Source organism: Barbatula barbatula, assembly GCF_947034865.1.
Source record: "Barbatula barbatula genome assembly, chromosome: 24".
Lineage (NCBI taxonomy): Eukaryota > Metazoa > Chordata > Actinopteri > Cypriniformes > Nemacheilidae > Barbatula > Barbatula barbatula.
The window spans coordinates 10,522,639-11,099,354 of NC_136787.1; the positions used below are offsets into that span (position 1 = coordinate 10,522,639).

Consider the following 576,716-nt stretch of genomic DNA (forward strand, 5'->3'; position numbering starts at 1 on the left):
CTGTCCCATCCTCTTGTCATTTCAAACCCGTATTACTTTCTTTCTTGTGTAGAACGTGAAAGAAGATATTTTTAAGAATGTTCCTATTAAGCATCCAACGCCAGCACCCATTCACTTCTACTGTATGGACACAATACCAATGCAAGCAAATGCCAGTTAACAACTTTCTTCAAAGATCTTTTGTGTTCTGCGGAAGAAAGAAAGTCAAACCGGTTTGAAATGAAAAGAGAGAGAGAATTTTTATTTTTGGGTGAACTATCACTTTAATGTCAAAAAGTTTTTAAAACATGACAGAGTTTAAGAGGCCATAAATAAAAAGACAGAGTTGTTGCTCTGTCTTTATGGCTTGAACAAGTCCTCTATCACACAACGTTAACAAAAAACAAACATCTTATCTCTCAGTCTCTGAAAGACCTAACTTATCTAGACAGTTTGAGAGTCAGAACTGGGAGGCAACGTGGAATGTTCACTTTATCTTGTGTGTTCTTAGATACACACAAACACACACTTCGTATGTAAACTGTATGGTGTAAGGCATTATAGCTTATTAAAGATCTTAAAACGATTGTAAAAAACGTTTTTTTGTGAAGATTTAAAGTTTAAAATCAGGGTCAAGATAAATGTGTTTTTCCAGATGTTACTGCGCCCTCTTGTGGCAATAAAAGCAAAATCAGTTATCATTTTAGCAAACAAAAATACAAATTTCCAGTTATAAAATACCAAACATTTATATTTATTTGGTTTCGAAGCAAATAAATAGATCTTCCTTGCATGAGCATACGCACATTAAAGGTAATAATTGTTGAAACAATGTAAAAAAAGACAGACAAGAACACCAAAAATCCTTAGACTGCATATAAACTGGTTGGGCGTGTCTGTTTTCACAAACATGCATTTGCAAACCCTTCACAATTACATCCGAAAGGTACACAGAAACAATGCGATTTTTGCTTCGCAACATTAAAACTTAAATAAGCGTGGTCAATGCAGTCTCGCATTTGATGCTAAATGGACTACACAGTGCATGTGATCAGAAAATCCCTGGTCCACGTTTACTAATTCTAGAAACTCATTAATGAAAAAGCTACAGATGCCTTGTATGTAGCTGTAACACCTTTTTATTTTTGCCTCATGCTCACATTTGCGAACCATCTTTCAATACGCCAAACGCTTCCTGTTTAAAGAAGTGCCTACAATATAAATCGAAATCCTTATCATGTATAAATAATTACGAGGCACCGTCTGTCACTGGATAAGGTCACATAGTCTTGTAAATAATGAAAAGACCCCGGAAGCAGGAAATTGTGCAAAATAAATCCTCAAACACTCATTTTTTTAATGGATGCTAACATCCATTTTGTGCAATTTATCTGAACATCAAAATAAAACAATTTAATATTTCACGTCCCTTTAACATCCTTTTTTTCTTTGACTGTATACTATTTTGCTTATGAATTTTGCTTATGAAGCTATAAAGTCTGCATAATATGCGTATTGTATAAAGGTAAATCATCGATACTGACTGACCTGAAATGTATGCAAAGAAAAATATCATCATAAAACTTGGTCCATGGTCTTTGCTTGATGGAAACTGTTCTTTCAAGTAAAAAACAAACATAAGCTGTCAAGTCTTAAAAATGCACTTTTGGTTGATTCACACCAATCGCGCAGTGGCTGCAAGCAAGACAACCAATCACTGTCCAGCAGTCATTAGTCTCGCTCGACCTCCGCTGATGAGGTCACTTCCTCCATTGTGCAGTCCTGTGTGTCTTTCTGCTCAGTATCAGATGCTGGAGGGCTGAAGGGTAAAGCTGTTGCTGCCGTAAGTGAATTTAATAGTTTATCATGTTGTTCAGGCTCCGATCTCAAAACCATGCTGAAATCCATCTCACAAAAGTCCAAATCGAACGGAGGAGTCAAGGAATCTGTGGGAGTCCCACACTCTCTACATGACTGTAGAAAGAAGTAAATTACATGACTACATGAATAAGGATTGCAAATAATTATTCACATAATAGTGATAGTAGAACAGTTACGCCATGTCCTTAATATTTGTGAAAAGAAAAAGCAATTTGTCTGGTACACAACATGGGCGGTATGAAGGCATAAACAGTTGTGACAGAATAACATGTCAACCACGACATCTCTCCATCGACCCCTTATGTCAGGAGGGCATACAATTATGCATAAAGCTTTTGTTAAGAGCTTCTCACCGTAACATTGATGGCTTTTGGTAGGCAGCCAGTTTGGATCCACGGGTGAACCTGACTTAATTCTTTCTTCTGATCTTCAGTAAAGTGAGGCTGATGCTTCTGAGCAGCTTTCAGGGAATCTCTGTCTTCTTTCAGTACAGATTCTCTATCCCTATGTATACACACACACACGTTATCACATATTTAAGATCAATCATTTCATTGCTCATTCGTTGTTATTTTGATTCAGGGATGACAAATGTTACCCTTTAAAAACCATATTTACGAGGCCTTACCTTAGGGGGATCTGGTATGTCATCATGACCTTTTCGTCTGTGTTGGCCATAAGGAGCCATATTGGATCCTGCAGGACAAATTTCATGAACTGTTCCCCTTCCATATCTCCAGATGCTGTTTTATGAGCGCGATCGTTCTCTGACGAGTCAATGCTTCCAAAGTATTTGCTGGTATTACTGCTTCCTGACATCAGAAACACAAAACAGAATTAAGCAATGTGTATTACAGGAGAGTTTAAGAATAACAGCAGTAAAGAACTCACTAGTGCCGCTTCCTGATGTGCTGCAGCCGTTAGTTCCAGAGTTAAATGATCCTGAACAAGATCCGGATGATCCGGAGCCTGACCCCGCTGAGCCGGTGCCAGACCGAGAGTCTTCTTGTAGCAGTAGGTCCAACATGTCCCTAGATGTCGACATGTTGTCCTGGTTGGACTCATTGACCTCCTCCTAAAGGAAATGTACTCATTTAGTACAATAATTCAGGAAGCAAAGTTGTGGAAAAACGTTCACACAAAAACTACAATATTGCACTCACGCTGTCATTCAGTTTGCTGTCTGTGGTGCTTCCACGAATGCTGGAATTCTGCGCTCCAGTCCCGCCCCCCTGCACTGGGGGTGGGGTCTGTTGAGTGACATCCGTACGGTTGCTTGGGAATTCCTCAAGCTGTAGCAGATTGAGTGGAGAGGAGCATCGGGACTGGAAAAGAGGGGAGCTGGCCCCCTCCCTCTCTACAGCGTGCTGCCCTGTGGAGTGTGGTGTGCTCGAACGAGACTGTCCAGGGACTGTAGCGGTGGCGTTTGCAGCTGGCATTGGTGAGGGAAATGTAAACAAGGGATTGGGGTTGCAAAACTGTTGGGGAATCATTGCAGGCATGGCAGGATTAACCTGGGAGCCCAGTGGGTTGAATTGCCCCACCGCCGGATATAAAGGATTTAATTGACCAATGGATGTTGAGAACTGACCGAGCAGGTTTATTTGTCCATTAAGCTGTGTGTTTAAATGTGTTCCTGGGTTACCCATCTGTGGAAACATGTAGTTTGGCAACATGAAGGTCATTACTTGGGGCATCACTGGAGGGAACATTTGAGAGCCCTGCATGGGGAATCTAGGGACACCTGCTTGCATCGATGGATCCGAACCCATTTGGGGCACATGGAATGGGGATGAAATAGGATACATGGGCATGTAACCCGGAGGAAACGGCGTTACCATTGGAGCACCGCCGCCTTGAGAACCCGCAGATGGTGGCCAGGAGTTGGAAGACTGCTGGACAGATGCTAACGGTGGTCTGGGTGCTCTATAGGGACCAGACCCAGCGAGAGAGGGAGAATCAGGAACATTTCCATCTATTTGGTGTTTTCTCCTTTTTCCACCTCTGCCATGTGGACGACTGCTACTTCCAGATGGATAGTTTTGGGAGCTGTTTACTTCTAGATGGCACAATCAGAATAATGAGGATAAAGAAGAATGAATCTATGCCATACTTGTGTCTCTGCACTGTAGATATTGTCTGATGTTACCTTTTTTGCCAGGCGTAGACTTGTGTTTGCGCTGAGGCTTACTGCTGGGCTGCACCATCCGCAGCTGACTGATGTCTCTAAAGCGGTTGAGGAAGGCCTGCTCCTCTTGCTGGGTGTGAGCAGAAAGGACAGCTTTTGTGAGGCCTTTCACTAACCCTCTTCTCTCTTTTTCTTTTTCAGGGGAAGCAGTGGTGGGAGATGGCTTCGGCTGGGGGTTCACAGGCATGGGAGAGGTGACTGAAGTGGGCGGAGCTGTGGTGGTTGGCCGTTCCTCCATCATAACAAAGTCTGGATAAGCAGCATACAAAGAAGTTAGCTTGAGTAAAATCTCAATTTACCAGAGTAAAATGAAAACTTGAAAAAACTTTGATAATATAAATTAAATTAAATAGTGGCCTAATAACTAAAGAAATTATATAAACAAACATTAAAATAAATGTATCTTATCTAGCAGGATGAAAAATACACAAATGAATGATAAAATGACCATTTCAAAATTGAAAAATAAAAGAGGTCATTAAAAGTAACACTTATTTTTTATAATTAAACACTGTGTTGCCAAAGTTGACAAGCTCTTTTTAATTGGAGGAATATTTGAAAAACTCACAGACAAACAGTTACCAATCGTAAAAAAATCGGAAATATTTTGGACAAAAGGTTACCGCCGCAAAGACGATATATGATAGATGTATAAATTCTCAATCAACCAGCTTGTCATTTCAACAGATTTGCATATTTGGCCTATGCTGATCATGGTCAAATTAATACTTTTTATTTTTAAGATGAAACCCAGATGATAAACACTGCACAAAAATAAATACTTTAAAGAGCTTGTCAATCGACGTCACGCTGACGTTTATTATTGAATGTTCCGCCACGTTGGGAGACAGGCTGCTATTGCGTTCAATGGAGTGTTTTGTTTTTTCTTGTTCGATCAAGTAATATAACTATGGTAGGTCAGTCTTGCTGTATTAGAAACTACAATACCAGTCGTTCTGGAAAAGGCCCTGGTAGTTTCACTTCCGATTTCTCCATAGATCAATCAAAACAAGTAACGGTACATATCAAAACAATAATAACAGTGGAGTATGAGCCTCCCAAGATGGCGGAGCAGCCGGCGGAACTGCAACATAATACGCAGGGCGTGACGTCAGCTTCACATTCTCTATAGAAAAGATTCAAACCTGATTCAGGAGGCTTTTTGTCACCAACGTGAACGATGGTACTGCTAAAACTGCACTGTGACGTGGCCGAGACGACGCTTTCAGCCTTACAGTGCAGAGCGAGAGGAGTCAGGGGATGTGCTGGGGATGCAGGGATGACCTTTGACCCCTCAGCCACCAAGAAAGTTTCTGTTGTAATGACACACATACACACCTACATCAAGCAATGCTGTCGACCAGCTATGAAACATGACAGTGAATCTGCTTCCCTGTTCCGGTGTTCATTTATAAGGGATGCAGATTTAACATACAAAAATCTTTCTGTTAACTCTCACTGACCTTCCATCGCTCCGACTGCCTCCAGTTGTTTATCACCCTCTGAGGTGGAAGAGGTTGTGCCGGAAGACGAGCCACACTTCCTCTTTACTGTACCGGGGATGTTAAAGCTCTCCAGATATCTGGAGAAGGCATCAAGTGAGATTATACCACAGATTTCTGAATCTACATACATTTTTGATTAAAGTAACTTCGATGCATTCAAGAAATACATTTTCTGAGTTTGTGAATCAAACCCATTCCCTCAATAGCACAAGATAAACACACAGGTGAGATGCTCACCGCACGATGCTGTCCAGACAGTTCATCTGCTGGTATGAATACATGAGGGGCAGCTCTTTCCTGGGTGGACTGGACAACGCCAATCCAGCCAGACCTTCTCTAGCCGACACTTCCGTCATGTCTGCTGCCTTCTCCAGAGTTACTAAAAAACAACAGTCATGTCACGAAAAATGTGTTCGCAAGGCTAAAGCCTTAAAGTCAGTTGATGTGACATTTTGGTGATGTTTACCCAAGCTATTCTGTTTGAGAAGTGAAGGCCGGTTTCTGGATTCAATGAAGACCTGCTGTCCACTGCTTTTCACCATGTGCACATCTTGACAAATCTGCTCGAATGTCATCTGGGTATAAAGAATACAGAAATATTTAATAACATGCAAACCCTCACTCAAAATACGCAATTCACGTACAAGTTCCATCACTCCAACCACTGCAAGGTGTCAATAGTAACATTGGCATTAAAAACAAAACTTAGACAGCATTGAGGTGCATTTCTATGTAATATTGCCTATTGTGTCCATTATGTATGTTCAAATCTTGTTATGTTCGCATCTGGATCTGTAAACAAAGTCCTTACTGGTTTCCGGGGCTTGATCTGGTCCTCTGAAGTGTGTCCGTTACTCTCAGAAGATGAAGGTGCGCTCTGCTGGTGCTCGTGGGAGCCGCCACTGCTGCCCAGACTGCCGTATCCCTGCGAACTGCCGTTGTGAATGGGCTGCACCAGAAACCTGTGGATGATTTCATTGAGCTGTGGCACCTCTGGGGAAATGGTCCTCACCTCCCCACCCTCAGGAGCTGTGAACACGTCCTCATTCAGAGGACTCCTGTGAAAAGAAATGAAGCTTGGTGAAACTACTTTATAGTTACTACTTTAAAGAATTTCATGTAATGCTTGCAGTAAAACATGCTGTCTCAATGCTAGGGTGTCATAGGTGGTTGCTATGGTGTTCTGAGTGGTTGCCAGGGGAATGCTGGACTGCTTTTGTACGGTTTAAAGATGTGTAAAAATAACATATATGAGATTATATTTACAAACGATTTAACCAAATTGGTTATTGTTGTGGAGTAAAGGAGATGGGTATGTTTTTTCCTCACAAATGGTTTGTATTAGTTACAAATGAGATGATAAACTACTGGAGTAAAGGAGATGGGTATGTTTTTTCCTCACAAATGGTTTGTATTAGTTACAAATGAGATGATAAACTACTTCAAATCACTATTTTATGTCCGGGATTTTAAGTCGCTAGGCCTTCTGGCCCCCACATACGTCTTGGGTTACTCCTTAAATCTAGGTTTATAAGAAGAAATGTATAGTCATTGCATAGGATGGACAAAACTATAAGCAGCCACTTACGTTCGAACCTTGTGCCGCCCCACTATAAATGCCACCTTCCTGCTCCAGGGGTTAATAAAGGACGACCAGCTTGTATCAAGAGTCAGGTACTCCCCGCTCCTCGCTCGCATTCGCATAGGAGTGTGTTCGAATGGCTGTCCCGCGAACTGGAGAACTGATGGGGAGAAGGAGGGAGTGGATCAATAAAATACAAATATTCCGATTTTTCTTTATGTCTGTATCAAGAGTAGCCATCTTACTTTTCTTATGTATGGCCACCATGAGGAGTCTGTCCTCTGGATGCAGATAAACCAACACCGGTTTACCAACCAAGTCCTGAGGTAGGTAACCCAAAAGAGGAACGGCCCTGTAAAGGTCAGTGTAGGAGGATTATACAACTGTTTGAAATAAGACTTTTTTGTAAAAGTATGACACAGCTTCAGGTAGGATTACTAACCTTTCATCAACTTCTTGGAATAAGCAGTTTGGGGTGTGACTGGTTGTGAAAATTCTTTTTTCTGCCGGGATACGGGGTGCTGTTATGTAAAAAAGACAAAACTTTCAAACTCAAAACTGAGTCAAAAGTAAACTAATATCACACTATAAAAATGTAAAAAATATATACATATATAGAGACGCAGATAAACTTAAGAGACCATTTCAAAGTTATTTTAAGTTTTTCTGAATTGACTATTTATAGGTATGTGTTTATTTTTGTTCCATTTTGTGAACTACAAACAAAATCACAAAATGTTTTTACAAAACAATGTTTATGGTCAAGCTGACTCACAGTTCCCAGATTATGTTATTAGTTTTAGGTGGCTGTCGTCTTTGATTAACAAATGTAATATGGAATATCATCACTGGCCAGAACCGTGTTAAAATATTAAACAGTTGTAAATATCCATTGAAACAAGAATGATGAAAGAATGGCATGCACACTGGACCGGTGCTGTTCTCTCTTACCCTCGTAGCCAGAGTGAACTCTCTCTGCGATGAGGAGACAGCAGGGCTCGGGCTGAGATGTGTCAGAGTCTCTCAGGGTCAGCTGATACGGTGTCAGGCGGAAGGGATAATATTTAACCTCTCCGTCGCTGTCCCTTCCCCTGCTGATCCGACAAAACATTGACTTCTCGGCGCAGTCCACCTGTGAGGCTGCAAGCATAACACAGTTTGTTGAAACACCTTATGTAATTGATTTATAAAAGTACCCGAGCTCTCGGTGTTTACTTTGTTTGCACAATAAATAAATCATTGCACGTACTGTTTCCTGCACATAAAGCCCACGGTGGCAGGCGACAAGGAGCCGTGCTGCTGTAAAAAGTGCTGACATCCTGAGGTGCGAGAAGCTCGGAAAACAGCGCCCCCTGCAGCCTCTCTGCTTTACAATGTAGAAGAGAAGCCGCCTGGGGTGAGATGTAAACTACTTTCCCAGAGAGGAAGGAAACTGCCACAGAGAAAGTGTCCTGAATAGAAAAGGAAGTTAAAAAAATATGAGAATCAGATTAAATAAATGTTTTACTTTACAACATCTTCATAAGACCTACGGCCTGATGTTTATTAGGTAACTGTCTAAATGTACCGTGTTTTGAAGTGTATACTCCGATGTAATGTTGTCTAGCTCTTCGATAGTGAATGAGGACAAGTCCAAACAACATCCGTGGCTCTCTTCCACACTCCACTGATGATAGTACTCTTGATTCGCTACAAAAAAAGCAGAACACACTTTTATTAACAGAACATGCAACAACATGTTGACTTCATATACTGTAATTGCAATTTAATTTAGTCTAAAACTAAAACATCTGCACTTTTAAATTGTAGAATGAATATCTGTCCGTTCTTCCTTGTGTTTCATTTGAAACGGCTCACCTCGGACTTGTTTGACGCAGTTGAGCGCGTACTGCAGCGAGGCCAGTGTGCTAGATCGTCCCTTTCTGCGGTGATCCGCCGGCATGCGGATTTTCAGCTCCCGCAGGGCCTTCAGCAGCTCTCTCTGGGTCTGCAACCGGGCAGGCTGGTCACCGCTGGGCGTCTGCGAGGTCTGGTGATCCAGCTCCGAGCTGCCACTCAAAAGGCTATACGACACTGAGCTGCTAGGTGGTGAGGGGCTGTTTCCATTAATGCTGTGAAGGAAATGACTAGGGTCAATAATAGTATTGATATGTTATTAGTAGTGGACGACTAGGGTCAATGTAACCTTACACAACATTAAATTACACAACATATATTATTATGGAGCAAAATTGCTGATTTTAGAACTTCACATTATTATTCGACAGACTTGACAGACAACACCTGGATCAATAGATAATTGGAACTGATGGTACCTAGTCAAAGGGAACAACTTAAATTGCCTTATTAAAGTTATTAATAACTTATTAGACTTATTTATACTGTAAGCATGTGGCAACCCTCTTTACTTCTTTGCACAATTCAGGTTAAGTGTCTCGCCCAAGGCTACAGTTATGAAACAGCTGTACTCTTGTTTGGATAAGCAGCCTAGATCTTTAAAGAAGTCCTTAAAAACTTGAAATGTCTGGGACATTTTAAATTAAATTGGTTTATGACAATACAATACTATTTGTTGACAGCAAATAATAAATATTTATTAGAACTTTTGCTCACAGGTTCCCCATGTGGTTGATAAGCGCCATTGTCTCTTACCAGTGTCGTAAATAATTTTGCATGTGTATTTGTTTAATAAGCTGATGGAGCCAGCGAATGCAAAAACGTGGTTTGGAAACAATAACACACTCCTCCCCAGGCAAGGGATGGACGGGGCTATGTGTACCAACCCGAACACAGAAATTACAGAGTGTGGTTGTAGCCTGTATTAGGCTGCTCAAGTAGCAGTGGCTGTAGTCATTTAGAGACATTATTTAAAAACTACAAAGTGTTGCTTTAAGTGAATTGATCACTTCTGTCAATTAGGTACAAGTGTTGTCACAGAACATATCTTACGATACTATACCAGCGGAAGTATCACGATACCAAGTAGTATCACAATGCTGTGCCATGTTCATAATATACAATAAAGTACACAGATCTAAATAAAACATTTTGTATTTTCTATAGTAAAGATATTACACTGTAATATCCACCTTTTTCTTGACATCTTCATGGAGTGCCCATTTCCGCAAGTGACTTCCTGTATGTATTTGTTCCTATGTTAGAGGACATTTCTGTTAATGGTTAAAATAAAGTTTCTTTAAGAATTTTTGCAGTAAAAGGCTGTAACAACAGTCACAGAAAGCTCGGTTCGGTCTTAGCTCTGACTACTGAATTCTGCCCCTCTCAGAAACATGACAACATATTGTTTACTTCGTTATTTACTGAATTTTTATTCCATAGTACATCACTATACACACATGAAGCATATATCCAGGGCTAAATGACATTATAATAATTTATTATACTATCAAATTAAGTTTAAGCTTAATATTACAATTGCTCTTTATCCAAACATAACAGATGTATTGGATGCCCCAGGAGATACACACTATTTAAAAGTACTTAGCATGTAATGTAGTCTCTATGGTAGTCTCTAATAAAGGGTGACTAAAAATAATGATGTACGAAAAAAATAAAGATTGCAAAAATATGGAGATACGAGATTTCAGAAGGACAACAGCGATATGCACCATTACTTTCAGTAGTAGGATCCAAAGGTTAAAAAAATAGAGTGTTATCGGGGGTATTGTGAAGCTTTAGCATTGCTACGTCTCAGGTTAAGTGCCATGCCCGAGGGTCAAGGTTAGGCAACAGATAACTGATCGCTTTTGAATTAGCAGCCTAGATACTGAAACAGGTTAAAACAATATCGAAATAAAACAATTAGACAGACTGTGGAAACGTACTTAGCATTTCATCACTCAATCCAATTTTTTTAATTCTAAGAACCTTTAACCTTGGTAGAGGAACACAATCTCTGTGAATGTACAAAACGTCTTATCTGTGTCATTTGTAGGACATTAAACTGAAGTAACCATATTTAAATTTTATAATAAATAGAAACACGATGACCAGGATCAATTGATCTTTCAGACCCACAATAACATAATGTTGAACTGATTTGAGTTTTACCTCTTGCTTTCTGTCGTCTCAGTGCTTGAACCCTTTCCATTGTGATAGCCGCAGGTGGTTGTTCCTCTACCCAAGTGCCCTTCGCTCTCGGCCGAGTCGTTTCCGCTGGAGTGTGCATCAGTGTCATCCGAGTGGGATGGCTTAGGAACCGCAGAGATGCACAGTCTCGGACAAACATGCTGGCTGTGACTGCGGAGGGAGCTGTCAATCATTCCAGGAGAAGCATTGGATGCCCTTGTTCCTTCATCCTTACGTATGGCTCCCCTCACTAGACTCCTACCACTGTTCTCGGGTGTTTGAAATATGTCATTACTCATAGTGACTCAATTTGGATGTGTTTTGTGCATCTGAATCAGGAATTCCTGACAAAAAACAACTGCTGTCCTAAAAATATGGGCAAAGCAGAGAGAAAAAGGGTTGTAGAATTGTCATCTTCTATTTGTCTTGGTTGGATCCGCTTGTTATTCTTCAAAGTGCAGAAACTTTGGAGGTGTCTGTTGGGGAATAATAACAAAAAGGTTTATAAGATACTCAGATGCTAAAACCTCCTCTATGGTTCATATAACAAAAACTTAGGAAATCATAAAATAAACAAGGGTTCTTAACCTGAACAATGTATAATGTTGCCTCGAATGCCTGTATTACTTTCTTCTGCAGAAGACAAATGAAATTGGTAACCGCGGCGGTACCCATTCACGCCTATTGTATGGACACAAAACCAGTGGAAGTGAATGAGTACCGCCGTTGCGCGGTTCTTCAAAATATCTTCTTTTGTCTTCAGCAGAAGAAAGTAAGTCATACAGGTCGAGGCCGGGTGAGTAAGTGATGACATAATTTTCATTTTTGGAATGAAACTATCCCTTCGAACACCATTAAAGTATAAAACTGACAGCCACTGTTACATAATCACATAAACACAGTTTTCATAGACTGGTTAGTTGGCATTGAACACAGCATATGTCTTGCATGACGTAATGAATCACACACAGCTGTACTGCACAGTTTTTACCTATTTTAATTCTATGCATATTTTTAATTCTTGATTCTGTTTCTCTTTTAAATCTTCACCTTTCCTCTTTTAATTTTTTTCAGAAGCTTATAGAAACAACATTGCAGTGCCAGGGATTACTGCAGCATGCTTTGTTACCTGTGGAGAGAATAAGTTAGTGTGTGTGTTTTTTTACAGTGCAGAAGGAGGAAATTGAACCTGCTGCACATTCCTAGAATCAGTGCTTCAGACTTGTAAGGCTTATCTTAATGCTTTTAATAATGACCTATTATTGGGATGACTTTCTCACTTTTTGTACAGTATTAAGATATGTGTATAGCACTCACCTAAATGGTAAGTGTTGTTGTTTTTTAACCAAATCTTTTTTTAATATATTCTAAGAAATGTAAGACTGTGAAAATACATTAAGATGTGATTTAATCATTCTTTGTTTGCAATCTTATACATTAGATGCATGCATTTGTGAGATTTTTTAAGAATTGAAAATGAAATGGAAATACTGACAACACCCATTTGCCTTTTTCAGTTCTGACCTTGTTTCCCTTTTTTCAATGTCATTAATTGTCCCACGCATCATAACAATCCAAATGTATTATGGGGAGTTTCATGTCAACCTCATAAACAATGTAAAAAACGTGTTATTCTTTTCATTTCCGATCTTCTCAACAGCATTGAGATTCAAATAAGCCTTTCCTAAAGGGATAGTTCCCCCAAAAATGTCATGATGTCCTCACGTTGTTCCTCATCTCTATACATTACTTGGTTCTTGTGAACACAAAGAAAGATAATTGGAAGAATGTTCTGGGACATCATTGGCTACCATAGTAGGAACATTTTAAATGGTAGTCAAAGGTGCCTCATTTGCCTCAATATCTCATTTGGTGTTCATTAGAACAAAGTAATGGTATTCTATGATACAGGTTTGGAACAACTTGAGGGTAATTCTGTATAGCTATCAGTCCCTTACACTAATTTGAGCCCTCTATCTGTAAATCTACGGCATTACAGTCGTCACAGAAACTTCCCACAACAGCCATATGTTAATACAGCAAACAAATACACACTACACCTTTAAAAACAATCATGATAAATCAACACTAGACTATAGTTCATTCGTACAACTTCAGCCTTGAATACAATGACACCAACATTGTTTGTATTGTCTTTACCCATACATATATTTCATGTAACGTTAATGATGTTATGGTAACACTAAATATAAATAAAAAGCCAAACTATATGTTTAAAGTTAAATACTCTTCTTTAGGAAGTGCATTATTCTTAGCCACTGTACACATGGGATTCAAGCGCATCAACATATAAAACAACATATTATGACAATCTACAGCTTTCCTTACCTCGTGAAGCCTTTCGCAGTGCTGGATCCGCAGTGAACTGGACGCTGTTTTCCAGTGCTGGTATCCGAACAGACGCCTATACAACACAGTACCACAACTCCCGTCTCAAAGGCTGAACATCACCATCATTCTTACTTCGGGAACAAATTTCACGTGTACACAATGTACACTCTCATTTGTCCATTGCGGACCAAATCTCCGCCTGTTGTGCAGAAACCCCGCCCATGACTGAGAAGCGAACGCTTCTATTGGGCAAAGTGGGCGGGTCTTAGGTGTTCAGCGTTTTGTTGTCACGTTGAAGCTGAATTTCCCTCTGAACTGTGTGGACGTGAAAGAACACCGAGACCTCAATCGACCTCGCCAAACCCGTATTACCTGCTGTAGATGAGCATACGACTCTTTTACCACTGCTAAACTAGGCTGATAAAGTTATTTTTGTTTTCTTTAAAGTAAATCAATACATTTGATAGACACAGAACTATTGTGTTTACCCTACATGAAGGATTTTTCTTCTCGTTGGCAGTTGTTCTTTATGTGTTTTTTATTGGTGCGCATCATTACAATATCAACACAGTCTGGCAGAGTCGCATGCTACCTCGTGCCTGAGCGTCTCGACGCGCCGGTCCACCTGTCACCGACACATGTGGGCGTGTGAGGGCGATGCTTATCTGACGTCACTCAACGTCATATATGGAGGGGCCAGATGAAGAATTGGGTTCCAAAGTGAAATAATTTAAAAAAATCGTTTTTTATTGTGTTGGTTGGCTGTGTTTTTTAGTTATTATGGCTTCAATCAAAACAGACCAGCTGCAATCTTAAAAACTGAGTTTTTTTGACCAAACTCTTCATATACTGTTTCCGGGTCCAAACGCTCAATAAGATGCTATAGGCAAACAACAAAATGTGGTACTATACTCCTATCGGAAATCCACGATGCCAACCTTCATCTTCGTAACTAAATCCCAAATGACTGGTCATTGATTCATATTTCATAATTTCTTCAAATATACCACTGATCAACATTTTTGTCACATGACTGCGCTCATCTCGTTTGTTGGGAAACATGTTTAGTGTGGGTTAATTATTATGCATTGTTGGATGTGTTATTAGGCTTGTTTGAGATGCGCCTCGCCTCGCCTGAAATGTAGGTGAGAGTAGGCGGCTGCAGTAAGGGGAGGGGTCAAAAAAGACCTTTGAAGTCGGACACTTCGTGAATCTCGTTGTTTTGTCGCTTGTAAACGTGAACAGTGGAGGAGATCGCGTTCGCGTGTTTTATCGCAGACGAAGTGGATGTTATCGAAATACCACTGTCTTTACATGAAGATGGTTACAATATAATCACTGAATGTACTGTCAAATAATGTCCAAATAAACAGCTTACACAACAACATCTAAGACATTTTCAAGGATTGTATAAACAAATGGTAAATGAAGTAAAAAGCAAGTTGCTTTTGAGAGACAGAGGTCATAACAAATGTTTATCATATTTAATAACACGCAGGTTTCTGCCACCATTTCACGTCCATAGCATTTTTCCATACCATGCAAGTCAGTTGTAGGCAACATTGTAGGTAACATTCTTCAGAATTTCTTTTTAAGACCCAGACACTTCTCAGATGAAACCACACAAAGATGAGGCATAATGACTAAACAGTCCATTTAGATATGTATGTGTGCATGTATATTTTTAATGGATTGATTTATGAATTCACACAAACATACAATAGAATAAAGTGAAAATTAAAACAAGGAAGAATTCTAATGAAGAGAACTATAAAATAAACGCATGTCCTTATTCTTAACTTCACTAGGCGTGTTTTGTTTTTGTTTAGTTTGCATGTAAATATAAATAAACAGATGCGTAATTTAATTCTTAGTATGAAGAGAAAATGCATCAGTCGACATTCTCAGCCAATGAGCATGAAGCTGTGTCGTCAGTCAGTCGTTTCCCATCATGCTTTTGAATAGCGCAGTCGGAGGAGAGCAACTGCGCTCGACTATGCCATAAGTATCATGTTAAAGGGATGTACATCGGCAAATCGTGATATTGCTAGTCGCACAGTAGCTATTGTGCTTGCTTACATTCATGGAAATCGTGCTACTGTTATACATTCAAACAACATCTTAAATAATGCAAACTTTGATGTGATTAGTTACTGCAGTATGTATGTTGAATTCCAATTATGCTTGAAGCCCAGCTGGAATTTGTTTCCTCATGGCAGGGTTGCTCAAACTGGTGTGTGAATTGCAGGTGGTGCACTGTACGTCTTCCAGTGCTCATTGAAGTCGTTTGAAAGAAGTACAATTATTATTTCAATATTTACTTCTTCACGGGGATCACCTCAAGTAAATGATGTAATTCAACGGGGCTCGGCTGACAAAAACCCTGCCAAGTAAGTCGATTCAAAGCGTAGAGTAGCAGTACAAAACGCGTCCAGTAGTTGGCGGCATTCATTGTCGTTGTACATTTGAATGCTTGTAACACTTTTACAGCTAATCCCGATGTGTTGAAGTTTTCAAGTCCAGCAAATAAAAGTGCGAGGACATGATGAGATGTGTGATGAGATGTTTTAGACAATTACTTAAAATCTTGAGACTAATATAATGTTGGATTTGGTGACTTAAACACGAAGCTCAGAAAAAAGGAACATGAAATATTCTTTGTCCAGTATATTAACGTAAACAAATCAAAACTTTACACAAATTACAGGAGTTCGTCTTATGGCACGAGTGAAAAATACCAGAAGCAAAACTCGCTTCTGTGTAACAACGTAAAAGGTCCGTGTTACACTTAACCACGTGTTAGGATGTGCCCTGCTCACCTCTACATATTTTATTGCTAGGACAAGTTACTTTGTTATTTGTTAAATATTTTTCATGTATGGGAGACCATTTTATGTTTAGTGAAAACACACACATTGGTCGGTTTTAAATAGTGTATTTAGACATGGATCCACTACCACAAGACCGCAATTGCCAAGTCTGTACTGCAAGTGTGCCTTTTACACACACAGGGAATCTGTGTATGACTGGTGAAAGACCAGTCTTTTTAAATTGCTGTTAGTTGTTTCTAAATTATAATAAATTATTAGGCCTACATGAAGCATGTTTCCTTAAATCCTTTATGCAGCTGATCTTCATCCTACCTCGTCTTACCACTTACCTCTTATCTCACTTTCTTTAGTAGCCATATTTCAATGTTTCAATTCTCCTGCTTCTACTTATTTCAGTTAACAGCAGGCGCTATGAAATTAGGAATATGCTTTTGCTGTCTGTTTTGCCTACCTACTCCCCCAATATGGTACAGTTATAGAATATGGCACAGTGCTTTACTGAAAAAACATGATCAACTGTAATAAAAACAGCTTTTGGGTTTTGAATTTACTTGGCATTCTTGCAGTATAAACTTATGACCATCTGTTTCAACAGATGACTGCAGGAATCATTATGTGACTGTGAGCCTCTGCTGTTTCATATCATTCACATTTATTCACACCAATCTCACTTACAATCAAGTCTGTTGACATGTGTTATCAAAAGGGATCATGATTGTAAACAAAACTCTCAGAACAAAAGATATGTTTCAGAGAATTAATTCAATAACATGAAAAGTGGCACTTAAAAAATGATCAACACAGAACAGTTTTATATATTTCTTTTAATGTTGTCATTGTTTTCAAACACACACACACACACACACACACATTTTAATTTCTAAGTCTGAACAATAAACACAGGTCATTATAACTGTCTTTTTTTGCAATATATACTTATATATATATTTTCCCAAGATGTTCATCCTTATAATAGACATTGACAGATTACTCTACAATTGATTTTACATATGTCTGGTTACCAAATGTTTCCCTGTTACAATGTACTTGGTTCTGTTCAAAATTCAATAAATTATTACTTATGACGTAAAATAAAAATATAACAGTGTTTAGGCTGTATTACCTGTGACCCTCCAGCCTAGTCCCTCCAAAAAGTCCAGAGGAACAGGGGTAATACCAATCTACAACACTTTCTACACAAACCTCCATAAATAAAATAAATATGAAAATTGTTAAATTAATACAACAACTTGGGTATCGCTTCAATTCATTTCTAGTAGACCAGCGCAAAGCTCTATAGGACCAACCTCTGAAAGTCTGCTCGTATACATTCTCTGTTACGTCCTTAAAAACCTTCAATTAATAACAGCGCATCTTTGAACTGATAGTAACCATGTAAAGTTGGTATTTGGAAGCTTTCTGAAAAAACTCTAACCTTTAAAAAGGCAGGGTTCAATTTCCAGTATTACTTAGATATCTTAGGTCACTGTACTTATCTTAAAGTATATATAAAAAAAATATTTTAACTACGTGCATTAACGCCGTGATACAGAGCATCGGCGCAAAGCCTTAACTAATATCTCCTTAAAGTAAACAAAAATTAAATCTAAACAACCATGTGATGTGTGTAATGGAGAAATTACTGTCTGTTTTGCATCTTCATTGGTTCCCTCCAATTAGGAAGATGCAATGTTTTTAACAAGCTGGCGTGACAAAACTTCTCCTACCATCTCTCTCAGCCTACACATTTCTGAACGAAATAAAAGTGCCAAGACCAAACAGAAATGATCTTCACACAGTCACAAAAAGCACATACGTTTTTTTATAAGCTCCCAATTATAATCCTTTTTGTGAAGCATTTTTGAATTGTAACCAATTGCATTTGTGAATTAGTTATAATGTAGACCCCTTTACAATGTTGACAACCCCTGGAAGAAGATTCTTTGTATGTGCATAATTTAATATATAATTTAGTTTTCTTCTTTTTTTAATTTTATATATCGTCTGTACTTATCCTAATTCTGGTGTTTACATTTTAATTCAGGATAGTAAAATCTTGAAAAAAATAAGACCCCCTTCCCCCACATGAACCCCACACTACAACACAAAACACTATAGATTTTTTTGTCTTTTTCCTTTAAACAGCTGCAAAGAAATGATACTTTTCATGTTTTATACTGAGCATCACAAATACAGACTTAAAGGTTGTGCTATCTAGTCCAGATCTGGGGACACATCAGACTCGTGGGTGTAAATTCATGTTCCTCTCTGCAATCATAGCAACTTGTATACTAATAAAAATATTCAAGTAAATAAAGATAGACCTGAAAATACAGAGAGGGGCATTTGCATTTTTCCCTTTTTTAAAAACCAGAGATTTGTCAGAGAAAGAGGGAAATGTTTTGTCCCTAAACCTGTTTTTGATGGCAGTTGGCAGTATAAGCAAGATATATTATGGTCTTTGGTCATTGTCTATTAAATCAGGTCAACATGAGAGGAATAAATGAGTCACTGAAAATAAATGAAATGCACTAAGGCCGTCTCCTTTTAAAAAAGAGAAAATGATGATGAATGAATGAATGCTTCAAATCCAAATCGGGTGGGATCACTGCTCTACCACCGCCCCTTTTGCAATAGCTCCACCTCATGTCACAATTAATCAGCTAATCTGTACCCACCCTCTCGTTCATGTAACCACATCGCCATGGTAACAGCCCTTCTTTATCTACACAGTTCTAAGCAGTCTAATCTGTAAGGTTGAAGCAGGAATACTCCACAACAGTCTTAAAATCCACGCATGCAAACTCTTCACAGATTCGAAAAAATAAAAGCTAATCAGAGAAATTAAAGTGCACTGAAAACTGACACACACGCATAAACTAGGGGAGGTGGGGTGATCACGTGCACATTTCGTGCCTGGCTTGCTTCTTGTCGACAGATTGGGTGGGTGAGAGTGAAGGGTGATGGTGATGGAGGCCTGTACATGCACAATAGCACACCGGCAAGGGCACGATGAAAACGAAAACAGAAAAAAACGTCCCCTCAGGCGCTTGGCAGTGTGTAAACTACAGCTGAACTTAATAAACAGGCACACAGAGAGGCGAGAGACAAAAAGGTACTTGCTGCGCACATGGCAACAGCAGCGAAAGAGCTGGTCCCCTTTTCTGCCTGCTTCACACACAAAAATATAATATACAACTATGTCTACATTTTAAAGAGAAAAAAACTAGAAAGGCAGTTTCTAGATATAAGAGAGAGAACCATGACTGTTAAATAAACCAGTGTGCTTCAGACAGGTGAATTCATTTGAGGTTAATGTATTGGTTTGGCAGTACTTCTGATAGAGGCTGATATGACATGAGAAAGTAACACAACACATGGTTCTCTCACATTGCACCTGCAGTCTAACCAGTTAAAAAAGCGCCATCGAAAACAAGCTTTTTGTGCATGATAATATTTCCCCTTCATTGTCAGATTCACATTCACACATCTCTCTGTATTGAGATTCTCTGGCCTTTAAAAAAGCTAAATTATTCAGCGCCAATTTCGTCCCTGATTTGTGATTTTAGTAGCACGTTTAAATGTTGTCTTTCTTTAAGGTACAGTGCCATGTACTTTCACAAACCCAAGTGACTTTTTGTGCGGTCAGTTACTTTAGAGGACTTGAGGTTTTAATTCCTTAAGATAGACACACTAAGTTTACGCTGAATGTGTTTTAAGACAGCATACATCTACACTGTCGTAGAGGAATGTTTAAGAGATAAGACACTAAAGACATCAAAAATTAAGATAAACATCTTCAGTCGTTGGTCCAATCTGTTGTGACAGTTTACGGATAGAGTAAGTACTGTTGGTGAGAAAGAGAGAAGGAAAGAAATGGGTTGAGTGGGCAATGTGTAGTTCAGAGACAGAGTGAATGTGACAGGGGAAAAATCTGGAAATATCGAGTTAGATAATGGAGTCTATCACTTGTGCAAAACTACACCAATACATGAGCGAGTAAGAGAAAGAGTGAAATAGAGCGTGCAAGATACAAACACCCAGATCAAGAGGCAGTAGTTTAAACCTGAAGCAAAACAACTCTTACAAAACTTAAAAAAATATACAAACGCACACTCACACACAAACTACAAAAACCATTTTCAGAATAAAACTCTACAAAGACCATTTTAAATATATACTGTATAATCTTATCATATTCTAAGGGTTGTGTTTTTCTCGGTTGTTGTTCTCACAAGGAATCGAGAGTTTAAAGTATGAACAGTAGTTCAGAAAAGCCGGAGGTATTTACAGAGGACACATGGCCACACACTCACTTACAGTACGGATGAGAAGTTACAGGGGTCCAGCTGTGAGTCGGTGGAGACAGGGGGCAAGGGGGCTTCGGGAAACGGGCAGATTTAAACTGATTGAGGGCAAATAAATAGATTGTTGCGAGAAGTTATTTTCTCATCTTTTTTCAGAGGGATTTCTCTGTGGCTCTGAATCAGGCTTTCGCAATCTCAGATGGGGTAGGAACATCGTGCTTTAGGTGCTGAAGTACACTGTTAAGAAGCAGATGATGTTTGTTAACATTTAGAAGCGAGAATATCAGTGTGGAATTCATATGAAATTATTTCAAATGCAGGTTTTCTTCTTACCGATGATAATAATGAGGACAATCACGCATATCACCCCCAGGATAATCATCATCTAAAGAAAATATTGCAAAAAAGAGAAGCTGTTCAGACCGTACATTTATACATTTGTTTCAATGATCTGTTTTGAAGATATGTTGTAATTTTATAATGGAGACTTGTGTGTTTACCTTGGCATTCTTCCACCAGTATTTATTCTTGAGCTTGGCAGCGCTGGTCTCAAACTGTGAGGCTCCAGCCTGCAGGGCATCAGCCCGATCATCCAGTTCGGACAGCTTCTGGTCTCTCTCCAGAACCTTGTCTACGTTCACACGCATAATGTCAACCACCTAAAAAAAGATAGAGGTTCTTCAGTAAGTCAAAAGTATATGTCAGTTCTTAAAATTAACAAGTTGATATGTTTCTTGAATGGAGGCAAAGATGTGGAAATTTGCCGGAATGGGGGTCACTCACCTCATCCACCTGAGCCTGTGTCTGCTGTAAGCGTCGATTGCTGGTGAGGTTGGGAGGCTGGTTACCTCCGTCTGGGGCACCACCAGGGGCTGGGGCAGACCTGAAAAACAAACATACAAGCAATAATCAATATGCTTTGTACAGGAATATATACAATAACCACTTTGACAGTATGATACTTGCATTTACGGATCTGTGACTTGGTAGTTTTTGGACATTCTGGGTTTTATTGCCTTATAACGTTGGCTAACTGTAGCATTTTAAGATTATTATTCAGTCATAAAACTAAAATGTAGAATTTACTAGCATGCTTTCTATTTTAAAGGGGACATGATTTTAATTCCTCTGGATGGAATCCTAACATTTTGCATTTGTTGACGCAAAGTAAAGGCTACAGTAAATAACGATTGCTGGTTTACACTTTCTACTTGCTAAGACAACTCTTAACCACCAGAGGAAGACAAAACTCAGAAGGTCACCTCTGAAACATCCCCCCATCTTATTCCTGTCAGCCCTCTTCATGCAGGGCGTTTTCTCACTGAGATAAAAAATATCACATTTATAAATGAACAAAAGAGATGAACATATTTATAATGTCATGTTACTTTCCCTCACTCCCATTTACAATAGTCTATATTTAGACAATAAAGCTCGCCTGCTCTCATCTTTACTCAGAGGAGAAGCATCAATAGCGCTTTGATTTAGGTGATGAGTATTAAATTAAAAGTTCTAACATTCAGTAAAGTCGGGATCTTATCTACACAAATCCATGTCTAAAATCTAATAATACATTTCATAATTCTGATCAAATGAAAGAACCAGAAATTGTACCGATGCTCTGTTTATTTAAAAAAATATTAGTTTTATTTATATACAGGCCTATATCAATAACTAGTTATATATAAAAGCATAGGAAGTGATGTAAAGAAGCAGATTTAAGGATGTACACTGTCCAAGTTGAGAGTAGTCAAAATTCAGTGTTCTTATTATTGAGGTTGTGGTGGCTTAACATAATAACATATGCTGCAAGATTTATCATTTTAAACGTAAAATGTATTATACACACTGACTGAACCCACACTGAGTTAGTAAAGAGCAAACAAACAAATGCACACACAGTATTGTGTCTTGCAGCTGCCTGGTTATGCAAGGCCATTTTTCATGCTCACTGACAAATAATGAAACATGTGTTAACATCTCACATTGATCAAGAAACACAATTAACTGGCATTTTACAGTACAGTTTAGTTTAAAGAAGAATGTTCGATGTTGTTTCTTTTCTATTAACATCGGACTGGTGAGGGTCATATGAATGATGGGGACAACATCCCCACCCCCACACGAGGCCTTCATTAGGCGCGTGCGTGTCTCTGTGACTGTTGCGTCACGATCAACACATATATGCGGGTCAGATTATATACGTGAAGGTTATCAGGTGAAACCTCACGTACATGAAATAACGAAATGTATTTTATGCTACAGGTAGGCAAAACATTCAACACTGCGATAGGACTCCACCACGAATCGCGCTGTAGGCCAAGTGATGTCGTTATTAAAGTATTAAGTAAGATACATATGTTACTGAGGATGTGCATCGTTTCCATTAGCTAAAGTTAAACGAGCGCGTCTTGAAACGCGCACAATAGGAACCACGGCCATTTTTCCAGCAGATGAACACCTGCGCCTTTTGTACAAACCGTTTGCCAGAAGCCAAACCAAATATTGCAGGTTTTGCTTTACTGTCTCTTACAAGATCAGATCAAGATCGTTCGAATGTGAAAGAAAAGATTTCCTTGCCGTCCAAGAGCATACGAGCGCCCGTTTACCAACCCCCACAACTCGCGTGTTGTATCACGCTTAAACCGAACTCGATGACACAGAGATGTTCAGTGCTTTCATTATTTAGTCATGAATGTCATTTGTGCAAGTCGAGTATGAGCCATGCGTGTGTTTAAACGGCCTTGGGCTGACTGTTAAAAAACTCGTGGATTTTGATTAAAACTTGAATTAAAATACGTAGCACGACAGTGCGGGTGGATAGAATGATACATTTCAACAAATATGTTTCATTCTAGAAGCGTGTCACCAATTCCAGCCAAACCAGTCCAATCCGGTGTTTAGGCGTGATTGTAGTCGCTGTCACTTCGTTCCACACACCAGAATAAAGCGAATAGCATCTATGTTTCAACTCCAATAGATACTTGACAATTTACAATATCAGAGGTAAATGAAATGTTTTAAAAGTGGAAACGTTACAAGAAATGAATAAATGTTGGTAATTAGTCGCCTATTAATAGGCTGTGTTATTTTCTAAGCAGGTGCGCTCGTCGAAATACGTTGGATCGTGGATAATACGGAATAAATGTATACAAATGTGTAACGATTTATACAAATAAATGTGAAACCACAACCGCCGATACGGTATTATTTTGTACATATTTCGCATTGAATTCCGATCTTCCGATGCAAAAAATTGCCTACTCCCTTTTATAACCCAGCAAAAAATAGCTTTTCACAGCCGGTAACTGAACTAGTTAAGGAAATGTGTGTTAAGGAAATGATATGGTACTTACATTTTGAACCGGGCTTGGCGCGCGTCTACAAGAAGCGTATAGATGAACGCGCTGTCTCAGGCGTTTCTCTCCCTCTCCGGGATAAATTATTTACTCTCCAGATTATTCCAGCGATACGTTATTCCCTGTATTTTCTAAGGGTTTTTACGCTGGGACGTGCGCCTGTAATGCGTGCCGCGCCTCGCTATTATTCCCTTTATAATAAAGGCGCTCTACGGCTACTCGCTTCTGTCACTATGTACACATTAAAAATAGATGCTCGGATTAGAGGAACAAAGATGGCTCGTTGACGTCACTCGTCATCCGGGAAGGTGTAGGATGGAAAAGTGATGACCATGAGAGGCAGGAGATGGAGGATGCTCATTGCTTGCTCACAGTGTTATAAGGTAATAGGACAGACTTTGGAGATGTATGTGGCTCGCCGTCTACTGAACGACCGACGTTAAGACATACTTTTTGGGATTTCATTCGCTCCACGTGCCTGTGATTCGTTTAGTTATAAATCACAATTGCTAAAAACGTAAACAAAATGGCGGTGTAAGAAGGGGTGAAGAAGCAGCCTGCGTATACGCTCAATTGAGGCCACCGGTTTTGTGTAGTTTGTCTATTCATGATATGAAGGTAACACATTTAATCAAGTACATTTAGCAATAAAAAGTAATTCAGTTCTTTAAGAAAGAAAAGATTTCTGGCAGCGGTGGGATTTGAACCCACGCCTCCGAAGAGACTGGAGCCTTAATCCAGCGCCTTAGACCGCTCGGCCACGCTACCTAGTGGTAAAGGGTTTTCTGATGGCTGTTTTAACCACTGCATTATCCAAATAGCCAAAAATGTCCCCTCCCCATTTCGGATCGTTCCCTTCTTTTTAAGTACATTTTTAATGGTTTAATGAAATGATTTCACAAATCTAGGCAAGGTGTTAAACACACGTATCACTCTATTCATATCACGGTTGTCAAATGTATATTAAAAGTGACTAAACTTCGACTGCAAAACGGATTTCAAACCCACCAATAGGATCGAAGCAACAACCAGCATGGTAATGTAGCTCCGAACAAAACTTTCAAATTGTACAATTTACTACAAAACGGCATTTCCCGGGGCTCTATTCATTAAGAATGAATTACATTGAGCATAACATACATAGACAAAAACATGATTTGTGAACGTACGTTTGAAGACAACCATCGTTGGAAATACTGGCTCCGTTTACAAGTGCGTTTCGAGCCCTGTGTTGCGTTGCATTAGTGAGGTACATCCTTACCTGTTACTTCAGAAATGAGGTTTCAGAACATGATGATTGGATTAAATGAATACGTGATTATTTTCCGTATTTGTTAAGGGCCGCAACCCCTTAACGATCCTTTCTGACGCCACACCAATTTATATCTGTCGTAAAATGAGAATTACAGTAATTTGAAGAAAGGACTATTTTTTTGTAATTTAATATGCGAAGTTGAATTAATACAGGAATGCTGTTAAATAATGGGGTTATTGTCACGTTTTTCACATAGCTTACTCGTATTGTGTCGTTTAAACCGGACGTGAATGCATGATGACGAGGTGGCCGAGTGGTTAAGGCGATGGACTGCTAATCCATTGTGCTCTGCACGCGTGGGTTCGAATCCCATCCTCGTCGATCATTTTCCGGCTTTGATGTTGACGCGATATCTTGTTACGAGGTAGAACAAGGACAGCGGGCGAAGCGTATCCCATTTGTATTCAGTCATCTTCAAGACATATATGTTTATTCAAAATGTAATCTTTAAAATCTACAATCGAGGGCGCCGTGGCTTAGTTGGTTAAAGCGCCAGTCTAGTAAACAGGAGATCCTGGGTTCGAATCCCAGCGGTGCCTTTTAAGAACGAGGAAAGATGTATGTTAGTAAATCCTACATATCAAATATAACAGCGTTGTGTGCTTGAGTGAGCAAAGGACGTGTGTCTCTATATAAAGGCTTTATTTATGCTCGGTACACAAAAAAACGATGCTCGGTACACAAAAGCTGTCCAGATCAATAAGGACAAAAGAGTATTTGGCAGCGGTGGGATTCGAACCCACGCCTCCAGAGAGACTGGAGCCTAAATCCAGCGCCTTAGACCGCTCGGCCACGCTACCACAAACTAGCATATTGAAAAGCACTAAGAAAAACATCTGAACAATCAACAAAGTGTTAAAAAAGGGCAGTTTTGCTATTGCTATGCCAATGTTTATTTTTAAAGATTACATATGTGCATATTGTCATACAGTCTAAAATGTAGAAAATTATATAGTTTAACGTAAGACTGTTTTTCTTGTAAAGTTACGGTATTTTTCTGCGTTTCTTGACCTTATTTAAAAAAAATACATGCAAAATCTGTAAAAAAACATTAAGATTCTGTTTTTATTTTACATGTGACTCTGTCAACGAATCTTGTATAAATCAATTTAGGCAAAATATCACAGGAAGACATTTCAAGTAAACTGTGCTAAATTTTATTTTACTGCTCTGCTCATCACTCTTTTTTCACATAACACCAACTGCACTGAGGTGAAGTGTGAAGACTTAATTCATGTGACCAATATGCTGTAGTTTTGTGCATCTCTTTATCATTTATCATTAACACCACATACAAAACACACATTTACATTTAATCATCATCATATTTATTTAAAAATTGCAATTGGGTGGAATTAACATCTATAGGCCTACAAGTTGTCTTCACAACTTCACAAAATAAACTCTTTTGTATAGACCTCTACGAAATTTGACCCAATACACTTATTAAATCTTAGTCTTCTCAAATGAACTTGCTCAAATGACTTAAAGGTCCTGGTGTATGAAAGCTCTTGTGTACTTGTAAAAGCTCTTGTTGTCATAGCTTCCTGAATAAACAAGGAATCTTTCCCTTTCCTGAATCTCATTTCTAGGAACATTATAGTCAAAACCATAAGAATGCATTTCAAGTCTTCAATTAGTAAACTGTGATAATGATTGATATCTAAATTTCCTATGCAGTTCTTTATATGTTGCTGCAGATCTCCGCCTTTTACTGGATGACACAACATAACGGAACTGCTCTGAGAATGAACGTGTGAAGAGTTAAATGAGTGTATCTCTTCACTGTAGCTCTTTATTATGTGCATCTCTTTACCATTAACACCACACACATTTACATTACATTAAATTATTTAGCAGACAATAACAATGTTAACCAATCCTAACCACATGATCAATGTTTCATTTGCAGACTAACTACTAAAGAGAAATCCTCAAAATTCTGGTTTTACAAGTGTTAACAAATCTGCCCAAAACTACACTGCTACTACACTTTTACAATAAAACATTTGAAGGAAAGTCTACAATGAAGAGCAGCATCCAAAAACGTTTACTTGTCCATATCATTTGCCATAAACGGCATTGTTTCAGTTTTCTGACTTGTGGGCTGTTTTTGTTCTGTTTCTATTTTTAGTAGCGTGAATAGCTAATTGAAACTGACTTTGAGATCATGTGATTTTCAACAAGTACAATAAAAGTTTAGACTGATGCACATTTACAAACAGTTTATCAGCAAGACGACATTATTTTTTATACGTTTGAAGAGTCTGTTTCCAAAATGAGATGTTTTTTGTGTTCTGTTTTTCTTTTAGTTATTACGGCTTAAGAAAAACAAACCAATTGCAGTTTGAATGATATTAATTGAAATGCACAATGAAAAAACACGTTTTCATTTTTTATTTGTTAGTTCCATTTCTTATTCCAGCTCACTAGGGGGCAGTAAACGTCACAGTGAATATCAAAGTGCGTGAAGAAGTGAAACCGGTGTGTTTACAGTCATGATAGAAGCAGTAATGGAAATCTTCATTTATATAAGCATTAAATGCAGTCATACAGGTGTATTCTGTAAAATAGCAGATAATTATTGACAGCGGAATAGGACGAGACATTGTTTTTAAAATAACATAACGTTTAGATTTTCAGAAGGCTCGCGTTGTGCTTTACAATGATCAGTCAAATTTTTATCTTGTCATCAAAGGGAGATCACCTCATATATAAAGACTGTATCCTTCCTACTGACATATAACTTGTGTATTTCTGTCTGTCCGGTTGCAAGAATTCTGTTATGGTTTTCTTTAGTGTGTTTAAACGTCATTCACAGCAACATTATTTTGTGCTTCATATTGTTCTGTTGTTTATGTTGCTTAATTCTGCTTCTCAGTCCGAGGAGAGGCCAGTAAAGACTCCATTAATGTCTTTTTTGAAATGGTGACTGCTTTAAGTGGTGATCAGCCTCCGGTAGTCATGGTAACACAAGCTTTATTCCTATGATGCGTGAATGTGTTTGAGAATGCACTGTAATAATGTTTTGTCATTTATTATCAACGTTTTTAGATGAGCCTTTACTTTTTTCCAGACACACAAAGACCTTCATTTCATCCATGTAAGGCAGGATGGACTTTATTGGGTGGCGACCACCAAGACAAACCCATCCCCATTTACCATAATCGAGTTCCTTAACAGGTCAACAAACCTTCATTTTATCCTTCATATTATACTAATATTACAAAGTAAATATATTGGTGGTAGGATATATTGCTTTGCTTCTAAATTGTCCTGCAAAACACTTTATTCTTGATGTAAACATAAACATTTAATTTGTTTAATTCTTATCTCTTCTTTATGTTAAATGCTTACATGTAGTACTGCTGGTAGAGCATACTGCTTACAATGTCAAGGTCTTGTGTATGTTCATAAAATTTACATTTGGCAGATGACTTCATCCAAAAAGATTAATCACTGTGCATTAGAGGTATTCATTTGATCATTAAGGGCTTTCAACCCCATGACTATTGTGCTATAGCTTTACAATTTGGATAATGAAATGTATAAATGTTGACCAGAACATGTTTATTAGATAAGAGAATTGTCTCTTTCTTTTTTTTCAAAAGAAATGTTTTGTGTGTCACAGATTAGCCGCACTTACAAAGGACTATTGTGGCAGTTTGTCAGAGAAATCAGTGCGGATAAATTTTGCACTCATTTATGAGCTGCTGGATGAGATGGTGGTAGGCATTCTCTCTTTTATTGACACTCTCATGAAAACAAATAAAATCATTTTGACAGTCATAAAGCCACACCCATTTTCCATATTTGTCTTTCTATTCATCAGGACTATGGCTTCATACAGACGACCTCAACAGATATGCTTAAAAATTTTATCCAGACAGAGGCTGTAACATCCAAACCCTTCAGTCTCTTTGACCTCAGTAATGTTGGCCTGGTAAATTATTTTTCTTTTATCGCTATAGATACTTTGACACAGTGTAAATCAGACAGTTGCACTGTGTTTAATATGAATTCAAATAACATTTAATTATCAAAATTTAATCTTACATAATCAGCTTTTAATCGGAAAGTGACTGTTATTATGACAGGACTACACTGCAGAAATATTTATCCTTTTTAAGTTATAGCGAAAGCTATGTAGTTTTTTTTCAATATAACCTTTGCTGTCAGTGTAAATACAATGCTACGCCTTCAAATCAGTTTTTCATATTCTAGTTCGGTGCAGAGACCCAGCAAAGTAAAGTGGCCCCTGGTGTTGCAGCCAGTCGTCCTATAATGTCCAGCAGAGGAGAGCTAGTGGGTGTTTTCTACATTGTTTGATTCTAAGTTTAAGGTTATCTGTGATGATCTTAATCACATTTTCATCTTTCTGGCTGCAGGGCGGAAAGAATGAGATCTTCGTGGATGTTATAGAAAGGCTCTCTGTGGTTATGGGCTCCAAAGTGAGTAAAAATCTAATATTGCTAAGTAACATTTCAAAGTATACCTGTTGATCACCTACTGTCCATCTTTGTTTCTTTTTTCCTTCTTTTAAAGGGTGTTCTAATGAAAGCAGATATTCAGGGAGAGATTAGAATAAAATGCTTTCTCCCGTCCTGTTCAGGTGGGTTATCTGCTCTTCCTAGCAGATGTAAATTGTAAAGAGATCCTTTCTTCTGTATGATCGTACAGTTTTTCCCTCTGTCGTTTATTCTGTAGAAATGCGGATTGGGCTGAACGAGGAGCTCAATATTGGAAAGTCTCAGCTAAAAGGTTAAATATCTACATGGATCAGTCCAAACGCTTCATATCCTTCATTACAGGTGGGATAAACCCTTTTTTTCTCTCTTCCTCAGGCTACAGTTCTGCTGTGCGTGTAGATGAATGCAGATTCCATCAGGCTGTTAACATGGATGAATTTGATACTTTCAGAATACTAAAAGTCTGTCCAAGCCAAGGAGAGGTAAATTGCCATGGCACACACTTGGCAGATTGCATTGAAGAATGTGTATGTTAATAGTTTGATGTCTCTTTTTAACAGCAAACAGTGATGCAGTATCAGTTGTGTGATGAGCTGCCGTGCCCACCACCATTTCAGTTATTCCCTTCTGTAGAAAAAGATTATGTGAACAGGTATGTGTCCCTATATATATGTGCCGTAGCTTGTTAGAAAAAAAGATTTACAAAAAAATGTAAGACCTTTAAATAGAGTAGTCGTATTTATGTTCATGTACAGCATCATATTGGAAATTATTATAGTAATGTATTGCCTCCCATGGCTTTTTGCTGCCTTTTTGCAGGGTTTTGATCTTCCTTAAACTTAGATGTGATCTTCCACCGAAAAGGTCAGTTTAAAAACATTTGTTGGGGAGTATGTTAGGTTAATCTATAAATGTCAATAAAAACAGTACAGATCTCAAATATTACACATCACTTGTACTGCTTATTTTGCTGCAGTACGGCCCTGAATGTCTCCGTCACTGTACCTGTGCCAAAAGGCGCTATAAGGTCAGAGAGGATACATTTCCAGCATAACTAATCTTTTAATGTTCAAGATCGATAGCTCATTGATTTGCCATCCTGTACAGTATGTCTCAGGAACTCAGTAGTCCCGACCAGACGGCTGAACTGCAGCCTAAGAACAAAGCCCTTCTGTGGGAGATCCCACGATTTCCAGGAGGAGCACAACTCTCAGGACTGTTTAAGGTAACTTGGTTCACTATTCAAATATTTAGTTAGTTCTCGACTTAATTAAACATATTACAATCAGTACATACTGTAGTTATAACACTAGATGGCCCTAAGAACTGTTATGGCATGGATTATTCGAGTTGTAAAATGACCTTTGGCATCCCTTTTTTTCAAAATGACTCTTTTACTACATAAAAACAAAATAAAAAACGAACAAAAACGTTACATCTAAAACGTAAATCTAGTAGAAACAATGTGTGTGAAAACCGACGGAAAAATAGTTAAATAAGAAATGTAAACTGAAAGCTCTACTACCTTGGTTCTGGTGGTCACTTATCATATATTTTCTGAACCCACAGGTGGATGTTCCAGGTTTAAGCTCCGCCTCTTTGCTCGAGGTCGGCCCTGTCAGTATGTCCTTCGAACTGCCCAAACAAACATGCACCGGCCTTCAGATCCGTTTCCTCAGACTCTCTCCGACTCAGGCAGGACTGTCACAACGATGGGTTCGATACGTAACTCATTCTGATTCCTACACCATACGTATCTGACCTGACGGAACGAGCAGTTAGTATAAACACACTGCATCACTGCTTGATGATGTCATGAACTGTTGGAAATGGATTCTAATCTTAACGTATCGAATAATAATAACTTTTTTGTCTTTTTAATTTAAGAGGATGATGGATGGTGTATTTGCTATGAGCTTGATTTATTGCGTTCAGTGTACTTGTTAAATAAAGTATTATCAAGTTTTATGTCTGTGATTTTTACCATTATTGGCCAAAAGTACTGTGAAACTGATGTTTTTGAACGGGATGTGATATGTGACAGTGGATATTACTTTCATAAATACTAAAATTTTACTGATTTAATTGTTTTGTTTAACTATGTATTCATATGCATTCAATTAAATCGGTTTTCCTTACATAATTTGTAGCACATTACAACTTGTTTATAGCTCATCTGTTCATACAATATAAACTGTATGTTGCTCTTGTCTTTAATTTTTGTTCACTTTTTTGTGACATGTCTTGTCACTTTCACACACATGTGGACTGGAAGCTTCGGCCACTAAGACAAACTCCTTGTGTGTGTAAAGCACGTTTGGCAATAAGGCTCTTTCTAATTCGGTTCTGTGATGTTCTCTTTAGGCGCTGCGCAGACCAGTCGGAGCATGGCATCAAGCTACCGCGAGCACTGTTGCTCTCGCGATACTGTGATGTCATGCCCCTGTCGGTTTGCGCAGCACGTTGTCGACCACACGCGAATCGACTGATCCTCTGCTAACGGTTGTACGGGTGGATTATCACGTGACCTTTCCCCCTACCGCCAGCTGCCAGGCAGCAACACAACACCCACAGTAGCTGCTGTTTACACTCTTCTATAGCTCTGTTTCTGTGCACGAATTTCCACAGCCAAATCCTCCCTCATTATGGGGGACAAGGCGGGAACCCGGTGAGTGTTTTGACGTTTCAGATCTTAAAGAAATCTTTCAGGTTATCATACAGTTTTCATTATAAAGCTAACGTAACTGCAGCGCAGCTAATATTAGCTGGATTTTGAATAGACGTAGAGGGATAACGTCTTTTAACCTTCAAGTGTAGTATAGTGGATTGTGTTGTTTATCATTTTGTTAGGAAAAAAATAATATTTTTCTTAGCATTTCCCACGGATGGTTTAGAAGTCACTTCATTCTTTTACACGCATTTCGGATAGCCTAGAAGCTAGCAACAGCTGCTCATGTAGAGCAAATGCTAATTTAATTTGTTGCGTCATAATATCAGTTTTAGTCATTTCAAACATGCACTTGTATTAATACTGAACTTTGCAAGGAACTAGATCACCCATCATGCCATTTGTTGCATCCCACCATTTGTCTGCACTCCTGCAGCCTGTTTCTGCAAAACAAACATGTGCAACTTCTGCACCATTTGCTTCACTTTAGCATTTTCACTATTATTAGATACTCCTTATCAGAAAGGTTTGCCTTAATTTGCGTTGTGGCTTTGATAACATCTGTTGAGTTTATGCATTGACTGCTCTCCATCTTCTACAGGGTATTCAAGAAGTCCAGTCCCAACTGCAAAGTAAGTATTTGTGGATTGCATTTTGTATGAAGTGCTTTTAGTGTATTGCTTTTGAATTTTGTATCAGTTGTGGTTTCTACAAGCACAGTGTATATATCACATTACACACGTTGGAAACTCTGGTCCAGCACTTGCTGTTTTTTTACATCTTAAATATATTTGTTTAGGATTAAGTTTCGGTTATTAATTTATTTTTGGTTGTATTCTGTTCAAATATTTGAAACAGGACGTTCTTCCTGACCAGCATTGTTTACGTCTTCAGAAGTGGTCTATACTTGCCATAACATATTTGTCTGTCTCTTCTTGCAGCTAACAGTATACCTTGGGAAAAGAGATTTTGTAGATCACTTAGATCACGTGGACCCTGTTTGTGAGTTACTTAACTTTTATTTGCCAATTTGTTATCATCAACATTAAATGTTAAAAGTACGAGTTATTATACTTCTGTTGTAGATGGTGTGATCCTGGTGGACCCTGAATATCTCAAAGATAGGAAAGGTGAGCTCCAAAACAGAACATTTTGTGTTAATTGCCACAAATGCCCTTTTGTTTTTATATATTAATTGTGACATTTTTTCTTTTCGCATTCCAGTATTTGTCACTTTAACCTGTGCGTTTCGATATGGCCGTGAGGACCTTGATGTCCTAGGGCTTTCCTTCCGGAAAGATCTTTACATCTCCACTTTTCAAGCCTATCCTCCCATCCCAGAGGATGCTAGGACTGGGGGTCGGCTACAGGAGAGACTTTTGAAGAAATTGGGCCAAAATGCTTATCCTTTCCATTTTACTGTGAGCAGGAACTGTTTTGGCTACAATACATTTTTGTCGTTCTTGGTGTGTGAGCATCATATTTAAATTCTATATGAATCTGTTTTTGTCAGATAGCACAAAACCTGCCATGTTCAGTTACCTTGCAGCCTGGGCCTGAGGATACAGGAAAGGTGATATCACTTTCTTCCTTTTAACACTTACAATTCTCACACCTTATGGTTCGTAGCTCAGTTTCACATGTCATGTTTTGCCATCCAAGTTTTGACAAATGTTTGTTGTCCTAACTTCAGGCCTGTGGGGTGGATTTTGAGATCAGGGCGTTCTGTGCCAAATCGATGGAAGAGAAGAATCATAAAAGGTTTGTACTACATGTTTTCTGAGACACATTACTTTTACACCTTGAAGTAACATGCATCTCCTGTGTCCTTGTTCTAAAAGGAATGGTTTCTAAATTCACAGGAATTCAGTTCGGCTTGTAATACGTAAAGTCCAATATGCCCCAGAGAAACCCGGTCCACAGCCGATGGTGGAGACAACAAGAAGTTTCCTTATGTCAGACCGATCTTTACATCTAGAGGCTTCTCTTGATAAAGAGGTACGACACTGGTTTGCACAGATTAGTATTTACTAGTATTATGGTTCAAGTTGTAAGATGGTTCGATCTCATCAAACAGCTGTATTACCACGGAGAACCCATCAGTGTTAATGTCCACGTCACAAATAACTCAACCAAGACCGTCAAACGAGTTAAAATATCAGGTGAGAGATTGTTTTCTCAGGACATAGCTGTTATTGATTCATTTACCTCTATAATGTTTGCATAATATTACTCTATTGATTGTATATAATGTCTCTCTCTCTCTCCAGTTCGACAGTATGCTGATATCTGTCTCTTCAGTACTGCACAGTACAAATGTCCAGTGGCTCAGATAGAGGCTGAGTAAGTCTCTCTCTCTCTTTCTCTGTCTCTTTCTCGCTTCTTCATGTTTGTGGATTTCTTTGATCCTTTGGATCTGGTTTTATGTTCTGCAGCGATCAGGTGGCGTCCAGCTCTACGTTCTGCAAAGTCTACACGCTCACCCCCACCCTTAACAACAATCGGGAGAAGAGAGGGCTGGCACTAGATGGAAAACTCAAACATGAAGACACCAACCTCGCATCTAGCACCATGTGAGTGTTACGTTGAGCCAGTTACAAATCCAGAAGACATGTGACTCAATGATCACTTCATTCTGTATATGGGCTTTGCAGTGTGAAGGATGCCAGTAATAAAGAAGTTCTGGGAGTGTTGGTGTCTTATCGGGTCAAAGTGAAACTGGTGGTATCTCGTGGAGGGTGAGTCAAGTGGTCTGTCAAACATTCTCCTATCCACAGTCTCATACTGGGAATCATTTGTGATTGGTGTTAGATGTCTTCACATGCGAAATATTTTGTTGTTGTTTTTGTTTACAAAAGTTGCTTTGAGGGTTAAACACTTGTTTATGCTATATTGTCTGAGTCTCTAGATACGGATGACTTTTTTGTGTAGCTCAGGGGTGCTTGGTTGTGTTCCTTGAGGTTTTTTGACAAACTGTGACTACTTAACCTCACAGAGACAGTTTTATAATATTGTGTACATTCATTCGGTGAATATACTATATAAAATACATACCTTTTAAAATAATGGTGCTGTTTTATTGTTAGCCGAATGCAGCATCTAGGTATTAATATCTACGTTTCCTTTTACTTGAAAATAATGTAAATGTTATATAATAGGGTTGGAACTAAACTCTGCTTGAACATATATCTTCTGGAGCAGGACTGAGCACCTCTGGTGTAGATCCTTCTGTGGCTTGGCAGTATTCTTGTGATTTATATTACCCCTCAAACCCTCTGCCTCTCTTTGCCGCTTCGTTCAGGTTATCAAATCATTTTGTCACTCTCCCATTGTTTATTTCTTCCTCTCTGTCTGTTTCCTTCTCCATCTGTCTATCGCATCAGGCTTTTAAGCAGCTTGCTGGAGAGGTAAATACATCCCTTGTGCATTCTGGTGGCTTGCTGTAGTGTGTCTTCAGGTTTACAGTGCATGTGTTCATTGCTCTCGTCGTCAATACCCTGATGTTTCCTGTCTGAGAACTCTGGAGTTTAACCTCAGTACACATATCTGATATCTCAGCAGACAAAATAAGTTAGATTTTGCATAAAGAGAACAAAGCTACTAACTTTTCTGTAGCTCAGTGGTTAGAGCATGGTGCTAGCAAGCCCAAGGTCATGTGTTCGATTGCACATACTTAATACAAATGTATAGTATCATGCAATGTATGTCACTTTGGATAAAAGCGTCTGCCAAATTACATAAATGTACTATAAATAAAGTTTGGAAATGTTTAACTTAACTCTCTATATAGAAATCTTAATGGCCATGGAAATGTTTGGATTTTCTGTATGCAAAAATATTTCTTGTTTTTATTTTGCAATGAAATCCTCCAAGTATGAATCTGAATATTTGCACAAAATAATGGCAACATATTTTTTTTGTCAGGGATGTGTCCGTGGAACTGCCTTTTGTCCTCATGCATCCAAAGCCCACAGACTCCGTCTTTCCCAGTTTACTTTCAGGTATGTGCACATGGCAGATATGAGCCACCTCATTTCTCACCTGTTGACACCGTCAAAACTGTCAGAATAATAGTAATATGTAATTAAGCGACCTCAACTTTGGATATATGAACCCGGCATCCTATACAAACATTACAGGATAAATGTCATCATTAACTTAGTACTTCAAGTAACATGCAAAACGAACTCTAACCTGTCCTTTTCCTTAACAGCTGCTCCAATGATGGATCCACCACTTGACACAAACCTGATAGAATTTGACACAAAGTGAGACTAATTTTATATTTTCTAAATTAAACATATTCATATTTCGAGTATGCCTGTGATCTTTTTGATAGTAAGCTTGTTTTTCTTTAACTCTTACAGCAGTTTAATAGCAGATGACGACATCGTATTTGAGGACTTTGCTCGCTTGCGCTTGAAAGGAATCATTGACAAGGAGGACTGCTCAACATGAACATGAAGAACAGAAGCCTGTATCAACATTACAGGATAGCCAGAATAATCCTCATTCTAACAATGAAGTATTACTCATCTCATTGAGGTTGAAGCAGTATTTGGACATGTATTTTATGGAAAGAGATGTAAACGGGTGGATAATATAACTTAAGCTAATGAAGGATCCCAGGGAACTGTTAATATTCCATAGGCATGTGGTAATTGTATCTCTTATAATGTGCCAATTGTTATGTTAAGAATGGCAAGGCAGTCTATAACGATGGCCCGATTGCAATTTTTAATATATTTCATGTATTTATTCCTTTACAGGGACAGTCATGATATTCCTGTGTGAGTTGTGCTTTACACAATGACGGTCGGTTTCAGTGATGTGCATGTTTCCAAGTGCTGCTGTTTAGGGTGATATGTGACTGAACGCATACGGTTCCTGCAGGTTGTAAATATTTGTTAGTGCTGCTTTGAATTGTTGAATGGCTGCATTTGGTTAAGAAAATGTAAAAATTCAACTAAAGGATGTGTGAAGATTTAACATCCCTCAGGGGAAATGAACAAAAAACATCGTCAACGTGTTATTGCAATTTTCATAATCACAGGATACACTGTTTGCCATTTTATTTTATTTTAAAACTGAATTTTTATTTAATTTTTTTAATAAAAGTAAGAAACTATATGGCTGTGTTATTAAATTTCGAATACGTTTATGGGTTCAAACTGTTCAAAGAAACGTTATGCTCTGGTTTTATTTTAGCATTATCTAATACTTGTTAAAGTGACAGTTCACCCGAAAATAAAAACAGTGTCATTGTTAACGGTGCACCCGCTTGTCATTTTAAACCTGTATGATTTTCTTCCACAAAACACAAAAGAAGATATTTTGAAAAATGCTGTTAACTGAACTGGGTCTGGTGCTGTTTGGTTATCAACTAACTTCAAAATATCTTTTGTGTTCTACGGAAGCAAAAAATCAACAAGATCATCATTCATTTTTGGGTGAACTTTTCCTTTAAATGATTATAATAAAACAATTCCCACGATTGCACAGAGAAGTCTTAAGAAGGCAAATGTTGATGTTGAGACTCCATAGGTTTCATTTCTGAGGTGCTTTTGGCTACACATGGTGGTGGACGAGACCGGGCACGATAACGCTTCTTCAATCGACCGGCTAAACGCTGCCACCTAGTGGACAAAAGCAAAGGAATTCATATGAAGGGGCAAGTTAATATACACGCTTTTAAAAGCCTATATAAATGGCATGTCTGTGTTCACCTTTCTTGTGTTGCATTGTGCTTGTTAATCCTCTCGGCTTCTTCTTTTTTCTCCTCTAGCCAGCGGTCTAGAAACTGCTCTTTCTGTAGGTTCACAGCAGTAAGCTCCTCCTCCACTGTCTGGTGCTCCAATCTCAGGGCTGACAGTTCTTTTGATTGACACTCCAGTTGATACTCACGTTCTCCAAGATCTGCCTTTAGTGAAGAAGCTCCCTGGGCCAACACGACCGCTTCTGTCCTGTACCGGGTAATTCTACAGCAGTAAAATAAAGAACACAATATAAGTTAAGATCCTGAAGATATATTATAAATGTCAAGGTGTCGTTGAAAATTGACCTACTGGGAATAACAGTACTGTAACTCCGCCTCCTTCAGGTACAGACCGCTGGTCAGCTCTGAGATGGTCTGCTTGAGCTATACAGAAATGTAAAATGATCAAAATGCAGAACTGTTATTTCTCTTTTATACCCTTTCTCAAATTCTACATCCCACGTGACACCATACTGTTTTTTAGAATAAATGAATACTAAAATAAAAATGTAAAAGGTTAAAGATAATAACCTGATTAACGAAGCACAATTAAATAAATAAATGATTACAACGTATTACAAAACTACCATGTTGAATTTTAGAAAATGTTATCTGATGAGAAGAACAACAGTTTGGTTAAGCGTGCCGTCCATCAGTGATGGTACCTGCTGATTAAGAAACTCCACTTCATTCACTCGCAGATAAAGTGTGCCACCTTCATCTGGACATCTCTTATTGGTTTTTGACCTTATTCAAAAAAAGAAAAACATTATAAGCTTTAAATAATACACAAACTGATATGGGCTCCAGCATTATTGATGACACGTTTCAGTCAAACATTGATATATAAATACTTATATTCGACTAAACCGCTGTCGAATCCAGACATCAGAAGAAGACCTCACGTGGGTATTTAAACCACCAACTATTGACATCTGGACTATTTGTGTAGTGAAATAAACCTTTATTTTAATAGTGGCTGAAGTTCCATGGAATTGCCCATATATATGTTATTTTAAGTGCTTTACAAAGCCAACAAGTGAGCATATAGTAATAATTGACATGCTGTCAGGCACTACCTGAATGTATCCATGTCCTTCCAGAGCTTCATGTGAAAGTCCAGCATCTCCTCCAGGCTGGACACTGTCGGGAAACAGAACATTCTTAAAGCACAAGTCTTGGTTATTTGTCTTTGCTTATCTTTATTCTTTTTAAATACCCTTGCCATAAAGGCCAGAGAAAGGATCTCTCTCCCTGCAGTCCCTGTGAAACAGCTCTGCCCGCACGTGACTCTTCCAAGACTCCATGACTGTGTTTGTAACAGAGATAGACAACTTTCCTTAAGCCCAGTTTTAAAAAAGAATATGATGTAAGTATATTAATATTTGGCATTTAGTCCAACTCTAAATAGCTCGTTGTGCGAAGTTTTCTTCCAGCCGGTAAACCGCTATAATTACTGGTTAAACATCGTCTCCGAAAGACACTCTGCTCGCTTCGCGTTTTTGTAAGCATGACCCTCTGGATTTGCCGTAGTTTTGCTCTGTAGTTGACGCTGCTTTGTGAACGAATTGGTATAAAATATTCCCACATCTACAGCGTTTGGGGTTAATGTAAGTAGTTTAATGTTATTTTACGACCATTTTATTTTTAATAGTATATTTCTATTTTGTTACTGAGAAGACGTTTTGTTTGGTTATTAGCTAACTTCTGTTAGCCTGTGTGTTTATCGGAGTGTTGTGATGATGCAGTTATTTTGCTGTTTTGAGTGTGTTTTTCCTTCTGTTATGTTTACAGGTTGTTAAAATGGCTAATGACCGATTAAGAGTACTAGAAGATGTGGAAAAGGAGATCGCGTTAGTTCTGCAAAGCGCTGGTCTGTGTTCACTTGCTCTCATCTGAATTATTTTATTATTCGCTAAGGTACACACACGTAAATGTAGTAAATCAACAATATAATTTCATTCAATTTATTCATTATATGTTTTTCAGGAACTATTGTGCTGGAGCTTTCTAAAGAAAAAGCGAATGCAAATTTGTTAGACCGACAGCTGAATCAGTTCCAGACCTCCATCAATAGAGTGGAGAATGAACTCAGTGCACAGATCAGATATCTGACACAGGTGTTACTTAATTTCTCGTTATGTAGGAAAGAGTAACGCCAGATACATCCTTTGTAGTATCTGAGAGCTTTTAATTAGTTTACAATTTAATTAATTTACAAGCTTCTTGAATATAGTTTAATGCTCTATATATTTAAGTAGGTGAACTCATTTCATCTTTTCTTATTACAAAATGAAAATAACATTACATGTATTTAAACTAACTATGCATTCTCTTTTCTGCTTATGAGTAAAGGTGGCAACAGGTCTGCCTCATGAAGGATCAACATACTCAGCCAGAAAAGACTGCCAGATGGCCTTAAACCGAGCAGAATACGCACGTGTTAAACTGGGAGAACTGGCACGGACCTGTGAAATGATGCTTGATCCACAGACATAAAGGCAACCATTGTATGGACTATGGTATTGTAAAATCTGACTGTCATCCTGATGGTAAAGGCCAAACTACATATCAAGAGTTTGAATACTGCCTCCAACGCTGTCAACAACATTTCCATTTTGTATGGAAAAACTCAGATAACCAACCAAACTTTAAACATTGGCTGTGAAATTTACTTTGTTGCGTTAAGGGTTTTTACTTAGTTTGTTACTGCTATTTAATTAATTTTGTCAAAAATAAAGTTTTTTTCAGCATTTTATTGAGGTGAACATATTATACTAGCATACACGAAAATGATTGAAGGGCATACTTTAATAAAAGAAAATCACATTTACCACACATTTATAAACATAAAAATATCCACCATACACACACACATTCTACACACATCTAGAGATAGTTTTGGTGTCTCACTCATCAGAGAAGCAATACGGAGTCACATTTTCTATTCCATCTATAAGGAAAATATCTATTCCATAAATCATGCATCTACAGTACATACAATATCTGCACCCAGTGTGTATCTGTCCATTATTCTTTTACTTTACATGAATTACGATGACACGTCTTTTCCAGTATTGTTTTCATTTTTAAGCCATAGCTTAAATGCACCTAGTTCAGTTAACACAACAAAAAGAAATCTACATTTTTGACATTGCACAAATCTTCAGAATAAATAATGGGGGATAGCTGGAGGAAAGATAAAATCCTCTGGGTTTATGTCACCATGTACTCTTGCCGTTTGTTAAGGCGAACCTGACACAGAGACACAGCGCCAACACCTACATAGATGGAAGCAGCGATGAAGCAGTTAATGCCAACTTGATTGTAGAGTCCGTAAACCGTCTGTGGTGGATTTTTGCTGTTCAAAACGAGATCAAATTTGCGTTAAAGTGTCTTAGCTAAAAAACATAAAGTCTTACAAAAATTCCCAATATTGTGAATATGTAACCATCATCATTTTTATACATATAAAATACACAAGTCAATTGTTTATTAACATACATCTGATCACATGACAGACAGTAAGACAAATTATTTAAGACAAAGTACAGTTACTCACTCATTACGGATGTCTTCCTCAGTAAAGGGAACATCTTCGATCAACACAGCAGATTTCGCACTGAAGAAGATCCCCAACATTGTCTAACAGAAAAATAGTGCAGAATAACAAGGTTAAAATTTGACAAAATTATTATGTTATTTCACAAATAATGAGGTGGAATTAGATATGAAATTGAATTCAAACGAGATATTTATATCTATGAAAATTTTTAAAAGATGCATGTTATTACAAGGTATGTTATTATAAAGGTAGGCCTTCACATCCCATCCTATGGTTATAACACCTGCTGTCTAGAGGTGTTTGCATATTCTTCTTATGAATAGCTACGAACAGACTATTTATGCACATTTAAACAAAACAAAAAAAATCGAAATATAACGTTAACAATCAAACTAACGATTATTAAGGCAAAACATGATTCCTGTCGTTGCAAATGATTCACATTAGCTACAGCTAGCAATCAACGTCACGATGATAATCCTTACCAGCATAACGACACCCCATATGCTCAACACGATCCCACAGGCGGCTAGTTTAGGCCCGCAGAATAAAAGCGAAGGCATTTTCCCCGAAAACGACCACCGATTCTTCCTTTCGAATTTGGGAGAGGAATAGGCTACATCCGAGATGACAGCAAGCCTCTCTCTTCCTTTCGAGAATCACCGCGATGGATTTCGGCTGGACTCGCTTATATTCGTCTATTTTCGCCGCTACTCGGTATTCGGCTATTTCCGTGGATGTTGCGCAGTCTGTGTGCAATCATTTGATTGGCTGAGCACTGACCAATTGCACGGCGCGTATTCGAGCCGCGTTGTACTCTGGGAGTTTTCAGTTCGAAGTATTATCTTGCGTTCATACTGTTGTAGAGGTTTCCTATTTTATACAGAATAAAAAGATCATAACATATTCGTACGATAGTTCGGTAGATGCATGAATAATCCTTATTTTGAACGCTTTAGATAGGGGTCGTCAGGTTAAAGCGGAATTTCATTGTTCTGGATTTCTATTTAGCTAAGATCATCACTCCAGCAGCATGACTTCAGCTTCAACAAAGGTGAATAATTTGTCTTATCTGTTCTGTAATTTAAATATTTTCGAGTAATTTAAATATAATAATGTATTTATTATAAAATGTATGTAATTTATTCGTCAGGTGGGTGAGATCTTCTCGGCTGCAGGCGCTGCGTTCACCAAGCTGGGTGAATTGACAATGCAGCTGCATCCTGTGGCAGACTCATCTCCTGCTGGGTAAGATCACCATTATATGTTTATAAAACCTATTTTCTACACTATTGCATATTTGCGTCTTTTTAGCTGTTAGAGAGGCTCTTTGTTCCTTGGTTAAAATCCTGAAGTGATCATCAGATGGTTCGCACAGATGATATTTTTTCCTCACCGTCTGGAACTGTTTATGTTTTTGTTTAATCATTTATATGGCAGTATGATTGTGTGTCTAAACTGAGATCTTTTCTTGTTTATGCTGCTTCTTACCATCTCTCAGAGCCAAATGGACCGACACCGAGATTGAGATGCTGCGTTCTGCTGTGCGACGGTTTGGGGAAGATTTGAACAGCATCAGCTCTGTCATAAAGGAACGCACTGTGTAAGATCCTTAATATCTTTAATCTAACACCTCAAATCTACATCTAGCTGACATGAAATTGTCATGCAGAATATAGACTAGCAGAAAGTAACTTTCCCCCTTCGAAGATTAATGCATTCTGATATGTAATGCACTACAACTGTTGTTATTTTATTTTGTAGTGCCCAGATTAAGACTACAGTTAAAAGGAAGCTGTATGAAGACAGTCGGGTACCCCTCACCTCAGAATCCCCTAAAAAAACAATGAAGAAAACCAGTGTGACGCTTCAACCCCCTCCAGCATCAGTGGTCTCCACTGTTATCCCCGTGTCAACCTCTCAGGTTGTTGTGAAGACAGGACTGCAGAGTTCTTCATCTTTACAACCAGCAATAAAGAATCCAAAACCAGCAGGTGACTCACTTTTATTAAAAAAATGAAGAGAAACTCCAAATTGAAATCTTGTGCCAGAGTATTTATCAGCTCTCCCAATGTCAGGTTTGTGGTTTCAATATTTAGTCTGGTTCTCTGTCATCAGATGTGACGCTGAGTGCTCTAAATGACTCCGATGTGAACAGTGATTTGGTCGATATCGAAGGGCTTGGAGAGGGTTCCACTAAAAAGACAAACTTTGATCAGGGTGAGTGTTCATATCCTCAATTTAACTGAGATTATATGCATTTTATGATGAACAGAAGTTCAACCAGAAATGTTTACTTTAATGTGCAGAAATATTTTTACTTGAGCAAACCTTGTTGCTATTTTTTTCTGTTGTCAGAGAGCTTAAATCTGGATTCCAGTTTGATAATGAACTCAAGTGATCTGCCCCTGCTGTCCCGCTGAGGTGTACCCATTCATCATGATGGCATTCAGAGAAACAGGGGAAAGTGATTATCAAGCACAGCCCATTTTAAGAAGCTACAGTTTGATATTTTGCTGTACAGAACTGTAAAGGCTGCAGGCACCCGTTTCTCATTTTCGACTGTGGATTAGGACGCACACATTTTATCAGTGGAATGGATTGTTTTGGTGTTTATGGAAACTGATATGCCCACAGTTGAAAATGGGTTTACAGGACAGTGGTATTGTGCTTAAACCAACATGTACTTTTTAACATTTTACTTTTTGTATTTCAGTAGGGCCTTTTGGATAAAAGTGTTTCTTGTGAAAGGAGGTGCTGATTTTAGGCATATGTGGCAACTTGCAAGCAACAACATACCGTTTTCTTTCACTGCCACTGTCAAGTAAAGCTTATATTGTATGTAGTATATAGGAATATGTATATATTAAACAGGACTAATTAAACAGGCCGTTTTAACAGCAAACATGTAGGAAGTGACTGGTTTTATATAAAATCCATACAATTTTGAAACTTCACATGTAGTGTCTTACTTCAGTGTAAAAAGACAGCATAAAAATCAAAATTAGTTTTTATTATGCTCTTGTTCATAAGATTATATGGTATAATATACATAGTTCCACGGTATTGATATTTCTTTACTGAAATTAATTTCTGACTCAAGAGTAAATAAATGTACTTTTGCTACCAACACTTTGGAAAAATATTTATCTTTCACTTTTATTTTTCTGGCTTCCTGAATATAGTTTGAACAATCAGATGCTATTGGCTTTGGCATTTCTTTAGAATGTTTCTAGTGTGCTTACAAAATTCATCCCATTCTATTTCTTATTAAACAACTTTGTAACAGGAACACACAGATCCTTGACTTTTATCTCTGGCCCACAAAACAGATCCTAACACATATAAGGTTTAAAAAATAAAAACATAGCAAATTAAAAGGATTTAACAAGAAAACCACCCTGTTCACATTTAAACAAGTCTTAATTTGGGTTTTCTCTAAATAACCTCATTGATTATCTTAACAAACATGACAAATACTAATTCCAGCAATTTGTATACTATACAATGCGTATTGCACTTCGTAATCACTTAACATTAAGACCCATAAACATTGGTATCAAACTTTGAAAATCTCAAGGACCTCAACAACCAGAAATTGCCAATGACAAACAGTGCAAGTAACTTTGGAATTCAAAACCTGTAAGGCAATTTCATCACATTACTGAGAGAATGTGTGAAGATGATAGGCAATGATATATTCCACTCGATATTTAACAAGAAAACAGATTTAAATGTATGATATACAGCTCTTCAGACATAGAAGCTTTGTTGCTATTAAAATGACACCTTTACACCGATTTTCAAGTTCTCCAAGTAGCGACGGGATGTAACCAGAGGGAACAGAATAACACGTTCCACAGTTAATGTGATTTGCATAATGCAATTAAAGTCTTATTAATCTGCTGATGTTAGTAAAGGGATTCCAGTTGTGTTTGCCTAAGGGTTATTGTAAGAACAGCATGTGATTTTAAGGGCAATATAATTTCTGTGTGTACAATTTTTTTTGATCCTAATACAATTCATCCAGCCACAATCCAGAACTGCTGTGTCTGATGTTTAGCTAAATCCAAACACTTCCCAAATAAATCATACAAACAAAAAATCCATAACAATAAAAGTAAATATGATCCCACTCATGTAACAGCAATATCTATTATCAACAAAGCCTAACACTGTGCAAATATTAAAAGAAACATATGAAATCCACTAAAACCATGATTGCATGAATGTAAAAATGGTCTCTTGAATTGTTATGTCCTATTTATATAATAGCCCATCCCATGCAAGTGTTTTAAATTCTTGACTTCTGTACATAATTCACAAGTGTAGCATCTCAATAGCTCCACACGTTTGTCTGAGATTTTTGTTTTTGTGGGAAAACACATTCATTTGTGGTGTGAATTTCTGTATGCAAAGCAAGCCATGTGATGAAACAAAACTAGATGGTCACTGTCAGAATCACAGATGTTGTAAAAAAAAGCTTTGTCAAATGTTATAAATTGTCATTTATATTTGACCCCAAACCAATACAAAATAATAGAACTAAGCCTTTTTTTTTACTTTTGCACTGCGACATTTTTTGCATGACTTGAAATTGTCTTTCCCACAATAGCATTAGTTTTGTCACATCACTCACAGTTTAGACACCACGTAACACTGCCACTTTTTGTAGAACACCTTTTAAATGAATAATTGTTAAGTCATTTTATTTTTATCTTCAGAAAGTTAAGTAATCTGAATGTCTGACTTATTTTAAAACTCACAAAAATCTAACTGTGGGAATTTTCTGAGTGCTCTGATATTACGTTGACATATATTTGTTTTACTTAAAACTTAAACCAAGACTAACATGAACATGTAAAAAGAAACATATTTACAAATATCAGACCCCTGGGACAAACTTCAAATAAATGTAGGTTTAATACCTACCAAAATAATATTAGATTATTCACATATTTATACACTATACAAATATAAACAACAGGTGGCCGTCACAGCCAACTGATCTCAATACTTTCTTTCCTTACTGTCAGGTTTCCAAGATACTTTTTGCTCTGGATAAGTTTCCAGACCTTTGGACCCCATTAATGGAAGCTGAAGAAGTACCAAAAAACAAAGGTGCATGTCTGGCATTTCTTCAGTCTGAACAACATTGAGAAAAGTAAAAACTCATTATAATCCTCGTGTTAAGAACAGTCAGATTATTTCATTGCAATCTGTTATTGCTGATACTGTTTCATAAACGGGTAATATTCCATAGGCACGGAAGATCCTTACACTAGCAGAACAATTATTCGCAAATTACACAACAGCTTACAGCGGACAGCTTTTGCTGTCAATTTGGATACATCCATTACCTTGACATTGTCTTCATATATTGTGCTTTGATTCCTTCCTAATCAAAGTCGTGACTCGGATGAATTTCTTTCAGAAGTGACTGAGAATTGAAAGACATCAAATGCACCCACAACATTCAGAAAGAGGTTTAGACAAAATCTTGGTCTTCATTTAAAAAACACCTGTGTCCAGATCTCTTGATCCGACGAATACTGTTGTCTACATGCTGGGGTGGTGAGATGAGAAAGGTGGGGGGTGGGAGACAGAGAGGGGGCTGGCCTGGGTGTTTGAACCAACGGGTGCAGCCCCGGAAGAAGAGTCCATTGACTGAGAAACACTGCATGTGGGGGTTAAAAAATTTTTTTAGAGGCGCTTAACAAGATCTAGGCCAATACTAACAAGGTGTATGAGATTATTTCGCAATCAGTTTATCATCTAAGGCTAAGCAGCATTACAAGGCTTCACCTGACTGTGTAACTGGTTACATGAGCAGGATCTGTGACTCCGGCGACAAAGAGCTTTTTGGGCGGACCATCTGATTCCACTCCACCTTAATTGAGAAGAAAAAAATACAGAACTAAAAGTTTGAGAAAAATGTTGTGTCATAAAATGCTATTGACCTGCATTTCTTGTATACATATTTATAATTTAAAGTATACAATAAAAGTCTCGTCTAAATAGTCCCACTCGAGCAACTTAGACGGCATATAAAAAACCCTAAATCATTTCTTATTGTTTCTACAATGGGTCCCATGAATACAATTTCAGAGGCCTACATAGCTGGTTACAATGCTCTTACCTTTTCTTTTCAAAGGTACGACTGATGGCCATCTCACTCCGGAGCTCACAGATCCTCTGTTCAAAACCGAAAACCACAGAAATCATCGCTTAACAAATTGATTTGTGATCGGTGCTATTTAAGGAATAAAACTAGAATAAATTCTAAAACAACTAGAGCTGCTATTATTATGGACAATCAATAATTGTTCTGTAACTTCCGATATATTAAATAATGATTCCAATACTGTTGCTTTAGTCAGAAACTGACCCTGTCCCTCGAAACCTTCGAGTTGGACTGGGTGAGGAATTTGGAGTGACACCGCTGTCCTGGGAATGAAATCCCTGTGTGGGACATACAGAGAATGGGAGAGGGGAATAAAAACAGAATCACAAAGAAACTCAGCACTGTTAACCTGAATCTTGCTTCATCCTTCTGAAGGTAAAATACTCACTGGAGACAAATGATCATGCCAATGACTCGCAGGAGGAAAGGGGCCGCCGCGAGAGGCACTTAAAAAGTCAAATAACACCAAAATCAATTTAGTATTTATTTTTTTGCACATATTTTCATTGTATGTCAGGTTAAGTTTGGTTACCTGAGTCTCTGTAAACTCCCTCTCAGCGTGAGCTCCGTGCTCTGTTCTATCTGGGAGAGGAATAGTAATGTTAGTACTCAACCTGCAGTCTGGCGCAAAATTAAACAATCGTTTCAAAGTCTTTCACCTGTCTCTTGTGCTCTGATCTCTCACATGGCAGTGAGAAAGGTGAGAGAGGAAGGATCTGCAACATAAGGGCAATGTATTACTGACTTGTCCCGTCAAAATGCCCAACCCTGATGTGCACAAGTCTACTGTACACTCACCCGAGACGGACAGCTGGGATTTACAGACACACTGCTCCGACGATACCGAGCCGAACTGCTAGAGGTGAATACTGTCATCCCATCACTGTTGGATAACATGACCACAGTGTATAATAACTTTATACACTTATCACTAGTATCACATGTACAGTTTCGTGGCGTACATTATTTATTCTATTCCATTTTTTATTATTTGCAGATCTTCAATTCAGCTTCTTCTACCTGAAATTGTATTGTAGTTTATTCTATTCTATTCTCCAATCTGACATTTCATTCTATTCCATTGAGTATGTAGGGCTGTTTCCTATCTGACATACTATTCTATTCTCCTAGCTGACATTCTATTCTGTTCTATTCTATTCCATTAAGTATTAAGTGCAGTTTTCCTACCTAACATCATATTCTATTGCTATTCTATTATACTTAATATTCATTACAAGTATCCTACCTGACACATTGTTAAATTCTATTTGATAAAAAATCTAATTCTCTGTAATATTCAATATCTCCTACCAGCCATATTAACAGTAATATTTAGTACAGTCATCCTATCTAACATTCTATTTAATTTAATATTCAATACATACAGTTACTACCTGACATTATATTCAGTGCAGATCTCCCACCTGACGTTCGTGATCATGGGGGCGCTGTTCGACCTTCGGAGAGCTCCTCCTGCGCCTGCGCACTGGTCCACCTCCATTCTTTCCATAGCTCGTCCTCCGGCACCGACACTGCGCGTCACTCACGGCCGGGCTAAAAGCGCCCCGACGCGGCCTGAGCTCCAAATCCCACACGGCAAAAGCCCGACCAGCAGGCCTGTCGCCAAAAACAGCCACCCAATTTAACTCGAAAAGAAGCGCTTTGCTGGGTCTATCTCATTTTGACGAATGTTCAAATGAAAACAGTGTCAGTTTGATCCAAAAACGCAGATAATAACTCGTAAGTTCTCACTACAGCTGGGTTTGTCAGTTCGCGCACAAACTTAGTATAAACTCCTCAGGTTGATTTCGCTGCCGTAAACGCGAACCGAATACAGTTATTTATCCGCATTACAGACACATTTGCGTTTTAACTACGAATCGTGAACATTCGACACTGTTTTCAACGCAAAGCTTCCGACTCGACGGCGTCCTTTGGCTTTTAATCCAAACCAATTTATCCAAACGGAGCAAACAACAAAACATCGAAAAGAGTTGACACACATCGAACAAAAGAGAAATATCCTTTCAAGTCGTTCAGGTCTAAAGTCGCGATAAATGTTTCCACCACGGCTTATATTTCTTTCAAGTTTACCTGCTAACGTTAGTTTATAAAGCTGTCGGAAAAATGACAACCCAGTCCCGAACCAACATGCAATCGTTGGATCCGTCAGTAAAAGCCTTGTGAACTAAACGTCTGGGGTACACCGATACTGCCTTAAACGCGAGATGCTTTAAAAGTTTTCCGGTCATTTCTTAAATTAGAAAATAAAAAATATATCCCGCAAGCAAATTGAGATTGTGCATCCCCTTGTGCAACAGCGACTTGTCCTGGCGGAGAAAAACATTGCACGTAGAGATAAACCACTGGAATATAGCCCAATAGTGACCGAGTGACATCTTTCTACTGTTACTCATTTTTCTTGCGCGTATTTCTTGCCCCTGTGTACAAGCCACTGATCAAAGTAAAAGTCGTAAGAAATGGGTAAAGTGAAAATGGAAAACAGGAAGTGATTTTTCATTGGGGATTGGCAGAAGAGTCACCTTGCATGACATTCATACAACCAACACCATTTCACTCAAAACCAAACATGCAGCTAGAAGGAAACGGCATGTCTTATCTGACATATAGTAAAACGAACTTATAAGTAGAATAACATCCATATAACACGTTAGTGTTGAGTTGTAGGCTATTGACAAAATGTTTGAATTGGCCATGTATTTACTCATGGTGGTAGTTTGAACGTGTGTAAGCACAGCTCACTGCCTTGGAGATGCCGACATTTGACCTTATCATAGAATGTTAAAACAATACAATAAACAGTAAAACTAATTAAATGGACTTCATTTGAAAACATTTCAATGGAAAATAATAATGATATTCGATGTTAGCACAGATTTAGGATCTCTACAAGCATGTTAAGCAAATAGTTTGGAGCGAGTCGGTTTAATTGTGACAAGACGTAAATTAGTAACTTTTCGGTTCCTGTTTATTTTGTATACTCTGTTGACCTGTTAACTGTTTTTGTCAGTCAGCAATTTACTGAACATTTTTGTTGTCGCAAAAAGTTTTTTTCATAAAGGTCTTTTATTTATACTTATTGATTTCAAAGTTTTTGCTAATCAAACACACAAAAGTATTCCAAACAGATGGGAGGCTGTAGATTAAATATTAATATGAACAATATAATACATACAACAAAACCTAGGATTTTGTTAAATTGTTCGGGTTGTAATATGCACAATAAATAATATTTAGAGCATTGAAATTGAGAAAGTCTTTCGTGTGAACACCAGTAGTCAATCTATGTCATTCCGAAGATTTTGAGTCACTCTCATGCCCTTCATCTGCTTTATTTTGATTCTGGTGCTCTTGTTCTGCTTCTTTTGGTCCTCCTAGAATCTGCAAAGGCCCGAGAAGGTGGGTGTTATGAGCGGCTCTGGTCTGTCCGCAGCAGGCCAAGCTCTTGTCCCCAGTTACGAAATAAAGCAGTGCATTGAGCCACGAATTGCAGGATGCCAGAGGTCGAGTGATTTTGTAACAAATGGAGACCATTTTCATGGTTTGGCACTCGACTCCCTTTGTTTCTTTGAGGATGAGAAAGAGCGTACGTGTGATGTGAAAGGGCAGAAAGCACAGGGCGAACACAAACGTGATTGTGATGATGGTTTTGATGGACTTCCGGCGCCTGCTGATGTAAGGAGCGTGCTGGCAGCCAGAGATGGAGACGGACGTCCTGTCCTTGACCCCTTCTGTCCCACTGCACATTCCTCCTTCCTCCTGCGTGCGGGGTTGTGAGTGCAGCGTCTGAAAAATAGTACGCACCACCTGCGAGTAGCACCACGCGATGACGATAAAAGGAAAAAAGAAGCCGAGCAGGTGCAGAATGATTCCGTAGGGTACATACTCAGAAAACTCGCTGTCTATGGCATCGTCCCAACAATTCCTGTAAACTTCCACCTTCCCTGCATTCGTACTTTCCGCTGACCAAAGTTCCACCCCCTCGGTCATGCCATCCACCAACTTCTTTGTCACATCACCGGTTTTGGCAAATCGGACGATGGGGCAGGTAAGTATGAACACCACGACCCACACGGCAGTACAGATGCCTCTAACCGCCCGCTTGCTCTCCAAAGTGATGCTTCTGATCGGATGGCAGATGCCCAGGTAACGATGCACGGATATGCAGGTAAGAAAGAAGATACTGCAGTAAAGATTGAAGTAAAATAGAAAACGAACCAGTCTGCACATAAAGTCTCCAAAGACCCAATGGTCACGCATCACGTAGCTAGCCACGAGGAACGGAAGAGAGAGGCTGTACATCAGGTCTGTGGATGCCAGATTGATCATGTAGATCAGAGAAGTGTTCCACTGGCGGCCTCCCCTACAGCGGTAGGAACGCAGGAGGACCGTTGAGTTCAGGATGATGCTGAGCAAGAACGTTAGAGAGTAGCAGAGAGGTAAAGTGACGTACTTGTACGACTCGTCGATGCTGCAGGTGTTCGGCGAGGTGCGGTTTTGAACATCCGAAGCATTGGTGACCAGTTGTGTATATGCACTGGAGATGATGTTGGGGGTAGCCGTTGTCTTCATGGTCCTCAGCTGTTCTTTATTTGATCACAAAAGAGCCACATAATCCACTTCTTCCATAATGTAGAAGCCCCACATTCCGTTAGAATCATAAAAACTGAGAAAGGAAAACAGGTGAAGAAACACACGTTTGGTCCAATATAACAAAAATCGACATGATTGTATTTCAGATCTTTACTTTCAAATTTTCAGTCCGCTCGGGTGAGTATTTTTCAAGCAAACTGCAAGTTGACCAATGACTCAGCCTTTCAACCTTATTTGCATATTGTGCTGATTCAGCCTCTTCTGGTTTATAATCTCATCAATCAGTAACAAACTCTTCATTCATCTTTCCAACCATGTTTTTTCTCTTCTGCTGTCTTCATAAAATATAATGAACACACGTCATTTGCATGACCGGCTGACTCTGGCTACATTTAAAGCGTGTGCGTTAAGATAATTTATGTCTGGACATGTCTGATGCATTCATCTATATGCACAGTACCACCATAACATGCAGCACTAATGCCTATATTTGGTCGGTGGATTAGTCGAGTTTGTTTATTAATGGATATCGCCTGTGTACTACGGGGAAGCTTTGGTATTACAATATCATGTGTCCTTGCAGGTATGTTCCAGTAAATAATTAATACCCATTCATTCAGACAGAAATGGTGAGCGGAAACCCAATACAGCATATAGTTCAACACAAAAACGCTGCATATCAATTGTAGACAGTAGGATTATGATTCTTAACACTTTAAACATTTAAAACGTATTGAGATTGAACAGGTATTTAAAGATAAAGTTTTTCATTCATAACATTTATTTTTACTGTCATTCACTTTTTTTCTAAATATAAAAGCAAAGCTTGCTATGATACACGTAGAGCACACGAAATAGATCTATATGAAATCTTACCTTTTTTAAAGGTTACCAAAAAGAGCAAGTCCAACAGGCGACCGAAATTCATTCATTTCCTCATGCATTTAATAAAAGGTCAAGACGAAAAGTTCAGTGCTTGTAAGTTTTATAAAACTGCACTTTTTGACCACTCTGACAACGCAAGTTCTTATTACCATTCCCTCAATTTGTTATCTACATCGGCAAGATTTGACTAATTACTTTCTCAATCAGAAGTTTCACCCGTTTCACTCTCCTCTCTCTCTCTCTCTCTCTCTCTCTCTCTCTCTGTGCATGAATGGTCAGTCAGCTGAGGTACATGCAGTCGGATACATTCATATTCAGCACCTATACAGACACATACAGGTTGTGCATTACCTCAAACATTCTGGAATTCAGCAGCATTTCCAATCCCCTTTAGTGAATCCATTATTGATTTCTAACCAAAGATATGCTGCTATTAATTGATTTTATAGTCAAAATCTTGAACTGTCAATAATTGTTTTAATATTAAAGCCTCTTAGAAAAGACAATATTGTGGGAGGAAACAGACTCTGGCACACGGGTAGTTGACAAATAAATGTGTAAATGTGTCCCGGTGTGACAGCTAAAATTGAAAAGAAATAGCAATGACGATAAATCTGTCTTATGCTATCTTAAATTATAGCCTTGAAAGAAATATTAATTAATAATGTATTATTGACGGTTTGTTTTCTATTTTTTTAACCATATAGTCACAATGGTATATTTGTCATTAACCCACACATAATATTCTATTCACTGTATATCATTTTAAACTTCTGACACATAATACATTATTATAGCTTCGTTTCTATTAATCATACTTGAAAATTCTCAGAAATTCACGGATATTTTGAAAGTTAACCAAAATCCTAATAGGCATATTTGTGTGCCATACTGCCATAGTTCAACAACCCAATACAAACCAACTCTGCTTTTTCCTTAAAACAAACAAACAAAAAATCTGGCGACTGTGTATATCATATAAAATAAATGATTTATTAAATAATGTAAATATTTAGCACTGAGATATACTTCTTTCTACCTACAAGTTTAATACAACGTTTGTAAGGCACATTCATGACAGACAGCGTAATCCACGCTGCGTATATTCCCATGACAATTACTTACACTGTATTTCCATGGAATGCTTAATATAACCGATGATTAATACATCACAGTTATTGATCACATATGGCTTTGACAGCAGCTTTTATGTATAGAAGTGAAATTAAACCACAGGTGAAATGACACATGAATCAGAGCTGTCATAGTTTGTTAATATGGCCAAGCTTTCACAATAAAACTTGTGACTCTTAACAATGTGACTCACATGTTGATAAATACTTATTTTTCTTTGTGTGTGCGCGCTACATTTGTTCGCATGAACGAACAGGATATTCTTGCCTTTGTTAGTCCACAGGATGAGTAACAGTAAATGATTGCTTTCAGAAAGTGCAGACGTTGAACCGCAATTCACGCAGTGCTACAAACAACAATCTTTCAAAGAGATGTCAAATCCTGTACGTCCAAGAGCAAAGCATCTTGCTTAGTTCGAAGGTGGTCCCTTATTACGAGATGTTTCACCAGTTCCGAGCTCAAATCTAAAATCAAAAATCAAATTAGTGCATGAGAGAAATGAATGAATTTCTTTCTTAAAAAACAGCCAGATAAGAAAAGGTGAAGCCCAATTATAGTTATCATCGACTGATTGAAATGACAACTTTAAAAAAGTATGGAAATCATAAACATATTGGCAAAGGGTGATTGAAAATGTTGCTGTTGATTGCAGATTGCATTGTGTCCTTGAAGACAACGTACCCTGAATATCTTCATTCAGTGAGGTCCTGAGTCCATTTAGTTGTAGCAAGGAGCATGTCTGAAGATCAGAAAGGCTGAGAATTTTTCTTCCTATGTTATTGTTGTTGTGTGTTTCTTGCTAAAAAAAAAATATATAGAGTCAAACTATAACCATTAATTCCTGAGGCTTATGTGGTAAGCCGTCTAGAGCAGGGTTTCTCAACCATTTGTTCCCCACTGTATTCAACAAAATTCTAAGGCCCCCTCCTGCTCACAAAAACTTAAAATGTATACCCAATAAAATATTTCAGAGCTTTATATTAACTGGAAAGGTGTTCAGTCAATATAAAAAAGGAAAAATAATAAGAAATATATTGGTTTTAGTTGTTTAAAATTTTATTTCAATGCAAATTTTGTCTCATCTTAAATGATTAGTCATCCTGAGGCCCCCTTGGAAATCAGGTGGGGCCCTTTGTGGGCCACAGTCACCCTGTTGAGAATCACTGATCTAGATGTCATGGGTTCCTTAAAAAAATCTCACCTCTGTGTCTTTCTCTTCGGCCAACAGCTTGTCTCTGAGAGCCCTGAGTGCAATTCTCACTTCCTGTTTTAGCCCTGGAGAGTAACTCCCTTGTACCCTTGCCTCACATGAGCTCTGATGATAAAACGCCTTTTAAAACCACATGAATCATGACCGGAGCTTAAAAATCTAAATACAAAGAAAAAGCACCATCATAAATTTCCACACCCACCTCTTTGCTAGATGCCCCTTCTTCATCCTCGCCTTCACTTTCACTGTTATTGATGAAACAAAGCTGGAGATTTTTAGGGCTATTAAACCTGCAAAGATGGAAATACATTATGAACGGCTGAATGAAAGCTTCAAAACACATTCTCTAAACATTACGATCATGCGTGTGAAATACCGTGACGTTACGACAGGGACGCGGCAGGGACTGTAGTCTTCCTCGTCTGGCCACGGCTCCCTGTGGAGAGAATGGTGCTTTGATTCTGTCCAGGATCCAAGTACTTGGTCTCGGTCTGGTAAATCCAGACTCTAAAACAACAGGGGTTATTTACTAGTTGTGCAGTTGGTGTAGATATTCTAGAAGGAGCGACTCATTCACTTCTTTGTGTCGTATACTTTAACTAAGGTATAGTTCCCCCCAAACTGATCATTCTTTCATCATTTATTCACCCTCACGTCATTTCAAACCTGTATGACTTCCTTTCCTCGGCAGAACACAAAATATATTTTTAACACTGGTATCCAAACATCATAGGCCACCATTGACTTCCATTGTACGGACACAAAGCCACAAAGTCTATTTAATTTGGCAGATAACTTAAAACTAGATTATGCGACAGTACAAACCTCTGCTTTTTTTCTTTGTTCCTCCTGCTGCTTCTCTAGCTCTGCAATTCGCAAAGTCAAATCCTCCCAATGCATGATGGGTAGGCCGTGATCACCCAAGGGGGCGACCTCGCAGTGTTGTTTGGTCCCCTGGTCACAGGGTGAGCGGTCATCACTGGTCCTCTCATTCTGCCTGTCTGGATCCTCCTCCATCCGTTGGAGAGAGATGATTCTCTACCACAGACAGGCTGAAATCACATTTTATTCACAAAATATAAGATCAATACAAACAAGACTATATTATCCTTCCATATTACTAAATAAAAGTGTCTAGTAAATCTCTTTTCTAAGACCTTTAATGTGATCCTCTCTACTGCTGCAAGAGAAAACAACACAGTTGCCCAATCCCACCAAAAAGTGAACTTTCTTTTGTTTGCTTTGTAACGCGTGACTAATGCATCTTTAAAAACATCTCATTCAGTCTTACCAAGATGTTTTTCCCTTTAATCTTATACTTTCGACTTATTTTCACAAGTTACAAAGTTGCATTGTGTCACGACTGAGCCTCCACTGTTCCTGTTGTTTTCTTGTTCTTTCTGAAAAGGGGCAGATGACATGTACGTTATTCACTCACCTTTTATCGGAAAGCAGTTCTTGACATCGCGACTCTTCAGACCCGATCATAAACTTTAATGCGTTTAGAAATCTCACGCTGTTTAATGAATTATTCTCACTACTTCAACCCTTCCTCCGTCGGAGAGGAAACACCCCTCTGGCTTTTCCTTTCCTCCCGCCCTCCGTGGGTTTCTTCTCGCTTGTGTTTTCTTAAACCGCCGCTAGAAGTTTGATGGTCTGTGGCGACTTTTTAATCGTTCTCGTAAACTTCGATGGCGAGTTGCTCGCGGTGAAATGGTCAATTGTGAGTGTGTATAGTTTGTGTGCTTGTATGTGAAGGCTGTAAAAGGCAGATAAAGCTGTTTTGGGAAGGGCCGAGGTGTCCGATTTCACGTGGGGAGATGACTGGGAACAGATGGAAACAGTCTGCGGGACCGTGTCGTGTTATTCATAATTCTGATGAAAGAAAGCTGTGATGCGGTGCTTCAGCAATGTAAAAAATCTCAATAAACCGCAACATAAACATACCGTGGCGTTCTTATATCAATATTTACATGTCTGCACGCTTTTGGAAGTTGGTGTGCAACGTGTGAAGACGCAGTTTTAAAGTAGTTTATCAATTAACGAAACTATGTATCAACAACTAAGATGTTTACCGAAATGAAACCATGTAGATCATTTTGCATTTACACATTTTCTTAAAATGTTAAATTAAGTTTATTGGGTGAGGTTAGGCATTCTATTTGTTCAATCTTATTGTATTATAAAAGAATTACAACCGTATACATTTATCAATGTAAAATAAACACGTTAGGTTTTTTAAGTAAATAATGTTTAAGATTCTTCACTGTTTTAGGTCTATTATCAAATAAGAGAATTTGTGACCAAATAAGAGAACACGGTCCATGTTAACTGCTTTGTATAAAAGGTCAGACTTTCTTTTATCTTATTCTTAAATAATGCTGGAAAACCATGGGTCATCAGATTTGACCACAATGCTATTCAAGTAAAAAGGGAAATCAATAATAATAATAATACAATTTGATATTAAGTGGAATTGTTAAATACACTTTCAGTGAAAACCACTGTATATTTTAAAGTTAACATTTATATGCAATTTATACATACGCTGTAAATGTTATACAATGTATACCAATGATGTCTGAATCCTTAAAATGTGTGATATTATAATGTCAAAATGTGAACGTCCTTTTATGAGGTCACCTTAAAAATACTACCTTACAAACTAAACTGCAAATCTTACAGATTTTTCCTTAAACTTTATCGGCCTGTTCTGGTGGAAATTCCAAAATCTCCCACTGTGTGGCATCAATGAGCCTGTAGTTCATCTGTTTGTACGTGAGTGGCCTATTTCGCCTCTGTCTTCCCACCTCTTCATACAGGCTCTGAATCACTGGGTTTAGGGGTGTGAATCTGCCCATCCTGGCCAGCTCCAGGTTATAACCCCACTGCTCAGAGTCCATATTGAGCAAGTGCTTCACCTGTACACCTTTGTCCAGTTTTCTTTGCATCTCTTCCTGTGCCTCCTTCTCCATCTCCACCTGATTGGGAAGCTTCACTGAACCTTCAAGGATGGCGAGAGCGAACTTGACCTGCAGATTAAAATAATGTCTTACGGTCTATTTTAAACAAACGTTGTTTTTATTTAGCTTCTGTCTGCTTACCTGACAGTGGAAGTGTACAAAAGGGGAAATTATTTTGCAAATGCCGATGAAGAAAAGCGAAGGAAAGGCTGGAGGCAGCAAGAATTTGTAGAGTGGAGTCAAAATATGATCTTGTATTTTCAGGCCCAGTTCTGACAGACAGAGGAAGGGGAAGTTAAAATGGTATCCTGTACAGAGCAGAAGAACATCAGCTTTGGTCACCGATCCATCCTGGAAGTGTAAAGACCCATCTTCTGAGACTTTAACAACAGGTGTAGCCTGCTGGATTCCAAAATGAAGAGGAAAGACCAGGGATGGTTTGTTATGACTCAAAATGACCTAGAGTTTGAGTTGTGTGTGTGTGTGTGTGTGTGTGTGAGAGAGAGAGAGAGAGAGAGAGAGAGAGAGAGTCAATATATACAGAAAATATACACTCCATCATCTATTGTTAGCAGTGGTGCTACACTTGATCTTCTACTCCTTACAGAAACAACCATATAGATGGAAGAACAACACATGTTTCTGGACAAGGATCTACATTTACATGAACAGTGCCTACATATGAAGCTGTTTTATCAAAAATGCCTGAGATTCCAAATATGAGCATAATCAATGTCCATCTCATATTCAGATTGATTTCTAAATAATTTATTTGTCTTTTGCTAATCTTCAAATATTAAGGTAGAATAAACACTAAAAATAAATAACTTTGCCTAAATAACTTTAACATTCATATGGATATCACTGTTAGTTCATGCTGTTTTAAACACTTTTCCTGACAAGGGGATGTAAAGAGACCAGTTTTCTGGTTTGGTAATGTGACGTTAACTGTACTCTGTAATTCTGTAAATTCTTCCTGATGCATCCTTTTGTGGTCTACGGACGAAAGAATATGATATGGAATGAAACGAGGTGAGAATAAGTGGAAATCTCTGGAATTTATTAAGTACAAATTGCTTTTTTAAATGACTCAAAGAAACGTTATTGTAAGTGCTAGATGCCCTGCTAATAAAAAAGCAAGTGTTATCGAAACCACAAACCTGAGCGTGGACATGGGCTAACTCTATGGAAATGTCCACTCCAGAAGCTCCTGCCCCCAAGACCACAACTGACTTGTTAGCGAAGGTCTCCGGATGCCGGTACGAGTGACTGTGAAACACTTTCCCTGCAAAACAACAGCGGAAGGCAAAGCTAAATGTAGGAAGATGAGAGACAGAGAGATAAAAGGAGAGATGCTTTGGTGTAATGAGACTAATGGTTTGGGCTTTTAGGGTTATCCATTTGTTGCGATCAGAGAACATGTACCTTTAAAATCCTCTATTCCTGGAATGTAGGGCAGGTGGGGGTCGGAATAATGCCTGCAGAAAGAGGAAGGAAAAATGAGTCAGCGTTGAGACGCTAAAGGGCTCCTGTGGTCTTCTGAATTCCCTCACGGAAATGCCACGTGAATACATAACATAATACCCATTCACATCGCCTTCATTTGAGAGATAAAAGCCACAGGCTACATTATGGGGTAAATTAACATGCCACTATTTGAATAATGGCGTGCGTTCAGAACATCAACGCAAAGCCGCAATCTGAGATGTAGTTGTATCTATTTGAGCATGTCTGGAAGATAAAAGGACTTTTCAGATGCCGTTCCTCACCCACTGCACACAAACACAGAGTCGAACGTCTGTGTGTTCCGGTCTCCACATGTGTCGCGCGAAATTACCTCCCACGTCACAGCTCCCCCTGTTTCCGTCTCCATGGAGACGGGCTTCACCTTTTCCACCACTGTGTTGAACTGTGAGGGACAAAGCAGTCTGTCATAAGCAATATTCTTGCCTCCGTTGGGAAGAAAATTACTAAGTAATACTGAGAACATGTCAAGATCTCTCCGTTGTTCTTTCTAAACGTCCTTGATGAGTTCTTCGATTTTTTGAGGTATCTATGGTGACTGACAATGAGGGGCGCCTACACCCCTGATTAAAGACATAAGCCATTTTTGAGTGGCTCTACAACAGTAAATATCTTTAAACATTGTAACATATTAGCTTTCTGTCTTTGACAATTACCTTCAAACTTCACATTTGAATGTACGCAAACAACATTTAGACTCCCACTATATGACTGTTTTTTCAGTTAGGAGTATTTTATGTGTGAGGTACACTACTAAGGTATATCATTCCAGTATAATTATCTTTTTAAAGAGGAATAAGTTTGACTTTTTTCAGATATATAGTGTAAAGACAAAAACTATTTAGCTCCTGTTCAGCCACAGGGCCGGTGGTTTCTAGGTTTCTCAGCTCTTTGATGTTGACCTGGATTTGTTTACTCTGGATGTCTGCTTGTTTAATAAAGCTGAACGTATTGTCAACCCATGCTTCTTATATTGACAGAATCATTTGCTCTTCAGCTAAAGTGCAGCAGGGGGCTGATGACTGATACGTCTTCATTACAGTCTATTTTGTTGTTGTTGTTGTTGTTGTTTACCATGTCACTTGAAAATCAGTCAGGAAGAAGGAAAAATCTGAAGTCTATCTATAGTATCATTACAATCTCTTCTTTGATAAATAGATAAATATGAGATCATTTGGTAAAAAACTGAGATTTGTTTTGAGTGTTCTATTTCTTTTGTCCATTAAAAATCATTCAAACGTGACTGACAACTCATAAGAGAACTCAAATGAGAGCTTGTTTGATCTGATAACCACTTCGATGTTTCACCCTGTACACATACCTTGATATGAGGAGCAATATCACTGCTCTCACAATACTTTTCCAAGTATTGCTGAACTGATGTATGGTGCAAAAAAGAAGGCAGGTGATCATCAAAGGGGAAATCAGGGAACATCATAACCTCTTTGGGCAAATTGGTTCTGAAAGCAGATAAAGAATCCCACAGGAAAGGGCTGCAAAGTGAAACCATATTAAATAACTGAAATCAAATATGTTCACATATTATTGCTCTTTACCTGAGGTTCCCATACATACTGCTGTGGATAGGATAGCCATTGTCATAGGTCCCCACTCGATCTTCATAGAACCAGGTGCCCCCCACATGCTCTGTCAACTCATACACCACAGGTGGGTCAAAAACGTCAGGCCGAAACAGGATGTGTCGTGCGGCACAGAGCCCCGCAGCTCCTGCCCCTATGACAGCTACACGAATACCCATTTAGATCTGTGTGGGAAAACAAGATACAGAAATAAATCTGCATGACTAAATGAGTTTAACAAGGGACATTGCTCAAAACAATATATCATTTTAAGTTATTCATAAATAGCAGTAATCGCATACTGAGACTTTGTGTTGCTAGTGCAAAGGTCATGGGCTCGACCCCCAGGGTACACACAGTCTGTAAACTGCTTAGGAATTTCAAAAAGGTATAAAACATTTAGAATTCATACTGTTGTGGTTGGACCAAAGGTGCCAATGCGCATTGGCAGTATACGTAGCAGCGCAAAGGGTTCGATCCCAGGTTCACAGGTTTCGGACTAAATGTATAGCTTTGGATGAAAGCGTTTACAATTGAAATGAATGAAAACTATAATTGTAAAATATTTACAAATAATATATTGCGTACGTTTCGTGTTGGACAAAACGTGCACATGCGCACTGGCACTCTTTATCAGTCTACCTGCAGTTCTCATATGAGTCAGAAGCAATTAAGTGACCTATTCTGGATCGGAAAAACTCACCGCCGGTAATCACTGCTCACACACGCAACGCGCAAAGCTGTTTACGATGGAGATTTAACGTACATAATCCTCCATTTTGAAGGCCGTTCTAGTAGAAATGCATGGTCACCACGACTGTTGAGTAATGTGTCACTAATGTGAACTTCGGTCATGTCTTTGAGTCTGTCGCCTCCAATCAATATGGATTTCTTCTCCTTCTTTGTTGGCATTGGCTGAAATGGAAAATCTTCCTCATTTTATAACTGTCAGTTGTTCTTTTTAAAGGTACATTTAAAGGTTTACAAAAAAATAAACGTTTGCAGTCACCTACATTTCCCTGTTTTCTGGAGTGGCTGCCAGGGACAATAAAGGCACAGCCCATTTTGTACTTTGTAAAACGATAGGAAGGTCTAAAAGTCTACAGTCTTGTTCAAGTTTAGTTTAGGTCGCTAGAGTTTGCATTGAAACATTTGTGCAACACTTAAAAAAAAACCTTGATAAAATCAGAAAACAATGTTATGGGTTTGGTAAGTTATAATGGTTAGTATATTTATGTGCTGTAGTATTTACATAACTGACTTGAAATACAACACAGGCACGTGAAACACTTGAAGTGTTTATAGTTTTGGTGTAAAACTATTTTTCAGTCAGATTTGTAACGGTATATTTTTTATCAGTGGATATTATTATTCCTAAAATACATTTGTAAAAAGTCCTATAACTGTGAGCAACTATACATTTACTGAATGCAGGAATACATCTACCGAAGGGAAATACTTGATCATGTTAAGTTTAATTAATGATTAAAAATGAATACAATTCACTATGCAGTCATAATTAAAGTAGATCTATTTGATTATATTAGTCCCATGTTTAAATACCCTTCCCAGTACAACTACTTCAGTTCAGTAGGAAAGTTCCATCAAAATTCCTAAAAGGAGTACAATTTGCATACTTTTACTATTAAAGGGATAGTTCACCCCAAAATTAATTCTGTCATAAATGACTCACCCTCTAGTTGTTCCAAGCCTGTATGAATGTCTCTGTTCGGTTGAACACAAAGAACTATATTTGAAAGAATTCTGACAATTCTGAGGCACCATTGATCACCATAGTAGGAAAAAAATACTTTTTTGTTCTGTTGAACACTGTTGAAGGTCGGTCGCTAACATTCTTCCAAATATCTTTCTGTGTGTTCAACCGAACAAAAAAATTGTAAACAGGTTCTGGAAAACTAGAGGGTGAGAAATGAACAAAATTTTGACAAAAAAGTGAAACATGACTGGCAATATATTTTGTTAAAAGAAATGAAGACAAATAAACTGAAAATGATGAAACAAAAATTCTGTTTTTAATAAGAACACTCAAACTGATGAATGTATCTGTAGAGCTCTTGGTTTTCTGCATCTTTCCTCTAATGTTTTGGTTAAAAGAAATCAAAATCGGTAAGTACGCCAAGTAACCTGCAATGTTGTGTTACAAAGAGGGCGAATATACATTTCAAGATTTTCTCAACATTCTATATTTCGCTTTTGGCATAAAAAGGCTCTTCCTGTTACATTTCAATGCAACAATGGAGCTTAATATCGTAAAGGAATAGTTCACCCAAAAATGGTCCTCATTGAATTTCCATTGTAGGAATAAAAATTACTTTGGTCAAGTCAATGGGTATCATTTTTGGGTGAACTATTCCTTTAATAGTGGTGCATTGGTGATTCTGTAGAGATTGCTCCATGTTCACCGCTCGCTTTCTTTGAGCTACTGTACAGAGTGATCTAGCCCACTCCCTTAACCATTAATACACACATGCTGGTTTTTAGAAAGTGCATGGCTGTTAGATATATAACAAAACAGCAGAGGATGAAAACACGATTTAAGAGATTGAGGGAGAAAAACGTGTAGAAGCCGAGAGCCAAGAGGCTGTTGATCAGTCACATCCAATGCAGATTGATGAGGGCCCCTAAAATGAGGAGGCAAGTGGGTCGAGAACATTAAATCAGGTTTAATCCAGATAACATATTCCTGTCACATCTTTATATTGCGTTGTGTTTCCAAAGCATTCATCTTTCCACCTTATTGATGTATCCAGATAATGTCTTTAGATTAGTCGTGATTTAGCATCGAGCACACATGACAACATTGTACTTAACCTGATTAACCCCACAGGGAAAGATAAACCTCCTGCGTCCACCTCCTCAGTCAATTATGTACTTGACATCCATAATCATTAATGTTATTTACAGACTGCCTACCCTACCAGAGGACAGTGTGTTTACTTGAAACCCTGGAAGACCTGGTTGTTAAAACAAACAACCACCCTTGGATGCAACTCAACAACGGTGAGTATAATTTTCTTGAAAGTAAATTAACATCATACAACCTAGTAGCATGAAGAGATTATACAGTTATTGTGTATTTTATGAAAATGAGTTCTACCGTCGTCTCTCTTACATAAATCAACTACGTCTGTCGGGAAAAAGTCATACGCAGAAGGCCAATGAATAAAACATCACATGTTGGCAATTTGTCAGCGTATGGAAAACATGGCGCTTCAGGCTAATAGTGTCTCACTACGAAGCCTCCGAAGCAACAGGTTACAGTTTTCCCAGGAGGCCACTTGATGGCAGCAATAAGTCAGGCTCTCTGGTTTGGTTCCCTAAAGCGTGATGACGGGCTTTGTGTGTGGTGTGTGCAGCGGCAAGCTGTGGGTTGTCAAAGTGGGAGACGTCCAAAAAAAAACAAATATGACGGTCCCTTTCGCCCCTCTATATTTTCCAATCGAAGATAAGAGAAAAGATGCTAGTCTCAAGAGAGGTTCGGGGGTATCAATGAGGAATGGAGAAGACATTGAGAGGGGGAACGGTGTGTGGTTCTTTGTTTCAGGCAATGGACGCTTTGAGCCTGGCAGGAATGTTTTACATAGTGTGGCACATTACAGTGACATGGCATTACTGTGATGTACATGGCGAGGGGGTGTGTTCTCATAAATAACAAAGAAAATAACATATGAGAGGATATGTAGGTGCCTTATGATGTCATGGTTTCCCTAGAGAACGTGATAAAGTAGGAGATTTTTTTAGAGGGATAGTTCAACCCAAAAAGGTAATTCGGACATTCCAAACCTGTGTGGTTCTGATGCGGTAGGATATGTTTAGCAGGATGCTGATCTTTCCTTACAATGAAAGTGAATGATGACCAGGCACTGTTAAACAGATAGTTCACCCCAAAATTCTGTCATCATTTATTCACTCTCGTGTCATTCAAAACATGTATTTAAATCCTTTTTTCTGTCGAGGACACAATGAGAAATTCTGGTACATTGTCTTATTGGTTTTATGTCGAAATACTAGAAGTCAATGGGGGCCCCATGTTGTTTGGTTACAAACGTTCTTCAAAATATCTTCTTTTGTATTTTGTTAAAGTCATAAAGGTTTAAAATAACACTAGTATGAGTAAACGTTGGTGAACTACCCCTTCAACAATCCCCCAAAACAGGTTTTAAAACAAAAGAGTGCTTAAAGTGCATACTTGGTGAACTGTCCCTTTAAAAAGCAGAGAAATGGTTCTATACTAAAGCAAGAAAAACTGAAAATTGAGAAGAACAGCGAGGGGGGAGGGAGAGAGAGAAATGAGGAGAGGCAGAGAAATTGCAAGAATGGAGTGAATCAACCCTATTTTCCCAGTCATTGTATTTTACATTCAGTGCAGGTCGCTTCCTGGAACTTCATGGTTTCGACCCAGTCGTATGACGCACCGCTCCCAAATGAAGGGGACCTGCTGCCGCTCGGGCTGATAATGATAATCGTTATGATGATAACAGTAATAACCAACTTCCCATGTCGCTCTCTCGTCCTGCCGGCTGCTTACGTGTTAGGATTATCAGACGCTCTGACAAACTGCGGTGGAGATGCTGCGGTACCCTGGAGCGTGCGGGTGTATATGTGCACACGTGCATTTGTGTGTGCATACGTGTGTATGTGGTGATGCCCTCAAATCTTTCCCCCTTTCCTGTCGATTACACTGCAGCCTGAGGTCGGCAGCCCATTCAGCCAGAGGTTTTGTTCTGACATGTGACGTCTGAGGGTGGTCAGGAGTGGGCAGTTACCCACCCTCTTAATATAAAGGCACCAAAATGTGGAGGTTAAACAAAGAATAAAGAAATGAAAGATTATCCCACACACACATAAATATACAACAAACTATAACACAGTTAGGCTATCGTACGCTTTGAGGTATAGCATCAAACCAGGATTAAAGCACATAACACATGTACAAACCTCTGTGAGCAATAAACACACACGAACACACTTTCCTATCAGCCAGAGCACATAAAAGGGACAGCTGTTAAGAGATGTGATGGAAGAAAATGACATAAAACTAAATATGCTGCTCATACACGCCGACCTCACAAACACGGGCCGACAGATAATGTAAAAAGAAAAACTGCAAATACAAACTAAGACATAAACATAAGCAGTCAGCCATTTGGCAAATCCTGGTATTCAGAGAGGTTTTATTCCCCCTCTCCCCCTCAGTGAATGGCTAATGTGCACAGTGGCGTGACACAGCTGCAGTGTGTTGGTCTGTCATCTCTGCTGGTTATTGTGTCTGAGATTAGCTTCTCCCATTCTGCCTAAAACCCTAAGGGCACTAGAGCCGACCGAGACGGCCGGCGTTATCGCAGCGCACACAGTCTTTATCTGGAAAGACAGGATGACGAGTAAGTGCTGTCACGTGTGTGTTTTGCACATATGAGAGCAGACAGCTTAGGAATTGGAGTTTGGGGTGTATTTGCTAAAAACGAAAAAATGAATGATCAATAAAACATTTTAATGCCCCCATAACTATATGTGTATACAAATGTGCACCAATGTTCATCAAAGACTAGAAGGATAACTAATACTGGATGCAATAAATATTTTTGATAGAAAGAGCTGGGATGTGTTGGAACACACACAAAAAATGACTCTTTATATGTTTAGAAATGTCATTGTGGTTGTTGAATTGTGGAAATGTCACAATAGAAGTCCAATGTTATTTGGTTACCAACGTTCTTAATAATTTTTTAGGTGAACTATCCCTTTAAATAAAGTAGGAATTTGAGATAAACCCAATTACTCTATGTTAGTGAATGACTCGATGACTTTTTAAATCATTTGTGTTTTTTTACTCCCTGAACGATGTTAATCCTTCAGCAAAAATAGAAACTAAATTGCAGACAAATCCAATCCTCCAGAACAAAGGGTAATGTTTATCATTAAACAGGCAATGTGACTCCATTGGGACTGGGCTGTAATGAAACACTCGCACGTGTTTAAAAAATGCTTAAAGGCAGCCAAAGGCAGAGCGGTCATGATAAACATCTTTAATTTACAGAACATCTCATTGCTAAATGTTTGACTGGTACACTTCATTTGGCTGCGGTTCCATTACTCACCATGTCCAAACTGATGCAGCCTCCCATCTTCCTCCAGCTTGGCCTTGTCTTTATTCTCTCCATCACACATCGCCCTCACTGAAAATTAGCCCAATTTAGCACATCGCTAATGGCCCCAGTGCCCTCCAACTAATGGCAGGTCTTTTCCTTCATTTATGACCAGTAATTAAGTCTCTGTTGTTTCAAAGCAAATTTGCCCACTAAGAGCCCCAATTTTTAACAATTAATTCTGTTCTGCTTGAACGACGTGGCTTTTAATTACTGTAGAAATAAAGAGAGCACCTGGGACACCAAACTCATCATTGATTCATGATGATGAATCGGCGAGGAGGCTGATTCAGAAAACCACAAATAGGGTACATTGCATTTGTGTCTGGATTTACTTTGATCTCCATGTGATGCTTTATTTAAGACACACTCTAGACCTCGAATAAAGCACTTAAACAAACATATACACATAATATTGTATCACTACCTATAGGAATATTGACTATTTGTCAAGTGCAACCATTTATTGAATTTTCTCAGCTTTTTATTTGCACTGCTTTAGTGTTACGGGAGCAGTCCCTCTGGAGCAACCCGAGGTTAAATGCCTCTATGATAGAATTATCCTCTTGAGACCCAGCAATTCATTCAGTGTTAATATCACTGAGACCCCGTCACAGCTGAAGTCCAGCAGCTGGTCGTGAGAAAACCCCCGGTGACAATACAAATACAATTACATCTAAGGGTTTCTTAAGGCCCAATATCCCTTAAGGAAAACATTTTAGATTTTTTGCTGTAATACCAAAATTTAGAGGTGCAATAGTTCATGGTAAAACAGTATATAAATGAATAAAAGGGGGCTAGATGTAACACAGAAAGCCCACATAAAGACTAAATCTCAATAACTAGGACTAATGTGTCACTTTGGATAAAAGTGTCTGGTAAATCAAAATAGAAATATAGAAAAGTCCAAATGCTGTTTTCATCCAGCAGTGATTTCATATTTTGGTTTCATACCCTGTCTTAAATAAGAATATGTTTTGTGAACAGTGTGCTCCAAACTAAACCAAAGCATATGCTCTCTTTCTCAAATTCCGTATCTTCATATTTTGTGATTGATATTTTTTGCCATAAACTATTATTATAAGTCATCCTTTATGTTTGTCACTGGGTTTTGCATTTGGACATACAAGGTTTCGGAAGGACGGCAGCGTTTTAATAATAGCACACATTCATACAAGGCTCATTTATATAAAACGTTGGACTGTGTATCTTCTGATCAATGTATGGTAAAAATGTTTTAATTTGCCAGCCAAAACAATAAAATACATTCAGAATATATTTTAATACATTACTAAAATACGCTCTGTAGTGTTTGGTACATGTGAAAAAATATCACTGTGATGTAAATCTACGCAATTCAGGACTTATGACGGAGCTGGATTGTGATCACATTAACGCTCCTATTTCTGCATTACACCTGTTTGAGAATCTTGGCAGCAAACTACTAACTAAAAGTAGCATCTGCCTATTTACATATTCAAAGCTCATTACGAAGCAAACAAACATTCTCTCCGTGAAATGTCGACGCGCAACCAGCGTTCGTGTGCTGTTTTACTGGCAACGGAAATCGAAGTCACTTTAAAAACTTAAGTTTCAGCGTAATTGCCTTAATTGCTTCTCCTCAAACCTTAAAATTATCCTGATCCTAGACCAAAAGTCCTTTCTGTGCATTTGTGTGAGGAAATCAAGGATGTCATTTTTAGTTACTGAGTCAGAGCGTCCAAGTCATCAGCATATGAGACATGACAGGAATACCACTGAATGTGCGTCGAGGCAATAGATTATGAGTAGAAATCCAAACACAAAGCATATAGAGCAGCTGGAAGCACAATCCTCTGCAATTGCTGTGTTCTGTTCAATTGCATTCATGATAAGAAGGCAGATGTTTTCCCAAAGCAGCATGCAATGCGGTACAAGTAGCGTGCTTGAAAAGAAGCATACACAAATAGGCAAGGATACGAGTAGAATCCTAGGATAAAATATAAAAAAGCGAATGAGAACAGTAATCATAAAACAGCAATGCTGGACGCAAGTCTAAGATCAATAAAAAAGATGTGACCATTTGTTAGAGCAAAATAAACCGTGACAGGGCGATCAGGACTTTATGAGGCGATTTATTTTGCACTAACAACTGGCTGACAGTAAACTTATTACACTGTTGCTTCTAAAAAAATGTATGTCCACTATATTTCGTGAGCTTAAATTATTTATATTTTCATTTATATTACTTATTTGGGATAAAATGAGGATTGCAGAGTGATACAAGAGACACCAAACTTGCTAAGGTATGCTGAAAATTTGTGTGGAAAATAATAGTCTTTGTTCAGTGCTCATTAAAGTTATAGTTCACTGTAAATGAAATTTCCCCCATCATTTACTCCCCGCCATTGCTTTAAAACCTGTATGATTTTCTTCCGCAGAACACAAAAGCAGATATTTCAAAGAATGTTAATAACCGAGCCAAAGTGGTATGCATTCACTTGCATTGGTTTTGTGTCCATTAAATAGAAGTGGTACGGCAGTTGTTTGGTAACCAACATTCCTTAAAATATCTTCTTTTGTGTTCTGCGGAAGGAAGAAAGTCTTACAGGTTTGAAATGACATGAGGGGAAGTCAATGGTGAGAAACTTTCGTTTCGGGGTGAACTATCACTTTACAGCAAAATATTAGAAAACAGATCTACAAACTGGAATCCAGAATCCCAGACAGAATTGTAACAAGAGGCAATATAAATGCTTCAATACACCCAATACAAATATACCGTATAAGATCAAACATATTGATGGGTTTCTGTTCCATTTGTCATTGCTTCCAATATGTGCAATATCTGTTTTCAAGTCGTTGTCTTTGTGAAATACAATGAGACCCAGGACCTGCTAAACAAAATGTGCTCTGTTCAGCAGATAGATCTGTCCTTCAGACGCACAGGTCCAACTAAATGTTCTCTAAAGGTAAAGATGGGAGAAAATTTGTTTGCTAAATATGTGTGTTTGTTAAGAGGGAAGTAGAACAGAAAAGATTAATACTGTTAATGCGCTCGTCTAATGTTATTATGAAGCGTCCCAGTACTGTTGTACCACAACAAAATGATGACAATAAGTGTTTTGTAGAAAAACATTAAGACTTTGTGTTGTTTTGACTGTTTGATGGTGACTCACCTGCTTTATTCACATCTCTTTGTCTGTTTCTTTGTGTCATTGTGCCTCTTTCAGTATCAGTTTTTTTTGCTTCTGCCTCTAAAAATGTAAAAAGAGAGCACGCCCCCAATAGGTCACTTGCCTAATGTGAAAAGACACAATTTCAGATGCGTGTTTAGCATCGGAATAAGCCACCATCCAATCGGTGGACAAAACGCATCGCCCCTCGCTCTGTCACAATGATGTCACAGGGGTGTGTGGAGCGTGTAAGCGCGTTGCGTATCGAGTGGGCATGCGGCAGTGCAGAGCATCGACTCAAATCTGAGATTTATTGTGAGTGTCGCCCGCTTCGTTTTTTTTGGACACTCCGCCCTCTTTTTCGTTTAACGTCACATTCGCATCAATCATCACTTTTCTCCCCCCATCTCCATCTTTTGCCATCCATCTCTCGCTCTTCTGCTCAGCGTCTCCATCACTATTTCTTTCCTTTCCGTTATCAGTCTCTTCATCCCTTTCCCATTTATCAAGTCTTCATGATTGTTGATGTTCATTTGCGCTCTCTCAGTATCATAGCACCTTGGGCTTACAAGAGCTTGCTGTGCTGTTTGTTTTGTTTTTTTACAATAAACTCTTCCTTAAACAGCCTGGAAGTGAAAGAGTTAAAAAATGTACACGCAACACAAAGCCACACAGAAGCGAATTGTTAGAAAAGGGCTGCGTGGCGCAAATACACCGTGTAGGTCTGTAATCAGCTTTATTATACTGGTGTGCGACCCGTCCTTTTGGTGGTCTATCAAAAATAATTTTAAAGAGGAGAGAAAATGCCTTTCTTTCACAGCCAGGGGTGACTGCTGAAGCGTTTCAAAGCCATTTGACTGAAAATGAGAGCAGCTCAAGCGTGGAAATGGCAAGCTGTTTATGATGTCACCTAAACCCCTGACTCATTCTGTAGGTTTCAATTCTGTATTTTGTGAAATTGCACGTCGGCCCGGCAGCGCAGATCCCTTTTGAGATAGCGGCTTGTTTTCGCAATTAAGAAGTCATTTTCCCCCCACAATTCGCAGCAAAATCTGCCTGACATTTGTTCGCCACATTTTGAGCGACGGACCAATGGCGTGCGCTCGGTTTGGTTGTTTCTGATTGAGCAATGACCTGAGTCGCTTTTAGAGGTTGCTCTTTTGGGGTATTTATAAAAAAGCTTGACGATCCCTCCAGCCCAATCAGCAGCTGCCATATTAGAGCTATAATGAAATGGCGGCGTGTTATGTTTTGCTCTCGTGTTCTTTTAGAGCGTGTAGCCGCATTGGCCAATCATTGGCGCAGTGTGCGGTCTCTCACTTCTTTCATTTCTTTGGAATGCTGTTGTTTGCTTAAATTGCTCTCTTCTTGCACACGAAAGCCAGAACGGAGCGTGCAGCTCAAGAAAGGGCATCTGATTGCGGCTATTGTTTAGTGAGTGTGGCTCATGGGCACTCACGGGGGTAATTGCCGCTCAAGGAGGCTGAGGCGTACGCCGACGGGGGAGACTGTATGTGTGCGAGTGCAAGCAAGTGTGTTTGTAATGAGGATGAGGACCGAGGTTACAATGATGTCGAAAAGGGGTTCGCTTTATAATTTATGATCATTTCCAAAACAATACTCTCTCTCTCTCTGAAGTCAGTAAAGAGTGCCCCCCGAGGGACTCTTAAGCTGTACTAACATACGTCTTTATTGTTAAAGTCACACGTACTCTGTGAAGGGCATCATTTCAAAACGGTAAAGAAGTCTAAAAGGGTTACATAGCGGTATCCCTTTTGTGTGCATTCCCATCTCTCACCAGGATGTGTGTCTTCGCCTCACTTGAGGCGATATCAGCCAGACGGAAATGTTCAGACAGTTGTCTGTTCCATGTTCTTAAAAGACATTATATGTTAATGTTATGATCTTAGTGGTTTTACTCCATTCGAAGAGCGACTGTCAGATGTTGTGCTGGATCTCACAAGATACAATCGACTGTGATTTGTTTCCCTGGCTTCTCCATTCAGAGTTTTGTTTAATTTATGGCGAGATACAAAGAGACGGAGAGAGACATTTCCCCATACTCTCTCTCTTTCTCTCAACATCTGTCTCTCTAATCTCGATCTGCCTAACATTCGCATCCACGAGTGGTTGTGTGTGTGTACACATCAATTCCAATGTAGAGATTTTTGTGGCCCGTCACGTGTCAATGTGAGCGTCTTTAGACGTTCATGTTATCATATGTTGCCATTAGAAGGGACAAAGAGAGAGAGAGACAGAATGTGTGTGTACACTGTATATAAATTGGCAGGTTGTAATTAAATGTGCAGACCTCTCCACTATCTCCTCCTCCAGCCCTGCGCCAGTGACGCACAAGCGGCTGCAGAAAAGTGAGTCATCCAGCCCTGAGGATCACCAGCCCTCCCTCTATCTCTATATCCCCCACATCCCCAGTCCCCCCCTTTTACCTCTGTCTCCCTTACCCTCCTCCATTCACTCCCTGCCACTCCATCCCTCTTCTCCTTTCACCCACTTCCCCCTGACATTTCGAGTCACATGGTTTTCCAATACAACCCCTGCCATACGTGAGTTTCTCTGCATTTGTCTTTCTCTCTCCAATATATGTTTTTTTTATATTCTCATCTTCCGTCTTTCTCAGTCACTCTATCATTCCTGCAGTCCCTATTACGTTTTGCCATCTTTCTTCCATTTCAGACCTCTGATGTATTTCATGAAGTCAAACAGATGACAAAAAGGGCAGAAGGCATTAAGTTAAAGAACGGAACGTTTTAAGAAAAGGAAATTTGCGTTTTATCTTATGTACGTGTCTACGCTAATTGCTTCGTGCGGAAATTCAATTTAGCATAAAAGGATCCGCCCGGAAGATAAAATGTATATAAACGTCAGAGAGATAAACATGATTAACCGTAAGAGACGAACAAAAACCTGATTCATTATATGACTCATTAATAATCACTTCTTTCCGACTTGCAATCTGTCAGAAAGTTGACACCCGCAACCAAAACAAGCAAGGCGTGTTGTGGGAGAGTATACGTGCAACTGCGCAAGCACAAACCGGCCCGTTGGTGACTACAGATTGATCAGAAATTAAAATACAGTGGAGATTCATGTGCCGCAATTCTGTCTTCTGCAGTGGGAAGAAGGCCGATCGCATACATGAGTCATGTAATTGTAAGTGCTGCCCTGGTTGGCTTTGACTATGAAAAGAAGTTCATCGCCCAGAAAAAAGCAATTTAGCAGTAAATTGCAATAAGTTGCCGTGGTTATACAATTAGCTTCATCTCAAAGCGGATGCACAGGGAGCAACATACTAATGTCAGCAGCCATTAATGCTTTAAACGGCGCTGAAACAAACGATGTAACAATCGTTTTTTAGATATTAAAATAAAAGTAGCCGTAAAATAATACTTGTCTGGAGAGCTGCATACACTTGCAAATGAAAAGAAATGTAACTTTTTGAATTTGTGAAGCGATAACAGCTCTGAGTCATTCGGTTTACCTCTGTCATTGCAGCTGTGCGATAACTACTCGCACTCACGCGCTTCCCAAAATCTCTGTACTCTCACTTCATCCGCAATTGTTTCATACATATAAGCAACGTGTACGTTAAATGTATATAAATAGTTTTGCAATTATAGTGCAGTGGTACTATTATATTGTTGAGTGAAGGTAACAAGTACACTTATTTTTTACATTATTATAATAATAATGTTTAATATCATATGGTTCATTTGTGGAGTGAATTGCACAATTCTATTAATTGTGACCATTGTGTGGTTGTGAAATCTGGTCTTTATGAGAGGCTTGGAACAGAGAGGCATTGTGGGAGGGTTAGTGGATGATGGTGGGATTCAGAGGAGCAGGTACAGCTTATCAAAACATCATCTTCAGCAACAAGGTCGTCACTCGCCAGAGGACACCGCCTGGCCCTTCCTGTACTCAGAAAACCCACCAAGAAGCATCTTAAAGAGATTTTTTTATTCACAGTGTTATATACGCAAGTGGACGAAAAGCTCTTATAATGCATTAGAGTGAACATAATGTTGCCACTCTGTGGGTACAGTATTTAAAAATGACTCATAAAATAGCTTACTTTTCATCAAGATGTGATCATTATCCAGCTCTTTCTCTATCCTAGTTTGTTTTTTGGCTGAAGTCACTTACAACTGTTTTATGGAATGGGAAAAATAATGTTAACCAGAAAGTGTCTAGTGTTGTAAGTAAAGCAAGACAAGGAAACTTTTGCTGTTTTCATCAGCCAAGGCCTGCCCAAGGGGTCATATGACTGACAGGTAAAGCAACCAATCGCATGCGGTCTCATGTTTAGACTAGAGGAGTGAAATGTCCCCAGAGAAACAGACCGCATTCACAAACTGATTGTTTTGAAAAAACTTGATGTTTTTTGTCACTCTGAGTCACAGTAGAGCATATTCTGTTGCATGTTGACGTCAACAATGCAACCACGTCCTTAACAAATGCTTGCCTAAAATCATTGATTTTAACCCAATGGCTCAGAAGTCTATGATCTGCTTCTTTGTTATTTTCTGCATAAAATAATAGTTCACAGAAACATGAAAATTCTCATCATTTGTTCACCCTTATGCCATCTGAGATGTAAATTAGGCTATATAATTTGTTTCTCCAACAGCATAAATGAATCAATTTATATTGAAATACTACCATATCTTCTTACATGGAAACCAACATGGCGAAGCTCCAAAAAGCACATCCATACAAATCCTGAAAGGCTGTAAGCATTAATTGTAGGCAATTGTATATGTGGGATTGTTGAGATCAAAGCCAACTGAATGAGGCGATATTACTGAAATGAATGCCGATGGAACATCATTTATGTTTTGTAATGTGGCTCATACAAACTGGATGAAACACAAAGGAAACGGCAACTACATTATTTCATCCTCCCAGAAGTTGGCCTCCGTCTGTTTTTTCTATATATCCTCAGTGAATCTGTTGTCCATGTGCTAAGGCTTATGTGCTAATCTCCAGTCGTAATAGGTCCCATTATTAAACATATTGCTCTAAACCAACATAGCCATCTGGCTTACTGAGTGTATAGCACTGAATAGGACATGAGCTACTGTTCTTTTTATGTCACTTTATTCGTAGCACACTGTAAAAACACAAGCTGGTACGATAGCTGGTCGAAGGGTTGGGGGTAGTATGGTATGATTGACGAGGGCATGAATGACCTCATAATGGATGAATTTGTATGAGGCGATGCAGAGGGGGCTTTGATGGACTGAATCAGCCTGTGGTAATTAAACGATTAATAGTACTTAGCTCAACTCAGATCATCTCCGTCGCTGGCTCCCATGGGGCCCGTCATCATGTTGAAATTACACAGATGTTATCGCTCTCCCCGCCTGCAGACAGACACACAATCAGCGTTTGGTAAGGGCGCTCGCCTGCTTACATTCACACGCGAAACCAATGTCAAATGACATAAAACAGATAATGGTGATGATAATGTGCTGCTGTCCTTATGATCCGATCAACAAGTCTACTTTTTATATGCAAAGGTCTGAAATAAAACAAACCTTTTGCTCTTCTTCATTCGGAGTTTGGTGCATAAACACCATCATGACTGGGAAGCCATCCCCCTCCTCCACCCTGAAAGACTTTTTGGATGATAATATTCCGACTTGAAGCAATAGTTCACCCAAAAATGTGCCTGGCATTAAACTACCATCATGTTATTTAAATATGGTGGCATGTTAGTAACTTCAAATCATTGTTTTTTATGTGTCTAATGTCTAGACATATCGAAAACCAATTAAAAGTTATGGATGTGCCACCATATTTGCATTAACGCTCTGATCTGCTTGTTTACATTTTCATTTACTGAAAATATGTGTTTTCTCTCACAAACGTAATGTTTGTTTTTTCAAAAGACCCAGTATAGTCATTTGGATTACTTTAATGGTTGATGTGTTATTCAGAGCTTTACCATTGTGAGCACCAAGAAAATAACTACCATTAATAATAATAACTTTAAATATAATCCATTGTTTGTTTTCTAGTAGACAAAAGCCATATAGGCTATATCTGGGATGGCATGAGGGTGAGTAAATAATGGGACGATTTTCATTTTTCAATTATTCCTGCTTCCTTTACAAATCTTTTTAATTTTCCGTTGTTGGTTTATACTTTATTGTGAATAGTCAAATTGTTGTGCATGATTTCTCAACACACGTTATTCCAAAGAAATTACTATTCCAAATCTTTGCACTTTCGTCCATCAAAATTCAACTTAATCTGAAGTTTCTTTACTTTCTTAACAAATCTCACCAGTTTTTAAACCCATCTACATCACAATGAACCGAAAGACGATTTCATTGACAGTCCTGTTTCACTCAGAAATGCGTCACAATAGAGAAATAAAATGAGTTGAGAGCATCCTTGATGTATTGACTTGAAAGAGCTGCTCTTGTACCACATACTTGCATGTCCCCAAGCAAGCAATTTTGCGTATAATAGCCGTCAAAACATAGGTCTATATAGACGTTGAAATGACGGCTATTGCTAGCTGGGTCTACTCTCATGAATTCATTTTGCACAAGCTTCTATCCAAACGGGCTTACGATCGCAACACAAACAGTTCATCACAGGGCGACAATACAATAACATTAGAGGTGCAACGCAATGTTCCACAGTTGGCCGGAAGGTACGAGCTAGTAGAGATTGAATGACAGATGTTTCAGTGACACGTGTTCGTGCAACTACGACAGTCTGTAGAAAGTGTCAGGGGTGACGAGAAAGGAGGGGAAACATCTGTCTCGAGCATCTCTCCGGGCGTGACTCTACTTTTCGCGCAGTTACAAACATTTCTTTTCTGGCTCGGGGAATGTGGCATACTCACGATCTGTTTTCATTCATCTTTTTGCATTCTATCTGCCTCCTCCCTCCCTCCCTCACTCTTCTCCGTCTCTCGCGCGCACACACGCAGATTCGTTCCCCTCCCTCCCATTCGATGGACCAGAGGCTCGTGGGTGTCTTGGATGAGTCATATCAGCAATTTACCCAGTTTAAAGCATCTTTCAAATCACTTCCCTTCCAGTCGGGTACCGGGCTGATAACCGATAACAGTTTTCGGTCTCGCAAGGAGTTTTGGAGGACATTCGTCGTGCGTTGGTGTTGTCACGCGCGCGTTTTACGGTAGCTGATTTGCGCATGTGCCAATCGGCGCGTAGTCCGCGAGTGCCAAAAATTGGCGGAAAGTGATGCGGTGAAAACACGAGTGAGAGAGATTTTAAACGTTACACGGACACGACCTGTATGTAAAAATGAAATAATTAAAGGACTTTGGTTATTACTTTTAATAAAATATTGGCAGTTTCGTTTAATCTTTGATCACCATTTTACATCAAATGTAATCTTCGAATGGCTACTTCAAATATGCTGAATGCTTTCTTAAATCTTCCCAAAGTTTGATAGGTCGTTTCTTTGTTTCTTTCTGACTCTCTCTCTCCCTGTAACATTTCCTTTCTGCCCACTTCACGTGTGAAATGGGCATCATGGCAGGGGAAACGCAACACACAGAGCGTGGTATCACGTAATTATAGCGCCCTCTTCTGGACTAACCTTTGCTAAAAATGCAAGCATGCCGGATAACACCAAGAAGTTTATTAAAATTTCCCACGTATGCTTTCAAATTTCTATATATTAAATAAAAAAATAGCTTTGAAGTTACTCGTGTAACAATAATAAAGGTAAAAATGTAAATTGCAGTCTACTTGTGTAACTCCTTATCTAATCTAAACTGTAACATTTAATGAGACGACTCGTGTTTTATGTGATGTTACTTGTCTGATAACAAAAATGGAAAAATAAATCAAATAAAAATGTAAATTCTGTACGACTGGGTAGTACCCCTGAATGACTCCAGAGTTATTTACACCACGTCCTTTACGCTGCATATTATTGCCTCACCGTCTCTTCTTTTTCTGGGAAGGCCAAACACATATTAGCAGTTTGGGGTATATTTATAATTACAAACAATTTATACTGTATTTAATATGACTTTCTGTAATTGCTAGTTCTTTATGTGGTGGTATATCGTGCATAATCCTTACGTGGTGTTTTAGTGAAAAAACCTTAATGCAATTCATCATATATTAGGAGATTATGTTTAGGAATTACAATTAAACTTAACTGATGTAGACAATTTACTATAACACCAGAATTTCGTTTTTCAGTCATTAGCTGCTATAAACATATATACATGTTTCATAGCAATGCATTCTAAAGACCAGTTTACAGAGATATTTATTAAGAGCGTTTTTAAGAGGCGTAAAAGGATGTAAAAGCTTTTCTAATCTCATCACGCATCGATTTGGCTTTTTTCTGTTTTAAATTGTGAAAACACCTCTCCACATTTTTTAAAACACCACAATAGGCTATAGAACAAATGTAAATGACTGTTTTTTAGAACACCGCTTGCACCAAGTCAAAATGTTATGGGCGAGCTTATCCGTCCTCTCTCCGTGAAAGAGAGATTGATGGCAGGGAACCGATGACTCTCGCTGATATCAATCGGCTCATTAACTCCAAATACGAAGCCAACCTCCGACGTAATATGTCACCGACCAAAGGTTTTCATCACAGAATTCGGGGAAAATGCGCACTGGTCTCTTCTCCAAACAAAAACGCACAAATATGTTCGTCAACATCGTTATTTGTTCAATTCATTTGCAGGGGAAACAATTTGCAGTAAATGAATATAATTGTGCGAATTTTTGATTACTGCTTTTCGTTTAATTCGCATGAAATGGCTTTTTATGCAGCGCAACTGGGCAGGCGAGCTCTACAGTGTGTGCTAATTTCGAAAATTGTGCGATCGGATTTCTTGCGACCGAATTAAGAGGACACGTTTAAGTATTGCCCCGTTTAGCCTTGACATATTTTAAATGGAACACAAGTTTGATTTAAAACGAGAAAATACAGCTCAAGACTATTGCTAAACGAATCTTCAGCGCGCGCGGTGTGCCTTTGATGAATGACGACGCACGCGACGACGGAACGCGTCTGTAAATATTGACAGATCAAACATGCCCACCATTAACGTTTTAAACATTTGCCTTGGGTCGGTTAAACTGATGAACAGATCAAATAAAACAAACGGCAGATTATACCCCACTGCTAGTCCCGCAATTTGTTCCAGTGGCAATGGTCAATGAGCGCGTGCTGACACACAATCATCTGTCTCGATGGGGACGGTCCATCATCGTGAATATTTACGCGTAATATCAGCGTATGTTATTCGGTTTGAACCAACACCTTAAAGTGACTACAAATGCAACTGGTTTATATGAAATATCGGGCTTGTTGCGCACTGAGGCACCTTACAGTCCTACAGTTTCGCCATATAAGAGCTTATAGCCTCAAGAGAGCAGTCTCTTACGAGAATTTGCCATCAAAACAGATGCGGTGCTCGTGTGTGGGCGCAAGGCTTGGGGTAGGTTACACACCATTAAGCTTGAGCCGCAGCTGAGTAAAATGTGAAATGGGAGATTTAATCGATCCCAGGACGATGCTTTTTTTCAGTCTCGTGGGAGTAATTCTTTTATTCATGAGGAGCATGTTATGTCACTTCCATTAGGCGCTTTTGTACTTGATGCGGTGCACATTTTTTGAGTGTATTTGAACATACATTTTCATAATTGCAGCCAATATGTCTACAGCACCCTCAAAAACCTGACGAATCTTCTCTTGGCTTGTGGGTGGAAACGTGGGTGTGCACAATAATTCCCACCAAGGGCCCGAGCAAAAAACTCAAGCTCTAAAGTACTGTTTGGACTATTTTTCTTTGTTTTGCTTAGGTTTTTAACAGATAATATATTCATTCTGTTTCTCGACGAAATGGTCTGTGGGCATTTTGGGTCCTGCAATAAGTGCATGGATAGTTAGGGAGGAGGTGAGTCAGCGCGGGGGATTGAGAGCGTTGGTTAAGGGTTGCAACTGCGCTAATGCTGAGTGGCAGTCGATAATGCCAAGCCGTATCAAAATTTGACCCTAGCTCGGATCTCAGAGCTCTTAAACTATTTGCCACCAAGGGAGAAAAGGACACGCACAACCCCCTTAGTTGTATATCGCATACACAGAATTAAAGGTCACGGTCCCACCAACTTGAATAACAGGAAAAATAAGTTATTTCTCATGACAGGAAATATTTGCATTATAAGGGCGCTCATGCACCACTCTGGAGCTTAAATTCAGAAGGATTTCGTCAGCCTGATTTTCGAAAAACATTAATTTATAAACAAATAAAAAAAACACGCGGGATAATTTATAACAAAGGGGTCTCAAAAAGTTTCATGGCAATCCAAGAACACGGGTCTACCGGATGAAACCTTTTAAAATATTGAAATAAGGTTCCCACTTTGTAATGAGACAGCTTTGATGCTGCCATTTCGAGTGTGGCTCGTGGGACTTCAATATCCGCACTGCAACTAATCCAATTACACGAATCATAAACTGTGATTGGCGGGATTGCTGTTGGCTCCAATGCCACGCGAGCCTTTTCCAATTAGGCCTATTCCTAAAACCTACAGTATTCTTGTAAAGGTCCTTAACCACGTCAGAGAGAATTGTTCTCTCTTTAAACGATCATTTCTGGAGAGAGTTGCATACTAAAAGACATGAAACTTTTTCTGGATTATTCAGGTCAAGAGAGCCAACCGATCTTACCTGTTTCGTACGATTTAAAAATACACGATAATGTGAAAAATATGAGAATGACGTTTGAGACAGATGGATGAAAATCAGGGGCGGCAGGAGAAAAAGAGCGGAAAATTGAACGAGCTCGGGAAATTGAGCGGAAGTAGAGCAGTGAAGCTGAACCTCCCGCGTCACGGTGGGTGCAGTCGTTCGGAATCTCTCCAGCTCTGATTATAAGGACACCTCGGAACAATTAACGGGCCAAAAGGCAAACGCACCCTGATAAGGCTACTAAGTAGTTGACAGACGCACATAACTCATATAGTCTCTTCTAAATACAATCTGTGTATTAAACCTTACGTGCTTAAAGGTTCCAAACAACACAATGACTGAGTTACAATTAAGTTAATTCAATGCACGAGTTCATTTAACAGTGTTGTTGCACCACATTGCTCCGTTCTTAATGGAGAGAGTGTTTCATTCATACAATCTCTGTTCATTCATCAGAGCACCGTAGCGTACCCTGTGAGTTCAAACGAGACACGAAATTCTTATCAATGGAGAGTCTGACGTCAGCAGCGGCGCGATGACTCGAGCGTCACGTGTTCGGCCGCGTCTATACAAATTGGTGATGCGCTGTCCGTGGTCCTGAAAAAAATCACGCACCGCGTTCATCTGTGGAGCAAATGACATCTCTCAACTGTGCGAGAAAGACCGAAGAGTGCTCTTTATAAATGTTGTGGGAACGAAACTGACTTGATTCAAGTTGTAAATGAACTTCAGGAGAGCGATTGTTTCCTATGCTCGTCTGTTAGAGACCAAGAAGCACAAGCTTTGAGTTCCAGCTAATTTGTTCAGGACAGCAGGTGAGTTGTACATCGCTATTCTTTAAACGAATGTGCTGTATAATTGTGAATAGGCTATGTACCATATCAAAACAAAGAAAGGTAAGGATAACTTGCATGATGAAGTTTTAAACAGCTGATGACATTTTGCTATCGTGAGATTGCACGCCGTTGAATCTAAACCCGAGTCATTCAAGAAGAGATATATGTCGACGGATCAACAAGCGTTTGGCGCAATCATTAATAAACGCGCAATATTTTATATGACAACGATAATTGTTTAAAATGCTTATGTTTTTGCTGCCATAAATTCTTGGTTGGAAAATTGTTGATGCAATCTCTGATAGCCCGATTTTAAAATTTGTGCAACGAAATAATATTTGGGTATGAAGTGTTTGGAGAAGAAGAATGTTAAAAGATCGAGACTTTTCTATTGACTTCATTGACAAAAAGAAGCAGAGGTAACGTATACATTTGCCTTAAGTTCGTGACAAGTGTTAATGTGAACAAATAAAAAATACTTTTTGCACGGAGTGATTCTCGATGTTACATGCGTTATGCTCGTTTCGCACTAAATAAAATTGCACGTTTCTTTTCACCACACAATCGGCGCAACGTGTGTCTTTTTTAAATGTTCACAGATACTGACTTTCGAAGTGTATTTTTCATTTACCTTCAGAACATGCCAGCCTGTCGTGATTCTTGATTGATGCGACTCAAGAAGTTATTAGCCACGGTTAATACGTGTCCAAGGAATTCGCTCGACGTTTAGGATTTTTTTTGTGGTGCTAGTCTATGTGGATTTGAAACAATCAATGTATTTTTAAAACTAAGAAACTATTTTCTTGGTGGTGTTTTTGTCATGCATATTAATATATGTGATTGCTTTGATGTTAAGTTAAACATATTTCATCCACCCGTACAATAATGTTCTGAAACGTTTAAAAAGTTAAACATTGAAGCCCAATTTCTATTAATGCTCAGATAACGAAAAGAGGAAAAATAACAATGCAGTTATTAATCACTTCATTTTTATATTTACAGGTGATCCCTCTCCCCCTCACCCCATCCCGTCCTCTCTGCATGGTCATGTTCTGCTGTTGCTACCCCTCCAGCACCTCAGCTCTCCTGTTAGTCCTCCTCAGCCTCACCCCCCTGCTGGCCCTGGCTGCCCCTGCACTTCAGCAGAGACCCCCAGTCAGCAGCACCACTGATGAGGCTCTCCACATGGCAAAAGAGGACCCAGGGGCAGCAGAAGGAGCTGCTTGGACACACAGGAATGTGAACGACCTGCTTCAGAACCCCTTGGGACAGGAACGGGTCTCAGATATGGGCTCTGCCAGTGTTCTAGCTTCCGTTCTGCTCGAGGCACTTGACCACCCAGCCAGAGAAAAGATGGCCATTAAAGCGGATCCTGAAGAGGAACTTCCACTGGAGGTAATGAGAAATCAGTATGAACTTGAACAGAACAAAGAAATGGAGGATGACATAGAGAAGTCAGAAATGGAGGAAAATGGAGGACGAGAAAATTCAGAATTAAAAGAGCAGTTGACAAAAGATGAGGGGTACGAAGAGGACGTGGCAACCACAGCTGGAGGAAAAGACGAGAAATCGCAGAGCCAATTGAATATGGCATCCCTCCTTCAGCGCAAAACCAGAGGCTATTTCCAAAACATTGACCTCGGACTCCAAGACAATGAGATTCTGCCTCCTCTAAAAGGCTACAAAGCCTATAACCAGCAGCTAGCCCAGGCCACCAAGAAGCTTAAGTGGCAAGAGGAGAGAACTAGGAACCCGTCACAGCTAGAAAGAAACTTCATGGATGATTTTGACTTTGTGGAGGAAGAGGAGGAGATTATAACCCGGAAGGAGGAGGAGGCGCGAGCACAGGCGGAGCAGGAGGAGGTGAGGCGGCAAGAGGCAGAGGCACAGGAGGCACGTGAGGAGGAGCAGAGGTTGGCCGACATCGCCTCTGACATGCTTCTGGAGTACATGGGAAGAAAGCAGAAAGCATCAACCTATATGAAGGAGGCGGCTCTTCTAAGCAACATGGCTGAGGACAAGCGCTCTAATGAGGTGGAGGACAGTGATGATGATGACGAAATGGATCCTCAGACGATTGACAAGCTCATTGAGATTTCCAGCAAGCTCCACCTGCCCGCCGATGATGTGGTTGAAATAATCAGCGACGTTCAGGAGAAGAAGAAAAAACGGAAGGATTTACTCCCCAATAACGCCCCTCGTTTCCGCCCTCTGGTTCCCCTGAAAGCCAAGCCGAGGCCTCAGGCATATCAATATCCTAAGTCACCTAAGAAATCCTCTCATGCAGTCAATCCGTATAAGAAATGGTACAAGGAGAAAAACAAAGCCAAGCTCAGCAAGCAGGACTTCTGGTTTAAACCCCAAAAGCAGTTTCTGGCCTATCCCTCGTTCCCTTATTACCAAAAGCCATATCGGGCATACTACCCACTCTATTTTCCTCCCCCTAATCCCCGTTTCTATACAAATCCTGCTCTCTCCTTTGACTACAACTTTGGGGGCTCCATGGGCTATGCCCTCAAACCTCCAAACCGCAGGTACAGAGACAGAGCAAAGGCAAGGGATTGGAAATGGCCACAAGCCCCTCAACGCCCCCAGAGCCCCTACCCACAACCGGACTCTGTCATATCTAATTACATCCTGCCCCATCCTCGAACTTACCAAGCCCTCCCCATGCCCAAACCTCGTTCTCCTCCCAGCGGGAGAGCCCCCCCTTACTTGTACCCACCAGACTATGTGTACGATGAGCCAGAGTCTCCACAGGACAGTGACGAGGAACTGGAGAACTTCATCGAGAAGATTTATTACAACCGTAGATTATATTAGTCAGTCGGAGTTCAGGATATTCTCAAGCGATGATACATTGAAAGCGATGAAAGAGTGAGGAGAATTCTGGGTAAAAGCTGAAATGGAGAGTTTTGAGTGACAGGGCTGTTTAAAGACAGTTAGGTGTTTCTTCTCCACTCTTGTTTTTTGATACATTCCAAATCAGGAACGGAAGAGACGGTGCTGTTATATCAGAACCTCTCTGCGTGCACTCATTTGGTTTCTCTCGCAGTTTACATTTTAATTTGGTGAGAGAATACGCAGGTGAATTTTTAAGGTTTCATTCAGGTATGTTTTTGATTCTCTTGCATGTTAAAAAAGAAAACTAAAAACCTAATGAAGTGGTAAAACATACAAACAAACAGACAAAAAAGGTGCCAATTGCAAGAGTTTAAACAAAGATTTATTTTCTTTAGGAAACACTTGATTAACTGAAGAGCAAAGCTCGGATTCTTGATTCTGCAGGGCACAGTAATAATTGTTACAAAAACAAGTAACAGACAAATTATTACAGGCTTTTTCTTGAGGGTCTGTTGGAATGTTTTGATCAATGTTCCTATTGCCTTAATACTGATCACTGTTTTAGCTCATCCATGTGCATGCAGGTCTTGCACCACTAAAAATGATTCACGCACGCTGTAAACAATGCTTGAAACTGAATCTTCCATTTTATTCACAGAAATGCAAAATGGTGAAAATCTTCGCTAGGTTTGTGCCCTGTCAATCTGCTTGGTGGAATTCTATACCTGTACACATGTGATTCAATGTAAACGTTACATCCTGCCAAAATGTACGATTTTAAAAATGCCCGTTGCTGTGGGTTACCTCCAATGTTCAACCACTGAGTATGGGATGTTTGTCTCGAGTTCTGACAGAACGCTGTATAATAATGTTCGTTCTGAAAAACAAGTTTTAAAATGTCCGAGGTTTGTGACAAATAATCGGAGGGTGAACAGTTTGCACGTCTATCTGTATTTGCATCTTAAAAAAAAAAAAAAAGTCTGACAAATTTGGGGAAAATCGCCTCTTTAAACAAACTGTGATTATTAAAAAAAAAGAAAAAAAGAATGAACTCAAAATTACTATAGCAAGTGTTTTCATCAGTAAAACCGTCTTGTGAAAGGAATTTGTTGTTGTCAACTTCCAGATTGTAAGTTGTACAGTGTCAAATAAACAATTGTTTGTGCGATGTGTAAATAACAGCATGTCGATTACTAGTTTTGCTATATGCTGAAAATAAAAGCAATTATTTTATTAAAGTCAGTTTTTTAAAAATGTCTTATTGGAATATCTTTGATCAGAGTCCGAGCCAGAAAGTAATTAATTTCTCTACAACAGAGGGTGAATGCCAAAGCTATATGCCATTTCTTATCTCACCTGTAACAGAAATTGCATTTGACGTCACAGAGTTTGAAGCAGCATGCCAAATGCAACATTTAATCTGTGTTTTCTATGATCTTTGATTTTAGGTGCCAAAGTGTTCTTAGCTGTCTAAAACTAAAATGTATACCAAGATATCTTAAAAATGATAAACGTCATTAAAATGGTACAGACCAGACCATTTACACATCAATAACATTCATCCAAACAAGTGTAATTATGATCATTGGAGTAAAAAATCATATTTATCAAAACATCAGCGCCAAACAGCTATTCGTGTGTATAAAACAAGAAACGTAAATACAGAATGACAAACGTGTTTAACACATCTCACATACACACTCATATATGCATCTGTAACCAAAAGCATGTTTTCACCCTTTTGATATGGATGCCATTCATTCAGCAAAAAAAGTGGTGGATGAAAGTCATTTGTACATAAAACGAATCCGAATAAAAAGAGAGTAATGTGAAGGGAACAGGCAAAGAGACACACAGACCAAATGAAAAGCGAGAGGGGTGGGGAGAGAGAAAGCTGCAGTGATTAATGAGTCACATGATTGACGGGTGAGTCATCTACTGCCATGCACCACTGCAGAACCTCGAGCACCCCCCTCTCTCTCTCACGCTAGGCACAAACAGCAGCCCACTCCCTCACACCCTGACTTTGGACACAATGCAGAACTCAATTATTCACAAAAAACACTTGCATTAGCCAACCGCCCCGAAAGCAAACACATTTGCGCGCGCCCGTTGTGGCGGAGCCCGCTCTCCGTGTATTTGGTTAAGACACCGCTGTGGCCTCACATCGGGCAATAACGCTGGGTTTTAACCCCAAATTGACGTTCATTGTCATGCTAATGCACTCTAAACGTCTACTGCTTTCTAGGCAATCGCCCAAAGTGGCCGATGCCGCTGCAAATTAACCATCGCAGACGGCAGCTGGAAAATGTTCCATTAGTGACCAACGCGCGAGTGCCGCGGGGACGGCCGTTCACGAATCGCCTGCGTGTGTCTCTCTTTGCCGTCTGCGTTGCAAACTCAAAGGGCCACGAATGGGTGTAAATGCGGAGAAATCTCGCAGCGCTGCAGTCCGAGGCTGGTGAGTCATGGCCACTAATACTTTCGCTCTACCCCACTTGAACGGTTTCCTGACAGGGAGTCTGTTAAGTTACTCCAATAATCACTGTCCACGGCCGACTGTTCCAAAGATTTACATGCAAAGCCTTCCAAGTCATTAATGTACGCACCGTTCTCCATCTGTTGCATCAGACTGGTGCACTGATAACAGAACACTTCAGAGGTAAAAAAAGTGCCTCATAATGACTGTGACTCAGAAGGCAGCTCTAATGATGCATTCTGCCGAGCTAACCAACCAACACGGCACGGCGGAAACATTCTCGCTAAAACTTTCTCCGTGACACGCGCGCGCGAAGGCGCTTCAAAGCGCCTTGAAGCTCTCCGCTGCCTTTGTAGATAGACAGCACCATTTATGCCCTCAATGGATTTCAGTGATTAGGCATAATTGAACAGAAATCTCAGAGAGGTTGTTAAAAAAATAATAAAATAAAAAATTCTCCCCGATCCTTTTCCGTATGCCAAACCTTTATGCATGATGATAATTGCCGTGTAATTACCATTCAATTATACCCTCTGCTTTCCCCGTAAGAGCTGTCAGAAGGTTCGCGAGGAGCTGATTGCCAATGTCTACCGTTTTGTCTCGCGAGACGAGCTGGATGTTTTTACATCTACGTCAGATTTGAGTGTCAAACAGCGTTTATTGATTTAAAACGTACCTGTTCCGGCAGGTCACAATGCGTAACAAAGTATACGTGGCGCGCGGCTTTAATGTCACGTGCTTGAGGTTTCACGTTAAAGAGTGTGAAATGATTTTCTTTCTGAATCAAGTCAAAATGTTCCGCCGGGGGTTTGACGGGGGCTGGGGGGCGCTCTTTGACAGCACTGAGAGGAGAGGCGGGCGTCGGGCTTTCTCTTCCCAGCGAGCACCAGCCGTCGTGTTTCCATTAAAGAGCTGTGAATATGGTGCCACTAAAACAAGAGGGACGCAATAACTGCCTTGTGTAGGTGTTTAGAATATGTCTGATTAATCTGTGTTATGACTGGGTTGGTACATTTTTACACACACACCCCCACACACACGCCCACGCATGCACCCACGCACCCCCACACACACTTTAAAATAATGCATGCAGGGCACTTGAAAAATCATGTTTTTGCACTGTATTGGAGAGTACAGTACATTCTTAAAAAAATTTGGCCCACTCAAGCACAACCAAACCTACGCACACACACACACACACACACACACACACACACACACACACACACACACACACACACACACACACACACACACACACACACACACACACACACACACACACACACAAGCCCATGCACTAATAGTGCTCACGCTCGCCAATTCTTCCTGAAAAGTGTTGAGCACAATCAGCTCCGCTGAAACACCTGCAGGAGGTTAACGTTTGGAACCGAGGCAAGCGGAAAACAACATCAGCACTTCATTCATCTGCTGTTTGGGTCTGTGGCGCATTACTAAAGTAAAAAGAGAGGGAAGGTTGAGGGTTGAGGGGCTGATGAAGGCAGAGAATGAAACCGAGAGAATAAAGGTGAAGGTCTGAATGACTCACCCTCTATAAGCACTTAGCCGCCAGCTCTGTGAAGTGGCACCACCTTCTGAGTAACAAGCTCATTGCCTGCCGGATCCTCAACAGAACACACACACAAATACAGGCAAATTATTCGTCAAATTATGTGAGAAACATGAGTGTTTGTGTGCATTTAGAATGCTGGTTTTAGCAGACAGGCTACACAATTAGCCTGATCTAAATGAAGGATTCTGGCAAAATAGTTCAAAACATCACAGTTATCAAATGTGATACGTCATTTCAAATGTGGTGGATCATTATGGCAAAATTCTCCCGCTATGCAGTTATGCGCGCTGCTGGCGATCATTAGCCGACAAATTGAAATCTAATAGTGTGCGTATGAAGTGGGAGTTTAATTTCTAAAAGTCCAAAGGGCCAAACGTGCCCCTGTTTGAAGAAAAGCCCATGCATAAATATTGCTCCACGCACTTCACTCTCTCTGGTACTACATTAGGTTCACACTGTGTGTGTGTAAACAGCCCTCTTGTCTCCAGGGCGTAATCCATTTGATGCTTACATGAGTGCTGTTGTGGCAGATGGGGTAAAATGTCCCTCGTGGGTCTTTATCCTCCGCTCGGAGGTCCAGACCGCTGACTGACTCTGACACGTGAGGCCTGACACCTGAGCTCTATTGCTGTCACTCTTTACAGCAAATCTGCTTGTGAGCCATTGTGAGTCATCAAATATTGAACGGCCAGAGTTTCCGTTCCGTGAGAAGAAAGGGCGAGAGAGATACAGAGACACAGAAAGAGAGAGCGAGTTTAACCAAAAGAGACTGCTCCCAAGGAAACGAGAGGTCAGGGAGATGGCGGGGACGCTAAGCTGCAGCCAAGCAGCCCGAGTGGGGTAAGTGAGATCTTTGTGAACACAAGTCTCAATTGCTTTGGATTCTGACTAGCCTCAGAGTGCATTAAAAGGTCTCGGCTAGGGACGGTCAAGCCTCTCGGTGTGTAATTTGTCGGCAGATGGATTAACTGATAACCTCATGATGAGGGGTAAACTGATCAGCCGGACTTTAATGTTAAGTTTCTAATGTTCTTTTACTTTCTCAGGTTTCTGTTTTCTTACTTGGCTACCTCTTAATTCATTCCTTTAACTGGTACAAACAGTAACTGGCTGGATTAGTTCTCTCAACTGGTCACTGATTTATATCTGACTGACACTTTGTTTTTTTTCTACAGTATTTTTTACAAACATAATATTTTCTTAAAAGGTCCAGTGTATGAAATTTAGTGGCATCTAGCGGTCGGGTTTGCGAATTACAACCAACAGCTCAATCCAACCCCCCTTTCAAGGCCCTACGGTGGCTTACACAGGACTAAGATGCCGTCACGTTTTTGATTCTTTGCCGAAGAAGATAAAGTATTTATCAAGGGCGTTCTGTAGTGCATTTTGTCCATTTAGGGCTACTGTAGAAACAACATGGTCAATTCGAGGGGACTCGCGGTGTATGTATATAGAAATTCTCATTGTAAGATAATAAAAACATTCTCATCCTTTCATTTTTACGTTTGCACAAATACAGAGAGTGTCCGTTTGACAACAGCAACAAGACGCAAAACTCTCCATGGGAACATCATGAACAGGTCAGATCTACTTTCTATTACAACTAGCGATCAATAACAAAAATAACTCTACAACTCTCTAAAATACTTACTTCCATATTTTTATTTGATCAAATATTGGTTTAAAATTACCCCTAAACTGTATATTTGATCATAGTCGTGGACAACTTCATAACTGTGGCAGTGTTATGTTTCTTGTCTGTGATCTCTTCTCACATAATCAGAGCTATAATTTAAACTTTAACTAATATGCAATGCCCATTTAAATAGGTATTTAATAAAAAGGATAATGTACCGTCAAATGTCCATTACTTCAATATAAACTCATTCACCGTAATAAAAGACCAATTTGCTTCATGTATTGGATCTTTTGCAATGACTAGCTGACTGTACATCATCAGTATTCTGTTCTTCCGGACCAGTGTTTACATGCAAAGTCTATTCTATTCTATTCTATTCTATTCTATTCTATTCTATTCTATTCTATTCTATTATATTCTATTCTATTCTATTCATATTGTCATTTTGAACAGGCCATTCCATGTGAAGAAGAGAGCTGTTGTGTTGAAGAGGCACAGGACAAATCTGAATCCGACCAGAATCCAAACATCACCCAAGCTTTGGCAGCTACTCCTCTGAACACACAGAGTATGTCTGCACCTTGTTACTGTTACCCAGCTGATAAACAAAGATAACATACATGAAATGTGCTGTGTAATCTGTGCCTGAGCAAATATTCAGACCTGAAATCCAAATACTGTTTGTTCAGATGGTCGAAGGGAAACGATTGCCAAGCACCCTGATTTACTGTGGTATTTTGTCCAAAATAAAACGGCGTATAGACAAATGTCAAATATGATCAAAAATGCCCTCACTTAGGCACATGGCACCGGGTACACAGCCAGTGTTCAGTTAACCTCCAGAGGACCTTTGTTTGCTCAGATTGTTGCTTTCTCTTATGGCTCTGGAAATATGATTGTCAATTTAATTTCTTTGCAGTCTAGAAAAACACTTCTCATCTTTTCTAAAGGCATACACGTGTTAATTTATATCGAGTGTGCATTGTTTTATCAAAATGACAGCTTTTATGCTACACAATTATAGGAGCTGCCCTTGAACTCTGTTGGTATTGCTTAAAATCTTTTTCCATCGAGGAGCAAAGCATACCTCAGGTAAAGTGACAAGTTCTCTTTTGTTCTCCAACTGCATGATATCAAATACAGGCCGTGCTGTAATAGAATAAGTATCAATTTGTCTGCCTTTTTGTCACTGGGTTCTCTCTAAGATTGGGTTTCATTGACTGGGGCATGCATTCAGAGTCTTGTTGCAACCATTTCAACTGGCTGGCTGTAAATTATGTAGCGTTGCCAAATATACGTTTTCATTCCCGTATCTGTCCAGTAGATGGCGCAGTACCGTGAATGTTTTGTCTCGACTGCAGGTGGAGAACGAAGCCTCAATACTGACCTCTAGTGGCGAGCGTGTGAAATACCTGCGAGACCCCCGACCTCATTTTGGAGTGGCTCACTCGTCTCGGTCTGTATCGTTTCCGCTGTGGGACAGTGATCGGCCGAGAGAGATGAAGGAGGGGGAGGATGAGGAGGAGGAGAAAGGCATGGATGCTGTCAGCTGTTGTCCTCATTGCCATCTTGGGCTGCCACGTGATACACTGCGCTGGCATGAGGTGACAAGACACATATGCTGCTTTATTTTATTACAACACTTTTCAAAAGTAAATGGGACTAGTTTTGAGAAGAATTGGCATCATAAAAGCAAAACTAAAATTAGATATAAATTTAAAAATGCTGTCATTTGTGATTTTTTTATACTTCTTTTTCTTGTGCAGGCAAAGTGTCTGTTGTTTGATGGAGTGAGAAACAGTTCAATATAAAGGTTGCGACTACAAGATGTAAAAACCTAATTTATTTTCCTTATGGTACACTTTATTTATCTGTTTTTAAAGAATGAAGTAGCTAACATTTTTTTTTCATTTAGCAATATCACAAAACAGATACCAGCCTTCACTGTGGACTAACACTTTCTACAATGTAAAATATTTTTGAATAAGGAATAAATATAGGCATATTTGTTATAAACATCCAAAGAAATGTCTAAAAATGTCTTGATAGTTCACCCAAAAATAACATTTCTGTCATTATTAACTTACAAAACAGATATGTTTTAAGAATGCTGTTAACTGGTAGTGAATGGGGGGCCAGTGCTGTTCGGTTACCAGCTTTCTTCAAAATACCTTCTTTTGTGTTCTGCAGAAGAAATAACGTAATGCATGTTTGAAATGCCAGAATTTTTATTTTTGGGTGACCTATCACTGAGAAATATCTTGGGTTTTAGCTTATTGTAATGCAGGTTTTTTCTTATGTTAAATCAATTGTATATTCAAAATACCTTCTTTTGTGTTCTGCAGAAGAAATAACGTAATACATGTTTGAAATGCCAGAATTTTTATTTTTGGGTGACCTATCACTGAGAAATATCTTGGTTTTTAGCTTATTGTAATGCAGTTTTTTTCTTATGTTAAATCAATTGTAAATCCTCTTTGAGGCCCCCTTGGTTTGTTGAGACCCCCTAGTGTGTCGGTCCCCAGTTGAGAAACATCATTGTAAACAATTCCGGTACTATGTGTGACTGAATAAAAGAGCCTTTAATAACACAGTTTTACATCTCTTTGAGGTCAGGAACAGCATAAGTGCTTTCTGTTACCCAGCTAAATCCAATTATTTGTTTCAAAGAAATGCATCACATTTCACAAGTTGCATTACACGCCTTTCACTCTTCAGCCTTGAGGAATTTGAACCTTATTAAGGACACCTTTCCAAAAGTACTGGATTTTATACCAATATTTTAATAAACATAAATAGATGTCTTGTTCTTAGTAATAATGAATTTTATTCATATCATAAACCCAAATTGATGCTAGTGTATATTGTGCATTGTTGTCAAATAGCATATCTGTATACTGTATAATTGTATACACTATGTACGTTTAACAATTTTGATATATTGATACTATTGATTATAGTGTGTTTGATTATTTATTTAATTTAACTTATTTAATAAACAAATGTATATGTTATGTAGTACATTTTGTGGTAATTTTAGGTTGTAACCATAAAAAGTTTTTCATAGGACAAGTTTGTTAGCCTGTTTCCTTCATGTGACCCTAAAACGATTAAGTAATACGGTTGGACTGGACTAACAAGAAGAGATTAGATTTAACGTTGTTATTACAAAGTACAGAGTGAATGAAATGCCAAAGAAAACATCTGTGTGTTTATATTCGGGCCAGACAAGGCTTTCTCAGCTAAGTCATCTTCATTTTATACTTTATATTTTATAAATATAAAACGTTTGAAGGTGCCTTTCACAAACAACAGACCTGGTGTAGTTTATGATTTCAGGCAACCACTGAGGAAAGAATAAAGCAGAGGTGGAGAGGTGAATGTGTCTTCACAACCCCATGAGCACAAACCCCACATGTAGGTGTCATCTGAAGTATAGCCAAAATTTTTAAGTTGCCTCGAGCTGAGAGTTCACGTAGACGTGGAAGGAATTGTCAACACAGTTCAGTCCAGAAACTTCTAAAAGCCAGAGGTGTCCGACAGCTCCTTCAGGGTGATTATCAGCTGCTGGCTTATGAGGAAAGACAGAAGTGCCAGAACAATTTGACTGGCTTTCTTATACAGAATAAAAGCAAACTCCATTTAAAATAACATGCAATGTATTCTTTCAACAATTACTATGAACATTTTCCTCATTTACACATTTGTCAAAACCAGAAGCATCGTTAATACATTTAAAATTCATTAAGTTTCTCTCTTGTCACTAATGTGCATGTAATTACAAAGGGTGCGAATGTAAGGTCTCACCTACCCACCGACCCAAACACTCAGAAATACATTATCGAAGCACATTTCAAAGTACTCATTCTGAGGATGCCACAGTTTAATAAGCTAAGACTTTGGACTAAGATGCAAAGGGTTTCAATATCCATGTTTTCTATAATTTAAACTGACTTGTGTTAGCTGTGCATGTCTACATGACAAGAACTGCAAATAAGGTTTGCACTCCAGTAAACATACAGAAGCAATTCGCACCAGTCACTCAACTGTTACCAAACACAGACAATCACAACATTCAGAACTGGCAAGATATAAAAGCATATAATAATGTAATGGACGGACGTACATGACAACTACTCACAACAGTAGGCCTCATAGATTAAGAGTATTTATTTCAAGCAGGGCTGTTAAGTGATAAATCGTGATTAATCACATCCAAAATAAAAGTCTGTGTTTACATAAAGCCTGTGAACTGTGCATATTAATTTTAAATGAATAAACAACAAAAAAAAAAAAAAAAACACACAGAAATATATATAGGAAATATGTATTTATTTATATTTACCAATAAATTAAATTATATGTTTATACATTTCTTATTTTATGTTTTTTTTTTCTTAAATATCTGCATGAATGTGTATGAGTTTATAAATAAATGAAAAATAAATATGCACCATACACAGACATATATTATATTATCTGAATGCGATTAATCATTTTACAGCCCTATATTTAAAGTTATATTTCACATTCACATTATATATTATTTTATAGGCTATAATAGATAGATCGATCTTTTTGTAATGTAATATGTTCGTTTTTTAACAAACAAAATGAAAGAAAATGTGAAAATGTTTCTGGTCATCAGGGGCGTAATTTCAACAGGGGGGGCATGTCCCCCCACTTAACGAAATCCCGTACTTAAAATACATCACTGAAAGATGGTTTTCAATCCCGTGGTTTGGATTTGATAGAAATTTGTTTTTTCGTGGTTGTTGTTTCCTTATAATCAATTGAAACAATCTAAAACAACGGCATTTTGAATTTGTGACCGTATTCAAATCAAAAACATTATTTTGTGCCCCGCTTCTCAAACCAAAGTTACACCCTTGCCGGTCGTACATGTTATTTGGTCTTTTGTAATACACAAGAAGATGCGTAGCTAAATAAATTAAGCAAATTATGAAACGGACCAATAGCAGAGCTCGCTTCCTGACCTCTATATTACTATTCATGAGCCCGGCGGCACCACGCCTCCGTCTGTGATTGTGTTCGTTGGCTCCGTCCTATTGGGCAGGCGCATCGTACGTGTCGTCATCCCGCACCGGGCAAAAGAGGACGCATGGTTAACCCTCCGCTTTATTTACGGGTACAATCTCATTAAAACATGTCGTCTTTGTACAAACCCTTCTTCGTTTCGGAAGGGCCGTGTAAAGATGCGATCTCGAGACGAGGATGCACAACGCAGCGACAGCATCCGTTGACCCGGATTCCCTCCGCGCAGTGTTTTGGAGCCGGCGGCGCGTGCTCGACGGGCACTTTTGCTCCCAACATCTATCCAGGTCAAAGGAATTTAGCGGCCGCTGCCATCGGAGGGAGAAAAATCACCCACCCGTGGAAAGCTATTCTTGCAGGTAAATGTCTCATTGGGTTTGCGGTTGAAGCAGACGAGCATGTTTTGGTGGGTCATGCGACACCCCACAATGCCCGAGCGCACAACAACAGTCACGCGTGGTCGTAGATCATGAGTCTCGAGTCCAATGCACGTCCCCTTCCATATGATTCAAATAGCATCATTGGCCAAAGCGTAAGAGCTTTAAATACACACATATTACACATGTTAAAAATAGAGAAGAGTATATGAGTAAACAGTTAAATGGCATCCTGTAATCCTGTTACGTAAATGTTTTATTTTTATGTTCCACTTTTAGTTTTATTCTCAGGCGTGTTGCTATAAGAGCTCACTGCCCTGTATGTCTTTAGTGGGTTTGTTGGCTTGAATGCTACAGTCATTGTGACTCAGCTAAAAGCTGTTTATTATGGTGTGTATACATAAATGCAGAGTTGTTTATTATCATAATATAAACAACAGCTTTTACTGTGTAATACTGTGCCACCATTGTTACTTTAACAGAAACGCTACTTTGGTTGCTGTGTTATGTAGAATTGCGTGTTGAAAATGTCACAACTTCTTAAATAAAATGACCTTGTCTGATACTAGCATGCCCTTGAGACCGAAACAGCTGTACGCTTGAGTGAATCACATAGATTGCTGCTGATGTCACTATATGGAATTTAGACACGCTGATGTGATGTTTACTGGTCATGTCTTTTTTCCCAGGTGGCATTGCAGGCGGCATTGAAATCTGCATCACCTTTCCAACGGAGTATGTAAAGACGCAGCTGCAGCTAGACGAAAGAGCGAACCCGCCTCGCTTTAGAGGCATAGGTGAGGATAGCGGCTTATTGTTTTGAGCGGAACAGTATGTTAAGTTCTGCATGTCTTTCCTGTCTGAACGGGTGGGACTTCATTAAAAATAACACAATGGTGTAAATCATTTCATGCAGGAGACTGTGTTAAACTGACAGTGCAAGATCATGGGTTGAGAGGTCTGTACAGAGGTCTTAGCTCTCTGCTTTATGGATCCATCCCTAAATCAGCAGTACGGTAAGAAGCACACACCTTCATATGGTCAATTGTGTGTTTTTATTACTACTTAACATGTATTATTGTTGCATAATTGCAGGTTCGGAACATTCGAGTTACTTAGTAACCCCATGAGAGATGCCACGGGTCGCCTTGACAACAAAGCAAGTTTGCTCTGTGGGCTTGGAGCGGGAGTTACAGAGGCGGTTTTGGTGGTCTGTCCAATGGAGACGGTCAAGGTTGGACTGTTTTGTTTCATATTTGATGTGACCTTAAAGGAGTAGTTCACTTTAAAATAAGGCCCCATTGACTTTCCATAGTGTGATCAAAAATTTATACGGAAGGTCGATGTGGGCTTATTTTGAAACGAACTACTCCTTTAACTAGTCCTCTGGAATACAGTGCACTCTCATAAATGAGTGAAAACATCAACATTTTATTTTTGTTCGCAGGTGAAGTTCATTCATGACCAGTGCTCTTTGAGGCCACGCTACCGAGGGTTCTTTCACGGTGTTCGAGAAATCATCAGAGATCAAGGTACTGGATTTAGACACCAACACAACTTGAGACTACTTCTAGAAATATGAATGGCAAAAATCACAACAGGTCAATTCTCTTTTTGGAAATTCATGTGCCCTCTATATCTTAAATTAAAATCTGAAAATGCACTTTCAGTGGTGGTCCGAGTTAGACGGCTTGGGCTGAGCATCCGTTATCTCCTCCCCTTCAACTGTCAGTCTTCTGCCAGTTCTAGCTGTTTTTATACATCCAATCAAAAAAACACAAGCCACGGCCACAATTTTTTTCATTCGAAAATCAGTTTCGCTCTGAAATGCGCCAGAATACGGAAGTAAAAACGATTCTGGTGGGAAGTTTAAATACCCATGTGAAGTGTCTTTTTAAAGCTTTTTTTTTTTTTAAATTGCATTTTTGAAGCACAGATTTCCAATGTCTGGTAAATGAATTTTCACATCAAATTGTCACGTTCCATATTCCTTATAAATGGGCAGATAAAAATGTAAATAAATTAACTATTTTATGTTCTATAAAGAGGCATCCCTTCTCCATTTGTTGGGTATTATTGCTTCTGGTTTACAGATTTTAATTCACAGAAATCCTTTGTAGGTATGTTGTCTCTTGGAAACGTGCATCCTTTTTTTGTTACATCCATAATGCATACATTTTTCTCTCTTTTAAAATAGAAAGCTGATATTTTCCTGTACTCTATCATCAGTGGTTTTGGACAAAAGAACTGATTTCATATTTTGTTAATAAATACTTTCTCTTAAAAACAGCCCCAAGTTATATCAAGTTTTGGCTGAAAATGTCACGTCCATAACGCTGGATTGCCGACACTCAATACAGCATCTATTGATATGAAAGTCCCACTTTTCAATTGAGAGACCAAACTGACTTATTGACAAATTTTATTCAGACTCTGTTTTACAAAAGTTGTCAAATAACGGTTTCAGTCAGGACTATAATATGCATTTAATGCAGTAAATTATGTTTTTAAAAACATGATTTTATGATGTTCACTCTTTGTTTGCAGGTGTTCGAGGGACATATCAAGGACTGACTGCTACACTTCTGAAACAGGGTAGCAACCAGGCAATACGCTTTTATGTTATGAACCTATTGCGCAACTGGTACAAAGGTGAGGATTATATTAGATCACTCCTGTATTCAGCAGTAATCTGTCAAACTGGTTTATTTCCAATTGTGATCTTCAGTGGTGAAATATGGGCATCAAAAAAGTAAGCTTGGCCTTATGTTCAGGTGATGACCCAAATCGTGACATGCATCCGGTGGTTACAGCGTTGTTTGGTGCGACAGCCGGGGCGGCAAGCGTTTTCGGAAACACTCCGCTTGATGTGGTGAAGACCAGGATGCAGGTTAGCAGCAAACATCGCTCATTTTAAGACTTTTGATTATTCAAAGGGTTAAATATTTTATTTAAAAGATCCAGAAATTAAAGTGTGAAATGTATTTAAACTCCATCTCCACTGTTCTGAAAACAGTGCATTTGGACATCTAAGTTTTCAGGAGAATTGTACTTTTTGATTAAATACGTTTTGTAAAGTACTTTTTAATACGTTTTATTGGTTAGACATTTACAAAACCCAGTGACGAACAGGAAGGGTGCCTAAAAGTAATGATTTATGGCAAAAAAACCCACAAAATATGGAGATACAATATTTACAATATATGACACAATATTTTAAGTTTTTAGATTTGAAGGCATATGCTAGCTTTTATGATGTATTTTGACCCTGTCTTGAGCTTGGCAGCCACGTTTTCTCATGTTGTGTTCCATGGAATAAATAACATAATAAAAGCATGTTTGGATCAGCATTTATTAACATTCATTTAATCTGTTTATAATTCAGGGTTTGGAGGCCCATCGCTACAAGAGCACAATGGACTGCGCTTTTCAGATTCTGAAAAACGAGGGTCCTCAGGCGTACGTTTTACCTTTAAATTATATTTTGTTCTAACATCCACTCCTTTTTCTGCTTTTCTGTCTTATATTCTTTTTTTCTTTCGTTACAGATTCTACAAAGGCACAGTCCCGCGACTGGGTCGGGTTTGTCTGGACGTGGCCATTGTCTTCGTTCTTTACGAAGAAGTTGTGAAGCTACTGAACAATGTTTGGAGGACAGACTGAACATGGACCTGGGCAAAATCTGCACAGGACTGACTTTAACAGGGTGGACTATCCAAACACAGTTGGTCACGTCAATCAAGTTAAAAAGATCCAGACTTTAACTGTGGCCTCTGGCTCAAAGGGATGGATTAAACTAGCTATCTGTGTCTGTATTGTTCAGAAGGATATGGAAAGGTGGGAGTCACAGGCAGATAGCTGCAGCTTTTTATTGCGTTGCACAAAAATTCAAGGATGAAAGCATGTCATTAATTTGCACTCTTCACTTGTAGAAAGTAATGCAAGTGTCTTCTCATCACCATGCTTTTATATTGTCGTGAGATGGTCCGCTTACGTGGCACGATAATCATAAAAGTACACAGAAATTTCACTCAAATACACATTTAGTCTTGGTTTTCATGTAAAGTGCGCCACGTAATTGCTAAAGTAAATGACATTTTTGGAAACATTTAAATGAATCTAGATGTTCTCATACAACTGGTTGAAATCTAGATATTCAAATTTATATTAAAAGTGCATGTTTGAGTGTCATTGTCAGAATCATAGCTTTGGAAAGCTGTCAGACTCTGTTACAGATTCACTGAATCGTGCCAAGCTGAGAATTGTGGTGGTATTGCTCCATAATACTATATGTAATCTTACAATGTAACACTTAAGCGGTTAACTTTCATTCATGATATAAATGAAAGCTGTTTTTTTAGTTGCACAATATTTGTTTGTATATTGCGCTTTAATGTTGTCAATGTAAGTAGCGGCAAAGGTTTGTGGTCTACCAAAGCAACATATACTACTTTTGTGCTTATGTGAGAGATACTTAACTTTATCAACAATGCTCAATGGATCGTGGAATACTGCACAATGATTCAATAAACTGAATAGGTTTAATTTTCTGTCACTGTGATAATGCCGGGTGGCATAATTCCTATAAAAGCCTAAATTGATAAATTCATCCAAATTGAATGGAATTCTATATGAAACTGAACTCATGTTTTATCAGTTGATCTTACCTCTTTGAATCGTGTCTAAAGTATTTGACGCAAGCCTATATAGAAATGTTAAGATCGTTTTGTAAGACGTAATTGAAAAAGTTCAGGAATACGTTTCCCGAAACCTTCGTATTGCTATATCATTCTTAAGAATATATAGCTACCCTCTTAAAGGTATAACGTAGCATCTAGAAGGTTTCGAGAAAAGCAGTCAATTTATAAGACATGATTGAAAGTGTTCAGATCAAGTTATAGGATATGATCCCAGTTCAATATCTTAAAAATATACCATTACTGACTAAAACACTATCAAATTCAGCACGTCTCTAAAGTTTTGAGTCGCAATGGCTACAAACTGTTTCTGTCTCAAACTCATTTCTTGTGTAAAAAAACGCCAAAAAATGATAGCAGCATATACTGTTTTAATACTGCATTAATATATTTGCACACGATAATCAAGTTGTGAAAATCTGATATTGTGACAGTCCTTATAAAAACTCTTTGGGATGTCTTATAAATCTAACCCTTTAAATTCCAAAAACCTATATAGCAACACGTGGCAAAATGTATTGTGAACAGTGTTTAATTCAAGATAAGAAAACCACACACACACCATGGATCCCATCAAATTTATACTGCTCGTTTAATGAGAAAATGTCTCTGCTGACGTAGCGTGAGCGACTGTGACGTAGCTGGTTATCTCTCTGTGCTGGAACAGACCCAGTTAATGCCGCCTGTATCACAGCAGGAAGGATTAAGTTAATTACAAAGAAGGTGTGTGTAGGAAAGATTACATAGATTTAACCGGGCCGGCTTGGCTGCAGATTCCACCGGGCGATCACGCACGAGCGGGTGACAGTACATTTTATCAGGCCATAAAAGACGCCATTTTATCTTATTCTCGCCATCTGGCCGACAACATCAAGAGAGTGCTATGTATATCTGCTATTATGTAGCTGTCGGGGCTGTTTTGATGCGTGATTCGGTCAAGGCTTCTCGCTCTGACACTGCAATTTGATGTCCTGTGGGGCGGGTCATCAAGTGCTGCATAGAGGCATCTGATTTACTGTTGAGCGTAGAGCCAGGGACCTCTGGTTTCTGTGGCTACCGCCTCCATCTAAACGGAAAAAAGATAAGACGTGCCAGGTGTTTGTTTCTACCAGGTGGTGTGTTGTACAACATTGTACATGTGTGGAGTTGATATAGACAAGGTGTTAAGACACATTTATGTCACTCACATTCTTAAACACTTGTCTTTCCCCCCGCTGGCCACCCTCTGCCCATCAGGACTCCAGTCAACGGCAAAAATCTAAACAATAAAAAAGTAATAAAATAACATTTGTTAATTCTTTGGGAGGCCCTACTTATTGGCCTTACTGGCACAACTATGAATGGCTCTGATCCATTTTTTATCAAATTGTACATAATTTATTTTCTAAATTAAAAAACACATTGAATGTTAAAACTTGGTTTATTTGCCAACTACATCATTACTCAACAACATATGATGTGCACCCATCTGACCTAAACTAAATCCATTCAGTGTCTTACCTCATCAGCATGGCCTGGCAGATCCACGTTCAGTTTGGCTGTCTTGACGTCCCAAACCTTCAGAGTGCTGTCACTACTGCCACTTACCAGGAGACGGCTGTCAGCTGACCACGCTACCTGGTACACTGGCCCCACATGACCCCGCAGCGAAGTCAGGTACCTGGCAACAAAATGTCATATTATACACATCTTCTCATAACACGTTTGACATGTCTATAATTACATATTGATCATTTCTCATGTATTAAAATGCCATTTGCTAAGAAACAAAACATGGGAGATATTGATGTCACACCAGTGCCCCCTAGTGTTTGATACTGGAAATACAATAATTTGAACGTATTACTAATACTAGACTTTTGGCAGTATGATTAATAAGGAGGCAATAATAAAAAATAAAAAGAGCGTGGAAAACATTGATATTTCCTGTCCATTTTTCAATATAATAATGGGAATGTAAGTTTAAGCAAACTGCAGTTCAGTTTTTGCAAGTGATCCAAGTATTCTGCTCAAAGAACATTTGCATACGACACACAGTACTAATACTGCATATGGTAATGCGAGAATGTTTATATCAAACAATCAAAATCCCTCATAATTTCCTTACTTGCCAGTCTTTCCATCCCAGATCTTGATAGACTTATCGAAGGAAGCGCTGGCAACCAGCCGTGTGTCCGGAGAGAAAAGCACCTCATTGACAAGCGCCTGGTGACCGGTCATACGGGCCACAGGCTTCTTGTCCTCAGCTGGGTTCCATAAAAACATGGTGAAGTCATCTGAACCAGACACCAGTCTTTCTTGTCCTTCACCCTTTAGACATAAAACACGTTTATAGTCAAAAGATCAGAAAATCTTAGTTTTACATCCTGTATATGCATTCTGAATATAGACTGTATATAGATGGGTACATGATCGAACGGCCGAAGTTTACTTCTGATCTGTGGATGTTGATTGGTCTGACTACTTGTGGATAATAATATAACTTAACACTGACTAGACATACTTTTAACTTGCAAGCTAATGTAATTTACTTATTAATTCTTTAACTTGTTATCAGAAACAATCTACAGGTACACTATTGTTTGTGGATGTCTACCGGAAGTTAAGTTTGAACACCAAAAGCGTGCATGTGCACAAACGTTTGTTTATGTTGCTTTAAAACCGTCTATACACTCACTCTGACGTTGTTGTAACGCTTCAAAGCTTTCTCCTTGATCTCTTCCACTGTAAAAAACAGAAACATTCTCATAAAATGACATGAACATATAAATCAAATCCAGCGTCAATGGTTGATCTTGTGTACAGTATATACAAACACATACACGAGCCAGTAAGATCCTGTGGGTTTATAGTGGCGTTGGCAGGTTCAAACGCTCCTGTGCGCAGAACATAATCTGTGCTGAGGGCCAATGTGTTCACCCAGTGAGCGTGACCTTGCAGTGTGCGACACTGAACCCCCTACAAAATGGACAGAAGCCATTATTTCAAAAACCTTTTCAATTCTAAAAAGTCTAAAAATAACAATCATAAAACGGGTGACGTGTTCAAGTACTACTTAAGTATGAACCATGAAAATATGACATTAAACGTTTAGTGTATACCAAGCACTATATTTGAAGAATAAACAAGCTTTAGTCATTCTTGTGACAATAAACATGCTGGATTTACAGAAATACGATTGTATTATTTTCAAGTATGTAAACGTTCATGAAGAAACATGTTTTAATTTCGTACATCTTTGGCTCGCCACACTTTAATAGTTCTGTCTTGAGATGACGTGTACAGGAGTCCATCACCCCCCCACTTCACGCATGTCACGGATTGTGTGTGACTTGTCAGGATCTTGTCACAGCGGCCCAAAACCGTGTCCCATATCCGAATAGAGCAGTCTTTAGAGGAACTAGCCAAATAACGGCACTCTGGGTTCCTGTGATAGAGTGAACATGTCATTAGTTCTGGTTCTTCAAGCATATTACATATTCTCTTACTAACAAAATAAATGACTATCATTCTAAGACTCACAAGTGCAGTGGTTCCCAGCATAGCCAGGTGATCCACTTTGTGTGTCCTGTCAAAGTCTTTCCTATTTGACTTCCTGTGACTGGATCCCACAGGAAGATCTACAAAGGTAGCAAACATTAAAACGTACTAAAGGCAAACTGAAATGCAATGACTACATCAACAGAACAAGCTCACCTGACTGTTTTTGCACCCTGATGCCAACTTCTTGCCATCTGGAGACCAGGCAATAGATAAAACCCAGTGTGTGTGACCTTATAAGACACGATGGACAGAATGTCAGGTGAATGGTTTGAGTTACATATGTACTGCATTTGATAACATTCAGGGGTGAACTGACCTCTGGAAGTGTGGTGTGGAGTTTCTGTCGTCAGATCCCAGAATCTCACCGTCGTGTCCCCAGATCCACTGGCCAGATATCTAAATAAAACAATTTCTTTGTATAGTTTTTGTATAAAACAACACAGACTGTTACAGTATTAAGTGCCCAACCTACTTCCCAGTAGGGCTAAAGGCCACAGAGATGACTGCTTCGGTGTGACCCTCCAAAGAGCTGGTGCATCGAGCGACAGCCCGCACACGGAACACCGCCTGCGGCTGGTACACTACAGGAAGCACCTGCTCAGTCTCCAGACCCAGAGTCTGTACGCAAGTGCCCAGAGACGACACCACCTCCGCATCTTTCACGAAGAACAGGAAGGGCACTGGTTCCTCCTTGGGTCAGAACAGAATATGTCATGTAGTTGCTTTGATTAATATAATATATGGTTAAGCAAGGACACATGTGATAGTAAAGGTAACTACCTGCATGGTCATCTACCAAAAATAAACATTTATGCATATATAGTCATGCATCTGGCTGACGGTCTTATCCAAAGTCACCTACAGTACATTTATTATCTTCAGCAAGTATCGGGTTCGAATCCCAGGGAACACATATAGAAAGTGACATGCTTCAATCCACTGTTTGGGTCTGTGGTACTTATAAGCCCCACAAATGTAACGAACTGCAGTCCATCTTTCTGACCTTCTGTAATAGCGCATTGCAGACCAACTGAAGCTTATCAGGGTTGATGTCCAGCGGCACATCGAAGGGTGATCCGAGCACCTCGCCGCTCTCATCCTGGAGCTGAATCAACACACGCTCCACGTCCCCGCTCATCTTTGCCTTTAAACACACGACAACAGTGTCAGAAACCCGTTAAACGTTTATAAATGAATGTCTTCGAGAGCAAACAATCGCACAAGAAAACCAACACACGCAAAACAAGTGCGACTGCACACCGACAAGCCTCACTTTACTAATAGATGAGCCACGCGCGTGTCGTACTGTATTCTTGCGCACAAGATGTGCGTAATCGTGACGCAATAACCGGGCGACGTTAATGTGACTGTACTAGAAGTCGGAAAAGACGCTCATCCTACATTAGCATGGGTGGCAAAAACAAACAGAGAACGAAAGGAAATGTTCGGGTAAGACAAACACGATGTTAAAGACATAACACATTTCACAGCTAGTTATAAGTCAAGTCAAGTAAATGAAAGGTTATTGAGAAAAACGCTCACGTATTTGGCAAGTGTTGTTAACTATTACACCATCTGACACACTATCATAAATCGTTCGGATGTCTTCTGTCATATATGTATATATATATATATATATGTATGTATATATATGTGTTAAAGTAGTTCTATGTTTTAAGGCAAATGTTATCTGTAAACCATTGACGTCACTTCATCTGTTGTGTAATTGTGCTAGTGTTTAAGTCACGTGTGTCTGTGCATCAGTCCTGTATTCTAATATAAAGCTGTGATGTAAAACAACCTGATGACATTATAGGACTACTGTATGAGACACGAAATGACTGACCGTAAACAGGTCCGAGCAGATGCATGGATAACATCGGGCTCTGTGTTTGTGTTTTCCAGCCCTCCAGTAGTGGCAGAGCTGCTGATCTGTTGGCGAGGGAGAGCAGGGTCGTGCCTGGGTTTGTCGGATTCGGTGTTTCGACCTCCGGTGATCCAGGATACGTGCCTGCTGTGCAGGGGGCGGAAGAGATTGACAGTCTGGTTGATGCAGACTTTCGCTTGGTTCTTCGAAAGCTGTCAAAGAGAGATGCGGTCACCAAATTAAAGGTAAAGTGTTATGAATTTGGTGTTTCTGTAGATCTCTAGAGTATTACATTGGTAGCGAAAGGTTGTGGATACGATTCCCAAGAAACGCACACAAACACAATACAAAAAGTATCCTTGAAGTAACTGCTAATGTAAAGGTAACTGTGGAATCAGTACTTGACTGGCATATGAATGTCATTACTGTGTATTTCAGGCCGTTCAAGAGTTTGGAGCGATGTGTCAAGATCGAGAGCCTGATATTGTAAAAGGTGTTCTTCCATACTGGCCACGCATATACTGCAGAGTATCAGTGGTAAGTCAACAAGATCTCTAGTGCACCACAGTGGCACACAGCTGTGTTTTTACGCAGATGCTCCATAGTCAACTTCTATCTAAACATGTTTTTTTTTTATCAGGACCATGACCGTCGCGTGCGAGAAGCCACACAGCAGGCCTTTGAGCAGCTGATTTTAAAAGTCAAGAGGAATCTCGCTCCCTACCTGAAAAGCATTATGGGTCACTGGCTCCTTTCTCAGTGTGACACGTACTCTCCCGCAGCCTCGGCTGCCAGCGCTGCTTTCAATGCCGCTTTCCCCCTCAACAAACAGCTGGAGGCTGTCAGCTTCTGCAAAGATGAAGTTTTGAACGTAAGATGATCTTTCGCTTGTGTGTAGTCAGACTGGAGCAAATCACAGTGCGCTGTTGACACTGAATTTGCAGGAATGAATAATTGGCCAAAATTATGTGCTTTGATTCTTTTTTAGGTTCTTCAAGACAATTTGCTGAAAGAAACAGCTGACACACTTAGTGACCCTCAGTGAGTGTGAAATCTGTACATGTGAAGATCCACTTAAAGGGACAGTTTGCCAAAAATAAAAATGATGTCATCATTTATTCACCACCATGTCGTGCAAAACCTGTTTCTTAAGCTTTTTTGAGAAATTATGTTTGGTTGCCAACATTCTTCAAAATATCTTCTTTTGTGTCCTGCAAAAAAAAGATTGTCTAACAGGTTTAGAAAGACATTTTTATTTTTAGGTGAACCATCCCTTTGAGTTGTTGTGATGATCATATATTTAATTGTCGGCGACTTGCACTATATATTGGAAATGTATCTTGTAAAATATTTTGTGTATTTTATTTGTGCAGGAGTGTGCCCGGGGAGGAAAGAGAGGCTAAGTATGTACGTCTGTTGACCAGCTCTCTTCTAGCCCTCAAGAGATTGCTTAGTGTTTTACCTGACCAGGACAGAGAGGCGCTGAATAAGCAATTGGCCCAGCTCATTGAACAGGGAAAGTTCTGGAAGTACGGCAAACACAAAACTCCACAGGTGATTTACAGATTTGTATTATTTAACTCCACCCGCAATTACATGTCATTGGTCCAAAATTCCACTTCTCTTATTTGTACATAAAGCATCAAGGATTCTCTGACTGTCAAATTTGTTGCTTGTCACAGTGTTTTACTTTAAAGGACCAGTGTGTAGTTTTTGGAAGATCTATTGACAGAAATACAATATAATATACATAACTATGGCTTCAGGGGTGTACAAAGACCTTACACAATGAAGCTTTATAGTTTTGTTATCTTAGAATGAGCTATTTCTATCTACATTCACCACGGGTCCCCTTACATGGAATTCACCATGTTGTTTCTACAGTAGCCCTAAATGGACAAACTGCTCTACAGAGTGCGTTTCGTAAATATGTTATCTCCTTCTGCAAAGAAGTGAAAATGTGATGAAATCTTATTGCTGTGTCAGTCGCCGTAGTGCTTCAGAAGGGGGAGGGTGGAGTGAGCCATTGGTTGCAATTCGCAACCTCACCACTAGATGGCGCTTAATTAGACTGGACCTTGAATTTACTGTTATCTTGTTAAGTTATTTTCCTTTTGCTGTTGTTTTCCAGATTCGTGGTGCTTTCTTTGAGGTGATAGCCGCCATGTGTGAGCACACGCCACAGCTGATCCAGGCGGAGGCGCCCCGGGCGTGTTCTTCTGTAATGCTGTCTATCGACGACACAGACCCGATGGTGCTGCCTCCTCTGTGGGAGGCGGTTCTTCATATTCTCACATGTGTTGAGGTAAGACTGAAGACAGATTGCTGTAAATATATACTAACATGCTCTTTTTGTAGAGCTGTAACGTAAGCCGCATTAATCCTTAACTGTGATATAATAGCCGTGTTTTTGCATCGTATTGTGACCCACTTTTCAATTTCTCAAACTGTCCACCTCTGTGAATTCTTGGTTGGTGCAGAATTGTTGGACGCATGTCAATGCCAGGAAAGGTGTGATGCCAAAGCTCTGGGTATTACTTAAAGAGGGAGGTCGAGGTTTGGCAACAAGTTTGCACCCAAATCTGCTGCCCTTCATCAGCAAACTGCCAGCGGAGGTCACACAGCCCAACCTGGACTTCTCTAGAATATTCCTCACATCAGTCATTCAGGGGTGAAGTTTTGGAAGTTCTTTATCAGTATCAAGTGTTTGCAGTGATGAGGCTCTGCTTAAAGGGACAGTCCACACAAAATAATACACAGTCCATATAAAAAATAACACCCTCGAGTTGTTCCAAATCTGTACAAATTTCTTTGTTCTAATAAACACAGTGAAAGATATTTGGAAGAATGCTTGTTACCAAAAAAACATTTTCCAACCATATTAGGAAAAAGGCTTTATAAATGTCTTTGTTCTGTTAAACACAAAAGAAGATATTTTGAAGAATGTAGGAAAGCAAACAGTTCTAGGTCAACACCGACTAGATTGTATTTTTTCATACTATGGGTTGTCAATGGTGTCCCAGAACTGTCTGGTTTCAAGCATTCTTCCAAATATCTTTCTCATTGTTCATCAGAACAAAGAAATGTATACAGATTTGGAACAACTTGAGGGTGAGTAAAAGGTGACAGAATTAAAATGTTTGGGTGGACTGTTCCTTTAAGATTTGTAAAATAAAAAAGAATATGTTTCAACTTTTTAAATTGTTGTATGTATATGTTTGATTCAGATTGTCGAGCGAGCGCGCCACATCCAGTCCTTCAGAAAGTGCTGCTATTGTTTTTGCTACCATGGAGTGTTTGCGATTTATCATGCTCCAAAACGCAGGAGATGTACTGGAGCAGAGAAGCATCCAGAACATGCTGATCTCAGAACAGGTCTGTGTGTCATCTGCTGTAGTCATGCTAAATCAAAACAACTGAATGGAGCCGAATACCAGAATAACTGGTTACCTAATGTTGAATCTCTGACTCTCCAAGGAACAGAAAATGATTGGGTAGCTGCCAAACTGCTCTTGAAACAGTGATTTATGAACGACAGCGAAACGCTTATGCATTGGTTTCTCTCTTCACAGCTCCTGCCTTTGATCGATAGAGCTCTGGAGAACCCGCCACTACAGTCCGGCCCTCTGTTTTCTCAGGTCTCTGATATGCTGCTCTCCTGGGAAAAGCGGGCGGCTGGGAAAGAGGCTGGCGTCTTTCAAAGGCTGCTGTCGGACTTTTGGGATGGTCTGGGACACTTGTGCACACGTTACGTGGACAGCGAAGATGCCCACCAGTCTACCCTAGATGGCATTGCGTCCCTTCTGCAGATTATGCAGAACCTGAACAGCAGTGACGTTAAACGGACCAAGAAGAAGAAATCTGTCAAAATCTGCTTCATGGACGAGGAAGAAAAAGGCCAGGGGGATGCTCCTCAGAGGGATGCCCCGCTGCCTGAGCCCACGGATGGGCATGAAAAACTAGATTGTCCTTTAAGAAATGGACATCTGCTGGATTTGGTGTGCCAGCTGGCGGAGCTCAACATGGTCTATGTGAGCGAACGCGACTCTGAAAGGCACTTGCGCTTTTTGTCGCGGCTTCTTGAGGCTTTTCCCAACCCCGAGGTCTTTCTGGTACTGCTGAAGCTGGAGGAAATGAAGCCTGAAATGGGGTCGGAGCTCGGGCATCTAGCTGAGAGCCCAGCCGTCCACTTCCTCCTGGAGAAAGTAGCTGTATGGTTGAAACAGGAAAGCAGGAAGGACACGGACTTCCTGGTGGACATGGTGTTTAGTTCCCTGCAGTGTTGTGGCTCCAGCGCCGACAAGATGCTGATTCTCAATCACATCAGTGTAAGAGTCAAATGCACTGGGTTTTAGTTTGCGTGTGTTAGCTCCTAAATGTTATCTGCATGACAACAACCAACTGGAATGAAAATTAAATTAATAATTCATATTTCTTCATCACAGAGGGATTTGAATTGGGCTGTTACTCTTCAACTTATTCAAAAGGTACATTTTATTTAGCTTTTTCAATCAGAATACATTAGTTTTTTGACAAATATGATTAACTCAATTTCTTCTTCCCAGGCGTGTGTTGATTCTGTTCGTCTGGAGGTGTGTGCTGGCTGGCTGAGAGGGCCCGTGTTAGGGGAAAGGTTGGTGGGTCTGGCTGGAGAGCTTTGTGTGATGGGTTTGCGTGGACCCCCTCCATCATCCTCTTCGTCCTCTCATTCTTCCCATCATACACATGGCTGGACTCTTATCAGTCTTGCTCTGTCCCAGCAGCATAATAATGGTGAGCAACAGGTTTACATACGTGACCCTTGACCGCAAAACCAGTCACAAGAGTCAATCAAGTTGAGATGTATACACTATCTGAAGTTAAGTATATATAGTATATATATGTTTTGATATTGTTTTGTCCATATTTACGGTAGGAAATTTACAAAATATATTCATGGAACATGATCTTTACATAATATCCTAATGATTTTGGTGTTAAAGAAAAATGTATGTATTGTTGGCTATTACTACAAATATACGTATGCGACTTATGATTGGTTTTGTGGTCAAGGGTCTTCTTTTAAAATGACATATGCCCTTTTTACATTTCTGGTCTAAATGTGAACAGTGCATTTTAATAATATGAATCTAAATTTCCCTTTAAATGCATTAACTTCCTCTGAAATATGTTTACTACTTTTCTCATTATTTTTCAGAATTATAAACTGGTGTTATTTTTAAACAAAGCTATATCTTTGTCTGAATTTTACAGCGAATAATATATGTCTTCTATTATTTTAGAGCCTCTCATTGGACAGGTGTATGTGGAACAGATCATTGACAAGCTCCATGGCACGCTGTCAGAAGCAAAGGGCATGTCTGACGCCGGGAACATGGAACCTCTGGTGTCTTTCATCTCTGATGTGGCGGCCACCTTCTTCTCTTCAGTTAAGGGCTGTCTGCTGCTGGCATCTGCTGAGGAGCTTCTCATAACTGTTTTCCAGCTGTGTGCACAGGACCAAACCATCACGCACCTGTCAGGTAGATACAAGACCACTCCAGAATTGCTCTAATAGTGTGTAGGTTTAACTTAACTTGCTGTAAACAGTCAACTGTATCACTGAATTCTCACAGCAAAAAATCTATAATGTGATTTTCATGAAATCGGCCTTTTAATAGAAATTTGCCACAATACACTCAGAAATGATGATCAAAGACTAAATTGAATTGGTCTTTATTTTTTCCCCGTGGCTGTATTGGTGAAAACGAATGGAACCTTTGCTCTAGATATGTTCACTGTTACTGGTCAATGGTTCGTTTGAATGTTAATGCTTGTGTTTCTCAACTGATCAACAGATGCTCTCCACCTGAAGTTGAAACATGCTTACACAGCAGGAGTTCATTCAATGATCACTTATCTGGGTGCCGGGGTCACACAGGGCACCCTCCTTCACAGCGTCGCGGTCTGGGTTAAAAACCAGCTACTCACTGTACCACTGACAGTCAAAAGCTTACAGGTTCTAGTACAAGCAGTAGAGAGCCTGACTCAGACGATCATTTCAGCCCAGAAGAACAGCTGTCTCCTGCCTCAGTTTATCAGCTGTCTCACTCCTACAGATGAGGAATGGAGCCGCATCAGACAGGACCTGCCCTCTCAGGTACTCGGCCAATCTTTAGGCAGACACACTAAGTGCAAACTCTTGCAGAGTCAATGCTTTTTCTTCCTAAATGAATTAGGAATAGTACTTTAGAGTAATCTGTGTGTATCTCCGCAGTGGGTCAAACACCCTCTCCTGTCTGGGCGTCTCAGGGTGACAGGTGAATATCCCAGCATGGATGTTTGGAAATTCCGGCCGACTAGCAGGCTGCCGGCCCACCTTTGTGCAAGTGCTTTACTTGGCAATATCATCCACACTGTAACAAAACCTGATGACCAGCAAGTGGCAGCAGACTTCTCAGAAATTCCCAATCTTAAACACATAGGTGAGCTTTATTCTATCTTTCAATCAGTCATATTGATATTAGCTCTCTTGTAATGTGTAAAACATTTGTGACCATGTGTGTTTGTTGTGTATAGTTGCAGAGATCCTCTATGTAATCCAGTGGTGTGAGGAAATGGAACTGTCACCGCATATAGTGACTGAATATCACAACCTCCTGCAGTCCTCGAGCTTGCAGGAGAAAATCCAGAACAACAGAACTGCTGTTATAGACACACTTTTCACAAGGTGAGCTTATTCACATGTATATATAAAAAATGGAATTATATGATTTATTTGACATTATCATGTATTTTTATTGCATCATGTTTTAATCACAGACACCCAGATTTAGATTTATAGCCATGTATTAAGGTTTTTGTATTATCTTGTGTATGTATGAAAAGTCCTGACTGTTATGATGATGCAAAATAAAATTATTTTATATATATTTTCTTGAAATATACATCATCTAGCAACAAGGAAAGACGAAAAAAGCGTAGATCCAGATCATTAAATTGAATGATGCTTCATTCACAGGTCACAGGAAGAGGGCTTTCTCTGGTCGCTGTCTCTGGCAAAATGCATCCACAACAAGAAACTGGACCCAAGTGACATCAAGAGTTTGTTCAACAATGTGGAAAGGTACAAAGATCCCAGAACCATGTGACATAATATTGTTTAGTTCAGGTGCATACAGCTGAAAGATGTTCTGTAGATGTTTCTCTGGGCTGCTGCAGTGATGCGGTAAACAGCATATGCAGATGTGGCGCGCGTGTTAATGTGTGTTTTTTCTATGCTATCCTGAGAGACCTCAGCCAGTCAGCTGATACACACACATCAAGCGAATTAGTAGTCTTACGTCTGTCAATCAGAACAGTGTAGTGTGTAAAAAAGGCCAGTCTAAACTGATTTATGAGTGCTTGAACTTTCCGCAGATAAAATTGAATGTCTGACCAATACAAACCAGCACAGATTCGGGTACTTAAGCAGTTTAAAACATCACAATCTGATATTTTAACAGATACCTGCTGCCATTGCCGGACAAAAACACTGACGACAGCTGTAGTTAAACACAATAAAACGAGCGAACCAGTAGAAATGATCATCAAAAATGCTGGCGTTTTCACCGTACACTTTATATCACTTAAAGTTGAGTCCTGTCTTTTGTTGATATGGATTATGGTTTAGGTATGTGTCTAAAAACGTATCATGTTTGTTCGTCCATCTATTAAGTGAGTGTATACAGGTTGACCAATCTGGTTCCTCACGTTGGAGTTCACATTTTCAACAATAGTCACAGTCACGGGCATTTACTGACCGTACACATTCAAATTAAATCGATTTTCTCCACTCATTGTCAAAAAAACAAGCTAGTTAGCATTAGTAACGCGGCCAGGGGAATCTCTCTGCCTCCACCTATACTCAGCCCAAAAAACGCGTCACAATGTATACTAACAAAAAAGGGGCCTTTGGATTTGGCAGCATAATGACAAAGAGGAAGAGATAGCGGTGATGTGTTGGTTAGCACATTTTATTGCAGTTAACCATTTAATCATCTATCGTGGATTCGGGATCCTTAGGAATATGATAAATGATTTGCCCTTTGGTTTCCCCCACCTGTCCTGGCATCATTGCGCACAGAAGCTGTCCAACATGTTAAAATAGTACGATTTGTGAAGTCTAAACAGCCTGGTGTTAAATGTTTGACCACTGTCAATATTAATGCTACAGCCGCTCTAGCGCTCTCCTGAGAGATTGGGTGACTTCAACCTCCGGTGCTCAATACACAAGCGTGCATACAGATACAGAAGATCAGACATGGAGAAGAAAAGATAATGGCAAAAAGTTGTTTGTTAGATTATGTTCAAAAAGCGTTGACAAAATGTTGTATAATACAAAGCTGTGTAATATTATAAAAATATACAAATTTAAAAGTACCTTCTGTCGGGGTGTACAAATAAAAGAAAAACATGTCTTTAAAAGACAGATATCTCTGCAGGATTGAGTTTTGGTGTAAGGAAAGGTTTAAACAAACACAAACAACGAAAAAAGACGAAATAAAAGTTGTCACATAAAAATCTCGATTATTCTTTATATTGTTAATGTTATTGTGTTTATAAAAAGGAAGTTTGTGATGTGCTAATTCTGTGGCTTGTTTCAGTTTCTTCCCCCTCACAGATCCCAGCGTGAGCACATTGCAGGTCCTGTGTCCATATCTAGCCAATGAGGAGAAAGAATCCCTCGTGGCCCTGTGTGTCGCAGAGCTTCTTAACTGGCAGGACAGAGAGAGCGACTGCATTGACAGTGAGATTTTTATCATACACACACTGCACATGATGAGTCATGTAGACTGAACAACCCCAATCACTCTCAATTGAACTGATGTGTGTGTAGATGTGCGGGCGTGTCTGGCTGTGCTGCACTGCTGTCTGCAGGCTGATGCGGCTGCTGAGGAGGAGATTTTATTGGCTGTCGTAGCTACGATGGCTGAATGGAGGAACAGTAGAGAGGAATGGTTTCTCTTCAACAGGTGTGTCTGTGCAGCAGCTCTGTGATGTGATAAATACAGGATGGGCAGTGCCATTAAAGCTTTTTACAGCGCACACGATTAAGGCCTAGCAGTGGTGTCGTACGTTGAGTTGTGGTTTTATAATGCCTCATAAACTTAGATTAGAACAACAAAGTATAAAATATAAATGTAAACAAAATATATTTTATATAATTTACGGAACATATGATTTTTTTAGCCAAAAGGCAAATTACATTATATAAGAGAATATGGTTTTATTAGAATTTATTTTAAATAAGCATAGAAAAATAAAAATCTCACAGCATACATTGAATATTGTTTTCTTAGCCTCCTTATATTTTTCACAATTTTACAAAGTTGGACATTCAAATTTCAATTTTTGACACCTTTGTTTAAATAGTGTCTGTTTACTGTGCATACTAAATTTGTATTATAAACAAACTTTAATACTGGATGCGATTAATCATTTGACAGCCCGAAAAATAAATAAATAATGGAAATAATAAAAATATATATTTAATAAAAAACAAAACGCTAATAACAGTTTTTTTAAAACTCCTTTTAGTGTCTAAAAATGTTTTCTTTCAATATCTCCATTGTGTTGATTTGTAGTGACCTTGGAAAAGTTTCTGCCTCAGGGCTCTCATTGGCTGTAGAGATGATGCGTTTCCTGTGCTGGTTGGTGGATTATTCTCCCGCCGTTTTAGGAAACACCCACTGGGATCTTCTGCTTTGCTCCATGCTGGCATGGCTCGAGGTGGGATTTCCTCATTCATATTGTTGGCATGCAGACAGTGACACTTCCTGCACCTTCTAGAGATTTCCACCACGGTGCCAAATCAAATCAGCATTTTAAACCGATCACATTTTAACAGCAGATGTAAATGACATCTGAGATGCTTTACACAAGCGGCTGATCTCATGAATAATCACGCTTACTCCGAATTGCACGGTGCGCACAGAGACCCATGTTGTTACTAATCAGTACGATGTGTGATTGTGTCTCTTGTAGACGGCTTGTGAAAACAGCAGCGTGTTCTGGAACCCTTGGGTGCAGCTGTTTGTGTGCGAGAACTGCAAGCTGACTGTGAGGCTCAATCGGTTTTTCACATCGCCCCCTACTGGTGTGGGGGAGCAGCTGCCTCCCGAGCTGACATCTGAGTGGAAAGAATTCTTTATGGATGGAATTTACAATCTTCTGCTTCCACTACTCACCAAGATTCCCAGTGAGTTTGATGTACTAAGACATCATATATAGTGTTAAAACACAAATAGATGTTAACATGTCATTGTTTCCTATCAGTTGACTTTACGGAACCAGACGACCCGTTGTTTCCGCTGCCGGTGTTGAGGGCGGTTGGGGAAGCTCTCACCTACATTCCCGTGGAGCTGCTTGCACAGAATAAGCTTCCACCTCGGTTTGTGGCCGATCAGAAAAGCAGTCTGCCAGAGCCCATGCAGACCCTGCTGAACACCCTCTCGCCCCTGCTGCTCTTCAAAGCTCGACCATTACAGCTCGCCGTCTATCATATGCTGCACAAGTAAATTATACCATCTTGTCTTATTTATTTTGTGCTTATTTTTGTGTCCAAATCTGGATTTTCAAAGGGAGGATCATAGTTGTTGGTCATAAAGTCATTTACATTTAAGTCTTAAAGGGACAGTTCACCCCAAAATTGTAATTCTGTCATCATTTATTCACATGTATGTCATTCAAAACCTGTATATGACTCTTTCTTCTGTGGAACACAAAATGTGTTTTGAGAAATGTCTAAGTGGTTTGGTTTACATACAGTGGAGGTCAATGGGAGCCAATGTTGTCTGGGGTTACCAACGCTCTTCAAAATGTCTTCTTTTGTGTTCTGCATTAGACAGAAAGTCATACAGGTTCTTTAAATGACACGAGGGTGAGTAAATAATGACAGCCGTTTGTATTTTGGGTGAACTTTCCCTGTTAAGCTGAAGTAGCATATACAGTTTGTTATGGGGGAAGGGAGACGGGTCATGTGTGATGGTCATCAAAACTGAATTACAACGGTTAACTACCATTATAACTGGAAAAGTGTTTAAAGAAAAATACAAAAGTGTTTCGATCAGCAGTTAAAACTGAGTGTCCAGCTAGACCTTTGCTTTCTGCTTGTTCTGCAGAAATACAGTAAAGGACTTTCATGTAAGTTGCTTCGGTAGGAAAGTTGGACATAATCGTGAGTGCAATAGAAACGAATACTCCACGGGGCGGCCAGTTCACGCAGCCTTGAGGTCATGTTGCACGGCAGGAGTTTAATCCATGATGCACTGCTTTCGGTTGAATTAAATACTTTTCATTGAGAACGAGAGCCGCTGGGAGTGAAGCGGGTTTGTTTTTCACAGGGCTGGAAAACAGAGATCTTCTCTAAGCTTTTGATTTGACGGTCTCTCTATTTCAAGCACATAAATGAGTGATGTGCTTATATTTTGCAGGGTGATGCCTCTGTTACCAGAAAGTGACAGCGAGAGTGCCAGGGCTAAATCTGAGGATGAAGATGGGGAGGAGCCGTGCTTGTAAGACTCACACACACACAAAGACAGAGAGAGACAAAACAGCCTTTTGGACCAACAGCCCTATTTACGTAATAATGTGTACTGTATGTCCTCTGCTCTGTTGAACTCAAAGAAATATATTTGGATGAATGTTAGCAACAGAGATTTCTGGGGACACCCAGAACTGGCAACGAGAGATTTGAATGGATAAAATCAATGTAATTATAATATTTTTCCTGTGGAAGAACAGCCTGTGAGACGCAAAAGCCCATTTTTTAAATGTATTTCTCGGCACAACACAGAATCGCTCTAATGTTTACTGTTTGTGTGCATATTGTAAAGATCTCCTCCGGCAGCATTGATGAGCATGCTTACTGGCACAGAAGAGCTGCTGGAGAATATTCTCGGCGGTGTGCAGGTGGGCGAGTTTGCTGTGGTTCAGCCTCTCAGTGTGGAGCACTGCTGCATTCTGGGATATCTGCTGGCATGGAAACTCCTCTTCACCTTTTTTAAGGCTTCTTCATCACATGTGAGTTAAATCTAAGACATCAGTGATTTGTATAAACGTTCAGTTATTGCCCCGTCCTCTCTGATATGCTATTAACGGTGATGTGGAAGTGGTTTTGTGACGCAGACGTTGTCTTTGTGTTCCAGCTGCGAGCTCAGTATTCTCTACATTTGAAAAAGACTCGTTCCCTTCACAAACTTCTGATGCATCTGTTTCGTCTGATGCCCGAAAACCCGTCGTTGCCTGGCCAGCCAGCAGAACCCCCCAGCAAAGAACCCAAGACTTTCTTCACAGAGAGCCTGTCTCTCTCTCCCTGCAGTGCGTTATATCTCAAATAGTGTCCTGTATTTCACACAGGAGAGTTCTCCTCTCATTATGTGTATGTGTGTGTTTTAGAAACCGAAGGCCTGCAGTTTGAAGTGCCCCATCTGGCGTGTTCAGTGTATTATGGTGCGCTGAAGGACCTGCCGGCGATGGTGCGCCTGTGGTGGAACAGCCAGGATAAGCGTGTCTTCAGCACGGTGGATAAATTCACAAGCAAATACGTCAGTGGCGTGTTGTCTGCGCAGGAGATCGCGTCTGTGCAGTCCAGCACCTTGACTTTTGAAAACATGACGGTGAGCGCGATGGAAAGCTTCTGGGAAATGCTGATAGCTTGCAGGAGTACGTCATGTGACCTGTTTTGCATGTTTTGTTTTATCAGGTAAAGGCACGTTCTACCACGCGGGAGGTGATCGCTACGTACTCTGTGGATGATATTTTCATAGAACTAGTGATTCAGCTGCCTCAGAATTACCCTCTCGGATCAATCTCAGTGGAGAGTGGGCGGAGAGTGGGCGTGGCTGTCCAGCAGTGGCGCAATTGGATGCTTCAGCTTAGCACTTACCTCACACACCAGGTACAGGAAGTGTAGAGGTTCTCGAACCTAGTTTATATTTGTTTAAATCTTCTAAAAAAATGTTCAACCTTCCTGACAGAAGTTTAATATAAATACAGAACTATTAAGACAGGGTAGTATGAACAAAAATTCTGGAATATGTTAACGTCCAAAAAGTAAATTTTTTCAGTAAATAAATGCTAACTGAAAGTCTCTAATTTGGAATCTGGTGTTGTTGTTGTGAATAGAACGGGAGTATCTTGGAGGGTCTGTCTCTGTGGAAAAACAATGTTGACAAGCGTTTTGAGGGGGTTGAAGACTGTATGATCTGCTTCTCTGTCATTCACGGATCCAATTACTCGCTGCCAAAGAAAGCTTGCCGTACCTGCAAGAAAAAGTTCCACTCAGCCTGTCTGGTGAGCACCACACACACAGTAACACAAACTTTTGACGAATCTAAAGATCAAAGTCAACATAAAAACAGTTTTTACTCTGTCATTTGAAATTCTTTGGTATTTATGTGTTTGTTTGTTGCCTACAAAGAAAAACGACCGTCAATTACAGCTTCTTACATCTTGAGGTCTAAAATCTCCAAAACGGTTTGTCAGGATTATGTGCCAATAAATTTGGCAACCAAATTGAAAGATATATTTTCTTTTTTAGAAATATTACTTTTTTAATAAATATTACATGAACTATTGGTATTAAAGCAATATTTCATGTAATATTTATTAAAAAAGTAATATTTCTAAAAAAGAAAATATATTACATGAAATATTGCTTTAATACCAATAGTTCATGTTCAAGATTTAAATAACCATATGTATCCTGTTGCCATAAGCTTTGTATTGTGTTTATCGGTTAGACAATGAGTGATTGGTGATGTCAGATGAAAAAAACTGTTTCAGAAGCAGAGTTAGTTATTAGGTTTTAATAAGAGACAACAAGACATTTCATTTTCTTGAGAATCACAATGACAGCAAAGCCAGCAATGTGCTTTAAGAGAATTAATAGGGTCCATTTCGATTTCTTGTTGACTTTAAAGGCCATTATTGGTTGTGACAATCCACCCCATTTACTCCAAAGCTTTAAAAGCCCTTAGAAGGTCAGCGACGCACTTAGTAGTTGAATCATCTTTCTCCCTATTGAGGTTCTGAATCGTGAATCTGTCTCAAGTTATTACCGCAATTCTGCAGATATTTCAGAATCAGCAAAATGTGCGGCCTTGAATGTTCTAGAACATTCCTCGCTCCTCACTGATTGGTTGTTTCCATTTCCTTTCATTCCACAGTATAAATGGTTCACATCCAGCAACAAATCCACATGTCCTCTGTGCCGAGAGACGTTCTTCTGAGCGCTGTCTCCATGGACACATAAATAATGGCTGAGTGACGTCCTGCGCGAGCAAACAGCTGACTTGGACAAAAACGTTCTGTTCGTCTGCTTGTACATGATTTTTGCAGTGTTGCAAATGACTGTGGCCTTTTAGTTTCTGACTTTGTAGATGAACCCAACAACCCCTGTCACAGAGATGAATCAATGCAGTTGGATATAGGGAGTTCTGTACCAAATGTATTAAAGACCAGAAACTGGACCATGCATTGAACGATGAACAAGCTTGTGTGCTCCTACAGAATTCAGTCATGGATTCACAGGAATAGTTCACCCAGATTACTTGCTTCAGTAAAAACATAAAAGATTTATCTTTTAACAATGACAGTTTTAGTGACTGTGGATCAAGCATAAAATATAAGCCTTATGTAGGGAAAATTTACTTGAAATCTTGCCTTACACTTTATAAACAGATGTCACTAATTGGTTGATGATGTTTTCAGACCTGCACCAATTGATTTGATTTTGGGAGGGAAGAGAAAGATTAGCAGGGAATTTCTCACCGTTCACCCAAAAATAAAAATCTGTTATCATTTACTCACCCTCTTGTTATTTGAAACCTGTACTTTTACCGCAGAGCACAAAAACATTCTGATTGTTGGTAACCGGATAGTGACGGTACCCACTGACTTCTATAGTATGGACATAATACCAGTGCAAGTCAATGAGTACCACAGTTGTTCTTCAAAATATCTTCTTTTGTGTTCTGCAGAAGTAGTAAAGTTATATAGTTTTGACCTGACAAAAGAGTGAGTAAATGATGACAAAATTCTCATTTTCGGGGGAACTATCCCTTTAAATTTGAGCACAGCCACATAAACTTCTATTATATTACTTTTTGGTGTTTTATTGACAAGGTGAGTAAATAATTGCAAATTTTCATTTATGGCTGAACTATTTCTTTGGATTCAAGATTGTCACAAAATTGTTTACTGGAAATTACCTTTCACAATTACACTAGTACCTTTCTGATGAAACCAGTGTACAGTTCATCTGAAATGGGAAATGTATTTTGCTCCGATAGCTGTGGGACCATTTTGTTGACCTGTGAAAAATAATGAACTGAGTTTAGGCTTTTAATCTCATTTTGATGATACGCTTTGAAATGATACATAATGTTTTATGCCACAGCCATTTCTGTTTGCTTTGATCTTCGGATGTCATAGACAAACACGATCTGTGGTTGTGAAATACAGATTTTTCTCTTACTTTCTGTGTCTGTCCATCAAAGAGCGTCATGTTGCCTCAGTGTTGCTGCGTTAAAGCTCTTGGATTCATTGAGGTTTGCTACATTTTTCATTTACACAGAGAAATGCGTTAAAGAATCATTTGAGAGGTTAAGATCAAAGATGATCTAAATCCATGTGTTGTTCCGTTATCAATATTTCAAACATTTCCTCTGAGAAGTCATATTTATTGCATTCTTCAGATACTACCTGAAATGAATATAAACAAAACATGATCTCTGCTGGTCGTGTTTAATTTTAAAACCAGTTCACGTTATTAAAGCTTTTGTTACATTACAGTACATGACAAGTGAGACAGAAAATCCCTTTTATCTTCAAACCCATATTTATCTGTGGGTTTCTTCCACACAAACCACCACACAACTGTCTATGGATGGTTTTGACACATTTGGTTTTACTGGCTGCCAGAAGTCTGTATAATTCATTCAAACAAAACTTAAGAGAGAATAAGCGTAGTGATCTAGTAACTTCTTATTTATAAACCAAGCTGTTTTGTTGTTATAAGCAATTAAGCAATTTTTATGAAGATCAAACATTTAAAGACACATGCACAGACTTATTTTTATTATTAAGATGTACTAATTTCATCTTTCAATTATCTATATGTGCCTGAGATAATGCTAAATATTTCCATGTATGACTTGAATGCAAAGCACCCATGTTCACTAGTAGCCTATTGTTTCTCTCTACATGGCCTCTGCAGCATGACATAAGCGCATCTCCTGAAAGAGGACAGGTGAGAGTTCCCACATAACCAGAAGAAAAGATCATTTTCTGTTGCATGCAGAGGAACTTAATGCTTCTGGGTGAGGATAGGAGGGATTTAGAGCTCTTGGGGAGATTTAACAGTCTTATCTATGATCAAAATCGATAGTGGTAAAGACTACAATGAGCACCGGGCGGACACGAATGTCAGAGGTTTCAGGGATATATAGGTTTCAGGGATATATAGGTTTCAGGTATATATTCTTGAGGGAAACGTACATGTGTCGTCATGGGTGCAGGAAGGATGCGAATGGGGCGGGGTCTTATGTTATCATCGCGCATATTAATGAGGTGTACATTTACATAGAACTCAAATATCCGCAGGTTGAAGAAATGGGCTGAAAGGTTTATCATTGGTAATTTCTCAAAGTTTAACGATTAAGTTCCGAAGTTACATTTATATCGTTATCGCAGTTTGGTGATGTTAGCTTTTCTTATTTCGTTTCACTCGGAAATTCGTCAGAATACAGAAGACGAACGCAACTTCCGGTTTAAGGGGACTTTACCGCCTTTTTGCTTTCGCGCTCATCCAAACGACTTAATTCCTGCTCAATTCCCTGTTTTACTACAGATTTTTTTTGTAGTCATTTTTCACAAATCTTTAATGCAATACAGTTTTCTAAGTTGTCACGTTTTACATTTATTAATCGTTTATTGTTTCTACAACAAAAACAAATAGCCTAGACCTTGTCCTGCAATTCCAAGATATCATTAATAATCTTTCTCAGTTTTTCATTTATTTACATTTATTAGTTTCCAAAATAAAGGAACGCCATGGAGTCGATTCTTTTACAAATCGATTTCCCAGCCCTACCTGCACTTGAAGAGGAATTTGCTGAACGACAGATAAGTAATAAATCAATCAATTCACTCTCGAAACGATTGTTTTTATTGTATATTCCTTTACGTGCTCATTGCTTGTCTTTTAAAATATAACAACTACTATCCCACACCTGAGAAAATGTTGACATTTCTAGATTTTATATGGCTCCTCTTGCCCTAATAGGAACGCCTTAATGGGTAATGAATGTCTGTGAGTGAAAATGAGAGAAAAACGGATGTGCAGAAAAGGTCAACCTTCTGGAAGTTGTTGAGAAAGTTTTGCATGGTTCACACGTATAACGACCTCTCTGTCAACTCCGTTGATTTCCTCTTGAAAAGCCGTTTATCTGATTTATTAAGCCTGCATTGCCAATAGTGAATTCAGTGTTACAGTAAAACTCTAACCCCATTGCTGCTAGTTCTTGGAAACCCGACCAATTAGACTACTGCCGCTGGCGCCAAAATGGCAGCGGTTATCGAGTCTGAGGTCACTTTCATTGCCGTTTGAGTAACAATCATGGCCTAATGGAAGCTTTATTTGGAAGTCATTAGTTAATTATACATGACAGACTTTTGTTGTCTGGCCTGAGCATGTGGTCGTTCAAAGCCCTGATATACATGAATCAATCTGATATTATGAACTGTAAACTCGCAGCTACAGGTTGATTTAAACCAATAGGTGGCAGCATTAGATCGTATCATTGCAGGGTTTTGGGGGGATCTGGGCTCTGTCATGCTCATGAATCCATTTATTAAATTATTCAGTGTCAAGAGGAGGTTATTGCTCTTAAGTCTGACCAATGCCATCAGCTCCAATGAACAGGATCACCCAATTTAGTTTGGCTGACATCAGTCTTTTCTGTCAGTCTGTCTTTCTCTCTGTCTATCTATTTTCTCTAAAACATTAATATGTTTCCTTTTGAGTATCGGTTTGTCTCTGCTTTATATGTTGGCAAAAGTGTAAAAACATGCAGTTCGGAATCAACGAAATGGCATGTTTGACTATTTAGCCATCGATACATCGCATTCATATAAAGATAACATCACAGCATTTTAGTATAAACGTATTGGTTTGTGTTTAACCGAAGAAAGGAAAACATATACCGTACATGTATACACTGTATATGTACAGTATATGGGATGGCATGAGGCTAGGTCTCAGAACCCTCTCCACATCTCTGTATAAATCTGTATGCATCTCTAATGCATTTCAGAGCGTGTAACTTACAGAAAGTGTAGGCAGGGCAAAAGACGCATGTTCAGCTTGTAGCATAATCCTGCTGCGAGATCTAGCGTGCAGGGCCTAGTTAATATTCAGTCCATTCTGACCCATTTGAGGGCTGTTGGTTCTTCCAGAGTTGTCATGGCTCAGTTCAGTGCTGTAGGCTTCTTTTCAACTCTCTAAATAGCAGCATGTCACTGCTGTTCTGCCAGCACAATGAAACCAGGCCAGCTCAACTCTCTCCTCCTCCTCCTTCCACTTTCATTATTGCCATTAAAGTAGCCAATTTGCATGGCCAGCAGTTTGGCTGACCTCTAGTGGAGATGTGCTCTTCTGTTCTCTGGCTTTCATTTTTCTTTGTCTGGTTGTACATATAACAAAATGACCTTTTTCGACCACGGGGTGACTTTTTCCTTTCACATGCTTTTTTGGTGAAAGAAATTTGATAATTTATTCAATTTTGTCATGGAATTAGTGCTCTAAGCTGACATGAGTGAACCCATTTGTGAAGATGTCATTTCACACTAAATCGATGTACGTTGATATTGTCTATTCCTTAAAAAGTGTGCTTTAGCAAGAGTTATGTACAAATACGGTCAATCAGGAACGTTTCATGAAGCGTTTGATGGAGAGAGGACCTGAGCCATAGAGACCAGAATACTGTAGAGACTTTGGGGTGCAAACTTTTCAATTCATCTACTGACTAGGGAGGCTCCGATCAAGCTTTTTTAAACATTATCGTCAGCTATGGTTCCCGTTCTGTCAAATGTATATAGCTGATATATAAACACTGATGACTTTCACTGGTCAACCCATAAGGTGTAATTAAACATCCAGTATGTGACTTAGTAAAAAATACTTTTGAGTTAGCTTGTGAGTAATGGAATACCAACAGAGTAATACAATTACATTATCGGTCATTAAATAAATTTGGTCAATTGATCTGATGAGCATCCCTACGAATAACCAACCAGCAACCACTGAGAAACCACTAGCGATGCCCTAGCAACCGCTCAGACCACCTTACGTTCTACATAGCAAGACAGTGATTCTTTGATAGTTATGAAAGGCTAGGAACACACAATACTTTATAAAAATCTGATTTGTGTCCTTTTGCATAATTCGGTTGTTTGCTAGTGTCCCATTACTTTGGTCTATTCAACAGAACACCTGTCTGCGACTTTGGGACAGGCTAGAACGTAGAAACCTGAAATCTTTATTTTTATTTTTACATTCTCTTACCTTATAAAATCATGCCTGTAAATTAAACATTAGTGGTGTTTATCACATTGCTTTAGCTGTTGCAAAAACATGGGGGTTTTTAGCTAAAAGGTGAGCACCGTGCCTTGTAAAAATGCACAGCCCCACTATTTCTTTAATAAAGTTGTCTTTTAAATTCCGAACACATTCTGCCAAACTCCCCGTTCGCTGCAGCTGTCTCATATGTCGTCTTTGTCAGCGAATGCTGCCCATCTTGAATTTATTTATTTATTTTGGAGAAAGGGAAGAAGAGGGTTGGAGAGTCTGTGATATGTACCCAGATGGCTTCTCGCTGTGGCTGTAGGCCGACTCCCCTGCGCCGTACTCTTTAATCTCCCTCAGCTGTGAAGCCTGGATATCTAAATTAGAGAGGAGAGGAGAGAGGAGCTGCCATTCTCCATGCTGCCGGTTGTTTATTTGCCGTGACTGGGCCGCAGAGGTAGAACAAATGAAAAGCCCAGGGAGAGGCTTAAGACTACGACACAACTAAGAGCCTTTTGAGAGAGGGGCCATTAACGCAGAATCTCAGTAGTTCTCCTCCACTCGGGCTTGTACGCTGCTGCGTGGATAAACAGCCCCCGGCTAAAGCTGATAGGCCATAACATGGCCCCAAATTCATCCGAAGCAAATGCGTCGCCACTTAGCCTGCCGGATTTGTAAACAGACAGTTGAGCAGTGGTTGTACGCGAGCGCCAGACCCTAATTCCAACCGTTACTTATTACGAATAAAATCAGCAGGGGTGGGCGACCCTTGTCCGCACCGCCTATTGCACAGGCAGTGCGGGGCTGTTGTTTATGGAAAGCGTAGTTTGTTTACGCTACTATGCTAATGAGGTCGTAGCCTCTAGGTCTCAAGATCAGAGAGTCTCAGCGTCGAGCAGCAGCCCGAGGCGGCCGCCTCACGGGGAGCTGAAGGTAGAGACTGTCTTACATGACAGTTATGCTGAATGTTTTTTATAAGGCCCTGTTTATGACATGCTCGGTGGCAGAAAGGCTGTTGGCTGTCAAAGCAGCGGAAACACTTTGTATAAAATGCTAATCAGATGCTAATAATATCAGAGTCAGCTTAAGTCGTCGGGGTGGGGAATCCTTTTGAAATGAAAATTATTATAAGTAACGTTGTTTTGGTTCTATACCATTAGGCAAATCCTAATTGCTAATTACCTTGATTTATAATCTAAAATACCATTCATGAGTTCATATAATGGCGTTTGGTAAATGACCATGGTAATTGCTTTCTTAAAAAAGGAATACGTATCGTTGTGGCTGTTTTGTAAGTTTTGTTTAATTTGCACTAAACAGTCTACGGTGTTTGTAATTGGTATAATAAAGTCTATAAGAGGAAATGTTTAGCTGTGAACACATTTAGTAAGCATTGCTTATGCTGAACATAGAGAATGGAGGATGAAATAAAACGCTGATTAGACAAGTTATTACCTTTCGCACAGATGAATAATTATGCATAATCTCCAATTAGAGCAACCTGACATCTCTTGAATTGCCATATTAAACCATAAACATGACGAGTACGCCATTAAATCGCTTAAAATGCTAATGTCAAGATAAAAAAATGGAGACAACTAAAGTAGATCTTCTTGTTTTGAATTTGTCAAACACCTCTGTGATGGTGTCTGTTTCATCTTTCTATATACATGTCTGACGTCAAGGCTTTGCAGTTTTATGGGTTGGAAGTGGATGTCTCACTTATAGATTCTAACAAGGTCACAGTTGTCAACAAGTAGCAAGGCCGTAGAGTGATATATGGGTGCTTGAAGCAAACAGAATTTCTCATCGGCTTATTGGAATGCTTAGCGTGTTAGCGGCACAGGAAATCTGGATGCACGTTGCCGGTTTGATATCCAAGGTGCTCCAAGGCAAAGCTCTGTCACAGGCCTTATTCTGCTGATATACTACTGGCTCAAAAACAACCTTCAAGCTATAAGATAGCTGTCGGTTTTTCTCTCTCACATTCTCTGTAGTTCTTCTCGTCTGTTTTCTTTACAAAATTTGTGTTATTAAGTATAAGAAACGGAGGTTTAAATTTTTTAAGAAATTTTCAAGTAAAATACGTGCTAATTAAAATTTGTATTAATTAATATTGAACTAATTATATATTATATTATTGATGTTAAGGTGTCTTTTAAAAAGTTGTCCATCAGAGGCACTGTACCAGGCCTTTGTTAAGAAGAAACAGGTCGGTTTTAACACTCTTTATTGGCTTACCGCAGCTGTAATGACATTGTGAAGAGTGAATTAACCCGAAAGCAGAAATTCAAAGTTTTACTTAAATATGTTAGATACCCAAGTAGTTTTAACCCAAAGAGCGGGCAGCAGCAAGTGAAGTCTTTAGGGTTTTTTTCTGGCCATTTTTCATGATTTTTCTGCAAAAATAAAGTTGATATTTACACAAAATATTTTACAAATATTACATTTACAAAATATCTTCATAGAACATGAGCTTTACTTAATATCCTAGTGATTTTTGGCATAAAAGAAAATGGCCGTTCTCAATTCCACGAATGCAAAGAATGGACTTGTGTTCTCGTGAAGACCGGTCTTGTGAGGCAGCCTCGGAAGAATTAACTTTGACAATTGTTGATGACGTAGAGCGGGGACACAAGATCGCTGAAAAACGCATATTTATAAATGGCCAATGCATTTTTGGCTATTGCTAGAAATATACCTGTGATACTTATGACTGTTTTTGTGGTCCAGGGTCACATTTGTTAATTTAAGTTAATGTCAATACAGTTATTCATGTTAGTTTACTTTGCTAACAGTTACAACTTTTTATTTAAAAATGTGTTGGTTAATGCAGAAATGAACATGAACTAAGATTAATAAATGCTGTAGAAGTATTGTTCATTCTTAATTTGGTAGCTAATGCATTAACAACCTTGTTAAAGTATTACTGTTATGTTTAGGTAGTTTTTTGCCAAAGCCGGAAAGCTTATAAAGTGGTGGTTCAAATAAATACATAAATCCAACAATGTAGTAAAAATGTTAGGGACGCTATATGGCGAACTTACAAGTTAGTCATAGCTGCTCGGTCAAAACCTGCAGGCCAAAACAAAAGACTTTCTCCACAGAAAGCTGTCGAGCTGTGCTTCTGTTTTCTTCTGCTCTATCTAAAATAGTAAATTTCATGTTTGTTGAAGTGAGAAATGACCAAAAGAGCTTTAAGGCATCAATACCCTTCTCACAAACCAGTGATTGGTTGATAGTTATGAAATTTGAGGAACACGCCCTACTTCATACAAATCACATTCTTGTCCCTTTACATCTTTGTTTGCTAGTGTCCCATCACTTTGGTCTATTCAACAGCATCTGTGACTTTGACCCACACTAGAACGTAGAAACCTGACAGTTGTTTTCTTGCCCAAGTACGTTCCCTCTCCACAGGTCCTAATTAGTTTTAACCGAAAGCCATTATGCCATGGCAGAGTGGACCTACCTGCAGGTGTCTGTAGTCACACGCTAATTGAAAAACAGTAATTAAAACCCCAGGTAGCTGGCCTCTGTGTCCAAGAAGATAGCCCAAGCTCGCCAAACAAGTTGTAAAGTTCACTGAAGAACATTCCACGTAGTTTTATGAAAGAGAAAACGGTCTATAAAAGTCTGACTTTTACAGGCAGTCAGATATTACTTTTGTTTAATCTCGCCCAGCTCGGCAACCCGGAGTGTTTCACAGAAAGGTATCGGACGGAACGCGAGGTGGAAACTTTGACATTGATGGAAGCTGGATGGGCCCGGGACTCTACAGAATGAGAAAATGTCAGTCACATAGTTTATTGGTGGTCATTATTGCAAAGAGGAGTCGCTTTCCTGCATTGATTTACACTTGACAGACATAGGAAGCTCTAGTGACTTTCGGTATAGCAGGGCATCTGCTACAATTCGATTTCTTGACTTAACAACTATTGTTTCGTGTCTCTATTGGCCGAGGCCTGGACCGTCTGATGATGACAGTAAGTTCATTGTGTTCGATGTATGATGTCAATGGTAGACAGAGATCTCACATGCTGTGCTTTCAGGCATCTAAAGTCTATAAACCTCTGGGACTAGGCCCTAAATCCACAGCCCATATGGTGTGAAAACAGGAAATAATTTGCTCGGCGGTGTGGAAAAGTATTATCAGTGCAATCTGTTTTAATGAAAGTAAATGTGGCCATGGGGTTGAACAGGTGATGTCTTCTGTCAGAGAGTTAGGATGTATTGAACAAACAGCCATATGTGCTTAATCCTCTGGTGACACCTGTGACTTAATTCCAACAGCTTATTGTGATGTAGTGTGTTGAAATGTATCCCACAATGCACTGTATTCGACCTTTTGTTGCCAGTATCATGAATGAATCGGAGGAACTAAAGCATATTTTCTTGACTTGTTGGATTACAGAATGTACAGTATTGAGTGTGTAGTTTGTGACGTGTAGCATGCCGCATTTCAATGTTTTACTCTAAATATAGGGTGTGTTCACACTTGGCTGGTTTGGTTAGATTAAACCAACTTGGTGTGATTGCTCTCTTAGTGTAAATACTGCCATCTGAACCTTGGAGCACACCAAACAAGCTCCAGAACAGGTAGATCTTGATCCGACTCCAAACAAACTCTTATACAGTTGCGTGTTTAATTGTTAGGGCTGATGCTTATACAATCAAATGTCCTTTAATGATATAGTGCTTTAAAAACTTTGAGTTAAGTAACATATTTAGAATAACATGGGGTGTATGCGGCAAGTAAATAACTGAATTATAGTTGTACTTTTGGTTGATAAAATTGAAGAAATGCAAAAAATGTTCCATGTACCTTTTAAGGACAGAATATCCCAACACAATAATATTTCAGTCTGTTACAACTTACCTGACAAACCAGTCTGAACTATTTTTCAAAGTACCTACCTTTCTTTGTGGGGTAGATCACATAGAAGTGTAATTTATTTACAAACCCCCAAAATGTCCAGTATTGTTGCAGTGCCCCTGTGGTGATCTCATTTATCCGTGAGTAAGAGGTGTTTTTAACAAAAGTCGAAACACTGCTTGATCTCTCCTTCATGGTTTGGGTTCCCGCTCTGTGAAGCCCTCAGAGCAATAATGGTCCCTTTTACAGGTGATATATACGGAGACCGTTTCCAGAAAGCAGGATTGGGTACAGACACTTCAGCAGCTGGACACAGATAGCAGCCTCTGCCGTGTTTATGCAGTGCATTTAAGCGGTGGCTCAGGAACAAGAGCCCAAACACATTGCTGAAATGTACGCCTGGATCTCATTCTGGTGCATTACATGAAAATAAAAGCCTTGAGGTGTTATGCAGTGTGAATTTCTGAAAAATTGTCTTGCTTTCAGAAGTCACTGCAAGACAACTTGACTATAAAATAAACTATCAGTTATTGACAGTCTTAGTCCTAATTTATAGAGTTACTAACATTTAAAAACTCTTGGGCCAATCAGGCTTGATTACACAACTAAATGACAAAGAAGAATCAAGTTAAGAGACGGTTGGTTGGCAGGTGGTCTCTTGACTATGGATCGAGCTACTTTGATTGATCCATATGCCAGGTGGTACTCGTGTCACTACCCAGAATATTCATACTAATTTGGCTGGGAGTTTGGAGTGGGTAATGTGCTTGCCATCATCGCACCTGCTCTGGTTTACACCGAGTACTTTTCTCTGCAAACATGCAAATGTGATTAACCATATTATGATGAGTCCCCATCCTTAGCAAAACAAGGGATATGAATGACATGACTCAAATTTGCACGGCTGTAACTGGAAACTATTTCATGTTTTTCAGTGGAGCTGTCACAAAAGTTGGTCTTTTTTGGTATCCGGCATGTCTCGTTTCACACTGATGTAAGGGATGTAAAGAACAGTTTAGTTTGAAAATGGCTGACTTGGCTGCTATGGAAACATGTGATGTTTTTACGGTGGCTTGAGGTGCCATCAAATGATCAAGGCCACCGGCAAAAGTGTTTGACATTACCAAAGGTGGCTCATTTACACCACATTCCTAAAAGCAGTTTACTGATATTATTTGCTGTTATTAGATGCATTTAAAATGACTTTTCCAAGTGTCCTTAAATCTATTCTAGTGGATATTATAGAAGTAGTCAACCAACAAAAGAAATGTCTGTCAAATGCCATTTGAATGAAAAAACTAAGGCAGCGGCTATTTACACTAAGAGTAAATAGCAATTATGATATTTACACCAAGTGAAAATAAGCAGAAGGTTCTGTTAACACTAATTTATATTAGCAGCATTGCTTAGCGATACGCTATTTACACTAACTGAAAATAGCTGGATTTTCCCTTGGATTAAGTTAGATGCTATTGGAACTTATAAATAGTGGCAGATAACGTTACTATTTGCACCTCAGTATTGTTGTGCATTAATCATGCAATAATAACAGAGTGTAAATCATTATATTTAAAACAAAATATGAAAATGATGCCGACTTATTGATTTTTACACTTTCTCTTTTCCAATCACATATTGGTGGGCGGAGCTAGTGCAATTAGTCTCTGCCAACAAGGCGGGCTATTTGTACGCCGTGTAAACTGACACTCCGAAAAACTAAATTGTCATGTCAATTTGAAGATTTACTTGGGTCTATTTCTATTGAAACGCAAGAATATCATCAGACTTGGAACGGGTTACTTTTGATGCATTTAAAAAAATGTTTTGCTTGTGTTTTGTGTACATGTTCACAAACTCACACAAGTGTATAGGCTGCACCACTTTGAAACCTTTGCATTTGTCCTTCCCTGAAACATTTCCGCTTCTCCATCTTACAAAAGCCGTATCCTTTTTGCCGCTCTAAAGGACTGAGAATTAGAACAAAGAGACATTAGCTGGAAGGAGCAAACGGCCCAGTTCTCTACGCTTCTGTCACCCGAACAGTAAATGTGGACCCTGCTCCGCCTGGGGGGCCTTTAGCGTTACCTCGCACGGGCCGGGGTGGCCACGCTTCTCCTCTCAGCCTCGGTGGAAAATGCACATTTTAATTGAGTCCCTGCTGAGTGTCAGGAAAGATATTCCGACTCTCCTGCTTTAACAGATGGTGCACTATTTTTACCCCACCTGCTGTTCCACTCGGTAGGGAGAAAGGCTGCAGCTTAATGGTCTCCCATGGGCTTCCTTTTCCTGACACGCTCCCTGGCAGGTTTGAGCACACCTGGAGGGAGAGGCTTCAGCACCGACATGGGCCTCTCGCTAACCCAGAAACGGGAACATGAATCGCATTGTGTTTTAATTGTTAGGGAAATTGTCAACAGTCAGAGGAAGACCTGGTTATTGTACCTGTCGTGGCCGTGTTGGGTAAGTCAAATCTGTACGACTGTATCTAGTTTAGAATGAGGACGGCGCTGAAGGTGGACTTCATGACATCTGAGATGCGCATATATCTGGAGAGTGGTACAAAAGTTATAGTTTTTAAATCTTATAAAGTGATGATTATATAAGAACAGTTCAATGGAACCTTTTGTTAGATTCTACACTTTTGCTTAGACATCTATAAAATATGAACTTTCGGTGGAGGCCAAAAAGCTACAAAAGTGGTGCTTTCTTGTGTTATTAATTTTCATAAAACTCAGACTGCCATCAAATGTTAGCTCCTTAGGAAGATTTATCATCTATTGTTTCCCGAACCTTTTTCATTCCTTTATTTAGATTATTTAAGGTGCATGTCGTCAGTCACATTACCACTTGAAAACTGGACTCACTTCATCCTTTTGTCAGAAAAGTGTTAACAATAATATTAAATAACAGTAGTTATGTTTCCATTCCACTTCAAATTTTCACAAATTGAAATTAGTTTTTACGATCACATAAAGTGGCTTTTCAGGCAATTCTAAAAATAAAAATTTCACAAAACTACAATGGAAACAGTACAATGGAAACAGTTTTTTGTACAGATCCAAAAACTGCAATTTGAACCGCATTTACAGGTATTGCTGTCTGCGGTATATGTAAACCTACCAACATCCGACGGATGATTTTGCCGCCAATGAAGATATTTATTATAATTAAGATATCAATCTGCTTACATTATGGATATCGATTATGCTTATCTTTGGTATAATTTGTTAAAGGCGTTTTGAGTAAAATAGATGCACATACAAACTTGAGACCTGTTATCTTATTTCTGCATGTGATGTTCGGCTTAAAGCTTATTAGTAATTTCACTAATAATATTAAAGGTTAAATATGGAAATAATAATATTACATTTGAAGGTTTCAACATGATTTCGGTTTCATGGTTTTAACAAAATTCCAAGTACTTTTGGTGTACGTGTACATCTGGTTGTCAATCATTGACAAAAGACTGCCTCATAATTGGCTGTCTCTTGTATCTAGGAAAATTTGTGCCTGGTCACTCCTCTCATAAAAGCCTGTATTATTATAAGCTCCCCATTAACATTGTCCTAATTTCTCTAATAACTTAGTTGGCATGCGTTAAAGTACTTCATTTATGTGGGACCAGAGTCAGTCTCTAAACGACTATCATTTAAACATATAATTAGAGAAAAAGCTTTTTTATTGTGGATTGAACAAAATACTACTACTATTAATTACACAAATAACCAAAATCCTTTTTACAACGCAGTTCTGTAATAATTTAAATGAACAAAACAATGACAGTAAATAAGATATTTGATTGTGATATGAGTCTGACATCAAGATATAGACTTTAGATAGTGTTTTTACTCTTATGAACAATGCAGATGACTTTTTTTTTAAGTCATATGACCAAGCTTCTTTGACTTTCTGAAAAACACCTAGTTTGGTTGTTGGGAACTGTTTGGGAAAATACTTTGGTCTTAGCCTCAGAATTTGATCTGATGTAATGAAACAGAATGAACTGGTCCGAAATGTGTCCGCTAAATCCGCTGTTGTCTGGTTACGCTGTGGCCACCCAGGCTTTACCTTTGAAACCAAATTACTGAGGTTAAACAAGAATTGTTTACAGATTCTGTGGACCCAACACCCTCATACAAGATCTTAATAGGACATCTTCTATAAATATTTACAAGAGCCATTGGGAGGCTATTACTTTCATTACTTTCAGATGCCCTTCAAAAACCCCACTTGATATAGATCTGAATAGTTAGCAGACCATGAAGAAGAATGGACACTCGTTGGCGACTGCAGGTTGGCGTGAGGCCATTGTAAAGAGGACGTGATTGATGTAAGGCGTCAGGGTTGGGATGGTTAAGTATAGCAGTTAGCTGCTAGTAGATGCCATAATGACAAGATTGGCAGATCCAGAGTATTCAATCCGATGTCATCTATGGGTCAGCACATTTTTTGTATTCTGTATTTTATAGACTGCTTCATCGGATGCACGTGCCTGGCCCGAAGTTATATTTCGGTCTGTGTTTGGTTATAATATAATGGCCAAGTCTTTCTTTTTGTTCGTCCTTTGCAAGTGCCACTGCAAACTTGCACACATCTAACGAGGGGAAAGTTAGTTTCCAGGTGTTATTCTGCCAAGTGACCGCGCAGATGACGTATGGTATCTGCGTAAACAGGGTTTGCAGTTGGAGGCAAATATGTTGACTGAAACTGTACACAAGACCTATCATTGTGTTTGGACCGAATGCAATTATTGGGCGAACGTTTTTTGGTCCTACGCCTTTCACAGACGATATATACTGTCAGAATCTATTTTTTATGCCAAGAATCATTAGGATATTAAGATCATGTTCCATAAATATATATTGTACATTTTCTACCGTAAATATATCAACACTTTATTTTTGTGAGTGGATGCAGCAAAATAACAAACAAAAATGGCCAGAAACACACCTACACACCTTGCTCGCATCTGCCCACTCTATAACCACTCAGGTTTGGTATCTAGTAGTAGCCTATTTATGTAAAGCTTAGAGTTTCCGTTTTCAGTTTCATCTACCCTCCACAGCGCCATTAAAGCAGTAAGCCAATAGAGAGCGTTAAAACAAATCTGTTTTTTAGCAAAGGCCTGCTACAGCGAATTAATTTGAGTTTCTTTCTCTTTCATATTACTTTTAAGGTTATTTCTTTAATTGTATTTATTATGCGTTCAACATGGGCTTTCTTTTGTTTTAGTTCTTGTCATGTACAGCTCCTTTGATAAAATACCAATAGTAAATAGCGCTATTAAAAACAAACTTAAAAAAGTTATCAAAATCGAGTGGCCATGAGCAAAGAAGGCTGAATGCAAGTTCTCTCGGGCTGCATGTACCAGTCAGCAGCTACTATTAAGATGAATGGGAATGCTTTCAGTTGACTTTTCAGGTATTGTAAACCCCACTGGATTGATGTGGGCAGCCAAAAGTTGTCCTGTTCTTAAAAACGTTTCTGACTGACCCTGGATATCTTTTTAGTCTCATTTAAAAAATGCCACTGGGCCCCCATCTACGAAGACGCACTTCTGGACAGGCTTCATACTCAACTGACAAACCGGACGACAATTATTTTAACCAACTCGTACACACTACTGACATCATGTTAAGCTCTAGTTAATAAAACCTAACATTGTGGACATTTCACTCAATCTCATCTCATCCCCTCTTCCCCATCTTCCTCTCTTTTTTGAAAGGATCACATGGTCATTAATCAGCCTGTATCAACACAGCCTCTGTGAAGTTTGCTGAGGCTAAATTTGGGCCATCCATCACTCTGCCGGGTTGTCTTATAATAAAGGGCTGCATACATTTTTCCTGTGTTCACCGTGGCAGACTCTGATAGGATCTCTTTGTAGAGTTTGGTCCACCCTTGATTCATTAGCTTGCAGAGTGTTAGCGACAGAATAAATGCCTGCTGGATGTAGATGCTATCGGAGTGTGATAGATACCCCTGCCTCTGAAATTAGGCAGGTGGACATGGAGAATTTAGAATGGAGCCGATCTCAGTTGTGTGCCACTCATTCCAATTCAGATAACTGTTGCAGGTGCTTGAGAAAGGCGGCAAGTATGACAAAACCAACAACAGACTGAATTCTTGAACATTACATTTTGATCACATGTTCAGCTCAAAATCTGTACTGAAACAATAGTTTTAGGATATGGACTTGAAACTCTTTTCTGTCTAAGCCTCTTTCATGACGAGCATATTTTTAGGAAGTGCAATGTGGAAAATGTTCTGGTTATCAACGATTGAATAGCACCCGAGAGAAGTGGCTACACCCATTTGCATACATGTGGTGCAGCATTGTGGTTTCTCTGTACAACCTATTGTTTCTCATCGTAAAGTACAGTAAATGCTTTACTCATGGTGCACATTCTTTGACATGCATCTCATATTTTCACCAAAACCAAGCCACCCTGACAGACAGATAAGTCAGAAATGTGATAAGCCCATATATTATTGAATAAAAGAAAATCTTTGAGCCTTACTAACCATAGATGGCAGTAACTTACCACAAGCCTGCGCTTGACCGGCAAAAATGAAATATTCCCAAATGGTTTGTGCAGAGAACTATGTTATGTCAAATTAGTCGCTTATTTCTTCTAAAATTACCCAACCCACCGTGCATTGGGCTGAGGATTCAAAGAGCCGTCATTTAGAGCTACAAGCAATGTAATTACATATTAGAGGGAAAAGAGTCTTTGTACATGCAAATTACTTGATTTGCTCAGAATTCAATGATGGTGACCTTAACACAGCATTCATGTTTATATTTTATATGTTGTATAACTTTTTTATGTTAAGATGTTTTTGTTTAGGTAATGAACAACAGGGATGTTGTACAAATACAATATCAGGGTAAATTTTATTTAAAGAAGCATTAGGAGGGAAAGTTAGAATGTAGCAAAATGAGATTTATAGGAAAGTTCAAGAAACGTAGATTATTCCAAAAGCAAAATGGCTTTATTTTTTGGTTAACTACCTAACTGAATTAAGTTAAAGGTCATTTTTTGAATGATCTTGATAGAAATGCAATATAATATACATAACTACGTCTTCAGAGGTGTATAAAGACCTTACATAAAGAAGCATTATGTTTTTATTACCTTAGAATGAGCTATTTCTATCTACATACACCGCAAGTTCTCTTACCTGGAATTTGCCATGTTGTTTCTATAGTAGCCCTATATGCAAACTGCTTTACAAAGCGCGTTTTGTAAATACGTTATCGCCTGCAAAGAAGCGAACATTTTAGTTATGTGTCAGCCACCGTAGTGCTTCAAAAGAGAGCACTAGATGTCGCTAACTTTCATACAGTGGACCTTTCTAATAGAAAGTAAAAAAATTGGCATTAACTCATTTAAAAAAAGTCGCCAAATAGATGTACATTATTTTTCTCTTTCTATTTCACTGTTTTGCTATTTCTGTGTTTTTTTTCTTCATACATTTACACCCTAGCTCCGTTCGAAATGAACTAACATGCTCTTTTCAACCAAAGCCATTAGCTCCCAATGAGGAGCCTGCAAGTACATGATGAATTGGAAAGAGCTGGTGAATAGTTTAAATATAGAGATGAAGGGATGGAAGTTCTTTATCTTGTGGACACCACGAATAAGAAATGGAAAATCAAGAGGGAGGATCTATCAGAGTGCGAGTGGTTTCCAGCTGCCCTCCAATGAGTCAGTGTCAATGGTCTGATTACTGACCTTAAAGCAGAAGACAGGAAGAGGAATGCGTGAGAGAGAGAAAGCGAAGAATGGCTGAAGAATAAATTGTGCTGAGAAGGACGGCCAAAATGAGGTACTTTACATTTGATCCCCTGGGAAGGCAATGACATCCCAGACTGAGCTGGAGATTCTGGCACACTTGCATGCTTGGAAACAGGACATGATGGACTTTCTGTGAGTAGTTTCAATACTACGGTTTTAACGTCACCTTCCTAGCATGTTTACCAAAGATCAAAGTGACTTTGGCTCTTTTCCTTCAGGGTAAAAAACTAGTTGGATCAATGTCGAATCAACGGTTTTATTGCCGTACATTCATTGTGGAATAAAAATGGTCCAATGGTTGAAATTGGCTTCGATTGAACACGGGCGCTAGAGAAGGTTAACAAGCATCTTCACGGTAATTTGACCGAACTCGGCTCTGAATGCTAAACCGTCCGGACGTGGTGTCTCGGTGTCTCGTGTCTCAAAAAATGGCATTCAAGAGACAGTCATGAGAGTTAACTCTGAAGGTTAACGTCTGGGTTGGGCGTTTCCAACCGAGCATGGGCTGACACCTCTCGCCCTCTGCCAATACTTCCTGCAGGGGGTCTTGTTTCAGGAAGTGATATTCGTCAGGTAAAGGTGTGAGGGGATAAGAAAGGGTGACAAGCCGCCCATATTCATACAGATACCATCTGCTCAACTCTGACATGCCATACATATCAATGTAAAATAAGGCACCCAAGGTGAACGAGGTAGACATACGCTCAATGAGGTTGGACTGTTTTAATATTAATGGTTACATCTCTCACGCCCTTTAGAGGGTAATGACTGTGTCAAGATGGCGTCAGTCAAATGAGAGGGTAAAGAGACTGTAATGTAAATTAATGCTTTTCTGCTTTGAAGTAGTGTTTTTAGATATTTGTGAATGACTGTGGGGTTTCATTGAAGTGCGTTTGTATGAAGAAAGAAATCACGACCGTGTGAAAAGTCAATGAATATGTACATTCAATGACCTTGTCCACACTCATACGTTTTATCTTTCAGTTTTGGCCTCCTGCCAACACTGAGAAAGCATTTTTGTCAACTATTTCTTTTTGCATTTCTTTAAAGGAGAAGCAATGTTTACGTGCTAGGGCATTTTACTTGCTTTTGCAAATGTATAATATTGTGTTATCCGAAGCAACGTATCCACCTCATTGTCCGTAAATAAAAGCCCCAGGTACTAACTAAATAAAGTTTTACAGGTTGTTGCTTTAAAGAAAATGTTCACTGAAAAGTCAGTATTTACTGACAGTATTGTCCGTATTTACTCACTCTCATGTTGTTGTCTTCTGTAAAGCACAAAAGTGTACATTTTTGAAGAATGGTTTCACAGCTTTGCACTGCATTGACAGTTCGTGGTTACAGGGTCTGTCAAGCTGAAAAACAGAAGAAATCAAAAAAGTAGTCTGTATGACTAATACACTATATTTCAGGTCCTCCTATGCCATTCGATCACTTCTATACCGCAAATAAATTTCTATTCAAGTACAAAGTGCTAAGTGTACCTGTGATTTCATTAACACCACAACATCATCTTATGTGTTTAATAACCAAACATGACACACTTTTTTTAAATCTCAGCACACAAGCTTTGGAGAAGATCATTGACGTTGGCTTGATCTTTACACAGCATATGGTGTGGTTTTAAAAGATTTACCCCTGTTGTTTTGTTAACACATTACATTAAGGGTGGATTTGTTAAAATTAGTTTAGCATTTGCTAACATAAACTAACTAACAAGTCTTAGTTCATGTTAGTTTACTAACACTGTGACAGTTAACATTAGTTAATCCACAATGAACTAACAGGAACAATTGAATTGATTTTCACTAGAGATAAATCGGCCAATAATCGGTATCTGGCGATAAAAGCCATTTTTCATACTATTGGCTATAGGCCTAAAGTTTAAAAACAGCCAATGACCAGGGCCGATAATCCTGTCAATCAAAAGACGACAGGAAAATGTAATGAATTTGTGCTCTGATTATAGAAAATGTTAAAAAACATCACTAGTTTGATGTTCAATATTAATAATCATTATATAAATTAAGAAACATTCCGAAAAAAATATTAGTTTGATCTTCAGAACCGGCCTCGGCAGATATCAGTGGAAAATTGGTAGATAATGATTGACACAAAAGAAGATATTTTGAAGAATGTAGGACTGCAATCAGTTATGGAGCACTTTTTTTATGGAGACTTTCGTATTTTTAGAGTAGGAAAAAAAGTCAAAAGTCAAAAGTGCTCCATAACTGTTTGCGGTCCTACATTCTTCAAAATATCTTCTTTTGTGTTCAACAGAACAAAAATTTTTGTATTCCTTATATGGGAGTCAATGGGGGGCAGAATCTGTCTGGTTATAATCATTCTTCCAAATATCTTTCTCTGTGTTCATCAGAACAAAGAAATGTATACAACCCGCATGTGAGTTAATGATCACATAACTTTCATTTTCGTGTGAAGTATCACTTAAACTAATGTTACCAAAGATTAGATCTTGCTCATTGTTAGTTCATGTTAGCTAATGCATGAACACATTTTAACAAATACAACCTTATTGTAAGATGTTACCATTGTCCTTCTTGTCCTTTTCTAAACTTGACAGGCCCTTGCCTTGTCATTGTTTGACAAAAAACGCATTGTTTTTTTAGCATTCCACTGAAAAATCACAGCAGCAGGTAAATAATGACAACATTTCCTTTTTTCATTTTTGGGTAACCTATTCCTTTAAGTTCAGACCCAAGTGAAGCACACATTCTGGCAGGCACATGAGTACATTTCCATAGTGTGCAAAAAACATTCAGACAGGCACACCACAATCTCTGGCAAAATGTATTCACGCCACAGAGACAAAGAACAGTGTTGAATCCGTTTGAAAGATTCCCCGTGCCTCGTTCGTGAACATGTTATATGCATGTTTTCTCCATTTCTGCCTTCTCAGTTCAATGCTGGCATGTTTGATGCGAATAAAATATGCATTAAAAGCGTTTCATTCAAAAGCCCATTTCATACATCGAGCATTTGTTCATCTTTCACACGGGGACACATGACTACGTTACTGAATCAATGCATACATCCTTATTTGGAGTCTAGAAAGACGCTTTCTGTTGTTCTTGACACCGTATTTAATTTCAGGGAAGTTAAAAAATGATGTGCCTTGTAAAAGACTGCCTTGGAGATAGATGCGGTCTGATTGATAGCTTCGATTGCAGAATAGGGTGGTGGAAGCTATGTGGTTGGGAGGACGTGACTCAGGCTGGGTCAGCTTGTGAATTGGAGAGATATTGAAAGATCTCTATCGCTATTGTGCTTTTGAATAAGGCACTTTAGCGCAGCGCTAAGATCAAGGTAAGCGGCCCCTGTAGTTATACTTGAGGACGCCTTGGATGAATGATAACAGTGTCAGTGAATATAGTCACACAGAGCCATAGAGATTCAGAAGATGATGGATTTGACAATAGACACAATACAAGTTTAAACCCAAATGAATCAACTACGGATCCAACAAGAGATTTCACAAGTCTCATGTCATTGCATTATCATTTATCGTGTCTTGTTTTCCAGTAAAAATAAAAAAAAATATTTTCCAAAACATCCATAAATTGACAGGCTTGAAGATATAAGGCTTATTTCAAGATAGCTATTTAAGTTGAATAAGGGATAAAACTCTGCCATCATTTATTCATTCTCCTGTTGTTCAAAACCATATAACGCTTTCTTCTGTGGAACTCAAAAGAAGATGAGAAATGTCTGAGTGGTTTATGGCAAATACAGTAGAAGTCATTGATGCCAGTGTTGTTTGGTAACCAACATTCTTCAAAATAACGTTGTTTATGTTCTACAGAAGAAAGCAGGTTTGGAATGACAAGGTGAGTAAGTAAACTACAGTATAAACTGATGACTTTTGGGTGAACTATCCCATTAAGTTATTTTGACTGATATGTTTTATTTTTTGCTGTATTCCTATCAAGGGGTCTAAACCTCATGAGGTTTAGACACCTCTACAAATTGTAGGTGTCTAAAACCCCCTTAAAAGGTTTCTGGATGCTGATGGCATTCCCATCACTCCAAAATACCAGCTGAGAAGGTCACATGTCCAGCAAATGATTGATAAGAAAGGTGAAAGTCTCAATACTCGAAAACTACATCATTCATTTCTCTTCAGACCTGACACAAAACATATTCAGCTCTAATGTTTTCTGGACAGGGATGAACATGTTGAGTTTACTGAGTGACATGCAGGATTAGATCTTATCTGTGTCGAAAATGAGACGGGAAGGAGCCTTTATTGAATGGAAACTCTTATCACAATTGCATTCAGCTGGGTTTAATTCTACTCTATTGATTTGGAGGGACTTGATGACATGCTGATTACTCTTCACCCTTATGACAATTATTTTAAGTAATTGAGTTCATTCTACTTGTTTAATTAAAAAGTAGTTGATTCCCACTTTGGCAACTGGTGGATGATAAAGGAACGTTCTGGGTTCAAAATAAGTTTTGTTGTCGGCTTCTGCGGATTGCTGTTAAAGGGAATAGTTCACAGAAACATTTTAATAAAATTCTCTTATAAATCCTTTATAAATGATTTATGCTCATCCTAGCATGCTTACTAACATGCTTAATATGCATCCCAGATGTATATTACCTCCATCCTTCAGTCAAACCCAAAGATTTCTTATAAAAATATTTCCCTTTTCATGCATACAGTATAAAGGTCCCAAAATGTTGACGTTCCAGAAAACTACATCAATCACAAACCTCATCCACATGAGCTGGGGTTGTTTGAATGACTTACTAATGATGGATTTTATAACAAATGTATGTCATTTAGGAGCTTCAACATGTATGTATATATATATATATATATATATATGTACTGGGACCCCTTCTGTATGTATATGTATATATAGTCTCATATACAGTATACACTCTAATGTAATCATATGGGGAACCACTTTTAGTGCTATATACTGTACAGTAGAACCATATATTTGGGGTTCTTATGCGTTTCCATATAAAGAACATGTTACGCCCTACCCTGTATGGTTCTTCAGCGCTGCTATATAGCACCTCGGTCCCCCCAAAGAACCTCTGAAGAACCACTGAAGCCCCTGGTGCTATAAAGCACTAAAAGTGTTTCTCCTATATGATTACGATTAAAGAACCACTTTTAGTGCTATATATCACTATTTTATTTCTGGAGTGTACAATAAGCAAACATGTGACTTCTATTTTTCTTAAAACGCCAAGTGTGTTTGTTATGTAACCTGCAAACCTATCGTGGTGAAACTGGTACTCTTCTAGATGGAGACCTGGCTGTGTATTACCTGTGCATTTTTTAACATATTGATTTTTCGTCACATAAATACTGCCTTTCACCTTGAGAAATATGTCTTTACACGGTCATGGTCATGCAAAGACAAGGTTAGCATGTTTTACCACAGTAGTCTAAGTAGTTAACATATATAATGTTTGTATCGTGGTCATACATTTGAAACGGGTGTAAGGCTTTGTCACGTAAACCGCCATTAAGGGCTTTACTTGCATTGCACTGGGAACATTTATTTAGGATGCTCAATATATTTTATAATCGATTCTTGTGATGGCACATGTTTCATTGCCTCGTCTATGGTTGTTCTGGTCTACAAAATATATGTCATGGCTAAATCATCAAATCCAAGGTAGCGCCGGCTATTAAAGTAAAACGAGCCCCATCAAAGTTGACTTATGTTTTTTTACAATTATATTCCACGCCTGTTCTTTGTCATCCGTATATCTGTCTAGTCATAACAGTCGAAGCCAACCTATGAAGTGGTTTTGAAATGGAAGCGATTGTTTTTTGTGGTGCTGTTGACCTCGGTGTGTATGTGTGTGTGTATGTGGAGTCATGTCCCCTGTGGTGATTTCACAATGATGGCAGTTTCATGCCCTGAGGGCTTCTGTCTCACTTTCCCTCAGGGGTCTGCTGCATGCTTTATCTTTCATAGTTTGTGTCTGTCTCCACAGCAGCAGCCATATCGCCGTTATATTACAATCCAGAACATTCTCAAGTAACGGTGCAACCTAATTTTTCATCCAATTTGGAGATAAGAAACTTTTGTCTTCGATATCTCATAAGCAAAATGTTATGGATATGATTTTATACGTTAGGTCTATAAGGACCATTTTGTTTTAGGAACAAAAATCACAATTTTGAGTACCAATTTGACTAGATGAAGGAGATTAATGATGTCATTCAGACAGCAAGAAAAACAGCCTGGAGATTTTGGTATTCATTTATTTAACAATTTCATTCCATACATGTGAATTAGGCTTAAAATCGAATCTCGAACCAACTGAATACACCGAGGAACACAAATAAAAGAAAAAGAAACACTAATGAGGCGTTTTTTATTCAGCTTGCTACAAGAAGCACAAACCCGTTTGTGTTCTGAAGCCACTATCATTTCAAGAGCGAGGGAGGCCGTTTCTCTTTAAACAGGGTACTCGATTCTACCAGAGCGCAATATGCTACCCACTACATCTGTTTCACTGGCACTCTGGATGTTTTTGAGACGCGAGAGGAACATGGTGTGCTCGAGTGAAATTTAAGTAGGATTTTATTTTTTCAACTTCATAACTACAGGAGTTTTTTGGAACAGTGCGTGTGGTGGTGTCGGCGGTATAGGTGCTAATTCTAGCAAGGCCATGCGAAAAACTGTGAAATTAGAGTCTCCCTCAAACTATTTGATCTTGACCTACATGGAGCTTGTCCTCGCTATGACAGCTGCCCTTTCAGTGTAACACATTACAAGCTAAATTAGCCCGAGTATGTTTCCGCTCTAAAGTTCGCAACGTATCGCAACCTCTTGGAAACAAGATTCACTTCGTGATGGAGAGATAAAGCTTGTGCGTTTGTCTGGGGTCGGTGTATTGGAGATATGTGAATGGGAAAAATGCATGTACAGAGATGCAGAAGACAGCAATGAACAAGTGTGTGAGGTACTCGTACGTGTTGTCAAAATCAAAATAAAACCTGGTTCGTACCTGAGATGTGAAAATACTGTATGCAAATGTGATTGGTTGTCAGTGTTCCGCATGCTTTGTATTTTGTGAATTTCTTCTGGTCTTTCTACACATACTGTACCTCACTAAATTTGAGGCGGGACATGGAATTCTGTTAGGTTTGAATGACGTGCATTAAATTGGGATAGTTCACCCAAAAAAGACACATTTTGTCGTCATTTACTCACCTTCTTGTCACAACGCAAAAGAAGATATGCTGAATGCTGGCAACCAAACAACGGTGGGTCCCTTTCGCTTCTATTGTATGGACTCAAAACAAATTCAAGTGAATGGGTACCACTGTTGTTCGGATGCAAACATTCAATAGAAGAAAGTAAGTCACACAGGTTTGAAATAAAATGCAGAATTATGACATAAACATTTTTTGGGGGGTAAACTATCGCTTTACGAAATGATAATGACACTTCTTGTGGCTTTGTTGGAGCTGTTTAAGCATCAACATATTCAGGATTGTTGAGGGCCAATGTAATCATTTAAGAACTAAACATTTTGACATTTCTTTTTTGTATAAGCACTGATCTAAACATGGGGGGGGGGAGACATGCCCCCATCATTATATGATAGTTATTGCCCCGTAGCTATGAACACTGTATTAATCACAGCTGAACCAAAAGCACTAAACTGGAGATTCAAATAAAGAAAAAGCGAATAAAGTATACAAAAAAGGTGAGAAAATACCATGTAATGTATAAAAGTGAGTTTAAAGAACAGAAACCGAACTAGGCATTGGGTGAAAGTCAAGAGCAGTACTGACGTAACTCTCACTACAAACACATAGGCAATCATGGTGATAAAAGAAGCTGATTTATTAATAACTGGAAATGTTGATCGCATCCTATAACCGAAAATCTGAGATACATTGTCTTGATAATAGTATGTGATTTACTGATTACAGAAGGCAGCGTCAGGTCAGGATCAGAAGTTGTTGTGATTATTATGCAGACAGATGGTATCGAGCCGATCGACCGTACACAGAGCATGAGAAAAACAGAAATAAATAACAGAAGCATGTACTGTAAGCATGTCAGCGTTTCATTTCATAAGCCTCAGGTTGATTGATTTTATTTTGTACCCTAAACAAGTATGTAAACAGCCCAGTGAACCCGACCGTTCTCCACACCATTAATATATTCGCAAAAATGATAGATGCATGTGACAAGACACTTATACTTGAAACTTGTATATGGTTGTGATACGTGTCGTTGTAGTTTATTGTGGTTAAAACAGACTGTTTTGGATAGTCTACCTTTAAAGCTTAAATGAAAGCTTGAGCTATAGTTTTTAGGGAGCTTCAGGGATGTCGTCCTATGTGAGAATGATAATAAACAACTTTACGGACAGTAATGCTGGTAGCCATGAACGCTAATCATTTACAGGAAATGAATATCAGGTTGTAAATGTGTGAATTCTCCCATTCAAACAAGTGTGTAGCTTCGCCGTTTCAATAAGAATCCGTTGCTCACAAATGCTGCTTGTGGTTTTCAATAACTTAAAATTCTTTCAAAAATGTTTTTACCAAAATGTGATACTTATACATTATATACATGCCTTGAGCTTAAAAGGAAAGCCGTGAAGTTAAGACAAATCAAATAAAATAGACAAATCAAAGAAAAAATTCCCCACCAATATTTAAATCAGCTAATATACAAACTTGATGGAATTAGGGATCCCAAAGTCTAACAACAATTTTCACGTTACCACATTTAGCAGATATATTATACAGCCTTAGCAAGGTTGTCTATTCATTGTAGAAATCAACGTAAGAACAAAAAATGATACCGTAATTTCAGAAACACTTCCAACCATTTATCAACATCATTTGCAACGTCAGTGGCTGTATGACAGGTATCGATACGGTTTGGATAATGACAATTGAATCGTTATTCTCAGTGTTATCTGCGCATTTGACCTCGTTCATAAGATGTCTTGTGCTTGTTTTATAGTTTGGCCGAAACTCACATCATAGTGAGCAGGAGGGCGACACTTTTAGCGCAATGTTTTTCCATGTGTTTATGTGTGAAATTTTGCATACATTTTTTGGGACCTATAAATTGTTCGGACTGATGAATATTTTACAGCACTGAAATATAGTTGCACTTGAATGTTTCACTTTTTTTCTGGTGTTATGAGAATCTTCGGCACAACGGTTGTGTAAACAGCTGAAAGGATGACATACTGTACGATTCCCACCCCTCACTCGGCCGTGGATCTGTTACCATGACAACGCTCTATATGGAAAGCCTCATAGGCTGGGGGCCAATCAGTGCAGGAATATACAGACTAGTGCAGAACCAAGTGTCATAGGAACCAAGCGATGCGTCATGAATTCTTTCTTTCCTGCCTGGTTGAAAATTCACAAACCTGCTTGTTTATCTGGTGATAAAGTTCAGTTAACCTAAAATACAAAGTGAGTTTTGTGTGTAATTGACTAAGACCTTCTGTGGAACTATTCATTTACTTACCAATATCTACATTTCAAGTACAAAATACTGATTAGTGTGAGCTTGTCAGTTTCACGTCATGTAATGGTCAGCTGGAGAATGGAGCATCTCTACGTACCAATAACATTATCAACACCTACAAATCTGCAGAATAAAAAGGGAACCTCCCTTATTTCAAGTCTGAGTATATTTCGACTACTGTACATCTTTTTTTTTTGAGGAACATCACAATAAATGTATTCAGCATGAATCACAAACAAAAAAGGGAAAAGTATAAAAAAACCGAAAGCAACACTATAGCACAGAACGTTTTTAAAATCATAACGCTGAAGATACAAAGCAAACAACCAATCAGAGGTCTACTGACACACATAAAGGCATTGAATCAACCCAATGGACGTCTGTATATTTAGGCACTGTGAGAAAATGGAGGTGAGTCCTTACTGAAAAATGGCTGGGGTTTCTTCTTCTTTTTCAGATTTGGAGATTCTCGTACTATACTGGGGTGTTTTGCAGCTATACAATGGTTACAAAAGGTGACATCTTCAGCAAATAATTTGTTTGTTAAAAGTAGCGGGTGAGATCAGCTGTTATCGGGGAAGGCAACGGAACCGAAGCGAAAGTAAATGATGCCGGAGAAATATGGAAAAAGAATCCTCTGCTGTCTTGAAGAAGTTCCTACACGATGCGGGGAAGAGGAGAGGAGGAAAGGAATGGAGTACCGCTCGCAGTCTAAATAAAATATTCTTTCTTTTCCTCTGCGTGCGCGTGGTTGCCGTCTGCGTTGATGATGGCTGTGTCTGCGTCCGGGGCGTCATCTGCTCCTTTTGCCTCATTTGTCAAATACGTGCCTGAAATAACACACAAGATCGCGATTTTGCAAATGTCACTAAAACGTTACGGATACGTTTGTTTCCTTTTTTACAAATTCAAAGTCTGTGTTGGATAATGACTGGGTGCTTCAGTAAGTTATATTTAGCTAGTTCTGTCTCTTTTAGTTACAAATTTGAACTCCAATATTTATAGATGATGATTGAATACTGTATAAAATAAAAAACAATTCTTCACAGTGCCATGACTGATTTTTTCCCCAGCACTAATAGAAAGATTAGTGGTCCAATTTTTGTGTTTGTCCATCTGGTGATGGAGCTTTGATCGATACATCTTATAGACAGTGTTTTTATGAAAACAGCAAAAGGTCTTGTTCAAAATTATCAAAAGAAATAAGTTTCAGCATATCGTCATAATTGGCATGTCTGTATTTTTCATCCCAACACTTTGTAAAACAAACCCCATGCTAGAGATACACCGATATCGGTCGATAAAGGCAAAATTTCACACTATTGGCTATCGGCTTTGGTCTCGGCATTGGCACATATAACTCTGAATCATCGGCTATCGGTATGGGTGGGCAAATGTAGTATCCGTACTTTTTTTTAGTTGGTACAGGCCCAGTACCTAGACTGGCACCCATTTTTCTAGTGCGAACCCATTTCGTTCATTCCATGCATAATTTTACATTTTTATGTAATTAAATGAACAGATCATCAATCAATACAATAATTATTAAATAAGTATTTAATGTTATTTTGGATTTCCCAGAGAAAATCTAGTGGGGCAATGCAACTCAAAGCTCACCTTTATGTCGCGCCAGGTAGCGTCCCAATACAATAATTAAGCACAAAGTAACGAAAACGACGACGGCGACTACTCCACCAATCAAAGCGTGATCTGGCCCACGTTGCTCCAGGGCATTAGGATCTATAAGAGAGAAATATACATGGACAAAAGGTACAGTTAATAACAACGTTTTATCGTACGGAGACAGATGTACATTATTTCTGCAGTACTGTTTCCGTCCCTTTTTTCACCAACAGTATTTATTATTGCTATTGAAGGGTCATCACAGTCATTTTAATACTCTTACTGCTAAATAAATCCGTTACGAGTCAAAAGAAAAACATTTCCGTTTTGCATTCAATGAGGGCGTATAGAGCCCTATAGGGAAAATGTACAAAGGTCGGAAAACACAGACTCAGATAAACCTCTCATTTTTTTCTCCGGATCTGTAAGCTGCGGTTCTTTATTATCTCTCCGCTTAGTGCTATTTGGAGTAGTATATTATAATTGACAGTGCGTGTAGCATCCACCACAGCGTGTGCTTTTAATCCAAGCTCTTCTTTGAGCCTCGGGAGCCACCTAATCACTGTCTGCTATTACTGTATCAGCCACACAAAGCCAAAATAAAATCAAGGCCAGAGACATTGAAACAAACCAGATCTCATTTCATTTACGGAGAATCCCACTGTCGGCAGGGGCGTCTCCCTCACGTCCTTTTGATGGACATCATCATAGACTTGCTTCTTCTCTTTCTTGTTTGTGTTTACAGGTGGACTATAAAACCCACAAGCTCCGTCTGACTTTCCTGCGACTATCAATCACAATAAAAAGCGAAATATGTGCAGATCTCTATCACGCGTTTATCGGCTCGCAGAAATTTGAAATGTGGAAGGGCTGCTCGTATCTGACAGGCGCATGTTTCTGAATTTCCAACAGTGAAAGGCTGTAGTATTAAATTCTACACATTTTTATGACATCGATAAATCAAACTTAAGGTCCAAAAAGTACCTCGCTGCAGGTGCATCTAACTTGAGTTCAGTTCGCTTTAACTCCTTGTCTACTGTCACGAGGTTATATGCGGCCGGGGTCCGTGAAAAAATATTTTGGGTGGCATTCTGACAAAAGATTTTTTGTCATTCTTATTGAGACTATCTGTACGGGTGTGCTCAGATACCGGCTGTGAATCTCGCGTGTCGTGATAATTAGCCCTCCGCTATCCTCGGCTCTCCTAGCTCTATTTTTATCAATGCACAATGGGGATGCCATGTTGAGAGCCGTCCTGGGACTCTGTGGGACCCACTAATCTCTAATTATATGAAGAGTCATTTCTACACTTAGAGAGTTGAAATTACACAAATTATAGATCAAAATGATTGCCCCCTCGGTTCAAATGGGCATTAGATTTCTAAATTGAATGTTTGAAATTTGCATACTTTCCAAGATCTTGACTTCCTGTAACTCAAACCCTGTCTTTTTCATTTTTTTTTCTGTCGATTATCTGCGTCCGTGTTGTAGTTACATGCAATCTCATCAGATATCTTAACACCTAAACATACACCAGGCCTGAGATGCATTTGCGTGCGGTAAAATGATATGTTTCCTCTTCCCCAGCACACAATATCTTTTAATAAGGCCTGCGACGCTCCCTCCCCCCTGATTCAATATTGCAGCGCCACACGCAAATTCCTATTTTAATATTTATAATTTCTTCCCCCGTCCCCGTCATTGTGCGGCTCCGGCAAATTGAACAAATTGAAGGCAGTGTGGTATAAACCCGCCAACGGCACATCAGAGAAAAAGGCTTTCAATCCAGCTGCGACTAAACAACGCTAAAAACGGCAACAGCTCCCAGCGAGCGCAAACCCCTGCAGCCACATGAATTCTTAAAGGAACACTTACAGAGGAAAAACATGTAGGAAACACTCTCTTAACAAATCCATGTAGCGGGGGGTTACCATGAACTCTATGGGGGCTGCAGCAGCAGGGGCGGCCATGTTCATAAAGATGACATTTCAAGGTGAGCATTGCTCTTAACTCCACACGGCATGCTGATGCAGACTCCTGGGACACGGACCCTTGAGACCGGTGTGTGTTGTTTTGGGATATTATTGTTACAGTAATCGTGGATGTGTTTATATAAATGCTTTAAAAGGCGACAGTGAGCGTGGGCTGAGTGTAGAATGGATGAACGCTTCGGTGATCTTCTACACGTCAGAGAGCTGTTGAAGGAGAGCAACAGAAGAAGTGCTGAATCTGAAAGCTTTACCTTAATGGTACAATCGAACATGAAAATGTACATTTACAGGCCAACCAGGTGTGCTTCCACAATCGAAAAGATCAAAATGATGGTTGGCCTATGAATTACAACCTATGAGAAAAAGTCTATGTGGGAGGCAAACAGAATGGAAACTTCCCAAGAAATATTGTAGTATGAAAACCTGCACAAGCTTTTCAATGGTATTTGTGATTTGATTGCGGCATGCATGATTTGCTCCGGTTCTTGGATTCAAATGTTCCACCACAATCAACCAGAAGCAAACCAAATTACGCATAAATTGTAAAATGCAGTGGGATGGAAAGATGGTGTTATTAACCAAATTATGAGTTTAAATGTGAGCTCATTAGACTTGATTAGAAACTCGGCTGGATATTAAGCTGTTTACCGTCAGATACATCAACATTAGTCTGAGCCATTAGTCTGGGTCTGATAGAAAACTGATGTCCAAATTTACAAATGTGATCATTTTATATTTAGATTTTATACATTTTTAAATGACCTTTTTATTTTTTATTTTCAATTTGATAAAATGATGTACATTGTAGTAAAAAGTAATGCGTGAAATCTTTTTCTCTTAATGTGTAAAGAGTATGGTTCTATGGCACTGTATTTTTTCTTTCGAGGGACATCCTGACCAAATCTTAACTTTGTTTGGAGACGCTAGTGGTGCAGAAATGACAGTATGTTATATGTATTATATGTACAGTATATGTCGCTGCTGTCCTTCTGAAACCTCCACGTTTTAGGATTGGAACTTTTGTAATAATGAATAATTACTTTTAGTCACTCTCTATGTTTGTCACTGGCCAAATATCTAACCAAACTAAAAGTTTTAAAAATGTACTTGTCAACTTTGACAACACAGTATTTAATCATATAAGAAGTACAGTGTTTATCTATTTCCTGAAAAACAGCAAATTTTGACATTTGAGGTTTCGGAAGGACAGCAGCGATATATGCAACTTTGATCATTTGTTCTTCTGTAATTTCTCCTGTGCAACTAGTTATAACCATAAGCCACCAGCGTAGGTTAATAATACACCCTGTGAGTGTTTTATGACTATTTTATTGTCTCTCTCAAAAGTTTAAACCATTTCACTTTAGCGTTGGCTGTCTTCCCTCTTAATGAAGATTACTGTGTCATGTGTTTAAAATATTTGACTGTTTCTGTTCTTTACTCCATGCATAGGCTTATTTAGGACCCAAAAAACTTACAATGAGCTATTTCTATCTACGTACACAGTGGGTCCCCTTACATGGAATTCACCATGTTGTTTCTACAGTAGCCCTAAACGGACAAACTACTCTATAGATCGCATTTCATAAATATCGCATCTCCTTTGCCAAAGAAGCGAAAACGTGACGACCTCTTTGTGAAATTCACAACCTCGCCGCTAGATGATGCTGAAATTTGTACACTGGACGAGCACATCTCATCGTGACACACGACCAGCAACAAAAACAGGCCTGCTAAATGCTATAAAATATCCACTTAATGCACTGTTTAATAAATGTAATATTCCCTTAATGGAAATGAGCTTTTATCAAACTGTGCCCCTGATCTACGGTATATAAATAAACAATAAACACCCAAATCAACTGTTCTTTCCCTTCTTCTTCCATGTACATGAAAATTAAACAGCAATTTGGTTCTAGTCTGTCTTCCACATTCCTCCGCACCGCACAGCAGCCTCTGAAATGACCTGTAAAGGCTAATTTACATACTGGACGCTCATGAGAGCTGATCTAAAGCCAAGAAGGGCCAGCGGAGCCTCCCAGTTGGTCAGCACAGTTTAATTAGATTTTCAAAACAAATTACGCCTTCTAATTGTGGGTAAAAAAGTGGGCGTGCGGAGAGAAAGGATGAACCTGAATAGAGTGAAAACAAATGCAGGTGTTATCCGCTGAGAGTCATTCAGAATGTGCGTCGTGGACGCCAAGACATCTACGTCAAGACATTACACTGCAACATTTTATAACCAGGCCATCATACTTAAAAGTTGATCTGCAGTGAATTGTGGGAAACAGCACGATGTGTTCATTCTGGCAAACGTATGCAGCTCAAGGGTTCCAGAGGATTACTTTAAGTGTCTCCCGCCATTGAAATACAAAAATGAGGAGAGACTTATTCGTAATTCATATTCTGTGGCAGAGTTTAATGATTTTTCTTTTTTCCTTTCTGTTTCATTTTAAATTGTTACCATAAGTCTTCCCGCGACATGACTTAATTTGACAGATCATCAATAACCGGGCTGCTTGACTGAGGAAAAAGACCTTTGCATCACATTTTAATTCCTCCTGTGTTCCGACTCTTTCAGGAAGGAGAGAGAGGCGGCGGTCAGGAGTGCTGTCTCAATATTTAACTGACCCTCGAGGGACACGGCAGCTAAAACTTTGCCTTATTCGTTTACAGAGCGGGTGTCCTCTGGCAGACCCTGAGAGGAAGTGCTTTCTCATTTTAAGAACGTCTCTTAGCGCCTCTCATGGGGTTCAAATCCATAATTCGTAGATGTTTAGTTACAAATTATTTTAAGCATTTTGTTCAGGTCCAACAGCAGAATAAATGACATCGAGCGCCTTGACCTAAGCAAACGTGATGCATTAAAGCCCCTCCCGATAAAAAGCTAATCTCCTGCTCATGCTAATACGAATCTTTTTCCTGACCAGCTACGACCCCTCCACGCGACTGGACATTTTGTTGAACACTTGATTTAAATTTCATAATATCGATACCGACTGTTCTTGTGGTTACGAGACATGCGACATAGTTCAAAGTTGAGATCCATGGAGCCTGCATGCATGTCTTTTTTACATTCAACTGTAACCAAATATAATTCAAAATATGAAGCGTTTTTACTCACAAACGTATTGTTTCGCTTCATAAGACATGTAATAACACCCTGAAGTTGTATTGATTACTTTTATGAGGGAACATAATTTTTTCAATGTCAATGCCATCAAATCTATACAATGCCAATAAAATGACTCGGATGGTTTTGGCTAAAGAAATATTAGTATTATACGCCTAGGATGACATGAGGGTGAGTAAATTCTGTGTTAAATAAAAATTTTGGATAACCTATAGCCAACCAGCAAGCGAGACCCGCTTACCATCAAGATTGGCTGCACTGTGGACCTTCATCTGCAGCTTGTTACTGTTGCGATAGTGAAGTTTATGTGTGTCTGTTTGTTCACAGCATATAACGCTGGATTTGAGGATCGTTTGAGATACGACATATTCAATACAACTGGATAGGTACTCAAGATGAATTTGAGATTGGCAGAAACTGAGTGTGTTACCCCATCTTTCAGTGAAAAGCTCCCCTTTGCTCTCTATTTAATCTCATTGATATCTAGAAGAATTATAGTAACTGAGAAAGGACATCTGTGATTTTTCTTTCTCACTGTACAAACTTCTAACTTTTGTAGCGTCAAGCATAAATCTAATGAAAGGTTCTTCTGATTCGAAGAATTAACTCAAGACACTGAAATCAGCAAAGCTTTTCTGGCTTTGTTGAAACCTACAAACGACTCTCTGAGGATTGCTCATTTGTTTGCTTCTTACTGGGACCAGAGCCCACGAACGAAGCCGTGTCCAACCTACAACTGACAGGCCATGTCTGCCCATTATGCTCCTGCGGCGTGGCCATGTTGAGTAATCGCCGGGTTTCTGGTCAACGCTTCAAGAAACATATGCTCTACTCCACACTGTGAGGTTTCAAGCAGGACGCTAGCTGCTACGCATAACGTCTCTTACATGGCTTTGAGGAATTACCAGTCACCTAGTGAAATAATTTAAAATAATTGTTTGTTTTTTCAGCCAACGAATTTCAAACACCTAAAAACTGTAGTTTTCTCCTCCTGTGTTTATGTCCCTGAGTTAAATCCAATTAAACTGGATCATTTTTGGCAGATGTAGGACAATAAATAAAAAACGTTCTGCCATAATTCTGCGAAACTGCTGTGCTTCGTTTCCCCCTCTCGTTCCTGGCCTTGGCTAATGAACCCAGACTCTGGCCCTCCCTAAAGCAGACAAATTTCTGCACTCTCCTCTACCAATCCAGAGACAAAAGCCGTGACCAATCATTATCCCTGTAAAAGTGTCTCGGTGGGACAATAATGGCGTAGGGGTCTGCAGGAGGGCGCTTTCATGCTGATTATGAAAAGTGAGCTGTAAATATTTTAAAATCCTCAGCATCCCTAGTACTTTATTCAACCTTTCAGCTTCATAAGGTCACAGCTAATTTGCAAGGCATAAAATGCATTTGGCAGATTTAACGGGGACGGGAGACGCGCTGATGGCCTCATCTGAGCCCCGTGCTTCTTCTTGGAAGACGTATTATTCCCATTAAGGCCGGCAGAACGATGCGGCCAGACTGCGACGGGTACGCCCCCATTGATCGCAGGCAGGGAATGAGCTGCTAATGCGTTTAGAGAAATAAGCTCTTTTAACAGTATCCTTTCAACAGTATAACCTTAAAGAGAAATTCACCTAAAAAAGCTTGAAGATAACTAGGATGGTTATCTTAGAAGTACATTACCGTTAAGAAGTTTGAGATTACTTATTCATTCCTTGTTATTATTTTATTCTAGATTGTAGAATGATAAAAAATCATCAAAACAATAATGTGATGATGACAATGATGCGGTGACGAATGAAAACGAAAACATATTTGTTATATTTTTATGTCTTCAAAGTTTTTTCCAAAGATTTTCCAAGTTTTATCAGACAGTTTCTTCAGATCTAACCCTGAGATGCTTTTTAACAAGTATTGAAGTAGTTCCCATCAATATTGGGCTCTTATTGGCTGACTTTCCTTATCATTTAGTGCAAAGTATTGCCACTTTTATGTATAAAGTTACATGCAACATATACCACATACAAACAGAACCCTCAAATACGCTGCAGGAAGTGCTGTATCCCTCACGTGTGTCACAAAAAAAACCATTCAAATGACCTCATAAAGTCCTTATGTATGTCTTCCGGGAGTACAAAGACTACCAGCTACACTTTATAAATCAAACTGTCTATATATTTAGCTGAGACATACATAAACAAAACAAACCCCGATACCCCTGAGACCATGTATTCACAGCAAAGATCGAAAGAAGGGTAAAGATATTATTCCCGCAGAGGTTATGTTACAAAAATCCATCACTGTGGCGGACATGCAATTTGCATTGAGCTATTTTGAAAGAAACAAGTTTCTTTTAATTTTTCTAATATACGTATACCAATTTTACCATAGCGCTACTTTCTCCCACTCTCTCTCTCTCTCTCTCTCTCTCTCTCTCTCTCATACTCACAGCGGAAGGTTTTATTGGAAGTAACTCTAAAGATGTACTTCCATAACCCCAGGATACAGGATAATTAGTCTGAACATAAATGCACCTAATACAGGGAAGTAAAAGTCACAAAACGTTCGTCAAAAGAGTATTTCTAATTCACATGCACAGTTTGGAGATTGAACAGAGCTGAGACAGAGCTGAAACAGTCGTGCCAAAGATAAACAAACACCAGTAAGATGACAGACACACAGCAAGAACTCAGGGGTTTTGGGTAGAGAAAACAGAGACAGGATCTATCCGAAGACACCAAGGTGCAGGTGGACCATAAGCTTCCAAACCACTTTTCAGATGCATCCTCTGACTGTCCTTGGAGTTACAGACCTGTGAAAACCAGCTCTGAGAAACAAAGAGTGTGATGGATGAAAAAAGGAGGAATGAGAGGAAAACAAGAAGGACTGGCGGTGGGTTTATACAGTACCTCTCTTACCGGTGATAGCAGGATTGAGGTGCTTCGAGTCTAAGGGGCCTGTGGTGTCTGGGGAGGTGGGTGCAGGGGGAGTTGTGGATGGAGACGGTGTGGTGTTGGCATCTGTCATACGTGACGAACAACAGTGAAAACAAACACGTAAACAAAAGACGAACAACAGAATGACAAGGGTAGAAAAGCTTATAACAATGGAACAATGAAACACATGAGTAATGTGCCGACATCACAATGCAAATAAAAATAAAGTGGGTTTAATGCAACACTGTAGACGTGAACAAACTATTGTAATAAACTGTGCAGTGCACCTGACAGTCATGAAATATGTTTGTTTATGATGTTTACGTGTAATGGCTGTTTAGATTGCGTATGATATTTTGAAACATTTATAATGAGAGCAAAGGCACAGTTTTGCTCTCGAGATGGTAGAAAAAGCAGGACACATGCAGGGAGACAAGCATTAATATTTGATGTATTAGCTCCTTTTGCCTGAAATGAAGGACTAGCCGAAGTATCCTCGTTGTGCTTCTGCCTCCACAATCCGCTTAAGACTGGCAGCTGTTTTGCATGCGTAAAGCACGTTTGGTGCTGTGATAAGGACGGGAGAGGAGAGTTGGACTCAGGTTGATAAGCTAAATCACCGGTCTGCCTCCGCACTAATGGAGTCCGGCAGACAAGCAGAGTAATCCAACCGATAGCTCTGAATTAAACAGCGACAACCAGCTCTAGCTACCTGTAAAATTAGACACACCTCAGGTTTCAAGATCAGATATTAGTAAACAGACGGTCAGAAGCAGATTTGAACATTTTTGGAAAATGTGTGGGTGCTTGTTTTTGTGGGTTGTTGTTATGGTGTTGCTATATGGTTGCTAAGGTATTCAGAGAGGGTTTTACGGTGTTCATTTGTGGTACCGACTTCCTTTCCATTGGTAGTTGTTCATTCATTATTTGCAAAACGTTGAAGTTTGTCACATCGGTGAACACGCCCACAATTGAAGTCGCTAAGTTCCCATTGCTCCGTCAGTGCATGCGTTGCTTCAAATGGGGCTTATAGGGATAGCTCACCCCCAGAAAAAATTCTGTCATTATTTACTTACACTCAAGTTGTTACAAATCTGTAAACATTTCTTTGTTCTGCTAAACACAAAGGACGCCATTTGGTGTCAGTAACCAAAGAAATCTCATCCCCTTTTTACTGCCATAGTACGGAAAACAAATACTATGGGATTCAATGGGGTATGAGATCTGTTTGGTTAAAGACATTCTTTTAAATATCTTTCTTTGTGTTTAGCAGAAAGAAAAAATGTAAACAGGTTGGAACAATCAACAATAAAATGGAAATTGTATTTGTAGTAAATGTATTAGCTAGCATGTACTAACAATGAGAAATATAGCTTTTCAGCATGTGTGAATCTTGGTTAATATTAGTTCAAATCAATATTCATGTTATGTCACGGTGCATTAATTAATATTAACAGTTACAACCTTTGATTTTAAAAATGTAATGCTTAAATTAACACGAACTAAGATGATAATAAATGATGAAGAAGTATTGTTAGTTCACATTTGCAAATCCATAAACTAATTCTAAGAAGTACAATCCTTCTTGTTAAAGGTTAAAAAAAACAATGTTTAAGCATCCCACAAGCCAACCCAACAAAAGAAAGATCTGTTTGACCAACTCTTGCAGACATGAGTGTCCAGGAAAGTCATCATAATTCCATTAGGGGGGGCTTGTGGCATATTTTAGCAGTATAACAGTATATACTGTACACACACACACACACACACACACACCCATATATATATATATATACATAATATATGTACTGTTTAAGTGTAGATAAAAGTCTTTTAAGGTATTATAAAAACATACCATTCAGCACATCATTGGAAATTTGGAGTCTTGATTTTTCATGGGGATACTGTGATTTAATAAAGTGTTATTACATGTTCAAACACTCTAGATACTATTGGCCTGCTCTAATATCTTATTTAAATGTCATGGCCTATTTTTAATTAAAGGTGAGATTTGAAAATAATATTGACTATACCTCTTTCAAGTACCCAACTGACATGGAGACCCCTCTGCCTGGAATATCAAGTGACTGGCTGCATATTGAACGAGAAGATTTATTGCGTTTCCAGTGGGCACAATAAAAGAAAAACGATCGGGCGATGAAGGACGGCGACCATTATATTGTTCTGCTTTTGCACTAATCACTGGTAGAAGGACTGCATCATGTTTTGCCATTTAGAAAGACAGTAATTAATTCAGACAAGGTGCTTTATATTTGTGACACCCAATTAGCTTTTTATTCCTACGGAGAAGGTGTCAGTTTTATAGCATCAACATCATTAAGGGCTTTGGTTTCTTCTTCTTGTTAAAGAGTCTTGACATTTCAATGAGCCAATGGCTGGACCCTACACTGCACCATAACGGCTAATTAAATCTGTAGGTGCCCTGGGAGAAGAGACAAAAGCCACGACAGGAGGACAGAAAGGGAGAAAGAGAAGAAACTTCTGGAACTAAGAGGGCGAAGAAGTGTTTTGGTCCCTGGAGGGGTTCAGAATTAAGAAGGCAGAGGAATTGGAGTGGGGGATGATGGAGAGATGCTGTCTGCCTCTTCCGCTTGATGCCCATAGTCATATCCGTTCTGAGCCTGTGAGCGTAACCGCGCAGCTGACTCTGATGAAAGAGATGGCAGATGTGGACGCAGCGTAGCCTCTGAACCTCAGGGTGTACAGAGACCCATCGTGCTTTGCTGTTACACGTTAAGTGGGGACACGGAAGGACACAGAGAATCTAGGTGGTTTGGAGAGAGCGGGGTAAGCTGTGCCACGCTTTGTATAAGTTGTCCTCTAGGCGAGGAGAAATAGAGGTGAAACTAACACGGCTAATGATATTTCACGATGTCTGCCATTAACTGAGGCGACAAGAAAATGCAGAAAACAGGGAATGGGAATGTTAGGGGTAAGCTGTGTCATTTGAAGAGGTATGTTTAAACAATTCAAAGAAAGTTTTCATAATTGAAAAACAATTTAATAAGATGGTGTTTACACAAAATGGTTTTCAACAAATCTGTCTTGGCAGACGGTCATCGTAAACTACATAAAAGGAATTTGTTAAAATGATGATGTAATTTAAATGGACAGTTCACACAAAAAATTGGAAGAATTCTTGTAACCCAACAGTTCTTGGCCACTCTTGACTAGCATCGTAGAAACAATTACAATGGCAGCCCCAGAACTGTTTGCTTTCCTAAAACCTTCAAAATATCATATTTTTTGTTCAACTGTACAAAGAAATGTATAAAGCAATGGACCATTCAGTCAACGGTGTCCAAGATCTGTTTGGTTACAACATTCTTCCAAATATCTTTCTTTGTGTTCTTTAGAACAAAGAAATGTATACAGATTTAGAACAACTCGAGGGTGAGAAAATGATGACAGAATCTTTATTTTTGGGTGAACGGCTTCTTCGACTCGACAAATGCTTTTAGTGTGTCAGACTCATATACTGTGTGCATGCGTATTACTGTACATGTTCAGTCAGCAAAGATCAGCGTGACATAGGTTTGTTTTGACCATTTTTATATCACAAAAAAATCTATTTATCTGCCAAAAAACACAGCTTATAGCGCTAAAAGCCTCATAACTTTTCTCATGTAGAAGTTTGCAGGTTCAAGGGGAAGACAGTGTTTATCCAAAGACACATCTTACCCCGTCTCTCCATCACACCTTTTGTGTAATATTTTCACCGAAGAGATAATTACAGATTGTCTGAAAAAAGCTAGACATTTATGCATCAAACCAGCTTTCAAAAGTGTTTCAAAGTGCTTCAAAACCAAAAAGCAGTTATTAGCATTCCAGAAACGTACAACAGTTTGATTAGCAGAAGATGCAGATGTTTTCCAAGACAGCCGTGAGAGCTGTGTTAGCATAACAGAGATGTTAATGTAATCTGTCTGTCACTCACCGTAAACAAACAGCACATATTCAGCATGATTGGTGCCCAGATGATTGGTGGCTTCACAGCGGTAGGTGCCGTTGTCTGTTTTGTTCAGTGATGTGAAGGTAAGTTCTCGCCCTTCAACAATCATGCGGTCCAGATCCGGCAGATCTCCTCCATCTTTAGTCCATAGCACTGGGTCTGGCCTGGTGAAACAACGTAGACTTTTAGCTTCTAATCATGGACATATTTCAATGTTATCTAAAGTTTAATGAAGCTCTCTTGTAATGATAAAATCAATGAAAGGACCATACTGTCATGTAGCTACAGTAATAGCTGTAAGACAATTTCAAGTATTATTCACCGATTGAATTAGGAATGTAACTTTTAAAATCTTTAGAAAGGCTCCGTTAGTTACAAGAAGTTGTGTAAACAATTCAGAATACCAACATTTAATGCAGTTTCTTTCTCAACACTTTTCTGACCCTATATTTAAAGTATAAAAGACATTTTCAAACTTCCCCCCAATGTATGGTTATATATTCATAGCTGTTTAATTTGAACAGAATCACATTGGAATCATCATATTAATGCGAGCATGAAGGCTAGAAGTCGCTCGCCTTAGGCCTACCCACAGGGCCGTTTCCTACTCGGTGAACTACAGATATGCAAAGCATCTTCCCAAAGCTCTGAAAACATTATAATTCAGCAAGATGCTTACGAAGGGTTTCCTTTGGATACACATTCCAGTTTCAGGTACTGCCCCTCCTGGGGGATGGTTAGGGAGTGTTTGATCTCCACGCGGGGAGCATCTACGGGACAAACAGAAAGAAATTAAATATTGTTTTTGGGAACAGTATTTACAGTTTAGAAATGAAGAACCTTTTAGTGACTTGGCATGTACATTTTTCAATTGGTTTAGTGAAGGTTTTGTACATTTAAAGAACAGATAATGATAAAAAAGAACAGTGTAAAAATCAGTTCTTGAAGGTCACGTAAGTCAAGCTTGCATCAGCCAATCACATCAGGTGCAGTCAATCTACGTTAACCATTAGTCATACAACACATACTAGACTGCGTCCTATTTATGGAAAATTAAGTACTAAACACCAAAAAAAGTAAATCCAACTAGTTTTTTTTCATTGCAATTGTCATGCATAATCTTTGAATGCATTTCATATTTTAAGCTTAAACTATTTTATTTGCAGGCCATCGCATTTAAAGCTTGAAAAGAGACCAAAATACAATTATAGTATTATTAGTTATTAATGAGTTAATGACATAATGCTAATTTCAAATAAAGCAAGCCTAAGTTGCAAAGTGGCTTGTACACAATATATGGCAAAAAGGTAAAATATTCTATTTTATCATCATTTATTTTTAAGAGATTGTTTGTCAAAAATTGCATTAACATTTCTCAAAAAAGTATATGGATTGGGGGCCTTTGTACTCACAGTGGACCTCCAGGACCTCTGTGGTCTGTTGAGGGGTGGCTGTCAGGGCCACATGGTCCACTTTGCACGTGTAGGCAACACCATCATCATTTCTGTCCACCTGGAGCCTCAGGGAACTCTTTACCGTGAACGTCCTGCCACTGGCATTCACCTCTTTGGCTCCTGGGAAAGGCAGGTAAGAATGACTTTGACATTTGCTGCATAACAAAGATGAGACGCGTTTGTCGTGCGTTTTAGATCCACACGCACGTTACAGTCAAAGCGCCAGTCTGAATTTGAAGTATTGTGAAATGCAGCAGTTGTGAAGCAGAAAGATGCACCTCTCGCTTTTAAAAACTTGTTTCAATAGAAAAGTTTAGCTGAGTGAAGGCAGTGTTGGGTTGCATTCATTATTTCCAGTCACTGATGCATATCACTGTGTTTGGAACATTCTTGAAATCTTCCTCTATCTTTTCTCACATACAAAACTTCATAAAAGTGTGAAAGTGAAACTGGGACAGTTAGCCTACAAAACATTTTCAGAAAATGAATCGGATTTGTGTCTAAACACGAGTTGTTGTTTTTTCAGTTTTTTGATGATGGGTTAATTTGATCCGTTTTTATATAGAAATTGAATTAAATATTATCCACTCTAGAATTAGTTTTGATATACGTACAGTATTGTGGGTGAGACAATACCTGCAATTGCATGAAACTATTAATAGAACAGCAGATTGTGTTTATTTGTTTCAACTTGTTAATGGGTTTTACGTTTATAAGCGTATGCACCATATGCAGCTGTCTAGTAGCATTTACAATAAACTGCGAAGCAAATGTAAACTGCAATAGTATAGACACTCTCACACACTAAATCACCACGTTTCCCAAGAATCATAAGATGTGATAATCCTTATTGTAAAAGAAACTTGACACAATGCCTTTAAAATGCATAAACAAATTCACACATAGGCTACAAATGGCCTTTCAGCAAAAAGTAATGAAATGAAAAACACAATGATGCTTTTGCAACACAGACACTTCCTGCTTTTCAGATTCACGTTAGATTCAATTTAGACAATTCAAAGACAAGGACCCCATGCATCATTTTAATTCCCACAAAAGCCTCACAATTGGTGCCTATATAAAGCGTTCTTTCTAGACTTTTCTCTCCCTTTCTTTCCATTTGCTCTCCTCAGCGTTCACTGTTCACAGCATTGCTCCTGCTATCACTGCCAAGCTGTCAATCAGTCTCCTCTGGGGGTGTCGCCACCCGCTCAGGAGCATCTGAGCATGCAGAAGATATCATTTAGAACGCAGAACACACACACAGAGGGGAGAGTACAGTTATATGAGCATTCTTACTCCTGAGATACTTATGAGATTCAGTCATGAGGTTGGGGGTATTTTTGGTACTTTTTCTGACATACAACAAACAAATAAACAAAGAAACAAACAAACAAACTGTTAGTCTGTTCATAAGAGCATTCAGATGAATGACACTCTCTATGGTTGTGAACAAAGCGAGGAAAGCTTGTTGAAGAATAGAGGAACACTTTTGGCAATTAAATGTGGAAGTGAGATATCGTTCCACCTCACGCTTTGAGCTTATGAAGATTCACAGCATGCTTGAAAAGTTTCGTTAGATCAACTTCAAATCATGCTTGTGTTACAGTTGGTTAAAAGCGGTGATTATTAAAAAAATAAACCCACAGGTTGTCATTTGAAGTAATATCATGTTCATTTACTTTAGAATGGTTATTGGTGATTTCTATTTCCACAAGTTTGCACTGCATGTACCAAGTTCTAGACTGGTTGCAAATATGAAGATGACGGGGAGAATAACGTTCTCAGAGAATCAATCCAATACAGTCAATATGGTGGAGGCTCCGCCTCCTCTCACATGACTCCACACATACCTTTTTTCTTATTCTTATTGTCGCTGTCCTTCTGAAACCTTCGACGTCCAACTTCGCTAGTTTTCAGGAAATGGAAAAAAAACACTTTCCTTTATTAATGGTTATCATTAATGTTGTCAAAGTTGACAAGCACTTTGCTCATTCTCCTTCCTGGTGGAACGTTCTTCCTAACTCGGTCCAGTCAACCACATCTCTCACAACCTTCAAAAAACTCATCTCTTCTGTGAATACTTGATGAACAAATGAAAAAAAGTACACTAACCCTCTCTCTTCCTCAACAGGTAGTGGTCTAGCTTTTGTTGAAACTATTAACTTTGTATTAGCACCTATTGTACTATTGCTCTTTCATGACATATCGCTCATTGCTCACTGAACTCTTTGTAAGTCGCTTTGGATAAAAGCGTCTGCTAAATGACTAAATGTAAATGTAAATAATTTGTATTGGTTAGATATTTCAAATTCCAGCGAAAAAGGGTTTTATAATAATAATTATAAAAAAATATGGAGATACAAGGTTTCAGAAGGACAGCAGAGATGTGATCATTGAAAATGAACTACCAATCCGTTGTCCGGATTGTCTCTAAACAAATTATGCCCATTTATTATCATATATTAATGAATCATCTCATTCATTCATTCATTCAAATACCCATTAGGACAAAACCAGCACGATGAGGATTTATCATTACTGTCGACTTCTTTTGTCTCCTACAGTTACTAAGCTGTGTGGGTGAGAGGGGAGAGACTTGCCAGCAGACAAAATTGAAATTAAGGTCAGCATGTTTTACATTAATATTTATGACGGTAACCAGTAATTGAAACATTATCGCTCACAACCACACACATGCAGATCCCATATAAAGCGCACGACAATGTTAAAACGGCCTCGAATCTTCATTAGGCACACATAGGGCACGTGTAAATACATACAATTGAACGTGAAAACATTTTACATGAAATTTCGGTTTGAAGACCAGAAGACTTTCTGAAACTGGAACGTTTTCCTGGAACTCTGTGAAACGTCGGGAGAGATTAGCATTTCATTTCAGCTGTGAGCAGTTCTGAATTCAAATGCTGTTTTACACCTAAAAGGAGATTATTAAGAACAACAGGAGGTGCAGCTCATCTCCATCGTCACTACAGTATTTTGCAAGCCCATTAGAAAGAGCAAAAGAGGAATATGAGCAAAACAGACCGATGGAGAGAGAGAGAGAGCGAGCCAATTGTTCTTTATCATCATGAACCGCTTTCAGGATAAACACAGTGGTCATTCCAAGTGCCCGGATGGATGTTTATATGTGTTTGTGACTAAAGTTGGCAGTTGGCTGCGTGTTTGCATGTTGAAAGCTTGCATTCCAGGCGGCAGTTTTCAATTCCCTCACAAAAATTGTGGGTTTATGTTTATTTATGCGGCGTAATCTCCCGCCCGTGGTGAGCCGCTCTCCACCAGTTTCTCCACATGCGAGCGAGTGAGCGACTGATAGCGCATCTCATCTATCTAACTCTAATCCTCATGTCCCAGAGACACGAGAACCGATAACGACAATATTATTTCAACAAACGCCTCCCAATCCCCACTTAAATTGCTATAAATATCAGTTACTACCCTCGATGTTCGCTGTCTTTTCAAATATCCTTTATATCTGGTCAGTGTGGGTTTCCATGTTGAATCTTCCTTCCGGTGCCGTGTGGTTTATCTCTCTAATCCACACAAACGGTCGTTCCCCTGCCGGTTCTCTCGCTGGGGTCAAAAACGGCAGACTGAGATGGGATTTGTTGATGCGATTGTCTCAGGCTGGTTGGAGTTAATGATCTTGTACAGACACACACGTAGACACACATCAATCATCACTACCGCCTGACTGATGACAGTGTTATCGACTGTACGACGGCACATTCACAGAACAAAAGTTTTATCAGTCCTGGTACTACGGATTTGACACAGATGACGGAAATAAGCCGGCGGTATACTGCTTTTTTACGTGTACATACAGCCGAACGCACAGCCTTGCAAAGTATACTTCCTTCATATCATTCGCGTACACACAGGTTTTGATATTGCAATACCTCTCCGGGCCTACAGGGATCAGGTATTCTTTTACTACCTTGAATGGATGTTGCCAGGACTGGGTTGCAACCTTGTGGTCAAACTTATTACTGTAGGAAAATGGAATACGCATGAGCGAAATTTCGGCGGTGCGCATACATCAGAACAGTACTGAAATTTGCATAACGTGCGCTATACCCTGTCCCTCGCGTACGCTTAAAAGGGAATTATACTTCAGGCTTTACGGTCTGCCCATCACATTCTGTTTCACCCAGTAGACCTGTAAAAAGCTCCACGGTAACCAGTTAAAAGATAAAACCTGTCACATTCCCTGTCTATACTTATGTCAAAAGTCCCCATACCGTTATCTGAGAGAAGCCCCACCCACAGTAATCGGGTCATTTTGTTTTGTGTCACCGCCCTCCTAAATTTTCATTCTGATCAGATATAAATAGCACCGACAAGGAAGAAGCCACTTTCTGAATGACCTCTCCGTCTTCACATGTTAGAGATTAGCCGGCTCGTGTGCCGCTGTGAAGTTGGACTCTGTTTCCCGGCCCCCGCAGGTCGGATGAAAGAGGAAGCTTAACCAGCGAGGATCACTGTGTGTTCTGACTCAGTGGTCGCCGTCGGTCTTGTAAGCAGTGCTAAGAACTTTTCTTTTTCTCTCTTCATCACACCCTCTCGCTCTTGTTTGGCTGTGAGCTTTTATCTAGACAGCTGGGCGTTTGTTATTTACACCAGCCAGTGCTCAGCAGATGTTTGGGAGGTGTGCATCTTGGTCCAAGCTTCACCGAACAGTGTGAAATGGCATAAAAAAGCAAGCCAAAGAAAGTTGCTGTTACTTTCACGCACATACAAATAAACAAGTTTTTTGCTTCTGTATTATGTCCATAAGAAATATATTACAGGCCAAATTATTATATACACAAATCGATTAATCGAGTATTCGGATAATAAGTCATTTGTTTCATTTTTAGAAAAATTTACATATTTATCGATGAAATTGCTTGAAAACTAAACCCATCTAGTACATTCTACGCAGTTCATTCGCTCAGACACGCAGAACAGGAAAATGTCATGTTTAAATAACAGGATTCAGCGTCCACAAGTCCGCATCTAGTTATATGGACTCAATGTAGCCGGAGAACAATTTTCACTTGCAAAATAGACTAAAACTAAGCAAAATAGCGTTGCACCATAGCGTCACACAGAAACTAGCACAACGACGAATGCAATTCAAACATACAAGCGGCTCTATGTAATGCACCTGCCATGTATCACCTGTGTGCTACACTGGTAAATACGTCAAATCAATCAATTTATTTATAAAGCACAAATTAAATAACTCACGTTGACCAAAGTGCTGTACAAAAGTTAAGAACTTATAATGACATAAACATTGAAATAAACAGACAATAAAAAAAGGAAATAAAGAAAATTAATAGAGATCATCGCGGTGGTCACGTGACGCCAAACGCAAACGTGGTGGAAGCTTTAACAGATGACGGTAAGTGAATCCAAAGCTTTGGGTTGGCAACACAGAAGGCTCTGTCGCCCCTACTACTTAATCTGGATCTAGGAACCTGAAGCATGAGGGTCGAGATCTGAGTGATCTGGCAGGAGTGTGTACGATCATCAGCTCAGAGAGGTTTGCGGGGAAAGATTATTTACTGCTTTAAAACAAAGAGTAACATTTTCAATTCAATGCGAGACTGGATCGCTAACCAGTGCAGTGAATGTAATATAGCTGTAATGTGAGACCATTTGCGACTACCTGTGAGCAAACGGGCAGTCGCATTTTGGACCAACTGAAGTCGGTGCATAGCAGATTGTGTTATAACAACATTGTGTTTGTACAAATGTGACCATATAGTTACCACAATTGTGACTATTGCGACCACATAGATACCACAATAAAATCATAAAATCAACATTACACAATGCCTTACTCTGTCATTTTGAATTCAGCGAGAAGAAATTCGAGTTTTCAGACGATCCCCGGAGGAGAAAGAAAAGGAACGGTCTCAATCTCTCTTTCTTTCATCGGCTCTGAAGATTTTTCTGTCAGCTAATCTGTTACACTTTCTCGTAGTTTTCCTCCGGGGAGTTATCCTCCCTTAGGGATGTCTGGGGATGGATTCACACCCCTATCATCCCAAAGGACCGCGGCAGAAATATTCCCACTCTCTGAAACCACACAGCACACTGACATGAATATAGCAAATTAAAAAAGCACATTTGTATCTTCATGTATATGTGTAAACTCAGCTCTGAAACGTGGGAAGAGGGGCTGTGTCGTCAGATTTTTGGGATGAAAGCTGGTGGAAAATGTCGTTATGGTACATGTTTTATTCATGCTGCTGCCGAGACACGGGAGGCATTTTAGAATTACATTTTTAATGACTATTGATTGATTGCTCTCAATATGATGTAAGAAAAAGCTGTGGGGGAATGTAGCCTGTGCACATGCTACCTGAAAATATGTTTACATTCAGTTTCGACAGTGATGTTGAAAAATAAGAGACCACTATAAAAATATTACTAATAAAACCTTATAGTATATAAATTGGAGATGCACCGATGCTAAAAGTCATGTTCTAACATTTACATTTACTCATTTAGCAGACGCTTTTATCCAAAGCGACTTACAGATGAGGAAACATTGGAAGCAATTATAACAACATAGGCAACAAAATACATAAGTGCATCAAAACTAGTCCATTTAAGCCTAGCACAGTATACAAAGCTAAGAATAGTGAGGTTAGTAAAAAAAAATTTTAATAGCAGATATTTTGGTCAATGGCCGATAGTTTGAAGAATTGCTTTTATCTGCCGATATATCGGTGCATCTCTTATATAAATACTAGGACATATACTTTAAGGTACTTTAGGATTACCTACCACTTTAAAATCTCCTTGCACTTTCAAACATTCTTAAATCGGGATGTCAGACCAGCTCCAGAGCAAAAGTGGGATATATTGAATACTGAATTATACGAAAATAATGTTTTTAAACTATAAATAAAACTCTTTTAAATAAAAATCTGAAAGATTCAAAAAATTTATATTTACATTTACATTTACATTTAGTCATTTAGCAGACGCTTTTATCCAAAGCGACATACAGATGAGGAAACATTGGAAGCAATTATAACAATATTTGCACTGGTGGTCTCAGACTATTGCAGCCCACCTTGCATGCACATGTTTAATGCAGAAGGTGACTGTCAAGATTGAGGTGTATATGATATTGCAGATTAGTTGATTTTTTTAACAGATTTTTTCTCTGCAACTATTAAAAAAAGTGTCTGAACACAAAGCGACTGAGGCATGTGATATTTTGTGAGGTGGGGATATTGGATTCCATTATAGCTGTCAATTTCACACACACACGGTGTATTTGGCTGCATACTGGGGGGGGGGGGGGAAGTGTGACATGTTCTGCTTCTTTGAGAGCAGTGCAAATTTAATACCATGCTGAATGTCTATACATTCCCAAAGATCCCACAATCACGCGACTGCTATTCCCAGTCCAGGGTTAAAAATAAATGTGTTTATCACAGTTCAACCACACACTGCGTTGAAGAAATGTAGAAAACAGCCACCGACAACAGCTGTCGCAGCTCGCAAACATGCCGACGCAACGACCACAAACACATAAGCAGACAGATGCAGCCACTACAGGAATACAGCGGACCAATCAGAGTGAGCGGGGCCGGAAAGCAATATCCCTTAGTTTACTTACACCGGTCTGTCATGAGACCAAGACAATGAAACCGAGATGAGCGGCCACACCACATAAAGCTATATTGAATGACATCACGGAATTTCAATCTTCCTTTTATCTTTAATTTTTTATTGTACGAGAAACATCCTATGTGTGTGCGTGTGTGTTTCATCCATTTATGACCCACTTTCTTTATGCATCCTTGAAAAGTGTTATTGTCTTATTGGATTTATCCATCACTGTACACATTCATGATGAAAACATCTACGTCTGACACTTCGCAATCAACTGAGAGCCCATAAACTTCAAGGTTTGTGAGACTGTGGAGCAGCGGGGCTGGCATGAACCGCCGTAAACCTCACTGTACAAGCTACACGCTGCATAATATAAATATTTACCACACGACACACTCGCAAACTCATGTGAGGTAAAGATGCTTTCGCGTTTTTAAAAGTCTTTGCTACCTGGTTGCCCAATAAATGTGGAAAGTGAATGGTTTGGTTGTAATAAATAGTGAATTATATTTGTTTATAATACAGCTAGAAATACTACCTGTGATAAAAGACCAAACTGTAGTTTTTGCTTAATTAAAATGAGATCTAAAGACATGCAAAAACCTTCAAAAAGTAGCTTGGTTTTTTTCAATCATGTCCACCAAGATTAACGTACGCCGCCTCGTATACAAATCTGTTGTTTAGTTGTCGGGCTTTAAATAATCATTGTTCGTTAAAGGATACATCTGTGCTAACCTGAGACTTCGATTGTTAATGAATACAAAGATCGTATCAGAAATCTGCAACCACGCACACACAAGCACATCCGTTCCTTAAAAGAATCCTAAACAAAGCAGCTTACATTTTCCTCATTCTCATCGCAAACATCACAGATCCCTTAATGAAATGAAATAAGCTCTGACAATCCTGCCCCGCTTGCAAATTCACATGACCAGAGGGATTGACCGCAGATGTTTTATCTGATAACAAGTCTAATCAGGATCCGGTTCCCAGTCAAAATTATGAGAACCCTTGACTAGATTTTGATAAGAGGCTAAACTTCCAGCTCTGGCTTTGGGTTCTGCTCTTATTTCATTCTTTCGGTCGCAGATTAAAGCTCTGATTTGATGGATTTTGGTGAATGCGGAGTTATGAAAAGCCTTCGAGAGTGGCTTGACAAATCGAGAGATATCCACTTCCACTGCAACTCCACTTTCAGAGAGTTCGACTTTAAAGTGGCGTGATTTGCATGTCTGGAGTGTCGTGGGATGCGGTGTGTTTTAATGCTCTTGATTGCTTGAGCGTTTCTCCTCATAAAGTGAATAACAAGCCATGCGAACTCTTAAGTGTGAATGAGGAGAACAGGCTGTTCCCACACCTGACAAACATAAAACTACAACTCTGTTGTTGCTATGGCTAATACCGACTTGACGAAATTGTTTGCACTCAACAATAAGATTTGTATTTTGTCGTGAACTCCGACATTGTTTAAGGGTTTACCCCTTAAGTGCTGCCTGCATCTGGGTTCCTGACAGTTCATTACATAAGCCATAATGGGAGTTATATGAGATATTCCAGGTGGTAAATAGTCCGAAAATGTTATTCATTGAAAATCTCACTTGCATCTATTCAAATATGAAACAAAATATTTCAACACCAGCTTAGACATCACTAACTTCATAATGTTTGAAATCAAACGTTGATGCTCATATTTAGATTTTGAGCTGCTTGATTTTACAGAGGATTTGTTTTGTTGTTGATTTGTTGTTTTACCTGGGAGTTTGTTTTCATTTACCTCACTACACCTTAATTCAACAATACAAAAAACAAACTACTTCACCGAACTAAGTAATTACAAAGACATGAGAAACGGTTTAGTTCTTCTTTATTCTCTGGGGTTCACTCCTTCCTCACCATGGAGGCTTCTCCCCAAGATTTCGTCCACCAGAGACACTCTGGTAATCATTCAGCGTGGCAAACAACCCAGTCTCGCTGTTAATCACTGTATTTTTAGAAGTGCGACAAACACACAAGCGTTCGCGACTAAGCCACATAAAAGTAATCTGCACAGTACACAATGCAGCCAGAAAGAACATCTACTAAGACAAATCTGCTCTGCAATCATGTTTGCATTTAACTCCTTTCCTCCTGCATTATCCAGAGAGGGAACATCACTAACTGTACATGCTGATGGATTTACAGCACACTGTACGCATTGGGACGCCCCCTTCTAATAAACATGTTTATCTATTATATCCATTTAATTAATGCTATAGCATACAACACTATATAAAATACTATTGTATCCATCTTTGTTACAACTGTTTTGAAAGGGCTTCTTCTGTACCCTTGTGTTCAAGTCTTTGACAGGTTTGGGTGTTCAATTGTGTTCAGGCCTAGGCTTTATACAGACCAATCAATCCTACCACATTACAATGAATCGATCATTTCTTTTTTAATCTTGCGTTGTGCACAGGGCAGGTGCATTATCATGTTGGAATAGAAAAGTGTCCTGACCAAACTCTTGCTATAAAACTAGAAGCACACAGTTCTATAGAATATCACATTATGCTGTAGCATTAACATTTGTATTTACGGAATGACTAAAGTAGTCAGACCTGTTCATTAGAAGGGTGCGTTCCAATACTTTTGTTCATATAGTGTATGCACTCAAAAGCAGATCAAATCTTTATGAAACGTTGAGCTTTTCTCACCTTTGATCTCCTTTTCATTCCTGAACCATCGGACCTCAGCTGCAGGTTTGCTGCCAGAGGTCACACAGGTCAGAGTGATGAGATCTCCCTCCATTGCAGGCTTAGTGAGTCCATTGATCTCTGGTTTCTTAGGCACACCTGGATAGATAGAAAGAGTGTAAATATTGTTTAAACATGTTACATTTACATTTAGTCATTTTGCAGATGCTTTTGTACCTCAATAACTGCATTAACTAATCTACTGCTCTGTAACCTATAAACTGCATTAACTCATCTTCTGGACTGCAACCTATTAACTGCATTAACTCGTATACTCCACCGTAACTTTAAGAACTGCATTAACTTCAACAACTGCATTGCAACTTTATTAGCCAATGTCAATAATTTATGCATACCTAAGTCACTTGCACTATTTTAGTCTAAATTATTATCTGTTCATATCCACCTGTACATTAATGTTCATAGTATATAGCCATCTGTATATATTGTTCATAGTATATACCTACTGTAATTTTTTCATAGAACATTCCTACTGCAAAATATTTTTATAGTCCATGCCCACTGTATTATATTCTCTCATATTGTATTCTGTATTTATTCTAACTGTATATCCTGCACTTGCTAACTGCACTTCTGGTTAGACCTAAACTACATTTCGTTACACTGTACTTGTATATGTGTAATGACAATAAAGTTGAATCTAATCTATCTAATCTACAAAGCAACTAGTAGAAGCAATTTGTGCAACAAAAGAATGATAATGCATAGGTGCAGTAAAACTGGTCTCAGTTAGCCTATCACAGTATGCGAAGCTAATACATTTTGGGGGGGGTGATAGGAAATTGGTCAGAAAAGAAGTAGAAGACTGTAGTAATGGGTCAGATGTTGCCGGAAGAGATGTGGTTGTAGCCGACTCTTAAAGACAACTACAGAATCATTTGATCTTGTGGCAAGAGGGAGATCGTTCCAGAGTCATGGAGCACATCCGGAGAAAGGGCTTGACAGTGATTTTGTCCATTTGTGGGATGGCACCACAGGATGTTGATTAATTGCAGAGAGCAGGGATCGGGCTGGTACATAAGTCTGAATTAGCGAGTGAAGATATGGGGTGCCCAACCAGTGGTGGTTTTGTAGGCCAAGAGCGGAGATTTGAACTGGATGCGAGTGACTATAGGGCGCCAGTGCAACCTAATGAAGAGAGAAGTGACATGCTCTCTTTTCGGCTCGTTGAAGACAACTCTTGCCACTGCATTCTGGATCATCAGATGAGGTCTGGTTGTACATGCTGAAACACCAGACAGTTGATCATTGGAATACTCCGATCTGGACAGGACAAGAGCCTTGCGTAGCATGCTCAGACAGGAAAGGTCTATTTCTCCTAATTTTGTAGAGGATGAATCTACAGGACCAGGTGATGCTGGCAACATGATCTGTGAAGTTCAGCTGATCATCAATTACCACTCCCAGCTTTTTGGACATTCTGGAATGAGTAATGGTTGATGAACCTAGTTAGATGGAAACGTTGTGCTGAGTCTTCGGGTCAGCCCGGATCACAAGCAGTTCAGTATTTGCAAGGTTCAGCTGTAGGTGATGGTCCTTCATCCAGAGTGAAATGTCATTCAGGCATGCTGAGATGCGCAGAAACTGACGGATCATTAGGCTGAAATGACAGGTGGAGCTGTGTGTCATCCGCATAATAAAAGCCATGTGTCTGAATGACAGAACCTAGGGATGTGTATATGGAGAAGAGCAGCAGTCCAAGAACTGAGCCCTGGGGTACCCCTTTTAAACATTACTTAATATTTGTTTTAGTTAGAAATGTCATATAATGGTAAACCATATTTACATCTACCACTATGGATTTAACGATTCTCTGTGAGCCGGTAGAAAATTAATTATAATATTTGATTATTCAAGCATGTTGAGATGTTAAAATTTGCGGTACAGGGCATAAAGTCTGCACTCTCCATGTAAATAAATGGGACATGAGTCACGCTATAAAATCAAATTACACTGAAAATATAATTTTTCCAAAGATGTTTTTAGGTATTTTTGGCAATTTTTATCACGTTGATGTATTTCCAAGTGTTCGTTTTTTGACTAAGTTTGGTTTTAGTTAGTTATAAGATGTTATAAAAAAGTGGTGTGGTAACATGATTTCTTCTTCTTGAGTCAATAGGGTATATAGGCAGGACCTTGATACCACGCTTCACTTCTACTCATTACTGCGCAGACTCTGGGTCCACTGACAAATCCTTCTGCCCATGCCCAGGCTCCATGCTGAAGCTTTTGCCAACATGTGCCCATCGTCTGAAGTTTTTTGATCAATTCATTACAATAGTAGGAAGCTGCATCACGCTGTTCATCTTTTATAAAATCTATGCAGCAAACTTGGTAAACATGGATATGCTGATATTTCACAGACAAATTCTTAGTTAGTGCTGCAAAGACATGGGCAGCATTTGAGAAATAAGAAAAGGCACTTGTTCATTTCTAATTTGTCTTTTTGGAAAAACGTATGGTGAGATCAGTATCGGGAGTCGCATTGCATCGTGAGCTGAGTGAATTGTTACATACCTATCTACCAAAGTTTCAACGTTATATTGTTTAAGCATTTCTGCCATCACACGGTGAATCCATCATACGGCCCGGCCTTAATAGAAACAGTAGGTAAAGGAGAGTTTAATGGAACTAGATTATAGATCTTTTATTTATCGTATGCTATCACATATTCCAGCCCTTTTTATTTTGCCTGGGGTTTCTTCCATCATTGAGGTTAATTTGAATCGAGACCCTTTACACATAGTGCTTATTTGAACAAGTTTAAAAGTAATAGTGTATCTTAAATAAAATAGAGGTTACGACATAAGAAAGCTTTATATGGCTTAAACATTTCTTTACTTTACTTATGATTTATCGGACAGACTTCTTCAGACCCTTTAAAGTACCTCCAAACACGCTTACATCTCATCCCGAGTCTTGAGACACTGAACCCCGCTTGTGATGATGTCACGTCTTCCACGTATAAAAGCAATCAGCGTTTCAATCTGATGAAATATTTCAAGCGCACAGGAAATTCTGCGGCCCGCAAATATATTACTGTGTCATATGTTTCCTTTTTGAGGTAGCGGACTTAGACAAAGAAAAATCAATAGGGAACATTAGTCAGGAAAATTAGATATTGGGTTCGCTCTGATTGAAGATGAGATCAGACGTTTGGCATTCAGTTCACAGGCCTTATTGCTCCCTTGAGTATGAGGCCTTAATCACATCCCTGAGAAATAAATCACAGCAAAAACAACCACAGTGAACTATGCATTAAAAAGCAACAGAGTAAATACATCAGTCATGCCACAGCAGTGCGACCTGTAACCTCAGCTGGACCCTGCGAAGCTTTTTACATTGTCCTAGGATAAGCTTAAAGGACGACCAGATGCATTTCTGTATCTTTTCTGGAAAATTCGCTATTCGTTATTTGTTTTTAGCAGAAAGACACACGTCAACATGAGTAACAACATATGTGATAATGTTACAAATAATCATTGGTTAAAATATTACATATTTTTTCTACATAGTAATTATTAGAAAATGCAAACGAATCCATTCATGTATTTACAAAGCCTTGGACGCTTGTTTACAACAAGTGTACAACTGTAATGATTTTAATGGTGTACGCCAACTAATTAAAACCAGCCCGGCTAATTGGGCTCCTAATTAATGCAGAAATATGGCATTAAGCAACATTTGTGGGCTGTCACAGATGACATTATGGCTGGTATGTCTGGGACTCGAAACAAAGTCTGTTTGACTTTTGATTGACAAAAGTAGGAAAAGATGATAGAGGGAGAACTAATTAAACTTCTTTCTGTGTCATTTCTCGACACTGTTCTGTGATCATCTGCGCCTTTGTAGAAGGCGACCGGGTGAATCCATTTAATTAAATTCTGATCCCGGCCAATGTTAGATTCGAGACGCCCCCGTCGCATTCTGAGGTAAAATTCTGATTATCTATCACCATGAGGCACCAATTTTGCCATTTTCTTTCAAGATGTTAATTCTTCCATGTAACTCCATCAAAAATAATCGAATTCTTACACGATTTATCACACGTTTAGTAACAATACAGCAATATTTATAAGCTTCGCATGGCTAAAGGTAGAATTTCTGTATTTTTTCAGAAGCGTATAGTGCCAATATTGTCTTGTTATTTCTGGTTAGTTTAGTAACTAGAACATATATTGAATCATACTGCTGGCGATTGATCCTGACATGAGGACATGAGTGGCACGTCAGATCATAATAAATACATAAAGAGATAAATATCTAGCAGTCTCACACGCACAATCTGTTCAATGATCATCGAAGTCATATAGCAAACAAACCTTGAAATTGAAGTTTTGTTGAAGAATTATTAATATTTTGAATTATAGCTTTTCTTTTTTAAGCTTTTATGTTAATGTTTACTTAAATTTTTATCAATTGCTAAATGTGATTTATATGTTTTAAATGTAGCTACATAAGATTAATACATTTTTTATCGATTTCCAGTTAATAATTTTAGCGCCCCAGCTTAAACTTATAGTTTCTAATTTTTAAATGTTACACTAAAATCAGAAACATTTATACATTTAGTTTAAGTTTTATTTAGGCCAATATTTTATATGATTTCAATAAACAGAAATGTAAAGTACTGTACAATAACCTTGCGTCTGTAGCCCAAAAAGAGTCAGATGACGGTTTCATTGGTTAATTTATGTATTAAATCGTGTTTTGTAAAAGGAACAAGATTTGTTAGAAATGTTTTTAAAAAGAAAAGGTCCGGTCTGTGTCTTTAAAATGTAAAAGATATTAAGCAATTGGTTTAGAAAATTGTACAGTTATGCCTGGTTTCTGTATGTGAGTACTTCTGAATAATTCTGATCACAAATTCCCCAAATCTGTACGAATTTCACAGAAATTATTCAGTTTTTTATTAACATTATAATTTCAGATTTACCCCGTCTAGTTTCAATCAATTGGTTGGTTCAATCAAATTCAGGACTATGCTAAAATACGATGACTCAAAAACTTCTGATAATGAATAAATCACTGCCAACCAATATAGTTCAGTGTCATGTGAATTATGCTGTAATCTTTTCCGTCACACAATGGGTGTGAAATGAACTCTTACCCAGGACGGTGACATAGGCCTTGGCTGTTTTGACAGGCATGGTGAAGAGAGAACAGGTGTACAGCCCTTCGTCTCCCAGCGTGACCTCGCTGATGCTGATAGTCAGCTCCTGCGACGTGGCTCGGACCAGCTCGATCCGGTTATCCCTCAGCGCTGTGGGAACAAACAATCAAGAGAGCGAGATTAATTATGACACCTTCATTAGCATTTAAGAGCGGAGGATGTGACATTCCCAGTATTCCCAAACCGGTCTGGGCTATTTTTATGTAATGACTGCGTTTCTCTGTCAACACTACAGACGTGTGATCATAAAAAAATATTTTTAAAGGGTTTTGTAATTTTGGAAAATAATGAAAAATTAATTAACAAACAAAGGTGAGATTTTGTTCCCACACTGTGCTTTCGGATGAAGATCAATTCTATTACCACGGGAAAAATTATTTTCTGATGGATTTCAGTCAGAGGCCAAATGGAATATGGATCAGCCAGAATTCAAATTCAACATCAGTCAATGGAGAGTTCAGAAGGAACGTTCATTGATTTTAAAAATTCATGCATGATTTCTTTCTCTCTCACTCGGAAGATGCAAGGAACAAAAGAACGAGCGTTTGGTATTTACAACACCCGTGAGTACAGAAAGAATAAAAGTGTAGTTCAATCTTATTATGATTCTAACCTGTGTGAAAAAGACCCCTTAGGATACGATTGAAGTTATGACACCTTTTAGTCACTGTCATTACACCAAGCTCATGCAAAGGTCAAGGGTTAACGTTCAAGACGGGCAGAACTCCTGAGGCATCGTTAACTTTTTTTAATGATAATGACCGCGCCGGGAAAAGAGTACGGCACGTTGTGACATATACACCATGTGGCGGCACGGTTTAATCAACGGAGAGACAAGGTCACTTATCCTAACCTTCTGCTTTCCATAAAACTCACTCAGACATTTTTAGCTTCATTGACGCCGCGTTACAACCTGCCGGAATATTCGCAGGTGCGCTTTATGGATCCTTTCCTCCTAGGGAGGATAGAAAGAGCACGTCCTCGCGGTCAATCATTGCTGTGACCTTTTGGAACTCCGTTAATAAAAAAGTTGGTCAATGCCTCAGTCGTTACCCTTGTCAAACTACCTGGAAACTTTAAATTGAGTACGGCAGATGGGGAACATACTTTATAACTGTAGCTTCCCAAGCAACAAGGCTGCTCGTACTTCATAGTAGTTACACTATAGTCAAGGAAAATTCTATTCTGGAAAATATATATATTATATTATTTAGGGGTTACCCCCAATAGTCGAAGATTCGATAGATAGGAGGAGCCTGATTTGACAACCAATCTCACCGTTGAATATTTTCAGAGGTGTTATCCAATGGGGATCGTGCCATTTTGGTTATATGGGCAATGGCGTGGTAGACGGGCACACATCGCGCCAGTAGGACGGAGAAAGGGTGCGCAGAAAAAAAGTGAAAGAGACTTTTTGACTACTTACATGGTAAGATGCTTTATGGCTTTCCTCCTTTACATGCCGTAACTTTATTGGTAGTTCATTGGTAAAGAACGTGCTGTATTCTCGTTTGTAACAAAGAATGCATGATTATCAAGTAAAATGTGCAAAATATCTTTAAGGCAAGATCTGGTCTAGTATGGCACTGTTGGCACAGTATTGTACGTCACGTCGTAACAGCGATCAGGATTATCCTGTGTTTTTAGTTTTGAGTGGCAGTCGCAAATGACCAGATCATTTTTAGTGGGAGATTTGCAGTTAGCGGCAAACGCAAATGTTTCGTTGTTGGCACGGAGGCGGTGCGCAAAATCCTTCCACTGGCACCGCCCTTCGCAAGCTCTCTTTTGCGTGCTGGCTTTAACCTTTCAAGATTTCATTGAACTCAAAACATTTATTCATTTGGCAGACGCTTTTATCCAAAGCGACTTACAAGTAGTTTTATACAGTGGCACATTACTGCAGAGCAATCAGGGGTAAGGTGCCTTGCTCAAGGGCACTTCAGTCATGACCTGCTGGCACTGAGATCGAACCGGCAACCTTCTGATCACAAGCCCAACGCTCTAACCACTAGGCCAAAGCTCTAAAAAAATCGTTTTTTCTCTGATTCTGTCACATCACAATATGTGAGAAACGCTTAAAAAGTACTCCTTTACGGAGATGAATTCATTATCATCTCACAGCAGGCCGCACCTTGCAGTCATACGGAAACGTACACCGACGATTACCATGTTAAAGGAACTAAAGGAAGCATAAAGTGCACCACGCAGAAACACTCCGGGTAGCCAAACAAACATCGCACAGACTCCCCCACATGCCGCTGAACCTCTCCGACCTCTGGTGCCTTTAACTGATGTTGTGTGGTGACTGTGTGCTTTTCATATGTGTGTCTCCCCTGAGGCCTGAGTGTAGCTCCCTTTGGACCGCAGCATCTCTGAGGTAATTGAACATAATGAGCTTCATTACAGTAAGAGAGCCAAGCCAACTGTAATGAAAAAAGGGACACGTTGTACATAGATTTTTATGCTTTACTGTCCTCTACGAAATGCATTGTACTGTGACTACAGTATAGGCACACATTTACTGACTACACTGGCGTGAAGAGCCAGATTGAAGCTGTCTATACTGGAGACGTCGACTCTGTCCATCACCAGCTGGCTTTGCATATCACAAGCCGGCTTTGTAAGAGCAGCTGTTTATTATTTGACTATTTATGTTCAATTCACACAAATTATTTTTGCAACTAAAATGTCTTTCAGTTGGATGGGGAAAATAATGGACAGGCAAGAGGGCAAATTTTGTGTCCACATAAAAATGCTCTAACTACTAATTTAAAGGGATAGTGCACACAAATATAACAATCTTTCATTATTTATTTAATATCATGTCATTCCAAACCTATATAACTTTCTTTCTGCAGAACACGAAAGAAGATAGTTTGAAGAACGCTGCTAACCAAACAACATTGGTCCCCATTGACTTCCATTTCATGGACACAAAGCCCATGATACATTTCTCAAAATATCCTCTCTTGTGTTCCACACAAGAAAGAGTCATATACAGGTTTTAAATGACATGTGGGTGAAGACGTTTTTTATTTTCATGTGAACAGGGTGTTGTGCGAGGGTGCACACGTACAGTGTAGAAATAAGCTTCAGCTAAAACTCACATTCAAAGACACTCTCCTGCGCAAACACACACACATTCTTGCTTCTGAATTCTAACCTCACAGCCTCTGATATTTGGCTCTACACGAGTTGAGGTATAGAAGTTCTTTCTGCTGAATCTAATGCATTTCAAGTATTCTGTGGAACGAGGGCTTTGGCATACACATACATATTGAACAGATTCTACTGCATTGTACACACGGTCAAACGACTATCGTTCACTCCACAAATATCTGGAAGCTTATTTTGCTTATTTTTGGGCAATAAGCCCAATTCCACAGCACGATTCTGACTGCTGAACAGAACTAAGAAGCTTCAGGAAAATGCCGGTAACTTCAGTCAGTTCAGTCAAATGCCAAACAAACAGTCTGTTCTCATTCTGTTCCATGTACTGCAGGAAGGGAGGGCGCATATCTCCCATATGTTTCACTTGAAATGTCTTAAAGGGATTGTTTACCCCAAAAATGAAAAATCTCTTGTCATTCCAAAACAATATGACTGCCGAAGACAAAAAAATAGATGTTGGAGGATGTTGGTAACTAAACAACATTGGCCCCCTTTTATACCAAAATACAGCAGAAATCCCATTTAATAAAATATAGTAAAGAAAGACATGCTGTACACAGGCATTGAAACATTAGACATTACACTAAGCCTATACACACAAAATTCCATCATCTTCAAAGGGTATGCCCAGTTTAATGTGTTGCGTAGAATTATGGGCTTAATGTTTCAACTTCACAAACACCAATATACACAAAATTACAAAATGCAAAAGATCTTGTGTGGAACTAAACATAAGATTCTACAATATATGTAAGATACGATTTCTTGTAAAGACAAACACTGCTAACATATGTAAGAAATATGTATTATTACTACTAAATAAAACTGACTAGCACACAGGACGGCTTAATGCACTGTAGGATTTGTGAAATCAACTTTCTTTCAGTACAACAAAGCAGCAGGTCAAGAGGTTTTGTGCTGAACTCCATTCTGTGTATTGATAACACAGAAGCAGTTCAGCAAATCAATACACAGAATAAACCAGAATCGGCAATGATGCTTACTTATTAAAATTTAATGGATGCGTGCTTTGGCTCACCCAATGACAGCATTAGAGATGACATGTGTTTTCCCTCACAAGTAACCAAAAGCTGGATAAACTGATAGATGCACGTGTTCGATTTCGCAAGGGCAACATCAGTTTCATTTACAGCCACTGTTGACTGGGCGGATCCTGTAATATTCATGAAGCGATTGGGATTCTAAAAACACTTTTTAAAAGAAGACATAAACAAACTACTACTCCTAGAATTCGGGCGCATCACAAACACAAAAGGTTTTATCAAGGATCAGAAATATGAGAGAAAACCCAAATGCCCTTTGATTAAGAAACTGATCTTCCCGTGTAGACATGAAAATGGTGTCAGATTGCTCTCAGGTGGGAATCACACTTTGATGAAGTTTCCTGCAAAGCCTCTAAAGTGATCATTTCATTGCGACGCCATTAATTAATGGCGCATCTTTTTGAATTGCGGAGGTCATCGGAGCCGAAGTGAAATAATGCAAGTTGAAGAACGTCTTGTGTAATTGATAATAAACTCTTGTGGTATAACAAGAAAGCCCCTTTCTCATCTGCACCACCACTCATCTCTCATCAGAGACAGATCAAGCAGACAGGATTACAAAGAGAGAGGATGACCGAAGCGAACAAACACTTCCTCGCCTGCCTCCTTAGAGCTTAGATAGACTGAGATACCGTTCCACACAACTAAACGTCATGCTGTGAGAAGCTCTGCTTCATTTCATTTCTTTGGGGCTGCTAACCTAAATCAGACCATGTTGTCATTTTTTGCAGGATCTATTGACATAAATGCATGATAATATACGTACATAGCTATATCTTCAGAGGTGTATTATCACCTTACATAATTAAACGTTATGTTTTTATTACCTTAGAATGAGCTATTTCTACCTCCATACACCGCATGCAATTCGCCATGTTGTTCCTACAGAAGCCCTAAATGGACAAACTGCTCATTTCGTAAGTACATTATCGCCATCTTCATAAAACAGCTGTATTCTACTAAAATGCTTTTCATTTGTTGTCATTTACAAGAACTATTTTGAAGTTGTATAACAAAATGAAGAGTGAACTGAAAGTATAAAGTGTGAATTTAAAGCACGCAAGCCATGGCTATTTCTGTTTAAAAAAGAAGTACACAAAGTTTTAAGCAGGAAATTTAAGTTTGAGATCACTGCACTCCCAATGTTATTTTAGATTACAAAAATTTGAACTTTGAAAAACTTTTCTGTTTATTGAAATCAAATGAAATATTGGCCTATACATTATTGGAAAAACTAAATGAAAAACGTTTCCTCAGTGCCTTAAACTAAGTTCAGTTTATTTCTAAGATCAATAAACACACAACTAAAATAAAACGAAATATATAGAAAAATAAAGAAATAGTTAATACTGTAAAATGACAAAAGCATGTAACAAAATGGCTTAAATGTAACTATAATTAACAAACTAAAATGGAAACTAATTTAATATGTTAATAGAACAAAAAAAACAATAATAACTCTGCAAAGAAAGGTTGCTTTAAACTTTCAAGCAATTTCATGTTTCAAAAAGAGATGGCAAAGTTACAGATTGTGGCTTTAAAAAAAAGCTACATTTACAGACTCTCACAGATTTTTTTTATTTTTACCCATATCATACCCCAGTTCAGATTCATGGAGCAGAAATGCAGAGAAAGTTTGTCCGGGTGTGATAATGACAGAGGAAATTACATGGAGTCTGACAAGGCGTTATCATAAAGTTACACCCATTCTTCCCCCTCATTAACAAATGATGTTCGTTAGAAAAATAGTGCCATCCATTCAGCAGTGATTGAACAACCATCTAATTATCATGTTTAATTATACCATAAATCAGAGCATGATTGATAAATAAGTACCACCCTCAGAATCACTAATGGGGTCTTTCATTACATCTTACTGTCTCAAATCTCTTCCAGAGGAAATACATCCTGCTCCGTGCAACCACAGCTGACACGAGCGGGAGGAAACAGGAGGTCAAGAGGAGGTGGAGACGTTTATCACATTCTGGGCTGTGTGAGTGACATTTTTCTGATTATAAATCTTTAAATCTCTGTTCTTCAAAACCATCCACTACAATCTGCAGCTATCTTTGAACATTTTACAGCATGCTTTACTATCAAGATATTAACATAAAATGTGCGTCACACCGTCATAAACATCATATTTGAAATGTGAGCACATGAAGCCCAAGTACCCCCCCATTGTTTCCTTGCCTCCCTGTGCCCCTTTCTCAAAATAAATTCACTGCGCTGACCTTCCTGCCTCTCGCTGGTCAGCTCTGTTTCTAAATCTCATCGGACGGGAGTCTTCCCAGGGCCGTCACATCTCAGTAATTCTCACAGACGTCTCAGCAGCTCCTCCACAGGGAAAACCAGCAGGCTTCTGAGCTACTGTTTTTATGGGCCTGCCAGTCCAAACAACAAAATACAAGCATTGCCTTTCGCTCTTCTTATTCCCTCGTTCTTTTTCTCTCTCTCTCTCGTTCCGTCGCATTCTCGCTTGTATTCTGTCACTCTTGCTTCCCTTTTTCTCTGTATCCTCTTAAACTAGGACGACAGCCCATACATTGCAGGTAAGAGGAGGCTGTTCTGCTGTTGTCTTAAAAAGAACATGAAATGGGGAAATATATCATTTGTGTAAACATGAATCTAAATTTTTAAATACATTTTATTAATAATCAATTAAAGTATTAATAAAAGCTAAAACACAGAACATCTCAATTTACGGTCCTCTATTCTAAATAGTTTTTCATATACAAAATATGTTTTTGGCAAATGCTTTGGATAAATGTAAAGGTAGACTGAAAGTAGTGCTAGACACGAAAAAAGGGGGAACTTTGTGTCACGAACACAAATGAATAGATTACAAATTCCCTTGAGACTGTGTTGATATTTCATGTATTTACTAATTCTGTAATAAAATCTCTTCCATCCTGTTACAAAAACACATCCATATTCCATTCAAAAACCATGTAAAAAATAAAAGATTCAGATAACACAATTTGAATAGTACAATATGTGTGTTATTACATTCATTGTTTACATTTTTTGAAGACCTTACAGCCAATACATCACAGATTCAATGGAAAAGCTCAATTCCTTCAGGTAGTGAAAGGAATTAATTTATATTTGTCTACAAAATAGATTTCAACACTTTACATAAAAACATTCTTTTAAATGTGTATTTCACACAGTGTATAAAGAAAGCCCGGTGTCTTCATGTTTTTGACTGCATCAGGCTAGTCACACAAGCTCGCCGCTAGCAGGCAGATGGGTGCTTCTTGTTAAATCGCATGACCTTGTGTTCTGAATCTGTGCCAATGAATTTTTCTGAAAATGACCAGCTAATAGTTTATATTAAATCAATTTCCCACAGGGCGCTGGAGATGGCGGCTATTATTGTTGCGGTAAATTACGTTAGCATTGCTGAACTAGCACTTAGCATCGCTTAATGGTGATTTGCATTCAGCACGCATTAAGTGCCGGCCTCCACAGATCTCTCCGACGCCCGAACACCTCCCCAGCCTCCCGCGCTGGCCAAAAAAACGTGATGTAATGTTGTTACACGCACGATCCATCAAAGCGCACATGCTCCGTACACACACACTGCTGACCTCGAACACACCCCGCGCAAGAACGCGCCGAGACTGTGCATCCAGCAGCCGGAGATGACAGCAGGTGCCGCGGCTGATACCTTGCAAGGTTGAGTCGTGCTGGCAGGAGAATTTACTGCACCATTGGCTATAGTGATGGGGTGTCGCGGTGGGATTTGGGTGTCATTCAAAGAGCAGGCTTTGTTGGAGCCTTTCAGGATCGCCTTGAGAAGACAACCAAAACAGTGCGCTCCACAGTCGCCTCGGGTCATAAAATCTGACAGTACATTGGCCCATTAGGATCTGGATATATTCAGCCTGTGTGTCTCGTCTGCTGTTTAGAGCTGTTGTTTCCCAAGACACGAGGGATTCGGTGCATTAGGGACAAAAATATGACATAGTCCTCAAGTTGTGAGACTTTTAAGAGTTTGCTTTTTAAAATAGTATTTCATATACCGGGAGAGCTCAAAGTAATACATTGCTTTTCAGGCCACTGCGCTTTTCTGTCTGAACGAGGCTTAAATAACGTGTTTGAAGTTTTCTAGTGCTGTGATCCCGAGTTAACTGAGCCTGTATTTCATACCGGGCATGCTTAGTTAACCACACATACTTGTGTTGGAGACATGTGAATGAGGTGAAAAGTTGAACTCTTATTAATAGAGCTGAGTTCGACAGAGAGCAGATGGATATCGTACGCTCTCTGTATGCTAACACAGGATTACGATGTGAATAAATGATGTTTGCCATCTGATCCGTTTCCATAGTGTTCACTTTCCTCACCTTCAAGTTGAGCTGTGGATTAAATTGTACATGTCACAAAAATGTCAGCGTGCAACATATGGAGATGTGTGCAGCATCTAATTCATCATCTCTTAAAGTGATAGTTCACCCAAGAATGAAAATGATGTCATCATTTACTCTTCAAACATATGACTTTCTTTCTTGTGCAGAACACAAAATAAGATATTTTAAAGAGTTTTGGTACCCATTCACTTGTTTAGACACAAAACCAGTGCAAGTCAAACAGCTGTTTCTGTTCAAAAGAACTGTTGTTCTGTTTCCGATATTCTTCAAAATATCTTCTTTTGTGTTCTGCAGAAGAAGAAGAAATCATGCAGGTTTAAAATGACAAGAGGGTGAAAAAATGATGACAGAATGTTTGGGTGAACCATCCCTCTAATGTCTTAAATATATATGTTTTGTTACTGTACATATTTTTTAAATATTAGAATCTTCAGAATGGTATGACACTATAAAGATGTCAAAAGTTAGCCGAGTTGGTTTTTAAAAGGTTACAGAGTTTAAAAGGTATTGCGTGACAAGCATGACCCGAGTGGTTCAACATGACACAAGAAATACTTTTTTGACATGTATAATTAAAATGTTTGTTGCTACTTTGCATCCAAGCTGTCCACACACAGTCAGACAGGTCAGCACAGATGGGCAGGAACACTTTGGCCTCCCAGGAGCAGATGAAGTCCATAAAACTTCTGCTGTGGTAGTTAAACTAGGATGCTGATGACCTGCTGTCTCCGATCACCCTGAAACACATCTTGCATCCTTTTTGACTATAGGAAGCCTTAGCTTATGCATCACCTTTAAAGGGACAGTTCACCCAAAAATTCTGTCATCATTTATTCTCTTGTCATTTCAAACCTGCATGACGTTCTTTCTTCGGCAGAACACAAAAGATATTTTGAAGAATGCTGGTGACCGAAAAACAACGGCACCCATTGACTTGCATTGGTTTGCTGTCCATACAATAGACAAAATATCTTCTTTTGTCATCCTTGAACTTGTGTTAAAAAGTAAAAAGATAAAGTTTATACATGTTTAAAGAGATGCATTATACTATCGTGATTTCCAAGGTATGTTTCAATATTATCTATATTATTATCCTGTTATCGCAATTACAAAATTGTCTCAATAATATCGTGGTCACATAACTGTGTGAAACGATAGGTCTTCCGGGCCTAACATAGAGAATGTTAGAAAAAATAATAGATTTTACCTTTGTCAAGGTCAATCTGGTGCAATTATTTTGTTTGATAAAAAGGATTTTTAGGTCATTTGACACCTCTCGGACTATAACTCATTCCTCTAAGCAACAATTGTGATTAGAAAAGAAGATGCTTATGGCACGTTTCCAAGTCATCATTTGTCATTTTAAATATTGCAATAAATAGCGTGCCGTTGACTTTATACCGAGGTATTATCATAAGGTGTGATTTTGATATCGTTCCATCCCTAGCGAACATCATTCTGGTTCTACATTCTTTATGCTGGGTAGGTAGCCATAAAATAGAGGCTGCAAAAATGTAGCGTTTGGAAGTCATCTCTGAGTTGCAACTTTTCTCAAAGTCTAAAAATGCCCAAATGAACTTGCCAGGACTATATTTGCCTTGGGGATCGAGAGAGTCAGAAATTTCCCAGCAGTATGCACCGCCTTATATGGAGCCGGGGTTTCTCGTCTGAGCTGTGTTCAGCTGCTGCTCAGAGTTAATGAGGACCTGTCGGTAACCGTGTCTATTGCTCAGCCATACAATACTGTCAGAAAGTCAAGGATACGGGAATGGAAGCTCTTATTGCCTTGACATTATGCTAATACAAACCCTTATTACCCAAACCTGTGATACACTTGAAACTCTATAGACTTACAGCACGGCAAGAGCCAGACCGTCCGTTTAGCTGACGGTTACAAAAGAGAAGCGAAGGAGAAAAGAAAGTTTTTCTCCTTGTCTTTTGTCCTTCATACGTTGATGTGAAGCAGGTGGGGGGCTGCCATAAAATGGCCCTTTAATTTTTTTCATTTATCTTTCTTTCGCAGTCCTTCCGAAGAACAGGTCCGGCTGTTTTACGGCCCTGGGTGAGAGCGGAGCTTATTTGGTACGCCGGGAGATTTATTACAAGACTAATGCTGGCGAATTCCACCAAGACGAGCCAACGTCTTTTTAAAACCACTATAAATTGAAAAATATAACCTTTCACCATACAGGGAGCACATTGCACAACGTCGCTCACGGCAAAAATACAGCAGTTGGCAAAATACAGCAAGAAAGACCAATTTTTCCAAAGTTTCTAAACTCTATTCAGGCACAGCGAATTTTAAATGCATCAAAGGCTTGACTAATAGATTTTTGAGCAGGAGAAGCTGGTGCACGGGGAGATTGATACAGTTGAATAATATATTAGCTTTCTGAAGAGTTTCATATTCAGACGGGATTTGCGATTGCATTTGAGTACTGGCTTGACCGCACCTCTCGCTGGTCATCCATAACTCAAATTCCAATGGTCAAGTTGTGAGAAATATAGTATGAAATATTTCAATAAATCTGGCATGACTCACCGAGGGGAGAAATTTGTGGCGGCACAAAACAGCCAAACCTCAATCTCCAAATGCATCTAAAAATAAAACCTATTCGCATGAGGGTGAAGGAACGTGGCGATGTCATGCAAAGAAACAGTGGTCAAAAGCGAGACTATGGCGATTCTTTTTTAAAGTTTGATTTACAAGACAAGATTACAAAACGTAAGTTGAGATCGATCATTTATGGGATGACAGTTGCGAGAAGAAACAGTTGTATGTCTGTTTGCTTTGGCCTAAATGCTCTTTAGATTTATTCTAGCATTACATATGTGCATTTAAAGCGTATGGTATTTAGCAGCATCTAGCAGTGAGATCGCAAATTGCAACCAATGGCTCACTCCACCCCCTCCCCTCCATTTTGAAGCACTATGGCAGCTGACACAGGACTAAGATGTCGTCACATCTTCGCTTCTTTGCCGAAGGAGATAACGCATTTACAAAAAGAGCAATTTGTCAGTTTAGGGCTACTGTAGAAACAACATGGTGAATTCCATGTAAGGGGACATGCGGTGTTTGTAGATATAAATAGCTCATTGTAAGAAAATACAAATATAACGCTTCATTATGTAAGGTCTTCATACCCCTCTGAAGATATAGTTATGTATATTATATTGTATTTCTGTCAATAGATCCTGCAAAAACTAAAATCACATTGGACCTTTAACTTATACATTTTGTTTTTAATTAGTATGGGTGTTCTTTGAGATCAAACCCACGACATGTGCACTGTTAACACAATGTTCAACCAGTTTAGCTACCAAAACACCCTGCAAATAAATTTCATGCCATTTGCATTTTAATGACATAAAGACAGCTAAACATACAATGCACTACATGTTTTGTAAATTAATTGCTACAGTTCTTAAAGGCAAACATTCACAGAGCAGAATGTCTAGTTCTAAAAAAACGGCCTCTGTTTTGGAAAACAGAGCATTTTCATCTGCTCATGCATGTAGAAAACTGAGAAATTACATGCCACTCAAAGAGGCTACATTTACAGCAACCGAGCAATTGTTTCTCAAGAAATAACGCTATAAGAATGCAGAGCAAACAGAGGTGGGAGAGAGAGAGAGAGAGAGAGAGAGAGAGAGAGAGAGCACGAGCTGAATCACTCAGAATTCATGAATGCCAAAACCTATGAAGTGCTCGCAGGAATTTGTGTAAACAAATCACACTGATAACACACATCTCTCATACACAAAATGAGTATTAAACATGCGCTATAATGGCTAATATCTCATGCCATTTCAATACATTATGCATAAAAATGTTTAACCCGTGAAAAATTATTCATAAGAATGCCTTTCAGGCAGAAGAAATGTAATCAAAATGCACAGGTATTAGGCATGCAGAACAGGCTCTTAAACATATACGGCCCGTCCGCTGGTGTTTTCAACCACCTAAACGGTGAAGACTTGATGCATCGGGATATAATACATAAATGGCAATTATCTATATTCTAGAGACAGTGTTTCATTTAAAGAGGCCTAAATTAATCAAGCCGCTATTGCGGTCTGTACATTTTGTCAGAGGGATGTGACAGTTATTGTGTGCTTAAAATCTAGCCGGGTTTCATTACATTACTCACGAACGCAAGGTACGCTGCAGAAAAAAGGAAGAAAAGAAAAAGAAAATTTAGCGTGTGAGAAAGGAAAGAAGATGAAAAAGCTCCAAAAAACAGGTTGTATAATTCTCATGATGATGTGGCACCTGTGCATATGTAATTATTTTTATCATCTGCTCCCCCTGACAGAGACAGGAAAGCAAACAGTTATTTAAAATGTCTTATGTTTTCCTCACCTCTCTCAGCTTTGAAGGTCAGTCATGCTTAGATGTTCATTCATGCTTAGGGTGACCCAGAAAACAGATGTATTCATCAGGTCAGTGTAATGCGGGTCGGAGCCAGACTTGTAATAGCCTATGATTACTCTTTCTATATTTAAAAGGCCACGGATGAACAGACCATCTATGTAAACCACCCTTAAAACCCTCAGATAACAAATTCAGGCGTCTTTAAAGGAAAGGAAGTGTGTTCTGATGTAATGAAGTGAGGACCTAAATTGTCCACAAAGACAAATTTGCTAAATGGGTTGTGCATTACAGTGGCTTTGGGGTCATATGATATGATGGGGTTGATGATCTTCTTGAAGACACCTTCGGTCTTATGGAAACCCACCTGAGGTATTAACATTGGGCTATACAAGCCTATTCTAAAACAATAATACAATCTAATGGCAAGTCGACTATTTTAATTCGCATGACACCTTATGGAGCTTCATCTTTGCCTTTATTTGCCTTTTTCTTTGACTCACATCATATGAATTCATACAAATTTGCCAGCACGTAAATACTACTGGACTGCTGTACATTTTCTTGTGAGATCAGTGCTGGTGCCCTTAAAGGCCCAATGTGCTATTTTTGGGAGTGAGCCGTTTGTTGCAATTCGCATCCTCACCACTCGATGCCACTACATTTCATTCACTGGACCTGTTAAGGAACATTCATTCATTCATTAATTTTCTACCGCTTATCCGGGGCCGGGTCGCGGGGGCAGCAGTCTAAGCAGAGATGCCCAGACATCCCTCACCCTAGACACTTCCTCCAGCTCTTCCGGGGGGACACCGAGGCGTTCCCAGGCCAGCCGGGAGACATAGTCCCACCAGCGTGTCCTAGGTCTTCCCCGGGGATCTCCTCCTGGTCGGGGAAGGCGTCCAGTAGGCATCCGTAACAGATGCCCAAGCCACCTCAGCTGACCCCTCTCGATGTGGAGGAGCAGCGGCTACTCCGAGCTCCTCCCGGGTGACCGAGCTTCTCACCCTATCTCTAAGGGATCGCCCAGCCACCCTGCGGAGGAAGCTCATTTCAGCCGCCTGTATCCGGGATCTTGTCCTTTCGGTCATGACCCAAGGCTCATGACCATAAGTGAGAGTATGAACGTAGATTGACCGGTAAATTGAGAGCTTCGCCTTGCGGCTCAGCTCTTTCTTCACCACGACGGACCGGTACATCGACCGCATTACTGCAGAAGCTGCACCAATCCGTCTGTCAATCTCCCGTTCCATCCTTCCCTCACTCGTGAACAAGACCCCGAGATACTTAAACTCCTCCACTTGAGGAAGGAACTCTCCACCAACCTGAAGTGGGCAAGCCACCCTATTCCGACTGAGGACCATGGCCTCGCATTTGGAGGTACTGATTTTCATTCCAGCCACTTCACACTCTGCTGTAAACCGTCCCAGTGCATGCTGAAGGTCCTGGTTTGAAGGGGCCAACACGACAACATCATCCGCAAATAGCAGATATGAGATTGTGTGGTCCCCAAACCTGACACCCTCCGGCCCCTGGCTGCGCCTAGAAATTCTGTCCATAAAAATTACGAACAGAACCGGTGACAAAGGGCAGCCCTGTCGGAGTCCGACATGCACTGGGAACAAGTCCGACTTACTGCCGGCAATGCGAACCAAGCTCCTGCTTCGGCCGTACAGGGACCTGATAGCCCTTAGTAAAGGACCACAGACCTCATACTCCCGAAGCACCCTCCACAGGATGCCACGAGGGACACAGTCGAATGCCTTCTCCAAATCCACAAAACACATGTGGATTGGTTGAGCAAACTCCCATGAACCCTCCAGCACCCTGTAGAGGGTGTAGAGCTGGTCCAGCGTTCCACGGCCTGGACGAAAACCACACTGTTCCTCCTGAATCCGAGGTTCTACTATTGGCCGTATTCTCCTCTCCAGTACCCTGGCATAGACTTTCCCGGGAAGGCTGAGAAGTGTGATCCCCCTGTAGTTGGAACACACCCTCCGGTCCCCCTTCTTAAAAAGAGGGACCACCACCCCGGTCTGCCATCCCAGAGGCACTGTCCCTGACCGCCACGCGATGTTGCAGAGGCGTGTCAGCCAAGACAGCCCCACAACGTCCAGAGACTTGAGGTACTCAGGGCGAATCTCATCCACCCCCGGTGCCTTGCCACTGAGGAGTTTCTTGACTACCTCAGTGACTTCGGCTTGGGTGATGGACGAGTCCACCTCTGAGCCCTCAGCCTCTGCTTCCTCAATGGAGGACGTGACGGTGGGATTGAGGAGATCCTCGAAGTACTCCTTCCACCGTCCGACGACATCCCCAGTTGAGGTCAACAGCCTCCCACCTCCACTGTAAACAGCGTTGGTAGGGCACTGTTTCCCTCTCCTGAGGCGCCGGACGGTTTGCCAGAATCTCTTCGAGGCCAGTCGATAGTCCTTCTCCATGGCCTCACCAAACTCCTCCCAGGCCCGAGTTTTTGCCTCCACAACCACCCGGGCAGCAGTCCGCTTGGCCTGCCGGTACCTGTCAGCTGCCTCAGGAGTCCCACAAGCCAGCCAGGCCCGATAAGACTCCTTCTTCAGCTTGACGGTTTCCCTAACTTCCAGTGTCCGTAGGCACAAACAACAGTGAGAGACCTAACCCCGACCCGTAGGCGCAGGGAAAAGACCCTCTCGTTCACCGGGGTAAACTCCAACACATGGCGGGAGAGCTGGGGGGCTATAAGCAGACCCACACCAGCCCGCCGCCTCTCCCCATGCGCAACTCCAGAGTGATGAAGTGTCCATCCTCTCTCGAGGAGTGTGGTTCCAGAGCCCAAGCCATGCGTAGAGGTGATCGCGACTATCTCTAGTCGGAACCTCTCAACCTCACGCACCATCTCAGGCTCCTTCCCTGCCAGCGAGGTGACGTTCCACGTCCCTAGAGCTAGCTTCCGTGTCCAGGGATCGGGCTGTCGAGGCACTCTCCTCCGACTGCCGCCCGATCCACTACGCACCGACCCCCTATGGTCCCTCCCGCACGTGGTGAGCCCACGGGAAGGCGGCCCCACATCGCTCCTTCGGGCTGAGCCCGGCCAGACCCCGTGGGGAAAGGCCCGGCCACCAGGCGCTCGCATATATATATATATGGGGTAATTGTTTTTTTATGTTAACAAACTGAAACAGGAAGTTCTTCCGGACCAGCGTTGTTTACATCTTTACACGTTATTTTATCTATTTTAAGTTTTCTGTACATAACATTCTCAAATAACCGACTTTTTCTAGAGATTTGACAATATCAAAATCTCCCTGTGTTACAATACCTTTTCTAACATTCTCTAGGTTAGGCCCAGAAGACCTATAGTTCCATACGGTCATGTGACCACGATAATGTTGAGACAATTTTGCTATTGCGATAACACGACATCGGTAATATTGTTACACCCCTACTATTTCTATCTTCTCTCACGCCACCACGTGCAAATAAAGAAACAGATGACTAGACAAAACAGCCCAGAGCCCAATGTGCCTCTGATTAAATAAGGAATCATCCGGGAACTTTTTTCACAGACCACCTTGTTTACCCGCGTTTGGTTATGGGTGAGAGGCACACGCAACGTTCCAGGAGAAAATAACACAAATGATTCGACGCTGCTAACACGGTTGATAACAAATGCTCCCGCTAACCTTTGCAATTATTTTTTCAATATCGTGCTCTGTTGAGCATTTTTAATGAACGCGTAACAGAAGCAATTAGGTGTGTGATGGCATTTTCCTTTTTAAGGAGCAAATTATGGTACGACTGGATGGTAACCTGTCCTCATCTCAGGTGACTGGCAGATGCTGCAGAAGACAACAATGCATGATACTGATTACAGGAAAACAATCAAAAACAATAAATAAATAAGTAAATAAGAATTCTGAAGTGGATATACAGAGGGGAAAAGTGCTGTGTTCACAATAAAATAATAGCAATGTGTCATTTAGATGGAATAATGCAATGTGGTAAGAGATTGAAGGCAGGGAAATGATCCCATCGTGCGCATCCCCCTATCTTACAAACAAAGATGCGACCACTATAAGGTAATTCAGTTCAGAGAATTTGATTTTACAGCGCGGTCCCATCGGTATGGGCTGAAAATATCCCATAGATTCAAACCTCGGACACCATGTTTTCATGTATTTCTTTACAGAATGAGTCTATAATGAAACACAATGTAACATAATATGTGAACATTTGTAAAGGTGACGCGTGTGCTACGATTGAATTGATTCCCATCAGCTCATTATCATGAACATTCCCACGCGATTGATGGAATAAGGACAGACTCGTGCACTTACGGAGTGGCTTCATTTCATATTCATTCAACCTACAGAAGCGCCACTGATAAACACGTCGAAAACTCTTTTCCTCATGAGCGAGAGCTTCCAACGTGTCATCAAACGTACAAAACAGAGGCAAATGTTTCAAATAACCTGCAATAAAACAGTGTCATTCCAAATGGCTCCTTAGTCTGCTCATAAAAAAGAAAAGAAATCCTTTAAAGCAATCCCTATTAGGCACAAACAGACTAGCACAGAGACACGCAGAGCTAAGCTGTAATCGATAACGTCTCGCACGGCGGAGTATAGAAGAGACTGATTCAATAACGTCCTCATGGGACCATTTTTTATTCTGCATGACTTCTGCAGAACCTTCGGCCCACATCGATCGTGGTGGAGCGATCATGCTTACTTGCGAAAAGCACAGGGTTAGTATCATCGGTGGAATAATGTCTGTTCTTCTTTCTGTTTCATTTCAGTTTGTGCATAAATGTTATTTTTTATTAACGTTCATCCCTTCATACAAAACCGCCAAAATACCACAACTGTGAAACAGAAGGTGGATTTCCCTCGGGTTTTGTTGTTGTATTCTAGTAAAGGATCTGTCATTACTGAATATACAGTGGCAAAAAATAGTTCGTTTGAGGGAATATTAGTACAATATTTGCTTTTAATGCATCAACATATGGTATAAAACTGACGAAACACAACACTTTTAGCACACTTATTGGCAATTATTTGGCGCAAAGTCAAACCACAGCATATCAGGAAATATGATTTTATGCGAATACACGAAACAAATCGACCTGATTTCATGGGAATTTGTAACTTTTTGATCAGGTCTCTAATTCGTATGAATTTGTACTGTGTGAATCTGTGACATGTACTGTGTTAAAAAAAGTATGATTATTAACGGAATAATAAATAATCATATATTAAAATAATAAATGATAATATTAATCAATAAAAAACTCACAGGAATAATGCATACATTGACATTTTTCGTTTGCACTCTGAATATTAATATTTGATGTTCTCTTTTTTGTGGTGAAATTTTTTTTTCAGTTTAGACTGCAAACATAGCAATACGAAACTTGAATGCATCTAGAATAAAATGTTAGAATGAACAGCGATGATGTCAATTGTTTAAAGTCAGACATCACTTGATACTGTAATTGACAGGGATGGCAAAGCCTTCACTCATTTTGAGACTTGTCACTTTTCATGAATTAACATTCAAGAGCTTTAACATCAAATCTCTTCTGTTGTACTCTCTTCATCAGCACCAATCCCCAGTCACTTGGCAATCCCAGACACAATCGTTTTAACTTCGCTGTCAGTACTTTGCTTTGTTCTTTTTATAATGTGACTCTGTGGGCCACGCGACCATGACCTAAGGGGATCTCACAAGTGACCGGAGTCCAACTTCACAGTATAACTGAACAAAGCTAAAGGGGATTTTCATACTTGTGCCATCATACAACATCATCTGTCACCTGAAACAAACACACACACACGCTCTGAAAGACATTATAAATTCCATCACCTGGCTACAGTCCCTATTTCACACACTATAACATTTCGATGTCACGAAAGTGCCATCCCGAAAGTGCGTATCTCATTTTCTCTCTCTCTCTCTGCTGGGATAATGGAAAAGACCGGAAAACTTTTCATTATCTTCCTCTGTGTGTCGGGCTCAACGCTCAACACAAAACATCTTTCTCCTCAGTAACATTGGTATTTGACATTCAGGTAATACACAGGAAAAATATTTCTTCTTGCGTTTTTTTCTCCAGAGACAATATGCCTGAAAAGATATGCCGGCGTCATTTTTGGTTTGGGAAGTCACGAGTCAATATTTGCAGGTGTGCTAATCCCGAGAGATTGAAGTTGTGAGGAAAAGGCATTTGTGAAATATGGCACCCATAATTCACCCCAAATAAATTGAACTTTTTCGATTGATACTTGTCCTCGTGAAGTTTCAAACCTGTATGACTTTCTTTTAAACAGCACGAGAGGATTTTTCTGAATTGTACCAACTGCATTTTTTGTAATAAAATTACAATACAAAAAAAGTCATTGTGTGAACGAAAAACCTGATGCTGTATGCCAGATGCCATGACAACAAATGTGATGATCGAAGTGTCGTTTCTTTGAAAATGTTCACTATTCAACGACTTCGCAGTATAAAGAAGACCAGGACGCAGAACGGGCAAATGCTATATAGGTTATGCCTGGCTCTGGTTTCACAACAATAACAATCTATCCTCTAACAAAGATGACCACGTTTCAATTAAACTAAAAACTGCTATGGTAAAAGACCTCCGGGGAAGAGCTGTAGCTCATTTCAAACCGCGACATGCCACCACAATAAAACCAAGTTGCATAAATTCCCAGAGCTGTTTATTCAGGCAGTTATGGGCCAGGATGATTCATACGCAGTCACATTAAACGAATACAATGCAAGCTGGGTTATTATCTGATGAATTTGTAGGTGGGTATGCTGAGAGCAGAGATGCCATTGCTTCTTCTGGATAAACAGAGTGTGGAGAGGGAGGGAATGATGGTTCCACTTTTGTTTGTAGTGTGGTGCCATATAGAAACTTGTGTTTAATATGTCGGGTCATTTATGGGAATACATGCAAATACTTTTCCCTTATTGGAATGAAAACAGTGCGCAGCAATTCTCAGTTGATGCTCATGGGGTTAGCAGTTTTTACTGAATATTTTTTGGGTTGGTTTATTTTTTAATGTCACACTGTATGGGGTAAGTTGTTACAGCAACTACTAAACAACCTGTTAGAAGATTTTCAGTATATAAAAAGTATAACATTCATGGAACTGTCTGAAAAGGTACTGAAACCTACACAGTACTAGAAATGAATCCTTGTTTGGCCAAAATATTTTTTATTAAACAAAAACTTAAAGATATTTAATTGTATAAAATATACAATTATATGCAACATATATAGACACTATATAATGCCCTCATTAAAAATATATTAAACCTTGCACTTATATCAATTATACTTGTCCTGTGAACACAGTTGACCCCAGTCATTCGGGTATTACTTTGTTTATAAACTACTATAGAAACATTTATATTGACTTAGGAATTGTCATTTTAACCCAAAAAGTGTTTTTATTTGTTAGATTATAGTAAAATAACATTCAAATACACAAACATAAAATACTGCAATAACGAAAAAAGTATAAACAAGTAAGAGTTTTACAAAGGATAAAAGAAAACCGAAATATAAGATTGTATAAAAATATATCATATTAAACTTCACAGGCCACTAAGGGTAGATAAACAATTTCGACTACTCACTAAAATGACAAAGAACGTTTGGTCCTGAGATCAGAGTAAATAAACTTCACACAGGCAGCACAGCATAACTGCACAGACTGTGAACTGAAGCAATTAAACACATTTAACAGCATTATGGTTTTGTCAGAGGACGAGTCGATGTTAAGAGGAGGTTTCTGCATGCTTCAGCTCTTTTGGTAAGCAGAGCTTCTTGCCAAAGTCTGTCATCTTAGGTGTTAAATTAGATGTGGGAATATGCTAATCATGAATTGTAAGTAGCAACATCGTAAATCTCGGCACATGGTGACAAGCAGATTGACTACTTGCTCTTTAGCAAAAAAGTTTGTCTTTCTATACCATTTCTGCTTAGAAAAACTGAGAATGTCCAACCAAGCTCTTTCATCAATGCATACGGTACAAATTTTACTTACAATTTTTAGCCATGCAATATAAAAAAGTTGAGATGCAATAATTTGCAACTAAATGCAACCATTTTTAGCTATATTGCTCTTAAAGTAGTCACTGTAAGTAGGCTAGTACAAGTTGTCTGCTATCATGGGGTTCTAAAGATGTGGACTCAGGGGTCTCTCTGGACCGTGATTCAGTCCTGCTACTTCTGCTGTTCATGAGCAAGATAAGAACTAGCACTATAACCCAGCTGAAAATACTCTTCAAAAATCTAATAGAACAGGAAGGCAATCATAATGCACTGGCTTGTCAGCTCAACGGAGCGAGAGAGAGAGAGAGAGAGAGAGAGAGAGAGAGAGAGAGGCAGAGAGGAAGAAAAATGTTTTGTCTGAAGACATTTTTTAAATCACAAGCAAAAGTCTTCATTCCAACATGTCAAGTAAAAGCACTTTTCTTTAGTTTATCCAGTCCTATCTACAGTACAGCACAGACTGCCTTTATAAAGATGCGTCACGACTAGCGATCTTTTTCTTTTGGATTGGTAAAAACGCTTTCTGAAAATTTCAGTCTCGCAAATTCATCCTTCAAAGCAAATCTATGATTGCCATAGAAATTTAGGAGGAAGTCATTGTCCCCACCACTTTTTGGAAGAAATTAAGAAATGCTTACGGAAGGTGTGTATTGTTTAGGGGCCAGTAACATCTAAAGTTCATGGAAAACGCAGGATGCGCCGCTTTCTCACCATCTCCCGTTGCTCACAATCATAACATATATTTGCGGAAGACAGAGAGCCGCGACTTCAGAAATGCGGCCAGTTAAAAATGCGTGCATCATCCGCACTCGCGGCACTTGCTTGTGCATCCAGTGTCCAAGCACAAAAACACGTAAACAAACAAACAATTGACATTTTTAATTGAAATAGGAATAAACTGTTTATAAGTGTAATGGAAACAGCCAAGTGACATACTGTGAGAGCTGAAGTCGAAAAGCGGAGTAGCCAATCGAGGGACCGCCCACTATATATGGAAAAAAATCCCAAAAAGCTATTAAAAGTTAAATTTTATAAAAGTATTGTTTTTGTCATCTCTGTCCCCAACACTTTTTAAAAACAGTTACTGGTCTTTGATCTTCATTCTATTGAGTTGGACCACATCTAGCCTTGTTTGAACACAAGAACGCCTCTCGCTAAGAACTGTGTCAAATCAAAGCGAGCCACTACAGTAAGTTAGAAAAATCAGAGATCGGGATCTTCTAAAAATATAAAAATGTTCTCCTACACATCAATGAGCTGAAAAGGAGAACAAATGGAAACGTATACATCGAACACAGTAGATATTCTGAAAAGAAAAATAACTCTCACAAATGTCTACTTTAAAGGAATAGTTCATCCAAAAATGGTCCCCATTGACTTGACCATAGTACTTTTTATTCCTACTATAGAAAGTCAACGGGGGCCATTATTTGGGGTGAACTGTTCCTTTAAGAGTTTCAGCATCAGCATTATTCAACATCAACTTAAACATTTCTCATCAAATTTAACCAAATTCTTATTATGTAACCTATATAATATACATTCCGTTCTACACCTCCATAGTCTTCATCTATTTCAATAATTGTCTTATTTGTTGCTATTTGCATTTCTTTTAAGACATTTGATGAGAAACAGTTGAGACAAAGTTTATCAAACCTGACCGTGCCAGTGAAAAAAGTGAAAAAATCTCAAATGTCACTATAATTTCAATTTTTGACATGGCCTCAGTCAATATTAAAGATATCAATACTATACAGTATTTCCACAGAATGTTCTTAACATTATGTATGATGATTTTATGTAGAAAACAGTAAATCACAAAAAATGACTTTAGCTGGGTTTTCACAAATCCGCAAAATATAAAACTAGTTTTGCCCATTACCAACAGAAGACAGTTTAAAGTGACAGGAAGCGTTCATGCAACAACTGTTAAAAACAAGCAGCCAACTTGACTTTGCTCCTTTATTTATAACTGACAATACCAATGAGTGCTGTAGCACTGAATGGTGATGACTTAATAAGCAGACAGCAGCAAGTGTGAATGTTGTCTGAATGTTGTGTGTGTGTTTCGGGAGAGTATTTTTGAACATAGATGCATGCTAGTTTAGGCTCTTGCTCCTGAAGAACAGGTTGTGACAGCTTGGCACACACTGGAAGAAAATAATGAATTCCACATATTTCTTTCTCTGTTTGCCTAAGCCTGTCTCACAGTGATACTGAGGGATGGAGGGTCACTTCACTAATAAGCTACCTGTGACTCGGGCCCGTGTAACAAGACAAGCCTTCATCAGACTTCACCATGTGGAAGAAAGCAGACTTTAAGGTCTTTAAGTCCCTCGTTTGAAGTGTAACTTTAACAAACAAACACTTGTGTACTAACAAGCTGGAATATTCATAAACAAGTGCGTGTACTTCAAAGTCTTAAAGAGACAGTATCCTTCACTTATTTTTTATATTTTGTCCTTGTTTTATATTTTTTCCTAAAGATAATAATAACGTCAGTCGAAAATCTGTTTTAGCTTTTAGTTTTAAAGGGAAATGGGTACAATGGCGGTCTCCATTCACTTCTATATTATGGACATATAACCAATGCAAGTCAATGGGTACCGCTGTTGTTCGGTTACCAACATTTTTCAAAATATCTTCTTTTGTGTTTTGCAGAAGAAAGAAAGTCCTACAGGTTTGAAATGACAAGAACGTGAGAAAAATATTTTGAGAGAACTATCCCTTTAAACAAAACCGAAACAAAACGACTATTAAGCGTCAACATTGATGCAAAAGGTTTGTGCCGATTATCACATTTCTGTTGTCCGGCATGAACTCATTGAGCCACTTTTCTTCCACGATCTGTATGCGCAACCGTGAAAAATGACAGAGACAAACTTCGAACGCACCAGCCAATCACGTCACCCCTCCCCAGATGCTCAGACACCTGATTGGTCAAACTGGGAGAAGAGTAATTACGGCCCAGAGTTACTTCTGTAAGTGACTATATAAATTCTGCGCTTTTATATAGCAGTCACCGATGGTCCGTTTAAATAAACGCACAGACACATACCCGCACACGGTTAATGGCTATACTGTACATTATTTCTGTTTAATATGCCATAACACTTATTCCAAATGAGCTAATTTGTTGGTCTGGTGGGCACACAAATCCCGTTATGAGTGGTCAGGCTGTGCGGGCTCGGAGGTGAGGAGGTATTGTGGGTATCGACATGCTTTCAGCAGGCAGAAATATTGAGCAGTGGAAAACTGCCGGGGCTCTTGAGAGAACTATAAAGATAGCTGCACTCTATGTGAGCAGTTAAATGTGGAATTAAACAGTCAATCAATTTCAGGGTGAATAAGACAGGGTAAAAGTGTGTGTGTGTGTGTGTGTGTGTGTGAAAGAGAGAGAGATAGAGAGAGATAGAGAGAGAGAGGTTGGGGGTTCTCATTGACATGAGTCAGGAGGAAAAATAAATGAGGTCTCAGCTCATAATAAACCCATATTTGTAATAAACAGATGCTGTAGAGCCATAAAATTGTCTTTTTAAATGGAGAGGGATTTGGCTGATGATGCACCATTACACACGGTGTTAGCGCCTGACAGGGCCAGGAAAGGCCAGATAGACAGATGAAGAAAGAGACGGCACGCTTGTTCTCCATCACACATTCATGCTCCCTGTTTCTGCAGGGCTCTCTCTGTGGAATGAAGGTTGTGCGTATTTCGGAGAGAGATGAGCTAATTTTATTCATAGGGCTGGAAGACAGATAAGAGAGAATGGAAAGAGAACTATAAATATGAGAATGAAAAGATACATCTCTACAACCTGAAGAACCATGATGCTGATTTAAATAACAGTTTGCCAAATATTGTAGGGTGTGACGTGACACAATATACTGGAAATGACAATAACAGTGATATTAAAAACATGATTATCAATATTGTACATCGCCACTGTCCTTATTTTATTTAAATCATTATTATCAGTCGCCCTTATGTTTGTCACTGGGTTTTAACCCATAGTTAGTATGAAAAGCTTGCACGCTTTAGTTAGTCTTCAACTTTTTCTACGAACTTTTGTTTTTGCGGCGTTTGATGAACAGCCACAGGAGACCACATACGGACATGCGTAACATTATGAGTAGCGCCCAAGCCAGACAGGATTTAACTATGCCCGCTAAAGACCTTAAAGTTTGGTTCAAGGACGAAAACATACCAGGCAGAATGTTTTCTCACCATTCCATTTATAACACAAGCGTACAGTGTTCGGCGCTGTCTCACAGCTGTCAAAGCTGAAATAAAACCGCTGCTCTCTGTTGGCTATGTTGTTTCTGTCATATCCGGTCGCGCTCATAAGTACATTGCATCTTAATACCAGGCTAAACTGGGACTTATATAGACCGCAGGGAGCCGCAGCAGGGGGGCAGAAGAGCCACATGCGCCTGGAGAGCCATGGGTGGCCGACCCCTGGCCTATAATGAAGACTTTTTGGGGGTATTAACAAGTTTATTTTGTTGCTCTGACTTTTTTAAAAATTTTTGAGTTCATGCCGAAAAACCTACATATTTTATTGTGTTCCTATACAAGCTGAACATAAGCATTCAAACAGTTCGAAAACTTCAGCTAAATTCTCTTGATAGCATCTAGTTTTACATGATTTATAGCTTTTCCAAGTTAGTTCATGCGGTTGATCAGGGTCATGTCTACATTGTAAAACTCCTCAGAGATTCGCATTTGCTGTAACAAAGCTTGAGGTTAAGGGTAGGCGTAGAGTTACTGCAAAGCTCCAAATAAACCGAGTGCCTGAATATTGCATATATTTTTCAGAAAACACTGTTCATACAATAGGACTACCGTACTATCTAGACCCAACCACTGACCAGCGAGACTACCATCATAACCTCAGGACCTGGTTAAAAAATATGACCTGATTAACCAGCTTAACCAACAGAATGTGTTTTTAATATGTGTAGGCGTCTTATTCCAAAATACAACTACGAATTTCCACCGACACCAAGCAATTAAAAACATTGAGCAAGAAAACAAAGACAAACTGATGAAGGAATAGCAGGAATAATAATGCGAATAGGCAGACGGACAATAACGCAGCACCTGCAGACGCAAAGGAGAATTTCCCTGCCCACTTTCTTACCATCACGTCTGAGACTAAAAGAGCGATCAAAAATCAGCGCCGCGGGATGGAAGGAGGGGTTGAGGGCTCATTGTCCACAATCACACACTCTTTACTCTAGTAATTACATCTCTTTCTCAAGGGCACCTTGTCCTCCAACATCACTTTCGAATCCGATAAAAGCGTAGAACGGCACACAACACGCGTGCAGAACAAAAACGTCATTGAGGTACTTCAGCGATTAGCCTTGGTGGCATTTGTTGAGAACGCACATTTGCATCTGTGCACGCGCTCAATGGGACTTCGCTGGCAGATGATAAAAAAATTGCAGCTCTAAATATTTCCCACAAACCCCCTTTGGCCAAGCACAAAATGTCTGCAATCTCCCTTCCTCCCTTCCCTCATTTTCACTTTCCTCAAGGTTGAAAAACTATCCAGAACTTGTAAAAAGTGCAACAATAGCCCGTCTTTTGGTGACTTTAGGGAGGGACAAAACTGTTGGGAAACACACCAACTTTCAAACAGGGCCACAGGCAGGTAATCTTTTAATGAATACTTTTATTAAATTTGTATCTACATACACGTCTCTCCTTACATGGAATTCCCCATGTTGCTTCTTCAGTAGCCCAAAGTGGACAAACTGCTCAGCAGAACACTTTTCCTAAATACGTGAAACCCGGTCATTTAGGTTGCAAACTACATTGTGAGTTAAACAGCGAGATGTTAGAACTTAATGATAGAATATAAATACTTGATAAGTTATTTTTCAGCATTATTTACTGCATCTTTTAGTCATTTTACGGTAATAAAGTACAACGCACTGAAACACAACTGCCTAATAGTTTCAGAGCAACAAGTACATTTGCGAGTGATTGATGTTTTTAGTCTGGGCTGTGATCAGATACTGACAGCTCGCAAGCATACATTTCTCATGGCACAAAAACACAATTCCTCCTGCTACAGCTAGACTGCACCAGCATCGCATCTGTGGCAGCGGATTTCACATCCTCCCATTATCGCTTCCTCTGCTCTGCTCTTGAGTCTCATTACGCTGTTTACCAAATGTGGAAGTTCTCATTTGGATCTGTGGTTGTTAATAATTAAACCCTCACACTGTCATTAGGAGCGTACCGTCCCGACGCGTTCTCATGATCGGTTCGGCCTCCGCACACCTGCCGACGTACATCAGCCAACAACCCTTCTCTCACACGCACAGGAAGTGAACATCGCAACAGGTGTCACTCGATGTGAAGTACTTGATTAATTCTACTTCATTACTGAAGTGAGGATTTTTTTCTACTCCGCTTTTTATGCAAGGATTATTACAAGAAAGCCACCACGAACAGCATTTCACCAACATAGTCAGATACAAAAAAAACACCATTTCTAAATGTACTTTTTAATATAAGGTTTATGGCAGTTTGTGGTAAAACCATAGTAATCACAGATTTACCATTGTCTCACTACGGAATCCATATATCAAGTTATAGTAAAATGAAGGCATTGTTAAAGGAACAATTCAACCAAAAATGAAAGAAATCATTATTCATTTACTCTCATGTTGTTAAAAACCTAAGTAAGACTCTTTCTTCCGTGGTACACAAACAAAAGAAAAGATTGTGGTTTTGTGTCCAAACAATGAGAGTCAATGAGGACCAATGTCTCTTGGCGACCAACGTTCTTCTTTTGTGCTCTGCAGCAGAAAAGTATTAAAGTGGTACTTTACCCAACAAATCATTTACTGCAAAGGTATTTTGAAGAATGTTGGTAACTGTACAACGGCAGCACCGATTGACTTGTTGGGTACATGTGAATGGGTGCCGCAGTTGTTCGGATACTAACATTCTTCTAAATATCTTCTTTTGTGTTCTGCAGAAGAAAGAACAGGTCATTCAGGTTTGGAAGAACATTTTGGGTGAACTATTACTTTAAGGCGGAAAATCTCCACTGTGTTTCAATTTCAAGAGCTAAAAATCCTTTCTTACCCTCAAAAACTATTTTCAAAATCTCTTTCATTTTAATGAGGTACTTTTAATCTAGTAAAATTAACTGTGTAATTCCTCTTTGCTCTATACAGCCCCACACTCAAGCAATCATAAGATCCTCCCACTGAACTCACTGGAGGAGGCAATTGCTGTGGGAACTGCTGTGTTGGCGCAGCTTGAGAGCAGATCTGCACAATTTAACTACAGGCTCGTGTAGAAAGCAGGCAGGTGAAGATGAGCGCCGGGCCGATGCGAGCAGTCAAATTACACAGCCTGCTATTATCAAGAACACAAAATATGCAAGTGTTTATTAATGGCTGTAATATTACAACAGCTAATGATAACACGTATGGCCGCCGGAGGAGCCCGCCGTTTCATTTCCATCCTTGGGTTACGATTGACAACATCGATGGCATATTGATCATTACCAGAGAAAATATGAAACATCTCTGTGTGTAAATGGAAACCAGTGCTTCCATTGAACACAGTGACGTCACACAAACACGTACAAATCCGCTGTTCAAATGTATTCTTTGCCACATGGGTGTTTAAAAAAAATCTAAGGATATTTAGGATCTCAATCTAAACAACCTGGGGAATTCTTACATACTGAGCGCCATCATTACAAAAATACATCCGTGCAAAAAGCTCTGCTGACATAATAAACAGGGCATTCGCCATCTGTGATAATGCTTCTGCCCTGTATCGATCTGATCTGGGAACAGTAGATATCTTCAATGCGGCAGTGAAGAGTCTTTAAATGGCTCGCCTCCCGTACCTCATTTATCAAATGTAATCTGTTAGTATTCCGCGACATTAATCAAACCCCCGTCCCACTTTCCTGGCGTTCGAGCGAGCATGTGATGTATGTGAGCGAGTCCGAGAGAGCCAGAGAGAATGTATAGCTGTTGATTTTGCGTCTGCTCTTGATTAAGGGTGTTTATGGGTGAAAGTGTGTCTTATAAAGCCGGTCGGGACCGATATTGATTCTCTGCAGGAATGTATAGCTTACCGATCGCACAACAGGTGAACACACAAAGGCATTTACAAGATCAAGGCCAGCCTGGAAGAAAATCTAGACAGTGCACAATGTGATACAGTTGTTTGCCTTTGTACATACAAATGCGACTCTAAATTTATACAGCTGATACTTGTGGAGATCTTACTTGCATGCCAGCAATCTGTCTTTTCAAACCCCATAAAAGCAGCATTTAAAGGGAAAGTACATCGACAAATAAAACTCCGGCATCATTTAGCCTACTCATCCGGGAGTGGTTCCAAATCCGTATACATTTCCTTGCTTTGATAAACACAGAGAAAGATATTCGGAAGAATTGACTTAAGGAAAAACTACAATGGTAGTTACAAGTGCCCCAGAACGGTTTCCTTTCCTACATTCTTCAAAATATCTTTTTTTGTGTTCTGCAGAACAAAGAAATTAACAATCAAAGCTTATCTAAATTATCTTGTTTCATCATGTTGTCTCATACAGAATAGGTGAGTGGCGACCAAGGGCTGTCAAACTCCACAGATTATATAATATTATTAGGAATATGATAATTCTCCATTTGATAAAAGAAGTTTTATGTGATAAAGTGAGTCCAATTTAAGCTGTTGTTTTGTATCTCATTCACGCTTTGATACAGTTTTCAAACATGGCACGTCAAAACATACAGTGTCACACCTGGTTTAATATGCCATATCCAAGTAATTTGGTAACGGATCTAAACATAACAATGCACATAGTGCACCAGCATAAATGAAAGTTGAAATCTATTTAAAGAGATTGTCTTTCTATGGTAACACGCAGCTTTCAGGGAGCTTGGCAGTGTATGGTCACCATTTACTTTCATCATTTGTATATGAAATATGACATTATCATTTTTATATGACATATACATTTTACATGAGTGTAAACATCTTTTTCAGGAATAAAGACATATGGGTTTGAAAGAGCGTGAGGAGGAGAACGTAACTGTATTGTATATTTTAGGTGAACTATTCCCCTAAAGTTTAATTTAGCTGAGGTCCTTTGCCCACCTGAAAACACACAAGACTAAAAATGGCTTTCACAAACCTTTCTTGTCCCCGAAGAAGAGGGTCTGCTGTGCCGGGTTTGACCACTGGAGGGAGTTGTTGTCATTATTTTCCACCCGGCAGGTCAAGTTGACTATCCCTCCTTCTGTCAGGGTTATGTTCTGGACGATGGGGAACTGGCCTTGGGTTCCTGAAAGAGACAGACAGAATCTGGGTGAGAGACAGACACGACCACAGAAACATATGGAGCTGCATTCAACCTTTAGCACTAAAGCCCAACATGAAGCTACAACGCGTTCCGCCGATTCGGTTCATGGAAGATCTCCAGAAAAACAGTCGAACTTGGGTGAAAAGTACAGAAGGTGATGAAGTTACTTGCATCTTTTAACGGAAAATCATAAGGGAGAGAGAAAAACATGAGGAGGGCAGGTTGCACATAAACGCTTGATTTCAGACATGCCAGATTTTGGAAGGCAACCAGATGAGATTAAGGACTTTATGGCAGGTGTAAAGTATTTTGTGGAGGTGATAAAGAAATTGAGCCCCTGTGGGAAAACAAAACCAGAACAGTGCTTGCCTGTGCAGAAGTCAAAGACACCATGCTGGGGTGTTGTGGGGGGCATTTCAGTTGTTGTTGCTATGCAGTTTTGGGTGGTCAAGAATTCCCCCTCTAAAAGTTCATATATAATAATCTATGATCTAATTAAGTAATAAAGTACTTTGAGCTGTGTTATATTGTGAATATAATCATGACTGTATATGAAATAATTCTAAAAATAGAATAAATAAATAAAATCATTCATATTTATTTATAAAAAATATATAATATATAACTGTAGCAGTAAGAAAAGCTACAGTAAAAGACAATATTCATGGGACAGTCATGCACCCTCACTCGCCAAAATCTGGGCAGAAGACTGAATGAAGGTTTAGTTTAGCTCAGTGAGGAATAATTCACAAACTGACATCCATCATGGCACCCCAGCGTTGGACAGGCAATAACAGATCACCTTGTGCGGGGAAGGAACTCATAGTGGAGCTAATGAAAAACTCTCCACACACACATTTATACAGTATATATAGACTGCCCTGGAGAGAGGACATGATAGATTAATAATCTGTATTTATTTAAAGTGAAAAAGCGATAACTTCAGAGGTCAACGTCTCCAGTGCAGCTGCCAGCCAATGGGGAGTCGGGATGGAGTAAAATGTCAGGATATGATGTAAGAGGTAAAGGAGAAGGACAATGGCATGATGGAAGAACAAATGCTCTGTCCTGACTAGGCTTGATGCGACATGTTTTTTTTGGGGTGAAGTCATTTTAGGTCCTTAGAATATATTTGATGATGAATATGCAATTTATCCAGACCAATGAGATTTCAGTGTACGTGGGACTACCTGCCTCTGTTAAAAACAGTTAGAAAATGGAGTTTACTCCATTTTTGTTTTGCACACATTTAAGTAAATTTACTGTAAAGTTTTTGCACACACTTTTTTTTTTATGTAAAATCAACTAGCAGAAATAGCAGTAGTAGGCAGTCCCACCACTGTAGGATTTTTACAGAGTACCAACAACAATAGAAACCAATGAGCCACAAAATACCAAAAGATATTTCACTGAACTGTTCACTGAAATATTAAAGAACCCACAACATTGCTTGATGGTCGGTATTCCTAGAAGAAATGAAGTTTAGATGATTCGGACACAACACACGGTGATAAAAAATGTGATATGACTATACATTTATAAAATCTTTGTGAATGTGGATTTTGTCAACGTTTATCAAGAGAACCCCTACATCTTATAATGCACATGGACTAACAACTTTCCTTTTAATTGAATGCAGTCTTTAACACGGAGGAAATGTGATTATTCTCATGATTAAGACACGGTGAAAACAGATTGGATTTATGGTGGTTAATGAGAGAAACAGAGCTAAATAAGGTCTTTAGTTCCGTGCAAAGTTACAAATTTTGCATGTTTTTCTGCTGCCGCTAATTGCAGTGTTTCACAATTAGCCTGATTCGAGGGGCTGTCCTCAGACATGGTGTTGCTTTCATAAGACAACCAAGAGGACAGAGAGAGAGAGAGAGAGAGAGAGAGAGAGAGAGAGAGAGTAAGTGTGAGCTGCTAAGGGCCTCTCCACAGGCTCCCTGACTGAAGAGCCCATCCACCAGCTGTGGTGCTTATTTCTTTTCCATGCCTCTGGAAGGCACACACACAGGAGAGATGTCAATTTGGGATTTATCGAATTTCCACTTTTATTTTCATGAAACACCTGCATATTTCACTAAAATGCTCAGGAGGATGCACCGATATTTTGCAATGACATCACACCCATGACTCTGAAAACACTACGATAGCAAAAATATATGTGCAACAGACCGTACAATACTACATAGAATCTGGATGACAAAGTGACTTTTGAGCATCTCAAGATCAGACAAGTGAGGAGAGAAGGTCATTTAAGATCTCGATTGAGGTCTCCCGCAGATCAGGCATTATGTGGAGGAAGACAGTGAGATGGAATCGCATTACTCTAGGTAGGCAGAATACATTATTCATCCGGCTTTTGCATGAAGCATGACCTGCCAACTTCTTTCTCCAGTTCTCACTCTGCTTTCTGCTTCCTTGATCTCTACCACATCATCTTTCCCTTCCTCTATTTTCTCTCTATAATCAGGAGAAGGGGTCACCATCTCCTGGGAAATCAAAACGATGCTGAAACCTTAGGTGCAAAACTTGTTCTATTTCTATGCATGTGGTTGAAAACGTCGGTCAACAAAAATGTGTCAATTTCAGAAATCCCCAGTAGAGTCCTATACTGTAAATTGGATGACAAATAAATTATGAATTTGTAATTGTGGGTGATGAAACAAGGATGTCCTGCGATGGTTTTCATACCAGAGGTCTCGAGTTTAATACCAATACAACTGTGCAAATCTCAGACAAAGATAATATTATTGATGTTGAAAATGTAGCTACAAGCAGCTGAATTTGGGACCAATGAGATTGTATTGTGGGAGATAACAACACATTCACAAATAATTTCTATTTTAAAGCCGTCTTACAATTATTAATATAATACTGTATACAATATTTCGTTTGAAAGCTACTGTACTTTTTTCCTTTTTAAACACATTCAGCATTTTTAGATACATTTAAAGTGACAGCATTAGGGTCTTCAGAGCTCTCCATAGACAATTACTTTGGTTTATAAGTGTCTGTCTGCACTGGAAATAACTGAAGTTTTGGACAACTTGTAAAAGTAATGCCAAGATTAACTGTAGAATGTGCTTCCAGCTATTCCGAAATGTTTATTGTTTTGCATATTTCCTGCCAAGAGCACTTTTGACAAACAAACGATCGCTGAGAGACAACTGAAACTACCCACAATTTAACAGCACAATGAACAACACTGAAGCTGAAAAACTCATTTCGAAAGAGTTTTAAAGAGAAGTTCAAACCAGCTCAAAAGTAAAGAATAAATGAAAGAAATAATTAATTAATAAAAGTTCACAAAGTTCCATTTCAGCCGTGTGTCTGACAGAGATGTGCAAAACTTTAAGTAGAAACACAGATAGTAATAACAAAGCGACACGAATTTGAAAGGTCAAAAGAAAAAATTAACAGATATCTAATTTTAAATCTTGTATCCTTCTCTTTTCTCACCTGGGTGAACTACACTTCGTTAAACAATTAAAAATGCATGACTGAATTCACTTATTATTGAGTAAGTAAATACATCAATTGTTGGTCCCCAAAATGATCTACTTAATTGGAAGTTTTTTTCTATATGAGTGAACAATATACAGCAACCCATCCAAAAATCAGTTTAGTGTGCTACTCTATATTAAAGGGTCTTTTTCTTGACATTAAAACAGTATCTGTTCAGGTCAATCTACTCCCTCAGGGCTCCATGATGGAGGTCTTTATCTACTCCGCTGAAGCTCTGAATGACTGGAGACAGTTGGTTGTCTTATCTTGTTATTTCAATGCAGAAATAATGAAAATACTGACCATAAGGTGTTAATTTAACACTGTGCAGTTGTGTACAACTAAACTGTCATTATTCTAATTTAACCTCTTTAGGAAACCTTGTGCAGTGGACCACATCTTTGTTATTTACAAACTTTCGGTTGTAGTGGTTTAATTACCATTTACTTCAAATATGACCTCATAAGCAAGAGCATGATGCTACAAAGAGCAGGATATGGTGTCTGTCAAAAGCATAGATGTACAAACCATTGCTATGTTGAACATGATTATACCATAATATCGCTGCTGTCCTTTAGAAACCTTGTATCTCCATATTTCGTGACTTTTTTTTGTCATAATTTTTTTTTATTATTCACCCGTTATGTTTGTCATTGAGTTTTGCGAATATCCAACCCATAAAAAGTGCTTGCGAACTTCGAAAACACAGTATTCAGTTTTTTCCATTTCCAAAAAAACACAAATTTAGAAATCTGAGGTTTCGGAAGGACAGCGACAATATGTTCTTACATTGACATTATTGTTGACACAGATTTAAAGTAAGGTTTAGGGCTGTGTTATGGGTGTGTCTATAGGCTGTTGTGTGTCTTTATGTACCTTCAAGGCTATTCGGTGAGGGAGGGGATATGCATCTAACTTACTTTTCCTGTTTCTTGGATGATGCTGCTCTTGGGACAGGTTGTGTATTGATGAATGTATATGACCCATGTATATATGGGTCCTATGGTGTGATATTGCAAAATGTAGAAATCAAACTGTAAACCTATAAAATATGTATTTATCAAAATATAAAATTAGCTCTGCTCTCTCCTAAACGTCCTCAGTGACTGTCCCACTGAAAGCTGTATGAGCTTTACAACACAAAGAGGGAAGAAAAGACTGATATAAGGGGAGAGCAACATGCAAACATTTTTCTCAATATCAGTTCCCAAAAATGACGAATGAGAATTTATATGCACTGACCCTCATATTGTTAAAAACAGAATGATTGTAGAATGTGTCACAATACATCACGCTGACTTTTATTCTGTGTCTGTTTTGGGAAATACTCACTGTAGGCTTTCATAAACACTTCAAACAAACATTTTGTATTCAGCAGAAAAAGAAAATGACACACTTAGGAATAGATTTATGTACAGTAATCTATAAAAACAACAGACAGCTCTTCACTCCCTGCCTTTGTTGTGCTAAAAAGAGCCAAGTTCGGTGCACCAAAGAGATAAGAGCCATACAGGCTTCACGTATAAGTCACACAACTGACATTTAACAGCTGTTGTGTTACTTTGTTGCTTCTCACACACAATCTGCTGCAGTTCAGAAGCTCTTAACACTCCGAATGAAACTTTACACAAAGCTGTTGCATGGATGATCTGTCCAGGCAATCCACACCCACGTACCTACGTAACCTTTGATGAAAAATACGACCTTTAACGGGATCTGAGTCACGAAAGTCGGCCTGGAGGTAGTCATGCCCTTGACTTTTCGCCCTGAGCGTGCTGACAGAATACAAGAGGATCATATTTGTCATCAGATCAGCTACCATGACAGTTTTACATCTACTCACTGTCATGTTATTCCTAACCTGTATGACTTTGTTTCTTCTGCAGAACACAAAAGAAGATATTTTGAAGAGTGTTGGTTACCAAACAACGTTGGACCCCATTGACTTCTATTGTATGGACACAAAACCACATTTCTCAAAATGTATTCAGTTGTGTTCCACAGGTTTTGAGTGACATAAGTAATTGAATACATAATAAAATATCTCTAACACATATATACGTTAATGTATCCAGACGATTTATTAATTTTGTTAAATGCCTGCATCCCAACCAGTAAACAAAACACATGATATTCTGGAAACATCAGTACGATCTGAGATGCATCTGATAAGACTATCCTGACTCAGAACGATATTATTGGGACAAATTACCCTGGCACATAATCTCTGATTGGATAAACCGAAATAGAGCACTACAGATCCTGGCATATATTTGGACCGCAAGCTCTGTCACAACAGACGACTGCGAGTCTTGTTTAATCTGCCATCTCATCTAGACGTCTCTGTTGGATTCAGCCTAAGCATTAGCCTGGGATTCTAACCGAATCCAAACAGCTAATTCACGATTGAGATCTACCACACAAAAACGGTAGCCACATGGGCACGGTGCCAGGTGACTGCAGGTGTGTGGGCAGTGCTGATTCTGAAGCACATAAATAGGTGCCATTTGGGCAAACCATCTCAGGTTTCCTAAACAAGATCCAATCTCTACTCATTCAAGTGTCGAACACACTAACAGCAATTTACAGCGTGAAAGCGCCCGGAAGACATTCTCAATGAGAGCTGGCGATCCGAGGGGTTGGCGGAGTTCAATGTCATGTTCATGCCTAGTGATGCAATACGGCAACTACCAATGGGAACGCAGACGGCTGAGATCATGTGATCTGCAGTCTGATAGTAAGTCTGAAACTTTTTCGACCTCCAGCGATGAAACCGCTGTCTGTGTGAGTACTTTATAGGAGACATTTATGGGCACAACCACCTTCAGCATGTGAATCACGATTAATAACTTGCAGCGTTGCTTCCTCCCACCGGACACCAGCCCTTTTGAAAGCAGAGTTGTTCATTTTGGATATTTTCCTAATTCAGCACTCAGAATCTTTCCCCAGGGCTGAGAATAATGTTTGAGGAGTTAATTAGAGCTGTGGGACATTTTGTCAAGAGATGTTGCTTAGCAGAAAAATATGAAAGATATATAACACAGATTAGAAACTAATAGTGGTCCCCATCTGATTTCAATAGCCCTGACAGCGGAGCGCCCTCCTTGTTAACCCACATTGGATTATTACACTTAAAAACAGCCTCATGTTTGTTTAGTTTGTAAAGCGCTGTGTATGTCTTATCCTGTTCACACATCAGTACGGGTTCTGCTTGTGGAAATACAATTGAGATGATGGACGTTTCCGTACTAGTAAGATCTGACAAGGAAGAAAACCGCGAACAGCATTTCTGTACACATTGTTTTTGAAGAGATATCATGAAAGGCATTTCTATCACAGCCTTACATACTGTGCTTGCTGTAATGACATAGCCTCTCGATAGCGGCATTGGTTTCTGAGACATTTAGGCAATGGGTGAAACTGTGATAAGGACCATAAATTATGACAACATGGTGAATAGCAACAGGGGGTCACATAATATAGGCGTTATGATTGGTCTGGTCGCCTGTCAATCAAACTCACGTGAAGGGTCAATTGCCATGCTATTATTTTTCAAAGGTGCAATGTGTGACAAAGATGGATCTGTTGACAGAGATGCAATATAATATAGATAACTATGTCTTTAGATGTGTATAAAGATGTTTTTATTATCTTACAATGAGCTATTTCTATCTACATACTCTTCAGGTTCCCTTACATGGAATTTGCCATGCTGTTTCTACAGTAGCCCTAAACGGACAAACTGCTCTACCGAGCAGTGTTTCATAAATACATCATCTCTTTCAGCAAACAAGCGAAAACGTGATGTCACGTGATCTTTGTCAGTTGCCAATCGCCATAGTGCTTCCAAAGGGAGGGGTGAGCGAAGGACTGAGCCGTTGGTTGAAATTCGCTCACCACTTGATTCCGCCACATTTCATACAGAATAACAAGTTGAATTCCTAGTATTAGAGTTTAATTTAAAAATAAAAATAAACTAAGAAAGTATTAAATAAATAACACCGTCAAATGAAAGTGGTCATACAACTACGCCCATACAACAGGTGGCACTATATGCTATTTTCACCAAATAACAATGAAATAAAAAATAAAGTTCCCCACCTGTTATTGGCCATTCAAGACCAAGACCATCAAAAAATATTTTTGAGACCAAGACTGGACACGAGTACTACAACACTAGTTGTAGAGAAAATGCTCCAGATGCTCTGGGTTCGGGCCAAATACCGCCCCAACGTCATGTCCCCTCGGTCAGCTCGCCAAATCCGCATATCCTTTCAAATCCATTCTATGTAAGTGTGAACTAGTGAAGTGTAATTTTGATGTCAACCCACAAAAATACTTTTCATACCGTAACTTCTGTTTCAAACAAAGATAAAAGAGTTACAGATTGCAGACCTATAAATAAAATGACACCCCCAGTTGTAACCAGTTTTGGTACCAATGGAAAGACGTCTGATGGGCCGTGGCTGTAAATAAATGCTTCCATAAAGAACATGGACACTAATATCCACACACAGAGTGTAGGATGTGCATTTTTTTCAATACACAATGTAATTTCTGATTTAGAGGAATCAAATCAATTAGCAAACAACAAATGAACTGGCTTCAGCAGTTCCACTTTCATTTGCACAATTAGACCAGTGTGCAGCTGCTCTTGGCATAGTAAACAAACGTCCCAATCACAGTTCCTTAATTGTAGCAAGTCTTTTTTCTGTCATTTTAATGCTGTAATTTACTGCGACAAAAGGGGTACAGGAGCGATGCCTCTGTCTGGATCAAGTTTGCCCATGAAAGTGCTGTTGACAAAAACAACTCTCTTACTCGCCGAGCACGAACGCACACTCCCAGACAAGGCCGTGCGTGAAGCAGGGAAGCGTCCCACAGCAGGCAGATGGCACACAGGTAGAATTGCCATCTGAGGTGAGCGCGTATAGTAAAAGTCATGCATTATTCATGAAGAGAGCAGGTGGTTTAGAGAACTCTGTCGCTGATAGCAGCATGCTCATTCTGTACACACAGGCCTCATTTCATCTACCTGAGCACAAATATTTGCAGGTGATAGTTTTTCTTCACTCCAAAATCAGGTGGACCTCCGGGAGAGCTTACAAATGTCACAATCAGATCTACTGCCGGGGAAAGATTTTCATTTTTTGCAATAATAAATACTTATGAATCAACCGCCTATTGTTGTAGTTGTCAGAAAACAGACTGACTCCGTATGTGTGTGTGTGTGTGTGTGCATGAGTGTGTGAGATATCTCACTTCCATGTGGCTTACCGAGTAATACATAATCTCTGTGAACTTCCCCTTGTAAATATTTCATAGGTTCTCTCTGAACCACTTAAGCCAAAGCGACTTTTAAATTTTATGTCTAACTATGTGGCAAACAGCAATCGTGAAATTATACAGCCGTGGTCTGAAGGATGTGCTGTCACAATAAAGTTTCGAAAATACAGCCGTAAACAACACTCTGCGTACAGTTCATGTCTATGATATAATGCTGTGCTCCTGCATAATGCAAAGCAAATCTGTGAGCCCTTAAACTTTTCCTTTTTTGCAATGCAACATCAATGTTTGCCAACATTTTTTAAAGAGCAGTATAAATGCAGCTCTTGGAGGCTCACTTTCACAGGTAAACAACTCTATTTGACATTAGCAGCCAGACCCGAATCAGAAAAAAGTGAAAGATTCCAAACAATTTCTATATGCAGTATAGACATACTTTTGAATTTAAAATAATTAAATATTCAAATGACATTAAACATTATTAATATTAAAACATACTATATAAAGTCTTAAAATGAATATGATCAAATTAACAGTTTTAATATTAAAATTAAATTATGAATGCAAATAATAATATGAATATATATTAATGTGAAGAAAGGCATATTGAATTCTTATCATTTATATACGTGTGATCTTAACAAAATATTGAAAAAAACTATGAATGAAATGAATAATGAGAGAATAAATAAATAAATATGTGTCGTGGTGGTAATAAAATATACTTAAAAGTAAAAAAAATCAGGAATAGGAATATATTTTAATGTGAATATTAAAATGTTATTATGAATAAATATTGTTGTGACCATATAAAAATATATGAAATATATGGTGGCATTCTTCTACAGTTGGTTACTGTTTAAGTAAAAATGGCCAACAAGTCTCAATAATATTATAGACCATAAACATAGCCAGAATTTTGTACAATATGCCTTAGCGATCCACACTTAATATCAGATCATATAATATCCATTTGCAGATCTGACAGCATTACAGTAAGTAGCTCTCATTTTCATCGAGATGACACTTTATATTATGAAAAAATACATCCAAAACTGAAACTCAAGTAGTAGGATATGGCACTAGGAAGTACAGCTTGAAGTCCCATTGGATTGTGATGAGTCAGCCAAAACGCACATAACTGCAATTATTATGCTTCAGTTAAGCATATACAGTTCACACTACACTACAGCGTCTACATATCGCTACAAGGCACAACTGTACACGCTACGAAGCTCCATGCACCGTTCCAACGCTCAGAAGCCTTGCAAGATGAACTGTAGGAAGAAAAGATGACACGGCAAGTAAAGCAAAGGTAAAGAGCGAGTGGATTGAGGAGGGCTGGGGAAGAGACAAAGACAAGGGCAGTATATAGCAAAAATAATGGTCTGAACCCCCAGTGTGCACGGAGGAACAGAGAGCGGTGCTGCCCGCCTGGCTCATAGCAGTGATAAGACAGCTATCTCAGCTCAGCTTATTGGGAACTGTGTCTGCCTATTTATCAAGCAGCAGGGAAGATTGAGGATCCAACTCACCTCTCACTTTGTTTTTCGTGGCCGCCACTGGAATCGCAAAGCATTATGGGGGAGAATGGAAGGGAGGAGGACAAGGAGGGTGAGAAAGGCAGGAAAGGAGGGAGAGAAAGAGGAGAAGATTAGATTAGAACAAACCAGTTTCAAGATGGTGCACAATGCATCGAACCAGCACACTGATCCTCCTGTTGTGGATACCTAATTCATACCTGTCTGGTTCGCAACAATGCACCACTTGAAAGCAAACACCTCTCAAGACCGCTTATCATTTGTAAACACTATCCACTACAGAGCTTCACAATACGCTGGTGATAAAATTGTAGCGCGCTGACAGGCAGGCCAATGGCTCTCCAAATATCCCATAAATGGCTTTGATGATGAATATTGCTGCATAAGAGCATATTTACAACTTCCTGAAACGCTTGTGTGCAATTCGAGAACTCTGTTGTCATGAAACCCTTTATTTCAGCACAGATTAGTTGTCACTAGAGGTTTGAGAAAACATATTCTTTGAAAAGCGTGTAGATGTGTGGTTCTCCCAGTTTTTCCATTAAAACCATTACAAAATTCCTTTTTGTACACTGCAGAAAAAACTACAGAAACCCATAACCAAGATCTGTGCTTTGGAAGAGCAACCTTTGAGCAATAACATTTCTCTTAGTCGAGTGAAGCCTCAACCCGCTGTCGTGTTATTGCTTCGTGAATGGCTATTGATCTGACCGAAAAGCGCTCTGGTACTGACTCACAATTAGACACAACAAGCCGTTCATGGTTGACAAACAAACGTCTGATGTCAGATCCATGTTTTCGCACCAAAAGCATCCGCTTTAACAAAGCTTTCCATTTATATGCATTAAAGCTGAGCACATACAGTACACAATTATCGTATACAACATAATGCAATCACATAACATAGACTGAAACAAGCGAATGAGAAAAATGGCTCGTAAATGCTTTAAATAACACTTTTCATGAAAAGCAAATGCACAATGAATGTCCTGTGCTGTGTTTCTATACTTTTTATGCATTTAGCTGAAACACTAACAAATCTGGTGGGGTTACGGGGGCATTCTGATAATTGTTGCAATCAGTCCGGACGTGCGTGTTCAATGAAATTGCACTGGCACAGTTCAAAGTCAAACAAACAACATCCGTGTGTGGGTAAAAGTGTAGGAGGCAGAAAGCTGAGAACAGAGGAAACTTTGCAAACCTTTTTAGATTTAACCTCTAAGCGGAACCCAGAAGTGTCATGCAATTTAGCAGTGAATTATTTTCTTTGGAGGTATTAAAACATCCATCGGTCATCCACAGAAACCAATAGTAAACGCTCATTAGTGAAAAACTAATAAACTGGAACTTGTTCAGTTCCTGTATCTCAGCTGGTAGAAAATTGTGCTACACTCAAGGGGTCAAAAAAGGGACGAACGCGATTGTCTTCTTTTCTGTGACACGAATCCGAGTGAAACGGCGTCTGAAGTGAGAAAATACCCCACCTCACATCATTTTGCATGACAGGAAGAGGGAGGTGGATGAAGTCAACATAAATAAAAGATGCTGACGCATTCATACAACCCTAAAATGAAGATTTAGTTTTCTAAGATGAAAATGTTAATATTTACATAGACAAAACAGAGTTAAGGGGAAAAGGGTGGAAACTGTCTTCCATATGGATGTTTGCTAAATGCTTTCCATCTTTTACCCATCTCAAGTTGAATGTTTAGCCCCTGGTTGAAAGCAGGGCATAGTTTTGAGTGACAGAGACAAAGTGGCGTCCTCCAGGGCTAAATTGCCCAACACTGGCTGTAGTGCTACCTGTGTAGGAGGAGAAACTGGAGGAAATAGAAAGGCAGAAGAAAGGAAAGGTTTGTAAGCCTCTATATCCTACAGCCAGAAAGGTAACAAAAATCCCACCATGCCATTTTGAGAACACTGGGCATCACTGAATAATTCAACGGACATGAATTATTGATGCTAGGAAATACTGAGATCAAGAGGCCGAGACCTATGTGACCATGGATGACAACTTGTAGCAGAGCAAATATCATTTGTGCACGATAAACTTCACCCCAAAAACAATAAACGATGCTCCTCTTGGACCAGTTGGTCTTGGGAAGATTTATTGAGTCAGATCCGAGCTCTAAACTTTACTTTTAGTGGGAAAGACCTCCTGCTGAATAAAAGCAGTAAATCCTGCTGTCCGTAACACCATTACGGTGACTGAACAACCAAAACAAGAGAAGAAACAAATGGACTTGATTTTAGCTCGGCTGGAGAAATCGCTCACTACTGGACAATGGAACTGAGCCAGTTCAGCGGAGCCATTCCTCATACGACATTCTCTGACATTCCTCAGAGGAAGTTCAATATAATGCAATTTGTGGGGGAATTACAGGTATCTGTCTTGGCTTGCTGATCAGTTAATGCGGATCAACCTGTTATTTGTAAGCGCCTCACATCTGTGCCATTTTGCAGCCATTTATGCTGAACTGAAATCAGTTTTAGGGAGACCGTTTGAGATTTATGATGAGGGAAAACGGAGAAAATATGTGCTGAGCAGAGACACAAGGAAGAAAATGGTTGATCTCGATATCAGGAACAGCACGGTGAAAATAGCATTGGGCACAGATGTTGTAGGCATTGAATTGCGCCGTTACCTTATTTGCATAACTCTTTCGGTGAATTGATCACTAAAAGGCTCACACACAGCGTGTCCAAATAGTGTTCACTGTCAGTGGGTGAAATTCCATTATTTCAGTTTACAAATCAAAATAATTGAGACCGGATTTGCCTCTATGTTCTGCATGTATTCACAGGGAATACACATCCAGAGGAAAACTTTAGACTTCAAATGCATTGTAAGCCAAATGAATAGATGTAAATATTAACAAACAAACCCTAAAACATAGACTCATTTATTTATATTGTTAATACTGATCAGAAATAGAATAAAATATGTGGGGTCATTTGGTGACATCATGTGTCTCAGATGAGATGACTACGGACTTTATTTCAGCATCTTTTTCTTTCTTTTGTGGCCCTTTGAATATATACACCGAGGTTTAACATCATACCACAAGCGGTGTATATCACAGCGGATGTCTGCGCTCGGCACCTTTCAAACGCTGGAGAAGTGGCAGCGTGGCAATAGCGGCTGATTGCTAATACCCTGTTTGTGCTGTTTCAGAATGGTAATTTGGCAATTTAGCGTAGCCGCGAGCACTCGCCGCACTATAGCGCCCTGGTGAGAGGGAGAAATAAATAGCATGAAATCAAATGAAATAACATGAAATAAAATCAGGAAGAGTCTGCGTTTAGGGCTCATTACATTTCCGCTCCTGCAGAGGGTTCTGGCGAATACTAAATGAGGCAAAATAACAATAGTGACACACACAAGAACCAGCGTTGTGTTCAGACTGAGAATATGAGCTCATTTCTCAATGACAGAGCTATTGCAGCGAGTAACATTACACACAAACTCCTCAATGGAACCGCATGCAAGATTTAGCAATACTACAAGCTTTAACACATACAAATACATAATGCTCTCTTTCTCTCTCTCTCTCTCTCTCTCTCACTCTCTCTCTCGATATATATATATATGTATGTATATATGTATATATGTATATATAGTATATTTCATTTTACATTTCCCTAACAGGGGCAGTCATGCAACCTCACACTTCGGTCTAAACTAAATCAACTATTTCATTAAGAAGATACAAACAATTATTTCATGAATCGGACATAACTTTTCTGACTCTTATTACGTGATACCAAGATGATAAACACATACATACATATACTCATGCTTTCCTGTGGCTCAGTGGTTAGAACATGGGCCTAGCAACGCCAAGGTCTTGGGTCGGATCCCAAGGGGATTGAACAAAGTCAGAAACAAATGTATAGTACAATGCAATGTAAGTCGCTTTGGATAAAAGCGTCTCCCAAATGCATTAATGTAAATGTAAATGTATCTAACACCAAATTACTCATAATGACAAAATACATAATGTGTTCAAATACCACAACGCAACAAATGTGTTTATTATTTATAACCCAAAGCTATCATATGTCTTCCGAAGGCTTCAGATGTCAAATGGACCAGGTTCATGCTTCTTTTGCAGCCATTTTAAGCTTAAAAGCTTTAGTCTCGATTCAATATAATTGCTAAAAAAACGTTTTGTCTTGATGCTTGGGAAATATTCTATACAGAACAGTCATGCCAATACAGGACTTTGAAATGTAATTAAAAATTAGAGAGAGCCTTCGGTACAATAGCACAGAGTACAATACAGTAACATTTGAACTGTTAAACTGAGATTTAAAAATCATAAAGATAATCTAAATGCTTCAGATTTCAAGCATTGACAGGGCTATACTGGTACAGCAGAAGAGAAATCGTTTGATCTGAGGTTTGCTGTTTCACACGCTCAATCGCACTTTATCTGATTCCATGTGGATATATTTTGTTTGTAGTATCTTCAGTACAATTCTTATTCTTTTCCTCTCCATCCCACACCTCCTCAATCCATATGTTTGGCTGATAATCAAAAGTGAACAGTGCCTGACACATACAGCCTGAGAAAGGGATCCAGGTTAATCCTTGTTACTCAATTGAGATATTATAAATGTCACACATGGGCTTCTTGAAAATCTCACAGCTTTAAAGACGTACAAATGACACGATGGGCCAAATGTGATCTTGTCTGAATCCTCCATCATCCAAATGACAGGATATAGATTTGCCAAACTAGCCACCAACTACTGTCCATTGGAAGTACTCAAACCAGTGAGTCGAACGTGCTATGAAGTCTTTCTTAAAGGTCCAGTGCGTCATATTTTCGAGGATCTATTGATAGAAATCTAATATAATATACATTATTGTGTTTAAAGACCTTACATAATGAGGCTTTATGTTTTTATTACCTTAAAATGACTTATTTCTATCTACATACACCGCAGGCCCCTTACATGGAGTCCACCATGTTGTTTCTACAGTAGCCCTAAACAGACAAACTGTTCTACAGAGCATTTCTTAAATACGTTACGTCCTTCGAAAAAAGATGTGAAAACGTGACAACATCTTAGTCTTGTGTCAGCTACCATAGTGCTTCGAAATGGAGATGGAGGGGTGTAGGGAGCCCACATTTTTGACCTTGTGGGAACTTTTTGGGTCACCGCTAGAGAAAAAGTTTATTTGAAAACAAAATAATGTCCTGTTTTCTCGTAGTGCCCAACTGTTTAACGGTCCGTGCGAAAGAAAATATCCAATTTTTAATCAAACAAAAGTTAAGCAACAAGAGAAATAAAAACTACTATTGTGTTGCTGCAAATGGTTTAACATCCCAATGAAATGAGTAAAACTATACAGGCAGACATGGGCTGCATATTCAATTTCCTTATTTATATATATATATTCTATAAATTATTAATATATTTTATATTCCTTGGTTAAAAGCACATTTTGGTTGATAACTTACATTTTCTACTTCAGAGTAATTTGATTATAAAAACACCTTGAAAAATGTATTCATTAAAATAAATAATCATAAAACCAATAAAAACATGCATGCAATGACTGAAACACTATGCTGGGGTCCCTCATTTGCAATACGTTTTCATACATTCTTCTAATTCCTTAAATTTGTTTCATGCTGTCTTCGGTTAAACAGCAGGTGCATTCTTTATCAAAGATTTTGTAACTGCATAATTCCTTTAAAAACCAGAATTTTTACCGCACAGCACATACGTTTGGTTTGATGAGTCGTAATTAACATAATTGGACATGAATAAACAAACACTGCTGGATATTTAACAGCTGATTCTGAACAGGTTGCGTGTACCAAATACTTGGAACCCCTCACTGTTAGCCTGTGTTCTGTCACCATCCCTTTAATCGTCCACCAGGGACACTTGATTTATACAGCCGGCACATGCCTCAAATAGTTTCATATTTTATCATCACCTTGTTTGTGATTTCTTCAAGATGCATGTTTCAAGTTCATTCATTTCATTTTAGTACGCGTGTGGTATCTATTGGAACATAGAAACCCCCACAGGTAATGAATCCAAAGAATATATGCGCTTGAATCTCAGTACTTGCGTGGGTGTCACGTGTCACGATAGAGAGCGATATTAATCACTTCAACTACATTTTGCTCACAGGCGTCCACAAAACACACTTTCAACAAACGCGGAATCTCATGAAATCTTAATGCACAGTTTGTCGTTGGGGACTGGGACGTGCATGGGAAAACCAACCTGTCAAGTCTCTTTAAACATTTTCGTAAAAATAGAGATCTGGAAATGATCTCATTTTGCCCAGAAGCATCAGAGTCAAATTAAAAATAAACACAACGCATATACAAAAGTATAGACGTCCAGCTGTGGTCTATCTGTTAAGTCAAGTCAAGTCAGCTTTATTTATATAGCGCTTTTTACAATTTTCATTGTTACAAAGCAGCTGTACAAGAAAAAATGACTATAAGTAAAACATAAAAGGTTATGTTAACAATGAAGAAAGACCCATTGGTCAACCAACCAATCATAGAGTGGATGTTTAAGTTTCTATAAATGGTCAAATCTCATTATCAAGTTCAAGTAAAATATCGATGACAAAGAAAACAATTGTATTTTTTTGCTAGTGACAAAAACCACTCTACCCAACATATGTCCATGAAATATGAATGAAGTTTTATCACTGAGTGTAAATGTGACTGTACCTCATTACAACAAGGCTTATTATTTAGCCTTCTTTTCGTAACCAAAAACATTATGGGTTTTATCCCTGGAATTTATATTCAATGTGCAGCTTGACTGCACTGTACACTAAATTGCTTTTGATAAAATCGTCTGCCTGATGCACGAATGTAAATGCGATCATTTCTGCCAGAATGTTAACACGGACCCAAACGACAAACTAAATGCTCGGTAGCTGAGGAAAACAAATTACATCTTGCAAAAGCACATAAATTGGACTGGAAATTATATCATCTGGGTATTTTCACGGTCCTCTGTGCGAACCCACGAATCTTTGTTTGATAGGCGAACGGCGACCATCTTCATGCAAATGGGCTAATAAATCGAATCACGCCCACTTAAACCAGCTTCTTCCGAGTCATCTTTATTACATCTCCACCAATCTACCTTGTTGTCTCGCATTACAAAGAGGCGCCGTTGTGTTTGTTTTTCATTTAATCTGGAATATTTGACTCATGCTCCTTAACGTGATTACGCCGGTATTCCTCTGCACCGACGAGCTCATCAGCTAAATAAACAAAAAGACCCAGCTGAGCGGTAAACACAATCAGCTCCGCAAACAATACGTGCTGCGGATGCTTGTATGCAAATAATCTCCTGCATGAACGTGGCAAGTTCACTTCGACCCTACAAATTAGGTAAACAGACGCTAAATAGATATTTCTAGCACTGGAGATCAGATAGATCAGACGTTATGATCAGATTCATATAGAAACATGCAGACTGATAGTGGGGAATTGTAAAAAAACATCTTTTATTTGACAGATTTTTCACGTATTTTTAAAATACACAAAAAATGTAAATGACAGAAATGGACTGGGATGGCTTTAAAATAATGTGAACGTGTCATTTTACATGACAAAAACTGTTATGTTACGGTATTTTTCTGGTGCCCCACACTTTAAAAAAAGATCCACAAAAAATACATGTTTCCATGGTTTTTCTTGTAAATTGTAGTCTTTTTCTGTAATTTAATGGTTTTTGGAGTTTTTTGGACATTTTAAGTGAAGTAAAAAAAATGTCTTCCAATTTTGTACAGTAAATGTTGAATTTCTCAGGTTGTTTACACACATTAACACTTTTCAGCTATTAATCACAACAACAGTTTGGTTAAACAAACATAAAATGGTTATATTCGTCCCATAAGAATTGTCTCACCCAACGGTATACAGTACACTGGAGGCGGGGCAATCAGTTTGACCAACCAATGACATCATACGCATGAAAATATTTTTTATTCCATTTCTTTTTCAATGACTGTATAACTGAACGACTGTACAAAACATTACCACAATTGTCAGGTTGAAACAATAAATTAAAGTTATATGGTATTGTTATTAGAAATAAGTCACAAAATGTTGCCTTGCCTTGTATAATACAGCCACAGTACAGTGAAATGTGTGGCCTACTCCAGCCATCTGAAAAAGTAACCTGTTAACCTGACAAACTTTCAACAAAAACCTTTTACAAACCATTCTAGTCAGCATGCGATTCAGCCAGTGGTCACAATAAAAATATATCCTCCATCAAAAGCTAAAAGTGAAAAAGACAAAGAACTTTGATCTTTAAATATTCTGCTCGTCTCCCGGGGCCTTGTTTTACACTGCAGTTCAGTTAAACCCGGGACCCCCCGTAGCGACCGGTGTAGACGGCAGCTCCATAAAACACTGACACTCTGGACATAAAAACAAATCCTTTATGTGCTGGTGTTACATTTTCCAATTTCCAGTAAGCTGAAGGATATAGAAATCATGAATCTTTCAAATGAGCGAAGTCAAACAGGTACTGCTAAGAATGACGGACAGCTTGGGCATGCCCATTACTCAAGCGCATATATATTTTTCTCTCAGCTTGCTCTGTTTCTTCAAATGAATAGTTTAGAGCCAGCTCGTATTTTAAGATTGATGGATGGAGGCCGACAATTTTTTTCACAGACACGAACACCGCAGCCAATCAAAGGAGAAAGAGATCAAAATAATCTAAGTAAAGATGCGAAGAGGAGGTTTTAACCCGCTGCCTCAAAGGATGAGCGTTCAAGCTAGATCCAAATAAAACCCACACAATGATTCAATAATCTCCACCTCTAGGTGAATTATTCTCTTAATAATCTCTGTTATTATTGACTTCATATTGATAGTTAGAAATACAAAAAGAAGAAGTGTGTCGCATTAATCGCCTCACATCTACAGAGGAACACATGAAGGGAAATACAGACCATACAAAGCAAATGTCAAGCTGTCAATATTTCATAGCAAGACCTGGCTTCTCATTTTGAAACTATTCTTATTTCTCCTCACCGTGTCACTTTGTGGGAACTTGCTAACAAAGACGGAGTTTTGAAGTTGGACGACTCTAGAAAAAAAGGCCCCTCATCAATGACCGAAATCGCCGTCGACTGAACAGCTTCTGTAATGAGGAAAGCGTGAATCCCTCAAAAGAAGAGATGGAGAGAAAAGGGCCCATCGCAGGAGGAGAGCGTTTCTGAAAAAGGGGCCAGGTCTTTGAGATGATGGGAATGAAGACACATGTAGATTTCTCATTCTTTCAACTGCTCTGAATGCCCTTTTTCTGCGAAATGACATTTTCTATGGAACAAAGCAGATCGTTGTGATGTCAGATGAGGGGGAAACACTAAAGTTTACACATTCCTAGGCCTGTTTGTATACGTTTTTTTCACTCTGTCTGTCTATTATTGATTTACAGCACAGAAGCTCAGTTCACGGTGCACAATCCACATGCAGCTTTCATATGTACATAAGGGGCCACTTGATAAAGCAATTAAACAGTGCATCTGACAGCAAAGAGATGTGTGGGATTTAAGCACAAGACTGCAATCGAAGTCAGCGAAATCATCTTTCCAGATGTGCTGTAACCACACACGATGTCACTAAGCAAAAAAGCAAGCATTCTTTAGGATTCCTTCATCAATTTGGACATAAGGTTCGGCAACACAAGAGCGGTCATTCAAATACCAAACACTTCATGAAAAAGGCTGATGTTTATCTTTTAGTAATTCCTTATTTCATTGTATTTCTGCTTCTGTAGTCTACCAGTCAAAGGTTTGAAAATACTAACCTGGATTAACCTTTATTTTTTATGCTGTTGTTGTTAAAGTAGGTTATTTAACAACACCATTTTTTTTATTTCAATTAAATAGTTAACATGTATTTTGCTTGTTTACATTGGCGTGTTTAAATGATCACAGATACATTACAGCAGGGGCTTTGAAAATGCTTGCGTACTGTATTTCTGTGTATAGGTGGGTGTCTATAAGCAGCACTGAGGGCCTGATAATAGCTTCAGAGACCAGCTGAAGAGCTTAAAGTTTCAGTTACTTTAGTCGATGGGGCACAACTGTTACGCTGACATCTGATATTGCTTTCAACTATGCGGCTCTAATGAAATTTGTCTGGACCAGAAGTACTGCGGAGGACAGCCCGGAGAGGATTCCCATACAAGCTTTCCTTAATGTCTTACACGGGTGTTATTAAAATAAAAGACTTTATATATTAAAGTAATTCCTGCCTATATCTGAGGCACTCCAACACTTTTAAACACCTTAAATAGAGAAGTTCACAGTTTTTTCTACCATCATCTTAATCATTCCTGTGTTAATATTAATATTTTATGTTGAGTATTATTACGGATCTGACATTTACAAAGTAACAAACACTAACAAAGTAGGAATGATTTATGTTTGATGTACAAAAGTTCACGACAAAAATGGTGCAAATCAACATCTCATGAATTCTTCAGCTTGAACATGTGCTGACCTTTTTGGTGACATTAAAAGACAACTCATTTATCAAAAAGCTGTCGGATCATCATCATCATCGGATCTCATGTCATCATTTATTTACTTAAATGCTGTTGGAATAACACAAGATAACCCGATGGAACATTTTGGGGTGCACTATCCCTTTTATTAGTCGATATTCTGCCTTTGACCATTTTTCTTAAAGATTTAATTTTGGGGCGTTTTTGCCTTTATCAGCTTTTTCGTAGAGAGGACAGGAAGTGAAGTGGGCGAGAGAGAGGGGTTGGGATCGGGAAAGGACCTTGAGCCGGGACTCGAATTTGGGTCACCCGGAGCGCAACAGCGCCATATGCCGGAGCACTTAACCGCAAGGATATCGGCTCCGACTGACCATTTCTCTTTCATGGAATTCAGTTTGTTCTTCTATGACAAATTGTTTATGGTACTTATATATCTCAAGTTCTCAAAATTCTTGTGTTCAGGGACCACTTTACAGGACAAAGATTTCTTAAAGGGCCGCCGCATAATTACGACAGTTATTATGATGTTACAATTTGGACGTGAATGCAAAAAGAATAAAGCTAAAATGAGAGTAAGAATAATTAATACAGGGAATACAACTCATCACCACCATTCACCCGTCGAGCCCGAACCCAAGCCACAGCCATAATAATGATGGATGGATGCACGCACCCTCTGCATTTCACATCAGCATTCAGCTTCTACATTAGAGCGTATATGCATGCGTGAGGGGCCCGCGGGACCGCCGTAGTCTCTCCCAGGACCCGGCTGAAGAGAGACTGTCTCATCATTTATGTGAAGCAGCCTCTCCAGCTCTGTGGAAAGAATGGCAAATAAAGCTCAAGCCGAATCAAGGACTCTCATCTGGTGGCATTTTCCTGATTTCTCCAATTGAAACAGACTCAATTACCATTAGAAAGCTGCCCCTCTAATGCGGTCGAACAATAGCAGACCCATGATGGATCCACGCGGACCGCTAGCGTCGGCCTTCCTACACCAGTCACTCAAACTTTGGCGTGCGGGCCTTCTAATGGCTGCGATAACAGCGACTCATTACGATGTCATATCCTTCAAGCCTGACTTCTTGTCAAGCCAGACAAAGACCTGATGCACGCCGCACAGCAGGAGCCAATCAAATTGTTGGGAAATAAGCAGGGGCCATTTTTAAATTTCCTTTCTCTATAGACAGCTTTGGAGATTGACTGACAGTGAGAAACTGTGGAAAAGGACATCGAATGTATAATTTTGAATACATAACGGCATACGGCACAGCTTATACACCATCAATTCAACACATTAGGTTAGCCTGTGGCGGACAAATCATTTAAAGCTTTAGTTTTTAAGCGTATGTGTTTACACAGTCGTATGCGATACACTTTCAAACTTGAACATTTATTACAATTTACCACATACGTCATGCATAGAAATGGGACTTCTATATTTCTCTTCTCCCAAAACCCACTTAATTTGACAAAATACACCTTTGCATCTTGTTGACATTGGTATGTGACATTATTATGTGTTTTTTTAGAAGAAATGAAAATGATACTGATAAGGAGCAGGATTTCATCTCACTGCAGCAAAATGGCTGAATAAAACAGAAAGATTACCTTTAAAGACTGGCAAGTGTGAGACAATGCGTTTTAGTGACATCCTAATTGTTCAGCCCGTCTTTTGCAACACAAAGTGACTCGCGTCACGTCGCTTCGGTTGCTTCAAGAATTAAAACCTCAGGTGGGAAGAACCGCTCGGAAGGACGAAGGGCAGAAGAGAGGGACGTTTTTTGACGTTTTAGCAACATAATAGTTTTAGAAGGCTCACCTGCTGAGTCTTGCTTTTCTGAAGCAGGAGAACAAAGCGGCCATGATGAACCATCCTGACAGCTAGTAGTTAAGATCATTCGATGATATATAAAGAAATGTCGAAAACAGTGTGCGTTCCAATCTGTTTGATTTAAATCAACCTAAGAGTCACATGGCGCAATGGAACAAAAGGGAAATTAAGAGCATCTGCACGCTAAAAATGATAATTTGAGATACAATGTCTTTTGACATCAAAGTTTGATAGAGAGAGTACTCGTATAATAGAGCTTTGATGAAAGATGTGCAAAGTGTCATTGTATCACCACACTGTGTTACCTTCCTCTTGGAAGTAAGTTCCTTTATGTAAATTTCACAGAGAACTTCGATTTGCAGAAACACGTTTACAATTACTGGCACAGATACACGTGAGGAGAGGTAACAGTAAACAACTTGAGTCATCTCACCGGCACTATCAAATGTCTGGCGTGAATGACAGTACAGATACAAGTTCAATAATGGACAAAGAAGAAAAAAAAGAAAGGATTGTTGATATCTACATCACTGCCGAGGCTGTAAGAGATATTAAACACAAGAAAGAAACTGAGGAATGTACCACAACAACAACCCAACCACCTGAACACACAGGTAATGAGTTCTGCTCATATGTTTTATCTTAAATAAAGATAATACACACACACACACACTCATATATATATATATATAAAATAGCAAAAATAGACAATTTGTGTTTTTCTTTATGAAATAAGAAAACAGTGAAGTAAATAATATTAACATTATATCTATCATCTTCAGGAAGTGATTTTGTGAAGAACAGAAGTCCCAGATCAGTTCTGGTGTGTTTGGTGGTGCTGTGTGTTCTTTTACTGACTGCAGTCATAGTGCTGTGTGTCCTGATCTATACAAACTATCACCAGTTCAACAACATCAACAACAAAAACATCACACAAGAGAGAGACCAACTATTAACCAAATATACCAACATCACAGAAGAGAGAAACAAACTACTAACCAACAATATCAAACTTACAGGAGAGAAAGATCAGCTACTATCCAAATATATGAACATCACAGAAGAGGAAAATCAACTACTTAAAAAAATAACCAAACTCACAGAAGAGAGAAATGAATTAACAACCAAATACTATAACGCCACTGAACTATATACACAGCTGAATCTGAAGAAAGATCTAATCTGGACACATCTTTGTGGTAATCTTGAACTACAACAAAACAACACATTTCACATTAAAAGAAAGCAGAAAATACATGTTGTAGACCGAACGGCACCGTAAGCTGTATAGTTAATTGTGGTCAGAAATAAAAATTTATTAGCTGAACTGTTTATGTTTACAGATGGATGGATTCACTATAAAGTCAGTTTGTACTTAATTTCATCTGAGCTGAAGAACTGGACTGAGAGCAGAAGATTCTGTAGAGAGAGAGGAGCAGATCTGGTCATCATTAACAACAAAGAGGAACAAGTGAGTGAAACATACTGTGTGTAAAGATCGTAAGGCATCATTACATATAAATTTTTGTTTGTGTCTTCAAAGGATTTTGTTAAGCAAATAACTTGTGGAGCACAAATCTGGATAGGTTTGACTGACAGTGATGTGGAGGACAGATGGAAATGGGTTGATGGCAGCACACTGACCTCTGGGTGAGAAATCACTAAATAAAACTGAATACTATCAATAAATGATTCTCACAGTCAGTATCATATCACACAGAAAACACCACTGAACATCTAATGCTCATCTGTTGTTTCAGCTTCTGGAGAACTGAGGTTAGAGAACCTGGTGGCCAAAGTGCAGAGAACTGTGCTGTGTCTCAGTCAGGATGGGATGATTATCCGTGTACTTCTACTTTTAAATCGATTTGTGAGAAAACTATTTTTTAAAGAGTTGAAATGAGATACATGTATTTTGAGTAAATTGTAAACAGCAGGATTTTCTCATTATTTTAGACAGTCTATATGGGCAGGATACAATGTGCTCAGTGATTTAAGGTTAAATGTACAGAATACTCATTAGAGTTTAATATCTTTCATATTTCCATATTGTGCTTTTCAGTCGATTGTGTTTATTTGTTTGTGTTTAATATTGTGCATAAATGTATTGTAGATTGTAGATTACAATGTATTACATTTTCCCTTTAAGCTTAAAAACAAAGCAACATCTTAAAGGGTTAATTTGATGGCTAAAACTAATATTATGGTTGTTTAGGATGTAATTCAATGTGTTTACACAATTTAAGGTTCAAAAACGCAGTAGTTTCCACATAAGTTGCATGTTTGTATCTCCTCCGCCTTTCTGAAATGCGCTGATATTTTACAAAGCGAAGTGTGCTATGATTGGCTAGTTCATTAGTGCGTAGTCATTGGACGAATACTGCACATGAATTTAACGCCTCTTAACAATACAGAGTTTGTGTAAGATAGAAACAAGCTCGCATTACAGCAGGGAATGGTAACATAATAAATACCGCGAGTGCTTCGGCCCCTTTTGTGTCTGATACATGCATGGGCAACTTATAACACACCAAATACAAAGAAAAACACCTATTTCAGGCCCCTTCAGTTTTCCTTTTGTGTCTTTGCAGCTAATAATCTCAACATTTAGTGTTAATCCACCAACATGAAGATAATAGTTGTTATATGACCAAAATCATAACAAAGAGTGAAGATAAAAAGAACATAAAAGTGGGGTGAGTGCAAGCCATATCACCGCATAAAGATATAGAGGACCTACATATCGACATGCAAGTGTTTTGGATGTACAGTGGCGGAAAATTGTCATTTGACCATTTCAAAATTAGTTTTTCTGAATTTACTATTTATGTGTTTAGGTAAAATGAGCATTTTTGTTTCATTCTGTGAACTACTAACAAGATTTCTCCCAAATTTTAAATAAAAATGTATTATCAAAAAATGAAGATTGGAAAAGCAGATCAACATAAGCGCAAAGATGTTCTGTATTTTTCAGACTTAAGATACAGTAAAGAAAAGACAAGTTCATATTCCCTTTGAAACGATACATCAGCAATATTTGTACATGTGTTAAGGAAAAGTTCAACCTGAATCGTAGTTCTTGTGCCTTGTCATTCTGTCAGTCTTTCACATTAGTGTTTTGAACAAAACAAACACTCAACACACACTGAACAGGAATAGCTTAAACTCCATGTGAACCAGAAGTTGCGATCGTTTTTACTACCGTTTTTTTACGCATTTTCGAGTGAAATGGAATGTTATAGTTTTATTTAATTAACACTGCATATAGGAATTTAAAGTCTTATAGTCTTTGTTTCCCTCACCTTATCCTTATCTTCATGAAATAAATAGGCATTTTGATTTTATATTTCACTGGGACTTATAAATCTGGAATCCGGAATCTTATAAATTTGGAAATGCTGAATGAATAAAGGATTGGGCTGTAACCACTCGAGTAAAAAAGACATTTATTCAATAAGTGCTTTCAAGATGACCAAGGTAAAACACCAGATTGATTTTAAAGTATATTTCAAACATTTAATGTGACATTCCATCACTTTATATTCGTTAGGTTTTATTGTAACATCTCAGGTTTCTATCATAAGCTGTGAATGTTCAGTGTGCTATCTGTGTTAAGTTCCTGTTTGCGGTAAGTTCCTTTGTTTGTAAATTATTTCATAGCAAACTTCCTTTTGCATAAAACCTCGAATCTCCGGCAGACAAAAGTCCACCTCAGGAGAGGTAACAGTTAACTCTTAGCTTGAGTTGTACCGTTGTTACATCTCACCTGCAGTAAAATGTCTGGTAGTGTAAATGACAGTACAGATAAAAGTTCAATAATGGACGGAGAAGAAAAAGAAGAAAGGATTGTTGATATCTACATCACTGCAGAGGCTGTAAGAGATATTAAACACAAGAAGCAAACTGAAGAATCTAAAACAACAACAACAACAACAACAACCCAACCACCTGAACACACAGGTAATGAGTTTGGCTCATATATTTCCTCATTCATAAAGATCATTTATGTGTAATAGTATAAACATTTAAAGACACAAATGTAAATGTAAAGTTTGTATGTTTCTGGTAGATGTGAGCTGTGATAAATGCTAATGTAGATGAACATGATATCTGACGTCTTTAGGAAGTGAGTGTGTGAAGAACAGAAGTCCCAGATCAGTTTTAGTGTGTTTGGTGGTGCTGTGTGTTCTTCTACTGACTGCAGTCATAGTGCTGTGTGTCCTGATCTATACAAACACTCACCAGTTTCACATCAACTACAAAAACATCACACAAGAGAGAGACCAACTATTAACCAAATATACCAACATCACAGAAGAGAGAGACCAACTACGAACCAAATATACCAACATCACCCAAGAGAGAAACCAACTACTAACCAAAGATACCAACATCACCCAAGAGAGAAACCTACTACTAACCAAATATACCAACCTCACAGAAAAGAGAGAAGAACTGAGAGTCAACTACAACAATATTAGTATGCAACACGAACAGTTAAAGCAAGAAAGAAAGAAACTGTTGGAGCTTCTTGAAGGTAATCGTCAAGTTAAAACTGTACACAAAATGTATACTGTTCGTTACCAGACGCAGTAAATGCAATGCAAGTTGTGCTGTGTGATCAGAACTAAAGATTTAGCAGCTGAACTCAATTATGTTTACAGATGGATGGAAGTACTATAAATCCAATTTGTACTACTTTTCATCTGAGACGAAGAACTGGGGTCAAAGCAGAGGTTACTGTGAAGAAAAAGGTGCAGATCTGGTCATCATTAACAACAATGAGGAACAAGTATGTTAAAGAAAAGAGTAACACTTTACAATTAGGTTGCATTTGTTACCATTAGTTAAAGCATTCGATATCATGAACTAACAAGCATCAATACTAGTAAATGCTGGATTTATTCATCGTAGTTTATGTTCATTTCAGCATTTACTAACACATTTTTAAATGCAACTGTTAACAGTAGTCAATGCGCAGTAAACATAAACAACGGTGTTGGCATTAACCTACACGGAGATCAATAAATGAAAAACGACATTGATCACTGTAAGATCATGTTATAACTATTGCATTTATTAATATTAACAAATACAACTTGTGAAAGTAAGTGTTTGAAAAGACCATTATGATATGCATGCTCTTTTGTTTGTTAGGCTTTTGTTGGTAATACGTCTGTCCCTGGACAGCGTTCCTGGGTGGGTCTGCATCAGGTGGCGGGCACATGGACATGGGTTGATGGCAGTACACTGAACAATAGGTGAGATATCACTAAATATAACTGATTATCATCAATAAATGATCCCGACAGTCAGTATCATACCACACAGAAAACACCACTGAACATCTAAAACTCATCTGTAGTTTCAGCCCCTGGGGAACTAATGAACCCAACGGAGGAAAAATTCCAATCTGTGTCGAGACAGATCTGTCATTCTGGAATGATCATGATTGTAATCAAGCTCGCAAATGGATTTGTGAGAGAAAGATTTCAAAATTAGTTGTTAAATGAGAAACATACATTTATTTACCACACTGTGAACACACAAGAGCTTTCATGCATGAACACAAGGACCTTCAAGACATTTAATACGATCTGAGTAATATAATCAATTTTATTTCATAATTAATACGTATTGCACACATAGACACCTTTGTATAATTCATTCTAGTTTCATATTATGCAAAACAAATTTTACATGATACATTTGAATAAATGTAGATTTTTTTTGTCAATCAAAAACTTTTTGATTTAGTTGTGTGTGTTTAATATTATGCATAAATGTGAATAACACATGGTTTGTCATGATGAAGGTAGTTCTCAGGGTGTATTTATACAGTATTAGTTGAGATGCAACTACTGTCAAGAATTACACGTTTGGTACTGTAGCTCTGTATCACTGCTGTGTTTTGAACTGTATGCAAAATTTAACAATTATTTCCAAATAAATACGTTTAAAACATTCCCAACAATCTGTCTACAATACAATAATGAATAATGAATAGATGGATCATGTGTTATTAGCGTCTTCTGTTAAAGACATCTGATTTAAACCTCTAATAGTTTAGTTAATCTAAACTGGTCTGGTTAAATTCAATCAATATGAGTTAGTGAGTGAGTGAGTTAAGTTATGTTATGTGAGGCCAGGTATGTTGTTCCATACTGGGAATTTGTGCTCTGCGTTTAACCCATCCAAGGGCACACACACATCAGCGAGTAACACACACACCGTGAACACACACCAGAATAGTGAGCAGCCATTGCTGCGGCGCCCGGGGATCAGTTGGGGGATCGGTGCCTTGCTCAAGGGTCTCACCTCAGCCGTGGTATTGAAGGTGGAAGATCATTCACTCCCACACCTACAATCCCTGCTGGTACTGAGGCTCGACCGGCAATGTTTGGGTTACAAGTCTCGAACCATAAGGCCATGACTGCCCCTATGAGCAAACTGACTATCATGTGAACTCAGACATACTTCATCTGAAAGAGTGCACAAATAAAAGGAAGAGAGTTGTTGGCTATAAAAAGGACACTAATGATTTTAAATACAGAAGTTAATCAGCAAAAATGCCAAACCCATGACATTTGGTAAAGAAATGTTACAAAATCTGGGAAGTTTGCTCATCCTATAATATATTCAAATGGCATTCTGTTGTGAAGTTCAAAAATACTATTATTGTTGTCATGCACTACCCTTTTTGAAATGTAACGAACTTTGTGAAGTAAATTAAAATTTGTGACACAGTCCCCAAATACTTTTGTGCACTGTTCTTGTTGGGCATTATTTATGTTTGATTTCACTTGAAACTACATGTTGCCTCTCAGGATGTTTTGCAGTGTATTAGGCAGGATAAATATTTGAAGAAACGTCTTTAAACTATATGTTGCCTTTCAGGTATTTTTTGCACTGCATCAGGCAGAGTTTTTTTGGACTTTGCTCCTTTTATATACATGTTGCCTTTCAGGCTGTTTTGTACTGTTAGGCAGTATTTATGTTTGAATAAACGGAATTAAATTGAAGTATGTTTTTGGAAAATTATTTAATAAAACTTTAAAAGTTTAAAATACTAACGGTAGAAGCTGTACTTATTATTTTACTGGAAAATTTTACAAAATATTTAATATGGTAAAACAACAACAAGCTCGAGATTAATCGGGAAAAGTAATCGGTAGATTAGTCAACTAATCGAAAAAAATCTAATGATTAATCGACAATAAAAATAATCGTTAGTTGCAGCCCAAAACCAAATATATTAAAATCACAGAAGAGAGAGACCAACTAATAACCAAATATACCAACATCACAGAAGAGAGAAACCAACTACTAACCAAATATACAAACATCACAGAAGAGAGAGACCAACTACTAACCAAATATACCAACATCACAGAAGAGAGAGATCAACTAACCAAATATACCAACATCACAGAAGAGAGAGACCAACCACTAACCAAATATACCAACATCACAGAAGAGAGAAACCAACTACTAACCAAATATACCAGCATCACAGAAGAGAGAGACCAACTACTAACCAAATATACCAACATCACAGAAGAGAGAGATCAACTACTAACCAAGTATACCAACATCACAGAAGATAGAAACCAACTACTAACCAAATATACCAACATCACAGAAGAGAGAAACCAACTACTAACCAAATATACCAACCTCACAGAAGAGAGAGACCAACCACTAACCAAATATACCAACATCACAGAAGAGAGAAACCAACTACTAACCAAAAATACCAACATCACAGAAGAGAGAGACCAACTACTAACCAAATATACTAACATCACAGAAGAGAGAGACCAACCACTAACCAAATATACCAACATCACAGAAGAGAGAAACCAAACATCACAGAAGAGAGAGACCAACTACTAACCAAATATACCAACATCACAGAAGAGAGAGACCAACCACTAACCAAATATACCAACATCACAGAAGAGAGAGACCAACTACTAACCAAATATACCAACATCACAGAAGAGAGAAACCAACTACTAACCAAATATATAAACATCACAGAAGAGAGAGACCAACTACTAACCAAATATACCAACATCACAGAAGAGAGAGACCAACCACTAACCAAATATACCAACATCACAGAAGAGAGAAACCAGCTACTAACCAAATATACCAACATCACAGAAGAGAGAGACCAACTACTAACCAAATATACCAACATCACAGAAGAGAGAGACCAACTACTAACCAAATATACCAACATCACAGAAGAGAGAGACCAACTACTAACCAAATATACCAACATCACAGAAGAGAGAGACCAACTACTAACCAAATATACCAACATCACAGAAGAGAGAGACCAACTACTAACCAAATATACCAACATCACAGAAGAGAGAGACCAACTACTAACCAAATATACCAACATCACAGAAGAGAGAGACCAACTACTAACCAAATATACCAACATCACAGAAGAGAGAGACCAACTACTAACCAAATATACCAACATCACAGAAGAGAGAGACCAACCACTAACCAAATATACCAACATCACAGAAGAGAGAGACCAACTACTAACCAAATATATAAACATCACAGAAGAGAGAGACCAACCACTAACCAAATATACCAACATCACAGAAGAGAGAGGCCAACTACTAACCAAATATACCAACATCACAGAAGAGAGAAACCAACTACTAACCAAATATACCAACATCACAGAAGAGAGAGACCAACTACTAACCAAATATACCAACATCACAGAAGAGAGAAACCAACTACTAACCAAATATACCAACATCACAGAAGAGAGAAACCAACTACTAACCAAATATATAAACATCACAGAAGAGAGAAACCAACTACTAACCAAATAAACCAACATCACAGAAGAGAGAGACCAACCACTAACCAAATATACTAACCAAGCACATATAAACTAAATACACCATGATGTAGTAAATATGTTTTGTAAACCAATCTGTATTATACAGTAAATTGTTCAGTGTAGTCAGAAAAAACACTGAAGATTGTATTTAAGATTATATGGCCGGAGGAACTATGAATCCAGTTTGTACATTTCATCTGAGCTGAAGAACTGGACTGAGAGCAGAAGAGACTGTAGAGAGAGAGGAGCAGATCTGATCATCATTAACAACAAAGAAGAACAAGTGAGTGAAACATACTGAAGTACCATTATGATATACAGTTCATGCTCTTTTTATTTAGGTTTTCATTAGCAATATTGTTAAGTACAGAATACTTCTGGATTGGTCTGTCTAACAAAGATCAGGAGGGCAGATCAAATGGATTTGTGAGAGATACCTTTTAAAATGAGTTTTTAAATGAGAAATACTCCATTTATACATGAATACGTTCAGTATATTGTTAACGCACAACAGCTTTAATGTATGAACACCGAATGACCTTCAAGTCATTTAATACAATCTACTGTATCTGAGAAGGATAAAAGTAACACGCTACATACACATCAACATTTTAGATTGAGAATATGCATAAAAACTCTTGTTTCATATAATACATAAATATAATAAATTAAGATTTTTTTGTTAATTAGTTTACAATAATAAACAATTGTGTTTATTGTGCATCAAATTGAGTAAAACTGCATTCTATTTAGCACTTAAACTCATGTCACTACTGTATATAAAGACACTAAGAGACACCCTTGGCACCTATATATTGATGTGAAGAGCTGTATTTGATATATTTGATGATATATATTTGAGTGAGAACCCATTAGAAAGAGAGCAAAAAAGACTTATATTGTTTATTGTTTCAAGAAGCCATTGTAATGAACTAAACAAGATCCATTTTGGGGTACATGCAAGCTTTTCATGTTCCTTGTACTTATTTTAGATTTCGCTGCTGAATTGAATTATGTTTGATCTACAGTCAATTCAGTTTGTACTTTATTTTATCAGGGAACTGGAAACTCTAGAGAAAGAGGAGCAGATCTTGTGATCATAAACAACCGTGCAGAACAAATGTCAAATGCGGTTATAAAATATGGTACTATTATGATTATGACTTTCATAGATTAGTTTGTGTGACAGTGATGTAGATGACACATGGAAATGGATTGCTGGCAGCACAATGAACTTCAGGCGAAAATCACAAAATTGAACTGATTATTATCAATAAGTGATGTTCACAGTCAGGTATTACTTATTCAATACATAAACTACATCATGTTTTCCAGTGTCTACATGAACGGTCTCACACGTTTTTCCCCATTTAACTAATCAGGTCGTGCAGTGTTTACTGCAAGTTTAAAATGGAAAATTGGACAGAATCATTGCAGAGACGGCAGCTATAAGAAGCACATTGCAAATATTTAATTTCTCACACAGCTAAAACTGGGGAATTATATATATTTTTTCGAATATATCGCAACATCTGGCACATTTTGTGGATGCCTGCTCAACCTGTAATATATTCAGCTGAACCACGTGATAATCTAAACTCACAAAACCCAATGCTGTTCCTTTGTAACTTGAAACAATTCTGCAAATGAGTTCCTTTTTTTATAAATACTTGAAATAATTCTGCAAATAAGTTCCTTTATAAAGCAATACCTGCCAGATAAACACAAAAGCAGTTTGCTGTCCAGAGCATCACACAAATACGGTAAATAAGACGTAGAGAAAATGGCAACACTAACAAAATGGATGGGGAAGATGGAAAAAATAGCAGTAATGACATTTACATCAATTTTGATACTGTAAGCAGTGAAACAAGAAAAGAAACTGCAGATTCTGATACAACAGAAAATCTGACCAATGAGAGGGGGATCAGCTAAAAAGGGAGACAGCTGAATTTCGGACGAGTCTTGGGAAAATGGGTACATTCCTTGTGGCCATAAAGGAACTTGGTGTGGATGTTGATCAGAATTTAATAATTTAACTGTTTGTGTTTACAGATGGATGGATTTACTATCAGTCCCATTATTACTTCATTTCATCTGAGTTATTGGGCTGGTCTGAGAGCAAAAGATACTGTAGAGAGAGAGGAGCAGATCTGATCATCATTAACAACAAAGAAGATGAGGTGAGAGAAAAATAACTGTGAAGAAAAACGTTCTTCATTTAATGTTGAACTGCAAACAAGCAGAGAACACGTGTTTAAGGCAGAAACGCTCCAGAAATGTAGTAATCTTTGATGCTAAAATTAGTCAAAATATCAGTTTATAATATAAATTTATAAACATTTAATCTTTTCAGGATTTTATATTGAAAACGCCTGGTACTTACAACAGCTGGATAGGTTTGTCTGACAGTGATGTGGAGGACAGATGGAAATGGGTTGATGACAGCACACTGACCTCTGGGTGAGAAATCACTAAATATAACGGATTATTATCAATAAATGATTCTCACAGTCAGTATCATATCACACAGAAAACACCACTGAACATCTAATGCTCATCTGTTGTTTCAGATTCTGGGGGTCTAATGAACCCAATGTTACCAAAAACAGAGTAGACTCTATTTTATCCACTACCACAGGGTGGGTTATGTATCCATGCAATTATAATTTTAAATGGATCTGTGAGAAATGATTTTCAAAATGACTCATTACAGTGACAATGAATGCTAAAACAGGCTTGAAACATCAAATATTTAGTTCTTTATGATTTTAATGTATCTTATGTTAGATTTTACAATAAACAGATAAACCTTTAATAATGAACTATTCCCATTACACAAATGTTTCTTTACTTTACAGCATTTCCGATCATAATTTCATAATCACGAATTTTCACCACTTTTAATAATAGTAGACCTATCTAAGTATTGAAATAACAGTAATGTATGTGAATTAAATATAGTATAGTACCTATAGTATTTATTTTCCCTACTAGGGCAGTAAATGAGGGATGAGATCTTTTTGGAAACTGACAAAGTTAATGAGTAAATGAGCACATCGTTTTATTTATGAGTGAACTATCCTTTTAGGAATATTGCTAAATTTCTGTGAGCTAGACACCGCTTATTAATTCATTCAAAACCAAATCAAAATAATAAAAATTGTACATATGTCAACATGAACATTTCTCTTAAAAATACACAAATTAAGGGAAGAGAGTGGGGTGCTTGATAAAGGACTTTAAAAGGATTCTATAAGTTTTAATATAGAAGTAAATGAGCGAAACAGCCAAACCTAAGACATGAGGACATTTGTTCATCATTTTTAGGAAATCAGAACATAACTCTTGAAACTGGGAAGTCTGCTCATCCTATTATGTATTCAAATGGACTGTGACATTCTGTTGTGAAGTTCCTTTATGCATAAATACTGGAAACATTTCTGCCAACAAGTTTCTTTTTGCATTAAAATGTTTCCACATAGAAGCACTGATTCACTATTAGTTGCTGGACTGTTACCATCTTGATCACACTGATACAGTGAATGAAACATATAGAAAAGTTGCAACACAGAAATGGACAGCACCGGTCTCTATATCAATGCAGATGCTGGAAACACATTGCTGATACTCAACTCACAGGTACCAACATTTAGTTTCTTCATTTGTATTTAAAGGCATATGTACAGTTTATGTGCTTTTAGTTGATGTCAACTGTGGTAAATGGACAAAAGAGATTAACAGTATTGTGTGTTTGTGAGGATTAGAAGTCACACATCAGTTCTGGTGTGTTTGGTGGTGCTGTGTGTTCTTCTACTGACTGCAGTCATAGTGCTGTGTGTCCTGATCTATACAAACTATCACCAGTTCAACAACATCAACAACAAAAACATCACACAAGAAAGAGACCAACTGCTGACCAACAATATCAAACTCAGAAAAGAAAAGATCAGCTACTTACCTAATAAACCAACATATAAGAGAAAGACAAACTACTAAATAAATATACCAAACTCACAGAAGAGAGAAATGAATTAACAACCAAATACTATAACGCCAATTAACCATATACTTATAATTATGATTAAATCAGGAGAGAAATACAATATAGACTTTTTAACATTAAAAGAAAGCAGAAAATACATTTTGTAAAGCGAAGAGCACCGTAAGCTGTATAGTTAATCGTGGTCAGAAATATAAGTATAGATTTATATAAATAAGATTTATTAGCTGAAGTGAACTGTTTATGTTTACAGATGGATGGATTCACTATTAAGTTAGTTTGTACTTAATAAAGTCATTTATAACAAAGAGGAAGTGAAAGATAATGTTTAAAGAGATCATTAAACATCATGAGATATATTGTGAATGCTAAATCCTGAAACATCAAATCTTCTACGTGTTATTGTTTAAATGACTTGATGTGTTAAGCCATTTTACAATAAACAGTTCCTAAACATACCGACTTGACTTTTTAGCACGTTTTGACATAATATAAAGATTCTCTATACTCTGTTGCTGATCCCCCTAGACGTCGGACACAACAGGAAATACGGAGTCGACCTTTAACCAAGTTCAGCTCTGAGCAAAAATATATACTAACAAAACAGATTTAGAACGACTACTTTCATTCAAGACTTTTGTTCAAAGTGCTTTTTGGGACATGAAATGGTTGCCTTTAAACAAATTACTTGTATAAAAACTCATTAAAAATACTGTGCGAAACAGGAAAAGCACATATCACAGCAAGTGCATCCTTCACAGGAAGCTAAATAATACCCTATGACCCAGATTATTGGAGGTGTGCATTGAGCTGGTTTGCACATTTTGTATTCTAATAGTATGCAGGACGGTCAGTGTTACGGAAAATAGATGGACCACAACTAAACCTCCATATACATGGTACTTAAAAATTTTCAATCAGTTTTAATGCAAAATATAACCTTTTTATTCAGGTTTAATTTGTTATATGCATAAATGCATTTGCTGTAATTTGGTTAAAATTGATTAAATATCATTTAGACAAACTCTAAAATGCTCTCGTATTTTTAAGTTGCTTTAGATAAAACTAATAAATGTATTCTTTTTGCATTTACAGTTAACAACATATGAGGTTAATTAAACAAAATCAGTTGTATCTACACTTTTCTTGTATTAAAGATGTTTTTCATTAAAAAAAGAATAAGAACATATATTTGTTGACTCGTAGAAATAACATGGCTTTTAGTTTAACATTATAGTAATTAAAAGTTGTATTAATCTAGAGATGAATCTGAATACAGATCATATCAGTTTAAGCTTGTGTTTGACATGAATCCAATACAATGTAATTATGAGTATAGATTCATGCCAAATCTTTAAGATCCACAACCGTAGTTGACAGTGCCAGTGTGCCTTTACAATGTGTGATGGCTAAAATATATAAAGGTGAAGGAAATTGTGCGGATACAGTTGTTCACGTTCTGGATGTAACATTATTTTCAAGTTCACACTATTACACAGTATTCTGAAAGCTTTGTTTCCTCTTTTACTGAGACTTCACTTTCCATTTTCCTATGTTCATTTATTTTTGGCAGTGAAAATGTTCTCTCTAAAACCAAAGACATGAATGCTGCAGATAAACTGATGATGGACAGAGATGAGACGACTGTGGTTTTATTTGTTAGTACAGTCACCATAAAACCACTTGACATAACAACAGACGCAGACCGGCCCATACAACTCAGCAACCAATTGCATGAGCATGCAGGTATCGTAGACAAACGCACATCTGAAGAGGTTATCAGACCTTACACATATTCTCAGTTTTGCATGTCTGCAGCAGTTAAGGGAAAAAGCAACGTAGCATGTTTAAATGTCTTTTTCAGGAAGTGGTTTTCAAAAGAAAAGAAGCCAGAAATCAACGGCAGTGTGTTTAGGGGTGTTGTGTGTTCTTCTTCTGTTGGCCATCGTAGTGCTGTGTGTAAAATACAAAGGAAACAAACCTGTTACAGATCGAGAGAGAGACATACTCAACAACAAACTTTCCGAACAGGGTAATATTTTTGTGTTCTCGCACAACCTTATAAGTAATACATGCCTCTTTTGTGACCTCTACACATGATCTTATAAATCTTTGAATCACAGATTTGTTTTATTTTTAATTTGTTTGAGTAGTTTGTTCAAGTTTCAGGAGCTATTCCAACTTGTTTATACACTATTAACAGATCAGTGCTCTCATGATCCCAAATGGATAACACACAACCACAGTTCGTACTTTATTTCCTCCGAGTGGAAAAACTGGAGCGAGAGCAGACAAGACTGTTTACGGAGAGGAACAGATCTAGTGATCGTAAACAACAGAGAAGAACAAGTGAGTGAAACTTTAGTGTCTGCTTTTAACTGCTTATGATCTTAAACGCGTTATTATTTCATCCTAGACGTTTCTTACACAAGTTACAAGTGGAAACATCGTTTGGATTGGTCTGACGAACAGTGATGAAAAGGGGCTTTGGAAATGGGTTGATGGCACCAACATGACCTTTGGGTAAGAAACCTTATAAAGGATTTGTCCAGATGCACTAAAAGATCACCCATGAAATGCAAATAAATGTTCCTCATAGTTAATATTACATGACATCCAATAAATAATGTTCATTTATTTACTTGTTTATTATCTTTTGTTCCAGGTTTTGGGAGCCTGGGGAGCCTAACAACAAGTTATCGAATGAACATTGTGCTGTATCACTCTTTGACTGGGCCGATTATCCGTGTAATAACGCTTTTGTATGGATTTGTGAGAGGGATTTAGAAGTTTAACAAGGCTTTGATATAAATTTTGTGTACATACAGATTCGGATTGTTATTAATTCATGATTATAGCGTAATATAGTTACACCAGTCGATTTTTTGTATTGTAGCACATCTAGCACAATAAAGTAATTAAAATCTCTCTCTCTCTTGTGTGCATATATATATATATATATATATATATATATATATATTAACTATCGGTCAAAATTTTTAAGGCACTTGAGTTAAATGTTTCTAATTAACTTAAATGTTTTGATCTAAAAGCGTATGCTTGTCTGAAATGTCTAAAATGTAATTGAGCAAATTAAACGATGACTTTGACTTAATAATGAAACAAGAGCAGCAAATAAGAGCACAATAGATGTGAACTACTTCAATATTGTGTAAAAAGACTAGAAAAGAAAACATTTCTGCCAATTCTAGGCAAGAGATGACCAGATTTTTTAGTTGCTATATAATTCTCATAATACCCTTTGTTATTCCTTATTGTGCTATTCCACAGTTTTGTTATGGTTACGGTTTACTTTGAAAATGGGGAAAAACATGAAGTGAGTAACGTAAAACTTTGACCAGTAGTGTATATATGAATATATAGTTGAGTTGATTTGAGTAATATATGATGCTATTAAGCAAGTCGAAAATAAACGTTGTTCTATATCTATCAATACAATGGCTTGTGTGGATCATTTGTCATTTAGAACATCATTACTGCACTACTTCAAAGCCGTTGATTTCTAACAAAAAGCACATAACAGACACTTTCACTTGCATAATGCATCTGATTGCATCATCACCAGTAACTTGTAGTGTCAGGTCTGTAGTAAGATATAAAATACACAGATGTCAACATAGCCTACCAGTATTTGTATGACACACACACACACACACACACACGCTGTACATTGAGCAACAAAACCCCAAAAAACACTTTAAGCACTGTCCTTGCGTATTCACGATTTTGTCATGTTTCCACTAGTTATCAAAAGAGGAAGAGAGCATTGCCAAACTGAACAGATCTACAGAGGAGAGACAAGGAATATGTTATAGTATTTTTCTGTTAAAGAGGCAGAATGTCTGAGGTAATTTACAGCACCGTTATCAAGACCGATGGAAGAAAGAGAGACAAAATGGAAATGATGGTGGATATTTATGAGAACGCAGATTCTATCAAAGATCATAACTTCAGGACAGATACAAACACACAACCACCACAGCAGCGGACAGGTACTTATGTGTTTCGAGTGAATACAAAGTTAAGCCAGAGTTTGGATGGTCAGAGGTTTCATTATCAAGCAATTTATCTTTAAATGGATAAGCGAAAATATAGATTTTTTTACTTTTTGTCTGTCATTTCAGGAAGTGAGTCTGTGAAGAACAGAAGTCCCAGATCAGTTCTGGTGTGTTTGGTGGTGCTGTGTGTTCTTCTACTGACTGCAGTCATAGTGCTGTGTGTCCTGTTTCACATCTACAACAAAAACATCACACAAAAGAGAGACCAACTACAAACCAACTATACCAACATCACACAAGAGAGAGATGAATTAAGAACCCAGTACAATAATGTTACTGAACAATATAAACAGCTGAATCAGACCAAAAATGAACTACTGAAATATCTGAGCGGTAATTATTATTATTATTATTATTATTATAAATGCAGATTTAGCAGCTGAGCTGTTTGTGTTTACAGATGGATGGAAGTACTATAAATTTAGTTTGTTTTTCGCTTCGTCTGAGACGAAGAGCTGGAGTGAGTGCAAAAGATACTGTAGAGAGAAAGGAGCAGATCTGATCATCATTAACAACAAAGAGGAACAAGTGAGTGAAATATACTCTATATATTTATAGAGGGGGGGGTATATACTGAAAAAATATTGAGTTGTTAATTTGTTTTTGTTAAGGATTTCGTTTGGAAATGGTCTGCTTACTCAAACTTCTGGATCGGTTTGACTGACAGTGATGAGGAGGGCACATGGAAATGGGTTGATGGCAGCTCACTGACCTCTGGGTGAGAAATCACTAAATAAAACTGAATACTATCAATATATGATTCTCACAGTCAGCATCATATCACATAGAAAAGAAATGATCTAATGCTTATCTGTTGTTTCAGCTTTATGGGGTTTAGTCCTCGTGTCAATAATGGACAGAACTGTGCTGTGTCGTATAGTTCAACGTGGTATAGTTATCCATGTGATGATTATTTTAAATGTATATGTGAGAAGAGCATTAACTCATTACACACAAAAATACATGTTAACTAAAACATATTAAACATGAAGGTGTTGTGAACTTAACATTGATTGTGAGTCGTACTGACCTATAATTTATTTACAAATTAAAAACATGACTAATTTACATTATATGACATATTGAAAATGTGTAAACAAAACAGCATTCATCCTGTTTGAACCAAAGGGGTTTCCCCGTGGAAAGTCTGAACTTGTTATGAGCTGATCAAATATTTAACAACATTTTAAATGTTGGATACCGTCAAGATGGTCAAGACCTGTTTACTCGGTTGGAGTTTATTATGTGATAACAACCAGCTGCCTGTACATTATCCTTTTCTTACAGCAAAACTCTGTAGCATGTTATGAAGCAATTTAACACTTATTCTGATGCACCATGTCAGTTCTTACGAAAACATTTACAGTGATGTTCTCCAATAAAGAAGTTATCATCTCCCTTTCAGCTTGTAATAATAATTCGTTATTAAGGACATTCCAACTGAATTAAGGCATCGATCAAATGTTATACATTATAAAACAACTTTGAAAGCTTATCATCATACAATGTTTGAAAGATAAAATGATTAAAGAAACGGAAAATGGTTTCCATTTCAAAATGTTTTAATAATGCATTTCATTATTTTAATACACTAAAAACAACAATTTATATTGTTAAAAAGCCACACGGATTATAATGTTTAAGTGATTTATCCTGCAAGTGGATATGGGAGGGATCTCCACCGATCTACAGTTTGATTGACGGACGTTACAGCCTCTTGACAACCGAATTCGCTGTCTTCTACCATTGGATTTAAATCAGATTTAGAGAAAATGGTTGCGTATAAGCTTGATGTACACTGTAAATCTGCAAGAAAAAATTGTCAGGAATCACAGAGAACGAACCCAAGCGCAGGCAACAGGAGATGAAGGGGTTAACAAGACTTTAATAAATAATAAAACAGGAACAAAACAAAAACCCACGAGGGAGTAACAAAACAGTACACAATAACAAATATGATAAACGGATTACTAAACACTCAACAAGAACTCAATATTAAACACTAAGACTAGACTATACGTTACTTGACAAGGAAACGGACAACATCCAACAAAACATGGTAAAAAACAACAAGGGCAGACAGGCAAGAATAATCAATGGGTTGGGGTGACATAATAAAAATAACAAACAGGGGAGGGGGGGGGTGGGGGAACACAAGAGTTCATGGGGGGAACACAAGAGTCCAGGGGGGTAAATCCGAAGGGATTGGCACAAGGGGGAACAGTCTTTGTCCCTGGCGCTCGGAAGCGCGGAGTACCAGGGTACACCCTGGGGGGCGGCGCTCGAGAGCGCAAAGGCCCAGAGGTTCTGGGAGGGTCCGGCTGAAGAACAGGACTTGACGCCGGCTGGAAGGCCGGCAGGGCAGGACTTGACTCTGGACTGGGTGCAGGTGGGACCACCGGACTTGGGACCACCGGACTTGGGACCACCGGACTTGGGACCACCGGACTTGGGACCACCGGACTTGGGACCACCGGACTTGGGACCACCGGACTTGGGACCACCGGACTTGGGACCACCGGACTTGGGACCACCGGACTTGGGACCACCGGACTTGGGACCACCGGACTTGGGACCACCGGACTTGGGACCACCGGACTTGGGACCACCGGACTTGGGACCACCGGACTTGGGACCACCGGACTTGGGACCACCGGACTTGGGACCACCGGACTTGGGACCACCGGACTTGGGACCACCGGACTTGGGACCACCGGACTTGGGACCACCGGACTTGGGACCACCGGACTTGGGACCACCGGACTTGGGACCACCGGACTTGGGACCACCGGACTTGGGACCACCGGACTTGGGACCACCGGACTTGGGACCACCGGACTTGGGACCACCGGACTTGGGACCACCGGACTTGGGACCACCGGACTTGGGACCACCGGACTTGGGACCACCGGACTTGGGACCACCGGACTTGGGACCACCGGACTTGGGACCACCGGACTTGGGACCACCGGACTTGGGACCACCGGACTTGGGACCACCGGACTTGGGACCACCGGACTTGGGACCACCGGACTTGGGACCACCGGACTTGGGACCACCGGACTTGGGACCACCGGACTTGGGACCACCGGACTTGGGACCACCGGACTTGGGACCACCGGACTTGGGACCACCGGACTTGGGACCACCGGACTTGGGACCACCGGACTTGGGACCACCGGACTTGGGACCACCGGACTTGGGACCACCGGACTTGGGACCACCGGACTTGGGACCACCGGACTTGGGACCACCGGACTTGGGACCACCGGACTTGGGACCACCGGACTTGGGACCACCGGACTTGGGACCACCGGACTTGGGACCACCGGACTTGGGACCACCGGACTTGGGACCACCGGACTTGGGACCACCGGACTTGGGACCACCGGACTTGGGACCACCGGACTTCGACCCGCCCTCCGTTGCCTCTTCTTCTTCAGCCGAGCCACCCGCCTGGTGGTCGGCTGAAAGAATGATGAGAAGGGCATGGGCGGCTCGGGATTGGAGGCCTCGGACGAGGACCCCCAGGATTCCCGTCTCCCCCGCTTGCCAGTGAGACTGGGCGGTTGTGGAGAGGCTGCAGAGGCTGGAGAGTGGTGCGTGGCAATGCCCACAACACCCATCTGTAGAGGACCACTCTCGGGTATCGCTACCAGCGGAGATGAGCAAAATGGGTTCGATGAGGTCGCGGACTCCGAACGCTCTGCGGCAGTTACCCACACGGCGTCGAAATCCAACGGCCTCATCGCCCTCATCTCGGAGCGAGAGAGTGGCTCTCTGAGACCGGCGTTGAAAAGCACCGCCAGCTCCCTCTCTCCGAACGCACCTTGTTCCGCGATGTCCAGGAACCTCCCCACATACTCATCCACAGTCTCATTCCCCTGGCGAAGACTGCAGAGGCGACGGGCCAAGCTGGACCGGTCAGTGTCCATGCTGCCGCTGGGTTCTGTAGTGGCTCGTTGGTTCTGTCGGGAATCACAGAACGAACCCAAGCGCAGGCAACAGGAGATGAAGGGGTTAACAAGACTTTAATAAATAATAAAACAGGAACAAAACAAAAACCCACGAGGGAGTAACAAAACAGTACACAATAACAAATATGATAAACGGATTACTAAACACTCAACAAGAACTCAATATTAAACACTAAGACTAGACTATACGTTACTTGACAAGGTTTCAAGGACACAGTTAGGAGTACAAGCAAGGGATATTGTACAACCAACGACCACAAGACAATAGACAAGAGGGTATTATATAGGGAGACTAACAAAGGGGATAACGATGGGCAGGTGTGGGTAATGCGACACAGGAGGAGAGCTATACTAGAAACGAGAGGGGCAGGGCCAAATGACGAGACAGGAGAGAACGCATATTATGTCCTGATTGACCATAATATGTTCCTCTCCACATAAAACACGTGGGTCTGTCATGATTCTGCTCCTAGACCAGAAAATCAAGACAAGAGCAGGCAGAATCATGACAAAAATGTGTTGTGTAAGGCTTCTTAGGTGAGACATGCTGCAATGTTTACGGAATATTTATTACTTCCACTTCCACAATTCATATTTCTTCAGTGCTTTAAGATAAAAAATATAAGAAGAAAATTATATTTTGCTATCCATTAAATGTTTTTATACCACCGTGCTGTTGAATGCTTCAATCTGATTGGTTGACAAACGTTCTATGGGTATGCATTAACTTTCAGTTAATGATGTGGGGAGCTACATCATGAGAAGATAACAGAAATACATAGAGGAAAACTGTTCATGCCTTTTGTATGAATAAAGAAAAGTTCAATGGGCAAAGTTGCACCTTTTAGTGAAAAGAGCCAATCATAAATTGTTTCAGACTCTTGGGGAGGGGCTGTGTTGTGAACCCTTGCAATGACTGAAGTGCAATATACAACCGCTGAAGCACCATAGAGGGGCTTAACAGTCTCTTTATACGGAAACGAAGCTATATAGCACCTCGGTCACCCTAAAAAAGAACCTATGAAGCCCCAAGATACGGTGCTATATAGCACTAATAGTGGTTCCCGTATGATTATAAGCAGCAATGATTTTAGTGCTAAATAGCACCATTTTTGTGTATGGGGTATCTTCGAAGTGTTTAGTTCGATCACATTTATAGAAGATAGATACAGCTGTACGGTGACCAACATTTTACCAACATTCTTCAAATGAACTTACTTTGTGTTTTGTGTAAGAAAGAAAGTCATACAGGTTAGAAATGACAAGAGAGTTTGTAAATGGTGACAGAATTTAAATTTTTGGGTGAACTATAACTTTAACCTTTTACAGGACATATTAAAAGATAGAGAGGATAGACCACAGCGTTGCATATTGTACAGTACAGTTTGACATCTGCTCAGTGTGATGTGTATAGTACCAGCATGTAGTAAATGGCAATGGTGCTGACATTGCAAAGTTGCACAAATAACTACACCTTTTAAACAGGAAACTAAAAGCTAGCTTCATGTCTACGACTGCTGCTCTAACCCACAAGATTGGTAAATAAAAGTAGAAATGAATAGACTGGATATCATGCTGGATATCTTGCCCTGCTCATTTGTGCGCCCATGGGTGTGTTGGTCTTAAAAAGAGGTGTGCTAAGGCTCATTGTTGGCAGAAGTCTAACTGCAGCTGTTTCTTTTACCATGGTTTACCCAAGCCTTTTCGTGATCTACATTTTGTGTTATGCTTAAACACTTCTAGACTGAAGACTGCTACTCTGATTCGTTTTTTTTCAGGAAGATAGTGTATAAGGGAGTAATTGTGTATAAAGAAAGTCATTATTATTAAAGAACAACAGGATATCACACAGGTTTGACTGTGATGGTGTGTCGTATTTTTTTAAGTAAAAGCTCTTCAAAGCCGTGCAGGCCATCTTAACATAACCACACAGGAACAATCGACCGACATCACTTCCGGTGCAGCTCAAAACTTGTCTTTTTTTATGTCACAAGATCTCAGATGGTTTCATCTTGCTGTGCTTACTAAAGACAATACAAGTAAAAGGTGCAGCCAATAGCACTAATGCTGTTTTGTTATGAGACTTTTTGTAATGTATGTCACATTTACATTAAGCATGGACAAATATATATTTTTCTTTTTTTCTGCAATTCGTGCTAATGAGACTCTAAACAAATTAAAGCTTATTTCTATACATTGTTCTTTGTCTTCACACATTGATCTTAGATGTTTCCGTTTTGTGGTTTCATTCTAACCAGTATTTAGTGTTCAACGGACTCAAAAGCAGAGACGAGCAGAGCGGCGACATACGAACTACACAGGAAGAACTTTCATCACAACCAGTTAACTAGCGATAGACTGTCAAAGACCAGAAATGTCTAATCGCAATGTGCACAAGATTGAGGTCCAGGGAATGGACAGCGAGAGGGTGGATATCCATGAGACTGGAGATGAATTCAGGACACAGACAGACTCCAATCCAAACAGACAACAACCACTTCAGTGTTCCGGTAATGCCAATCATTTTATTGCTAAAAAAACTAAAATAGAGTAAAAGGCATCAAATGCAAGCTTAACCTCACGTCTTTTATCTTCAGGAAGTAAGCATGTGAAGAAGAGAAATCCCAGATCAGTTCTAGTGTGTTTGGTGCTGCCATGTGTTCTTCTGACAGTCATAGTGCTGTGTATTCGGATAGGTAGAAACAACCATAACTGTCACATCAAAAGCGAAATTCTCTTTGAAGAGAGAGACCAGCTACTAACCAAATATATAAACATCACAGAAGAGAGAAACCAGCTACTAACCAAATATATAAACATCACAGAAGAGAGAAACCAGCTACTAACCAAATATATAAACATCACAGAAGAGAGAGGCCAACTACTAACCAAATATATAAACATCACAGAAGAGAGAGACCAACTACTAACCAAATATATAAACATCACAGAAGAGAGAGACCAACTACTAACCAAATATATAAACATCACAGAAGAGAGAGACCAGCTACTAACCAAATATATAAACATCACAGAAGAGAGAAACCAGCTACTAACCAAATATATAAACATCACAGAAGAGAGAAACCAGCTACTAACCAAATATATAAACATCACAGAAGAGAGAGGCCAACTACTAACCAAATATATAAACATCACAGAAGAGAGAGACCAACTACTAACCAAATATATAAACATCACAGAAGAGAGAGACCAGCTACTAACCAAATATATAAACATCACAGAAGAGAGAGACCAACTACTAACCAAATATACCAACATCACAGAAGAGAGAAACCAGCTACTAACCAAATATACCAACATCACAGAAGAGAGAAACCAACTACTAACCAAATATATAAACATCACAGAAGAGAGAAACCAGCTACTAACCAAATATATAAACATCACAGAAGAGAGAGACCAACTACTAACCAAATATATAAACATCACAGAAGAGAGAGACCAACTACTAACCAAATATATAAACATCACAGAAGAGAGAAACCAGCTACTAACCAAATATATAAACATCACAGAAGAGAGAGACCAACTACTAACCAAATATACCAACATCACAGAAGAGAGAAACCAACTACTAACCAAATATACCAACATCACAGAAGAGAGAAACCAACTACTAACCAAATATACCAACATCACAGAAGAGAGAAACCAGCTACTAACCAAATATACCAACATCACAGAAGAGAGAGACCAACTACTAACCAAATATACCAACATCACAGAAGAGAGAAACCAACTACTAACCAAATATATAAACATCACAGAAGAGAGAAACCAGCTACTAACCAAATATATAAACATCACAGAAGAGAGAGACCAACTACTAACCAAATATACCAACATCACAGAAGAGAGAGACCAACTACTAACCAAATATACCAACATCACAGAAGAGAGAGACCAACTACTAACCAAATATACCAACATCACAGAAGAGAGAGACCAACTACTAACCAAATATACCAACATCACAGAAGAGAGAGACCAACTACTAACCAAATATACCAACATCACAGAAGAGAGAGACCAACTACTAACCAAATATACCAACATCACAGAAGAGAGAAACCAGCTACTAACCAAATATATAAACATCACAGAAGAGAGAGACCAACTACTAACTAAATATATAAACATATATAAAGAGAAAAATAAACTATTATCCAAATATACCAACATCACAGAAGAAACAGCAGAATTAAAAGTCAAGTACAATAATGTTAATAAAATAAGCGAACAACAGAATCAGGAGAAAAACGAGCTGTGGGGACATCTTCATGGTAATCTTGTACTACATCAAAACAAAAAACACAAATATTTAACATTAAAAGAATGTAGTTGTAGTACAAACATTTTGTAAGCACCCCTTTTTGTGTGATCAGAAACAAAAAAAATGTGTTTACAGATGGATGGATTTACTACGAATTCGGTCTGTACTTCATTTCATCTGAGAAGAACAATTGGACTGAGAGCAGAAGAGACTGTAGAGAGAGAGGAGCAGATCTGATCATCATTAACAACAAAGAGGAACAAGTGAGTGAAACTAATGTTTAGAGAGTCGGACTTGTGACCAGAAAGTGGCCGGTTCGATTCTCAGGCCCGGCGGGTAATGACTGAGGTGCCCTTGAGCAAGGCACCTTACCCCTACTTGCTACCGCGGGCGTTTAGCTGGACACTGCTCCGAGTGTACATGTGTTCACGACTTGCAGTGTGTGTGTTCAGTACTCACTGAATGGGTTAAAAGCAGAGGTCACATTTCGGGTATGGGTCACCATATCTGACAAATAGGTCACTTTCACTTCACATGCTGTGAAGAAAGAGAAAATAAATGCTGCATGTCTGTTTAACCATGACAATTGCAATTCCAACTCATTTTCTCAGGAGTTTGTTCTCAATGTTACTGGCGGAGAAGAAACCTGGATTGGTTTGTCTGACAGTGATGTGGAGAGCAGATGGAAATGGGTTGATGGCAGCACAATGACCTCAGAGTAAGAAATCACAAGTCAGTATAACAGTCAGTATCACATCACACAGAAAACAGCGCTGACGATCTAATGCTCATTTGTTGTTTCAGCTTCTGGGCGCTTCGAGAACCCAACGGCGGTTCAAGAGAGAACTGTGCGGAGTCTTTCAGATCAGGGTGGAATGATAATTCATGTTCTAAAATAAAAAAATGGATCTGTGAGAGAAATATATTTTAATTAGCTGTTAAAAGTTAATTCAGTAAATTATTAACACCAAGGACATTTGTTGCATGAACATTAGGACTATTAGGTCATTTCAGACAATAGACAGCAACATTTTTTATTCACTTTTTGTGGACTTTCGTCGACTTTTCATGCATTTCTTGGAAGTTACATGATCTTACACATTGACCACATATGGTTTCATTTTGCTAAAATGCAAAATAAAACTAGCAAAGCAACTAAAAAATAACTATAATGATCTTGTACACTATTTTTTTTGGCCTTAAAGGTCCAGTGTGTAATATTTGGGATGATCTATTGATAGAAATGCAATATAATATACATAGCTAGGCCTTCAGAGGTGTATAAAGTGTTTACACGATGAAGCGTTAGAATTAGCAATTTCTAACTCCATTCACTGCAGGTCCCCTTTTATGAATTTCGCCATGTTCTGTCAGCCGTCGTAGTGTTTCGAAAGTGAGCAGTTGGTTGCAATTTGTTACCTTGTCGATATATTTCACTGACTAGACCTTTAAATAAACTAAACTGAAACAAAAAAAATTGACCTAGTTTGTACTGTAGATTGGACCGACTACCAGAAAACTTCCCCCACATCACAAAGTGATACGTACAAACCAAGAAATATGGAAATTGTTTTCTGGTCAAGGAGTAGAACTATGGCAGAGACCAAAAGCAGTCAGGAACGTTGCCAGCCTTCATGTTTTAATTTCAGTGCAGGACATAACTACACAAAAACAACATCCAACAACCTTAACTCCAACATACCGACAATGGCAAATTATATTTTTGGAATAAGATCATTCATAGGATAGAAAAACAACATGGCGGCAGAAAGAATGTAAGTGTATAAAAGTACAAATTGCTTTGACAGCCCTTTTCAAAATGGAAGTCAGTCAAAACTCATCATGTTACTAAATATTTGCATTACTCTGTATTGTGCATTAAGTTCTTCTAAGCTGCAGTAAACATTTTTCCGAAAGAGTTTCCTTTTAAACCTCTTCACAAAGCTGTAGATAGCAACTTTAACAAAGGAAAAGCAAGAAATCTTAAGCTGAGAGAAAGGCTGTAGACTCTGACTTATATATTTCAGGGTTTCTAGCGTTGGTGTATACTGCTGGTCTGCAGTATTTGCTTTTATACCTCGTTGTGTCCTTGAACTAACTTAAACCGACAACGTTCATGACCGAAAGTGACCTCATCCCTAGACTTGCCTGGACAAGTTCATCCATGAACAGCACTTGTGCATACAACTGTCCTGTTTCACTCCTCCTTTCATGGGTAGCCACACCCACACATGAATAATAATAACTAACATCTTGTCCAATGCCGTATAAGCCATTACTAAAACATAAATAAATAACAATCTTGCATCCAGTCCATTACATTTGATACACTGGTTAAGAAATAAGCAAAGTAACACACAAGAAGACACAGTAATTTCACTTTCCTGACATTATATAACAGTTTCATTATAACCATTCTAAAACAACCTTTGCCAATAGTAAAATAGCTTAAGCTGGGGCCACACCAAAAGATAATCGGGACGATTTCTCCCCTTCCGACAGTCCTAGGTAAAGTCCTGATGATCTTCAACGGCTCTAAAGATAATCTTATTGGATTTCCCTGTGGTGTGATGTGTGTTGAGAGTGAATGAATCTGATCGGAAGAACATCGGAGCCGCCCCGATCGCAAATCATAAATATTCAACATGTTGAATATTTTCAATCAGAAATCCTGATGTGTGGCGGAAACTCTGAGGACAACAAAACAACCCCCAATCAGAAAGCCAGCGGACAGAAGTATAACAACCGTAGTTATCACTTCAACAAACCCTGTTCTTTAGTCTGTCAATTTTCTGTCAAAAGCATTACAAACATCACAATTACGAATAATTTCTATAAAAACCAGGCTTTGTGCAATTGACAGTAGTGGTTGTCCGAGTTTGCGGATGCTTTAGGTGGAACTGAAAAAATAGGTCTAGTGGAGCTAGCGAAGCCGGGTAATAATGTCAGCAGCTATATTTTTTTACAAAACTGTATTATTATTCTTACTGTGAAGACCTTAATAGCCCAATATTTGAGTTGCAATAAAATGATATCTAGTGCTGTGCCACCTTAAATGCTTTAGACGACGCTGCTTGAGCAATTTCTCACTCTGAATAATATTTTTTAAATAACATAAAAGGTTATTTGTACACATTTGTTTTATTGAACACACATATAATGAACAAAGCTTACAGTGCAGTGATAAATAACTCATTCTGAAGTCTCGGGAGAATTCGCGAGATTTCCTGCATGTGTTCACAAAAAATGTGAAAATCTGTTGGTGTGTCGTTTGCACATTATAGGAGCAAAACGATTAAATCTAGGATTTTTTCACCTTATGTTTGTGGTCTCTCACCGTTTAAAACTCTTATAAGATTAAAATAAAAAGCTTTTGGTGTGGCCCCAGCATTACAGTATTTATTCCATCACAATAATAAGGCCTCATTCTTTTGTTTTTCTGATTGGTGACTTTTGAAGAAAAATAAATATATATTGTATTAATTATTCATTTATTTACAGTTAGTCATTTAGCAGACGGTTTTATCCAAAGCGACTTACAGAGGTAAACAATAGAAGCAATTGGAACGGCATAAGGACAACAAAAAGCACAAGAGCAATCAAAAACCTAGTCTCATTATAGGCTACCTAAGTATGCAGAGCTAACTTTTTTTCCCCGTAGTCTTTTAGAGCAAACTTAAACTTTACAGCTGATCAGTATTTTCTTATCAACCCTCAAATGTGTCTGGTTTACTTTTCACTGAATATGTTTTGTCGGTCTTTATAACATATGGAGTTGCTTCCCCTTTCCTTGTCCTGCCTTGATGTGACACTTCATACATTTTGAACCTATTTGGGTTTACAGAATAGGATGTTAATATTATTGTTTCCATTTTATAGGATGATGAAATTATTAAGGAGACTGCAAGCATTGGAGTGGTTTTACAAAGATCGACAGTTTTTAAGACCATTCTACAATATTTAACAATTTATTTAGCTAAGCTTATATTTTGTACGTACAAGGTTTCACTTCACTCAGATTCTTGGATTGAGGACTTATATCTTTTCAGGAAGTTATTATTTATAATTTAGGATATTGCGTGCTCTTCAGCACAACAGTAGGCTCTTCAAAAACTGCTAGTACAGGATAGAACTACACAGAACAACCTCCGCCAATATTAACGCCAACAAAGATCGTGAAACGATGAATACGTATGGCAATTTATATATGGACAGTCATGAAGTCTATAGAGGATTAGAAGACCTCAAGAGAAACCACACAGGTACAGATACTTAATTCCTTATTATAAGAAACATAAAAACATTGAGTACTACAGCCGTGATTCAAAGTTTGTAAACCCTTTACAATGTCTACAATTTGTATATATTTATATAATTTAAAACATTGTCAGATTTCAACGATGTTGTGGAAGTTCTGAAGGGTTCACAAACTTTTAAGCACAGCTGCATCATTAATCTGCACATTTGTCATCATCAGGTAGTGAGTGTGTGAGGAACAGATTTTACAGAGCAGTGTGTTTGGTGGTGCTGTGTGTTCTTCTACTGACTGCAGTCATAGTGCTGTGTGTCCTGATCCATACAAACCATAACATCACAGAAGAGAGAGACGAACTGAGAGTCAAGTACAATAATATTACCAAACTAGCTGAACAGTTAAATCTGGAGAAAATTAAACTGTGGACACACCTTTATGGTAAAGCACCTCAAAAGACAACAATGCAATATTAAAATGGTCCAGTGACGTTATTTTATAAACTGAACTGCGCTATAGGTTGTAAGCCGAACTGAACTGTGTTTACAGATGGATGGATTTACTCTCAATTCAGTTTTTACTTGATTTCATCTGAGCTGAAGAACTGGACTGAGAGCAGAAGAGACTGTGTAGAGAGAGGAGCAGATCTGGTCATCATTAACAACAAAGAAGAACAAGTATGACAAAGAGAGTGTGTATGTCTGTGTTCGAGTAAGATCACAAGAATATACAATTCTTTTTCTCTTTTTTGTTCTGGTCAGGATTTACTACAGAAAATGTCTGGTGAGGATAAAATCTGGATTGGTTTGTCAGACGATGATGTAGAGGGCAGATGGAAATGGGTCGATGGCTCCAGACTCACCATTAGGTGAGAAATGACTAAATTATTCTTTACAATCAGTTTGACTTTATATCACACAGAAAGCATCAGTGAAGCTCTAATGCTGTTTTGTTGTTTCAGCTTCTGGAAACCTGGACAACCCAACAGTTATGGAGGGAATGAAGACTGTGCTGTGACTCATTCAACAGGCTGGAATGATTGTTCATGTTTTGAGGCTCGAAAATGGATTTGTGAGAAGCTCCGGGGCTAGAAACATCACAGATTACTTGACGTGTCTGTAGCATGTCTTCTTGACACATGCGTCTAAAATCATACACGCAACAAAGCTTTAAAACTACAGAATCATTACAATCAGTATAGCATCGAAATATTTGTTGTAACTGCATGTTTAGTCATATAAAATAAAGAAATAAAGACATAAATACCATTGAACTGTGTGATATTGTTTTATCCCTGCTCATGTGCCATACATGTGCTTTTTACATGGTAAAAGTCTCATTTTATTTTTAATCTTTGAATCATGTCCTGTCTATTTGGTTTACAAATAAAACATTGCTCGAAGTTGCTCTTACATTTATGATGATCTTGGATCAGTTCTGCTTTGTTGTTTCATTTGAAATAACATTAAAAACTGAATAAAAAATGGGGAAGAGCAGATTCCAAAGAACTACACAGGAAAGGCCACGGACCATATTAACAGAACATTTCACAGTACCAGTAAGTGTTCTTAAAAATAGCAGTTCAACTTTTCACCCAAAAAATATAGTTCTGTCATGAATTACTCAATGTCTAGTATTTCATTTCTTGGTTGAACACAGAGAAAGATATTTGGAAAAAATGCTTGTAACCGAACCGTTCCTGACCATCATTGACTGTCATAGTATGAACAATTACATTGGTAGTCAAAAGTAGCAAATAACTGTTTGTTTTCCTACATTTTTCAAAATATCTTCTTTTGTGTTCAACAGAACAAATAATTATAAAGTATTTTTCTACTATGGGAGTCAACAGGTGCCAAGAACTGTGCTGTATGCCCTAAAAAAAAATCACTTTTCACAACAAAAGTGAAAATGGACTGTGGGAGAGTCTAAATGAAGCAGGTTATCTTGAACTACACCAAAACTATGACAAGTACTGTAAATGTTCAGATTAAATTGTAAAAAAAATATCAGTGTTGGTGAGAACAACAGGTAAATCACTTAAATGGTTGTTTACAGATGAATGAATATACCATCAATCCAGTTTGTATTACATTTCATCTGAGATGAAGACATGAAGTGAAAGCAGAAGATACTGTAGAGAGAAAGATCTGATCTGATCATCATTAACAACAAAGAACAAGAAGTGAGTAAACGTTGTGTAGCTACTGCAGATACGAGGTCAACTAAAAGTTACATTAAACATTTACTGCACAATAAAGCTGTTTCATCCTCTCAGAATTTTGTTGAGAATACAGTTGGTACAGAATACACCTGGGTTGGTTTGTCTGAAGTTGATGAGGAGGAAACATGGAAATGGATTGATGGCACCTCAATGACCTCAGAGTAAGAAATCACTAAATGTAACGGATTATTATTCTCCCAGTCAGTATCATATCACAGACAAAAAACACTGAACATCTAATGTTCATCTGTTGTTTCAGATTCTGGAGGTCGGGAGAAGCCAATGGTCAAAAAAAAGAGAACTGTGTTGAGTATTCATCAGGATGGAATGATTTCTTATGTGATAAGGATCGTAAATGGATCAGTGATAGAAACAGTTCAAAATGATCTGTTAAATGAGATGGATGTTTATGTAGTAAGTAGTAAAGAAACAAGAGTTTATCTAAACAGGATGCATTTACAAAATGTATAAATATAAAAGGCTCTAACTACGGTTGAAACCATATGACAAAAAAGCATGCATAGCTAAAATATGCAATAATGTTATGCTATATGCCCACATGAAAAAAGTCTGAATGTATTTTCACTCTAACAGTTGTTTTCTGTCTTTGAAATATGCAAATAAAACATTGCTCAAATTGTAACACGTGGTATTTTGTGATTTAAATAGTATTAAAAAACTGCTCACACAAATTACGATGTTCTGAGTTTTGGATTTGAATGTAAGTTTTTTTTTGCTGGTTGTTCTATCTGCTATTTAAATGACCTGCGTCAGCGCTGGATCGTTTCAAATCCATTCAAAACAAGAACCGTAAGGCAAATGCACTCGTTCAATTTTATTTAAGTTAATTTATGTTGTGCTGTAAAATATTACGGCACAGAGAAAATATGAACACAATCATGTACATTATCAGCTTTACTCACAACAAACCTGGTTTGGGGTATTCAGAGTTTCTTTTAAGCACCAATAGCTCACAGACTTTATCTTTTCCAAAGGACACACTGAATCAAATATGCTGAAAATGCATTTTAGTAAGATGATCTCTATGCTATTAAAAACAGGTCACCTGATTCTTTTATCAAACATCTTATATCAGATTGGTTTTGGTGCGTCATTTAACCAGTCATAAAACTAAGCAGAGCATCAGCAGCATACAAAGAACCACACAAGACTAAGATTTTGCATTGGCACATGGTGACTATGTCTGACTTTAACATGTCCGAGATGTCTTGTGTTCTTTTTCACAGTGTGTCTAAATATGAGATACAGGGAGTGGACGCAGAGAGCGTGGAGATGATGATGGAGATCCATAAGAGTGCAGATGACTTCAGGACACAGACAGACTTCATTACAAACGGACAACAACCACGTCAGTGTACCGGTAATGACAGTCATTTCTTTGCTACAGTAAGTGAGAGAATATAAAGCTTAACATCATTTCTATAATCTACCAGGAAGTGATTGTGTGAGGAACAGAAGTCCCAGATCAGTTCTGGTGTGTTTGGTGGTGCTGTGTCTTCTTCTACTGACTGCAGTCATAGTGCTGTGTGTCCTGATCCATACAAACACTCACCAGTTCAACAACATCAACAACAAAAACATCACACAAGAAAGAGACCAACTACTTTCAAACAATATCAAACTCAGAGAAGAGAAAGACCAACTAACTAAAGAGAATAATGGAATCTTCAAGGCTCTAGAAAGAACTGGTAATACTTAACTACATTAAATGCAAAACATTTTTACCAACATAAACTGTAAAATTCAGTGTGGGGGATAGCAGATTAACAACTTAACTTTGTCTGCTTACACAGACAGATGGAGGTATTATCAATTGAGTTTGTATTACATTTCATCTGGAAACATTAACTGGAATGAGAGCCGAAGATTCTGTAGAAAGAGAGGAGCAGATCTGATCATCATTAACAACAAAGAAGAACAAGTGAGTGAAATATACTGTGGACAATCAGAGTGAATGAGAGAGATTCACATGTATTTGTACGTTCACACTGAATATAATCGCTATCCTGATTTATTTAACCAGGAGTTTGCAAATAAGATAACTGGTGTATATGGATTCTGGATTGGTTTGACTGACAGTGATGTGGAGGACAGATGGAAATGGGTTGATGACAGCACACTGACCTCTGGGTGAGAAATCACTTAATGTAACTGATTATTATCAATAAATGATTCTCACAGTCAGCATCATATCACACAGAAAACACCACTGAACATCTAATGCTCATCTGTTGTTTCAGATTCTGGACATCTGGAGAACCCAATGGTGGAACAAATGAGAACTGTGTTGAGTCTTTGGCATCAGGGTGGAATGATTGTTCATGTTATGACAATCGAAAATTCATCTGTGAGAGACACATTTTACAATAAGTTTTGAATTGTGTTTGATACTGAGTAACATACAGTTGAGCAACTGAGATGTGGGTTGCACGGGCTGGAGATTTTACCGTATTAGTCTAAAAAGGAGTAATTTGACTGATCATTGTAATATACTGTATATAAAAAAGTGTATTTCTTTTATCGAGTCCTGTATGCACATTTTAATGCATTGTGTTGCCTTTTTGAGTATCAGCATTTTGTCCTTTTCTTTTTTCTAAGATTGTCTGCTTTTTTGCTTTAAGTGTATTGTGGAAAACTGATGTAATAATATACAGGAAAACCAAGTCCTCTGTTTGGTGGTCCCTTTGTGTTATGTACCTTATTAGTATTCCAAAGTATTCTAAAGTAAATACTTTACACAAGTTCTGTAACTTAAAGTATTCGAATCTAACGAAATATGTTACAAATTATTTTTTTAAGCATGTATTTTGTAATCTGTATTGAAGTACGGCCCTGAGAAGTATTTTCACCATATAGACTTAAAAGAGTGCACCATGTTTGGTAGCTTATCATTAGTCAGTTTATCTGATTTTTGTTTTAACGGATGACTGGCAATCGTTTGAACATCCTCAGCTGCAGATGTAATAGATTGCAAAATGCAAAAAGGCAGTAAAAATGCAGTCTTCTCTCCTCCTTCAGCCATGCGGTAATCTATCAGTGCCCTCGCCTCACAAAGACGCAATATGCGCAGGTGTAAGAGGCTTATTTAATGCTATTGATGATAAAGCTGAAGGAAATCTATAGCCTCCAGAAAATATCATACATTGTCGACACTATACCAGCTTGTTTTTTGTATTAGGCCATACCTTTATTAGATACGGGTCCACGAAAAATGATTCGCCTCGTAACACTCATTTGTGATTGGCTAAATGTAAGTTCACAAGAGCACAATCTGTCCCGGCTAAGTGATTTAATTTGCCAGACGCCCTCCCGAGTTTGGGGGCATCCACTCCACCTAAGTCAGAGGCAAGGATGCTCCCTTGCTTCGGCCCCAGGTCGTCAACCTTCTGGCGAAGGGTTCGATCGAGCCCGTCCCTCTGGCCAAGAGGTTCTGCGGGTTTTAAAGCCTGTACTTCATCATCACCAAGAAAAGCGGGGGGGTTGCGCCCCATTTTAGATCTCAGAAGACTGCCGGTCGATTGGTTGAGGCTGATGGACACAACATGGCCTGCCAGATGACCTTGCAACAGCTCAACACACAACCAGGTCTGATCAACCTGCCTTGGCCGAGAGTGTCTTGCGATAAAGGGCCGAAACACCCAATTAGGCTGAGGTGCACAACTGACAATTTGTTGCATTGATTGGGAACCATACAAAGGGCCTTATCAGCAGCACATCACCAAAAGGTACTTTTCACCCATAATGGATGTGATGAAAGTGGGATCACAACTCATGTGATGTCTCTCTTATAATGGCAAGGAAAGGCAAGTATGTATATCTAGACCTCTTTTCCTAAATTCATATTCTTGACTGCATTGGAAATGTACTATTGGGCAAGTCAACTGGGCTGAATAGTGGGATTATAACACCTAGTCCTATTAAACTAATCTGACCACATACCTGCTATTGGTCATCTTTGTTGTCATAATATCATAATAACCTAAATTTAATCATCCTAAATATTAAAATAATTGCCACTCATGGAATCTGTGTAATATTTAGAACACGGCATTCAAGGTCGGAACAGTGAAAAACTTTTGAGATGTGCATCACTTTACGTGACTGGATGTCACATGATTGGATATATGACACACTGGTGACAGATGGTTTTATTTTGCTGATCATACATCTATTAAAATGGAACACAATGTTTTAAAATGCAGAGCAAAGCAATGAAGACATCTAAAACATGACTATAATGCAGTGTTTTGGTCATATAGTTTCAGTTGGTCTGACTATAAATATGCAGATACTTAAAAAAATATAGAAGGAAGTAATTGTTAATTTGCTGTATAGCAAACAGGATATCACATGCTCTTGGCCATGTCTTGCATGTTACATCTGTAAGTAAAAGGCCAAAAGCAGAACTCGTCCAAGCAGAGCAGGATATCTTAACCTAACCACACCAGAAGGGCTAACAACAGACGGGTGATGTCGAAAAATATTGTGTGCAATAGGAACATTCCTGGGATGCAGCTGACTGATAGAGAAGATTGTGGAGGGATGAATATTTATGCCAATGTAGATGATATATCTATCGATGATGACTGTACAAAAAAGAAAACATCTCAACACACAGGTACGGACACTCCATTCGATACTTTAAGAAACAATAATCCTTTAGAAATGTCTTTATGTTTTGAATGAATATGAGTATATATCGAAACATTGTTAGGCTGGGGGTTACAAAAATCAACTAGAAATGTATCTGAAGAACATTTTTTCTGCATGTCTGTCATTTTCAGGTAGTGAGTCTTTGAGGATCAGAAGTCCCAGATCAGTTCTGGTGTGTTTGGTGGTGCTGTGTGTTCTTCTACTGACTGCAGTCATAGTGCTGTGTGTCCTGATCTATACAAACTTTCACCAGTTCAACAACATCAACAACAAAAACATCACAGAAGAGAGAGACCAACTACTAACCAAATATACCAACATCACAGAAGAGAGAAACCAACTACTAACCAAATATACCAACATCACAGAAGAGAGAAATGATTTAAGTTTCAAATACAAGAATATTAATAAACTAAGTGAAAGGTTAAATCAGGAGAAAACTGATCTCTTAACACATCTTCGTGGTAATCTTAACACACATATTCAGTTTATTATATACAATTTTAGAAAGTACAATACATTTTAAAAAATCTAAATTCAGCAGCTGAACTGGTGGTGTTTACAGATGGATGGATTTACTATCGATCGAGTATTTACTTCACTTCATCTCAGAAAAAGAGCTGGAGTGAAAGCAGAAATGTCTGTAGAGAGAAAGGAGCAGATCTGGTCATCATTAACAACAAAGAGGAAGAAGTGAGTGAAATATACTGTGTGTGGGGGAAGTATAAGTACAATTTAATGCAGTTTTTTTTTCTTTTTAGGAGTTTGTTTGTAAAATGTCTGGCAAAGAAATCATCTGGATTGGTTTGACTGACAGTGATCAGGAGGGCAGATGGAAATGGGTTGATGGCAGCACAATGATCTCTGGGTGAGAAATCACTTAATGTAACTGATTATTATTCTCCCAGTCAGTATCATATCACACAGAAAACACCACTGAACATCCAATGCTCATCTGTTGTTTCAGCTTCTGGGGGCAAAACGAACCTAATGGCCATAGAAGAGAGAACTGTGCTGTGAACCATATTCTATTGTGGGCAGATTACCCATGTACTGATGCTTTCAAATATATCTGTGAGAAAAAACATTTTTAAGTAAGTTGTTAAATGAGATACATGTTAAATCAGTAAATTGTGAACACACAAGAGTCTTTTAGAGCAGACTTATAGGTGATCGAAGTCAAATATATATCATATCTTTCACAACAAAATGTGTTCAGTCATTTCTATATTATGATTTATGCAAATAAGCTTTTGTTTTACATGATATGTTCCAATAAATGAAGCTTTTCACTAAATGTGTTATTAATTTGATTTTGATTGAATTCTGACTTCTATCTACACACACCGTGGGTCCCTGTAATAAAGTTCGTTAGAAGGGAAGGAAGGAGGCGGGAACCGGCGAACATTTGAACTATAAAACTTTAATTAAATAAACAATAAACACGGAAGAAACCGGCAGCCACCTCACGGTAGACTGCCGGCCATAAAACATACACATAAACTAAACATATGTCCGGGCCCGGTCCTCTCTCATCAACAGTCCTGCCGATCGTCCTTTTAAGCTCCCAATCTCCTCCATGATAAGATGCGGGACCGGTGCGCGCACAGCTGCTTGCACTTATCACTCACACCACCGGCCCCGCGTCACGGCTCTCGTCCCGCCTTCCTCACCACAGTCCCCTTGCATGGAAGCTCAAACTCACACCACTTGTGGGGCCAATTCTGGATGCTGAAGTGTTCCATTTTGCAATGGACTTTTATTTTGTTGCTTGTGGGTTCATTTGTTCTTTCTGTTTGTCTTTTGTCTCATTAGTTTCCGATTAGCCTTCACCTGTTTGGTTTAGCTTGTTCACTGCATGTAATAATACCCCTGTTTTTCTCTCATAAAAACAATCTGGTCCATGTTAACTTCGTATCACTTTTCTGAGTGGTGCATTGCCAGTTTTTAGCTTTTCTTATAACAACACCTTTCAGTTGTGATTTATTAACAATAAAGCAAAGCCTCGTTTTCATGTATTCTCTCAAAGAGTTATCAAGTGAATCAGCTCAGTTTATGCAAACTGTTTGCGACTGTGCGTCACTTTAAGCAGCTCTGAGATTGTTCTCTTTGGAAGTCACTTGATCTTCTTGATTTAACAGATTGAACAAAGGTGGTTTAATTTAGTTATTCTAAATAGACGAAAATAAATAAATAATAACATAAGAAGAGCAAAGCAATGAGAGCTACATCAAACCTATTATGTAATTTTACTTGGATATGCCTGACTCCGAATATGCTGGGATCAAAACAATAAAGTTAGTTTTAAAACTCTTAAAACTACTGAGATCACTAAAACAAATATTCCATTAGCATCTCATGTTAATATGTGTCAATCTGTCACATATTGACCACAGATGGTTTTTATTTAGCTGCTTTTAATAAAACTCAATACACAAAAAGCAGAACAATGCAGCCAACTTAAACAAAACTATAATGCAGTTTCTACATGATTTTCACATGCTCGAGTTACTGTATGCTGCTCACATGGATTATAAAGGGCATAAAAAGGGCATTAAGGGCAAAAAAAAAAACTGAAATACAAATACAATATTGGTCATGCAAAATACAGTACATGTATATAAGGATGCAGAACTACAGTACTCACTAAAATTGCTAAATAAACAAGGCATTAGTAACTCAGGCTAAACTGTGCCAGACAGGACAGTTGTGCTTAACAATAGTGACGATTGATTCGTGCCTGTTAGCAATAAAACACACACCATGAGAGAAAACGTCTCGGTTACGACTGTAACCTATGTTCCCTGATGGAGGGCACCAGACGTTGTGTTTAGAGACTGACTGGGGTTTGATCTTACATTTACATTTACATTTATTCATTTGGCAGACGCGTTTATCCAAAGCGACTTACAAGTAGTTTTATACAGTGTCACATTACTGCAGAGCAATCAGGGGTAAGGTGCCTTGCTCAAATTAGTGTTGCAATCCTTTCATTTGTGTAGCCGTATTATTCACATAATAATTACAAATATAATTTTTTCAATTGTGTATAAATAAATGAGAAATGTGATAACATTAGACACTTTTCTGCTGAATTAAATCTTTCCTGTGGCACAATCGATATAGCACGGCGCTAGCCACACCAAGGTCATGGGTTCAATAACAGTCAGAAACAAATGTATAGTATGATGCAATGTAAGTTGCTTTGGATAACATGCTTTATTGTAAATGTTGTAAATGCTTGTTACTGTTTTAATAGCTCACATCGGACTGAAATGGCATGAACAACTCATCAATTAAAATGAAAAGAATTCAAAACTGTGCTAATACTTTGTGCCTGCTTTAAGAAGAGATTATTAAAGTAGCGGATGCTACAGACCAGCGGATGTGTAATCTTTCTCAGGATGCCGGGCGCAAAGTCCACGAGAGCTCACTAACATTTGTGACGTTGTGCATATAGATATACTTAGCAAATCTTTGACATTAATTTACTTTGAAGAAACAGGAGAATTTTCTTGCACAAATAGTTTTTTGACCACAAAGAAAAGGATAAGACAAGCTGATTGACATGTAAGAAGATGAACAGATTTTACTGTAGTTTGTTTGTAAGGGCACATGAAGATTCTCTTATTGCCAGAGGCAACACACATCAGTGACAAAGTTTCAAGTTTCACCACACCACTGCAGAGAGATTAAATCAACAAGATATATAATGAACGCTACAGGATGCAGAAATGGCTTCCTGTAAGTGGGTGACTGCCCAGCGGAAGTCAGAACAGCAAACCCGCTGGTTGTACAACACTTTGCCATCTGTAAATGCATGTGTTCGTATAAGAAAAAATAAACTATATCTTATGGGTAGTGGAAGAAGCCATTTAGCAATTCAATTATTAGCCAGGAGGATCACAGAAAAGAAAGTGGGGAAATGTGATGTGGTCGCATGTTCGTTTCTATGACAACGGAAAAATGTTTTTAAAGCTAACATATTTTGACATTTTTATTTTGGCTATATAAGCATTACGAAATCAAAGTCATTCACTGTATATAAAGTTGAATGATGAAGGACCTACGTACAAAGCGTTTTTTCAGATGAGCTGAGCTGTTAATGAACTTCCATCTGTTGTGCATTACACAAAATAGCTGTCATGACATTATAAAATCAACCCATGAAAGCTTTAGGCAACATGTTTGCACAGCAGATATCGATAGTGCCATATTTAAATGCTGGTTTTAACTTTTATATAGCTCAACGGGTAGTTCACGAAGCTAGCGAGGGCAAACTTATTGGTTAGAATTACAGGAAATGCATGTACGCACAAAATAATTTGTTTTTAGAACAAATATCAAGCAAATGCATAATGCATGCCTAAAGCCTTACTGGCTAAATATGATTAAACTTGCAGAAGCACAATCGTCACCTCTCAACTTCCATTTCAAGGTCATTTAAAAGGAGGAACGGCCGAGCAGACTGCTAAAAACTCGAAGACGGTTGGAGACATACTAATTGACATTTAGAAAGTCATTAGAATGGAGAACATGAAATGAGGAAGGGCTTTTGTATGAGACTTGGCCTTTAACCAGCACACAGTTCTGGTGTCTCATAGCAACTGCAGGTGATATTATGTTTTCAAAATTAAAAAGTGTTAAACTTTAAATTCTGGAAACAAAGTAAAAATAACCCTTTTGTGTGCACTTGTGTCCACTCGGTATGGCCTAAAATGCCAGAGGTCTGATATATGGGAAGAACTTAGCAAGATTGTAAAAGTCCTCATCAATTTAATCAGTCAAAGTTAACAGATGCTGTGAATATAATATTGTTTTTTCTAGCCACAATGAATGTGTGCAATGTCCTTAGAAATGTTTGTGTATGTGTGTGTGTGTGTTGTGTAATACTTATACAGTATGTATACAGTATATAAATGCACACATACATGTATATCTGAGTTATTATAGTTTTGTTTTTAGTTTGATTTAGTTGTATTCATATTTTATATAGCTTTTATTTTTATTTTAGATTTTTATTTTTAATTTGTTTTATTTTAGCTTTTGTTTATTGTTATACTTTTACTGCTTTAAACTTACTTCAGTTTATTTTTGAGGCAACTTTTCAATATTTTTTTAAATATATATTTTTCATAAATAACTTTTAGGTCAATATTTGATTTGATTTCAATGAACAGGAGTTTTCTTTTAAAGTTTTAATTTTAGTCAACTAAAATATTCCTGGTTTATATAACAAATATTTACATAAATATATATTAATTTACATTTAAATACATTCATTTATTTTGGAATCGATTAATTGCGATTAATCGTTTTGATAGCAATAGAATTAAACTGTTTATGACATGCCACTACCCATAACCCACAGTGATTGGCTGATTCACTTGCATAAAGGTGAGAACTCCGATGCACTCTGCTAGAGCTATCACCAATCCCACAATCCCCTGCGCTAACATATCAATTGAAAACACCCACTCAGTTTTTCACTAACATACACACACTCACATGTTTTTAACCTTATCAGTCCTAATTCTGCATGTCTGTGAATGGAGGTAATTGTAATGCAAACTGTGTCGGGACAATATTCTTTTGGAGCGGCTTCATACACCTCAATACACACTCACTACCCCACAGCCTGCCACCATTGTGTTTAAAATTTCATCCCATAGGACAGCCATTCAATTCACAGCCAACTCTTCTCCCAAACCAGGCCAACGGTACAGCATAACACCGAAAAACAGAAACAGCAACCTTGTGCCGAGTCAAAACACCACAGAATTTTAAAGGGAGCTTTATGACCTGCCTGATAGTGATGTATCCTTCAGTCGCCTGCTCTGTGTGAGGCCAGAACATACCTAATGAAAAATACGCTCATAAAAGCTCTTGAAACTCATCTGGTGAACTCACAGGGGAAATATGCAGCGGACGCATGCTTTTAATGTCAATAGCCAATTAAGCGGAAAGGTGATATCAGTCGGGCACCGAGCGTTCTGTACCATGTAAATGCCCTCTGAGACCCTCACCTCTCTGCTTTATCGATTTACAACCTTTCCCGGCCCTTCAGCAACCTTTATTGATTTTCTACTTTGTTACAATTATTGGGTATTTGTCCTGTACCGGAGTTCGGCGACATTCAGGAAAGGTGTTCACAGATTTGGGTTTTGGTGAAAATAATGATGGTGGCCAGGGGTGACAGAGAGACTGAAGGTGAAATGAAAGATGTTTTAATGGAACAGGAAGTCAGGCCGAAGAGAAAAAGATATCCTCCTATCAAAGCTACCTACACTTCATCAAGTCTGTCTAAACCTTTCAAACCAGTGTATGTAATGTCAAAAATGCTAAATAGTTAGCTTTTCTAAACCTGTAATTGTTTGGAATAATGACATTACATTCTCTATCGCCGCTATTGCCGATCTAAGTAATAAGGTTACCATAACCCAAGCAATCAAAAGCTGTCATTCAACCTCGACTAAATAAATAAAACAGTTAGCGAGGTCATGTAGCAAACATGCTAATAGCCCAAACTAAGTTCATGCTGTTTTGTTTCTCCACATTATATGACAAATGGTACAACCACAAGGTCATAGCAATCACCATATATATTTCTCCGGCATCCCGTGACTGCGTAATCGCCTTAACCCGAAACGATTTCTGACAATAACATGCGACCACAAGCCAACACTATTAGCCGTAATGAGACATTTATTCAAATGTGATTGCACGACTCTCCAACCTAATCTGGGTTAAATACAAACACGCATTAAAAGGCCCCGCCGTGGCTTTGTTTGCAGGAGATTGTGACTATGGCGACAGAGTGTGTTGGGTTAATTATGGCCGTCGTCCACTATTAGCCGTGACGAGCCCACATTCCACCAGTCTGTATGCGTAACTTTCAGCCGTCGCTGTAATGAATCGCAATTGAAAGCAGAGAGGAAGCTGTTCATCAAAAACAATTAGACCTGATCCGACTGACTCATAATCACCCTAATTATCTATTTTTGCATCCTGATTAAATATGGATCTGATATGATAAGATGTCACACTATATTTATCTGAGATGGGGAGCAGTGTTTGGTTCAGCAAAGATGAGAAATTAAGACAGTGTCATAAAGAAACGACAATATTGATGCCTCGTAGAACAGATAATATCTTACAGAGAAAAAAAAGGTCATGCTGAATTGCTAGCCCATTGACCCAGGAGAAAGTGGCATCATTACATTTTATAATATTTTATATATATATTTATGTGTGTGTGTGTATAATATCAACTACCGACAAAGAGTCATCGACCATTACAAATGAAATAATCATAAGTAAAAAACATAAATAATAATACACAATAAAATAAGAAATATTGCTATAATAGCATAACATGTCAGAATGTTTTAACAAAAATACACCTATATATGTATTTTGTTAAAATATTTATCAAATACAAACCAGGGGTGCGTTTTCCAAAAGCACCGTGAGCCAAATATGGTCGCAAGTTCCGTCGTTCCAGCATAGTTCAAGTGTTTCCCAAAACTATCACAAGCAGCCTTGCAAAGTTACTTGGTTGGAACTACAGTTCTAGAGCTGCAATATCATGTGCACACCATGTCCAATTTAACATCTTTAATTTAATATTATGAAATGCAACAACAGATAACTAAAATAGGATAACAAAGTTGTCCTTAAATACAATGTATGTTATTAACATCAAGAATCTTCAGTGTGAACGGGTTTGTTAGTAGATACCTTTACTCCGCCACCTGTGTGGCGTCATCAACTATATTGCTGAACCAACTTGGTTCAAACAATTGATCTCCGACAGAGTAACTACGGTCACAGGAAACAGCTTATTCATGACAAAGTGTTTACATTTTCAAGGCATTAAATTACATGTTTACATACTTGCAAATAATGAAAATGTATGCAGCAGTGGCCCCTCTAACATCGGCCCCAGGCCAGGAGCCATCCTTATTGTTAAGCATTGATGAATCCACAGGACCTGGGCAGCTCTCACCCTCTCCAATCCTAACTGACAATTACTGACAAGTAAATCACAGCCTGACAACAGGGAATCCTCTTACCAGATCATTCTGTGTAACACCTCATGATTTCTGAGGGGCCAAGTCACTTTGTGTCATTCAGTAACTGTCAAGTTCAGACCAAACCACCACAGAAATTGCTAGGAAAGTAATGGGCACGTATAGAAAAATCCCACAAAAGAGAGAGAAGATACGCGACTGATAATGGAACCTGATTCCATCAGTGGGAAGAGATAAATGGATTCAATGTAAAGGCTGTGAAAAGCGCCAAAGAGAGAAAGTGAGACTGAAGAGAGGAAGAGACACCGGGACATACTGTAGATAAACAACTCTCGGGTGTGACACTAGGATGCATAACGGTTTATAAACGTACATTTTTACTAACTCTATTAGATACACACATTATTTTACATATTGATATAAAATAATAAAGAAAATAATTCCTGGATTTAAATAAACGTCTGACAAACTTTTTCCAGGAACATTTTCGGAACATTCAAGCACACCCATTACCTTGCAAATATAACAAGTTAAAATCAAACAAACTTTCCAAACTGAATTCTTCAAGACAGACAGAGAGGGACAGACAGCACCAGAGAATAAAGAAAACGCCTCTCAGCTAAAACTTTATGCAATTGATTTAACGGTCCAGAGAGCTGTGCCCAGCGGCAGACGGGCAAACAGTTGGCATGCCTCTCATTACAGCGCCACTGTCCTCCCTATCTCTCTGCCACCTGTCCAGCATACACAATGCCACCCTGGCACCCAGCCACACGATTGGCTGACATCATCAAAGCATGTCAGGGTAGGGCGTCACCCCAGACGGGCAGTGGACATACAGGAAGTTGTCTAGTGCCATATGGTTTTTCCCTTCCAAACCACAGGTCATTACAGCTGTGTTTTTTATTATTATTTAGATTTAATGAACCTGTCCATGCCATCCTACTTGCGAGCCAAGAGAAAGCTGGCGGCGATGAGAGGCTGCAGATCTTTAGAAGTGCTAAGTGCTCTTGAGATCACAGGAAAGAGATTTCTAATCACGTCTTCTCCGCAGAATGCCCGACAACGTGTCATGGATGTACGACAAAACTGTTGGAAGGCGTCAAACTCCAACAGCTTGTCATGGAAACGGTACCTGTTTCACAATGCCGCATTACAATACGTTCATGCAGAAAGCTACAGAGTGAGTCAACATTCCGTTGAGCTTGTAATGAAATCTAACCCAGGGGCAATCTATTAATATCCTTCCCGCAATCAATAAGCACATTAGCGCTGCCGAAATCTTATATCCTCATAATGCAATTCGTCCCTTGTGCTCCTCATTGGCTATGTTAAGAAAAATACAAAACCATATGACCCATGCCGTCCTAATTTTGAGTTTAAGTTTCACTGTTGGTTTTGACCCCCCTACGGTCAGAGATATCCAAGCAGCCGTGCAATTACAAACTTCTTTGTTGAAACTTTCCATCTTGACCTTTTGATGCCCCTCTAAATACACGAACAAGCATTCCCTCCCATCCAATATTCCCCAACAGCACGGCCTCATGGGTAATGTAGTCCACGCTTGTAATACTGAAGAACATGTCCTGACATTTCTCTCAGGTGTATATTTTTCTTTCATTTGTCTCCATTCTCTGGAATATTCTGCCCGGCGTCAGTGTCCTAAATGCAATTACTGTACACAGCAGAGAAGGTCCGCGGGGACCGCCGGTAAACAGGATGCAGTCAGGGGGTGCGGTAGTTCTGCTGCTACCTAATTTAATTGATGGGGCTACTTAGCTTGCCCCAGGTGACCATTATATGAAATCTTTGTAAGGAATACGGTTAAAATCACCTCGGGCTACACCGTCGTTTCATTTTTTCCCCCTGATGTTAACCCGCTGCTGCCATTTTTCCTTATTTATTACATTTTCTTCAACCTCTGGAAGGACTGTCCCTGTCATGATGAGTTTACGAGGAGGAAATTAAGAGCGTAAACAGTGATGGCACCACAGATATGAAAAATTTGGAATGAGAATATTTTGAGGAAAGAGAGAGACGAGAGGGAAAGGGATAGATACTAAATCAACATTACATTCAACACAATGTGTATAAAAATAATGCTGCACCAAATTTTAAAATAAATTATTTTGTTTATGCAGCGAGGTATGTTGTGTATTATAACATTCTTGTCATCTTAAAGGGACAATATGCAACATTTTAGTTTTTTAGGTGTATCTCCATTGTGTTCCTACATCTTTCAATTTGCAGAAATGCACGGTTGTACCTACGAATTGTGTCAACTGACAATGCCGTCATGCTAGTTTTTTCCTCGGTTTTCTCTTGTACTCGTTCGGCTTCATGCGGATATCAAAGTAACGGTAGTACAGTCAAGTCACTCGTGTGATACTTTGATGTCATACGCCGGTCCGCAGCATGCAGTCAAACGCACCTCATGACAATCTCGAACATCTGGACATACTTTGGGAATCAAAAATATTTTACGGTTCAATGGCGTAACGTAATCTCATTAATTCATCAGTGATGATCAGTGATCATCAGTTAACTTTGTATTAGCACAATTGCTCTTTTATGACATATCGCTTATTGCTCCCTGAACTCTTTGTAAGTCGCTTTGGATAAAAGAGTCTGCTAAATGACTAAATGTAAATGTAACATGAATTGTCAGTTCCAATCTGATTTTCATCAGCATTGGAGGTGAAGACAATATCTTCCACGATTAACAGCCATGCCTTTGTGGCTTAATACATCTAGTGGAGGAAAAAGCTGAAAAGTAGGAACACACAAAAAAATGTAATCAGGTTGACAGCAGTCTGATTTGTGGTTGGAAGCAAATAAACCATCCTGTTTATGGAAGTAGGTTACAATGTGTGGTCCAACCTCTTAGTAGGGCCTTTGCTCAAATTTATGTGGCTGGAATTTTTTTTTACCCTTGGATAGCACCCTACTACCCACCCTCGGAAGGATTGAGGGAGGCCGTTACATAACATACAGAATCCAATTGCCCAAATGTCCCAGAGGACTGGGGCCAAACTCTAAACAATCCAATCTGCCACAGCCAGAGAACTGTGCCAATTGGGTCCTCTGAGACAACAAGCGTCACCAACTCCCTTCCCTCCTCTAGATCCACTGAAATCCATCTTTTCTACATCCAGGCAATCATTGGTTCATTAGCCATGTTTCCACTGTGAAATGCGTTCAACATTTATTTAAATATACATGTTGCCCTCTGGAAATTTCAAAACAAGGAAGACATTTACTTTTGGTTTGACTTTTGGTTGAGTTTGTTTTGCTTTGTATCGACCACCATCACTGACATTGGAAAAGCATTGCTTGTTCTTATACGTATCAAGAATCTATGAGACCTATTGGTCTCCAAGCATCTCTAATAACAAAAGCCAATTCAACGCACATATTACACAAGCTTGCACAGATACACATACATACCCACAAACATGTTAAGCTTCTGGAAGAAAGAATTCAGACCTTGGAAATAAGTGTGTCGTATTCTTCTCATTAGATGATGCTCTGATAGGTCTAAATGGTCATTCGTTAACATGTCATCCCAAGGCTGTATCGGCCATCAAACAGCCGTGAACTTACAGGTGTCTTCGCTCATTGTGGGCAAATTCCAATTATTCTAACAACATAAACGTATTGCTCACATCCCCATGTTCTTATTGAAAAAGGCATTATCAGATTAGCATTCGACTTTGAGCATTCTGCGCCTGTAAAACGCTCGTAACACATCTGAGATCTTTAAAAGCTAGTACAAACACAATGTGCCATCAACGAATGACGCAAAAAGAGAGATGAGAGAACAGTATAAACTGTGCTTACCTGAAACGGGAAGAATATCTGAGCAGCCGAGCAGCACATGAGAGGAAGGAGAGAAAGACTGATTAGAACTGAGGGAATCAATCAATCCCAAATGATTATAGCCATTAGATTTAATCACCATCAAATCTAATTTAATAGCCATTGAAGGACCTTCCTCAGGTGGTCACCAATTCTTGAGATGAAAACTGTCAAAAAACTGTGGCGACATTATGAATGAAAAAAATTATTCCCCGATGACATAAAATTGGCATTCATTCTATACTGAATGTAGACGAAACACTCTAATGGAAAGATTGCTCTTAGCTATTCATGCTGCGTGCTGTGGAGGTGAATACCCAATTTATCAAAATTATACATTACTGCCTACTTTATGTTTTCAGAAACACTGAGTCAATTCAAGGATGCATGGTGTGTGAATATGAGTAGACGGGTTGTGCGTGTGTTTACTTCGCTTTTTCTATATATGTTGGCTGTATAAATGATACACTCGTTTGCATATCTCATATGAAAAGTATTACATTCATCAAATTAATAAATCATATTTAAATGAGTGCTTGTTTGTTTGTTTGTTTGTTTGCTTGTTGTGATTTTGCAGATCTTTTTACTTCCTATTGGATTACTTTAATGTTCTAATGTACTGACACATACTCCAGCTTTTCTATTCTTGGAATTCTAAGACACCACATGGAAATCTATTTTACTCCCATAATGCAAACAAATAACAAGCACACAAAGAAACTGAAGAGATCTTATTTGAAATATTACTAGAGCATTTCTATATTTTCGTTGGTTTTATTTGCACAAACCAAACTAAATGATCACTTACAAGCAGATATGAAAAAACAGCTATGAAAGAAATAAAAGATGCTGCAATGTACTCTGCTTTGTAACTCAAACCGTTGTTGGACTTTGTATCTCCCCAAAATAACCGAGGGATAAGAAAAGGACACAATATACACGGTAAAAAAAAATCAGTAAAATGACAGTGTAAGGAACAATTACAACCTTTCACATTTTTCTTTTTCTGTAATTTGACAGTTTTTTTCCAAATGTTAAAATTTCAATTATTATTAATAACTATTAATAATAGTAATTATTATATATTATAATACGTTAAAACACCTGTAAAAATAACAGTAGCATTTTGTTAAATTACAGTATCTGTGTGTGTCTGAGTTTGTGTAAGGGGTAACAATATGTTTGTACAGAAAAGTACAGTACAGTATTTTGGACAGAAAATGTCTGCACGAAAACAGTGACAGTCTATGAGATATGGTTCCTAATGTAGTAAACAAACATGATTGTTAAATGGAAACAAACAGAGGGCAAAGGTAGTAAAATAAAGATTTTCATTTCATTTTTGTAGACCTTCAGCCCAGAGCAGACAGAGACAGCAAAGACAGGCATACATGCACACACACACACACACACACACAGCTTTGGGCTCTCCTGGTTTTTAAGGAGGGCAGGTGCTGGTGGCGATATCATGGCAGCATTGGCCATAAGAGAGAGGCTTGGGGTGTCCATAATCGGGTGGATAAGGGTTTGAGAGCTTGCCATAAAGTTACCAAGTCTGCCAAGGATCTGCCTGACACCTGGTCCACTAACAGTCCAGCCCAAAACACAGGGCCTAGAGCCCTGACACAACAAATACCTCAGCTATGACCAATGCTGTGCTCCAACCTCCAAAACATTTTTATCATTTGATAACACTGAACAAATATATATTTCATTTCAATTATTTATTAAGAAATATCCAAAAACAGGAGAGAATGAAATTAATATATTTTATTCGTTGATTTATATATACTTTTATGGTGGGTTTGTCACATTTTTAATCTGGTGCAGCACAATGGCCTATTCTTTTTTATCCCTAACAAGAACCCTGTCTTGTCAGTGCCGCAGAGCTGAGGAAAAAAGAGATTTAATGTAGTATAAATGGTTTTATGTGGTCGCGTTTCTGTCAGGTGCTTTCTGCAACACTGTCAAAACCGATCTACACACCCCCGGAATGAGTTACATTAGTTCTGATCCCACTGCTGCGGTAAATTTGCCATCCCACAAACAAAGAGCATTAGCTCCCTATATACAGATTCAAAACAATATACTTGCAGGTTGGGTCCGTTCAGAATGAATATGGATTAGACGCACTTCAAGGGATCCCTTCTTTAAACACATTACTGCACACACAAACACAAACTCTCGCTCTCTGTCAAAATGCTACAGAGCTTTCTTAGAACAGTGATTGTTCTTTTAATGTTCATGCTGATGGTGCACAATATGGTTACTCGGAAAAAAAGAAATTGAAAAGTGGAAATACAGACGAAATCAAGCAAAAAAAAATACTGGATATTGTCTTTTAATGTTGCTCTGACATCACATGTTGCCTTGTACAATCAAAACTACTTTAAAATCCATGTGAACCGGAAGTTGCGGCCGTTTTCTGTATTCTGACGCAATTCCTAGTGAAACAGAATTTAGAATGAGAAAAAATAGTGGCCGTGATTTGTGTTTTTAACTGCAAATTGATTGGATGTATGAAAACAGCCAAGGCATTTTGAGATGGCATTGGCAGCAGATTGACAGTTGAAAGGGTGGAGTTAACGGAAGCTCCGCCCAAGCTATCTGACTTAAGTCATTTGAGACGGATAGTCACCAGAATTTAAACTGAAAATGATTATTTTTATTCTTCCAAGCTTTGACTGCAGTATATAATTCCACATGCTAAGAATACAGAAACTGACTGGTCATTTCTGAAATTAGACTTCAGGCGCTTGAACTGTCAATGCGACTAATCACACATTGTGAAGAAATTACTTGTAATGTCCAACTGGTGGTCTTCAGAATTACACCCCTTATGGTCGGCTGTCAGCCCTAGAAATGAACTGCAATCACCACAATCACAGACAAATGACGCCATATAATCACTAAAGTTCCCCAGTACAGCTTCCTTGTCTATTTTATGACTAGCTTGTGGTCTTGACATTGATTTTGCTGCTTGGCCTAACTGTGCATGATGTATGAAGAAACTCTGGAATGCTCCGATGAACAGGACCTGATCGCCCTGACCTGAAACTTTCTACTGTTCATCCATGTTACTCATGGGATCCATGTGTTACACTTGCTTTCTTCATCTTTGGCCCCATAACTCCTATTGGCAGAGCTATAACTTTGGGTTGGTTATGCCAACAGCGGATTTTGGCTGCCACCAGACGTTTCATCAAGATCAACAGTGATCTTCCGTGAGGGCGAGGCTAAACTGCCCAGTTCCCACCAAGAGTTGGCACCGGCGTCAATGCATTAGGCCTCTAACAGGCGAAACTGACGCCAAATGGGGTCTACTAGATTCCAGGAATATAGAGTAAGGTTCATTCCCATAGAACACAGCACCTGCTGACCGCTGCATGGAGGCGCAGAGGGGCATGAGGTGACCTTTGAGGGTGGAGATCCATCACAACTGCTGAGTATGCAACACTGATATATTACTACTAAGAGTATAAGTGTAAAATCAAGTTGAAAAAAAAAAAAAACATGAAATACAAAAACAAATATATGTCTATTTTTAGTACAGTCAGGCTCTTTACTACAATATAATATTATTAGTGTTTTATTATATGTCACCAAAATTTAAGTAATGGTTCACTCAAAACTAGAACTTCTGTCATCATTTATTTATCATCATGTTGTTTAAAACCCCAAAACCTTACAAAAGAAGATATTTTGAGAAATGTCTGAGCGGTTTTGTGCAGTGGAAGTCAATGGGTACCGCTGTTGTTCGGTTACTAACATTCTTCAAAATCTTCTTTTGTGTTCTGCAGAAGAAGGTCAAACAGGTTTGAAAGGACAAGAGGGTGAGTAAATGATGACAGAAATTTCATTTTGGGGTGAACTATCACTTTAACAGACCTTCACATATTGTTAAACACACCGTAAAACAAAAAAACTGTATATTAGATTAGAACTGCCCAGAAGGGGTTTAACAACATAGCTCCTGTAAGCCACTGTGAAACATCAGGTCATCCAATCTGGGCTTTCTCTCTGAGCCCTCGATGCTGTGTATCATTGATTTAATGGTGCGTCACATGAATACAAAGCCATTTCTGATATTCAAGACGTACTGTATTCATAACACACAGCATATAGCGTAAACAACCATCGCAAAGCCTTCTCAAGGGTTGAATCATGAATCACAGCTTTCCAACGATAAACAAAGATAAACTATTATTAAGTCATTTACTTGAAGCTGCAAGAAGCAATAAAATAACATAACTTCACATAATGTGATAATCAGATTATTGCACAATTTTTTTTTATCGTTACATCTCTGAGCTATTTGGGTGTCCCAGGCTTCAAGAGCGGAATTACATAATGGCTTTAAATGACCCTGGTTAATAATAATTAAGGAGTAATGTCATTGTTCACATTTCATAAGGCAAAGGACACAGAGGAAACTCTACACCAGGATTTCCGATAATAGCGCTAATTAAGCTAACATACAATCCATGATAACTGCAACTATTTCCACCTAATTTCACAAGTTTACGACCCAAGTTTACAAGAGGAGAAAATATAAAGGTTTGTCCTTGAAAATCATAAAACGCACATTAGGTTACGCACACATTTCATTACAACCAGATAAATACACTTTACGCAGTAATTACTATCCTTAATGGACCGAACTATATATTTATGATGATAGCACATTTAGCTATGATGCTGGAAGAACACAGAGCCCCAATCCCAAGCACAGTAACATAATACGTGCCTCCTCACAAACGTTCCGTAAATTATCCATCAAAACGTCTAGTTCTGCAACCAAAACAAAACAATTGTTCCCATCAAAATCATAAAAGACTGATGTTCCCTTCTCCTCACGAGAAAAAATGATTTCGCAGTATCCGAATTATATTTTAAAAAGCTGCGTAATTGATTCTCTTCCTTCCGCCACCTACTCGTTGGTAACAGAAAATTGATGGGTTTTGTGAACAAACACTGCAAATGAGGTATTACATAAAAGTTCCAGAACAACAAACAAATGGACTCGCTGGCGGATGGAAAACGCAAATCTTTTTATTTATTAAAAGATTAGGAGCTGAAAGGAAGACTAGATCTATGTTGTATCGCCAGCATCGAACCACACTAAACACACTTCGATCTGGGCAACTTGAATAGCTTGTGGGGAGAAAGGTCTTGTGTGTTCAAACATATTGCTTTTAATTGTATTGACTTTGGAGCTACTTTTCTATTATGGCCGTCTAATCTCTATATTCAATTAGTGCTGTGTGGTTGGGCTCGGTCGAGAGAGAGAGGATATTGCTTCTCAGGCCCACACAAAATATGGCACATTAGAAGCAATCTAAGCAGCATTTCCATGAGATGTGTGGCTGTTTTTTTCTATGGATACATCTACAGCTTTACAGATTTTAGAGCAATAGGGTTAAACAAACAAAGATCCAGAGAGATTCACACGTCACACAAGACAGGCAGGTGTCAGAGATAAAAGAAGAACTGAGATGGAGAATTCACGCTGGTCTTGTGTTGGAAGTGATTTTTACTCGGGGCAAAGAGTGTAAACTCCTGCTTTTTTAGACTAGGCCTGTTCCTTAAAAGGTCACTTCCTATTGTCAGTCTCACTGGAATTCTTGACATTGTCATGAACTGTAAACTATTGATTTGTGTTCATGGACACTAATTTTCCCCTTTTTTCGTGTCATCAAGCACAACTTTCAATATAACGTATTTTAATACGCAGCATTTTTCATATGTATAAATATATATCAACGCAATCTGATGAGAATTCATGCCTATTTTACAAAGTTGCTCATTCTTGTGAATTTCTACGATCTCATAATATGTTTTTTTTTATGATTTGTTTTTGCCCCTGCGATATTATGATTTAGGGGCGAGGTTAAGGGTGGCCCTTTATCCTTCAGGAGCTCCGGGAGCATAAAAGGACGAGCGACAGGAGGGTACAACGAGAGAGGACCGGGCCTGGACTTTATGTTGTGTTTTAGTGTGTTTGTACCTTTGTTTTATTGTTTGTTAAAAGCTTATGTTATGTTCGCTGGTTCGCTCCTCCTCCTTTCCATTCCTGAACTTTGTAACACTAACATTTACAATTTTACAATAGGAGATGCAGAATTACTGTAGCAATGAATTGAGAGACTTTAAACAGACAATGTAAGAAAAAAAGATCACGCAGTAGTCGAGGGCCGCCGACGATCATTGCAGAGGAAGTGGTTGAAGAGACTTTATTGTGTGTATATACTAAGAAAAATAAAGAATATGTGGGCCTCCAAGCTTTAAAGTAAGTTTGTGGGGGTCCTACCCCTCTGAAGTTTGAAAAGCTACGATCTAGACATATGAAACAGATTAGTTGTATTTCAGCCGAGAGAGATATTTAAGTTCTAAATGATTTTGACTCATATGAGCTAAATCATGATGCAGGAAAGTAAACTGTGGCACAACAAATTAGAATAAACACCCCATTAAACATAATTGAAAACGGGTAATAAAAAGCAATATATGCTTATATGGCTTTCATAAAGTGCTTTGCACTTTCTTCTACTGTTGTTTTGACTCACTTGAGAGCAAATCTTATTTTATGACCACTTTATGTGCAAATTCAAGTGAATCCGCATACTGCTTGAGAATTTATAAATGTGTCCCCACACAACGCTGCCCAGAGGAACATACGGACAGTGTCGATGCCAGGCTCGCCCACCACTGGGACACATGGAGCATTCAGATCTAATGGGACTCCATCATTTGATATGACTTTTTCATGCGCTGGGGTTTCCATTTGTCAAAATGGATATAATGTGGTCATTCAGCACAGGTGGGTAAGCTGATCTCTGCTAATAGAGGGGCTTTCTGCATTCAAACATTATCTCTGGTCACACTATCCCGTCCCGCTGAGAATTCGCGACTATGCTAATGTCTTCATAATGTTTCCGGACTGATTAATTGCACTGACACTGAAAGACAAAGACCCAGAGCAGAAACATCTAAACTTTCGCAATTGCCAAATCTAAATGAGTTTATGAAATACCAAATGCCAGAACGGTGGTGGCTTTTTCTAATCCCTTTGAAAAGGGCCCCTCAGCTCCATCACTTTCTGAAACTGCTATTTCTCTGCCTCTCTTCTCTTTGAGGAAGTGAAATTAGCCACAATGATTTACTCCTGTCATGTCTCCAGGGCTATTCTGCTTCTAATGGACTCATTTACCTTGTTTTAATCACAAATTCACAGCCTGGTCTCTCGACTCCCCTGACGCACTCAAAAACTTCCACGGCTTTGATATTCTTCAGGATGAGAATTGAGGGCATGGACCGTTCTCTCCTGTCGAAAGTTAGAGTCGGATCTACATCAACATATTTTTCATCTTTTCTGGTCTAAAATGAAAAAGGTGCCCTCGCCGTTTACATATTTAAAAAGATTAGCTATGACAACACTAACCGTACATGCAACCAGTGTAGATAAGCTCAAATAAACAAATAGCTGTCGGTAAGATTATTAATTAAATTGTGTAAGGCATGTGTATATGCAGATTCATTTAAAATGTTTTTCACTATTTTAATCACTTCTCAGTTTCATGGTGTTGTTTTTTAAAAGCTCCTGAATAAATAAATTCCTGAATGCACAATTTAAGGCTCAACTGAAAATATTACACACGATTATTTACATATTTATTCATAGTTAACACATTTGTAACAAATAACAGGGATGTGTGTAGTTATCAATGTAACTATAGTTTACTCAAATCGAAACGTGTTCAAATTATTGAACAAGCTCTGAAATCAAATAAACAATCGGCACTAATGTTGTTTGAAAAGACAAAAATAAGAAATGTTTTCTCAGCAATAAACTGAAATGGGTTCAGGTTGAGGCACTACAATTATAAACTAAAAGCAAAATAAACAATAACGGTAAATAGAAAATGATCAAGTCAATTACTAAAAATCGAACTAAAATGAACATAGCTAAAGCAATAGACAACAAAATATTAATACAACAAAAGAAACCTGAAAACAAAACTATTCAAACTATGTTAAAAATACACTTAGCAAAGATTTCAACAGCACTATTTACAGAAATAGGATTTTATATTTCTCAAACTAAAGCGTGCTTTAAAAAAGTCTCTGTAGTCTCTTCATCAATTAAAAAAAATTAAACACACAAAACCTTTGAAAAAAGCATGCTAAATAATTATAAAAGGTTTTGTATAATGTGACTAAAACGCCTTTCGGACAATTGCTGTGTTGGTGGTACATTAAGGGTTAAAGATCTGGACTGCTACTGTAGCACAAAAATCTTTTAAATGCATATAAGAGTGACATATAAACACAACAACCCTAAATCTATATCGTTTTACATTTCAGTCGGCTCAAGAAGTGCTTTACTCTAAAGTGAGCTGTCACTTAGTGTATAGTAAGTCATGTTGGCTTCAGATGCGTCTGCTTAATAGTAAATGAAACATCAGAAATTACTTACGCACTTGTAAACACATGGCTGCAGTTATATTAGCACTGATGTTGGTGGAAGGCGGTTGCCTCTGCTGAATCACTAACACAGCTTTAAGCTGAACTGTTTTTTAATAGAAAACTGTTTTTATTTAGCATTCTCTCTTTGCTTAAAATGTGTAAAGAGACAGAAATTGGGATTTGGGGCTGACACTTTTATATGGTAAGCAGATAAACTATAATGTCACTTACAGTCTTTATCTTGGAGGACAACCACCTAAACAAATGTTGATAGCCATCTTTTATAGCCTGTTTCATTTATTGTAGTAGACTGTGTCTTACATCTCAATGTCCTACATCAATATTTCAAACAATATAGCACTTCGTTTCACAGGAGAGCCTGTAAATGTTCTCTGATCAAGGCTACCTTCTTCTTTCCCCGCGGTCTGACAGATCCTGAACTCGCAGCCCAGCTTATAAAACACAAGCACAAGGATACATTGGAGCATAATTCTGATATAAAGCCACATCAGCAGAGGACTCAGCGGCTCGATTTAACGGCACAAAAAGCAAGTACGGCCCTCTGCTGACCATTTTATGCAGCGGTACAGTAGGATGCATAAGGAAAATAGTTGTTTATGTCTCTTCACGGTGCTGAGTCATTTAGGTTGCCTGCTCCGATCACATATTAGGCATCAATATGATGGCTGAATAGAGGCGTAAAGGGATTTTCTGTTGAATCCCGGTTAAGCAGGGGATCATCGCGATACCAAAACAGCTTGTCAATGCAGCTTACATTCTTCTTGGATCGTTCTGAGGACGTCTGGATGCACATTGCTTGTCATTCTAGAGTCTGAGGCAGTTAAATAATCTTTTTTGACTTTCTTTCTAATAATGGTGTATGGTTTGTTGTTTCCCCGTCTAATGACTGTGTCAATAAGCAGGGAAATCAATGACTTCCTGCCAAGGATAACTAACACTACTATGGAGAGAGAGAGAGAGAGACTTTTTCCATCTGAGCAAAATAAAAACATTGTTGACAGCCACGATTTCTTTCCCCGTTCCCTTCATGACCGCATTTAAACATGATTGCAGACATGGTTTGAGACAAAAGACATACTGCACATACGGTTTTCTTCCCTGAAGAATGTAACTCCATTATATAGAAATAAATGTTTGAGGCGATGAAGATAAAACAGCACCGCACAGTATGTTTACAAATCAAGCGTGTCATCAAACGCTCTATAATCTCATCCAATCAGCATTGTGGATGTGCTTTATGACTTCTGATTGTGATTTTACTCGTATTTCAGAGGATGATTCACAATCTATGACAATGAGACCCCACAGTCTGACTCATAAAGCGTTTTATTCATATGTGATGTCGCAGCGTTTATGTTCATTGTGATAAAACGCAAACACGCTGCATTTTGTATTCAAAAAATGTTTTACAGTACGTAGCTTTGTATCTTTATGCTTCTCGACTACACAAAAGGAATACTCATTTCTCCTGCTTTCTGCTCAAACAGGAAAACAAAAGAAAGAATCACCCCATCGTTTTGTTTTCTTTAACGTGCGCACGCACACCACTCATCTCTGCATTAAAACTGTTCACGTTGCAATTCATACCAAACATAAAGTGCAAAAGAGGAAAGCTTATTTTCTCCTTGAAATCCAACCGCTCTATCAGCCTTCACACTGGGATAAACCAAAAGCACGCTGTGGAAAATGACTTCCCAGCATCCTCTTCTCAGGCCACCTGCTGACATTTCATATGTTTTTTGGGAAAGAAAAAAAATGCACTTTGGGGGAACAACCACTTATCCATCCCCGCCTTTATAAATGATTGAGTAAGCACTTTAATACAGACCTACCAACATGTCAGGCCAGATCTGGTGAACATTCCACTATGAGGTTTGACAGGCGGAGCAAGTCCCCGTTCAGTACTCGGATCGCGATAGCGCACAGACTTGGAACGAACTGTCGGAAAATCTGCTCTCTGTTTGTGGTTGTGCTCGTGTTTTATGTCTGTGGTGCACCAGAGTTGAATTGCAGCATCTTGAAATAGAGGGTCTGTGTTATAGACCTCTCTCTGCTGACTTTCAGCCTATATAATCATACACTGTGGCTTTGAGATGGGCAAAGATATGATTGTTTAGGGAACAAAGTTTGGTCAAAGCAAAGTTCTGCTTTGAAGAATGTAGCATGAGTTGGACGGGTGGAGAACCGAAAAGTATGTTTATTTAAAATGACTTTAACAAGTAGTTCACTTCCATAGTCATTTGTATTCCTGCTATGGAAAGTTAATGGTGGCTTATTTTAAAGTGAACTACTCCTTTAAATATCCTAGTTTAACAAAGGCCTAGTGCTGGTTTAAGGTAAATCATGTCTGTGAGTAATGTCATGCTCCAAATAGTTTATATATCATTAAAATATATATCAAGAAAATAAAGGAAAACTACAGTCATTATTATAACATCACATTTCTATCGAGTTGAAATGACTGCATGGCAAGAAGCATCATTACAATAGTGTTGAAAATAGTTTCAATCTCAGCGTTTTTTAGGGCTCACTTTGCATGATCATTAGCAATGCATGCGGACCGAACGAAGCTCATTAACACCTCAGTGTACGTCATTGTCTTATTAAAGGAACTTAACAGCAAGAAAATAATGGCACTACAGCAGGGCTTTAATACGGCAGCTAATTAGTTCAGCGTGTCTTAAGATCTCTTCATTTCTCAACAAAACAAGAGCCTGGATTCAGTTCAGTGCTCCGGCTGACTGCTCCTTTATAATGAAACACGTAATACAGTTTCTGAGGTGACCGGTACTGTCATAAACACCTTTCATAAACCAGGGTTTTGTTTTACATTAGTTGCATTAAATCCTTCATGGATACGAATGCACAAAATTCAAACGTAACAAATGTATAATTTATATATACGTTTTTTACGTACATTGTTGTTTTTTAAATGTAACTTTTATAATTGGGCTATTTCACATTGTAAGACTTATTTCTTATTTGAACATAAACGTTGTGTGGCCCCAACGTAACTTCCGGTAGACCTCCGCAAAGAATAACTGTTGAGTAGTTTTCATTTACATTGAAATATATATCATATAACCGAAAGTTAAATTCGGACCAGGTTAGTGCCTGCCTATAGAATGCCGTATATCTTTGTTGATTATAACAACCGTTGTTATTTCATCGATAAAACACAAGGATCTCTTTTTGTTTTGACTGCACAGTTAAGGGGTCCAATATATAAAGAATCCCATTTCCCAGGCGCAAGTTTCTCTGCAATAACAGTATTGTATAATCTGGCCCTGCTGCTTTTCCTACAGTCTGAGCAAATCCTGAAATATAAAGTGTTAAAAATACAATTCAGTCCAGGACTGGTGCTAAATTTAGTCTATGAATCATCCCAGAATACGGAGAGGAAGTGCCCAGCAGTTCCAGTCAATTACCTAGTAGACTTTGGGCCAACCAACAAAGCTCACTTAAAACGAAGACTAGCGTCTTTACAGAAGACCCCTAATATCTGACTCACCCTGCTTCATAAGCTCCAATCTGGTGTTTGTGTGGAAAAGGCCACTTCCAGGTGTCGATTTTAACTTATCTTTATAGTTTCCAGCTCACAGGCCAGCACCCAGTGCGATGAAGTCAGATATAGATCACGGAAAGATGATTAAACATGGATTAGCTGAGCTGTCACGCTGGACTGACTCATATCTCACACTGAGAAGATGAGAGGTAGGAGAGCGAGAGAGAGAAAGAGAGAGAAGAGCGGTCAGCAATGAAGCTCTGAAAAACTTAAAGTGACCCAAAAATTTGAATTCTGTTACGATTTTCAAAAGTGCGACTCTCATTCATTCTGTGGGACACAAAAGACGATATTTTAAGAAATGTCTCTATGATATTGTGTCCATACAAAGGATGTCAATGTTGTTCGGTTACCAACATTCTTGAAAATATCATAATTTGTGTTCTGGAGAGGAAAGAAAGTCATACAGGTTCGGAATGACGGAAAGGGTGAGTAAATTATAAAAAAATGTGTGTGTGCACTATCCCTTTAAGAACCAGTAACCAGTTGCTGCTCAAATGAAGACTGAAGATGAACAAATATGGGTCTTTGTTTGTTCATAATAAACATAATCAGCATATCTGAGCAATGAGTCAACAAGCGGCTGCTCGTATCGAGCCTGAGGGAAGTTAGAGAGAAAATGAGAGAGGTAACCTAAAGACTCTGTGGCGTAAAGCACCAGCGATGTGAAACCATTTCAGAAGTAAATGGGTCTCAATTACGCTGTTCACCCCTGCTGCTAACATCCGTCTCGGATGATCTGATCACAAGTGGTCGTGCGAGAGAGATCATTGTCACATCATGACAAAATGACAACATTTGGCACATTGTTATCAAATACAAAACATTTGTACTCTCAGCACAAAACATTGTTCAAAAGAGGAGTGCTCCAGACTATTTTGTCCTTCATTTTCTTTCCCTATTTCCCTATTTCTCATTTATATAATAGTAACTGCTTCTTTGCAACTATTTCAACCTTAGTGCTCTTACCTATACTTGCATTTAGCGTTAATGTCAAACCCTTAAAAGGTAAGTACCTCAAAAGTTCACATCCTTCCAAAAAATAACATCATTTGAAAAGAAAAAGTAGATTTACTTAGAGGGGAGAAACATTTTTCCAATGGTCTGACAAGCTGATATAAAGTAACAGGACAGTAGGCAGAATAAACAAAACCAGTGTGACATAAACCTGTCAAAGTATCTTAAATGACCAGTTTGTAATTTTTCTCTTGATCTAGTGACAGACATGCAATATAATATACATAACTTTGTGTTCAAAGGTGTTTAAAGACCTTACATAATGAAGCGTTGTGTTTTCATTACCTTACAATGAGCTATTTCTATCTACATACACTGCGGTTCATGTAATTCGCCATGTTGTGTCAGCTGCTGAAGTGCATCGAAAGGTTGCAATTTGCAACCTCACCACTGGATGCCGCTAGATTTTACTGATTGGTCCTTTTAAGGTTGTTTATTATAAATATGGTCTAGCAATAAGAATATACTATAAACTATTGTGGCAAAGCTGCAAGCCTGGTTTAAGCGTCTTTTGTTATAATGGGTGTGTAATTGTGAGAATTAGTGTGAGATCAGAGGTTCAGCTCAGCAAGGGCATGAAGAGGACACCCCTCTCGATTTTCCCTCACTGACGCATCTACATGGAGGGCCATCATCTCCATTATGAACATTAGGCTGTGGGCTGGAGCACTGTCGCCCATATGCATGAATCCTTACACCATAATAATCCTCACACATGCTTACGAGTGCTTCAGAAGTACCTCGTTTTCACCGCCTCGCTCTCTGCCCCTTGGTACAGACGTATAGTGCTTTACACTTGCTGGTTCAGTCTCTTATCCTATTACCTATTTTTATTTTTAGCAAATTTTATTTGTATAATTACCAAATAAATAAAACACGTTAACCTTTTTGATCGTGCAAGGATTCAGTCCACATACTTGAGCATTCAGGAAAGCCTTTGATATGTTTGTAACATGTAACGAAGTCTTTTGGGTTAGTACAGTGGTCATAAAAGCTTTTTAGCCAATAAACAAATGAGTTTTATTAAATTATATATAAATATCAAGCCATGCTTTTTGGCACATTCCAGAAATATATTTACAGCACTGTATTTCAACAATTGCTTCAATGCTGGACCAAAAACGAATGCCTGGCACAAATTTAGCCTGTTGTCTTTCAAATAGTTTGTTGGCTTATCTGTGGCTCTTCTCACATGTCTTCTTGCTCACACAGTGTTATGGAATACGACCTGGCTGCTCTCATAAAACTTCTAACTGTTGATAATTGAACAAACAGCCCAATGGGACATTTCTAGAATTGAACAATTTAAGTGTTTGTTTACATATCAAGGTTAAAAATTAACTAAAAAACGAGACGAAACTACTTAAGCAATCTCTCTTCACCTCCCTTTCTCCCAAACAGACACACGTATGCCATGATGATGTAAACATGTTAACTTCACCATCTCAATCGACAGTGCACTTGAGTTCATGAAATAAACATTATTTTCCATTTCCAAACTCACAGAGTTCATATGTTTATCAATAATACAATCTTTCGCTTTCCCTCCTCTCCGTTCTCACAGCCCGCACACTCGAGACGCATTGAGATCAGCCGGGTCAGCATTCGCATCTCCAGCCCGTTTCATTTTTACCTCTATATTAAGCTCTTTTCTTCAGTAGGAAACCAGATCCCATTGCCAGCTGCAACCCTCTGCCTTTCTTACAGTGTTCCACCCACTTACACAGAATACAGGTCTTCAATAAAGGTCTTCAGCACAGCCAAACTGCTTTCTACATGCTTCCTTTACGGTTGCACCAGAGGTGAGAATGACAAGACCCTCATGGTTTCCCTGAAAAGGTCGATGACCTTGGGTATCATAAAATGAAAACGTCCACTGGAAGAGTGCATGAGTGTGATTTGCAATGCTTGTTTAAACTACCTACTGAAGTTTGACCTGTCTGGTGTTGATTCATTTAAGCATATGAATTTATCCAATGTGAATTTCAGCACGTTTAATAATAACAATAATGATTATAATTATTAATATTATTGATGTTATTATTATTAATACGGTTGTTGTTGTTATTTTATGATATTAACAGTTATAATAATAACAATAAACTTTATTTTATATAGTGCCTTTATAGCAACTTTTTAAGAAACGTATGAAACAATATAAAAATTTAATATAAATAATACAAATTATAATAGAAAAGAATTGGGTGATTGTGGGGAATACAAAATATTTTTTACATTTACATTGTAAAGAACAACGTATATAAATACTGTTTTTTTGTGCAAAATAATAAAACTTAATATCAATAAAATCACTAATTTCAGTATTTACCATATGATAAATGAAAATTGTAGTATTATATCAATATAATCCATAATTTATTACAAAACACACATATTACATATTTTAAAGGTTTAATGGCTGCGACTACAGTGACGGTACTAATTTATAATAAGATAATGTGACTTTAGAATGAATAATATTTCTAATAAAATGTATTTTGCAGATAGGGTCACAAATGTGACAATTTGTTATTGCAATTGCATGCTAATATTATGGACTGTTATTATGGCTTGACTGATTTGCAGAAAGGCAGAATAACTAGAAAGAGTAGGAAATGATCAGAAGAATGGGTTCGATATAAGCCAGACTCACTCACAATGCCCGTATGAGTGTGACTGTGCAATGCATCAGTAAACATGTAGTTACACATACTATTTGCAAGAAGCAAAGTATCATACAAGAGAAACCGCACTTTTACATTTGGTTTCACCATGTACCTCACAGTCTGGTGTGTTTGAGAATATCAACAAATGTTCCTCTCTCACCTCTCCGACTACTTCTTCACCCTTCTTCTGACAACAAAGGTGTGTTATAAAGAAAAACACAGAGTTGCCACTGGCTGAATTACATTCACGAGTTCACCTGCGCAGATAACAGCGATGTTGATAGGGATAATAAAGCAAGAGCTTGGTTATGAAGGTTATGCGTATTTGGCGTGCTGTCCGGGAAGCGGGCTCCGAGCTCGCCAGATCTATCCGAACCCGAAACACTACACCTTGGTCAGGGTGAGTGCGCCGAGCTCGGAACCGGTTTGAGCCCAGAGCACACCCCCCGGGGCTCTTGCAAAAGAAAAGTGAGTTTGGGAGAGGAGCCGGGGTGGAGGAGGGATGCTTAATCTAAGGAGATCGAGCAGGTAAGATGGATTCTCTATTTATGAGCGAGCTCGCTATGGCTAATTGTGTATGTGCAGTGATTGCTGATTGTGGACCAGCCGGCTGATTATATGCTACGGCTCCTCCCGAACTTTGTTAATTAAACATCATTTCACGAGTTCACCTGCGCAGATAACAGCGATGTTGATAGGGATAATAAAGCAAGAGCTTGGTTATGAAGGTTATGCGTATTTGGCGTGCTGTCCGGGAAGCGGGCTCCGAGCTCGCCAGATCTATCCGAACCCGAAACACTACACCTTGGTCAGGGTGAGTGCGCCGAGCTCGGAACCGGTTTGAGCCCAGAGCACACCCCCCATAAAGCAAGAAGTTGGACAGCCGCCGGAGTACGCATACCCCCCCAAACGCGGTGCTGGACAGTATGGAGGCGTGGACTGCGTTCGGGTAAGGACAAGAGGATGGTGGCTCCTTAGAAGGTGTGGTTTGAGATGAGGCAAGACTGGGGCAGGGGTTCCTCCAAGGATGGTTGAGACTGATATGGAGCGAAGATGCCTGCTGGAGTGATGAGAAGTTGAAACCCATGAGCGGCTGGAAGTAGGTTTAGTGCCCGTAGAGGGTGTAAATCTAGGAATTCAGAGATTTATCTAAAATTAACCCGTCTTCGTGGGTGTCCCTGGATGAGGACTGATACTGGGAGGGGGCTACTGAAGGAGGGATCCAGCTGAAGTAGAGCACCTGATGGAGGTTCCTGCTGGGGAGAGAGCTGCTGTTGTGCTTGATCCTTAGAAAGTTGTAGATGGCAGAACACAAGATGGAAGCACTGGCCTCTGCGGAGGCGATCGCTGCGGCGACGCTGGCTTCGACGTCTTAGATGGGAGCACTGGCCTCTGCGGAGGCGATCGCTGCGGCGACGCTGGCTTCGACATCTCAGACGGAAGCACTGGCCTCTGCGGAGGCGATCGCTGCGGCGACGCTGGCTTCGACATCTTAGACGGAAGCACTGGCCTCTGTGGAGGAGATCGCTGCGGCGACGCTGGCTTCGACGTCTTGGATGGAAGCACTGCCCTCTGCGGAGGCGATCGCTGCGGCGACGCTGGCTTCGATGACTTGGATGGAAGCACTGGCCTCTGCGGAGGCGATCGCTGCGGCGACGCTGGCTTCGATGACTTGGATGGAAGCACTGGCCTCTGCGGAGGCGATCGCTGCGGCGACGCTGGCTTCGATGATTTGGATGGAAGCACTGGCCTCTGCGGAGGCGATCGCTGCGGCGACGCTGGCTTCGATGACTTGGATGGAAGCACTGGCCTCTGCGGAGGCGATCGCTGCGGCGACGCTGGCTTCGATGATTTGGATGGAAGCACTGGCCTCTGCGGAGGCGATCGCTGCGGCGACGCTGGCTTCGATGATTTGGATGGAAGCACTGGCCTCTGCGGAGGCGATCGCTGCGGCGACGCTGGCTTCGATGATTTGGATGGAAGCACTGGCCTCTGCGGAGGCGATCGCTGCGGCGACGCTGGCTTCGATGACTTGGATGGAAGCACTGGCCTCTGCGGAGGCGATCGCTGCGGCGACGCTGGCTTCGATGACTTGGATGGAAGCACTGGCCTCTGCGGAGGCGATCGCTGCGGCGACGCAGGCTTCGACGTCTTAGATGGAAGCATTGGCCTCTGCGGAGGCGATCGCTGCGGCGACGCTGGCTTCGACATCTTAGACGGAAGCACTGGCCTCTGTGGAGGAGATCGCTGCGGCGACGCTGGCTTCGACGTCTTGGATGGAAGCGCTGGCCTCTGCGGAGGCGATCGCTGCGGCGACGCTGGCTTCGACGTCTTGGATGGAGGCTTCTGCTGAAGAGTCTGCTGTGGCAGAGCCCGTGACTTGGGCGATGGCCCCTGCAGGCGGGGTCTGAATCCCTGGTAATTGCTGAGGCGGTTGCAGTGGCAGCGAGATCCCCCGCCAGGGAGATGAAGGCCGAACAGTGGAGGCCCGAGCCCATGTGGGCGAAGGATGGACTCTTAGATGATTCGGGAAATGAGGGTTCGATGGGCTTCCCTGATGATTGAGAGATCTGACCTGATGTAGCTCTTAAAAGCTTCCGATGTCCAGCGCCCTAGTGCTTGGATTTGAGACTGCGATAGGCTTTTTTGGGCGGCTGTAGTTGCTGCGCCTATGCGGAAGGAGTGGCCGGAAAAGTGGTCTGCGGGAATGCCAGACAAGAGCAATACGGCTTGAGGTGTTTTTGGAACCAGAAGCGTGTGACTGGGCGGTTAGATTCATCCACGAAGAGAGGGTCTGATGTGGTTTTGGTCTGAGATTTCCTGAAGTGAAGGTAGGCTAGAAGGGTCTGATAAGGCTGAATCGGTGACTGGAGGTTGAAGATGTAGATGAAATGTCCCCTCCTGGTTTGGTCCGTCTTGCTTTGTTTAATTAAGAATGAGATCGTCTCTGAATCGAGTACTGATAGGTCAGATAACGTTGGATGTATTACGGGGTTGAAGATGGACGTGGTGGAAATTTCAGAACATCTTAGAAAGCCGAAAAAGGCTAGGATAAACATGGAGTCGAGCGTGCGATCGACGTGCTTGGAGTGATATCCTTTACGGAGGGTGGAAATGCATCTGGTCAGTATATCCAGGGTTATAGGTTGCCTGGGCGAGCAGGCTGGGTTCTTTGAAGGCCCTTGATGAGCATAGATGTTTGGGAGCTGGCTATGGCTGCGGATGGAGAGTTGAATATGAGCTTGTGGAAGAACTGGACCCCACTCATGTAACCTTTAATTGAGCTTGCTTGGAGGTTTCATTGCTTGAGAAATTGTATCCATAAGCTCAGGTCGTCAAGGCAGGGGCTGGATATGGATAACATGTCCTCTAAAGCGTGCGCGGAGGACGCGAGAGAGGGGAGGTGTGAAACGAACGGGCGACCTTGCGGGATTATTCTCATCGCGAAATTCAGATGGCCGAGAACGGACAGGAGCTCGCGTTTGGAGCAGCGGGGATTTGCTAACAGCGAGGAAGCGATGACGATTGTTCTGACGATTTTCTCTTTTGGCAGTGAAGCCTGGAATTTAAGAGAGTCTAATTTTATTCCGAGAAATTCGATGGAAGTGCTCGGTCCTGAAGTTTTGTCTGGGGCAAGGGGGACGCCGAGTTTTTCAAAAACCTGTTGGACTTTTGCTAGATGCGCAGCTGGAAACGAGTCGGGAGACGAGATGATTAAAAAATCGTCTAGTAGGTGGATTAGGTAGGGAATTGCATAATTGTTAGAGAGAATCCAGCAAATTGCCTCTGACAACATGTCGAAGATTTTGGGGCTGCTTCTGCAGCCGAAAGTAAGGCGGACAGAAAAGTAAAATTTATTGCGCAATTGTATGCCGAAAAGGTGCCAGAAGTCTGGGTGGATGGGCATGACTTTAAATGCGGACGTAATGTCGACTTTGGCTAGCCAAGCTCCACGACCTGCATGTTTTATTAAAGTAATGGCTTGATCGATGTTGTGATAGTGCCGCGAAAATTCCTCAATTGGAATGAGGCTGTTGATGCTTGGAAAGGCCGAGCCGTGCGGTGACGAGAGATCGAAAATGAGGCGCTTTTTTCCAGAGAATTTACGAGTTGCTACGCCGATGGGGCTGATGCGAAATACGGAAAACGGGGGAGCTTCGAAAGGGCCGATAATGAATTTTGCGTCAATCTCCTTTTTAATAAGGAGATCGACTGACTCTGGTTCGGAAAGCGCGGACTGAAGGTTGGGGCAAATTAAGCTGAGTGATGGAAGACTGATAACGCCGGGGTCGAAGCCGTTCGAGAGACCGGTCAGAAGGTAGTCCGTGAACTGAATGTCGGGGTGCGAAGACAACTCGAAAGACAAACAAGAAACGTTCACGGGAGTCGAGAGGTAATTTTTTAGATTTTTATTCTGCACTTGGGACATCGGGCATACAATACGAGCGTGTGCACCGCTGCAGAAAAGGCACACGTGCAGGAAGTGACAACGCTGCCTGGAACATCTTCCTGAATTGAAGCTCCTGCATGCCTCCAGACTGCTGGGTTGCCCGTGAGCTTGGTTGGCTGGGCGGTTTGGCAGGCGCGGAACAGAGGAAGTGGATTTGGGAGACGAAACTGGGCATGGGGGAAGAGAGGGAGTGACTAGGGGACAGTTGATTGTGGAATGCGCTACTGAGCGACATACCGCGCAGGAAATATTCCGAACGCCTAAGAAAACCCTGTTATGCAACTCAGTGTCCAGTGCGCCCCAGTAGGGGCACTGGTTCCACTGAGCCACACGAATGGCACACTTGGCGGAGAAAAGTTTGTGGTAAGTGTAAAAATGCGCGCCCCCGTAGGAGAGAGCGAGCTCTGCCACGATGGCGAGGTAATCGCCCAGCTCGCGTCTCCTATGAGGGAACGCAGTGCAGATCACGTCAGTGTAACGGGAAAAAGCAACGGTAAATTCGGGGAAAGACAGTGTGCGGGTGTGGTTGGGTGACTGATTTTTAAATGTGAGCGATAGATCACCGTAAGTGATCTGCCGCTCGGTTGACGGGGGTGATAATGGTGAGAGGAGGAAATAAAGGTCTGTGTCCGCACCTGTCAAGATCTGCGTTCTTATGTTCCCCGAAACTGGAGGCGGTTCCAAGGCTGGTGCGTTGATTGGCACTGGCATTGCTGTCGCCGAGGCCAATGAGAAGCTCGATCGAGCCTGCGGAAGAGAGAGAAGGGGGGGAATGGCGGCCGCCTGAGCGGCTAGCGGAGTCATGCTCGCGCTAGCAGCGGCTACCAGGGTGGCTGGGAAATGGCTAGGAACCGGCGCCTGCATCGCTAGCTGAGGCAGCCTCGCGCTAGCGGCGGCTACCGAGGGGGTTGGGAAATGGCTAGGACTCGGCGCCTGCATCGCTAGCTGAGGCAGCCTCGCGCTAGTGGTCGACGCAGGCGCCGTGGGCCAAGAGCCAGGGGCAGGGAATGGGTGGTAAAGCACCGGAGCTCCAGGTGCTGGTGAGCCAATGCTTCGAGAGCAGCCCGCTACTGCTGGCGGGGTGTTTGCAGGAGGCCGAAGCTGGCCAACGGCGAGAGGGACCGGTGGGTCCGTGGCGATACCTGCGCTCGCGGAAGCCCTGCTGTTCCGGCTTCCCCGCGGGCGGCCGCGACTAGCTGCGGAGGTGGATTGCCCGGGTCGGGAATACGGAGAACCGCGAGCCGTGCCCGGCTTGGTGGCGGAACCCCCCATAGCGCCCTTCGGTGAGGCGGTGTCCGCCAGGGAAGAGGCGTAGAGGCCGTAAAGCTCCGCCTTGGTCATCCGCCTGTGGAAGTGGACGTCCGCGTTGGACAGAGCTAGTCGTAAGCCCTGGACGGTCCATTTCTGTATGGCGGGGATCGCGTTGTAAGCGGAGGTGTAGGAAGAAGCCGGGGAAGAAGGTGGAGGTCTCTTTGAGGCAGGAGACGATGTGCCACCTCTCGGCTTAGCCTTCCGAGGTGTAGAACGGCGGAGCGGGCGGCCTCGTGATGAAGCCGGAGAATCGCTCGATATATCCGATCCTGAGCTGGATTGATGAGCGCTCGGCGGCGCTGAAAGATTGTCGTCGATGACGTGGGTCTCAGACATCGCGTTGATGCTTAATCTAAGGAGATCGAGCAGGTAAGATGGATTCTCTATTTATGAGCGAGCTCGCTATGGCTAATTGTGTATGTGCAGTGATTGCTGATTGTGGACCAGCCGGCTGATTATATGCTACGGCTCCTCCCGAACTTTGTTAATTAAACATCATTTATTGACACCACGTGGCAGTGTGAAATGTCCGAGGAGTGAAAACGACTACTGTTTGGCAACCATCAGAGCCTCGTTCTGCGCAAATCAAACGCCTATCGATTCGTCTTTTCGTATTCGCTTTGCCAGAATCTCCTTCGGGCACTCACGGGGACGCGGCGCCTCTCAGACGAGGCCGATCCCGACAAACAAACAGTCGTTTAACAGATAATCACAACATTGGCTGCAAACCATTTGCAAATCCGAAGTAAATACCAGTCGAATCAGGGTGGTGATATAAAACTGAATTCTTATCTGCCTAGTCTTATCACTTCGTCAGCTCGGTTAATGACTAAATTAGCCCAGCTATGAACCCAGATTGAAGGCTCACTTTGTAAAGCTCTCTGGGTGTGTTTGTCCCCCTGGAGAATCGGCTGTAGATCTTATTTTCCCCTAATGAAGATGTAATTCGGCTGAAAACTTGGCTGAAGGCTGGTGCGTGGAGACCGGTGGCTGATCCACTTTCCGAGCGGTGGCCAGGTCTTGTCAGATAATCTACAGCTCTTCGCTGACCGCAAACGAGTCTATTCCAGCATCTGGGTCCCGCTGGGATTTTAACTTATTAGTGTTCACCAAGTGCTAGTTCCAGAAAGGCGACACACAATCAACCTTATGAAGACCTTGCGAGGGGATTACGAGAGCTTTTATAACTCACCAAATCGCATTTGCTGAAATAAAAGACTATAAGGGAGTGAAAGTAGCAATATGTTAGCGAAGTGTTTCAGGTTCAATATAAACTCATTTCAGTTCAACATTTGTCTTATTTTTTAACATGAATGCGTTGAGAGCATATTGTTATATGAGAAGAAGTGGTGTGCTCCACATGATATATAATTAAGAGACAACAACAACAACAATAATAATAATAACAACAGCTCTTTTTATTATGAATTACAAAATTATTAGTTATAATCACGAACGTTTAAATGAATATTAAAATGTATGAATAATAATTATAACAAACAAAATGAAGGTTAACTGTTATTATGATTATATAACACTGAATGAGTATTATTATTATAGCTCTTTTTGTAACTAGTTATTTATGCTATATTGTGAATTATTTATTTTATTATTATAGCTGTTTTTGCTATAAGTTATGAATGTCAAATGATAAATTATTGATTTTTAAAATGTACATTAAATTGTATTAATACACCTAATAAAAATGATTAAAAAAATTAAGAACATTTTAATGAATGTAAATCAATTTGCCATTTCAGTAACCTCACCGGGTTTATTAATATAAAATAATGCACACCGAGAAATAAAGTACTTTCACTTTAATTGCCTTCCTATATTCTTGTATTGGAATGTGCATTGAACCAAAAACATTCCTTAAACATTCCTTTAAGCTTTTTTTGCTATACAGTATTTACATAATCATCTCCAGATACGCAATCATCAAATGTATCTGCTCAGGGTCAGCCACAAGGATTCTCTGTAATTGGTACAATTGAGCAGAAGGTCTTGTCAGGCAACTGAGGCTTTATTTCCATAGAGACAGCTCATCTGTTGCTATAGATTCAACACAATGCTATTTCTTAAGGATGAGGAGGAAAATACAAGTATTGTCCATGAGGATGTCTTCTGTAAGAGATGAAAAAGCAAATATGTCGGCTCTGTTGGAGTCAGGGAGGACGCTTATAAAAGTCAGAGGATTCAAAAGACGAACGGATGAATAGATGAATACTTTGATAAGCCGACGCAACACCTTTTCAGAACGCAGTCCGTTTTGTCTCTTTCAAAGTGTCTGTTTCTCTAGACGCCTGTTAGTGTGGAACAAAAAAAGATGCTATAGGAAATTATCTTATTTTATATGAATAAATAACACTTTACCACAGAAAACAAGATATTTTGATGTATTATGTACTGTGTCGTACCACACCTGTACATTTAATTCAGATGTTAAATGATGTTTAGGTTTGCCGGGCTCTCGGCTGTCTGGTACAAAGTCCAAACCATGTCACTTGCTGTTCAACGACACATTGATGTTGTCCAACAAATAAGAAAATGACTGAAACGCTTCAAAGAAAGCACTAAAACACTGTTAATGAGAAGCACACAGCCTGAAAATGTTGAGCTATTTTAAGATCTCAGACGCTGACCTTGCCTCGATACTACTGTATGTAATTGCATTTGAGCTTTGTAAAAGAAATTGAAACAGATCTCTGTTGATGTTTAGACTACTGGGTGAAGTCTCATTACATGGCTATTATAATTCATAAAGCGACTGGGCTTAGAAGAGTATTTGAGAGATTAGTTAATGACACCCGGCACTTCGGACCTTGCTGATCCGTAATAAACTGACTGAATGGAAATGTGAGGCAATTAATAACGTTCATGTGCTCATTTCCCATGAGTTCCCTCTAGGCAATGCCTGTATTGAAACATTCCCGTTGGATATAATAAATTACGGAGTTAAACATCACCTGAACAAGGCAATACATTTTAATGAGTGTTACAATGTATCCAGTGTTTATGTACATCAACATAAACCCTAAGCCCCACCTCCTTGGTGGAACGTTCCCATTGGAAAGATATTGAGATTTTGGTAAACACGTCGGTTTTCAGTAATAGCAGTTTTAACTGCAGTTTGCTTTTTGTCAATTTGTTAAATCATTCAGTAACATGGTTATAAACTGGAGAGACTGCAAATCTGATTGGAGACAGCCAACTGCATACCACAGTCAACTGAAAAAAGAAAAGCAATTGAAAGCAATTACAACTGATATCATTAGTCTAAGTGAACAAAACAGAGTCCAACATCACTATGAACTCTAGTAAGTATCACCCCTAAAACACAACCTGGAATATACGTTTTTACTTAATATACTTAAAACATAAAGAAAATATATTCCATTGCACTTTATTTCACCTGGGTTAAGGTCCTTTCTGCAAAGCCCTGTTCATCTAAACACACAGGTCTTATATATACGTGTAAATACATAAAATATTTCATCATTCAGATATTATGAAGACTGTTGGTAACCAAAATTCTATATAGGGGTTAGGTTTTCATAGACTATGACATTTTGACTCATAGTTTATAAATAGTTACACATACTGTATATATCACTATTAGAAAATTATGACAATTTGAATTTCATAATCAATTCACATAATCAGATTATTCCATGGTCTCCTCAAAGTTTCTAGGATAGACAACCACATGAAGAGTTCATTTGCAAAACCGAATGAACCACATTTTTATTCATTTTCATAAATCACGTTTTTATTGTGTCATCGTGTTTTACTGTGTTACTTATATGTATTTTTATTATATCATCAAAACAACCCAACTGTTTAAATTCTATTACTTGGAATGCACAATATAAAACAAAGTTTATGAACGAACAAAAACGGAGTTATCCGTTTTAGCAAATTAACTCTTCGCGTTTACTTCAAGGCGCTCTGTTCACATAGCAGTTTACAGTTGCAGCTCTAGTCTAAACATGAATGAGCTGTTAAACTCGTATAGTATTTGCACAGCATGCCTGTAACCATAGTGACAGATTAAAATTTTGCGTTGTAACAACATAAGGTGAGATACAATCTGCGATGTTGTACTAAAAACCAAACACAACACTCACATATGTTGCACAAGATATCTGGTGTTGCAGTGTGGTGTCTATGAACGCTTGTAGACTATCACATACTGTAGCGCAGCTCTTGCGTAGATTAACACAGTTATTATTCCACTAATATCCTCCACCTCCTAGTCGCAACTTCTAGTGACATGTGTGTCACAGCAAACGAAAACCTAGATTCTCACAGTTACTTTATTTCAAAAGTAAGTTAGTTACATTACTACCCCCCCTCAAAAACCTAAATAACCTCTTTAGCCTTCTCATGACTAAACTTTATTGAAATAGAATAAATAATAATAGTGAAACATTTGAACTTAAAACGTTTTCCCTTTGTGAACTCTAGTATTTCTAAACCTGCATGTTCCATAATGTAAAGTCTCTCGTTAGTTTCTTCTAACTTGTATATCTTAACTAGTGCTTCTATGATGATTTCTTCGTAGAAGAATAAATAAATATCACTCTGTTACCAAAAAAGTAATTAAACTACAGTAACGCATTATGCCCAACACTTCACTCACCACGACCCCGTCCAAAGACTCTAAGACCACCCTCACCCCCCATTTTCATAAACTCATTGGATCAACACAAATCACAATAATGACCCATTTTGAAACCATCCAAAAAGCCGAAATTCGCTGAAAGGTGACAATTGCCATCCCTGCATTTGACTTTAGCATTTTACAGAAAAGTCACATACAGGCTTTGAACCACATGGCGGGAAGTCAATTATAACAGAATACATTTTTTTGGGTGAACTATCGTTTTAAATTAGAAAAAAAAGAGCAAAAACTTGACTGATCAGTAAGTCAAAGCATGACAAAGGCTCAATTTGTATTATCAAATTAACAAGACATAACATGTAATCTTACAGGGGAAAAAACAAGAAAGCATTCCCTGAAGCTCCTGTTTGACTCATCCATCATTTTTGGATATTAACTTAAAAATAAGTTTTGTTATTAGTCGTGTACCTTAGGGTGCATCTACTGTCAGTTAAAGTTTATTACTTTGTATTTGTTTTCTGCATCTCCTTGAAGGGATTTTGTCTTTTATTAATTACAGACTGAATCATATAAGCTCAAAATCTTCTAGAAGTGTGTTTAAGATATAGACTATATTTTTCTGATTTTTATTAATATCACATGTTGCATAAACTGAGCAAAAAAAGTCAATGTTTTACCAAACAGGAAGGGAAGATCTATAATTGCCTGCTTCAGCACTTAAACACGAACAACATTTGCTGTCTGCTATTTTCTTGGGCTCGGCACGGTAATGTTTTCAAATGGGTTTAGTTGCTATGGTGAAGCGAAGGTGACGAGAGGAGATGGAAGAAAGCAAAAAAGAAACAACTAATGTAATTTCCCCAGCATTTCCTTTGAGTGATGCGTGTTGTAATGGGGCGGTAATTGAAGACGGGCCAGCTCTGAATCAATAGCAAAGCGTAGCGTGCGGCATGAATCATACAAATCGTCCTTTATGAGACGGCCACCCGTCTTCAAAATGAATGAGCAGCGATCCTTAAATTGGCAGCTGATTTTGACCGTTACGAACACAGAGTGCCCGTGCGGAACTACTGTATGTACACAAGCATACAGAAATGGTAACAGATACAACTAAATTGGAAGCAAATAATCCTCCAGAAGTGCTATTCATCCTATACTCTGCGATGGAGAGCAGATGGCATGCGCAGTATTAAAAATCAAGCAATGCGTTGTTCTAATAAAGTTCCTCTTATTCTGAGAGGTTTCCGGTCCAAAACTGCCTTCTGCGTTCCTCAACACTATCTGGTGAACAGGTGGCTGTTGTAAAAATGGCGATTCGTTTATTCTGACGGCGTACACCAATCAGAAGAGAAATTAAAAGACTGTGAGTGCATTGAGAGTCAGGCCATCTGCTATACATCAGTGTTGCTATGCCTTCTTCAATTGGTTTGATTTAGATTTGGTTAACTGCATGCTAAGAAAGCAAGCATGCTGATAGATGTGTGAACATCATCATGAAGTTATGGAAATTTCACATCTAGCTAAATCGATGAATCGTGATTAATCGACTCCATAATAAATGTGCATGGCGTGTATATTTTAATGTACTGTATATAAAGATGCACACAAATATGTATGTATATCAAATATTTACATTATGCACAATACACACACATACAGGCCTCGCATTATATGCCACACATATAAAAACAAACATTCATTCTGGAATCGAATAATCGCGATTAATCGATTTAACAGCATTAATCACATCGTATGCCCATGAGGAGCTATTGATACAGCTGTATTATACAAACGGCCACTACCTACAATATGAATCAGACAGTCGGTGTGCAGTCCGTGGATGCACCACCCAAGGCCGAGACTTGTTAGTTGCAGCATTACTCCGAGACCTTTCATGCTATTACTCAGTATATCTATCTCAGCAAAAGGCATATACAGGCTGATCTCAATTTAACATAAATTAGCCGAGCTCTGTCTCTGCATCACCCTTACAACAAAGGGACTTGCTAACCCCACAGGTTATAAACCAAACCAGTTTTGAGACCAGAGGTATCTAATTAAGACTGTTGTAGAATCACATATCAGCCTTCCCAGCCATTTTGTTGGGCCAGCAGCTAATGGTGACCCCTGGGTCGAACTCCTACTCAAGTGCGAGGGGCCGCAAGCACATTTCTCCCCTTAAATATAATTGGAAAGATTATTCACCACAATTGCCAGTCCACTTGGCCTTGCCTATGTAATTGCTCTGCATTAGTCATCTGCTAAGAAACGTAAGCAGCCTCATATTTTGGCCAGAACACCACATTCAATTGTTTGGATATCGAGGGAGGAAAGTACACCATGTTATGCTACTAAATGAACATGCGGAATTCAGCATCTCAACTCAAATAGGAATCCTGTTGTAATAAAAGAACATAAAATGTATTAAACAGAATCAATAAAGTGTCCTTTTTCATGAACTGGAACTGAAATTTGGAAACCAGTTTGGTTTTATTGGAAGAGTTAAAGAAACTATCTATAACTTGGGGAAAAAGTAAACAGCCTTGGGTGAAACGAGAGCTGTAAATGGATTCCCTGAGTGCATTTACATCAACAAAATAAACAGATAACAAAGAAACCTGTTTTCACGTGTTTGCATGCATAGTAATAAACCGGCTACACATAAAACCGCGTTTAGATGGAAGTTTGTGACGTCACCGTCGATAGTCTGTTTAGTAATCGAAAATGCAACGGGAAAATGGTCAGAAGCTGTATTTTTATATCTCTTCTCATGTCCGCAGAACCAGCATATGCAAAAATAGATTTTCATTTTGACGTTTCTACATCAACTGCATGATTGGAGAACAAACTTAAATGCGTTATTTTACTATTACTTCCATTTGTGACTTTTACTATTGCGCTGTCACACATGCGCACATAAACAAAACAGAGAGAAAACCGGCAAAGGCGTTTACATGCAGTAATGGGCAAAGAACTACCTCTGGCGAGCAGGTTTTGCTTACACCGTTTATGTGCTTTCCAGGATAAAAGAAAACCGTTTTATGCATTTACATGTGTTATCAGCTTATGAAGTATAACCGGTGTAATACTGTGTAAGTAAACACACTCAATGTCAGTAATTTTTCATCATATATATTCTTCCTTTAAAAACAAAATCCTTCGGATTGCACATATTGTTAATATTATGTACACATATAAAACACACAATTTTATCTCATTCATATGACTTTAGAGTGCCCTTGTTGTGGTGCTCTGTGGAATAGTGTTTTTTGCAAAATATATTCTTGTTGCTTAATGTTGAAGGTCAAATGGACATGCGGGCCTTAAAATTGGTAGGCTCATTGCTTTCTATGGGGGGTCAGAAAGCTTTCTAAGTTCATCAAAAATATCTTTGTTTTCCAAAGATAAGCAAAATTCTTACAATTGTGGAACAACATAAGGGTTAGTAATTAATGACAGAATTGACATTTTTCGCTAGACTAACCCTGTATTTTTTGATACCTCACTCTCTATTTGTGAGAAAAGGACATGGTCGGCTCTCCAGGGCCACTGTGCTCCTCAGAACAGCCTTCATTTTGCCCTCCTTCTGCGGCCGAGATTACAAGCCAGCTGTTCCCCTCGCCTAACCACCCGGTGGAAAAGAAAAGCACTCGCCCCTTTAATGAACGGTGACTGTCACGATGGCGTATACGCCACGATTTGCGTATCTAAAGAGCATGCGTACCCTACAGCACTTCAACAATCCTGCACTCCAGGCGGTCTGCACGGTCAGGGCCTTAAGCGACACCTTTTTTTAATATGTGACGTCACGTTAAAGCTTCATTGGGGAATGGAACCAACACTTATCAGGTTTTGGCATGTCAGCCAGTAGGGATCCTCTATATTCAGTGGACACCTATGGCATAAATTTTTCATGTGCTCATAACTGGCATCCACAGCCACAGAGCGGATTAAGCCCTTCTTTCTCCTGTGCTAGAAACACTTTAACGTAATCCATAAAGCAATACTGATAAATAAAAAGTTGGTGGTCGTGTACCTTTGCTTGAGCACTTGCCTGTGGCACTTATTTCTTTTCATAAGCTGCAATATGTATGATGATGGGTTATTAAAAGTATAATTCAAATGGACTGTGAAGGTTTGGATTCTTTTTAAGTAAGTTATTTTAAATGAAAGAGTCATATATGAAAGAGTCATGGTGTCATATTTTCTTACAGACGTACCTGCACACTTACATCATAGGTCAAATGTGTCATTTCTTGGAGGATCTATTGACAGAAATGCAATATAATACACATAACCATTTCTTCAGAGGTGTATAAAGACCTAACATAATGAGGCGTTATGTTTTTATTACGTTAGAATGAGCTATTTCTATCTACATCCACCGAGGGTCCCCTAACATGGAATTCACCATGTTGTTTCTATAGTAGCACTAAACTGACAAACTTTCTGCAAAGAAGCGTAAACATGATGACATGTTAGTTCTGTGTCAGCCACTGTAGTACTTCGCAGGGGAGGAGGAGGGGTGGAGTGAGTCGTAGGCTAAAACTCACCACTAGATGACACTAAAATTCATACACTGGACCTTTAAATATTAGCAAAATAAGATATAATACCAGTTTAATTCTAACAGTGCAGTGCAATAAAACGTCCCTTTAAAGAAAACATATTTGATGCCGAACTAAAGGAAAGGGACACTGTGCTTTCTAACAAGAGGAGGAAAATCCGCAGTTTGTGCCGCTGTGCTTTGATATTGGCTGAGCGAGGAGATTTGGGTGTATCGATCGAGGGATGTTTTTGGATGTTTGGGAGCAGGCTGCACGGAGCGTATGAAAGGTTATGTGTTGGAAAAGGTCTCGGCACTAGAGTGTAGCTGTAGGTTTGTTTAGCAGTGCTGTTCAGAATCCTAATACGGGACAGGAGGTTGCAGCGTTCCCGCAGCCCAGGCCACTATCAATGCTGTCAGGGGCGAAGTTTGAATGCTGAATGTTCCATGCTCCACAAATAAATACACAGCAATACAAGCAAGCAGCTAACACTAACAAATGCTATTAAAGGGACAGTGTACCCAATATGTTTTAACGTTTACTCAATTTCATTGACATTTCAACTTTATATGACTTTCTTTCCAAAAGAAGATACTTTGAAGAATGTTGGTAACCAAACAACATTGACCCCCATTGACTTCCATTGTATGGACACAAAACCACTCCGACATTTCTCAATATATCTATGTTTTACATTCCAAAGAAGAATGACTCATATTATTTTGAAACACCTTTTTGAGTCCTAAGTGCCCTAAGTGTTTTTGCATGACTATAGAAGCACTGCATCAAAACACGACCGGCATGATGCGACACGACAGAAGACATTAGAAACGCATTAAAAAAACATAATAATTACAGGAATAGTTAGAGTTTTCACAGATAATGCATGTTATGTTTCTGACTTTTCTGTATAAACTGCAAGCTTGACTGCTAGGAAAAGTAACATGTTTCTTCTCATGCGGCACAATTTACTTTGGTAAAACCTGACTGATTCTTTTGTGCTAATTAAAAGGAACATAAACTTTTAAGAAACGAACAAAAATAGACTAAGAGAAAAAAGAAAACACTTTGAAAATCAATGCATTTTACTTTCCATAATCTTCCAAATCATGTTAAGTCCCGCCTACATGTGAGGTGTAAATGAAAGTGTAAACGAAAACACTGAAAGTGCAAATGAAAACTAGAAGGGAATTCCTAAATCACGATTTGCAAAAAGGAAGCTTGCATGCAGTTTATTTGAAAGGCGTTTTATTTTTTTTAAAGTTTGCATTCATTTTTATTGGCACAAAAATAATCCCACAGATTTGTAAAAGTAACCTTACAATAACGATAAAGCCACCACCTACGATTTTGCAGGAAATGTCCATTTAATTTAACGATTTAATTCTGCGTACTTTCACTCGAGAACGTAAACTGACATTTCATGTTTTGAACAGAGATGGCGAGAAATAGGCAAAAGTTAACCTCATGTGTGTGAGGTGGCCCTTCAGCCTTGATCTCTGATAATAAACAGCACCGCCCGGACCGCTGCAAAATCTACAAGGCTTCACAGGAGGAGAGCAAGAGGAGGGACAATTACCACGGCTACAGCCCAAAGTGGACAATTCATCAGTGTTTGTGGATGAATGAGGACAAATAGATAGAGAGGTCTAAGGCCATTCCTTGTTAAACGTTCCTCATCAGAGATCACATCACCCCCCAACGACGTCCCCCGCCGAATGGATCAGGATAGGTTACTAGCCTTCCCCTCCGATTGGTTGAGACAGATAATTAAGTTGTCACCCTGGGTCCTCAGTGCGGCATGCTGGGAGAATGACACAGCGGGGACACTTTGCTCGGCGCTCATATAGTTGATGTGGCCTTTTCAAAACCCTTCTCTCTTTCTTTCTTTCTTTCTTTCTTTCTCTCTCTCTCTCTCTCTCTCTCTCTCGCTCTTTCTGGCAGTGTGAAAGGTTCTGAAAAGCTGAATAAAGACAGTGACAGTAATAGGTGGAGGAACAAGGGTGCTGATAACTTGATATTTCACTGACTTCGAGATGTCCCATTAAACCAAGTCTAGCAATGCCGTATGTGTAAAAGTATGTGTGCGTATTCTGTATGTGTTTTTGTTGGAACTTTTTGTAGCTCTCTTTCTGTGCCGCAGGGGAATTTAAAGCAATCAACATAAGGTTTTACTAGAGATGCACCGATATATCGGCCAACCAGCGTTATCGGTCGATAAAGGACATTTTTACACTATCGGCAATCGGACGATGATCAGGGCCAGTGAATGAGTATGTGCTCTGTACGTGTATGTGTAGAAACATCACCAATTTGATGTTCAAAATTAAAAGTCATTATTTGTATTTATAGCATTCGGAAAGTTAAAAAGTATTAATTTATGTTCAGCAACACAATAATCGGTATCGATATTTAGTATCGGTGCATTTTATGTGACGTACAGGGGAATTTCACCTGTATGTCACTACAATTATACGTTATATGTCAATGATGCACACAGATACTGGCTTGTAATTCAATAATATTAATATAAATATAAGTTATATAGACCCAACATCACTAGAAAGTAAAAAGATCAAGTATGCATGTCATTCTACATCGCCCCCTGTGGCTCATCATGAGCGCTGCAATGCATACCATGCCGGCAATGCGTGCTAGGCAATAAGCCAAAGGAAATCTCGTGACATGTGCCTGCCCTGATGTGTAACAGCCTTTAGGTATTAACTCACTTTATCTGGGAAGCCCCAAGAGACGGACAGTGAGGTGTTGGCTGAAGGACATTCTGAAATCACTTTCTTATAAGAGAGAACTCGAAGTAGCTGTTGAAAAATAACTACCCTCGATGTGAAGATGTGTGTGAGCTGTAATTTTATAGGTGGGATGAAACAGCCAGAAATCAACAGCTGTAATATGCTCCTTGCCGGAGAACACAACAAGTGCGAGAGAGTGTATGTGTTCAATTCTGAAGCCACGACACCACTTTAAGATAAGCAGAGAGGTTGCCCTGTCCTTCATCCAGCTGAAAGTCATTTCTTCTCTTTAGTGTACATATGAGACAATGACGTCATGTAGAGGACATGGCAAAATCAAGAGTGAAAAAATCTACAAATATTAACGAATCTAATTGAAATGAGCAAATATAAACATTGTACACAGATGTTGAGCAAAACACATTGTGTACCATATGACAGGATATGAATACGTAAACTCACACACAAATCAATGAAAAAACCACTGACACCTACACCTACACATCAGAAACATACAACATATGCACATACTGTAGAAGCCAGGCAATTCTGTTAAGATAAAAATAATCATTCTCTTTTATCACACGTCCCAAACCATGTAGATTCAAGAGAGAGAGAAAAAAAAATGAAAGGGTGATAGAGAAAGAAAAGAGTGATAGAAAGCGAGAGAAAAAACAGAAAGAGAAATTATCAAGTACTGTATTCCTTTTCGACAGATAAGGGTGTGAAATGGTTTGCTTGTCTCTTAACACAACAAGCTCTACCATCTCAGATATTACACAGCCTCAAGTTTTATTGTCATTATTATTTATTTTCATTTTTTAAATGGCTCATATTTTCGCAGATGTAGTTGCCATAGCAATGGTGGGGATGAAGAGTAAATGAGGATGGTGCGTGCGATATGTATGTGTGGGATTGGAGAGGTGTCATGAGCGTGGGTAATTTCTGCACCTGTTTTAAGTGATAACACACTCACGCGGTCTTGACATGCACACACACACACACACACACACACACTTTTTGGCATGTCTGATACAGAAAAACAGTTGAATCTGCACATCCCCAGGTATCTCCACCTGCCAACAAAGTCCACAGATTGCACAACCAGTGTAGTCAGAGAAGACTAGATTTATTCTTGATGTCAAATCACAAATAGTTTAATAAACACAATTTGTTGCAAATAATTCCATTGAGATTCATTCAGAGAACGGTGAACAGATTTTGTGTTGTATATTATGTCTACATATCATATTAGTAAAGAAAAGAAAGCAGGGAAGTAGAAAAGACGACCGGAGAAGAGAGACGGATGAAAAAGTTGAGCTGCATGCTATCTCCTCTCATCAATGTTTAAAGACAGTCTCTTTCATCTCTGACTTGCTACGGCCTCTCAATTACGTGTTTCTGTGTTACAGATCTAACAAAAGCTTGTCCTCTCCAGCTGCTAGACAGTTGTTTTTCCTGTTGTGCTGAGTACACCTATTACTAAAAGTAACACATGTCTGTTTACTCTTCAAGTAGCACAACACTTCAATGCTCATGCTATTTATGTTGTGAATGAACATCAGGACACGTTTAGTTCAGCGCAGAGAAACGCGGGCTAGTATATAAACTCGTACTGTAAGAACATATCTATTACAAAACCCCTGAGTCAAACGAAAGAGCTTTCGCAGTGCACAAACACATTTAATCAATGCGCACTGGACATTTTTCCTCCGCAGTTAATAAAAGCAATTATTCCGGCTAAAAGCAGCATTAGTGAAATAATCAACTATTAGTCACAAAATGCAGCGCTATGTTTTACACAGACCACAGGGAATCGATCCGGCGTCATTCTTTTCCATAATTAAAGAGCGAGATAGACGGCCTCTCTCATCTTATCGCACACTCTCGTCGCCTGAGACACAATGCAGTCGACTGTTCTCATCCCTGCTGTGCTGTACAAACCAGGGGTCGCACGTACTAGTTGACATTAATGATCTGACGTGACATTTAAAGCTTGATGTCAACTAGTCGCGGGTCATGTGACTGTTTTTAGATACTTTCTATTTAGACGCTATTTTGCGGGAGTCTCGCCATTCACACGCAGCAGGCACGCACACACCCAACAAATCTTGTTGCAAAACATTCCCTAGATCTTATTTTATGAATTAATGATGTCATCGACAAAGTCGACATCGATGCGACTTTCATCACATAGTAGTCGAAAAGCTGATGTTGTTCAACTCGCAGTACACACACCGTACAGACACAAAGATGTCCTGGCACCCAGGATGCACCTGAGCCCATCTTACTCCTGAGACTCAACACCTGGGTCATTCATTACACTTTGTTTTTTTTAGTTACCAAGAATAGATTAGATTATTATTAATATCTATGTATTAATTGATTGTAAATAAGAGGCAATATATTCCCCCCCAAACTGAGAGGCATTTTAAGACTTGTGTGATTAAATTATTTGACTTAAAATGAACCTTTTACCTATAAATGATAAAAAAGTATTTTGATTTAAAAGAATAAATGAAAAATATTAATAAATGATCCTTTCTGTGTTGCTTGTACTGGCAATGTAAACTATTTTTACACAAAAACCTTCGTTCAAAAGCTGCCTTAAATTTTAGGGTTAAATAACATTGGCATTATCCGTCACTTAAACTTAAATTATATTAAACTGACATATGAGAAAGGTTGAGATTGGTTAAACTCGGTCAACTTTTAGTTTTTAGTAAACAGAATTCAACTATAATAAAGTATAACGTATTATTAATTAATATTATTAACGAGTAACAAAAACATGCACATCATATCGTATTATTTTGTTTCTTACAATAAAACAAGTCGGAAAAGATCTTCAACCTGAACAATTATGATTAAAAAACAATATCAAACAAGAACATTGATGTAAATAATCAACAAGATCGTGTCACAGCTTTTTTAATTCAAATATATTATATGCATTTGTGTGATTTTCAGGGCTGACCCTCAATTTTGTTGATGTGACAGAAAAGTCACGTGACCCAGCGGCAGGATCATTTACACATCCGTCACATACCAGATGTGTGAGAGAGTCACTAAACTATCAAAGAGAAAGTGACAGAACGAGGGTGGCAGAAAAGAGGGCGTGCGAAAGAGATAAATACAGAGAGAGAGAGGAAGAAAAGAGATAATAAGTGTGTCTCGCACCCCAGACTCCCCTACGGTATCAAGCACAGACTCCCCGGAGAGCAATCAGTGTCTGAGGAACGCGTGTAAGTGCAGAATCGTTCCTCGTGGAACAGCAGGGTGAAGGTGATACCCGCCATTTTAACCCACGCTGACATCACTGTAATCAAAGACTCTTGAGAACTGCACTTAGACCGGTGATTTTCACATATTAAAAAAGGAGACAGTAAACATACCCCCACCTCACCTACTTTCTCATTTTCACACTAAAATACATTCCCTCGCGCTTTTGCACGGAGCTAAATCACACCACATCTGTCTAGACCCAAACGTTCACAACGATAACGTCAGAATCATAAAACTAAAAGCTTCTTCCTAGAACATGAACCATATTGGCAGGAGGAGCTGAGAGCGCCAAATCTCTTTAATGTGAGAGATTCTCGATCGGTCGGCTTATGTTAATCTCATCTGCAGTCTAAATAAAAAATGACAAGAAATGTAACGCAAACTCCCAGATGAGATGATCTTTGGCAATAATCATTTTAATACAAGATCCACAGATAAGCAAAACGAGGAACAACAGATCGATATTTACGTAAACACACACACACTGGTTACATTTTAGACAAGACACAGAAGAAAGGCAAAAACGGGGAAAACCGTACTAAAGGACCGACGGAGTGTTACAAGAAATGGGCTTTATTTTTCAGGTCAACTAAAAAAAATTCAGTAACCATGTAAAACTGTGTAACAACTTGATGTGTTACACTTACAGTACAAAAAATGAAGTATATTCAAGTGTGTTGTTGGTATACTTTTAAACTACACTGTACATTTTTTCGTAAAAAGCTATTTTTCGGTAGCTGGGATGCCAGAAGAAAATGAAGTGAAATTTGATGTTTTGGATTTTCTATTATTTGACCGTTTTTCACTGTCCTTCAAAAACGTGTGAAAATATTACAACAGGTGGAATATAGTACTAAAAAATATACAGCAAAACATAGTTGTGAACTAGTTTGTAATCAAAGTTTTTACTGTATACTTTTTTATAAACAAAAGAAAAGCAGCATTGAAGCAGTACATCTACAAGTACACTAACGTTACATTACTTTACTCTATACTGGCACCCACATCAACAGTGATTTACTAACCAAAATGAAACGTATCGTTATTTAAAACAACAGAGTTTGTAATTGCAAATAAATAAATATAATTAATAATATATAAAATAATTTCCCAACAAACACCAGCAAGAAAAAAACGCTGATCCAACAAATACCACACCCACTGGAATCCGATGTTTATGTGTCTCCGGAATAAGAGCTAAAGTTCTAACTGCTAGCTTTCATGAACTGCAGTCTTGTGGTTTCAATCCAGTCCACGTCTGAGAGTGGAATAAACTAAACAGCTTATTCCAGGTTTATCTGCTGAGGCTAATCTGAGGCCCATCCTGATGCCAGGGGAAATCTCCTCTGCCTGGCAGAGTTAGCACTTTCACACCGCAGATTAGAAAGCTTGGCGAGCGTTTACACACAGAAATCTCCCCCCGAGAGATTCAAAACACCTGCACACAGTCAGGCAGGTGACACAGTCATTTGGCCCTGTGTTCATAGGTAAGGCCGGTGTGCATTTGTCTGTGTGAGTGATAACAAATGATAGGCAGGCATTTACAGTATGTTTTTTTTTTACAGTAACATGTTTTTATTATGTCAACATGTTTTTACTGTGTAAATTTGTATTGTATTTTTAGTTATTATGGCTAAAATAAAAACAGTTTAACTGATATTAATTGGACCGCACAATAAAAAGTCATTTCATTTTGGAACCAGACCCTTCATAAACAGTTTAGCGTCTATGTGAAAATGTGTGTGTCTAAATACCGCAACAGAAAATTACGCCTACACACTGTATAAAGGAATTGTGTGCAAGCGTTTTTATGTGGCTGTGTGTCATTTTTTGCAGGACCCATTGACAGAAATGCCTTCAGAGGTGTATAAAGACCTTATAATAAGCTTTTTCTATCTACATACACCCCGTGTCCCCATGCATGGATTTCACCATGTGGTTTCTACAGAAGTTCTAAACGGACAAACTGCTTTACAGAACGCATTTCGTAAATACATAATCTCCTAAGCAAAGAATCTAAGTTCTGTGTCAGCCAAGTCCATTTAGGGAAGTCGTGCCACTCGGTGGCCATGTTTGCAATGCGCCTCCGCGCAGTTATTACATAATTCAAACGACACGTGAATGGGGAATACTGATATTTCCAATTAAACTACACATATAAAATGACTGTACCATAACGTTTGTTTCCTATTATCAAACCGCGCTTAGAAACATTATTTTTCATGTGTCTGTAGATCCTACACATGCGCAAAGCTTCGCTAGGGCAGCCATATTGAGCGTTGCGTTTCTTCCCATTCATTTCAATGGCAGTGACGTATCTTGTTAATATTAATATCTCTGGTGTCAGCCACTGTAGCGCTTCGAAAGGGAGGGCTGGACTGAGCCATTGACTGCCATTCACAACCTCTCCGCTAGATATCACTAAATTTCATACATATGACCTTTAATGTGTTTCACATAACATTGTGCATGTAACATTCTAGCAAGATTTTCCATGACTTCTCTGGTGGCAGCCTCTTTATTATGACAGTTCTTGATTTGTAATATAACACGCTTGGCAACTTCCACAATCAATCTCTGCATAGGTGATGGATGGAACGGACTGCATCAATAAAAACAAGACAATCAAAACTCAGCGTGGTGTCTTGCTTGTCGCAGCTGGTTAAAAAATATTGTCTGTCATGTTGCGTCTGATCAGGACGCGATCATACGACCAAACCAGCAGGGTTTATTAGTTAGTGTGCACGCACGTATACGTGATTGAGCCGCAGAACCTCCTCTCCTCCGTGTACATACTCCATTTTAAACAGCTGTCTGAGGAGATGACTGCTGAGGATGATGGATGTGGTTTAGCGCCAAGCCTGTCCAGCAGCCAATGTACACCGCCATGTCCCAAAGCACCTCTTACGCACACGCACGCTCCCTGAAACAGCTTGTCTGACAGCTACAGGGTTTGCCGGACAATGCAACGCTACAGAGGTTTGATGGATTCTGTGAAACCAGCCACGTGCCAGCGTGTGAATGCCTGCACACCCACCTTTGCATTCAACATGCGACTGAATCGCTCAGGTCACCCATCTGTCTTTCTGCTCCCTGAGACTCGCGTCCTGAAGGAATTCGGCAGGATAAAACGCATGGACGAGGGGTCGTAATGAGTGGGGACGCGTGCCAGTATGTGCATCTATGTAGATTGTTCGGAAGGTTGCCAGTTAAAGAAAAGGAAGATTTGAACGGAAAAAGGATTTGCTTCCACATCTGTGGTTTTGAACTACTCACAAAATCTAAGAAGTAATACAGTTCTGATGTTTTTAGATTTTTCGTTTGAATCAGTGCTCAAATTGAGGGGTGGCTGGGGGGATCAGGGGCCCCATAAGACATTTTGAGACCCCTTATAAGAGGCCAGCCTGATCTGGAGTCAGAGGAGTGTCTGTTGTTTCTTCCAGACAGCACTGAGATTAAATGGAAAGCAAATTGAGTCTTCTACTTCTCAGATGTTTCATCCTTAGGAAAAGACGGTAATCTCATGTATCATTGGATGCAAAGCTCAACCAGTCCCAAACTGTGCTCAGATTTGTGACGACACCAAAAGACTGCAATGCAAACTCAATATGAACATACAAATCCAAAACCTGTTTCTGCTCCAACCCTTGAGATACAATCCTGCTAGCTGGAACAGTTTTTTCCTCTTCTTTTCATACTGTCAAAGCACAGCATGCATAATGATGAGCGCAACACACACCCCATTAGATGCAGATATGGAATTATGCATCTTTTCACTCACCAGCTCTGTCTAAGGGGAAAAACGCATAGGCTGCGAAGTAACAATGCAATTAGCGGATTTGCATCTGAAAGAGAAACTACATTGAGATCAACACAGCGCTAATGATCAAGACTAATGGATAAAAGGAAGATACGTTAAGCCTCAAAACTACAGAGAAGCAGTGGAGTCAACAACAAGACATATAGAGCTCTAATGGAATTTGAAGTCCTCAAATCCTTCCCTGTGGAGGCCAGTTGATCCCAGATCAGCTTTAGAATGATCCACGTTCATTTGTGGTCTGATAAAAGAGGGGGCAGAATTGATCCTGTAAATATCCACACACAATATTAGTCAGTAAGAAGGAAGAATGAGCGTGAGGTGGAACCAAAATTGGATATGTTGCTCAGAGATGGAACAGTGTTGGAAAAGCTACTCGGGAACTATAGTTTGCCAAGCGGCTCATAATTAAAGTCATTAATCTAGTCAAGCTAGCCCTGAAGAAAGAAAATAGCTACAAACAAAATACATATTTATCGTGAACGGCCGAAAATCTTTTAGCTTTCCAACACAAAGACACTCATGGCTGTGATTAATTTTGCTACAGTACCAGAGAAAGTTCAGTGATGGGACTGATGAAAATGCTATTGAGTGACGACGGAAATCGATGAATCATCTTTTCATGTTAGTGCATTGAAATTCTGAAAACTGCAAATATGACTGGTAGGGAGTTTTATACATTTAACAAAATAATGTACTCCACATAAACTTGATTCTTTGCTTGAAAACATTATTCCAAATATATTTGCGTTCATCAGAACAATTACATGTATACAGATTTGGAACAACTTGAAGGTGAGTAAATTATGACAGAATATAAATTTTTGGGTAAAGTATTCCTTTATTATTCAGTTATTAAGTATAATTACTTAACAGTGGTTTAGATCTTACTTGTCAGACAGACATCAATTTGTCCATTTAAATGGGGAATCATCCAATCTAACGCAAGTAAATTATGGATTACCTTAGGGATCGGTTCTGGGACCAGTGCTGTTCTCGATATACATGCTTCCCCTCGGAAACATTATTAAAAAACATGGAATTAGCTTCCATTGCTATGCAGATGATACTCAGCTATATATCTCATCAAGACCAGATGATTCCCCCCAGCTATCCAAATTGGCAGAGTGCATTAAAGATATACGACATTGGATGACCTGTAATTTCCTTCTTTTAAATTCTAATAAAACAGAAATATTACTTATCGGACCAAAGATACGCAAAACAAATATTTCTGATTATAAACCGCAAGTTGAAGGATGTACTGTTACTCCAACAAATACAGTAAAAGATCTAGGCGTTATATTAGACAGCAACCTGTCATTTCGAAATCACATCTCAAATGTCACAAAAACAGCCTTTTTCCACCTAAGAAATGTTGGGTTTTTCGTTTTTCCCCTGTAAAGCTGCTTTGGAACAATGCAAATTGTGAAAGGCGCTATATAAATAAAATTGAATTGAATTGAATTAAATTGGCTTTATAAGTAATTTCAACAATGTTTCAACACTACTTCAACGAGTCAAAACAAGTTACATCAACTCAACACTTTAAAACATTAAGTTGACATGATTTGGCTAATTCGACTAAAAAATGAAAGGTAGCATTTTTTACAAAAATATATTTATTTATTATACAGTCTAGGTAAAAGGAAAAGCTAAACTACTTTGAAAACAACTAAGCTAAATGCTTTTAACAAAAACAAGCGTGGCTTTACTTGGCTACTTATGCTATCGGCTATGGAGACACTACTTTTCAATGCCGGCGAGACTGTCTTCTTATCTTAAAGGTCCAGTGTATAATTTTTGGGACGATCAATTGATAGAAATGCAATATAATAAACATAACTATGTCTTCAGAGGTGTATAAAGATCTTATACAATGAAGCTTTATGTTTTGATTACCTTAGAATGAGCTATTTCTATCTACATACACCGCTGAAAGATTAGCATTCACGCTAATGTTGTCAAAGCAAATGCATATTAGAGGATGCAAAGCTGCAAATGAACGAATCGATGTGCAATAATGCCAAAACACACATTCACATCCACAGACACACTTCTGTTGCTTGGTTACAAGGAGCATGATATCCTTGCTCGCTTGTCATATGCCTGTGGGATATGTTTTTCTTCATTAGGAGACTGCAACGGTCGGATAACAATGATAAGAATACAAAACCATTACACACTATTTTACAGGAAGACACTTCTCACTGAGGCATTGTGGGATATGAGTGGGGTTTGACACTGTGAGAGCTTGTTAAAGGTGTTCAGATGAGTAAAATGCTTCTGTCCATGTTTTACAATTTGGACTTTTGTACAACCCCCCCACCCCAAGCTGTGTACATTTTGGGAAGAAAATGTGGGTGGAGCCATAACCTTCGGGTGTTTGATAGGTGTAATAAATACATACAAATAAATCAATACAAAATATTTTTAAATCAATAAATAAATTAAAATGTTAAATATATAAACAAAACATAAATTTAAATAAATAAAAAAGTAAGAACCTTCGCTAGTGGACCCTTTTGGAACTCTCTGTACAAACATGCCATGTCTGGTTTATTTGCGTGTTGTGTCGATTCTGAAACTTTCAGTGAAGTGTGAAATCTCTCTCCAGCATCCTCTCGACTCTTTCTTTCAGAACGTTCCCTCTCTTGCCATCGATGTAAAGGTTATCTGTCTTGTTCAGCTGCAATTTATTCTATCCAGATCAAGTTACAAAGCCACAGAGCCCACCCGCCCTCCCAGCTCTCCATGGTGCTCTTGTACCGGCCTTATTTACAAGCAAAACAACAAGCTTCCTTTCGATTCACTATCAAGCGTATAAAGACCTAGACAGAATGGTGCATCAGACAACAGGTCATGCCGTTTCCTGCTCGTATTAAAATAGAAACGAAAAACGGGGTGAATAAAAGAAATAATGATACCGAAAAGGCTTTAAAGTATTCATCCTTTTGTGTGCTGCTCGTCTTGAGACAGCCTTAAAAAAACTTTGTTTCCTTTGCACAAGGAATAAAAGGAGGAACCTCAGAGAGCCGCGATGCCTTCGGCTTTATTCTAGAGCTTTTATCCGATGACCCCAATCTGCCAGGGTTGAAGGTTAATCAGGGTCATTTGCTTTTCTAATTACAGATACAGAACTCATCTTCCCGAACCCACACACAGGCCAGAGGTGCCACACACGCAGGTGCACGCATACACACACACACACATCATTGCCACCTCTAGATGCAGGGGTATTACTGGAATGGAAAATGCATTCTGTTTTGCTCTTTCACCAGCTCGGCTCTGCATTCATTTACATTTGCAAATTAGCTTCTGTTTTTCATCACCTGTTAGGACCATTGAATCTGTGGGAGGGGGAGTTTGTTATCTTCCACTTCCCAGAATGCACCGGTAGCGTAGGTTGGCACCATGTGCAAAGCTGTACAAATGGCAAGTTAAACTAGATTTACTATTTTTCAACAAGCCGCATGATTTGAGGAAACATTTGTGTGTGTAGAATACAAATGGTACAGGATGAGTTACACAACATCCTTTAAAATGAAAGATTTTTTCCAAAGACTAATCATTTATTTGTCTTAATTATTATTATTATTATTAGGTCCTTTAAGTAAGGATTATTATTATTATTATTATGATTAGGTTGTATGAGTAACAATTTAAAAACAGATTCAAGTTCAGTTGAATAACATGCAAAACAGAACATTTCATTGAAAAACACAAATTCTAGAAGCCAGTCTTCGTCATTGTGCGTGTAAACTTTTTATGTTGTCATTATAATCATTTCTATCAAACATTATCTGTTTTCGATTTAACATTATCTGGGAGACGTGTCTTTAAATGAACACACAATTAAACATTATGAGCTTTATAAAAACATGACATTCGTTTTGCAGCTTGAGCAGATGTCTTCCGGCATATTGTTTCTTAATTATGAAATTCATTAGTTTCAAACATCTCACAGACTAACCCTTATCATTAATGTCTGAGAAAACTGTTGTTACTCTGTTGTCATCACCTTTAGAGTTAAGTCTGAAAACATCATTTGTCTTTTATAATTCCTGTGGACGTTCATGAAACTTGCATTGTGGATCTCACTCATCATTGGTTTTCGCATGTTACACGGCTAAACGGCACATTTGTAAAAAGTGCATATCTAGGTGGTAAAAAACTACAATAATGTGTTAATATAAGGCCGGTTTTATACAAAACGAATCACACAAATCCATCTCAAGTAAACACATGGGTTAAAGCTTTCTGTTCATTCATATAATGAGTTTTGGTCCTTGTACTATCTAAACCACATTTCTATGGGTCTCTTTTGGACAAATTAAACCCCCCGCAGACCGGGGGGGACTCCCGAGCAAGTCTATCCTTCCTCCCAGGTTTCGGCACCAATGTAACAAGTTCAATAAAAGGAAGGAAGGAGGCGGGAACTGGTGAAACAACTTTAATTAAATAAACAAACAATAAAACAAACTTAAAACGCTGGCAGCTCCCTCACAGCCAACTGCCGGCCATACAAACATAACACAACATAAGGCTTTCATAAATACAAAATTAATATGCACAGTACACAGACATATCATGTAAACACAGTTAAAAGTTAAATATTTGACAGCTCTATTAAGAAGAATATTGAAATCATTTCATCAATGATCCCTATAATACATTTGAAACAACTGATGTGAATCGCACACAACAGTAAAAAAGAACCTTAAGAATATAATCGTATCAATCTTACCAGTCTTGGTATGGCATTGCGCCAGCTACTATCTCTTTCCCTCTGGTGCTAAGAACACACGTCTTGGTCTACAGCAGAGAATCGGGTACACTGCCAAACCACAAGGGACATCTCAGAGTGTAGTAACCACAGCATCTAGACATACAGACTCACTCTGCCCAGATCTGAGCACCCTCCATGGGCCACTGAGATTCTCAGACGCCATGTCTGTCTCCAAGCACTCCTGGAGGACACACCAGAAGCCTCTTCACCATAATAAGCCGGTCGTCAAAAGAGCAGGGCCCTAGTGTGACTTTCATTCCCCTCACGTATAGAAGATATCCTTGCACGAGCTCCTCTGAGCATCTCGCTAAGAGAAGCATCCCAGAATTCTCAGCCTCTTGTTTTCCAGCCCTGGGGTTTAGAAGGCAGAACCAGGCTCCCAAGCGCTATAAATCTCAACCTTGCAGAGCAGGAGGTCATGGTTTATGCTGTTATTGCCTGTTTCAGACAGAGGAACCATTTTGTGCTGTTGTTTATTGGCAGAGGAGTAGTTTAGCTTCCTGCTGATGGAAGCAGTTTAAAAACACAGCACTTTAGCTCAGGTGCGGGAGAGTAAAAGACTGCAAGACTCATTATTCACATACCAAAGGGTGAGGTATTATTACGGCGGATGAGAAGCGTAATAAAAACTATCACACACAATGCAATTATTTACACAAGGAATGATGGCATTGCTTGATGTACCCAACAAACTAGACCGGGGCAATGACATTTACAGAAACGGTGTCATAATCATCACAATTCCCTTCGGAGACCAAAAGAAGATTAACACAGGGAGAGTTTGGCTTTGCGAAATGCGCTCTGACTGTTTGTGAACCAGCAAGATTGAAAAAAATAGCATGATGCGCTTCATCCGATAGGGTAAAATTGTTTAGTTTACTGACATTTATGCAACATAACCTATCTGATCTAAATCTCGGAAACGTTCAGGCGACATCACCGCTCACACAGCTGACTCAATTAGCCAAACATTTCATTTCAATGGTTGCAAACCCGTTGAGGTCAGCCAAAGTCAAAGGAAAAAGCACATTTTTATTTTTTATTAGAAGTACTCTGTGATGCATATTGCACTCTTCCACTTTCAGCCTGTAGACATCAATCAAATTCAGCAGTTTCAATTATCCAGCAAATGGAATCCCATTTCTTACATCGTTTCTGATCCTGACGACGGAATGCCGGCGAATACGCGATCAAGGCGCTAATCAAACCCGGGACGGGGACGAAGTCGTGTTGAAGAAAATGAGCGGCGCAATAGAACCTCGAGATTTGACGTAAGAGCGTGTTTTCATAAGACATATTGGCCCGTCATCCGAGCTTTACATTACGAACGCCAATACATGCTAAATTCTGATGAATGTCGCCCTGAGGGGTCTGGGGAATATATTTCGGAGATAGATAACGTCGTGGGTTTATATTAAGAATGACGGGGTGGAGAGTCTGGCTTTCAACTGATAGACTGTCACTGGCTGTAACAGATGAGAACGTCACAGATTTTACAGTAGCAATTGGAGCCTTTCGAGTCAACAAAATATTATTTCATTTCAATAATTCCTTAGGCGTATCGTGAAACAAAAACACACTGCCAATGAAAGAGAGAGAGAAAGAGAGAGAGAGAGAGAGGGTGCAAAGCAATAGAATGAGAGAGTTTGGCCGAAATTCTGTGCTTCTGATAAAATGGGTCGTTCTGAGCGATGCCTTCAACGCTGACAGTTTCACTAATCAGACATAACAGAATTATATGATATTCAGAGGACAGACGCTATAATTAGAGCGCGTCTCTGTAATGGTTCTACACCACTGTCTCTGTGACATGCTTTATAACAAGCTGACACAGTCGCTGACTGCTGCCGGGTGAGGGGGGATCATTTATACTCACGCTGATCTGGAAAGCCATTATGAAGACTGCTTGGTCAAGACATCTCGTACCACCGAGAGACAACAGAGTGAAGAACATTATCTGAGGCGTTCCTAAATCATTTTCTTGGATGTAAAGCTATAGTCAAAGTGAATTTGAGATTTGACAGTAAATGCATATTTTTGGAGCCTACCGTAGACCATTTTGCACTGTTCCAGAAGCACTTCCTGTTTCAGTTTTCTTTTATTTGAGATATACAAGTCATTTTAGTTTAACATTTCGGTTCTAAATGTTGTGTTGGCATTTCATTGTAATGTTTGTGTGGTGTTAAAAACAGGAAGTGCTTCTGGACCAGTGTTGTTTACATCCTGCGAAATGGGCTACATTAAAGTCTGTTTAGGGGAGTTGTGCCACTCGGCGGCCATGTTTCCAATGCATTCTGACAGCTACTACAGTCAAAGCAAGACAACATAGCAAGACAACAGTCCTATCTACTTGAATGAGTTTCTTTAGAGAACACCTCAATAAACTCACAAGGTGAGGATTGGCTCTTTTTACTGGAAGGCGGGACTTTCTTCACTAGAGTGAAAATTGTATTCCCTAACCATTCCTCGTAATGGCGCATTTTTGTAATATCTATTATCTTTGTCTGCAGTCCCACTAAGACATACTTGTCATACTTCCAGTAGTATCATTTGTGTACTAACAATGTCCAGATTAAAATATTAATGAAATTTGGGTGGAAAATACTCCGATTATGTGACTGGACATTGAATTTCCAACACATCTAATATTTTCTTTCTTTCTCTGGTGTAAATGACATTTTAAATCGTTTTGGAATAAAAGTTTCAATTGTTTCATAGCTAGCATTTCATATTTATATTCTAAACAGACGTCACTGATGACGTGATTGTTACATCTTGTTCGGAAATGATGCACGATAAAATGTTTAGCTCAAAAGTGATATTACTTGCATTGTTCATATTTCAACTTAGGCACGTTCTTCACTGAAACGTCTTGGTCATCAGGGGCCAGATTCACGAAACTGTTCTTAAGGCAAAATCTAAGATTGTTCATAAGATAAATTATAAGAAACTCGTAGGAATGTTCCTTATTAAGAAGTTCTCAAATACTTTCTTATGAACATCTTCCTTTTTTATAAGACTAAAATGACATGCTGCCGTAAATTAACCTTTGTAAATCAATCTTGAGAAATACATGTAAGAACAGTTTAAGACGTTTTTTCGGAATACAAATCTCTTAAATATGGCGGTTACAGTAAGAATACTTTTTTTCTTAAGAATGTTTTGTGAATCTGTTTTCAGGTCACTAACTTAAAAATAAGTCCATATCAACCATCACAGCATTTGGTTATAGAACCTCCTATATGACAAGTTCACCATTATTCACCAATGTAAACCGCTTTACATAATCACCATTACATATACATCGATGCATTTGACAGATGCTTTTATCTAAATGACTTTGTTCCCTGGGACTGAACCCCGAAGCCTTTATGTTGCTAGTGCAATGCATCTAACAATCTGTGAACGTCTGTGTACCCATTCCTCCATCCAACAACAGTACTGTATATTTAAAAAACAAACAATACATTATAAAGCCAGAGATAATACAGCATGACACAGTATTGATGTTTCCTTTGCTCTTGCTATTTTTCTGTGGACCTTGAAAAGCAGAATCTATCTTGCTGTGCAGCCTTCGGATGATGTGCTTGCGCCCTGATTCACATCAAAGACAGGACCGGGCCCCGATGCAACACACTCCAGTCTGCGCTAATCCCACCAAAGACCTCTCAGTCCCGCCTGTGTCCTGCATTTACGTCACACGCTTCGTCTCAACAGGACAACCAAATGCTCAGCTGGCTATGACAAAAAAGTGATTTAAGCTTATGAAGCAGCATTATCTAATAGTAATTACCAGCGTAAACACATCCGCAGTGAACGTATCTGTTGTTACCCAATCTGTCACAGGCAAAAGGTACAAGAATCCCCTCCTGAACATAAACACACCCCCCATTAAAGCCTTCACTGTTCATCCGGACAGATGTCAGCCTGCTCAGACAAGAAGATCTCAATCAATTATCAGCCAACGGTGTCTGCTAGCGAACATCATCAATTTCCTATTATGACATGCCACCGAGCTGTCAATCAAGACAAATTACTGCAGGAAATCACATGTCCCACCCAGAACACCTCTCACATTCAATTCCACTCTATCGCTTGATCTTTCTTCCTCCCTCCTCCTGTCTGTCGCTGTCACCGGTAATCGAAACTGCATTACACGCATTGAGATCCACTCAACGCTGTTTGTAAGCCACAATCCCATGGCGCACTCTCAAATGGGAGTTCTGCATTTCCGTGCGACACGCGGTAAACATAACCCCAAGTGTGAGACTCCAGGCAGCCATCACCCCCGACAGGATGTGACACGCTTCAGACAGGAAGAGACTTTAAAGGGGCGGGGCGTGTCTGACAGATATTAAAAGCTGTCATTAGGTCTCAATACAAAGAATTGTTTATAGGCAGTGATAAACAGCAGGGGTATAATCAGATGAAAATGAGTGTTTCCAGCTGTGGTCGATGTCACATTGAAAATGACAAGTACAAATTTCAACGAGTTATACCCAGAAGGCTCAGTGTTCCACATGATATCAGCCATCAAATGTCGTCGTCCTCTTTAATTAAACCGCATGCACGAATAAAACTTTTCTTAGAAGGAAACTATACTGTCAAACAAACAGGTTACCACGACACGTGGGCCTATACGTATACAATTAAAAAACTGCATATGTTTTGCATATTTATTTTTAGATTCCCATTTGTCTTATTTATACTTTTGACTTTTTCAGTTTACTATTATTCTATATGTGGACAATTTTAATTCAGAAAGAGTAACTGACAATAAACATTTAAATCGTTTTCAACGCTCACTCATGTTATCCACATTGAAGAATAACAGCAAACTCATGAAAAATATGGAATAACATTTGTAATTCAAATTGTAAAAATTCAGTTGTCAATAAAAGCATCCAAAATATATTCTAGGGTCTTCAAAGTAGCCACCCTTTGCCTAGAAATATCATATTCTTGGTACTATGTTAGCCAGCTTCTCGAGGTCTCTTTTAAAAAGTAAAAGATAATTTTCATTTATTATGTGCTCTCACTGGCTGATTTGTCTAAATTATTTGGTCCAGGTCATCCATATGAATGAGTGAAGGAATGAATAAAATAAAATAAAGAACAAAATCTCATATCCTAAGAGACATTTTAGTCAAGTGTTTCAATCCTTTAAAACGGTTGTGTATGAACATGGCTGTCAAAATTAAAAAGGAGGTATCATGCTATGTCATGCATTCAGACTTCTTCACGCTGTTGAACGTGCAGCCTTCCCCAGCTTAACATGGTCAACTTGTTAAAAAACGATTTGGACGTATGACCAAGTATTTCTGTGCTTGATACACTCCCACAGAACTCCAACTTGTTTTGGAAAGTTTAAAAAAAGTCTGGATTCCATTTTCCTAACAGTGATCCTATTCCTTTGGGCGATTCTCGCAGAAAAGCGGCAAGGCTAAAGAAAGAGCCCGCCCACATGACAACCGACGAGCACGATTGTCTGCGCTGCGTCAAGATTGGCTTTGCTGCAGCCCGTTACTCATGCGATAGTGAAGTTTAGGTGTGTGTGTTTGTTCACGGCATTTCAGTGATGGATGTTATATAAACGGTGGATATACACTAACGCTGGATTTGGAGATGGTTTGAAAATGATAGATGGGGCGGTCCCAGTGCTGAAAGTTGCCGGACATGAACTGCACGCGGTAACTGTCAAGTGAAACTAAGTCATGTGTCTGAGTTTTGTTGGCAAATGGCGCATCCGTGCATAATTGTGTGCTCGTGCTTTAGTTCCGTCCCGCTGCCGGCCTCCAGCAGCTTGTTTCAAGAAATAATTGTACAGCTTTATCTATCTTTTTTAAATGTGATCAAACTAAACACTCTTCGAAGATACGGCGTATGCAATACTACTGTATAGGTGCTCAAGATTAATATGAGTTTGGCAGAAACTGTGTGCGATACCTGATCCTGTGTGATAAATGAAGTGTATGCTACACTAAAACTAAATGTTTTAATAACATAAACTCACAGGCAGAAATAAAATACCTCTTAATATTATAATGAAAAAAATGAGAGTGAATCCTAAGGCACATACTGTAGGTAAGCCTTTAAAAAAGAGTGTTTAAAAAAACACCACACATCAATTCAGCCTTCCGGATCACAAAACAGACGTCCTCTGCATAATGTCAGATGTAATTTAAAGACATAAGGTTTGAATAAAGCAAAACTGCCTAAGCCTATGTTAGCAGTACACAAAGAGAGAGCAAAAGCCCTCTGAAACTCCATCTGCTCTGACTCCACTTCTGAGAGCTCTTCACTCTTCATCTTTAGGTGTCTGCTTGAGCATAGCAGCTCAGCCCATCTGCACGCACACATGCTGACCAACATACAGAGACAGGTAATTTATAAGTAAGCATTGAGGAACCTTTTGTAGATCAGAAGTGAAATGAGAAAATAAATCAGTGCGCACTTCCTGTGTAGCAGCCGCAGTGTCTCCCTCTCTGAGCTCACAACCGACGCAAGCGGCTTGGCGGAGGAGGAGAGGAACAACTTAACAAGACTAGATTTATACTTTTGTCTTCATATACTGTTTACACTCCGAGCAGACTACTTAACCGCTAAAAGTGTTCTGCATAACACGGCCCATTATGGTACAAAAGTCAATATGTATAAAAATGTGTTTTTTACAGGCATCTGTATCAGCAAATCTGATAATCCCTATAAAGCAAACAGTATTTTTTATATTGATAAAATAATGAGCATCTGTAGAGAAATGAGGAGTTTTTTTAATTAAGGCAAAAAAATTGCTTGCAATTTGACGCAACTTAAAGAAAATTACTGTCATTGCTATAAAAAGATCAGTAATATGTTTATTTATATTGTATATGTAACTTTTTTGTCATACATGATTTTGTTTCTTTTTGCAATTCAAAATGTCCTGTTTTGTTGCAGTGTCTAAGTTGCTGTATAACTTTAACAAGTAACAAAGCCAATTTGGAACCAAATATAATTGTAAAATTATACGTACTAAGAAAAGCTTTCCAATCAGCTTATTCACCAGCATTTTTTAAGGTTTCCAGCTGGTGTGATTTTAACCAAATCGTGATGGCCCAGAATATAACGTTCTATGAACATTTGACATACGATATATCACAAGAAAGTTCAAAGCATCTCCGTGTAAACACACAAAACATTTCGAACTAGCTGAGAAAATTGTGCTTTTGTCAAATACTTCGAATTCAGAACAGGGAATTTGTTGTATTGGATCCAGATCCCGTACTCTTTCAGAAGATGTATAATAGAACCCCCCTACCATACCAACACTGTAAACATGGAAAGCCTGAAAAAACTCATCAATGGCGGAGAAGCGTTGCCACATAAATGAGAGAAAATCTCTTCAATGACAGAGAAAACATGTACCGAAATATTTTGTTCTTTCCGTCAGTGTAGACAATTGCGCAGTCTCCTAAAAATGGTAGGCCCTGTGCAGCCCACCCTGTGCGGCCCCCGTCCTTTCTCACATTCTATGAGGCCTTCTGGGCCACGGCGACACTGCTTAACGATGCATCTCGTCACATTACTGAACACACCCACTCGCCGCAACACTCGAAATATGGGTCATTATCCGAAGATGTGCCGTAATTATTACTAAGGAGATGGTATTTTTAGCTAGTAATTAGCCACTTGTCCTACCGAGAGCCCAGCGTGATGCTTATCTATCAAGGTAGAGAGGGAAGACGGGGTTAGAGCGGAAGAAACTACTGCCGTTGGAGGCAGCGAGTCAAAACAGCGTCACACATGCTTACAAGGACGGATGTTTTATTGAAGACGGTTTTACGATCTTTAATTGGTAATTGTCGCGTTATAATCCCATTAAAGCAATTGCACCATTCTGTCAAACATTTATCAGCCGTTCTGTCATTCATTTCTCAGCACTGGATTTACGGCGAAAACCTTTTAAATCTGTGTTGATTATGGAAGTAACTGGAATAAACGCTGAACACCCGGACTGTAAGGACATATAAGCACGTACAGAAATATATACTGTATATATATATATATATATATATATATATTAATTATCTTAAATGCAAACCTTCTACTGTTATACATATTACAGAAAAAATCATTACGAATACTCTGAGGATCGATAAATGTTAAATTCTTGAAATTTATAGGTTGATGTTATTGTGTTTATATTTAATAAGACTAAATCCACTGAACACATTTGCCTAATTTGATGAAGAAACATTTATAAACAGTTAAATAAATAGCTTTAAGCATTACGTGCATAAAAATGTTTACTGCACCTATTGGATGCTGTCGGCGATACACGGATATGATACATCAGTGTGTGGTACATTTTAATGTCACACAACTGCCTTTTACATACAAATAGCTGTGAAAACAAACAAGATCATTGTGTTTAGGACACCTAAGCACCTCTGACAGTGTTCTGTCTGACCTTTGATGGAGAGAAAGAGGTGCAATTTGAGGTTTTTGGCTGGACCTGCGGATGGGGGTCCTCCAAAAGGTCGGTGTGTTAAAAAACAGAAACATGCTGTTCCCCAGCAAGCAGCATCAGCATGGGGGCTTAGCGTTTCTCGCAACACAAAACACAAAATGTTCGCACAGACGTTGGAGGTCAATATGCCTTTCAGGAAAACTTGCATCACTTCCAAACTTTTGTTTATACATGTGACAGCGCCGCAAAATAAGATCTGAGAGAAAGAACGAGAGAGACGTAGAAATGAATTTAAGAGTGATACGCAGGTGATATAGACAGTAGCAAACTATAACAAACAGTGAGCTGTGTTGAAGGTCACAACTTGTGCGATCTCGGTTGTAGCTGTTGAAGCAGGCTGGTTTTAGAGCGGTTTTGGACATTTTTAGCTGGTCAAGCCGGTTTTAGCTTGACAGGTTGGAACCTACCAGCTAAGCCTTGCCAGGTTGGAAACTCACTGGTCTTACCTAGTTTAAGCTGGTCCAGACAGCCTGGTAAAGCTGGTCAAGCTGGTGTTTAACTGGTGGGTTCTAGCATGTCCAGCTAAAACCAGCTAAAAGGTGGCGAAAACCTCTTGCCCAGAACCAGCCTGCTTAACCAGCTAAAACCAGGCTATGAGACCAGCTTAAACCAGCTTAGTTTAGGCAACTGCAACTGCAGGGCAAGAAAAGGGCCATTTTTGGTTGAACCAGTTGTTGGAGCTGTGTCATATGCGATTTGTCATATCTGGATTGTTATAAATTTTTATCCTTGCTAATTTCTAGGTTTGCCAAAGAAAATACATAATCATGTCACCCTATCGGTTAGTACACAAGCTCTGAATATTACTAGTGACATTTTGTGATCCAACCCCCTTTTTCCATAATTTCCAGTCATCTCTCTACTACACTATAAATAAAACCACGGAAAGACAAAAAGTTGGCACCTTAGCCTGGCACTAAACACACATGCTCTGACATTCTGAACCACTGAGTTTATTCAAGTGACTCAAGTTCAAGTCGGACATCTGTCATTCCCCTCCAATTTCCCCATTATTTCTACTACATTGTCAATAAAAATATCATACAGCCTGAAATAAAACTAAAGCCAAAAAAAACAGCTATCTTTGCCAAATCTGACACAGATTTATGACAGTAATAACTCATACCTTTACACCACCACAAAATTTGCGTGCCGAATTACACAACATGAATGATTTGTTTGTTGTGTGTTGCTGACAAAAAGTCATTCCTCATATTTACATGTTCGAACATCGATGTGATGAGAATAGGAAACATCTACTATTTTGCATGCTGTCATAACTATCCCAGATGAGCTCCAATCGCTACAAGGCTCCGTTTGTTACAATTCATACTGTAAATGGGGGCAAACAGGTTAAGAATAATTGAGCATAATTAAAAAGCAAATTCTTAACAGAGCAGAACAGTGGAATGGGTCAGTTTGCCAGAGCACAGGAACCAAAGTGCCTGCCTTCCGGGTGTTACCATAACCCGCAGGACACTAAGCATCCCTTCCCCTCTCTTCACCTTTCCTGCTCCACCTCTAACCATTGCACATTTCAGATGTAATTTGGCACATGCGGAAAAATTATCCTCGTGCGAGGAAGCTGCAACAGTGAAAGGGCTGAGCACAGATAATTGTTAACAAATCTGACTCGCGTGGAGTGTGTTTTTCCTTGCCCGCTGCGTTCTGTGTGTGCCGGCGTGCCCATCTCCAGAAAATCTGTCTATGATTTGGCAGTCGCCCCAGAGCAAGCATCTGTCAAAACAAATGCTTCTCGTGTTGGCAATAAATAAATGAAAGAATAAATGAATAGATAATACAAAAGAGGAAGACAGACACATCAGAGAGAGAGAGAGAGGGAGAGAGAGAGAGAATTCAATGTCAAGGCACTCAGACTGCTAAGGATTGAATCCATTCATGTTACGCCCTATGAAAACAAATAAAAAAAAATTGTGATGTCACAATGTGTTGCTGAACGCAACTGATTTGAAAATTATACAAAGACTTAACATAATAGTCAAATCAAATGTGATGGTTAGTACCTGAAATTTGCAGCGACATAATAATAAAAGAAACAGTGTACCCCAAAATGTAAAGGGATAGTTAACCCAAAAACCAAAAGAATCTGTCACGATTTACTCAACCTCAAGTTGTTCCAAACCTGTATAGATTTCTTTGTTTGGTTGAACAATATTTGGTAGAATGTCAGCGATTTATATTTCCGGGCCACCATTGACTACTATTGTAGAAAGAATTATTGTAGAGTTGTAAGAATGCACAACCATTTTAATTGTAGTCAACGGTGCCCCAGAAATGTCAGTTGCTTACATTCTTCCGAATACGACCAACCTAAGGGAGGAGTTATTCACGACAGAATTTTCATTTTGGGGTAAACTATCCATTCAACTTTTTTCAAAATGTGTTTGACTTGAGCTGTCCTAGTTAAGTCCTTAACATTCTAGAAATATAGCTTTTAGGATACAAATGTTAACTGCGAGGTCATGAACCAACAGAAGAGCAGACGAACAGCATCACTGGAAGGTCTCTTTCAGAAAAATAAACACAGAATTCGTTTTTTTTCTGCCACAGCGTTAAAACATCCTCCTCTTTAAAAGCATTTTTTTTCCTGCAAAAATGTTACCATCTTAGTGAATAATGCATTAAACTATCGAATACCCCTTTACAGTGCCAGACTCCTCTGAGTCATTATTCAGCGCAGGCAGGATCCTCTTTTGATCCAAAAAGATATTCTATAAAATACATTAGTTATTATTATTCATTTTTCTGTCAAATGTGCGGTTTGAAACTCTCTGCCCAAATGAATTAGCATTTCATGGATGTGCGATAGCTGCGAGGAAAACTGTAGGAAACACTAGCGATTTGAAACCGAGGGCATGCAGAGCCGGCGTCCAATTACATTATTTATACATGCAAAGCAAGACTAAATGTGAGACAATTCTTATTTGGCTTATTCTGGTCAAAGAAAGACCCCCTTACAAAGAAATAGAGTATTTGATGGACATGTAAAGAGACTAACTGTTCAGGTTTGTATCTGTATCTTAACACGACATTGTCAGGTAAACCTATACAATAAACATACAAACAACCTCACCCTCAGCAAGCAATGAGGTTACACTTCAAAAACGTGATACATAAGCCTATGTTTGGACAAATCATGTCACTGTATTCTTTAACAAAATGATCATGAGATACAAAAGAGTTTCCACTGAAGCCGCAGGCATGTGAGTGATGTAAGCATGAGGAGAAAAATAAATCTTTCTTGTCTTAAAAGAAGACACAGTCAATGTCACAAAAAAGTACAATGTCCAAAATATTTCTTAAGCTTTACAGTTGTTTTTAAAAAATATTCTTTGTCAGAGTTTCTGAAACCATGTGCGAGATAAAAGTTTTTAAAAACCTTGAGGATGAAGGTTTGCTTTGTCTGTGTAAAAAAAATCAGTGCTTACAATGAATAGGTCGTGAAAGATGGGTTTTCTTTGCATTCGATTCACCACCAGCACACAGCAGAACAAATACACATGAAATTGTACGTACTTTGACAAGTGACATTTCAGCATAGGACAGGTCTTACCTAGAAGAGAGGAGAAAAAGAAAACAATTTGTTAATGGAGTTTCCCTCTAATCTGATTGGTCGACAAGGCATCACGCTTACATTTTTGTATCTATCACACCGGGCATAATGTTGTGTTTAATACAAACCTGGTAAATGAACACTTTTGAACAAGTTAACGTTGAATCTGTCAAGTTGTCAAAATAACTGACTTTTAATCCTTGGTAGCAACTACAGAACCTTCTTCACATCCTACTGACATCATCTATTTCAGATAATCCCTCCCACAAACACATAGCACTTAAAAGCACTGTGATTGGCCACTCAACATGTCAGTCCAACAGTCTCCTCCTATCCAAGCAGGTGGTTCTCAAACACACACTTCATCCCCATAGAAGAACAACCGCAGCAAGTGCAACCAGACTCGACAAGACCGCATGAACCGTTTCCTCTTAATTAGGAAGTCCATCATCTCCCAACCAAAGCCCCATTTGACACACAGCAGAAAAAAGAGATTAAAGATAAATTAATCTAGCCCATCACTTCCCTGGCCGCGAGTGTGACAGCGTGTTAATAAATGTGGACTCTTGAGAGGCACTGGCCCTTGAGTCGCTCTGCACGAGAGAGGTCACTCCTCCGTTTCAAACACATTCGTCACGTCTCAGAGCCGGCTCAGGTGTGCCGGCGTCGCGGAGGACCACATGCAGATGTCTACTGAGCAAGACTGATGTCGGAGACTTGGCTGTCCGCTCGCTGTGAGCTAGAATATGCGGGGACAACGGGTCGTGGACAGAAGCCTGGCGGGACGTGATTAAGTCGGAGGTGAGAGATGTAAAGGGTCCGCTGGAGTGTCTGCGAGAACTGTTCTGAGAAAGACAAGATTGCACATTTTGATATAATTAACTTTGTCAGAAGCTCATCATTTTCTCTCCATCTGGTGTGTTCAGGTGATGGATGTTTAAACAATGCAACAGAATTTTTAGGAATTTAATTAATTTCATCTTTGCTAAAAAAAGACAAATTAAAGACTTTGAATATATAACCACAGTTTTACGTGTTTATACATTAAAACATGCAGACAAATCCTTGCACTTTTCATATTTATATATTTTTAATATTAATAATCACACTCAAACAACCTGTTTAACCCTATTGTCTTTATTTTTTTAAAGAACCAAATCTTTCCACACCGATCAGCAACACCAGCACCTTTCTTTTTTCCCGGCATGTTAGAGGTGATTTCATCTTGCTAAGCAGCGGGTCTCAAGTAAAGTGATTTACCTCACCGGGGTGTAAGACCGTCTTTCGGCTCATTTTCCCATCCACATCACTGGTGCGTGTTCACTGTGGGAATTTCAGCGGTAGATTATAAATGGCCCGCTGGACGTTCCATCTCTAAAACAGCTCGCTTCTTAGCCTCCGCGAGGAATGACTGATGTATTCTGCTCCATTTGCCCCAGTAGGATCACATAGAAAAATGTCCCTTTTCTAAAAAAGGCTACAGATGTTGCACCTCTGCGCCTGACTACATCATCGGCGGTCAAATGTAGGCCGGTGAAAAAAAAGGGAGGCCGTCACGTAAAGTTGTCTGAAAGTGAGATAAATATCAGGAGCTGGAAAGCAGGATGGGGAGCGACACTTAGGTCGAAGATAAAACGAGGTTTTTTTCTTTCGCAGATGAGGCCAGGTGTCTTTATTCATTAAACATGTTTATTGTGGCTTTGTCATTCCTTGTAGCTTAAGGTTAATGCTAATGTGAGCTCTTAAATTCTGAAGGAGTAAAGATTTTAGATGAGAGACTTTTACACAGTAGAAGGGTTTAACTTTCTAATAGAATCTATTCCCAGATTGATATGTTTCTTTTCTTCAATGATACAGTATAGTTAGTTTGTTGCATATTTACAAAGCAAACTACCAAAAATTTGTATTATTAGCCTAAATAAATCAAATAAAGTAATCGAATAAAAAAATATATAAAATAACAAATACCATGAAATAAAACAAAGAATAAAATACAAAAATTAAAAACAAAACAAAAATATTAAATACTATTTATTAATAAATATTTTAAAATAAAAATCTCTTTGCTTTGCAGTGGACACAGTTTGGCTCCAGATGCGGTTTGGCTCACAAACGGCGCCTTTAAAAACAGCTATTTGACTTACTCAGAAACCAGGTTTGCTCACATCTCCAGAGATCTAGCGTTAAGCGCAGCAACATTTGGATTCTGTATGTAAGGTCATGTCTGCAATTTCCCCCTCCTGTCGTTTTACAGCTGCCATACTTTATTTGCTCCCACATTAACTTTGCTGCCGAATTTCCCTTCCCATCTAAAACACATTTACAGGTGGGAGAAATGTAAACAGGCAGAAGTGGCTCATTAAACAGCAGCACATAGCCTCACATCCAAAAGAAACCCAACTTTTATTCCTCAATCATCCTCTCATTCAACCGCCTTTAAAACACAGCATGTGTGCGTGACCTTTTGGGAAAGCTCTTCAGGTCATTAAGCAGGCACATCCTGAAATGGTTAAAGTTGAAAAACGTGTCGGGTAACCCCCTAACCTCCAAAGGCCAAAAGAGGGTCCCAGAACATAGTGATCGTGTTCTGACCACATTGAGTAACGTTCTATCTGCTAGCCAATACCTTTACAGGAGCAGTTCACCTATAAATAAAGAAAGGTGTCATCATTTCCTAACCCTCGAGTTGTTTCAAATTCATATACATTTCTTTGTTCTGATGAACACAGAGAAAGATATTTGGAAGAATGCTTGTGACAAAACAGTTCTTGGCCACCGTTGACTATCGTAGAAAAATGCTTTATAAATGTCTTTGAACACAAAAGAAGATATTTTGAAGAATGTATAGCAGCAAACAGTTCTGGGGAACTTTTGTCTACCATTTTTTTTTCTAGTATGGAAAATCTCCAGTTAATTGAATAATGAGAGAATAATGTAAGAAACTTGCTGATCGTGTTTTACTGTGTGTATCTTTGGCTAATAGGAAGAGACCGATTTAAGTATATTTTAATGACAGTGTGATAGAACGTGAACTGAAGTAGTCCCTGTTATGTGTTGTGGGATAAGAGAAGAGCATAAAGAGCTTTAATGGTCTGTAACAGCCCCAAACCCCCTCCACTATCTCCCTGTCTACACTGCAGCAAAATGTTCTTTCTTTCTTTCTTTCTTTCCTTCTTTCCTTCTTTCTTTCTTTATTCATATCTCTCCTCTCAACCACAGTGACGGCTGTCGGCTATAAAGCCCTGAGCACCTTATCTGCCCCCTACGGCTGTCAGTGGGGATTTCAGAGATCGGTTTCTTCTCAGACACTTTAGAACAGCTCAAAGCCACTTCATCTTTTTGGCTGGGAAGAACAAGCACCGAACCTTCACACTGTGAACAGGTCTGCCTTTCAGCCTCCAAAGGCCAAATCAAAATTCTCTGGTTTTATTTTGTTCTTTTGAATTTATTTATTGACTATTTGTCGATCAGTGAGTCCATCAGTCTATTCATGCCAGTTACTAAAATTCTAAATGTCATTCCTAGTTTTTAAGGGTCTTGACTGACTGAGATATATGTACCATTTTGTACCATCGCCATTCAAAAGTTTAGCATTCGTTGTTCATATTCCTTTGTAGATTATAAAATAAAAAAATAAAAACTCATCAAAACAATAATGTGAGGATAAGAATTTGTTAGTTACTAAAGAAAAATAAAACGAAGCTATTTTATAATTTTGTGTCTTCCAAGTAGCTATAGCATTTTTCTTCAATTTGTAGAATTGAAGTAGTTCCAACCTATGCTGGGCTTGTATTGACTGCCTTTTCCTCATTATTTAGTCAGAATCATTCATTTTTAAACTTTAATCTTTTTTTAAGACATATGTTAAGTTTGTTTTTATGGTTTATGGTCAACAGTCTACCACGAGGTGGCTGCTGGTCTTTTACTTCCGTGTTTGAATCTATTATACTCTTATACTCCTTAATCACATCCATTCATGTAACTAGGCATCCAGGTATTTTCTTTCCAGGAACCGCTTGTTCAAGCTCATCACAGGACAAGAGAACATGTCAGAAATTGACAGGTGAGCAGCATTCCAATTCCTGACATCCATGGTCTGAACTCCGCCACATATTAATCCTGGACCGTTTCATCCTAAGCAAACATTTGTATTTGCTTGTTTGTTTTCTTGGACGACCACTTGATTAGCCCATGCAGGCAGATGAGAACTCATGCATAAATGGATGTTAATCTTGCTAGCGATGCCTCCAATGTTTCTGTTGGCAATTTTGGTGCAACACCAAAAAGTTAATTAAGAAAAATCTGTGTTGACTCGTTCTCATTCATATCAATTAAAACGCAAGCTCTAATATTTATATAATACCAGAGAAAAACAGAGAAAGTGTGGCTTTGTCTAATTACACTAAACCAAACAATTATAGAGGTATTCAATGTGCAAGAGTAACATATAACACAAGAAAATATTGAAAAACTGATTTGTTTTTGTATTCATTAAATTATGATTCATTAAGCTGTTACTAAAAAAAACCACACACAAAGTGTGCAAACTGTATAGACAGTCACTCTCTAACAACAAGCAAAGCGCTTTGCTCAAAAGCACAATGGAAGTACAAAACGTTGGTGGAGGATTTAACTTACACCCTTTTGTCATGCCCAGAGCTGGGTTTCCCACAACCTCCTTATCGCTACGCTATTCTTAAGTTATACCTTAAGAGTGATGGCGATATATTCTTAAGAACGTGATACGAAGGTTTCGGGAAACCCAGCACCGATCCTTAACCACTACCCTGTTATCACCCTTCAAAAACTATTTTTCCCAAGCCACTGCCATCTTAAATCTAGACTCAATACAGACAACACAACTCTTCAAGTTTTCTGTGATGTCCATCACAGGCGAGTGGGTGCTCGCGTCTGGATAACCCCATTGTGAGGCAGAGCCTTTATATGAACAAGAGTCAGCCCTCTCTCAGGCCACGGCGAACAAATACGGACAATCAACAAAGGCTTTCTGCTTTTCCCTCAAGAGTGTCTGTGAGAAATAATCAGCCCCTGATCCTCAGAGCATCTTCAACTCCGCGGGGCAGAAAAAGAAGGCTTGTAAGATGAATTGCAGTACGTGGGGAGAAAAAATAAAGCGCCGGAGAGGGAGAATGTTGTTCTTTTCTTTCCCGACGCTTTTCTCTGAGATAAGAGGAGGCCGCATCCTGACAACTCTCAAATCAGCCACTCTTGTTTCCCTGGACACTGTTACCATGTCAACCGCAGGTGTGCTATGACCTTGCGACGGTGTTTACAGACACCAATTAAAAGTAGACGTAACGACTGCGGCTCATGGTGACCACTTTAGGTTGCAGAGTCAGCTTGGCCGAGCTTCAGAATAAGCCGGAAAAGAGAGTGAGGTTGCCATCAGTGGATAGATAGTGGTGACTGGGGGTTTGTGTTTGAAAAATACAGTAGTGCCAAATCAACGTTTATAGTTCACAGGGGATCAGGAAGAAAACGGAAATGTTTCTTTGTGAATGTACGCACATGAAGCTATACAGAAGCTTAATAAAACTATTGAACTTCATAGTTTATCTATCAACTCTCAACCTGTTTGACAGTTGACAAGTTGACAGTTCACCCCAAACTGAAAACGATTTCATAATTTACCCACTCTCATGCTATTTCAAACTTGTATGACTTTCATTCTTCTGCAGAACACAAAATAAAATATTTTGAAGAATGTCTCTGATGTTGTGTCCACACAATGGAAGTCAATGGGGCAAATGTTAATAATACATTCTCACTCAACTCAACTCAACCTGGCCCCCGGTGAAACCCCATACAAACCCTTTTTGTGCAATTCTGACATTTCGTTCCACTGTATGTCCCCACATGTAGCGGAATGACAATAAAGGCCACCCCATTGACTTCCATTGTGTGGAGACATTTCTCAAAATATCTTCTTTTGTGTTCAACATAAGAAAGAGTCATATACAGATTTTGAATGGCATGAGAGTGAATAAATCATGCATTTTCATTTTTATGCCTTTAAGAATTTAGCAGGTGGTATTAAAAGAAGGGCATATTCAAATTTCAGAAAGCGCTTTATTGGACAAAATTATAAAGCATTATCCCAATAATACAAGATGCATTCATATTGTTTGTCTATTTAAAGAATTACGCTAGTACAAAGACAACCTCAAAGCTCAAAAACAAGCAATTTCAATGTCATAGGGTCTTCAACACATGAGTACACCTCCACTCTGGCCCGCAGAAAGCTGCGGCCTTTCTGCAAAGCGGTCATTATGGCGCGTTGATTTATTTTGTTTTCGCCGTGACGTGACAATCTCCCATTTCAATACTTTGTGAGAGAGATTGATGGGTTACTTCTGCAGCCGCTGACAGGGAGATTTACAGTGCCTGATCAGAGCTCCAGGAACAGCCACCTCTGTTAGCTGTTATTGCACTCTCGGGTCTCTCAAAGTTTTAAATAAATTACCTCAGCGATGGGCTAAGTGCGTGCCAGACCCAGACACGGTGTATTTCAGACCAGCCCATTATTTGTACTGTATTTTTACTGTACTCGCGTGTTTGGGTCTTTAAGGCCAAATCTGTCCTTGGCATTGTGATGCATTCCATCGGTTTGTCGGCTGAGCTCGCAATCCACCTGATCGCTTTATCTCGACTCCAGAAGTCAAAGCGCACCGACGTAACCTCCGTGGGAAAAAAAACATTGAACGCGAGCCAACGGGAAGTCCTAATCTAATCAAGCGTGAATGCCGAGCCAACAAACAGAAGCCTGATTCAAACGTCACAAGATAACCTCTCTTGCTGGTTCATTACATTCACACAGTGTGCTGAGTAAGAGGCGTGAGCCAAAGAACGCTCCCACTTTCCCATGGAAAACCTCAAACTCCTGTTTTTGCTGACCGTGATGTGGACCAAACAAGCATGACTTCCTGTATATGTGTTGCCTTTTTACATATTAGTTTCTCTCTCCATCCATCTTAGCTTCTCATTCTCCCTGATAAAATGAAATAAAACATTGTCAGCACCTTTCCGAGCAGATTTCTGTTTCGCGTGGCGGGGACGATTTACACACAGCAAAGAGATTCAATTGATGACATCTGCTGAATCAACAGTGTCACGGCAGGAGAAATTATATAGCACCAGGTTGTGAGTTTGCGATCTAAATTGAACTTGATGAAATAAAAAGACAATACAAACACATTAAATAGACAGAAATCGGTTTTCACTGGCTACATTCTCTTTATTCCTAGCGCTGTAAGGCTTTTACATTTGTGAGCTGTCTGAATGTTGTTGTTTTTTATTTCTTGTTTTATGTTGTTTCTTTGTTTTTGTTCTTGTATGATATGCTTTCAAATCTTATGCTGCATCAAAATTTGCCCTTTGGGCTTATAATAAACTTTGAACCTTGAACCTACATCACAAACAAACACAGCGAATTGTATAGTCTGATTCACCAACTGATTCACTCGTATTCTTTTAATGAATCAGAATGAATACATCTGATTGTAATGAATCACATTTAAAGTGATAGTCCACACAAAACGATGAAAGAATTTTCATTTTTGGGTGAACTATACCTGAATCTGGCCATATACACAACCGTATGTACAACGGTTGTTATTTTACAAAATGAATACAAATATGTTTCAAGAATTATATTTTTCATTCGGTATGTGACTTGGACCAAATGTATTTACAAAAACAGAATTCTGGATAAAACACATGTCAATGTGTTGTAATACACAGAGAGAGAGAGAGAGAGAGAGAGAGAGACAGAGTGACATCATACATTTCATCACACATTTCATGCATTTCTCACATTACGAATGCTTTTCGGGCTACACTTGAATAGAGTTGAATTACTGTAGAATTACTACATAACCTGCCATTATCAGGCAGACCTGTGATACAGTGAAAAGGTTTCAGGATCAGCTATGTATTCTCAGATGCCTCCAGACATTGAGAGGATTAGCTGCCTTGAAGCTGCCCAGTCATGTGAACTAACACAGTAAACACAGCAGATTTGGGGAGAACAAAGAAAAGGAATCAAACTTCGAGGAGATGCCATGCGATCTCTGAAACTGAGCTGGGAAAGTTTTGAGTTGGATAAAAAGATTAAGCTAATACTTGCTTTGTTGTTGAACGGGGGTTTATTGTTCAGGCATAGTGGGTATAGAATCGAGCTCTCGGGTTTGAGCGTTTTGTTTTAAATGCACACCACAAATAGCAATATATTCAGAGGGGAGAAAGAAAAGGTTTTACTTCTGTGATGTGACATTTCAGAATGAAATAGGATATTTGCAAAACATAGGTGGAAAAATAATGGAGATGTCACTGAAAAAAGAAAGTGGTTTCAGAGATGGAGCAAATCATAAACATTTAATAAAGAATTATGCCAACTTTTTATATTTCAACTGTTTTGACCACAGTCATTAATTTTGCCCTTCTGTTTTGTATGCGTCTGTGTTTGTGTATGCTTGACATGAATTGTATCAGCTGGTGAATTTATTCTAGCTTTTAACATGGATGGACAGACACTGCAATGGTTATCCCGTAGGAAAAAAACCTGTGGGTTCTCATTCCTTACAGCGATACAGCTGTACCAGCCAAAGGTGAGCACACGGACACGGGTCCCAAATGAAAACAGGCTCAGGGACATGGATGGAGCTTTTATTAAATTATCGCCTCATTTGGCTTGGAGATTGATTGTAGGGAAATACAGCAGGAGGGTGGAAAGCTCGAGTTTAAGTGACCATTAATGTACAGACACGCTTTGAACGAACCTTCAAAAATCTTGGATAGTCAGTAACATTTATTTACATTGTCTGATATATTTACACTTATGCATGCTATTCCATACACCTTACAATTATTTATTCAATGAGCTCTTTCTTTCTTCTGCATAACGCAAAAGAAGATATTTTGAGGAATGTTTGTAACCGAACAAAGGCGGTTCCCATTCACTTCTATTATATAGACACAAAACCAATTCAATTCTTGTTAAGGTGGTACATTAAAATTGATTCATTACCACCTGAGGTTTGAACACCTTGGAGGAACTATGGAAAAATACGGCAAAAATAAACAAACAAATAATAGGAAAAATGTTCCATTTGCTGAGCACAGCGGTATTATAATTGTCACGATTCATTTCACGTCACCCAGAGAGAGGTGACGGGTCGGCCCTCCTTGTAATATTCCCACCTCTGTTCGGCGGACCCTGACAGAGCCACAATCGCTAAACCCACCGCACCAATTTATTCAACTTTGCGTGTGGAGGACGAAATCAAAGACCCCCGTTGAAAGTGTGAATTTAAAAGCTACATGTGCGTTTCAACTCATATGAGAACCGTGCGACTTTTTTTTAATGAGCTTTAGCTGAGCCGCTAACAAAAGCTGTTTGGCCTCCACAGGTAATTACAGAAGCACATTACAATGCCGGCATGGACAGACTCTCAAAGCTTTCGGTCCCGTCAAATTGATAAAGAAAAAAGCATGAGGAGGGGAAAAAGCAATAAACGCACAAATAACTCTTAGCGTGATGTTTCGCTAAGAAAGCAAATTATTTTGCTGTGGAATTATATACTCCGGTGCAATGTCATAGCCTTGAATAAATAAAATCCTGTAAATTAAGACGAATGCAAATATGAGAGAAAATAAATATTGAAAACAGCGGCGTTCCATTCATCTTCTGGGACTCTGCTGTCTTATGATTAGCGGGTACTAGCTGACTCAGATACCCATGAGATGTTCATTCCAATGACAGACTTCTGGGAGCCAGTGCAATGATGCTGATGGCCTGTGACCACTACTATTTTCAAAGTTAAAGGAAAAGTTCGACCAAAAATATAAATTCAGCCACTATTTATTCACCCTCATGTTGTTCAAAAGCTGTATATGCCTCTTTCTTTTGGGGAACACAATGAGGATATTTTGAGAAATAATTTCAGTGGTTTTGTGTCCATATGATGAAAGTAAAAGGTAGTCCCTGTTGTTTGGATTACCAACGTTCTTCAAAATATCTTCTTTTGTGTTCTGCAGAAGAAATTCACAGGTTTGGAATGGCATGGAAGATTTTCATTTTCGGGTGAACTATCCCTTTAACAAGAAAAGAAACGCCAACCCAGTCAGTATAAACGTGACTGACGATGTAGTGTGTTTCAAATTGGTCACTTATGAGGTGCGAAGCTGGCTAGTATGATGTCAATGCAGGCAGGGAGGCATCTCATTGTAAACAGAGCTAGACAGTCTCTAAAGGGTAAAAAACGTCCTTCAAGGAGCCAATCGACTTTGCTTATGGGCAGAAAGCCTTCATCTTCCAGATCTGACACACATAGATGCAGACCTGAGTCCGGCACACTCACCTGACATGTACCCACACGTATTATGATTCTCAGTGAGATCACCAAAGTTTTTTTATTTTTCATGGTCGTAGTCTGACCTATGTCAGAGAGCCACAGCGCTCAGAGGTGTCTGATCAGAGAAGCGTGGGATCGAGATGTGGCCTCCCCCTGCCTCCATCTCTTCTTTCCCGCAGACGAGGAAGGCTTTCACGGAGAGAGGAAGAGAGATGAATATTTCCACGGCAGACGATACATATTTCTGACACGCAGCCCTTCTCCTCTCTGACACGACTGACAAAATGGAAGGGGAGAGAGAAGATGGGCCTCAGAAGCGGGCTGTAAATGAGAAGAGGCCGACAGCGTATACGCTCTCACACTCACACATAGTCTGGAATATCTATCCGGCTCAAATCAGAACACTGCTAGAACTTTTTATCAACTTTCTGATGGGGGAAAAGAATCTCGGGAGATTTCAATGCTCCTCTCAGGTCCACTTTACTCTGTGAAAAGCACAGCGTGACTTTCTTTATGAATTTCAGATGAGGGGAAGAATTTCAAGGGAAAAACTGATAGTTTCGGATCTCAAGTCAAAACGGATGTCGTGTTCCCAGACACTGTAAAATAGGGGCGATTTTCACCCCAAAATTACAAGAAAAATCAGATTATTATAATTCATGAATTTATTGCTGCTATCCCTTCTGAAATCTTGTATCTTGTATATATTTGGTGATTTTTGCCATAAATCATTATTATAAGTCAAATATCTTAAGCAATAAAAGTATTAAAAAGTGTATACATTGTATTTAATCATTCAAAACAATACGTGTCCTGAAAAGCAGCATCCGAGGTTTCAGATGATTTACACAAAATATTACACTAAATAAAAATTACCCTGAATATAGGAACTATTACAAACAACTTAAACAAACTAAGAACAAAAAACAAATAGTAAATAACAAAAAATATATGAAATTTTGTTGTGAACATTAAGCCTCAAAATCTTGTTTTAATAATTTTACTTACAAAACCTAAAAGCCTTTTTTAAACTTGCAATCCATCACTTTTAATAGTTGAAATAAACAGATAATAGATATAAAGTACACTCTAATAAAAAATAAAAGATGTATTACAATGCCGTGGAGGTCCAAAAACAGCCTACCTAAAAACAACATCCGAAGATACTTTCTGTTTCACCAAAAATCTTTATAGTGTAAAAAAGCTCTTTAGATTATGAACAAGTAAAAAAAACAACAATCTTATCATTTCTAATTTATCAGGTCAATTACTTATTCATTTTTACACTGTAGGGCAAAACATAACCCAGACAGGTTTCATGAACTGTACACATAAACACACATTCATTCTATTTGTATCTTTTCAACAAACCAGCAACCATTAATGTGCTAATGTCCTTAACTGTGGTGACGTCACTGGAACACATGGTCTTCTGGGACTGCTTTATTCTTTGAAGTTATGACCAGCCACATTACTTACACAAACACTCTTAACCACATTAAACACATCAGACACAGAAACTGTACCTGATTCTGAAAAAAATACTGTTTTTGAAGCACTGCTGAGAGCATTCAAATGGACAGCGTTCTGACCTCAGAAGAACAAACTAAAAGACAAGAACTTGAAGGTCTACACCTCAAGGGAACTAAACCTCCATAAAAGTTGTGTAAAACATCACGCTACAGAGCACAGGCGGCTGTACAGCATCCAGTCAGTGAGAAGAGAGGGGACCGGGAGGCCGTAATGCCTCTCCCGAGTGGAGACAGGGCACGATCCGTGTGTGCTAAATATTTAAAGCAGGCATGGTGTGCTCCAGGCTAGGCTACTGCTGACCGGCACAATCCGGAGGTAGTGGCTGTGTTGTGTGTTTGTGCGGGCAAGGGCCAAGCTTTTATAATTCCCACATGACAGTCTGAAGGTTGTTCAGACTGACATCACACCCTTCATCAAACACCAAACTGAGACAGAGGACAAGGAGGCAACGGAGGGCCGTGCACTATAAAGGTCGCTTTAAAGATGACGCGTCGAGTTCAAAATAGTTCACAAAGTACAACATTGAAGCGTCTATCCAATTTTTTTCAGTTTGGAATTATTTATTCTTGCCATGCTAGTGTACAGTTGTTTGGATTTTAATACGTATGAAAAAGAGGTTTTACAATATACGGGTATTGTCAATAACAGTGATATCAAATACCTCGAATATCAATATTGTTATAATTCTACACATATGATAATACTGTAAATATGATATAAACAGAATTGCCTTAAGAGCCACAATGTTTACAGTAGATACTTTCTCTCAGTCTTCTTACAATCGTACTTATGAAATTCATCGGCATTCATTATTCAGAGTAGCAAATAATGAAGTTAATATACACGTTAGAATACCTTTTAATTTATAAATAGCGTTATTTATTTATGAAAAATATATATTTTATAATAGATATTATTAGATATTGTGGTAATGTACAAAATCTGCCAAGGGGCAAGAATTTGGTACTGAAGAAAAAGGTAAAACCGATTCAACTTTTCTTACCCTGTTTTAAACATAAACTTACATATTTCTTATATTTTCCTAAATAGAACAAGTACATTTCCTTAATAAGTAAATTGATCTTGATTTAAGAATTCCTTCATCTACAATTCATTTTTGCAGTGTGACGAAAAAAAAGAACATACAAGAATATAATACATTTACTTTTCAAGCAAGAAGAATTTAATGAAGAGTAAAAAAGATAAAAGACTACATGTTATAAAAAGAAAAAAAGGCTATACACCAGTGTCAATGTCTTCACAAAAGAATAGAATGGTAATTATAACCATGTTCAAATAGTGCCTGAAAATCAACTACATTTTGAATAATAGCCTGCGAGAATAGGAAAAAAATCCCAATTAAAGGATCAAGGAAACCAATTAAGCCTACGAGAACGCTAGACCAACAATGATAAGTAATTAACATTCAGATGGGAGGGGTCAAAGGTCCGGCACAGACCCAGACTTGATGCTCAGAGGAAGACCGGGGGTACAACAGGAGCCCAGAGGGAGAGAGAAAGAGCAGAGCTAGCTAGAGTAATCTTTTATTTCCGCTCTGATGAAAGAGTAGAATAATTACCTTGACATGCAGGATGAACTCCATGAAGTGGGACCTGAGACACACGCCAGTAATACCTCAACCCATTCGCAACAAGTCGACGTCGCTAAATGAGTGATTTACCGGCACGAATTCCGAATGCAAATTTCGGAAAAAAGGCTGACATCTTCGCCCACTGCTTCCCATAAAACCATAATGGTCTAGATCAACGTATATAAATATTCGCTTGCCAAGCACATCCGTCATAATGGAACATCTCACAAGCAGAAATAAGCTATAAAAATGCACGACAGAGCCTCGTGTGTGAGATGAGGGAGTGGATTAGCAGATCTGAGGTCTGCCAGAAGACAGGCTTGGACTCCCGCTTAATGTGAGAAGGCAGGTGGAAGAAGCGCATAGATCTTTCGGAGAACGTCTTGGAAATGGGTGATTGAGACATTAAAGGAAGTCGTTTTGGTCGGCAAATCCTTCATTCCAAATGAGTACCCTCTTTTTCTTCATGAGGTGAATACAGATAACCTTATCAAATGCTAATTACTTCATCGCCGAGTTCACTTGACGTATCCAAGTGATGTCATGTCCTCATGCAGACTTTCACAATTTTCAGCTCATTCCCTTTTCTCCAATTTTACTCAGAATCAACTGTGTAACTCAAAGATCCAGGTAGAATCAAACATCTCATTTCATCAGCGTCGATAAGTGCGCACAGCGGCAGGCGATGAATGGATAGCTGGATGGATTGATGAAGAGCGAGCGGAGAGGGAGAGGTTTTTAATCCATCATAATTCCACGGGTGCCTGGCTTTATTGATCATGATCTGCTCGAGCAGAAATTACGTTCGATGAGGAATCAGAACAGATGTGGAACACGGTAACGCCGGGCGGAGGAACGGACACAGTTCATGGCAGCACACCGTAACAATATGTCGGATCGTTCGAGATCATCGCGTTTTAATCAAAAGCCAGAGGGGACGTGAGGGTTTTTTCATTGCTGTAGCATGCGATTGTGTAAAAACGTGTTCGGGGGTACAATCGTGATATGCAATTCAAGTTCAAAAGTTTTATAGAGTAGCCAAAAAACAATTAAACCAAACTTAAAAAGTATTTACCAAATATAAATATAAATTTACCAAACTAAAGTCACTCTTCAGAGTAATTTTTGCAGTTTTTTGCCTATTTCCCCAAAGGTAATTTTTGTCAACTGTAGGCCAACAACACTTCAAGTTCACACAAAATGTGTCCTAATACTAAACAGCATAATTCTTTGTAGGATCTACTGACAGAAATGCAATATAATATACATAACTATGTGTTCAGAGGTGTATAAAGAGTTTACACAATGAGGAGTTTTTATTATCTTACAATGAGCTATTTCTATCTACATACACCCCGGGTCCCCTTCCATGGAATTCGCCATGTTGTTTCTACAGTAGCCCAAAATGGACAAACTGCTCTACCGAGCGCGTTTCTTAAATACTTAATCTCAATCGGCAAAGAAGCGAAAACGTGACGACCTGTGTCAGCCACCAGAGTAATTCGAAATGGGGAGGTTGGGGTGAAGTGATTCGCAACCTTACCACTAGATGACACTAAATTTCATACACTGGACCTTTAAAACTAAACTGTAAAAAATTACAAAAGGGTTGCATTCAGTAATATTAGGGAATGCAATAATAAAGAATGTTAACATTTTTACAGCACTTGTATAAATGTATATAATTGAAACCACAACTAGTCAGCATGCATATATTCTTCTTATAAAGTTAAGTACTGTATACAAGCTCATTAATGGAAATTATTCAGATTTGATACTTCATTTCACACCACAGTAGTGTGAGTGTGCATGTGTGTGTGTGTGTGTCTGTGTGTGTGTTTAAGGACTTGTCAATGCATCCGTAGGCTCTTGTGCTGGTATGTGTGTGTGTGTGTGTGTGTGTGTGTGTGTGTGTGTGTATGTAAGTGGTGGGTGGATTACCTAAAACTCTCCAAGCTCCACCAGTAACCTCTTCACAAACATCTCATCAGTGTGGACAGGAGAAGTGTGTGGGTGGCAGAGAACACATCCAAGTGTAACTCTCTCTGTCCTACTTTAAAACTTGGGTTTAAAAAAACTACAGTGTGCGTACGTGTAAAAGCAGCACTCCAGCATCTTCGTCTGTCAGCCTGCTCAGGTCAAACTCTCTCCAGTATGGATCTCTGAAGGTTCACCTTCCAGCAAGCCCCATGGGGCTTGGTCAGCCAGACCCACACAGATGTCAATCAAACCGGAGGGACAAATCGCTGATAATGGCAGATCTTTATCGCACGGTGCGCTGGAAGTGAGGATGAGGAGGGGTGAGAGGGTGTGGAGAGTGTGTTTCTTTCCAAGAGTCCCAGACGCTTCAGAACAAACCTGAAGCATACAAACTGTGGTATACAGTATATGATTGACAGCTATGAGAAATGTGAGGTGTTGGACAGCTTGTATTACAAATTCAGAATATCATGATGCTTTACTATACTTGGAGTATGCATTTTGTGAACAGCATGTATATTCTATGTGGGAAAAGAATAGCAAGATGACCAAGTGTGTATCACAGCACCATTGTTACCATGCTCATCTTATTGTTTTTTTTTTTGTGGGACACAATATTTCTCAAAATATCTTCTTTTGTGCTCCCCATTTAAAAAAAGAGTAATATACATGTTTTGAATGACGAGAGCATGGAATAAATAATGACATAATTTGTATTTTTGGTTGAACTGTCTCTTTAAGGGGGTTAAGGAAAGGCCAGCATCTACAGTACATACGGTACATGTAGTCTACACATAAAAACAGAAACATACTATAACCATAGGAAAAAGCAGAGTCTCATCAAACACAGATCCAGCAAGAAAAAGTGTGAAGAGAAAATGCTAAAAAGGAAGAAAAGGTGTCAAGAAGTCTCATTCAGAACAGATCCACCAAAGCCTGAAGCCACCTGAGATATCCGTGTACACGGACTAACAAATTACAATTACAATTTTAGTGTGTGGTATTATATCACCCAAACCTGTGTCTTATTCCCTAGACATCAGTGTTAAATGCATTTAAACATAATGGTATTAACATTAAATCAGCTATTCTTATTTAGATAAATAAATGGTTAGGTTTGTTAACAATACATATACACAACAGCATTGTCTTTTGCAGTACTTCATTTTTTTTATCTTATACTAAATCTATATTGAATTGGTCGCAAAGTAATGCAAAATAATGCAATTTAGAAGAAAACAGCGCTATCAATTAGCGCAGCTTATTTAAAGAGATTCCCCTTGTGGAAGACAGACAGTAGGAATTAGAGGAATGAGAAAGAGCAGGGGTGGAAGAGAATGGGATCATTCGTTTAATGTGCTGTCAGGGCAAGACCGTGTCCTTACAGACCCCTGACTGTGCGAGCAAGCCTGAGCCCCTGTTAAAAATAACTTCCCTATTTTTCCACTCTCTCTCTCTCTGCCCGTTTCCTGATTTCTGTTAATGCCTGAGATGTAAATGGAAACGGATTTGAAAGATAGACGGAGAGCAAGTAAGAAGAACGTCACAACCGCACGCCGCTTGTGAACGAGGTTTTTACGGGATCAAAGACGGAACTTGCGGTATGAATATCTTTTATTCTTTCTAGCGAGTGTTCAAAGTCATGGCGTCATCCTGCTGAGAGCTACATCTGGCTGGGTAAAAAATGATTTTGCGATCATTTCTCGGCACTTTTATTTGGCTATTAACTTTTTCAAAGTGCATGTCAGACTACAGCATCTCTTGGGAATATGAGTGTATTAAGACAGTCATATATAATGTACGCAAAAAACGAGTCGGGAAGTATGATTTGTTTGCACAAATCAGATCAAATTGTTAGATTTAGAACAATACGTTGCCAATCAATCAGAATCAGGAAACCATATCTTTAGTTTTAGTAAAAATAAATCCAGGTCAATATTGTTATTTGGTATATGAAGAAATCTTAATATTTCATAAATACATAGTATATAAACATAAATATTCAGATAAACTTTTGATTTGAATTTCACATTGTTAGAAGCGAAGAGTATTGGTGAATATTCTTGTTTGCCGGGTACAAATTCAAAAACATCTTAAACAGCAAAGTGAGAGGACCGAAAACCTGACGAATCCAATTCCCAAACACCAGGAGGAAGGCATCTGGACAAAGCCAGATTAGTATTAGTTATAACATTCCTGACACCAGATCCATCAAGTCCAGAGAAGGAGTAAAGAGAGGCCAGTAAATCCCCCACCTCTCCCAACCCGCTCACTCTGCCATAATTTCAGAAATGTTCACACTAGCTTCCTCTGCCTAAAACCACCCAGGGCTTGAAAAGACCAACGCATTCATGACGAATTTCTTAGCCCGAGTCGACCCTGCATCTTCCTGACTAAAAAATTCAAGCTTGCATTGGCCTTGGTTGAACTTGCCCATGGAACCGGAGTTTTCCAGTTGGAAAATGTGTTGTGATAAATGTATTTGATTATGAAATCTACTGACCCACCACCAGGAAGTGTCACTTGTAACATTTATGCTGCGTCCACAAGGAAAAGCTAGCCTACTGGTTAGCCTCGTTCTCATCATGTTTACTCATATTCTGTGGGTGTATATTGTCAAGTCAATATTTTATAAATCCGCAAATATAATTTATAATTAGTCCTTCGCATTTTTGTCATTTTTGTAAAATCAACTGAATTCAACTTTTTTTAAATGTATTTCTCAATTAAGATATAGTTCACCCCAAAGTGAAAGTTCTTTCATCATTTACTCATGTTTATGTCGTTTCACATCTGCATGACAACACTAGCCCCCGCATTGACTTGACATTGTATGGACACAAAACCACTGAGACATTTGTCAAAATATCTTCTTTTGTGTTTCACGGGGAAAAGAGTCATACAAAGGTTTTAAACCACTTGGGGTAAATAAAATATGTGGCGGGGTAATCTATCCCTTTAATGTAAAGGACCTTTTACTGAATCTCTAAAACTATGAATAACACTAGACGCTTAAAAAAACAACATCCAGCACACGCACAACACTTCATGAAACTCAATCAGGACTACTGAACCATGACAATCCGTTGTGCTGATGTTCGTAAAAAAATGATTAGCCCTCGTTTCTCTCATCTCAGGAGCGAATATCGAGAGGAAATCCTCAGGTACAGTTTCTTTCATGTATCTCAAGGTCAGCAAACTGATGTTTAATATGGGTCCGAAGGATAGGTGTTTGTGGAAGGCGACAGACAGACACACACACACACACACACACAGACAGACAGACACAAATCCAAATACACGTGTGGGGCAGAAAGTGGGAGGTGGCAGGGCAGAAAAAGACAATCTGTTCCAGACGGAGAGTGTGAATAACCCTCTTCCACCGCTGTAACTGCAGTGTCACTCAGAGCAAGGAGCACAAATGCATGTTAGCTGCCACAGACAGACACACGACATGTTAACAGAGCCGAGAGGCGGGGCTGAAGTTCTGCTCCACTGTCCTGACTGCTTATTTCCACAAACAGCCTTCCTGCCCTTTTGTCTCCCAGCAAGACACGCAGGAAATTGCAAAACGTACACGTGTGCACAAACCCGGTGGAGTCCATCCATCATTGCGGAGGTATTTGATCATGAGGCGCGGAGTGGGACCAGCGTAATGCATACGCCAGCGGTGCATTAGCATTTGTGCTTGTTTATCAGCATATAACACCATGTTATGTGAACTAAAGCGGGGTGTGACTGAAGCAAATCCGAAAGAAATGCAGAAGTTAACAAATGATAAACTGAAGTTAAGTGAATCTGTCCATCATGTATCTCAAGCTTCCCTCGCGCCCTTTTGACGCCAAAGTGGTATTTATAGGTCAAAAGTTAGCAAAACGAACCAAACCTTGCCTTCATCAAATCCAACCCTCAACTTCCATCTGCAGGCCTGCTGGCTTTCTCCAGAGACTCTCTGTTTATCACCATTCCAATCCACTAATGAAGGCTAATCAAATCCTTCATCCATCTGATTAGCATTAACAACTCTCTCAGTCTGCCTGTTAACTCATTACGTTCATCAATTCTCTCCCAGCTTCCCGGAATGGAGAAAATATCCCATTATAACACCGTCTTAGACGCAACAGAGATGGGCTGTCAAGGAAATCCAATATTTTGCTCAACTCAATCAAATGTCAATCTCTGTGATTTAGTCATAATTAGCCGATAGTTTAAACCATGCATTTGTCCATCCAATGTGAAATCTTGTGACAGTGACCCAAGTATGCTCTGGGGCTCATGGGAGGGTTCCTTAAGGCATTGTTCGGCCCGGCACAAACGCACCCAGAGCAGAAATTAGCGCCACTGCTACCCCCCAAGGTAAAATAAATCCCTTTGTTGGTACAAGTGTACACCAAGTTCACACCAAAATATAGATCTGTGACTACAGCAGAACACCCAGAAGGTCTTTATTGATCAGTGGCTTATGGGAGTTGGAGGAATTGTGTTGGGTGCAGGTTTACACTTAAATTAGTGTGGCACCTTTAATGGGTCCCAGTCAATGGTCAGCTTACAGCTTGGTTTTAAATTTACAACGTCGATACGAACAGGGTTTCAACCTCATTTCTGCTGAAAGCCCTCGATCTGAGGTTTTTCACCCCTCTCACGGTTTCCTTCTCATTTATGGTTATTCCTACCAAATGGATTCCGTTTTATTGATCTTTTAAAGGGCACCGGAAAACATCTCCCACAATCCTTTGCGGCTGAGTCAAATGAGCATTGGAAACATCCCCCACGATCCTTTGCGGCTGAGTCTAATGGCCACCTCCCAAGGCTTGAAAAATAAACGAATGTTGTCTCTGTGTAGAAACATCTGACAGATCGATACAAAGAGCTGGTTGGGTTTGTTAAAACATATAATGTAAAACAATATTTTTAGTTAATTGAAACAATTATTACATCTCATAATTTTGATGCCTTTTTTACTTATTCTAGCTAAATGTGAACATATTTAACAGTTGAAAACATATAACTAAAATTTGACGACGTTCATTCCGGGCAGTTTTTATAAATACCAGGGTTTGTCCCAAACAAGAAAGATATTTTCTTGAGCTAAATATGTGCATTTTAAAACAATTGCAGTGCAAATTAGATAACAATAGCACATATTATGTGTTTTTATTTTTATCAGTGATGAGTAAACACATGGTCTGTTGATATTTCTATGCATATATTACCAGACTGAAATAGAATAAATCTTTCAAGAGCATTTGGGTTTGGAATGCCAAATGTAAGCACTATTCCTTTAATTTGTTTTTGTAGCTACAGACATAAGACTACAAAAGTTGTGTAAAGAAAGATAAATATTTGCTAATAAAACTGTTATTTTAATAGGCTAACGCACCTGATTCAATGCCATGCGGATAAGGATGAACTTGTGAAGTTCTGGTCATGGTTTTGTCTCCTTTCAGCATTTTGGGATATTACAATTGGCCATTTAGTCAGGTTTGTTATTTAAACGTTGACGTGCGTTACGCACGCTCAAATTGGGAGCACAAACTCACGAGTGCTCTGGAGAGAGGCAGATTTTTCACAACTTTTATTTCATACCATGACAAAACTACCTGGGCGTCAGGTATCTTAATGGTGCCGGCCATGTGTTCAACATGTTTAGTCGAAGAGTAGGGGGGCAGCCCGACTGTCACACTGCTGCCTAACTGCGTAACAGCCAATCACTGCAAACAGTCTTCCAGCAGATATGGGTTTGGAAACATACTCAAAACATACTCCAAACTTCATAAAAATACATTTATTATCAGAAATTCTTAATTTTATTTTTTGGAGAACCAGGGCAATAGTCTGGAAACTCATAATTTAGTTTTTTCCATACTAATCCGGAGTTGAAAAACAATCAAATAAAAATGCATACTTTTCCAAAACGCCTATTAACCCTGTCTTTAAATGCTTTATATCTCACACTTTTGTATTCATTAGATGATCTATAAATGGATTAAAAGTTCGTAAAAATCGGTCTGTTTTTCTGCAGCTCCATGCGTTCCTATAGGAACTATTGAGAGGCTCCATGAACCGCCATTGCTGTGAAAAAACTGTTCCATTGGAGTCAACGGAGTTGACGCAACTCTCTCTCTCAATGGCACCATTGCCTCAACCAATGCCGTGACTGGAGCAGGGTTACCTGTTTGGTTGAACAATGACTGACAGGGAGTATTTTGGAAATCCGTTCAGATTCTGTTTGCCGCTGACACTACCACAGCAATGTTTAAAATTAAGGACAAAGCTAACACATTTGCAAAAAGTATTTTAAACCTTGAGCGACTTGAGCTGACCTACTAGTCATTTTGTTATGACTGACTGTTATTTAAAGTGAATGGAGCAAGAGAAACATAACACGTGGGAAGGAAACGTCACTTAAATGGAAAAATCTGCCCTCAACAGCGCACGCTAAAAATATCCTGTTTAAATGTGAAGTTTGTGGTCAATTTCACCCATCTGGCTTGTGACTGCGGCGGGAACAAATAAAGCCACCAGAGCGCACGCCGCTGAGTTTCGGGAGGTGAGTACCCTCTCTCCAAAACAAACCACCGCCCGCCCCACAAACACACAGTCTCTGCCATGTCATTCAACCGCACTCGCTTTGATCTTCATTATAATTCCATCTGTTTGACATCTGGGTCTCTTTAAAGATGGAGTGAAAGAAATTAAAGCAATATAAAAGCACAGTAAACGTGTCAACTCTGCCACTGAATGTTTTTACTCCCGACTCCTTGAGACTTGATTTGTTCTTGTAAAATAGAGTTTAAAAAGCAATAAATACACAGGCTATATGTGAATTCGACATGGCATTTAGAGCTGGGGACGTGGATCTCATCTGAACTTCTAGATAATAGGTCTGAAACCCTGGAGACGGATGTCTTCTGTGAAATTGTATTATGTGTGTGTTCCCAGCATGATCACGGTGACTTGTTTTTTAAGAAAGAGCGAGTACGCAACTCACTGATGCTCTTAAGTCAAAACCAATGACATTATTCATGTACACTGCCTGAACATCTGAACAGTATATGCGGTGGAGTCTTTCTCTATGTAGCATTTGACCTTCAAGGTTTAATTGTGGATGGGGATACGTACCACACCCTAACGTAAGGGGAAAGTTCACCCATTTTTTATTTTGTCATTTACTCATCCCCTTTAAACCTGTATGGCTTTCTTCTGCACACCCAAGATGTGTTTAAAGGAAGGTTGGAAAGGAAACACCCTTTGACTTGCATTGGTGTGCGGTGATTGAAAATTTGTCCTGATATACCGTATGTTCTCCACAAGGCCAACGACTTTGAATTAGAAAAATTATATGAATTGTATCGTTTTTCTTTGGATAAAATATACCATAAAGGGTTAACATTAGTTATTTCACAATGAACAAACATGGCGTTAGCTAACGTTAAAAAAGATTAACAAATGCTGAAAACTACATTGCTCATTGACAGCTGATGCACAGACTACTAGAAAATCTGACCAATCACACATCTTATTTGCACTGTGGGGGCTCAGCCGTCAGGGTTTAACATCTGAGCACTGAAAAGGTTATGCTATTAATTAAAATAATCCCTATATGCAAGGCATGCAAGGCTACGTGTAGGTTAATTCAATCACTGCAGCCACACACAAAACACTACAGGACGGTCTTCATCACAACTGAAAATGATCCACTTACGAACATAAAAAGACAGGAAAGCCTAAGCATTTACTCCCATTAGCTTTAAATAGCCCCACACAGACAGTATCTTGACAAGTAGCATGAGCAAAATCATAATATCAGTATAATATCCATACAGAATGCATGTGCTTCGCTGGTTCACAATATTAGTTGTTGACAGCAAAATAAAGCCTCTGCTTGCCCATTAGATAAGCCGCATGCTTCTAGCCAAAAACCTCTTTATTTCTATGCTTTTTATTCATAGTCTTGTTTATTGCGTGCTCTGCAATTCCATCCCCGAACGAGGAGAACGGGAGACGTGTAATGCATTACATTCCCTGAAAAGAGTTCATTGCCATATTTTCTTGCAGATTAGGTGCACTGCTGAACTGTCATGTGTATGAGGGGAGAGATGAGCTGGAACTTCTTAAAAGGCTGAACGTTCACGGATCTAGCACGAGAGCAAAACTGCGCTCTTCAGTTGGGTGGAAGCCGACATCTTCAAATATTTCTTTCGGGTGTGGGTTACGGCTTACAGTGTGTGTGTGTTTTTGTGTTAAAAAGTGGTAATCGACGCTCTGTCAAACATACTTATTACTGTATATATAAAAGCTCTCACACATTGAAAACACACTCCCATGTTGCACGGATACAAGCCTTTTGATTGTTTACACTGTAGATAATACACATAGATATTGATTCACAAACACAAAGAGAAATAAAGGCAGAAGGCGCAAAAATGCGCAAACACATAGACATCAAGGAAAATCCGGTGAAATGTGGCTGGATATTTTTCTCTTCTGTGAGAAAACTGAAGGCTTTATTGAAGCACCAAAATACGTGTGCTTATCAATTGAAGGGAAAACAATATTACTCCCCAGCCATTTCATGAGGCCGTGCTGTGCGGGAGAGACAATCCTGTTGTTTAAAAAAAAAAGCCGCCGTATCCTTTGTGAGGCAGCCGGCATTTGGAGCCATGAATCAGAGCGTACCGAGAAAATTCTGAGAAATCCCTGAGAGGATCGGCTACACATAATGAAGATTATCTGTTTAAAAACTCCTACTGTTTGAGGAAGAACTATGAAACATGGGCCAAGGGGAGGAGCCTAGAGCAATATTCCATATATGATGTAATATGTTACAATTATAACATTTAAAAAAGATATAAAAAATCAGATGGTAATAAAGACGCATTTATATTCTAGTGGCAGATCCATGATATTTTGCTTGTGCCACATACTTAAAAAATGCAATACTCTTTTCAACCTAAAATATGCACAGAACCAACTGTTGGGTTATAAATTAACCTATGATGGGTTGTTGTTACCCAACAATGGGTTGGAAATAATACTCCCCCTGCACCCTACAAAATGCAGATTAAGGGCTCATTTACAGGACCAAATGCTGAATATAATATCCAGCCATGATACATATCACACTTGACTGATCATTGGATCATACCGCAAAACATTTAAATAAATTAATATTCATTGCACCCTATTCAGTATGCACTACACTTGTATTCCATTCCAAACAGAGCCTTAGATTCCAAGAAAACAAGATTTTTAAAGACTTTAAAGCCGCAAAATACAAATTAAAACGCAGCACAGAAGTCACAGAGGGGGGCAAACCTACAGAGAAGCCCTCCGCTACTGTGAACAACATTGATCAAGTCTTTAATTCAGATTAACTGCCTGATTCATGCCCTTTGCCTGCTCCTAATTAGCAAGCGCTAGCAAAGTCAAAGCTACGCCATTCAGCACAATAAAATGAAGAGGGCCCAAACAATTATACAGAGCAATTACATGTGCGATTCAAGCCCTGTCTGTAGCAACAAGGTCAATTAGACAATGGCATCAGCCGCATTTAACACATGCAGACAGAAATGATGGAAGGTGGATCATGAGCTGAACTGCAGATTGATAGGGACCTTTATCACCTCGTTCATCTACTGATATTACGCAGGTCAAAGCAGATACAATAAGATCCTCCGAAAGGTCATTTTTGTTAATTTTGACAACTACTGGGATGTCGCTCCAACCAAGTGTGTTAAGGGACCCGCAAACAAATAAAAATAGTCTTCTTTTTTACCCATGTCATTCATATCTGGAACACAAAAGATATTTTGAGAATTGTCCATACAATGGAAGTCAATGAGGGCCAATGTTCTTCAATTCTTCAAAGTGCCTTTTTTGTGTCATACAGATTTGGAATGACATAAGATTATTAATAAATAATTCATAAGATGTTGTAATTTTTAGGTGAACAATTGCTTTAAGCATGCTCATGACCACAACTCAATAGAGAGTAGATTTAAACTTGAATTTCCTACATGAGCACCAAGGCTCAATACAATGATCACAACATTCCTTTGTAAACCATTCTAGTCTGTGTTGTATATTTTAAGATTTTTAAATGCACTCTCTACTGTACCACATTTCTAAAACTGGGTTGATTTGAAGCATTAAAATAAATACACCATAGCAATTACTCTGTCAAAAACTATGACCCGAAGCTCTCCGCCCACAAAAACAACACAGCACAGGCCGACACAGACACAATTGCATGTTTTCCTGCAAGTTGCCTATTAAACTGGCAGTGTTTTTATTGGTCTCCCAAGTGAAGGATGGGACCACAATTCGGTGCAGTGGAAAAAAGGGCAGTTACAGTGTTGTACCCACTGTCCGCTCATCCATCAGCTTACCCAAACGTCCATGTCCTCTAATGAAGTCACAAGGGCAGAAACTGGTGACTGCCTGGACATACAGTAACAGTACCTTCTGCTGCCTCGTGAGTCGTGATGCACGGCAACCTCAACCCCCAGTACCAAATACAGAAACGGGGATCAAGTTGTCCCTTTTCTATGCGATTTAGGCCATGCAGATGCATGGCTGATGTGTTCCAGAGCAACGAAAGCCTAAGGTTTCTGGGTTTCTAGAGGCCCTGGAGCCCACAACAAATCCCCAGCGGGAGCTTCAGTTCCGAGTAATGTGAGCTCTCTCACCAGCCCACCGCATTTACAGTGTGGTCATGGGAGGAAAAAAACGAGAAATCTGCGTTCAGGCTGCCATGTCATGGCAAGCCCCCACCCCCAATTAGATCCCTGCGGTCGGGGGGCGTTCATGGAAAAGAAGTCGGTCCAAACCAAAGTATAGTATAAAAAGAGAAAAGTTCAGCCATCTGTATCTTTTCAAACGTCTGTTTGTTCTCAAGACGTTCACAGAGAGTCATTCTAAAATAAACTTTCTAAACTTAACTAACATGCCCTTGACAAGTGAAGGTACTAAGGTAATTTTTATTGAAAATTTGACAGAAAAACATAAAAAACCTACAGCCTTTGTAGTTACAAGGCCCAATGTTTAACCTGTAACCCAATTTCAGATCTACACACATGTAGACCTGCTTATTAAGATATCAAGCCAGCAGGAGATCATAAGCAGTGTCATCAGCCTCAGAAAGAAGCAAACGGGGACATAACACAAGGAATACAATTTCCTTTGATCTATTGAGATAAAAGACCTTGATGTTCTATGAAAACATGCCGTGACTTTTAGAACTCAAAACCAAAAGTCTCCATGTGAATGTGAACATGTTCCTGTAGCTCCAGCACATTGTCTGCCAAATGTATATCTGCACAGACTAAAAATGATAAATTACTCTCTATAAATTTCCTCTAGATGCATGTGCATTGATATCCACGAGAGAGAAGATGCCGGACTCCAGCCAGTTCAACTCTTTGTCTCTACACTTGAAATTCTTCCCTCTGATGTTGAAACTTCATTAACAGTCATTTCACACCGATCATTGCTACTTGGTACTTCCTTTTCTTTTCTGTTCCCTGAGGGGGAGAAACAAATTTAAAGACGCAAGTCAGCTCATTTTAACCCGCTCATGGCAAAATCACATATTTCCTAAACAACAGCACAGGCTCTTGCATTCTCAAGATAACATTTGCTTAACATTATTAACAAAAAAGGAAACTGTATTATACAATATAAATGTGGGACCCAAAACACCTCTCAATAGTTTACAGTATTTATTTTCTTAGCCTTTATAGCAGTGTTTGTTGAGGAAGGCTCAGAGGAAGAGGGCATTGCGGGTATCTTTTTTAATAGAGAAACAGGGGAGAGTCAGAAGAGAGGCCATCGCAATAATACACCAGACTGATAAGCTTTATCAGTGTCGAAGATTCATGACGGACTGAGTTTCGCAAAAAGAACCTCTTAGCTAGTCCTGCCACACACATATAAACACAAGTCACACAAACACACAAATCACTAAGCGTAGGGTTGAAACCGCTAAGGCCTGTGCTATGAACTTAATATAGCCATGCAAAAAGATACAGGCTCACTCAGGAGACATAAAATCCAACTCCCCTCCAATTCAGCCTTAGGGGGTTGGCATGAAGTACTGGCACAGTAATTGACATCAGCAACACTAAAAGTTGGGATCAAACTGTTAAGTAGTTAAAGGCAGCTTACTGTCACAGAGTAACTTTCTATTCATACCCGTCTATGCATTCAAGCAAAGCTGCTTGTCCAATAGGAAAGTTAGAAGAGTGTGAAAAACTCACTACAGGACCACACGGTGCTTCATAAGGTTTCATTCATTATGTACCCACCTACAAAAGAGAAAGAGAATCAGGGTAAGTGATCTAAGAAACAACGTAGACAAATACAATAATACAGTTTATAGACAATAAATGTTTTGGCTGCATTCATTCAAATGTATCGTGACATTCATACATTTTAGAAATCAAAATAGCCATATACAGACATTCAGTCAGCGTTCAGTTGTTGAGAAAGCCCTTAGGTATAGTTCACGCAAAATTGGAAAATCTGTCATCATTTATTGTCCTTCCAAACCGATGACTTTCTTTCCTCTGCAGAACACAAATGACTATATTTGAAAGAACGTTGGTAACTGAACGACGGCTTAAAATGATTTGAGGGACATTTTGGGGTGAACAATCCCTCTAATAAGAACTTAAACTTAATATAATATAATCACATTTGCCATTGCTGTTTAAAGATCCATCGCAGTTGCAAACAAATGCAAGAAAAAAGGCCAAAAAAGGCAATTCGTCTGTGCTTTGTATACTGATTTACAAAGTTTGAACAGAATCCTAAAACAAGTCCAGGGCTTGTAGAGTAAGTCATTTTTGGTCTAGTAACTGAAGACAGTTGTGGGGGAGGAAGAAAATAGAATATGAAGAAGAGAAGAGAAAGCAAGTCGGAAAAGAAAAATGGAATGGTTGAGGAATATCAATAGGGTGGTGCTTTGCGAGCTCTGTAACAAGCACAGCTCCAAGGCTACACAGAAAATAATTTGTCTTTGAGTATAATTTTATGTCCCGTACAACAAAGGAATAAAGGCGGAGGCGAAACAACTTTGCTTTAATAAGTCTCTACCGGGAGAACTTCTCAATCAGGAAATTATATTTTCGCTGTCGGCAAGTTCTGTTAAACATTTCTGAGGTGTAAAGCCATCAGAACAGTGAAATCTTGTAATTGTTTACATACATTTCACTCAGCTTTTGTTTTTCCCAGTCAAAGCTGTTTGCGACGGCGTAAACTCCATTAATCAAATCAAGCGCGTATAAAAACTGTATTATGACATCATAATCATCATCATAACCGCATCATTTGGATAAAGGCCTGTCGTGTGTTATGAATGGCTGCTCTCCTCTCGCTGACAAACAGATAATACGCCTTTAAAAGAATGCTTTTATTTTCCCTGAGGAGTTTGTTATACAAGTGATTTGCATTGGGCTGTAATTCAGTTTTTTTATGCACGGTTGATTCTCATTCAGGCTGATATTCTTACACATTTGACGGCTTCACAACGCAAATGTCCTTACATAAACATCATCTCATAAGAAAGAAAAATCACAGATGAGATTTCCTTAACGTCTCAATGGTTTCTTCTTAGACTAAATGGATTAAAGTTACACGTTGAAGCATCATTCAAGAGTTGCCAAAGTGTATAACTAAAGGTTATACACCAACCCCGTGCAATAGTAAAAAGTGATGCTTGCCTTAAAAAGCATCCCTAACAAACAAACATCTCTTTTTCCCTTAAGGTTATTCATGACTAGCGAGCTCCTCTGCTCCATTTGCGCGTTGCTCTACTTGCTGTTACAAAATGAACATGAAGACTCTTTTGCTGTCAAGTGATTTCCCAGAAGGCCCTGGTTGAATCCCGGGCAGTGACGTGCTGGCAAATCAAACAATCCCATCTCTCCGCCTGTCCTGATCGCACTAAAGACAGTTCATTGCGGCACCCAAATTGGAGTCTGCAGAGGGGACGGCCTTACGACTCCATGATTAAGGTGTTGGCATTCAACTGCTGGAGTTGTGAGTTTGGGAGCCCAAACGCTGAATCCTTCATTGATCTTCTGTCACCTCAGACAGTCTTGTTTTCAGACAGCCAAACCACGGTGCCCAAACTCATCTTTCTTTCTTGAATTCTATCTTGATCATTCTGAGCATATTGTGATCGTTGACAAATATTTTGATTGTGACTTGATTCGCAATATTTAAACATTGTATTATTTACTGATGCTGCTTACATATCGTCGCTGTCCTTCCCAAACCTTGGATGTCCACATTTTATAGGAAATGGAAAAAACACTTTCAATTTTAACTGATTAAATACTGTGTTTTTTAAAGTTGACAAGGACTTTTTAATACTTTTTATTGGTAAGATATTTGCAAAACCCAGTGACAAACATAAAGGATGATTGATAATAATGATTTTTAACAAAAGATAAGAATAAAAAATGGAGATACAATGTTTCAGATGCAAAGCAGCGATATGTGACACTGCCTGTGAAAGTTGAAGTCATTTTTTGTCATTTACTGTTTTCAACAGTACATAAAATCATCCTACATAATGAAAAGAACATTCTGAACAAATATAGCATTGATATCTTTAATATTGACAGAGTAAGATGATGTCAAACTGAAATGAATGGTCAAAATCCAACTTTGATGCTTACAGTATTATCTCAGAATTATATTAAATTAGACTTTGGCCTGGTTTTCACAGACAGGGTCCCATATACGAACATGTAAGCATAAAACTCACATCAGACAAAACAATGCATCCTTCGGTTCGCCTTCATTTCCCAGACAGAATAAAAAACCCAGTCCAGTTTAAATTTACATTAAACCTGGACTGAGATCTGGACTCTTTTTTTAGTTCACTCTTAAACTGCATTTAAACGTCACATGTTTTCTTATATTTGAGCAGCATCACTAATGGATACGCATGAAACTGAAAAGAGACAAAAGATTGCATGATTTGGACCTTTTTCAGTTATCCTCTTTGCATTTACACGTAATATTTCATATTTTATCTCACCTCAATACACTTTTCATTCACTTTTTTAACTCGGTATACTGATAATATGGACTATAACTTCCTGTATGTAATTTATAGAAAAATATATTATTCATCTGTAGCAATAATAATTATTAACAAATATATTTTTTATATTTTTTGTCCATTTAACTTCCAAAGCCTTTACACGTCACGTTCAAATCACTCCTAAAACACTTCAATTAAAGACAGAATAGCCTCTTATTCCCTTAAAAACACGCTGCCTGTGCACACTATATTTTTTTAATTAAATCACAGCCTTTTGCGGTTTAATAATCGCACCGGGTCACTATTCCGATTTTAATTTGATTAATTGTGCGGCCCCGCTTGAGAGGAAAAAAAAGAGAGGGACTGGAGCGCACCGAGTAATCCAGCACTACAAAGAGAGTCGGTCCCCTATCTGAGTTCTGCTACGGCCGACACGTAAATGTAATTACAGCCAGTGGCCTGGCTCACACAATGGGCTTTAATTGTGTAGAGTCAGACAAGCTGATGATGTGAAGCTGTGGATCAGTCTTCCTGCTGCTTGGACATCACACAGCCAGCGGGTGAAGCGAGGCCCCCCGCCTGTCCTCGGTCCCAAAGTAAAAAGCTGCCCTTAGTGCCTCGAGTTTACCCGAATCTTCCTCAGCATCTGGCTATTGATGAGAGTGGCTCAGTTGAGGATACAACAATAGATTGATTAAAGAGAAGAGGACAGCTATGACCTGGAGACGAGGCCGGGGAGACAGGGGAGTACCCGGACACCCTGCGGTGAGGAGAAATACAGAATCGGCTGTTATTGCTTCTCATGGAAAGATTTCCTTGTGTTTGCGTTTTATCTTTTTACTGTATGGACTGGGAATGAGGAACAAAAAATTTGCTGAAAGAACCTCCCTAAATCCACTGTTATCTCAAACAACACATCAGAATAAAATCGAATATTTTGCAATACAATGAAATATATTGCCGCTGTCCTTTTGAAACGTCATATCTCCTAATTTGGTGATTTTTTATTTAGCCATAAAGCATTATTATTAATCACCCTTTATGTTTGTCACTGGTTTTGTTAAATATCTAACCAATATAACGTTTTAAAAAGTACTTGTCAACCTTAACACAGAATTTAATCATTTAAAAAGTAAAGTTTTTATACATTTCACCCCAAGTTTCGCAATGAAATATATTGTTTTTTAAACTTATGAATAACCATAAATCAAGAGTTTTGTGTTTAACCACTTTTTTGATGATGTAATTCCCAAGGCTTCAAATGGTGCTTAGCTTATTGCCTCATAAAAGATGTTAAGTCGTCCTGTACCTTTGTCTCTTACTCGCGTTTGAAATACCTTTTTTGCTTCAAATCAAAGTCTGTAATGTTGCGATTGATCTCTGAGCTGGTTGGTTTGATTCACAGCTTTGAACTCTTTTAATTTTTATTACATTTTTTTCAATCCCTGTGGAGAATGTGAATAAGAAAAATATTTTTCTGAAACACTGAGGAGCCATCATGAGTTTATTGGCTTGTCCAGCGTGTTTTCCTGAAGAACTGACAGCGAGACGCAATCTTTCATTTTTATCCCAGGGACCTTTAGCGTATTTGCATGGCCTTCATGTCTACGAGTAAATAACAGGTCAATGTTCGTAACTAGTAGGTAAACCGATATCATCGCTTCTGGGAGTGACAAGACCTCCCCTTACAGGCGAATGTGGCATTATTTTCTACATTGACTGACATCGGGAGATCTTGAGACCGGAGCAAACTCAATTGGACTCCCTGGGAAACGGCATCATTTCCATAAATCTGCCCGACCGATGTAGAGGGCAAATTATGGGACCGTCAGAGTCTGATGGTGACTGCTGGCAGGCCGCTGCTGGAGACTCATGGGTAAACAATGAGGGACCCTGAATTAGCTGACCATTTATTCAGATTTGTCAATAAGACCCGAATGCTGACAATGATGGATCTGCCAGACCTTCGCTCGATGGAAGACTGTACACACTTAGGGCTTGGGTCAACAAACCGTCCAGCGCCCGAGACATTAATGTGTTTGCCCAGGTCGAACGGGGCCCAAGGTTAATGCTCACCGCAGGAATTAATGTGCTTACTTAAGGAAAACAGACAGACTTGCACTCTAATGTGCACAGCACTGCAAGCTTACGTGGACCTGGCCCATTTGAGAACTAGATAAAAGGAAAATAGAGAACGAGGGCGAGAGCAGGGTAGATTCCATGATTTCAGCTTTTAGATTTACATTTATGCATGTGGCAGACGCTTTTATCCAAAGCAACATAAAGTGCATTTAGAGCATACATTTAAATCAGTCCATTAAATTTCGGAGAAATCAAACATATACCATACCATTGCTATCTGCATCTGCATGGCCATATAGAGACACCGAAGCATCAGTGCACAGCAAAATCGCCAATGTTAAAAAATATCACATTAACACTTACACCGTATATACTGTATTATCCAGACTCTTAAAGTGTGGATTATAAGTACACTGTGAGTGTTAATTTGACCTTTTTTATCATTGGGCAATTTTACTGTGTGAGGTCAGGTTCTGATGTTGGGTGATGACGGTCTGTCTCACAATACTCCAATTCATCCCAAAGGTGTTTAATGGGTTCAGATTTGAGCTTTTTACAGGCCAGTCAAGAATATCCAGACCATGGACTTCTACAGACTTAGTCAACCATTTCTACAGTACATGGAGATGTATGCATGTGCAATTATCTTTCTAGAATAGAAAGAGACACAATGAATGACCGCATGCCAAATTTTTGGACTTGTAAAATAATTGATGTAGCCAAAATAGTCTAATACATGAAAGTCTTCATAGACATCTAGAGTTTATGAACTTGTGATAGGGACTGTATCTGAAACAGAAATACAGTATCAAGCATTTGTCACGCTACGTGTTTAAATGTTTTAACCTAAACTCACATTTCATCATTTTTCGTTTAGGCCCCATTCGAACAGCTATGTGTGCATGCCTGCTTCTTTTTGTGCATCGCGCGATGCTCCTGCCCCTGCCCCGCCCCGCCCTCCGCTTCCCCGTGTCAACCTCAGAGAGCACCACAACAGCAATTCCCCAAGTCCAAAACATATCTGAAATAATTGCATCCCTGAAACCATTTTTGATGTTCTACAGAGTACAACAACAGCAACAGAGAATAAAAAAGCCCTCTTTGTGTTGCTTTCAATTTAAGGAGTTATTTTCTCCTCCAAGATTCCTCACATAATGACCGTGAGTGTGTCTGGGTCTCTTCTCGCGTCTTCAAAAAGCGTCCGGGCTTGTTTGAAGTCTAGTTAGCATCCTGGAAAGGCTTCGTAACTCTTCTCACACGAGTGCACTGCACGGGGACAATTGGCTAGTGAGATGGGAAAACATGTTTTTCCTTAAACAGTTGACAGTAGAATGATCTGATCTCTGGATTACACATGCGGTGGAGATGAAAGATGCGCTTTGTTTTTAAGATGCACTTGAGTGTTGCTGCACATAATGAAAAATGCTCTTTCGATAAAAAGCATGTTCTAAAACAAATAGCTCATAAGAACAACTGTACATCACATTCCAATGTTTGCCTAGCAAAAATCCTGTATATGTTATATTTATTATATTTAAATAATAGAGGTAGACATCGAAATATATAAAACATACTGCACCGTAAAGGTCCATCCATCCGTTTCAGCTGTCCAGATGGAATAACAAAACCAAATTTAAAAGAGGAATGTTCCCTGATTGACATTAAAATAAAAATTATATATATTTAGCTCATTCAAGACGGCTGTCACAAACAAGTAACTTCAGTTTCCTCTGCCAGCTCGAGGCCATGGTCAACACATCTATAAAAATAAAACTATCACATAAAGCCATCCACATGTACGTGCGCTCACACATGCGTGCAGACGGAGTCCCCCCAGGGAAAAAGTGATGGACACGAGATGACAGGCCATTGTGTTTGTTTGCAACAATGAGTTTACGTTCACTGCTTCTGTTGCTCTCAGAGAGACTGTCCTTGCAGATGCTGTCTCATTGAAGTGTATTTGATAAAAAACAATTCTATCATAACATCAATCTGGTGTGAAAGAACCAGCAATTATTGCAATATTAAACAGTCGGTATGTCATATACAACATTTTAGACATTTAAAGGTGCAGTGTGTAATATTTTGAAAGTGCGATTTACAGAAATGCATATAATATCCATAACTATGTCTTCAGAGGTGTATAAAGACCTTACATAGTGAAGCCTTACGTTTTCATTAACTTAGAATTAGCTGTTTCTATCTACAGTACATACACCTCGGGTCACCTTACATGGAATTCACAAATTACATGGAATGTTGCTTCTTAACAGACAAACTGCTCTATAGAGCGTGTTTCGTATATACGTTATCTCCATTGGCAAAAAAGCCAAAACGTTAAGTCTGCTTAGTTCTGTGTCAGCCTCCGCAGTGGTTCAAAAGGGAGGGACAGAGGTGGACTGAGCCGTTGGTTGCAATTCGCAACCTCACCACAAGATTACACTAAAATTCACATACTGGACCTTTAAATGGAGGCTTGCAACCTACTATTAGCATAGGCTATAAATACTACACCAACTTATTTCAAACAGATATTCCATTCAGCGTTACAGCGCTGTTCCTGCTTCCATCTCACACAATAAAACTCAATCGCTGGCAGATAAAGTGTTAAAAAGCCATGCACACTTAAGTTAAGCATCTACTGTTGTCAGATGCTTGACTTAAGTTAAAAAAAATGTATAGCACAGGGCTCTTTTAAAAAGCAGAAAAGGGAAGAGAGCATGTAAGGTGTACGTGACTAGAACTTCAAGTTTATGAACAAAACTCCTGGAAATTCAGTAACATGTAGGAGTTATTTCAAAGCCCAGAAGGCCCACCCCGTGTCCTCAGCCGATCTGGCGAAGAAGTAATGGGTCAGGGCTTGGGATTCATTGCACTACATAACACAAAATGGTGGAATGCGAGGTGACGCCTTTAGCAGTCGGTGGCAGGTGTACACGCTAAGCTCCATTATTATTTCCCTTTATCCGAGCCGTGGCATTTAAATGAATTCTTCTTCTTTCTGCCTATCTCCGCCTGCCGTGAAAGACTTCAGCTATCCCCTTAATTATGCCTTCAGCCCGACTGTTTACCGAACAACGCCTACCGGCTCACCGCCGTGATGAACATACTCGAGCCCGTACAGAGACGAGTCCAAAAAAATATCACACGCCACAGCTCGGACTGTACGGTTGCACCATGAGGGGTTGAAGGAAGAACATTCTTGCTGTTTTTCAGCACTTCAAAAGCCAGCCGCAGGTTTTATTGTGCACTGAGGAGCACTTTATGCACTACTTCGACTTTCTTTCTTTTGCAGAACACAAAAGCAGATATTTTGAAGAGTGTTGGTAACCGAACAACATTAGACTCCATTGACTTCCATTATCTGGACACAAAACCACCATTTTCTCAAAATATTTTCTCTTGTTATGTTCTTTCTAAAGAAAAAGTTTTAAATTACATGAGAGTAAATTAGCTTTTTAACCCTCCAATCAAAACAAAAGAAAAAGAGAGAGAGTAAGAGAGAGAGAGAAGGAGAGACAGAGGTGGGTTGAGTGAAACCGAGGTTGCCCTTCCGCCAAACTGACCTTGACCAACAAAACGAGCCAAGATCAGCACCACGTGCCCTTATTAATGGACAGAGAGAGGGCAAGAGAAATGACCACTGCACAGGTTTATAAGCAACATCTGTCAGAAAGCATTCTCTCTTAAAACCGGATCAATCATTCAGATCGAAAGAGATGGAGAACAAGGGAGAGAGAGAGAGAATCACGGAAGTCTGAAAGCGTGTCTGGCTGAGAAGACGGCAGGTGTTCAGCAGATCAATGAATGAAAGAGAGAAAACGGCTCATCTTTATGACGTGGCCCGCTGTGATACACCCCCCCCCAACACAACTTTAATTAATCTGATCACATCCTGCTATGGAGAGCAGAGGTGAAAAACAGGCTGGCACTCGTTCCTTCTCGCTCGCTCTGAGTAATGTCACCCGCATGCCCCTGGAGTAGATGAAGGACATGCTGGTGAATTAATCATTTAATACACCTCCTTTCTCTCTCTGTCTTTGCTTATGAACGTCCTTTGATATATGGTGCAGAAGAGGTGTTATGCGCATATGACATACTCCTTACAGCGCCGGTTAAATTTGTGGGTGGAGGTGGTGTTAACTTTGATATTAAACCACGATTTTGTTGACAGAATACACTGAAATGGATTTTTGTTTTTAATATGAAAAGAGGTAGGTAGATTTGAGGTGGTCACCATTACATTTTAAACAAATGAATGCGTGATAGTTTAATAAAATTAAATAATATAAACATTTTAAGTACAATTTTATATTTGTTATATTATAGAGTAAAATAAAATATTATAATATATATTAATACTCATAATATTATAAAATATCAAATAATAATTAAACAAATTAAAATATATACTTAATTATTTTATTTTAAAATGAAATACATTTATTTTATATTTTATAATATAATAAAACAAAATGAAATGCTTAACTGCAGTTTTTACTTATGGGACAAAGGGTTGAGCGATTCTTGGGAAATCGTAAATCTACTTCTCCAGACAGAGTTTAAAAGTGACTGACTTCACTTTAAAGTGGCAATCCGTAACGTTTGCCTCTATATCGCCATCTCTGCTCAAAACTAAAAATTGCAGATCGTACCTGATGGCTCAAATTGTAAATAAATATAGCTTTAATTTTCATTCAAGATCCTTATTGATCAACAGACAGTGTCTGACTATTAAACATTAGCTATGTTTACAACTAGCTCAAAACTAGTTTTATGAATAATATGCAATAATTTTTTTAAAAGCAGTGTAGGGGAAACATATCAGTGATCACACATAAATGCTGTCAAATTCACAATACACCACACCCCAATAAAAAAAGCCTGTCTGCAGACACACAAAACACTGGTGTAACACACTTCAGTGAATAGTCTGGCTCATTCTAAACTCCCTGGTTAAATATAGCATCTGTGCCCTCTGGCTTTCCATTTGCTGTGGCAGTGTGTAAGTGTGTAAAGTCGTTTCACAACAAGCATCTCACATCGAGGGACTCTGATGAATGGAGCTATTTAAAGGGTGCACCCTCAGGTACAAGTGAAACTATATTCAAACACAAATCGTGTTATGCTGCCGTTGTTCACACACGAGAAAGTCAAAACAGGAGTGTGGTGAGATCGCATGCAGTTACGAGTTGGCGATTTCAATCCTGTGAGAAGTTATTTTGGAGGTCCTCACAGGCGTGTAGGTACATCTGCCTCCCCTCACATTATTCGCTAGCTCATTTACACCTTTCATTCGCACACCGCAGCACCGTCCCTGAGACTTGGAAATGGAAAAGCATCACAGCCTCCAAAGTTGTGAAAGTTGAATGAAATGCAAATGAACAGTGATGCAATGGGACGACTACCAATTGAACAATGGAGCGTTCCATTTCATGAGAGAATTTTGAACCAAGCTTAACACTTGTCATGTGCTACTCCTGAGACCTTCAATTGCATTACCTCTGAAAGCCACAACACAGCCATTTCGAGACATCCTGGACCCACAATTCCAAACTGTGACAAGAACAAGCACCAACTGTCACGCGCGCAGTCATTGAGTCTAAATTTGACATACAGGTATTCATACGTCTGTGTAAACAGAGGAAGGCCACGTGTGCACGGCGGGGAGACCCGCGAGCTGTAACCTGACAGACAGAGATGTCTCTGTGGAAATCTGGAGCTTTGAAAGCAAAACGGGCAGAAAGACAGTCAGCCAAGTGAGAAGTGGTCAGAAGAGTATTTACACTGCATTCTGTTATGGATTGACAAGTCTGGTGGGACCACACCGGCTGTCTGGACATTGCCACCAGGGGAAGCCGACCACAGCGGGATATCCTACACAGAGAAGCTGTGAGACTGTTAGTTAAAGATACATTTTAAAGTTGGTGTATAACGTTAAATAATGCAACAATTGGAATTTGACTACTGTACTACATTTATCATCTCGGGCATCAACGGACCCGATCATTTATCTTCAATTCAAAGTACACAAAAAGATTTATCCAAAAATACTTGAGAAATGCAAACATCATATACTGTACGTACAGTACAAGTACAACAGAAACTACAAAGCAACACATACCACCCTCGCACTGCGTTGGCAACTTCAGCAAACATTATTCGTCATTTTTCAGGATTTTATATTGTGACAAACACATTTTCTTATATAGCCAAACAGTTTGATTTACAGCGTGACATCGTGATCTAATGATGCAGTTCCTCAGATAAAAAAGGAAATAACTGTGCCAAAACAGCCATGAACCGGTGGCGTATTGATGGATGAGGGCTGCTTAATTATTTTACCTTTTTTGTCAGTTCTCTTGCCTCTTTTGTCTTTAAAATGCATGCATATCTCTAGAATGCCATATTACAGGTGCATACATGATGATAACGCTGCAATTAATTATTTAAATCAAGATAGATGTACTAGACAAGCAATATAGCATAAGATTAGATAAAATACACACACCTAAAGGATTATTAGGAACACCATACTAATACTGTGTTTGACAATCTTTCGCCTTCAGAACTGCCTTAATTCTACGTGGCGTTGGTTCAACAAGGTGCTGAAAGCATTCTTTAGAAATGTTGACCCATATTGATAGGATAGCATCTTGCAGTTGATAGAGATTTGTGGGATGCACATCCAGGGCACGAAGCTCCCGTTCCACCACATCCCAAAGATGCTCTATTGGGTCGAGATCTGGTGACTGTGGGGGCAATTTTTGTACAGTGAACTCATTGTCATGTTCAAGAAACCAATTTGAAATGATTCGAGCTTTGTGACATGGTGCATTATCCTGCAGGAAGTAGCCATCAGAGGATGGGTACATGGTGGTCATAAAGGGACGGACGTGGTCAGAAACAATGCTCAGGTAGTCCGTGGCATTTTAACGATGCCAAATTGGCACTAAGGGGCCTAAAGTGTGCCAAGAAAACATCCCCCACACCATTACACCACCACCACCAGCCTGCACAGTGGTAACAAGGCATGATGGATCCATGTTCTCATTCAGTTTACGCCAAATTCTGACTCTACCATCTGAATGTCTCAACAGAAATCAAGACTCATCAGACCATGCAACACTTTTCCAGTCTTCAAATGTCCAATTCTGGTGAGCTTGTGCAAATTGTAGCCTCTTTTTCCTATTTGTAGTGGAGATGAGTGGTACCCGGTGGGGTCTTTTGCTGTTGTAGCCCATCCGCCTCAAGGTTGTGCGTGTTGTGGCTTCACAAATGCTTTGCTGCATACCTCGGTTGTAACGAGTGGATATTTCAGTCAAAGTTGCTCTTCTATCAGCTTGAATCAGTCGCCCCATTCTCTCTAGCATCAACAAGGCATTTTTGCCCACAGGACTGCCGCATACTGGATGTTTTTCCCTTTTCACACCATTCTCACGCACAACCCTAAAATGGTTGTGCGTGAAAATCCCAGTAACTGAGCAGATTGTGAAATACTCAGACCGGCCCGTCTGGCACCAACAACCATGCCACTCTCAAAATTGCTTAATTCATCTTTCTTTCCCATTCTGACATTCAGTTTGGAGCTCAGGAAATTGTCTTGACCAGGACCACACCCCTAAATGCATTAAAGCAACTTCCTAATAATCCTGGTAAAAATGAAGTGAGTTTATGCTTAAAACATGCATACGCGCCAATGTGGAAATAATGAAGAATTGCCCACTCCTCTGACAGATATATTTTCTTGTTTTAAACATAAACTGAGTTAAATTAGATTTCTAAACAAGATTAAACGTATTCGGTTATTATACTTCAAATAAGTATTTTTCAAACATCTAGTTCACAAGACCCTAGTTTGTCAAAAGAGATAACGTATTTAGGAAACAAGCTCTGTAAAGCAGTTTGTCCGTTTAGGCCTACTGTAGAAACAACATGGTAAATTCTATTTAAGAGAACCTGCCGTGTATGAAGATATAGCTCATTCTAAGATAATAAAAACATGAGGCTTCATTATCTAAGGTCTTTATACACATCTGAAGACATAGTTATGGATATTATATTGCATTTCTGCCCTAGATCCTCCTGAATATCACACACTGGCCTTTGGTGGGATTTTCTACTGTGACAACTTGCCCCATGTAGTGTGACCACAGTCCCTCATCATGTGTTTAATGAACTGTGTATTTCATTAACCTGACAAAAACAAGAGCTATGCATTTTGAAAAAGACTTTTATGCATGTGTGTATATACATAAAATCACTTTCTAATGTAACCTGCCTCAAGCAACATTCACTAGAGTAAAACACCTGACAACTATCCCCCAACCCCCTACGCAGATGCCACCGGTTGGTTATAGGATGTGGCAGAATAAACTCACTGTCTTGTTTTCTTGCCTACCTCCTTTTATTGTGTGACTTTTCATTTCCAGCCAAGATGGCACATGCATCAACAAGTGTCAAAGTAATCACTGTGTGCCGTGTTTCCTGTGTTTCTGGCCTGATACGTGGAAGTCATGGGGATCAAAGGCGAGTTTTGGAGAGTGAATTCTCTGTATTATCGAATCCTTCATCTGCAAGAGGTAAAAGCAATTTCCTCTTCTCGAAAACATGATTACCAGCTCCGAGATTAGAGGAACTGCTCAGACGAGACGATGAGAGCATGAGCCACAAACACGCTTCATTCATAAGAGCGCATGTGAAAAAGTGAGTTCATGCTAAGATGTTTAAGGCCATTTTTCGATGTTAAAATACTATCTCTTAAGGCGCTTAGAAAATCTGTATGAACTTATATATTATATTTCTTCTGGTGAAATTCATTTACTTTTAACTCCAAAAACAAAGGCCGAGCTCTTTTGTATGCAGAATGACACAGAAAAAGAACAATTATTGTAGTATTGCAACATGTGAAAGAGGTCGTCCATCAAAATGGCCCAGACATTTTCACCACCACTCATGATCTGAAATTCATCTGTTCAACACACAGAAAAATGTCCTTAAATGAACAAATCATGCTGTCGCCCCAAACTACAGTCCCATCACATCAAAGAGAAGCTATTTTATGCCAACACTACACTGTTTGGAGTATATCCTCACAGAGACAGAGCTAAAAAAAAGCATACGTTTTTGTTTGTTTATGATTCTATCCGCCACCTTACTTGTTGTTTTTACAATAAAAGTGCATTAAACATAAGCAGCTGTCTTCACAGACATCAGACATATTTACATTACAGCTGACATCGTAGTGAAAATCAGTCTAAAGATGAACGTCATCTCCACCACAGAAGAGAATCTACTTCTGGCCGATGCTGACCCTCTGATAGAGGAGCGAGGGTAGATCTCCTGCAAAAGTATAGTACAGGCCGCAGCCACATCGGCAGGGAGTCCGGGCCTTGAACGGGGGGTGGTCTGACCCTTTACATCCCTAGAGAAAAAAACGTGTGGGTCTATGAACACTTCTTCTGCCCAGACATGGGCCACAGGTCACTCAGACGCAACAGAGCGGAAAATAGAGGAAGAGAAACTCAGTGCACAGCGGAGTCTGTCTTCTTCTTGTTCCCCGCTGTTTTCTCCATCTCTTTTATCGCAACGAGTCTAGCGGCGTCTGATGCACAATGGAACAGAGAGCAGGTTTTAAATGAGCGTGATGGAGATTTTGAAACTTTTGGGAGCCGCACACCTGGGGTTGAATTTAATATGTGTTTCCTAGTGGAGTTGAATTTAAGGCGTGTGTTTGATATTCCAAAGCAATATCATCCGATTGTTTTCTTTCATTGGAAATAAATGCTGAGTTTATTAACAACTGGTTCACAATGAGGGCTCAAATATTGAACCAAATTACTCAATAACATAATTATTTTAATAATATTGAGCAGGAATTAAAACTCATTAAAACGTAATAACGCCGTCCCACAGCAACAGAATCAAAATTCACAAGTTAAAAGGAACACACAGTGATAATGTGGTATTGCGGTTTGTTCCATTACACGATTTCGATAAATCTCCATTCAATTATCTGGGGAAAACCAGCATTACTACGTTACAAAATATATTTTCAAGGCATTGTTATTTGTTTAAATCAACATAACTAGAATCTAACAGCTTGTTTGCAGTGTGAGAGAACACAAGGTGCAAGCCAGACACAAGAGCCCATTAGTGGGTCAGAACAATCCCGCGGGGAACAACAGACACGGTGTTCTTTCACTGGCTAAAGTGTCTGTCGGAATCACATATCAGCAAATTGCTGGGGCTCGGTGCAGACGCTGGAAACAGACTCATCAAAGAAAAGAGTCTTTGAAAAGTCTCCAGAGCATGATTGTTGTTCAAGGTTACAGATATTTTCAAATCCATGAGAGAAAAATCCATCTGTGAAGGTGAAGCCCCTAGAGACTTTTGATGAGTAAAGACATGTTGTTAGACTCCTGGTGATGCAGATCAGTGAAATGGAAATATTTATTATGTTCAAAAAGCTTACACTAAGCATTTACATGTAGAAATAATAATCACAGATTAAACAAACGCGATTTTGAAGAATAAATTGAGATAAAATGGAAACTCATTGCTTCTTAAGGCTAATTCACTGATCCAACAAACAACAACAAACTCCAACGTCAACATACGCCAACAAAAAAACAACGACAAACTCCGACAACAACAAATGCTAACAAACTCCAAAAAGAGCAAACACCAACAAACGTCAACATACGCCAACAACAAAAAACGCCAAACAAATTCAACAACAACAAACACCAAAAAACTCCAACAATAACCGTTTCTCAATATGCGTTCTTCAGCGGTCTTGTGTCCTCGTGTTCTCACAAGTCATCAATAACCGTCAAAGTCCGGTTCCAATACTCAAGATCCCATGCATCGAATGCACCCTTGCACGCGTACGGAACCCGCTTGCAGTCCCAGAAATCATTGTGGCCGGTCCATCCAAGTTTGTTTCTTCTGAGGTTTCCTCCATTCGTCGCGTTCTTGGAATTGAGAAACTGCCAATAACAACATTAAAAGACGGCAACAACAACAAACAATAACAAACCCTAACAAAGACCAACAATCTACATTCTCATTACCATTGAGTCAACAAATAACAACAAGGGTTTCACACTGATCTCAATTGCGCTTGTTGGATCATTGTGAATTTGCCTTTAGATATTTTTCCTGAACTCCACTGACACTGACCTCACTTATCTTCTGTAAAACAAAATATCACAACAATGTCTTAAATTGTCAGAATAATTTTTAAATGTATTTAAAAACAATTTTACATCAGAGAGTGAAGTTGATACCTGATGAAACAACAGAGGTCTCTATTAAGTCTTCTGAGATACAAAAACGCAATAAAAAACATTAAATGAGTGTGTTGGTAATACTTTAGCATTTTCTTTTCACCTTTTTCATCAAAACCGTTTTGATAGATTAATTTTAAGTATGTGGTTATTATGCAACTTCCTTGAATCTTCCATATGAGCTCTTTTGTGTTTGGGTCATCATAAATAAATGGTGAAAAAGATGCATCTGTAGCTTAATCGCCAAAAAACATCACACAACACAAGGTCCAGTCAAAACATTGAGATTATCTATCACTTTCATAGCCGATCCATCCGCATTAAATACCGCAGGCCTGAATGCAGAGTAACATCAGATCAGATGCGCACTCAGATAAATCACTAAGAATGAGACCAAACCTGCGCTCAACGCTGGCACGGAGCCCGTCTGTAAACGTTTACCGATAGCGCTAGGGGAATGTTTCAACACCATTGTTATATTGATTACTCATTTTTCACAGTGATGGGCATCGTAATCGCCGTTGGCGGCATGGACGAGAGATGGCGAGAGGGGACGAGATGATGCATGGGAAAGGAAGTAGGATGGATAATAGAATCAATGTCAAATGATGCATGCCGTCACTGCACTGACTGCTGCATCGACGCCGATATCATTGACAGCCAATGAGTTCAAGGATCGGTGGCTGTAGTATTAAATCACACCTAATGCAGCCTTACTGTATATACTTGAGACAAGAAACTTAAGTTTCATATCCTATAAATCGTTTATATGGGCAGTAAAAAACCAAACACCATCAGCTACAGTATATGACCTTTCATTCAAGCAGACCCTGTCATGATGCTGACTGATATTGCTGAATATGAAAAAGGTTTCTACAGTTGATTCATACGGTACCCGAAAAGTCAATTATATGACATCATCACAAATCACAATGAAGCAGAACACATGAAGAGGATGGCTGGAAGATTTGAGCCTGAATCTTGAGCACCAAGGCCCAGCATTACACAGATGGTCTGACATAAAACTCTTCCTTCAAAAACAATTTGTTTTACAATAGTAAGCTTAGACCAGCAACTTAGCATGTATCATTCTTTTAAAGGGTTTGATCTGAGAAATGAGACACTGACCCTGGATCAGAGGGAAAGGATAACTCATACACAAAAGCAGGAGGCAAAACCGATTGTCTGTAGAATAACTGACGTGCCATTTTGGACTCCATCATTCTTTCACACTCTCCATTGATTCACAGTAAATATGAAGGGGGACCTGACATTTAGTGTTGGCTGTTTGGAGACTATTGACTGTCTGACTAGATGAGCAATTTCATTTCCATTGATTCAAGTGCTTCTGCAAAAATCTAAATTGCACTACAAACAAGAGGAGGAGATGATCTTAAGCTTGTTAGTGTGCAGAAAAGCATTTTCAAAGGTGGCTTCAGAATGCCGTACAGTGAAATGACCGTACAGTTTTTCTGCACGGGCCTAAAACGGTTGCTTGGTGATGAAACGGCGTCCGGACATTGATGGCCCTGCCCCTAGCGGTATTTGAGAAACGGTATCAGCCGTGTCAGCCGCCCCCAGCGTTGGAGAGCAGAGAGTCCTGCCTATTTTTACAAGATTTTGATAACTTATTTTATTTGGATGTTTTTTTCTCCGTTCAAATTTGGCTGGGTGGTTAATAACACACTTTACTATTGTGTGACAAACTCAGAACACATATTTTAATGTCCCTTTAACATATTCAACTTGTTAGAAAACATGTGCCAAAAGATGTCGGACATGAACTGCACGCAGTAAGTCAAACTAAGTCATATGTCTGAGTTTTGTTGGCAATCGGCATTGTTCGTGCATAATGTACAAAACACGAAGAGATTAATGTGATGATGTGTTGCTTGCTCGTGCTGTAGCTCCATCCCACTCTCCCCACTAGTCCCACTTCTAGCAATTCCGGAAATAATTGCACAGCTGTATCTCTCTTTTATAAATTGAATCAAACTAAAAACTCAAGATTAATATGTGACTGGCAGAAACTGCCCGTGACGTTACTGCATCTAACATGCTAGTTTTATTTAACTGGATCCTTATAAAAAAATTGAACAGTCTTCTTTCCCGTATTCCTTGAAACTGGTAGATTTTAGTTTATTACACAATACCGCAGATGTTATTTACAGTTGAAGGTATTATGGGGAGGAGACATTCTTATTCTAAAAAGCATTATATTGGACAAAATTTGATGACTCGTCAATCTTTTGGTCTATTTTCCCAGAGGAGAAAGTACATTTTAAATGTGTTTGTCTGCAATAAAGTTTTTCAACTTTTAGGAGCACATTAGCATATAAATGGCCTCAAAGCGAAGACACATGAATTAAAGCCACAACCAATTTTGATTTCATGGATCCAGGAGGAGTGATGTTTAGAAAAGTGAATATATTCATTACCACTGACTCTATAAAGTTCTGTGAAGTTAAGACATAATGCCCCTAAAATACAAACTCAAACCTGTGATCAGCATGAGACTTCTCATCCATACATTTTAACAGCCCCGTGGATGAATCTCATTGCCAAAATCAAAAAAACAATGCAACAACAAAGGACCGATCATTCCTGACACAGCAGTGTCATATGATTCATCGGCGAAGAAGCAACCGGCTCATTACCGTCATTCAAGGCGTTTGATAGCTGCCTTCCAGAATCACGAAAGGGCACCTTTCAATTCAACTGCACTCAGTTTATTCATTGCAAATTGCTTCCTTCTACAGCCTCTCCATCTCTGGCCAACTCCACCCACATCCTGCCACAAACCAACAACCTGCCAAGTTCCCTTAATTCAAAGAAACCTCAACCATTGTCAAGGTTTCGACAGTCAGGCCTATCAAAATAAAATCAAGCTACGGAGGGCATCGCCCACCTTGGAATGCAGAGATGTGGCATTCATCAAGTACTTTAAGATAGGTTAATTGGCTCATTTGCATAAAATATTGAAAAGTGACAGTGCCGCGTGAATGCTTGGAAATGTTGCTGTTTAAATGTTCAATGAGAAATGCGAATGAGGTTGAATATTGCCGCATGTTTTCATTTATTTATTCCGTCTTCCAAAAACTCAAAGCAGGATTTAGAAGTGTTGTTTATGTGTGTGGGTGGCGATGACTTCTTCAAGTAGCCTTCATTGCAGTTAAACAATAAAACCTTTTTTTAGCAAAGACAACAGGTGTGAGTATCAAATAAAAGGTGTGATAAAAAAAGAGAAATGCAATCCAACGCTTTCAAAGTTTTACCAAACAACTTGTTTTTGTGCCCATATTATATAACGTCCATAAAAAACAGAAGAAATGGATAAGGTAAGCCACACTGTTGCAAAATCTTTCACTCACATTTAAAAACAACAGAGACAAAAACCATCAAACTATTGAAAGAGACCGCTGGTAATAAGTCTGTCAGCTGCAGATCCATTCATGTGATTGCATAAGCGAAGAAACATGTTAAAGAGGTCATATAGCGCGAATACACCTTTTTCTGTGTCTTGTGTGTTATAAGTTGCCCATGCATGTATTCGACACGTAACATTGCCATAACGAAAAAACACGTTTTGCAGCAAACACACATTTTTCTGTTGCCTGAAAGCTCATCTGCCTCAGACATCTTACAAATATCTGAGTTACTGTTATTAAATCTTATCAGTTGCAGACGCATTGACAGAACGTCCGACATAAGACAAATCTATATCTTGCTTTCAAAAGCTCATAGCAGAAATAAATATCATGAATCCTGAAATAAAAAAGATATTTTTAGGGAAATGTTTATCAATGAATACAAACCCAAATGTGGATCCAAACTAGCCAAGAGACGATGATTTAATGGAGCCCGGTCAGAAAGTGAATATAATGATTATCACTTCTTAGGGGCCATTCACACGAAACATGTTTTTTTCCATTCCCATGAGCCACTTTCCCTTTGTTTTTCTATGTAAACACGTGAGCTACTTTTTTTAAGGAGCCGTGGCAAAGTAAAAGAAATTAAACTTTTACACGCTGCTCATCAATGTCGGTCCCAAAGCAGAGGACCAATCAGAAGAATTTGGAGGCGGGGCAAGCGTTGCAAGCTTCAACACGGCGGAGACGTCTCTGTGTGAATGGCCCCTTATAAAGTACATTTCTGTCCTTAAAAACCCAACTCAAACCGTACATGGTCGACACAGAACTCCATTAGAAAGAGAGTGACAGCTCAATTTGTAATGCTGATATATATATATATACTTTATGAGTTTTTATATTTGGTTTGACTACCTGAGGTAGATAAACAATTTTATTTAAAGTTGAAGAGGCAAAGAAAAGTGTTTTCAGGCCCTATTTTTGTGCCAGCGCCAACAAATATGACAAACTGTCACTCTGTCCACTTTCTACAAGATAGAAAATTAAAAATCAGTGCTGTTATAACATTTGAACTGTCATCGCTCTTCCTCAACAACACTGACCTGCTACATCCACCAGACATCAGCATTTTATCTATCAGACTGACACATTGGATCTTGTCGCACACACAAACACTCAACAGGGTCGTGATCGCTGTCTGTCAGACAGAAACATCTACTAAAGCCATATCACATGAGTCTTACACTATCAAATGTTAGTAGGATTGAAAAGTTTCTGAAGTGTCATATTGAATTATCAGCGCTCAATAATAAGCTGGACACCTCTGGGGTGCGTTTCCCAAAAGCATAGTTAGCCAACAATGGTCGCAAGTTCCATCGTTTCAGAATAGTTCACCGATTCAAGTGTTTCCCGAAATCCTTGTTTCAACGATCAATCGCAAGCAGCATCAAGTTGCGTGGTTGGGACTACAGAGCTGTGGTTGAAAGCATAGTTGCTTATTATTATGACATGTAGACTTACGTACATCATGCTTTCGAGCAAGGTAAGCAAGCAACAAGAACTTAACTCAACATCCATCATTCTAAATATACAAATATATTTTACATCTTTTAGTTTGTCAGGAAAGTAGAAGCTCTGTTTTTTTTCTCTAGGACCCTGGGGAATCAATGGGCAGAGTTACGTAGGAGGAAATTTATTAATGAATTAAATATCGTGAAATAAAATAATAGAGGGCGAAAATACGACAACAGAAACAGTTTTCAGATGCAGTGTACATTATTTACAGCAATAATGTGACATTAAATCGATCTAAACCGATTAATACGAAGATGAAATTACTCCATATATTTATGTGACGTCATCAACTATGTTGTTGAATCAACGTGGTTCAAACAACAGATGTGCGACATAGTTACTATGTTTTCAGGAAACATTGCATTTATGCATTTGGCAGACGCTTTTATCCACTTCCCCCTGACGGCAGGAAAAATCACAATGGAAGGATAATAGTTTAAAAAAAGTTTAAATAATACGAAACAGTCGCACTTATGTATACTATCATGTATAACTATTCCTTGAATTATACTGTCTTTTATAGATAACATTCCTTAATGTATTTTAATGACATCACTATATACTATCGATATTACTATGGATTGTTTTGAAATATAATGCCAGGTTGACTACAATGCCACCAAAAACAGTATTGGGGTTGTGGGTTTGACTTGAAGTCTTTTTCTCATAGGTTTGGATTTTTTACAGATGAGCTTAAAAATATTTTATCAATACTTATTGTACAATTATTTACTCATGTGATAATTACTAGCCGCAGGAAAATGCATCCAGTTGGTTGTTATCGCAGAATAAACCCCTCCAGTGTGATACAAGAACCGATTCTAACCATGCAGATATAGGAGCCTTACACAATGACAAGCTGACTGTATGTTTTCTGTTATTTAATATTGATCATTATCATCAGCAAACTTGCTTCAGCTAAATTAGACTGTTAATTCTAATTCTCATATTCTTGACTTCATTTTTGGTAGAAAGATATTATGTTGGTCACTGTAGAAATCATAACAAAAATAAAAAAGCTAATAAAACTTAAAAAATGACACCAGCAGCGTAGATGAAAACAAATGTATGATGCTATGACAGCACATCACTGGCCAGAAAGGACACCAGACCTCAAACTCTCACACTGGTGTGCATGCAGGGGGTGATATAATGTATACGTGAAATCAGCAGACGATTTTTTCTTTTTGCACGAAAAAAGGAACAGAACATATGACCAGATTTTTCGCCACTCCATTTCTAGCATCAAGCTGCTTGCGAAGCAATCTCGTCGAGATCTCTCTCGCATTCACTTTCTCTCACTTTTATAAGAGGTGTAATTCAAATTGTGATCGTTTCTAAGTTGCGATGAAATTCATTTTGTGAAGCGGCACACATGGTCGGCAGAAACACACAAAAAAAATCAATGGTGCATAAAATAAATCACAACTCCAACAGCAAGGTCAACAGGATATGATTCTTCACGACTCGAGCTCCTTGCCTTAAGAAATTCACATTGTTATTCTGGTGAGGTTGAGACCGGCGTCTCGGTGCACGTTAAGAGGAAGCGTCTCCTCTCACGCATCCTGATTCCAGTCCTGGTTAAACTCCCCCCATCTGTAGAGCCCAACCTGCCGACTAAAGACGGCTATAAAGCACCTATGATCCTCAGGCTCTGACAAACTGTACTACAAAGTGAATTGTGTAGAGCTTTGAAGGTTTTTATTTCATCTTTTACCACTTTTATTGATAAGGATTGTAGAGAAAAGGGAATGAATTTAAACCGGGTCTTTAAAAGCCTTAGAACACTTCAACCAAGACTTATTTACATTATCCATTATTTACTCAACTAAATCATATACTGTAAGTTTATGCATGGAAGTCAAAATGCAACATTTTTATATTCATTTATGACGGTTCATTATGACCACAAGCTTAAATCTAGGCACGTTGATCACACAAAGCTTAAAAATAGACAGCGTGAGTAATATGGATTGCTTTATATATGACCTTGACCTTTTTGTGGTTATTGTTTTCTACATAAAGTCAACCAACAAAAAGAATATTATGTAAAAATAAAATATATACCTTAAATACTGTCTGAGTAATGCCATGTTAACAATTGAAACCGTATTGATATGAATGGTTGATGAGACTGGGCTGGTTTACAGGTAGAGCCACTTGTAGTGTTTTTTAGAGATACTGCCTTAAAAAATCATCAAATTTTTGGACAGACTGTCCCTTCACGTGCTGTGCATAAAAGCTTTTACTAAATGAATTAATAAATGTAAATGTCAAAGCTTTTGTTGGCAGCCAGAGATGTAACAAAACTTGTTTGATGAAAAATGAAGGTTCTGCCACTGTGTTATTACTCACAATGTTGATTATTTGGTTATTAGTGATTGTTTGTTGTCACTCAAAGCAGCACGGATGAGGCTAATGAGTTCGGTTTTGCCCCTGTGAAGCTAAATATGGCAAAACAAATGGTTTCACATTAATAATGATAGCTGCGCTAAAATGAAATACACAAATTAAACACAGCCATTGATATAGTCAATTCTTCCAAATCTTTCAGATACAGAAAATCTAAAAGCACAAAATATTAACCTTCAAAATGAAAATTCTGTCATTATTTACACGCCCTTGGTCAATGTGAACCTGTATGACGTTCGTTCTTCTGCAGAACACAAAAGAAGATATTTCGAAAAAAAACTTTGGTCCCCATTGACTTGCATTGGTTTTGTTTCCATACAAGGGAAGTCAATGGGGACCCACAGTTTTCTGTTACCAACATTATTCAAAATATCTTCTTTTGTGTTTTGGAGAAGAAAGACATTCACACAAGTTTAAAATGACAACAGGGTGAATAAATGATGACAGAATTTTAATTTTGACACTGTAAATAACATTACCTTCTTCAACAAACTGCATTATTTGAGTTTAGTGTTGGGCGATATACCGGTTCATACCGAATACCGGTGTGTATTTTTGTTATGATATACATTTTTATTATAAAACGGTCAGTTCTGGTCCTTGATTCTGATTGGTTGAGCGGAGATCTAAGCCGTTATAAAATACCCCGATATATAACGGCTGACCGCATTACCTAGAATCACTGCGCCACTCTTGTTACAAGGAGCGAAATAATTGTCAAAATGTCCGATTTAGTGAAGAGATTGACATGACAGACAAATTAGACCAATAACAAAGACGACACGCTGAAATTAATGAAAGAGAAATTGAAGACATCAAAAAGTCTAGAAATGAGGTGAATACTCATAAACAGACTATGTGCTCTGTTCGTTGTTTTAAGTCCTGGTGTGCCGGAAAAGGTCTTGTAGTGAGGTAGGCGGGACGAGAGCCGGGATGCGAGGCCGGTGCGTGAGTGTTTACGAGCGTCAGCTGTACGTGCGACGGTCTCGTATCACGGAGGAGATTGTGGAGCATATAAAAGGACGGACGATCGGAACGTCAGTGAGAGAGGAACAGGCCTGGATTTTATGGTGTGGTATTTACGTTTGAGTTATTTATTAATTAAAAGTTCGTTTATGTTCGCCGTTTCCCGTCTCCTTCCTTTCCTTTTATGGAACTTTGTTACACGTATGTTTATTGACTTTAAAACAATGTTCATGTATAAAAATAGATACGTGTTAATGTTAATAGATAAACACCACAGTCTTTAGGCACATTTTTCAGTGTTCTGCGTCTGTGTTGCTTGGCAGCCGCACCTGTTTCTGAGGAACTACTTTGTTTGGCGGAAGAATATATTTCTATTAAAATAATTACATAATATTTGTTGTGTTTTATTTCATGAAACTTTACTATGCATATGGATTAACCGTTTTATAAAAGCAATAAGCCCCGCGAAGCCGTGGGTTACAGTGCATTTTATAACTCCGCTTCGCGTCGTGCCTAACACAGCCCCCACAGCCGTTATAAAATGCACTGTAACCCACGGCTTCTTGGGGCTTATTGCTTTAGTATACAGCATTACCGGTGTATGTCATATAAGCATAAAATATGATGTGTTTTTAGTTTGAACTGTTTCTCTATATGCTATGATGAGAAATAAGGGTCAGTAAGGAGGATTGACAGCGTGATGCGGATTATCTAATTTAAGCCTTTGTTTTATGATTAAAAAAATATGATTTCAGGAAATCATGAAGCCGTTGTGACTATGTAAAACATCACATGCATATTTTAATGGTACTATTTTGTTTTCAACTATTGCACTATTAATTTTTGGGTGGATGCTCATACCTGTTGGAGTTGTGAGCACCGGTGCTACAAAGGAAAAAAGCTAATTTCGAGCCCTGTTCTCTATTTATTTGCTTAAATATTATGAATGCAAGTTACCTTGGCATGCTATTCAGCTGTTCAAGAAGTCTAAACTTTGCAGTTATTACAGGGGATACTGTCACCATGACAGTATAAAACAGCATTTTAAGTCAATCAACAGTTGATGCTAGAAACATTAAGAGTTTTTCTTCTCTATAAGCATGCAGTGGAAACACTGTGGGCCAGAGAGCAGGTGAGTTGACTTTGGAACACTGTCAATGCGGGTTTGATGCTTTATTAACTTTAATACCGGAATCAAAGGAAGTTTGTCACGCTTAACTCGCCATTTCTCTTAGCGACGACGACAACAGGATCATTTAAGAAACACGGCTAAAATCAATTTTTAAAAGCCCAGCAGTGCATTATGATTTCCTGTAGGAAGCTTAAGGCCATGCTGCATTTGGCCTTTCGCTCCTGACCGTGGCGCCGCATGCATTTTTAATTGGCAATCTCAGACTCCATCATTCAATTTTAATTCATAATCAGTCCAAAGTGGGTCAGCTGGCAAACATGTCACAGCTGCTCCCATCACCCACAGACAACATTCGTTTAACATGAATGTTTCGGAGCTACGCAAAAGGAAAATACAGACTGCGGTAAAAACAAAAGACCTATTTACGACACGTCAAAAGGAGAAAGCGCGCACAAATAAACGAATGAGAGCGCGGACGCAAGTGAATAAACGTCTAGTTTTTACATATCGAACACCTGAGGTCACTTAGTGTGAACTGAGCATTTCTCATTATGCACCCTAAAGCACATTACAACTAAACCTTCGTTTTACTTTAAGAAAGAAACCTTCACTGTGGATTTGTGTGCAAGTTGTCCTCGTTCGCTCCTTTGCTCAAAAACGGAATATCTGAGTGTTGAGTTTGTTCGTTCATGCCCTCCCGGGCCACATTCGCCGTCCCGACTGATCCGTACACACTCCGTAAACAAACACATCAAAGGTCGTTGCCTCAACCAGGTTATCCACTTATCGAGGTGTGTAGACCAAAAACAACCTCTTCTTGTGAGCCAAGCAGACACTTTAACACCGCAAGAGTCACTTTTTAACATTCTTAAGTGTTTTTGGCACAGAGACTGCAAACCTCTGTCAGGGGGTCAGGCATCTGTAAAAAACACACATATTAATCATTTTATCCAGAGCTTTCAGGTTGTGACTGAAAGATGCCAATTTCTGTCCTTCTTCTCGATGCAAAACACGCACACACCTCCACATACAATCATCGACTATTCTCACTATCAGAAGGCACCGAAAGATCAAGAGAAAGCGGCAAAGGTTCATTACAGCCCCATTTAGGCCCAATGAAAAGACGAGCAAATGATATGTAATTTAGCAGCACTTCACGCTTCAGGGCCTCTTAAAGGAGAGAGCAGGTCTGCTTCCTCGACACACTGCCGTACACAAACACAGCTTTCCTCTTTGAAAACGGAAGCTCGCTGGAGTTTGGAGCCAAAAAAAGGATTAAGATAAGCAGAAAAAAATTATCCCAGTCTCATTTATCCAGCTATATTAATATATCTAGCTAACCAAACTGATTTCTGGTACATACAGATTCACAGATCCGTGTATCCATTTCTGTATGTGTATCGAGTTTACTAAAACTAAAAGCTGTTAAAACATTTTGGTTTATTGATTCAAGTAAAATGTTGGCCTAAATTTGATTAAAAATAGAAATAAATAAACAAATGCAATGACAAAGGTAAATGACAAAATAGCTTAAAGTATAAGTAAAATGAAAACTAAAAATTAAAAAGTAAATTAAATATAAGAGCAATTCAACAAGTATTAAAGTTCGCCACATAACCTGTCCCGCATGTTTGTGCCACAGACATAAATTCATCAATGTAAGTACATTTTCAAGTATAGAGCACAATTTGCGACATAACAACGTGTGGACCCCAATATCTTATTAAACTGTATAACCAACACCTACTAACTGGGGGGTGCTGGGGACTAAAAAGTGGCCCTCGACATCTTTAGCAGAAGAAGCAACAAAAAAAACGCACTGATGCGCAAACCATTCTATAGCACTATAATTCCTAAATGCAAATGTTTTTTAAGACCTTTCGTGCCACCTTGCAAAGTCAATAAAACATTAAACTATAAAGGCCAGTACAGTCTAAGCAACAAACAGAAAATATAAATGACATAAAATCCTGCTGAAACTTGTAGATTTTATGTAAAGTATTTATTGTAATATAAGGTAATATATTTAGACTGACCATGAACAAGTATTGTTTTACATCAGCTATAAAGTCCAAAATCAACATTAAACAAGTTTTAAAAAGTTAGTGTTTAGGATTTATAAATCGAGAAGAGAAAACATTCACTCTTTGGGCTTAATAAGTAAGTAGCTCATTTATAAGCTTAATAAAAAGAGCTTAATAAGCTTTTAAAACTATACATTGAATACAAACTTGACAGAAAAATGTAAAGTCGTTTAATTACCTGTGAGGATAGTTGTGCAGTCTATTGAATTCTTCCTTGATGATAAAATGGACTATACACACACAGTCATTTGCAGTTAACAGAAACCCATATCTTGAATTATGTGACAAACCATTTTTCGAAGATTTCAATAGCAAAACTCACAAAAGTTGAGTAGTTTACCTCTCTGTATCTTAACATTTAACATTTTATTTTTATTTTACTTTGTTATGTTTGCCTTCTAACATCTCACTACACAGTCATAATTAAAACTGAATCCCTGTATTGTACATGTTAAGCACCCGCCTACCAACAGTAAGTTCTGCCTACTTTAATTTGATTGGCTGAAAGTTCTGTCCTCTTTATTCAGTGTTGTCTCTGTAATTTGATTTGCTGGAATTCTGTGAATTATTTAATTTGATTGGTCAATATTTTGGCACCTGTTAAACCACTTGTACACAGAAACAGCCAGGGACGGTGAGGGCAGTACATTCGCAAGCACAAACACACACTCTTGTGTCAGTGGCACCCATACGATTGACCCACTTATCCATCTGCATAGAAAAGAGATGTAATATTATGGCTTCTAACTTTCTGAACAGGGTGGGCCGGCCCACGTTTTTCAGCGGCCCGCCGGGGAAACTCCCGGTGCTCCAGATGCCTGCTAACCTTTCTTGCTCTACTTTGGATTACCTCTTGCTTTTCTACAAAAAGCCAAGATCTAGTATCATTGTTAGTTGAGCCACAGATCGATTTCAAAACCATACATCCTAAGTGCGCCCTTACAATATTATTCAAATAAACCACACGCAAACACAATATTTCAAGAAGCCACTGTTTGCCCCACGGAGCTCTGAACTGACGGTCATGACAAATGTACAGTGAGGGAAAATACTTCAAGACAGTCGCCACAGGGGATGTCTGAGACCGACTGGAACTAAAAAGGGAAAGAGACGGCAGGTAGTGCAAACTTGGCTATTCACCTTTTACCAGCAAAACACGCTTTACAAAAGGATTCATTTAGCAGCAGGTGCGTACGTCTGGATGGAATGATTTAGGACACAAAGAATGACGCCGATGTCTAACAATTCTGCAATTGGCATTCAGCTCACGGAATGCAGGGGCGAGAAGGGCGGGCGAGAGACAGAGAGAAACAGTGAGAGGGAAACAGAAAGAGAGAACAAGAGAAAAATACCAATCACTCAACACAGCAGCAGAAAGCAGCCAATAACGCACCAAATGAATTGTTAGAGCGCTGAGGTTAACAACAGTGGTGTGTGTGTGTGTATGCGAGTTGACTGCGAGCTCCATCACAACAACTCTCTCTCATCCAGCTGTGTCCAGTCTAATGCTGTGGCTAAGGAGTTTGGCTGGCAGGGCCGTGCCCTGAACCACGTGGGTGCCTGGGAGAGGAGATGTGCTGCTGTCTGGGAGGGACAGCTCTCCAAAACAGTGCTGCATGCCAGGGCCCTATTTCTTTCAGCAGGAAAACAAGTTACGTAAACACCTGGATCAGAAACCGGCAAACTATTGACAGTCATAACAATACTGAAGCTATATGTAGTGCGTTGCATTAGCAGGGCAAATGTCATGGGATTGATTCCCAGGGAACATATATGGGCCATTCCACCGTTATGGACGCGACACATTAGGATATGGATGTAACCTTAAAACACTCAGACGCTGTATTTGTTACCAATATACTGAACCATCTTTTAACATTTTACTGAACCCTTGTTGATAGGGTTTAAACATCAGAAAAACATTAGACTATGCACAAGTTTTCTATTTTAAAAAAGGGAAACATGCGTTATGGATGTGCCAAAAAAAGGACAAGGTCAATATTCATGCGGTGGCTACCAAAATGCAACGTTGTAAAAACGTTTCGCGCTTCCCTGGAACTTCCACATTTCTTTCGAGGGCAACAGGTTATGTAGAAATTGACGGTCTAGACTCAGCACTCTGAAAAGTAAACAGCGACAAATTCTCCACACCAGCGCCCCTCAATTACCACTTCATAATAACTGGAACAAAACAATTACAGCAGCGGTTTATGACAGTGTTCTGGATTATGAACCTTAATTAGGAAATAAACACGACTGTTCATCACACGTTTCATTCTTAGAAGGTTTAAAACACCTGTGGTTCCTTGCTAACCTCACCTGACCCCTTGCTAACAACTCCCCTCCACTTAACTCAATGACCTGTTGTCAGAAAAACACACATTTAGCCGTCTGAGATTTTCACCTCTTCTCACGGTAACGCAAGTCTTGAAGGGAAAAATGACTAGTTTTGTCTGCTGTATATGCAAATTATCAGTCAAATATTGAGAACAACATCTAAAAGGGTTTGTGAAACTATGCAAACTTGCAAAATTCATTTTGTTGCAGTTCTGTAGTTCTGCACTGCCAGCTGATGGTTATGGAAACTCAAACAGTATAATCTCATACCCCATGCTTTTGCGATAGACACACAGCACACTTATTTTCAAATCCAAATGTCCCGTCCGTGTCACCTGTATAGCAGTCTTTCTGTGGAGGCTGAATCAGATCTATTAAAGCTGAAAGAAATGTTGTGAGCTAAACCTTCCCAACTCACTTTTTCCTATGTGGTTGTGAAACATGAAACAGATCAACATTGAGAGTCAATCACAGATAAATGCATATACAATTCAAACTGAAATATGGAGATATAGAGAAACTATTATGCTTTCTGAATGCTTCAATCTGGCTTTGCTTTTGAGAATGCCTAAGTCCACTTGAGCTCCGAGCTAACAAAGGTGGTGTAAAGTGGTTTCTTTGCATTGGTCGAAAAGGGTCCGGATGCCATTTGGGCAATTTTTCACACCTTCAATAGTCACCGAAATGGAAAACACATTGGAGAGCAGGACTGCACAATGCTGCTTTTTAAAGTCCCTGTGAACCGGAAGTTGCGATCGTTTTTACTTCCGTATTTTGACGCATTTCTGAGTGAAATGGAATTTCGAATGAGAAAATAGTGGGCGTGGCTTTCATATTGCGCTGTGATTTGATTGGATGTATAAAAACAGCCGTTGCATTTTATAATGGGGGGAGGAGTTAACGGATGCTCCGCCCCAAGCCGTCTAACATACGTCATATTACATTTATAGTCATTACAGGACGGAAGTGCATTTTCAGATTTTAACTAAAAATAATGAGGGCGCAAGATCTTTAAAAAGAGATTGACCCACATTGATAAACTATTTACAATAAACGCTGCAATATTTCATGAAAGAATATGCATTGCAATTTAAATTTCACTGGGACTTGTTGAAGATTTGTTGAAACTTCCACCAGCTGATCTACAAGAACAGTTGAGAATGATGAGTTTGGTTGCATAAAACTGCAAATGAGGCTAATTTCAATCGCATCATCTATATTTGCAGCAATTATGGGTGGAAGCAGAATAAATATGTAAAAATGTGGCGAAACGCATCAGAACGGCACAGATCAACAGGCACGTCTCAATCCGATTCAAGCACACTAATTGAGCCTCGCGTCATTTTAAATGACGGCACTGATCGATTAGCGGCAGAAAATCAAGCGCCAGGTCACAGAGCTCAGGTCAGCTAGAAAAGAACAATTAGCGATGTCCAGTAAAAACAGACTTCAGTGATGAATTATATTTAGCGGTTCAGTAAGAGAGACTCTGTTTGCACTGATCCACACTCAGCGGTCAGGATGCGGAGATCTGAGGCAGCTGCTCGCAGCGTCTGCAATGATTTCTCACATGGATGCATTGGTGATTCATGCACCACATTAATACAATTATCTGCCCTGTTTGGTGTTTGCACGGGGAACGAATGATGGGAAGAGAAGAAGATAAACAAGGCAGTGTGGCGGATCCCATGAACACTAGAAGGGCACTGAAAGGACAGACACATCTTAACTGAAGCCTCTCTAAATATAATATAGACAGTTAATAAATAATGACACTAGTTTAAAGTGATAGTTCACGCAATTGTGCTATCCGAATATTCTGTCATCATTTACACACCTGAATGACTGTATGAAAGAGGATATTTTGAAAGAATGTTGTTTACCGGCACCCATTCACTTGCACTGGTTTTGTGTCCATACAATAGAAGCGAATGGGTACCGGCGTGTTCAGTTGCCAACATTTTTTTAAATATCGTCTATTTTCCTAATGTGCAAAGAACATAAAGAGATAGAAAGAGAGAGATACTAAGACCTTTAAAGTCAGAGCACATGGTGTGCGTTCAAAACTGAAATAAGGGACTTGCAAGCACCTACATGAAGAATCAATGCAACAAGATCAGATGTGATGAAAACATCAGAACAGAGCACTAGGCATGCAAAGCAAACGTAGCTATGGTAACTATCCTAACCTAAACAACACCACAGCAAATGGCCTATGCATGAGTCCTGAGAGCTTACATTTCCTTGCTGACTGTAAGTGACAGTACTGTATGCAAACATACATGCATGGGCCCTATCGTACACCTGCTGCAATCCGGTGGCAGGTGCGCAGGAGAGTGTATTTTGCTAGTTTCAGTTCAACGCAGTTATAGTTTTCATGTCCTGATTGGCGCAGTTGTTTATAAATGGACTACAATGTCAAAGATTAATATTGTGTAAATAAAGATAACAAATCCGGCTTGTCCTGTATATGGTCTGTAACTTTACAAAGAGAAGAACTTTGCCAGCAAGACTTCTATATCTGTAAAAATAAAAAGTAAACACAGGAAGCAAGGCGTGAAGATGAAAACATAATCTGTTTCACAAAGATGAGAATCAAATTGCAAAAAAGGTCTCGATTCCAATTAGAAATCCCTTTTATACAATCTGTTATAAATGAATTTATATCAGTTATTGAGCTTTCAAAACGGTCTCAATGTGACATAAGTTTATATAAATAAGCCTCTTTTGTAAGCCTCTTAAAGGTGTCAAAATGACTATTGTAACAACTTAGAAAAAGCCAAAATAAATAAATGAAAATACTAAAATGAATAAACTGAACACACTGCTAATTGTGATGCTCAGCATCAGCGTCACCCAGTGACTCTGCGCTGTTTCCACTTTCCATCACATTTAAATGTCATTGTCAGTGTGCAAAAAAGAAATAAAAAAACAAGCTTTTCTGCCTCGTAGCTGACAAAATGACTTCTTCCTTCGCTGTTTATTTGGATTTTTTGAATGTCCAAAAAATGCCACCAGCTTAGACTCTGGAAAATCAGAAAGGTTACCAAAAAAACGATACAGCATATTTTTTCAGTAAAGCGCTCAGCCCAGCTGTCCTCTCAACAGTGCGTTTTTGCCCACCAGAGAAAGCAGGTGTTAAAGGGCTAAATAGAGAATAAGGCCCTTTAATCTCCCAGGCGGGCAACCCGGGGATAGTCTAACGGTGGTACCACAGAGCGGCAAAAAGCACAGCATGAGAACACAGTCACACGTTTTATATTAACTATAGCTCCCTTAATGCAACTTAAGCTCTATTTCCAGCTTCTGTATGAGTCTAAACTGTGTCCTCCATCCTGGACAAAACATTTAGATTTACGCATATTTACTTTTATCCAAAGTGACTTACAGCACATGCAAGCTATACATTTTACGAGTGTGCATTGTGAACATACTACCCTTCCTAAACAAACAATAAGGTTGACATGACGATGCTTTGTTACTGTAGTTTAAAATAAATACTTGTAGGTAAACTGTGTGTTTTGGGTCGATTAATAAAATAATAAATTGATCATTTGAACACAAACTGCCTGTGGCTTCAAGAATGCTGTAATGCTTGTAAAAGCTCAACTGGAAACTGTTGTGATAAAGACGTGCATGCAGTAGTCTTAATCCTGTTCCATGGAAGTTATCATATGATGCTCATCTGATATGTGGCCCACACGCTGAGACCCCAGAGGACATCACACACACATTGGTGGAGCATACAGACACACACATTTCTGCACCTAACATATATTCTTATGGTGTGAAGTGTTGTAAAAAATAAACAAGTTTAATTATTATTTTAGCGCTAGAAAAGGAAAGCTTCACAAGATTAATGGAGACTCGAGCATTCAAAAGTAAAACATAAACATGCACGATTTATACTGTAGCATAAAAAGATTAAGAGCGTTGTTGCCAGGATGTTGCCACGTAGTTGCTAAGGTGTCAAGAGTGATGTTCTACTGTGAATTAGGCTATAACCTCCCGTTGAACACACGGATAATAGAAATTAAACACATTTTACGTTCAGTTTATTTCTAATTCATTTCAGTAGCGTTTATACAATTTTGCATTGTGCAAACCAACATTAAAGAAAATGTGTATAAGCTAGTTACCGTGATGCCGACTAATAATCTGCTTGGCAAAAAAATGGCCATCTTGAGCTTCTTAATCCACCCAGACTCTGAACACTAAACTCAGTTTAGCTTTACAGATCTCACACACTTGCAAGATAAAAATTGCCAAGATCAAATCCAGATCAAAAGCTACGTTAACTAGAGAAGCCTCATCAAACAGCTATGTCGCGTACATCCTTGATACTGAAACGCGAGATACAACCAGACGTACTTTGATCAAAACCAACCTTTCTGTGCGTCTCCATTTGCAACATTCAATATGAAACCCGTTCATCTGAAAGCCTATGAATAGATAATGTGGTCTGAGAAATCTTTCGACTGTTGCCGCAAATATGCAAAGTGCAAACATTCTGTAAATTAGTCTGACGCTGCCATTAATATTCCACAAGCATGTGCTTTTATATTAGAAAAAGAATGAAGCCTATTTGGAAAAACTCTTCATTTGGAAACTAAAATTAATGGAAAGAAAGTGACCAAAAACCTCTGATGAATTTAAATTACCTCCCACTTCATTGAGACACACGCAAACGTACGCAGCAGCATCAAATCTGCATACAAGCTGCACATGCATACATACACATAGGTTAACTTAGACTTTCTGAGGTGAAACCGATGCCCAGAAACACCTGGCTCTGTTTGCAGGCCAGGTGCGTGCGTGATGGTGCACCTGAAGGCCCGGGCAGGTGGCAGGTAGTCAATACACCTTACTGAATAATGGATGACCACGAATGTAGAACTCAAGACACACATACAAACTCAGGATAAAGATCAACATTAGTGTTCAGTGGCCGGGCTCCAATGTTTTTAGATTGAAGACTATTGATGGATTAGTGCAATCTGTGAAGTCACATTAATGTGAAATGGCAAAGGCCACAGGTGTAATTATCACCTTTTTAAACACCATCACAGATCATTACTAATCTGTCATGTAAATGACTCCACGTGTAACAATTACAACCCCATGCTGCAAAGTACAAGCCCATGATATGCATGACCCACCTATTTTTTGGGCTTCCTTAAGTTACAAACATGTCTAAAATTGCCTTTACACGTCATTAATTTAACTTCCCATTTAACATTTTTGAATATTTTTACATTACTTCTATTCATTAAAATACGTTTCAACCACTTTAAATTCATTTCTTTGCAAGCTACAGCAGCTCACCACATGACAAAATGTTAAAGTGAAATGACTTGTTTTATTTAATAATACAAAAATTAAAATAAACAGTTATGTTTGTAAAGAAATTTAAAGATCAAAACTTCTACGCTTGTATTTATTTTGCGATGTTAAAATACTTTTTACATTCAGTGACTTATAGGACACACCTTACCTATAACATTGATCCTTTCCTTATTAAACACATGCATAGTATGTAAATCTGCCTTTATAACTCTGTCATGTTTGAGTTACCATAAAAATACATACAACCTATTCACTATCACTATAGGTGAAACAAATGGTGACGGTCAAAACATCAGTCCCCCGTTGAATTCATGTCCCTGATATTCGCCGAGAAATTCACACCTTCACCTCTCAAGTTACTGGAGCACAACCTGATCCTCATCCAATGAGTTGACTTCTGAGACCTTCCCACATCACATCTCTGGCTGCTGTGTCAGAGACGATGTGTGTGCCGGCAATGTTTATATGGCACAGGTTATATATGGTCATAAAGTATAGTACACTATCTGAAAACTTGTTATTTATCTATTACAAATCAGATTTGACGTTGGACTTCACAGTAATCCAACACAGTACAATACTGTTATCACACAAAAAAGCACACCAAAAATGTCAAAATTAAATGGAAGTACACTGTATGTTTTAGTAATATAAACTGGAAACTTACAGTAATAAATAACAGCACACACGTGATTTACTAGCCTAGCCTACCACATGAAACAAACTCAGCAAAATATAAAATGAGCCCAGAGTCCATCGCAGAGGAGCCAGATCATAAAGTGAAGTAAAAATAGTGAAGCCTATAGTTTGATGGAATGCGCAGACTTTGACCTCAACAACAAAAGATAATTTTCCGCTCTCTTTAAAAGTTGATAAGCTTGTTTATTCGTACCATATAATATTCACCATATCCATTGATGTATCAGACACTGTGCTGCTCATTCTTGGCAGCCTATAGAGGCATACTACTGAAAAATCAAAGAAATAGGAAATGACTGCCTAAAATTAATTCACCGCTATAATTCCTTAACAAGATTAAAAGCACACATCACTCATTTTGTGTCAGGAATAAAAGCTTACTTTCTTAAAAAGCTCTATTGCTAGCGCTAATGGCATGACTTCACATTTAATCATGTGGCCCATTTCTTAAACACATGGTTTTTGATTCTTCAACTGACTCTCCCTTGCTAGCACCCTGTTGAAAAAAACAGCATATACTGGTTTGGTATGTTTAGGTGCTGCTTTAAACTGGTCATGTGCTGGTTTGAGCTGGTCAAACCAGCATCAAAACATACCTAAACCAGCATATGCAGTTCTTTTAACAGGGCATACTACTCTTGCTTTGCAGGACCAAAATGTTCTCCGTAAAATGTTTAAAAGCAGTTGGTTATAGCATTCACGTTTTCGCCGAAGCACTGTACTCTTTTCCTTTCCAGCGTGTATACGTGTTGTGCAATCACAGATTATAAATTCATTTTGAAACCAAGGGATGTCTCATGGTCGCACATGAGCTCGACTGTAAATCTCGCTCAATACGTTGCCTTCCTGCATACTCACTGAATGGTTCGAAGGAGACTCGCTATTAAAGCCGTCATCTGCCACCACACATCATCAACCTCCAACCTTTTTCTCCATAAATGCAAGCTGGAGCGAAAATAATAAAGGTTAATGGACATTTGAAAGTATCAATAAAATCAGATACGAAGCTCAATCACAGCTAACCTTGAGGATTCCATTGACGATTCCATTTTACAAGAAAGAACGCATTTGAAACAAGGCTGCTAACAAAAGCCCATCGGAACGGCTTGCTTTGAAATCCTTGGAAACGTTTCTTAACGCTGTGAAATTTTAACCGACACGGTGCTCATCTAAAATCTCCTTCTGAGATAAACCAAGCGTCATAGTCCTAGTGGTTAGGACCCAATACCGCCCCAATCAAAAAAATCGGGTAATTTGGAAATAAAAACTGTTTTGCATTCTTGAAAGATAATGCAAGGGTTTGAAATACAGACAAGTTGAGTTAAAGTGTTAAACAAATAGAATTCAAATAGCTGAGTTTGCTAAATCAGTGAAAATAAATTGCTACATCAGAGAGCCGCTTTGCTCAGTGCTTGAGCTGTTTTATTATAACAAAAATAATTATCACGGTTATTATGGCCAATACTAGTATAAAAAACTAACATTAAAATGAATTAATATGTGTCTGTTCAACCAGAGTTTAACTGAAACTGAAAAAGGAAAGCTCCACCGCCGTAGATCTTTGGAACGCCGCACAATAATGGTTTGTTCACGATTCTTTTGTGTTTGTAATCGTTGGAAGGCAACATTTACTATTATAATTAATTGAACAGCCCTACTGAGCGCAAATCTTTTGGTTTAATGGTTAAATAGATGAAACAGATTTAAGACAGAAAAAAGCAATCATATTTAAGTATGCCATTGAAAATAGAAATTGTATAAAAATTTTAATGTCTGTCAATGTTGAATTGCAAACATTCTGTGATTTATTACAAGTGAAGTTATAACGTTAACAAAAACACAAAATAGATAGCACACCTAAGATTGAAAGTATCTTCTAAACAGAGTCCGAACGGGCCAAGCACACCAATAAATAACTGCAACGTTTCAATATTTGTTCTTAACTGAGAAATGTCAATAGACACTCTAAAAAAAGCATTTCAGCATACTACAGACTGGAAATCATAAGATATGTTGACTAGACCACTAAATACACAAGCAATCCTGCTGCACTATGATGTGTTATTAAACTAAAGGCTGTAAGCGAGTGTCGACAGACGACACTGATGGCTCTAAGCTTGCACATGCATCTTCAGAGAGAAAAACTGAAAACATTTCATTTGAAATCTGACGACACCACTTAGCATGCCGCATGGAGACGGATGACAGGTTACAAACAGCAGCGTGTTGAATTATGGCGAAAGCTCAAATTTGCTGCCTGTAACATCAGAGTCCGGGATGTTTCCAGTTTTATGGCTACGTAGGAACATTTTTAAAATACAAATTGGCCCTATTTACTGTCCATACATGTTCCTGCTTTTATCTTGCATGATTCATCAGAGCACAATATTCTACAGAGAACATTGTGGAGGTCGGGCACTGATGCTTGGTGTTTGGACCTCATCAGGATAGTGTTTAATGGGATTTGATCTTGGTTTGTGCCGGCCAGTACGTAGTAACTCCTTCAGCGGTAAAATATCTAAAGGGGTAAATAATTTGTTAACAATTCACAAGTCACTCAAGTGACTAAAACATGAATTGTTTGCAACTGTGTAAACAACTGACATGGTGAAGCAATGCGGTCGCATACAATATAAGTTTGTTCGTTTATCTATCGTCCCTTAAGCATCGTCTGTGTTTGAAGGAAACAGAAGGACACGTCATGCTTTTTCCGTCAGTTCCATGCGTGTGCGTGTAAGTGTTTGTGAGATGTCACCCTGGTTTTCCTGTGGTCTCGGCAGCAGGCCGACAGGTGGGCAGAATGGATGTGGCAGGGGCTCTCGAGCAGTGATGTGGACAGTCAGAGCCTCTCCTCACTTGCCACTATTGCTTTCTGTGTCCTGTTTCTGACGTTACAATCCTCCCAAAATACATCTTCAACTGCAGAGACGCCGCTGCTTTTTACTCTTGCCTGTCCTTCAAAATCTTTTCAGTCTGAGAGATGATGTGAAATGATCAAATGCATTTTACACATGAATAGAATCCAAAGAATCCCTCCTTTATAAATGCCTTTTTTGCAGGACCATATTTAATCCGGTAACACTTTATTTAAAGCCTTTATGTATAATGCATATAAAGGGTTATTAAAGGGTAAGATGCATTAGAATTGTTCATAATGTGTGTTGTAAAACATTAAATGTTGTTGCAAAGAATTATAACCAAATTAAAAATGCAAAGTGTTACATTGAATTGTTACGTGTTATAATGTATTAACTGTAGTTACAATTCTTAATGAGGCATTACAATTATACCTTGTAACCGTATAATGCATTAATACATTAAACCTATTTTTATAAAGCACACAATATACATATATGCTTTAAATAAAGTGTTACTGTTAATTCTTGTCCTTGAATCTGATTGGACAAGAGGCATGCTAAGAGAGGACTGCTGGGATGCTTTTTTGTTCGCATCACTATTTCACAGTATTGATACTTGGGGTTATTGATTTCCTAAGCAGACAAGTCAAATTAAATAGTCGTTTCCAGGAAGGATAAAACCTGTTCAGTAGCGACGCTTTTTCCGTCTTGTCTTAAAGCCATCACAGCATCTCTGCACATTATGTTTCAAATCGAAAAGCCAAAATGTCAGCCTTTATTTTAGAGAAGGCAGACGACATTCACCAAGTCAGACATAAAGAATATAAATGACTGGCATGTTTCAGGCCACGGTCTCTACTGCAATGAAGACAGACACGGAGAGGATCTTCTGACATTTTATCTAAAGTTCGAGCGATTGAACCACGGGGGAACAAAGGGGGTTTAAGGATACATACCCACAGTGCAACGCTCACTAGAGACGGCCCTTCTATCGAGCCGTAATGACTCTCGCATGGCAGCCATTGTGTGTATGGACAAAGGCAGTTACCAGAGGCTTATACCGGTCATTCTCTTTGGGTATAGCTCTGCCATATGCTGCTCTGTAGCAGTGACATTCACCACACCAGTGTCCCTCTCTCTCCATCTACCACACACACATGCACAGAATGCATATTTCCCACATTTTCTGAGGACTTGGTCTTAAGTATCTCCTGAAAATTCATATAACACCTTAACTTATACAGTTCTCCTAGCTAAACTTTTGGACCAAACATTTAAAGTGATAAAATCATTTACTCAACCTCTTGAGTAATTTCGAACCTGTATGACTTTCTTTCTTTCGCAGAACACGAAAGATATTTTGAGAATGTTGGTAACCGAACAATAGCTGTACCAACTAACCATACAAAATAAAAGAAATGGGTACCAACTTTCTTCAGACTATCTTCTTTTGTATTCTGCAGAAGAAAGAAAGTCATACAGGTTTGTAATGACGAAAGATTGAATAAATGACAACATAATTTTCATTTTTGGGCGAACTGTCCCTTTAAAAAAGCTTTGAATTTCTTTCATGTATACTGAAAGATGGTCCGAGAAATAATTATCTGGTAGGTAGCAGGCCCCTCATGGTTGTGAACGTCAGCACACGTCACTGTGATCATGAAAATGCTCACACAACTAAACAGACAGACAGTAATCAGACTCGCTCAGAGCACAGAGTCCAGCTCTTGAGGAATATACAAAACGTCAGCCGCACACACACATAAAAGCAGAGCTTTTTTTCTCTCTCTCTCTACCGGAGGCTTCAACATTGCAACTGAACAACTGGGGCAGAAAAAAAGGCTGCCAGAGACATTCAGACCGAAGAACTAGAGGAATTTTCCCAAAACCCATCTAAGATCCACTGGGGACGGGAAAGTTATTTTAGACTGAGATTTGAGGTTAACTTGGGATATTCCTCGTCTTTAAGTTTTTCAAGGATTAGAAATGATTGCAACTTAAAATAAAATTCTGGCAAGAGACATTAAGCCACCTCCATATTTACCTCTTGGGTTTCAGGAAAAATGATTTACATAAGCACCACTGTGGGGTAAATTTCATGAAGACATGTCATATTTCATGTCAAAATTAATAGAAAAAAATATGAAATATAGAACCACTTATCAATATTGGCTGCGCTGTGGGCCTGCAGCTTCAGCTCCTTACTATTGCGATAGTGAGAGAAGTTGAGGTGTGTTTGATTGTTCACAGCATTTAAGTGATGGATGTTATATAAACGGTGGACATAACGCTGGATTTGGAGATCGTTTGAAACTGATAGATGGGGCGGTCCCAGTGCTAAAAGATGATCAAGATTAATATGAGATTTACCATATCTTTAATGTTATAAAAATCTTTGTATTACTGTCACTTCTCGTGTATGTTGCCTTATGCAGACGAAACGCTTGTTTTCCTCAACTGTAAGTAACTTTGGATTAAAATGTCTGCAAAATGAATAAATGTAAATATACATTGTAAAAATTCTAATTACAGTAATGGACGAAATGAGAGATAACATAACAATGCAAATACACTTAATGATCCTATATTTACAAACTGCAAAGCTAAAATACAAGATTGATTTTTAATCTAATTAACAGTCCCAACATACACCTTTACCTTCATGCCAACCACCGTGTCGGGTCACTTGTGAGTTAGGTGCACATCACTAAACTCCAGCACAGTCACAGATGGCGGTAGGTAAACCCGAGAAACATGCGTCCACATCCCTCTCTCTTAAAGCTCAGCCATGCATATATAAACCAAAGCTGTTCTGCGCTGCCTTCATGGGCGACACATATTACGGAGAAGCTTCCGGAGAACTTCTTAATGGTCTCCAGCGTGTGCGATCGCAGTGTTTTTGCTGCCAAGCGTGGCAGATGGGTGACTGTAATGAATGAGTTGTGTGCATGCATGTGTGTTGGAAGCGTGCATGTGTTTGTATTTGTGCAACAGAAAACAGGCTGTGAAATTCATGAAATGTTTTTTTTCCTTCTTCGTTTCGCAGTTCTTTTAGTCTTTCCCTGGTTTAATTGCTTTTTGTCTGTGTGGTTTTCAACCTTGGGTACGGTTTGTACGATCCACTCCAGACAGGCAACAGACACACTTCAATTTTATTAGTGAATCTCACAGAATGGATGTAATTATACTGGGCTCTCTAACGTCCCCACGACTTTGTTTTTAAACGTTGGTTTTCACAGAGGGCTTATCAAACCCAACATATTGGGCGCTATGAATTAAAACAGTCCATAAACTTGTAATGAAATAACTTTGTCTTTATTTTTCTTACTAGACAAACCCATTGCAACTAATAGGACTATAAAAGAAGGAAAACAAGGCAATAAAAAAAATTAATCAGACCGTAGCGCCAACTAAGAAAATACAAAAAAGCCCTTTCGAGATGGAGTTGGCAACAAACAAAAAAGAACATCTCATTTAAAAACGAATCTTCTTTAGAGCGCTATTCCAGATCCATAAGAAGGTATTTTATTTTTAAGAGTGTGGCGAGAAAATGGACAGGAAGTGCCTATCCAGAATAACACGAACTGTCAAACCACAAGATTGTAAAAAGGATTCTGTCTTTATCAGAGCTTTCAGTCAGAGCAGATAGAGTCAGTGGATTGATTCTGAAGAGCGGGGAATTAATTGAAGAAGGGCCGAGGTGCTGTCACAGTCTGGTCTGCTTGGAGAGGGGAAGCAAAAGGTCACAGGGGAAATGGTATTAGCTCTTCACCTTGAGATTATAGAGCGATCCACCCTCTGATAAAGCCATGGACGGGGAGAGAGACATGAAAGGGACAAGCGAGACAGGTGGAGAAAGACATATAAGTTCATTACAAAAAGAGTTCTACACACGCTTTGCATATTACGGCACATATTAAGAGAAGAGAAATGTTATGACAGATCTTTTGAGGTTGAGGCCAATGAAAGAATCATGCCCTTGTGACAGCGTGGATAAAAGATGAACGCCTGAATAAATAAGTCAAAGGAAAGCTAATACTTTCTTTTTTTTATAATAGTAATGAGTCGAGGAAAGCTCGGCTAAGAAATAATGCAGGAGCAAAAAGACGGCTAAAGCTATTAAGCGCTGACCCGGCTCATCTTCACAGTGAATTCCCACAGAGAAAACTGACCTTTTAGATCACACGGTTTTGTTTATTTACAGCCCCGTCTAAGTTTTCGAAAGAATCTCACGTTCTCTCTTGACAGGCGCTGTTCGAAAGCGCCGGAGTCCACGACGAACGCAAAAAGAAATGTTTTGAAAAAAAGTCCTTGGGTTTTAACAGTATGAAAGACAAAGAATAAAAAAATTGAGCAAAGAAAATCGAGTGCCAGAGCTCATCTTGTGTGCTCGGATTCATCAAAAAAGACGTTCTTTTCATTTGAACGAATTGAAAGGAAAAAAGCCATTTCCCTCTGACATTAAATTGTAAAATGAGGGTAATTTCTAAGCCAATCACACATCCCAATTAAGCCTGTGAGCTTTAAACCAAACAGCCACGATCGGGCTTCAGAGAGTGTGTGGATCAAATGTTGCACGAGTTTGTCTAAGCCCCCGACTCCCTGTGCAAAAGCTATTGTAATATTAAAAGAAAGACATGCTCGCATTAATATGCAAGGGGGGAAGATATATGAGCACAGCCCCGCGAACAGACTGACAGCTTTAAATTAGTCATGTTTATTTTCTGTTTTCTCGTTTCTACAGTTGCGTTGAAGGTGTGGCAATAGAATCAGTGAGCGGCAGCCTGGCCCGAGCTCGCCGGATTTGGGTGCTGTTCTTCTCCCCTCTGGCGTTTTATTCAAACCTTACCCGCCTCTACCTCCACCGCGCTAAAGAGCTCATATGCCCATTCGTGCCAGTCGGACAGAACAGACAATGTTTCTGCCAATCAAGCTGGGCATCCCTCAGGGCTACAAGCGAGCTTGGCATGAGCCACGCTGTCGCTGCGTGTGTGTGAATGCAATCCTTAAAGGGGCTTTGTGGATAAATCATCACAACACCTTGAATATGGAACAGCGTGTTTTGGGGTAACAAAAAAAAATTAATGATTCTATGAAATGTATTACTGACCACGGAGAGAGAAAGAGAGAGAGAACTAAAGAGCGAGTGAACAGAGAGATGTCTGGCAGTGCGATCACGTATTCTTTGGCCGAGCGTAGGGCCGAGCGAGGGCCGAGCGAGGGAGAGAGTGGCAAGCTCGGTGGCGTGCTCGGTTTAATTTAGCCGGACGTGACTCACATGAGGGCGATGGGCGCGGGGAGGTGATTAAATCTAACCTGCTTCATGCCTCGGCTGTAGAGATGGCAATGAAGATCACAGCGACAAGGCAAGGTGCTCATTTGGTCCAGATTAGGGCTAAACTCCTCGCCCCGGGGAAGAGATGACACAGTCACACCCAGATCATCTGCTTCTCTTTTCCCTCTTATTAGGTTAATAGGGTTCCAGCCGGGATAGAGAGAGAGGGAATGAACGGTAGGAAAAAGTAGAAGGAGAGGATGGACAGATTTACAGAATTGTGCAAGGAGAGTGTCAATTATACAGATATTAGCCAATAAACAGAGAGTTGAAGAGACCACATAAAGAATATGTGAGTATGAAGTGACCAAAATCTAAAATAGCATTGTATCATTCCCTCGAAGAGGTAGCAATCCCAGATGACACAAAAATGGCATACGAGGCTGGAAAAATGTGTGTTGTTTACTCAAAGGAACAGTTCACTCACCGTTGAGTTCCAAATCTGTATACATTTCTTTGTTCGGATGAATACAGAGAAAGATATTTGGAAGAATGCTTGTAACCAAACAGTTCTTGGCCACCTTTGACTACCATAGTCTTAAAAATGACCAGGGTAGTCAATGGTGGCCAAGAACTGTTTGGTTATAAACATTCTTTCTTATATTTCCCGCACGACAGTGATGACATAGCTCCTGTAATACAAATGTATAGATCAAAATAAAAGGTACAGTATGTGTGTATTATCCTGTTTCTGACTAAAATGAAATGATTTTTAGCCATGACATCATTTCTGTCAAAGTAGAGTGTTTCAATTCAGTCACAGAACACAGGTACCTATGAAGACGGTAGACAGTTCGCCACGTTTCCGAAATATTCCAGGAACATTTGAGCGTGTGACTCATACATCAGGGATGGGAGGCTCTTCCGATCAGCTGGCAGAAATGTGAAAAGGCTATATAATTCAATTACACTTGTTATCAACATGAATCTGCTCTTTACTGCAGACCCAGCAGAGAGGGATGTGGATATACCCATTATCATACCAGACACTCCCTTTATTCCCGCATCTCTCATCGATTCCACCCGATTCAATGAGAGAAATCATCTCTGGGTCGTCTGTAAGTGGATCTGACTTTCTCAGATTCTGTGACACATTCAGACGAGGTGAAAATCTAAGAAAATGTGTGAAAAGGAACTTTCAGAAGCAACGAGAAACCTAATCAGATCTGTAAAACTACATGAGCTAGAAGCTACACTGTAAACACAGAAAGGAAGCCACATTTCTAGGCTGAGCAAGTAGATGTCTTCATTTGTGCCTTAAAGGAAAATAGCAATAAAATATAAAAAAGAACCTTAGTCAGCAGGACACCAATGTGAACCCGAGGGGACTCGCTTCATGTATCCTCTAAAAATGACAAAATAAATAAATGAGTAAACAAAACATAAAAGCTATGAAAAGACTGTTATAGGAAAACATTGCGCATTATTTGTGCATATGGCATCTCTGTGCCATCCCATCCAACATCTTTCTCTCTCATATTTCAGCAATTGAATTCTAATATCAATGGGAAAAAATGAATCCCATATCAGTATTTAAAATCCAACCTGTATTCTCTTTCTCCGTGTATGACCTTGGCCTGTCTTTACATTCAGCTCAGAGGTGAAGCGGGTGCTATTAATGAGCATGCAAAAGAGATCTAATGAGCTGCTTAAATGAGCTTTGGTTCCTGCTTTAAAGAACCTCCACTGTGAACTTTTGAAGATTGCACGGGCCACTTAAAATTCAAATGACAAAAAGATTTGATGTGGAAAATTCAAAACACGCTTAAAATATTTGACGGCGTAATGTAATCTATTACACAACAAATCTGCGAGACGCATCTCCCCATCAGCAATACAGACAAAAAGGTTCGAGTTAAACGTTTCTCAACATGCACTGTGTAAATGCTCATTTCTGCTTCTGCGAATCAATACCCACGTCGTAAATCCCAACACGTGCATGCACGCATACTCAAATCTAATTTAAGTACTTGTATAAGTCATAACTGATATAGATAAAAGCTGCATGTGATATAAGCCCCAGTGCAATGAACCATATGAACGAATGAGCAAAAACAATGCCCAACATTCCAGATCATCTCCATCATGCCCTTTTTCAATGCTCTCCCTACATATTGTTTGTATAAGTGGAAGGCTGTTGAAAGAGAGGGTTTTGGGAAACTCTGCCTGAACATGTGCCATGAGAAGGCCGTCAACGAAGACACTAAGTGGGTGGGGTGACGGTCACCAGTCAAAAATACCAGAATTCAACACATAACTTGAGGTTACCGTTATTTCATTAAGCCGTGTTCGGATGACCCAAAGAGCCGGGCAGATGATAGCGGACAGCCGTTAAGGGGACCAGGGTTCGAGGAGCTCATACGAAGTACATGGAGATGCAATGAGACCCTCTGTTTACTCACGCATGGACGCACCACAATACAGGCCAGCATGCTCGCTCTCCGTTGGCCTGGAAACACCCCCGTGTTCATCGGGATTTCTGGAGGGAATTCATGAATGGTTGAGAAGACTCCAGCAATGCAAGACTTCAAAGCTCTGGAAGTGAGCTTTTAAAATGTATACACTGAAAGAATTTACAGCTTGAATGAAGATGCAAATCTGTATCTTAATTTTAAATGACTTCAGCGTGTCTGTACAGTGACAATCGAGAGCATGAAAACTACATTTAAGTCAACTCACTGAGAAACTTCTTTAGACGACACAACTAATCTGGGGTCCAATGACAATTCATTTCCTGTGTTTAAAATAAAGAAATGACAAAAGGGACAAAATACTGAATCCGTCCTTTTTAAGCTTAATCAGTTTTATTTCCAATGCATAATACTTTAAAAACAATGACACCCAAGAAACAAACAGACTTTTCTAATATAGCCATCTCTTCTTCTTCGTATACCAAATTATAACACTAGAAAACCTACTAAAGACATACAGTATAACACTACTCAAAATGATGCTAAAAGTTGCCAGTTATATAAATTCTGGAGTCTAAAAAAGATAGAGAAACGTAAACACAAGCTATTGCAAAATGAGAGTTCATTACGCATCCAGAGCATTACGCATACGGACAGACTCACACAAAAAATTTCTTCTGAAGGGTACGATGTTTCACCACACATGAGCATTCATTTTTTGCTGCGGCTTCCTTAAAAACATGATAAACAACACACGTGATCTACCATTTCAGAAATGGGGTGATAGCTCCGAGACAAAAACACACCGAGAAAAAGAGATAACGATTTAAAATGAGAGGGAGAAATATGAAGACATCTAAATAGGAATTCAATCAATTCAAAGATCTATGCGCCCTGCTAACTTTTCCCGTCTTGCAGGTTCATTTTACATTTTCAATTATTTAAGGATGCAAAGGCGCTCTTTATTCAACAGAGAGCAATTTAAACCCTTGAATCTATGGGAAATTCTCAAATTGATTGCGGAGGTGAATAAGACACATTTATCTTAATGGGAATACATAAAACATTAAAGGCAGCCAATGATTTATGGGTAAGGCAAAACCCATTTCCCTTTCCATGCTCTTAAATGAAGCAGCACATGTTTATTTGAAGAATGTAGAAGACCCTAACAGCACGTTTTAAGCTTGTAGGTCTACTAAAGGGAGACCTGTGAGCATTGGTAAAATCCATTAGTGTTGCGACAGAGCCCTAGAATGTTCTAGAGACGGCAGAGGAAGTTGTTCATTATTTAATGAAGGACTCGCTGATTGATAACTGTCCATCAGTGGTGTCCTCTGAAACGGCATCTCAGCTGAGAGCTTCATATCCATTTGGCCACAAAAAAACACAGTGGTTTTCAACATCTGACTCGAAAAATGTAGCATTTTTTCAAGGAAAAGTTCACAAAAAACTAAAGATTCTTTCATTATTTACTCAATATCATATCAGTCCAAGCAGATCCTTTTTCTGCAGGAAACAAATGATATTTTAAAGAATGTTGGTCTTATTTTTGTTCCACACAAGAAAGAGTCATATACAGGTGTTAAACAACATAAGGTAGAATTAATTATTAAAAGAAAATATTTTGAGTGAACTATCCCTAGTAATAGGATGCATCTTGTGGATTCCGTCTGTCTAGCCCTCTGTTCCTGGGTGTGTCTGCTAAATGAAGCCTTGTCATGTGGTATCCGCAGACAGGAAGGCATTAAAGGCAAGTCCGAATTGAGTGTTTGTGTAACATCCCGTCAACCGAGATGTATCCTTCTGGCTGATTTTTGAAGGTTGAGTAGATGCATCCTTCCATGCCTGTGATAAGCCACAATCCATGCATGCGATTTGCAAAATTTATAAAACTAAAAATGGTTCAATACAGTTCATTTTTATTGTAAGAAAGCAGGGCATTACATATTACTTTGGTTACCTCTATTGTTTACATGAATTGGTTCTTCATCATCAGAAGGGATGCAACAATGTCAGAAAAACTCTAATAATAATTCACATTCACAGTTCTACTCACATCTTTGGGTTCATTTATTAAACCTATAGGTTCCTTTGAGCCTTACTTTTAGCAACCTGTATTTCATACAACCAGCTGTTGTTGCATGTTTGCAAAGCAACGTTAAGAACCTGATAAATACTCTCCTTGTCCCTCTCAGTTCTATTCATCTCTGGAAGATCAGGGTTGTGCTCAGCATCCAAATATTGCCATGTTAAACGCTGGACCCTGGTAATGAGGAGGTTGCTGTGATATGAGGACATGTGATATTTTTATTGTGCCACTAATGGAAAGGAAGCTGGTCGCTCTACAGAGGTTGATACAGATCCGGCCATAATTTGAGCACTTTTAATCTGTCTGGCTAAATAACCACGGAACAGCAAACCATTTCTTTCTCTCCGCCTCTGCTCATCCCCGTGTATGTTTTTCTCTCGCTCACAGCATCTCAGAAGCTTAGTCACTGATCTCGGCATCTGAAGCTATGGCGAGTGACAAACAAATTTGCAATTTGCAAGGAGGATCAGCTTTTTATATGCACGCGTTGGATTACAGAGGAGGGCCTGAAGACTCGTAAATCTGACCTGGATTAATTGAGGCTCATGTTAATAAGCACTGAGCAAGAATATGCTAAAATAATTTTCTCTTTATCCATTTTTTATTAATTCAGCGATCATTTCATTCATATTTCTGGATTATATACATCTAGCGCTTCATGTGGTTTTAATTAAAAGGTTGGATATTTGAAGCTATGGGAGCAGGAAATATAGCTGTCATATCATCTGCAACAAGAGCTTTGGAATAGAGCTCCAAACCTACCTTCTGTCTTGCATTATTCAAAGCTGTGCCGCCCTTGAATCAAATTGCCAAAACACACAAGCAATGATTCAATAATTAGATTTCTTAGAATTCAGAACAATATTACTTGAAGCACACAGTCATGCCATAGCTTCAAATAATGCCAGCGGCCGTCGAATGAGATGTCTCGAATTTACGCTTTAATACTCGCGAACACAAATCACACAGATACCACAGCCATACGCCGCCCCCCTGAAAAATTCATCCCAATGTGGCCTGGGGTCTGAAAACTCACAGCGCTGCCCACACGAAGACGACGACTTTCATTTGTGGGGAGGCTCCACATCAGAGTGATCCCCGGGGCCATCGCTAAAGACTCACTCCACCGCTGTGATGCGAGGGAAACAAACAAAACAAGTGTTCCATCTCTCACGACACCTTTTTTCTACGCCTGCGCGGACAGAGGGGCGAGCACTGGTAAAGTGCGGATGCGATGCAGATGAGCGTTCTGCATCACATAAAAGGACAGGAGAGGGAGACGAGTTTCATTTGTTTTAAACCGCTACAGAGCTGGGCCTGTCTCTCAGATCCGTGCGGAGCGGGGAGGAAGACAATGCGTGAGAATTGAAACCAACATTATGAGCTTCGTACAAAAGCCTGCAGTTAAGCCCTCTCTCTCTCTCTCCCTCATCCTCTACAGTCTAATTTCATTTTAAAAATGCAAACCGCTGTCTGATTTTTGCATGTGCTTATGCAACGGTACTTGCTGTTAGTATTAGGAGTGGGAAACATTACAAAATGCCACAATAATTTACCTTATTGCACTGTATGCCAAGACTACAGTGTTAAATCATAAACATAGTAAAATAGAGAAAGAAAATGGCATACAGATTAAAAAAAACATTACATGATGCTTGAGGTTACATGACGACAGAACTTAAAATATACATATATATATATATATATATATATATATATAAAAGCAAAGCTGCTTTATTTGAACAAATTAGTGATGCCTTGTGGATCGAGAGTTTGAAAACCTTATCTCTTGGTTAACCAAACACAGACTTTTAATCCAAAAAACACACCAGCCAGACTAAATACCATCCTAAAATGCAAATGTGCAATTCCGACGTCGTCTATCAGGCATAAATCCCAATGCTCGGCTTTAAATGCATTCATTATGTTAGGGATTAACATAAAGCGCAGTCCTACACCCCATTCTCGGTCCAACGGGCCTCTCATATCTCAGAGACGGCTAAAAGCGAACTATAACTCTTGATTGCTGACTTGTCTGGCATTTGCGTTCAAAGCATCTGCAAAAGTGGCGGCGTTACAGTGAGTCGGTGCGGGAGAGCCGGCCCGGACTATGGAGCCGTAATGAAGCGAGCTGCCATTTTAGATCAGCCATCTCCAATCCTCCCAGGATCCATCAGCTTGTCTTATCTTCACTCATTAGAGGGAGAAGGTATTAAAGAATGGTGGATGAGCTAAGAACTCTTGTGCCCTCTAAAAACAGGCAATTACAGAGATGCCCCAGCATCCCACAGAGGGACAAATCCTCACTTAAACTTACCCTCACAACAAGACCTTTATTCTGTGCGAGGAAATTATTCTCTTTAAAATATTGGAGGTTTTCTAGGTTGCTCGTGCTGAATCATTACGATTCTACCACTTTTTTCGCTGGGGGGGCTGGAAAGACCCAAACAGATGGTCAAAGGTCACTGTAGACCCCTGGATTAGTTGAGCTTATACTGTACTTGTGTGTGCAGACTGGGGCAGTAGAGTGCAGTCTGGTTTGTGTGTGTAAAATGTCTGGCCAAATGGCTCTATTTTTAATCGCGCAAGACAAAGGCTTTGGTTGGGATTGTCTCTCTAGCACTGAGTTTATAGTTATGATTAGGTTAACACCTCAAGTCACATTTTCTACACATACTTGCAATTGGGTGTGTAACCACAGCACCAGTTCAGACAGGCCCACTGATGCAACCGAACCCAAACAACGTCAAATAGTAATTTGTAAACGGGTCCTGATCTGCAAACATAACATAACAATGTGCCTGTCCAGAAATGTTCTTTAAGTATTCTATTTAGCCTGCCAAGCATAACCGAGCGAATGTCTTTAAAACCAATGATCTGATCATGACACCGTGACGCATAACACTCTGGTTGTAAAAACAAAGAAACAACACTCTTCTCGATCTGAAGAGACTCTGAACACTATTCTTTGTGTTTTCTTGCTGTGCAATTAAATTATTGCAAACATGATAAATCAAATCGAACTTGCTGTCATTTTTCAGGCTGTTATATTAACATGTATGCATTTATCCAAAACGAGTATACATTTTGATCTGTACGTGTGTTTTGATCCAATGCTCTACCAATTGAGCTTCAGGGAACACTACACGAAGAGTTTTGACAGCCAATAAAAATCTAGCCATTATATTTTGAGTGACTGATTTAGATTTAGAACAGTGAAAGCTCAAAATGAAGCTGGAAGCTGGATTCATTGATATACAACAGACGAGTTCTGTCCTTCTTTGTTCAATGTGGTTAAGCAAACACCCCACCTTCTACCTCAAATCAAAATGAAACAGGAAAAACAGAGAGAGAACCAAAACGAGGCTGTGACAGAACCAAAGAGCTGTTCAAAGACGTGATAAATGCATCTCCTCTGGGGAACCTACAGATGTTCAAGGTCCTATGGCATCATGGGAATGCAGGAGATAGCAATGACTTACATTTTCAATCCACTTTTGAAAAGGCAGTGTAACAGTCACAGAGACCCACGACCCGCGCTAAACTGCGCTGAAAGAAATTCGAAAGAGCACAGTCTTACAGCAAGTTCAAGTGCAGAAAGACAGAAAATTCCACTTCCTGTTTCTCTGTTATCAGAGTTGTATCAGTAACTCTGTAGAAGTGAAACATAGTAGCCTCCCTCCTACACATGCCAAGACACAAAAGCCGCATGTCTGATGCCCTACAGAGAATCGCTGACCTTCTCCGAACAGGCAGACAGGGCCAGCTGATATGAAAATAGCACCATTCTGTATCAACGGATGCTGCATGGCTTTATTTGCTAAAGAAATTTGATGAAAGAATGGAAATTCTAAAAATCAACCACACAATGAAAAACAAAGACCCAGAAGCATTGTGTGAAAAAGCATTTTAGCAGTAAAAGTAGGTAAAAAAAGGAACATATTAAGAAAAATGTTGGTAACAGAACAGCACAGTTAACCACATTCTTTAAAATATCTTCCTTTGTGTTAGTCATACAGGTTTGAAATGTCAAGAGGGTGAGTAAATGAAGACAGAATTTTCATTTTGAAGGTGAACTACTCCATTAACCTTAAAATCTAGGACGATTTTAACAAGTTGTTAAATGCATCCTTCATTTTAATTTCCTTGACTGCTCTGCATAGCATTCCTGTGATACCAAGCATAGCACCTGCGACAAAATGGCTGCACTAACAACCGGTTTGTTGCACAGGTCAATTAGAACGACGTATTCAACTCAAAGAGTCTGCGTAACACATGTAGTTACAACAACTGCGTTACGCCCAACTTATGGTCAATTAAACGCAATAGTGACAGTCTGGAAAACAGACGTGTTTACAGTCCCTGCTGCAAATCAACAAACGTAGTCATATGTAAATATGGGGGTGTGCTGAGATTCATTTGGCTGCTGAAGGGCTGATGGTCTGTTACCGACTGTGAAAAGTGGAGGGCCGTGCGTGTTCGAGTGTGTGTGCGCACGCTCTGGCAGGTGCATATTGTCCTGAGCTACTGATTAATTGATTGTTTACTGTATTTGCAGGTGTTAAATTCTATCTCGCAAGAGGCAGATGGTCCCGCACATCCCCAACAGCAGACAACATGGGAGAGAGAGAGAAAGAGGAGGGGATATACAATGCACTACAGAGATTAGAATATGCATACGTCTGACCGCTGGACATTAAAGAATATTCGGACAAGTCACATGATTTTAACCAAACAACTCCCAAATTTAGTGTGTAACGATGCAACAGTCAAAGCCATCAGCTATCTGTGTCAGAAAAATGTAAAGCAACAGGCGATGGTAGGAGGAAACAAATATCTGTAGGTAACCGCTTATGGGTTGCTGAAGGTTATTTGTGAGTGTGTGGTTTAACAGACCCAGACAATTGCTCACCGTGTGCAGATATTCAATTTTTACAGAACTAATTATTTTATCTACTTTTGACAATAAAAGTGATTGATTACCCAATCACTGAGCAAGCCCAGAGCAGATGTCGTCCTTTGTAAAAGATCACATTAGACTCTGGCAAAACCTGAGATTATTTGCAAGAGGGGGTGGCAAATTTCCTATCAAATCCATTTAAAAATAAAAAAAGAGAAGACACAACGAGAACTGGGAATATTGACTTATGAATCAGCTTCCTGTTCTCTTTCAGGTCCAATGCTCTTTGTTGCTTTTGTTTGTTTGATGGTAGTTTATGTGCATCTCATTTGTAGTATCCTTTCATAAACCAAGTCCTCATATCAATTTTATTAATACAAAATTATTCAGCATCATGTTTGTCTGATTCTGTTCTTGTTTTATCCCGTACCTATGTTATCTCTTAATCTTCTGCTAATTCCACAAAGAATTTTCTCCTGTGTGTCTCTTTGCGTAAAATCCAATGAGATTACCCGACATACTGTGAGCTTAAGAAAATGGTTTAAATTAGCCAACACAAAGGCTAATCGGATAGAAGAACCCTAAGAAAACGCCATTATAAAGCCTGTCAGTCATTTACCAATAAATCTATGAGAAATCAAATCATTAAGACAAAGGTCAGCTAAGTGGGCTTAATATACATGGCGTACATACAGGAAAATTATCATTTTAACTGTTATATCGTCTACATCAGGGGGTACCTGTCTCCATTTTATTTAAAGGTATAGTTACCCTAAAAATGACAATTCTGTCATCATTTACTCACCCTCATGTCATTTCAAAACTGTATGACTCCTCCTTCTGCAGAACACAAAAGAAGATATTTTGCATAATGTTGGTAACCGAACAATGGCGGTACCCATTCACTTCAATTCTATAGACACAAAACTAATGCAAGTCAACGGGTGCTGCTGTTGTTCGTTTACCAACATTCTGCAAAATATCTTCTTTTGTGTTCTGCAGAAGAAAGAGAGTCATACAAGTTTAAATTGTAGGTTATTTGGTAATGAACTACACGAGCAATACAAACATCACAGGTAAACGCATACTAAAATAATGCGTATCCTTGATGCACTGCCATCGAAGTTGCTTGGAATAAAATCTGCCAAATGCATAAATGTAAAAGAACAAAACTAACGTGTCAGACAAAAAGATATGCTAAAATGTTCAGATCTGGTTCCTCAGGATTGAGAAACATATAAATAAAACAGACCAGAGCTAGGAAGGGTTTATATCAAGACATCATGCCCAAGACTAGTTGTGCAATTTCATTCAACGATTCAAGAGACACTGATCCAAAAATCACTGCAAAAGGGCATTTTCTTTCCAAGGCCTTTTGGGAAAAGAGGAAGCGTTATGCCAGGCACTAGCTGTACCGCTGAACAGTTGACAGTTCCACCCACTTTTTGTTTTAACTGTTTCAAACACCTGGAAGAACAAAAGAGGGTCTTTGATCACAGGAAATCCCTCACGATTACAGCGGGGCTTCAACAGCCCGGCTCTATTGCACACTCATATGAGTCTGGGGGAAATGCTTGAAGGCCCTGATACTTATACGCAGACAGAAGAGAGGTTGAGACAGATGGAGAGGGAATTTGAAATAAGGTGAGATAGAGGCAAATATTCTTTCAGCAACCCCACAAGAGGACAAATACAAAAAGGAGGAGGATATTCACCTCTAATCCTGTTCTCCATCCTAGCTCAATCAGCCAGCCAAACAAACACCCACATACGCACATACAGTGAGAAAAAAACGAAAGAAATGAGAGAAAGAGACTGAAATAATGCCACACGCACATGACAGCATGGGCCATAGGAAGAGCCTGGCGTGGCATCCCAAAAAGAGCGGCTGGTGCAATTCGGTGTTGTTCCCTAGCTAAATTAATGCCAAACAAATGCTTATTCTAGTCAGCAGAAATGGCAGCTTACGCCCGACTCTATTTCTCACCTGTCTGAGCACATTTGCCTGTGCTGCCGCTCACCTGCAAAAATGCTTTTCACGCTCCAGGACTGACAAAGACAACAGAGAGGGAATGAAGAAAAGGACATTAAACGCTCCCCACCCTCCCTCGACACAAGCACAAACGCACGCTCTCACACCCCTTAAGGAGCGCTTTCCCACGCTACTTGGTCTGGTTTCAGGAAGGACACTTCCCAGCTTGGAGTCGCTCTACTGGGATAAGATGACTGGGAGGCAGGGGGCCAGACACTTCTCAACGCCCACTCAAACATTTCCAATTGTGTGGTATGTTCATGAAAGGAGCATTTTTGATCGTAATGCATTTTGTCGTCATTTTCTGTTTTTATAAGCCGACTGCTGGATTTGAGTATGCTTTGCATGAGAAGCCGAGGAGATGATTCGGGCAGGGTTTCAGAGCGTCGGATTGTTGAAACGCCACAGAGCCAACAGAGAGAGAAAGGAAGATTCTGTGTACACAAGAAGAGGCAATGTACCCACAAACAGAAATGAAGCAGGACCACGATAGTCCTCCCACTCCTTTCTGGTGTCTCTGAGAACGAAGCCAAGCTTTGCTATTACTCACAGCAGACCTCCACACAACAGCCCTTCACAGACTACTCCACACGCAGGGAGGAGCTGCCACACATTTTGCATAACTGCCATGCTCCCCCAGCTGCTGGCAGCATGCGGCGTTCCCTCCGGACGGATGTGTCACACTTGTGTTTCAGACATTTAACTTCACCAGGGAAGGCTGTCCGAGTAATCGATGACCAGCGTAAAAAAGGCAGCTGGGACTCTTTGCTGGCTGCTGATGGACACTAGAGCGGTCTGAAGTTCAGTCCAGGTTTAGACAAGACAGAACCGTATTGGTGGATTGCAGACAACGGAGATGTATTTATGGAGTTATATGCATAAACATATTCAATCTAAAGAAACGTCAATTTATTTGATGAATTTAGCACTTTTAAATTGATACTTTTTAATACAGTTTAATATTTGCAGGCTTATATCCGTCAGCCCCTTGGTTGTGGGTAAGATTCCATGTTGTCTATCGATTCATTCGAGAAAACGACAACACGTATAACTCAACATAAAAATTAAAATGAACTGTTGGAAATTTGATTCATATTGAACCAAAATAATGAATAATTAAAATACATTTTAAACCCAACAAATCTATCAACGTTTGAGGACACCATTACAATACTTCATTAATGCGTTGCAGTTAATGGCAATTAATAGAAGTATTGATTATTGAAGAACAAACAAGGCCACCAGAGTCGTCATACAACGGCAACAAGCCTGTGGGGAAACCGCACTCTGTTAAGCCTATTAACACGCTCGCACATGGCAAGCAAGTCCAGCCAGACACCGAGGGTGTCTGATGTGTGTTAAAGAACCGAATGCTGTCGACTGTGCGCTGAGAGACACGGCCAGAGTGATTTACGGGCGGAGAGAGAGGGAAGGCCGGGAGAAATCAATACATTGCTTCGGTCTCGCTCGCTGCCGACTCATTAGAAGTGAAGCCTTGAGGAATGTTCTTAATTATCTCTTATTATGAATGGCCCACCTCTCCGACTATCATCACACAGCACGGGGCATTTCGTCAAAAGAACACCGGCTTACACGCACACATGCAAAGAAGGCGTGTGCAAATACCCCGCCTCTCTATCGCAGTCACCGCGCGCGCGAGTCTGCTGGACTGTATGAGATGTAAACATGTGGCTGAAGGAGTCGTGTTTCACAGATATCCAAACCGGTTTGGAGTCGCTTCAGTATATTTGGACTCGCGATGAATGAATTATGAGGTAAACACACACGTTTGTGTCACGTTATTCACATTACCGGATTTTTATATCTTCTTGGTCCCAGAATGAAATCGGGCGGTGGCTGCCTCACACGAGCTCACAACTTCCTCTAAAAAGACACAAATTCTCGCATTTTAGCGGTCACGCGACTCGCACTTCCTAATAGTTACATCCTCGCCTACAATAAACGCACATGCCCGGTGCGCCAAAAAGCAATAAGGCACGTTCACTTGACGCATTCATCAAGTATTCCAGTCACACAACGGTCGCCCCGCGCGAGAGCTGCGCGTGACCTTGCCCTGCTGATCCTGTTTACAGTGTCGCGCGTGAATGATGAACGGCAGCCGAAACTGTGCGAAAAACGAATTACTCCGTAACGCCGGTGGTTATGTTTGCACGCTTCTGACCTGCTGTCGTTTGAAACGAACTGATGTTTTTATTCTCGTTTCGGGGACTAGTGCGGCGCGTTGCATCGGCGACTGCGAACTGACAGGTGTACGCGCTTCGCAAGTGTTTTCGCTGATGGGGGGGGGAAAGATGATGCTACTACGACCCCAAGATGCGGATTGCCGCAAATACCTAAATATCTCGACCGAGAAAGTCTTTAAAAAATCAAATCCAGTCTAATGGAATAGAACGATTAGTTATGTACTTAGTTTGAAAAAGCTGTTTTATTCAAAGCGAAAGATGCGGGACAATAAACCACCACGTTATATTAATGCTATTTTACGCAAGCAAGCCTATAACAAAAAAAAAAACGCCACATAGGCTACCGAAAACAACAAACCTGAAAATGTATTAAAAACACTGATATATATATATATATATATAGTTTAAATGCTATACGCTAAACAGCCGACTAAAATTCTGAACAATGCATGTACTTCTAAATGAAACCGTTTAATACAGATGCATGCATATGGGCAACGTATGGGTGGGGGGCATTGAAAGACGTGCATATTGCCGAAGTTTGCGCTCAGGAAAACCCCCTATTCGGCTGTATCAATTACATCGCATTGTAGTCTACTGAGCTTAACTATAACACATTTTGACTAGTTATCCATAAAAGCGGGGCTCTAGCTCAGCAGTCTGTGCAGGCTTATTCGCGATAAGATTCCATATCATATGGGTTGTGTGTATGGGCAAATGTGCACCATACAATTCCTTTAGTGCAATGCTGACTAACGGGAATACTGCCACGGCACTACACTCCCTCTAAGCCCTTTGAGATGTTATGTTAATGTAAATCATCATCATTCTAAAACATGAACGGTTTGCTTATATGGTGCGTAACGATAAGACAGATCAGCATCGTTCACATAAACGCTCGGATCCGCAAAGGGCTCGCGCTTTGCACTATTGCGAAACCACTGAATAGGCTGCCTAAAGTTTGAAGCGCTCTTACCTTTAAGGACGATCCCGCAGAAGCTGTACAGGGTAAACAGCATATGCTGCTTCACCATCATATTGCCTTCCTTCTATAACAGCTGCGTGCTTCCAGTCAACACACTTTCTTCTTTCCTTTGCCTCTCCGTGTGCTGATGATGGGGCTTATCCAGGTGCAAGCTGCTGCGATCAGTACTACAGGCTCCTTCGATAACTTCTCCTCGCTTGAAGTCCCACTGCGTTTTCCGCACGTCGTTCACTTGGCGCTCGGACTGAGCTCGAGAAGTGCGAGGCGCTCCAACACAGTAGAAAAGTACAGCTCGCGCATCTATCGCCTCCCGGGAGCGCGAGCGGGCAGAGTCCCGCCTCCGCAGATTGACAGATGAGGACGGGGAACCAATAGCGCACGGTCTAGACTTATTCCATGCACAAACTGGTTCACGACTCCACAGTCAAAACGAGGATTCGGGATACATAATGCGAGTATAGGTGCAAGGGTAGCCTATTCCCCTGCTATACACCGCGCAATGCAAAATGTTGACATGTATGGACTTATGGGGATTTGGGCACTAGGACGAGGACGCGTTTAATTCAGACCCCATTACGCAGATGGGGCGCGTTTTAAAAACACGGAGTAGTTCTGAATGGGCAGCGACCGTGGGATCTGCTGGCAGCTCACCCTCTCACCGGGATCAAATCGACTTGGCTGTGTTTACAGTATTAATACAGCCTGAAACCACTAGGTGGATATTATTGCATCGTCATTCTGTACATTAACAGTTCGTTAAAGAAACGAGACGTCAGCTGAACAATATTGCGTTTATTATACAATTTACAGTGTATTTTATTTAAATAATAAAAGGAGACATTGGCCTAGTCTATAAAGCTCTCGTATGAAATCCAATTATATATGCATGTACTGTAGTTTGAAAGTCTCTCTCTCTCTCTCTCTCTCTCTCTCTCTCTCTCTCTCTCTCTCTCTCTCTCTCTCTCTCTCTCTCTCTCTCTCTCTCTCTCAAGACATGTTCCCTTGAGTGGAAGTTCAATGCCAAATCTTAACATTAAGACATTATGTAATATTTCATATGCAGCAGTTTTATCTCACCCTTTGAGCTGAGGACAACTTAAAAGAAGCTCAAAATATGTTTTAACCAACCATTCGTGTGAAAGAGAATGTTAAAATGAAGTTTTTTCTTCTGGTTTCAATGTTTTGGTGTGATAACTCAGAAAAGTCACCTTTAGAAGAAAAAAGCAGTGGAAATCCTATTTCATTTTATTTTCTGAAAAAGGGATGACAATCCCTGCAGGCTAAGATAGGTTTGATTTCTGAAGTTACACATTAAAACCAGGAATGGTAAAAATTCCCAGTTGTGGTGAAGATCCATCCCCCGCCCACACACACACATTTATTAGACAACCTCATGAAACTGTCTTGCTCTGCCTATGGATGGGTGATCAAAATTTCTAAATATTGTTTGTAAATAAATAATTTAATCATGAGGTCACTGTGGAAAAAGCCAAGCAGATGTCTCTCAGTCCACTCCTCTTTTAAGATACAAATATAAAATGTACTACATAGTATTCATCCTCTCCCATTGAGGATCACAGTCTCTCCTTTCCAAAACAATGAACACAGATGACACAGTCTGTGAGTAGGAGAGGTGGTAGACTATCTAGAGACCATGTCTCTCATAACTGTTAGCAGCACTGTTGTAATGGCACATCCCAGTGGAGCAGTGCACAATAAGGTCACAAATCACAGTCTGTCCTGAACTGTAGCATCAAACTACAATACAGAAATATGAAAGCACACAGGCAGGGAACCAAATCTCAATAATTCCATTTTAAAACACACAAAGAAATGTTAAATTGACGTAGTGTCAATTTAGGAAGGGGCACCAAAGATGACAAAGGACTCGACTGGTAGATGTGGAAAGTGCACATCTTTAGCACAGGTGCATAAACACGGTAGAAAGAAAACATGGGAGAGAACAGTAAGTCAGATTTTGTAAGGCAACCATTAGATTATAGTTCCAAGTCCATGTAACTATACGTTACAGCTGCATTACATCGCACCCGTGACGTCATCGAACTGAAACATGTAAGCGCTTGCGCAGAAAGTACTACCAAAGCCACTCAATGGAAAGCCTACCACCTTAAGTTAAACACTCGTAACAGCTATCGCCGCGGCTGTTATATGATTGGCTGAGGGGCCTCTCTCGTGATCCATGTTAGCCTTTATGCTCCAATTGTAAGTATTACAGACCCATACACATGGGCGTAAATTCAATTTTACAGTAGGTGGGGGACAATAAAATTATAAAAAAACATCAAATGTGTCAAGTGCAATTTTTGAAGAGGACTCAAATAATACAGTCAAATTGTGCTTATAAAGACATGTGAACACAGAGGAAAGCCTATCATTTTGGTAGCTTGGAGACTGGATCATTATGGTTATTTTCTCTCTGGTTCCATGAAAATTTGATTTATTTGTAGAATGATTTTCTTTCAAAACTATTTATTGCAATGTTTTTTAAGTCGTTTACAATCAAGCGATCAACATACAATGAAATTTAAACGCAATGACATTTATTGTGAAAAAGATACCTGTATATAAAAGAAGTCACCATACATCTACATTGAAGAGTGGTGTGGTGCACTAGCCAACAAACTGAGAAGTCGCCTGAGTTTCAGTCAACTGAATGTTTAGCCTATCCGCCGCGCACACACTGCACAAGATAGAGGCTGAGAAAATGAAATTGTCCCTCTGAATGAAAGCTGAAATGAAATTATTTTAATAAAGTGCCAAAGTCACTAAGTTGTCAGCGGTGTGTGTGTGGCTGTGTGTGACCTGAATAGCAAGGATCGGTGGCTAATTGTGACCGTTAATGTTAACATTATTGCAGGTTGCCACAAATAAAACAATGCATGGGAAACGGCATCGGCGTGTTAGTTGTGGAGTGTGATGCACTATGCAGCAAGCTTTTTGTAGCTTTTGGTAATCAGCATTTTTTGCCACAACTAATTTATTAACGAATCAGCATCATCAAGATAAAAGAGAATCACTACATTTAAAGTGAATAAAATAGCACACTTACTGGAGTTCAACAACCACTGATGAACTGAGCCGCATACCTGACTTATGTGTGTAGCATAGGTGAGATGAACGGGGAAAGCAGCCAGTGGGCCAGAGCACTGTGAGGCAGGAGAGGGGAAACTGAACTGTTTCTAACCTTAAAACACCTTTTTTGCGTTTGAATTTTTTTGTAAAGTTTTTTAGGTATACATAAATATATTTTTCACAATAGACAGTGCAATTTTTTTAGGGTTTGGGGGGTCAAACCTCGGTCCCTCCGTCCCCCTCGGGATTTATGCCCATGGCCATAAATCTCCCTATCATAAGACAATCTTTGGTACTACCAGCGAAAACAAAGTCAGCATGGAGTGAGAAACATATGGATTCTGTAGCTGGATATAATTATTTTGAGTTTATTTCTGTCAAAGGCAATAACATTGTTGTATGTTGTCGGTCATGTTGAGGTAGGCAAAACCCTCTCTCCCACAAAAACCAACCCAGAAAGGGCAGTACAGTACGGTTAAACTTCGAGACAGTACCGTTACCGGGCACAGAAAGCAATGAGTCAACTTCTACTGTCAAATGCGAGGCTGGTGATTCTGCTGCATCGTGCCATATTTCTCTTGGTCTAGTGGCAGGATCATGACAGAGCCCCATGTTTAATGTGGAGAGAGAGAATTATTGTTTTGCCATACGTTCTCTCCGGGCTCATCTCTGTTCCTGCCCTCTCGTCTCCTCATTGATTGTTAATTATTTCATGCCCTACACCTCTTCCCCTCTTGATTTTTGTTTCCCTATTTAAGAAGCCCATGTGTGCTGGATCATTTTGCCTTGTTTGTTCCTTGTCACCCTTCCGGTTTGTATTGTTGTGTAAAGTTAGTTTAGTTATACGCAGTTAAAGTGTTGTACTTAGTCTTGTCTAGTTTAGTGTAGTTAGTCTATGTTCATTTTACCCTTCATGTTCATACCCTTGTCCTGTTGTTTTACCCCTTGTGGGTTTTTGTTTTGTATTTATTATTAAATGTCCTTTGTTCATTTACACTCCACGATCACGACAGGCGGGTATTAGCAACTTTGTTACTGTCCACCTCTGTTGACAAAACATAAGTACTTAAGTACACTTTTTCAGAGTACTTCACTACATTTGAAAGACAAATATCATACTTTTTACTCCACTGCATTTATAAAGAGGGAAGTTTCTATGTCCAGGTTTTCCTGTGTATGCAAATTATCTTGCTTGCGATCTGCTAGAACCTTTCACTGTTGCAAAGTATTTCAGTTTTTCTAAGTTCGCGGATTTCCGGCCAGCTTTGAATTGCCATTTGGCAGATTTTTTTAAAACCTGCAACCCTGGCATCTTCCCCGCTAAACTGATGTAAACGTCGGCTCTACTACACATCTGAAAAGCCCTCCAAAGAGGCAAATATAAAAAAAAAACGAAAATTAAAGTGCGGTGTAATGATCTGTGGGTTCAGCTATGTGTGATCCATTGCTTAGAACGAGCACTACGATCAATCAAAGATCATAGAAGACATTGTCATGAAAATAATTGCCATAACGGCTAAACGGTAAATAAAAATCACATACACCTGGAAATACATGATAGAGAAAATGGAGAAAGTGAAGTTTTCATGAGAAATGAATGATGTTTTTACTGAAGTAACTATAGTTGAAGTATTCCTGCTGAAATGAAAACAGAACCCTGCCCAAAATACAGAAAATGTAATTGATTGAATGATTATAATGGGAATTGTATTGTATGGATACTTGTTGTATAACGTGCAAATATGTGATGGATTCTATTGGTGGGAAAACAAGCCAAAACACACTACAAAGAGGAATTTAATAGAAAAAAATCTCCTTATATTAATCATACTCCAATTAAGCTATTTTGAGTAAAACTACAGTTACTAAAAATACCATAGTTTCATTATAGTAGCTATAGTTTATGTTTGTTGTCAAACTACAGTAATACAAACTGTAATAAATCCAACAAACACATGGCTTATTTAGTTTACTATATATAAGAACCTTACTACCTACTGGTAAATTGCTGCTAAAACTGGTAAAGTGAATATACAAAAACAAAACTGCTCATAAATACATAGACCTAGGGGGCTAATGAAGATTGTGGCAGGGTAAGAAACACTACGGACACAAGACAGCCGGTGTAAACAACCCCGGAGGGGAATTTATTGACACACGTGGGGAAAAACTCAATCCACTGGTGACAACCCGAGGTGCTCGTGTTCAACCAATTGCCTGCCAGTCCGTGCTCGTGCAAAGATGATTTCTTTGTGGTTCCGTTACTCGCTGGAGTCTATAGGAAGAGAAGACACAGTATTAGCCGTGAGGAGTACAAGCTCCTCGAGTGATGTGTAAATGTGGTTTATATGCCCGGCAGCTAATCAGCATCAGGTGTGGGCGATCAGCATTAGCTGCCAGGCTGTTTCCCAGGTGATGCTGATCCTGGATCTGTACCCTCCGCCACACTCCCCCCCCCCAGCATCGACCTGATATCCGGGCGACTTCTTTTGGAGCCTCGGGAAGAAAGTAAAGGTGGGAGGGAAGCGTTGCCTGACAGACCTGCCCAGCCGGACCACATCCGTGACAGCCCGTCCGCATTGCCGTTTGAGGCCCCGGCTCGATGTCGCACCGTGAAGTGGAAGTCCTGGAGTGCGAGGAACCACCGGGTCACCCGTGCGTTGGTGTCCTTCGCTCTGGCCATCCACTGTAAGGGGGCGTGGTCTGTGATCAGGGTGAAGCTGCGGCCCAACAGGTAGTAGCGCAGCTCCAGGACTGCCCACTTCACGGCCAAGGCCTCCTTTTCCACCGCGGCGTACCTGGTCTCAGCCGGCGTCAGCTTACGGCTTATGTAGGTGACGGGGTGCTCTTCTCCTTCCTGAATCTGGGACAGGACAGCTCCCAGTCCGGTGTCGGAGGCGTCCGTCTGTAAGACGAAAGGGCATCTGAAGTCCGGGGCGTACAGGACCGGCGACGAGGTGAGGGCTTGTTTGAGGGACTGAAATGCCGCTTCTGCCTGATCTGTCCAAACCAGGGACTCCGGTAGCCCTTTCTTCGTCAGGTCTGTCAGGGGGCTGGCTATCGAAGAGAAATGGGGAATAAAACAGCGATAGTAGCCCGCCAACCCTAAGAATGCACGCACCTGAGTCTTGGTGGTTGGACGGGACGCCAACCGCACAGCCTCTACCTTTTTCTCCTGGGGCTTGATGAGTCCCCGACCGATCTGGTACCCCAGGTACTTGGCTTCCGTCAGACCCAGGTGGCACTTCTTCGGGTTGGTTGTGAGTCCAGCCCGACGTAGCTCATCAAACACCCTCCGGAGTCGGTCCAGGTGTTCCTCCCAGTTCTCGGAGTGTACCACCACATCGTCAATATAGGCCGCTGCGTAGTTTTGGTGGGGTCGTAATACGATGTTCATCATCCTTTGAAATGTTGCAGGAGCTCCGTGTAGGCCGAATGGTAGGACTCGGTATTGCCAGTGGCCACTGGGGGTGCTGAAGGCGGTCTTCTCTTTGGCCTCGACTGACAAGGGTACCTGCCAGTAGCCCTTGGTGAGGTCCAGTGTTGAGATGTACCGAGCCCTACCAAGGCGATCGAGCAGCTCGTCCACCCGTGGCATGGGGTACCCGTCAAACGAGGAGACTTCATTGAGCCTTCTGTAGTCGTTACAAAACCGGAGGGTGCCATCTGGCTTTGGGACCATCACGATCGGGCTGGACCACGGGCTACGGGATGGCTCAATGACCCCTAGCTTGAGCATCCGCTGTACCTCCTCCTCGATAACCAGCCGGCGGGCTTCGGGTACGCGGTAGGGTCGTTGCCGTACGACGACTCCGGGCTCCGTTCGTATCTCATGTTTGATCACGTTGGTCCGACCCGGGTGCTCTGTGAACACATCCTTGTACTGACGAACCAAGGCCTCTAGTTCAGTCTTCTGGGCCGCCGATAACTGCTCCCCCAAGTCCACGACTGGATCGGACTCCTGGGCGTATGCAGCCACTTGTTCCCGTGGGGCGACCCACCTCTTGAGCAGGTTTATGTGATAGACCTTCTCCTCCTTCCTTCGTCCTGGCTGACGTATCCGGTACGTGACCGGCCCCACCTTCTCGACCACGGAGTATGGGCCTTGCCAAGATGCCAGGAACTTGGAGGTGGCGTTGGGCACGAGGACAAGCACCCGCTCGCCAGGTTGTAACTCTCGTGTCTGTGCGGGCCGGTCATATATCCTCTGCTGGGCACGCTGGGCCTCTGCTAGGTGTTGTTTCACCAGGGGCATCACCCGGTCGATCCGCTCCCGCATCTCCGTCACATGTTCGATTACCGTCCGATGTGGCGCAGGCTGCTGTTCCCACGCTTCCCGCGCTATGTCTAGCAGTCCTCTGGGCTGACGGCCGAACAACAACTCAAACGGGGTGAACCCGGTGGAGGCCTGGGGAACTTCCCGAACCCCGAACAGAACGTAGGGTAGCAGAAGGTCCCAGTCACGCCCATCTTCGGCTACCACTCGCCGTAGCATCCGCTTGAGGGTCTGATTAAACCGCTCTACCAGTCCGTCCGTCTGTGGATGGTAAACTGATGTGCGAAGCTGTTTAATCTGGAAGAGCTGACAGAGGTCCTTCATCAGCCGAGACATGAAGGGAGTGCCTTGGTCCGTCAGGATGGCGTTAGGAATGCCCACCCGGCTGAACATCATGAAGAGTTCCTTGGCGATATTCTTCGCGGTGGCTTTACGTAAGGGAATGGCTTCGGGGTACCGAGTGGCGTAGTCCACGACGACCAGGATGTGTTCATGGCCCCGGGCGGACTTTGGCAACGGCCCTACCAGATCCATGCCGATCCGACCGAAGGGTACCTCGATGATGGGCATCGGTATCAGCGGGCTGGGGGGAGGGCGCCGAGGAGATGTCCGCTGGCAAGTGGGGCAACTCTGGCAGAAGCTCCTCACTTCTGCATCAATCCCTGGCCAGTGGAACCGGTCTCGAATTCTCTGTAGGGTGTTCTGGGCCCCGAGGTGTCCTGCCATCGGGTGGGAGTGAGCCAGTTCGAGGACCGCGTTTGTCTTGGTCCTGGGCACCACCAAGAGATGTTTGACTTCCCCCCGCCGCTGCGCGACACAGTAAAGTAGGCCGTTCTTGACCACGAAGTGGGGGAGAGGGTGAGGTGCAGGGAGTCGCTCCTGTCCCTCTAACAGTCGAACCTGGTTCCAACAATGTTTCAGGCGCTCATCTTCTCTCTGTTCACGGCCAAACGTTCCTCCTGCCGTGACCTGCTGGAATAAATCCATATACACATTAGGCTGGGGATTTTGGCACTCACCCTCTCTCTCGCTACCGGTGGCCATGAATGACGGCTGCTTGTCTCGAGCCCGTGGCAGCCGGCGTCTTTGGCGGCCCCCGTCAGTCAGCTTTTCCCGGACCGTGGTAGCCAAGAGTCGCTCGAACCCGGGCCAGTCCCGGCCCAGTACCACCGGTACCGGGAGGTCCTGAACAATGCCCACCTCGATCTGCCATGTCCCTGGTTCGGCTGTGATGGTCACCCGGCGTGTTGGCACGTGCTGGGTGTCGCCGTGGACGCAGGTGATGGGAACTGTGGCTTTGCTCTCAGGCAGCGGTCGGGCCACGGTGGGCTGGACCAGGGTGATAGCACTGCCTGAGTCGAGGAGGGCCCGGTGCGATTTCTTCCCCACACGGACAGCCCTTATGGGTGCTCCCTGGGGAACAGTGCGGTGCATGGTGCATCCCGTCATCCATGCACGGATGCCGGGGGACGCGGGTTCGGTGGGCATGGGCTCGTCCCTGGGTTCGGGGGCCGCCGGCCTATTCACTGGTCGGAAAGTACCCTCCGGCCGTCGCTTGTCATATCCACCTCTCCGGGGCGCCGTCCTCTCTCTCTCTCCAGTTTCTCGTGCAGATGAAGCTTCCGCTAATTCCACCGCCTCGATCAACTCCTTCGTCGTCCTCGGGTTCATCATGCTCACCGGCCGCTGGAGGTGTCGGGGTAGGGCCCTTAGGAGACGGTCGATCATCACTCTTTCTGCGACCTGCAGTGCAGTAGAATCGTCCGCCAGCAGCCAGAGATGAACCAGGCGCATCAGTTGAGCGACCTGTTGTCGTACCGGCTCTCGTTCGTCATAGCTCCAACCGTGAAATTGTTGAGCTGCACAGGGAGGCGACAGTCCCCCTCGTGCCAGGATCTCACTTTTCAGCACACGGTAATCGTCAGCCTGGGCAGTTGGTAGGGCGTAGTAGGCTCGCTGCGCTTCTCCTGTCAAGAAGGGTGCTAGGATGCGCGCCCACTGGTCATTCCTCCACCCCTCCCTGTTGGCGATAACTTCGAAGGTGTGTAAATATGCCTCAACGTCATCTTGGGCTGACATCTTCGTCAGTAGCATGGTAGCCTGGTGACGCGGTTCGGCTAGCGGAGCTCGAGTTGCGGCTGCCTGGAGCTGTTCGATCTCTCGGTCTGCTCGCTCTTGTCGGGCCACCAGCTGGTCGAAACACTGCTGCTGGCGGACTGACACCTCCGTGAGTCGATGTAGGATTTCCTCCATTTTTGGTCGCGGAGAGAGAGAGTGTGTCCGTAGTTCCTGAGACGAAACAAAAAAAAAAACATTCAAAAATTCCGCTGGCTCAAAGGTCTCTTACCACTATGCCCGCATTCTCCACCACTTGTGGCAGGGTAAGAAACACTACGGACACAAGACAGCCGGTGTAAACAACCCCGGAGGGGAATTTATTGACACACGTGGGGAAAAACTCAATCCACTGGTGACAACCCGAGGTGCTCGTGTTCAACCAATTGCCTGCCAGTCCGTGCTCGTGCAAAGATGATTTCTTTGTGGTTCCGTTACTCGCTGGAGTCTATAGGAAGAGAAGACACAGTATTAGCCGTGAGGAGTACAAGCTCCTCGAGTGATGTGTAAATGTGGTTTATATGCCCGGCAGCTAATCAGCATCAGGTGTGGGCGATCAGCATTAGCTGCCAGGCTGTTTCCCAGGTGATGCTGATCCTGGATCTGTACCCTCCGCCACAAGATAATAAGGGCTAAATGATCATACAGGATTATATCTAAACTAAACATATACAGTATGTTGTTAACATATAAAGCTCTTAAAGGAGTTGCTCACCTCAACATTTGCCCCATTAACTTTCCATAGTAGGAATATAAAATGACTATTGAAATTCAATGGGGCCCAATTTTGAAGCAAAATACTGTTGGAACTGTGAGCTACTCTGTGTGTTCAGTAGGTTGCTTCAGAGGCATAAAGTATTTGAAGATAAAACACTGAGATAAAGGAAATTTACTTTTTAATTTTGAATAATTTTAAATGCACGTATTCCTGTACTTTTACTTAAGTACGAATCTGTCTTTGCAAGTTGAAGTTGTGTACTTCGTCCACCTCTGTTTGGCAGTTTAGCTGTTATATTTATTATATGACGAAGCACTAGTTGAAATGCCGTGAACAAGCAAAAACACCTCAAATCTTGTAAAATTATTTAATTTACATATTATCTAAAAACATTCCGATTTTTATCCGGGGAAATGGCTCTTTTTTGTCTGTTGTGTTGTGGCATTTATACATTTATACAGTTTTTTTTCCTAACTTTTTAAAAAATAAAATATGTTCTTTTCCAGTAAAACATTTAGCAGAAAAAAGAAACAAAAAAACTTCAAAATAGTGGACTTGGTTAATGTAAATCATGAAAATAAAACATAAACAATCAAACCCATAAAAACTGCTATATAATCTTAGGTTCTTATTAATGTAAGTCAAGGAAATTTGACTTTGAAAAGTCACTAGCCTCAAAAAGACCTCATTAAACACTTACCGCCCTCTCTGGGCTGAAACTAACACAAGTTACTCAACAGTAATCAGCGCTCTTAGTTTCAAATCAGTTTCCTTCAAACAGCTATATAAAAACAAATGATGAAAAAAATCACACCCATTTAATCCTTTTTCCTACAGTGTTGGTAGGCCATGCCAAATGCCTTGAGGCAATTCTTCAATGCAATTTGGCAGAAAGGTGTTGGACATGCACACGGAGTGAAATTGCTGGTCTCGCTCAAGAAATAACTTGCTGATGAACAAGGGGAGGAAATGAAAGATGTTTAAATGGTGTTTGGCAGGAGGAGTGAAGAGTATAATGGGGGAACGGGTTGATATAGGCAGTTCTCGGATGCATAAGTGGCCACTCAGTGGCATGAGCACATGGTGAGAAACACACATCTCTTTTCACCCACTGAATTGGCCTCAGTGTTCCTCTTACCATTTCAATTTAATTTTTGCTGAACAGTTATGTAATACGGTAATATAATAACACAATTTTGACACTATCTAAAGCAACATGAAAGGAATAAATATAATAAGTGGATATTAGTTTTTTAAGATGAGGTTTTAGATGAAGATTCACACTATTTTCCATAATGAAAGTGAATGGGGACTGGGCAGTCTGTCACATTTTTGACTCACAGAAGAAAGGTTTGATATAGCCAAATTAAGACATCATTTACATTTACGGATAAATTGTCACTATATAGTAACTACAATTAAAGCCCAAATCGCGATCTCATTATGCAATTGTTACAGTATGGAAAAAGCAAACCCACGTCCCATTTTGCCGTTTCATGATTTGATTGTTCTAGTTGCCTCCTCCTCACATAAAAGAATTATCCAAAATGAAACCATCAATCTGTTCCCTTCATTCCATCATTAAGATTCCAAAATTGATGCAGGAACTGTATGCCTAAGTGATAATATGACCCAATTGTGGTGAAGTAGGCCGTCCGTCCTCCATATTTAATGAGCCAGCAGTGTTTCCCAGCACAAAAGTACCTTGCCAAGCAGATGGAACAAAGCTAGAGCGACTGAACCCCCCCAAAGTTATCGCTTACCAAACGGCCAGCCTAATGAATCCTCCTGCCACCGTCTGCCTTTTTTCATACCATCCTCAATGTGAACCACGTTAACGTGAGGTAGACTAGCCAAACTTGGGACAGATTTCCAATTCACGCTACGAATGAGAAATGTACTGTATTTCAATGTACACAGTTTAAACAGCCAAAAGACGATCGCCTCTACCGTGTTATCCGGCATAGAGTCACGTAACACGCGGCGCAACGTGACACAAAAAGTCGAGGTCTATAGCACGTTGCAATGAGCTCTCTTCTGCACGGCCTTTTGGGACACGTGAAAATAAGAGCGTGACGATCCACAGCTGGGGCTCAGGCGAAAGACCGCAGCATCAGGCACTCGTCGTTCATTTTCACAACACACGGACGTTACACTCGGTTTAACATTCCAGTTTTGCCACAGTGGCCTTCTCTCGCTTCCATTTCATCTGCCACTGAAATGTCAGGCTGTCCACCATGTAGTCTCCTAAATGAGCTTTCTGTACCCCTATGACACGGCAGTTCTAGTCTACTGCTTCTGACTACCCGAACGCAGCAGAAGTTGGACAATGGACAAAATTGGTCCCCTTTCCGTGGCTCTGCTCCATCTACCAGCAGAAATATGTTGGACCTTAAACGACCTTGTAATCCTGGGTTTCTGATATCAAATGTGGCTTTCTACACTGAACACGTCCACCTTTCCAGTGTCACCGCTGGGTAAAAGATAACTCTAGTGTCGCTTTTCTTTTTGGGGCAGGGGAGACTGTGCCTTCAGAAAAATTGTTTGGATGAGAAATAAATTGACATTATACATGAATCCAAAAATATTGTTCATTTTGATATCTATTAGCATATACATTATTAAGCACTGTCCAAAATGACTGTATAAAGTTTGAGGAGGCATCTTTTTTGTCTCACTTTGAGCTCTTTTTGTGTTGTCATTTAAATAGATTTTTCAGAGTCTTGTTTTCCAAAGCAAATTTTAAATATTAAATTCTTGAATCAAACTACATTTACTTGAGAAACAAACTGTTTAGTTATTGCTTCAAATGGGGTAAGAAAAATGAACTTGAATAAATACTTAAAACTTTACTATTTATCTTAAAAAGTGAATTTGCAAATGATATAATCCAAAGCTTAATTATATATTTTCGACTTGTTGAGAGTTACTGTATAGTTAGTACCGTTACTTCCATTGTTGTGGATGTGCGTTTGCCTGGCAGGCAGCACTCCTATATAAAAACACAACTTTAGCATAAAATGTCAATATCACTTTGACTCGTTGTACTTCAAGACATGATGTATGGAAAAGTGACGTTTATGCCAGTCATGCATGCGTTGGTTAACGCCGAGGCTTGTGTATAAGCCCTATGAAGCACACACTTCTGAAACACTGCAGAAGACCTTGGAAGAACTTTCCAATACATTTATAGTCAATAAATGTTTCATGGCACAATATTCTCAAACCTTATGAAGACCTTATGAAGGTCTTAGGGCGAGAAAGCCTGTATTTCTATGCATGTAATTCACTTATCTCGGTCTCTGTAAGCTTTCTTTTTAAGAATATCCTCACTTTCGAGACATGTACTGTATGCCTTGTATTTGTTTTTCAATCAAGCAAATAATGTATGTTGATTGCAAGGAGCTTGCAATGAAACAGTCTAGACGTCTGATCATCAGGAGGTTGTCCTTGAACTTTCAAGCTTCATTGTGTCATTTTTTCGATGATGAAAACTTTCTGTACAACTTGATATGCATGACTACCACAAACCATCTATTTAAAAGTAGGCAAGTGTATAAATAAAGTTTATCAAATCCAAAAAAAGCAAAACTCAACCAAGTTTGAGGGCTGGACCATCTCTTTGTCCACCAATAGCAGATGAGCGGAATGTTCATATAAAATGGCATATTTTACTTTCAGTACAATGTGACAAATCCTGGCTGTAACGACCACCCCACTGGTTTTAGAAAAAACACTTTCATTGGTTTTATTTAAACAATCTTCATCACATAGTAATTTGATGACCAGTCAGAGCACATTTTTTAACATTCTTTTTCTCTTTGTCCCCCATTTTAACTATTTTCCTTTATCATTTAGTCCAATATCACTTTGTAGTCTCTTGTATTCTCTTCCTTGCTCTTTGTATTTTGAACGCTGCGTGGCAATCATTTGTGAAGTCGCAGGAGGGCTGGCTGTTCATTCCCCTATGCCCAGTGAGGAGATCCATCGGTCTGTCAGTTCAAAGAGTGGAATAAATGTTCTCTGCAGCTTTCAGTCTCCAGTAAATGTTATGTTTAATGCCTTTAAGTGAATTAAGAGACGGAGCCCCATGTGTGAAATAAACCAGTTTATAATGGCAAACATTCATTTTGAGATAATGAATATTATTATATAGCGGCAGCAAATGATGGTGTGTACACTGCAAATCAATTTCAATTGAATCTGATTATTTGTAGATCACATATTTAGACCGTTTGTTATATTCTAAGTGTTTTGGAATAGACAGTTGTTTTTAATTTTAATAATTTTTTACTGTTTTACTGTCCGTTCTGTAGTTGTATTTTGTTCTAACACTGCATCTGAAGTTGTTTGCACATAATGCTGTTCGATATATAGTCAATATCTGGAGCATATCTACGTCGATTATTATAGATTTTGCCTCCACTCATGTAAAGGGTTCCTGTAGCTCAACTGGTAAAGGCATGGTGCTTCTTATACCAAAAGTATAGGCTTGATTCCAATACACAAACTGATAAAGTTGCACTGTACGTTTCTTTGAATGAAAGCGTCTACTTAATGCAGAAGACACGAGTCACGACGCATAAGTGACTAAAGCTTTGTCTAGAGCAGACCACATTTTCATGAGATGTCATTTTGTAGGTAAGCAAAACATTTGTAAACTGTAGTGTTTTCAAACTAAAATCTACACAATATTGCAAACTTTTGCTTTTACTGTACATCATGGACATTTATTTTAACTATTTTATTTTATTGAACCATGAACAAGCAAAAATGATGTAAAAAGCAATCTGATCATCCCAAAAAAAATCAACCAATTGAACCAAAGCAGGTTCAGATGGATGGGCGCGTCAAGAGCCGGTGTCAGTCTGGAGAACAGAACCAAAGTTTACTCATAACTCCCCTGCTGGGCTCCTGCAGAATGTGGAAGAGCCTATACAGCTGAATGAAGTCTTTTTGTTTAACAGTAGGCGATGACTGAGAGATGGAGATGAGTGATCAGAGCGCAACACTCCTGCAGTGTGAGGTAAATAAAGAACTGCTGAAGTGCCTTCGAGTGAAATCATGAAATCTATTTTTTTTTGTATCTAGAGGACCTCAGTCGTTCTCAAGAAATCATATGATGGGGTATAATGATCATTTGTATGAGCAATTTTGGTATATGCTTTGTCTTTATATAATTTATTTTTAATGTTGCTATATAATATTTATTAATTAATTTTTTGTTTTATTATAATTGTAGTGCTTTAAACTTATTTCATTTTATTTTTTAAGAAACATTTTTTCTTCTCCTTCCTGGTGGAACCTTCTAAATGTACTCGATCCGGTCAACCACATCTCTCACAACCTTCAAAAAACGACTTAAAACCCACCTCTTCTGTGAATACTTTACATACAAATGAAAAAATGTATGTTCACTAACCCTCTCTCTTTCTCTCAACAGGTAATGGTCTAGCTTTTGTTGAAACTAGTAACTTTGTATTATAACCTATTGCATTATTGCTCCTGTATGACATATGTATTGCTCCCTGAACTCTTTGCTACAGTCGCTTTGGATAATAGCGTCTACAAAATGACTAAATGTAAATGTATTTGACATTTCCAGAGTTTTAATTTTGGTAAACTAAAATAACCTTGGATTCCAGCCATTTTTCTTCGTGATTTTGCTGCATTTGTAGTCATGCAAAGCTTTCACTCACAATACACCTTTAGTTTAATCACTGAAAAAGAAGAGAAGACAAAAATGAAGAAGACAATTCCAGCATTCACACCAAATCCAAACAGCCTCCCACAGGTGAGTTTAACCCCCCAAAAAGTACCACAGCATGTGTAAGCCTCATTCATTTGATAACAGCAGAGAATAAACATGGCCATCCAAATTAATCCCATGTTACCTCCCATCCTAACCCATCTGCTGAAGTCAGAATCATAACGCTCTCAACCCCTCCGCTGGACCTGTACACATAATCACCATTAGTGGAAGCCAAGGATCTAAATGTTTAATAGTACATTAGAGTCCCCATCGACCCTGCGGATGTGCTGAGAGACACACTTTTCCTTCAGGCGGGCTTCAGAGGTGAGAGCACAGGCACTGTACGGAACCTTTGGAGAACTTGTACTAAAATGCGAAATACCATGGTGACCCGTGCTCTGCACATTTGAGCTCTTTTTGCTCCGTAAAGCAACTTGAAACCAGTTCTGGTAGAGTATTTCTTCTCTTGTAATGCAATATTAAGGTTCCTTCGAACCCTCTGTGAACCAACACATGTAGGGCTGTTTTGATGGATGCTGAACATTGGATTAAATTCTGTTTACTGGAGGGTAATGCTGTCTTGGGGGCTTTGATGTATGACTAAATTAATTAACTATTCTTAGTCATTACAAAATGCTATCATGCGTTTCTCTGTGTAAATATACATTTTAGCATTTAAGAAGCAAAGGACCACAGTATGTTGTTCATTAGCAAAGACCAAAATGAATAAAATGAGTTTGTAATGAATATTTTATATATCATCAAATACAAATGTTGTGGTTGTCTTTTGAGACCATCTATATGCTTACACAGAATTAAACAGTTTGACGACTCATTTTGCACTCACTGATGTTAAAACTGTGGCCCTGTGACAAGGTGGTGCCCACTTATATCCTCTTTACAACACAATTTCTGGACTTGATCCGGAAGACAAGAAGGAAATATTGGAAAAAATATTACTGATCACTAATAATGTTACTTTCCGAAAAGCAGTAATAAGTTATAATAATCCATACTAAATCGAGAATGTTGAATATTGGCAAATATATTATAAAATAATATAAAAATACTGAAAAGGAAAAGGGGGTATGCCCCATCCCAAATTTATGTTTCTGTTCAGGAAATAAATCAACATACAAGAAAGTCTCGATCATCAAACAAAGTCTTCAAAAGTAAACTTTTTTGTTAAACCTGTTCATTATCTGGTTCCTGCTGAAAACTGCCAGGGAAACAGAAAGAGACAGAGAGAGGCATAACAGCAGGGTGTAGGTTTTAGTATTATTACAGGAAAACACTGTAGCCCTGACGCAGTGCAGTTACTTCTACACAACCAAAGTGGTAGTTTAAGACATCTTTACATGCGGCTCCATTATAAACACAAGACTGAAACAAGACTCCTGAAATGGCCACTTCTGACTTCTCAGCCAGGACTTTGACCTTTAAGCCTGTAGCACAAATGTGTTGCTCAAAGCATAAATTCTGCTGTGAGCTGAGTGCTGGGCTTTCTGCTCGGAAAGCTTTTGGATCAGTAAAGTGCAGGAATGGTAAATGATCTGAGAAGAGCACGTGGATTAATGCTTTTAATTAAAGAGGTGATAATCCTGTCATATTTTAGGTCATTAGACTGACCTCTCTATAGGGCAGATGTTTCAGTTTAATATTACGGTCAAAGAACTCCTCAAATGTTCCATCAGTATTCGTTTTTATAAACTGTAACTAGACGACTTCAAAGTGACGACATAAACAAACGTTCATGGACTGCCCTTAACACTGCCCTTAACTTCCGGTACACATTCACAAAGTGCCTGTAGATTATTTCTGATAACAAGCAAAAAAGAAAAAAACGAGAAAAACAAATCGTTTATTTTTTATAGAATAAAATTAAAATTATACAATCAAATAATCATATAAATGTATCTAAAAATTATATATATATATATGATTAGACACTAGCCAAACACAGACCAAAAGTTGACTGCAGTGCCAGCAGGTGCGCACCCGATGAAACGGTCTATATATTAGTATATATAAACATACCTTATAAATTCCTATATATACTTTATTATAATATATAAAAGTTTAAATATATCTAACTTCTCATTTTTAAAACTCGACTGTCATGATTCTGCCTCATGTCATGTCTTTCTTGGTCTTGCGGCAGAATCATGGCAGGGCTTCATGTTTTGTGTGGAGCGAAACATATTATTGTCAACATAAAATGCGTTCTCTCCTGTCTAGACTTTGGCCCCGCCCCTCTCGTTCTCTCGTTTGACTCTCCTTCAGTGTTTAATTCTTGACACCTACCCCTTGTTAATTACCCTTTTTTATTTCCCCTATTAAGTGCCCTTGTGTTTGCTGTGCTATGCTTGTTCGTTTTGCTATGTTGCCTAGTTGTACGCTTATTCCCTCGTCTTTTTTGGATTACATTGCAGTTGGATTTCCTTGCCCCATGTCTTGATGTCCTTTGTATTAATTAGTCAAGTCTCTGTTGTTTAAGTAGTAAGTTAGTTATCCTGTTTTCTTATGTTGCCCCCTTGTGGGAAGTCTTTTCTTTCGAGTTCGGGTTTTTGTTATAGTTTGTACAAAATGACTTTTCCCCGTAGCGTGCTGCTATGCAGTACGAGTGAAGTATCGATAGGGAACTAATCTTGGAACTTTCCTCTATCTGTATCCAAAATTTCAAAACTTTCCTGTGTACGGTTCTATGGGCTGCCTGGCACAGACTTCCATGGCGAAAGAATAATAATAAGAAAACAAACGGTTACAACAGTTTGTACTAAAGTTTTGTGTTTTGCATTGCTGCCTGCGCTTGGGTTCTTCTCACTACGATTCCTGACATCAACAGTTTATAATAAACTTAAAAAGTGAAATAACAAACAAATTGCACACACTGTAAAAAAGTTGTTTCAACTAATAATTATTTAGTAACTGGTTCCATTTTACGTTCACTCAATTTCTGTCCCCAACGTGTTATCTTGAATTGTTATTTTTAGTTGGCCCAAACTTGACTAAAATATTAAAAAGTATGCTTGTTCAACTAGTTTTATAGTTCATTCAACTAAAGTTTTTAAATGACTTTAATATTTGAAAACATGCAGCAAAAATTATTTCGATTAAAAGTTAAGTGTTTACTCCACATTTTATCTGTTACACATATTAATTTGTATTATTTTGGATTTTTTTACTAGAAATACCTGTGGGACCTGTGTGTCTCTTTTTATAGTGTGTATATGTCAATAGTGTCAATGTAAAAGAGTGTGAGTTAATATTACGGTTTAGAAGGTGATAAATACAGAAGGGTGGCTAACCGTGGGTCATTTCACCTGTCAAATAGCATTATATGTCTAATGTGCAATGGGTTCCCTTTGCTGTGCCCCTGAGATCCTGGATGCTAAAGCTCAACTCAACCATGAACAAATCCCGTGAGGAATTTAACACAGCTCTGACATGAACATTTCTCATCCTAATCGCCACTTTTTGAATCATACGCTACTATCAATATTTCTTTTATCACCGACTTGCAGCTAATGTTTGCCGTTCTCTCATCGCTTTGGGCCACACAATCGTGCTTGTTGACTGCTGCAGCATACCTGTGGCCTTCTATCTGCCTTCCCCTCGGCTATCAAAATGTTCAGACAGATACTAGAGCCGCGGTTTGACCGGCCTGCAGGACTAGAATATCCTGTAGCTAATTAAGTGACAAATAGCAGTCACAGAAAGCCGTGGGCTAGAAGGTCATTCCCGGCAGACAGACATATTCTCTGGTCATTTGCCACATCATACTAATGAGATGCCAGGTTTATCATTCATTCCTGACATGACACAATCCATTACGGTTGGAAAGGCACCGCGCACACGCGTCCTCGGCAGGACCCGCTGCCTGCCATGCACATTTAAATGGTGCTTTTGGTGTCCTCTCGCCTCGGGAAGGTTAAATGATAAAAATCTTTGCTGCTTTTCCAACCCCCAGAAAGATGTTCAGAGGTGAGCTAGCCTGAAGGCTAATATTTCCAACTGAACATTCATATTCTGTTAGATTTAAAACATTTGTTTTCAAACCAAATTAGAAAATACACCTTACTCTAAATGCTCATCCGATGCCACACGTACGTACATTTTTCGTTAAAATAAAAAGTACGTAAGTCGTTAGTTTTTCTTCATTTAATTTATATTAAATATAAAGTCACAGACTTCCTTAAAATATATGAGAAGTCTCAGTTGTAAAGGACTTCTTAGATCTACACTGTAAAACTTTGCTGTAGTTTTGCCACAGGTTTGCCAGTAGCTTACTGTAGATTTAATTTACAATTTAGTTTTAAACATAAACTTGCCTATTTATTCTATTTTCTTTCATGAAACAAGTCTGAATATTTTAGGTCACATTTCTTGTTATGTAAATGTATCGCGATTTAAGAAGTTTCAAATATTTTTACTAGAAAACAAGACAATAATGCGTACAGGAAGAATGTCTTGAAATGTTGCTGTGCTAATTCCAGTTCTTCTTGCTCTTTTGAATCTCAAAAGTCAAAGTGTTTTAATTTTGGTAAAAGTAAAGTAGAACTCAAATTGAAAACAGAAATAATAGGAAAGCAATTCAATCTAAAAACAATATTATGCTCATTTAATAAATTTTCATATTGTTAAAATACATTTACACATTTGTACCTTCAATGGTACCACAATAGGTCCTTACCAGACGTGTCTACACCAGACGCGGGACGATTAAAGACAACAGAACGCATGAGAACCCATTATGATTTAAAATTGTATCCACTCCATGTCCGGAGTAGACAAGGTGTTAGGGTACAGTAATGTACATTAAAAGGTGCAAAATTTTATTATGTATTATATATCTGTAAAGGTCTGCCCTAAAATATTAATAATAAAACAGAAAAAACAGATAAAAGAAACTTGCTAATGCATTGTGCTCTACAATTAATATGGACAGTACGCATTAAATGACCTCATCTTGGAAGAATTTGATGAGAAATAATGAAGGTCATATTAACATTTCTGATCACAGACTTTGGTATCTTGGCAAATCCAGAGCCAATGACATTATGCAATTGACAGAAGATCCACATGTGAAGGTACAATGCTGGGGTCTTTTTTCTGAACTAAACACACTCTAAACTCAATAAAACGATTCTCATCTTGCCATTTAAGACTAGCTTAACCAGTTTTCCACCAGCAGGGGATATATTGCATACGCACTTTGCTCCTCTATTACATTACCCAGACATAAACTATATACAGTAGAGTTACATAAACAGAATATGTGTGTTTCTACTTTAAACAGAATCAAAGCATGTGTCTCTGTAATGTTCACTCCGATGCTGGCAATTGTTCAACCCCTACTGTGAAGGAGAGTTTCAGTTTATTTCACCATATGATTTTTAACTGATTTTCTAAAGCGCTTGTTACTCCTGCTGGTATCCAAAAATTTAGTCTCACCCAACACCTTCTCTCTCTCTCTCTCTCTCTCTCTCTCTCTCTCTCTCTCTATCTATCTATCTCTCTCTGCATGTTTGAGTGAATGAGTGGGTCTATGTTTAACCACAGGGGGGTATGTATTGCCATAGCAACGCTGCAGGTTCATCAAGATCTCTCTGAAATTCTCTGCAGAAGTTTCCACAGCATCAGAACAGCTATTATTAAACGTTTATTTCTTCATCTCATCCATCTGGTGTTAGTGGAATAGGAAACCAGCAGCCTGCTTTGCGCCAAAGTTGTTGTGAAGCCACTACAGCACATGTTCTGGTAATGAGAGAAAAAGAGGAATGGTGTGAAATTAAAATAGCAATTATATATAGTCAGTTCAAAATGAAAGGGAGGGAGGAACGAAGTGATCTTGTCAAAAAACTATTTGATGTTATAGATATCCACCTCTTCAGTTTCAAAAATACGACTGTTATTCAGGAATCAGGTTAGTAAGATTGATTCAGTTTGATGCCAATTTAATCCCAGCAAATAAAATACAATATAAATGGAATAAAACAAACCAACATACAGTGTGTGAAAATAAGCCGCTGTCTGAATGTAAAAAATGCTTTCTTGTACTCTGGAAAACTGTTGTATATTTCCAATTAAAAATGTCATTTTATTTTGATAAGTTCTCTTCAGTTTATTTACATGGTACTTGAATGAAGTTCGTTTTTCAAGCTATTCAAGGGGCTGTGAAAAAAACAATAAGTGTTAAGTAGAAGTGAACATTTATGTCTATATCATCTGGCCCAACTGTTCTCTCTTAACAGGATTGGTATTGACCATGTTTTATGTAAAAGAGGAATCCAGATTTGTAAATTATATTATGAACATACATGCCTTGTTAACTTAAATTTCGTGTTACAACTGTTTTTACCTTTTTATGTTTTAAATGCATATTTCATCTGTTTATATGGTACAGAGAGAGAACAGTAATGCACACATAAGCCTCAAAAACGTAATTTCTATTCACTGCCGTGTCACTTCATGTCTCTGTCCTATCTAATAGAAGCAATAAATTACTAAAAACTTAAGTTGGAAACTTCATGTAACGTGAACAGAGTGTGCAGTTTTCACGAATGCTTACCCGTTCTGTGTGAAATATGCTACAAAATATGGATGAATGGATGGATGCGGGCCATCTGTGGGTGCAAAGAGAAAAAAACAGGTTTTTAAAGGTACAGTAAGCATTTTCCGATGATATTTAGGTATTGTATCCGTTAGTTTTCTTACAATTAGAGGTCAAGCCCCGAAGGGGCGGAGACCACTATTGTAACCGTTAGTTTTATTATTATTATTATTCCGCAATGGAAGTCTATGCCAGGCAGCCCATAGAACCGTACACAGGAAAGTTATGACATTTTGGATACAGATAGAGAAAAGTTCCAAGATTAGTTACCTATCAATTCTTCACTTGTACTGCATAGCAGGACTGGGGGACAACATTTTTTTTCAGATGACTAAAGCTTTTAAAAATGCCGTGGATACTGCATGGCCATTGGTGAGTGCAAAGTAAAACTTTGAGCAAATGGCAGCAAAGCTGCTCGGACCTATGGAGATAGTGCCCACCAAAAAGAGCGGGGCTTATGTCTATATAAGCAGACACATCGCCGTAGGGTACTCAGATTTCTTCTCCTTCAGCGACGAATTCTACCTCGCTAACTCGGAATAATAGCTTCACCGTCAGAAAATCCATCCTGCTTCAGGCTCCACAGGGCTCTCCAGCAGGGGCTCGCTGTCCACTGCTCACCATATGATCACTGGGGTTCCTCAGGGATCGGTGCTTGGACCACTGCTTTTTTCCATCTACATGACATCCTTAGGACCCATCATACAGGCACACGGCTTCTCATATCACTGTTATGCTGATGACACCCAGATCTACATCTCGTTTCACCCAGACGATACCACTGTAGCAGCTTGCATAACAGCCTGTCTAGATGACATCTCAGCTTGGACAGAACTACTCGTGTTTCCGGCACACCCCACGGTCCAACACCATCTCACCATCCAGCTTGGCAAGTCCACTATCACTCCCTCTGAATCAGCCAGGAACCTTGGAGTCATATTTGATGAACAGCTGTCCTTCAATGATCACATTGCAAAGACAATTCGATCATGCCGATATGCCTTATTTAACATTCGCATGGTTAGACCCTACCTCACTGAACATGCTGCACAACTCCTTGTCCAGGCCCCGGTCATCTCAAGGTTGGACTACTGTAATGCTCTCCTTGCTGGTCTTCCTGCAAAGGCTATCAAACCACTTCAGCTGGTTCAAAACGCAGCAGCACGCCTCATCTTCCAACAGCCCAAAAGGGCTCATTTGACACCCCTTTTAATCTCTCCACACTGGCTACCGGTTGAAGCCCGGATCAGATTCAAGTCACTGATGTTTGCATATAGGACTATCACTGGATCTGCGCCGGCATACTTTCACACCCTACTACACTCCTACACCCCATCAAGAACCCTGCATTCAGCAAACGAGCAGCGCCTTGTAATGCCTTTTCAGAAGGGCACTATATCCCTTTCCCGCTCTATTACTATACCTACCCAAAAGAAACACACACCTGCCTTTATTTTTCCACTCTCAAAATAATAAATGCTGATTGGCTGTAAGAATGTTATTGTTTTGTGTGGAACTTTTTCTCCTGTTTACACAACCAGAACTATTTGCAAACACAAGATTTATTTTACAGCACAAATATTCACAAAACTGTTTTTGGGTTACCAGATTAAGCTGTAGTTAGTTGCAACGGTGAACATAATAGGTGTTGCTAAAAGCTGAAGGAAACATATGGCATAACAAGGAACAAGTAAACCAATTATTAGTTTTGCATGTTGTTGATGTTATATACACACACACCTCCTGTAGCTCGAGAAAAAGTATTGTAAACATCATTAAAACACTAAAGTTAAAGAAAGTCTACTAAGCAGACAACGCTAGCAGAAACATGAGCGAAGGCTCTTGACCTCTGCTGGTGTTACAGCACTACAAACATCCTAATAAGCTAAACGTGTTCTGTTCACAGCAAACTACATTTGTGGCTCTTATTTAGAAACCTTTCCGCACACCCACACCACAAACTGCCTCTTGTCTTCATCCTTTAGTTTTCACTAAACAATATATTTTGAAGAATGTCGGTAACCAATCAAACATTGCCCAGCATTGACTAACATTTTATGGAGACAAAATCACAGAAACTAAATTTATCAAAAAGTGTTACCACTGTCAAAGTCTGTGCTAAAACAGAAGAGGTCAGGCTAACATTGTCAACTGAAAGTCATTGCAGTGCCCCATTTTGAATGAGCTCTATACCCTGCGGTTCTACACGAGCAGGCCTCGTCCGCAAGATATCTCAGGGGTACAGAAAATAATTACAGTTAATCGAACGCTTATGAGGCTTTTGTTTTGGCTGGAGACAGCGCTGAGTGGATAAACACCTATTATAGAAGTCAATGTCATACCATGAGGCAGTACACTGCAGTTGGCTCCCCAGAGGTGTTATGGCTCCGGTTAAGACAGACTTTGAGATGAGGGTATTCTCGCTCTAATGTGTGTGCTTCTGCTGTAGACGAGTTAGAGATATAGTTCTTATTGTGAAACTTTTTGGGGGGCCACATTTGATAATATATATCATTTTTATAATATATCCGGAATGTAGAGCTTGAAGTGTGTAATGCTACCCTGCTAAAAACAATGGAAGCCATCACAGAATTTAATACAGACTCTAATGGCTTCCATTACAATACCATCATAAAACCAACTGTTTACTATTAAAACTTTAGAAAAATGGTATAGTATGTTTTGGGTCTTATTCCAGTAGGATTAAATGCTGTTCTATTGGTTCTCATTGGCCAGATGACATCCCACCCATAAAACCCAATACATGGACCAATGGAGACCAGAGACCATTATTTTCCATTAAAACCAATACAATTGTCTTTACAACTAATATAATATACAACAGTAATATTTTCATTTAGATTCGCTCCGGCATTTACGAGACCAGCCTAATGATTTAGCTTTGTTGTGGAATGTGTTCCCTGTAAATACTTGGACACATGGATGCATGGACACATTTTTTTATCTTGATCAATCTTTTTGTTTGCAGATGCACCTGGCCGGTTATCAATTGGTATGTAGATTTATACAACTTCATAGACGTCAACAGATTTGTAAACGCCTTCTCAATCTGTAGCATTCATACGCATTATTACACGTGTCAAAATATTGAAGCAATTGCTGCTTGCCATTATATGAACAGCCTTCTCAAGTTACCCAAAAATTGTTTCAGTAATTTTAAAATTAAACTTTTTCAATAAAGAATTGATTGTTTTTAATGTCTTTTTCACTGTTCGAGTGAAGCAATTACAAATCATTCCATACACTGAAAAATAAATAACAATGAAATGGAGGTATCGATCATAACCAATGGCAGGAATTCTATTTTGAGAAGGTAGAAGGCTTTCCATGCAGATTTTCAATTACATTCCTGAAACTCTCCTGCGATTAGAAATTGTTATGAACCCCACACACGCAGCATGTAACATAAAAAGCTTCAGACGCACAATTACAGTGGCCGAGACTTTAAAACCCAAAAGTCCCTGCATGGCTTATTGCCCAAGAGTTTTTCAGAACCAAAGTCCCATCCCTTTCAATTAAAACACATGAAAGAAAGAAACTCCAGCCTCATTCACTCCTGGGACTGAGCAAAGTCCTTCTGCTCTTATTCTATACAGGGTCTTAATTACCTGAGATAATTACTTTATACACTGAAGCAATTAATGCCGCTTCTGCTGGGACACGTGCATGAACCTGATGGTAGCGACGGAGAAAGATCTAGGAGATATTCAAGCGTATTGAGATGTGAGGAGTGAAGATGAAAACAGACACTCAGATTCAGACTCAATTTGATGCAAAACTCATAGCCATTCACAACTCTCAGAGGAAAATGTTTTGCTCAGATGCTGCTTCATAAAGTTAGGAGATTCGATGGAGTTCTCAGTTGTGTTTCATTTATGTGTTGTGTGTCATTTTTTGGAGGCTCTATTTACAGAAATGCGATATCATATCCATATGTCTTCAGAGATGTATAAAGACCTTACATAATAAAGTGTTGTGTTTTTAGTATCTATTCTATCTACATAGCAGTGATGACATCTTGGTTCTGTGTCAGCCACCCTAGTGTTTCAAAAGGGAGGGAGATGGGTGGAGTGAGTCGTTGGTTGCAATTCGCAACCTCACCACTAGATGGTGCTAAATCTTATACACCGGACCATAAGTATCAACTTTGTCTCAACTGTTTTTCCTAAAGTTGCTTAGGAGAAATAAAATGAGTGTTAAAGTACATTAAGACTATGGAGGTGTAAAATTAATGTAAAAAAGATATGAGTTCATATTAAAATCTTTGTTAATATTGATTTTAGCCTTGGTAACACTGAGCTCAGTTTGTGACATTGTTGAGATCTATTCTAAATCTCTAATGAAGACATATGTGATATTTCTTTTTCGCATGAGAAATATCTGAGACAAAACTTAAAATTAACAATTGAGATATTAGAAAGATCTGATCTGTGATTGTTCTATATTGAGTTGACCTAGATTCAACACATTCAAATTTAGATATTATACATCCCTCCATCAGATATTTGATTTTTTTTTATTTTGATTCAATTTATTGTCATTACACACATACAAGTACAGTGCAACGAAATGTAGTCGTTACGGGTGGATATACGGGTGGATCCAATATTGCATCATTAAATCTATGAGCTGCGGAGCATAAAACTGGACAAATATGGTATGATAAGCTTTCTTGCCATCAATCTATTATACAAAATGAATACAACAAGGTCTGATTTTGTCTTTCTTAAACCACCTCCTTGTCAAAATCGGACAAATAATCACAAATTTCATATTCATGTCGTACAAACTCACAAAAAAATGTAATTTATAAAATGAAAGCTCTTGATCTCAAGAATATCACTGTATATTTCATCGATTAATTTAGAATAACACAAACAGTAAACAAAATGTTTACTTTTAAATGTAGGTATGCCTATTTATGTAAAAAATGCAAAATATCCAGCAGTGTTGAAGGGGTTAAAATCTCTATTTAATATTAATCTCTATTTTTTACGTCCTCTAGTCTACACTTTAAAATATTTTATAGATATTGTGCCATAAATATATAGATTATATTTTATAGATATTGTGTATAAAACTCTTCTCTCTCTACTATCTTTCATATATTTTCTTGCAAAACTGTATTCACATTTGTTCATGGGTTTCACTGGACAGCATTTTCTAGACAATCCATAGAAATAAAAAACTAAATTAATTAAGTCATTGTTATTATTTCCACACAAAGACTCATCTCTAGTAAATGAGTCTCATTTGATTGTGCTTTATTTACCAAACTATTTGCCTGACACAATTACCAACCGTTGAAAGCAGGCTGAAAATGTTTATATAAAAAGAGTGTTTGTGAGCACCTTCTGGTGAGCCGGCCGTAGATATCTCAAACGCATGCATGCAAGAGATGGGACATTTCATCATTGTTTGAAATATCCATGTCAATTATACTAATTACAAATCCGACTTTATGTGCTACTTGACATTGCATTCAGCATCCAAGACTTTATAACGTGGCAGGTGAGAAAATCAGCAACATTAAAAAATAAAGTCTAAAAAAGTGGCAATGCATCTTTGCTAATGGCATGATATCTAGCCTTTGTGTCCCAACTTTCCAAGTTAAAAATAGCAAACAAAGCGTTCTGTTGTGTAACATCCATCAACACTCCAAAACTGCTAAATTGCCTCTATTAGCTGCTTACAAAGAATGTACGACCCCTACAAGCATCTCTGCCCTCTTGTGTTTGTACTTCTGGAGACAGTGAGAAAAGATAAGTGTGCTGTTTTTATATAACGTAGAAAGCTCAATCTTAATGATGAGTGTCAAAACCAAAGCTTCAATGAATGGGCAGTGTTGAGTGGTGCTCTGTTTGTGTATCATTCAGTAACAAGTGATGCAAGTGATCATAGATACAACAGCGATCTCTCTCTCTCTCTCTCTCTCTCTCTCTCTCTCTCTCTCTCTTTCTCTCTCAGGCTGTTTACATAACATGATGTAGTAAAAACAGAAAGTTTTTCCTCTGTATTTTTTAAAATGTACACATTACAACACGGATCTCACAGTCGAATCTGTGAACATGTCTAAAACCGCTGTATTATGCAAGCCAGGCCAGTAGTTGGCGATATCATTTTGTAAAGAAACACTATGTGCCTGTGCAAATAGGTATCACAAATAATGCAGTAAATAAGCAACAAAATAAGCAAATTTATGTTGTGTGACTAATGTTTGAAAAAATATTGGGGCTCATGTTGTAAATCCTTTCATTGTTTTTTAAAACATTTGTACTGAACTGTATACGGTAAATAAATCATCAGGTGTGAATCAGCTAAAAACGTTTTAGTTGAAAACAATGCGGTGTAAACATCCCTAGCTGAATAAATAAGCTTTCTATTGATGTATAATTGTTAAGACAGGATAATATATGCTTGAGATACAACTTTAAAACTCTGTAATCGGAGGGAGCAAAATATTGAGTTGTCCAACAGAGGCGCTGTAGCAGGCTGCTGCTAAGAGGAAACAAGTTTGTTTTAACTTTCTCTATGGCTTACCGCTGTAATGACGTTGTGGACATTAGATGATCCCGAAAGCTGAAATCCGAAGCTTTATATAGATACTAAACTTGAGTGGATCATTCTCAAAGAACGGGCAATGAGAGATGTTTATACGTATGTTTCCGGCCCCATTTGTAGGCAATTGTGCTGCATCCACTCCCAAAAATAAATTTACGGTAACCCATATATTTACGGTAGAAAACTTTCAAAATATATTAATTGAACATGATCTTTACTCAAAATCCTAATGAATTTTGGCATAAAAATGAATAATTTTGAACCATGCAATGCATTGTTGGCTACAATTGGTACAAATATACTCATGCTACTTACTGTAACTTATGTGGTCCAGGGTCACACATGTGTCTCTGTCCATCACATCTTCAACACATCTTCTATTCGTTTTTGTCTGAATGAATTCAAGAAATAATGATTATATAAAATGGTTTTAAACTTCAAAGAGAACATCAAATTATGTAAAAACGAAGCCGTATTGCAAAAATAGCAGCAAAGCATAAATCTAAATGCGTGCAAATCCAGTGTGAACTTCTAATAACCTATCCCTCCGATAAACAAATTACAAATTCAGGCATAGTTCAGCAGTAAATGTATCATCAACCACGAAAGCACAGAATGCCTAAACACCCCTGCTTAACAAACCCAGAATCATGCTAAAAACAAAGACTCCAGGTGGTTCCCAAATTTGTATTGAACTTTAGTGCAGAATTAAACGAGCTGTTGAAATTCTCATTGTGTCAGGTTTAATCCACAATGTCTGCTGCTATTCAGGGCACACAACCCATCACACTGCGCCTGTTCTCTCAGACCAAACAAGAGGCAGGTCGCCTTTGAAACCCGTGCTCGATCCGAACCCCCTGCCACTTCCCGCACCGTCTGCCGACGCCATCAAGGAGCATATTTTATTGGGCTTCAGAAATACCACGTGTCATTAATATGCACACATGGGAGAGGTGCAAAATGTCATGCACACAAATGCAGTCCATTCGGTCCCTTTGAGCAGCGAGAAAAGATATTCCGAGCGCTGTAGCGCACACACTTACATCGGTCACATGGTAGACGCAGGGTTCCGAAAGGAGTTTGATTTAGATAACGCCGCTACATGAAATTCATACAGGACCAAAGACATGCTCGGCCATTGCTTTCCCAACATGGAGATGTCAGCTGCACGCCATTCCTTGCCAAAACCTCAAAAGCAATCCGTCCCCTAAGATCTTGATTCGTTGTAATGAGCCATTCAGTATTGACCAAGGGAAAAAGGATTTAACAGCAATGCCCGCGAGCATTGGGGGAGATGGCATTTAGAATTTTGGCAGTTTATTTACCTCATGCCAGTTTTGGCACTAAAGAATATTATTGATGCTTTTCTGCTGAGTTCAGAGAAACCTGAAGAGTTATCACATGGCTTATGGCATGACCTTGAATGCTTGGTCCTCATTCACCAAACGGCATTTCATTTTGGTATCGGTCCTTCTTTTTGTCAGTTGAACTTAATTCATTAATAATCATAAGTCTACCAACCAACATTATTATTTACGTAGACAAATGAAACGCGTGAGACATTTACAAAGTAAAAAAACCTGTAATGTTATTTAATGAACAATTATATGTGAAAAAATGTATTGTTGCATCCGAAACCGTACCCCATCTCCTATAGTGCACTTTATTGGGTGTTGTTTTGTAATGGTGTCTAACACCTTCGCAACACAGAGAGGGAAATGATAAGAACAGAAAGAAGACACGAAAAAACAGGAAAACATTAGATATTGGCATTTTTAAATATAGAATTTAATCCATTAGAGTTAGTAAATACGTGCAAATTGTCATGTGACTGAACATGTGAGAAGTGCATTTTCCAGATTTATCACCAAGGAGCCGTGCAGATGTATTTTTACAGATGTCCTTATGAGAAACAATCACCATCCAAATCGGGCTGAATGTCATCTTTTATTTAAAATGATTGATTTAGCCTTTAATCTCTAATGGTCACTTTGTGTGTAGAACAACACTTCAATAAAGGCTCTAGTGTGTGCAGATATTGAAGCAAGCTTTATGAGTTATATTTCATGTTTTGTTGCGGCAGGCATGTATATATCTGCGTAAATTCCTGTCAGAATTTCTCTAAATGTCAAGTTGGGAGTTTTCTTTAAGCTTCTAAAACCTGTTATTTAGACATGAGGGAACAGAGCTCTGGTTCTAGTCTCATTTTAACAGTTCTCAAAACCAGGAATTTGGCCTGTCCTTTCATCTTATTCTGTTTTCGACAGGGATTCATTTTACACATTCAGTCTTGCCGTAAACAAGGCTTGATGGTAACAATCGAGGCGTCAATCCCTCTAGACGGAAAAGCTTCTGCCTATTATATCGGAAATACAAACATGATAACGGTCACAAAGAGAGGATTAGACCGCAACAAAGAGAAGATTGAAAGCTGACATCGGTGAAACCGATGGCGTAAAGACGGAGAAGAGAATGAAGACCCTCCTCGGAAGAAGGTTTGGAAGCATCAATTGTTTAGTTCAATACGATGGGATGGAGTGGGATGGGACGTTTCAGATTTGTACTGTTTTCAGTGAATGCCCTTTTGTTGTGTGTTGAAATAACACAAAGGTAACGTGACCACATTGCAATTCTCTAACATTTGTCACTGTAATGCCATAAGATAAAAAACAGCCCACAGCGATGGAATAACTGTGCACGACAGTCACTGTGAAATAATGCTTTAAATCGAGAAGAATCAAATCTTAGCCGAGAAATAACCGAGAGTCATTTTCACATAGTTTTTATATGATCTCTGCTTTATGATGTTGCAGCATTGTGTAATTCGGTTAATTTTCAGGCCAATTTAATACCAGATTATTTAAGCCTCAGAAACAGAAGGATTATTTAGTCTGAATGCCCCATGCATTTCTAACTGTAGTGTCAGCCTGACACCCACGGGATCTGTATTTGGGATTGTGGTGTATACCTCGCATTTAATGTGTCATCGCTGCGAATAAACCTCAATTAAACTACATGGACAGTCTTAATGCTTAATTAAATCTCTTTCTGGGCTGCCTTATTGGAGATTTTTGGACACGTTCCCAAATTGTGCCGTGGGCTACATTTTTTTTGTAGTCCTGTCACTTTTGAGCCTCAAAAAAGCAATTGAATAATCTAGACTGTAGCATTAAAAACACTGAGGACAGACTAGCCACATAGATTTTCAGCAGAACTAAAACACGTGTCATTCTCAAGGTTCTATACATGCCCTGACCCTTAATAATTTGTTATTATTTTAATACAGTGATAAGTAAAGGCAAGAGCATAAGTTTGCTTTTTACATTGGTGGGGACATAAAATGAGTCTGCAGAGCTGCGCTGTCCCTTACCACTGTTTACTTGGTTTATTTAAATAATATAATATTTTTACATTACTTAAAACAGTTTTATTTAAAATAGTTTTCTAGACTGTTCTTCATTGTTGTCAGTATCGTTTTGCTACACTGTCTATTGCCGACTACAGAAGGATCAGATTCCTTAGAAATTCACCAGAATATACAATAAGTCACTCAGCATTAAAGGGATACTTCACCCAAAAAAGAAAATTGTTGGGTGTTGTGATCTGTTTGGTTATAAGCATTCTTCCAAATATCTTTCTCTGTGTTTATCAGAACAAAGAAATGTATACACATCTGGAACATCCCGAAGGCGAGTAAATGATGACAGAATTTAAATTTTTGGGTGAAGTATCACTTTAACCATTGTAAGTTCAACTGCATCTATAGTCTGACTAAAAACTCCTTTTTATATACATATGTATGCCTGCATTGTTAAAACTACTGCATGCATGACTGAGTGCTTAAGCTAGCTATATAACAGTGCATACATTATAACCTTAATATAATGAACAACAAATAACATAATCATGTTTCATAAGTCTAATCACATGTGACCCTGCCTCTGCCTTTCCACCTGGGTTACAGCTTGGCAAGGCTGCTTCTGCCACCTGATAAAATGACACAACTGGTGATGCATGGCATGGCATCTGATCAATTCAAAGCTATCATTTTAGATCGGATAGATAGGGGATTGTCATGAATTGAGAAAAACACAGTCCCTGAATCAATATGTGATGCAACTTGTCCCGTATTTTTGTCAATAAACAAAAATCGCTCTCATCGCATCTTTTTACATTGACAACCAAATCAGCTGCTGCCTACGACACAAGGAAGCGAGAGTGCACAACATACTGTGCTATTTTTACAGAATACAGTCATAAAAGATGTTTTAAGTTCAATTAAATGATTCCTGGATAGATTAATGTTCAATAAAATACGCAATATGTAAAAACCACAAGACGCGGACGGACATCAGAGGTTTAACCGCATATACTGTAAATGTATATTAATGTTTTTGTACAAATTGCTGGTAGGGACAATTTGGTGTTCCTGGGATATTGGTAGGGACACGTCCGTCCCTCCCCAAATTGATGCCCGAAAGTGATATTGTGCAGGAGTCCGGTCGATATCTCAAGAATAAACTCTTGTATTACACTACCGCTACTTACCTCATAAGTAAGTTATTAAATATGAATTATTGATTTGTAATGTTAGTTTTTTAAAATAATGCCGACAGAGGTTGGTAGGTCTGTGTATATACCAGCCATCACCAGGGATGGATTACTGACCGGGCCAATGGGGAGAGTGCCTAGGGGCCCCTGACTACCATCAGCCCGAGGAGGCCCTGGGCTTCAAGGTTGCGCCATCCAGTTTGGTACAGAAAACCCAACAACAGTGAAAACAAATGTTTATCTATATGATTAATATATGGGTCCCAGAGCCTATACAAGGCCTCTGTGGATACCCTGCATGTAAAAAATTAAATGATCAACATCTCAAGGCAAAATATGTTTTTTATGTTATCTGCAATTGAACTTATCAATGAAATTACAGCACATTTAAATTGAATATTCAGATTTTTTTAGCTTGGTGATTTACAGGTATGTGACACAGGGGCATTTCATGGTGAGAAATATTTTTTTATTTATGTGATGCATTGAACACGTGTATATTTGACGGATAATTAAAGACTTGTCTTTCATACTCCTTTATTTGGTCCATTGTTGATTGCTGTACAGATTATTTTTAGCGTAGCGTGAGCATTAGACGCAGAGCGAGAACGGTTTTAATATTTTTTATCATCTTTACTTTCACTTTCTATAACTGTGAATGTGCAGCTAAGGGAAAGAACGGAAAAATTGTGGCAGTGGGGCCTTTAGAGGCAACTGGCCCCGGTGCCCACCCATTATTTTAATAGGAGGAGACGTAGGCATGTTATCCAAACAAAAATGGCATGGAAAGCCCCTTTTGCGCACAACAAAATGTGAAAACGAAAAATTTGTGAATATTCAAACCCCCTCAACAAGCTATACAACTTTTTTGCGATTTTATTTGTGAGTGCGAAATTGACGTGTTTCCATGGGCCGTGGTTTAAGTTTGCAGTTTCAATTTACACAATTTAAAGGGTAATGGAAATGCATTTTATTATTACTGGATTATGTCAGTAGGCGAATCCATAAAAGATTTAAAACATTAAAACAAGGCCACAGAATGATAACGGCCATTCAATCGAGTGAGGATAACATCCGAAGCGGACGATGTCTATTGGTTTGTTTCGAATAGCAACTAGCGATGCATGAAAACAGTAACAAATCAACAAAAGTACGATGAAGTTGAAAATGTAGTCACAGTATGAAGTGACTTGTGTTTTAATTTTTTAAAACAAAAAATGTAAACTGCCAAAAACATATCCAACACCAAAAGAGTGTCGAAGCTCCAACACAATGTATTTTTGGAGTGTAACAGAAAATCACACTGTGTTCTCAAAGTACCGAATGTTCACATTTCCAAGCGTCTGCTGTCAGCTGAAATAGAAACAGAGATATTGTACGTTACGTACAGATCGCTTAAATGATGCATTTTACAGCACTTTTATGAGTCAATGTGTGTGTGCGTGAGTACCTCCAGTGAAACTTTAACTAAACAAATACATAACTGCTAATTTACTTGGCATCCAGCACTGTAATATTATAAAGCATAATCACTCGTGTGCATGCCGTCGTCTTGTAATGAAGGAACATAATGCCTCCCACACCACAGTCGACTGTTTATCTCTGCCTGGGAATTAAAGATGTTGAAAAGAAATCCCGGCAGCGGCATGAACAACCGAGCACCTCGAATTTGAATGTTTTCACAAGTTAGCAGCCGCAAGTTGTCACTGAAATGTGTTTTAACTAATTATAGTGGCTAATTAACCTTATTAAATTGAAATCTTATGAGGAGTAATTGAACACCAGAGCACAGCAGGTGCTCCATTTCTCCCTCTGTCGCTTCATTGTTCAGTTTTTTTTCTTTTACACCACGCTACTTTGTTTCCTTCCTGACCAACAACCTTTTCCCCGTCTTCATCCTTTGGACACCGTCTGCATATTTTCTGCACCTAAACCCGGCGAGACTGTGATACATGCCAAGGGGAAAAACTGAAGCCCTTTGAAAATCAATGCTGGCCCTCTTTCTCTCTCTCTCTGTCTCATGATCCTTCTTTGTTTTATTCTTTTTTTTCTCCCTCCTTCAATAATTAATTAAATCGCCAGCTTCTCTCTTGCTCTGACTCTAGAAAATCAATAAAACCCACTGTCTCTGGAAGAACGCCATTTTATGTTATGTTTCGGAGTCCTGACGTATTGACCATGTTTTTCAGAATTCAATTTGACATTACGTTTATAGTAATGGTGCATGTCAACTGTGTAATATAAAAAAGTTGCTTCCCCAAAACCAAAATGCACAAGCTGAATTTTTTAAAGGTGCCACGTATGTAACAGAGTGGCATCTAGTGGCGAGGTTGTGAACTGCAACGGCTCGCTCCACCCTTCACCCCTCCCTTTCAAAGCAATATGGTGGCTCTCACAGGACTAAGATATATTCACGTTTCGCTTTTTGCTGAAGACGATAGCATATATACGAAGCTTGCTCTGTAGAGCAGTTTTTTTCCGTTCAGGGCTATGTTGAAACAACACGGTGAATGCCATGCAAGGGGACCCGCGCTGTATGTTGAAAGAAATCGCTCCAAAAACTAACTACAAGACACTTTAAGCGTAAAACATATGACTTGTGCAAGTCTAGCCACACCATTGGTTTCTCTTCGAGTCTGCGAATAGCATCATCCTCCATTTATTTCTTCTTCAAAGAGTCACTTTGCCGAGTACAAAATTGACGCCTGTGGTTTCGAGCAGCCATTTACCGTTTATACGCTGGAGATTTTCCCTCCAGTCACCTCAAGTCTCCCATCAATTCTTTATTACACACAGTACAGGTGGGAAAGAAGCTAAAAGACGGGTCGCGCCGCACCTGGTTTCTCCCAAGTCTCAGTGCACCTGAGCTGACAGCTCTGTTCTCTTTTCAACACTCTCATTCTGCAAAACACGATTAGATATGTTTGCTCAAATTATTTATGCTCTAATTGAGCTCAACACTGCAGATGACTTAAGGTAGTTGTTTAATATTGAGTGTTTTTTTCAAAGTGTTCCTACAGTGACAAGAGACGTCCACCTCATAAATGATCAAGCACGCGCTTACATAATCAGCACAATGGATTACAAACGCTGATTTTTTGATATATTCAAATCCGACTGCATAATTCATTGTTCTCAATTTCCTCTCTGAGGCTTTGTATGAAATTACAGGTGTTTGTGAAACCAAACATCACTGTTATTATTAAACGTATTTACCAAACAACCCCATAATAATAAGTATTAAATGTTGACATGCAGCATAACAGCTAAACCAGCTAAACCAGCTAAACTGAAAAATAAAACATTACATTCTAGAAGTGTGGTGACTAGCCTAAAGCCGCCTTCACATCGCTATGATGTTGTAAGAAGGCGTTCAAACCCTAGAGTGACTGGCGAGAGACGGAGGATGTGACCTGCTTGGTAGTCGCTTATCATTTGCATAAAGTTGGCCAAATCTCAATTTTGTCACATTGCTAGACACGCCCACTTTCAATTCTCACTGTTGCTCGTGTTGCTGGAAGTAGCCAAGCTTCCGTTGAAATGAATGAGGTCGCGTCGGTCTGCCGTTGCGAGGCGCCGGCGGTGTGAATGGGGCGTCACACATTAGATATTATCTTGATTTATGATCAAATGTTTTTTTAATAAACAAATAAATATAAGGATCAGTCAAATTCATCTTTAATTTTGTGGTTTCTATTTTTGTCCGATGATTCACACTTAAAATACGAGTGTATGAAGGTGGAGAGAGAGTGAGTTTGTAACCATTGTTGCTCTATGTGGCAAAATGAATGAATAATTCACAATATGACCATATGTGTAGAATTAACACAATATCTATAATCATGGTTTTTAATATAAAAGAATATCCATACTGTATATCTCGACATCCCTATAGTTCAACATGAAAAATATTTTAATATTTCATGCGTTGGCTATTATGTGTTAATTTTATTTTAATTTTTTTATTTAACTTTAATATTTTAATTGTGAATCGCCAAAAAGCAATTATATAAAAAAGACAAGCGGCAAGACCCCTTATCACATCAGAGGTGAAAGCAAACTGTATTAAAAACGTACATGTTCGTATGAATTCTCCCACAACCATGAGACAGTTTTTGTTCAACATATTTACTGAATGCTAATTTTCATTAAAATTTAAAACTGGTTTTTGGTCTATATTGGTAAATTGTCCTTCAATTTGTCCCTCAGTTGCCTCTAAAGGGGTTGCAGCGCAGAATCACTAACCACAGTATTGCTGTCAGTAAACTATAAAAATCTAGAAAACAGGGTTGCCATAATGGGACTTATTTTAAAAAATCAACAATAATATATAAACGTTGATCACTCATACATTATCAAACCCTCAGAGTGCCCTGTAAATGGAAGATCCTCTGAGACAATATGTGATGCCAACACCCGTGACTGGCCAATCATGTGAGCCAATTTAAGTGTTGTCACATCCTGTTTCTGTCGTCTCAGCCAATGATTAAATAAGATGGCGGTGACATTGAAAGCAGAACGATCCTAAGAGCCATTCATTCAGACATGTTTAGACTGTACAGTGAGGACAGGCTAAGACTGAAATGGTACTCCAAACAAGTCGTGAAGTGATTATAATATCCATATATAAAAAGAATCTCAATTGAATTAAATTGGATGAAATAAGATAATGAGTCATATTAGTCAGATGCCATCTGTCATTTGTAATAAAAAAAAGGAAGATGTGAACTTATTTAAATTCAAACACCGCCCTTTACAACAATACGAAAAATCCTAATAAAAGATTCAGATTCATAAGCATCACAGCATCATTAGTACTCAATGTTGACCTTGTACAATGTTGCAGTCACTGTTTCTGTAAAGGAATTTCTCTCTCTCTCTCTCTCTCTCTCTCTCTCTCCATCTTTAGTTGTCCGACCTCTGCAGTCCATCTTTGATCTTAGTCTGTGGGCCACCTGCTGTATAACCATGATGTCTCATTAGACTAATGTGTGTTTTTGCATTGAACCTTAGGCAATCTAGAATAACACTTATTTGCATATAAAATCTATCACATATAGAATGAGTTCACAGAAGCGTGCACGTTCGCTGTCAGAGATAAGGTACGTCTGATCAAAGGACTGGCATTAATCCCTGCTGCGCTGAGAATGCGCCCTCCAAAGAGCTCGTATGTGTGGAAATTTAGGACAACTACTTTATCTGGAGATGAATATCCAATGGAAATATTCCAGCTGTAAGGAAAAGAAAAGAATGTTGTGACATGCTTTCTTCACTTCAATGCTCCCTGGAAGATGCACGTGTGTGTGGCTGCCCACTCGTTTCCCTCGGAAGGAGAAAAAATATGTGCAGATACCTGCAAGATGGCCTTTGATTTTTTTTCAAAGTATGAAGCTGTGAGGAACCTTGTGTGGAAATATGTAACACTGATTTATTCAAGGAAGAAAGTTATGAGACACTTAAAGTGGAGTCAGATGTTGTACAAGTATAATTTACATGAATGAGCGAATTAAGTTGTTTAAATAGCATTGTACTGAAGCTTTGAAAGTTTTAATTGCAGAGCTGAACTTGTTGATTCTGTTAGGACTCTGTCCTTCCTGTCTCGAGCTTTCAAGCTCCCTGGGCAGAGTCATGACATTGCCACGTCTTTCGGGTTTCTGTTGTGTTATGTGTGGAGACATGTGGCTTCATGTGGTTACTTGATGCCAAGTGTCTTCCTGTTATGTCTCTCAGCCCCACCCTCCTATCTCCTGTAATTTCATTAGGGTTTCATTCCCATCGTCTGTTTTGTAATTCACCTCGTTAGGGTTTTATTCCCATCAGCTGTCACCACTCTCCCCATGTAATCACTCCTCGTTAGTGTCTCCCTTTATATAATCTTAGTTTCCCTCTGTTCAGTGTCGGTGCATTGTCTGTAGTCTGTAGTCTGTAGTCTGTAGTCTGTAGTCTGTAGTCTGTAGTCTGTAGTCTGTAGTCTGTAGTCTGTAGTCTGTAGTCTGTAGTCTGTAGTCTGTAGTCTGTAGTCTGTAGTCTGTAGTCTGTAGTCTGTAGTCTGTAGTCTGTAGTCTGTAGTCTGTAGTCTGTAGTCTGTAGTCTGTAGTCTGTAGTCTGTAGTCTGTAGTCTGTAGTCTGTAGTCTGTAGTCTGAACGCTGATGTCTTGCGTGCACGGTGTTATCCCCTGTTATTGGATTACCTGGTTCCTGTTTACAGTTTGTGAACTTATTATTTATCTTTCCCAAAGATTCTTGTTTTGTTTTTATCCCCCTCGTGGGAGGTGTTTGTTTCTAGTGTTTGGTTGCTAGTGTGTTTTTGTTCTTGTTTTTCCCCAGTGTGGGTCTTTTATTTAATAAACATTTTACATTTACCCTTCGTCTGCCTGCATCTGGGTTCTGTCCAAACCATTTCGTGACAGATTCATTTATTGTATGTAACAGTCGGAATGTGTGACGTCATAATATACAGTATATAATTTTTTATTTTTTCATGTTTTTATGTCATCATATTATTACTTAATCAAAACAACCCACCGACAATTTAATTGACAATTTGAGGAACAAATTCTTTCATCAATTACTCATCCTCAGATTGTTCCAAATCTGTATACATATCTTTGTTCTGTTAAACAGAGAGGAAGATATTTGGAATATTGTCAGTAACCAAACAGATCTCATCCCATACTGACTCCCATAGTATTTATTTTACCTACTTTGGCAGTAAATGGGGGGTGAGTTCTGTTTGGTTACTGACATTCTTCCAAATATCTTCCTTTGTGTTTAACAGAACAAAGGCATTTTTACAGGTTTGAAACAACCTGGGGGTGAGTAAATGAAGACAGGATTTTCGTTTTGGGGTAAACCATACCTTTAAGAAACAAGATTTTTTAAATGAACATTTTTATGATTTTACAATCTGTATATTTACTTTATGCAAAAGTTTATTGTTGCATTAATAATTAAAACATTTTGAAATTAATGTTCAAATTAATTCATGATGTTTAGGTATTTTATTGTTAGTTCATATTAAAGATGCCGTCAGTATCTTTCGCCTCTCTTTCTTATATAAACAACTGTACTTTACGTACTTATCTATTCTCTATGAGATCAATCATAATTATAATCATTATTTTAAACACAATTTTTAAGGACTTGACTGCCAATATTAGTTTATTTTGAACAAAGAAAAGTTCAAATAATTAAGTTATAGTTCATAAAAAAAATTAGTTTACCCTTTACTCTTATGTAATTTCAAACTTGTATGACGTTCTTCTGCAGAACACAAAAGAAGATATTTTGAAGAATGTTGGTAAAAAAACAGTTGTAACCATTGACTTCCATTGTATGGACACAAAGCCACTGATAAATTTCTCAAAATATCTTCTTTTGTGTCATGCAGGTTGAGACATGAAAGAGAATTATTAATAAATACCAAAAACAGTAATACAAATATAAATCTTACTTTTTCAATTATGGGTAAACTAAACTTTTAACTAATGTTAACAAATGAAACCTTATTGTTAAGTGTTGCCAGTTTTAACACATGCAGAATGTCAGAGCTCAGCCCAATAGAAACAAGTTTTGTCTATTTGCCCCTCCATTTCATTTCTGCTCCCATCCTGGTTACCGTCCATATTCACTCCGGACTGGAATATCCTCAGGCAAGTCCTTCTTGGTCCACTTCCCAGGCCATCTTAAAGGGGGCATGCAACAGCGTTTCATGCATTCTGACTTCTTTACAATATTAAACGTGCTGTCTTCTCTTGCTTGACATGGTCCACTTGTCAAAACACAAATTGGACGTATGACGTAGTATTTCTGTGCTCGATACACTCCCCGGGCGTTCGTATAGGTTTTTTAGGAAGTTTGTTTCGAACATGAAAATCTGTTTCGTAACAACTTTTCTCCGTCCCTTAATGGGCCATCGTTCCTGAAAAGCATGCACTCGGCAAGGGGAAAGAAATCGCCCCTCTTCCCCACACATCAGCGACAAGCGAGACCAGGGAACCAACAAAATTGGCTGCGCTGTGGACCTGCAGATGCAGCTTGTTCATATGGATGTTACATAAACCGTGGATATAACGCTGGATTGTTTGAAACTGATAGATGGCGTGGTCCCCGCGTTCAAAGATGCCGGACGTGGCAAGTGAAACTGACTCGTATGTTTGTGTTTGTTGGCAATAGGTGCGCACATGCTTTAGTTCCACCCCCCCATCCCCCCGCACGCATCTGATGTTGTCGGAAATAATCGTACAGCTGTATCAGTCTTTTATAAATGTGATCAATCTAAAGACATTTTAAGTGGATTAATTGAGATTTTGTGAGATATTTTGTGAGATATTTGAAGGGTGCGATGCTATTCTGTAAGGACTCAAGATAAACATGAAATATTCAGAAAGTGTCTGAGTATTGCCCCTTTAACACTTTCCCCTGTTCTCTATCTTTCCGTCTCTCCACTTCTTTCATTTTCATACCCTCCAAGCCACCCACCGCCCTTCACGAGCATGTGTGTGTGTGTGTGTCTCTGTCGGACCTCCCCTGATCCACTTGCAGATGAGTTCCCCTAACACATCAAGCCATCTGCCGTTTCTCTCAATCCTCTCGTCTGCTCTGCCAGACGAAACCCTCGCCTCTTTCCCTCTGCCAAAATAGTTGCCTTTCACCAACACTGCTGTCTGGGTGCATCCATGACAACACAATAAGTATGAAAACATGCCAGTTTGAGTGTACACACACGTCTCATCATCGAACTTTTTGCAGATTGCATGGGAATGCGCTCGCTTCCTCATGTCTTGAGATGTGATTTTGATGTTACACATCACGATACGTGACCACATACTGTATGTTTTGACTACCATTATAGAACAAAATGCTTTATAAATGTATTTGTTCTGTTGAACACGAAAAGAAGATATTTTGAAGAATGAAACTACTAAGAATGACTTTAAATACTCATTTAGCGTCTGGTAAATTGGATTGCAGGTGGTGTGAAATACTTTAAGAAGCAGGATTTGTGGCAAAATACATTTCTGAAAAGTGCCACAGCTGTTGAAAATTGTCTTAACTGCCAGGATCACAAGTGATGTTTGTATTAGGACTTATCGACTCAAGATCCTAAGGAGTGATGAGGTATCCTTTTATTGTGCTTGTTCCACATTTCCAAAAAATGTCGATATATTTGAATGTGCAGTTTTTAAAGTCAAATAGCCAATATCAATTCATTTAAAGTAGTTCACCTCCCTGAAAAAAATCTGTCATCATTTACACGTCCTCTTGTAATTTAGAACCTCTTTGACTTCCTTTCTTCCGCAGAACACAAAAGAAGATATTTTGAAGAATGTTGTTAATTGGCCCCCATTCACTTAAATTGGTTTTGTGTCCTTACAATAAAAGTGAATTGGGGCCAGTGCTGTTCGGTTACCAACATTCTTCAAAAACAACTCTTTTACTTTGTTTTACCCAACCTCACATTTTTGGTGAATTGAGAGATTTGAGTAATACTAATGGCAACCTGGGCACCCATTTCCAATGTATTTTCAGTATTAGACACACCAATTTTGTAAACATTTTTAAACAGATCCACCGTCTCCGAGGACACAATATTTGGATAAATTACTACTAGAGTTCAAACAGCACAACATTTCTCTGCCAGAAGTTCTGCGTTGAAAATAAATTTTGAATTGCATTTACAGATTATTTGTGGCTGTGTTCCAGAAATTCACCCTTGAGCCTAATTAATCCCCAATGAAACACCCGACCAGTGGCCAGCGTGAGAGGAGACAGCAGATCCCCAGCAGAGCCCCTCTGGTCCTCCAGATGGAGAGACCGGTGGAAAAGGCCCAGTAGGGGGCGAGTGGAGCAGCATGAGGGCTTGGTCTCCCACCAGGCCTGGCCCATAGAGCGGCCAGCACACCACAGCTTCTGCACAAGCAACAAATGTCAAGCTGCCTGTCCATGTTTCTGTTTCATTCCAACAATTTATCCATACAAACAGCCACGTCGGCCAGCGTGGAGTCCGTCGGCTCACGCACTTTCAGTGAATGGCACGAGAAATCTCTTTGTATGTATTGAAATAAAATGTATTATTAAGTGTATATGGAAACGCACATTCCAGTCTTTGTGATACGTTACGTTAAAGCTGATATGATATGTTTGACCTTTACGGAAATGAAAAGAAACCGTAAAGCTGCTTCCAGGATTTTTGCATTACGACAGAGAAAGTGTGAACGTTTAGTTATCTGGGGTAATTCGGTCTCATTAAATTCTTTTATAGGTCCCTTCAGATCAAACTCTGCTGAGAATACTCACCTCCGTATGATCTCATTTTGAAAAGTTCAAGTGGGATTTCTCCACTTTATTAATACGCGGCTGATGAATTCTGCAGGAGTGCCTGCATGCTTTGCTGAACATCACTACATCCTCAGCTTGTGTTCCTGTTTATCTCAGTGTGGCATGTGAGGATGTTGGCTTCTGCGGGAGAAATGCTCACTAACAGGGGATTTCTTCAGATCAATTCTGCTCTCATACACCACGGCTCCATCAGAACACAGACAGATGATGGAGAACGAATTTTAGATTGCAAAAAATTATAATAAACTTAGAGAGTATGAAAAATACCGAGAATAATTGTTTTGCCAATTTTGTAACAGTATAGCAATGCGAAATGGCATTTATAATTTTACTTGACACAAGTTGTATTTTACTATATTTTTCCGCTGATGGAATATTTACAGTCGCTACACTAGGACTGTCACAATACACTACACAACTATCATAGCATAAAACAATTCACAACAACAATATTACTGAAATATCTTTTCAATATTATCATATGTGTTTTAACATAACTTATCAATAACACATACATACTCCCAACTCCCATATAAATAAATAAAATAAAAATAAAATAGTAAATTTGGTAATCTCACTGTAATAATAGTTCACCCTAACATATTTAATTGTTAACTCAGCCTCATGACCTTTCAAAATATCTCAAACAAGATACATTAAACAGCACTTTAAGGCAGCCTTTGGCAAATCCAATGATATCCTGAAAAGCTCTTCGAAACCTGGTATATGGGAAACTCTGATTTGTTTCCAGGTGGCCTGATAAGAAGCCAGATTGAGAGAGTACTTTCCGGTTTTGAATGCAATATACATCAGTCGCTCACAGTAGGCCTACTTATTATTATTGAAATGGTTACCTTAAAGGCATAGTTCATCCAAAATGTTCCAAACCTGTATAAATTACTTTGTTCTGCTGAACGCAAAGGAATATTTTTGGAAGAATGTTTTGCAATGTTCAGTTCTGGGCCACCATTGACTACCATGGTAGGACAAAATACAATGGAAGTCAGAAGTGCCTTTTGCTTTCCTCAATTCTTCAAAACATAACATTTTGTATTCAACAGAATAATAAATATATATATATATATATATATATATATATATATATATACACACAATTTGGTAGTGAATGAGGTCCCAGAACTGAAGGTTACTAACATTCTTCCAAATATATTTCTTTTTGTTCAACGGACCAAAAACATTTATACATAATTGCAAATAATTTGAGGGTGATAAAATAACTATCCCTTCAGAACTATCAAAAAGTAATGCGCTTGTGTTTGCCATCGTGACAAAATAAATATTATCTCGCCACAAATTTTCGTTTTATATGGCCAAGAACATTTGCTAAATAAAACAGTTGCGGATCATCAATAATTCACTTCACGTCAAACGACTTCCCCCAAGTCCTTGAAAGGAGTTTAATGTGTACATTCCCAAAATCAAGAAACAAATGCTGAGTTACAAACTTAGAAATAGTTTTTCAAGAGGGGTAATGGAAAGAGGATTTAAAAACATGCGTTTAAATGCTGCATTATGCATGAGGTTGCATTTTTTATGCTACCATACAAATTTAATAATGGAAACAAGACGAGCGAGGTAAGCTTTGATTACAAACTTAACCCACATCAAAAGTGAATAAATTGAATTTAATAAGTCATGATGAGAAGAACATATTCTTAGGTTAATAATGCTCCAGGAACGCAGAGTGGAGGAAATACATCACCCCCTGATGCCATCGAGCAGAATACCCGGGACAGGAAGTACTGTGGTTTTTGTCTCTATGACATGTGAAATATTTAACATTTTCAGCAGCCATGACAAAATATTTACTGCATGAATTCTCTCAGCAGTGTGGCTTTCCTGTTCTCTTTTCTCCAGAATCTTCTGGTTTAGTTTAGTCCTGCCACAACTTTCAGATAATGAACAGAGACTTAGTGGAGGCCAGAACGGGCACCTTGTCCGGCTGACTGCGGAGGGCATGTAGAAACAAATGACATTGCTCTCCAGAGTTCTGTCAGAGGACACCTGCTCTCGTGCCTTTCACAGCTTTGTCGCTTTCCTGTCCGCTTCCGAATGGGTCAGCGTTCGAGGTGATAGCACTCAAAAGCTTGATTCTGTGTGGCCCTGTGCCAAACACCTCTCATATGCTAGCCAGTGCTCTTCTATAGCTGTGTTGGAACGTGTGCCAGGAACCGGACAGCATCACATCTAACTCTACACAAAAAGACAGGACAGACCAGTGCCGGCCCAACCTCTGTTGGTGCCCTTGGCAAGATTTTAAATTGCACCCCTATAAAAAAAATCAACTAACAAAAAGATATGAAAATGAACCATTTAAAAGCAAAATTCGTATTGATTGTAATTTAACATGAATTGCGATTAATAGGAAGAAATAGGAAGAAAATAAATAACAACAAATATTTGTATTACAAAAATTACCTAATAAAAATTGGAAAATAATGTTGAAAATAATATAAAACAGATTGTTTTCTCAATAATACTGCATATAGGAAAATATTACAAGTAAATGTAATGTAATTGTAATTTAAATGTAAATAACCTTTTTCCAAGTCATGTTGTTAGTCAATCAAGGAGTCACAATACATCGCAGCTATTGTTGTTATTCAACTGATCATAAATTCAATAAAGGATTCTCACTTTTTTGCATTTGTCTGATGCTTTTGTATTAAGCAACCTAAAGTGCATTTAAGGCATGGGCCTACGTGCTAACAGAATGCTCTACAGGAAAACGTGTTAACTAGTAAATAAAATTAACTCCAAACAGTTCCTGCATTAGAAGTTCACATGACCAAATTTCACACGTTTCAATCACACATTGAATCGGTTAAATGTTGATCTAAACTAGAATCAAGGACCAGGCAGCATGAAGCAAATGACACAGAAAAAACATCAGCATTTGAACATTGATATCTGTAGTATATGATGATGAGATTATCTCTGACAAGGATCAGGACTGAGACTCAAACAGAAAGAGGTATTTTACTCTGTGAACCTAACCTGGTCAGTAGCAGGTTTTTCTTTTAGTAAATCTCCTCCCCTTTTAATGCGCAAGGGGTGTACCTCTGTTCATTCTTACATTAAGACAATCATTCACCCGTTTTGATCACACAGAGACCATATCAGTGACTAAAATGTCATATGTGCTTTTATAGAAGATCCTGTACGTGAAGAGGCTGAATCGATTTAGAGGGATGTACTTTGATTTCATGAAACCAATTTAGGACCCGAAGTGGATTTTTGTCATTTCCCTGTGCATTTTTATTAAAACTGTACCGTTTTTCATTACAGTGGATTAGATATAAAATATATCTCATCCATACTTACATCAATAACATCAGCCATCGCACGCGCATTACGTCAGACAAATTTGCTATGGACGATATGACTTAATAAAGTGCATGAATAAAGAAATTAATAAATACAGACATACATGCACAAATGAAGCGATAAAGGTAATAAACATTTCATTCATTTTAACGTGCAGTCATTCCAACCAGAACAAACATCTGGAACAAAAACAGTCTGGATAGGTTTGTCTGACAGTGATGTGGAGGACACATGGAAATGGGTTGATGGCAGCACACTGACCTCTGGGTGAGAAATCACTTAATGTATCTGATTATTATCAATAAATGATTCTAACAGTCAGTATCATATCACACAGAAAACACCACTGAACATCTAATGCTCATCTGTTGTTTCAGATTCTGGGGGTTTGGAGAACCCAATGAGAAAACAAAAGAGAAATGTGTTGCATCTTATTCATCATCCTGGTTTTATTTTCCATGTAATTATACTTTGACTTTGAAAAAAACAATAAGGGGGCGGCTTCCCGGACAAGGATTAGCTTAAGCCAGGAGGAAGCCTTAGTTAAATAAGGATAAATAAGTTATTTAAAAAAAATACTTCACAAAAAAACATTACTGTGTGCTTGAGACAAAACAATCGCAGTGATACATTAAGATAAGTCAGTGAAAGTTTTCGATCAAGGCATCTCTCACATTTAAATGGGTCTAAAACTAGGCTTAAGCCCTGCCCGCAGACGTATGATATACAATGCATTGTTTTAAGTTGAATATTTCTGTCTTTTTGTATTCTTAGTTACCAATGTAATGCAATTTCATTATTAAACCCCGAAAATAATTAATTTAATTGTGTCTCGAATGCATGACTTTACTTTCAGGTCAAAGTCAGATGAGCAGTTTAAAACCATTATTTAATGAATTTCAAATGTTAAATATATACACACCTGCTTTTATGTATAAAAAACTAGTTAACTGTTAATCATACAGTGTGTTAATCACTCTATACTCCACACACACTTGTGTGTGTCGGGTGCAATCCCTTAAGCTGTGTTGTATTGCTGCACGAAGAAAACAATCTGAAGTCACATTTGTTGTCAATGTGAAATAAGTAATACTGTCAGTACCACCAAGTAGTAGAAGTCATGCTCACCCTGACACACTCTCCTCCGCCCATATTTCCGTTACCAAATGACTGTCTTGCATGCTAAACAATTATTGCAAGCATGCAAACATCAAAAAGATCCAGTAAGTAAATATGCTAGGGTTGTTCCTCAAAAAGCTTGACGGCATGCACAAGAGAGAAAGCCAGACTGCTGAGGGCTAGTTTTTTTATATGTACATTGAGATTTACACCTCACTTGTTAGAATGACATTTCTTCAGCTAATGAGAGAAGAGCCAACAATTGCCTTTTCACACAAAACATGAGATATTCTTGTAGTTAAAAAGGCTCTGTGTACTTTGTGCGAACAATCGCGTTGAAATTGATGGGCACTGAAGTCGAATTGTTTGGATAATGTACTGAATTATAAAATACTTTGGCAGATGAATTGGAGCGGATTTCCCTTGGTAAAAAATGGATGCATTAGGGAAATGTAAATTGTGAAGAGCCAATCCTAAAAATGACAAATGTATTTTGTATGTTCATCCCAAAACAGCTTATCAGCGTTAAACACGAGTCATACAACACATACTAGATACAATGTGTCCTTTAATTTGCCTTTCTTTGCTACTAATCAACCATCTCCACAATATCTGCCTGTATCTGTTGAAACATTTTATTCTAATCCTGATACGCATCATGAACTGTTTTGGTTCCCCAAATGCTGCGCTCCAACTCTGTCCATGCAAGGCTGGAGAGTTTTTGCCCAAAACAGTTTCGTTCTGCCAACCTTAAATATTGCTATTGTTTAAATATTTGACAACATTGTTCCTGACAGAAAATCTGTCATAATTTATTCACACATCTTTTAAAACCTACATATGACTCTTCTGTAAAACACAAAAGAGGATATTTTGAGAATTAGTTGTGTCAATTCAATGGAAACGAATGTCGTCATTTGTTTATTGATCATGAACAGAAGTTGCCAATTATAAATTTTTGCTTAAGGAATTTTTTGGACTGGCTAAGGTTTTCTCACTTCTTTTTATTTAAATATCATTGATTCGCATTGAGAACGCTAATTTGCCAGAGGCTGTGATGTAATAATAATTCATTGCAAGTTATCGAGCACGAGAGACACCTTGGCCCATAATTAAAAAATAGAAGCAGGAAAAAGTCTTCTATGAATGAAATCAAGTCTATATAGTATTTGTAATACACACCATTGTCTATATTCACACAGGGTCTGAGCTAAAGACCTGAAGAAATAGACAGCACTCATGGAGTCTTGTCCTGTCCTCAGGATTCACGCGCGCAGAAAGCAGAGCGTATTTTCAGTTTCGGGAGGGCACTGTTTTCTTCGTTGCTATTTATCAGCCTGTCACCCGGCAGGGATCAAATTTTCCCCGAAGACACCGTGAAATTACACATACTTTCTCCCCTTCCCTCAAGGCCTCTAGGATAAATATCACAGTTTAAGCCTCTGGAGCTAGCTGAGCTTTGTGGCAGATAAAAATTTGACCTCTTCGTTCGTACTGTTTGTCCTGACTATTGAACTCGGCGAGAAACTCTGTGATCTGTCAGTTCTTATACACTGGCTTCACAATCCTTCCTGTCTTGGCATTTTTTCATTTTATATGTAATAATATAATTTAAAAAGGAAAACAAATAATGATAATAAGAACTAAATAAAAATATTGAATATATATAAAATAAATATACTATACATGAATTAATGTTTCTTTCTTTCTTTTTTACACATTTTATAAATAAAATCATCTCGGGTTACTTGGCTGTAACCCTGTTCCCTGAAAAAGCGGGAAGGAGATGCTGCGTTTTAAACGCTATGGGAGAACATTCTTTGTCAAACACGGCAAGAATTGGTTTTAAATAACCTCGGCAGGTGACGTGCTCATGCAGGTTACAAATACACGTGACACGGACGCGTCTTCAGGTTCCAACTTTGTCTGAAAGGACATCCGGCACGCCTACAGTGCGGCATTGAGGCACAGAATCTCGTTCCCCCTGAGGTTGTGTGGTGTGTGTGCACGAGAGGTGAGAGGAGGCCTCAGACGTGGCTCTGATGTAGACTCCAGGACGCGTGAGCCTGGAGTAGCATGGACATCCAGACAATAAACAAACAAATGTGTGCGGAGAGGACCAGCCCGCCGCATCACACACTTGCTGCAAGGGGACACCTCTTGCTAGGGGAGTAGAAGATGAAACCCCCCTTGTTGAATGAGCTCTGACTCCTAGAGGTGAAGCTTGACCGTGCGCCTCATAGGCCAGAGCAATAGCAACCTCACCCAATGCGACACCGTTTGCGTGGTGGCAGCAGGCCCCCGGTTGCGGCTCCCATAGCATATGAAAAGCTGCTCCGATATTCGCCACTGGCTAGTAAAGTGGACGTAATTCCCAGGAGCACGTACTGGACACAGTAGGTGTAATCATTCCTACTCCCGCTTACCAGACCCTCGAGCACTATGGCTAAGTTCCATGACGGGGCTGTCTCTCTAGAAGGAGGGCTCAGCCGCCTTGCTCCATGAATAGAGCCTGCGACTAAAGGGTGTTTTCTCACAGAAACCCCATCAATCAGGGCGTGGCAGGCAGAAATGGCGCTCACATAAACCCTGAGAGTACAGGGGCTTGTCCCTGAGGTCAGTTTCTCTTGCAGAAGCTCCAATACTGAAATACAATCTGGCAGTGAATTGGGTTTGCATGGTGTGCCATGCACCATCTGTCAAAAAGGCACCATCTAAGGGCGTAGTTCCTTCTAGTGGAGGGAGCCCTAGCACTTAGAATAGTCTCTACATCATCGGGCGGAAGCCCAGCAGCTCATAGCCGTTCCCCTTCAGGGGCCAGGCATGGAGATTCCAAAGCTCGGGATGGGGTGAAGCATCATCCCCTGCGCTTGAGACAGGAGATAGCGATGCGGCGAGTGTTTGAGAGAGGCTGAAACCGTCTCACGCGCTTCCGCTACATCGTGAGGCGATCCTCCGGAGGCTAAGGTTTAAAACACGAACCGAGCATGAAGGACTTTAATATCAAATGCCTCATAACTATTGCTCTGCCCCCCAAACACTCACAACCAAAACTCATGCTTATCCAGATCGAAAAAGGAGCCTTCCAAGGAGGCACACATCTCCGCTCTGAATCAGACATGATTATAAGATATACTCTTTATATCTCTTTATATCTTATACTTTTTTTACTTATATATATATATATAGGCCTACAGGGCCAAGTAACGATAGTGCTTATTCACTTTATATATATCTACTTTCTCAGAGACTTTCCCTTATTTTCCTTTTTTTCCTTACAACAAAAGCCAAACACATGCAAACACAAAGCAGTCCTTGAAGACAAAGAAACCTGAAGACGCATCTGCGTCACGTGTATTTATAACCTGCGGGTGCGGGTGTAATTATCCACGTCACCTGCCGAGGCTATTTAAAGCCAATTCTTTGTGTGTTTGACACACATGCTTCACAACCGGTCGACCACAGAATGTTCTCCCATAGCTTTTGATAGGGAATTTAATCATAATTGGGGTAAGTTGTCACACTGGAACCTGCCACACAATGTCCTCTTACATGATTTCTGAGCTACAGTAAAAATTATAAATAATTATATGACCATTGTGTAATTTTAGCTGCATCTGGCCATGAGGTTGCATATTAGGGCCCTTTAAAGCACTACTGATGCTGAGAGAGGATGAAGATATTGTCACATTTTCGCCCCTTTTCGAACGAGTTAACGTATTTATGAAACATGCTCTATAGAGCAGTTTGTCTGTTTAGGTCTAATGTAGAAACAACACGGTGAATTCCATGTAAGGGGGTCCGTGGTGTATGTAGATAGAAATAGCTTATTCTAAGGTTAACGCTTCGTTGTTTAAGGTCTTTATACCTCTGAAGATAGTTATGTATAGCTATTATATTGTATTTCTGTCAAAAGATCCTCCAAAAAAAGTACACACTGGACATGTACAAATATTATGTTTCGATATTAGATAGGCCTATCATGTTATTTTATGATGAAAGATGAAATAGTCATGACATATTTCTATGACATTCAGTGTGCTTTTATCAAGAGAGAAACGTTACAGAAAAAAACAATTTGTCACAGCTTCTGGGTCAGGACACGGTAAGATGGTTGAATCGGTCTCTTTTCAACGGCGTGACATAAAAATGAAGCTAGCGCAATGAACGCTCCATTAAAAAGAGTACAGACCATCTCTTCAAACCTCCCCCCACCAGCCTTATCGGTCTCTTTTCAGAGCTTGCCGGACATTATCACGAGTCAGCATTACTATCAAACAAAATTACACACCTAGATAAAGTCAGCCGTGAGTGGGAGACGGGAATATTTCCATATTTATTAGCTTCTAATCTCATTCCTTCATTCGGATCGTTCATTCCCGATAGAGCGACAGACGCCATCTCAGGCTTGTCTATGCAAAAAGTCCTAATCAAAAAATAATTTCTGTCTGCTGAATAAAAACACAAGACTTTTATTAGTTTTTGGGGGGGGGGGGGGGGGTTGGCATATAAAAAACAGTGTGGTGCATATTTCGGCACCGGAGAACAATACCAAAACTCATAAGCAAATGGAGCAAATACAGAGCGTATCTTGATGCTTTATCGAAATATTTTATGCCTTTCTTGCAATAGTTTCAGCTTGAGCTCACAGCTGGGGTTTCTACAAATCTTCTGAAGCGGGGAAAGGTTTGAGAGAGAGTTAAGGGAATATTTATGTCGGTTGGGTTGGTTGCCGTCGGGCTCATCGAGATATGATGGGCACTTGCTGATTTGTTTGTGTTGTAACTGTGTAGCCGTCTTAGAGAAGCGTTCGCGTGCATCAATCTGTGTGTGCGCCTGCGTTATATTTAGACCCAACCATTGGGTCTCAACCGAACGGCAGCCATTATCAGGCATCTATGAGACCGCCTGGGACCCAATTAGTTCGCAATCTATCTGATGACAAAAAGACTTTGCTTGCTTCTATTCTTCTTTGTGTGCATGCCATGGGCAGATTTAATAAGAGCCTGAGCAATTCTGGGATCTCTCCTGCTCTCAACCTTTCTATTAACTTAGATCTCTGCCTTAGATCTCTGAATAAATGCTTGGTCTGAGGTCACTTCTGGGGTCCTTTTATTGCAGCGTATTTAGATTTTTACGGACAGGCTTATTACTTTGTAAATCATCTATTAAACTAAGGGTTAAAAATGTATTAATCCAACTGAGCACATCTAATCATATATGAATCAAAGACATTGTTGTTACAGTTCTTTGACTTTCAAGATCATCTATCTGAAAGCCTACACTGTAAAACTTGGGTTTGCGGGTAACTTACTGTAGATTTAATTACTACTTAATAAACTGTCCAATTAGTACGGTTTTCAATTACTTTAATCAATATTATAACACTTTGACTTTTGAGATTCAAAATTAGCAATTCAATTCAATTCAATTGTATTTATATAGCGCTTTTCACAATGTGCATTGTTCCAAAGCAGCTTTACAGGGGAAAATAGAAACAAAAAAAGGTTAAACATAGTACATGGTATTTATATAAAAAGTTAAATTATTCTAGTATTCTAGTTCTAATAATGGCGGGAATAGACAGGAAGAGACAGCAACACTGCAAAATATTACATTCTTCCTAAGCATTGTTCTCTTGTTTTCTGTAAAAATATTTGAAACTTCTTAAATAACGATACATTTACATAACAAGAAAAGTGACCCTAGAGTCTTGTTTTATGAAAGAAAATATTTAAACTAGGTAAGTTTATGCTTAAAACTAAATTGCATATTAAATCTACAGTAAGTTACCGGCAAAGTTTTACAGTGTATATTTGATCCAAGTGATTGCTCTTGAAGCGAAGAACACGTCCAGTGTGACTGCCTGCCTGCACTTTGTAAGTTTGTGCTTCAGAAATAGTTTACTGTCCTTTTAGCTTTATTATAAAATTAACGCACAAGATTGGATGCATGACGTTTTACTTTGTGTTCATTTGTTATAATTAAATGTGTCCACCTAATTTGTTAAAGCTAAAAAACTTTTGGCTCTCTATCATCATTTGTTTGAAACCAAGGTTATTACTGAAACAAAAACTAAACTACTAAACTAAACTATAATTTTACTTGTAATAATATAAAAAAGACAAAAGCAAATACAAAAATTGCAAATACATTAACTATAATTTATATAAAAATATAAATTTTGTATTTTCCTATAGCACATACTCAAGTACAATGTATAGAATCATGTAAGTCGCTTTGGATAAAAGTGTCTGCCAAATGCATAAATGTAAATATAAAGCAGTATTTAAAGATATATTTTATATACATATTATTATGTATTAGCTTTTTATACAAGCTAATTGAAAATATTATAAAGATAAAAACCCAGAAAACAAAACCATAATAACTATTTTTTAAACATAACACATCTGGTTACTTTCCTACCTCGACTGTTTCCGTTTAAGTTAAATTACATTTCCCACAATATCTGACCGAACAGCTCAAATTATAAATCATTTTTATGAGTTCACTGTTGTGAATCAGGTTAAGAAGACATTTTAAACACTGGTTGTTACTTGCTCAAAAACTGAACTTTGTTCATTTTAATTGATCTAAATATAAAAGACAGAAGGATTAATACATATTACAGATTGTTTACATTAAACAAGAATCTCCCAGGTGTGTAAAGTTTGCTGGCAGCCATACGACTGTTATTATGAACAACACGTTTCACCAAAGAGACACGGCAGACACTGTTTATGCGGTTACACACCCTACAGATGATTCATGGCATTTCATGTCCTCTGGATTCCAGACGCCTCCTGCACCTTCCAATGTGACACCATCACAGACCCGAGTGCTTGCCCGCAGCATGTAAAGCAGTGTTTGAGTTTGCAGACATTGCTTGGTGGCTTCATCCCCGAGACCTTTTGTAGGACGACAATTGTTTCGGAGCTGCATTGATAACGCACAATATGAGGCCCATGGGATGGCTCGGCATCACACCATCTGTGAAATGAAACAGGACGGTGCTACAGGTGACTTTGATGTTACTGGCCTACGAGAAGCTGTGTCCGTTTATGCCATTGTGTGGGTATCTACACTAAGATCTGATCATGACATCACTTCCTGTTCATTTCATTCAATTGCAATTTTGTGTCATCGCCACAAAAAAAGTAGACGGACAGCGAGCCGGAGAAAGAGAGAAAGTCTTGGCGTTTCCGTACACTCAGTTTGAGATGATGACCCTGCGGCACAGAGGCCATTGAGCACAGATGGTTCTTCTCTTTGGCTGGCCGTTCGTCCTGAGGACGGCCGCAGGTCGGGTCCGGTTATGGCGGGGTCCATATGGCTGTGAGGGCATCCTGCTCTGCCTCTCCCTTTCGCCCTCTCCATACCCTCAACACCACCTTCCACCTTATGGAGCTCTTCTTTTACACGTTTTGGCACAAGGATCAATAAACCTACGCCTAGTGCTTTCCTCTATCAGACATTGGAGACATTTGTATTTACTCAATGTTAAAAAAAAACATTCCAACACTCGGTTATTTCAATAAATGTTACAGTCCACTACCACATCATCTAAAACTTCATATGAGAGATGTCTAATAGAGCGCCGTGAGCAGTTTTATCCATCTCTGCATCCACATTATTTGCAGAGATTACTCTTTAAAACAGCTTGTGAACACCAACGCTCTTAATTGCATCTCTCGTCTCATTTCTGGTGTCTGTCTTTCAGTAAAGCACAAGGAACGCCTCCACACTTCGTGGGTTGACAGAGCTGAGAGAAAAATATTTAGCTTTAATATTTTAAGAAGGAGCGCTGCGCCGGGTTTACGCCAGCAGATGTGACGTGTGGGACGTGAGGGGCGGTGTGATCAGATGATACCATAACCACTATTGCAAATTTCATAAGATGCAGGCGAACGAGATGACTTAATTTTTAGATTGAAATTGTTTTAGATACAGTAGGCTATATTACATTTTTTAAAGAGAAAAATAAATTACAAATTCAATGACCAAAAAAGACACCGGAGAGCAGATTTTTGGTTGAAGTTAACATTAATTTCTGTTTGTAAAAATATTAATCTGACATATGAGTAAAACCAATTATACAAAAAGGGCTGTTGAATGCTTCATTCTGAACGTTTTTTTTTAGGTAAAGCAAACCTATGAAGTAGTTTCAGATCTGGCGAACGAATTACAGTTCCATATCACTGCACCAAGTTTAACTGAATAAGGTTATATACCTACTGTCCATCACTGAATACGAATCTAACAACAGACAGGCAAGTTCCATTGTCCGCAAAGAAAAAACGATGAATATTTATGGACAGCATGAACATTTCAACAACAATGTGGCAACAGCGCTGTACAGGACTGTTCTGACAAAACAAGTGCGTTCCGGGACAAATACCTTACAAATATCTTGAGATAAAACATTGCGTCTTGTGGTGTGGTAATCGTGGAATAATTAACTCCGGTCCATTGAATTCTTAGAAAATAATGCACAGTCTACACGAGGTGGTAATGGAGACATGACGTGAAGGGGTGTGCATTATTTTCTAAGAATTCAAGAGTTCAAAGGCCCGTCGCAAATTATTCCTTACATATTCTATACCACAAAAGAATAATTATCTGGCCAGGAATTTATTTTAATTAATTGAAAATTTATAAAATAAGGTATAGCTCTTTAAATTCTAGAATAGATGCCTAAAAAGCATCAGATTTGAAGAGATCCCTCGGGTTTTTAGAAATCTCAACAATGTCACAACTTCCAAAAGATATGAAAAGTCAAAGAATCCTCATCACACCCAAAATGATCAAAACTATAGTACTGTCAACTCAATTATTTTGCTTTTTGACAACAATTCCCTCATTTCTTATAAGTTTATTCCTCCTACAGAATTCCAGAAACCCCCCCCAGAAATTACACATTTATATTTAAAGACAACTGAGCTTCGAAAGATCAACCACCAAGCAATAAATTAGCTAGCTTTTTAAAATTGACAAAACTTTTAACTTGAATTGCAACCAATGGTTCACTTCACCCCTTCGTGTAAAAGCACTACAGTGTTTGACACAAGACTAAGACATTAGATATATTAGATATATTAAACATGTTTTCGTTTCTTTCGTATTTATGAAAATGCGCTCTGCAGAGCAGTTTGTCTGTTTAGGGCTACTGTAGAAACAACAATTCAGGTGAATTCCTGAAAAGGTGACCCGCGGTGTATGTAGATAGAAATAGCTCATTCCACGATAATAAAAACATAACGCTTCATTATGTAATGTTTTATACACCTCTGAAGACATAGTCATGTATGTTATATTGCATTTTTGTCAATAGATCCTCCAAAAGTTTACACACAGCTGAATCTAGGAAATATTTAGTTTGAAAGCACAGATTCTTTTACATTACAGTACTGTAGGGGCTTTGTGTGTTTTTACTCTACTGTTACACAAAGTAAGACAATTCTGAGATGCTCTACAAACAATCTGTCCTCCACATCAATTGGGATTCCCGATAGAAGCTTTTTAAACCAATAGACTGGCAGGTGTTTCAAAAACGAAAGCTAATTTCCTCTCTCAGAAACAGGCATTACTCTTGCTACTCTGAGCTTTCGGACTTGACGGAAAAGGCGCAAATCTTATGTACTCAGTCAATGCAATTTGTAGAAGTGATTACCGGAAAAAAGAATATACGAGAGGAAAGACTCAAGCGTTCACTAGGTGAAAGCACAAAAGGTCTCACAGGTACATCTGTGGTCTGGTTTTATAGAGTCCATGGACACAATAAGCCTCTCTCCATCCGAAGCCAACAGCGGGTTCCTAACAAAGTAGTAAAATATAAAAGCTTTTCATATCAACTGATATCACCCAATGCTAAACAAATAAAGCTCCCAGAGCGGCCAGCTGAAAACACTGTACAAAATGCACCAGGATAAAAGTGCTCTGATAATACATACTACAGACTACAGGAAGATTGTTTGGCCTTCACGAATTGAAGAACAAATGCTACAAAATACATAATAGATACTGCAGACACTAAAGGTTTGACCAAAACAGCATTGCTAGTAGCGCTAGCACTAAACTATATCAAATGGAATCGTGATCAAATGTATGCAAATAACGATGATCATCTTTACTCAATATGAATGAATCCAACAGCCAGTCAGACAGTCGGAACCAATTCAACAACAGCCAGTAAGGGTGCAACTTTCAGCATGCGTCAAAGTACAAAGTCTGTTAACGCTCTTGGCAAAAAACAAACTTGACACGAGCAGGGAAACATGAGTGGATGCGGCAAAAATGTGAAACCAAACTCAAATTGACAATGAAAAAAAATATGTAATTGTCTTGTGTGCATTGTCTTGAGATTTATACCTCCCAGTCCTATATTCACCCACCTCATAATGCTCAGTGATTTACAACATGTCTCATTATGCAATAATGCAGATGATTATCATTCATCAACTGCGTATCAGCATACTGTACGTCTGATAAAATGCCGTGCAAAATCCATAAATGCAAATACAATGGAGTGGTATTGACCTTTACGCTAACAGTGCTGTGATTGCTGTTGAAGGTCTTATGTTGATTTTCATTTCCTCACACCCACATGCACCACTTTTATTTGTTTTTACGAAAAAAGTTACAAAAGAACACGATTATTGGCAGCACTTTTTCGAAGTTGATGTTAGTCTACTTAGAATTGCCGTGGGCATGATGTTTTTTGTGATATATGACAGGATAATTACATCCCTTTATTGCATCTCTGAAATTGCGCTCTTGTGATATCTTGAACTCCGTCACATGGTTTGTTCTCCCTACTGGACCTTAGAGATTGATTGAATACCAGATTTGATTCTCTCAAATGAGTGACAAAAACACTATAAATGGCCGTTCTGTAAATCAAAATATAAATCTGGTGAAATGTTCTCATTTACGGTGAATATACTGTAGGCTTGAGATGGTAAGATGATAAGACTTTGGCTATTTGTACTTCATTTCTAATTTTGTGGGAATAAACAGGATGGCTAACCCTGTGTGGTGAAGGTCCTCTGTACGAATACGATCGTACAAATTAGCCGCGCTAAAAGTAGTTACAGATTCCTGCGAGATCGTGTTGAGAAGTTTTCCTTTGAGATCAAGTTATTTTGTGCAGCATATTATTCAATTTCCAATAATATGCAAATTGCTCGAATCATCTATGGTGGTTTGATAAAAACGTACTAGTGAAATGAAGCAACCGAAGCTGAACGAAGTGGGAGATTTGAACAGATTTGAGGTAACGGACTGTCCTCCTGTAAGCATGATCAGAGGTTAGACTGGAGTTAATGAGCTTCATTACTGTACTGACACAATCACACACACTTACAATACTAATAACCCATGTTTCATCAGTCTCTACTCAGTTCAAACTGAGGTATAAGAAAAACAACAATTGCTATTTCAAAAGGACTTGATTAAGAAAAAAATAAACAGGTTGTGAGTGGCATTCAAATCTCTTTATGATTGGCACGTTAGAATTGTTGGCAGTGGACCAATTATATAGAATGCGATATTTCATATTTATGCCCTGCAGTTTGTTCCCAAAAACAAATAAAATGCTAATTTAAAAAAAAAACTGAAAAATCTATTCATTAAAACAGGTGCTTGACAAAAGACTTGCCCTTGTAACAGTGTTATTAGAATTCAATCAAAGTGTCCATTTCTGTCCAATCTTATTAGTAGTACAGGTGTACTGCTAGGACAAAAAAAATGATTTTCTTTACCCCTGGGCAACATGAAGATTTAGAATCAGCCAAGGGCGACTTTTTAAGGAAAAGGAGTCATTCATCAACGACATCAACAACATTTATTGGTGGGCGATAAACAATTTTATTTCCCTTGGGGCAATGAGGATAACTTCTTTTAACTGTCCGTGAGCTACATTTGGTCCCCTGTGGGAATGCGCTTTCAAATATAACTTAATGGTCTTTATCAAATAAATGAAGAGGCAGCGCCATGCCCAAAAATGCAAACCAAACTAATTAAAACCCAAGAGAAATGCTTTATATTACGCCTGTCAATTAAACCTGTAAGTACAACATGATTCATTATTTTAGGAACAAAAAAAATCGCTCACGTTTACTAAATTCCAATTTTTTTGTATTGTAATTCGCACTTAAGGTACAACTTTAAGGTTCTGACAAATCTACATTCAGGCAATATAAGAAACGCCAATAGAGATCAACATTTACATTTAGACAAACATGGGTCTAAATGGCAACATTTAAAACATTTTAATCAATCGTTCAAGGAACAGTTCATCCCAAAATGAAAATTCTGTCGTCATTTACTCACCCTCAAATGACAAATTGCCACCATTGACTACCATAGTAGGAAACTTGCTTGGTAAATGTCTTTGTTCTGTTAAACACAAAATAATATATTTTAAGTAGAAAAGCAAACAGTTCTGGGGCACTTTTGACTACTATGGGCCGTGACGCAATTTTTCTTCCCAATAATAAAGCATTATTATTAGTCACCCTTTATGTTTGTCACTGGGTTACTTTTAGTAACTTTTAGAGTGGATGTCATCGGTATTACAAGGCCCTTCAAAATTGAAGTATTTCCGTTAGAAACACTAATAGACTGAGCTGAAGAGGCAAAGGCTATTTAGTAGCGCAAACAACTGCCAGTACTAAATCATAATGAGTCATTTACATAAATTCAAGATAAAAGTAATTTTCAATTGCTCTAGGATAATTACATCCATTATTTTACCCAGATAGCCACATTACGGAGGTATGAATGAGGTCCATCAACAACCTTTCTTTTCAGCCTATAATGGATATTCTCAAGCATAAATTTAAATCTGCAATCGTAATTGGATACAAAAAAAGACATAGACATTATGGTCTATTGTGGTGGCATGTGAGCTCAAGAGAGAATATTGGGAAACTTTGACAAACGTGACAGTGAGCGTTTTAGTCCTCCACAATTACAGCCAGCCACGACCTGGATTCCTCCAACCCTGTCATTATGAGGAAATATAAGGATATTATGAACGTAATAATCAAGGGTTCATCTCGCCCGTGAGCATTTCTTTAACGTTACCATCATAAAGGTCATTCTGGTATCATTTGGAGAAACTTGCCGTTCCCTAGATCTAAAGTCTTGCCAACTTTCTTCATCCAAACTTTGGTCGATCGTCCTTTGGCGCTAAAGCCTTTTGGGTATCAAAAGACAATGACCACAAAATTTGAGTAAAATGATCCTTTTCGCAGTACGTATTCATTATCGGTTTTCTGCTCAGAGAGACACACTTATAGACATTAGGTCTCGGCTTGGCAAGATAACGAGGACAAAATCTCAATTAAAGAGCCCAGGCAAAAAGGGACCGCAGGAGATCAAAACTCTGTGTTGGCACTTTTAATGATGGCAACCTTTGACCTATGAATACGAAACGCTCTGGGCAGAACGGCCCTCTTAGCAGAGCTCTGTGGGCAGCAGACATTACAGCCACCTCCTGCAGAGATGGAGCACCTTCTAGGGACATAAAAGTTCAACAATCTTAACTTTGGAATGAATAAGACATTTATTAAATTTAGAGCTCGGTAACTCTTCAGCACTGGAAATTTTAAGCTTTCTGCACGTGTGTGTGCAGTATCCCTTTCCCGCTCAACTCCTTCCTGGTGGAACATTCTTCCCAATGCGGTCCGGTCAACCACATCTCTCACAACTTTCAAAAAACTACTTAAAACACATCTCTTCTGTGAATACTTGACAGACTAACTCTCTCTCTTCTCTCAACAGGTAGTGGTCTAACTTTTGTTAAAACTTTGTATAAGCACCTAATGTAATATTGCTCTTTTATGACATTACGCTTATTGCTCCCCGAACTCTTTGTAAGTCGCTTTGGATAAAAGCGTCTGCTAAATGACTAAATGTAAATGTGTTCAAACTGACTATTGCCATTTGAATAATCTACTCTCACAAATCAGGAACTGAAATTGTATTAATTTAAATGTAGGCTCCTTATGTATATTCATCTAATATTTACTACACTACTGGTTATCTTTTTAATTATTTATGGCCCTTTACCCCATAACAATCCCAATATTCTATCTGTCTATTTTCTTTATGTCTGGAACAGTTCAGAATTGGGTGTTTATCAGGTTTTTAGTATAAAAGAAGTTAACTGTGAAAAAAACACTTTTAAATCAGGACAAAAGAGGGCAATGTGGAGCACATACCGGTAAGTTCATTTCTACAACTCAAATTAGTTTACATGGAAAAACGAGGATAGAGAACTGGATAGACAAGGCATGACAAAGCAAGCCAAGGGCATGAAGCTGTCGCCAGAGACATCACAGCAGTATGCTGACTGTAGCGGGAACTCTTTGTGAACAAACAACAGGGAAAGAAATCAATACAGCACCAGTCATCTAATGAAAATGACTCCTCTGTTTCACAGAACATGGTACTCCACAGACATTTTTGAGGTAGTTGTAACTCTGCCCTACGATTGCTTTTAAAAGCCTTTTTGTCCTTTTGAAAGTTTTTTCAAGGTTTTTGCAATGATTCTGAGGTTATATGCTCCATAAAAGTCCCTGAAACCTTTTCATCTATTTTTGCAGTGCTGGTGCCACAGAGAAAAGATATTGTTTGACTCCTTCCCCAGTGAACTTCACAGAAGTACCGCCTGCAAACTGCTGTTCCGGCAAAATTGATTACAGCTTGTCAAGAAGAAACATCTAAAGCTTAGAACCGTGTGCTAGGTACTCATGAGACACCTTTGCATTTCTGAACCCAAGCTCTATTTGTGTCCTTCCATTGACCAGAACCGTCAAAAGACGTCTGCTTTAGGAGACTCGCAAATCTCGAATCGTATTTAATGCCGCGTACATGTGCCACGACCCTAAATTTGCTTTTCAATCAGTCATTGATTCTGCCCATTATGAAATCCACTGCTAGATCAGTGGTGACCCACTGTTTGTGCTCGGAGACTGACTTCTTTGATGTCCACATAAATGTCAGAGAGCCAAAAAGGGGTTAATAAATATTTAAGATGATCTTTAGATTCTTTGAATTGGAGCATTGGCTGGAAGAAGAATTTCCACCTGTCAGGCTGAAAGTTCCTTCATATATGGCGGTCTCGGTACCATACAAGAGGACTTAGACTCCTGTTGGGCAGCTTGCCCTGTCTGGGGAGGGGGTCACTGCTGCGGTCTGATGTCTTATAGAAAAGATAGTCTCTTTGAAAAATCAAGGAATGAGATAACTGCACTCTGTGTGACTGATCTGCTGAGATCAATCAAAAGTCAAGGAAGCATTTTGATATATTGACACCGACATAACTCCTAAAGACGGCCTGAGATTAAATAATTTAATTTATAGTTGAGTTATAAAAGTTAAAGCATAGGAATTTATATTAAATTGTGTTTATTAAATTTTGTTAATGCACCGGCTAACATGAACTTACAAGAATCTATATTTCAATAGCATTTATTCATCTTAGTTCGTGTTCATAGATAATGTTAAAGGGATGGTTAACTTTCGAAATAAAAATGATGTCGTAATTTACACGCGCTCTTGTCATTTCAAAGCTGTATGACTTTCTTTCATCTGCAGAACACTGAAGATATTATTTTAAATGTTGGTTACAGAAAACCATTGACTTGCATTGGTTTTGTGTCCATACAATAGAAGTAAATGGGGACCAAAGGGTTTTGGTTACCAACATGCGTAAAAATATTTTCTTTCGTGTTTTGCTGAATAAAGAAAATAACAATTTTAAAAATTACAAGAGGGTGAATGAATGACGAAATAATTAAAAAATTTTAAGGTAAACAACTATTAAGACAAAGATTAATTAGGTTATTGAAAAACAAATTTTGTTTATTTTTTTGTTCATGTTAGCGCATTTACTAACATTAACAAATACAACTTTACAGTTAAGTTATACTTGTGAAACTAAATGTTCTTAGTAAATCAAACTGTATTTTACTAGATCTTAGGATACAGTACGACCCTTGTTTTTATTGTCGAAGGAAAATCTAAAGAGATTTACTATAAACTGTATTTATTAAATGACTACCTGTGTGTGCATAAAAATAACTGAATTACAAATCAGTTGATCAAATCAAATTATCACACAATCGAACAAATCAAAAATTTCTATTGTCTCAAGATATCTCATATTTGCGAAGACAACGTGTGCATCAACATCATCATTGCACATTTCTTAAAAAAATTGTTTTCTAATGGTATAAAAATCTGAGTTCATCTATATACGAATTTAAGATCTCCAGGTCACGCAATCCCCCTTTCTGAGAATGCAACCCTTGCTATGCTTCTGTTTTTATCTATTAAAAGACTTAATTTATCATCTGTGCCCTTGGTTCCTGGAAATCGTGAGAGAAACCGAGTCCACATCATGTTCATCTAAACATTTTGTTTAGCTGTGAAATGAAATCACCAAGTGAAACAAAGTTTCATTGCAGAACTGTGTGATAACTGGTTGAAACCATGTTAGTTAAATCCCATGTCATCTAAAACATACATTATATGCATTGTTAAAGGTGATCATGCTCTATTGCTCCAGCTCTGTGAAGGATATTAAAAGACTCTTAATTGCTTTCCTTGAAGATTTTTTCTTCCAGATATACAGTGTTTCTGCCAGTACATCCTCACATCCCTAAGTCGGAATGACTTTTTCCGAAGCAAATAGGTGGCAGGCTAATTATTTGTAGGCTAAAGGCCATTCAGCCACCTCGATTAAAATGAATTGGAGTGATTTTGTGTAAATGAAGTGAGAATCCACACTTGAGAGAGTGAGTCATTAATGCCTACACAGGTTTTCATGTCTGTAGACCTCAGAGAATCTTTTGTTCTTTATAAGAACAAGAGACATTTTCAATGGCCGTGCTGAAATTCTCATCTGGAAAGTATACACTTCAAATGTATACTTGATAAGCATGGCTATGAATATGTGCCCTTTGACTCCATCAATTAATGTATTGTCCCCATATTGTCACTAAACTGCAAGTCATGCACATTTCGTAGTATCAGAACTTCTACAGTACATAAATGGTGGACGGTAAAATGTTTATTTTAAGGATCTGTTTACAGTCGCATTTGCTAGAAATTGTCACCTCAACTACGACCATCACCAATTTAAGATTTTTTATTTACCAACAGATAACAGATTTTCCTAATTCTCTTCCCTTTCCTTCTTTATAAAAAAATAAAATAAAAAAATTACTAACCTCACTATTCTTAGCTTTTTATACTGTGCTAGGCTTTAATGGACTAGTTTGATGCAGTTATGAATTTTGTTGCCTATGTTGTTATAATTGCTTCCAATGTTTCCTCATCTGTAAGTCGCTTTGGATAAAAGCGTCTGCTAAATGACTAAATGTAAATGTAAATGTAGATAAGCGCTGCCAAACGGTGAGAGGTGTCCAGGCGCAAGACATTTCCCTTCTCTTCCTGACGGTGAAGAAAACCATTAAACTAGTGCGCTAGTTAAACCATCACTGCATTGAGCAGATCAGACATTCTTCAAGTGCCGTTTCTTAGGCAAATATTTTACAGCCAACCTGTCGGAGTCAGACAGGGTGTTACTCCACCTAAAATGACCAATTATTGCCAGTGGTCTGTGAATTTTCCTCCTTCGTTCTCTCGCTTGATCTCAAAGTACCATCTGTCTTATGCATGGTGCATTCAGAAGAAATCGTAGTTTGTGTGACTAATGACATCTTAGATAAACGGATTCATTCAAGCTCTGCACCGGTTTTTAAATCTTCGTATTCACATGCGTATGCATGGTGCCTGTGACTTTATGAGCTGTATTTAAAGTGATAGTTCACCCAAAAATGAAAATTCTGTCATCATTTTTTCAACCTTTTGTCATTTAAAACATGTATGACTATCTTTACTGTCGCAGAACATAAAAAATATATTTTGGGAAATGTTGTTAACCGGCACCCATTCAGGTTCATTAGTTTTGTGTCAATACAATTGAAGTGAATGAGTGCTGGAGTTGTTCATTTACGAACTCTCTTTACAATATCTTTTGTTCTGCAGAAGAAAGTAAGTCACACGGGTTTGAAATGACAAAAGGCAGAATAAATGATGTTTGGGTAAATGGTCCCTTTGAGATGGTTTTTGTGTAATTATATTCCATGTTTCCATATTGTTTCCTAAACTCTTTTTAAGTCGCTTTGTATACGAGCGTCTGCTAACTGACTAAATGTAAATGTTTAGTACAGATATTTTTCAATATAAGAACATGGAAGAGAAAGTTTGTAGAAACAGAGAGAAGGCAGACAAGAAGAATGTCGCCAGTGTTTTGAGTTGAAAATCCCTCTGTATAAAGTATACCAAATTGCATTTCATCATCAACCAACTGCCATTCTAAATCACCTCAACACCAGCCCACCAGCAGCAAAGAAACAGTCCCACCAATTTCCAAATCCCATTAGTTGAGCACAAGCCCACCATCTGCTAAACCATAGCTCCCTGTTGCATGCAGGGAAGACCGAGAGTAGATCCATATGCAGTTTTGCATGTGTATATAATCCATAGGGTAATCGCAAAACATCCAAAGAATAAACTAGACGGACACCAACATAACATTAACAACAATCGACACAATGGGGACTAAACGAAAGAGGGCTAACCTGGGAGACAATCAACAAGGAACCAATGAACAAAAGAACTACAAATTACTACAAAACAGGAACATATAACTAAAAGTCCAAACTACTGGGGAAAACACAGACAGGATCGTGACACTACCATAACCCGAACCATGGCAAACACCAGCCCACCATCAGCCCATTATGAGCACAACACCGACCCACTTAACACAGAGCCATCACTCAAGCAGCCCACTGACATTATGAAAAATTGATTGGAGTTATATGATGAGCAGTGTTTTTAGCATGTTTACACAGTCATCCAAAGCAGTTAAGAAATATAAAGCATTTAATAATGAGCATATAAGTGAGTCAACGAAATTCAACATCTGCAAGTCTTAAAAAACTATTCAAACATTATGAACATAAAATGTTTTTGTAATGTAAACTGTTGCTATAATGAGACCATTAGTGCAGTAATTTAAATTCATTAAAACAGTAAATCAAGAAATGTCACTGCCTCTCTGGCCTCACTAAAATACAGTTTCAATTGTTGCAAACTCAAAACAAGAAAAGGAACAACTAACATCAGTCTAAAACATCCAATAAACACCTCAGGAGGTTAAGTCCCATGCGCAGGTACAGGGGAGGCTTCATCTCCATGACAGAGGGGGCACTAGACATCGTTGTGGACCATTTTTGGAGGTTGTATTTACGTATCACCTCAATATGTTGTAAAGTTATTTCAGGAATACAATGCAAAAAAAACTGTTAGTGTTAAAACATGTCTATTAAACAGGTACATTGTTACAGTTAATGTTAAAGTTGAGCTATACTTGAATGTTACGGAATTTTGCAGTTTTTTTCCAGATTTTTCAGCCGCCTGAATAAAATTAAATCTGTGTTAATGGAGAATGTTAATGGGTAGCTAACTCAAGGTATTACAGACTTCCCCAAGAATGCTGAGCCGTAATGCTGACGCTTCTTAAAGAAAATCAACCAGGCTTACTAAGTCTCTTCTTATTAGGCTAGACGTAGTTAAACAGCAAAAGTGCATCTTCTTTCATCATTCAACGTTTATTTCCTATGGTTACTGTGTTTATTTATTACTAGTGAAACATAATAATAATATAATATATGTGTCTTTTTCATTGGACCGGCAATCAAATTTTTATGTGCTAGTCATCATCCTGTTCTCTTAACATACAAATGCTTTGAATCTTGTCATAAAAGTGGCGAGCGTCAATGAAATGCAACGGCCTTCAGACTTCTGCCCGATGGCTTTTGAAAACATTTCACCGCTATGCATTGCTCATCTCATCCGTGTCACAGCTCCACTTCGCCTGATGACTCAATACTATTGCCTAGTGTCTACTCAGAGCTCTATAAAAGGTATTGTCTGATCTGCTCTAACATTTTTCCCTTCTTTTTTTCAAGAAAGCAAAACAGCCCTAGTTACACTACACCAGAAGCTGCAGAGATTTCTTATACCCAATTAAAGGACAAATGTTTTTTTTGTCTTCTTTGAAGTGTTTGGTGGAGAATTTTAAGAACACAAAAAGATAATTATTTTCGATATCAATTATACACTTCCTACTCTGGGCTATTTTAAGTCATTCTAATTGGTCACAGTGGTTGAGTTATTTCATATGTTAGCATCAGAGGAAAAACAAGAAGTGGTATTTAGATTTTCTGAAATCAGAGTCATGTAAGTCTATAGTGTGTTATTTTGTCTTTTGCTGTTACAATATTACACTTAGGAAACACTATAACCTTTGGATTTCTATAGAAAAAGGATGTATGACTTTAAAGTCCCTGAGAACCGTTTCATGTTTTTCCATATTTTGATGCATTTCCAAGTAAAACGGAATGTGGAACGAGGAAAAATAGTCAGCATGGATTGCGTTTTTCACCGCAAATTGATTGGATTTTTAAAAACAGCTGTTGCATTTTGAAATGCAGCTGGCAGCAGACTGACAGTAGAAGGGGAGGAGTTAATGGATGCTCCGCCCAAGCCGTTTAACTTACATCATTTAGATGGCTAGTCACTAGTGGGGGGAAGAGCATTCTCAGATTTTAACTGAAGATTATGTAGGCACATTAATTTTAAAAGAGAATGACCCACACTTGTCTCATCTTCCAACAGCCCAAAGGGGCTCATGTGACACCCCTTTTCATCTCTCTCCACTAGCCCGGATCAGATTCAAGTCACTGTTGTTTGCATACAGGACTATCTGCAAAATGACTAAATGTAAATGTACTTGTAAGCTATTTACAACGAATGCTGAAATATTTCATTAAAAAATATCAATTGTCATTTTTATTTGACTGGTACGTTAAGGGTTGGTATCTAGACTTAATACAAAGAGGACAGACTTCCAAGTTGCTTGGTTTGCAATTTTCTGGCAAGTATCCTACATATTGAATTATAACATCTTATTACTCTTATAAAAATTATTAAGAGAACGGTTGTGGCACGTTCATAGCCATTATAAACTATCTGTAAACGTCTTATGTCGCACATTCTGTTCTAATGTGACAAGTGTGTAGATTGCCTAGCAACCACAAACAGCCCCAAGTAGTAAAATAAATGACCCTTACCCGTGGTAAAAATCTATGTAATGCGCTGTAATTGCTTTATCAAAAACTAAAACCCTAGAGTGTGACATCACATCCTGCAGGCTGCTTGGGACCAAGGTAATTTTGCATACAGAGAGATAACTCAGTATACATTCTTCTAAGAAAACATTTATGAATCTGATCAAACCCAATCCATTTACTCAGCATGCAAAGCGGTGGTAAACACCCAGGAGCGACACCTAGAATGCCCTACTAAAGAGAAATCAGCAAGACAAAGCACAAACAGCAGTTTAGCTCTTAATTTAAAATCGACCACAAAATTTTGGGCTTTAATTATGAGCTCACATCCTTCCCCTCGCTGAAACATGGTGATCGACCGCACTGCCTGTCTTGTGAAAAGCATCAGAACCGTGACTCACAGTGCTTGTGACTGGGACTGAAGTACAGTGGGCGAGAGGTGTCATGAGCTCAGTCTAAATCAATCAATGCGCCCTGATCATCCACATCTTGTCTGTTTCATTCCAAATCCATGTTGGACAAGAAACCCGATAAACAAGTCCACATTACTCCCACAAACGAATCTCAAAGACACAAAGTAAAACAAAAGCGTGATTGCGGGGCATTTGGAACTATTGTATGTAGTTTGGTGGAACTATTGACGTTTTCTTGTACTGTTGTACATAATTGCAGCTTGACTGTAATTAAACTAAAAAGGACAGTTTACCCCGAATAAAAAAGGCAGCAGTTATTTTATATAAGCTTTTTACACTAAGTGTAAGTTTAAAGAGTAGTAGGTTTTGTTTATGTGATATGCTATTTACACTAAAGGAAAATATCTGCATTTTCTTTGGATTTAGTAGAAATAGATGCTATTGGTACCAACACATTTACATTGACGCATTTGGGAGATGCTTTTATCCAAAGTGACTTACATTGCATTATCCTATACATTTGTTTCTTTGTATCTGCAATCCCCTGGGATCGCACCCACGACCTTGGCGTTGTTGACGCCATGCTCTTACCACTGAAAACGTATTGAAATATTAAAGCCCTACACCTACCCCTAACCTTACCCTAAAGCTATGAATATGAAAATGAATTAAACACATTATATTGAAAACAAATGCCTTTATGATCCATAAGGTAATAGAAAAGGTAAAAGAGCATTTTCAGCAAGAGGTGGATTAGAACCCCACAAACAATACAGACATTACACCTTACACCACTGGAATCACTGCTTGTAATGGCGTTGCCCTTACACTTTCTCTATTCCAATCACATATTGGTGGGTGGAGCTAGTGCAAATAGTCTCTGCCAACAAGGCAGGCTATTTGTACTCAGTGTAAATAGACACACAGAATAAGGAATTCTGTCATCATATACAATTTATGCTTTGTGTTCAACAGAACTAAGATGTTTATAATAATGTTTTTCCTACTATGGTATTCAATGGTGGCCCAGAGCTGTTTGGTTACAAACATTCTTCAAAATATCTTTCTCTGAGTTCATCAGAACAAAGACATGTATACAGATTTGGAATGTCATGAGGGTGAGTAAATAAAGACAGAATCATTTTTTTAGGTGAGCTGTTCCTTTAACACAACCTACATTCCTACACACAAACTGATGTGAACATGAAATGTTAACATTCATAAATAATATATACAAATATCATAAAGTATCAAAAGCAAACCACTCTCAGTCACAATAATTACAAATAAGTTATTGTATGTTGTGACGAACAGACATTCACTAACAGAAATGTGGGTGTTTACCTAAGGAGGTTACTATGGGAACACTTTCATCAGAAACAATATTGTTAAAATATTGACAAATCTTTAATAGGTACTGTAAATGTAAAAGTTTTCCCCAAATGTAAATATTTGGAAAATGATGCCCTCAAAAGAACAGCATAAATACAATAAAGACGTAGAAATGATGTGACTTGTAATTTGGATCAATTATCTTACAAGGCTGGTTCACAGCAACACAAAATCCTGCTCAATCTTTCATCCTTTCCACCCCTCTTCCCCCACCCTCCATTTATATTTACGCCCACAAACACACAGAGTAACTCTAGCAGACTGTGACCGAGAGAAAACAGTGATTACAAAATCCATACGCGCCTCAACATATAAACAATAAACTCCTGTCATCTCCTTAACATCGAGAGTTATCAGAGCATGTTATTCTACCTGCCTTCTGCATCCACAGGCTTAAGATGCATTGAAAATCGCTAGGAAAGAAATGTAAATGTGTTTACAAAACCTGATGCCATTGGCGGCACCAAACAATGCAAAATTATGACTTACAAACAGATTTCCAAAAGATGACCCCTAAATTCAACTACCTGTACCTCAAACGTACACCGTTGATCGAACGAATGCAGGAATATACCACAAAACCACATTGTTTACTCTAACAGTCAACCTATCTGTCTATCTCCCTCTGTCTTTCTGTCTTTCTGCAGAGTGATGCTCCGTACAATGGTTTTTCATCATCTCACCAGAAACCGCTTTAGGCTTCACATGCGTTTGATCATATTTTCGGATTACTGTAAAAATACGTATTCAGGTAAACAAATAAATAATGGAATAAAGGGAGTGAAATTGAAGGTCTAGCATTAAATGAATGAAAGACTCCCCCTGGTGGATAAACATACAATTGATTATTGTGTGTTTGTAGACCGAGGTGATTCTGACAGACTGCCCTGAGCCTGAGCCCCCGCTGATATTGATTACATCACAAAGGGGGGAACAACAGATCTGGTGCAACACTGGCACATTCTATAGAAATAAAGTCCATATTTATAAAGTGACATCTAGAACACACACATGCATCCTGGGTAGTCAGAGACCTGGATTTCTTCTGAAAATCTTTGGTTTGGTCCACAGATAATAGTTGGTGTTGACCGGCTCGGTGGTCTGTTGAGTGTGGCAACAGTGGCATGGGACCAGAATTTCATTGAGAAATCACTTAATCTGTTTAAACAAAATGAATAAAAAATGAAGAGTCTGTGGCTGACAGCAAAACAAACAAAATGTGCTCAGTGCTTTTTTTAAACATGCTTTTCCTCGCTGTGTGTATAAACCAACACGCTAGTCTACGATAACATGACCACGTTAATCCACACGTCTCTTTCAAAGGGGCTACGCTAGTTTAAAGACCTTGTCAGAAACTGATGTGTGGAAGAAGTGACCCTCGACCACTTCTCCACGCATATGTATGTAAATCCAATCGTGCGTATGCAAATCCCGACTTACATATGTAAATCTTGACATGTAAATGCACCATTTCTGTACTTGAGCTACCTAATGTAGTTATTATAAAAATCGGGTCCATTACAACATCAGTGCCATGAGATCTAAACGCTGTACCATTACTTACATTCCCCACATCAAACAAATTCAAGGAGTCATTTTAAAATCTCAAACCGCTGAAGCTGGTCTCTGCATATCTGTCTGCCTTTCTCTGCTTCCACGTCCGAGGGTTTGAGTTTGTCAAAGTGTGTCTGGGTGAGGTCTTGTTTGACTTGTCTCCAGGGATGATACTAGAAGGAAATGTCTCTAACGCGATATGGCGACATAGCCCCAGGGGTCATGTGACAGCTCTAAAATGGCCTTTTGATTCCGATTCGCAGCCCATAATAACCCGGCTACCAGATCTGAGGCCCTTTCATGTCGCCTCGGCAACCCTACCCAGGGAATTTGTGCTGCTGTCTTGTCCTCTCGCTGCATTTCAACAGGGAAAACCATACCGCTGAGAGAAAAAAGGAAATTGAGAGAATCATATATGCTTTGCGAGCAGATTTTTCATAACATCGTAACTCGCTTTTCTTGCGCCTTCTAGGAAATACAGTCAGGAAATATTTTGAATCTCCTCCTCCGGCCAGGTTAGTGCACACAATAAACATAAGAATGTAGATCTTGGGGGTCAACTCAACTCAAAACGTGTCCATTTAGCTCATGTTTATTGTTTGGAAACAAAAATAATTCCAAAAAAGCCAAAGCTAAACCATTGCACAACACTATGGGATGCGCAGACCAAAGATGAGTGAAGCAAAGAGACATTTCAACACCCCGTTCGGAGATTTCTGATTTCTGAACTAACTCTTGATTAAAATTACACAGTGCTGCCATAGGTTCTCGTTTTACCTCAGACGGTATAATTTTATACGGTGATCATGCAATATGAACTAATGTACAGCCCTCATTCAAAATGAATGAAAACCTGGCTAGCTAGTTCAAGGCTACGGTGAGACGATGCCGCCTGGAGCAGTAATACAGTAATCATACATTCACTGAGTATGAAAAGAGTTTGAAGATTACCAAGCTAATCCTGAGGAGGAAAATCTCAAGACACACGTGTGCGCCTTTATCCAACTGAAATGTGCTTTCTTCACAGCCTTAAGGAAAAAGAGGGAAAAACTGAATGTATCTGATTTTCATGGTGGAGCCTGCGTGATGTATAATGAAACCAAACTCTGTTATGCGCTGTGGAGGCAGCGGTGACAATATCTACAATATATTTTTTTATGTTCCTCTCTTATAATCTTCTTGTGTGAGGGCTTCCATTCAGGGAACACATCCAGTTGCCATTATTCTCAGTGTGTGCTAAACAAACAATGACATGACCTATGACCTCAGGCTTTATGATCTCATAAGCTCAAATCCAGTTTGTGGTCTAGCTGGCCATACATCTTTGTACATTTATTACTGGCAGCGCAGGTCAATGGATTGGAGTTTTATCGCATGGACAGATTGTGTGTGTGCTGTGGTTACTCTTGTGCTAACCAATTATTTTAAATGAAAAAAAAAACTAAACAAACGTACTGCAGCATAAAACATTTTTGGTGTTCCAATCCTCACAAGAGATGTAAAAATGTGGTCATTATTGCTAAATAGCAAAACATTATATTTAAAAAAAATTCCTTATGCCAAGCAAATTATAATAATATAAAAAAAAATAAAGTAAAAGATAATCATTTATGACACAAAAATATTGAAGTTTTTATATGAGAGACTGCACGTTCAATGTTCAAATATTTATAAAGAACGAAGGAAAGCAAAACACAGCGAGAGAAAACAAACAAACAAAGAAAAAAAGAGAAACTTTTTATTTCCCCCACCACCATTGTCTTTTGCTATTTGTACTTACACTGAGTACAAATAGCTCGCCTTGTTGGCACAAGAACGACGGCATTTCAAACAGCATCTCCAGTGGTGTAAGATCAGTATAGCTTGGCATGGGAAACCGTGGTTCTAATCCACCTCTCGGTGAAAATGGTCTTAAGACTTTTTCTATTACGCTCATAATCATAAAGATGATCATAAAGACATTTGATTTCAATCAAATTGATTTAAGACTTAAAATAATGTCTTATTCAGAAGGTTTGGGGTAAGGTTAGGGGTAGGTGTAGGGCTTTAATATCTCAATAAGTTGTGATAAATGTAAATAAAATCATTTACACTCTGTTTTTATTGCATAATGTTTAATGCACAACAATACTGAGGTGCAAATAGTAACGTTATCTCCCACTATTTATAAGTAAATAGAATCTAACTACTATTTCTACTTCATCCAAAGAAAATACAGCTGTTTTTCGTTAGTGTAAATAGCATATTGCTAAGAAATGCTGCTACTTTCACTTCGTGTGAACAGAACCTTCTGCTATTTAAACTAAGTGTGAATAGCATCTGTCGCTAGTATAAATAGTTGCTGCCTATTTTTTGTTTCGTCTTATTTTCTCACCCTCATTTCCTCTTTGGAGTTCCATAGTAGCCAGTACAGTTGCAATGTTTATTTTTTGCGTGGCGTTCGTTTTGTTCCTCGCTCGCGCCACGTGTTTACACAACCACCTGAGGTGGGCTGGCTGTTTGCATTCTATAAACTCCGTAAAGAGTTCAACTTTAGCAAGAAATGCCCAGAATGGCCGTGAAAACGAAGACAATGTTATGAATATGGTCTATTTTGTCTCAATACAAGTTTTTTTCACAAATACAAAATAAATGAGCTTGGGTTTTTAAACGTGCATACGACAATGTCTTTAAATTTAATCCATACTGTACATAAATGACAGCTCATTTCTTACTGTTTGTTCGACCTCACAAAACAGGTGAATTTCGCCAGTCTCTGGTTATCCAATCAAAAAGCTCTCAGTCTCTGACGCACTTCTATTTATTTGTTTACTTTCCCGTGTCTTAGTTAGTAGGTAGATTTGTATTCCTAAGAACCAAAACGTTCCTATTTAATTATACAAAATTCGCACATAGCTTTAAAAATAAAGGGTCCCTGTCAGAAATGTATGGTTCCTAAATTATTGTACAGGTATGGTTATTATAAAAACCTTTTAATAATAGGTTGTTTGGGGAACCAAAATAGTATTGTATGGCATTGAGTTGAATTTCTATATTGTTGGTTTTATAAAGCATTCATAAAGTATATGCCAGCTAAGACACAGGGTTTGAATTAACCTGGCTGGCAACCCCTCACCTTAGAATTTCCAAAACAACTCATTGTCACCACTCGGTTCAATAATACTGTAGGATTGATGTAGTAGAATTTGCCACAAACATTGTGTGAGCAGTTTTTCTGTGACAGCCATGAATTCTTTTTTAGATTTTTAATGTTCATATAGAACTCATGGTGGAAGATATGGGACTGTCAAGCAGCCCAGCAGACAGAGCAAGCAGCTAATTGGCCGGAGCTTGTGAATACAGGCTGAGACTGCATACAGAGAGACAGCGTCTGGGCTTGTTTCCCCAGTACCACCAGCCTGTCGTCATACCTTGTTAAAATTTGCTTTAATGTCTAGAGCCTCATAGACAGGCGCACACACTCTCGCAGGCTCAGGCACATGTGCACCTCAGACCGCCATTGGATGGTCTTATGTGAGGCTGGGAGACAGAAAGTGAAAATTAAGTCAGGCATTGTCAGCAGAATATTGTCACAGGGGGTTTTGGTTCATGAGATGGGTTTGACAGTAAACTTTTTTGAAAAAATGCTATCTACGTGGGAAGTATGCAAATGTGCTTCATACTTCAAAATATTCCCCTCCCCACTCTGAAAGAGAACCAACATTTCAAAAGTTTGGAGGAAAAAAAGTTGGAGGGAAAATGTAAATTTTTTCTAGTGATGAACAACAAAAGATCGTACAATAAATGGTCATTTTTAATGTTATTGTACAGTGCATCCGGAAAGTATTCACAGTGCTTCACTTTTTCCACATTTTGTCATGTTACTGCCTTATTTCAAAATGGATTCAATTCATTATTTTCCTCAACATTCTACAAACAATACCCCATTTTTAGCTTGTTTTTAAATCGAAAAAAGCACATGAACATAAGTATTCATAGCCTTTGTTGAAGAACCTTTGACACCAATTACAGCCTCAAGTCATTTTGATTATGATGCTACAAGCTTGTCACACCTATTTTGGGGCAGTTTCTCCCATTCGTCTTTGCAAGATCTCTCAAGCTCCATCAGGTTGGTGCACAGCCATTTTCAGATCTCTTCAGAGATGTTCAATCGGATTCAAGTCTGGGATCTGGCTAGGCCACTCAAGGACATTCGCAGAGTTGTCCTGCAGCCACACTTTGTTGTCTTGGCTTTGTGCTTAGGGTCATTGTGCTGTTAAAAGATGAACCTTAGCTCCAGTCTGAGGTCCAGAGCGCTCTGAAAATGCGTTCTCATGGTCTGAGAGTCCTTCAGGTGGGCTGTCGTGTGCTTCAGTCTGGCCACTCCTGATTGGTGTAATGCTGCAGAGATTTTTAGTTCTTCTGGAAGATTCTCCTCTCTCCACAGAGACATGCTGGAGCTCTGTCAGAGTGACCATCGGGTTCTTGTTCACCTCCCTGATTAAGGCCCTTCTCCCCCGATCGCTCAGTTTGTCCGGGTGGTCAGCTCTAGGATGACACCTGATGGTTCCAAACTTCTTTCATTTACAGATAATGGATGACACTGTGCTCATTGGGACGTTCAATACTGCAGATGTACCCTTCCCCAGACCTGTGACTCTATACAATCCTGTCTCAGCGGTCTACAGACAACTCCTTGGACTTCATGGCTTGGTTTGTGCTTTGACATGCACTGCTAACTGTGGGACCTTATATAGACAGGTGTGTCCAATCAACTGAATTTACTACAGGTGGACTCCAATCAAGGTGTAGAAACATCTCAAAGAAGCACCTGAGCTCAATTGGAAACAGGAAGCACCTGAGTTGTGATTGTGAGTGTCAAGCAAAGACTGTGAATACTTATTTACATGTGCTTTTTTCGTTATATATTTGTAATAAATTTGCAAAGATTTCAAACAAACTTCTTTCACGTTGTCATTATGGGGTATTGTTTGTAGAATTTTGAGGAAAATGATGAATTAAATCCATTTTGGAATAAGGTTGTAATATGACAAAATGTTGAAAAAGTGAAGTGCTGTGAATTCTTTAAATCGGTACTGTACTGCACTGTAAATCGGTAAATTTATGCTGATATATTATAACCGATAAATTATTAACCATTTCATTTCATATATATTTAGTTCGGACTTAAAGGTTAAATGTGTAATTTTTTACACAGGCCATTGTGCTTCGAAAGGGAGGGTTGCAATTTGCAACCTCACCTCTAGATGCCGCTAAACTTCATTCACTGGACCTTTAATTCAGATCTGTTCACATTGTTGCAAAGCAGCTTCATAGTAATTCTAATTATATAGATAGTCTTGACAAAAAAATGGAAATTATGAAATTTACAGTATGCATAAATGACAAAATTTGATTTGAATGATGATTACATTTTAAAAATAATATTAATATTCAGAACATTTTGTCATGGTTTATCGGGAACCGGTAATCGTCTCATCCCTTGAAGGCAATCTGCATTCATATTTTGTTAACCGTTCAGATTGTAAAAACACCTGACTTTTTATAGGTGTTGCAAGATTTAAATGTTTAAGGCAAAGTCACTTCTGATGTTTTATTTTTTTGTACCTGTTGCGGAACCACAGGTGCTCATTTTAGACCCTAGTGATGCTCATTAGAGCCTGATATCTGTCTCTTGCAGCCCTGCTGTATTTATTGCTTTGGAAATGAATCAGTTTGATTGATTGCTTTCATCATTGATAATGGCCCCTTTTCTCCTGCCCTGCCAGACACCATGATGCTGCTGGCACTTTAGGGGCCTTTCGGTCATTATGTTCAGTGTACAAAATGTACAGCATTAAAAGCATGATGTGGCTGACTCTGATATGTGGCGACCCTTATGTCTACACACAGATTTGTTACGGAGACGCCATTTAGTTCTATTTCGTTCGTGACTTCGCCGGGTGTGGGTCCTCTGACCTTCTCACAAAATAAGTCTGGAATTGCATTTGTAACAGGCCAGACAAGGTAATTGTGATGGCTTTTTGCATTTCTCCTTATAACTAAACATGTCATATCACCTTTTCCTGCTGCTGAAAGAGAACCACTAATTTTCACTGCTATATTTATTCCAGCCTTTTTAATATTCCCTTCCTCAGACATTGTTTTTGATAAGGTTCATTTCTATTCAGAATAGCGCTTGCAGGGGACAGGATAAATGCGATGCTTCAATGGGGTGGTGAGGAATGAAACAAATGAAATGTTATTTAGAGTGTACATTTGAATGAGATGGCATATACCAATTAAGCCCGTTCTGATACAGGTGGCACCTGTGAGGAATGCATAAACGCGCTCCTTGGTGAACTCGCGTACGTAACTTTTTTGCATCAAACTTAAAAACGTGCAGTCAGCCGTTCAGCGGGTCCACGCTTGGCCCGTAAATTCGTTATGATGTGACCTGCATCTGTGTGTGTATGAGGAGCACTTGGTTAGCATGCACACAGGTAGCAGCATTGTCGAGTTTCACACCTACACAGTCTGTTTTCCTCCGTGAAACGCGTTTGTGAAAGTCGCAAGCTTATTTGTCTCTCTTTCAGCCTCTAGGCTTCACATTTTCTGAGGGGTTGTGTGTAAATCTTTCAGTGCTTTGCATGGCTACAGCGTGTGGTATGGTGTGTATTGGGGTTTTCAATATGCAAAAGTTTTGTTGTTCATGTTCATGTTTACTATTTCGGAAATATTGTGATTATTTGTTTAGACATTTTATGACACCCTTTTATTTACATACAACTATGTACATGGAATATATTATAATTGGTTGTGGTTCATTTTGTTTTGTCTAAAAGGGTACGGGCATATATTTAGTGATGTATTTGAGAAATTCAGATCATACGTTCTATCACATTTAGGGTTTATTTGTCAACTACCTATCACTATTACTATTGTAACCCAACGTTGGGTCAAATATGGAGAAACCCAACCGTTTGGGTTATAAATTCATTCACATCTCAAATGTCACAAAAAATGACTTTTTCCACCCAAGAAATGTTGGCAAATTACGAAATATTCTTTGTGTTGCTGACGCAGAGAAGCTTATTTGTGCATTTATGACCTCAAGACTTGACTACTGTAATGCACTACTTAGTGGTTGTCCTGCATCATCAATAAACAAACTACAGTTAATACAGAACGCAGCTGCCAGAGTTCTTACCAGGTCCAGAAAATACCATCACATAACCCCAATTTTATCAACCCTTCACTGGCTACCCATTAAGTATCGTATTGACTTTAAAGTTCTTTTAATCACTTATAAAGCCTTAAACGGTTTAGCCCCTACCTACATAACAGAGCTTCTATCACACTTACAACCTATCACGCTTTTGACTTTTGATAACACCTAGAATAACTAAATCCCCCAAAAGGGGTCGAGCTTTCTCATACGTAAGCACCTATATACTGTGTTTTATCTTTTTTGTGTTTTTCGGTTTCTTATTTTTCCCTGTAAAGCTGCTTTGGAACAATGCACATTGTGAAAAGCGCTATATAAATACAATTTTATTGAATTGAACCTATGCTGGGTTGTTCCAACCCAAAATTCTGTATTGTTTTAACCCATTGTTTGGTCAAATATACCAATATTCTGGGTTAATTTAACCCAACTGTTGGGTTTGTCCATATTTGACCCAGCGATGAGTTGAAATATCCCAACCTTTTTTAAGAGCATATATTATATACCTTTTATATGTTCCAGGTTCAAAATAAGTTATTGTAAACTATAGCATTTGTGGCATAATGATGATTGATAAACAAATTTCTATCCATACCATATTTTTGCTGAAAACTTACAAAAGAAGTAGTCTACAGTATGCATGACCAGCAGTAGCGGTTTTAGGCACGGGCGAACCGGGCAGTCGCCCGGGGCGGCATTTTTTCATGTCACATGGGGGGCGGCCAAAGGTGGTGTCGGCCGGGGTGCAATTCAATGTAGAACCGCCACTGATGACCAGGGTAAATGTATGAACGTATAGCCATAATTATTTATTGAGACTGGTATTGCATACGACAAACATGAAGATTTATTGCTGTTTTCTGGTCGCAAGTTTCATCAGCATGTAATCTAAATGCAATGCAAAGCTGCGTGTTTCTAGATTTTCTTTGACAGCTAACAACATCCAATGTCTTTATTTTCTATCCCTCACCTGGGTTAATTTAATGTCTAACTAACACCTTTATCTGGAGGGAGTGGTTAATCTTCTTGATCATTTTTTTGCATCAGTGGGGGGTAGATTGATGTTATTTTGCTAAAGGTGAACGTTGAGCTTGTGTTGCTGGAGTAGTGAGGTAATGAATTACTTTCATATTGAGCCTTGGCTTGCCTGCAAGATGATTAGGTGATTATATGCTCTTGCAATTTGTCAGGAAACGCATAAACAGTTCAATATGAACTTACTTATTACATTGTAAAATATCTTATTGGCAGATCTAGTTTGAAACATTAATCCAACAATTTGCCAATGGGGATACAAAAATAATGTTTAATCAGATATATTTATATATATATATATATATACGCTGAAAAGTATTTATATAAAGCTGAAGTACATGTATCTTATTTATCTTATCTTACTTTATGCATTTTATGATTTAAACAACAACTCTTATCTTCATGGCGTAATGCCTGAAAAAAGGTAGTACTATACTGACTGTCCGATGGGCATCGGTGGTATATCAGGCCAACTTACAACTTTCCAATCAAATAGGGAAGGGCGACATGAAGTCCCACCCTACTTTTGTTTTCAAATTTCAGAAGCTGTTTAACTTGGATGTACGTCACTATACGGAAAAGAAGACAATCGCAACTTTGTCAATCGTGACTTTAAAAAGTTGGTTTTATGTGTGTTTATTACTTCTCCTTTCTGTATATTCAGTTTTTCTTGATCTGAGGCAGTAATGTTCTCCATCATCATCAGATTAAATCAGTTTATAGGTTTCAGTTTAAAATCTAAGATTTATTTTCATCTTTATCTGCAGTACAGTGTTATGCAGTCTCTGTGCTTTTGCAAAGCCACTGTGTTGGATTCATGGATGGGGGAAAGCAATTTCGGAATATTGCAGGAACCCAGAACAATTGTTAGACTTTTCAATACGGTCTTTGCTTAAGGGCCGCTGGTAAGAGAGAGGCAGCAGCCTTCCAATACCCACCTGGATTCCCCTGCATGGCTCTTCGCACCGTCAATAGAGCCGTGGACGCTGAGCTCTCACGCTCTGCATCAGACCATTATTATTCATGAATGCATTTCTCTTTGTCTTTGAGAAGCCCCAGGTAAAGATTCACCTGGACCATTCCACACTGTGCTTAAGAACATTAGAATTTGTGAGAAGGAAATAACTCCATGGATGTTGTGGTGTCATCTGCTTTTTGTGGATGTATCCCGATTGTTTGATGTTTGGTCGCGTTTGGGCATTTCAAAGACTGATTGGTTTCTCTTTTCTCTCATAACAGAAGTCACATCTTAGAAATTCTTGTTTGCCTTATTTGTTTACCAGAATATCAGAAAGTTGTGCATTCCACATTAATCCTAAAGCTGTGTAGTCCTTGTCAATCATCAGTTTTTATATTATGTCTATGAATCCTGAACAATGAAAGATCTTCCATTGAGTAATTGTTTTCTTGGGAGTCGCTTGAGCTAGAATCGATCTGCATCTCCCAAACAAGCATCACAGCTCTATGTGTCTGAAGCATGTGTGCTAACCACAAGATGATAGCTCCAACAGCATTATTGATTTCAAGCAAGTATTTCTTTAACTTCAGAAAAATCACACTGTTTTTAAAAAGAGGCAGTCGATATCCATGACTGGCTGAGTCAGGCAAAGACTAGGGTCCCTGATGGCAAATGCAGGCGAAAAAAACAGGTCCTGTGTCCTCATCCTTCTTTTTTAAATGGGTAAATTAACAGTAAATATGCGGTTTGTTGTTTGCAAGGTTTGTGTCAGCAGCACGTCAGCACAAAGTTTCTTATCCCCTGTTTCTCTGGCTTTCTCATTCATAATAGGGTGTTTCTTCAACCACTTAAATTTCTGTGGAAAACATAAACTGCCTTAAAGCGATAGTTCGGCCAAAAATCTTTTTAGTTTTTTCAAACCTGTATGATTATGCTTCTTCTGCAGAACATACAAAAACAAACATTTAGTTAAGAGGTAGGCTACACATTCACTTGCATTAGTTTTGTGTCCATACAATAGAAGTGAATGGGTGCAAATGCTGTTAGAAATTCTTGCCAAAAGAGTCCAAAATCATCCCCTGGGTTATAAAAATGCTTGTAGTTGAAGAATCACCCAATGTTATAAGAATAGACCCATTACTGCAAATGTAGCTGCCATACTATCACATACTGCTGACATGAAACTATCAGCACTTCTCATGTCTCTGGAGTCTCTGTTCAACTCTCGTTCCACTCAAAGTTAAGCTGTGCCTGTGCGTTTGGATTTCAACGCCTCTGGGTGTACACAAGAGAGCTTCTAACGGGGTGAAAGACCCTTTGTGATTCTTTTATGATTTTGTGGGGGACGCCAGGGGCATAAACGAGGCCTGTGTCGTGCATTTTCATCCGTGCGTTTGCACGCTTTCTGCGTAGGAAACACTGTCATGATGACTCGGCTCACCCTGGGGCTGCATGCGGAGATAAAAATCGACGCATGTTCCCGAGCATGGGTTTCTTCAGTGTGCTCTTTTTAACAGGACAGGATTTGGTGGTCAAGTGTAACATCTTTGTTGGTTGAGATCACGGCAGGAGGTGCGGTGCTCTAAGCTTCCGCACCACTTTGCGGTCGCCCTAAATCATTGTTATTAAAGAGTGACGGAAAGCATGTTATTATATCTGAAATGGCAGGCTGCGGTGTTCCCCGAATTCCCTTTCTGCTAGTCACCGCCTCCAGCAGAGCCGAGATAAGCGTTGATTCTTTCTGAGCTCTGGTCCGTTTGACCACCGAACTGAATGCGCGACAGCCTGCTGAAAGGATTTGTTCAGGGGGTGATTAAGTTGCCCCCTTTGCTCAACGGGGGTCATATTTTTCCTTCCTTACGTCCAGCTGCGCTGACAGACCTCTTATAAAGGTCTCCTGGATCTCAGCGTGCGGTCCATCAGAACGAACGGAGTGGTCTTAAAGCTTTTAAATAACCACATTCAAAGCTTGATTGTGTTTTTCTTCAGCTTGGCGTAATGTTAATTCAGCCTCTTTGTTAGCTAATCCTTTAAAACAGAGAGAAAATCGCACTGCTGTTTTATTGCTTGGGACGTTTAATGAAGTTCTGCGTTGTGTCGTTTAGGGTTTATCTTTTTTTCGGATGTTTCTCCCAGAATTGCTAGGAAGAAATAGAATCAGACACAAATGAGACAACTGCTAATGTGCAGTAGGAGGATGAAGCTATAAACTATATAGCATGGGGGATGGCATAGCTTATAGTTCATATAAAAGTTTCAGATTTTTCATTGCAAAATGTAGTTTCACATGAAAACACATTGTTGGGATGTCTTAAACTATTTGGTCTCCGTTCCATCTCGTTGTCTAGGAGAATCTTCTTAGAAATGAAAGAGATTTCATTTCTCTTTTCATATGGGAACACCTCATGCTTTTTTTAAATCATAGTCATAGTCCAGAAAAAGTTTTTTTTTTACCGAACAGGCTGTGAAAGTGCATCTGTGTCTGGTAATCAGTTGAGCCGTCTGGTCATTTATGTACATCTGGAGATGAAACATATTGCACATCGTTTTATTCTGGTTTTGTCTGTTTGCCTGCACATTGTTGGATGATATTGATGACTTGCTAATAAATAGGCAATGTATTATTAATTTTAAATATATTTAAAACTGACAATTATATAGTACAAAAGTGTAACATACATGATTCATGTTCCTTCTTGGAACCTCTAAAATTAAACAGCCATGCTTAAACATTGTATTAAAAAATTTGACAATGTGATTGCAAACTATGTCATTGCACATTTACAGTATTTTAATAATTTGGGGTTATTTCAACCACGATCTATATAAATGACTGGATTGCACCTAAGCTGGAGGTGAAACCACCAGAAGCGATTGCGGCACCATCTTGGTATGTCCAGCTGACAGAGAGCGACATTGTGTCATGATTCTGCTGCATCATGTCATGTTTCTCTTGGTTTAGTGGCAGGATCATGACAGAACCTCATGTTAAATGTGGAGAGAGACAATTATTGTTCTTATGGCCTTCCATACTCTCTCCGGTCTCGTCATTGTTCCCATCCTCTTGTTACCTCGTTATTGATTAATGCCTACACCTGTTTCCCTCTTGATTTGCTCCCTTATTTTATGCCCTTGTGTCTTCTGTCTTGTGCTGGTTCATTGTGGTTTGTGTGGTGAGTTCCTGTGTTGTGTTAGTTTAGTTATTTGCAGTTTTGTCAAGAGTTTATTCAAGTGTTGTGTATGTATAGTTAGTTTTAATCCTGTTCTGTCTTGTCATAATATTACCATGTTTTGTTATGTTACCCCCACGTGGGTCTTTGTTTTATTATTTATTAAATATATGTTAACCCCTTACCCGCTGTCTGCACCTGGGTCCTCTCTCTGTGTCTCACCACTCAAGAATCATGACACATTGACTTACATTTAAAATCTAAAATAACCAATTTTTCAGCTTATTAGGTGCGAGAGAGTTCACATGTGTGTTTAAATTAATTGTTACTTCTGATGTTTTTTCCTATGATTATGAATAATTTGGGCAGAACAGCACATTATAGAAATCAATGTGTAGAAGGTGAGTGTGTATAACACACTGTTGTAATGGCACAGTTGTAAATGTTTAGAAATAAAGCTTCATGAGCATATACAGACTGTATTTAGATTTCAGAATAAGCCCATTTGTCATATGTCTTGTTAGGGAACATTCCCGACTTAAGTATGTAATTTTTTAAAGACATTTGCATTTCAAGAATGTACTGTGAGACTAAAGATATAAAAACCGGCACTGGTAAGTTACGGTTTTCTCATTAATATGTTATAAATTCTATGTGGCGGGCTGCAGAAACGCAATGGTGGGCCCGGCTAGCTCCATGCAGGAGGAGTCGGACGTGTAGTCCCCCGATTCCCTTTGTCGACATCTACCATGGTCGAGGCTGTTGGGAGGTGGAGAGGCTGCAGGGGGTGAGGCAGACAGTGCAGCGATGACCATGACCCCGATCTGCAGAGTGCGACTTTCCATGGATCACGGCCAGCGGAGATGGGAAGCAGGGCTTGACTGTGACCCTGGGCTCTGGCCGGTTCATGGCATACCTCACCGTGTCATCGAAGTCTCAGCATCCTCATCTCTGCCCAGAAAAGTGGGTCCCTCAGACCACCGTTGAAGAGCACTACTAGTTTCGACCTCCACAAAGACCATCTCATCTGCAGCCTCCAGGAACCTGTCGACATAACCCATGAGGTCGGAGTTCCCTCTGGCAAAGGAGGTGAGCCTGACGAGATCGGTCAGTGCCCATAGCTGCCTGCTGGGTTCGATTTGGTCGGTTCATTTTGTCAACTGAGGTGAGACAGAACCCAGACGCAGGCAGACAGAGGGTTACATTAAAAACTTTATTTAATATAAATTAAAAACCCATGATGGGGAAAACATGAATAACAAAACAAGGCAAACCAAACAGCCCACAAGAGGGAACAAGTCCAAAACACCATTAGGGAAAAGCAAACAGGAACAAGGTAAGCAGGAACAGGGTAACCCACAAAACGTCACGGCGCGCCACACAGCAGGTTCACGAGAAAGGCATACAAGGTACAGACTGCAGAAAGCAATGAACCGACAAGGGATAGTGAAACAAGGGAGTTAATAAGGAGAAAACTAAATAGGGAATAATGACAAATGTGGGGTGACAGGCAGGTGAGGGGAATAAAACACTAAGGGACCTAACGGGAAGATTACACAGGTTAGGTAACAAGGATTAAACACTAAAGGGAACAGGTGGGACAGGTGAACGGGATAAAACACAAATAGGGCGCTAACGGAGAAACAAGGGGGCTAAAGTATGCGACCCTTGAGAGAGAGCATGGCATGACAAAACCAAAACAATGCCATGCCCTTTCTCCACATAAAACACACATGAAAACCAAGACAAGTAGGGGCAGGATCATGGCAGATCAGTGATTTAAAACTAGCGTTGTGTGAAAATGAACCCCGGAAATGTTTATATTTGACTCATCAATGGGTTAAAAAAGCAAAGCATTTTAGCATAGATTAATTTATAACCGCCATTGGGTTTGCTAATTTTTGACCCAAACCTGGATTAAATTAACCCAAGATTTTCTAGAGTGTGTGCAGTACTACTGTCTACATTCTCTCTCATTCTTGCCCACTCTTCTTGTTCTGGTTGTCTTTTTGTCGGTTTGTCTGTCTGCCGTTCACTATCTCTCCTGCTCTTTCTCTCTGATGAAGAACAGTGCTTTGAGAGAGCACTTGACAGCACCCATCACGCTGTTGTTCTTCAAGTTTTAATGAGCACTTTAAACTCCCAGATGAACCCAAATGAGCAGTTCCCATCGGTAATTATTCTTAACACTGCCATGAATATGCACACCAAAGTCCCAGCTGGGCCCAGCGTTCCTTACATTCAAACCTGGGCATTTACACTCAAAGGTCTGACACTCTTTAACAGTTTACGCTTACTGGATGGAACAAGGATAATACAAAGAATGACTACGTTTCATATTCTGGATTTGTTTTAGAATCCAATTTTTATTTATTTTGAGAATCAGAATCATTTTCATGTAGAAGTCAAAAGAAATGCCCTTTCAGTCAAGCAATTAATATATACACCTAATATACTGTAATGTTACAATAACCTCTATAGATCTAACAACATGTAAATTGAAGAAGAAGAAAAGGGCAAATCTTTAGAGATGCACCAATATATCGGCCAATAATCGGTATCGGTCGATAAAATAAAAATGTCACACTATCGGCTGTTATCACGGCCAATATATCCTGTCAATCAAAAGACGACAGGAAAATGCTATGTGTTGTGCTCTGTAGATAGAAAATGTTAAGACAGATCACCAGTTTGATGTTCTGTATTCCCAGCCATTTCATGAATTAATAACATTCAGAAAGAAAAATATATTAATGAAATCTTCATAATCAGCATTGGCAGAAATCACTCTTAATAATCATCTGTAAAAAATAAGTGTGACAAATATAATCTTTAAGGTTTGGTTTAAATGTCTACAATGTGATGATTTGATTTAATGTTTTCTTAATTCTTAAGTTTTGAAGCTTAGTTATTTAACTATTTATGGCCAATATGAGTTTTAAAAATGAAATAAGATAATGTCCTCATCTGCAAGATGATCTGCTGCTTACTTTGTGCTAATTTTAGGCCTTTCAGTTTATTCCCTGTTCTTGACCAAGTGGGATGTGTAACCTTTACAAACAGCGAAATATTGCTACATTGGAAAAGTCAAAAGGTTTAGAAAAGCAATCGCGTTTACCTCAGAGCTCAAAGCAAACCTTAAGCCGATACTTAAAGATGCTGAGCTTCCACTCACATCACACATAAAATGTTCCTACAAGCTGACAGGTATCACTGAAAATAGGTGTCTTGTAATATCAGATTTGTTGCTGTGACAGCCCTCAAATCTGTTGCGAGTATTAGCCAATCTGAAAACTTGACATGAGGCATCTGTCAGTTATGGTTAGTTGACACGTATAAAGTGGGTGGGAATTTGAAGAAAGGGTGTGACTAAAAAACCTTGGTAAAAATGATCAATTTTCTTTAACGAGTGTCTATTTACACTGAGTACAAACAGCCCGCCTTGTTTGGCAGACACTATTTGCACTAGCTCCGCCCACCAATTTGTGATCGGAAAAGAGAAAGTGTAAGATTGACGCCATTTTAAACAACGACTTCAATGGTGTGAGCTCTGTATAGCTTTGAGGAGACCGAGGTTCTAATCCACCTCGCGCTGGAAACACTCTTTTCCCTTTTTCGATCACATTACAGAACATAAAGGCATTTGTTTTCAATAAAATTTTATCAAGACTTATTTTTATTCAAAAAGTTGAAGTTTAGGGTAAGGTTAGGTTTAGGTGTAGGGCTTTAATATCTCAATAAGTTGCCATCATTTTAATATTTTTTATAAAAAAAAATTACGCTCTGTTGTTATTGCATAATGTTTAATGAACAATACTGAGGTGCAAATAGTAACATTATCTGCCACTGTTTATAAGTACCAATAGCATCTAACTGTTTCCGTTTAGTTTAAATAGCATATCGCTAAGAAATTATGCTATTTTCACTTAGTGTAAAAAGAACCTACTGCTATTTAAACTTAGTGTAAATAGCATATATCGCTATTTTCACTTAGAATCTGCCTTTATTTCATATACAGAAATGTGTCTGATGTAACAGCACGAGGTGAGAACATTGAAGGAAATTAGCAAAGTGTGATTCTAATTCATCAGAATAATAACTCGCATTAGCCAGTGACTCAACTCATGCAATATGTCATTAAATTATAGTTTGTCATAGGTAGAAACATCAATTAACTGCCTGCAGAAAGAGATGGATCTTGGCTAATTTGTCAGATGAGTGAACAGACACGAAGCTGTTTTGAAAAAATGTGTCAAATTGCTTGAAAATAACAAGCCACAGCTGAGATTTCAACAGAAGGTGAATATCTTGTTTTTTTCTTATTTCCTCAGGCCTGAAAATATTTCACACTTTTCAAACAGATGAAGTGAGTAACAAGAAGTTCAAGAAAGTAGAAATTCACCCCAAAGTGAAATTCTGTCATCATTTACCCACCCTCGTGTAATTCTAGACCCTTGAGCTGTCTTTTTAGGAAAAGCAATAGGAGTTTGGACGAACACAGAGGTGAGGAAAAATGAGGTCTTTGTCATTTTTTTGTCTAATTAGAAAAATGAACGAAATGCAAAATCAATACGATGTTGTTAATCATTTTCTAGTGTCCATTCTCTTTTGATATTGTTTCTTTTGTGTTAGTTACTGTGAGCACACACATACAGTGCTGTATATGCACATGCTGTGTATAAACTACTTTCTCAACTTTTCTTGCCTAAATTTTTTATCTGACGCATATACAGAATACGTTTCAAATGTATAACATCTTCTCTGATACAACTGCGAGTTTGTGCATCCAAAAGAGAACCTCAAGGAACATCTTTGAAATCTCTTTCCAAACTCTTTTTAATCCCTGTGTGTGTTGCTGTTTTCACTTTATTCACTGTGTGTGTCTTTACACCCAAACTTGCTGTCGGAAAGAGCCGTGTGTGGATCTCAGCACCTGCGAATCATTAGCCAGATCTTCCGTGCGAAATAACTTTGAAGCAAAAGTTTTCTGTGTGACTCAAAACTGACATGAATTCCAGTGATCTCCCTCAGAACGGTTTGGGCAAGCTGATTAGAGCTTTGTGTGTGCGTGGAACACGCTGGAAGGGCGAGAACTGAGCCTCAGGATTTCTGGCTGACCTTTATTATGTTTGTTGATGTAACATTCTTTTCTTTCTCTCTCATTTCCTCTTCTCTACTTTTTTGTGCGTGTTGGAGCTTCAGCCATAAGTGCGTCTGGCACAGCTGGAGACTGCAGAACTTCTGCATCGTTTCACAGTGAGCTACCAGATCTGCAGAATTCATTGCCGCGGTCGGCTCCTTGGGGAACAAGCTCCCATCCTAACTGGGGATTTCAGTGAGCATCCTCTCAATCGTGTCCCTGTCTGTCACATCAACTCACAAGCTCTTCTTTCTATAGATCTGTAAATCAAAGTAAAAGCAGTTTATTGTTGCCAAGGAAACAGGCTTTAATTTTAGGCTGCAAATGTTTGAAATGCACTCTGTGTGCACGGGGCGAGAAATCCGCGGGGTTTGCCGTGAGTGATTTATTAAGCCGTAATGATGTGCATCGCCAATTGTGCGCTTGTCTGGATTGTTTACAAGTTGTTTGACGGTATTGTTCTTTTAGAGACATTGAGAGACAGCGAGAGTCGGACTGATGTTCCGTTGGTAAGTTTTACTCTATTAAAAGCCGATTTAGTGTCTGCAAGATTAATTCCCTGTAATCTTGAAATAACAGAAACGCTTCCTGCAGTTAACGTCGTCTCTGCTAGCCTGAAAATTGAACCGATGCCCTGTTGGAAAAGGGTGATATAGATCGATTGATTGGCCTTTTTAATGAATTTCATTTACTCTTTCATATACAAACAATGCATGCAGGAAATTATTGCCAGGTTTATGATTTAAATGACAGCTGGTGGTTCAGGTAGCCTACCGCTGGGTTGTTTGATGTGGAAAGTCAATTAAATGTGGAGATACTTTCCCTGAACTTTTCAGAGAGTCAACAGTAGCAGTTTCCTTCATATTGAAGGACTGATTTTTGCTTATTTTTACCAAAAAGAGATTACAGCTTTAATTGTATATATATATATATACGGGCGTGGAAAAATAAACAAAAACTCATCCAACAGCAATGTGAAAAACTGACAGAATGACAGGACACATTAAAAAAATCAAGGTTATCACATATTCAACTTTTCATGTATACAAAATATTACAGTTGTATTGCTTAAAAGTGAATATGAACGTATTTTCTTAGCAGTATTTGAGCGTTTTATTTTGACCTGTTTCTCCAGTTTTTATTTCCTGCAAATAAATGCAAATAGAAACAATATTTGTGCATATAATACTTCACAGAATGAAACCATAATAATACAAAAATAATCCTTTTTACAAAACACATACCGTACCTAAAGTAAATTCAGAAAAACTGAAAATTGTCTCTTAATTTTTCCCCACAGCTGTATATATACAGTATATACTGATCTAAATATTTCAGAGAGTAATCTCAGCCTGGACAATCCGTCCATTACCCTCTAAAGCATATTGAACACAAACTGTTCTCTTTCAGCATATTTTCTGATATTTTTGTATGTGTTTTCTGTACAATCCTTTGCGTAACCTAGGCCAGTTAGTGGAAGATTGAAATGCTCCATTCTCTCCTATTTGTAACTTGACGCAGCTTCTTCAAACGGCAAACAGAAACCCTGCTGTGAGGAGAGCTCTTCGAGCTTTTAGGCGGGATTCTCGCTTTTTACAATTTAATATTTTATTCTCCTGCTGAGAGTTGCTTTTTTACCTTTAATGTTTGCCTTCACCCTGCTCGTGTGCCTCTGTTTCTCAAAATCCCAACCTACCCGATTGCCTTCCACCTCAGAGCTCCATTCCTCCTCTGAGAGGGTAGTTGTTGTTGGAGACTTTGACTTAGTTGTTTTTTTTGTTCTTTTTTCCTGTTCAACTCCATCTATTTTGACCCGCTTCTGTCCTCGCATCTCGGAGTGAGAGCTTTTAGCTGTCAAAAACAGGAAAGGGAACGTCTGATACCTGTTCTAAACTCACGGATCACGTCGTCTGTCAGAGAAGTCCCTTCGTTGAGGCGGCCAATAGGAAAGGGAACGCTTTGTGTCAGTTCATGTTGTCAGCAGAAGGGGAAGGGGGGTCGTAAAGTTCTTGTTTGAAAGCTGCTCTGTTTCTGTCCCGCTGTCTGGTACTTCTCTGCGACCCTCTCGCCTTGTTCGGTTGATGGGGTGGTGTGACAGTATCCTCCATGAGAGAAACGCCAGAATATTCTTTCCCTCCTGTTCGCATAGACACGCACACCGGCATGCTTTTACTCTTTCTGTCACACTTGCAAAATTACTGATGAAACTATTGCATCACGCTTTTCTACTGATGCCGAGCTGGAGCTCAACAGGAATGTGATGTCTGAATGCATGTTACAAGGCCAATTCCAATTGCGTCAGTTACTAAAACTGTTATAATGTCTGTCAAGGGCATCAGCTTTCCCACTTCATCCTCTGGCCTCTAACGTTAGCAGTTTCTCTTTTATTTCACCATGCACTCTTCATTCCTGTCTTCTACTGTTCCTCTCACGGTCTTGTTGCTTACACCTCAATCTGAAGTCCTCGGGGAGCATGAGTGCAGCTAGAAAAATGCACCAGGTGTCTTCTTAGAAAGCAACCCAAGTGCCTCTGGCCAGCGTCAGACTACTTCTAACTGAGAGCTCGCTGGAGATGCCATATTCTATGATCTGCAGCCTGTGAGGGGAAATTGAGACCTGGGTGTGTGACCTTATATTTGAAAACACTCACTTGGATTTTTACTCGTTGTATAACTTGAACTCAATTTCTTTGGTATGCTACAGATGTAAGAAAGATATCAGGGACTGTTCCTTTAAATATATAAAAGCCATGTGCAAACTAATTTTAAGTACCTCCTTATTAAAAGCAAAACAAGAAAGAACTAAAACATGCCTACATTTTTCTCTTCTTGAATAAGCTTTTTGGAAAATTATCATATTTAGTATAAATATTACTTAGAATTATTACCAGAAAATTTGAATATACATGTACAACAAACATATTTTGAAACACATGGCGACAACAAATGACTGGAAGTTTATATTCAGCATGAAGCCAATTCCTTGGGGCTCCTTTTCTTGCTATTTCAGCAGGTATTGATTACACCTGGAAGACATAATTCATATTGACATAGAACCCATCCGTTTTCTCTTAATACACTGCTTACTCGCCTAGGGGAGAATATTGACCTGAGGTCCCAGACGCACCCTTTAGTTTGATCATTATTGTTGATAAGGAGTGAGTGATAAGATGGTCCATGCTTCAGTCACTGGTGTTGTTCTTGCATAAAAGCATCTTCCTCATTTCATTTCACTTGCTTTTGCAAAAATTGAGTACCTCATCAATACTTCCGCACTCTTTAGTCTGACACCAATTTATGAACCAAACGTTTGCTTTTTATTTTTAAAATACAAACCCTAGATGTGGTTAGATATTTTACTGGAGTTTTTTTTTGCAGTGGATGCTTGAATACACGAAGAGGAAAATGTTCACTTGAATATACATTATTATTCAAAAGAATATCTTTGTTTATGGGTCAAAGACGAAAAAGGGTTTAAGCATAAAAACAACAAGTCTAATACTTCTTTAAATTGTTGTATATTCTGTTTAATTGAATTGGTTTTTCTGAGCATTTCCACCTGATTTACAGAAGACGCCCACTAAAATGTCACAATCTTGTCAGTCATATTAACAACAAATATCTATTTATGACATTAAAAGACTATTAATTAATCAAACTGCTAATTAGTTGTTTTGTTTTTTAAATTCACACTATCCATGTTTTTTTCAATAAGACTGTTTTACTGATTTAAAGCACAATAAAATGTAATATTCTCCCTATACATGTACAAGTCACAATAAGCATATGTTGTTTGAATTTTTAAGTAAATATTGTGTTACACTAAATGACATTGTAACATTATTTCAACAACATTATGAAATTTTATTCTCCAAAAACAAACCATGAAGTTGACATTTTACTTACATTTAATGGGCTTTCTATGGACATAAAATCCCTTTTGTAAACTATTTTGATGGGTACATCTTAAGTCTTTGACCCTAATATTTTTCCATATTTTAGAATAATAGTAAACTAAAACTGGAACACACAATTGTAATCTACAGCATAGGAATTATGTTTTGACTAAAAGCACCCAGAATAAATAAAAACTATGCTATTTTCTAGCATCTTCAATGTAATCACCCTTTGATTAGAAATACTTCCCCGTATTGAAGGAATTCCTATCTATTATGGGCTGCTATTGGAAAGATGCAATGTATATAATTTAATAAGTGGCAGTTCCATTTATCAGAGAGTTGTGTAACCAATTCCGGACTCTGGTTTTGAACTGTATTCCTTTTACTAGAATGCACAATTAACCCACACAGTGAGCATCTCTCTTCTCTCGCCACAAATAACTCTTCGGCTGTCATATTTTATCAAGGTCTACCATCCAGGTACTGACCAGGCTCAACCCTGCTTAACTTCAGTGGAAAAACACAACAGCAGCAGGTAATATCTGCTAACCTTCACTTGGTTATACATTTTTCTCAATCAACAAGCATATTGTGTGTGTGTGTGTGTGTGTGTGTGTGTGTGTGTGTGTGTGTGTGTGTGTGTGTGTGTGTGTGTGTGTGTGTGTGTGTGTGTGTGTGTGCATGCCTGCTTGTGTGTCCATGTGTGTCCGCTATCACTATGAACACCTGTGTTCTTCTAGTTAGTGAAACCGTACTGCCAGTTAAAAAACTGGCACATCATTCCTTCTGGGAAAAGAGGTTGTTTACTAGAGTTGTAAGTCCGCTCCAAAATGTTGTCTCGACTCTATTGACACTACTTATAACCGTATGACCAGCAGCCCCTCTCTCGCCTCACCCATCTGATCCCCCTCCCACCTCCACCTCCTATATCACATCCTTTCCTTTTCTATTTATCCCTCTGCCTTTTTGTAATTATCTCTCTGTGAGACCCAGAGGCGGTGTCATAGGAAATCCCAACTTCCAATTTGGCGTGAGATTGCATTTGGACATGGCTCATATTATATGGTTTCAATTTCACACTGGAAACGACGGGGTAGAGCGAGAGAGAAAGAAAGTTGGGGGTAGGGGAGCCTGTCTTGATCTACGTCATTGAGCTGCAGGTGGGTAGGCATATTACTGTGGCGCTGCTCTTGTGTTGATTTATTTATTTATTTTTTTCTCTCTTCTCCATTAGAGTTTGTAATGCGAAAAGAGATACACAGAGGTATACGCGGCAGAATGACAGAAATTATCCACAACAAATGAGTATCTCTTTTCCTGCGCTTTTTAAGAGACTCTTCCAGCAATCTGAACGAACAGTCTGGGGCATTCAGCTCTGATATTTGTACCTGTCTCTGCCCACACACTCATTCAGCTGTTGAAGCTATAGATGAGCTGGTTTTACATGCCATATAAATAACCAGCTGAAAAGACTGGTATTAATGGAATGCTTCTGTGTTGATGTTCCCACAGAACATCGGTCAACCAGCTTTATCAGCACTAACCAGCACGAAAATGAATTCTGTAGATATTCTTTACCGCAGTGTATTCAGGTTCTGTGCCAGTTGTTGCTGCATCAAATTGAGTAAACAGTTTTTTTACCGTAGCATTGGCCTCTACCTGTTACATTTTTTTTAAATACCAACCCTTCAATTCTAAAAATAAAAAGATTGAAGAACATTTAGACAATGTTACATATGAAAAAAATGAAGGACATGTTGTCATGATTCTCGAGTGGTGAGACACAGAGAGAGGACCCAGGTGCAGACAGCGGGTAAGGGGTTAACAAATAATTTAATAAATAATAAAACAAAGACCCACGAGGGGGTAACAGAACAAAACATGGACACATAACATGACAGGACTAAGACTAACTACACTGAAACAAAACTTAAATTAACTCTTTGACATAAACTACACATGACTAAACTAACATAACACAGGAACTCACCACACAAACCACAATGAACCAGCACAAGACAGAAGACACAAGGGCATTAAATAAGGGAGCAAATCAAGAGGGAAACAGGTGTAGGCATTAATCAATAACGAGGTAACAAGAGGATGGGAACAATGACGAGACCGGAGAGAGTATGGAAGGCCATAAGAACAATAATGTCTCTCTCCACATTTAACATTAGGTTCTGTCATGATCCTGCCACTAAATCAAGAGAAACATGACATGATGCAGCAGAATCATGACATAAGCCTCTCCTAAAGGAGCAGCAACCTGATGCTCCTCAAGGCACAAACAAGACAAGACAGACTGTGACAATGGCAACAATACAACATGACAATACAATAAATCAAAACGGGCAAGCACAAGAGTCCAAGGGAAGGGGCACACAAGAGTCCAAAGGGAAGTCCAAACATGGGCAGACACGGACTGGGTAGCTCCGGTAGACATGAAAACACTAGCCGGCAGACATGAACAGGATGGCCGGCAGACACGAACACGATAGCCGGCAGACACGAACACGATAGCCGGCAGACACGAACACGATAGCCGGCAGACACGAACACGATAGCCGGCAGACACGAACAGGAGAGCCGGCAGACACGAACAGGAGAGCCGGCAGACACGAACAGGAGAGCCGGCAGACACGAACAGGAGAGCCGGCAGACACGAACAGGATGCACTGGGCTGGAATGGCCGCATGCACCGGGCTGGAATGGCCGGCTCCGCCAAGCAGGAAAGCCCGGCTCAACCAGGCGGGAATGCCTGGTTCCGCCGGGCGGGAGTGCCTAGCTCCACCGGGCGGGAGTGCCCGGCTGCACCGACCTGGATGCCCGGCTGCACCGACCTGGAATGCCCGGCTGCACCGACCTGGAATGCCCGGCTGGGGATCTTTGGTGGCCACAGGATTCCGGCGGCTTCGACCCTGGAGGGAAGACCGGCGGTCTCAACCCTGTAAGGCAGTCCGGCGGTCTCGGCCCTGAGCAGGAATCCGGCAGTCTCAACCCTGGTAGGGAGTCCGGCGGCCCCGACTCAGGAGGGAGTCCGGCGTTCTCGACCCAGGAAGGGAGTCCGGCAACCTCTAACCCTGGAGGGGAATCCGGCAGCCTCAACTGCTGCCACAACGATCCCTCTGTCTGCTGGGTCCGATTATGGCTGGTTCATTCTGTCATGATTCTCGAGTGGTGAGACACAGAGAGAGGACCCAGGTGCAGACAGCGGGTAAGGGGTTAACAAATAATTTAATAAATAATAAAACAAAGACCCACGAGGGGGTAACAGAACAAAACATGGACACATAACATGACAGGACTAAGACTAACTACACTGAAACAAAACTTAAATTAACTCTTTGACATAAACTACACATGACTAAACTAACATAACACAGGAACTCACCACACAAACCACAATGAACCAGCACAAGACAGAAGACACAAGGGCATTAAATAAGGGAGCAAATCAAGAGGGAAACAGGTGTAGGCATTAATCAATAACGAGGTAACAAGAGGATGGGAACAATGACGAGACCGGAGAGAGTATGGAAGGCCATAAGAACAATAATGTCTCTCTCCACATTTAACATTAGGTTCTGTCATGATCCTGCCACTAAATCAAGAGAAACATGACATGATGCAGCAGAATCATGACACATGTCTTAAAAATATCTGTCTGGTCAGGCGTTGCTGGTTCAATTCTCAAGAAGAGAAAAGTTACATCAATCTTTTCATGTGTAAGTTTCTATGAGAAAGACAATGTGAACATGAATTAGAAAGTAACTTCTAAATGTTCTGTGTGTAAATTTAAGTGGCATCTAGCGGTGAGGTTGTGAATTGCAACCAACAACTCAATCCACATTCCACACTTCATTATGTAAGGTCTTTATACACCTCTGATATTATATAGCATTTCCGTCAATAGGTCCTCCTTAATCTTATTCATCGCACCTTTAAGTAATCATAGCAGAGCAGAATTCAGTCTGTGAGTAAAATGTTGCATTGTGGGTTCTGGGTTTTCTCACATTCCATATTTTTTTTTTACGATTGACAAAGTGCATATTATAGCTTATTATGGCGAGTATTTGTCTTTGTTCAGTATGAATGGCAAACGTGTTTGAAACCATTACAAGTAAAATTCTTATTTTTATGTATGTGCTTCAAAGAAAGGATCTAAAATACACCTCAAACTATTTAAATAATACGTTTTCCTTTTCAGATTCCTGGGTAAAACGCTCTCTCGCCATTTTGCACGGAAAACATTGGATATTGTTTAGTTCTGTCGCTCAGAATAAATACATAAATAGAATAAATCAAACTTTAACTTTGTTAAACCATCAATGAACTGCAGTTTTTTTAACTCATTCAACTTGTGAGGTAATATTTGGATTAGTCAATGGTTGTCTATCTCTCTAGCTCGATTAGGAGCTGTTAGACGCTCTGCTACAGCAGAACGGGCTCTTGGCTCTTCTCCTCCGTGAAGCCCGATGGCTATTGGCAGGTATGGGTGGCATTTGAGGGGCAAAGCTGCTTGACTTGGCTCTTAGGGTTAATCCGGGGTTGATGGGAAGAGGGAGCAGATGGGGCCGTTGAGTGCCCAACAAGTTCCCATTTGCCAGAGTTGGCGGGGGTTTGCATGTCCAGCACAGTTTGCCACAGTGTCATGCTACAGGTTTTGAATCGCCTTGACTCCACCGGACACCGGAGGTTGATTGCCTCACATTAGTGCTGCTTCAGCTGATCTCCGATCAGCTGCGCTTCATTTTTCACTTTTATAGAATGTAGCTAATTGCTTGGATTTAACCACAACTTAGGTAAGGCATTTAAAATTTGCATGGGTTGGGAAAAACTAATTTAAATAGCTCTGGAAATGGATACTTTTGCATGTTCGAGATCATTTTCAATGCTAATGCTTGGTATCAATGCTATGTGCGTTGATACCATTTTGGTGACTTTTATGTTTAGGGTGAGGAAAACACAACCCAGTTTTTATTTGTACTTGATTTGTGTTACCCGGGTCACTCTCAGCCCACTAAGCGAGTGTGGTTTGACTTTTCCTTCATTTGTATGGAAACCTGCAGAAGTATCTGTTCGAGATCCCTTAAATTTGGTCTCTCTCAGGAACTGCTGTCACGAAGCACTTACCTAAAAGCAAAGATTTCCACCATGTTACTGCTGTGAGTTGAGTTCTGCCTCCTGCAATTTCCTGCACCTGACTGAAATAGAAAGTTTACCCAAGTTTTGTGTCTTTCAGTTTAGTGCATCTTCAGGTCGACTATAAAACAAGAGAGGTCTGAATGGCCATTACTGGATACAGAGTTTTTTTGTGAGGAAATGGTGGAGTTTGACTTGACACAGGCGGTCAGTGACTGAATTTTCTAGTTTTTTAGTCCTTCTCCGAGTGTCAGGTGGACAGATGGAGCTCCAGGTCTGGTCGGAGGTGTCTATGCGGTAATTGGCTTCCATACGCAGCTCTTTTAAGCCTGCAGAGGGTTCCAGAAAGGGATTTTAATGGCGGGGGTGAGTGGCAAGGTTTAACATATGGAAACTGGTGGTGCTGAACTTCAGCCAGGAGTTCATTTTCCTCTTGCCTTCCTGCAGATAATTCAGTTGTAGACTGATTCAAATGTACTGGAACTATCTCACTGTAATTTTTCCTGTTCTCACATTCTTTCTCATGTGTGGTATTGTGTAATCTGTGTTTGTTGGGTTCTTGTCTCAAAAATAATCCGCTGGTGATATCTCGAGTAGTGAGCCAAGTAACTCACTTTGATTGAATGGGCAGTTTATATACTCGCCCTAAAAATATGGCATCTGTTTGATGTTATTTATACACTATTTTACCCCATGCTCACTGTAGTCACAAAGACTCATTTTAATTGTCCAATTTTTAATAGCTTATATATTCTTTTGGGTGAATTCTACTATAAATTTGAGTTACTTATTTTTTTAACTCAATTTTTTTCCTTGATTTCACAGCATTGAAATGTACTCAATTGTTTTGTGTAAATTGTTTCACCCAAAAATTTTGTGAGTGTATTTCTGGATAAAAAAGTATAAAAATAAAGCTACAATCTTTTTTTTAATTTTTGATGCATTTGTTAAAGCATCGATCAGCAAGTGGCTCGATTTGCAGATAAACTTAAATAACAATCGAACTAATAGTCTCAATTTGAATGCCTTGAGAGTAATGTCAGTTTGACTTATTTCAACTTCATCCCATTTCCATGTAAAGAAAATAACTCCACTTGCTATTTTAAGTTTCAAACATAATGGCCTACACTTCAAAAGTAACAAATTGCAACCTTCAAGATGAAAAATTGTTTAACACGTCACAATAAAGTGAACACAGGGATGAATTTTGAAATGTTGCTTTGGTTCGAGCAGAACTTGACATTGGCAATTAATTCAATTAATTTTCTTATTGTTTAAAAGCTTTTCCTTAAAAGTAATTTACTCATCAAAAATGTTAATCAGTTGGGAGTTAATTGCAGATTTAAATATGCAAATGCACTCACACTCCGACTCTGTTACATTAACACCCAGATGCATTATGGGAAAAAAGATCTTCTCAGTACCTCATTGACAATCAGTAAGTTTCTCGACAGACCTAATTTAGTGTAAAACTGCAAATAGGTGGGTGAAAGAGATCAGTATACAGTATGTCAGCACTATTGAACACATATGCACACGTTCAAAGGTGCAAGCTGCACTTTCAATGTTTCATGAGATTCTCTTTCATGGTCTTCTCAATCAATGTTGGCTAATGCCTTTCCCACTAGTGATGGGAAGTCCATTTATTTCTGTGAACCGGGTCTGTCGGACAGTTCGTTTCAATGCACTGTCTCAAAAGACCGGTTCACCGATTATTTTACCTTCGCTGGCATAATGACGTCACTCGCCATGACGTAACGCGTCAAGTAAACTTACATTTTGGCAGATCGCTCCATATATTTAAGTTATAACGATTCAGTTTGATTTGGAAAAGAACCGGTTCAAAAGAACGATTCGTTTTCGCGAATCGGCCGTCACTATTTCCCACAGCCCACCTTCTGCTTGCGTTAATTAAAATATTTTTTCCCACTACAACCATCAACCCCAATCCTCATTTATTCAGACATTAATATTTTAGTGCCCTGTGTAGTGATATTGCATTTTAAAAACATCAGGAACGCTAGATGCTCAAAGACTTTTAGCAGTCAAACGTGATCAATATGGGTTCCCAGGTGGCTCACGGATCTCCAAGCAAGCTCTCCAGCAAGGCCATGTTTAATTCTCTGTGTGGGTACATTCATTTTTTTCGGCTTCTGTTTGTTAAGAGATACCTCTGTGGCTGCAGACAGCTGGTTCAGGGGTATATTCGCCGTCTCGAGGGAAATCAAAAAACTGTTAACTGGAGTCTGAAGGAAGCGGGGAGAAACATCAAGATTTCTAGGATTCTTTTCTCACTGAAGGTGTGTGGGAACAGAGAGGGAGCCTCTGTATGTGTGTGTGTGTGTGTAAAGAGTGGGAGGAATCTAAACAACTTAAACCCTCCATATCATACGGTAAACACACACATTTCCGGATGCTTAGCCAGGAGATCTGGGTCATTCTATAAAACGGATCCTTTTCCAATATAAAAAGTCTTAAATGTATTTCTGGTGCATTCAGTTTCAGTGTTAATGAAGTGCTTGATGCCATCTCAGGCTTACGTTTTAGTTTATTAAATGACTAGCATGGTAGTGATATATTTATTAGGATAAAATTAAACATTTTGACAATGACATATTTACATATTAGTTTCGTGACCTTTACCACGTCAAATTAAGGTGATTCTCATATGATATATAACGATATATTAATATTGATATTCTTGTATTAATAGCCACTTTTCAATTGTCAGTAGTCTATTTAATAAACTCAAATTAAGGGTTGACACTCCTGTTGAAGGAAAGTTACAGGATATTCGTTGAAATAGAACACACTAGTTATCTGTAAATGTGACCCTAGACCACAAAACTCGCCATAATGGTCCATTTCCCATTTGTATCATCTGAAATAATAAATAAGCTTTCCATTGATGGATGGTTTGTTAGGATAGGACAATATTTGGCCGAGAGACAAACAAAGAAAAACTGTAATTATGTTAAATTCTGTAGCAGGCCATTGCTGATAAGAAACATTGTTTTAATGCTCTTTATTGGCTCATCGCTATAATGACATTGTGGGGAGTAGAAGAACCCGAAAGTGGAAATTCAAACCTTTACATAGATACCCAACTTGAGAGAGTATTTTCCAAAAAGCGGGCAGCAGCGAGCAATGTTTGTAGGCGTGTTTCTGACCTTTTTTGTTCGCGATTTTGCTGCATCCACTCCCAAAAACGGTTTGGATATATTTACCCTATGAATTTACAAATCATCTTCATGGGACATGATCTTTACTTAGTATTCTTATAATTATAGACATTAAAGAAAAATAGATAATTGTCACCCATACAATGTATTGTTGGCTATTGCTACAAATATACTTGTGTGACTTATGACCGGTTTTGTGGTCTAGGGTCACATATGAAGTCATTTTTTACGCACTGGCAAATGAGAGTCCCAAATGGCACCCGTTCTGTAGTGTGACCCGCTCTGTTAACACTCAAGGTACTTTACTCTTTGATTGTCATATGAGATGTGACTGGCTGGGCTCAGGCAGAATGCGTCGTGGCAGATCAGAGGCAGGAAAGCTTTGATAGGAATGAGATATAATTAAAGGTTCGATGCCACGTCCGAGATGAAACGTGCCTAGCTGAACTTTACTAAATAGAGACGAGATTGTTCATTCACTTCAAATTAAATTCTTGCTAATCCACAAAAGATCCTGTCTGGTCTATACGTGGCTGAGAAATGTACTTGCCAGATGTGGCTTCTGTCATTTTACAACACACGTCAAAATTTCACTACATCAAATGACAATATTATTGTATCTATTTGTTAAGAAATAAACAAAGTTATCAGTCAAATTCTTCTTTCGTTTTGTTAGTTTTTTGTTTCATCCTTTATTTTGGTTGTTAAGTCACACTTAAAATACAGACATGGAGAGGCAGAGAGAAGGGTTTCTAAGCAACGTGGCTCTTGGGGCACAATTTTAACAGGTGCTGAATTGTTTACAATATGTGTCTAATTATCACAATATCATCAAATGTGATCACGGTTATTGACACATGGTATATGGTACCAGTATCATAGCCTATGAGTTTAATGATCTCAAAGCTTATCACAAAATATGAATTTCGCTTTGGAAATGTTGAATGACTGTTGAACTATTGCTCTTGCTCTACACAGTCAGTCTGTAAGTCCATCACTTTCTCCAATTTCTTTTTTTCTCTTGGTCTTTCTCAATGTCACCGTGTTATTTTTCCTGTCACTAAATCTCTGCTCTGTTCTTAGCTTGATAATAGTCAGTGCAAAGCTGAGCAGAGCAAGTTAAGGATGTATCGTCCCGCCCTGATGTCTCTCCAAAGCAGCTATCGATCTGTGACAATCTCCGAGCTGCCCCCGGAGAGATTGAAAGCGATGATGGACCTTCTTAAAGTGCTTTGTTTTCTTCTGCTTCTCTCCCCCTATCTGTCAGCTCTCATCACCGAACACCTGTTCATCTGAAGTGTGTGCATGTGTTTGTGACAGAGTCAGGTGGGCAAGAGAGCTGAGAATTTGAATACATTTTTTGGTTACTTTGTTATCCAAATGAGGACACAACAAAGGTTTCTACATAACAAATAATTATTTTAATACCATTATGATTTTCGCTTTTATGTAAATGTTATAACCTATAGTTTGAGATATATTTGTTTGTAGCTACATTGTATTTTGTGCATTTCTTTAGGTTGTTTTATGCAGTCTATTTTCTTTACCTGATTTTATTATTTAGTCCTTGTTGAATATTCCTTGTACTTTAGTGGAAATTCATGGTAAGTCATGATGATTATGGTCAAGTTATATAGTGTTGTAGGTTTACACTTTTCGAAATTGTTGTTGTTAATTGTTTAGTTTGTATTTTTTCACATTTATAATAACAAGATATAAATAACTAGATGGGGCAAATATTTTTATCTAAAAGCGTGTTGATGTAAATGTGTGTTTATAGCAGTGTGCATATAAATAATATGTCTCCGCTGGTTGTAGTGGTGCAGGAAATCTACTTTTTGCAGGAGAAACTATAAAAAGTATGTCATGCAGCACAAACATGCCGCATGGAGTCCACCATTTTGTTTGGGGAATACTCGCGCATACCTACAGACTGAACGGGTATGCGCATGATGTCATTGTTTTCTAATTCAAGTGTTTTCGGGGTTTACACGTAATCAAGAACGGCGTCGTTTTAAAAAACTTGCACTTTACCCTAAAATGTATTTTCCGTGTAAACGGACAGCCAAAACGGATTTTTGTTTACATTTGTAGTTGAAAAAAGTCTTCTGTTAACAGCTGTTAGTCATTTGTTGTCTTATTTTCAATTTAGTGACAAACTGATTTAAAATTGTCTATGCAAAGTATTGTTACTGGGGACAATAGCTTAGATGCCAAGAACATTTTTCACAATTCCTCATTTTAAATATGGTGTGAGCTACATTAATAGATTGCTTTGGTAGTTGATGTGCTTATGGGATTGCAGGTCATAGAGTTGGATATCACAAGAGGCTGTAATGGATAATGTTGGCATTGTTTAAGACAGTTAATTAAAGAGATCAGATAGATATTCATATACTCGCCTTCAGCTGAATATTGCATATAAACACATTCTCTCCTAGACAGAATAACCTTTGGTTTGTGGTGTATCAGTTATGGTGGATGTTTTTGAGCTGTCAGAAAGAAAGGGCTGAGTTATGGACTTTGGCAAGGGTTACCTATCAGAGCCGGTTTTACCCTGTAGAGGGTCAGCAGAGAATCATACATCACACCAGTCATCATCGACTGATAGCTGTTTCCAACAACCACTGACGGAGTTTCCATTTTTGCTCCACACAATCACACACTTACACACACCCAGGTGCAGCTGTCTCTTGATCTTTTCATCTAAAAAGATTGATACATTCGATGCTCGCCTCATGGACGTCTACACCCCATTCAGATATTCCATCCGTGTATCCGAGCAAGATACTTGTATTGTTTTTGCTCTAAGGATGCGAAGGTTATTGTTTGACTATGTGCGTGAGAAAACAACGCACCGCAGATGTCTAAGCCTTTTATTTATAGCTCTAGGGGCTTTATTTATACAGATTTAATTATTTGAGCAAATTATCCTATGCACCGCTTAATAATCGCAAATCATCTCCCAATCATCACTCTGCAGAATGGCTGTAAATATCTGCATTATAAATGATGTTGTTTCTTGTTGTTTTTGCATTTAAGGAATTCTCAGACAAATAAACATTACTTTCATCTGCAGAACACAAAAGATTATATTTTGAAGAGCATGGGCCCCAATTGACTTCCATTGTATGGACACAAAACCACATTGCTCAAAATAACTTCTTATATGTTCCACAGAAGTAAGAATCATATACAGTTTTTGAAAGTCATGTGGGTGAATACATGATGACAACATTCGAAATTTTGGGTGCACTATCCATTTAACATTTGTGTTTATGTACAGGTAGCAGGAGGGAATGTTTGCATGGTCACAAACACCTTTCACACGAGCCTGTGGCCCTGCTGTGGCTCTCTACCATTTATGATCAGTATCTATTAACATCTCTAAAGCATCCCGCTCTTATGGCTACTCCATCTTTCGCGTTGGTAATGACACTCGAAATCCGCCTCCTCAATAGTGACCCACCACTTTAAAAAGCCAATTTAATCTGAGGCGATTCAACAATTGCTTCGCCCTCTTGATGTCTTGATTTCGCTGAAGAACCATTTGCAAACAGTTTTGATGGGGGCGGTTCTGACGATGTGCTGAATACTTTTCTTTGAAATCTGTTCACGCCCGCGGTCAATGACGTCATGCACAAAATCGTTTTTTTGGGGAGATGAAATGGCGACACGATGTCATCTGACATTTATAGCAGTTGCTATGATTAAAGGCAGGAAATACTACTTTTTGCATTTAGAAAAAGTACATTTTGAGCTAAGAACATTTTATCTTTTTAAGGCTTTTTTCTTCTGGGTTTCTGGGAGTTGTCATGTATATAATTGGCTATATTCTCTATGGAAATAAAAGAGAAAATATTGCAGCACTAAAACAAATGTTATATTAAAATTAGATTGCATTCTCAGGCTCTTGGTTTAAGCTGGCAACTTAGCCTCTATTGTATTCTGCAAGCGTTCGACGAAGATAAATATTTGATTTGTGTTGCGTCATGATCTTTGGAGTAACCCAGATGCTCAGTAGTAGAACCTTCTAGCTGAATTTCTCACCCAAAATGTGCTTCCACGCATTAGGATCCGGGTGAGTGATGAAATCTACAGAAACATGGCTAAAACACACTCGTGCATCACATCAAAATGATATCGAACAGAAAAGAACAAACCCTTCTCTGAGGGCCAATCGCTAACCCTCTTCTCAGCGGGTAGAAGAAATGGGTCTTTCAGAACAAAAACGTACCGTTTATCAAAGAATCTATATGAGTGAGGTGGTTTTGATATAACCGAGTTGAAAGATGTACAAATGAGCCAGTCGAGTGTGTTTTCATTATATTATATACTGGGGGAGCATTTATTTTGATTCATTTTTTATACTCTAGCAGGGCTGATGAAATTTGTTTCTGGCAATATTTTAGAGTCAAGGTTGCTAAAGACCACAATAGTGGTGGTTCATACCTCAAAATAGTAGGAAATATTACAATGGTAGTCAAAAGAACACCAGAACTGTTTGCTTTCCTACATTCTTCAAAATATCTTATTTTGTGTTCATCAGATCAAAGAAATTCATAAAGCAATTTTTCCAACAATGGTGGTGAATGCTGATCAAGAATTGTTTGGTTACAAGCATTCTTGCAATTATAAGAAATCTTTTCTGATTTGGAACATCTTGGCCCATATGCAATAGCTCACTAACCAAGCGAAACTCTAAGATAGCAGATGTGGGAACAGCTGCCCCCTAAAGTGATTCCATTAATGTACAGAAAGCCGGTTTCCATGATCATTCGCATACAGAGCTTCTGACATGGAATTGTGAGAGGAAACCAGCCTACAGTACAATTATATGTCAGAGAGTTTTTCTGAGCTGTGGGATACCTTAAACATCAGTGTTTATTGCATTGGTCTGATCCATAAAACATCACCTTCTGCTGTTTGTTCTCCGAGGGGTTGAAACAGTAACCATTGCCTGCAGCAAATAAATCTGTTAACCAGAAAGGTAGTGGGAGTAAAATAATTTTTCCCCCCTCAGATGGGTGTTTAAAATAGTGACTCATTGTGACTCGTGACAGGCTCGCTCTCTGTCAGGGCTAGAAGGGATCACTGTTTTCCTGCGAGTTTAGACATTTAATGTTTCTTTGGCACTGTGGTTTTGTGTTGATGCTCTTTTTGGCTTTACATCTTTTTCTTTCTTTTGGATTACAGCGTTTAAGGGATAGTTGTTCCAAACCTGTATACATTTCTTTGTTTAGTTAAACACAGAGAAAGATATTTTTTCGTGAACTATCCCTTTAAAATAATGATTATAATTAAATTTTAGAATATACTTTTTTATTGTTAAAAGCACAGTCCTATGCAATAACTGAACCCCATTGAGGTCTACTTTTCAGGACCCATTGCACTAATAATATGACAATCATTGCAAATATAAAAGAGATCTGTTTAAAAAAACAAGATTATGTATGGATGGTCTTCCATTGAGCTTACAAGGTTTTTTGTTATATACTACATGATAAACAGTTGCTTGACAGGTCTGATTTTTAAACTCGCTGATAACAGATTTTGCGAGATAGGGAGGAATGACTCCAGACAAGCAGTGCACAAAAGCAGGCTTTGTTCTGCGATTTAACCAACATCCATACGAATAAAAAAGGGCCAACTTTGATTGACCAACAAAAGGAGCAAAGGCGTAAAAAAGGAAAGTGTAGTCTATGTTCTCCTATGCCAGGACACAGACATTTGGTTCTTTTTTTATTTAGACAGTACATGTATTTTGCTGGCACATTTTTCTTTGTTATGTATTGACACTTTGACAGTGCATTGGATGAAACTGTCATGGCAATAAACAGAAGCACATTGAACAGAACAATTATGGAAGAAAAAAGCTACCGTTCTAACACTCTTTAGCTGGAGCCACTTCAGATATTAAAGGGATAGTTCACCCAAAAAGAAGTATTCTTTCATGATTTATGTTATTTCAAACCTGTATTACTTTTTTTCCCCTGCAGAACACAAATAAAGGTATTTTGAGGAATGTTGGTAGCCAAACAACATTGGCCCCGATAGACTTCCATTATATACTCAAACTCTTTTATCATAACATTTATAAAAATATATTTTGTGTTCCACCAAACACAGAGTCACATTCATGTTTTGAATGACCTAAGGTGGAATAAATGATGACAGTATTATATGTTTGCCTGAAATATCCCTTTAAGTTAGAGTCACTTCAGATATACGGCCAAATAAGGGCCCAGTGCCTTTATACGTTGTTCCTTAATGTCATTTGAACTTGCTTAGATACAAAAAACACACAATATGAGTAGAGATGCACTGACATATCGGCCAGTATCAATATCGGTTGATAAAAACATATCCCGTCAATCAAAAAAGGACAGGAAAATGCAATGCATTTGTGCTGTGTATAAAGAAAATGTTAAGAAAGTCCACCAGTTTGATGTTCAATATTAATAACATTCAGAAATTAATTTATAGCATTCAGAAAGTAACAAAAATATGACTTTCATCTTCAGAAGTGGTATTGGAAGATATCACTCCGAATCGGCTGTTGGTATCTGTGGAGAAATTTTGTATTCCTGCATCTCTCAATGTAAGCCTCTCAAGGTATATCTGCGTACTGAACATTTTCGTAAACTTTTAACACGTCTTAAGTTATAGCTTTTGAACATGTTTATGAAATGGTTGGATTGTTACCTTCGTCACATTATGAATCATTGAAAAGGGATGTTGTCACACAGGCGCTGTGGAAATGTTGCTTTTAAAGTGAAGCACATGGGTTTGTTTAGATCATATTTACTCTCAGCTATTGCAAACACTTCACAAGTAAGTCGAAAAGGGAGAATGAGTGCCAGTCTGGACTTTGCCTAGTCGTTCAACAGTCTGATTTTATATCATTTTGTATCACAAATAGCCTTTGCAGTAATGCTCTTGTAAAATGACTCTTCATTCCGTGATTCGGTTTAAAACATTTTCAGAAGAATAATTGAGGACAGATCAATTGAGCGAACTGTAATGGTGTGAGGGCAAAATAGCTTTGCTTTAATGACTGTTTTACCTCTTCAGTCACCTGCTCGAAGTGCAATTCCATAACACACAATGATAAACAATTTCACAGTTGAGATAAACAATGACATATGCCTTCTGTCAAACCATTGACAACCTATATAATGGTGTGTTTGCTCTAGAAACACCTCAGATGTTTCATCAGAGCATGTGCAGTCTTAGTATCTCCACCCTTCTTCTGTTCTCTTTCAGGTCCTGGAGTGATAGTGTGTTGACAGAGCAGAGATTGAGTTTTTCTCAGGATTGGCTGTTACACAATGTTAACAAAGCCATCCAGAAGTGATTTTGAGTTACAGTACAGTCAGGTCGACCGCAGGACACACAGAAGAGGATTCTCTCCTTCCTCCTGCTTCATGGAATGGGAAAACGGGATGTAACTTCACCTGAACATCACCGCAACTATCCGAACATCATCAAGGGCCTTTAAAGTGTGCACCGTATGCTTTTATGCTTTTTATGTTCTTTGTTTAAAAAATAGGACGTTTTTTGCATTTGTCATGCCATTGTTTAGTTATTGAAGATTCAGATCAGCACAAGCTCTGACATTTAAGCCTACGCTTTGGTTAATTTTAATTATGTTGTGATTAATTCACATTTTCCAGTTTGGATAGAGAACGACTTTGACATTTTTCACATTGTTGAGATAACAACTTAAAGATTATGCCTTAGAAATGTCTTTAGTGTTTGTTTTTAAAGATCTTTTTACCCTTCATAATTTGAAATGCTTCCCCCCCACACTTTTTCCCTTGTTTTTACAAAGATCACGGCAATAATGAACCATGCCTTCTATTCTTTACAAACTTTGGATATCAAGTCTTGAAAAACTTCTTTGCTTCAGGGAGATTTTAGATTTGATGTTCTTCTAAAACCTCATATCTCTACATTTAGTGGTTTTTATTTTTTGTCATAAATCATTATTATTAGTCCCCCTTGTTTGTCACTTGGTTTTGGAAAAATCGAACAAGTTAAAGGTATTAAAAGTGCTTGTCCACTTTGACAACACAGTATTTAATCATATTAAAAAGTCTTTTTTTTAAAACAGCAAATTTGGACACCCAGGGTTTCTGAAGCACAGTGACGAAATCGAAAGGAGTCTATTATTGTAGCAAATTCAAATATGATCAAGATAAAAATGCTATAGGAAAAGTATTCAAAAGGTTTTTAACAGCCAAGATTACGACCAGTGAGACTTTCTTCTCACCTCAGGGCTTCAGGTCTAGATGTTCTAAATGTGGCAACAACATGCACTTGTCGTTCACCAAAACACATTAGCATGCTGTGCCCTGGTCACATTTTATTTATTAGCGTTCTATCTGCAAGGCCCGGTAGGCTGAGCTTGTGACAGCATCTAAACGCTTTTCATTTTCCATCAGAGCTCTGGGTTTTGCGGGGTTGTCCGACGGTCGGCGCAGCTGCAATTTCAGTCTTTAAATCAGGATGAAGTCCTCTGTCAAGGGCGGTAATCTTACTGTAAACACATTTGTCGTTAATCCCCAAATAGAAGAAACCCCTGGTAAATAACAATGGTAAAAAATAGAATTGGGTTTCCAAAATAAATAAACTCTCATGAAAGAAAATTGCATCTTTGAATGCGGGGAGTGTGCGACTCCCTCAACCTAATAAGATTTGACATAGTCATTGGGAATCTTTATTCGGCATTGGCTGGCGGAGGCGGTCGGCACTGGTGGACGAGTCCAGATAAAGTGCAATGTACACAGAGTAATTTCACTCATGATCGACCACTCATGCACGTTTAAGACCTATTCCTCTTTCTGCCGGCTGGAGGGAGGGAGGTGACTGGGAATATCATTAGCTCTGTTCTCGCTTTCCTTGATCTTTGTTGTGATATCTTTTAAACCAGTGGAGCTGATGAAAGGCATTCTGGGAATTTAGGCTGAGCGTTTTGAAATTTCATTGTGATCTTTTACAGACACTCATTCATTTTACAAACCATTCTTCCTCGTTTGGCCCTCCTGTGGACATGAAGCATCTGGTTTAGAGTCAAATTCACTCAAAAATAAAGTGCTTCTTTGCTCGTGATCAAAGGGGAACCACTAAGTGCTATATAGCACCATATTTTGGTGCGTCGGTGGTTCTTCAGAGGTGCAATATACCTTCTGTATAAAGAATCTGTTAAGCCCCTGCATGGTTCTTTAGCGGTTCTATATAGCACCTTGGTCATCCCGAAGAACTGCTGAAGAACCACTGAAGCACCTAAATATTGTTCTATATAACACAAAAAGTGGTTGCCCTATGATAGCGAGCAAATAACCACTAATTTTGTAGTTCTAATGGACTACAGTAACATTTTTAGAGGTGGACTTTAATACCAAGCGTAAACGGTATATAATTCTTAGAAATACACGGTAATACACGGTATTTACACATAGACAATCCTACACATTTATAGGTATTCGATAGGCCTATGTAGGTTCTGCCTCGAATAATACATCAGGCTCAAATGCTTCTTCTTATATTAAATTAGTTTGTGCATATCAAACAGCTCTCGAGTTTTCCACAAGCATTCAAATGCTAATGGTCACTAATGGATCTTAATGGCATCTTAAAACCACATATAAGAGGCACTAAGGTATTTCCTGAAGTGTCGCAACCATTCACCTGCGATTCGTTGTGATGAGCGGGCAAGCGCGCCAAGCGCCTGCTGGAGATACTTCAGCATTCGCAACTAAGCCCTTCTTTGGTACATTTTCAATGCGTGCTGCTTTATAAAATCCAAAAACATATCTCTCCCCCTTGGCTCTCCTCTCCCTCTTTTTGTCTCTGAAATGATAGGCTCTTTTTATGCCACCTTTCAGCGGCGGGCCATTAGAAGTCTTAGTGGTGCCCTCCATTGCCTCCTACCCTAATGGGATCACTGTTGTTTGAATCTGAAGGGTCATGCCTCACCCGCTAAAATGATAGTGCTCTCTGGCGGTTACCTCTCCGAATGAACATTGATTTTTGGTCATACCTTTACTATTGATTCTGGCCTTTTGTCCCCTCTCAGCTTTTCTGTTTTTCTTGCGGGTCTCTGGCCGCTGGTGACGATGTTTTGTTTAGACATAGCTCTGCACGTACGGGATGGAATATAAGTCTTGCTTTGTGCAAGGGTGAAACGGGGAACAGCCACCATTTAGGTTGGCACATCGCTCTCTGTCACAGCTGAAAAAATGCGTCTGCAAGATACGTCTGGTTTGTTTTAAAACCTAGTGGGATGCATACATAGGCAGCGCTGTGTGTTTACATGCATTTAGCTATTTTGTGTAGCATCATGTCCAATTTATCATCCAATGGTTAAAGTGATAGTTCAACCAAAAATCTGTCATCATTTTCTCATCCTTTTTGTCATTTTAAACCTTCATGACGTTCTGTGTTCTATATTTTGAAGAATGTTGGTACCTTTTCACCTGCATTGGTTTTGCGTCCGTATGCTGTTTTCCGTTTATCGCAAGGGCACAGCTGAAGTAAAAATGCAGAAAGAAAGTAAAACGGATTCCTAAACATTTGAATGCGTAAGATGCTGCGTTTCTAATGATCATTCTTATGCGATTTCTCAGTAGACGTTGGCTTAAAATCTTAAACCCGAGATTTTCATTTTGCGCTCAGGGTACAAAAACTATTGTGAAACCTAAGAAATCATGCATCATGAAGCATAAAAAACATGGAATTATGAAAGAATGTGTAAGAGAAGGATATAACAACAGCCCACGCTGTTCGGACATTGTGTTTAAACCAATAAGTAATATGCTGTATATTTACTCAATAGTAAATTTGTCAGGGGTGACCTGACGTTTCTAGAAAAACATTAAAAAGGGACTCATACAGCACATACTATTATACATTTTATGCAGAAAGCCTTGAATGAAGCATTCAACAAAGTTTTGTAAACAGCTGGTCTATTCTAATGATTTAAAATTTTTCCCATTGTTATTTAGCTCCGAAATTAAATAACAACAGACGATACAGTTTCAAAGCTTTGTGTCGCATTAATTTATTTATTTATTCCGTTTTATTTGTTAATCTGTTATTTTGCGGACCGTTGTTTGAAGGCTTTGATGTGGTTGTTTTTCTTGCGCTTGTTTGTCCGGCACCAATTATTTTTGATACTGATGGCGGATTGTTAGAGTGGCAGTAATATATTGATTCTTCTTGAAAGTCTTTCATCTGTGGCCGGCTGCAGTTGTTGCCGTCTCTGTGGTGTAAATGAGCCCCTCTCATCTAACCTTACCCCTGTCAATTCCATCTAACAATCTCTATCTCGCTCTCCTTTCCTTGCATCCCCGTATTGTGCATATATTCTGCGTGCTCGAGAATGAAGTGTGTGATACAGCAGAAGCGAAACATCAGAGGTGAACGTTGTTTCTCAAAACATACAGATTTTGAATGTGATTGGAAATGATAACTGTGGCGACAAGTCCACTTCACATCCTGCAGCTATCCTTATGGATTTGACACGCCCCATTGGAAATAGCCAAGGGCCGACCCCCTCACCTTCATTTATGATATAATTCAATCAGAATGGACATGCCTTGCTTTTGGCTCTGTAAATAGCTGTGACGTCTGTGATCTTATTCAACAAGGCTGTGTACTAAAGGAAGCTGCCTAGTGAGTGAATTTCAACCTTATTGTCTCCCCAACAGTGCACAAATATTTTGGAAGCTCACAAAATTTTACATAACTATAAGGATGTATATTAATCATAAGATAACCCTAGAAATATAGGAAAAATTATTAAAGACATATCACTTCATATAGTTGCTTTAGCTTATTTTAGTGTTTGTTTGTTTTATTTTAAATGATTAAGTATTAGGTCACTAGTATACAAAGCAGAATTATTATTGTTTTGATTTTAGTTTTACTTAGATATGTAAATATTTTTAATTAGCTTTTATATTGATATTTTTAGTTTTATGGTCATTTTACTTACATTATTATTCATTTTGGAATATACTTTTGTTATTGTGTAATCATTTTTTTATGTTGCTATATAAGATTTATTAATGCTTTAAACATATTTCAGTAAAACTCCGTCATATTTTATTCATCCTATAGACCTGTATGACTTCCATTATTCTGCAGAACACAAAAGATACCTGTATGTTGAAAAATGTAAATGAATAACAGCAGTACCCATTCATTGCATTTTTATTTAATCTTTTTTGTGTCCATTCAATAGAATTGAATGTGTACCGCTGTTATTTGGTTACCAACATTCTTCAAAATGTCTATCTTCATTTTTGGGTGAACTATCACTCAAGAATTTGTTGTACAAAATGATCTGGCAAAAAGCCAAACCACAGCAAATGAGGGAATGTGAGTGTTGTTCAAATGTACAAGAAACTGCATACTGGACATAAAAAACCATCAAAAGCCCAGAGGAAATAAGGCAAACATTGACTAGAATTGTATCAATTATTAATATTGTTGATCCTCTCGTGTTGTAATGTTTTGTAGACATTCTTCTGGGCTTTGACTCAATAAGCTTTGCTTTTTGCCAAGACTCTTCTCAAAGTAGAGCTTCGCTTTACACTCCCAAAAACAACTATGCAACTGGAAAGATTTTCAACATCTTTTATATTAAACTTGAATAAACATCAAGTTTCCATAGCTTTATAACCATCATGTTTAATACTTATTCATATTCTTAGTCAGTTTTGCTAGAAATGAAAGTCTGAGAGAAATGCTTATGTATAACAAGCGTATATGGCTGACGTAGAGTAAAATCCAAAGAACTCCAAATGTAATTTTCTGGGATGTTATAAAAACATGTTTTACACCACGAGGAAGAACTGCGAATAACCCTTGTGCGGCAGATGCTGTAATACACACTTTGCGTTTGTAATCCATCTCCGACAACAGCTTTGTTTGTACTGGCTGTCCGTCACCGGGTATTAGCAGCTGTCCTGCAGTAGACTTCCCTCTGTAATGAACACTGTGTCTGGAGTTGTTTGCACTGTAATTACATGTTTGATGAGCTCTGTTTATAATCCAGTGACACATGCAGTGACTGTATGCCACAGCAACTGTGTCTTCTGAACTCATTTACGCCCGCCTCCAGTCAAACTGCTACATAGACTTATTATTTATTTACAGTTCTTGGATTCAGCATTTCATGGATATGAATTAGTTACACCTATCGAGTTTTTCCTTGAGAATGTACCTCATCCTATAAAAATTTAAAAGTTGATTCCATCATGTGTGGGTAGAAACACCATTAGGTAAAATGGCGGAAATGGATCGTGAATTTGAAACAAAGTACAAAGAACAGAAAATCTGCACAAAGTACAGCTGATAGCTATATACTGTACAGTATAGCTGGATTGTGTGATAAAGAGAGCTAGCGAGAGGATCGTCTGTTGCTTGCCAGATGTCACTTCTTCTCAAATATGATTTTTAAGATCTGAAAGAATGCCGAAGGCCGTGGTGTTGTGGAGACTTGAATTGATGAAATTTTAATCGCAGTAATCCAACGGATTCAGCTGTGGCCTGGTGGTTAGAGAGTTGGGCTTGTGATTAGAAGGTTGCCAGTTCAAATCTAAGTGCCAGTAGGTCATGACTGAAGTGCCCTTGAGCAAGGCACCTTACCCCTGATTGCTCTGCAGTAATGTGCCACTGTAAAAAAACTACTTGTAAGTTGCTTAGGATAAAAGCGTCTGCCAAATGCATAAATATAAATTGCTAACATTTTGCTTAGTTGCTTGAAAAGTTTAGATTTCTAGGTCAGATTCCAGATAACTCTATTCAAAATCTAATCTATACGATGGCTTTAAATGTTGAACTAAACATTAAAAGAGAGAGTCCATATTTGACCATTTAAAGGGATAGTTTACCAAAAAACCTTTACTCACTCTCAAGTCATTTTAAACCTGTATGACTTTCTTTCCTCCACAGAACACAAACTAAGACATTGAAGAATGTTTGTAACCAAACAACATTGAATCCACTTGACTTAGATAGTACGGACACAAAACCACAAAATATATTTTTAGTGTTCCACACAAGAAAGACTCATATACATTGAACAATATCTACAAATGCTGACAGAATTTTTATTTTAAGGTAAACTCTTTAAAGGGATTCTTTAAAGATTCTCTCTGTCATGAATTAGTCTCAATGTGTACCAAACCTGTATAAATGTATTTGTTTGGTTGAACATGGTTTCCAAAGGTGCCCAGAATTGTTTTTCTACTCAATTCTTCAAAAAATATATATTTGTGTTCAACTGAACAAAGAAATTATACAATAATTCTGTCTAGTATGGTATCCAATGGTTTCCCAGATATCTCAGTTGCTAACATTCTTTTAAATATTTTTATTTGTGTTTATACATGAATAGAAATATACAGTAAAATAAATGTATACACGTTTGGAACAAGTAATTCATGGCAGAATTTTTATTTTTGGGTGAACTATCCCTTTAAGGTCTCTATAACAGCTTTATCAGCTTTCTACATCCCATCCCTTATCACTCTGCAATCTTGTTACTGTCTCTGGGCTTCATTAATATGACAGCCCAGCAGATGGACCTTCAAAGACGTTGATGTCTTCATCAGGTGTCCTCCCATATCCAAATAGCTGGAGAGAGAGATCAGTATCGTGTCTATTATGAAGGGTAGATAAGAAGTGTCTAAACACATACGCTCACCGGACCCATTAAAAGTTTAGCAACATAGTAAAAAACAGCTGACGGAGCTTAGCAAGCTTACTCAACACAAAGAAATAGAACAGACTCATGGTACACATCGGCCCCTGGGGGTCTCGGCCTCGGCAGGAGTGTTAGCTAACAAAAGCACATTGGTTCAAACAGTGCATTTGGCAGTGGATTTGTGTTTCATTGCTCAAAATGTATCCTTGGACTGAGACCAGGGCATAGATCTGAAGAAAAGCTGAACGGTTACAGCTACTTTTCTGAAGGTGCAGGTGTAATAAAATTACAAATGGTGAATTTAATTCAGCAAACACTTCACCAGTGATGTACAGTACACTTGAGACCCATTTACACCTGATATTAACATAGTGGCATTTGATATTTTACAAACTATAAGTAACTTTGCAACGGTTTTTCAGATCCTGTTACTATTCTTCTTTTATTGGGCACTAGCTAAAAGCTGGTCAGATCTAATGAGATGAGCTACACAACCTGTAAACATTCATATAAACACAAGAGGTTAGAAAATAGAGGCTTACTTCAGCTTTTAGTCTTCCCCATGGCTTTTACACCCTTCCTCAGCAGACCAAACCAAATTTAAGATGTTTATATGGACATTTTTACTTTCGAACATCAGTGTTTGAGCTTTTAAGGAGCTTTGGTTTGGTTCCAGAATTGCGGCTGCATAAATATGTTTTGCAGCTCTGGCTTCGGTCCCATAGATTCACACTTGTTCCACACACAGTGTTTGTGTTTTTGTGCATTGTCTCTAATTTGCAGACTCCATTGAGTTTGTGCTTCTTATTTATGAAATCTAATTGGAAGCTATTTTGATGTTGTAGAGCTCAAACCATTAGACATTCCGTTGCAGTCCAGCAGATCTCACTTAACTAGTTATAATTGAATCCCAAAGGTTCCCGTTCTGTCTGTGAAATATTATTCCTAGGAAATTTGGAAGAGAGAGACAGCTTGTGTGTGTTTTTTTCCCAGGTCTGTTCCGTTGTCTTCCGAACTTCTAAACATTGCCCATCAAAGACGCTTTTACAAAGCTGAGATCCACAGCATGGTCTGAATTTCCTACAGAGAACGAGAGAGAGCGTTGAGATCTTTTCACTGTGGTAATGTTCTAAACCCAGTCCTTCACTGAAGTGCATCGCCAGCCTTGCGAGGACTTTTTATTTTTAGGACTACAGCTGTGCCTGGAACCAGGCCAGGTAAATGATGCGTAGCAAATGCGATGGCTTAATACGAGCACCAGCACCTGCAGGTGAAATGTTTATGAGTTTTACGTTTGTTGTATACTATGTGTGGATAAATTGTCTCGAGAGCTCTGGAATGTAAACAACGGGTCAGGTAAAGTTCATGTTCTGTGAGGGCCTCAGGAAAATGCTTGCTCTCTTCCAAATCCTTGGCTCTGTCCCGGTTCAGAGGCTGCGTCCTTTGAGTGTGTCACAGTGGCGTGGCAAAGCCGTCCTGTTTGGTCCCACACAGATCTTTTATAGCCTGACCTACCCCAAGATTAATCGCGCAGATATTTTTAATTAACATTAAAAACATCAGTCAAGAAAAAATATGCAATTGGAAAAATATGTATGTAATACTATGTAGCCAAAGTTGGCCTGCACTTTTCAATACTTTACATTTGTTTAGACATTTGCAAAACCCACTGACAGCCATAAAGAGTGAATGCTGATAATGATTTATGCCAAAAATATGGAAATATGGACACACAAAGTTTCAGAAGGACAGCAGCGATATTAAGTGTTGCATAAAATCTGATGCATTACTGCCTATTTTGCATTTTACTTTTGTATATGTTCAAGGTTGTTCAATTCAATATACTTAATAATGCATCATATCCTATAAAATAAAATGTATAATTGCATTAGCCTACTATGTGAAAACACAGATGCTCGGTGCACTTTTTTAAAAGAGAAAATTTCAAACTCCATATTTGAGAGTTGAAGGAAATGGTGCATTAGATTTAAACTGAAATTAGATATCTTTAAGATTGAACAAATGCATAAAATATTACCTAAGGAGTATACTTCTAAAACAGAGTTCCTGAGTCACTTTTCTGTCAAGTCTATTGATTCCCTGATGGCAGAAGGTGTTAACAGTGTGACAGAGGAGTTCTGGCTGTGAGCTTAAGACACCGTAGGAGTTGATCGACTTCGCTTTGCCCCACAGGGGATTCACTTATCACTCCAAGGGCCTTTACTCAATGTCTTCTGTGCCCGGGGAGGCTCGCGGGAGGGCAGTCGTGCTTCTGTCACACCCTCACTCTCTGCACTAACACTCCAGACCTCTACTTAGGAGACAGACTTTATCTCTTATCAAGTGTAGCTGGGATTTTGTCTTGAATCAACTATTGTTGTGAGCAATAACGCCGTGCGGTCTACTCTAACAGGTGAACAGAATGACTTGTGCTCCTTCTCAGGGTGAAAAGTTAACTTTTTAAGTGGCAGATGTACAACAAGTCATTGTGATGAATGAGATTAAAAACACAGACATTGCAAAGTAATTTGAATCTCTTGGTTCGTCTCGGGCATTTTGTTTCCTCACACACTAGCATTTTCTTCTTTCATTTATTAAAGGTATTATTATTGTCATCATTAAACCAAAAGTTATATTAATAGTGTTATTAATAATGAAAAAATAACATAATATTAATTTGATGATGATTGTTATTATTATTACATAAAACAAATACGGAAATAAAATAATATATTAATAATTATGTTATTAATATGATTTATAATTAATAAATAATTATGCATTATATATATATATATATATATATTTATATATATATATATATAAGTAAATTATGTAAGTAAATTATGATCACAACTCACAAGCTAGACTTTCAGTGAGTATGTGAACTTCTCCATTGTTTCCCTCTTCTTCATCTTTGGTTCTTTCTTTATGATATGGTCAAACGCGTGTCCACACGGACATGTGTTTGTGACTCTAATGCCTTCCTTGCATCCACCGCCTCTTTTTCCTTTGTTAGATTGTTACATTGTTGTATGTTTGCTGATTGGCTGCTCTCTGAGCTGACAGTCAGATTAATTGAGCATCTCCTGGGAGTCCTATCAAATCTCACCGCCAACATTGACACCAAAACAATCAACGACGGCTCGCGGCCAAACCTGAGATCCACAACTAATTAAAGGGATTGTACGGTTTACTTCTAGAGAGCTGCCTAATGCTCCGCAGGTCATCATAACACAGCGTGTGGGATATCAAAGCTCAGAGTCACTCCAAAAGATTCTTTCACAATTCTCCAGGGAGCTTTTCTTTCTTCTCTCTTGAGAGGCACTTCATAATCAATTTGATTGGGTTTTGTTCCGCTTAATTTAATTCGGCTCAATTAAGTTTCATTCAGAATAGCTTTTATTGTAATTGCGTTGCACTTTTTAATTCTAAAATCACTTTTAGACATTAATGACAGTCATAAAAGAAAGAAAACAGATATATCAGGGAAAATAATACTAGTAGGGGTTTAAATATAAATTTATTGGCACTGTTGTTAAACATGTTCATATCACAACTGTCCTTCTGATATCTCCATATGTTTTTTTTTTCCATAAATCATTATTGTTAGTAACCCTTTATGTTTGTCATTGGGTTTTGCAAATATCTAATTAATTAAAAGTATTATAAAGAGCTTGTCAAAGTTGACAGCAAAGTATTTAATCGTTTTAAAAACAGCATTTTGCACATCCAAGGTTTTAGTAGCACAGCAACGATATCAGAGTTAGCGAACCTGCTTTTAATGTTTTCATATCGTGCATTGGTTGGTGTTAAGCTTTAATTCCAAGAGTTGCATTTTGCAAGAGCTTGAGAAAAAAGGGATGTGAGAAGAGAGACGCATATTTAAGACGCATTTGTTCAATTACTTGAGCCGTGGTGTATTGAAACTCAGTCTTTAATGAAACACGATCAGCAACGACACAACTGCGAGACATCTAAATCATTTTCTAAGTATGTTTTGTATTTTGTAGATATTTCTAAAGCTATGTTTGGTGTGTTTTCGCAGAACCTAATGTACAGTAAATACAGTGCAGTGACATTTCAATGCATTTAGTGGCTGGTTTGTGGGTGGTCAGTAAACAGGTTTTTGCATTGATAGGAAACAATGGTCTTAAAAGTGTTTCAGCTGTTGAGTTAATCCTCTGCCTCTCTTCTATTCCCTTGTGCAGAGTTTTAGAAAATCAAAGCTGTCTTTAGACCTTTCACCCTGTCTAGCATTTGCATTTTGTAATTAAACTTGCAGTGCTTTTTTAAGCTTTCGGGCATGACCCAGGGTGTGCGCTTGTGACTCATAGAAAAGTGGCAAATGATTGTGTCACCATCATGCCCTGGGCTGCTTTTCCCGATAATGTTGCCTCTTAACGCACCTTAAGTTTCTCAAGTTATACCTTTTCTAGGCGTGTTCCCTGAACTACACCTTTTGAGGTTACTTAAGTGCAACGTTAGGTTGATATTGATGCCTCGAGAATCGATTGTTCGCTATACCTTGCGTTATAGAGTGGGTAAAGTATCGAGAAAACAATGTTTGTTATAAAGAAACGCTTTAAAAACTTGTGAAATTGCATTTATCAGGGCTCACTGAAATAGTTAAAATAAAGAAAAGAAATATATGTTTGTGTGTTCGTATGTATGTATTTATAATTTTGCAAGTGTGCATGCGATCCGACACCCTCACGGCTATAAGTTTTGACCGTTAACCAGCTACATCAATTTTGTTTGGTTTTGCTTGTTTTTGAAAGGGTCATTTATATTCTCGTGTGTTAATGTTCCCCACGATCTGTGTTGATTCACATTATCGGCGTAAATCACTCATTTGTGTATAGAAATAAGTGTACCATCCAGAATGCCAAGCACTCGCGGGACACCCGCAATGGCATGGAAGCCTTGGTTTGCCTCCATCACGTTTGCAATCGGTGGCATGAGAGGAAGGATGTTTGACACTGAGTGAACGCACAGTCACACCAAGGTCTTTCTCAGCCCATATATGTCCCCAAACACCTCCAGAAAACTCCCCACAGCATAAAAACAAAGAGCCGCCATGCAGCAGCTGATTTTCGGGGCTGAGGGTGTAGCTCCGTCCAGTTGGTCTCGACAAAGTTGGGCCAACAAGATGCAAGAGCTGCAGAATTTGCTCCCAGGCTACATTTGTGTAGAATTTTCTCTTCTGACATGAAATTGTACAAATACACTTATTAACTGGCTCCACGGATGGCTCCGACTTTGATTTAAGACAACTATGCACTGTCTCGCTGCCATAGTTTGACCAAACTCCCTATAACATTCATTCCCTTTAAATAGACTATGCCTTTCATGTCAAATGGTTTGCCAGCTGATATGCCTTGGGATAATAGGCTAAAAACGCCAACAACCATCAGTGTATGATAATTTTATTCATGAAAACATTCAATAGCCTACACTTAGTGTATCAAACCCGAGTAATTTATTTGTAAAATTGAAACTGAGTTAAAGTAAAAATGTAAATTTAATACTAAATATAATTTTATATTCAATTGTTATATGTGAAATTAAACTGTGATGGAGAAAAGCTTATTACATAGCGGTATAAACCATCAAAGGTGATAAGGTATAGCTCCATTCCAACTTTACGAAAGTAGGACTTAGAGAAGGTATACTTAACTAAGAAGGGAAAAGACGTATTAACGGTAAGGTACATCGTAAGATATAACTTAAGTACGAATTAGCGTTGTCTTCCTGCAAAGGCTATCAAACCACTCCAGCTGGTTCAAAGCGCAGTAGCACGATTCGTCTTCCAACAGCCCAAAATGGCTCATGTGACACCCCTTTTCATCTCTCTCCACTGGCTACCGGTTGAAGCCCGTATCAGATTCAAGTCACTGATGTTTGCCTACAGGACTATCACTGGATCTGCACTGTCATACTTTCACACCCTACTACACTCCTACACCCCATCAAGAACCCTGCGTTCAGCAAATGAACGGCGTCTTGTATTGCCTTCTCATAAGGGTACTAAATCTCTTTCTCGTTCATTCTCCTTCACAACTCCTTCCTGGTGGAACATTCTTCCTAACTCGGTCCGGTCAACCACATCTCTAACAACCTTCAAAAAACGATTTAAAACCCACCTCTTCTGTGAATACTTGACAGACAAATGAAAATAAAAGCACACTAACCCTCTCTCTTTCTCTTAACAGGTAGTGGTATAGCTTTTGTTGAAACTAGTAACTTTGTATTAGCACCAATTGTATTATTGCTCCTGTATGACATATCGCTTATTGCTCACTGAACTCTTTGTAAGTCACTTTGGATAAAAGCGTCTGCTAAATAAGTAAATGTAAATGTAGAAGGTACAAAGCTCACCACCTTTTGACTTGATAAGCAATGCACTGAATTCATCTACACAGATCTTACGATGGCCGATCCCAGAAAACTGTGCACAGAAATCGGTGGTATATTTTAGATTTTTATACTCTTCCATTTCTACCTTTTCTTTCTCTGTAAATGAGGACATATCTGACCTTGACTGCTTTCTCCGCTATTGATTAGCTACGTCAACAAAGCCCGTTTTTAATCAAGGGTCCCGTTTCGATACTTTCATTCACTATGTTGGGAGACAGACTTTTTTTCAGTCTCCCACGGCAACAGATGGCAGAGTCGCAGGATTGTTTGCGAGCAGAAAAATATTTTTCCTTTTTTTAAGCCAAACATAATGAGCCTATATTCAGCATTCAGTCTTTCCCGCATTTAGTGTTTGGCAGAGAGACGGAGCGTAGATGAGCTGCCAGCGTGTGTCTCTTTGTATCTGAAATGGCTCTGGTCATTAGTCACTGCTCATATACGACACAAACAGCTTCCAGTTGCCCGTCTTTCAGTCAGCTTATCACACGGCTTACAGCAGGTTACGTTGGTGTAATGGCTGAGGACGGGCATTTACTTTTTAAGAGAACATTTCATGTTCTAGTCTACAAAATTTTGAAGCTTTAGCATCGCGATGCTACCGTATCACCGGTACATTGTGCAACCCTACCAGCTATAGATGGAGAGGAAGAAGAGAAAGAGCCAAGTCAGGGGGTGGGGATTATAAGGAGGCCATGATTGACAAGGGCCAGTGGAGGGAATCTGGCCAGGACACCGGGGTAACCCCCCTACTCTTTTATGAGAAGTGCCAGGGGATCTTTAATGACCATGGGGAGTCAGGACCTGGGTTTAACATCTCATCCAAATGATGGTGCTTAAACCTAACCTAAGCTAGTTAAGGCAGTGCTATTGTTTTCTGTTTCAAAATGTCATCAATACGCTATTTATACATGTGGATATCAAATAGAACTTTAGTTTTCAGAGTTAGAGAGCAGAGAGATACTTTTCATTTAAAATTCAAAGCTTAGACAGTACTCCTCATGACCCTTTTGGTCTAGACGGATCATTAATTTTTCAGGGGTTTGATGGAAAGTGTTTACTGAGAGAGTTTTCTGCTTTTATTGTTTTTGAAGCATTTTCTTAGACATTCTTACAAGTTGGTTGTTTACATTTGTTTTATTCAACACAAAAATCCTTTTCATGTTGTAAAAGGCTCCTGAAATGAATTTATTTGTTTTTTAAACCAACGTAACAATATGTGTGGCTTTAGAAATAAAATACTTTGTATTTGAAAACAAATAAACCCAATGTTAATGAATTATGACATTCAGAACAGAATCTATAGACACGCAAAACTACAATATTCATTTCGACTCTAAACAGAAGAACACAATAAGCAAACCTGCCAATGTTTAAGCTTGGAAACTGACAGAGAGAGAAAGAGAGAGAGAGAGAGAGAGAGAGAGTGGTGTAAAACAGAGAGCACCTTTAAACCTATCATCATGACTAACCCATGATCCCGTAATTTCAAGAAAATTATTTTAGAAAGACTAATTTCAGGAAACATCAGCAATGCTCTGCTATGCCAAACTGTAATGTACTGCACTTTTGGAGGTTGGAAGTGCTGATTTGTTTGAAAATAGATGAAACCTTTACAATCCTTCACTCCAGAATATCACAGCTATTCATCAATCATCTCCATCTGTCCTCTGTGGAAAATCATATTGTGCTTTCCATCTCTTCCATCTCTCTATCTCTGTCTCTATGTCTCTCTCTTTCTCTCTCTCTCTCTCTCTCTCTCTCTCTCTCTCTCTCTCTCTCTCTCTCTCTCTCTCTCTCTCTCTCTCTCTCTCTCTCTCTCTCTCTCTCTCTCTCTCTCTCTCTCTCTCTCTCTCTCTCTCTCTCTCTCTCTCTCTCTCTCTCTCTCTCTCTCGTCAGTTTTAGATGATGGTCTTAATCTGTTTACGGTGACATTGGAGGCAGGGGTGTGGATTCTGTAACCTTATCATATAAAAGCAGCTTCCCGTTAGATTCCATAGATGCACAAATGTAATTTGCCTTTGTTTATGAAAGCCTCACATCTGGGGTAATATGCACAGCGCTTTATGAGTCTATGGCGAGACTCTATCTCTCTGCTGAAAGTGTATGTGGAAGGGAAGGGTGAGAAAGCAGGTTGAATTGAATTGCAATAGGTGTTTGTGGATTTATATGCATATATTACGTTCACAGATGACGTATTTTTGTATGCAAACCCCAGAAGCGAATTAGCATTTGAGGACTTCCGGTTCCATCGCTCCAAAGTCTATTGGTTTTTTCAATTCGTTTTTGGTAAATCGCCCCGAAATAAGGTCTGTGGTAAACAAAACTCTAAATATTGTTACGGTTTCTTCTGTGACATAAAACACATCAATTATAACCCGGTTGGGATTTTTTAAATCCTTATTGTGTCTTAAAAACGGCAGTTGCTAACTAGTTGCTTAAAGCGGCTACTTCCGGGGACATTAGACGTCATCTCGCATATAAACCTCACAAATAATGCAACATGGGCACAAATCTTTTAAAGGGAACCCGGTGAATAGAGAGATTTATGGTTTATAGCAATGTAATAGCCTTACAATACTAGCATTTGTTGTTAGAAACATAAAATATTTACAATTCTTTAAAAAAAACTGAATTTAATACTCATTTTAAGGAGGCCGCCTTTCTCTTTTTCGAACACGTAAAATGGTTGCACGCAAAGCTAGCTACCCAAACTAAACACAGACACACTAATCAGTTCTTCAGTAAATATAAGGTTCTATAGGACAATATATATATAATGCAAAAATAAGAACGAAAGAAAATAATGACACTTATTTGGTTAGGATTAGGTTAGTATTTAATATTGTTTATCAGAAACTTATCTAGCGAAATGATCGGTCATTTTCTAAAAAAACATTAAATGTATATGCTTCATAAACACAAATGCTTGCCTTGCTCTGTTCTGCAAAGCGCGTTCACAACTTCACTTGTTACGTAATTACGTTGAAAAGATCACGCTTTATCAGTTTATACATTATTATCTGTTTATTTGTTTATTTATTTATTTTGTTGGTTGTGTGAAGCTGGGGTTGTTATTCTAACTCCTCATGTGCTTGTATCCTTTTAATATTGTAAAAGTTCATTCAGCAAAAATCCCCATACAAACTGGGTCAGTTCAGATCGCAGGGTTTGGGATTTCAGGTTCGGCCTTAAACTCTAGCTTTTTAAAACATGTTGGTGTAACTTTCCTCTTGGCTGTGTCCTTGATAGGACCCCGGTAGATTCCCTCATCTTAAATTGATGATGCAGTTTATTTTCTGTTTTGTTTGACTTCTGGAGGAGCTGTAGCTGGTTCTGTAGGCGCATAGCCATGGACTCCTGGGGTCTGTCCACATGTTATATATCTGAAAATTGCAGGTCTTCTGCTCTAACTGCTCTGACTCCAGAGTTTCCACAAGGCCAAGTAAAAACTCCTTTATAACTACCTCTGAAGACTCTTGAAGGCCCGTAGTGATGTTCAGCAGTGGATGCGTGCTATCATCTGTATTCATGCATCTCAAACAAATGATCATGAATCCGAGCACATCCCTGTACACATATGAATTTATCACTGGGAAACATACAGTAGATGTCTCAGTTTTTATGAGATGTGAATTACTATGAGTGATGTGTTTTTTTTATACTATAAAATGTATGAAGTACCTCAGCTGTGTAGAGTGTAGCCCAAAAATGAAAATTCATATGACCACCCCCTTATTGTTCCAAACATTTGTGTGTAACAGTACAAATAATTTTATACAGTTTTGGAACACCTTGAGGGTGAATAATGACAAAATTTTCATTTTTGGGTGGATCATCCTGCAAGTGCTTTTACATGAAGTTGGTATGGCCTTTTAATGAATTAAACACTCCTGTGGAGGAACATCCTGCTTTTACAATGTTGTTACAATCGATGTATTAAAAGTCTGTTAAATTAAAAACTCCTTTCCACTTTTACATTTCCATGACAAAAACATGGTGAATGTTTTGCCGTGTTCTACAGTCTAATTTCTGATGGGTGGATTCTAGGGCTACTGTGGCTTGTTGCTAGGGTGTTATTGGTGGTTGCTACTTGCCTGTCCCAAGTCAAAAGTGCTACCAAGACCTTACAAATAGCTATGGTCCAAAAAACTGAATACTTGCTAGTACTGAATTGTTATTTTATGAATCTCAGCTATCACCTGACTAACAACCTTTGTTACTGAGATATTTGGCATTAGGAAAGGAGTTTAACCCGCCAGGAGTGATACATGAAGAGCAGAAGGTTGTTTTCTCAGAGCGGAGGGTGTTGAAGTGTTTTCAGTCTCAAGTTAGTTTCATCTCCTCCTCCTCGTTCAGGGTTCTCCTCGGGGAATCTGCACCACCAGCCTGCTGTCATGCTGTCTGTTTCTCTCTCTCTTTATTCTCACTCTTCATCTGGCTTTTTGGACTTGATCTATTGCTCAAATGTGTATTTTTGGCTTTTATCTTTTCATGCTTCAGAGTGAGTTGTAGTTTATTTGATTTTGGACTCTTCTTTGATCAGAGTGGGTTTTCTTTAATGTGGATGATATGAAGATAATTTCTGTTTTTTCCTCTCTCTGTGAGATGGCAGGTGGTGCTGTGCTTTTTCTCAAACTTACGCTGATGAACAGAAGAGGATCACTTTGACAGCTTCAAGGTTTGATAGTATGACTTCTGTTTTGTACCGCCATGGCATCGGTTAGATCTTTTACATCATGAAGACATACTGTACAAAATAAGTATACACAACCGGTCAAAAGTTTGGACTTACTCTTTTGGTCTTGAGATTTTTTACATTTTAGAATACTTTCAAAACTGTGTAGTAGCTCGATTGTAACTATGGGAATTGTGTTGTGCAAATAATAAAATCTTAAATAAATTTTAGCATCTATTTTTCGATTTCATATTTAGCACCATGTTTTCTTTTATATTGGGGTGTAATTGTTTTTTATTTAATCAGACATCGTATTTTGTATACATTTATTGTTTCATGTGCACATTTAAGGTGTATTTGAGCATGTAAACCTACCCCACCCCTAAACCTAAGGTTTGTAACTTATATAAAACACAATACATAACAGGCAGATTTATTCAGTTTATTAAAATAGTGCAATTATTCCTAGAATTCCGTACAGTACATCACGTTCTGTTTTATATTCACTATTGTCTTCACTAAGGACCGAGCGCCTCTCATATTTGTCACATGGCCTTGTTTGGATCAGACTAGAGCGTGACAGTCTATAAATGTGTCTCGCCACGTCTGAATCAGTTGAGCTGTTCATTGAAATGTAATGGCTTTGATGCAGATTCGTGTAGAGTCGGGCTGAAGCATGCCAACTATGTAATTTCTGTTACATTAATAAGACTGTGAATGACAGAATACAGTATAAGAGGAAAAGCACATGAAACTACATGAATAGACCCTTTTATATCATCATCGTAAATGATGAGACCTTGACTATTCTACATAAATTAAAGTGAAATTATTTCGAGACTTCGAGTATGAAATCCACATCTTTAAATTGTTGTTTGTGTGTCCAGGCAAACTACAGCGAATTCAGCTTGCATGCACACGAAGCAGCGATGGTCTATCTGATGCTGGCCAATCATATTCTTAACAGGCTGTACCCGCAATGCATCATTGTAGCAGAAGCCTTCCTGCACCTCTGTACCTTTTCACTTTTCACGAAGAGGTATGATTTTTTGTTCTTGCTGGTTTTCTTTCTCTTCCTCTTTCCGACCAATTACAGCTCCCATTACCTTTTTTACTCACTGCAGAGTGGAAATTTTATTTTTTCCAGTTCTTTCACTCTGTTAGGTGCGTTTATTTAAAGCTGAGCTCCTGTGAGGCGAGAGCTGAGTGGGGCTAATGGATCGGGGTGATAATTGGGTGATTAAGGCCAAAACATTCAAGAAAAGAACAGGAGGGATTTTAGAAGCAGCTATATCTTGTGGATCTGTGCCAAATTCTCTTTCCCCCCTTCTCTCGAAACCCTTTCTTTCTTTGCTGGTCTCATCCGACCCACAGGCAGGTGTAATAGAAGCAGGCGTTTTTCAAATTGCTTTAATTCGCCCATCTGTCAATTTGGTTAATCGAAAGTACAGAATGGTTTGGGAAAAGTACAGCGGCACATCTGAAGAGCCGAATCTGCATCGCTGAATCCCTAGCAATGTACTTCCAGTCCTCACATTTCTAAACCCAGGGTCATGCAGGTTTGTGATTCTGTCTCTCAGTTTTTGACCTTTCTGTTAAATTGGTGGAATTGCGTGCTGCAGCTAGCAGCCCCCTCATAATGTTTAATGCCATGATTATATACTGACCCCTGGACCAAGAGGGACATTTTATTGCAGATGTTCTTCAGTCAAAATGTTCCATTTAGAAGTGATCAAATCTGTGTCAAAATCTCTTTAAAAGCTTCTCCCTAAACAGTGAAGGCTATGGAGGGTTGAAGAGAGCATGTCTCCAAAGCAATGGTGGTTAGCAACCATTTTTACTATAGTTTGTTAAGTCTAAAAACATACCTAAAATAGAAATCGAATAAAGTATCAACCTCAAAATGTAAACTAAATGAGAATTAATTTCCTTGTCAGGTAGTTACAGGACGTTTAACTCAATTCACTTTTATTGTAAAGTCTTGGGTGCATACTCCATACAAAGTAGAAAATCCAGACAACTGTATGACAAACAACTGTATGACTTAATACAGTGAAAGTATGTAGTGCAGACGAACAGGGCAAAGACAGACTGTACAAAAAAGACAATATACATTATACACATATGGACAGTATATACACAAGATATACACATTAGACGTAAAATATACACATGAAATATGCAGGTGTACACATGAACGTGTATGTATAATGGATCAACTATGTAGTGCACATAGTACAGATATAGGTATGTCAATTTGGTAATGAATGGTTATTGCATTAGGTGCAATGCATGATGCAGTAAATGCAACTTTAGTGCACAGTCAAAAGTTGAGGTTCAGAAATTATTAACTGAAAATAGATAAATAAACAGTGAACTAAATAAAAATAAACAATTCAATCCTAAATGACAAAAGCAGAAAACAAAATTGTTCAAATTAAGAAAGCTAAAAAGCTAAAAATATAAGCTAATTGAAAATATTAAAAAGTGGTGAAACTATTCCAAAGATTCCCAGAAGTGCAAAATGATGCACAGCTGATATTACCCACAACTCACCACGAGTAGGCAGAGTTTAGTGATGCTCCCCTGCATTAATAAATTATATAACTGATGCATCACTAAATTAACAAATGTAAGTATACAGTAAACGTTACATACGGAATAATGAATGAATAAATACCTTAATGGAAAGAAGAGCTGTATTTTGATGCGTGTGACAGTTATTGGCCACAATGTTGTCTAGATGTTCCCACTTCCGTTTCCTGTTAGTATGTCCCAGTTTGTGCAATCTATTTAGCCATGCACTCAGAAGTACCTACTATTCCAACACAAAAATAGTACCTACTGCACTATTAGTGCTAGTATAAGTAGGCGAATTGGAATGGGTATTTACATCTTTATTTGCCATTCAGATTGCAAACAACTAAATGGATTTAATGTAGTGCTGTCTCTTGTGCAACAGCCTTGTCTAAACATTTTGTTCTGCCATTTTTGGCTCCGTCTGGAGTTTCTCCTAAATCTCCCACGTTCTCTCTCTCCTTTCCTCATGGATATTTGCGTGGGCTATATCAGGGATGCCAGGCCCATGCAGGTTCATTGATGAGGGACGACTGAGCTTTGATTATCGCCCAGACAAATGGATCCAGGTGAGCTTCCATCTCCTATGATTTGTCCCTTTCCCCACAGATATTGTTCCTTTGTGTTTGCTTCTGTGCAAATGATGTTGTTTGATGTCTGAAGTTCACCGTTTGGGGGTCATCCCTCTTTATGTAGCTTCGTATTTGTAGTCTTCACAGCGGCTGTCTCGCGTCCAAATCCCCTGCTGGCTCTGATGTGTCCGTGTGTGTATCGGCGCGGGATATTTCAGTCCAGGTTTTTGCATGGCTGTGCCTTTTAAAATGACAAAAGGAAGCCCATTTATTGAGTTTGCTGTGTGAGTTCAGGGTGTAATCTGACTCAGAATTCTGGCTCATCGTGTTTAGATAACAGTCTCTTTTTTTCGGAGGGATCTCTATTTTATTTCCACTTTGTTCATCTTTCATTCGCCCTTTGGCATCATTTTGAAGGCCATTAAAAGGTTTGTATTGATATTCCTGTCTCTGCCTAGCTATTATAATAATCCTTGGCGTTTATGCAAGTGTGTGTTTGTTTCCTCTCTCTCATGCACATACACACACGTCTCACTCTCTCTCTTTCTCTGCATCCTATTCAATATGACTTCCAAAAGTCGAATGACTTTCAAGTCTTGCATAGGAAAATCAAAAATGTCATGCTTGGCGCCGAACCAGAACGCAACGCTGGAAAATAATTGAAAACAAGTGAAACAAATCATATTTAATCATCAAAAAAGCCTTGCAAATTGTGTCGTGTTTTAGCTGAGCAGAGAATATTATCTGTATCCCTAGTTTACAATCTTAAAGGAATAGTTCACTTGTCTCGTTGTAGCTGCCAAATCTCATTTGTGTTGCATTTATTTGGATATGGAGCGTCGAGTTGCCAATAACACAACAGCATTGGTCTTGTCCATGCATGACATAAAATACTTGAAGGCAACAACAGGAGACCAAATAACATACGTATATTATACGTATAAGTTATCTGGAAACTACGGCGAAATAAAAAGCACAGGAGTTGCATTTACTTCTTTTGAAGAAAATTACACAGGTTTGGGATAACATGAAGGTGAATAAATGATGACAGAATTTCATTTTTGGGTGAAACATTTCTTTAATACCTCAGCAAGCTTAAAGGGGTCATATGGCGCGAATACCTGTTTTTCTGTGTCTTTGGTGTGTTATGCCTTTGTATGTATTAGACACGTGAAATTGCAAAAATGTAAGTGTCGTAAGAAAGATGCATTCCATCTAAAAGCGAAATTTTCACCCATTTCTGCCAGAAACGCCTCTTGTAACCAGACCCCCACAAATCTACATCAGTCCTTGGCAGGGGCGGACTGGCCTTCTTGCATATCGTGCGTTTTGCCAGAGGGCAGGTAACGGTTGGGGCGGGTAACGGACGCTTTGGCCGTTTAGATGAAACTATAATAAAGGCGAATAGACGCAACGCGAATGCAAAAGAGACTTATGCGCACAACCTACATCCCTCCCTCCCATGGTGAAAAGAATTAACCACGCACAGCGACCTCCTCCCTGGTCAACAGAAATAACCACGCGCAGAGATATAAACACGCAAACTGCACTTCGCTTGGCCTGTAACTCTCTTTATCACAAGGAGGTGTTCAAAAGGGTACTGTCTACTAATTCACTTGTGAAATCTCTCTCTCGCTCTGTTCTTATTCTCCATGTCACTTGCAGGGTTCGGTCTTCTCAGCTGCGCTTTGCGCTGTGACGGAGGTCAGCTGAGCGTGGCTCGCTCGTGAAATTAAAATGTCCTCGCTCTGAATCGATAATGCAGATGATGAACAGAGCGGAGAAAAACAGGAAGAGAAGATATCTACCGGCCGTAATGAAACCTCCCCGAAACCTAATGAAACCATTAAAGATTTCCAGAAAGAGAGCAGATGTTCTCTCTCTCGCACTGTATCCGCTGATGAATACATTAATGCGCAGAATCAATAGTTTTATTAATGATGCCGTTTGATTTGTGGGCCGGAGAGGAGAGCGAGAGCTCAGTCATACTTCCTGGAGTAGAGAAATGGAATTGGAGATGAATGAATTACTGAGGAGCTGATTAGATCAGGAGGTGACTGAGTTTCTGTTTGCCGGTGGCAGTTTGAATGTTTGCTTGCTTCCTATTTGGTGGAGAGGTCAGATTGAACGGAAAGATATTATAAGTGTGTGTGTGGTGGAATATTTAAAGAAATTCTGTCATCATTTACTCACCTTCTTGACAGTTCAAAACCAGTTTCAGTTCCTTTCTGTGGTAACCGAACAGTGATGGCACTTATTCACTTCTACTGTACACAAAACCAATGCAAGTCAATGGGTGTTTGCATCGCTGTGCGGTTACCAACATTCTTCAAAATATCTTCTTTTGTGTTCTAGAGAAGAAAGGGACAGGTTTAAAATGACAAGACGCTGATCAAATGATGACACAATTTTCAACAACAGTATCACTTTAAAGGAATAGTTCACCAAAATATGAAATTCCTCGAGGAAATTTACGTGATTCCATTACTTAATTTCTTTAGTTGAACATGAATCTTTATCTTCTTAAACTTGCATGTGACAGCTAGTCACAAGACATCAGACAAGAGATTTCATGTTATTATCGTCCGTCTGTTGTCATGGATACGCAATATATTGATGACTAAATGAGCTTCAAATATACATTTTTATCCCTCACATATGTATATTTGTCCTTTAGAAGACATATTAACATACTAAAGTAATTAAGATTACTTCCATGATGGATGGATGTGCGTTTTTGAGCGTTGCCATGTTGACTCCCATTTTAGATGATGACATGACTGTATTTCAATTATAATTTTTGCATATGCAATTGTGTAATTGTGTGCAACTGAATATTTGATCATCATATTTCAATGACTATTCCTTTAGGAACACTTTACACAAAATGAAAATTCTGTCACCATTACCTCATGTTGTTAAAAAACTATAACTTTTCTTCTTTGATCTGTGTAATTTGAAAATGGTACATATTTTCTTTCTGTATTGTCATTGATGTATTGTACTGAATCTTTCCAACTGGATATTCATTAACTCCCATCCACCTCTATTGAAGAGACACAAAACCAATGCAGGTCAATAAGTACCGCCGTCCGGATAACAACATTATTTAAAATATCATCTTTTGTGTTCTGCAGAACAAAAAGTCGAACAGGTTAACAGTGACATGTAAATGATGACAAAATTGTCATTTTCGAGGAAACTGGAGAACATCCAATACTGTTTGAATATCTAGTAGCTGACAAGTTAACAATAGCTATCTTATTTTGTTGGTTTCCATTCCATTCAACCAACATTCAACTGGAACCACTTTAATCTAGTTACACACCAGTTTTTGTGAGGACCACATTTCTAAAATTGTGAAGTAAAACAAAAAATGACGCAGTTTGTTTTAAATGACACATACTCGCTGTTTAAAAATGCAAAAGTGGTTTCATCTGTGTCTGTTTGTGTGCGTGTCAAAGATCTCTCTTGTGTTCTCTGCGAGAAATGATGGCAAATGGGAAATGATGGTCGTGATGGGAAATAAACCAATTGTCTATAATTACCAGTAAGTGGCACTAGAAAACAAATTAATATCCTTCTGTCCTATCTGGCTAAAAAGCTCTCCACCGCCCTTATTTGTTTAATTCATATCCTGGTGCTGAGCTCCATGCGGCTGTTGATTTGATTAATTTGCTTAAGCAAATGAACTCGAATTATCAAATACTTCTCGGTTCCCCCCACCCCTCGCGTCAACATCCCACCTCGATGCCCGTCTCTTTCTCAAGAGGAACAATTAAAGCTCATAATGCGTAATTGTGATGGGAAGAAGTTGATTTCTGCTTCCTCATTAGAGAACATCAGGGTTTAAGTTGGGCCTCCGGTGGATGAATTATGTATCGATATAGTTTTATTCCTTTTCCTGTGGTCTGAGAAGGAAAACGTGGGAGGAAGAGAGAGGGAGAGGTGGATATGATGATAGAGAAGCAGATCTCTCTCTCACTCACATTGAACAACATTATTGTGTGAGATAGCGTGGGTGCAATATTTGCCATAATTAAGTCTATGGTTTGGCTGTGTGCGGCATGCGCTCATTGTTCCCTGTTTATTGGGTTAAACGGTAGATTTCATGAAATTTGAATTATAGTGAATGAGAGAACAGGGTGCAGTATACTGGAGACTCGTATGCCATTCTTAGAATACTAAACAGGAAGTACCATGCCGTCAGACACGGTACACATCGACTGCAGGAAGTTAAGCCATTGCCAACATTAGCAATGGCTTAACTTCCATAACTGATGCTATTAAACAAGATCATCTGTGGCAGTCATACTAGTTTTACTACAGGAGGCTTTTGACCTGAACAAGACCAAAGCCTCCGCTTTCTGAATGTGTACATTGATTTAAGTCTCTAATGCTTTAATATATAGTTAATATTCTTAATATCATGCTGTGTTTCTTTGGAAACCTCTTGGATCCAGCTGCATGTTTCAGCAGGTGCCTGTACTCATTCCTCCCTCTATTGGACAGTGGTGAAATTACACAGCAGTTAGAACAGCAGAAGGGTTCGGTCAGAACTGGATGGGTTGTAAAGGTCAGAGAAATTATGTTTGAAGAGATTGTTCATTGTGAGGATTCGTCGTCATTGTGCATTGTGACTAAAACAGTACTCGTCTGAGCACCAGTCTTCTTTGTTCTTTGTTTGCATTTTTGTATTATAATTGTGATATTTGTATATTTTCTAAGGTGTTTCTAAGGCGCTATATACTCTCAGAAAATGAAGGCTCTGAAATGTTTTTTCACAGCAATGCCCTAGAAAAAACTTTTTGGGTTCTTCAAAGATCTTTGTAAGCCAACCATTGTTTTTAAAAGAACCATTTGTATAGACAGTTTCACATAAAGTATGTGGCCCAAACTTAACTTCCAGTTGACCTCTGCCAAGAATAAATAACTATTGAGAAGTTCATGTATTTAATGCAATTAATATACAATAAAATATGAATTAAAAATAAAACAAATTACTATATTATAACCGAACACAGACGGGACGTTAAAGAGATTAAAAATGAAAATAGTTGTGGGAAACCTGTATAAATGTTCTTAGTTTGATTGAACTCAAAGAAACCGTCTATAGTCTGAAGAACCTTTTTCCACTATAAAGGACCTTTGGTGCAACAGAAAGATTCTTTGGACATTAAGGTTCTTTATAGAACCATACAGCAAAAAATTGTTCTTCTGTCATCGATTAGCATCTCAGTAATAGGGTTGAATTGGTCAGTCTGAACACTGCATTTTCTTTATTTTCGTTTCTATGGATCTTTCTACATCATTTTCATGATATAGTGTTGTTCACCATCATTCCTTCGCTCATCACCAACTTTCTCAGCAGTTGTTTTACACGCATTGACTAAACTGGAAAGGTTTGCCGTATAAAAGTCAGGAAAGTCTAAAACGCATAATATTGATTGAAATAGACTTAACGGTGTGTGGCCGTGTTTGGATGTTGACCTGTCTGACCTCTGGGAGTTGGCTGGTCCCTTAGATGGCACGGGAGCTTATCGTATATTGATTCATCTATTTATGTTCCTCCTCTGCTCATAAACACAAACACAGAGTCAACCTCTGCTGCATTTCAATACCCTATTACAAATTTAAATAGGGCGTATGGTTTGCTAATGACAAAGTTTACTCAAACGCGTCCAAATTATGCAAAGTCTGTGGTGACATTGTCGGATTTACTTCACTATTTACTATGATTTACTTGATTTACATGGTCCTGCAAAAACTTTTTTTTTGTTAAGTTAACTTCAACATTTGGTTAGGAAGAAAACACTCCAATGTCACATATGTAAAAAATCTGCAGCTGCGGACTTTGGACATGGGTCCAAATCCTAAAGGACACATAAAACATATAGATGCATCTCTACTTCAAACCTATACAGGACAGGTACACGGTTTGCTAAAGAAAATAGCTTCATTTTAAAGTTATAGGTAGTATTTTAGAAACCATGAGGAAAAACCTTTAGAGTAAATGAACTGCTAAATGAGAGCCGATACACATTGCAAAGACGGCTTTCAGTCTGATTTCAGCTTTGTTTCACAAACAAGTCAGACTCCCAGACTAACCCTCTTTGTACATCATGTATGAAGTCTTACTTTCTACTTTTGTGACTCAAGGTCACAGGTGTATAACAGCTTCAAGCACTGTTCACTGTGGAATATTGAGTTTGCTGTTTCTGCCTCCTGTTGGTCCATGAGCATTAACATACAAACCTCATCTTTTCAGAAAAGAAACCCTTTTTAAAGATTTATATTTCTGCTGTTTTTGTTACTGGATATATTTTGAATACCTCTCAATTTTTGCGTTTCACGACGCTTGTCTTAGTTTTTCCAGTTTTGGGCTTCATCACACATCTGTCTGCCAGAGCAGAAACATCTTTAAAGTTCCTTGTCAGTTTTGCCCAACATTTCTTCATTATTTTTCTTTGTGTAAATCATATTAGAAGGAAACGTGAACTCAAATTCTTGTCACATTCGGTGAACTGTAATAAATGAACTAGCATACTGAACAAAGGCGTCAGACGTGCAGACTGCAGCGTATTTCAACCAGATCCTCACAGATTGGCTTTGTAAGGCGGTGTAAGTGAGCCGTCACTGAGTGACGTGCTGGTCTGATGCTCTCCCTTCATAATATATCGTTCCGTTGTATTGACTTGGTCTATAATGGTGTGAAAACATTGACGCAACGCAGGGGTCTTCGAAGTTTTGAAGATGAGAGATACATGGAGCAGGGACCCCCTTAAACTAAATGTGTGAACAAAGCTGTTTAAATAGAAATAACCCTTATTGTCACAGCAATATTATGTAAAGACGTTACATTATCACTATTATGCGTGATATTGTTGTACATACAGGTACGTTCTTTTCTGTGTATTCTTTTTAACGTTAATATAGATTGTTTGATTATTCTAAGGGATTCGCAGCATCATACATTTAAATTTTACTGTGAGATTGAGAGTTAAACATGCACATGTCCTGAACCTAAGCTTCAGTCAATGAGATGACTATTAATGGCAAAAGACTATTCTAGTGGAGGTAGAGGTTGTCTCTGGATGCGAAAGAAATCGGTGCAGATGTTCTGTTGTAAAATCAGCATTGTCGTTGATCAGCATTGTCGAGACTGTTACGTGAAAATTAACAGAGCATTAGACTAAGGAGAGCAACATGCAACGAGTCTGCATTCTTTTTGGATGGGCTGGGCCTGGTTACATGTGTGGTCATAGACGAGTTTGAGCGACATGATGGCACCAGGGCACAAGCTCTTTACAAGAACAAAAGTTACGATACGAGTTTTCATGCCTTTTGAGACACGACTGCATTTGCAGACGTAAGTGCATAGCATACCATGTGTGTAATTATTCCTACAATAAACACTAGAAAATTACATTACATTTTTGCTTTTTATTAAGGATCTTAGAAAATAAGGGCCATTTATAGGTTGTTAGGCAGTGTACATTTTTCCATATACTGTAAATGCTCATGTTGTAGTATTTCTAATGACAGGTTATTTTTAGCAAGCAGTGGTGTATCTTAAACACATTCTTAGTAATAATTTTTCTTAGTCATTTTTTATTGTGAACACAGGTTTACAGCTAAATCAAATTATTATTGAATAATAATATCAGCATTATTACTATTATATTAAGTGAACACCCAAAAACAAAATCATTGATTCCCCCTCATGTTATTTAATATCTGTCAACGACTCTTTCTTCTGTGAAACACAAGAGAAAATCTTTTGAGAAATGTCTCCGTTGTGTTCATACAATGGAAGACAATGGGGTCCAATGTTGTTCTGTTACCAACATTCTTCAAAATATCTTCTTTTGTTTTCTGCAGAAGAAAGAAAGTCATACAGGTTTGAAATGGCATGAGGGTGAGTAAAATATGAACTATCCCTGTTTTACTTTAGTGTCAATGTGTTCTTGTATTGCTTTATATAATTACATATAAACAAACTATTGACTTAAAAACTAACAGTTAAGTTACTGCTGCTAAAAAAAATGATTTAATTAAAGAAATTAAAAAATTCTGTCATGGTTATAAAATAATAATGTTTTTGTATTCAATTTCAAATTTTGAGTATTTCATTTAATTGTGTTTGCTTGTTTGAACGTGTTTATGCATCACTGCATTTTTTCAGTATTAACATTCTGATTTGGGAAAGTTAACATATCAAAATGTTTCATATCCCTTGTGACTTCTGCTGTATCACATATGCATGAATGAAGAATCATGTTCGCCAAAAGAGCAAATCAAAATCCACAGCTGATAACAGGAGTTCTAATTAAACACATAAATGACACATCTTTCAAGACTGCGCTTGTGTAAATCTCTTTGAAACCGAATGCAAACCTGAAAGTGACTATAAGTTTACGCGAGTATATTTCATCTTTTGTTTTCCACGTCTGGTCTCCCCGCCTTTATGATTTAAGCACAAGGGCAACGAGGCAGTAAAATTGTGCTGTCCCTCTCCAGATTGTGACTGATGCTGTTTTTATATGAATCCTTATTTAGAGTTGTTTTTAAACACCAAGATCAATGGAAAATGATTTTCACCTCATTATCAAATGCTGATTGTTGTGACGCAGTCAGTTTAGTACTGATGAAGTAAAACCGTGTCGCAAAATTACTATTTATCCATATGATGCATGATCTGTACACTATATGATTTTGTAAAGAATCGGAATTTTAAAGTTACATTTATGATTTTTCATCATTTATTCACCCTCATGTCATTTCAAATTCTATGATTTTTTCTGCAGAACACAAAGAAAATTTTGGAAGAATGTTACGCAACATTCACATCAAATGCAAATAAAGCGATTTGCGCGAGTAACTTAGATACAAATCAATGCAAAGATGCGAATTGACATGCCTTTGAGGCAATCATGCCGTCCGATTCATCATTCTTGTTGACCGGCTGAACAATTTCAACTCGAGCACGAAATGCGCAGAAAGAGCTCATCGACACCTACTGTCCGGACATTCCCTGTCGCGTGATGCTTTTCAATCGCACAAAAATAACGAACTATTCCCCGAGTAATAAAAAGCAAGGAACGCAATGCTTCGCGTTTGGTGTGAACAAAACAGCATTGGCCAAACAGCGTTTACTCCCATTGAGACATTTCTCAAAATATATATTTTGTATTCCACAGAAGAAAGAGTCAAACCTAAACCTTTTTTAAATTACTTTTTTAACTTTGACTAGATCTTAGAACGTCCTATGCTTAGATACAGAAGCTATTTGGCAAATGGTTAACATTAACCAATAGGCTTTGGGCCTTGATGATGTCAGCAGAAAAGGAAAGTTATTTTTTTATGGGCGGAGACGATTTTTGACCAAAGATTGTGGAGGCTTTAGTAATTTTCGCAGCTTATTGGAAACAGAAAACTTACAAGCCACATGAAACGGCAAGAGGAAAAAAGAAAGATGAAGAAAGAAAACAAGAGCGAGCAAGCGAGAGAGAAAGTATAGGACGGTTTACTCTGAAGCTAAGCCTCAGGCGAGACTGTGTGGGAGGAGACTCCTGTAATCTCGGCGAAAACTTTAAAAAAGGATGTGAAGAAAAAGACAGCTAAAAACAACCAGCTGTTAAAAAGTCCCACACCATCAATGCATTTCCCCTTAAAGGACCTGATCCTATCACCTGCCTGTCGTCTATCTGTAAAAACACATTGCTGCTAATGACAAAGTGAGATGCAGTCCCATCAGGCAGTGCGGGAAGGTCTCTAATAAGGCCAGGAAAAGTAGTGTTTAAACGGAGAAGTTTGCTGACAGAATGAGAGAGCGAGAGCGATGGAGAGAAGGGATAGATGGTGGGATGCTTGGAGAGGAAGAGTGGATGGCAGGGCACAGGCACATTGATTGGCTCCATCTCGCCTGTGGGCTCTGTCGATTGTGCCCCCTCTTAAAAGGTTGCAGTGTTATTAAAAGGTTTCTTTTATCTGTCCGTCACCCTTCTGCTCTAATGATGGTGAGCGGGAGAGGAGGAGCAGAGGAAGAAGAAAGAGAGATATTGACTGTCAGAGTCACTTACTTCCTGTCCCTTCGTGTCCAGAAATAATTCCCTCCGCTGCAGTTCTAACATCCTGCTGGTTTTACATATGCACCATTTATTAGCTGGTTATTTGCATTAATGGATGAAATGCATCCCAACTGTATTTGTTGTGCATTACATTTTTTGTTTCTTGTCGAAAAAACAGCTTAAACAAGCCATAAACTAGTTTTTGCTCGGTCAAGCAGGTGTGTAGCTGCGGGACCAGTTGGTCTCACAGAATAATTTCGCAGTCACGCTAGACCTCGTTCCTTTAAATTCCATTCATATGTATGGAAATGCTGCAGACCATATATGCAAGATCATGCAAAGTTTCTCATTTGGTGCATTCACGGTTCAGTTTTGGTGAACTCTGACCTGAAAATCGGCATCACGTGAAGACGTGTGTCCAATATTCAATTTGTTTGTTTGTTACTTACTCAGTTATACACAGACAACAGCTTGCAGTAAAAAGTAGGGAGTTGACCAGATCAGTGTCTGAACACACAGTGACAGCGCCATCTTGGAAGACAACAGAAGATTGAGATGTAACAGTGTGAGCTTTTTCACGCTGTTGGATGGTGAAAAGCTAATGTGAAAGCAGAATTAAACCCCAAACTCTATGAGACTACATGGACCAGTTACTATTATAAAAATGTGTCCTGCTGGATTCAAAAAGTGTGTTCATAAAACTACCAAAAATCGAATTTAAAAATTTTTTGAGGGTGTGTTCTGTCACTTCTTTCAAATGTTTGTTTGTCGATGATGGTGGCAATAAATCTAATAGGTTTACAATAAAGATGTTTTAGCTACATTTTAGGGACTAGGGACACTTTAAGACCTTAGCAACCGTAAATAAATGCTTTAACAACCATTCTAAACTCCTTAGCAACAATATAGCAATGACTTTGTAATAGAGTCCCTCAGAGATTACATATTTATGCATTTTAGCACTTGCGGTTCCATCGCCCCAAATCAATGGGTTTATTATAGTATAGTTTTTTTTTGTAAATTGCCTGAAATACGATATGTGATAAAGTCTTTAAATATTTTCACGTTTTAATCTATGACATAAAACACAACAGGTATAACCCGCTAACCGGAGTAATAACCAGAAAACTTGTTTTTAAAACAGTTTGAAATAGTTGTCGGAGGCTTGGTGGTGGTGATGTAGATAGCGAGCGACCATAGTGTAGTCTGTTTATATAGGCTCATGTTACCCTTTTACTGCTGGCGAATTTATTTAGGTTTTAAGAGCATTTGTAAAGGTTATCTTGACAAAACGTGTAAGAATCATAAACCTTTGTTAATAACAGAGATCATTTTTTGCGATCTTCCAAAGGTAATTACATTTGTTATACATTATACAGTTTTTACAATTTGTAATAAATTCTCCCACTCTTTTCTCTCTTGCTCTCTGTCTGTCTGTCTCCTGACCTTCTACTTCCAAACAAACTTCAAACAAACATCAGCTTTCTGACCTAGTTATCAGCGAACTCTGAAATGTTTATAAAATGAACTGATGTGCCAAATGAATCTACTCACCGGGGGAAAAACATCCAGAGGTAAATACTCATAATCAGAAACAGGTGTCTCACAGCAAGCAGGTGTTTGTGTTGCTTAGAGAGAGAGTTTCAGCACAACGGAGACTCTAATCTCATGTTGTGACACACAGGGTGCCAGACTCGCTCTGTTTTCCAGCTGTGCTCGTTGACCCTTGGACGCTAGAAGCGTGTCTGATCAACATGGAGCACTTGTAGCGAGAAACAACCTTTATAGGTCACCTTGTGCAAACGGAACTTCATCCTTCGGTTTGACTCTGAGCTCGTTCTAAGAGAAGTCATTGGAGGACAACACGGAGCGCTGATACGGCCAATGACCTGAACACTGCTCCGCTGAGTCCAAACACAGTCATCGACCTGCTCCCACCGAGTGCACCAACCTACCGACCCACAACTGCAGTCCGTACTGGCAAAGTCAATGGGCTTCACCAGCCCTTACCGTTAGTGTGGTCAATGAGCCAGACTTCGCATCAAGATGGCCGTTCCAACACACAGGACACGGGGGGGCCACAGGCCAGCGCAGGGGCATCCGAATGCAGAGAGGCGATATGGGATTTCACACATGGGTGATCCCACACCTGGACTATGGAGGACTCTCGGGCCGTTCAGCTTGCAACATTGAGTTTCGTCCTGAATTGACTCACGAATGCAGCTCTGACCCCAGCTTGACACTGCGGCAAAAAGTCTAGCTGCCTGAGCTGTCTGCCTGTCATCTCCCATTCAAAGAATCGTGTATCTCAACTGACTCAGTTTGTAACACATCATGCAGGGGATTTTCTCACTTAATCACACACGCACTGATCAGAGTGTGAACTCAGATTTGGATTCTCATTTAATTTAGAACCGTACTTATAAAACTTAATCCCAGTTGTGTATACTTCAGTATTCTAGTAGTCGTATGTATATGTTATCCAGTATAAAATATTGATGAAGTTGTAGGAAATAACACAACAATTTAAAGTCTAAAAATTTTGACACCTGTCATGGACTGAAGCATCCAGCTACAAAAACTCATCCATCTCACTCACAGCCTCTGCGTGGGTAAGTCTCCTTGGAAACCAACTATCCAGTGCTTTGTAGTACTGTGAAGCACCTCTTTGGAAGTACTGTAGAATTTGGGTTTTTGGTGTTCTTGACGGACCCAAACTAAGTTACACTGCAAAGTTTGGACATTTTTAGGCATATTGAGTAAGTCTATATATATATCTGTGGATCATATGTTGTATCCTCCTCTGAGGATTGTTCTGAGTGGATTTGAAATGGTTAGTTCTCACTGTTGGTGTGAAGAGAGAGTTTAAGTACTTTAGAGAAAAGCAGAATTTCGTTAGACCACAGTAAAACACGCTGCAGAGAAGAGTTTAAACTCTCTCATTTGTACAAAGATGTTTACTCCATCATTGAGGAAGCAGAGCTAAAAAATGAGCCCACGCTGCATGGTGTCACAGTTCCTAATACAATGCTAAAGTCTTAGACCACCGCCAGCTTTGTTGTTTTAGCATATTGTTTTAATGATGTTTATTTTTTGTCTCTTTATAGAAAATACAGGATCTACATAAAATAAAAACGTACAAAATGGCTACTACAGGTAAACGTCAGTACACTATAAAAACTCAATGGCTGGGTCAAAAAAAGACAAACCCAACTATTGGGTTATACAGTAGATTAACCTATGCCTGTTTTTTTCAACCCATGGTCTGATCAAATATGAACATTTTCCAGGTTTATTATGGGTTGACACAACCCAGCATATGTTAATTTACAACCCAATGGTTTGGTTTATCTCTTTTTGACTCAACGCTGAGATGAAAATAAGCCAACATGTTTAGTGTATGTAGTAAAAATAATATCCCTTTACTTAATTGACAAAGGTGGAGAACTTACAATGAAAACTTAACCATTACAAACTATAACATTTGAAAGTGTCTGTTACACCAATGTACACAATAAAACGTCATTTCTACTGAACGACAAGCCGGTTTATATACACCAAACACATCCACCACATCTGCAGTAGAAGAAGCAACACTCAGCTGTGCAGAGCCTGAGGCGGTAAAAGATTGCTGTCTGGATGAGTAAAGATGTCTTTCATTACAAGCGCTCTCCCCCTCTATCAAACACATAAAAGCATTTCACTTTGTCTACTCATCCATATCTTTGTGACAAAGGACTAAAAAATAGTAATACGTCCAAAGGTCACCATCTCAGTGTGCCTTTACATCAGCAAATAGTGAGTAAAGGCACTTCGGTGTAATTGCATGCAGAGGCGAGCTCTTTTCCATAGAGCAGAACACATTCATATAAAAATAAAGAAAATATTCCTGAGACTCGAAACAGTCAAGGCCAGACAGCAAGAGCCATTAGATCGATGGTGAGAAAGTCGTTTAGCCTGTGTTGAGCGAGAACAAATTGTTCGAGCAAAAGAATCAATCTGACGTGTCAAGCCTAAAGCTCCTCATCCTCGAAAAATTCCTCTTAACCCAACGCGAAGCCAGAACTGTAAAAGAACATTGAGAGAACATGGCAGATGAGATGCCTCTGGTTTTAAAGAGGAAAATTTGGTGACATAAAAACTTTCCTTTATGGAAAAGTCAGAATGTGTATTTGTTCAATTGAAATGTAATTTTATATTTAATTTATCAGCCACCGATGATAGCTAGAACATTATTTTCTAAGAAATAGAAAATATCCATCTTTGTGTTCTGAAAACCAACGGCACACTCTCTATTCTGTACATCAATATTTTTGTCTTGTTTTCTGGTAAAATATTCAAACATCCTTTCAAAAATAGATGAATATTTCTGTTAGTATAGTATTTGAAGAGTTCAGTGTTTAAAAATGTTCAGTGATTGTATTTTATTGTGCATTTCAAGTTATATCAATCGAATAACAGTTGGGTTGTTTTGATTAAGTAATAATTACTGAAAAATGCACCTAACTAAAACAATAACTACATCATAACATAACAAAAAACATTATTTATACAAAAACAATACTTTATTTATAAATGTTTAAAACGGAGTTATCTGTTTTTGCAAATAAACTCATTAAGGTTAGTTTGTTTTTATTACTGTTTAGGCTTTTTTATATTTGATTAGAAAACAAGACTTTTTAAAAGCTTACGCTAATTCCTAAAGCAACAAAGCCAGAACGAACTCAATGCCCATTCAGAACAAAAAAAGTATAAAAGAAAAAATATGTTTTCAAATTTGTTCTAAGTTTAAGAGAATAGCACAACAGTTAGCGATACAGAGTAAAGTTATTGTTGACATCACTTTTGTGTAGATTTGTTTCTAGCTAATGAACAATAAAACATTGACAGCCAATGAATTAAAAATGAATTGTTCGTTTTGAAACTGAATGTGTGTTTAGAATAAACATGACTTTGTCGTTCATTAAATGGTAGTTATCACGCATAGTTATCTTTATCAGTAATATTTTGGGCTTTTAGTGCCCGCTACTGTTCTGTGTATCTTCTCAAATCAATGCTCAGTTTTGCCTCAATTCATCCACACAAACACATCGATCTCCTTCTCTCTCTCTTCCTGCTAACAGCATTAATTAGCATTCGGCGGCTACATCATCTCCCGCTCCAACCGGCACGCTAGCACGGCTCTGTAAATATTCCAACTCGTTTCAGAGGTCGATGTTTGAACTGCGAGAGCTGCTTCAGGCTTGGAAGATTAACATCCATTCGTTCATGTGACCGCAGTGAAACGCGTCTACTCCTCTCTGACCTCTTTTCTCTGGATCATTGTGCTATTGGACATTGATGTTAGCAGTGTTCCTCTTCTGATTAGTAGTTCTCTCCCATTGACTTTGGCTCCTCACCAAGGGAACCGGAGAACTGATCAAAAATCGTTACGCCTGTCTGCCTTTGTTGCTTGTTATTACAGCCCACATTGCCAGTTACTGGTATTTAAGTTGCATATGTACATCTAAATTGTGCAACTAGACTCTTCTTAGCTTAACCTACGGTGATCTTTAACTTGAGGTCTTGAAATGATTCCCTATGGTTGTTTATCATGCTAAACATAAAAACAGACTTGCCATCGTTGAAATTGCTAAAGTATGTTTCAACTCAAAATAACGTTCATATCAGTTAATGTGAAATTGCCTTAAAGTTACAGTTTACCCACGATTAAAGTTGTGGTGTCATTTTCTCATTTTCGTGTTATTTTGGAGCTTCACATGTGTGTTTCATGTTATCACTGCTGTCCTTCTAAAACCTTGTATCTCCATATTTTGTGATTTGTTTTTATGTTGTTAACATAAATCATTATTATAAGTCTCCCTGTATGTTTGTCACTGGGTTTTGCAAATTTGTAACCAATAAATAAATAAATAAAGTACTTGTCAACTTTAACACAGTATTTAATCATTTAAAAAGTGTGTTTTTACCTTTCCTGAAAAAAACAGACGGTGATGATATGTTTGTTGATGGGCATATTATATAACAGCATATGGAACCATTTGACTGCAAGTAAATGATGACACAATTTTCATTATGGGTACTCGAGTACTTAAGTACTCATCGAATTTTAGAGTGAACCATCTATTTCACAGTAGCTTAAACCGTGATTTATGATAGAATTGTTAACATTTCATCCTAGTCAACATACAGTATGAGGTATAGAGAGTTTCTTTTTCTTCTAATTACAAACACAACATTATTTTGGCTGATAAATGAGTCATATCTCAATTCCAGCATGCCAGCAAAGCAAATAATCCACCAATTTAAACCTCTATCTCCGCACATCCAAGGATTCCGAGTTAGCGTGGGAGTAGTAAGAAGAAAAAGAAACTCGCTGGTGTATGTGGAACTGAAAGCGGTAGACACCAGTCCTGATTAATAGAAATTTCAACGGGAGATCAGAGCAGCATTAGGCTGACAGCGCGGAGGATGCCAGTGACGCTCTGAGAAGCTCAAGACTCACAGGAAGGCAATGTGCCTGAAGAGGCTTTAATTGAATTTGAAAGAGGTGCCATTTCAGCGCGTGCAGCGAAAGAGTTTCGTTTGTGGGCGGAAAATGTTGGCCTGCATTTATTTATTCATTTGTCTTTTTAAAAACCTATTCTGGCGTTTCCAGCAGGGCGGTTGAGGGCTCGAAATCTGGGAACAAAGAATGCTTTTCTCCCCACTTTTGTTTGTTTGAACTATCTCTGGAAAGTGTCATTGTCTGGCGGTGGGCCATCTGTTTAAGGGACATTCTGTTTTGTCCCTGCTGGTTGCCCAGTGTGCTTTTGCTATTGGAACATAGCATCTGATTTGATGGATGAAAAATGGATAAGGTCTTTGATTTCTCTTTATCATTAAAGTAAATGTGGCCAGACGTGCCAAAAAGTTGCAGTTCTCATGTCAACTTCAAGATGGCCTCATTGGGAGATTTAAAGGAAAAGTTCACCCAAAAATGCTCCCCATCGGCTTTCCATATTAGTGATAGAAGTAACTATGGTCAAGTCAATGGGGATCATTTTTGGGTGAATTATTCCTTGAATTTATCTAAAATATATAAAAAATGTTTCCTCCAAAAATACAATTATGTCATGATTTATTCACCCTCATGTTATTCAAAACCAGTATGACAAAGGAAGATATTTTGAGAATTGACTCGGTGGATTTGGGTCCTCACCCTCATGTCATTCAAGACCTGGATATGACAAAAAAAAAATTTCGAGCAATGTCTCTTTGGTTTTGTGTCCATAAGATGGATGTCGATGTGGGCCCATTTAGTTTGGTTTCCAATGTTCTAGAAAATATCTTCTTTTGTGTTCTATAGATGAAAGAAAGTCTAACAGGTTTGGAATGAAAGGGGTGACTAAATTATGAAATAATGTTTATTTTTGGACGAAATATTTTTAGTCTAGATACATTAAAATGTAATTGATGAACAATTTTCATTTTGGGGTGAACTAATGAAGTTAAACAGAGTTTTTTTCTCTTTAAATATCTAAAATCAAGATACGTCTACTTGATAGACCTATTATATTACATTTATTGTTATAAAAATGATAAAATATCTTCCAGTGGAGTAAGAAAAATAATCTTGGAGTTAGTTCTTAATAAAGAGGTCAAACTTATTTTTTTCTTGTCCCTGGTATATATTTTCTCGTGTTTTAATCATAAACTTAAATAAACACTCAATATCTATATTATTTCCATTTCATTCTTTTACAAGTCTTAAAAGACACTTACTACAGTATAATAAAATATGTATGATGTTTACTTTTTTGAATGGCAGTCAAATAAAAAAATTGCTTTTGGGCCCCTGAATGGTGCGGTCAAACAGAATCTTCCAACACAGACAGGTGAATAGAAATACTTTAACATTACCCACTTTTAGTCAACATAATCGTACATTGATAAAGCCACTGAAATAAGTGGCATGATACAGTACCAAAATGTACCCCTTTAAAACCCATTAACATTCTCTCTCAACTGTTTGGTGTGTGTGAGAGAGAGAGAGTACTGTGTTGGAGTGAAGGCATATGTTTGCTCCTACCAGAGCGGAGAGGAAGTTATTTCACTGGTTAGACAGACTCCCATTCCCCTTAATTAAGACAGGAAGATGCAGACAACAGACAAAATTGCACACTAAACTAAAGCAGCCAGACACACAGACATCTATTAGAGGCATCCAACAAGAGTAGGCCCTGGGTTATTAAGACAGAAGTTTGGAGTGTTGCTTTGGCACAGGTCTTAACAGTCTCAGCAGGGTCGTGGCCTGATGCAAAATACTTTTAATTTGGATTTGTGTTGCCTTAATGCACTTTTGTGACTGTCGTTAACAAATTCAAAATGTGACTTTTTGTTTATATTAGCATGTTTAGTGGTGCTTGGGGAGGCTTGGGGTGCCATTTTGGAGTTGGGCAAACAATGCTATACTGCAGCAAACATGCTGAAAACACCCTAGAAAGTGCATACTGTAGCAACACTTTAGCAGTCGTCTTATTTTATACACACAGTTTACCATTATGGAAAGTTTCTTGGGTGAAAAACTTTTTTGTGATGATGCAATAAACAAAACCTTTCTTGTTTGAGGATTTATTAGTCCAAAAAATCTCCAGATTTAGAGAAACCTTTTGTGAATAAATCAAATTTAATGAATTTGGATTGCAGTTACACTTGACTGGTCATAGTATCCTACAAGCCAATTAAATTAAAAAGAAGTTGCAAACACACAGTTAATAACCTGTTGTTGAAAAGGTAATTTAGTTGTGCTTTGTATTCGGTTTCTTACCATCAAGCCTAAAAATATTCATACTCCATGTATTTTGCAGATTCCTCACCTATCATGCATTAAAGCCAAATCATTCTTTAAAAGTAAATGACATTGTTTTGTACTCTTAACCAATGTATCCGTGTCTCAAACTAAAATCCAGATATTGCCGCATCTGTTAATGACTGCATGCAAGTCACATTATCTTTAACAGTGGAGGCAAGGGCTTCTCTCTTTGACTTCAAATTGACACCCAACTCAAAACACCATCTAATCTCCACCTCGCAGCTTGTTACACATGAAAGATATGGAGAGCTAAAAGAAGTCAATTTCTTATTTATGGGTTCATTTGGAGGGCTTTTCATGCAAACTATATAAATCCCATTGCAGCTCACCAGGATCTTTGGCCTCACACTATAGTAACCAAAGAGAAACTTGACTTCAAACATCACTACATGTCAAATCAGATTATTGGCTTAGTGAAATCTTAAAAGGGAAGCATGAATAATGTGTATGCGTGCACACTCTTCTGTTTATTTGAGGTCAGACTGCTTGGTCTGAGTTGAAAGTGGTGTGTTTACTGTAATTGACAAGTATCAGCCCATCCTGTTTAGAAGGTCGTAGCAGGGAATCCACAGAACGCCTTTGACCTTACTTTTACCATCTTAATTCCCTCGTGTGACTGTCATGAATGTAAGTTCGTAAGCATTTGATCGAATTCACATTTTTGCATGTGCTTGCTGAATCAGACAGGTATACTGTAGCGTATTGGTATGCATACCACAACTTATTCTCAAATTGTGCTCAAATTTTGAGGTGTGCTATTAATAGGGAATGTTCTTAGAACTATGTTTTTGCAGTACTGTTAAAAGAGCATTTTATCAACATTATACGATATGTCATTGTATGTTGTAGACGGTTTCATCGGACGCGTGCGTCTGACCCAAATTTAACATCCTGTCTGTGTTTGGTTATAATATAACAAATTATTTGATATAATTTATATTAATATTTTATTGTATATAATTGTATTAAGTTACATTAAAACTGCTCAACAGTTATAAATTATTTGCAGAGGTCTACCGGAAGTCTGGACCACATAAAGTTTGTTTATTTTGTTGCCGTCGAAATGTCTATATAACACTCTAAATATCGTATATAACCGTTAGTTTGAAAACCATACTTCTTTCATTGTTAGTGGAACTTCTTAAACATTAAGAAATAAAGTTTTTATAACTTAATGGGAATGTAAGCAAAACATCCCTGCTAAATATTTGTTTACTGGATATACTCCTAAATAATTTAACTTACAGTTAAATAGGTGTTCAAAAACTGACATACT

The 576,716-nt window shown here is 39.0% G+C and overlaps 25 protein-coding genes across 39 annotated transcripts; 14 read left to right on the forward strand and 11 right to left on the reverse strand.

The window, feature by feature from the left end:
• Positions 1-709: 709 nt before the first annotated feature.
• Positions 710-13,730, reverse strand: per1a (period circadian clock 1a). The gene is made up of 20 exons (XM_079448016.1): positions 13,574-13,730; positions 11,207-11,700; positions 8,993-9,246; positions 8,703-8,824; positions 8,385-8,586; positions 8,087-8,275; positions 7,578-7,656; positions 7,381-7,487; positions 7,142-7,295; positions 6,365-6,611; positions 6,020-6,128; positions 5,791-5,932; positions 5,512-5,630; positions 5,194-5,361; positions 4,010-4,297; positions 3,024-3,919; positions 2,752-2,935; positions 2,489-2,672; positions 2,214-2,364; positions 710-1,953 (listed from the first exon to the last, which is right to left on the reverse strand). The coding sequence occupies exons 2-20, from the start codon at positions 11,521-11,523 to the stop codon at positions 1,711-1,713; spliced, it is 4,155 nt and encodes a 1,384-aa protein (XP_079304142.1). The 5' UTR covers positions 11,524-11,700; positions 13,574-13,730; the 3' UTR covers positions 710-1,710.
• Positions 13,731-17,233: 3,503 nt separating this feature from the next.
• On the reverse strand, positions 17,234-24,329 carry vamp2 (vesicle-associated membrane protein 2). Of its 2 annotated transcripts, XR_013786218.1 has the most exons (6): positions 24,071-24,323; positions 21,498-21,597; positions 21,215-21,373; positions 21,048-21,099; positions 20,728-20,951; positions 17,234-20,254 (listed from the first exon to the last, which is right to left on the reverse strand). XR_013786218.1 is itself a non-coding variant. In XM_079448877.1 (5 exons), coding segments are annotated over exons 1-5 (330 nt in total). In that variant the 5' UTR covers positions 24,073-24,329; the 3' UTR covers positions 17,234-20,934. The 2 variants fall into 2 exon arrangements, 1 of the variants encoding a protein (XP_079305003.1); XM_079448877.1 differs by having other exon boundaries at positions 17,234-20,951; positions 24,071-24,329.
• Positions 24,330-27,833: 3,504 nt separating this feature from the next.
• Positions 27,834-32,072, forward strand: ap4m1 (adaptor related protein complex 4 subunit mu 1). 2 transcript variants are annotated; one of them, XM_079448878.1, is made up of 15 exons: positions 27,834-28,111; positions 28,270-28,355; positions 28,465-28,571; positions 29,020-29,116; positions 29,221-29,331; positions 29,613-29,693; positions 29,777-29,839; positions 29,934-30,000; positions 30,096-30,149; positions 30,233-30,339; positions 30,418-30,509; positions 30,677-30,721; positions 30,834-30,884; positions 30,965-31,082; positions 31,427-32,072. In XM_079448878.1, exons 1-15 carry the CDS (start codon positions 28,054-28,056, stop codon positions 31,616-31,618), a joined length of 1,329 nt encoding a protein of 442 aa, XP_079305004.1. In that variant the 5' UTR covers positions 27,834-28,053; the 3' UTR covers positions 31,619-32,072. The 2 variants fall into 2 exon arrangements, with proteins under 2 accessions (XP_079305004.1, XP_079305005.1); XM_079448879.1 differs by having other exon boundaries at positions 27,842-27,898.
• A 280-nt stretch (positions 32,073-32,352) lies between these two features.
• On the forward strand, positions 32,353-37,824 carry arrb2a (arrestin, beta 2a). Of its 2 annotated transcripts, XM_079448823.1 has the most exons (16): positions 32,371-32,525; positions 33,127-33,157; positions 33,467-33,527; positions 33,611-33,655; positions 33,750-33,946; positions 34,039-34,098; positions 34,219-34,286; positions 34,388-34,523; positions 34,603-34,687; positions 34,796-34,868; positions 34,961-35,098; positions 35,180-35,263; positions 35,909-35,932; positions 36,450-36,526; positions 36,739-36,793; positions 36,893-37,824. In XM_079448823.1, exons 1-16 carry the CDS (start codon positions 32,503-32,505, stop codon positions 36,981-36,983), a joined length of 1,248 nt encoding a protein of 415 aa, XP_079304949.1. In that variant the 5' UTR covers positions 32,371-32,502; the 3' UTR covers positions 36,984-37,824. The 2 variants fall into 2 exon arrangements, with proteins under 2 accessions (XP_079304950.1, XP_079304949.1); XM_079448824.1 differs by lacking the exon at positions 35,909-35,932 and having other exon boundaries at positions 32,353-32,525; positions 36,893-37,792.
• On the reverse strand, positions 37,229-39,811 carry LOC306889658 (autophagy-related protein 16-1). Of its 2 annotated transcripts, none has more exons than XM_079448827.1 (6): positions 39,500-39,811; positions 39,360-39,423; positions 38,946-39,027; positions 38,591-38,664; positions 38,252-38,503; positions 37,229-38,161 (listed from the first exon to the last, which is right to left on the reverse strand). In XM_079448827.1, exons 1-6 carry the CDS (start codon positions 39,585-39,587, stop codon positions 38,035-38,037), a joined length of 687 nt encoding a protein of 228 aa, XP_079304953.1. In that variant the 5' UTR covers positions 39,588-39,811; the 3' UTR covers positions 37,229-38,034. The 2 variants fall into 2 exon arrangements, with proteins under 2 accessions (XP_079304953.1, XP_079304954.1); XM_079448828.1 differs by having other exon boundaries at positions 37,372-38,161; positions 39,506-39,811.
• Positions 39,537-41,065, forward strand: med11 (mediator complex subunit 11). Its single transcript, XM_079448830.1, has 4 exons — positions 39,537-39,890; positions 40,075-40,153; positions 40,270-40,400; positions 40,636-41,065. Exons 2-4 carry the CDS (start codon positions 40,084-40,086, stop codon positions 40,777-40,779), a joined length of 345 nt encoding a protein of 114 aa, XP_079304956.1. The 5' UTR covers positions 39,537-39,890; positions 40,075-40,083; the 3' UTR covers positions 40,780-41,065.
• Positions 41,018-42,600, reverse strand: rnasekb (ribonuclease, RNase K b). The gene is made up of 3 exons (XM_079448831.1): positions 42,331-42,600; positions 41,843-41,925; positions 41,018-41,641 (listed from the first exon to the last, which is right to left on the reverse strand). The coding sequence occupies exons 1-3, from the start codon at positions 42,406-42,408 to the stop codon at positions 41,497-41,499; spliced, it is 306 nt and encodes a 101-aa protein (XP_079304957.1). The 5' UTR covers positions 42,409-42,600; the 3' UTR covers positions 41,018-41,496.
• bacc1 (BPTF associated chromatin complex component 1) lies at positions 42,599-44,977 on the forward strand. Its single transcript, XM_079448829.1, has 6 exons — positions 42,599-42,899; positions 42,999-43,093; positions 43,347-43,448; positions 43,610-43,839; positions 43,964-44,065; positions 44,204-44,977. The coding sequence occupies exons 1-6, from the start codon at positions 42,879-42,881 to the stop codon at positions 44,266-44,268; spliced, it is 615 nt and encodes a 204-aa protein (XP_079304955.1). The 5' UTR covers positions 42,599-42,878; the 3' UTR covers positions 44,269-44,977.
• On the reverse strand, positions 44,840-50,361 carry LOC306889657 (P2R1A-PPP2R2A-interacting phosphatase regulator 1). Of its 2 annotated transcripts, none has more exons than XM_079448826.1 (9): positions 49,454-50,361; positions 48,828-48,912; positions 48,689-48,745; positions 48,562-48,611; positions 48,418-48,475; positions 48,234-48,307; positions 47,985-48,040; positions 47,651-47,735; positions 44,840-47,522 (listed from the first exon to the last, which is right to left on the reverse strand). In XM_079448826.1, the coding sequence occupies exons 1-9, from the start codon at positions 49,537-49,539 to the stop codon at positions 47,405-47,407; spliced, it is 669 nt and encodes a 222-aa protein (XP_079304952.1). In that variant the 5' UTR covers positions 49,540-50,361; the 3' UTR covers positions 44,840-47,404. The 2 variants fall into 2 exon arrangements, with proteins under 2 accessions (XP_079304952.1, XP_079304951.1); XM_079448825.1 differs by having other exon boundaries at positions 49,424-50,361.
• A 977-nt stretch (positions 50,362-51,338) lies between these two features.
• LOC306889162 (P2Y purinoceptor 3) lies at positions 51,339-52,622 on the reverse strand (the record flags this gene model as incomplete). The annotated part of the gene is made up of 1 exon (XM_079447888.1): positions 51,339-52,622. One exon carries the CDS (start codon positions 52,620-52,622, stop codon positions 51,339-51,341), a length of 1,284 nt encoding a protein of 427 aa, XP_079304014.1.
• Positions 52,623-54,434: 1,812 nt separating this feature from the next.
• On the reverse strand, positions 54,435-57,724 carry LOC306889707 (schwannomin-interacting protein 1). The gene is made up of 7 exons (XM_079448944.1): positions 57,311-57,724; positions 56,698-56,924; positions 56,249-56,379; positions 56,075-56,162; positions 55,864-55,977; positions 55,344-55,461; positions 54,435-55,126 (listed from the first exon to the last, which is right to left on the reverse strand). Exons 2-7 carry the CDS (start codon positions 56,887-56,889, stop codon positions 55,026-55,028), a joined length of 744 nt encoding a protein of 247 aa, XP_079305070.1. The 5' UTR covers positions 56,890-56,924; positions 57,311-57,724; the 3' UTR covers positions 54,435-55,025.
• A 249-nt stretch (positions 57,725-57,973) lies between these two features.
• LOC306889959 (uncharacterized protein) lies at positions 57,974-62,967 on the reverse strand. 2 transcript variants are annotated; one of them, XM_079449362.1, is made up of 8 exons: positions 62,643-62,967; positions 61,916-62,124; positions 61,681-61,819; positions 60,605-60,744; positions 60,261-60,313; positions 59,996-60,120; positions 58,977-59,294; positions 57,974-58,904 (listed from the first exon to the last, which is right to left on the reverse strand). In XM_079449362.1, the coding sequence occupies exons 2-8, from the start codon at positions 62,116-62,118 to the stop codon at positions 58,566-58,568; spliced, it is 1,317 nt and encodes a 438-aa protein (XP_079305488.1). In that variant the 5' UTR covers positions 62,119-62,124; positions 62,643-62,967; the 3' UTR covers positions 57,974-58,565. The 2 variants fall into 2 exon arrangements, with proteins under 2 accessions (XP_079305488.1, XP_079305489.1); XM_079449363.1 differs by having other exon boundaries at positions 57,974-58,841; positions 62,643-62,797.
• Positions 62,968-82,573: 19,606 nt separating this feature from the next.
• LOC306889303 (uncharacterized protein) lies at positions 82,574-86,842 on the forward strand. The gene is made up of 2 exons (XM_079448099.1): positions 82,574-82,804; positions 83,828-86,842. The coding sequence occupies exon 2, from the start codon at positions 83,867-83,869 to the stop codon at positions 85,646-85,648; it is 1,782 nt and encodes a 593-aa protein (XP_079304225.1). The 5' UTR covers positions 82,574-82,804; positions 83,828-83,866; the 3' UTR covers positions 85,649-86,842.
• Positions 86,843-96,390: 9,548 nt separating this feature from the next.
• Positions 96,391-101,522, forward strand: slc25a1a (solute carrier family 25 member 1a). Its single transcript, XM_079448048.1, has 9 exons — positions 96,391-96,774; positions 97,482-97,589; positions 97,709-97,808; positions 97,888-98,026; positions 98,240-98,324; positions 99,340-99,444; positions 99,567-99,682; positions 100,178-100,251; positions 100,341-101,522. The coding sequence occupies exons 1-9, from the start codon at positions 96,528-96,530 to the stop codon at positions 100,453-100,455; spliced, it is 1,089 nt and encodes a 362-aa protein (XP_079304174.1). The 5' UTR covers positions 96,391-96,527; the 3' UTR covers positions 100,456-101,522.
• Positions 101,523-101,666: 144 nt separating this feature from the next.
• nle1 (notchless homolog 1) lies at positions 101,667-106,420 on the reverse strand. 6 transcript variants are annotated; one of them, XM_079449402.1, is made up of 13 exons: positions 106,306-106,401; positions 106,036-106,176; positions 105,505-105,722; positions 105,349-105,428; positions 105,186-105,262; positions 105,012-105,109; positions 104,724-104,916; positions 104,312-104,447; positions 104,167-104,213; positions 103,597-103,799; positions 102,990-103,149; positions 102,677-102,747; positions 101,667-102,555 (listed from the first exon to the last, which is right to left on the reverse strand). In XM_079449402.1, the coding sequence occupies exons 2-13, from the start codon at positions 106,168-106,170 to the stop codon at positions 102,543-102,545; spliced, it is 1,431 nt and encodes a 476-aa protein (XP_079305528.1). In that variant the 5' UTR covers positions 106,171-106,176; positions 106,306-106,401; the 3' UTR covers positions 101,667-102,542. The 6 variants fall into 6 exon arrangements, with proteins under 6 accessions (XP_079305528.1, XP_079305529.1, XP_079305530.1 ...); XM_079449403.1 differs by having other exon boundaries at positions 101,842-102,555; positions 106,311-106,420; XM_079449404.1 differs by having other exon boundaries at positions 101,842-102,555; positions 106,270-106,401.
• Positions 106,383-122,720, forward strand: ltn1 (listerin E3 ubiquitin protein ligase 1). The gene is made up of 29 exons (XM_079449401.1): positions 106,383-106,481; positions 106,938-107,144; positions 107,338-107,436; positions 107,540-107,770; positions 107,888-107,940; positions 108,273-108,453; positions 109,031-109,204; positions 109,380-109,570; positions 110,127-110,274; positions 110,472-111,227; positions 111,345-111,386; positions 111,465-111,672; positions 112,182-112,421; positions 112,737-113,038; positions 113,156-113,363; positions 113,458-113,608; positions 113,900-114,004; positions 115,524-115,666; positions 115,757-115,892; positions 116,505-116,649; positions 116,905-117,118; positions 117,196-117,433; positions 118,353-118,433; positions 118,755-118,941; positions 119,067-119,238; positions 119,317-119,537; positions 119,624-119,818; positions 120,046-120,213; positions 121,089-122,720. The coding sequence occupies exons 1-29, from the start codon at positions 106,440-106,442 to the stop codon at positions 121,149-121,151; spliced, it is 5,301 nt and encodes a 1,766-aa protein (XP_079305527.1). The 5' UTR covers positions 106,383-106,439; the 3' UTR covers positions 121,152-122,720.
• A 22,697-nt stretch (positions 122,721-145,417) lies between these two features.
• cadm2a (cell adhesion molecule 2a) lies at positions 145,418-425,056 on the reverse strand. 4 transcript variants are annotated; one of them, XM_079447823.1, is made up of 11 exons: positions 424,728-425,056; positions 280,684-280,701; positions 209,558-209,707; positions 179,283-179,435; positions 174,113-174,250; positions 163,734-163,895; positions 163,001-163,091; positions 162,307-162,485; positions 158,331-158,432; positions 150,295-150,417; positions 145,418-149,507 (listed from the first exon to the last, which is right to left on the reverse strand). In XM_079447823.1, exons 1-11 carry the CDS (start codon positions 424,786-424,788, stop codon positions 149,389-149,391), a joined length of 1,296 nt encoding a protein of 431 aa, XP_079303949.1. In that variant the 5' UTR covers positions 424,789-425,056; the 3' UTR covers positions 145,418-149,388. The 4 variants fall into 4 exon arrangements, with proteins under 4 accessions (XP_079303949.1, XP_079303948.1, XP_079303950.1 ...); XM_079447822.1 differs by having other exon boundaries at positions 158,322-158,432; XM_079447824.1 differs by lacking the exon at positions 158,331-158,432 and having other exon boundaries at positions 424,728-425,041.
• LOC306889942 (uncharacterized protein) lies at positions 232,805-235,337 on the forward strand. The gene is made up of 5 exons (XM_079449342.1): positions 232,805-233,037; positions 233,206-233,622; positions 233,767-233,894; positions 233,967-234,073; positions 234,184-235,337. The coding sequence occupies exons 1-5, from the start codon at positions 232,869-232,871 to the stop codon at positions 234,311-234,313; spliced, it is 951 nt and encodes a 316-aa protein (XP_079305468.1). The 5' UTR covers positions 232,805-232,868; the 3' UTR covers positions 234,314-235,337.
• Positions 236,131-238,389, forward strand: LOC306889860 (uncharacterized protein). Its single transcript, XM_079449208.1, has 5 exons — positions 236,131-236,383; positions 236,547-236,960; positions 237,088-237,215; positions 237,581-237,684; positions 237,789-238,389. The coding sequence occupies exons 1-5, from the start codon at positions 236,200-236,202 to the stop codon at positions 237,934-237,936; spliced, it is 978 nt and encodes a 325-aa protein (XP_079305334.1). The 5' UTR covers positions 236,131-236,199; the 3' UTR covers positions 237,937-238,389.
• Positions 246,100-248,237, forward strand: LOC306889323 (CD209 antigen-like protein 2). The gene is made up of 6 exons (XM_079448127.1): positions 246,100-246,206; positions 246,881-247,053; positions 247,172-247,339; positions 247,511-247,656; positions 247,724-247,830; positions 247,973-248,237. Exons 2-6 carry the CDS (start codon positions 246,909-246,911, stop codon positions 248,100-248,102), a joined length of 696 nt encoding a protein of 231 aa, XP_079304253.1. The 5' UTR covers positions 246,100-246,206; positions 246,881-246,908; the 3' UTR covers positions 248,103-248,237.
• LOC306889726 (uncharacterized protein) lies at positions 249,082-250,940 on the forward strand. The gene is made up of 5 exons (XM_079448982.1): positions 249,082-249,320; positions 249,453-249,719; positions 249,787-249,914; positions 249,998-250,104; positions 250,210-250,940. Exons 1-5 carry the CDS (start codon positions 249,167-249,169, stop codon positions 250,358-250,360), a joined length of 807 nt encoding a protein of 268 aa, XP_079305108.1. The 5' UTR covers positions 249,082-249,166; the 3' UTR covers positions 250,361-250,940.
• On the reverse strand, positions 251,253-253,619 carry LOC306889965 (uncharacterized protein). Its single transcript, XM_079449368.1, has 2 exons — positions 252,296-253,619; positions 251,253-251,789 (listed from the first exon to the last, which is right to left on the reverse strand). Exons 1-2 carry the CDS (start codon positions 253,319-253,321, stop codon positions 251,400-251,402), a joined length of 1,416 nt encoding a protein of 471 aa, XP_079305494.1. The 5' UTR covers positions 253,322-253,619; the 3' UTR covers positions 251,253-251,399.
• On the forward strand, positions 255,649-259,125 carry LOC306889525 (uncharacterized protein). The gene is made up of 5 exons (XM_079448568.1): positions 255,649-255,873; positions 255,961-257,670; positions 257,796-257,923; positions 258,272-258,378; positions 258,465-259,125. The coding sequence occupies exons 1-5, from the start codon at positions 255,738-255,740 to the stop codon at positions 258,589-258,591; spliced, it is 2,208 nt and encodes a 735-aa protein (XP_079304694.1). The 5' UTR covers positions 255,649-255,737; the 3' UTR covers positions 258,592-259,125.
• Positions 261,536-263,183, forward strand: LOC306889204 (CD209 antigen-like protein C). Its single transcript, XM_079447940.1, has 5 exons — positions 261,536-261,922; positions 262,138-262,353; positions 262,462-262,589; positions 262,674-262,780; positions 262,874-263,183. Exons 1-5 carry the CDS (start codon positions 261,844-261,846, stop codon positions 263,001-263,003), a joined length of 660 nt encoding a protein of 219 aa, XP_079304066.1. The 5' UTR covers positions 261,536-261,843; the 3' UTR covers positions 263,004-263,183.
• LOC306889526 (uncharacterized protein) lies at positions 268,571-270,121 on the forward strand. The gene is made up of 5 exons (XM_079448569.1): positions 268,571-268,775; positions 268,942-269,274; positions 269,376-269,503; positions 269,572-269,678; positions 269,778-270,121. Exons 1-5 carry the CDS (start codon positions 268,628-268,630, stop codon positions 269,902-269,904), a joined length of 843 nt encoding a protein of 280 aa, XP_079304695.1. The 5' UTR covers positions 268,571-268,627; the 3' UTR covers positions 269,905-270,121.
• Positions 425,057-576,716: the final 151,660 nt, after the last annotated feature.

What these genes read in the sequence shown, in the direction of transcription:
- per1a (XM_079448016.1), bottom strand. Translation starts at nt 11,523, where the DNA reads ATGAGTAATGACATATTTCAAACACCCGAGAACAGTGGTAGGAGTCTA. An exon ending in AGTATACACTTCAAAACACG is followed by an intron (nt 8,587 to 8,702) that starts GTACATTTAGAC and finishes TTTTCTATTCAG; the next exon opens with GACACTTTCTCTGTGGCAGT. An exon ending in GTCTACGCCTGGCAAAAAAG is followed by an intron (nt 3,920 to 4,009) that starts GTAACATCAGAC and finishes TGTGCCATCTAG; the next exon opens with AAGTAAACAGCTCCCAAAAC.
- vamp2 (XM_079448877.1), bottom strand. An exon ending in CACAGGCTCAGGTGGATGAG is followed by an intron (nt 21,374 to 21,497) that starts GTGAGTGACCCC and finishes ATCTTTTTTTAG; the next exon opens with GTGGTTGACATTATGCGTGT. An exon ending in ACTGGTGGAAGAATGCCAAG is followed by an intron (nt 21,100 to 21,214) that starts GTAAACACACAA and finishes TATTTTCTTTAG; the next exon opens with ATGATGATTATCCTGGGGGT.
- ap4m1 (XM_079448878.1), top strand. Translation starts at nt 28,054, where the DNA reads ATGATCAGTCAAATTTTTATCTTGTCATCAAAGGGAGATCACCTCATA. An exon ending in TGGAAAGTCTCAGCTAAAAG is followed by an intron (nt 30,150 to 30,232) that starts GTTAAATATCTA and finishes TCTCTTCCTCAG; the next exon opens with GCTACAGTTCTGCTGTGCGT. An exon ending in TGTGATCTTCCACCGAAAAG is followed by an intron (nt 30,722 to 30,833) that starts GTCAGTTTAAAA and finishes ATTTTGCTGCAG; the next exon opens with TACGGCCCTGAATGTCTCCG.
- arrb2a (XM_079448823.1), top strand. Translation starts at nt 32,503, where the DNA reads ATGGGGGACAAGGCGGGAACCCG. An exon ending in AACCTCGCATCTAGCACCAT is followed by an intron (nt 35,099 to 35,179) that starts GTGAGTGTTACG and finishes TGGGCTTTGCAG; the next exon opens with TGTGAAGGATGCCAGTAATA. An exon ending in TTAAGCAGCTTGCTGGAGAG is followed by an intron (nt 35,933 to 36,449) that starts GTAAATACATCC and finishes TTTTTTTGTCAG; the next exon opens with GGATGTGTCCGTGGAACTGC.
- LOC306889658 (XM_079448827.1), bottom strand. Translation starts at nt 39,587, where the DNA reads ATGGAGTCTTGGAAGAGTCACGTGCGGGCAGAGCTGTTTCACAGGGAC. An exon ending in CTCTGGCCTTTATGGCAAGG is followed by an intron (nt 39,424 to 39,499) that starts GTATTTAAAAAG and finishes GTTTCCCGACAG; the next exon opens with TGTCCAGCCTGGAGGAGATG. An exon ending in CACAATGCAACACAAGAAAG is followed by an intron (nt 38,162 to 38,251) that starts GTGAACACAGAC and finishes TTTGTCCACTAG; the next exon opens with GTGGCAGCGTTTAGCCGGTC.
- med11 (XM_079448830.1), top strand. Translation starts at nt 40,084, where the DNA reads ATGGCTAATGACCGATTAAGAGTACTAGAAGATGTGGAAAAGGAGATC. An exon ending in GTTAGTTCTGCAAAGCGCTG is followed by an intron (nt 40,154 to 40,269) that starts GTCTGTGTTCAC and finishes TATGTTTTTCAG; the next exon opens with GAACTATTGTGCTGGAGCTT. An exon ending in AGATCAGATATCTGACACAG is followed by an intron (nt 40,401 to 40,635) that starts GTGTTACTTAAT and finishes TTATGAGTAAAG; the next exon opens with GTGGCAACAGGTCTGCCTCA.
- rnasekb (XM_079448831.1), bottom strand. Translation starts at nt 42,408, where the DNA reads ATGCCTTCGCTTTTATTCTGCGGGCCTAAACTAGCCGCCTGTGGGATC. An exon ending in TATGGGGTGTCGTTATGCTG is followed by an intron (nt 41,926 to 42,330) that starts GTAAGGATTATC and finishes TTTTTCTGTTAG; the next exon opens with ACAATGTTGGGGATCTTCTT. An exon ending in GAGGAAGACATCCGTAATGA is followed by an intron (nt 41,642 to 41,842) that starts GTGAGTAACTGT and finishes CGTTTTGAACAG; the next exon opens with CAAAAATCCACCACAGACGG.
- bacc1 (XM_079448829.1), top strand. Translation starts at nt 42,879, where the DNA reads ATGACTTCAGCTTCAACAAAG. An exon ending in GCAGACTCATCTCCTGCTGG is followed by an intron (nt 43,094 to 43,346) that starts GTAAGATCACCA and finishes ACCATCTCTCAG; the next exon opens with AGCCAAATGGACCGACACCG. An exon ending in AAAGACAAACTTTGATCAGG is followed by an intron (nt 44,066 to 44,203) that starts GTGAGTGTTCAT and finishes TTCTGTTGTCAG; the next exon opens with AGAGCTTAAATCTGGATTCC.
- LOC306889657 (XM_079448825.1), bottom strand. Translation starts at nt 49,539, where the DNA reads ATGGAAAGAATGGAGGTGGACCAGTGCGCAGGCGCAGGAGGAGCTCTC. An exon ending in ATCCCAGCTGTCCGTCTCGG is followed by an intron (nt 48,746 to 48,827) that starts GTGAGTGTACAG and finishes CTTATGTTGCAG; the next exon opens with ATCCTTCCTCTCTCACCTTT. An exon ending in GATCAGAGCACAAGAGACAG is followed by an intron (nt 48,612 to 48,688) that starts GTGAAAGACTTT and finishes TTCCTCTCCCAG; the next exon opens with ATAGAACAGAGCACGGAGCT.
- LOC306889707 (XM_079448944.1), bottom strand. Translation starts at nt 56,889, where the DNA reads ATGGAGGAGGATCCAGACAGGCAGAATGAGAGGACCAGTGATGACCGC. An exon ending in AACAAAGAAAAAAAGCAGAG is followed by an intron (nt 56,380 to 56,697) that starts GTTTGTACTGTC and finishes CTGTTGTTTTAG; the next exon opens with AGTCTGGATTTACCAGACCG. An exon ending in AAGGGGCATCTAGCAAAGAG is followed by an intron (nt 55,978 to 56,074) that starts GTGGGTGTGGAA and finishes TTTTATCATCAG; the next exon opens with AGCTCATGTGAGGCAAGGGT.
- LOC306889959 (XM_079449362.1), bottom strand. Translation starts at nt 62,118, where the DNA reads ATGGGTATTCGTGTAGCTGTCATAGGGGCAGGAGCTGCGGGGCTCTGT. An exon ending in AGTATGTATGGGAACCTCAG is followed by an intron (nt 61,820 to 61,915) that starts GTAAAGAGCAAT and finishes ATCTGCTTTCAG; the next exon opens with AACCAATTTGCCCAAAGAGG. An exon ending in TCTGTGTTTGTGTGCAGTGG is followed by an intron (nt 60,314 to 60,604) that starts GTGAGGAACGGC and finishes CTCTTTCTGCAG; the next exon opens with GCATTATTCCGACCCCCACC.
- LOC306889303 (XM_079448099.1), top strand. Translation starts at nt 83,867, where the DNA reads ATGGTCATGTTCTGCTGTTGCTACCCCTCCAGCACCTCAGCTCTCCTG.
- slc25a1a (XM_079448048.1), top strand. Translation starts at nt 96,528, where the DNA reads ATGTCGTCTTTGTACAAACCCTTCTTCGTTTCGGAAGGGCCGTGTAAA. An exon ending in ATTGCGCAACTGGTACAAAG is followed by an intron (nt 99,445 to 99,566) that starts GTGAGGATTATA and finishes CCTTATGTTCAG; the next exon opens with GTGATGACCCAAATCGTGAC. An exon ending in AAAAACGAGGGTCCTCAGGC is followed by an intron (nt 100,252 to 100,340) that starts GTACGTTTTACC and finishes CTTTCGTTACAG; the next exon opens with ATTCTACAAAGGCACAGTCC.
- nle1 (XM_079449402.1), bottom strand. Translation starts at nt 106,170, where the DNA reads ATGAGCGGGGACGTGGAGCGTGTGTTGATTCAGCTCCAGGATGAGAGC. An exon ending in ACAGGATCTTACTGGCTCGT is followed by an intron (nt 104,214 to 104,311) that starts GTATGTGTTTGT and finishes TGTTTTTTACAG; the next exon opens with TGGAAGAGATCAAGGAGAAA. An exon ending in AGCGTTACAACAACGTCAGA is followed by an intron (nt 103,800 to 104,166) that starts GTGAGTGTATAG and finishes TTATGTCTAAAG; the next exon opens with GGTGAAGGACAAGAAAGACT.
- ltn1 (XM_079449401.1), top strand. Translation starts at nt 106,440, where the DNA reads ATGGGTGGCAAAAACAAACAGAGAACGAAAGGAAATGTTCGG. An exon ending in ATATTCTCACATGTGTTGAG is followed by an intron (nt 109,205 to 109,379) that starts GTAAGACTGAAG and finishes TGGTTGGTGCAG; the next exon opens with AATTGTTGGACGCATGTCAA. An exon ending in ACATGCTGATCTCAGAACAG is followed by an intron (nt 110,275 to 110,471) that starts GTCTGTGTGTCA and finishes CTCTCTTCACAG; the next exon opens with CTCCTGCCTTTGATCGATAG.
- LOC306889942 (XM_079449342.1), top strand. Translation starts at nt 232,869, where the DNA reads ATGTCTGGCGTGAATGACAGTACAGATACAAGTTCAATAATGGACAAA. An exon ending in CCAACCACCTGAACACACAG is followed by an intron (nt 233,038 to 233,205) that starts GTAATGAGTTCT and finishes TATCATCTTCAG; the next exon opens with GAAGTGATTTTGTGAAGAAC. An exon ending in TTAACAACAAAGAGGAACAA is followed by an intron (nt 233,895 to 233,966) that starts GTGAGTGAAACA and finishes GTGTCTTCAAAG; the next exon opens with GATTTTGTTAAGCAAATAAC.
- LOC306889860 (XM_079449208.1), top strand. Translation starts at nt 236,200, where the DNA reads ATGTCTGGTAGTGTAAATGACAGTACAGATAAAAGTTCAATAATGGAC. An exon ending in TTAACAACAATGAGGAACAA is followed by an intron (nt 237,216 to 237,580) that starts GTATGTTAAAGA and finishes TTTGTTTGTTAG; the next exon opens with GCTTTTGTTGGTAATACGTC. An exon ending in GGCAGTACACTGAACAATAG is followed by an intron (nt 237,685 to 237,788) that starts GTGAGATATCAC and finishes ACTCATCTGTAG; the next exon opens with TTTCAGCCCCTGGGGAACTA.
- LOC306889323 (XM_079448127.1), top strand. Translation starts at nt 246,909, where the DNA reads ATGAATGCTGCAGATAAACTGATGATGGACAGAGATGAGACGACTGTG. An exon ending in CCAATTGCATGAGCATGCAG is followed by an intron (nt 247,054 to 247,171) that starts GTATCGTAGACA and finishes TGTCTTTTTCAG; the next exon opens with GAAGTGGTTTTCAAAAGAAA. An exon ending in TAAACAACAGAGAAGAACAA is followed by an intron (nt 247,657 to 247,723) that starts GTGAGTGAAACT and finishes ATTTCATCCTAG; the next exon opens with ACGTTTCTTACACAAGTTAC.
- LOC306889726 (XM_079448982.1), top strand. Translation starts at nt 249,167, where the DNA reads ATGTCTGAGGTAATTTACAGCACCGTTATCAAGACCGATGGAAGAAAG. An exon ending in ACTACTGAAATATCTGAGCG is followed by an intron (nt 249,720 to 249,786) that starts GTAATTATTATT and finishes TTGTGTTTACAG; the next exon opens with ATGGATGGAAGTACTATAAA. An exon ending in GGCAGCTCACTGACCTCTGG is followed by an intron (nt 250,105 to 250,209) that starts GTGAGAAATCAC and finishes CTGTTGTTTCAG; the next exon opens with CTTTATGGGGTTTAGTCCTC.
- LOC306889965 (XM_079449368.1), bottom strand. Translation starts at nt 253,321, where the DNA reads ATGGACACTGACCGGTCCAGCTTGGCCCGTCGCCTCTGCAGTCTTCGC. An exon ending in GTCCGGTGGTCCCAAGTCCG is followed by an intron (nt 251,790 to 252,295) that starts GTGGTCCCAAGT and finishes GGTGGTCCCAAG; the next exon opens with TCCGGTGGTCCCACCTGCAC.
- LOC306889525 (XM_079448568.1), top strand. Translation starts at nt 255,738, where the DNA reads ATGTCTAATCGCAATGTGCACAAGATTGAGGTCCAGGGAATGGACAGC. An exon ending in ACAACCACTTCAGTGTTCCG is followed by an intron (nt 255,874 to 255,960) that starts GTAATGCCAATC and finishes TTTTATCTTCAG; the next exon opens with GAAGTAAGCATGTGAAGAAG. An exon ending in GGCAGCACAATGACCTCAGA is followed by an intron (nt 258,379 to 258,464) that starts GTAAGAAATCAC and finishes TTGTTGTTTCAG; the next exon opens with CTTCTGGGCGCTTCGAGAAC.
- LOC306889204 (XM_079447940.1), top strand. Translation starts at nt 261,844, where the DNA reads ATGAATACGTATGGCAATTTATATATGGACAGTCATGAAGTCTATAGA. An exon ending in CCTCAAGAGAAACCACACAG is followed by an intron (nt 261,923 to 262,137) that starts GTACAGATACTT and finishes TGTCATCATCAG; the next exon opens with GTAGTGAGTGTGTGAGGAAC. An exon ending in GGCTCCAGACTCACCATTAG is followed by an intron (nt 262,781 to 262,873) that starts GTGAGAAATGAC and finishes TTGTTGTTTCAG; the next exon opens with CTTCTGGAAACCTGGACAAC.
- LOC306889526 (XM_079448569.1), top strand. Translation starts at nt 268,628, where the DNA reads ATGTCGAAAAATATTGTGTGCAATAGGAACATTCCTGGGATGCAGCTG. An exon ending in GAAAACATCTCAACACACAG is followed by an intron (nt 268,776 to 268,941) that starts GTACGGACACTC and finishes TGTCATTTTCAG; the next exon opens with GTAGTGAGTCTTTGAGGATC. An exon ending in GGCAGCACAATGATCTCTGG is followed by an intron (nt 269,679 to 269,777) that starts GTGAGAAATCAC and finishes CTGTTGTTTCAG; the next exon opens with CTTCTGGGGGCAAAACGAAC.
- cadm2a (XM_079447822.1), bottom strand. Translation starts at nt 424,788, where the DNA reads ATGATGGTGAAGCAGCATATGCTGTTTACCCTGTACAGCTTCTGCGGG. An exon ending in GGCCTATGTCACCGTCCTGG is followed by an intron (nt 174,251 to 179,282) that starts GTAAGAGTTCAT and finishes CTATCTATCCAG; the next exon opens with GTGTGCCTAAGAAACCAGAG. An exon ending in GAATGAAAAGGAGATCAAAG is followed by an intron (nt 163,896 to 174,112) that starts GTGAGAAAAGCT and finishes TGCCTTTCCCAG; the next exon opens with GAGCCAAAGAGGTGAATGCC.